The 576,716-nt window shown below is 42.0% G+C and overlaps 17 protein-coding genes and 6 long non-coding RNA genes across 36 annotated transcripts; 14 read left to right on the top strand and 9 right to left on the bottom strand.

The window, feature by feature from the left end:
* Positions 1–13,883: 13,883 nt before the first annotated feature.
* On the bottom strand, positions 13,884–18,732 carry LOC106674554 (uncharacterized). Of its 2 annotated transcripts, XR_013097153.1 has the most exons (4): positions 18,696–18,732; positions 17,426–17,581; positions 15,504–15,596; positions 13,884–15,206 (listed from the first exon to the last, which is right to left on the bottom strand). It is a non-coding gene; the product is annotated as an uncharacterized LOC106674554 (long non-coding RNA). The 2 variants fall into 2 exon arrangements; XR_003022677.2 differs by lacking the exon at positions 18,696–18,732 and having other exon boundaries at positions 17,426–17,649.
* A 7,345-nt stretch (positions 18,733–26,077) lies between these two features.
* On the top strand, positions 26,078–29,151 carry LOC112435128 (uncharacterized). Its single transcript, XR_003024439.2, has 4 exons — positions 26,078–26,480; positions 27,055–27,179; positions 27,660–27,769; positions 28,002–29,151. It is a non-coding gene; the product is annotated as an uncharacterized LOC112435128 (long non-coding RNA).
* A 748-nt stretch (positions 29,152–29,899) lies between these two features.
* LOC143414232 (butyrophilin subfamily 2 member A2-like) lies at positions 29,900–32,879 on the top strand. 2 transcript variants are annotated; one of them, XM_076878177.1, is made up of 3 exons: positions 29,900–30,005; positions 31,756–32,091; positions 32,330–32,879. In XM_076878177.1, the coding sequence occupies exons 1-3, from the start codon at positions 29,936–29,938 to the stop codon at positions 32,365–32,367; spliced, it is 444 nt and encodes a 147-aa protein (XP_076734292.1). In that variant the 5' UTR covers positions 29,900–29,935; the 3' UTR covers positions 32,368–32,879. The 2 variants fall into 2 exon arrangements, with proteins under 2 accessions (XP_076734292.1, XP_076734290.1); XM_076878175.1 differs by lacking the exon at positions 29,900–30,005 and adding an exon at positions 30,427–30,523.
* Positions 32,359–36,439, bottom strand: LOC143414235 (uncharacterized). Its single transcript, XR_013094731.1, has 3 exons — positions 36,358–36,439; positions 34,030–34,075; positions 32,359–32,416 (listed from the first exon to the last, which is right to left on the bottom strand). It is a non-coding gene; the product is annotated as an uncharacterized LOC143414235 (long non-coding RNA).
* On the top strand, positions 34,394–39,301 carry LOC101481270 (butyrophilin subfamily 1 member A1). The gene is made up of 3 exons (XM_076878172.1): positions 34,394–34,461; positions 37,013–37,351; positions 38,175–39,301. The coding sequence occupies exons 1-3, from the start codon at positions 34,407–34,409 to the stop codon at positions 38,270–38,272; spliced, it is 492 nt and encodes a 163-aa protein (XP_076734287.1). The 5' UTR covers positions 34,394–34,406; the 3' UTR covers positions 38,273–39,301.
* Positions 39,302–43,193: 3,892 nt separating this feature from the next.
* Positions 43,194–51,110, top strand: LOC143416906 (low affinity immunoglobulin gamma Fc region receptor III-like). 2 transcript variants are annotated; one of them, XM_076882578.1, is made up of 7 exons: positions 43,194–43,350; positions 44,326–44,361; positions 44,555–44,827; positions 44,907–45,152; positions 45,239–45,424; positions 46,906–47,007; positions 50,131–51,110. In XM_076882578.1, the coding sequence occupies exons 1-7, from the start codon at positions 43,320–43,322 to the stop codon at positions 50,172–50,174; spliced, it is 918 nt and encodes a 305-aa protein (XP_076738693.1). In that variant the 5' UTR covers positions 43,194–43,319; the 3' UTR covers positions 50,175–51,110. The 2 variants fall into 2 exon arrangements, with proteins under 2 accessions (XP_076738693.1, XP_076738694.1); XM_076882579.1 differs by having other exon boundaries at positions 44,580–44,827.
* Positions 51,111–51,397: 287 nt separating this feature from the next.
* Positions 51,398–54,368, top strand: LOC143416907 (Fc receptor-like protein 4). The gene is made up of 6 exons (XM_076882580.1): positions 51,398–51,507; positions 52,800–52,835; positions 52,959–53,216; positions 53,296–53,541; positions 53,626–53,814; positions 53,963–54,368. The coding sequence occupies exons 1-6, from the start codon at positions 51,477–51,479 to the stop codon at positions 54,064–54,066; spliced, it is 864 nt and encodes a 287-aa protein (XP_076738695.1). The 5' UTR covers positions 51,398–51,476; the 3' UTR covers positions 54,067–54,368.
* A 6,209-nt stretch (positions 54,369–60,577) lies between these two features.
* On the top strand, positions 60,578–420,408 carry LOC101479240 (matrix remodeling-associated protein 8). 6 transcript variants are annotated; one of them, XM_076878201.1, is made up of 4 exons: positions 60,578–60,812; positions 94,950–95,285; positions 101,904–102,242; positions 103,459–103,885. In XM_076878201.1, the coding sequence occupies exons 2-4, from the start codon at positions 95,147–95,149 to the stop codon at positions 103,629–103,631; spliced, it is 651 nt and encodes a 216-aa protein (XP_076734316.1). In that variant the 5' UTR covers positions 60,578–60,812; positions 94,950–95,146; the 3' UTR covers positions 103,632–103,885. The 6 variants fall into 6 exon arrangements, 3 of the variants coding, with proteins under 3 accessions (XP_076734316.1, XP_076734322.1, XP_076734319.1); XR_013094741.1 differs by lacking the exons at positions 101,904–102,242; positions 103,459–103,885 and adding an exon at positions 418,594–420,408; XR_013094738.1 differs by lacking the exons at positions 60,578–60,812; positions 94,950–95,285; positions 101,904–102,242; positions 103,459–103,885 and adding exons at positions 285,088–285,323; positions 297,848–298,186; positions 418,594–420,408.
* LOC143416908 (uncharacterized) lies at positions 123,361–277,509 on the top strand. The gene is made up of 4 exons (XM_076882581.1): positions 123,361–123,424; positions 123,504–123,749; positions 123,836–124,006; positions 277,100–277,509. Exons 1-4 carry the CDS (start codon positions 123,403–123,405, stop codon positions 277,201–277,203), a joined length of 543 nt encoding a protein of 180 aa, XP_076738696.1. The 5' UTR covers positions 123,361–123,402; the 3' UTR covers positions 277,204–277,509.
* Positions 306,704–310,022, bottom strand: LOC143414236 (uncharacterized). The gene is made up of 3 exons (XR_013094733.1): positions 309,925–310,022; positions 307,344–307,682; positions 306,704–307,105 (listed from the first exon to the last, which is right to left on the bottom strand). It is a non-coding gene; the product is annotated as an uncharacterized LOC143414236 (long non-coding RNA).
* Positions 323,084–330,552, bottom strand: LOC143414239 (Fc receptor-like protein 4). Of its 2 annotated transcripts, none has more exons than XM_076878194.1 (6): positions 330,463–330,552; positions 324,671–324,706; positions 324,284–324,544; positions 323,959–324,204; positions 323,686–323,874; positions 323,084–323,534 (listed from the first exon to the last, which is right to left on the bottom strand). In XM_076878194.1, exons 1-6 carry the CDS (start codon positions 330,491–330,493, stop codon positions 323,434–323,436), a joined length of 864 nt encoding a protein of 287 aa, XP_076734309.1. In that variant the 5' UTR covers positions 330,494–330,552; the 3' UTR covers positions 323,084–323,433. The 2 variants fall into 2 exon arrangements, with proteins under 2 accessions (XP_076734309.1, XP_076734306.1); XM_076878191.1 differs by having other exon boundaries at positions 323,084–323,537.
* On the top strand, positions 373,877–387,746 carry LOC112430871 (uncharacterized). Its single transcript, XM_076878184.1, has 9 exons — positions 373,877–373,991; positions 375,231–375,266; positions 375,391–375,651; positions 375,731–375,976; positions 376,063–376,251; positions 376,423–376,509; positions 380,421–380,519; positions 387,016–387,102; positions 387,237–387,746. Exons 1-9 carry the CDS (start codon positions 373,961–373,963, stop codon positions 387,266–387,268), a joined length of 1,068 nt encoding a protein of 355 aa, XP_076734299.1. The 5' UTR covers positions 373,877–373,960; the 3' UTR covers positions 387,269–387,746.
* Positions 391,863–395,898, top strand: LOC112430872 (uncharacterized). Its single transcript, XM_024799376.2, has 3 exons — positions 391,863–391,945; positions 395,295–395,633; positions 395,725–395,898. The coding sequence occupies exons 1-3, from the start codon at positions 391,873–391,875 to the stop codon at positions 395,883–395,885; spliced, it is 573 nt and encodes a 190-aa protein (XP_024655144.2). The 5' UTR covers positions 391,863–391,872; the 3' UTR covers positions 395,886–395,898.
* LOC106676430 (uncharacterized) lies at positions 409,310–414,563 on the top strand. The gene is made up of 3 exons (XM_014413050.3): positions 409,310–409,677; positions 412,462–412,800; positions 412,918–414,563. The coding sequence occupies exons 1-3, from the start codon at positions 409,605–409,607 to the stop codon at positions 413,085–413,087; spliced, it is 582 nt and encodes a 193-aa protein (XP_014268536.2). The 5' UTR covers positions 409,310–409,604; the 3' UTR covers positions 413,088–414,563.
* Positions 420,409–429,214: 8,806 nt separating the features above from the next.
* Positions 429,215–432,889, top strand: LOC105940521 (high affinity immunoglobulin epsilon receptor subunit alpha-like). Its single transcript, XM_076878196.1, has 6 exons — positions 429,215–429,330; positions 430,859–430,894; positions 431,825–432,088; positions 432,168–432,413; positions 432,498–432,650; positions 432,821–432,889. The coding sequence occupies exons 1-5, from the start codon at positions 429,300–429,302 to the stop codon at positions 432,647–432,649; spliced, it is 729 nt and encodes a 242-aa protein (XP_076734311.1). The 5' UTR covers positions 429,215–429,299; the 3' UTR covers position 432,650; positions 432,821–432,889.
* Positions 432,890–442,979: 10,090 nt separating this feature from the next.
* LOC106676431 (sialoadhesin-like) lies at positions 442,980–476,067 on the top strand. Its single transcript, XM_076878182.1, has 14 exons — positions 442,980–443,009; positions 443,609–443,644; positions 443,771–444,034; positions 444,114–444,359; positions 444,438–444,629; positions 444,778–444,864; positions 453,546–453,641; positions 469,534–469,569; positions 469,891–469,959; positions 470,039–470,284; positions 470,371–470,523; positions 472,681–472,792; positions 474,305–475,139; positions 475,943–476,067. Exons 3-13 carry the CDS (start codon positions 443,944–443,946, stop codon positions 474,309–474,311), a joined length of 1,335 nt encoding a protein of 444 aa, XP_076734297.1. The 5' UTR covers positions 442,980–443,009; positions 443,609–443,644; positions 443,771–443,943; the 3' UTR covers positions 474,312–475,139; positions 475,943–476,067.
* Positions 476,068–479,986: 3,919 nt separating this feature from the next.
* On the top strand, positions 479,987–488,090 carry LOC101479537 (sodium channel regulatory subunit beta-4). The gene is made up of 3 exons (XM_076878211.1): positions 479,987–480,191; positions 485,565–485,894; positions 486,126–488,090. Exons 1-3 carry the CDS (start codon positions 480,122–480,124, stop codon positions 486,248–486,250), a joined length of 525 nt encoding a protein of 174 aa, XP_076734326.1. The 5' UTR covers positions 479,987–480,121; the 3' UTR covers positions 486,251–488,090.
* Positions 488,091–495,831: 7,741 nt separating this feature from the next.
* On the top strand, positions 495,832–506,024 carry LOC112430876 (sialoadhesin). Of its 3 annotated transcripts, none has more exons than XM_024799379.2 (9): positions 495,832–495,931; positions 496,470–496,505; positions 496,632–496,892; positions 496,972–497,217; positions 497,296–497,478; positions 497,631–497,720; positions 499,105–499,203; positions 504,425–504,511; positions 505,746–506,024. In XM_024799379.2, the coding sequence occupies exons 1-9, from the start codon at positions 495,901–495,903 to the stop codon at positions 505,787–505,789; spliced, it is 1,077 nt and encodes a 358-aa protein (XP_024655147.2). In that variant the 5' UTR covers positions 495,832–495,900; the 3' UTR covers positions 505,790–506,024. The 3 variants fall into 3 exon arrangements, with proteins under 3 accessions (XP_024655147.2, XP_076734334.1, XP_024655148.2); XM_076878219.1 differs by having other exon boundaries at positions 497,634–497,720; XM_024799380.2 differs by having other exon boundaries at positions 497,365–497,478.
* Positions 506,025–527,260: 21,236 nt separating this feature from the next.
* Positions 527,261–533,707, bottom strand: LOC143414185 (Fc receptor-like protein 4). The gene is made up of 6 exons (XM_076877993.1): positions 533,677–533,707; positions 529,849–529,884; positions 529,408–529,668; positions 529,083–529,328; positions 528,826–528,996; positions 527,261–527,334 (listed from the first exon to the last, which is right to left on the bottom strand). Exons 1-6 carry the CDS (start codon positions 533,705–533,707, stop codon positions 527,261–527,263), a joined length of 819 nt encoding a protein of 272 aa, XP_076734108.1.
* A 3,109-nt stretch (positions 533,708–536,816) lies between these two features.
* Positions 536,817–556,111, bottom strand: LOC105940520 (low affinity immunoglobulin gamma Fc region receptor III-like). Its single transcript, XM_076878226.1, has 7 exons — positions 555,993–556,111; positions 555,580–555,615; positions 544,187–544,447; positions 543,862–544,107; positions 543,554–543,775; positions 543,198–543,299; positions 536,817–537,147 (listed from the first exon to the last, which is right to left on the bottom strand). The coding sequence occupies exons 1-7, from the start codon at positions 556,021–556,023 to the stop codon at positions 537,104–537,106; spliced, it is 942 nt and encodes a 313-aa protein (XP_076734341.1). The 5' UTR covers positions 556,024–556,111; the 3' UTR covers positions 536,817–537,103.
* Positions 556,112–558,128: 2,017 nt separating this feature from the next.
* LOC105940519 (programmed cell death 1 ligand 1) lies at positions 558,129–565,022 on the bottom strand. Of its 3 annotated transcripts, none has more exons than XR_001342289.3 (4): positions 564,920–565,022; positions 564,509–564,568; positions 562,786–563,124; positions 558,129–561,071 (listed from the first exon to the last, which is right to left on the bottom strand). XR_001342289.3 is itself a non-coding variant. In XM_014413049.4 (3 exons), the coding sequence occupies exons 1-3, from the start codon at positions 563,829–563,831 to the stop codon at positions 560,941–560,943; spliced, it is 525 nt and encodes a 174-aa protein (XP_014268535.3). In that variant the 5' UTR covers positions 563,832–564,202; the 3' UTR covers positions 558,129–560,940. The 3 variants fall into 3 exon arrangements, 1 of the variants encoding a protein (XP_014268535.3); XR_001342288.3 differs by having other exon boundaries at positions 564,699–565,001; XM_014413049.4 differs by lacking the exons at positions 564,509–564,568; positions 564,920–565,022 and adding an exon at positions 563,777–564,202.
* Positions 565,023–567,937: 2,915 nt separating this feature from the next.
* On the bottom strand, positions 567,938–568,542 carry LOC143416909 (uncharacterized). Its single transcript, XR_013097154.1, has 3 exons — positions 568,444–568,542; positions 568,159–568,229; positions 567,938–568,045 (listed from the first exon to the last, which is right to left on the bottom strand). It is a non-coding gene; the product is annotated as an uncharacterized LOC143416909 (long non-coding RNA).
* Positions 568,543–568,813: 271 nt separating this feature from the next.
* On the bottom strand, positions 568,814–571,991 carry LOC143416910 (uncharacterized). Its single transcript, XR_013097155.1, has 8 exons — positions 571,762–571,991; positions 571,529–571,635; positions 571,282–571,450; positions 569,782–569,897; positions 569,403–569,444; positions 569,244–569,315; positions 569,024–569,089; positions 568,814–568,901 (listed from the first exon to the last, which is right to left on the bottom strand). It is a non-coding gene; the product is annotated as an uncharacterized LOC143416910 (long non-coding RNA).
* Positions 571,992–576,716: the final 4,725 nt, after the last annotated feature.

Here is a 576,716-nt window from a genome sequence, read left to right on the forward strand (position 1 = left end):
AAGGGGTCTGAGCTGATGTTCAAACAATATTCAAAAACAGTTTGTCTTCAAACTGCAGAGTAACAGAACAAGTGCTGAGTGGGTTTGCTTAGCTTTGTCTCACGTTGAGGCAGCACACTGTCCTCAATTTAACAGCAGGAAATAAAAGAGATGAGCTCTGCAAACACATGAGAAGAAGACCTAAACTAAACTTGTCACCACAGATGTTTAGTATGACAGGCCACTAAAAAAGCCATCTAAGCCTTTAAGATGGGGCTCCTGTCACATCAGTTCACTGCTGGTAACATTAAACTGGGGCCTCTGGAAACACTTACCTTCACAAACTGCCGCCACCACACAACTCAGGACTCGAATGTGAGGCTGAAACAGACGTGGGTCATCCCCAAAAACAATTAACAATCACATTTTATATGATCTATAAAGCTGCTGCTGTTTTCTTCCTGTTGAAAACGAGTTCTTTCTTCCCACGGGCACTAACTGCTGCTCACAGGGATTGCCTAATGGTTGTGGTTTTCCTTTGGCTTATCTACTATATACAGATGCCTAGAATTGGCTGCTGTTGTTAATTAGTGATATAAAAATAAGACAGAATTAACATGAATACCTAGATTTGCATTCAGTTATTTTCTATGAAGCTGTAGGCACTGGGGGACACATTTAGTGGGGGGTTTGAAAGCATCTTGAGTATCAGACGCTCAGTTTTTCACATTCTGATGAACTCGTTGTAGGTTGAGCTAATAAGTTATAACAACTAAACATGGAAGTGATGAGTGAGCAGCTCCCTTGCTTGAATTGGAAGTTTGAATTGGTTATAGATCTCCTGGCTGAGGATGTGACCCATGCACCAAGAGCCAGAGTCCCTGCTGCAGCAGCCTGGGTTTAAATTGTGGCTGGGGTGTTTCCTGCAGATTGTTTCCTCTACTTTACTGTCCGAGCCAATAAAGATAAAAACAAAAACTTGGATGCCACAGACAAACTGCTCACCCATCAAATCTTTATTTATCTGGCCTTGCTCTCTGTAGAGTCTTTGGCAGCATTGCTCAGATCCAAAGTGAACACCCCTTTTTTCCTTTAGCTCACTAAACATTTAAAATGTTGCTGCCACGATTACTTGATAATAAACTGTCTGAAAAACAAACTGTTGTAAAGTTAATGTCGACAGGTTCCCATACATTTTGCACAAATGACAGGGAGCAAGGTCAGGAAGTACAAGTGATTTTTTAATAAGCCCTTTATAATCAGCAGCAATAATTTACTCTAGAGAAAATATTTGCAGCTTTAATTTAACTTATGAGCAAAATGTACGGTGCATAACTAAATGTAGACTTTTGGTTTACAAGTTAAACTCATGACGGAGCTCTTATAAGCCACAGAGCTTTAAAGCCAGGTTGCTTCTAACTTCTCCTTTCTGCACGGCCGCAGCTTCCTCATAGAAGTTCTGCTTTCGGCTATGATATTTCATAATCGAGTAAATCTTTAGTAGTATTGTGCAATGCTAGAAAACTTGAAACTACCCGATACCAAGTAAATACAGGACAAGTATGACCAATAAAAGTGCAGATACTGATATGTTTATTTTATGAAGGCAGATTATGTCAGTGAGAGTGTGTCATGGTCCTGGGTCGTTGGGCTTATAAAGTGATTTATATTTCCTGTTTTATTGTGACAGTCTTGTGCACTTTGCGTTCCTCGATCTTGTTGTTTCTTGATTTGTTCCACCCGTGTTTCCAAACTGAGTATTTATTATTTAGACTATTTACACCTGACTTTCAGTATTTTTGTGGATTAAAGCAATAAAGTTTACGTTTGTTTAAGTTAACTTCTTTTCGCTGCAGTGCTGAGTTTAGGTTCATCTTTTGCCCAACACGCAATAAATCCTGACACTGTTTGAATTCTTGACTGTCTGCTCTCCTGATAACTGATGATGGAGGAGAAAACATGAAAACATGAAAAACAAATCAGGCTGAATTCAAGTTTGGTGGATCTTTATATTGTGAACCTTTATGAACACATTTTTCTCACCTTTTCCTTTTGTAATGTCTCAAACTGAGATTGATATGGAAGTAGAATCATATTTAGCTTCATGAAGATTGTTGCTGACTTCAGTAAAATGGATTATGAGGACATTACGGAGCATGTGGGGGATGATCAGCAATGTATAAATGTGGATTGTTGCAACAGTAAAACATTACAGTTTGATTATCACAGTCACGTGTGTTTACCATCAACATGTGTGTTTAACTCTGTGCTTACTGAGTGTTGTTCCCTGTGAGCTGGACTGTGTGTTTGTGGTCTGTGGTTAACTGAAGCTAACAGCTCTGCAGTCGTCCAGCATCCTGTTTCTGATAGAAAGAAACACTTCAGCTGCAGCTGTTTCAACACAGAGCTGCTCATTTTAAACACAGGAAGGAACGTGGAGACATCATCTGGAAACTCTGCACACAAACTATCAGTTCATTCAAAGTTAATGATGAATTACAACAAGAACTTATTCAAATATTTTTCACCATTTTATTTTATTTTATAAATACACCCTTTAGACTCAGACGCATATTCACTTCGCACCAACATTTACATTATTTCCTCAAACCATTTTCTGAATCTGCTGGAAGGTGGTTTGTCTAATAATAGTGTTCATGCTGTGAGAACATGGTTGACTTCTGGTCTGTGGTGAAGTGTCGAACAGATGATGGCAACTTTGTGGTCGTCCACGTTGTTTTTCACAGAAACACTCACAAGTTCTTTGTGGTCTCAGATGTGAAGGTAAGAAAACTGTGAGAATCTGTTTTGGTTTATTAAAAATAATCTCTTCATGAAGCTGCATTAAAAATACAGCTGAAGACGTCAGTTATGAGCAAACAAGGAGGCCCAGGTACAGCTGCTGAAGATATGTTTATGGAGTTTTTCTTTTCACTGAAATAGACTCAAACTCAAGAATCACACGGGTCCTTGAGGCCATGCAAAGTAAAAAACATTAAAATGTATGATTTTTTTTCTAATAATATAAAGATGATTACCCATAAAGGAAATGAAGGTATTGTTAGTGTAATCTAAAATTGTTGCTTGTCTACTCCATGGCTACTCCATCCAGGTGGTGCACTTATCTTGGCCTAATCAGAATACTGCTGCCACCAGTTTCAGTCAAACAAGATACTTTTGTCATATTTTTAATTAGTTTATAGAAGACATATTTACATGCGTATATAATGTAAATTTGTTCATCTTAGTAATATAACATATAAGTTATGGCACTGCCAATATGCAGTGTATATAATATCCTCCACTGGGTCCAAGAAAAAAATATGGAGCTTACCCAAAGTAGGGTTTGATAAATGTGTCTTGTCCCCTGAACGCTCACTGTGGTCGCTGTCCATGGTTCTGATCTCCAACTACCTCACTGAACGACCACACTACGTCAGGCTGAAGGACATCACGTCTGACACCGTGGTCAGCAGCACCACAGGGAACTGTGTTGTCCCCTCTCCTCTTCACCCTGCACACCTCTAACATCTGCTGTAACTCTGAATCATGTCATATTCAGAAGTTTGCGGATGACACGGCCATCATGGGGTGTATCTGGGATGATCAGGAAGAGGAGTACAGAAGTCTGGTGAGGAACTTTGTCACATGGAGTCACACAAACCACCTGCAACTCAACACCTCAAAGACCAAGAAACTGGTTATGGACTTCAGGAGGTCCAGAGAAGGTCCACTGCCAATTCAAATAGAGGGAGCGGAGGTGGCGGTTGTCAACAAGTACCTCAGGCTGTGGGTGACAACAAACTGGAGTGGTCATACAACATGTAGCACCTGAATAAAAAGGCCAAAGCAGACTGTATTTCCTCAGGAGACTGAAGTCTATGCTATATGTATGCTTATATTCATATTGTATTGATTTGTATTCTTACTTCTTTACTATGCAAATGTCTGTCTGTGTTTTGCTACTGGAAACTGAATTTCACAGAGTCTAAACTGTAGTGACATAAAACTACTGTAACAAACGGTGCTGAAGAGAATAAAGAATGAATGGAGATGAAGCTTGACATGTAAATAGTTTGTGTTTTTGTCCTGAAACACTGTTGGCAGTGATGTGGTGTGCCTGTGTTATGTGATCATACAAACCTGCATAGTCCCGACCTTGCTCTCTGTTATTTGTGCAAAATGCTTAAGAACCTGTTGACATCAGTTGTGCAACCATCTGTTCTTCAGCAAGAGCCTTAAAGAGGAGTTAGCCAGGATTTGAGCAGTGTTTTCAAGGACTTAGCTGATGGGTGAGCAGGTTGTGCTTTTGTTTTGAAAAATTAAAATGTACATCCTGCTGCACTGGAAGAGATTTCAGAATGAGGATTTCTACAAATGCTTCAACTTATCACAGAATTGAAAAATGTTGTTTTAGAGAAACGTTTTGTTGTGCTCAATGTGCAGTTGCAGTCTGACAAATGCAAAAATTAGCCTGGAACATATGAGGGGAAGTTCACAGACTTCATGACAAGTGACAAAACGAAACGGAAACTATACGAAAAAAAAAGAGCTAATAGGGGGAAATGCAGGTTGCTAGGTGGAATTAATTTAGGCTAAAAATGAAAGAAAGTAAAAATAAATACAAGACACGAGGGACAAAAGAATACCAAAATAAAACAGGAAGTGATATGAGAAACAAATTAATTATTATAGCATCTACCTTACAATATAAAATGCCTTGAGGCAAGTCTTGTTGTGATTTTGTGTCATATAAATAAAACTGAATTGTATCAATGGTCAATGGTCAATGGTAACTTTATTGTCCCTGACGGGAAATTGATTCGCAGTATGTCAAAACAAACAACAAACATACAACCAACACATCACGTACACTCATTAAAAAAAATACTATAATATAATATAAGCCTGATAAAACAACCTAGATTTTCCATTGAAAAAAGTGCAATGTGCAATGGCAACAACACTTACAATTTAGTGTTGTTAATTAAGATAGTAGCACTAGGTACAAACGACAATTTGTGTCTCTTTATCTTCACTGCAGTCATTTTATAACGACGACCTGATGGAAGCAGTTGAAAATCGTTAAAGAGAGGATGATCTGAGCACAACAGGACAGAAGTCGCCTTCCTCAGCACCTGCCTGTTATAAAAGTCCACAAGCTGGACCTGAGACCTCCCTGAAATCTTGCCCGCCACTTTAACCAGATTGTTAAGTCTGGTCTTATTATCCATGGACATACTACCGTACCAAGCAATGATACAGAAAGTTAAAACAGATTCAATAAAACTTTTATAAAAGAGAGTCATCATTTCAGATGAAACATTAAAACCTCTCAACCTCCTTAAAAAGTACAGTCTTTGTTGGGCCTTTTTCACTGTAGCAGCAAGATGTGACTCAAAGGACAGGGTCTTATCAAGAACAACCCCCAAGTACTTGTAACTATCCACCATTTCAATGGCTGCACCATTTACCACTGTAAGCGCAGGATGAGGGGATGACTTCCTGAAATCTATAACCATGTCCTTGGTTTTCAAGGTGTTAATCATCAAGAAGGACTGATCACACCATGAAACAAACTCCTCCACAACAGGCCCATGGGAATCCTCTTCACCATGAAGGAGGCTTACAATGACTGTGTCATCTGCGTATTTGATGAAATGCCTATTGGCCTGTGTGCTGCGACAGTCATTAGTGTACAAAATATACAAAAGAGGAGAGAGACAACAACCTTGTGGTGAGCCAGTGGAAGAGTTCAGCTGTTTGGAAAAACAGCCGTTTACTCTCACACACTGTGATCTATCAGTTAAGAAGTCTAAGAGCCAACCAACGAGATTAAAATTAAGTTTAAATTGGTTAAGAAGCTTGTCCACTAAAAGATGTGGCTGGATAGTATTAAAAGCAGAAGAAAAATCGATAAATAAAAGCCGAGCATGAGCTTTGGCGCCATCAAGATGGCGATAAAGGAAGTTCAACAGAGTGACCACTGCATCATCAACACCTCTACAAGGCCTGTATGCAAATTGTAGTGGATCTATCAGCTTCTCTACTTGCTGCTGGATCTCCTTCCTGACAAGTTTTTCGAAGGACTTCATCACTAAAGATGTAAGAGCAACAGGCCTAAAATCATTTAATGATGTAGGTTTTGTGGTCTTAGCAACTGGAGAAATAATTGATTTTTTCCATACCTCTGGAACCTTCTGTTGCTGAAGAGATAAAAGAAAGATGTGATAAAAAATACCACATAATTGCTCAGCGCATGTTCTAAGCACCTGGCCACATATATTATCAGGACCTGGACTTTTATTAGTCTTACTCATTTTAAAAAGATTTCCCACCCTTCTTTCATCAAAGAACAAAACTGGGGGGGCTCTGGTGCTCTCTATTAAGGAATCAAGTGTATTCCTTGGAATATAGTTATCATTAAATCTCGAATAAAATCTGTTCAGCTCATTGGCTAACTGAAAATCTGAACTAAAACCAGGGAGACTTATCTTATTACAGTCACTGAGACAGTGACCAGTCATGTGTTTCATGCCAGCCCAAACCACCCTTAAGTTATTGCTACCCATCTCCGCCTCTACCTTATCCTTGTATTTTATTTTAGCTTTTTTAATTTCTGATCTAATCTCCTTCCTAATTTCTCTGACTTTCAAGGTATTCCCTTCAGTAAAAGCTTTATTCCTTTCGTGAATCAGCCTCGTAAGAACTTTAGAGGACCATGGTTTGTTATTAGGGAAAGAATTCACAACCTTTGAGGGAATAATCATGTCTCTACAAAAGGATATATATCCGCAGACAACGTCAGTGAGTTCATTAATGTCTCTACATGATTCGGTAAACACCGACCAGTCTGTACAGTCAAAGCAGCCCTGCAGGGCTAAAGAGGCATCATCACTCCAAACCTTTATGCGGTGTTTCCTCACTTTCTCTCTTCTCAATACAGTCTTATAGACTGGCAGAAGATGCACCGTGTTGTGATCCGAGGATCCGAGGGCGGGGCCAGCCACAGATGTATACGCACCTTTTATGGAGCCATAACATAAATCCAGAGTCTTATTGAAGCGAGTGGGACAGTGCACATACTGATAAAAACTGCTCAGTGTTTTCTTCAAGTCGCAGCGATTAAAGTCCCCAAGAACAATATTAGGGGCTTCAGGAGAGAGAGATTGTAGAGAGTGGATGGCATTGGAGATGGTGTCAGTCGCATTCTTAGGATTCGCTTTAGGGTGGATGTAAACGACGGTGACGTTGATCTGTGGGAATTCCCTCGGCAGATAAAACGGCCTCAAAGACACAGAGAGGAGCTCAATGTCAGGCAGACAGTTAGGTGTTAGGTGTTCAGTATATGAACACCTAACACAAAAATGAACTTTTGGCCGACCAACCCATAGAAAAAGACGAAGAAGAAGAGGAGGCGGAGGAGGAGGGCTCAGTAAGAATTTTCAGTTAGATCGCTTCCTCATGTAGGATGGTCGGGGCAGCCTCACGAACAAAGATTGAAAAATCCGAGATAGAGGCATTCATTAAGCTAAATCTTTTAATCTGTATTCCCACTGTGGTGTATTTAGGACTTGCTAAATAATCCGTGGACACAGCAGTGACCAAGCTCTATTAATGAAGAGCCTGCAGAGGTGTTTTTACCCACAACAAAGGTAGCATTGCACCGCTCTGCTACTGATCAGTGAATGGCTTTAGCTTGTAAAGAAGTAAAATAAAACTTCTTGACACAGCTGTCGGATGGCGAGAGTACGCCCCCGTGTGCGGCAGCCTGTTACAGCAGCTCTGCTCATTCTGAGTTTCTTTCTTTCTTATCTTTTTTCTCGTAATTTTTTTTATAACTAACGTATTAGTAATTAGACTCTGCAACCATGTTCTACCGTTTTGTGCTAGTCCTGGTCGTTTTTCTCAGTTTATTTCTACTTTTTTCACGCGTGTCTGGGGACCCAGAGCAGGAATCCTTTGTTTACAGTAAGGATCAGCTGTTAGCGCTGCGTCCCGCAGCGGTACTGCCGGCGGACAGACCCGACATTCCCAGCGAGCTGAGGAGGAAAAGACGGGGGTGTGGTGCTGGGAAGGAGCGCCGTCGCCCGAGAAGGAGACGTTATCGACCATCTCTTCCTTCTGTAATTATTGGAAACGTAAGATCTTTGCCCAATAAGATGGATGAGCTCACGTCGCTAACCTGGTCACAGAGGGAGTACCGGCAATGTAGCATCATGATGCTAACGGAGTCGTGGCTAACATCGCTAACTCCGGACACAAGCGTGACACTACCGGGATTCCAGCTGCTGCGAGCGGACAGGACCAGAGACAGCGGTAAGAGGAAAGGAGGGGGACTGGCAGTTTTTGTGAACGACAGATGGTGTAACCCTGGGCACATCACTGTGAAAGAACAACTCTGTAGCAGAGACATTGAGCTGTTAGCCGTTAGCATGCGTCCGTACTACCTGCCCCGGGAGTTCTCGCATGTTATCGCGATAACAGCGTATGTCCCCCCCTCGGCCAACGCGGATGCAGCCAGTGACACTCTCCACTCAGTGGTCAGCAGACTGCAAACACAATCACCGAGAGCCCTTCTCATAATATCAGGGGACTTCAATCATGCCTCACTGGACTCCACACTGCCCACCTTCACCCAGTATGTGACCTGCTCAACCAGAGACAATAAAACACTGGACTTACTGTATGCCAATGCTGAAGAGGCATACAGTTCATCACCTCTCCCTCCCCTGGGCAGATCTGATCACAACCTGGTGCACCTTGTCCCTGTGTATGAGTCCTTAGTGCGCAGGGTGCCACCAGCCACCCGCACAGTACAGAGATGGTCGGAGGAGAGCGAGGAGGCTCTTAAGGACTGTTTTGAGTCGACTGTGTGGGAGGTGATCTGTGACGACCACGGAGAGGACATCGACGGCCTTACTACATGCATTACGGACTATATTAATTTCTGTGTGGATAACACTGTACCTACCAGGACTGTACGGTGTTTCTCCAACAACAAACCTTGGATTACCCCAGAAATTAAAGCTGTCCTCAAGCAGAAGAGGAGGGCCTTCAAATCCAAAGACAAAGAGGAGTTGAAAAGGGTGCAGAGAGAGTTGAGGGGACTGATAAGGAATGGGAAGGACAGCTACAGGCGAAAGATGGAGAACCAGCTTCAGCAAAACAACGTTGGTGAAGTCTGGAGAGGCCTCAGAACCATCTCGGGCCACAAACAGCAGAACTCTCTGCCTGGGAGGGATGTGAGGTGGGCAAATGAACTGAATCATTTCTTCAACAGATTTGATTCAGCCATGAGGCAGTCTACAACATCGGCTGCAGACTCACCCACCCCCACTGCTGCTGTTCCACCTCTGACACCTCAGACACTTCACACCTCCTCTATTCACCCTGCTCACTCCTCCCCACCCCCAACAACAGCATCCAATACACACTCAACACAAGGCTCCAGCCTGTCTCTCTCAACCACCCAGGTTAGGAGGGAACTGAGGAGGATTAATGGCAAGAAGGCAGCGGGTCCAGATGGCATCAGCTCGAGGGTCGTCAGGTCCTGCGCGGACCAACTGTGTGGGGTGATGGAGCACCTCTTCAACCTGAACCTGAGGCTGGGAAGAGTCCCACAGCTCTGGAAAACCTCCTGTGTTGTACCAGTGCCAAAGACTTCACGCCCCAAGGACCTCAACAGCTACAGGCCGGTGGCTCTGACATCCCACCTGATGAAGACCCTGGAGCGGTTGGTCCTGGCTCAGCTTCGGCGCCTAATAAGCTCATCACTGGACCCACTTCAGTTTGCCTACCAGCCTGGCATTGGAGCGGATGATGCCGTCATTCACCTCCTACATCATTCCCTCGCTCACCTGGAGACCGCTGGAAGCACTGTGAGAATCATGTTCTTTGATTTCTCCAGTGCCTTCAACACTATTCTTCCCTCGGTTCTAAAGGACAAGCTGGTGAACTCTGGAGTGGACCATCACCTCACTACCTGGATCCTGGACTACCTCACCGACCGACCACAGTATGTGAGGACTCAGGGCTGTGTGTCGGACAGGGTCGTCTGCAGTACGGGGGCCCCACAGGGAACGGTTCTGGCTCCGTTCCTCTTCACCATCTACACTGCAGACTTCTCCCACAATTCCACCCAGTGCTTCCTGCAGAAGTTCTCTGATGACTCTGCAATAGTCGGCCTCATCACTGATGGGGACGACAAGGAGTACAGAGGTCTGACCCAAGACTTTGTGGACTGGTGCCAGCTGAACTACCTCCAGATCAACGCCAGTAAAACCAAGGAGCTGGTGGTAGACTTCCGCAGGCACAAGCATTCTCCACTGCAACCACTGAACATCCAAGGTATGGACATTGAGGCTGTGGACAGCTACAGGTACCTTGGTGTTCATCTGAACAATAGACTGGACTGGACTCATAACTCAGACGCCCTCTACAGGAAAGGGCAGAGCAGGCTGTACCTGCTGCGGAGACTCAGGTCGTTTGGAGTGGAGGGCCCACTCCTGAAGAAATTCTATGACTCTGTTGTGGCTTCTGCCATCTTCTATGGTGTGGTCTGCTGGGGCGGCAGCATCTCTGCTGGGGACGGCAGCATCTCTGCTGGGGACAGGAAGAGACTGAACAGGGTGATCCGAAGGGCCAGCTCTGTTCTAGGATGCCCTCTGGACCCAGTGGAGGTGGTGAGTGACAGGAGAACGGCGGCTAAGCTGTCATCCCTGTTGGACAACATCTCCCACCCCATGCAGCAGACTGTGACAGCACTGAGCAGCTCCTTCAGTGGGAGACTGCGGCACCCACGGTGTGGGACGGAGAGATTTCGCAGGTCTTTCCTCCCCACTGCTGTCAGACTCCACAACAAAGACTTTAACTGATCAAGCACACACATCCATACATATGCAATAATACTAAGTGCAATAATCCTTTCTGTCATCGTTGTATTTTTACTCAGTTGTATATAGTATTTGTATTTGTATTCTATTTTTATCTTATTGTATATTTATTTTATTTTATTCTACTGTGTATATAGTATTTTATTTTATTCTATTCTGTACAGTTGTGTACTGTATTTATTCTTATTGTATTCTAATTTTTGCCTCATAACTTTTGCACTGTCCACTTCCTGCTGTGACAAAACAAATTTCCCACGTGTGGGACTAATAAAGGTTATCTTATCTTATCTTATCTTATCTTATCTTACAGTCAAACCTCCGAAGCATAAACGCGTCACACCACGAATGTGGAAGTGTTTGTCAAAGCTGATTTCCTGTTACGACTGCGATGGCTTTACCGTTTTACTCGACTTTTCTGTTTGCTGTCGTGTGTGCAGGTTACATTTAGTTGTTATAAGGTCAAACATGTTTTAAACCTGCTGTTTTTTTAAATCCTGTTTGTAACAAAGGAAAGTAGCGTTTGGTTTAAGAGTGACTCGGTTACTGGCATTTCTGGCGGCACCTACAGATGCCACAACTTACAGCAGTTTTGTCAGTAATGCGTTAAAGAGTGATGTTGAATTGAACTCCAGAGTAGGGCCGCAACGGTTCAACGAGTATTTCAAAAAATTCAACTATATTAAAATTATCCACACATAACTGTTAACTTTTAAATTATAAAGCAGGCGGACTGCAGCCGTCCTATTTTACAGGGCATGAGGTGTAGATCAGATTAATTTCAAAGCTTTTGTAACATTTTTCAGATTTGAAAGTGAAACAATATAAAATATCGTCTCAATTAAATTGTGTTAGTATTTAAAAACATAAAATAAAAGCTTTTTTCACAAGTAAATAAATATGGGATAGCTCAGTAGGTAGATTAGTGGCCCCATGATCGAAAGGTCAGGGGTTGGATTCCCCTGAACAGCCTGACCCTGAGTAAATTACCATCCCTACACACTGCTCTGCCCAGTGGCTGCCCACTGCTTCACTGAGTGACTGGGTCAAATTTTCCCACGGGGATCAATGAAGTATACATTATGTACGTGGGCCAGTAAAGCTCTGAGCTGCTGATTTTAGGTTAGACCGTAATAATAATTAATGTCTACTTCATGATTGTGTCTTATTTTTAGCAGGACAAAAACTTTGCATCAAAGCACAGGGCAAACTTCAGGATGCTGACATGCTTGTTTCTCTTGACTACAGCCACCACACTCTCCTTTAGGTGTCCAGAAAATGTTTTATTTAAAAACTACAATTTAATATTGCAGATAAATACATGCCGGGGGGGGGTGAACAATCGGACTGATGAAACAAAGAACATTGCAATTTCTAGAATGAAAAGAAATGAGCAGTTCACTTTTAAATGACCTGTATTTATTTTTTCTTTCTGGGTAGAGCTTGCCTGGTTCTTTGTGTTCTTGGTGCTGAGGATCTGTGTCTGGAGACGGGTCAGTAAACTGAGCCATGAACATCCTGGTGTATGTCCCAGGTTGGTTGAGGTGATGCAGGATGAAGTGCAGTCCCATACTGATGCATCCTCAGCTGACTGGTTTGCTCAGTAGTGAACCTGCAGGATGTCCAGCACCGGCTCTGATGTCCTTCAGGTGTCTCAACATGAGTCTCTCAAAGGACTTCATGACCACAGACGTCAGGGAGACAGACCTGTAGTCATTTAATCCTGTGATAGTGGATTTCTTTGAGACTAGCAGATTACAAGTATTACATTTTTACTATTGTTGTCATTCGCTGCCACCATCTCAGAGCTCTTTATATTTTCTGTGGGTGGTTCATGGTTATTGCTAATTAGTGGCTCTGTTGGTAGAGAGGCTCATTTACCAACTGGAAAGTCAGGTGATCGATCACTGGCTCCTGTAGTCTGCGTGCCAAAGTATCCTTGGACAAGTATTTTCTTCTTAGGATAGTGAACCCTGAGTTGTTCCTGATCAGAGTGTGAGAGTGCAAATCGTAGAAAACGCTTAGCCGTAGAAAAAAGTTATGACTGTGTGTGTGTGAATGATCAGCTGAGGAGAAGGTTGTTATTTGAGTAACAGTCATGTAGAAAGAAATATACTGTGTATGTATCAGATACACATCTGGATATCTGATAAAGAATAACTATACAGTTTTGGTTAGTCTGAAGTTTGCTGACTGGTAATTATGTGGTGATGCAGCTCATGCCATGTAATAGAGTAACACAGAAGTAATGTAACTAGTAATAATGACCCCAATACTTGTGTGATGGCAGCATGGGCCTGGGAGGGCTCTAATGAACTATTTGACAAAGAAGTGTAATGTGTGTGTCAGTGTGATGTGTTGTAGTTTCAGGAGTCAGTATGCAGCTACAAACCTTTTTGGCTACGTTCACACTGCAGGCAAAAGCGCATCAAATCCGACTTTTTTGACCCTATGCGACCCATATCCGATCATGGTGTGACAGTGTGAACGGCACAAATCCGTTATTTTCAAATACTCTGGTTCAAATGATCTGGGTCACTTTCGTATGTGGTACTGACTCCGATACGTATCTGATGTTTTAGAAAGCGACTGCTGTTTGAACGGTCATGTCGCTGACACAAAACATGCGCCAATTACACTCAAAAAAATGAAACGTTGACTTTAATTAAAATTATTTTGTCAACAGGTTCCACGAAATTGAATGTTAGTTAAAAGCAAAAATCTTTAGTTCATCTAATTTAAAAAAACTACTTAAGATTAACAAGACATATTTAAGACTAACTAAATCAAGTTATGTTGTATGAACATAGATGATATATTTTCAGGTTAGATAGCTTAGATTAGTTACTTCAACACATTTCTTATTTTTGGCAGTAAAATGTTAAATTTAAGTTAGATTAATTCAAATATTATATTTTCAGCCACCTTGTGCTTTATTAATTAGTTTTACATAAATCTATTTTGTCAACAGGTTCCACACAAATGAATTAAGTACATCCAACTTGTTTTTTAAAATTTATTTTATTGCCAACACATTCAGTGAGCATTTGTGTAAACCCAGTCCAAAATAAAACACAACAGCTCATTAGGGTTAGTAATTAACAGTATGTAGACAGATGCAACATCAAGACTTTAAATTAAATGTCTGTATCTGCCAGAAATAGAAGAAAAAAAAACATTGAAGATCACATAACACATTGATAAGATGACACTTGAGTTATGCACATGTGATGCTAGTAAGGTCTGTGGAGTGTTTTTTCTTTTAGTGTCTAAAATGGATAGCAAAGTTGCTATTTGCAATGATTGCTTAGGGTCAGTCCAGTAACACAATGCCAATGAAGTGCTTGCCTTTAACAATGCAAAGTGAAGTGTCCACCTCAACAGCCACAATTAAAAAAATTAATTAATGTAATAATAATGATAATAATAATAATAATAATAATAATAATAATAATAATAATAAATAGTCCACTGATATTAGCAATCAAAGAAAATTACATCACCATCCCAAATAAAACTTTAATAAAACATGCCAACATTATGGTCTAACAATAAAACAGCTTGTCAGCGTTCAGTTTTTTTGCAACAGCACAGCAGTAACCATTTAACACTTGCCACTGTCAACATTTATTTTACCAGTGTTTGGGCAAAAAACTTCAGATGTAAACATTTTAACATGGAAACAATTGTTCGTCTTTAAAAGTCCACAAAATATACATTCATCCTGCATTCCTAACTTACTCTTATTCTTAGTATGTATTGCAATTACCTTTACAATGCACACAATGTAACACAAACTGAATATGCCTTGAACGCTAATATACACACCACCCTTCAACATTTCTGGTGCAGTATCATCTCTCAATTAAATCCTTTAAATCTAAATACTTTTGATGGTCTCTTACTAGCCCCCCCACAAGAGTAAAATCTCTCAAATTGTAGTAGTTTACAAACTTTTCAAAATGTTCTAAATTTCTCTTAAATGTAATTTTCCCTTTATCTGTCATTTACAAATTACCATTTTATTCCCATTCAGCCTCCGAAAAACTTCTGTCCATCTGACAGAACATTCATCATCCAAATTAAGGGTTGGCTTATTCATTCAGTGTATTCTTGAGCAACTGTACCTTGGTCAAGAGTCTGCTGACAGTGGGGGAACTTGCACAATCGGTGGCTGACTAAATACTTTTTTGCCCCACTGTATATCCCACCCATTAAGAGTGCACATGCAGAGGCCAGGTCTTCCAGGTCATGCAGAACACCCGAGATGGTTATACCCACATCGGCTGGAGGAGTGCTGGGTAATTTGTTCCAGCTCCCTCTGAACAGCTGTAGCTTAGACACAAAAACATAGAAAAATGGCATCCAGGTTTAAAAAAAGAAAGAAAAAGGGCCAAAGCTACCCTTTAATGACGTAAACACAATATTAGGAACATGCACCCCAGTGCGCCACTATTTTAGACTACAGATTCAACAATAAATATAAATAGTTTGGGTATACAAGAAGATTTCCCAAAACATTTAAACAGATTCCATGCAAATTACAACAACAACAACATTACAACATGCAACAACATTAGGTATTCAAAATTTGGTTTAATACAGATAAAAAACTAAACTAAAATTACCAACCAATTATTCTTTGAAGAGGATGCTTGGGTCTTCATTCAGGTAAAAAGGTAGTGCCCTGAGGACACACTCCCTCCCCTTTTCAATAGTTTCCTTCTGTAGAGAGTGGCAGAGATACAGGAAGAGAAAACAGATATACTTTAGGATGACACAAACTCACATTATACGCAAAATGAATGACATAGCCACTGCACAGATAGACATGTACACAAGACCAACTAATCATCACATGGACATGAATAGTTAACCTGTTGGGCAGGGTTTCCACCACATTATATATGTCCATAATGGAGGTATAGACTAGAGATGGCACGATACCACTTTTTTATGTCCGATACCGATATCATAAATTTGGATATCTGCCGATACCGATATGAATCCGATATAGTGTTTTTTAATCAACAAAACTGTTTTTTAAACATCTTGCTGCATTTTGTATAAGTTCATACTCAAGTTTAAAACAACAACTACACTAAAGCTATTCTGTTATACCTGTATGCAAAAAAAAAATATTTCATAGTTCAGCAATACTGATCAATCTAATAAACTTAAACCTACACCATCCTCCCTATTCTGGTATTTTAAAGAGTACTTAGCATAAATATTAAGCAACCTAACTAATAGGGTTCCAACTCCCAGCAACAACAAAAATAAATAAATAAAAAATAGGGAACCACCCCTCATGCTCCACCTCATGATGCTTAATCGACGTAATCAACCTTAATTTGATGCAGTGTGAAAAAAATGCACAGAAATCAATTATTTTTCAAGAAATATTAAATAGATTCAACATCTTTCTTCAACAAAATTGCAGACTGCACAGATGGTACCTTCCCAAAGGAAAAAGTACTATAGCTTACTAGGGTATATATATTAGACTTAATAGTCACTATATACAGTAATTGACTTCTATTCATTTTACATCAAATTAAAACTTTGGGTGTCAGATAATTATTTATTAAAAGCTCGACATTTTAAATGAGAGTAAGAAAGAAAAGTATGTCTTTGTGCCCCCTTTTCCCTGTTAATGCCCTATCGGCCCCCCTGGCTAAACTTTGCTAGATCCGCCCCTGCACAGTTACCAGCGTCAGCTACGTAGAAAAAGATCCTGGAGTAGAAAGTAATATTAAATAAATTCTAACAACAGCTGATCAAGCTTAAACGTGCTGCTGTTGTTCAGCCGCTGGTTTCCTCTTTCTGGTGCAAAGTGGGCCAAAAACAAACTAGAGACACGGACTCGCGACAGAAAAGCCGATCAGCTGATCGTTAAGCAGTTTCATGATTGAAGTAGCAGCAAGAAGAGGCAGTCGCTCGTTAAGCTTAACGCAGGAATGCTTTACAAACATTCAGAGATGGACTTACACACTTGCTTTACTTCTCTCGGGGATAACTTTGTCAGAGATGAAATGCCGGGTTGCTAGCGAAGCTCCAAATGCTATCCAGACCACCGACAGGTCCCGCATGCCACAGCCGCTCTATCACGTGATGCATACTGCTCTGACGTGCTAACGTTCTGAGGTGAGTTACGGCGTGTTGCAAGTTTTGTGAGGTGCTTTCGTGATATTTAATGGATCGGATTACATTTTTTATTTTTCTCCGATATCCGATCCAGTAATTTGGGTCAGTATCGGACCGATACCGATACGTAATATCGGCTCGGTCCATCTCTAGTATAGACAAACTAATACATCATCTTCTTTGCATTCAAAACATAACATAAAAACATTCACTTCTGGTTTAACCTAAATCGAGGGATCAGATTTTACATATGTTTAGGTAATTTAAGTTTTCCAACGTTTTGAGTACCAAACTTTGTCTTGCTTAATATAAATGTAAGTGCACTGTGCAGCTACCATACACTAGCTGTTTAAGTTTGAAAATGATCTTATTAGCCATAATATTTTGCTACCAACAGAATAACGCACCTGTGTGGCTGGGGCCAAAGTTTGTCTAATTTTCTTCCCTGCAACGCCTCCTTTTTTCTTGAAGACTTTTATGAGCTGGTCAGTGTATTGGTCAAGTTGTGCAAAAAGCCTTGGAACATGTGCAGCAGTAGTAATCCTCACATATTCTGCTTCCACCTGAAAATATGTCAACAAACACAACATACTGTACTGTAAATATACATACTATATGTACACATATACAAACTAAAACGAATGTAGTAAGACCTCATTAAAGCTATAATTTTAACACAAACATTTACACAAAATGCTAATGGAGCCATTACAGCTTTTATTATATTTATATTATATTTATTTATAAGTTTCAAAAAATACTGATCACAGCTGATCTGAAAAGAATTTCATGCCTCAGGCCCTTGAACTGCAACCTTTACCATGGTTCAGATGTGGAGGAGAAATAACAGGGGCATGGGATGGGTCACAAAAGAAAACTTAACTTATAAAACAGTTTTGTTTTTTTAAAGTATAACAGTTCACATACAGGCTCAGCAATACCACATACACCACATCAGTATAGGAGGGAGCAGGTAAAGGCAGGATCTGAGATTTATAAAGAAAAAAAATAATTAATTCCTTAATTTCAAGAAGCAAATTATTGTTTGAATTACAACTAAATAAAATACTACTCAGAAGAAAAGCAAGAGATTGACACTGCCATGTGCTAACTTTCTATAGAAGCAATTATCACCAGGTCTGTCGTCCTCCATTGTCTGTCCACTCATGTCTTGAATAATTTTATTAAAAAAAATTAAGTGTGTACTTTCACAAACTGTAATTTATAACTACATTGATATGTATAACTCCGCTAGGAAACATGCTGTATTTACAGACCATTTTTACATAATACAGATTACTGATAGAGCAGAACAATGGTGTCACAGTGGCTTTCGCCCTTGACTTTTTGGATTTTAAATGTCACTTTATGCTATCCTTGCTATCCTATTCGATATTTCCGACTCTCGGATTACAGAGAAGGAATCCCAAGAAAGCAAATGGAAAAATAACCCCTTGAAAGAATAACCCCATGAACCCCTGTAGCTAATCCCTTAATAAAACAATAAAAATGTTTCTTACACAGTCCACAAAATAAGCATGTCCAGGACCCAGTAAAACTAATGTAAAACAAGCGCACGCAAACGATATAACATGTCTTGTAAGACAAACGCAAAATATAACCATGCTGGACATATAGATACTACACAACATAGTCAAAGAAAAAAAGTGGTCTTACCTCTCAAAGAAACAGCAGCTTGGCACCAAAACAGCCTTTTTCAGTTAAATTTGAAGTCTTGCGCATGAGCAGGCACAAGCCGTGAAACCTTCTTGTTCTGCGCGGTTTCATTACAACTGGTTTTGCATTACTGCCACCTTGTGGATATACAAGGTATATCGATCCTAATTGACTTAACTTAAATGTTACGCCATCAAGTAACACATTAGTATTATGTACGTTGAATAATAGACACAATTACGTAGACTTGATTAGAAAAACATATGTTAACTTAACAAAAACATATATTTTAAGTAAAATGAAAATAAATAATTAATATACACTGAACAATCCACCTCATTCATTTTTTTGAGTGTATCAGCGCCAGAGAAGACATAGTGAACGCTTCCTGGGCATCCAGTGTAGATGTCAGTGAAACTGTTGGGAAGACAACGTGAACATTTTATTTGTACTGTATAATCTGCAGATTCTGACAGAAATCTGCATCTCCCATTTCCTCGCACAGAGATGCAAAAATATGCGGCCTTTCAGAGGTCTTGTCTTGATGACGTTTACCATGCGCACAACATCATCCGACACAGGAGCTAGGTCTGCTGGTAAAGTCTTGGGAACGAACACCTTACGGTGCAGAAAACAATAACATCTGGGTGTATCGCTTTCTCGAGCTCACCATTTTTGCTTTCTTTTGACTACCGCTCATACTCGGCTCTCCTGGATTAGAATTTTTTCCAGGGCTCAGTTCTGAGTCCGCAGTTTTTCTTTTCAAATATTTATCCATCTTTGTTGTACGTCTTGCAGCTGCCACGTAGCGCGCACATCACGAACTTTGTCTTAACTCAACAAGGTGATATTGCGCTACCCACTGACATGAAAGACTCTACCAGTCACTGCATTGAAAGCACAGATGCCCAACTATGATTTTATTACTTGTAGTAATTATTAAATTGTGTTTTTTGGAGCAACTAACTAAAATTAAATAAATTCCCACGGCACACCTGACAATCTCTCTCTCTTTTTCTTAAAACACATATTAAAATCTAGTCCCTTTAACTTCCTAATAAAGCTGCTGTAATGAAGGTTCTGTAGAAATCAAGTTATAAATCTCCACTGGGACAATGGGCCAAGGTTTCAGATCATTCATACACACTGTACTGTTTATACACCCAGATAGATTTGACAGATTTGAGGACCCAAAATGCAGACAAGAAATACGGGCAGTAGTTTATAAATAGGTAATTTATTTGGCTGTGAAAAATGAGATGCAAACAAAGACTGCGCGAAAGGAGGGAATGTGAGACTAAACACAAACCAGATAAAATCAATGCAAAGGAGATAAGAAGACATCAAAATAAATATACAGAAAGTGAGAATAACTGAACGGGGAAACATAGAAACAGCAATGAACTTAAATATCAACAAATAACAAGAGAAACAAACACAGGGAACAACTAATGCAACCAGGAACTAACAACTGGAGGCTAAATACATTAAGACAGCCATTCATAAAATTAAGAGTGCTGTGGTCCACTTAAAAACCAGAAAATGACTTAATTCTTCACTTGATTTAAAAACAAAAGAAAGTGGCAACGATATTAAAACTGTATTTTATAAAAACATAAACAGCACAGGCTGCTGGCTCTAAATTGCTGCCCAGTCATATGCAAAGTGTTAATGTTGATGTGTGACCAACCTGCTGCTGGGACACAAATTTCAATACAAGGGCAGTAAATCTGGTCCAGGGTAATGAGTAATATTACACACCAACCACCTCCTATTACCAATTATATTATACTAAATCCATTTATACAGGTCAGTAATTTCAAACTGAATTTCTGTTACTACTGTGGCTGCAGTACCTTTGCAGTCCACAAGGGGTCGTTGGCCCACACTATGGGAATAACGCAGTAAGGAAATACATGGAGAAGCAAATATAAACACTAAGCAAATAAAGAATGGAAAAAAAAAGTTTAAATAAAGAAAACTTGATGATGATGGTGAGGGACATGATGGGCTGGCAGAGCAACAGTTTCCATTAAAGTCTCGAACAGAAAGCTGCAAAAGAGTTTTGAGCACACACTGAAGGTAAACAACATGCACTGACATATAATTCAAAATCATGTAATATGACTAATAAAAATCTAATAACGTGAAAAACTACACTGCGTTGGTGTATTTGTATAGTAGCTCTGAGAGGTCAAATGCACTGCAACTAAAGTAAACACTAGTAAATATAATAAATGCTGAAAAAAACACACAAAACACAAAATAAATACAAAGAACTAAACAAAAGAAAATGCAGCATCAATCAATTTTTAAATCATGGAACAACAGCAACAAATTCTAATGAGACAATACAGTAAAAGGCAATCATGTATGTACTGTTTATGAATATTTGTCTGGGATGAATCAGGAGCTACAGCCCAGTGAGGAAAACCAAACCACATACACCCACAGCTATGTCATGTTCAAAATTTGTAGATCTAAAATTTATCAATGTACTGTTATCAATTCAGAACAAATTTTAAATAAATATTTGTTATATGGCTCACTGTGTACAACGGGGAAAGGGTCGTCTCAGATAATGAGAAACACTCGTGGCCTCAGGTGTGTCCAAACCTTTGACTGGTGCAGTTATTCAGTCACAACTAAATACAACAGAAATACTGAATCTATTTTTCAGTGATAAGCCACACTCAGCCACGCTCCTTAACAACGTTTTGTTTGTTTTTCTCAAAAAACATTTTTTCCTATTCTTTTTTCTCTCTGAAAACTACCAAAGAGAACTCAGTTTGACACGTAACAGTCTTGCACCGACAAGCTGATTCACTTCACCAACAGTGGAAAACCTAGCATGGTGCGCAGTGTTATTAAAAAACACTGACGAAGCTGGACAGCAGCATTGTAAAAGATGTAGCAGACCTATAAATAAAATCTACAGCAGAAAGCTGTGAAGCAGAATAAAAATCTACCACTGATCCTGTCCCAGCTCTTTCATGGTACCGCCTGTGCTTTTGCTTTATGTGCTCACGGTGTTTGAGATTAAATCTGAATTTCCAAGTTCCCCGCTGGAATTTGAAACTGGAATGCCATCTCCTCAAATCAGATTTCCAAGTTAAAAAGCCACACCTTCCCCAACTTAACACTATACAATGGGGGCAATAAATGTGAACAACAGTAAAAGTGTAAAACCTTTAATCTACCCTGCCACTGGTGTGTTTTGTTACCCATAGAGAGTTTTATTACCTATACAGAGAGGAGCAGAAATCAGTATATATTGTGCTGGCAGACGCTCTAGACTCAAATACAGTTCAGGGTTACATCGATCAGTATTATGGGTATGTGCAAGTATATACGGATGCTTCAAAGAATCCAGCTAGTCAAGTGGGGATGGCAGTAGTAATTCCAGACTTCATGGTCGAAATTGGGAAGAGGATTAATGATGGATTGTCTGTGTTTACAGGAGAAATGATAGCAATTCTATTAGCGGTACAGTGGGTGGAAGATTTGAGGCCATTTAAAACAATTATTTGTTTAGATTCAAGTGCAGCCTTGGTTACTCTACAGAACGGTCATTCGAAATGTAGGTCAGATATTTTAATAGAGGTTCAGTAAGGAGAGCCACAAGAAGGAGTTGGCGAGAGGAGGTGGTGGTGTCAAGACTGAGATTTGGACATACAGTTTTGAACTCTACACTATTCTTGATAGGGAAACATAGGAAACATAGGGAAATGTGATTATTGTGGAGAGAAGGAAATTTTGGAGCATGTTATTGCAGTGTCAGAAGTATAAGGTAGAGAGGAGAAAATTGGTCCAAAATCTCAGTAATTAATATGAAATTGGATCTTGTTGCTGTTTCAGAAGGAGTCGGGGATAAATGTTATGAGGCTTTGTTTCAGTTTTTGAGAGAAGGAAGGTTGGAAGGATATGAAGGTTTTTTGTTTTGTTTTGTTTTTGAGCGTGATTCCTGTCCACACCAGTGGTGGCGGGGATGCACCATGCAGTTGTTTGCCAACCGCCAATAATACTTACAAGAACTACGGAAATGGCTGCTGATGTACTGATGGAAAGGATGGTGAATGAGAGATTGGTACAATTTTTAGTCAAGAAATATATTAGCATTCATAACCACTATCAGAGTGGTTTTCGTAGAGGAAGAGGGACGATGGATCCTGTCTTATGTTTGGAAGATGATATCATCTTCTTTGATGTAGAAAAGCATATGATATGCTTTGGAGAGACTAGGTCTACTGATTAAATTACATGAAGCAGGGGTAGGAAGAAGTATGTTTAATTGGGTATTGGACTTTTTATGTGACAGAACAATTCAAGTTAAAATAGGGTCGCGTGTCTGAGCCGTGTAAAACAGAAAATGGAACTCCTCAGGGAAGTGTAGTTAGCCCAACAGTTTGCTCACTTATGATCAATGATATTTTTAAAGATGTGTCTGATAGTTGTGGTAAATCACTTTTGGCTGACGATGGAGCGTTATGGGTGAGGGGGAAGAATGTTGACCATCTCGTCAAGAAACTTCCTGAGAGGATAGGTAAAGTAGAAAAGTGAATGAAGTAGAATGAAGAAGTAGAATGGGGTTTTAAATTTTCTGTTGAGAAAACTAAAGTAATGCTTTTCACAAATAAGAAAATAGGGGGGAATAAACTGTTATTCTTGTATGGGAAAGAGTTAGACAGGGTGGATTGTTTTGTTTTTGGGTGTGGTTTTTGACAAGAGATTAACTTGGAAAAATCACATAGAGCACGTTGTGGGGAAAGTAAAAAGGTTCTTAATGTGTTGAGGTGTTTAGCAGGACTGACATGGGGTGCTAATTTTGATGCACTTAAAAGTATTTATATCACGTTAATTTAGATTATGGGTGTGTGGTATATGGATCAGCGGCTAAGACTTCCTTAAAGAAGCTGGATGTAATCCAAGCTCGAGCACTGAGACTTTGCTTTAACACAACACCACTATGTGCTCTACAAGTGGAATCAGGAGAATTGCCACTGTATATTAGAAGGCAACAGCTGATGGTTAATTATTGGATAAATTTAAAAGGTCATGATGAAAACCATCCTGTTAAGAAAGTGTTAGGGAATTGTTGGGAAAGGGAAAAGGTTTTTAAAAATAGTTTTGGGTGAATTGGGGATGATAGAGCAAGAACTTTTAACATTTAAAGTGTATGACAAAGACTTCAGTCAGACAGTGTTGTGGCCTTTACGACCCATATGGAGATTGAAATACATTAAAGTAGACAGATTGTTAACAGATACTAAGAAGAGGAAATTGACCGCAGATATTTGTCAAAAATTTTCTAACAGATTGGTGAGCAAATACAGTAACTTTTTAAAAGGTGTATACAGATCAAACGATCCTAAGACTGAAGCAACTAGTGTAGCACACTGCAAAAAACGATTTTCAAGAAAGTAAAAAAACCTTGTTTATGGACATTTTTTCTTATTTTTTGCCTAAAAAGAAAATATATTCTTAACAAGCAAGTTTTGGACAAGAAAATAAAGCTTATTCTAGGAAAATATGTCTAACTTTTCCTTAAAAGGATATTTCAGCTCATCTTGAGCTTTATTTACCAGTTACAAGGCATGAAAATGGTTTGGTTGAATTTCCAGAATAAAAATAAGATTATTTTTCTCATTTCAAGAGTAAGGGCATTTAAACAGCTGCTCAGTTTAAGAAATGTATTTATTGACACTAAAGTTTAATATAATTGCTGTCAAGTTTGACACAATATGCAGTATATGAACAAAGGCAGGAACTAAAAGCACATGGTAAACATGAAATACAGGCCCATTTGAAAAACAGAAACAGCACAACTCATTCACTTTAGGCCATGTCAAACAGAATAATAGATCAGCATCAGTATATCTATACTATGGCAATGCTAAAATCGCATTCAACTGTCAGAATTGATAGGAAAACAACAACTTCATTTTAAAAATTGTCACAAAACTGTCCAAAACAATAACCTGAAAATACAGTTCATGCATGTAAAGCAGTGTACCTTTTATAAAACATATGTTGAGCTCACGTGTAGTCCAATTACATCACCCAGGTAATATTTCATGACCGCACATGTCATATCTTTGTGTGTGAAACTGTAATATGGAATGGAATCTCATATCATATCATTGTTGGCTGGCTTTCCACCACTGAATCAGTCCTGTATGCCCACATGTTACTCAGATTTCTGTTCACTGCTGATGAGGGTTCCCTCCTAGAACTGCAATTGAGATTGGTTGATTAATTGACTAGTTGCGGATAAGGAAATTAAATACAAGGTACACTGATAATTTCTAAAAAAATTTAATGTCAGAAATATACTGCATTTTATAATTTACTCTAAAATATGCATGTTTTCAAGCTGAGTTTAATAAATGGATATTCATTTAATGCTCATTGCTATTTGGCAGCTTAACTGTAGTTTAAAAGCCTTGAAAAATCCTCAAAAACCTAAAATGGGAAAGCTAAACTAAAGAACACAGGAAACATGGAAAATGTTGCAAAAACCTTACAACCTTGAACAAGGAACATAAGACATGAAAACATCAGGGAGGGAACACAGATGATAACACAGGAGAGAATACAGACGATCCGACAAAGAACACACTAAATATACACACACAAAAGGAAACGAGGAATTGGCAGACAGGCACGAAACACAGCTGACACTAATCAGATGAGAAGAGACCAGGAGGAAGCAAAACAGAATACACCGATGCAGGGCAGGGACTATCAAAGTAAAACAGGAATAAACACGAATATCGAACCAGGGACAATACACTGAAGACAAGGGAGGTACAGAGAACACCTAAACACTGGAAATAATTAACAAATAACTAGGAAACTAACTGACACAATGAATATTAATAAACACAAACAACCAAGGAGACTGCGGACCATGACAATCGGTTTATTTAAAACAAAAGTTTAAAAAAATACAAAATGTTGTTTTCTCTAGTAGAAGAAATTAAACACTATCAGAATATTCTTTATAAATAGATAGCATTGTTGTGGATTATAAGGAATAAGCATTAACATATCTACTGTTAAGCTGTAAAAACAAGTAGACATCTAACATGAATATTTTATATGATTATTTTCAAAGATATTAAAGTATATAGTCAGTCTCACCTTACAGATTTTTGTGTCCTAATCGATCCGCTGCATCGTCCATTGGCAAGGTGGTCGGAGTGTGTTCGAAGAATGTGATACCAAAATTAGCTGTAAACACGATATTCTTTGACACATCCATCTATGCCACAATCTTCACGGAAATCTGGACTATGGCTATGTGCAGAATTAATATGACTCAGTAGGGATTTGAGGGTCAGACCCACAAAAACGATGTAGATAACACAGCGCCAAATCATTTTGTTTTACTGGTCTGTGAACTACTTTTCCCATAAAGTCAAGATAACCAGGATTATTCCATTATGGGGTAGGAATGGCTATCCTAATTCAGTGCCTTATAACAGCTGTAGTAAGTAACAGCACCCACACGTCAGTATTTACAGAACATAATCTAACTAAATAGTCAAATATTTAAATATATATCATTTTATAGGTATAAAAGAGCGAACTAAACCATTTCCGTACACAACCCCATACTCCTGAGTTGGTACAGCCCACCTTCCCGCCTCTAGCTCCGTGCCTAAGCGGTTGGATTGCAGGATTTTGGGGTCTGGGTGTAGATGCGATACAGTTGGTACAGTGTGAAGAAATTAAGGCACGCTATGGAAAAACTGGACGAAATAACAATTGCCAACCTGAAAGGTATGTGACTGTTTTGTTTTTTCTATGTTTTGTGTTCTGGTATGTTGCATGTTAAGTTGCTAGCATGGCAGGCTATACCCGGTTGTTAGCTTAGCTTAGCTGTGCGGTTAGCTTAGTTGCATTAGCATTTTTAAATATGCTAGTGCAGAAAGTTATGAAAGAATTCATGTCCAGTTATTAGTTTCAGTGTCTGTGAATTTATTCAACAAGTGTGCAAAGTGCCATAAGTTAATGCCAGTTTTACAGAAATTGTGGGAGTTTCAAATTTCTATTAGTGAAGTTATTTCATTATATACTTTAGCCCAGGAAGCAAAAAAAAACAAAACATTTATATGTATACATGCATTTAATTGATGTATCACAAATATATTACTTTTACCAGTCAATAGGAGGAAGGTAATTTAGAACCTGTGGAGCAGTGAGGAGGGAGAATAATGGAATAGAGTCATGGTTTTAAATGGTAAATATTAAATTATGTTTCCTATGTATCCTGTCTGTTACCCAAGCAAAGCTGTCAGCTGGCTTGCACATGAGGATAATGCAATGTAGTGATAATTGGAAACTCCTATTGCAGAAGCAAATGTTGGAGAAGACCTGCTCTCATCACTTTCACGAGATGACATCAAAGATCTGTTTCCTGGTCCTGAACATTGCCTCAGGCGTCGGGCTCTATGGCTTGCAGTGCACAAATGTGAAGAAGTAAGTTCTGTCCTATCGCTGTGTGACAAAACTGAGAACACACCAGCTTGTTTTATGCAGTTTCAAATAATTCCACCAATACTCACTTAACAGATAGACAGTAGAATCTTCTTTAGTTTTGATTTAAATCAAGTGGCCTACACATTTATTAAATATACATATTTTTTATTGTTCAACACTTTACTGATATTTTGTTGTACTATCTTTCATATTTAGAGACCTAAAGTTCTTGTGCAATTTTATGTGAAATTAGCCCTATGTACACTGTATTTTAGAACAAGACTGCTGCTGAAAAAACGCTAACAACTACTGGAGATGGTGACTTCTTCAGAGAGGAACCCAGCACTTACCTCCATCCAAAAACTTTGGATGGAGGTAATGCTACAGTATCTTGATTTGTCTACATTTATGCTTTGCAGATTACATTATTTGCAATGTTTAATGGTGTTGCCCTGTCTTATTTTTCTTTTTTCAAACCAGTGGAACATGCAGCAGCTGTGTTCAGAGCCCTTCCCATGCTTTTCCCTTCCAGCACAGTACCACCTAAGAAGCTGGGCATCTGTAGTGAGGCTTTTTTCCATGTCCTAAAGGTAAGGCTGCAATATTCTATGTGTATATATTGTTGAATTTTGCAGTTACTCATGTTTTCATTTTATATATTTTACTGTGGAGTCAGTCAAATATTCTTAAAGTTCAGATCCCCATAACATGTTGATGTTAATAAAACCTACAAAAAAAGTTGATCTATTTTAAACTGTAATGCAACTCAAAAATTGTGTTTCTTACAGTCTTGTTCTAATACTCTTTTTTTCTGTCATGTAGACTTCAGAAGACCCTGAAGGCTACCTGCGTCAGCGACCCCTGGCTTGTCCAGTTCTGCTTGTCTCTGAAGGCAACTGCATGATAGCTGTTGGAACCACACCGGTGAGCACTTTTGACCGGAAGGATCTTAATGAGGGACTGCTCTATCTGATGGCATATTACTATGCCCTCCACCTCACATATCCATAGTGCATTTCCACGCTGCTGTCTGTCTTGCAAACTGAAATACTCAAAGACTCCATCCATGACCGAGATTCAACCCCCTCTTACAAGAAGGCGCTTGGTGAGTGGAAGTCATTCATTGAGTGAGTCTCCCAGATGACAGACTCCATCTGCCTTGTTTATCAGACTCAGTGTTAGTCAGTGAGGTTGTTTTTTTTTCTATAGAAAAGTTGTTCAAATGTAAAACACATGTTTGTTTGTGTGGTCGTTAAACTTGTTCTTCTAAAATGTTATGTAATATAGGATTTGAAATAGTGATTGTTTTAAGCTTCAGCAAAATTTATTTTTGATACCAGCCAAGAGTGTGTTATACTGTTATTATTCATTTTAAGAGTATCTGGAATATGCACTTCTTATATTGGCCATGTTACACAGTACCCTGCTGAAATGTATAATTTTAGGCATGATTCTCCTGGAACAGACCTCAGTGAGTTACTGACCCATTGCTGTGTCAATAAAAGCGCAAAATCTAAGAGTGCTTTTGCTGTCTTAATTTAAGATGAATTCCCTTATTTTTAGTAGCTTTTTGAAGAGATGGTGTCTTATTCTCAGGAATTTTTGCTGATTATTGTTCTCAGAGTCGAAACATAATTCTTATAGTTAGCTCAATCAAGAAAGAAACAATTCAGTTTTAAGAAAATTTGTCCTATAGTAAGGTGTTTTTTTTAATGTGAAAAATCTAAATTAAGGTGTAGAATCTTAAAGTAAGCAAATAATTCTTGAAAACAGCTTGTTCAAGAAAGCATAATACTCATTTTAGGTGCAGATTTTCTAAATATCAAAGTGTCTTTTACTTATAATAAGTCACATTTTCTTCAAATAAGCATACATTTTAGACAATTTTGTCTAGTTAAAAGGCATATGGCAGTTAGATTAATTTGCTAGTTTTAAGAATTCTAGTCAAGCAACTTTTGCTTACCCCATTGGCAGATTTTTTTGCTCAAAACAAGAAAAATTTGTCAGATTTAAGAATATTTGGCTTGTTTCAAGTATAGCTGTTTTTGCAGTGCAGTGGAAAAAGAACATCAAATTGTCTGGGTATATATGCAGTTGAGTTGTATGCCATACTTGACATACAATACCATTATTGAGTATTAAACAAGGAAACCCATCAGCAGATTTTGTATGACGTTCTTTTTGCTCATCATAGACTGTCTGATCAAAACAAAAGGACTCCGGCTCATTGTCAATATCTGAAGGGAAAAGTATAGTTTGGACAGAAAGTAAGAACTTCTGGCAAATGGCATGGGATAATGACACAAAAGGGAGACATTTATATAGGGTGCAAAACACAATAGAAGCTAAGAGGAGTAGTGTATTAAAGAGACAGGAGGAGGTTATTATCAGTCGAATACGAACAGGCCACTGCTTTTTAAATGGCACTCTTTTTAAGATAGGGAAACATCCGACTGGGTTGTGTGATGGATGTAATGCTATGGTTGAACATGTGCTTCTTAGTTGTAGGAAGTATGCAAGTCACAGGAGGGTGATGAGGGGTGAAATGAGTGGTGGAAGGGAACTTACGTTTGAACAAGTGGTTGATAAGTTAAGTCATGGTGAAGGGAAAGAGGTGGTTTTTCGTTTTTTGAGGAATGCTCATCAAGAGGATCTGAGGACTCAGGAGTGACGGAAGATTAAAAGCCAGGAGATGGCAGTAATGCAACAATTTTGGATGCAAGCTACCGTTAAACTTGAAAGAGGAAGAAGAAGAAATGGCTGCTGGAACAGCTGCGTCACTCTACTGTTTAATGTTTGTCGGTGTCTTCGCGTTTGTCTCTGCAGGTGAGATTTAACTTTTAGAAACTAGTGATGGGTAGATGAGGCCTCGTGAAGCGTTTCAGCACATTCCCCAAACTGTGTCGATACTGTGTCGACACAGTTTTGCTGTTTTGCTCCATACTGACACCTGCTGGACCTTAAATATCATTGCAGGCAACTTACTTGAGACTCACAACAGACACTGATTCAATGACCTAGTCATACTTATACACTGTAAGGTATTGTACTGTCCATGGAATCATTTTATATCTTTTATATTGCAAATATTGTAGACATCTTTAAAATATAGTGTGAAAGACATTAAGTGAAAATTAAAATGAAAGTATTGTGAATGTAATATAAATTTCTATTCAGAAAAATAAGTTTATCGAATGTTTTTGCATTCAGTCTATTGCGTTTTTTTTTTTTTTACACCATTTCTCCAGCTTTGGAAAACTCACAGGAACAGATGAAGCTGGGGTACACAAAAACTGTAAAGCCAGGTGGAAAAGGTTCTGATAAGAGGTCTTCCTATTCCCCCGGTACGTTAAAGGATCCTCTGATCGTGGAATGTTTCTCTCCACAATACTAAGGGGTTGGCAGTCCTTTATAATAAAATTCAGGACTGCCTGGTCCAGAGCAGTCTTCTTAGATGCTTGATTTCAAAATAATAAAACGCATATTAATAAAAGAAATGACGATAAAGCAGTTCAGTGTCAATATAGGCCAACCTGTGTTCATTCTCAGTGTGTTTGTCTCCTCATTTTCATATTTGGCTCTGTAATGCCTGAACACTGAGGAGGTGCTTTTGTTTGTGTAAGAAAGCTCCGCAGAACAGATGCAACATTTAACCTGCATCAAATGAAATAAATAATTTACACTTCAAGTCACATTGCTGTTTTCCTGTTCTGATAGATTACACTGAAACAAAGACAAACTATTATATTATATTATTTGCAGTTAAAAGATCAAAGTGATCCCACACAGCAGAAACATTTCTTTTTATTTCAGGGTCCATTTTGTTATAGAGAGATGTTTTTTGGGTTTTTTTTATCTTTGCGAGAGTAATTTTGTGGGGGTTTTTGGTGGCGACTCATTCCATTGTTAGATGCGGATGCGGTACCTTTTAAACACAGTTTGGTGCGTTGGCAATGAGCGAGACAGCAGCTGTATCGATCACGTGACTTTTTCTTAAAGCGACTTACGCACCGATACGGGCATCGCTGGGTGAGCTTGATACATGCGTCGGTGCGTCAGTGTTGCTGGACCCATCACTATTAGAAACCAAACTGTTATTTCCTCTGAGATGAAGAGGATTAAAAAGTATCGCCCTGTTTGTTTGTTTGGTTTACAGACGTAGTATAACCCCTATTTCTAATCGTGTAAAAACTGACACAGTCAACATCAAATTTACCAGAAATCTAGCTCAAACTTGAGAGGAAATTACATATGAAAAGAAATAATCTCCACATTATGTGGCACATTCAGTACAGTCCACTCAGCACATCTCGTATTTTTGTTTTTGCTTAACAGAAGCTTTCTGAAGCCAATCTTTTCTTCAACAGACCCTCATCATCAGCATGAGGAATATGTTTTTTTATATTATCCCGTAACTATTATGTGTCTATGTTGTCTAATGTTCTGTGATGAACACAAAAGCAGTGTTTTTGTGTGTATGTGTGTGTGTGGCTTCTCAATCTGATTGACTCCGGTAGAAGTGAACAGTTGTACTTTAACTTTTAACCTCTCTGCTCTGTGTTGTTTCCTCATTCAGACCAGAAAAACATCACAGCTGAGTCTGGACAGGACGTCACTCTGACATGTCGAGCTCCAAACAGCAAGATCGTAGCCATAGAGTGGAGCAAAGACCTTTGGAACCTCCTTTATTACCAAATTGGTCAGTTTGATCCAGACAACCAGAATCCAGCTTATAAGAACCGGGTGGATCTGAAAGACAGACAGATGAAGGATGGAGACGTGTCTTTGAATCTGAAGAATGTGACAATTAATGATACTGGAACATACAGATGTTATGTTGCATGGGGAGAATCAAACCAAGAGGCCTGGTTGAACCTCATCTGCACCATAAACCTCAGTGTTGTTCCTCCAGGTGAGTGAGTAGAGTTGAGTGTGTGTGTGATCAGAGGTGAAGCTGCTTCCTGGTTGTTGATGTTTGTTTCTAAAGATGTTGTTGATGAGACTTTGTAGAAAGCAGCTGGTCTGAGTGATGTGATCAGAGTGCAGTAGATAATGTCTGACAGCAGTTTGAAGAGGAAATGGATTCTGTTCTGTTCTTCACTCATCACCTACCTGACAGCTGACACCTCACACCTGTTTCTCACCTGCAGGTCAGCCAGGAGGACACACAGAGGATGGAGGGAATTAGAGGACATAATGGACTGTTTGCAAGTCTGTCTGTTTGTTGTTTTGGTGATCTGCAGGAAACATAAAGAACAATCAGATCAGAATTCAAACCAGCCTCTTGTGATTCATCTGTAAGTCAAGTACAAATAAGGCAGAGAGTAAGTCCTGAATAACAATAGTTACTACAGTGTTTTTATTACAGCAGCATCAGATGTTTTCTCTATGAAATGTTATGTAAGGTTTGTTGCTTTAACATTTATAAAGCTGCTCAGATACTGTTCATTTATTTTCTTTAGCTTTTCAATGAACTTCATTTTCTAACTGTTAATAAAGTTTTACTTGTATTAATATCTAATGTTTACTAATGTTTACTAATTCTGTCTTTTTTTTAATGTAATTTCTTTAATCTGATGTTTTCTGACATGTTGAACCAGTGACTGTGTTCAACACCACCCATTCGATATGTGAGCATTTTCAGGCTCATTTCCAGTGAGTTTAGGCTCAGGTGAAGAATAAAGATGCCTGACATGATGACCTCCGGCTCAGACCCTTATGTTGTGCTTGTGGCTTCATTAAGCGATGACCTCCAACACTCGATGATGTAGAAGTTTCTAGTTTGGCGTGACGCTCAGCACCTTTAAGTCCAGTATTCTTGACTCTGACAGAGTGACACCCACGCTTCACAAGACATTTCCACCACGTAGAGTTCAGCTGATCCAAGCTTAAATAGAATAGAATAATCCTTTAATTCTCCAACAAGGGGAAATTTGGTTGTAACAGCAGCCAGAAAGACACATATACTAGGCGTCACCGTCACTAACAGAATTAGTCATGTCATCATTCTTTCAGAAAGTAACTGAGCAGGGGCGGTTCTACAGGGGTGGTGTGTGCCACCCTAAAGTAATAGCTTGTCACCCTGTTTTGCATGTAACAGTGTTATTTATTAAAATAAGATAGCATTAATACTTTGAGCCTAGCTACAGTTAACATTGAATATAAATTATAATAATATAATTATCAAATACAAAACATGTCAAACATTTGTGCTGATTTTGTTTTAAAGATATTAATAAAAGTTTAAAGGTCAAAGGTCAACCATTAGTGTTAGTGATAACTGTTTTACATCAGTTTGTTTGACTGGGGGTGGGGGGGGAGTTTTACACCTGTGGTCCTCTGTCTTGTGGTGGAAAAACTGTTTTTTACACCGGCAAAAATAATTTGTGTGGCATCTTAGAAATAAATGATTCTTTTGGAACTTTTAGAACTCTTTTATTCTTAACAAATAATTCTAAAAGATTCTTCACACAAGAGAACGTCCTCATTTTTTGTAGTTTAGGGTTCAGTATTTATTTAGTTTTTTCTACTTTATTTGTTTATTGTAATGCAATCCTTAAACTACGAGAGTTGCAGACAGCGTTTGTGTTTTTGTAATTTTTTAATAAAGATTTTTTTTTTTTAAAGATACATAAGTCCACTCTAGAAACTGCAACCGCGCATCTCCGCGCATTACTGGGCAAGTCTACAAGGACATGGTCAAGATCATCCAACAAGAATTATCCTAACCTAACCTAATCTAATCCTGCTGGGAAAAAGAGAATTTGAGCTTTAGGTGGACAGTGGGACACAAAGTAGCTGAACTTAATCTGGACAAGATCAACATGAGTCAAACAGTAGGATTACCTACCTACATACCACCATGGATACTTCCTGATGCAGTCGTGGATTTCACACTATTGAACAAACAAAGAAGGATATGGGTTTTATCTCACATACACGTGCAGCAGAGGACAGGAAACAATAGAACATGTTTTATTGCATTGTCAACAATATGATGCTGAAAGAAGTCAGTTGATCAAAAAGCTTGGAAGTGAAAGTTATCAGGACATATTTTGGTTTTTAATGTGGACTCATTTGTTTGTGAGGAATTTTTATTTTTTTTGGCCATTTCGTTCCACACTCCACACCAGTGGGTGGCGGTAATGCTTTTATTTTAATTTTGCTGTTTGACAACCGCCAATAAGCGGGAGCTTATTGTCAGAGAGCGGGCATTTTGAATATGCTATGGCTCATGCTGCGGTTTACGTCTGCGTTTGTCTTCTGCTGTCTGCAGCTTCAGGTATCACAGAGTGTTTTCACACAAGCGGCGTTTACTGCGTTTAAATTGAACTTCGCTTCATTTACCTCCACGATTGGGTCGCTTGTGCAGATCGCACTCAGGTGCAGGTTTTAGCTGAATAACTTTCCGTGAATGAAGAATGAATGAAGGGTCCGAACACATGGACGCGATAAGCTTTTTCAATTAGTACCTACTCGGATCGACTAGTGTTTTCTTTGCTCCAACCACATACATCCTGATGTCTTCTGAAAACTGCAGTAGCATAGGCACACTTAAAATTTCTTAAGAAATGTTCACTGTCTAGTTTTCCTTTACAACCCAGTGTGCATGCTTGTCAACATTTAGCATAGACGGTGCGATCTTTGGCTCATTTTGAGCCGATTTTTCAGTCGTGCGACCGGTGATCGGCCCTAGTTTCGTGTCGTGCATCGTGTAGTGTACGTGGCGTAACGAGAAGCGATTAATACCTCACGACCAGCTCCCGATCAGTAATCGCTTGGTCATAAAAAAATCAAACCTGTTTGAAATCTTGTCTGCCGTGATGTCACCGCAGCGTCTCACACTGCGCACGCGCAAACCCAGTGAACAGACGGAGCAGCACGTGCAGTGCAGCGTGTGATCTGGACACAAGCGATGGAGGCACAACTTGTAGAACTTTGGAAAGCTCATCCGAGCCTTTTCGATGTGGCCTCACAAAATTATCACGACCACAGCAACCGTGAAAATAGTTGGATCTACATTGCTGCTCAATCACAGCTGCCTGGTCAATGTTTTTCATTAGCAATTTAGCAAAGTTGATGGTGGTGGTGTGTCTGTGTGAGTGAAAGACAGAGAGAGAAAGGGAGGGTTATAGTCTGTTCTAACTGATTTTATGGAGGCACAGTGTGAGCACTCAGGTCGCATCAGAGCATCGGGTCGTATAGTGTGAGACCTGCATCGTGACCTATGAACTTCTAACCCCTGCGATGCAATCGTACAGTTTGAGCAGGAGCTGAACTGAAAAAATCACACAGTGTCTGCCCAGCATAAGACACTAAATGTGGAGGCAGGAATAGACCTGCTGCTTGGTCTGTGGCCTTTCGTCAGACTCCGCTATCACAGTGTTGTTTTTTGTAGCCATTTACTCCTTGGCGGGTTCCAAATTTGCGGTTTCGATTTTCCTGTACGACACTCATCAAGTTCCTCTACTGACCAGCCAAACGCTGGCAGACGTCAGATTTTAAATTTGTCTTTAAACGTTAGCTTTGTCTCCCTTCCTGACATATTTAAGGTGGTATTAGCACAGTTACGACACTGTTACACGAGAACATTAACAGGTTTGAGGGGCTATTAAAACGCATAACCAGAGTAAATGAACTACAGGTGTGAACGCACCTGAAGAAGACAAGAATCGCAGCAATTTAGTAATATTATCCATATATTCATTTATTTATTATCCATATATTCATTTATTTATTATCCATATATTCATTTATTTATTATCCATATATTCATTTTCATTGATTTGGTATGAACACGTTCTGAGAATAAAGAGGAAAAAACAGTTGTATCGTTTGGAAAGTAAAGTAAACACATTTAATGCCGTGTAGCGCACAGTGTGGATGATTGTTCTTCTTTTAGTTTTTAATTAAATTAATAACCATAACCTACTGCTTCCATTTCTGAAGTTTAAGATTTTATTCAAATAAAAAAAAATCTTTAGAACATACAAATTTAATTCAATTCAATTTTATGTATATAGTGCAAAATCACAACAATAGTCAACTCAAATTGCTTTATATTGTAAGCTCAAGACCACACATTAATACAGCGAAACCTCAACAATTATATAACCCCCAATGAGCAAGCACTATGGCAACAGTAGGAAGCAAAAACTCCCTTTTAGTAGGAACTAACCTCCAGCTGAACCAGGGTCAGGGAGGTGGCCATCGTTCGTGACAGGTTGGGGCTGAGAAGAGGAAGATATAGGACCAAGGCACGCTGGAAGAGAGCCAGAGATTAATAATAACAAATAATTAAATGCAGAGAGGTCTATACTGAGTGAAGAGGAAGCACACTAAGATAGGAGTCGGTGTTACCTTACTATAACATTGTTAATAAAGGCTCATTGGGTTTTGAATTAAAGTTTAGCAAACAGTTATTTTACCGTTTTATAAATGATGAAATAATCATCTTTAATGAGGTTTTAAAGGTTGTATTAAACTTCATGTAAATTGTTATTTTATGAGTTAAACTACATTAGAAAATACAATGTATCACCTGATCAGAGCTGATAGTTATCTTCTGATAAGATCTGCACAGGTTTTCTGCTATTTGATCAAAGGTTTGTACATTAATATAAATGTGTGTTTGAATAAGATCTCATCAGTGAACATTTCACCACCTGCAGTGTTGCTGTTTACTACCTTCAAACTCAGCATTGTTTATGATCCAGTAAGAGTTATGTTTGTGATATAGACTGATGGTATAGACAGATTTACTGTGTGCTGTAGAGTTAAACAGTTACACTTTGACCTTTAACCTCTCTGCTCTGTGTTGTTTCCTCCTTCAGGGCAGAAAATCACAGCTGACTCAGGACAGGACGTCACTCTGACATGTCGAGTTCCAAACAACAACATCTTAACGGTAGAGTGGAGCAGAGCTGACCTGGAGCCAAAATATGTTTATGTGCACCGGGATGGGCGTTTTGATCCAGACAACCAGCATCCATCTTTTAAGAACCGGGTGGATCTGCAGGACAGACAGATGAAGGATGGAGACGTGTCTCTGATTCTGAAGGATGTGACGATTAATGACACTGGAACATACGAGTGTCGTGTCGTCCAGAAAGGGACAAGCAACAAGAACAGTGATCCTGTCTGCATTGTCACACTGAGTGTTGATCCTCCAGGTGAGTGAGTACAGTTCAATACCTGGCAGCCTGCATGGCTCTGCTCAGTTATACTAACTCACGTGACCACAGGACAGCTAAACACACCACGGGAGAGCAAAGTTCACATGACGTCTGAATTATGCTTTACCGTGAAATCTGTATTGTAACCTGGTATGCAACTCCCAAAAAGAAAAACAAAAGTCCCAGAATTCTGTTGTTTTCTTTTGCTTATGAAACATCAGGACACAGTAATGTGGTAATTAACACCTAATTAACAGGAGCAACGTCCTGAACTTAAGAGAGAAACAAGCTAAAGTATTGATCCAATCGATTCAATACCAATAACCAATGCTGTCTCAGCACAATCAACATTTAGATCAATCTGCCCACCACTGGTCAGGTTAATAATTTCTAGTGTGTGTAATGTATACAATGTAGAATAATAATACGTTTATTCATGTCCATTTATTTATTCAGTACCAAATATTCATGACCTGCTCCTACTTAAAGTTTGTGTCATCAAAGTACCCCTACCTGATTACTGTATGACAACCTTCTTAAATTTTAAAGAGTCATGTGATCCATAAAATGCCACGCCCCTTTTTTGTTTTAATGTGAGCATGCTCAGAGCCTGAAGCAGAAAGTCCTTCTTATCAGAGACATTTAACCGTCATCATCATACCTTTTTTTTCCAACTGGTGTCTGAAATGTATTTTTTATTCTAATTTAAAGAAAGCCTTTTTTTGTTTTTAAACTAATGCAGAGAAAGCCTGTCTTTGCAGAGCTTTGTTTTGTGCACCTACCTGACAGCTGACACCTCACACCTGTTTCTCACCTGCAGGTCAGCCAAGAGGACTTGGGAAAGATGGATGTGGTGGACTGGCAGCTGGTCTATCAGTTCCTGCTATGCTTCTTGTTGCTGCTGCAGTTGTTTTTTGATCCACAGAGAACATGAAGTGATCACAGCGTCAGGATTCAGCCTCTCAGTGAACTGCAGCATGTTTGAAATGTGAAAAGAAAACATAATCTGAGAATCGACAAATTAATAATCGCAAAAGTTGATTCTGTTCATCTGGACGTAGCGTTTTCAGTGGGAGAAACGTTTGGTCATCCAATCTTATAAACAGTACATTTGCATAATGACTGAAACCACCATGGTTTCAGTCATTATGGGGAAACCTGCAGTCAGCTGAGTGTGTTGACACTACTTCTGAAACAGTTTACATAATTTGTAGTTTTTTCTGCTCATTAAAGAATAAATATAGTCTTCATTTATAATAATAATGGATTGCATTCAAGGCCTCCATATCGCGCCATCGGCCCCTCTGGCCAACACCAGTAGGCGGTGTGTCTTGCCCAAGGACACAACGACCGAAAGTGCCCAAGCTAGGGCTTGAACCGGCAACCTTCCAATTACAAGACGAACTGCCAACTGTTGAGCCACGATCGCCCTGGTGACTGAATATACAGTGATGCTGAAAAGCTTCCTGCACCTGTGACCTTTAAGATGGAATGTTTAAGAGACATCATGAATTGATAAAGACACCTTAAAACTCAGTTGCTGCTCATTACCTTTCATGGTGTTCTGTTAATCTGCACTCTGTACTCTGAAAGAAATGATTTATTTTTGTACCAGAAATTAGATTTTTTCTTCATCCAGATGTTTGTTTGTTTTTTCAGTGGGAAGAATGTTTCATTACTCATCTAAGTGACTTGTTTATTCTCAGATCAGTCATTAAAATCTGCATGTTAATGATCATGAAGCGGACCTCCTGGCCAATTATTAGTCAGTGCCAGTTACAGTCATCATATAAATGTACAGCTTGTAAGGTTGTGGGGGTGTACTCTGGGGAGAGTAACTGAGTGTGAAAGGTTAGTGATGTGGTTCCAACTTTATTTTCCTGACTTTCAAGAGGAAACGACAGGCAGGTACAAATTGTGAGCTGTTTTGATTCGAAAGATTAGATTGCAGAGAGTTGTGCAAAGATTACCAGCGTCTGGGGAAATGAATTGCAGGTGAGCAAAGTGGTGGCTTGATGACAGAAACTATAGAGAAAATTATCATTGGTAAGTAGAAAGCATAAACATGAAGCAATGAGGCCTGGTTACCACCATGAGGTAGCTGACGAACTGGTCTTAAATACAGCCTTGCTGACTGTTGTTGATGGATATTAGGTTAGTAGGGCAAGGTGAGGAAGGAGGGTTCCGTCCAGAAGGCGGACAAAGTTGAACATAGAAAGCCTGTGGAGAAACACCAGACACTCACACAGATCCTTACAGTTTCATGGTCAACTCGAAAAACAGGACCTTATTCTCTGCCTTGGACCACATGACAATGTCTGGCTTGAGAGTAATTATCAAGACCTCTCTCTGGAAGGCCTGTTGTTTCCTGAGGTCTACCAACATCTGCCACTCTTTGAATGGTGTGAAAAGACTCATCCGTTTCAGAGGAGGTTGACTCGTGCTGCAAGGCTTCAAAAATCCTGCTTGCGTATGATTGGATGCTTCTGGCATGCAGTTTGGTATTACCTTACAGCTCTCCAGGATCTCAGTTAGATTTGTCAGCATTTGATCATGGCACCACCTGAAACAGGTCTGGAGTGTGGTGTCCTCCACATGTCTGCCTAGGTGATGTACCTTTTAACTCATTCACTGCCAGCCATTGGCAGTGAATGAGTTAAACCCATTGACTCATTCACTGCAATTGACGGCTATAGACGTCAATGGCAGTGAATGAGTTAATAGTAGAGATGGCACGATACCACTTTTTTATGTCCGATACCGATACCATAAATTTGGATATCTGCCAATACCGATATGAATCCGATATAGTGTTTTTTAATCAACAAAACTGTTTTTTAAATATCTTGCTGCATTTTGTATAAGTTCATACTCAAGTTTAAAACAACAACTACACTAAAGCTATTCTGTTATACCTGTATGCAAAAAAAATATTTCATAGTTCAGCAATACTGATCAATCTAATAAACTTAAACCTACACCATCCTCCCTATTCTGGTATTTTAAAGAGTACTTAGCGTAAATATTAAGCAACCTAACTAATAGGGTTCCAACTCCCAGCAACAACAAAAATAAATAAATAAAAAATAAGGAACCACCCCTCACGCGCCACCTCATGATGCTTAATCGCCGTAATCAACCTTAATTTGATGCAGTGTGAAAAATAATGAACAGAAATCAATTATGTTTCAAGAAATATTAAATAGATTCAACATCTTTCTTCAACAAAATTGCAGACTGCACAGATGGTACCTTTCCAAAGTAAAAAGTACTATAGCTTACTAGGGTATATATATTAGACTTAATAGTTACTATATACAGTAATTGACTTCTATTCATTTTACATCAAATTAAAACTTTGGGTGTCAGATAATTATTTATTAAAAGCTAGACATTTTAAATGAGAATAAGAAAGAAAAGTATGTCTTTGTGCCCCCTTTTCCCTGTTCATGCCCTATCGGCCCCCCTGGCTAAACTTTGCTAGATCCGCCCCTGCACAGTTACCAGCCGTCAGCTACGTAGAAAAAGATCCTGGTGTAGAAAGTAATATTAAATACATTCTAACAACAGCTTATCAAGCTTAAACGTGCTGCTGTTGTTTCTGGTTTCCTCTTTCTGGCGCAAAGTGGACCAAAAACAAACAAGAGAGACGGACTCGCGACAGAAAAGCCGATCAGCTGATCATTAAGCAGTTTCATGATTGAAGTAGCAGCAGGAGAGGCAGTCGCTCCATATATCGCTTGTTAAGCTTAACGCAGGAATGCTTTACAAACATTCAGAGATGGACTTACACACTTGCTTTACTTCTCTCGGGGATAACTTTGTCGGAGATGAAATGCGGGTTGCTAGCGAAGCTCCACATGCTATCCAGACCACCGACAGGTCCCGCATGCCACAGCCGCTCTATCACGTGATGCATACTGCTCCGACTGCTAACGTTCTGAGGCGAGTTACGGCGTGTTGCAAGTTTTGTGAGGTGCTTTCGTGATATTTAATGGATCGGATTACATTTTTTATTTTTCTCCGATATCCGATCCAGTAATTTAGGTCAGTATCGGACCGATACCGATACGTAATATCGGATCGGTCCATCTCTAGTTAATAGTATCATCCCATCTTGTCCAGGCTCCTGGGTTGCCCTGAGATATAACCTTTATCATGGAAGCAGTCCAGGTCCCGTCTGGTTATCCCATCCACCACCATAGCCTACTGCTTTCTCGTGGTGGTTTTAGACCAGAACGTTGGTCCTAAGCCCAGGGCAGTGGTTGTGACTGGTTTAAATGGCCCTAACAAGTCTTCATGCCGTAGATCGGAAATGGCATGACCTAACTCTTCCTGTGGCTTCCATTTATGACCTGTACAAATGGGAACTTTGGCACTCCCGATGAGCAGGTCTCCTGAATTCTTCAGTTCCAGCACCAGGTGGGCCTTTTCCTGCCTGTACCCTAAAGTGATGGATTTAAGAAGGAGCTGCAACAGCTTGGGGGCGATCGTGGCTCAAGAGTTGGGAGTTCGCCTTGTAATCAGAAGGTTGCCGGTTTGACCCCAGCTTGGACAGTCTCGGTCGTTGTGTCCTTGGGCAAGACACTTCTCCTACTGGTGGTGGTCAGAGGGTCCGGTGGCGCCAGTGTCCGGCAGCCTCGCCTCTGTCAGTGCGCCCCAGGGCAGCTGTGGCTACAATGTAGCTTGCCATCACAAGTGTGTGAAAAGGTGTGTGAATGGGTGGATGACTGGATATGTAAAGCTCTTTGGGCTAGCCCCCTGGCAAGTTGCTGTTTGGCTAGTCAGCCTGGGGAGACCAAAAGATACACAGCAACAGGAACATCAAAACAGCTAAGGGGACGATACACAGACATAACAAAAAATCATACAGATAGAACAGAATACGACACATAAACAAGGGAGCTTGGACGAAACTTTAAACAAAACCTAACTAAGACATACTAATAATACGCTTGAACTTAACATTACGAGGAATCAAAAAATACAAAATACACTCAAAATGCAGACCCAGCCCCCTGACATTCACAAAAACCCGAGGCGACTGTGAAATGCAGCAACAAACAAGAAACCTCGCCTACCACAGACCAAACTCCTTCACTTGAGCGAAATTATTGTTGCCACCTCATGCACCACCTCATGCACCACCTTATGCATGCACTTTCTTTTGAAGACAAGAGACCACTGAGCTGTCTAGTGGCACTGGTTTTAGAGATATGCATAATTCAATTCATTTTTATTTATATACACAATATATATATAGTGTGTTGTTAGTTGTCTCAAGTACAACAGTACAAAGAAAACAGAGACTATCCCAACAGCCTTATGACCCCTTATGAGCAAGCAGTTTGGTAACAGTGGAAAAGAAAAACTCCCTTTTGACAGGAAGAAACCTCCAGCAGAATCAGGTTCAGGGAGGGGCAGCCTGATTGGTTGGGGTGATGTGGGGAAGATTAAAAAAAACATGGTGTGGAAGAGAGTAAGAGATAAATAGTAAATGATGATTAAATAAAGAGGTGAATAAACATGAAAGAAGGAGAAAAACAGACTAAGTCTGTTACAGTAACTAGGGAAGAATTCAGAGTCACCTGAACCAACCCTAATCGTGGGTTTTATCAAAAGGGGAAGTTTTAAGCCTATTCCTAAAAGTAGGGTGTTTGTCTCCCAGATCTAAACTGGGAGCTGTGCATGAATGTACATGGATTTATGAATGAAGAAGTCTGAAAAAAATATACTGAATTATATTTTCTCTTAATTGATTCTTTACTTTCCACAAAGAAAAGAAGTCAGTCCCACACCAGTGCCCCACAAATAAACCAATAGAGGAAGGTCCACTACATGGAAAGGAAATACTTCTCACCTCTGTGTTTGAACCAATAGAAAGCTGGAGCTCAGAGGAAGAGGGCGGGCTTTACTTGGTGTCAGTGACAGAAATGAAAAAAAGCTCAAATGAGTGAGAAGGACGATGAAGGAAACATCTGTGCTGTGTCTGCTCTGTAAGTAGAATCTCTGTGTTTGTTTGAATTCTTGTACTTTGACTGTCTGCTCTCCTGATAACTGATGATGGAGGAGAAGACATGAAAAACAAATCAGGCTGAATTCAAGTTCAAACACCACGAGGACCAACTGCAGGTCTGAACTGACTCTTTATCTTTGCTCAGGAGTCGAGGAAACACAGCAGGCAGTGAAAAGATCAAATCATTCACTCATTATATCAACACAGCTGCACAGTGGACACATGACTTTGCTGGGTTATCTAAATGTAGTGGAGAGTTTGTATATAATCACACTGTAATTTTTGCTCATAATTATAATGATCACTTTAATAGCTGTTTTTTTATATAAAAAGCATGATGAGTTCAAACTATGGATACATTTATGTCACTAACAAATATAAAATAAAAGCTTGAATGCTATTAAATGATAATAAAAAGGAAAGGTTACTAAATCATATCTAACAGTACAGGTGTCACAGAGATGTAGTGGTTAGCATCCGTGGAGGTTTCCTCTCACAGTTCAAAGACATGTTTGGTTAACTGGTGATTGTAAACTGACTGTAGGTGTGAATGTTAGTCTTTTGTTGTCCAAACTTGTTGAAATAAGAAGAGAAAATGCTCTCAATTATGGAGACAGTCAAATGGTTCATTTATGTTTGATGTGTGCTTTACATTTGTGTGGCTGTTAATAAAGTTAGTGCGCTCTAGGGGGTTCATGCGTTCATCAAAAATGGCCGAAGGCTGATGTGTGTTTATTCCTCCCTAAATGTCGTTGGTGAAGTTTGCCATGCACGTCAGATTTTCCTGCGCATTTTCATACCTCTGCCAACAAAACTGTACTTAAAAGATGTTGCTGACATCTAATAGAAAATGAGCAGATATATCAGAGAGATGAGTTTGTGTGTTTGTCAGCTGTTTGTGTGCAGTTGTTCTTTATGTTCACCTCAAATCAACCTGAGTGTCATTTCTCTTTAGTTCTGATCTCACTGCTGAGCTGCACAACAAACCAAGGTCAGTAACCTTCTTCTGTCACAGTTTAAACCTGAGAAATGCTCACTGATATGACCTGATTGGGTTCATGTTTCACAATGGATCGCAGATATAGAAGTGGGAAATGAAAAATTAAGCAATGCACCATGTTAACAGCTATGTCAGATCTGACAAAAGTAAAGAGATCATCAGTTTTTCATTGTAACCCTCACAGCTCGTCTGACTGTGAGTCCCAGCAGCTCTCAGTTCTTTAAAGGAGACTTTGTGTCTCTGAGCTGTGAGGAGGACGACAGCTCTGCTGGATGGACTCTGAGGAGAAACACAAGCACACAACAGAGGACTCAGTGTGGAGTTGAGTGGGGAACAACAGTTGGTTCAGCGAATTGTTCTTGCAACATCACCAATACCTACAAATCAGACAGTGGAGTTTACTGGTGTGAGTCCAGAGAGGGTCCCATCAGTAACATGGTTAACCTGACAGTCACTGGTAAGCTGAGTGTGTGGAGTTAGTGTTGATGAAGCTGTGTGTAAATGGATGAAATGCTGTAGTTTGTCTCTGTGTTGAGATGGATCAGTGATCCTGCAGAGTCCTGTCCTCCCTGTGATGGAGGGAGATGACGTCACTCTGCTCTGTAAAACAAAGACCACTCCCTCCAACCTCCCAGCTGCTTTCTATAAAGATGGCTCCCTCATCAGGAAGCAGCCTACAGGTCACATGACCATCCAGCATGTTTCCAGGTCTGATGAAGGCCTCTACAAGTGTGACATCAGCGGTCATGGAGAGTCTCCATCCAGCTGGATCACTGTCACAGGTGACACACTCACCTGTCTGTGTTTCTGCAGCTTTCAACATTCACAATGTGACGACAACTTAATGACTGTGTTTGCTTTATTTTAGGGGAACACACCACCACACCTCCACCTACATCCACACCTCCTCTTGGTTCCACCTCCATCACTCTTCCTCCATCGCCTTCTCCTCCTGTTCTCTCTGTGTTGTCATCTGTTGGATCAGTGTGTGTTGTGGTTCTACTGGTATTACTGGTTTTGCTGGTGAGAAGATATGTTCACAGGAAACCTGAAGGTGAGACTCAGACCTGTCAGACTAATCTACACATTAATTATGATTTACATCATGTGTGTGTGTAATTGCAAGGAGATTTTCTGTGGGTGAATCACAGGTACCTGGTAACGTCCAAACAACATCGTAGAATTTCAGTCACCAAATCTAGAGCAGACTTCTTGGACAGTGTGATAGCACAATGAACTAAAGAGAAATCCAAAGTTATTGTGAGATAATAAAATTTAAATGCTTTAAAAATCTCCAGAGCACAGAGTCTGTCTAGCGGTCCAGTTCAGCTACAGCTGCCTGTGTCACCATCAGTGTTAATAGAATTTAAGATGGTGGAATATTTACTGTAGATCGAGTCATTCCTCTCTGTCCCATGGTTACGGTGTCTTTGTGTTCCTTTTTCATGTTTCTTAGGTAATAGTTTCTTATATAATAGTTCACCATGTTTGCATTGGCTAGTACACACGTACAGTAGTTAAGCTCTACTAAATATTGATGGAACAACTAAAAATGCACTCCTGAAGAGCTTTGGGGCCAGGGACCACTTCACAAGTCTACCACTAGAATGACCTGTAGTGCTGGTGCCCCTCTAAAAATGAGAGTCTCTAAGTGGCGTGGGAAAAAGTAGAAAACAATAAGCATGTAGACATCGAAATCAGGAATCTGTCTTTAAAGTTTAACTCTGTGCTTACTGAGTCTACACTATGCTTGAGTGTCTGTTTGTGGTCTGTGGTTAATTTTACAGCTCTGCAGTCGTATAGTTTCCTGTTTGTCTTTTTAAAAAGTCACCTGTAGGTGTTGCTCCACAGAGCTCTTAGTATTAAAACAATATAAGAGAAATTGTAATTACTAATAATTTTTCTAACTGAAATTTGGTCACTGAACTAAACTATTAAACTTTCTCTTTTAACTTTGCATTAAATGCATTATATGGCTTCTTTAGAAACGTTTATAATTACTTGTATTCCATTAGTCAGGGCGACCGTGGCTCAGGGGTTGGGAATCGCATCTGTAACCGGAAGGTCACCGGTTCGATCCCCGGGCTCTGTGTCCTGGTCGTTGTGTCCTTGGGCAAGACACTTTACCCTACCGCCTACTGGTGTTGGCCAGAGGGGCCGATGGCGCAATATGGCAGCCTTGCTTCTGTCAGTCTGCCCCAGGGCAGCTGTGGCTACAACTGTAGCTGCCTCCACCAGTGTGTGAATGAATAGTGACATTGTAAAGTGCTTTGGGTGCCTTGATTACTATTATTAGTCCCCTTCTGAATCTATATTTTATGTTTGTTATTTTCTAGTTTTGTGACTTTCTAAAATGTTGACTAAATGCAGTCCCCTGATGATAATCAATCATGTTTTCAGTGTAAACTTTATTCATCTAGACACTAAATGTAAATTAAAATCAATGATCCACATGCTTTTGGTTTGAAGAGTTCTACAGTAGCAGAAGTGTACGACCAGTTGCAATTACGACTTTTGTGTGTGCTTTGTGTACAGGGAGGGTTTCAATTGCAGTGGATTCAACGGTGAGAACAGAAGATGTCAGTTATGAAGAAATCATCATCGTCAAAGAAACTGAAAAAAAGTCAAAGATGAGAGGTACAGCTGCTCTTTCTCGCCATCACGGTTCTTCACAGCTTTAACACAGGGTTTAGTTCAGGCTACACGCTAACATTAGAATGCTAACACGCTGTGATAGGCTCAAAAATAATCTTTTAAAGAAAAACATGGCTGAGTGTTTGATCGTTTCTATCAGAGGCAGCGGAAGTGTATTACTTGAAATTAAAGGACACAGCGATATTGAGGAATCACATGTTTAGTGTGATTCATAACTTTGCAATTTAAAATCTCAAGTTATAATCTATCAGTTTGTCCACTTTAATAATGGAGGTCAAATATTTAAAACCTCAGTTAAAAACAATCCTGTTGAGTCAGGAAGTATGTAGATTTAAACACAATAAAACAGCCAATCAACATCCGGCAATTCTGTGTTAGCATACTCTCAGGTAAACTCTATAATTTAGCTAAGACCTCTCTCACAGCCTGAAACGTGAGGAATATTGATATATCCGTGACCTACAACGCACACTTCATTTGAATGGATACTTTTGATTTTCCATTGCCAGATGTCAGTGAGGAGTTTCTACTTGTAAACAGCTCATTTAGTAGTTGTGTCTATTTTGCCTTGTGCATACGTTTATCAGGCAATTCTTTATGTTTTTCTAACTCTGGTGAAAAAATTATAAAAATGTACTCAAAGGTAAAGAAGTGAATTAATACAATATAGGCCAAATGTATTGAAAGACCAAACCCATATCTGAGCAGTCGCTACAGTCTTACATGCCTCTCTGCAGCTTTCACGCCCATAGTGCACACCGAAACCCCACCTCCACAAACACTGTCCCACACCACCTGAAATTAAGGAATAAAAAAGAGACACAAAATATTTCTGTTTTGTTTGGCTCAAATATGACACATTAGCAGTCATCTTTAGGGCCACACATACACCTTAAATGGGTCAGCCCCCTGATGTGACGTTTGGCAGTGTAATAACTGAGCTACAAATCTAGAGGTAGCCCAGATAAGGCTCAGATGGGTGTTCTGTCTGGAGTTGATACACAAACAACTTTCAGGGTGAATAAATATGATATGTACAAAGAGACAGACTAAAGACACCAAGCAGCCTTTTACACAACGCATTAATCTGGCTTCAAGTTGTTCATGTAAAACCACAGCTGCTACTTCCCGTTCCTGTGTAGTTCTAGTCTGAAGCTGATGAAACCCTTCACCACAGAAAGTTCTGGTTTGGCCGTTGACAGTGTTCATGTTGTGAAAATGAGTTGTGCGCTTATGTGAGGTATGTTAGACGACACTGACAGAAACTGGCTGCTCTGTGGTCACTGCTTTCACACAGACGAGGTCTCTGTACTCACGTATTTTTCATCAGAGACTTTAAGAAGTGAAAATAGAAAACAGTGAGAACCTGCCGCTAATTATAAATGTTGTAACTTCCGTATTAACAAAACCCTCTGAAGAGCAAAGGCTATACTAACACTTTAATGTTTTCTGATTTTTTATAACAATATGCTGACATCAGCCTGTTTTTGTAACCACACATTGATTTTTGACCTTTGCATACTAGAGTTGTATAGTTTTTTTTCTTTACCCATATGATTGGAACAGAATTGGTTGAAACCTTTGGCTTCTATTATCTATAAAAACTAAAAGAACTTGCAGTTGTTGTATTTAAAGAATAAACAATGTGTTGTGCAGCTCTATTAAGGTCCTTTCATATGATTTATTATTTAATATTTTTTCTTGAAATGTATTTTCAAAGTCAAGACACTAATAATGAAGGTTAAGGTCAAATACTTAGCCAACTCACATCCTCATGTTCTCCAAGGCCTGGCATCGTTTTAAAGTTTGAAGAAATCTTCTCCTTTGTGTGAGAAAGAACAGGACGAGCACTGTCAGAACTACAAACGGACCTCCAGCAGGCAACTGGTTTGAATATCTCTGACCAAACAATCAGAAACAGACTTTATAAGGGTGAGCCTTGGGCCTGACCTCCTCCAGTTTAGCAATACTGGTTTGGAGGTGTGTCAGTGATGGTCTGGGAAGGCGTATCCATGGGAACACACAGATGTTTACAGGCTAGGCAACAGCACTCTGATTGCCATTATGTATTGGTATTTGGTTGCATTTGTGGGTTTTAGGCCATTGTTATTGTAAATCCTTTCAAGGTGACTCAGGTTGGATGGTGATTATCTGGGGAAAACCATATTTAAATTGTTCCAAGTCTAGGCTCTGGCTAGAATGCCCTATAACATAGAGTTGACCTTTAGCCACCACAGTGTTGTCTTTGCAGCGTGCTTAGGGTCATTCTCGTGTTGGAATATTTTCTCTTACTGCACTGTTAGCCAGCAACCAGTTTATCTCAGACTTTAACTAAAATTAATTTGAAACTAAATAAAAAGATAATAAAACCAACTACTAACTATCAATCCTCCTATCCTAGAGGCAGGGTACACCCTGGACAGGTCGCCAGTCTGTCTGATTTAGAGCTTTCAATTAACCTATCCCCAACAAGTGCATGTTTTTAAACTTCCACACAGGAAGACCACAGTCGGACGGTGGAATTGAACTTAGAATCTTCCTGCTGTGAGGTAACAGTGCTAAACATCCTGCCACCAACCCTCAAATGCAGTGTGTATTATGGCAATTTAACAAACATAACTTGTTTAAATAAATCTGCTCCTGTTGCTGCTTTATTGGGGCATGGGTGCTTTCTTTTACACAAAACTGTAGCGTTTCACGCAGCAGATCACAACATTTTTATTGATTATCTTAAAAATGGATGGGAAATGGAAAACACTGTGTATCCTTTGTATCATTTCATCAACTACAGCTTACAGTAACTGTGATGTAACAGTTTAACTTTAGGTTTTTGTGTTCATTTTGCAAGGTGTGAAATGTGGTTAAGAGTTGGGCATGCTCAAAGACTGCAGAGTTGGTTTCAAGTCTGAGACAAACATTTCTGTGTGTCATTCAGCCTTAACTTTACCTTAAAAAAGCTCCGTGATTTGCATCTCAGCTGGTTCCCAGTAAAGTCTGAACTGGGACTGTGTGTGATGCAGAGAGGTGGAGATTGGAGGTCTTGATTGAACTACAAAGCTTGTAATCATGTTTCCTGTTGTTTGAACTGTGTGTGTTTGTGTTCAGACTTTAAACCAGAGCCAGACGTTGTCTACTCTTCACTGAAGTAGTCCACCAGTCCAACCACTGACATCCAGCTGCTGGTCTCTAACTGGTCCCCCCAGCACCTCAGACCGGAGGACATCAACAGATATTTATATGTTTTATGTCTTTTGTCTCTATCTAAATATGTATTTTACAGTAAAATCAACAATAAGAAAATAAGTATGTTTATATATTTGCGGTCATCACCATTTCCACTTATATTTATTTTATCTTTTTTGTCTTTTTGTATAAACAAAGTTCTCGATTGTTTTCCTCGTGTGGTTCTGTGGGTTTCACCAAGGTGTCAGATGGAACATTTGAGTTGTTCCTGTCTGATTGTGGTTAACTGCTACACTCCTCTCTTCAGTGGGGAAAACAAACAGAAAACATTACACCACAACCGCAGACTTAAAGAAATAGGAACATCGTTCAGTGGTTTAAAACTGCAATGGGAATATCTGTATCTGTATCTGTGAGATGTAGATTCTTCTTTAACACTTTGTTTGCTGCTTAAAACACTGGAAAGTTTGGAGTCACTGTGTCTGACCTTGTTCTCAAAAAATTATTTAAGTGTTTTAGTACGGTTGAGTATTGGAACTCAATGATGCCTCTATGGAAACTAACTTTATGTATAGTGAATTAAAAAACAAAAACATCTGAATTTTTGTCACTCAGAAAAAACAAAACTGAAGAAATATCATTGCGAGGCATTTAAAGTCCAACATCTCCCTCTAGTGGCCACATATAAACCATGTGTGAGGATGGTGTTCATGTAAAATGTGAATCATAGTGTTCCAGTCAGTCATCAGTGTGTCTCTGCACAGCTGTAATTAAAATGTGTTCAGAGGGCCTCAGTGTCTGAATGGTTCCAGTTCAGCTCCATAACAGCAGCGTCCCTGGTTTGATTCCTGTGTTTCAGCTCATATCTGCCTCTCTCACTGAGGGGGACGTAACTACATGGACATGGATTTGTTCATCAACCAAACTACAGATCACTGAGAGCAGAGGACATTAGATGATTATATTTTATTATATCTTTTTTTCCCTTTGTGAACTGATAAATATCCAATTACACATATAAGGAAATCCAAATTAAAATACTTTATAACAGTGTGTACATTTATTAGTTTTGCCTTTTCATTTACATTCATGGTGGACGAGACAGGTTTTTTAAAAATTTTATATTTTAAAAATATACTTTTACACATGATAGGCTATTACCCACCACATTAAAAACCAATAGAAAGCTGGTGCTCAGAGGAAGAGGGCGGGCTTTACTTGGTGTCAGTGACAGAAATGAAAAAAAGCTCAAATGAGTGAGAAGGACGATGAAGGAAACATCTGTGCTGTGTCTGCTCTGTAAGTAGAATCTCTGTGTTTGTTTGAATTCTTGTACTTTGACTGTCTGCTCTCCTGATAACTGATGATGGAGGAGAAGACATGAAAAACAAATCAGGCTGAATTATTGTCTAAAGGCAAAGAAAGATGCCCAACGGATTTACTTTACCAAATGGACCATCCAAGCCTTGCCTTATTGGTCTATTTGATTCACCTTTGCTTTTATTTTATTTATTTTTTTATCTTCACTTGCTAAACACGGGACAGACTTGACTGGAGAAAATAACAGGAAGAAAGAAAGAGGGAAAGAAAAACAGCGGGGAAGAGGAACGGTGATAAAGGGCAAAAAAACAAAAACCTACAAAACAAACAGACAACAGGTTCCTTCATGTAATGATCTGCTAGAGGGTGTGGGGAGCCACAGCCCCGTAGAAGAAAAGTCTTCAGTTAAAGAGTTGATGTTGTGGCATTTTTGACATTAAGACATTTTTGTTGATTGATGAAGATTATTGATCATCATTAATGATGAAGATTTATTTTTCTTAAGTAGGCAGTGAACACAAGGAATGTTTTTTTCATTTAATTGATCAACTTAAATAGTTTGGGCTAGTATGAATGTCTATGGTGACGTGTTTATCAGCAGGAAACGTTGGAAAACATAAAATACAGTTCAAAGTCGAAAGATTTATGTCCTGCTTCACATTTTGCAAAGCTGTCAAGCAGGCCAGATTGGTCACAGTTTGAGGACCTGTGCCAGAAGCACCTGCTGACAGCTGGGATAAGCTCAAACTCTCTCTCTGCCTCAAGTCAGATAGAATGGATAAAGAGATCTTCAACCAAATATTTTTAAACTTGTTGCTGGCTTTACATTGAAAATGAGCAGATATTTCAGAGAAATGAGTTTGTGTGTTTGTTGCCTCCCTAAGATGATGACCAGAGGGGCAACTGGTTTCCTGTTCAACAACGTGTGGTGCTGTGATAAAGAATAGAAAAAGGGACACGCGTTGAGCTGATGTCAGCTTCACAACAGGAAGGTTTATTCTGCCTCTGTGCCCCAAAACGCTACTCGATACCACTGTGCGTAATGCGTAATGTAGGATACCACTTTAAATGACAGGTACAAAAATACAATCACAACAAAAACCAAAACCTTTGGGGGGGGGGGGGGGGGGGGGGGGTGTTTTCCCCAGTTTATTTCTGATACCAGATTTTACTAGAGAGCTATTTTCAACTCTCTACATGTTTGTCAGCTGTTTGTGTAGATTTGTTCTTTATGTTCACCTCAAATCAACCTGAGTGTCATTTCTCTTTAGTTCTGATCTCACTGCTGAGCTGCACAACAAACCAAGGTCAGTAACCTTCTTCTGTCACAGTTTAAACCTGAGAAATGCTCACTGATATGACCTGATTGGGTTCATGTTTCACAATGTAAAGTCTAACAGATCATCAGTTTTTCATTTTAACCCTCACAGCTCGTCTGACTGTGAGTCCCAGCAGCTCTCAGTTCTTTGAAGGAGACTTTATGTCTCTGAGCTGTGAGGAGGACGACAGCTCTGCTGGATGGACTCTGAGGAGAAACACAAGCACTGAAAACAGGACGAAGTGTGATCAGTGGGGAAAATCAGCTAATTCTTCATGTACCATCATTGTTTACCCGTCTGACAGTGGAGTTTACTGGTGTGAGTCCAGAGAGGGTCCCATCAGTAACATGGTTAACCTGACAGTCACTGGTAAGCTGAGTGTGTGGAGTTAGTGTTGATGAAGCTGTGTGTAAATGGATGAAATGCTGTAGTTTGTCTCTGTGTTGAGGTGGATCAGTGATCCTGCAGAGTCCTGTCCTCCCTGTGATGGAGGGAGATGACGTCACTCTGCTCTGTAAAACAAAGACCACTCCCTCCAACCTCCCAGCTGCTTTCTATAAAGATGGCTCCCTCATCAGGAAGCAGCCTACAGGTCACATGACCATCCAGCATGTTTCCAGGTCTGATGAAGGCCTCTACAAGTGTGACATCAGCGGTCATGGAGAGTCTCCATCCAGCTGGATCACTGTCACAGGTGACACACTCACCTGTCTGTGTTTCTGCAGCTTTCAACATTCACAATGTGACGACAACTTAATGACTGTTTGCTTTATTTTAGGGGAACACACCACCACACCTCCACCTACATCCACACCTCCACCTACATCCACACCTCCACCTTCATCCACCTCTCCTCCTGGTTCCTATCTTCTTCCTGCATTGTCATGTGTTGGATCAGTGTGTGTTGTGGTTCTACTAGTGTTACTGGTTCTGCTGGTGAGACGATTTGTTCACAGGAAACCTGAAGGTGAGACTCAGACTTCCTGATCTTTCATGTCTGAGTTTGTTTAGTAGAATAAAGTTCACATTCATGATGACCACAGTAACAACTTTGTTAAATGTAATCTCTGTTTAGATATTTAATTTATGTTATTCTTCATTTTGGAAAATTTCAGCAGATCAAGAAGAAGCTGGAAAAGATGACATCATCACTCATGTCGTGTACAATATTATCAAGCTATCACATCGTCCACAGCCAGTCAGACCAAGCAGATTCTGATACTCAACATGTCTGCTGAGTGGTTAGATTTGCTTTTCATTGAATTTTTGTGAATATTTATATTGTGGGAACTAGGAATGAAAATATTGTACAAACAAGAAACATGAAAATGTGCATCATCAGAATAATGATGAACACATTTTCTCTTCAAACATTTCAGACTGAGTTTAGTATGATCTTGATCTTCATGTAGATCGTTCTGTCTCTGATAAGATGGATTATCAGGACATTACAGAGTGAGGGATGGCATGAATGCTTGAGGCAACTGTTGGTGTGATTTGGCGCTGTGTAAATAAAATTGAATTGAATTGATCAGCAATGTATAAATGTGGATTGTAATAGTAAAACATTACATTTAAATAAGTGTGGTCACATGTGTATTTAACTCTGTACTTACTGAGTGTTGTTCACTGTGAGCTGGACTGTGTGTTTGTGGTCTGTGGTTGAAGCTAACAGCTCTGCAGTCGTCCAGCATCCTGTTTCTGATAGAAAGAAAACACTTCAGCTGCAGCTGTTTCAACACAGAGCTGCTCATTTAAACACAGAAAGGAACATGGAGATATCATCTGGAAAAGCATTTCAATAAACTCTAAAAACAGACCATCAGTTCATTCAAAGTGAATGTTAATTACATCAGGAACTTATCCCAATGTTGTTCACTGCTTTTATTTAAAAATTACCCTTTGGCTTTTCATTTTCATGTGACTCAAACATTTTTTTTTTCAGGCCTCATTCTAAATCTGAAATAATCTGTTATTTTCTGAGACTTGACATGTTGAAAAATTAGATTTTAGTTTAACTACAGTCTGAAGTCTGAAGTCTGATGAGACTGCAGGGTGTTCTGGTTTGTCTAATAATAGTGTTCATGCTGTGAGAACATGTTTGCTTCCTGCTCTGTGGTGAAGTGTGTCAGTCTGCATTAGAAGAAGATGCAGCTCTGTGGTCAGTCTGTGTTTCACAGCAGAGGTGTGAAAATGAGAAAACTGTAAAAAGCTGCTGTGGTTTATTAAAATAATCTCTTCATGAAGCTGCATAAAAAATCATCTGCAGTAATTTAAATGTTTTATTCTGCAGAGCGTGAACCAGCTGAAGACGTCAGTTATGGATAAACAAAGAGGCCCAGGTACAGCTGCTCTTTATCTTTGACTGTGGACAGAGACAAGCTAGCTGCTCACCCTGTTTACAGCCATCATGCTAAGCTAGGCTAACCAAACCACACCATGAATCAACTCACAACTCAGGCATATGAAGGATAAACCACTTCAAGCTGCACAGAGCTGAGCAGGACAGAAACAGACTTAAAACATTTGATGGAAATCTGTGTGACAAAGTGCTTAGGCATGAAGTCATTTACTTAACCATACTGATGATTTATTTTCTTGTTATTTTACAGTCACCCATAATGCTTTAATTTAGACATTGCTGGTGTAACTTTGCTTAACACACACTATCCCGGGTTTGTTTGTGGTAGCAGTAGTTACATCCATTACATCCATGTGTATGTTTTTTAAAGCAAACACTACTAATCATTTGAATTTTCTTCTGCTCACAGGCAAATGTCCGGTTAAATTATGTGTCTTTATTTTGTTTTGGTTATACTTACCATGTTTGTCCATGTTTTTCATTCAGGTCCTATATTTAAGACAGGTATATGGGAAGGGCCGCCCCAGTACTTCCTGTTTATGTAGGGTCATGAGGTCAATGATTGCATCACTGGGTTAGGGCAGGGGTCGGCAACCTGCGGCTCCGGAGCCTCATGCGGCTCTTTAGTCCTTATAGTGCGGCTCCGTGTGGTTTGGGAAAATAAATTAAAAGTATTTAGCTGAAGTGTATTTTATTGATGTTAGTTCTTTTTTAACTTGTAGTTATAAATTGGAAGATTATTGTGATATGGAAATATAAAAATAAAATTATATTCTATTATTTTTTCATCGCTCAAAATAAGCGTCACACTTGCGGAACCCGGTGTACCCGCCGAAACGCCGTGCATTTATCGAGACTTTCGACCCCAGGTAGGCCAATTATGGATCTTCGGATCCACATTATGTCAGCAGCTCCACCGTGAACTATGTTAAAAACAAACCCCGCTCACACCTCACAGACGACAGCTTACAGTCCTGCGTAAAGATGAAAGTGACTTCGTACAGCCTGCAAGTCGTAAATCGTACAGATTTGCAGACGCTGTGCGCAGAGGTTCAGGAGCAGAAATCCCATTGTAAACATGCCACGGCAGTAGTGATGGGATTTCCGGCTCTTTTTAGATCACCGGCTCTTTCGGTTCGGCTCACTAAAAAGAGCCGGCTCTTTCGGCTCCGAACCGGCTCTTCAGGTTGTTTTGTTGCTTTAATTTATTTATTATTAACAATAATATAAAATTATGCACAAAAGGAATTACTAATGTAAAAAAAGAAGTGGTTTTATTTATATATGTTTATATATAAATATATGCGGTGGCCCCTAGAGACAAAACACGTACAAACTCCAAAACTCATTTCTAGCATGAACTGAACTTCCAAAGCAGAGCTACTAGATCACTTAAATTACACAATTGAAAGCATGTGTGTATTGTTTGTGTATTTATACACAGGCACTCATATATATTCAAACAATTTAAAAACAAAGTTCATTTACCTGTTATTACCACACACCAAATCCGGTCGTTGGTACTTGCTGGCTTGTGTAGCCACTAGGTAACAAAAGCTCAACACTGCGCCCTAGCATCCTGGAGCACTTCTGTTGTGTTTTGTACGTGTTTTGAGTTTTTATGTGCTTCTGAGTTTTTACGTGTTTGTACGTGATTTGAAGTTTGTATGTGCTTTGTCTCTAGGGGCCACCGTAAATATACTTTTATTTATTCACTCCACATAAAATGTAATAAATAAATCATATAATACAAAAATCAACTATTCACATTTCAACTTTTAACTATTTAAATTTTCAGCTTTTTCCTTTTACAAATTTAAAGTAAAACAACACAAAACACTGCAAACCACAACACAATTAAATATAAATTAAAATATGAAAACTAAAAGAACATGCACATTCTCTGTCATATGGACCTGCATGAATAAACTTTCTGAATCCTTTATCATCTGCAACTGAAAATAGTTGTGGATGATTACTAGACCTTTCTAATGTGATGTTGTTGTCCCTGGCTCTCTTTCTCTCTCTATCTCTCTCCCGCTCTGTTCCTGTGCTGAGTGTAACTACCGCCCCTCCCCCCTCTGCCCAGCGTAAAGCACAAGGCTCGCCTGCGGAGTGAAGCGGAAAAAAAGTGCGAGAGAGAGGCTGAGAGAAAGAAAAAAAAACCCCACGTGACGGCTCGCGATAAGGCTCGCGTCGTTCACGTCAAAGAGGCGGATCTAAGAGCCATTTCGTTCGCGAACGACCCATCACTACACGGCAGACCTGACAATGTTTGCATGAACAGGCTTTTCAGCATCTCTTTATTGACCACTTTTCACACACGGTTGCTGTACGCATACAGCTGGTGTTAAAGCTCACAGCTCGACACACACTAACACAACAGCATAAATAGCACAGATGTTAAGGCGGCAAAGCATGATTACGGGTGCCGCTAAGGTGTGTCCGCCTCCCCTGCAGCCCCGTCACACACATTAACCAGGTAAAATACATATTTAGGCAGAATTTTGCAAATATCTATTTTTCATCTTTTAGCAGCATAGTGCTTTTTTCCAGTTATTTTTTAAAAGTCATTCAACTCTACACTGTAGCATCTGGACTCCCCAGGAACCTACGCCAGGATCCTGTTTGTGGACTTCAGCTCTGCCTTCAACACCATCCTTCCAGACCATCTCCGAGGCAAGCTTTCCCAGATGAATGTGCCTGATCCCATCTGCCGGTGGATCACTGACTTCCTGACGCACAGGAAGCAGCATGTGAGGCTGGGAAAGAATGTCTCGGACTCCCGGACCATCAGCACCGGCTCCCCTCAGGGCTGTGTTCTTTCCCCTCTGCTCTTCTCCCTGTACACCAACTGCTGCACCTCCACCCACCAGTCTGTCAAGCTAATCAAGTTTGCAGATGACACCACCGTTATTGGACTCATCTCGGACGGGGATGAGTCTGCCTACAGGATGGAGGTTGAACGTCTGATGTCCTGGTGCAGCCACAACAACCTGGTGCTGAATGTCCAGAAGACAGAGAGTACTGGATGTTTGCAAAGATGATGGTCTGGTTCGGAAAGCCAGAATACAACTAGGAAATAGAAAACTATCAAATGAGGGTGAAAGGCTCAATAAACCATCCACTCTTGAACGCCCTATACACAAATTAGTGGTCCTAATAGAAAGTAACTAGAATGTTCCAGTTGAGCTTCTGTAAATGTGTATGGGATGGTTAAAGTATTAGGATTGACTTGCAAGTTTGTCACAATGTTTGGTTCTGTAAATTCCTAGATTTATTCAAATTATTTACAGATTTCATAAATCATAGTTAAAATAGACAGTTAAAATAAAGTTGGTTATTTCATGTTTCTGTGATAGATTCATGCTTAATTTAGTTCATTTATTTATAAGATAAGATGATAAAAGTTTAACATTAATTAATTAAAAACATGTCTAAAATATGTGATTACAAAATATGGGTTTGTTAAATATGTAAAGTGCTGTAAAGTTTGTATGAGGTAAAGTTTGCAATTGTCACATGACCAGAGTTTGGTTGAGAGCACAACCATGGCATTGTGGAGCTAGCATGGATACATGGCTACAGATGCATCTACAGCCTCAACGTTAATGTTATTCTGCATGTGGTCCAAGAGGCGCACGCGGTATAGTTTCATGTATATTGTTTGTATAATGTTGCATACGGGTTCTACACTGGTAATGAGAGGACGTTTTTGTGATATCCATTATTGTGCATTTTTCTGTTCTGCTTGCACAAGACTGTTCATGGACACTGACATGAGAGACTGATAAGTTCAAAACATTCATGTTGTAAACTTTGTGTTTCTTCAGTTTTCACGGTGTCTGAGGACAATGGGAGGGAGAGCCTTCAGTTTTCAGGCCCCTCTTCTGTGGAACCAGCTTCCAGTTTGGATTCGGGAGACAGACACTATCTCTACTTTTAAGGTTAGGCTTAAAACTTTCCTTTTTGCTAAAGCATATGGTTAGGGCTGGATCAGGTGACCCTGAATCCTCCCTTTGTTATGCTGCAATAGACATAGGCTGCCGGGGGATTCCCATGATGCATTGAGTTTTTCCTTTCCAGTCACCTTTCTCACTCACTATGTATTAATAGACCTCTCTGCATTGAATCATATCTGTTATTAACCTCTGTCTCTCTTCCACAGCATGTCTTTATCCTGTCTTCCTTCTCTCACCCCAACCGGTCGCAGCAGATGGCCCCGCCCCTCCCTGAGCCTGGTTCTGCCGGAGGTTTCTTCCTGTTAAAAGGGAGTTTTTCCTTCCCACTGTCGCCAAAGTGCTTGCTCATAGGGGGTCATATGATTGTTGGGTTTTTCTCTGTATCTATGAAGCGCCTTGAGGCGACTTTTGTTGTGATTTGGCGCTATATAAATAAAATTGAATTGAATTGAAATACCATTGTGAGGCATTTAAAGTCCAACAGCTCCCTCTAGTGGCCATATATAAACATGTGTGAGGATGGTGTTAATGTAAAATATGTGACTGGGAGAAACAGTTTGCCAGCTCTAAACTCAAGTGGTATTCAGATGGCAGGGAGGATGCCAGACAGACCTTGTATTCCTAAACATATGGTGAGGGTGAGCTGAGAATACCTGGCAGAGGTCCTAGTCTGTGGGATTTTCAACTCCCAACTGCAGCAGAACTTCAGTAGCAATAGGCTTGGGGCATTGAGTCTGATCCATGATCTGGACCATGCTCTGCACCTTCATTACTGTGGCTGCAAAGTGGTTGGTGAGTGTTGTGGTGTTATCCCCTGAACCGGATTACGGACTCCTACAATGAAGAGAGCCATCGAGCTAAAGAAGGTTTTTGGGCCCTTATTATGCAGTTACATAAATTTCAGTGCACTATTACTCAACTGTAACCACTATTGCTACAATGATATTACATGAATACTAACTGGTTATTACAGTAATTGACTAGTAATAACCTATTATTAGCATCATTACGTTCTATTTCAACCTTGGTACTATTGCCACTTTATTACAGAGCTGTAATAGAAAGTGCTACTGTTTTTTATTTTTGTTGTTTGAGCTTTTGTTCATAACTGCTTTGATTCATGACATCTGTTTTTTTACTTCTTGAATGTAACATATATTTTAAATCTCTGCTCTCAGCATGTTGTATAGGAAGTAGAATTAAATTTTATTTTCAATCATAATACCAAGTTTATCTGGATCCATAGGCTGTTACTTTGTTACTTTGCCCCTGCAGGTGTGCATTAGTTCCATATATGGAACAAACAGCAACCACACCTTAGCAATGTGGTTGCTAAGGTGTTGCAATGGCACTGATGTCACACAGGTGCAGGGTGTGTTGTGTAAAACAGGCTGATACAGGTTAATACAGGTCTGTGGCTGCTTGGTACAGAGGTAGCTTTACCCACAGAGATTTAACTTTTTTATTTTATCTTTAGATTAATGAACAATTGACTTTTGTAAAACCTTTTGAGTGTAATTAAACAGCAGGTTTCTTTTTACCACTGAAAAAACAGACCTCACACCTTTTTTTTTAATCTTTCAATGGATAAACGTTCAATCCTGATGATCAGAGGACCCTTCAAGTGATCCCTGCAAAACAGTAAGTCTTAAAAACACTTTTGTTTCTAAGTAATCTTAGATCTGGGGCGATCGTGGCTCAAGAGTTGGGAGTTCGCCTTTAAATGGGAAAATTGCCGGTTCGAGCCCCGGCTCGGACAGTCTCGGTCGTTGTGTCCTTGGGCAAGACACTTGCTCCAACACAACTTAAAGACAATCAAAGGTGGACAAAGTTCTTCAGATCAGCTGTGGTTTTATGGAGGCTACAGCTAAATGCTGCCTCCTCCATGGTACAATATACATTTTTATACAGTGACGACATTTTGACCTTTGTGTTTTCACCTCTTTTCTCATGATGAACATGTTTCTGATAATCCTCCAGTGAGATTATGATTCTTGTTTTGTGTTTATGGTCTCTTTAAGAGTGAGTTTCTGTGTTTTAGTTTAGTTTATTAGAGTTGGTTCAGTTTTTGTCTTGTCGAGAATAACTTTACTGACTTGTGAATCATGATTCACAAGCCCAACTGACTCATTCACTGACTCACCCCTGTTACTGTTAGCAAACTAATTTCATTAGTAGAAATATATCTAGTTTATAATTAAAATTGTGAGAAAAAAACAACAGCCAGTTTATTAACTAAAACATTTCTACTCTGGACTGGAAGAAAAAACCCTGAGTAGAAAGCTCACATCAAGATATAAGACTTCATCGTCTTATAGTCTGACTGACGCAGTATAACATAATATAAAATATTAATCTAATAAACCTTGTTTATCACCTGATAATAAAAGCACACAGACTCAATAATGGTGAAATTGTTCGACTTATTTTAAGTTTCAGTAAAATTATTTGTTTCACACATTTCAGTGTCTGAATATATAATTTGTAATAAAGTGTATTATAAAGTAACAACTATCATCACTGATAACCAGTGTTGGGTAAGTTACTTTAAAATAGTAACTTAGTTACATTACTAGTTACTTCTCTCAAAAGTAACTCAGTTACTTCAAGTTACTCGTTACTTTCAAAGTAACTAGTTACTAGGGAAAGTAACTTTGGTTTTACTCAGAATTCTCTTGTTAATGTGTTGCTTCCATAACTTTGCCAGTCTTCTAGCTTGTTTACTTGCCACAAGTGCACTGTGCCACCCACCAATAGCTACCCACCACCCACCACTTGCTAATGTTACTGAATCTGTGGAAGCTCCGCGATAGCCACCACACGAAGTAACGAGTAACGACCCTATCTAAATCCCAGTAACGACTAACGCGTTCCTGATTTTGGCATAATAACTAGTTACCGTGCTCGTTACCACAATAATAACGTAGTTACTGTAACGCGTTACTTAATAATGCGTTAGTCCCAACACTGCTGATAACAAATGACTGAAACATTACATCTACCACTATATGAGCATCCTGGTTGTGCTGCATTCCCAAATACGTATACGTAAATATAAGTTCCCACTTTGAACTTAAAGGAAACACTCCCTCAACTTGGATTTTGGACTTGAATGTCAGAGCACCTGCAGCCAACCAGAGTTCACAGTCCAGGATAGGAGTGGTGACATAAACATCAGTAAAACTTGTGATCTCTACTGTGATGCTTGTGTATTTGTGACTCACTAAATGAGACAAACACAGAGCACTGACCAGGAGCAAATGTGTCACAGATCAAACAGAGCGAAGCATCTTACAGATCAGGAAAAAATATAAAATTAACACAAACACTTTAAAATTTCTTAAACTGCAAAGAGCTCGGTAATGAATGAGTGCCTGTTCTTCTTCAAGATGAGTGTGTAGATTATAAACTGTTGCATTTGCAGGAGTTACTGACAATAACCTTCAGTCAGTAATAAATTTCACTTTAATCAGTCCACAAACTAAAGTGATATTTGTTCCACCTTTGTTAGGCTGCAGGACAGAGTCAGACTTGTAGTGATGTGTCATGAGCAAAACCATCGTCTCTAAGAGCCGATGGTTTGTAGTGAATCAGAAGAGCCGACTCCCCACTTTTTCTTAACAAGGTTTGATGTTTAACTGTCGTCCCACATACACCACACACAGCATAATTTCTATGCTGAACGCAAATACAGTTATGATCTGTGAACAAAGTCAAGATTGTGTGTTTTGTGGTCTGATGTTTTGTGCTTCATTGGCTCACACTCTTGTGGAGCCGTAGCACGCACATGAAGGAGAGGCGGAAGGTGATTGTAGTTCCTGTTAACAGGGTATTACCGACTATCCCTCTAATTGCCGATCTTACTCAGAGTTTACCTAAATTAGATATTGATATTTTTTTATATGGGAACTGATACTGCAAACTTTGGTAATGGAAGTATTAATATTTCAGGATCACTGTGCACATCAATACCCCTCAGCCCGTGAGTGAGACGGCAAACAGCGGTGAGGAGAGTGCAAATGCGTCACAAAACACATAAATATGACTGATACCCATAAACGAAGCAGGAATTTGATTTTTCTGAGTGTCAATCTGCATTGAGGACATACTGTTTGGCTGCTGAGTTTGGTTCTGTTTCTGCTTTATTGATTTGTTTACAGTGTTTTGTTTTTGTGTTAAATTAAAAGTAAAAGTTTGATTAAAATAGTAAACTTAAGTAAGAATGCCTGCTTTTGTAACAAAACAAATTAGGCAATTATAAGGCTTCTCATAAAAAAAACTGAATGCAAAAGTGGTTATCAACTCGCAAAGCATTCATATTTGCCAAGTAAAGCTAAAATATGAGGCTACAGAAGATAATAAATTAAGAGCCATTTGGGAGCCAAAAGAACCAGCTCTCTGAAAAGAGCCGAACTTCCCATCACTACAGACTTGAACACACTGACTGAGTGGTATCTTAAGTGTTCTTAGAACTGCGCTCTTGTGGACAGAGATCTCCGATGTTGCTCCTGGGATCCTCTGGAATCACTCACTCTGCAGTATAGGAGTTACTCCTCTGAGCACACCGATCACCACTGGGACCTTCACCCTCCACATCTTATAAAGCTCTTCTCTGGGCCCGTGGTATGTCTCGAGCTTCTTGCGTTCCCTCTTCCTGATGTTGCCCTCACTCATATTAGCTACATCTACCACTACGACTGTCTTCCTCTGTTTGTCAACCACCACTATGTCCAGGTGGTTAGCTATCACCAGTTTGTCTGTCTTTATCTGGAAATTCCCCAGGATTCTCAACCACGGGGTATGTCCCAATTTGACCTCGGGATTTTCAGGCCATACTTAGGACAGATGTTTGTTTATGTGGGAGTTGTGCCAAGTTAAGTTTCCCCGACAGAATATGTTTCCCTTGTGTCGCAAGCACGCACTGGGCTTTCCAAATCACGGACAAAGTATCCCATATTCTTAATTATTAGTTTACAAATACTTCTTATAATGAATAACTACTCCTGAAATTTTGGAGATGTTAATTCTTTATACAGTAAAGTTACAGTGGGATACAAATAATATCAGACAAAATGTCCTTGGTTCATTAAAATAATCCCATCCAATAACACGTTAGAATAATAAATAAATCATTTGCTATTGTAACCCGTAAACTGAACGGTAATGGAACAATACTTTCACTAATGTGAAACATCACTACTTCCGTGTCTAGTTGTTGGAAAGGAGGTGGAGTCAACTGGGTCCGCTCTTATTGGCCAGATCCTGCTCCTGACTCAGGGGAAACAGATTCTGTCGGGGATGCTTACCTTGGCATGACACCGGCCACTTGGTTATGGTGTTCCACGTATGCCATCCTGCTAGCATCTTCAATTCAATTCAATTCAATTTTATTTATATAGCGCCAAATCACAACAAAAGTCGCCTCAAGGCGCTTCATAGATACAGAGAAAAACCCAACAATCATATGACCCCCTATGAGCAAGCACTTTGGCGACAGTGGGAAGGAAAAACTCCCTTTTAACAGGAAGAAACCTCCGGCAGAACCAGGCTCAGGGAGGGGCGGCCATCTGCTGCGACCGGTTGGGGTGAGAGAAGGAAGACAGGATAAAGACATGCTGTGGAAGAGAGACAGAGGTTAATAACAGATATGATTCAATGCAGAGAGGTCTATTAATACATAGTGAGTGAGAAAGGTGACTGGAAAGGAAAAACTCAATGCATCATGGGAATCCCCCGGCAGCCTACATCTATTGCAGCATAACAAAGGGAGGATTCAGGGTCACCTGGTCCAGCCCTAACTATATGCTTTAGAAAAAAGGAAAGTTTTAAGCCTAATCTTAAAAGTAGAGATAGTGTCTGTCTCCCGAATCCAAACTGGAAGCTGGTTCCACAGAAGAGGGGCCTGAAAACTGAAGGCTCTCCCTCCCATTCTACTTTTAAATACTCTAGGAACAACAAGTAGGCCTGCAGAGCGAGAGCGGAGCGCTCTAATAGGGTGATATGGTACTACAAGGTCATTAAGATAAGATGGGGCCTGATTATTTAAGACCTTGTATGTGAGGAGCAGGATTTTGAATTCAATTCTGGATTTAACAGGAAGCCAATGAAGGGAAGCCAAAACAGGAGAAATATGCTCTCTCTTTCTAGTCCCTGTCAGGACTCTTGCTGCAGCATTTTGGATTAGCTGAAGGCTTTTCAGTGAGTTTTTTGGACATCCTGATAATAATGAATTACAGTAGTCCAGCCTGGAAGTAATAAATGCATGAACTAGTTTTTCAGCGTCACTCTGAGACAGGATATTTCTAATTTTAGAGATGTTGCGCAAATGGAAGAAAGCAGTCTTACATATTTGTTTAATATGTGCGTTGAAGGACATGTCCTGGTCAAAAATGACTCCAAGGTTCCTCACCGCGTTACTGGAGGCCAAGGTAATGCCATCCAGAGTAAGAATCTGATTAGATACCATATTTCTAAGATTTTCAGGGCCGAGTACAATAACCTCAGTTTTATCTGAATTAAGAAGCAGAAAGTTAGCGGCCATCCAGGTCTTTATGTCTTTAAGACATTCCTGCAGTTTAACTAATTGGTGTGTGTTATCTGGCTTCATGGACAGATAGAGCTGGGTGTCATCTGCATAGCAGTGAAAATGTATGCTATGTCTTCTAATGATACTGCCTAAGGGAAGCATGTATAATGTAAACAGAATTGGTCCTAGCACTGAACCCTGTGGAACTCCATAATTAACCTCAGTGTGTGAAGAGGACTCTCCATTTACATGCACGAATTGGAGTCTATTAGATAGATATGATACAAACCACTGCAGCGCAGTACTTGTAATACCTACAGCATGTTCTAATCGCTCTAATAGGATATTATGATCAACAGTATCGAACGCTGCACTGAGGTCTAGCAGGACAAGCACAGAGATGAGTCCACTGTCAGAGGCCATAAGAAGATCATTTGTAACCTTCACTAAAGCTGTTTCTGTGCTGTGCTGAGCTCTGAAACCTGACTGAAACTCTTCAAATAAACCATTCCTCTGCAGATGATCTGTTAGCTGTTTGACAACTACTCTTTCAAGGATTTTTGATATGAAAGGAAGGTTGGAGATTGGCCTATAATTAGCTAAGACTGCTGGGTCTAGAGATGGCTTTTTGAGTAAAGGTTTAACTACAGCCAGCTTGAAGGCCTGTGGTACATAGCCGATTATTAGAGATAGGTTGATCATATTTAAGATCGAAGAATTAATTAATGGCAGGACTTCTTTGAGCAGTTTTGTAGGAATGGGGTCTAAAAGACACGTTGATGGTTTGGAGGAAGTAATTATTGAAGTTAACTCAGAAAGATCAATTGGAGAAAAAGAGTCTAACTTAATATCAATGGTACTAAGAGTAGCTGTAGATAATATTACATCTGTGGGATGATTATTGGTAATTTTTTCTCTAATGATAAAAATTTTATTTGTGAAGAAGTTCATGAAGTCATTACTAGTTAACGTTAAAGGGATGGTTGGCTCAAAAGAGCTCTGACTTTTTGTCAGCCTGGCTACAGTGCTGAAGAGAAACCTAGGGTTGTTCTTATTTTCTTCAATCAGTGATGAATAGTAAGATGTTCTGGCTTTGCGGAGGGCTTTCTTATAAAGCAGCAAACTATTTCTCCAGACTAAATGATGATCCTCTAAATTTGTAACACGCCATTTCCTCTCCAGATTACGAGTCATCTGCTTTAGGGTACGTGTTTCAGAATTATACCACGGAGTCAGGTACTTCTGATTTGAGGCCTTAGTTTTCACAGGAGCTACAGTATCCAGAGTCGTACGTAGTGAGGAGGTGAAATTATTAACAAGATAATCGACCTCTGTTGGGGTAGCGTTCAGATAGCTGCTTTGCTCTGTGTTGGTACAGGGCATTGGAGATGATAACAGTGGGTGGATTATATTCTTAAACTTAGTTACAGTGCTTTCAGAAAGACATCTACTTTGATAAAGTCTACTCTTCACCGCTGTGTAATCAATTATTGTAAAAGTAAATGTTATCAGGAAATGATCAGACAGGAGAGGGTTTTCAGGAAACACTGTTAAATGTTCAGGTTTGATGCCATATGTTAAAACAAGATCTAGAGTGTGATTAAAGTGGTGGGTGGGTTCTTTTACATTTTGAGAGAAACCAATTGAGTCTAATAACAGATTAAATGCCATGTTGAGGCTGTCATTTTTAGCATCTACATGGATGTTAAAATCACCCACAATAATTATTTTATCTGAGCTCAGAACTAAATTAGATATAAAGTCTGAGAAATCAGACAGAAACTCTGTGTAAGGCCCAGGTGGACGATAGATGATAACAAGTAAGACTGGTTTCTGAGTTTCACAGCTGGGGTGGACAATGTTAAGCATCAGGCTTTCAAATGAATTAAAAGTCTGTCTTGGTCTTTCATTAATTAATAGGCCGGTGTGAAAAATTGCTGCCACACCGCCCCCTCGGCCTGTGCTTCGAGGTTTCTGGTAGTTAGAATGGCTCGGGGGTGTTGATTCATTTAAACTAACATAATCATCCTGCTGCAACCAGGTTTCTGTAAGGCAGAGTAAATCAATTTGTTGATCAATTATTAAGTCATGTACTAACAGAGACTTGGAGGAGAGAGACCTAATATTTAATAATTTGCTAAATTAGGTAGTGAGTACACAGAAAGTGTGCTTCGGAGGAAGCACGTGAAGATTATACTATGAAAGAAGAATGTATTTAAAAGTTGTTAATTAAATCGCTAAGCAAATAAGCTACTCAGAAACACCACTGTGTTTGAGCAGGAACAGGAAGTGATACTCTACCACAGAGCGAGCGAACACCAAGTGACATCTTACACCCTGCTGTTTATGTTCTCCGATCACACTCCCGTCCAGTAGGCAGCAATGTACAAGACAAAGACAACGTAGATGACGAAGAAAAAAAGAAGGTCAATACGCATCACAACAGCTATTGCGGAAGTGTTTTTATCAAACTTGATTTCCTGTTACCTGTGATGGCTGCTGAAATATATCTACCATTTTACTGGACTTTGCTGGTTCTAATTGTGCAGGTTAGATTTAGTTGTTATAAAGTCAAACATGTTTTAAATGTGCTACTTTTCATCCTGTTTGTAACAGAGGAAAGTATCGGTTGGTTTAAGATTGACTCAGTTACTGGCATCCCCGGCAGCATCTTCAGATCCCACAACTTACAGCAGGTTTTTCAATAATGGGTTAAAGAGCGATGTTAAACGCAACTTGTAATAATAACCCCAAAACTTGTGTGATGACACCATGAGCCTGGGAGGGCTCTAATTAGGGCTGGGCATATCATACCATTCACGGTAATACCGGTATAAGGTTGGGCAACGATAAGAAAATAAAATATTGCGATAGAATATGGGTAAAATGCGCATGCGCAGTTGCCTTTGTTTTCATACACACATGGCGGAAAAAGCATGGCGGCAACAGAGAATGAGAAGGGCGAAAGCGAATGGTTGAATGAAACAGATGAACCAGAATTGGTTTGTAAAAATGCTACAACTTCAGTGATGTGGAACTAGTTTGGCTTTCGTCCTTCAGATACACACCAAAGCACTATTTTTGGTAGCGCATGCTAGCGGGCCGTTGTTATTACCGTATTTTTCAGAAAATACGGCACACTTAAAATCTTTTCTGAAAATCGACAGTGCCCCTTATAATCCCGTGTGCCTTATGTTTGAATTCTGGTTGTGTTTACTGACCTCGAAGCGATTTTGTGTGGTACACGGCGCTCAAAAATCTGTCAAAAATGTTTTAGTACGACTTTGCTAAGCTGCGAAGCCGCACCGCTTGATGGATTGTTAGAGCATTACGGCTATCGTAGGCGGAGCCTCGCGGAGTGATACGTACTGTGCTTCAACATAATGTTACCGTATTGTGTGTGTATAACCTCTTTTTAAGTTTTGTGGATATTATACATGGTTATGCTGAGGATATGTCGGTCAATTTCCACTGGAAATGGCTTTTGGTTAAACTGTCAGCGAGGAATTTGCATTTGCACTGTTAAATTTTTATATAACTTTAATGCAGATAAAAAAACAGCTGCTTGTTTAAGTGAAAATACATTGATGGGGGTTTATTTTGCACTAATACAATTGTGGAGTTGTAAAGTATTTTGTCTAGTGTCAATTATATCGTTATCGCAAATTTTCAAATGTAGATCGTGATAAATATTTTTGGTCATATCGCCCTGCTTTAGCTCTAATCAACTATTTGACAAAGATGTGTAATGTGTGTGTCAGTGTGTTGTGTTATAGTGTCAGGAGTCAGTATGCAGCTACAAAGCTTTTTGTTCACTGTATACAAACAGCTGTAGCTCCATAAAGGCAGCATGCAGAGACTCACAGTGTCTTATAATGAGAGGCTGCTTTCTCTCACACATTATGTTCACTTATTATCAGCACATGTTGTTGTTTGTGGAAGCTGCAGGAACTCAATTCATTTATGTGAACAAAACTTGAACGTCCTCATAAACACTGGATCACAGACCAAGAACCATGACAGTGGTATGGAACGTGATGGTCTGGCGCAGCACCACACTTCCTGTTTCCATAAAAATATCTGCAAAAACAAAAAGGAAGAGGTTTTCCAATCAGTATTAAGCAAAGTTTGAAGAAAAACTGTAAGATATAACAGAACATATAATTTGTAAATATGTAATGTAACTGACATATAAACTGTCAAAATCCAATAACTAGTGAAGACAGTATCAGTCAAAAGTTTGTGCACACAGAGTCATAGTAGAGTTATTTGTCCTTCATCATTTTCCACATATAATAATAACAACAGTAAACAATCACAGCAAGAAAACATCAGTGTTCTTCAGTGACTTGCAGAAAACTGAGCTTTCTTCTCCACACTGAACCAGTGCATGTGCATTTTGGTCAAAGCCAGAGGTGGCAAAAGTACATATACCTGTGTTTAAAAAAATCCAATAAAAGCTGAAGTACTGAAGCAACCTTTTTACTCAAGTAAAAGTGAAAAAGTACAGGCTCTGAAATGTACTCACAGTAAAAAGTATGTCCTTAAAGGCCAAATCTAACCATTTTTGTACAAAGGTAACTGAACCTTGTGTTACATTAATGTAATAATAAAACAACATTAGTACATGAGAATAAAATATTATTTATCAAACATTTCCCATGTGTGGGACTAATAAAGGTTTATCTTATCTTATTACATTTTGAATTCCAATTCTAAATAAAGTGAAAGGGGTGAAAGAGAATAAAATAATTATTTTCTGTTGCCTACACTGTAGAAGGTGACTTTGTCTCCACACCTAAACAGTAAAATGAGCACAATCAGGGGTTACACTGGGTTTCGGTCATGGGGAAACCTGAGATCTGTACAGTGGCTCAGCATGGGGGGAAAATACTCTCACTCACAATAATTTCTAATATGAGCTTCAGTAGATTTTCTTGGTGTACAGGCTGTGATCAGATGACCTGCTGTTCTCTGTGGATGTACACAACTGAATTCAACCAGATGTCAGCAGATGTTTCACAACCCACCCTGGCTGATTTCCATTTCCTACACTGACAGTACACTGTTTATGCTGTCTTTATTCTAGACTGTATACAGTATGTATGGAGGTGGAATTCAGTGAATGAATCTCAGCATCATTATCTTAGCTTTAAATTCATCTTGCTACATTTGATGTAACCTAACTGGCCATGAGCAGCAGAGTCACTGCGCCCCAGTCACACACAGCGCTTTACTTTAAATCCATCATATTTTTTTAATCTTGTACTAAGGTTGCATTGCTTTAATGTAACCTTTCAATAACACTGTCTACCTTTTGCATAGCATGTCATAATATGAAAAGAAACATAGCGTCACATGTGCAGAACCAATATCTGATTTAGAAACAGGACTGACATGTGAGCAGTCCTTACCTTTACATCTAATCTCTCTTCCACTCCTGCCCTGTCTTTTCTTTCAACCAACTTCATCACAGATGGAAAAATCTCACACTCTTTTCTCTCCCTGTGAAATACAGCAGCTGGACCTTTAGCTAGCAACACACTGGGATAGGCTTAAGCGGACCTGCAACCCTGAATTTGTTTTGGTAGAAGACAACAGATAGAGCAGTGGATGCTCTGACAGTTCAGGCTGCACTGAAGAGTAAAAACTAATCACACAAACTCAGTTTCCGCCTTATAAATGTCCATCCCAATTTCCCAGCAAAATATAATAGATGAGTGTTGATTCAAGATTCACTGCACAGCATTTCACTTTAAGAAAGACAAGTACAGCTGACTAGATGTATTGGGCGTACCTATAAAAGCTGACTTCCCTCATTTGTGCTAGTTCTACAATGAGGTAATGTCAGATATGATCTATTGTTTCAACAAATCATACACAAACAACTGCCATCTCAACATTCAGCTATCTATTTGTGCATTTCATCAGCTTACCGTTGTTAGTTTACATTTCATGATCATCAGTGTGAGAGACGAGGAGAACGTTAATTCCGGAAGTACGTAGAAGTTTAAAATGTTGCGAGCTACTCCTGATTGGTCAGATAAAAACGTCACTATCAGGGTCATAGCCGGGTTTTTGCTTATTGGCTGCAGAAAGTCAATGTGGTGACGTCACAGAGCGGCATGAAGTAGAACCATTTAGAACATCGACTGGTTACCGCCTTGATGCTGCGTTCCGGTTACCTTGGAAACTGTGGTAGTCAGGCAGTAAAAACAGTTTGTTTCTTTTTTGGTTCCCCAGCGAGGGAACAAAACAGAACCATCGCTAGCATCAGAGCGAGTGTTTTACTAGAGGATAAAAAGTAACTGAAGTGCATTTAAAGATCGAGGCTGGCTAATAATAGGAGTATGGGTTATTCATTGAGTAACAAGTGCGGAACAGTTGTAGTACATATGTTACAGTTTCCAGTATTATTACTGTTCATGTGCACTAAAGTTTGGCTTGGTATGGCTTCTCCAACTTTGCGAGAGTGAGATCTTGATGAAGCGGTCCAGCTGAACTCTGGGTTTCTTATTTCCCATTCGAGCAGAATGCAACATACCGTTAAACGGAAGTATCAAGCGATGCGGTAGTTGTCACAGTCGGAGACTTTCAGCTTTCTTAAAAATTAATTGTTAACTAATTACCTAACGTATTGAGACTTTAAACTCTGGTTCTGATATACACTGAAAGTACCGACATCCTCAGACATTTAGAACAAACTAACATCATTAGAACCTGAGAACACGGAAATGGCTGCTGGAACATCTGCGTCACTCTGCTGTTTGATCTTTGTCGGCATCTTCGTGTTTGTCTCTGCAGGTGAGGCTCAGCTGTTAGAAAACAGTGTTTTACTACAGGATAAAGACATTATCAACATTATCGGCCTGGTGTATATAAATTTCCCACTAAAATATTTTCTTTGTAATTCTGTATGTCCATCTCTGTGAAGGTGGCACGAGGCTGGGTGGAGTAGAATTCAGCTCTCATGAGTCTGAGATATGGTAGAAATGGTAGAGATCAGCTGTTAACCAAAGCCAGGTGGCAAAAGTACAGACATTCTGTACTTAACTTAAGTAGAAGTACAGATACTAGAGTTAAAAAATACTCCAGTAAAAGTTGATTCTACTTCTTTACTCAGGTAAAAGTGAAAAAGTACAGACTCTGAAATGTTCCTTAAACCAAGAAAGTGAAAACTAGCTCTTTGAAGGTTGTTTTTGCAGTGCAAAGCTAACTGATAATAAAATAATATTATTAAATGGGAATACAAAGATTTACTTTAAATTTTAATTCTGATAAATACAGTTGTATACGAGCAGAGAAAAAGAAGGGAAATAAAACAATTGGCTCTCTGTTGCCTACACTTTAGAGGGTGACTTTGCCTCTAAACAGGAAAATGAGTAGGGAAGAGGTTGAAGTGGGATTCAACAGGTAGGGGAACCCTAAAATTAGCGGTTGTGGTTCAGCCTAGGAAAAACAATCACAACAGGCTGTTATCAGATGCTCTGTGGTTTACTGCTCTTTGTGGATACACATAACTGAATTAAACTAGATGTAAGCAGATGTTTCATGAGTTGCCCATTCTCTAAACTGACAGTATACAATTTGTTAATACTAAACGATATAAAGAACTGAGTTAATGAATCTGAGCATAATCATGTTAACTTCAAATTAATCTCTGCTACACTTCTAAAAGTAGAATGGGAGGCAGAGCCTTCAGTTTTCAGGCCCCTCTTCTGTGGAACCAGCTTCCAGTTTGGATTCGGGAAACAGACACTATCTCTACTTTTAAGATTAGGCTTAAAACTTTATTTTTGGATAAAGCATATAGTTAGGGCTGGATCAGGTGACCCTGAATCCTCCCTTAGTTATCCTGCAATAGATGTAGGCTGCCGGGGATTCCCATGATGCACTGAGTATTTCTTCTTCATTCACCTTTCTCACTCACTATGTGTTAATAGACCTCTCTGCATTGAATCATATCTGTTATTAACCTCTGTCTCTCTTCCACAACATGTCTTTTATCCTGCTTTCCTTCTCTCACCTCCTACCGGTAACAGCAGATGGCCGCCCCTCTGTTAGCTCAGTTCAGCTGGAGGTTTCTTCCTGTTAAAAGGGATTTTTTTCCTTGCCACTGTCACCAGAGTGCTTGCTCATAGGAGGTCATGGGATTGTTGGAGTTTATTTATTTTTTCTTTGTATTATGGTAGGCTAGTCAGTAGATTGGCTAGTCAGGGAGATCTAGCTGGAAAGGATGTGCCTCAGGTTAGGGTGATAAAAGATGGAAATGTACTGAGTGAAGAAAGTGTGCAGATAGGGTGGAAGCGGTACTTTAAGAAGCTGATGATTGAGTGGGTGGGTATGCGTGATTCAGTGAATGGCCCGGGTGTGTAAGTGTGTCTGTGCACGTGTGAATGGCTGAACCTAAGTTTGAGCCTTTGGGACATAGTCATGAAGAGTAGGGTATTTCTGGGACAGTTGGGGCTCCGGGACCCTGTTCTAGGCTCATGCACACACAGACCCCAAATTGTTGATTTGTGTATCTGTACTCATTTATATTTTTCTCCTCTAGATGTTTTTTTTATTTGTTTTTTTTTCTTGTATGTTTTCCTTAAGTGCAGCAATTGGTGATACTTTGCACTTCCAACTTGTGCTCTGTTCTTTTATTATATTTCCCCCGCCTTTTTTTTTTTTATTTCTGTCTTATTTTTTGTTGTCATGTTACACATGCACTGTAATAAATGAATAATAATTATAGAAATTAGTAAATAAACAGACAAAAGAAGCACAAACAAGAGGAGCCTATAGAGAATTTATAGAGCTCATCTTGGAAAAGTAAAACATTGTTTTTGCAAATGCTGCCAGAAAGGTTTAAAGTTTGACCTGAACAACTGCTATGACACACCCATATCCCACAAGCCATGGTCTGCTGTCACTGATTGTCTGGCATGGGAGGATCATCAGTCTGTCTTCCACTCCACCTGTTTGTGACGTTTGTTTCTTTGCTAGCTTATGTTTAATAAATTGTTTTGTATTTAAATAAATTAAAATTATTTAAGTTTTTTTTTTTCACTTTTCATGAATGCTGTTTGCGTCTTGGTAAAAAACACACCCTTAACATCATTGAAATGAGAAATGCATCTTACTCAAATATCAAAGAAAATACATTTAAAAAGTGCCAATGTAATCCCTCCATGGATTTGTCCACTTTGTACAGACCATTTAGCACTGCTATAGAAGTGAACAGTTGTACTTTGACCTTTTACCTTTCTGCTCTGTCTTGTTTCCTCTTTCAGACCAGAAAACCATCACAGTTGAACTGGGAAAGAATGTCAATCTGACATGTCGAGCTCCAAACAAAAACATCAGGGTTGTCAAGTGGAGCAGAGCTGACCTTGGAGATAAAAATGTGCTTTTGTACCGGGATGGTCGCTTTGTTCCAAATGAACAGCATCCATCTTTTAAGAACCGGGTGGATCTACAGGACAAAGAGATGAAGGATGGAGACGTGTCTCTGATTCTGAATAATGTGATGATTAATGACACTGGAACATACGAGTGTCGAGTCTTCTTGGAAGAAAAGCGTTCATGGGAGCTCATCAGCATCATCTACCTGAGTGTTGATCCTCCAGGTGAGTGAGTAGAGTTCAGTGTGTGTGATCAGAGGTGAAGCTGCTTCCTGGTTGTTGTTTCATTTTTTCTAAGCATCTCACACCTGTTTCTCACTTCTAGAAAATAAAGGAGGACACACAGAGGATGGAGGGAAGCAAGATGGATCTGTTGGACTGATAGTTGGTCTGATAGTTTTTGTACTGATTCTTGTTGCTGCTGTTGTTGTTTTTCTGATCTACAGAAAACATAAAAAACAACAGAGTCGGGATTCGTTGCAGCCTCCTGTTGAACTGTAGCATGTTTGAAGTGTCTCAGAGTTTTTTTCCAGATGAACTCTGAGTCTCCTGCTGCTGTTCAGACTCTGTGTTGTCACTGAACATTCAGATACAGACAGATGATCTGATCATCCAGCAGACAGACATCAAACGTGTCCAGAGTTGGTTTGATTTTAAATGTCTCTGATTACACAGGTCTGCGAAAAAAGAAAAAAGAAAAAAAAGAAATTCCAGCTGGGATATTTTTGGTAAATGTTTTGCTCTTTAGGGTACTGAATCCAAAAATGATCTCCATTTCCCTTTACATTACAAAAGCACAACAATAATGAAAAAATCTATATTTTATTGCAATTAACTATTCATAATTGTTCTGAGATTCCTTACCTTTTGCTATGAACAAAATAAACCTGTTGGGACACGATCATCTGAGCTCCTCACACATCCACCCCAACCCCACTGACACCCCTCAATTCCTTGCATTTTCTACTTGTGTTTCTCTTGAGTCTCACATTAATTTAATATTTGTAAGACATAATTGTTGGACTAGATTTTTTGACTCAAGTGTAGGATACCAGATTTCAGTTTAAAAAAGGAAATTGTTTGCTTAATTAAACTAAAAGGTTTTGCAAGAAAACCTGATGAGGTGGAATTTTTAAGATATTTTTCCCAGTTTCAGTGAGTAAAAATGTATAAGACACAAAAAAAATATCCTATGTAGTTTTTTGGTTGCAGACCTGTGTTATCATCAAACCAATTCAGACTGCATTAGTGTGTCTCTTTGCTGTCTGTCAGAGACCCTATGATCTACAGTGTTTGTTCATCTTCATTTTTTTTTTTTTTTTGGGGGGGGGGGGGGGGGGGATTTGTTTACAAGAAGGAAAAAAATGTTTTTTTCAAGTCACCGCTTCGGTGTCCTGTATGTTTCAGTATTGGAAATACTTCAGGTTCTGCTTATAAGATCAAACATGTTCTTTGAGGTTTGAATCACACAAACTGATCCTCATGTTCAACTGTTACAGTATAAATATTGATTGTTACTGACAGCACAAACAGTTTTTTGTGTATAACAGTCTGAGTCTAAATGAAGTTCTGTGGATTATAGACAATAATGTGTCTGGTGATGTTCAGGATCCACTAATCAGCTCTGACTGAAAAACATAAGACACGTTTTGCTAACAGCTATTACAGTGTTATGAAAGCAAAGAGATAAAATATTTTCAGTTACCTGCAGAGTCAGATGTTTCTTCTTCTGATCTGCTGTGAAGTTTTTGTTTTTTGGTTTGTTTTTATTTATCAATTTTTACATTTTGTTGGAAGTTTTCATCGTTCTAAATGAAATAAAAAAAAGAAAGTACATGAAGGAAACTCTTCAGTCTGTTATCATCTATCTGTTACTGCCGTTTAAACCTTTCAAGTGTGTTCGTCTTCGCCAGTGTGTTCGTTTATAAGACCCAGAAGCAGATGCAGGGGGTTGCAGGTGTTAACAAAAGGCTTGTGACCAATCACAAGCCTCAGTTTGGATGATGGTGATCATCAGAGAGTTGTGTGTAAGTGCTGGTGCGCAACAATGATATCTATTTGCCTCAATCTCTGTTCCCACTCTCTTCTTCTCTCATTTATTCTCTGCTGTACTGAAGTAACAAGATTTTGTTAACTAGCTGTTTGTCAGGGATCCTGGGTCGGAGTGACCCAGGATCCCTGAGCAGTTATGAATTATATTATTACTGTATGTATATTTGGTGTTGCTGTCCTTCTCCCTGTTTGCGCCTGTGTGTGTGTATATGTGTTTCTGCGGGCGCCTTCAGGCCTGGTGGGTGTGGCCCTGCTGGCGGACTGGCCACACCCGAAGCCACACAGCTGCTGATCAGGCCTCGTCGGGGGAGCTACTTAGGAGAGTCTTGGAGCTCCCACCGATGCGGGATCATTGCGTGAGTCTCCACGAGAGGTGTGGAGTGCCGGACAGCAGCCAGCACGGGGAGTGCTGAGACACGGGAGCGGAGAGCACAAAGACACAGACTCGTCAGGGAAGACATGACACGGGAGTCTGGGGAAAACACGGGGATTTATTGTTGTTTTGTACCATACACTGTAAATAAACGCACTGTTCGCACACAGAGCACCGCGCCTGGGTCCTCCTTCCCTACACCCCCACGGTCTGCCAGCCAGACCGTGACACTGTTAGGAGATAACAGACGGCAAAATAAAGTGTTTAAATCAGTTTCAGTTTTTTTTTCTTAACTGCAAACATTTCACAATAAAAGCCCTGCTAAGAAATGAAGGTTTTCTATCCAGTGAAATGTTAGATGGCTTTTAATTGTAAATCAGTAAAAAATTTTTGTACATGGTGCTCAGTATCATATACAGCAATTCATATGTCATTTGACACTATTATGACTATCCAGAGTAACAAGTTGCATTTTCTCTGTTACATTTACTTGAGTAAGTTTTGGAAAAAAAATGTACTTTTAAAGTAACTTTTTTGCACGATACTTTTTACTTTTACTTGAGTACATTTATGAAGAAGAAACAGTACTTTGACTCCACTACATTTGGCAATATTCAACTCGTTACTTTAAAAAAAAATTAATTTCACACACTGGATAATACTACTAATAATGGATCATGCAGACGTAGCCATGAGGTCACATGACTAGATATAAAAAGACTTACAGAAGAAACACATCAGAAAATGGCAGAAGCAACCATCTCTGCTAAAACTAAAGAGGGTAAACACCCTTGGCTACATATGCAAAGCATGTTTCACTTTAAAGGAGTACAAAAGGACAGCTATATAATACAATGTCTTCTGTGTCAGCCAAAGCAAACCGACGTTTCAGTGTACAAAAACTCAACCTCTAACCTGAGGAAACATGTCAACAATACAAAACCTAACAGTAAGTTTGCTCTAAATTTCTTTTTTAGCTGTGGTTAAGTGGATGTCAGTTTTAGAGCCGCTGTGTCGAGCTTGATTCCTTGATAGTCGGTGTGCTGCAACTTTTTGATGTGTCCATAGTCCAACACACATGAATTAAATGGCTGAATTGACACCTCAGCATGCAGTCAAGTACTATAGAGTCTTGCTAATGACCTAATAATTTTATTCGGTGTGTTGCGGTGAGTACATGTTTAATAGTTTCAGGACACTGGCTCTCGAAAACTGGAGCTTGACACCCATGGGTTATAGAATCACAGTCTAAGGCCTTGCCCATATTAAAAATGAGATGAATAAAAAAAAAAATGCGCCCATCCAGAATCACTCCCTTTCTCCTCGAAATTACATTAAACTAAACAAACTACATTACTAATTAACCCTCTGGGTTTCAAAATCACTACCCTTTCAGCTTGTTCGTGGCCAAAAGTGGCCACCAACAGATTAGGTTTGTAATTTTTATTATTTTTATGTTTTTTGCCATTTTTTCTGCATAAAGCTTTTAAGTAACTTCAGTTTTTTTCATAAATATAAAATAATTATTACTTTTTAAATTTTTAACCCTTTAAACACCGGTTTGTTTGTCCACTGCACTAGCTGGAAGACAACCTCAAATCTCGCAATTTTATATAATTGCAATGCTTCTGAAATTTCTTGTATTATTAATAGTAGAGTCTGGGGCATGTAATTGATTCACATCAACATTGATTATAATGCAATGTTATTTTTGTGCAAAGAGAGCAAAAACATAAAAACTCCTTCTCAGCTTGTTCGTGGCCAAAATTGGCCACCCCTTGTTTACCTTTACAAAATGCTAAAAAGCACCAGTGCTGTTCATGAAAATCAAAATTTCATTCAAATTCTGACTGCAGACTGGATACATCTCAGAAGGGCTAGCCCGGAATAACATCTCTGGGCGTTCTCAGCATCGGCTCCTTGAGCACAAGAAATGACAACATCACAGAACGCAAGTATGGCGAAGCTCGCGGCTCTCCAACGGGAGATTGAGGGACCAGTGCTGGACTGTAGAACTGCTTTGAAATTCATATGAGCTGTTTGCACTAAAGTAAAAACCACCATCACTTATGCAGATACCCCTTTGGCGCCAGCTGCGGTCTCAAGGCTGGAGCCGAACACAAACACCTTGATAACGACTGTGTTTAGACTGTTCCTTCCCATTCCATGCAAGGCCATGCACACCACCCTCCTCACAGCGTCCTCTGAGCACAGCCCCCACACATTTAGCCTCCAACAACATCAGGTCCGCAATGTGTTCAGAGCAGTAAATCAGAGGAAAGCTGCTGGCCCCGATGGAATACCTGGTAGAGTGCTCAAAGCCTGTGCTGACCAGCTGGCTCCTGTGCTCACCAGACTATTCAACCTCTCCCTGACACATGCCTCTGTCCCTCACTGCCTGAAATCGTCAACAATAGTCCCCAAGTCCACCACCATCAGTAGCCTCAGTGACTACAGACCCATCGCACTGACTCCAGTGGTTGCAAAGTGCTTTGAGAAGCTGGTCCTAAAACACATAAAGGACTGCCTCCCACCCAGCTTCGACCCCCACCAGTTTGCCTACAAGGCAAATAGGTCCACAGAGGATGCCATTTCCACTGCTCTCCACTCCGCTCTGCATCACCTGGAGAATCCTGGGACATCAGTAAGGATGCTCTTCGTTGATTTCAGCTCAGCCTTCAATACTATCATCCCAGACATTCTTATAGACAAGCTGGTAAACTTGGACTTCCCCCCCCTCCACATGTGCATGGATCAAAAACTTCCTCACAGACCGTTCACAATCAGTCAAGGTTGGCAACCAGTGATCATCCACCCTGTCACTCACCACTGGCTCACCACAGGGATGTGTGCTGAGTCCACTATTATACACCATCTACACCAGTGACTGCACCCCTACGCACCCCTGCAACATCATCATCAAATTTGCAGACGACACCACTCTGAAAGTAAAGAAAGCCCAGCAGCGCCTCCATTTCTTGAGGGTTCTGAGATGGAACAGGCTGCAGACTGAACTCCTAGTGTCCTTCTACCGTGCCACTATCGAGAGTGTGCTGGTGCATGCTATCCCTGTGTGGTACGCTGGTTGCACAGCAGCTGACAAGAAGAGACTACAGAGGGTCATCAGAACTGCAGAACTCCCCTCCCTGGACTTAATTGCCAGCTCAAGATGTCTCTCCAGAGCCAGGGTAATTATAAAGGACCACCTCCATCCTAACCACCACCTCTTCAGCATCCTGCCTTCTGGAAAAAGGCTCAGATCCATCAGGGGCAAACCCAACAGACTAAAGAACAGCTTCTCCCCGTGGGCTGTCAGAACTCTTAATGCAAACTAAGAGTGTGTAAAGACTTCCCCAACACATTCAATTCAATTCAATTTTATTTATATAGCGCCAAATCACAACAAAAGTCGCCTCAAGGCGCTTCATAGATACAGAGAAAAACCCAACAATCATATGACCCCCTATGAGCAGCACTTTGGCGACAGTGGGAAGGAAAAACTCCCTTTTAACAGGAAGAAACCTCCGGCAGAACCAGGCTCAGGGAGGGGCGGCCATCTGCTGCGACCGGTTGGGATGAGAGAAGGAAGACAGGATAAAAGACATGCTGTGGAAGAGAGACAGAGGTTAATAACAGATATGAGTCAATGCAGAGAGGTCTATTAGAACATAGTGAGTGAGAAAGGTGACTGGAAAGGAAAAACTCAATGCATCATGGGAATCCCCCGGCAGACTACATCTATTGCAGCATAACTAAGGGAGGATCCTGTCAAGGCTCGGCTGTGTGGCAGGCAGGAGGAGGACCCAAAATGCAAAACTCACACACACGGGGATGAACTCAAAAGGCAGCTTTATTGCTGACAAAAGATAATAGGAGATACAAAACTAAACTGGGAAAAACTAACAAAAAGCTCACCAGGAAACACGGGGGAATCACACACAGCATGAGGGACGACGTCACGCTGAACAGAGGGAGACGCAGACAGAAATACACAGAGGGTTAACGAGGAAAGTGGGAACACACGGGGAACACAGGTGACACTGATAATCATAACGAGACAGGGCGGGGTGAACTGAACATGACATGTACGGGCGTGAGAGTCACAAAGTAAACAGGAAGTGCACAGAGGTTCAGACAGGAGGAGAGAGAGAGCACGGGGAAAACACAGACATAACGGGCTGGGAAAACATGAAACAACCACAAAGGGGGACGAGGGCTCATAAATACATAGAGGGCACACAGGGGGAAGAGAGAGCACGGAGAGAACTTAGACATAATGGGCAGGGGAAACATGGAATAAAACATAAGGAGAGACGAGGGCTCACAGATACACAGAGGGGCACACAGGGGGTAAAAGCCATGAAGGGAAAACACTTAGGGAACAACACAACAGGGCAACTCAGAAAACATGGCCTAAGCAAGGAACAAAATACAAACATACAAGAAAACTAAGAACACTGGGCCAACATGGCCCAGGACCATGATAGATCCAGGGTCACCTGGTCCAGCCCTAACTATATGCTTTAGCAAAAAGGAAAGTTTTAAGCCTAATCTCAAAAGTAGAGATAGTGTCTGTCTCCCGAATCCAAACTGGAAGCTGGTTCCACAGAAGAGGGGCCTGAAAACTGAAGGCTCTCCCTCCCATTCTACTTTTAAATACTCTAGGAACAACAAGTAGGCCTGCAGAGCAAGAGCGGAGCGCTCTAATAGGGTGATATGGTACTACAAGGTCATTAAGATAAGATGGGGCCTGATTATTTAAGACCTTGTATGTGAGGAGCAGGATTTTGAATTCAATTCTGGATTTAACAGGAAGCCAATGAAGGGAAGCCAAAACAGGAGAAATATGCTCTCTCTTTCTAGTCCCTGTCAGGACTCTTGCTGCAGCATTTTGGATTAGCTGAAGGCTTTTCAGGGAGTTTTTTGGACATCCTGATAATAATGAATTACAGTAGTCCAGCCTGGAAGTAATAAATGCATGAACTAGTTTTTCAGCGTCACTCTGAGACAGGATATTTCTAATTTTAGAGATGTTGCGCAAATGGAAGAAAGCAGTCTTACATATTTGTTTAATATGTGCGTTGAAGGACATGTCCTGGTCAAAAATGACTCCAAGGTTCCTCACCGCGTTACTGGAGGCCAAGGTAATGCCATCCAGAGTAAGAATCTGGTTAGATACCATATTTCTAAGATTTTCAGGGCCGAGTACAATAACCTCAGTTTGATCTGAATTAAGAAGCAGAAAGTTAGCGGCCATCCAGGTCTTTATGTCTTTAAGACATTCCTGCAGTTTAACTAATTGGTGTGTGTTATCTGGCTTCATGGACAGATAGAGCTGGGTGTCATCTGCATAGCAGTGAAAATGTATGCTATGTCTTCTAATGATGCTGCCTAAGGGAAGCATGTATAATGTAAACAGAATTGGTCCTAGCACTGAACCCTGTGGAACTCCATAATTAACCTCAGTGTGTGAAGAGGACTCTCCATTTACATGCACAAACTGGAGTCTATTAGATAGATATGATACAAACCACTGCACCGCAGTACCTGTAATACCTACAGCATGTTCTAATCGCTCTAATAGGATATTATGGTCAACAGTATCGAACGCTGCACTGAGGTCTAGCAGGACAAGCACAGAGATGAGTCCACTGTCAGAGGCCATAAGAAGATCATTTGTAACCTTCACTAAAGCTGTTTCTGTGCTGTGCTGAGCTCTGAAACCTGACTGAAACTCTTCAAATAAACCATTCCTCTGCAGATGATCTGTTAGCTGTTTGACAACTACTCTTTCAAGGATTTTTGATATGAAAGGAAGGTTGGAGATTGGCCTATAATTAGCTAAGACTGCTGGGTCTAGAGATGCTTTTTGAGTAAAGGTTTAACTACAGCCAGCTTGAAGGCCTGTGGTACATAGCCGATTATTAGAGATAGGTTGATCATATTTAAGATCGAAGAATTAATTAATGGCAGGACTTCTTTGAGCAGTTTTGTAGGAATGGGGTCTAAAAGACATGTTGATGGTTTGGAGGAAGTAATTATTGAAGTTAACTCAGAAAGATCAATTGGAGAAAAAGAGTCTAACTTAACATCAATGGTACTAAGAGTAACTGTAGATAATATTACATCTGTGGGATGATTATTGGTAATTTTTTCTCTAATGATAAAAATTTTATTTGTGAAGAAGTTCATGAAGTCATTATTAGTTAACGTTAAAGGGATGGTTGGCTCAAAAGAGCTCTGACTTTTTGTCAGCCTGGCTACAGTGCTGAAGAGAAACCTGGGGTTGTTCTTATTTACTTCAATCAGTGATGAATAGTAAGATGTTCTGGCTTTGCGGAGGGCTTTCTTATAAAGCAGCAAACTATTTCTCCAGGCTAAATGATGATCCTCTAGATTTGTGACACGCCATTTCCTCTCCAGATTACGAGTCATCTGCTTTAGGGTACGTGTTTGAGAATTATACCACGGAGTCAGGTACTTCTGATTTGAGAACTTAGTTTTCACTGGAGCTACAGTATCCAGAGTCGTACGTAGTGAGGAGGTGAAATTATTAACAAGAAAATCGACCTCTGTTGGGGTAGCGTTCAGATAGCTGCTCTGCTCTGTGTTGGTACAGGGCATTGGAGATGATAACACATCAACCCTGACACTGCTGTTGATCATCTATGTGCAATATGTGCAGTAAGGATGGGCGGACATGTCTCAGCCTCCACCACTCTCAGCACTGGAGCCCCCCAGGGGTGTGTTCTGAGCCCCCTGCTGTACTCTTTGTACACATATGACTGTGTGGCCACTACCAGCTCCACCACCATCATCAAGTTTGCTGACGACACCGTCGTGGTGGGCCTGATCTCTGATAACAACGAGACGGCCTACCTGAAGGAGATTAGGAATCTGGAGAACTGGTGCCAGAGGAACAACCTCCTTCTAAACGTCAGTAAGACAAAGGAGCTGATAGTGGACTTCAGCACTAAGCAGGAGAGGAACTACCAGACCCCCGTCATCAACGAGTGCCCAGTGGAGAGAGTGGACAGCTTCAAATACCTCGGAGTTCACATCACGCAGGACCTGTCATGGTCCTGTCACATCAACACCGTGGTGAAAAAGGCCCGACAGCGTCTCTACCACCTCAGACGCTTGAGAGACTTCCAACTGCCCTCCAAGGTGCTCAGGAACTTTTACTCGTGCACCATAGAGAGCATCCTGGCGGGAAACATCTTAACCTGGTTCGGGAACAGCACCATGCAGGACAGACGAGCTCTACAGAGGGTTGTGCGGTCAGCTGAGCGCACCATCCGCTCCAAGCTCCCTGACCTGCACTCAATCTACAGCAGGCGGTGCTGGACCAAGGCCAGGAAGATCGTGAAGGACCTCAGCCATCCCAACAACAGACTGTTCTCTCTGTTGAGGTCAGGAAAGCGATTCCGCTCCCTGAAGACCAACACAGAGAGACTGAGGAGGAGCTTCTTCCCGCAGGCGATACGGTCTCTCAACCACACCACCACACAGTACTGACCCACACATATGGTTCTTACACACACACTGGACTTTCTGGACTTTGGTTTTGCACAACACTGGTCACTATATTCTTCATTTCCGGTTAATACTTGTACAGCTGCTGTTATTGTGTATATATTTATTTATATTTAGATTTCTTCATACATTCTTATATAGTTCTATATTGTGTATTGTGTATTTTGTTGTACAGTTATTTTATTTTCAACTTTAATTTATATATTTATCTTTATCTTATTCTTCCCAGTTAAATTTACCCTTCATTCTAATTTGTGTTGTACAGTTATTTCATTTTTAACCTTAATTTATATTTTATTCCTTCCTAGTTAAATTTACCCTTTTTAATTTTTCATATTTATTTCCTATCTTATTCATAGCCTTTTCCTTTTTTGTTCTCTTTAGGTCACGAGCAGTTGTCCAAGCATTTCACTACATATCGTACTGTGTATGACTGTGTACGTGACAAATAAAATTTGAATTTGAATTTATCTCAGTCTTTCCATGTTCTGTGCAATATTTTTGGCTCATGTGCAATTATTTTGGTCCCAGTGTTTCAATGTTTCCTACACATACACCATGTATATAGTTCCACTCACATATGTATACATATACACTGCTTTTTATTTTATTCTATTTATTTAATTATTTATTTTTTTATTTATTTTCCACCTTCGTTCTATATTGGTTTCTCTTCTTCTTACTTTAGCACCTTTGTGGTCCAGCTACCCAATTTCGCTCGGCAAAAAACTGTACAATGGTAAATGGCCTGTATTTATATAGCGCTTTACTAGTCCCTAAGGACCCCAAAGTGCTTTACATATCCAGTCATCCACCCATTCACACACACATTCACACACTGGTGATGGCAAGCTACATTGTAGCCACAGCCACCCTGGGGCGCACTGACAAAGGCGATGACAATAAAAAGCTCTAAGTCTAAGTCTAAGTTTCACTCATAATATCAAGTTTATCTGGATCCATAGGCTGTTACTTTGTTACTTTGCCCCTGCAGGTGTGCATTAGTTCCATATATGGAACAAACAGTGGAGATAGGAATGTGGTTGCTAAGGTGATGGCACTGATGTCACACAGGTGCAGGGTGTGTTGTGTAAAACAGGCTGATACACGGTAATACAGGTCTGTGGCTGCTTGGTACAGAGGTCGCTTTACCCACAGAGATTTAACTTTTATACTTAATCTTCTGATTTCTGAACAACTTACTTTTGTAAAACTTTACGTGCAATTAAACTGCTGGGGGGGGGGGGGGGGGGGGGGGGGGGGTTTACCACTGAAAAAAAAACCCAGACCTTACACATTTTTTTTTTATTTTTCATTGGATAATTTTTCAACCCCGATGATCAGAGGAGTCTTTAAGTGATCCCTTCAAAACAGTAAGTCTTAAATAAACTTTTTTAAAAAAGTAATCTGAGCTGTGACTTACAACAAGTCTGCAGCAGACAGACGAGCTCCCTGCAGATTATTTGCTGCTGCCTGTCTCTACATGTTTTCTCTGTGTGTGTTTCTGCTGCTTCTTTGTCCCTCACTGTAAACAGATGTACTGAGAGACTCCTGCACTGATGTTTTATAGGAAAGTCCAAACAGCCTCACTGGTTCTCCATAAAGAACAAAGATTTGCTCTCTGTGGCTCCAACACGACTTAAAGACAATCAAAGGTGGACAAAGTTCTCCAGAACAGCTGTGGGTTTATGGAGGCTACAGCTAAATGCTGACTCCTCTATAGTACAATATATTCTTGTAATTCTTAATTTTATTTATATATTTATTGCATTTTTTTTTCTTTTTATTAGTTTTCTTAATAATATCAAACATACATAAAACATTTTCTGTGATATAAACAATCACAGAAAAAAAAACAATACACATGCACAGCTCAATATATATACAAACTTAGAGCAGACATGGGAGATATGGGAGGAGGCCATATCTTTCAGTTTACCTATTAAGGTAATCTATAAAGGGTTGCCAAATTAGGTAAAACCGTTCTACATTGTCCCTCAATGAAACGTAATCTTCTCCAACTGTAAATGATACATTGTGTCTCTTAACAAAGCAGAGTGAGTTGGGGAGGTTTTATTTTTCCAGTTTAGAAGTATAAGGTGTCTTGCAAACGATGTTATAAAACTCAAAACATTAATTCGTTTGTTATTTAAGTCTTTAACTGTAGCTACACCAAAAAGTGCGATTACTGGGTCCGGGGAAAAAATATCAGACAATGTTTCAAATATTTTGGACCAGTAGGTGGCGATGTTGGGGCATGTCCAAAACATATGTGACAATGACACAGCTTGAGTCCGCCCCTGGAAACATCCTTGAGACCTTCAGTTTGGACAAATGGAGCCTATACAGGACCTTAAATTGTAGTAGTACATGTCTGCAGCAGACCGAAGTGGAGTGAACCAGCTCTTGTGCTTTAGTCCATTGATCTTCAGTGGCATCAATACCAAGTTCCTCACTCCAAGCGTTCCTTAAATATTCCAAAGTAGTTGTACTGTCTATTTGCGAAAGCTGATTGTAGATCCTGGAAATATGGTATATACATTGGCAAACCAGACATCTGCAGATTACAACGATTCAGAGAATAAACATAGTAAATAGTTACATCCACCTACAACCACAATGCTTGACAGTAAGTCGTATATGGAATGAAATATGGGCTGAACACAAGGCTGCCTGTAGTAGGCCAAAAACACGCATCTTAGCGATAGCAACGGGACTAGCCTCTTACGTAGCAAATTACACAGATAAAGTCAAACAAGCATCACTCTCTTCTTACAATACTCACATGGTAAGCACGCACACAGTAGTGATGTTCGATTCGTGACCGAATCGTTCAATACTCGAGAATCACTTTACTGACTCGTGAATCATGATTCACAAGTCCAACTGACTCACTGACTCATCCCTGTTGCAGTTAGCAAACTAATTCCATTAGTAGAAATATATCTAGCTTATAAATAAATTGTGGGGGGAAAAACAACAGCCAGTTTCGTAACAAAAGCATTTCTGCTCTGAACTGGAAGAAAAACTCCTGAGTAGAAGCTCACATCAAGAAAATAGCTCCTTGGTTCACAGTAGCATCGCGCTGCTAACATGCTAACAGCACATTTGAGCTACTCACCCCCTCCCTTCCTGTGCTGAATCGTAAGCATAAGCGAATCACTCAGGACTCGCTCACCCCCTCCCTCCTGTGCTGAATCAAAGAGCGAGCGTACGAGTCACTCAGGACTCACTAACCCCCTCCCTCCTGTGCTGAATCAAAGAGCGAACGAATCACTCACTCACCCCCTCCCTCCTGGCTCACAGCTTCTTCTTCTTCTTGGTTGGCAACCAATGTTAAGGCGCATTACCGCCCCCTGGCTCACAGCGCAGTGGACATTTAGATGAGAAAATATATATTTAACACATTTAAGGAAAATACTAATAAAATACAAATAAACAAAATAAATGTTTATTAAGCAATTTTGATAAGAAATTGCTTAATTTTAGAAATGTTTTTGCTCTTTGTTCTCTATAAAATAGTTGGGTTTTTTGGGTTTTTTTTTTAATCATTCATCTTAGCAGTGGGATTTACATGAAAAGGGAAACAAATTAAGTTTGAGTGAAAATGTAAAATTTTTGCACTCTCTGGTCAACTGACTCAGTGAATCAAATGACTCAAAACACCCGATTCACTTTGGTGAGTGACTCATTAACACTCGATTCAGTAAAAAGAATCAAATTTACCATCACTAGCACACAGTATTAACTCACACAGGAATGCAAGTAAATACGTTACTTCTCCGACACACCTCTCATCTGTGCAGAACTGCGCTGAACTGCGCTGAACACGTTCCCAACCGGAAGTACAGATACCGAGGTGCATCATGGGTAACGTAGTATAAAACAGCTACAGGGAACAAGTGGACTTTTAACACAGATCCTTAATTGTGTGTATTCCTTTGGAAGTCCATAGCTGGAATCTGGATCTTGTGAACAATGTGTGTGCTTGAGTATGAATTAATGGTGTAATTCATGACGCAAATGAAAATGCCTTCTTATCTGAGACCAAATTTTTAATGAGTTGGACACTACCGGATTTTTACATTTATGCTTACCCGGATCTGAATTTGAATAAACCAAAGATTTAAGAGTATTAGGGGAAAAAGTCATACTTTCCATCCTTTCCCAATCAGGTCTGTGTTTCCCGCCCCAGAATGACATACAGCGTATTGCAGACACAGTGATGGAGCTAAAAGCAAGGCAACTCCCCTGCAATCTTGGGTCTTTGGAGGAATGTCTTTTTTATTCTGGGCATCTTCCTGTTCCAGATAAACTGAGAAATTAACTGGTCTAATATCTTAAAAAAAATGTTTTAGTGATCAATATTGAGATATATTGAAACAGAAATTAAAAATTGGGTAAAGTGTCCATCCTAATGACATTTATTTGGCCAGCAAGCGAGACGGGTAAAATGGTTTTTGTTAGGTTGATTTTGTATCCAGAGATTCTCCCAAATTCAGTTAAAACTGTCATAATCTTTGGCAATGATTTATTAGGGTCTGTGATATATAGCAACAAATCGTCTGCATAGAGAGACACCTTATGTTCTACACCAAATCTCCTTATCCCTTTATGATCCTTTGCAGAGCGTAACTGAATGGCGAGAGGTTCTTTAACAAGTGCAAATAGCAATGGGAACAGAGGGCACCCTTGTCTTGTAGAGCGTTGGAGGGAGAAAGGACTAGAAGTTATATTATTTGTGTTAACCGAGGCCTGGGGCTTTGTATAAAGCAGCTTAACAAGGGAATTATAATTAGGGCCTATGCCAAACATTGACAGGGTCGAGGAGAGGAAATCCCACTTGACCCTGTCAAAGGTCTTCTCCGCATCTAGTGACAGTAGCATTTCAGATTGATCATAAGTATTAGGTGTATATATAACATTAAAAAGCCTTCTAATATTAAAAAAAATATTTAAAAAAATAGTCTATTTTTTACAAATCCTATTTGGTCCTGCGTGTCAACAGTTGTGTCAACTGTTGGAAGAAGTGCATTTCCAAAATGTTTGCCAATATGTTGTTATCTACATTCAATAGACTTATTGGTCTATACGACCCAGGCTCCAAAGGATCCTTACCAGGCTTGTGTATTAAAGAGATAGTGGCATCATACATGGTGGAAAGTAAGTATCCTTTAAGTTTCGGTATATACCTCCAAAAGCAGGGGTGAAATCTTGTAAAATTGGGCACTATACCCGTCCGGGCCGGGATTTTTGGAACACTGCATACTTTGAATAGCCTAATTTATCTCACCGAAAGTTATTGGTTTTTCTAGCAGTACTTTATGTTCTATATTGATAGATGGAACTTGAATACAATCGAAAAAACATTTTCAAACTCAATTATGTCTGGATCTTTTTGTGAGTCTGAGGAGTAAAGTGCTGCGTAATATTCTCTGAATACATCATTAATTCCCTTTGGATCTGTTGATATTTGCCCTACACTTATTTCTGTAATCAATCTGGATACTGCAACTTCTTTAATTTGCCTTGCTAGTAAACTACCTGTGTTTTGACAACTCAGTGAGATGATTTGGCCTCTCAAGTAGGCTTTTAATGTGTCCGATAATGTGGATCTCGTAATTTCAGGTATATGATTTATTGAAATAAACAGTTTGATTTGATCCTTTATTTCATTTACCAAAATATTATCTGACAGCAAACATTATTAAATCGTCATTTTGGTATAGTAGGTCTTATACCAATAGTATCTCTTACTGCTAATTATAGCAATACTGGACTACGGTCAGATAAAACTATTGCCTTATAGTCACAACTTTGGGTCTGTGCAAGAAATCTATTATCTATTAAGAAAAAGTCTATTCTAGAATAAGTATGATGAGCAGAGGAGAAGTATGAATATGCTGTCCTCGCCCTGAGTCTCTTGGTTTCACCAGCTAGACACGAGATAACGATGCTCCAATAACCAGACTTATTTTCCTTTTTGCGCTGATTTATTGAAGAATGGCCTCTGACCATTGCCTTCTCTTTGACCATCGTAAAACTGAAAGTACAAAATACTGTATTAGCTAACTAACATTGTAAACTAGCTTGTTACACTCTTACTGCAAGCTAACAAGATAAAACTTTCAAATGTACAAATTATCGTACCATTTTTACACAAAACAAAATATAATAATTATTTTATCGACACTCATACTTACAGACATATCTTGTCCAAGGCAACAACATTTTAAGGTCCGTATCAGCTTAGAACAATAACATTACGGTATCACTTTCCGCCATCTTTTATTTCTTCTTCACGTTCTCATTTTTTCCTTTCCCAAAGTAACCGAACCCATATTACAAAGCAGCCACTAGAGGGAGCTCTAGGGCAGCTTACAACTATAATATCCGATTTAAGTTATAAAAGGCAGAACAATGAAAATTGATTAAAGTTGGCGGAAATGGCTCTAAAGGGATCTATCAGTTTATATTCAATTCAATTTTATTTATAAAGCGCCAAAAGCAGTCGCCTCAAGGTGCTTTATATTGTACAGCAGATCGTACAATGATAGATACAGAGAAGAACCCAACAATCATATGACCCCCTATAAGCAAGCACTTTGGTGACAGTGGGAAGGAAAAACTCCCTTTTAACAGGAAGAAACCTCCGGCAGAACATAATATTCCAGAAACATGCTTTGCCGATCCGATCAGCTGTCCATGACACATCCTACGTTGGAATAGACGTCAGCGTGAACTATTGCATGTCCGCCATTACCTGCTCGAAACCGGGAAATGTTTTTTTTTAATTTTATTTTATTTTACCTTCGAAACTTTATAAGTCTGCACTGGTGTTTTTAAAACTCATGTTTGATTTTATGCTTTTCTGAGTCGTTTCTGGGATGCTTAGAACTCAAATTGCACTGCTGGAAATAGTTTATTTTGATGCACATGTTGTTGTTTTTTTGCAAATGTGCATTTTAATATTTATTTTCGTTTTTCCTGCAATATATATAAAATTGGTGTATTTCAAAAATAAAACTATGACGACACTCAGAATAAATGTGAGCCAACTATTCCAGAAACAGAAGCTCAGGAAAGCCCCCGGACCAGACGGCGTCTCACCCTCCTGCCTCAAAACCTGTGCTGAACGGCTGGCTCCCATCTTTACTCGCATCTTCAACAGATCCCTGGAGCTCTGTGAAGTTCCCTTGTCATGGACTGGCTGTGTGGAGGCAGAAGAGGACCCAAACGCAAAAACTCACGGAGACTGGAACTAAACTCAAAAATGCTGCTTTATTGCAGAAGTGCAAAGTAACAGAACAAAACCCGGGAATATAACCTGAAGACCGAGGGAGCGGAAAGCCACACAGGTTCGGGGAAGAGACCTTGACGACGCGACACTGACCTGATGGAGACATGCACATAAATACACAGAGGGTTAACGAGGGAAGTGGGAGCACACGGGGAACACAGCTGACACAGATAATCATAACGAGACAGGGCAGGAGTGAACACAACACTGACGGGAGACGGGCAAAGTAAAAATGGAAGTACACAGAGGTTCAGACAGGAGGAGAGAGAGCACGGGGAGAACACAGACATAACAGGCTGGGGAAAACATGGAATAAAACACAAGGAGAGACGAGGGCTCACAGATACACAGGGGTACACAGGAGGTAACCAAATAAGGAACATCTTAACTAAATAACCTAGGAACCAAGGCATAAATAGGGAACAAAATACAAAAACTAAGAATACTGGGGCAACATGGCCCAGGACCATGACATCCCTCCTGCTTCAAACACTCCACCATCATCCCTGTTCCCAAGAAACCCACCATCACAGGACTGAATGACTAAAGACCCGTACATTACTGGCCACCAGCTGGACCCTCTGCAGTTTGCCTACCAGGCAAACAGGTCGGTGGATGATGCAGTGAACATGGGGCTGCATTAGATCCTGCAACACCTCGACCGCCTGGGAACTTATGCCAGGGTCCTGTTTGTGGACTTTAGTTCGGCTTTTAACACCATTGTGCCTGAACTTCTTTCCTCCAAACTCTCCCAGCTCAGCGTGTCACCAGCTACCTGTCAGTGGATTACTAGCTTCCTGACAGATAGAAAGCAACAAGTGAGGCTGGGGGAGATCACCTCTGAAACCTGGTCCCTCAGTATTGGTGCCCCCCAAGGATGTGTCCTCTCACCACTACTGTTCTCCCTCTACACTAACGACTGCACCTCCAAGAACTCGGCTGTGAAACTCCTAAAGTTTGCAGATGACACCACTGTCATTGGCCCCATTCAGGATGGTGATGAGTCTGCATACCAGCAGGAAGTTGAGCAGCTGGTACTCTGGTGCAGTCAGCACAATCTGGAGCTGAACACGCTTAAGACTGTAGAGATGACAGTGGACTTCAGGAGACATCCCTCAACTCTGCTCCCCCTCATCATATCAGACAGCCCTGCGTCGACTGTGAAACTCTCCAAGTTCCTGGGTACAACCATCTCCCAGGACCTGAAGTGGGAGACCAACATCAACTCCATCCTCAAAAAGACCCAGCAGAGGATGTACTTCCTGAGACAACTGGGGAAGTACAGTCTTCCACAGGAGCTGCTGATCCAGTTCTACACTGCGGTCATTGAGTCTGTCCTGTGCTCCTCCATCACAGTCTGGTATGGAGCAGCCACTAAACAGGACAGGAGCAGACTGCAGCGGACTGTACGGGCAGCAGAAAGGATCATCGGCACCCCCCTGCCCTCCATCCAGGACCTGCACCTCTCAAGAACCAGGAAACGGGCAGGGAAAATCATCACAGACCCCTCACACCCTGGACACAGACTTTTTGATCTGCTGCCCTCTGGCAGACGGTACAGAAGCCTGCAGACCAGGACCACCCGACACAGGAACAGTTTCTTTCCCCTCGCCATCTCCCTTCTTAACAGTTGACCTGTCACACTGCTCCCACTGCCAGACTGCAGCTGCACCTTATGTACATTTTGTAGTATTCATTCCACCTCATTCATTTCTGTATTTTATGTATATAAGTTTAGATTCGTTATTTATAGTTGTTTTACACAGCTTTGTGTATGTATGTGTAATGTGTACATATAGACACGTGTGTGTGTGTGTGTGTGTGTGTGTGTGTGTGTGTGTGTGTGTGTGTGTGTGTGTGTGTGTGTGTGTGTGTGTGTGTGTGATTTACATTGCTGTGCTTGAGAGCCACCATCTACCGGAACCAAATTCCCTGTATGTGTCTGCACATATACTTGGCCAATAAACACGATTCTGATTCTGATTCTCAAATGGCACTACAACATGTAGAAATATAAAGATGAGCTCTGGCGGAGTTGGTTCTATGGTAGGTCTTAAAGGGTTAAAGATGAAAGAATTTGGACAGTTTTTCAACTCTCAGTGATGCTGCAGTTGTAGTTTGACTCTGGCACCTGCAGCAGACACGACTAATGACATTAGACTTAAAGACCGGATAGGGTAACAGAAGTAATGTAACTAGTAATAATGACTCCAATAATTGTGTGATGGCAGCATGGGCCTGGGAGGGTTTAAATGAACTGCAGCACTGAGAAAAAGAAGTGTAATGTGTGTGTCAGTGTGATGTGTTGTAGTGTCAGGAGTCAGTATGCAGCTACAAAGCTTTGTGTTCAGTGTATACAAACAGCTGTAGCTCCATAAAGGCAGCATGCAGAGACTCACAGTGTCTTATAATGAGAGGCTGCTTTCTCTCACACATTATGTTCACTTATTATCAGCGTGTGTGTGTGTGTGTGTGTGTGTGTGTGCATGCCTCCCCCCCACCCCACCCCCCTCACCCCCCCTCACTCTGATTGGCTGATGTTGAAGTGAACAGTTGTACTTTGACTTTTAACCTTTCTGCTCTCTGTTGTTTCCTCTTTCAGACCAGAAAATCATCACAGCTGAGTCTGGACAGGACGTCATTCTGACATGCCGAGCTCCAAATTAAAACCCCATCAGTGTTGTAAAATGGAGCAGAGCTGACCTTGGAGATGAAAATGCGCTTTTGTACAGAGACCAACAGTTTGCAGACAACCAGCATCCATCTTTTCAGAACCGGGTGGATCTGCAGGACAGACAGATGAAGGATGGAGACGTGTCTTTGATTCTGAACAATGTGACGATTAATGATACTGGAACATACGAGTGTCGACTCATCCAGACAGGAACAAGTGGTCAGACGATCATCAGCATCATCCACCTTCATGTTGATCCTCCAGGTGAGTGAGTAGAGTTGAGTGTGTGTGTAATCAGAGGTGAAGCTGCTTCCTGGTTGTTGATGTTTGTTTCTAAAGATGTTGTTGACGAGACTTTGTAGAAATCAGCTGGTATGAGTGATTTGCAGGAATTATGTTTAAGGAAATAATAAAATAACAGCGATGTCAGTAATATTCAGTCAGGCATGTCTTCATCAGGTTTGTACATGTGGTCTGAGCCAGTTTAAACTTGTTTGTATAGCATGAGCAAATTTGAGATCAAGTGTGTCAAATACTCCTGACAACCAAGAGAAAAAATTTTTTCCATTGAACTTTTTTTGACTTCATGCCTCAATTGAATGCCCACGTTGGCCCTTGTTTAGTACATCAGGACTTAGTACGGTAGCTCAAATAAGCCAAAAGATATAGACCAAAAACAAATGTCCATAATAGGGGATGATAGGTTTGTAGCATAAACCTATTCGCTGGAACGTTGAAGACAATATAATTACACCGCAAAGCAAGACACAAATAGGCAAGCTTCATGTTACTCGTGCACGGGAGAGAACCGGACAAACGCCGTTCCTTCGCTTGGCCCCAGTTGCTCTCGTCCGTTCTCCCTTACCACTGTTCTTTTATTGAGGTTACATGAATATGCATAGGTTCATTAACATATGACGTCTACATACACACAAAGAGTGCCTTGCCTGTGTGTGTGTGTGTGTGTGTGTGTGTGTGTGTGTGTGTGTGTGTGTGTGTGTGTTACTGCTGATCAAAGGGTCATAAAAGCACACAAGCAAACATCCTTGGTCAGGAAGAGGGTAGACCCCCCCTCATCCTAGATAACACAGTAAGGAAGTCCAGCAGTTCATTTATACACAAAAAGCACTTAGACTAAAACAGACGTAGCTACGTTAATCCTACCATAACACAATAAGACAAGATGCAAACTTTTCCCATGCCCCCAAGATGCAGGGGTGCATTCCAGTGTGGAATACACACCAAGCCTCTGTAGCCTGTTAAAGATCACACAACTTATCACTACACAATTGATTATACACCTCTAAGCATATATGGTTAAATGTTTCTAAGCATAAATGACAATCAACAATACAAACTCTAACATTCCCCCGTTTTTGACCTTTATGCTAGAAAGTTCCCAGGTATGAATACCTCATGTCTGACAGTTTCAATGCAAACATTTTTATACTCAGCATATGTCAAATCACCCTAAATTACTAAAAAAGTACACAGTTTAACAAATGTATTAGTGGTTATCCCATTCATTGAGCTCATCTCATGGCAAACTGCATCTTACGAGCAACCAAAGAAATTGTTGATTTAATAGTGAAACTAAGAAAGTAACATTTTCAAACACATCTCAGCTTGGTGATGCTTCCTCCAGGTGTGCACATCACATGTCTCTGCAGAGTGGTTTGAGTTCTGCAGGGCGTCATGAATGTCTCTTCCAGTTGTTTCATTGTCCATAGGACCAGAGTCCAAATGTATGTAGAATAAACATTCAAACATACCAGTTAGTGTTGTTGTTTGTCAACATGGGTCTCAGCTATTTCCAAAGCCGCAGACCTCTCAGCACTCTAGTTTTATGGCCTCCCATTACCTTACTTCAGGCCTTCGTCCTGCGAGGGGGATATTTATGACTCCTTCATTGTCCACGCTCTGCAGAGAAACACCTCTGTGAAAACGGTGCAGGGTTCAGTTGTCTTACTGCTGTTATGATCCCAGCAGTCTTCGGGGTATCATCGTATTCACAGTACAGTGGTACAGCATTAGGTGATGTTCATAGGAAACTGCTGTCATCACCACCATAGCTTCTGGTTCCTGTGCTTTCACAGAATCATGATGTCATCCTCGAACTCCTTCTGCGCTGTCGATGGAGCTTGGCACGCTCCCCTCATTCCTCGAGTTTTCATGTCCCCACGCTGCTGAAGATTTAAGGCAGAGCACGTCGTACACCTTAGTTGTCTTCCTCAGCGTCAATATTGAATCTTTTATTTTATTTAAAATCTCCTGGAAGCTCAGTAGCACAGCTCTCTGTGTCATGTCTGCTGTGCTGAAGATGATCTCTGATCCTCCTGAAGCCTCTCTCCTGGCCTCAGCTCCCATCTTGTGGACGATCCTCTCAGGCACTCCTTCTCGTCATGCATAGTCCTGATTTTGGGCCTGCTGGATCTGTCTCAAAACACTCAGCTTCTCTACCTTCCTCCTAGGTCAGCTGATTTCATGATGGGCCCCAAGATGCAGGGGTGCATTCCAGTGTGGAATACACACCAAGCCTCTGTAGCCTATTAAAGATCACACAACTTATCACTACACAATTGATTATACACCTCTAAGCATATATGGTTAAATGTTTCTAAGCATAAATGACAATCAACAATACAAACTCTAACAGGGGACATAAATGAATAGGGTTGTTATCAGGAGGATATTTTACACGTGCTTATTTTAATGGAGTTTGGCCACAAACAGGATTCTGGCAGGCACATGCAGGCAACCACGAGCGCTATATGAGCAAATTGTAGTTATTTGTTATATGTGTTTATTTTTGTAATTTTTTTGTGATCCATTTATTTCCTCTCAATATTTTTATGGGGGCAGTGATATTGCACCCTCCAATGACGAGCATGCTGAGAGATGCTTAGTACTTCTTGGCCCTTTTGCCTTCACTCTGGAGTCCATCTCATCCCAAACCATCTTGATTGGAAATCAGACCCAAGTACAGATTTTCACTGGTCTAACGTCCATTCCTTGAGTTTCTTGGCCCAAACAAATCTCTTCTGCTTGTTGCTTTTCGTTAGTCGTAGTTTCTTAGCAGCTATTTGAACATAAAGGCCTGATTCAACAGTCTTCTCTGAAGAGGTGCTGTAGAGATGTGTCTGCTACTGGAGCTCTATGTGACATTTATCTGGGCTCTGATCTGAGGCGCTGTTAACTTGTGATTTTTGAGGCTGGTGGCTCAGATGAATTTATCCTCAGCGGCAGAGGTGACTCTTGGTCTTCCTTTCCTGGTGCCGTCCTCATGTGAGCCAGTTTCATCGTAGCACTTGATGTTTTTTGTAACTGCACTTGGGGAAACATTCAAACTTTTAGCAATTTTCCAGACTGACTGACCTTCAGTTCTTAAAGTAATGATGGAGGTGACTACAGGTGACTACATCATGAAGCTCGCTGACTGAGAGAAGACCAATGGTTTATGGTACTTAGTGTGATACAAAATATAAAACATATTTAGAGTTCTTATTCTCTCTTATTCTTTGCCACATAATTCCATATCTCTTGCTCCATATATTTGATGTCTGTTTGTATCTACAATGCAGAAAGTAGTAAAGATAAAGAAAATATATTAAATGAAAAGGTGTGTCAAACCTCTTGGTAGGACTGGTAGTTTTATATTTCAGTTGTTTTTATATAATTCTGTTTCGTTTTGGTTTTTTTACCGTACAAATTTTCCTCCTGCTATTCTCCAGTCACTCCAGTAGGTAACGCTAAAGTACCATTGGTACTGTAAGCTGATTGGCCAACAACCATTACGAACTAGATGAAGAAGAAATGGAGTAGCTGGAGTAGCAGATCTCAGTCGGAATTTTCAGTTTGATCACGTCCTCAGTCTGTATTTCAAACGGGGAAAGTCAGAGCAGCTTCATGAAGCTCAAGTTAACAATCCAAGATGGAGGCGGGGAATGTACCTGTAATAAAACTAAATCTTTTGAATCTGTTCCCCACTGTGGTGTATTTTAGACTTGCTAAATAATCCGTGCACAGAGCACTGACCAAACTCTAATATGAACAACCTGCAGTCATGATTTTACCTGTTGTTGCAGGTAAAATCATGACTGCAGGTTGCTAGCATTGCACCGCTCTGCTACTCATCAATGAATGGCTCTAGCTTGCAAAGTAGTAAAACCTTCACAGTGCGAGCGAGTGGCAAGGGTCTTACTCAGCCTTCCGAGTGCAATGAAACGCATCACAACACATAATGCGGAAGAGTTTGATCAAACCTTGTTTCCCGTTACCCCAACTGTGATGGCTGCCAAAATATATATTGCGTTTTGGACTTGTCTGGTTGCCTTCGTCTGTGCAGGTTAAATTTAGTTATTATAAAGTCAAACATGCTGTAAAGCTGCTGTTTAAACTGGCCGGTACTTTATTCTGAGATAAATATGATGAAAGACTGACTCGGTTACTGGCATCCCCGGTGGCATCTGAAGTTGTGGCATCTGAAGGTGCCTTCAGATGCCACAACTTAGAGCATCTTTTTCAATAATGGCTTAACGAGTTATGTTGAATTTAACTCCAGTGTTTTCATGAAGGTGTCTGTCTCTAGATCAGCTCATTAACAGATGGTGGACACATTTCCTGGTTCAGAGTTTCGGTTTAAAAACAGCAGGAAGCGCCAGTGTTCACTGATTCTTTTACACGCAGCACATTAAAGTGAAATATAAACTATCTGCTGGGAGAAACCATCTTATATGTGCAGCGTGTTAAGTTGTAGCCACTAAAATTGCTCTATGACGCATTCTGACGGGAATGTCCGTGAACTAATTTAGCAATACAGGAAGTGTACGAATGATTTGCTGCCGCATTAATCTCTTCTTTTTGAAACGCTTTTGCATTTTACTGTGAGACGCTGCAATTCCTGAGTTACCACAGGAAAAACAACCTCTGCTTGGCTTTCTCTTTAATAGCCTATTAGCCTTTTTTTCCATTTCTACCTACCGTAGTCGGCTCAGCGTGGTTTTTAGTTTTCCATTGGGTGGTAGTACCTGATAACGGGCACTTTTTAGTACCTGGTTAATGACTTTTACCATGAATTAATGTTTCAATCTTAAACACGATCAACCTGTCTGTAATAATCAGCTACGTGCCACAGGCCTTCAAACTGGTAGTTGGTAAACTTTTACTTCAAAAACGCAACTTCCTGACTCAGCTGTCTTGGCTCATTATAGGCCAATTGCCAACCGTCCATATATCTCAATTATTCCTGTCTTCCAGCCCTTGGTCACAGCACATGCGTTCCCCTCCCTGAGCTTGGTTCTGCTGGATGTTTCTTCGTGTTAAAATGGAGTTTTTCCTTCCCACTGTCACTACAGTGCTTGCTCATAGGATCATATGATTGGTTATTAAGCTGTTCTCAATTGTAATGGAAAAAGAGTCGAGCTGAGTCATACAGTGTTGAGCTGATCCAACTAGGTACTAATGAAAAATGGTTTATATGTGTAAGGACTAGTTCCTCTAAGAGGTGGATCCTAATAATCTGAAGTGATTCACAGTTGTTGAAAGGCTGGAAGGTGGAGTGTTGACAGTCTTTGACTGGAAGCAACTGGTCCACCTACTGTCTTTAGGAGAACTTGATTGTTCCCAGTCAGACCAGTGACGGTGGTGTCATCTGCAAACTTCAGGAGTTTCACAGATGCTTCTCCTGAGGTGCAGTCATTAGTGTAGAGAGAGAAGACCAGTGGCAAGAGAACACACCTCTGGTGCAACCCACTGTTGATGGTCTGTGTGCCTGATGTGAATCTTGAATCTTGAATCTTGAAGAAGCTGGTAGTCCTCTGACAGGTGGTGGTGGGCACAGTAAGTTGGGTGAACTTCTGCTGCAGGATGTCTGGGATGACTTTGTTGGGTATAGGATACTGGCGCATGTCCCAGGTTGGTCGAGGTGATGCAGGATTTACTGCAGTCCCATACTGATGCATCCTACGTTCTATCAGAGGCTTTGATGTCCTTCAGGTGGCTCAACACGAGTCTCTCAAAGGACTTGATGACCACAGATGTCAGGCAGACATGCCATGTAATAGAGTAACAGAGAAGTAATGTAACTAGTAATAATGACTCCAATACTTGTGTGATGGCAGCATGGGCCTGGGAGGGCCTGAACTGTCTGGCAAAGAAGTGTAATGTGTGTGTCAGTGTGATGTGTTGTAGTGTCAGGAGTCAGTATGCAGCTACAAAGCTTTGTGTTCAGTGTATACAAACAGCTGTAGCTCCATAAAGGCAGCATGCAGAGACTCACAGTGTCTTATAATGAGAGGCTGCTTTCTCTCACACATTATGGTCACAGCTCAAAACACATCTGTTTAAACTGGCTTATTCGCTTTAATGCTGATTTTATTTGTTGTCACGCTCTGTTTTGTAATTTTAACTTATCTTATGTATTGTATGACTGTTGTTCTTTTATTAATTGTGTTTTTTTGTAAGGTGTCCTTGGGTTTCTGAAAGGCGCCCTCAAATAAAATGTATTATTATTAATAATAATAATAATAATAATAATAATAATAATAATAATAATAATGGATACTTTATTGATCCCCATGGGGAAATTACTTGTTTTTCTCTGCATTTGACCCATTCACTCAGTGAAGCAGTGGGCAGCCCACTAAGCAGGCGCCCGGGGAGCAGTGTGTAGGGACGGTACCTTGCTCAGGGGTACCTCAGGGTAGCCGTTAAGTGGATTCGAACCGCTGACCTTCCGATCATGGGGCGACCACTTTACTATTATTATTACTTATTATCAGCGTGTGTGTGCATGCGCCCCCCTCACTGGGATTGGCTGTTGTAGAAGTTAAAAGTTATACTTTGACCTTTAACCTCTCTGCTCTGTGTTGTTTCCTCTTTCAGACCACAAAAACATCACAGCTGAGGTTGGACAGGACGTCACCCTGCCATGTCGAGCTCCAAACAACAAAACCATCAGAGCCGTAAAATGGAGCAGAGCTGACCTGGGAGATGAATATGTCCTTTTGTACCGGAATAAGGATTTTGTTCCAGATGACCAGCATCTATCTTTTAAGAACCGGGTGGATCTGCAGGACAGACGGATGAAGGATGGAGACGTGTCTTTGATTCTGAAGAATGTGACGATTAATGACACTGGAACATATGAGTGTGTTGTCATTCCCGGAGGTGGAGGCTTTTCAAAGTCCATCAGCATCATCCACCTTCATGTCGTTCCTCCAGGTGAGTGAGTAGAGTTGGTCAAGTTACTTGAAAAAAGTAATCAGTAACTAATTACTGATTACTTCCCCCAAAAAGTAATCCCGTTACTTTACTGATTACTTATTTTCAAAAGTAATTAATTACTTAGTTACTTAGTTACTTTTTAAAAACACGATTTAAAACCTGAATAGGTGATAAAGTGATAGATCTTTCAGCCCAATTCTACTTTTTCTACATAATCAATCATACAAAATGTAATCAAATGGAAAAGTCTCTTTTTAAAACTTGTTTTATTAGTTTTAATCTTTTAACTTTATGCATCAAGCAAAAATGTAATTATATGCAACATCCTCTGACTGGAAGAAATTTGTTTAATATTTAAACCTATTTTCTGCACATTCCAGCACATAAATTTATTCATTTTTTTTGTGTTTACACTCACTCTTTCAAATAGATGCAAGTAAAACACAGCAGAAAATAAATAAAGTCAAAGACTAGCGGTCCTTTTGCTCTATTTTCACCTGTAAAGTAGGAGCAGGGTAGGCGGAGGTTTACCCTGGTGCAGGTGTGCCGCAGCGGTCAGTGGAAGGATATGGCAGCTCTGTGAGTTTCCCATTACGTCGTAGCGCACTCGGTGCTTGCTTGGAAGTTTAGGGGGTTTTTTTCACTGTAAAAAGAAGTTTTCTTCCCACGCACAACGGACGCTAATGTTTTTGTCACTTTTTATGGAATCAAACTCAAAGTAATGTCAGTGCTTCCACGCTTTAAACGCTGCACGCTCATACTCTCTCCAGTACTCGATATATGATCCACTGTTGATCTGCACACAGCTGTTGTCACAAACGTCGCCCTTGCTTACGTCACTGTCGTGAGACATTCTCGCAAAAAAAAATCACGGTTTTAGTAACGCAGTAACGCAGCGTTTCTACGGGAAAGTAACGGTAATCTAATTATCGTTTTTGCAATAGTAACCCCCTACTTTACTCGTTACTCGAAAAAAGTAATCGGGTAACGCGTTACTGCCCATCTCTGATCAGAGGTGAAGCTGCTTCCTGGTTGTTGATGTTTCTAAAGATGTTGTTGATGAGACTTTGTAGAAAGCAGCTGGTCTGAGTGATGTTATCAGAGTGCAGTAGATAATGTCTGACAGCAGTTTGAAGAGGAAATGGATTCTGTTCTGTTCTTCACTCATCACCTACCTGACAGCTGACACCTCACACCTGTTTCTCACCTGCAGGTCACACAGGAGGAGACACAGAGGATGGATATGTTGGACTGAAAGTTGGTCTGCCAGTTTCTGCTGTTCTTCTGCTTGTTGCTGCTGTTGGTGGATTTTTGATCTACAGAAAACATGAAAAAACAAAGAGTCAGGATCCGCACCATCAACCTGCTGAATTGCAGTCTGTTTGAAATGTGAGTTTTTTACAGCTGAACTCCTGGAGTCTGAGTCTCCTGCTGAGCCAGACTTCATTTAGTGTTATTAAACATTCAGAGGACATCAGCTCTCAGAGATTTGAAGTTCCTGTTTTTGTTTGCTTGCGTGCATCAGTATTAGTTATTAGTTTGTTTTAGCTTCCAGGTTAGTCGCTCATCTCAGTGGAAAAGTTTATGTTCTTAAACAGTTTTATTTACACTTTTGCCTTATTTATATGTGGAACATTCAAGACTTCCAGGACTTCATCATTCAAACAAAGAAAAGTTACAAATCTGAGAATAAGATCAGTGATATTCAACAACAAAAACCATTTTATGTGACAAACATCTTCTTTGTCTCTGATCTCAACAGAAATAAGTTTGTTCACAGTGATGAATTCAGCGTCGTCTCTGTCACAATATCAGAATCAGTGAGTTTGTTTCATCTTCAGGTTCAGCTGTTTGTGAGGTCAGACTCAGACTGATCCTCGTGTTTAGATGTTACACAATAATTCCAGACACTGACTGACAACACAAACACAACACAAAGTGCTCAGGGTCCATTTATCAGCTAGAACTGAGTGACTGAATAATCTGATATTATTATGAAACCAAAGAGAAATGTGTTACATGGAGCTGCAGAGTCACATGTTTCCTCTGATCTATGAAGCCTTAACTTGTTCTTCCATGAAGGAGACTCTTCAGTTTAAACATGTCAAGATTATTTATTATTTTATCTTTATACCAGTTTGTTTACTGATAAAGTTTTACACGTGTTACTCTTCAATGTTTGTCTTTGTTTCCTGTGGCTGTAAAAGTTTCCTGACCTGCTGTTTGAATGTGTGCAGATTTGATCTCACCTTGAATGTAACAGTGTGAACATTTATACATTTAACCTGATATTATTACAACCTGTGATCTGTGTTAGCTCAGTAGCCCCTCTCAGAGGTAGAAGATAAATAACAGAGCTGAATATCTGGCAGTTCATGGGATATCAGTATGATGTGGGTTATTGAGCACAACACACAGTTTTGTGTATTAACATCTTTGTGCCTGCTACATGAAACAAGCATGTTAAATTACTGCCTATTTAATGAGAAGAGCTACAAGTTGATTTGTTCTTTTGAATTTTGAAATGACATTCATATAGCTTCTGTGCTACTAAAACCTACTGTTCTTGTATAATGTGTCTGCCAGACCAGAACATTCTGTTCATATCCACATAATAAACATAATCTCTAAAATATAAATAATTCGTTGTCTATGATTGTCTGCACACCACAGAGTTGAGGCATTAACCAAACATAGTTACAACATCACCACTAAACTGAGGCTACTTCCACTGTGTGAAACAGATGGAAACAGGCATGAACGTAGACTCAAAATGAACAGACAGTTTTGTAAAGAACTCATGAATACTGTTCAGATGAAATCATTTGAAGTGTCTCAATGTTGTGCTTTATATGAACTAAAATGCCATATAACCATACAGTGTAGTATTAAGTGGACACGGCCCTGAAAGTAAAGGGATTAGACGTGGGGGTAGAAAGCTGTAGACTCTCGCTCACACTTACCTGAGAAAAAGTAGATGAAGTCAAGCTTATTGGATTTACAGGACTAGAACATGTAATTTGAACAAAATAAATGTTTGTCTCTAAGGTGAATGTAATAAAATCATATAAGATCTACATGCAATTTACCAACTTAACACCTCTTAAATGTATTCTTGTTGATATGACATGATAAAATCTAATAAGAGTGGTTAGCTGCCTTAAAGACTCGCGATATCACAAGTTCACACGTGATTTGAAACCACAGGAGGCAGGAAAGCTCATGATTTTCTTCACGTTCATCTTGGAAAAGTAAGAGTCAATCTGTGTTCATCCATCTTGATGAAAATACTTTTTGCGCAAAGGTATCATCAGTTTGTCGATTCTTTTCAGTTCTATTTATTCACATTTATGTTTAGTTTTTTAAATCTGGCTGTTTATACCACTCTAGCTAACACATTAGTGTAACAATATAGCAGAATTTCATGCTAGCACAAGCATGATATCCTAATATGAAAGACTTACCTATTTAAAATGTAGATACTGTTTATAACTCAAACTCTGCACACAAGCTAGTTTGGCTTTACTACAGAAACTATTGTGTTGTGTGTGGATTGTTGAAATTTGTAAGTTTGTAAGTTGCAACTGTTGCATAGTATTTTATTTAACAATTGATGTGTTCTTAGTACAATGAGGAGGGAATACAAAACATGAACAGATAATTTTTCCTGTTTCTTAATTATTTTTTTTTAAATTAAATATTTTTCTGCTTGATAAACTTGGAGACTTGCGGTCCCCTCCTGTAACGATAACAAATGTTTAATTGTCAAATGGTATTTTAGGTAAGGTGGTCATTTTTAATTCATATCATTTGGGTCATCTAGTATTAAAAACATTCCTTTACAGGTCATAAATGTCTCAACAGTTCCCGTTGATGTTTTGAAAGACGAAATGGCTCAGACTATTGCAAAGACATTTCTTGGTACATCTGAAGTACAAAGTGTGTGTCAAGCAAAGGTGTAACTTTTAGAAATGGGATGATAGTTGCTCATGGGTCTACAAGTGGACTGCCTAATTTGGGAGAAGTTTTTCAGATTTGTATTGTTCAGGAGAGTTTGTGTTTCATAGTGAAAAGGCTTACAGGGAACATTTCAGAGCCTTTGAGCTGACTGCATGTCCAAGCAGAGAGACTGTGTTGACTGAACTTGGTGAACTTGCCGATGAATACTCTTTGGCAGACTACTTTGTTGGGCCTCTAAGACTAATGACATTAAAAACACACATAGATGTAATATAAGGTTACATCAGAGGTTAAAAAAAGAAAACAATGACCACAGGGTGGCTGCAATGATGGAGAAGACCTTTGCTCTCAGGCAAGAGGTACGTGAAGCACCGATGATCACAACAGGTCACTCGCAAAATCATCGGTTTTTGACACATTTGGCATCACAAGGAACACATTTCCATATAAATTGAGAACCTGTGCTGGATTGGAGGAAGTGACAGAGAGGAGAGCTTTTAACTTCATTGTGGAATCGGCAGATTGCACGTCACGTCTTGAGCTCCAGACACTTATCGAGTGTGATATGCTACCCGACAATTGCAGTGAGATTCCCACAGCTGAAGCTGCTCGAAACCACACCCACCTTCAGAAAATCGCAACCGAAATCCCGGCCCTCGACCAGAGCACTCAGATCCTGCTGCTCATTGCAAGGGACGTTATTCAAGCACACAAAGTTCTCGACCAGCGCAATGGACCTCCAAACGCGCCATTTGCACAGAAGCTAGCTCTTGGATGGGTGATCATTGGCAACGTTTGCCTGGGTGGAGCTCACAAACCCGTGCGTGCTAACATTTTCAAAACGAACATCTTAGACAATGGTCGTCCAAGTCACTTCCTTCCATGCAAAAATGCCATTCAGGTAAAGGAAAGTTTCAACTCGCAAGGCTACAACAAGGTCAACACCCCAATGCGAAGAAAGCACTCTTCGATTGGGGAAACAGTTTTCAAACAAACAAGTTTGGACGAGAGCCTCGGCTACTCACAGGAGGAAAGGGCCTTTTTACAGATAATGGATAAGGAAGTCTACCAGGACAGTGCTAACAGTTGGGTCGCTCCACTACCTTTTCGTTCACCCAGGCCACGGCTGCCGAACAATAAGCGGCAGGCTATGCAACGCCTTACATCGGTATGCCACATGCTGAACAAACGCCCTCAGGTAAAAGGTCAGTTTACAGACTTTATGCAAACTTTGTTTGACAATGGCCACGCTGAGATAGCGCCACCACTCACTAAAGAAGAAGAGTGCTGGTACCTCCCCTTCTTCGGAGTGTACCACCCGTGCAAACCGGAACAAATACGCATTGTCTTCGACTCAAGTGCACAACACAATGGAGTATCCCTCAACGACGTTCTTCTTACTGGGCCCAACCTCAACAATAGCTTGTTGGGTGATTTGATGCGACTCCGTGAAGAAAAGGTGGTAGTCACAGCCGATATCAAACAAATGTTCCATTGCTTCGTGGTAAGGGAGGACCACCGGAACCTTTTGAGATTCCTCTGGCACCAAAACAATGACATGGATCAACCGATCGTGGAATACAGAATGACTGTTCATGTCTTTGGCAACAGCCCGTCGCCCGCGGTTGCAACTTATGGACTCAGAAGGGCATCAGAGGACCGAGACAAGCAAGACATCACCACACAACATCTGGTGGAACGACATTTTTACGTAGATGATTGTCTTGCCTCCTTCCAATCAAGTACTGATGCCATTGCTGTTATGCAAAACGCTCAAGACACTATGGCTTCATCTAATCTGAGGCTACACAAGATTGCATCCAATGACGTGGACGTAATGAAGGCATTCCACAAAAACGATCTAGCCAAAGGTCTAAAAGACCTCGACCTAGGAGCTGATATTCCACCTATGCAAAGAAGCCTCGGAATAAGCTGGGACATCACAACAGACACATTCACGTTTCAAGTGTCCACTGCTGAGAAGCCCTATACCCGCAGAGGGGTACTTTCAGTTGTCAAGTCTGTTTGACCCTCTCGGGTTTGCAGCTCCGGTCAGCATCAAAGTCAGAGCTCTCCTTAGAGAACTTTCCACAGACATATGTCAATGGGATGATCCACTCCCAGAAAAGTTGCTCCAAGAGTGGAGTGCATGGAAAGAGTCCCTGAAACTTCTCAAAGAAGTCAGAATACCGAGAATGTACACTTCTATATCCTTCAGTGGTGCAGAAAAAAGGGAGCTCTGTATATTCTGTGACGCGTCTACAAAAGCTATCGCTGCAGTAGCCTATGTCAAGCTAACAGACTCAGAAGGCAACAATGAACTGGGATTCCTGTTTGGCAAAGCAAAACTCGCACCGCAGCAAGAAATAATAATCCCCAGGCTTGAGCTATGTGCAGCTGTTCTTGCTGTTGAGGTGGCTGACATTATCACAGAGGAAATAGATGTTCCTTTCCATTCTACAAGATTTTTCACAGACAGCAGAGTGGTACTTGGATACATACAGAATGAATCCAGATGATTCTACGTCTATGTATGCAATCGCGTACAGAGGATTCAAAAATCGTCCAACCCAGAGCAGTGGAACTACGTTCCAATAGAGCTTAACCCGGCCGACATAGCTTCAAGATCAATCCCAGCTAGTGCACTCTCATCAAGTACATGGCTCAAAGGACCAGATTACCTACTGAGATCAACCCCTGAAGTAACTAAACACCCCTTTGAACTAGTCAATCCTGAATCAGATCCTGAGATCCGTCCAACAGTGACATCACTTTCAACCAATGTCGCGGCTTCTTTCCTCGAAACGAGACGATTTGCGTCTTTCTCTACTTGGGGGTCACTGTTGAGAGCAATAGCAAGGCTCATTCATATTGCAAGGTGTTACAGGAACAGCATTCCCCAAAAAAGTGTCATGGCTGGCATATCTGCAAAAGTCTTAGTCCAGAAGATTACAGTAAGGCAAAGAGTGTTGTTCTGAGTGGTCTTCAACACGAGGTTTACCCACACATCTTCACATGTATTCAAGCCCAAAAAGACATTCTAAAACAGAGCCTTCTCAGAAAACTCTCTCCTTTCAAAGACAATGCAGACTGTCTAAGGGTTGGTGTTCGCCTTTCACAAGCCAGCATGGAAAGCGACGAAGCACACCCCATTATCATCCCAGGCAACCACCATTTAACTACTTTACTAATCCGACACTACCACCAACAGGTGCAGCACCAGGGGCGCCATTTCACAGAGGGAGCCATGAGATCCGCTGGCTTCTGGATTGTTGGTGGGAAACGGAGCATCAGTTCAGTCATCCACCACTGTGTAATTTGCCGCAAGCTCAGGTGGAACACAGAAACGCAAAAAATGTCAGACTTACCCATCGATCGTGTGACAGTCTGCCCCCCGTTCACTTACGTCGGAGTTGACGTCTTTGGACCATGGACAATAAGCTCTCGGAGAACAAGAGGAGGCCTTGCTAGCAGCAAACGCTGGGCTGTCATCTTCACCTGCCTGGGCATCAGGGCCATTCATGTTGAGGTCATCGAGACGATGGAGTCGTCTAGTTTTATCAATGCTCTGAGACGATTCATCTCTAGCCGAGGACCAGTAAAGCAGCTGAGGTCCGACTGTGGGACCAACTTTCTGGGAGCGTGCAAGGAGCTCGGAATAACTTCAAAACACTGCGACAACCAGGAAATTCAAGTCTTTTTATCCAAGAATGAATGCACATGGATCTTCAACCCTCCTCATAGTTCTCATATGGGAGGAAGTTGGGAGCGCATGATCGGCATTGTGAAGCGCATATTGGACTCTATGCTAACTGTCAACTCAGTTCGCCTGTTGACCCATGAGGTTCTCGTTACCCTTCTAGCAGAGGTAACCGCTATTGTCAACTCTCGACCGCTACTACCAGTCTCGTCAGATCCAGATTGCCCCTTTCTTTTTTTTTTTTTTTTTCTTTTTTTTTTGGCCTGTCCCGTTTGGCTCTTTTGCCATCAGAATTGTTGTCTAAAGGCAAAGAAAGATGCCCAACAGATTTACTTTACCAAACTGACCATCCCAGCCTTGCCGTAATGGTCCATTTGATTCACCTTTTATTGTTTATTTTATTTTCACTTACTGAATACGGGAAAGACTTGACTGGGGGAAAGAAGGGGAGAAAGAAAGAGGGAAAGAGAAACAGCTGAGAAGAGGGACGGGGGAGAAGGGCAAAAGACAAAAACCAACAGAACGGGCAGAGAAAAAAAAATGCATATATCAATCACCTGGATCACCTGCTGAGAAAGAAAAAAGAAAGCAAGCAGAAGAGAACAAGAGTAATAGAATAAACAACATCACAATGATATATGGGAATATGACAGTAAATACTAAATGTTAAACATTATTGTGCAGCACATAAGATCAACAGAACACAGTGTGCTTTGAGGTAGGAGCCAAAAAGGGTGTAGTTTGTGGGTGTGATCACCCGTGTGTACACCTGTGAGCATGGACGTGCTTGTTTTTTGTTTTTTTAAAAGGTTCCTTCATGTAATAATCTGCTAGAGGGTGTGGGGGGGCCACAGCCCCGTCCTCCAGGGCGTGAAGCAGGTGTGGAGGAGATCAAAACTCCAGACATCCAGAGGCCCCCAGAACACAAGAGACCAAGGAAGACCAACAGAGGGGCAGCTGCGCCACTGTCCCGGAAAGAGCTGAGGAGAGTCCCAGATGAGGGCTCACTCAGCAGCCGCGGAGCAGAAGCCAGGGGGAGTTGCAGTGACGCGCCCGTGAGCTCCGCCGGCAGCCAGCTGCGCCTGAGTGACCGAGCCCCAGGCCGAGAGGCCGGGGGCACCCCACCTCCGAAGTGGCCCGAGCGAGCCCCAGGCTCCAGGCCCCGATAAGCGGCCGCCAAGGAGTAAGCCGGTGTGTACCTGGACGCCCATCCCCGGACACAAAGAACCACCAACGCACTGATGTCTGAGGGGGTCCGCCACTGGCAGGGGAAGTGGTGGTAGGGGGAGATAGGCCTCCAAACCTTGGAGGGCCTGAGATGTCCCCAGAGAGGTGGCGCCTGACACCCAACCTGACATATAGACACAGACATACAGGCACACACAGATACAAACATCCATTCCCACCCTCATGCTCTCATATGCACTTACTCCACACTCAACCAACGTGGAGACATACATAAAGAGACGTTGTACACACGATCACACTCCCCAAGCGTACTCTACAAACCGGGTCTAGGTGCCCCCGCCCCTGGAGGGGGGAACTGCACCCAGACCCAGGTGGTGTTTCCCTTTTCCCTGCGGTGGGGGGAGGCAGACCGCCCCGACTCCGCAGCAGCAGGAAGGCTCCACACTCCAGACCGCAGTCGGACGGCCAACTCCTCCTCCTAGTCCTAGCCCCCCTGCTCCAGCAGGTCGCAGAGAACGGGGGTGAGAGAAGACTCCAAACCTCCCTCCACCCGCTCATTGTAATGTTGATGCATGTGTGTTCTAAGGTGCATTTAAAACCCAGGAGGGCTTGGAGCTACCTGCCAGAGAGCAGCAGGTAAGCGCATGGTCCCTCCTGCTAGCCCTCAATGTCTACGTGTATTTAAAATTGAGAGGTGGGCAACGATGCCAGGGGTGGGGTGTACACCCTGATGGTACTTTGGACTCCGTGTATCGTGCCCACCCCCAAGATCCTATATGTATGTGTAATGAGAGTGTGAGTAATGTGAATGTCTAAGTTGTGGGATAAAATTGAGGCAGAGGCAGCCAGAAGGGGACAGAGGGGGGGGTAGCCTCCTCTGCACCCTGGTGACATACCCCTACTCCAAGGCCCTGCATGTGTGGGTGGTTGTGGTGGAGCGGGAAGAGGGAGGCAGCTGGAGATGGGGAGGGAAGGAAGGGAGGGGCAAGTGACCCCTCCCTGGGGCCAGCTCCCCCGCTGACCCCAGTAGGCACCCCCATACTCCGCGACCCGCTAGGGAAAGGGGGCCCAGGCCCATCCAGACCGGGCCCAGTGCAGCAGCGCCGCCCGGCCCCACAGAGCCCGGGACAGTCCACCCAACCCCACCACAGAGAAAACTGCACCCACCCCACCATCCACTCATCTTCCAGACTACATAAGACAATAAACACCCAGGCTGAGATCTTCCTCCACCTCTCCTGTATCTCCCCCTCCTGCAGAGGGAGCTCCTGAGGAGAGGAAAGCTCCTGCAAGATGTGACAATCTCCCCCACCAGTTGAAGAGCCCCCCAGGTGGCTCGACGCACCGGCGGCACCCTGCTCCAGGGCTGGGCCCCCATGCACCCACCAGCCCACAACCCCGGCAACACACCAACCAGGACCCAAGCCCCCGAGGCCCGGTCCGGGTCCCAGCCCAGAGACGGAGCGCCCCCAGAACCTCACGCCCATCCCGGACCCACCCAGGGGCAGCCAGGCTACCAGGTCAGTAACCCACGTCCGTCAGCACAGACCCTCCCCTAGCCCCGCTGCACGCAGCCGCGAGGAAACAGTCACCGGAGAGCCAACAGAGCCCCTAACCGGACATGACCGCTACCCCGGGTTGAGCCCCCCAAGGAAGATGCCTCCGGGGAACCCCCCGACGCCCTAAGCCTGTCCCTACCCCCACACCAATCACAACAGTGAAGGCGCAGATTGCCCCTTTCTTCTTACGCCTGCTACCCTCCTTACACAGAAAACTGGATTACCACCAACACCTCCCGGACACTTTGACAATAAAGATTTGTTTGGACACCAATGGAAACAAGTGCAACATCTTTCAAATGTCTTCTGGCACCGTTGGAAAACACAGTACCTGCCGACACTCCAAGAGCGAAGAAAATGGCAATCTGTGAGTCAAAATCTTCAAAAGGGAGATCTAGTTCTTCTAAAGGACAGTCGAGCGAAAAGAAACCACTGGCCCATGGGGGTGGTTGTTGAGACCTTTCCTAGCCAAGACGGACATGTCAGAAAGATTGAGGTAAAGGTCACTTCTGGAGGAATATCTAAAACCTTCTTAAGACCAGTGACAGAGACTGTACTCCTGCTGCGAAATACTAATAGAGACATTGATCCTTAAAGATAGTGATGACATCCAATAGATATCAGACGGGGAGTGTGCTGGTGTAGTTCTCCTTCCCACCAGCAAGAGTCGCTACAGTTCTTTCATGCCAAGATTTGTTTGTTATTAGCTGTAGAGTTAGTAATGCAGCACACTTTGAGAAAAGACTGACTCAGCATGTTGTTCAGATAAACATCTGCATCCATCCTCTTCGTTGTTTTACAGAAAGCATCGCTTGTGAGTATTTAAGTTGAACAAGAGTTAATGCAACTATATTTGCTATTATTTATGCATTTTTATGGTTAAAGGTGTACTGTATTCAGGTTTACTTTCTTTCCAATGTTAGCTAGTTTAGTCAACTGATTTGCATTATCGTGTGAATATATAGACTGAATATTGCTTATTTCTTCTGTTTGTAGTTTCACTCTGTTGATAATTGAAGGCAGCGTCAATAAAAGGGACGATACAACTGTCAGTTGTCGAGGAGTTTATCTATCTGCATAACTGTATCCAGTGTAGCAGTGAGGGCAGAATACAGAGCAATACGTTAAAAGAATAAAAGGACACTGAGCGTCAGGCTCGCTACAGATGATAAAAAACTAAAACCAACTTTAATAACTTTAATAAAAAAAAATCACGCGCGCGCACACACACACACACACACACACACACACACAACACTGAAGGCTTACGCCCCACGAGTCAACTAAAACTCGTGCTGGTAATCACGTTCACTTTTTGGCACCTGGAGCTAAGGGGGCAAAACAATCGCACGAGTGCTGCTGTTTGACTAAGGAAGAATAAAGTAGTCGTAGTAAGCCAATCACATGACCACTTAAAGACAAAGCAACAAGGTGATTTATAGCCTACCAGTTTAAATTGCGTTGATACTGTAGGCCACGTAAAACCAGAGTCAAGATAAACAATATATACACGGCGTTTTTTTCCTGAATAGTTTCGTCATGTTTAACATCTAAGGACTGCGCTAGCAAGACCTCTCTGCAAAAAAATAAAAAAACAAAAAACAGCCCTTTCATGTTGGTGGAAAAACGCACCACGTGGACCAAACAAAAAATTATATGGCAACTTGACATTTGGTTGTTTAGGAAGAGTGACGCCGAGAGAGAGACAGACAGACAGCAGAAAAGAGAGAGAGAGAGCGAGTTTTGAGATGTGAGAGATTTGTGACATTTAGCGTGTTTGGAGTGTGTAGTTAATGTGTTGTCTTGTGTAGTTAGTGTTGTGGATAGTTTTGTGTTGTGTGTCAGAACAATGAGGCGACTGCTGTTTCCTGGTAGAAACAGGAGTGATACACCTGCTGATGTCAGACGTGCAGGTATCAGGCTGTGATGTTCTCCTTTATAGAGGACAGAAATTATATTTTGGAGTGGCACAAATAATTTGTGGCATCTTATTGAATGCAAAACAGCTGATTGTTCTGTAAATACTTTGAAATGGTTATTTAAAAAATCAAGGTAAAAGGTAAATGGATGCAAATAACTTTGTTGTTTGTAAAACTTGTACATATGATTTTAAAAGTGACAATTTATATTTGCATTTAAAGTTATGAAATCTGATTCATTAAACATGTTTGTGGTTGTTACAGTAAATAATGTAACTTTTTCTACTCTGATTTTATTTTTTGTCTGATTTTAGATCAATTGTGTTAATACAGTATGTCAAAATGAATATCTTATTCAGATATTTATTAGTAATTGACATATATATATATATATATATATATATATATATATATATATATATATATATTAGGGGTGCAACGATACACAAAATTCACGGTTCGGTTCGGTTCGATACTTTGGTGTCACGGTTCGATATTTTTTCGATACAAAAAAATGTTCATGCCTTTTTAATTAGTCATTTATTAAAATTATAAATATATATTTTAACTCAAAAGTACAGTTTTTAAATTTAACCCTAACCCTTGTGCGTGTTTTTTATTTTGACAGCGAATGCGCACCTGCGGACCACTTATGTGCAGCCCTGGTTATTTAGCTCGTCATATTGCAGCCACAGAAATTATTTTGTCCATGAAACCATAAAGCTGCACTTTCTTTTTGCCTTATAGTCTGATTTGTCATAACTTTTCCGTTTTGTGGTAAGCTTTTCTTTGGCTGTCACTTCTTCACCCTGACCTGTCTTATTTGGCTCAGCAGAACTAAAATATATATCCTGCTGCTTTTACACACTCACTCACATAAGCTCAGCGATTCTCTGCGCGATCAGCCTCTCACATGTTTAAGCTTGCTGCGGGAGATTTCACTTGTCATGTTTGCATAGTAAGCTAACGATTAATAAGACGATGTCAGAGGAATTGGTGCGCAAATTATCATCACTCACAGATCAGTGCTGTCGCTCTCTATACACAGTTCGCACGATTGCAAAGTGAAAGCAAAAAAACAAGCGCAAATTCAAACGCGACTTCAATATGTCACATATTGACAGTGGCTCACCGATGCCAATGACATAATTACCCAGCTACATTTCTGAAAGAATGCAAAAGCATTGACATATATTTTTCCTTCCTACAATAGCCCGACGGGCAGGGCAGAGATAGATTTTGGTAGCCCGACTGAAAAAATCGCTAGCCCCAGGACGTCAGGCTAGCGATATTGCGAGCCCTGTATCTGATTGAGGAATCATGCATCTTTGGAAAAGAGAGTTTATTACAGAGAAATGGCTCTTTCCAAAATAAAAGCTATACTATCCGCTTCTTCTGGGCTATATTCTCAGCAGCATAAGGAGAATCATGTGCTAACAGCTGTCTAAATGACTCGGCTAAAGTTAGTAGCATGCTTGTTGTTTTTGTCTTTGCACTAGGATGATGTCGGCGTAAATGTGCAGTCATATTCGTTGTGTTCCCACTAGTGCTTTCAGGTTAATCTCGTTGAAATGACCTTAACACCACAACACGGCAAATCTCCGTTAACGAGCTACCGCCGATCGCCCCGTGCATGGGGCTAGACGGCCAACACGTTAACGAGCTAACTGCGCTAACACACTAGTTCACACCCATGTAATTGAGCATTGCATGGCACATCCAACATACTGTTTTACTTTAGTCCATGACTCGCTTACCTTCAGGGTCATACGTCACATGAAAACCAAAATAATTCCAAACGCCAGATCTGAATGAGGGTGGGGGAGGTGCCCTGCGCTCTTCCTTCTGACGATGCTGTCTGTGTTGAGCGCTCAGTGGATCTGCGCTCGACAGTGCAGCCTAGGCGGAGTAGTCGAACGCAGATTCACTGAGCGCTCAACACAGACAGCATCGTCAGAAGGAAAGTTGATAAAATAAATTACAAATGTTGTATTGTTCGATACATATGCGTACCGAACCGAAAGCACTGTATCGAACGGTTCAATATCGATACGAATATCGTTGCACCCCTAATATATATGTATATGTATATATATATATGTATATGTATATGTATATATATATATGTGTATATGTATATACACTCAACAAAAATATAAACGCAACACCTTTGTTACTGCTCCCATTCCCCATGGGATGGACGTAGAGACCTAAAATTCATTCCAGATACACAATATAACCATCCCTCCCAAACAGTGGTCACAAATCAGTCCAAATGTGTGGTAGTGGGCACATCTGCCATATTGAGATAATCCATCCCACCTCACAGGTGTGCCACATCAGGATGCTGATCTGACATCATGAGTAGTGCACAGGTGTACCTCAGACTGCCCACAACAAAAGGCCACCCTGGAATGTGCAGTTTTTTGCGCTATTGGGGGTCTGGGGACCCAGAACCGGTCAGTATCTGGTGTGACCACCATTTGCCTCATGCAGTGCAACACATCGTCGCATGGAGTCTATCAGATTGTCAATTGTGGCCTGTGGAATGTTGATCCACTCCACTTCAATGGCTGTGCGAGGTTGTTGGATATTCGTGGGAACTGGTACACGCTGTCGTATACGCCGGTCAAGCACATCCCGAACATGCTCAATGGGTGACATGTCCGGTGAGTATGCTGGCCATGCAAGAACTGGGACATTCTCAGCTGCCATCTGCCCTGAACAATGTGAACCATGATTCATCCGTGAAGCGCACACCTCTCCAACGTGCCAGATGCCATCGAATGTGAGCATTTGCCCACACAAGTCTGTTACGGCGACGAGCTGGAGTCAAGACCCCGATGAGGACGACGGGCATGCAGTTGAGCGTCCCTGAGACGGTTTCTGACAGTTTGTGCAGAAATTGTTTGGTTGTGCAAACCAATTGTTCCAGCAGCTGTCTGGGTGGCTGGTCTCAGACGATCTTGGAGGTGAACCTGCTGGATGTGGAGGTCCTGGGCTGGTGTGGTTACACGAGGTCTGCGGTTGTGAGGCCGGTTGGATGTGCTGCCATATTCTCTGAAACGCCTGTGGAGACGGCTTATGGTTGAGAAATGAACATTCAATGCACGGGCGACAGATCTGGTTGACATTCCTGCTGTCAGCATGCCAATTGCACGCTCCCTCATTGCTTGTGGCATCTGTGGCATTTTGCTGTGAGACAAAACTGCACATTCCAGGGTGGCCTTTTGTTGTGGGCAGTCTGAGGTACACCTGTGCACTACTCATGATGTCAGATCAGCATCCTGATGTGGCACACCTGTGAGGTGGGATGGATTGTCTCAATATAGCAGATGTGCCCACTACCACACATTTGGACTGATTTGTGACCACTGTTTGGGAGGGATGGTTATATTGTGTATTTAGAATGAATTTTAGGTCTCTACGTCCATCCCATGGGGAATGGGAGCAGTAACAAAGGTGTTGCGTTTATATTTTTGTTGAGTGTATATATATATATATATATATATATATATATATATATATATATAGTGATATTTCTTACTTCGGTGCAGAGTTGCATCAGACATGGACAGTTAAGGTGTGTTTTCCGAACACTTCAACAATTTCTAGCAATTTCTACTAGGGTAAAGATTTTGGAAGCAAAGACAGTTCTGACAAAATCTGGTTCAGATTTGCTGTACGGGAGTAGCTGGTATCTAATTTATTGATAACAAACTGTGGAAACATCATTGTACTGTATCCATGTTAGTATTTAAAGTCCAACATCTCCCTCTAGTGGCCACATATAAACCATGTGTGAGGATGGTGTTCATGTAAAATGTGAATCATAGTGTTCCAGTCAGTCATCAGTGTGTCTCTGCACAGCTGTAATTAAAATGTGTTCAGAGGGCCTCAGTGTCTGAATGGTTCCAGTTCAGCTCCATAACAGCAGCGTCCCTGGTTTGATTCCTGTGTTTCAGCTCATATCTGCCTCTCTCACTGAGGGGGACGTCCACTACATGGACATGGATTTGTTCATCAACCAAACGAGAGATCACTGGCACCAGACTGAAGACTTGACAAATGAAAAACAAGATACTGCAGAGTATTTTTTTTCTTTATACTAAGTAAAACGTTAGGTCCCCACCACTCTGAACCAATAGAAAAGCTGGTGCTCAGAGGAAGAGGGCGGGCTTTACTTGATGTCAGTGAGAGAAATGAAAAAAAGCTCAAATGAGTGAGAAGGACGATGAAGGAAACATCTGTGCTGTGTCTGCTCTGTAAGTAGAATCTCTGTGTTTGTTTGAATTCTTGTACTTTGACTGTCTGCTCTCCTGATAACTGATGATGGAGGAGAAGACATGAAAAACAAATCAGGCTGAATTCAAGTTCAAACACCACGAGGACCAACTGCAGGTCTGAACTGACTCTTTATCTTTGCTCAGGAGTCGAGGAAACACAGCAGGCAGTGAAAGATCAAATCATTCACTCATTATATCAACACAGCTGCACAGTGGACACATGACTTTACTGTGTTATTTAAATGCAGCTGATATTTTATATATACTCAGAGTCTGCGCTAGTCTGTGCTCATGATCACTGTGATCACAAACCTGGAGAACCCAAGAACCATTGTCTTCTTTGGAAAATTATGAACTACGCATTAAATGACTTGTATAAGTTCACTGAACACCAAAATATCCACTTTTTCAACATTAACCCTTTATTCCCTGATTTAGGATTTGGGTCAGATTTGACCCATTGGTCTTTAGGCATATCATTTTAAAAAATCACAATAACAAACACTGTCAATGTAAACTATTTTAAAGTTAGGGAAATAAATCAACCTCACAGCTACATTTAACAAGTTTTTTTTTTCTTTATTTGTTCTATGTCAGAACTGGATTCAGTTTGAAACAAAAGAACACGAGGCACAGTTTTCACAGTCACTGCATATCAGTTTTGAGGTCCTTGCACACAGTTCACTGATGGCAATGTTCCTTCTTGACCGGCCAATGGGTGATTTGGTTGAAACAAACATCTGCACTCTTGTAAACTCAAACTAATTTTGGTGGTGAAAAAAACCCCCCAAACCACGGGCATTTTCTTATCCATGAATTCACACTAGACATTGTAGTAGTCTTTGAAGCAATTTCTTTTTTTGTTGATGCAGAGTGGAACAGCATATTTTTCAAAGTGCATTTCAGTTTTGAGGTCCTTGCACACAGCACATCGACGGTGATTTTCCTCCTTGACAGGCCAAGGGGCGATTTGGTCGAAACAAACATCTGCACTCTTGTAAACTCAAACTAATTTTTGTGGTGGCGGGGAGGAGAGGCCAGAAGTTGTTGGCCTACCCCGACTTCTTGCTGTTCCAACTTGAAACAAGCCTTCAGCAACCAAACCCTGAAATTTGCGAAGTTTGAGTACTTTCGATGTTGGGATTCCCTGGGCCTCACAGTCACGCTGGTAAAGAAGCCATGCGTTGATCACTGCAACAGACACATGCCAGAAAAAGTATCATATACCAGCGACGGGTCCTGATGGGAAACTTACAGCATGCAAGATGTGCATCCAGCATGTCAACTCCTCCCATGGAAGCATTGTACTCCTTGATGATGTTTGGCTGATCAATGTTGATGTACTCTTTTTTGGACTTGTCCCAGCGGCAGGCTTTTCCCAAAGGCTCTGGTCCAGCATATGTTGACATCAAAGTGACTGCTTTTGTGTCTTGCCATTTCAAACACACAGTATTGGTGTTGGACTCGATTCGATGATCATATGATCCACGGCCTTTCTTGGACAGGTCTGTCATCAGGGTGCACTTTGACATGCGGTTTTTTCGAACAGTTCCTGTGTAGCAGATTCCCTTTGCCAATAATTTCTCAATGAGGGGCATTGAAGTGAAGAAATTGTCAGCAAAAATCAGGAAACTTACTTTCTCTGCGAGTCGCATAGCTTCACCACAATGTCTCCACCAACTCCCAACTGACTCTTCCCTTTTTGCTCATTGGCACCTCCTTTTCCTTGATATATATCAAAATCATGCAGGAAGCCAGTGACACAGCAGCGCCCCCACAATCCCCACGGATGTGGCTTCCCTTTGATGTACTGCCTTATGCTACCAAATTTCCTTTGTACGGCACCATCATCTCATCGATGGACTGTTTTTGGCGAGGCGCAATAGTCAAACATTGTCTCCGAAAAGAATCCAAAAACGGTCTTAGTTTCCACAGTGGATCCTTTTTAATTCTTCACTGCCCATTTCATTGTCTACAAAGTGAATGACAGAGAGTAGCTGGCTGAATCGGTTGTGACTCATTATGTCTGCCACAGGCCCATAACGAACTTCGTTTTCCCAGTACTGACGTACTCCAGACATTTGAACTAATCCTGAGATCCTGAGATACAGTCCGAGAACTTGTTCTATCTCTTTTACTGAAGTGTCAACACATTTCCCATGCTTTTGAATACTGTATTGATTGGTGTGCTCAACAATATTTTCCAACATATCAAGGGAAACAAAGCAGCAAAAGTAAACCAGTGGCGTGTCTGTTGTGGCATCCTGGTATGACTCAACTTGTTCACCAAGAAAGTTCACATCAGGCAACTCAAAGCCTTTCTTTCGCCATTTATACGTTTTTGCGGCACAATTTGGCTCCATCTGTACGCTAGCAGTCTCAGCAAATGGCACATCTTCATCACTGGACGAGTGATTGGATGAGTCACTGTCTTCGGCAGAGAATTCACCACCATCACTTTCATGCGGTTGATACAATTCATCAGAATCGCCGTCGCTGTCCAGCTCAGGGCCAAAGTCACTATCATCAGCTTCGAGTTGATCCAATACTTGTTGCGCAGTGAACTTTCTCTGGTGCTTTCCCTGCCCTGAAAAGGGAGTAGCCATACTCCCTGAAAAGATATATTTACTTTATTAGTCTCTGACCCTGTACTACTTAGGTAACTTAGTAAAATGTATTATACAAATTAATTTATTTCGAGGCTTTTGTCAAATACAGGACTGTAAACATTCTCCATCTACAATGTCACTCAAAGAACCAAAGGGTCATTTTTGACCCGACAATTTTTAACCCGTACACCCGGAGGGTCATTTTTGACCCATCGTTTTTTTAACTAGCTCGGGGTGGCTAATTTTTACAAAAAGAACACAAAACATTTTTCTAGGCATTCTGCAACTTATTACAAAGTAGATTAACAAATAAAACACAATTTTACCAACATTTTATTTGCTAGGAAGACAATTTTTGGGGGGAAAGTTTCCAGCTCAACAAAACAGCATGTGGTCAGCAATCTTCTAACTACCACTCTGGCTAATGTCAGTTCAGTATGCATCCACTAGATGTCTCTATGCAGGGGTTAGAAGTGGCACTTTGGGATTTAGAAGATAAATTTGACCTTTTTTTTTCTTTGTACATTTTGAGCGGCAGCAATTAGCAGTGGCCAAATTTGACCCCATGGGTTCTCTAGGGTTAAATGCTGCTTCTTAGATAAAAATTATGATGAGTTCAAACTGGCTGGATACATTTACATCTGTAACAAACATAGAAGAAAAGTCTGCTAGACATCTCCAAATCATAATAAAAAAAGCAAAGATTTATTTATCATATCTAACCGTACAGGTGTTACAGAGGTGCAGTGTTAGTGTCTGTGTAAGTTTCCTCCACAGTACAAGGACTTAGCTGGTAATTCTAAACTGGCTGTAGGTGTGACTGTTATGGATTGATGGCCTGTAGTTACGTGTGCCAAACTGATTTTACATCGAAAGTCTCATCACAAGTTATGAGTGTAACTGAACACTGTCAGTGTGAAGACTTTTAAATGTAATTACTGAGATATCTTACTATAAGATCTTTAGTGCAGCTTCAACAGCAAATCTCAGTTTTTCTACCTGACAAATGTGTGAAAATATAGAAGAAATGCAGGTAACTCAGTGCCCAGACTGTTCTGTATTGATATTACAAGACATTTTTGTTGATTGATGAAGATGTTTTATTTTTCTTGAGTAGGCAGTGAACACCAGGAAAAAAAATGTATTTAATTGATTATCTGTTAATTAAATACTTTGGAGTAGTATGAATGTCTTTGGTGACGTGTTTATCAGCAGGAAAAGTTGGAAAACAGTTCAATGTCGAAAGATTTATGTCCTGCTTCACATTTTTCAAAGCTGTCAAGCAGGCCAGATTGGTCACAGTTTGAGGACCTGTGCCAGAAGCTCCTGCTGACAGCTGGGATAAGCTCCCACTCTCTCTCTGCCTCAAGTCGGATAGAATGGATAAAGAGATCTTCAACCAAATATTTTTAAACTTGTTGCTGGCTTTAAATTGAAAATGAGCAGATATTTCAGAGAAATGAGTTTGTGTGTTTGTGTGGAGTTGTTCTTTATGTTCACCTCAAATCAACCTGAGTGTCATTTCTCTTTAGTTCTGATCTCACTGCTGAGCTGCACAACAAACCAAGGTCAGTAACCTTCTTCTGTCACAGTTTAAACCTGATAAACTCTGACAGGTTTTACACATTTGGATTAAAGCTTTCAGGGAAGATCTCCAAGACGTGATCATCAGTTTTTCATTTTAACCCTCACAGCTCGTCTGATTGTGAGTCCCAGCAGCTCTCAGTTCTTTGAAGGAGCCTTTGTGTCTCTGAGCTGTGAGGAGGACGACAGCTCTGCTGGATGGACTCTGAGGAGAAACACAAGCAAACGACAGAGGACTCAGTGTGGAAGAGATGGGTGGGGAGAAGGTGCTGGTTCTTCCTGTAACATCACTATGGTGTCTTATGACAGTGGAGTTTACTGGTGTGAGTCCAGAGAGGGTCCCATCAGTAACATGGTTAACCTGACAGTCACTGGTAAGCTGAGTGTGTGGAGTTAGTGTTGATGAAGCTGTGTGTAAATGGATGAAATGCTGTAGTTTGTCTCTGTGTTGAGGTGGATCAGTGATCCTGCAGAGTCCTGTCCTCCCTGTGATGGAGGGAGATGACGTCACTCTGCTCTGTAAAACAAAGACCACTCCCTCCAACCTCCCAGCTGCTTTCTATAAAGATGGCTCCCTCATCAGGAAGCAGCCTACAGGTCACATGACCATCCAGCATGTTTCCAGGTCTGATGAAGGCCTCTACAAGTGTGACATCAGCGGTCATGGAGAGTCTCCATCCAGCTGGATCACTGTCACAGGTGACACACTCACCTGTCTGTGTTTCTGCAGCTTTCAACATTCACAATGTGACGACAACTTAATGACTGTGTTTGCTTTATTTTAGACAAACACACCACCACACCTCCACCTACATCCACACCTCCACCTACATCCACCTCTACCCTTGGCTCCTCTCTCCTTCCCTTTTTGTCATGTGTTGGATCAGTGTGTGTTGTGGTTCTACTGGTGTTACTGGTTCTGCTGGTGAGACGATGTGTTCACAGGAAACCTGAAGGTGAGACTCAGACTTCCTGATCTTTCATGTCTGAGTTTGTTTAGTAGAATAAAGAATAAAGTTCACATCACAGTAACAACTTTGTTAAATGTAATCTCTGTTTAGATATTTAATTAGGGCCCGAGCACTGAGAGTGCGAAGGCCCTATTGTATCTGCTCCGTTTCTTATTATTATTAGGGCCCGAGCACCGAGAGTGCGAAGGCCCTATTGTATCTGCTCCGTTTCTTATTATTATTATTAGGGCCCGAGCACTGACAGTGCGAAGGCCCTATTGTAATTGCTCTGTTTATTATTATTATTATTATTATTATTATTAGGGCCCGAGCACTGACAGTGCGAAGGCCCTATTGTAATTGCTCTGTTTATTAGGGCCCGAGCACTGACAGTGCGAAGGCCCTATTGTAATTGCTCCGTTTATTATTATTAGGGCCCGAGCACTGAGAGTGCGAAGGCCCTATTGTATCTGCTCCGTTTCTTATTATTAGGGCCCGAGCACTGAGAGTGCGAAGGCCCTATTGTAATTGCTCTGTTTCTTATTATTATTATTATTATTTCGGCAAATGAATCGGCCTTTTGAGGACCTAAACATGCTCTAAAACTCATGAAATTTTGCACACGCGTCAGGTCTGGTGAAAATTTACGTATTTTAATGTTCTCAGACATGACCAGGGAAAATTAGCTCAGTAGCGCCACCTAGAAAAATGAAAAACGCGAGCCCCCGGTATGAGTATGACCTACATGTATGAAATTTGGCACACATATGTATCATGCCAAGACGAACAAAAAAGTCTGTGGGCCCATTGACGCAAACCCAACAGGAAGTCCGCCATTTGGAAGAGAAGGTGACATTTTGGCTCTAATTTTGCCATTTCCATGCCTCGAACTTTTGCGAACTCCTCCTTGGGGTTTGATTTCATAACCTTCATATTTGGTCAGTGTCAACTACACCCTTGTGCCATGTTAAATTGCGGAGCTTTTGAGTTTTCACAATACTATGAGGCCGTGGCGCCATGGCGAATTTCGATGACTCGCCATGAAAATCTTATTGCCTCTCATTTTGTCATAGATTTTCTGACCTTGACCAAAGTGAACACATATGATAAGGCTCCACCCCTGAACATATTTCAACTGCCATATTTGACACCAGGGACAGCGCCACCTAGTGGGAACAGGAAATGTCATGTTTTACACTTTGCGGTACAGTATAGTGATGGGTGACATCTGCAGCCTCAAATTTCTCCAGGAAAGCCTTAAGGAGTTGGTCTTGGGTTACAGTGAAAACTGTGACTTTTCGCCAAAGGGTGTGACCTCAGCGGCATGGCGAACTTTGATGTCACGCCATGAAGAAACAAATTAGTATAACTCAATGAAATCCAGTCTGATCAGTACCAGACTTTACAGTCATGATGTCAGACCCGCCCTGAACAGATTGATGTGCCCATTGTCGGAAATACGTACAGCGCCACCTAGTGGCAACAGGAAATGTCATGGCTTTAACTTTGTTGTACTGATTTTCACAGGTTGATCGTGGCCACCTCAAAAGCGGTGAATATCACCATCAGTCCCTCGTGATGCTTCAGTGCAAAAATTGTGACTTTAAACTGAACGGCGCACCCTGGTGGCAACGCGGTTCATCATGAAAGATGAAGTGGCTTTTGAGGGGCTTGGAAAGTTTATAGAGGCTTGAAATTTGGCACACACCTCCAAATGGATGAAGGCATTGTTGTTATGTAACCATTTTCCTTGAATAGCGCAAAATGGCTCCACAGCGCCCCCTACAATATTTCAAAACATCAGCCCCTGCTCTGTGTTTCATCTATGAGTCTGAAACTTAGTAAGCTTGTGTAAGATATCAAGATGTACAAAAAAGTCTCTTGGAGCAATATCCCAAATCCAACAGGAAGTCAGCCATTTTAAAATTAATGTGTAATTTTGATGACATTTTCCCCCCTTTTCAGGCCTCATACTTTGACGAACTCCTCCAAGGGATTTCATCATATTGAAGCATTCTTCAGTGTGTAGAATCTAAAGACCTTTGTGATGTTAAATTGCGAAGCTTTTTCCGTTCAGGGAAACGGGGTGGTCATGGCGGCACGTAGAGTTTCAATCACTCGCAAAAAGCAGTAATCTGCTGTCACTAAAAAACACAATGTCCAATCTCTCCCAAAGGTCGCAGGTGTGATGAGACTCGAGCTTGGAAATGTTTGTTATGCTATTTGTCAATAATGGTTAGAGCGCCACCTAGTGGCATGACTATAATCCTGGTTGAATAAGATGAAATGTTAGCTGGTGATTAAAAGCATGAAATCCATCAATGTGACATCACATCGGACGTGCCGGTTTGAGGTGTTGGCAGTGGCTCGACGTGCCGGGGGTGCGAGGGCCCTCATAACGCTGCTTGCAGCTTTAATTATTTAGGGCCCGAGCACTGACAGTGCGAAGGCCCTATTGTAATTGCTCTGTTTATTATTATTATTAGGGCCCGAGCACTGACAGTGCGAAGGCCCTATTGTAATTGCTCTGTTTATTATTATTATTATTATTATTATTATTATTATTATTAGGGCCCGAGCACCGAGAGTGCGAAGGCCCTATTGTATCTGCTCCGTTTCTTATTATTATTATTATTATTATTATTATTAGGGCCCGAGCACTGACAGTGCGAAGGCCCTATTGTAATTGCTCTGTTTATTATTATTATTATTATTATTATTATTATTATTATTATTATTATTATTATTATTATTATTATTATTCCGGCAAATGAATTGGCCGTTTGAGGGCCTAAACATGCTCGAAAACTCATGAAATTTTGCACACGCGTCAGGTCTGGTGAAAATTTACGTATTTTAATGTTCTCAGACATGGCCAGGGAAAATTAGCTCAGTAGCGCCATCTAGAAAAATGAAAAACGCGAGCCCCCGATATGGGTATGACCTACATGTTTGAAAGTCGGTACACCTATATAACGTTCAGAGTCGAACAAAAAAGTCTATTATGGCAATGTCCTAAACCCAACAGGAAGTCCGCCATTTTGGATTGAAGGTGACATTTTGGGTCTGATTTTACCTTTTCCATGCCTCGAACTTTAACGAACTCTTCCTTGGGGTTTGATTTCATAACCTTCATATTTGGTCAGTGCCAACTACACCCTTGTGCCATGTTAAATTGCGGAGCTTTTGAGTTTTCACAATACTATGAGGCCGTGGCGCCATGGCGAATTTCGATGACTCGCCATGAAAATCTTATTGCCTCTCATTTTGTCATACATTTTCTGACCTTGACCAAAGAGCACACATATGATAAGGCTCCACCCCTGAACATATTTCAACTGCCATATGTGACATAAGGGACAGCGCCACCTAGTGGGAACAGGAAATGTCATGTTTTACACTTTGGGGTACAGTATTGTTATGGGTGACATCTGCAGCCTCATATTTCTCCAGGAAAGCCTTAAGGAGTTGGTCTTGGGTTACAGTGAAAACTGTGAGTTTTCGCAAAAGGGTGTGACCCCAGCAGCATGGCGAACTTTGATGTCACGCCATGAAGAAACAAATTAGTATAACTCAATGAAATCCAGTCTGATCAGTACCAGACTTTACAGGCATGATGTCAGACCCGCCCTGAACAGATTGATGTGCCCATTGTCGGGAATACGGACAGCGCCACCTAGTGGCAACAGGAAATTTCATGGCTTTAATTTTGTTGTACTGATTTTCACAGGTTCATCGTGGCCACCTCAAAAGCGGTGAATATCACCATCAGTCCCTCGTGATGCTTCAGTGCAAAAATTGTGACTTTAAACTGAACGGCGCACCCTGGTGGCAACGCTGTTCACCATGAAAGATGAAGTGGCTTTTGAGGGTCTTGGCAAGTTTATAGAGGCTTGAAATTTGGCACACACCTCCAAATGGATGAAGGCTTTGTTGGCATGTGATCATTTTCATTGAATAGTGCGAAATTGCTCCACAGCGCCCCCTACAAAATTTCAAAATCACAGCCCCTGCTCTGTGTTCTATGTATGATTCTGAAACCTGGTAAGCTTATAGGAGATATCAAGATGTACAAAAAAGTCTCTTGGTGCAATATCCCAAATCCAACAGGAAGTCAGCCATTTTAAAATGAATGTGCAATTTTGGCAACATTTTGCCCTCTTTCCAGGCACCGTTCTTTGACGAACTCCTCCAAGGGATTTCATTATATTGAACCAATCTCCAGTGTGTGGAATCTAAAGACCTTTGTGATGTTAAATTGCGAACGTTTTTACGTTCAGGGAAACGGGTGGTCATGGCGGCACGTGGAGTTTCAGTCACTCGCCAAAAAGCAGTAATCTGCTGTCACTCAAAATCAAAATGTCCAATATGTCCCAAAGGTCGCAGGCGTGATGAGACTCGAGCTGGGAAATGTTTGTTATGCCATTTGTCAGTAATGGTTAGAGCGCCACCTAGTGGGACGACTATAATCATGATTGAATGAGATGAAATGTTAGCTGGTGGTTGAATGCATGAATTTCATCAATGTGACATCAGATCGGACGTGCTGGTTGTAGGTGTTGGGCGTAGCTCGACGCGATGGGGTGCGAGGGCCCTCATAACGCTGCTTGCAGCTTTAATTATTATTATTATTATTATTCAGGCGAAACAAGGGCCTTTTTGAGGGCCTAAACATGCTCAAAAACTCATGAAATTTTGCACACATGCCAGGTCTGGTGAAAAATTTTGTATTTTAATGGTTTTACATATGAGCACTGGGAAATGGCTCTAGAGCGCCACCTATGCCTTGTTAAATGCAGCCCTACGACCACATCGTTTGATCTACATGTATGAAATTTGGCACACATGTGTATCATGCCAAGACGAACAAAAAAGTCAGTGGGCCCATTGACGCAAACCCAACAGGAAGTCCGCCATTTGGAAGAGAAGGTGACATTTTGGCTCTGATTTTGCCATTTCCATGCCTCGAACTTTTGCGAACTCCTCCTTGGGGTTTGATTTCATAACCTTCATATTTGGTCAGTGTCAACTACACCCTTGTGCCATGTTAAATTGCGGAGCTTTTGAGTTTTCACAATACTATGAGGCCGTGGCGCCATGGCGAATTTCGATGACTCGCCATGAAAATCTTATTGCCTCTCATTTTGTCATACATTTTCTGACCTTGACCAAAGTGAACACATATGATAAGGCTCCACCCATGAACATATTTCAACTGCCATATTTGACATCAAGGACAGCGCCACCTAGTGGGAACAGGAAATGTCATGTTTTACACTTTGGGGTACAGTATAGTGATGGGTGACATCTGCAGCCTCAAATTTCTCCAGAAAAGCCTTAAGGAGTTGGTCTTGGATTACAGTGAAAACTGTGACTTTTCGCAAAAGGGTGTGACCCCAGCAGCATGGCGAACTTTGATGTCACGCCATGAAGAAACAAATTAGTATAACTCAATGAAATCCAGTCTGATCAGTACCAGACTTTACAGGCATGATGACAGATCCGCCCTGAACAGATTGATGTGCCCATTGTCGGGAATACGGACAGCGCCACCTAGTGGCAACAGGAAATGTCATGGCTTTAATTTTGTTGTACTGATTTTCACAGGTTCATCGTGGCCACCTCAAAAGCGGTGAATATCACCATCAGTCCCTTGTCATGCTTCAGTGCAAAAATTGTGACTTTAAACTGAACGCCGCACCCTGGTGGCAACGCGGTTCAACATGAAAGATGAAGTGGCTTTTGAGGGGCTTGGAAAGTTTAAAAAGTCTTGAAATTTGGCGCACACCTCCAATGTGGTTAAGGCTTTGTTGTTATGTGATCATTTTCCTTGAATATCCCAAAATGGCTCCACAGCGCCCCCTACAAAATTTCAAAATCACAGCCCCTGCTCTGTGTTTTATGTATGAGTCTGAAACCTGGTAAGCTTATAGGAGATATCAAGATGTACAAAAAAGTCTCTTGGAGCAATATCCCAAATCCAACAGGAAGTCAGCCATTTTAAAATTAATGTGCAATTTTGGCAACATTTTCCCCTCTTTTCAGGCATCGTTCTTTGACGAACTCCTCCAAGGGATTTCATCAGATTGGACCGATCTGCAGTTTGTGGAATCTAAAGACCTTTGTGATGTTAAATTGCGAAGCTTTTTACGTCCAGGGAAACGGGGTGGTTATGGCGGCACGTGGAGTTTCAATCACTCGCCAAAAAGCAGTAATCTGCTGTCACTCAAAAACACAATGTCCAATCTCTCCCAAAGGTCTCAGGTGTGATGAGACTCGAGCTTGGAAGTCTTTGTTATGCCATTTGTACATAATGGTTAGAGCGCCACCTAGTGGAACGACTAACTAATCATGAATGAATGAGTTGAAATGTTAGCTGGTGGTTAAATGCATGAATTCCATCAATGTGACATCAGATCGGACGTGCTGGTTTTAGGTGTTGGGCGTGGCTCGACGCGCCGGGGGTGCGAGGGCCCTCATAACGCTGCTTGCAGCTTTAATTATTATTATTATTATTATTTCGGCAAATGAATTGGCCGTTTGAGGGCCTAAACATGCTCGAAAACTCATGAAATTTTGCACACGCGTCAGGTCTGGTGAAAATTTACGTATTTTAATGTTCTCAGACATGGCCAGGGAAAATTAGCTCAGTAGCGCCACCTAGAAAAATGAAAAACGCGAGCCCCCGGTATGGGTATGACCTACATGTTTGAAAGTCGGTACACCTATATAACGTTCAGAGTCGAACAAAAAAGTCTATTATGGCAATGTCCTAAACCCAACAGGAAGTCCGCCATTTTGGATTGAAGGTGACATTTTGGCTCTGATTTTACCGTTTCCATGCCTCGCACTTTAACGAACTCCTCCTTGGGATTTGGTCCTATAAGCTTCAAATTTGGACAGTGTCAACTACACCCTTGTGCCATGTTAAATTGCGGAGCTTTTGAGTTTTCACAATACTATGAGGCCGTGGCGCCATGGCGAATTTCGATGACTCGCCATCAAAATCTTATTGCCTCTCATTTTGTCATACATTTTCTGACCTTGACCAAAGTGAACACATATGATAAGGCTCCACCCCTGAACATATTTCAACTGCCATATTTGACATCAAGGACAGCGCCACCTAGTGGGAACAGGAAATGTCATGTTTTACACTTTGGGGTACAGTATTGTGATGGGTGACATCTGCAGCCTCATATTTCTCCAGGAAATCCTTAAGGAGTTGGTCTTGGGTTACAGTGAAAACTGTGACTTTTCGCAAAAGGGTGTGACCCCAGCGGCGTGGCGAACTTTGATGTCACGCCATGAAGAAACAAATTAGTATAACTCAATGAAATCCAGTCTGATCAGTACCAGACTTTACAGGCATGATGTCAGACCCGCCCTGAACAGATTGATGTGCCCATTGTCGGAAATACGGACAGCGCCACCTAGTGGCAACAGGAAATGTCATGGCTTTAATTTTGTTGTACTGATTTTCACAGGTTCATCTTGGCCACCTCAAAAGCGGTGAATATCACCATCAGTCCCTCGTGATGCTTCAGTGCAAAAATTGTGACTTTAAACTGAACGGCGCACCCTGGTGGCAACGCGGTCCACCATGAAAGATGAAGTGGCTTTTGAGGGGCTTGGAAAGTCTATAGAGGCTTGAAATTTGGCACACACCTCCAATGTGATGAAGGCTTTGTTGTCATGTAATCATTTTCATTGAATAGCGCGAAATGGCTCCACAGCGCCCCCTACAATATTTCAAAACATCAGCCCCAGCTCTGTGTTTTATGTATGAGTCTGAAACCTGGTAAGCTTATAGGAGATAATAAGATGTACAAAAAAGTCTCTTGGAGCAATATCCCAAATCCAACAGGAAGTCAGCCATTTTAAAATTAATGTGTAATTTTGGCGACATTTTCCCCTCTTTTCAGGCTTCATACTTTGACGAACTCCTCCAAGGGATTTCATCACATTGATGCGATCTCCTGTGTGTGGAATCTAAAGACCTTTGTGATGTTAAATTGCGAAGCTTTTTACATTCAGGGAAACGGGGTTGTCATGGCGGCACGTGGAGTTTCAATCACTCGCCAAAAAGCAGTAATCTGCTGTCACTCAAAAACACAATATCCAATCTCTCCCAAAGGTCGCAGGTGTGATGAGACTCGAGCTCGGAAATGTTTGTTATGCCATTTGTCAGTAATAGTTAGAGCGCCACCTAGTGGGACGACTATAATCATGGTTCAATGAGATGAAATGTTAGCTGGTGGTTAAATGCATGAATCCATCAATGTGACATCACATCGGACGTGCTGGATTTAGGTGTTGGGCATGGCTCGACACGCCAGGGTGCGAGGGCCCTCATAACGCTGCTTGCAGCTTTAATTAGGGCCCGAGCACTGAGAGTGCGAAGGCCCTATTGTATCTGCTCCGTTTCTTATTATTATTATTATTATTATTATTATTATTCACCCCAAACAAGGGCCTTTTTGAGGGCCTAAACATGCTCAAAAACTCATGAAATTTTGCACACATGCCAGGTCTGGTGAAAAATTTTGTATTTTAATGGTTTTACATATGAGCACTGGGAAATGGCTCTAGAGCGCCACCTATGCCTTGTTAAATGCAGCCCTACGACCACATGGTTTGAGCTACATGTATGAAATTTGGCACACATGTGTTTCATGCCAAGACGAACAAAAAAGTCTGTGGGCCCATTGACGCAAACCCAACAGGAAGTCTGCCATTTGGAAGAGAAGGTGACATTTTGGCTCTAATTTTGCCATTTCCATGCCTCGAACTTTTGCGAACTCCTCCTTGGGGTTTCATTTCATAACCTTCAAATTTGGACAGTGTCAACTACACCCTTGTGCCATGTTAAATTGCGGAGCTTTTGAGTTTTCACAATACTATGAGGCCGTGGCGCCATGGCGAATTTCGATGACTCGCCATGAAAATCTTATTGCCTCTCATTTTGTCATACATTTTCTGACCTTGACCAAAGTGAACACATATGATAAGGCTCCACCCCTAAACATATTTCAACTGCCATATTTGACATCAAGGACAGCGCCACCTAGTGGGAACAGGAAATGTCATGTTTTACACTTTGGGGTACAGTATAGTGATGGGTGACATCTGCAGCCTCAAATTTCTCCAGAAAAGCCTTAAGGAGTTGGTCTTGGGTTACAGTGAAAACTGTGACTTTTCGCAAAAGGGTGTGACCCCAGCAGCATGGCGAACTTTGATGTCACGCCATGAAGAAACAAATTAGTATAACTCCATGAAATCCAGTCTGATCAGTACCAGACTTTACAGGCATGAAGTCAGACCCGCCCTGAACAGATTGATGTGCCCATTGTCGGGAATACGGACAGCGCCACCTAGTGGGAACAGGAAATGTCATGGCTTTAATTTTGTTGTACTGATTTTCACAGGTTCATCGTGGCCACCTCAAAAGCGGTGAATATCACCATCAGTCCCTTGTGATGCTTCAGTGCAAAAATTGTGACTTTAAACTGAACGCCGCACCCTGGTGGCAACGCAGTTCACCATGAAAGATGAAGTGGCTTTTGAGGGGCTTGGAAAGTTTAAAAAGTCTTGAAATTTGGCGCACACCTCCAATGTGGTTAAGGCTTTGTTGTTATGTGATCATTTTCATTGAATATCCCAAAATGGCTCCACAGCGCCCCCTACAAAATTTCAAAATCACAGCCCCTGCTCTGTGTTTTATGTATGAGTCTGAAACCTGGTAAGCTTATAGGAGATATCAAGATGTACAAAAAAGTCTCTTGGAGCAATATCCCAAATCCAACAGGAAGTCAGCCATTTTAAAATTAATGTGCAATTTTGGCAACATTTTCCCCTCTTTTCAGGCATCGTTCTTTGACGAACTCCTCCAAGGGATTTCATCATATTGCACTATTCTTCAGTGTGTGGAATCCAAAGACCTTTGTGTTGTTAAATTGCGAAGCTTTTTACGTTCAGGGAAACGGGGTGGTTATGGCGGCACGTAGACTCTCAATCACTCGCCAAAACGCAGTAATCTGCTGTTACTCAAAAACACAATGTCCAATCTCACCCAAAGGTCGCAGGCATAATGAGACTCGAGTTCGGAAATGTTTGTTATGCCATTTGTACATAATGGTTAGAGTGCCACCTAGTGGAACGACTAGCTAATCATGAATGAATGAGTTGAAATGTTAGCTGGTGGTTAAATGCATGAATTCCATCAATGTGACATCGATCGGACATGCTGGTTTTAGGTGTTGGGCGTGGCTCGACGCGCCGGGGGTGCGAGGGCCCTCATAACGCTGCTTGCAGCTTTAATATTATTATTATTATTATTCCGGCAAATGAATTGGCCGTTTGAGGGCCTAAACATGCTCGAAAACTCATGAAATTTTGCACACGCGTCAGGTCTGGTGAAAATTTACGTATTCTAATGTTCTCAGACATGGCCAGGGAAAATTAGCTCAGTAGCGCCACCTAGAAAAATGAAAAACGCGAGCCCCCGGTATGGGTATGACCTACATGTTTGAAAGTCGGTACACCTATATAACGTTCAGAGTCGAACAAAAAAGTCTATTATGGCAATGTCCTAAACCCAACAGGAAGTCCGCCATTTTGGATTGAAGGTGACATTTTGGGTCTGATTTTGCCATTTCCATGCCTCGAACTTTTTCGAACTCCTACTTGGGATTTGGTCGTATAAGCTTCAAATTTGGACAGTGTCAACTACACCCTTGTGCCATGTTAAATTGCGGAGCTTTTGAGTTTTCACAATACTATGAGGCCGTGGCGCCATGGCGAATTTCGATGACTCGCCATGAAAATCTTATTGCCTCTCATTCTGTCATACATGTTCCGATCTGGACCAAAGAGCACACATATGATAAGGCTCCACCCCTGAACATATTTCAACTGCCATATTTGACATCAAGGACAGCGCCACCTAGTGGGAACAGGAAATGTCATGTTTTACACTTTGGGGTACAGTATAGTGATGGGTGACATCTGCAGCCTCAAATTTCTCCAGGAAAGCCTTAAGGAGTTGGTCTTGGGTTACAGTGAAAACTGTGACTTTTCGCAAAAGGGTGTGACCCCAGCGGCATGGCGAACTTTGATGTCACGCCATGAAGAAACAAATTAGTCTAACTCAATGAAATCCAGTCTGATCAGTACCAGACTTTACAGGCATGATGTCAGACCCGCCCTGAACAGATTGATGTGCCCATTGTCGGAAATACGGACAGCGCCACCTAGTGACAACAGGAAATGTCATGGCTTTAATTTTGTTGTACTGATTTTCACAGGTTCATCGTGGCCAAACTCAAAAGCGGTGAATATCAACATCAGTCCCTCGTGATGCTTCAGTGCAAAAATTGTGACTTTAAACTGAATGGCGCACCCTGGTGGCAACGCGGTTCACCATGAAAGATGAAGTGGCTTTTGAGGGGCTTGGAAAGTTTATAGAGGCTTGAAATTTGGCACACACCTCCAAATGGATGTAGGCTTTGTTGTCATGTGATCATTTTCATTGAATATCCCAAAATGGCTCCACAGCGCCCCCTTCAAAATTTCAAAACATCAGCCCCTGCTCTGTGTTTTATGTATGAGTCTGACACTTGGTAAGCTTGTGTAAGATATCAAGATGTACAAAAAAGTCTCTTGGAGCAATATCCCAAATCCAACAGGAAGTCAGCCATTTTAAAATTAATGTGTAATTTTGATGACATTTTCCCCCCTTTTCAGGCCTCATACTTTGACGAACTCCTCCAAGGGATTTCATCATATTGAACCATTCTTCAGTGTGTAGAATCTAAAGACCTTTGTGATGTTAAATTGCGAAGCTTTTTCCGTTCAGGGAAACGGGGTGGTCATGGCGGCACGTAGAGTTTCAATCACTCGCAAAAAGCAGTAATCTGCTGTCACTAAAAAACACAATGTCCAATCTCTCCCAAAGGTCGCAGGTGTGATGAGACTCGAGCTTGGAAATGTTTGTTATGCTATTTGTCATTAATGGTTAGAGCGCCACCTAGTGGCATGACTATAATCCTGGTTGAATAAGATGAAATGTTAGCTGGTGATTAAAAGCATGAAATCCATCAATGTGACATCACATCGGACGTGCCGGTTTGAGGTGTTGGCAGTGGCTCGACGTGCCGGGGGTGCGAGGGCCCTCATAACGCTGCTTGCAGCTTTAATTAGGGCCCGAGCACCGAGAGTGCGAAGGCCCTATTGTATCTGCTCCGTTTCTTATTATTATTATTAGGGCCCGAGCACTGACAGTGCGAAGGCCCTATTGTAATTGCTCTGTTTATTATTATTATTATTATTATTATTATTATTATTATTATTATTATTATTATTATTTCGGCAAATGAATTGGCCGTTTGAGGGCCTAAACATGCTCGAAAACTCATGAAATTTTGCACACGCGTCAGGTCTGGTGAAAATTTACGTATTTTAATGTTCTCAGACATGGCCAGGGAAAATTAGCTCAGTAGCGCCACCTAGAAAAATGAAAAACGCGAGCCCCCGGTATGGGTATGACCTACATGTTTGAAAGTCGGTACACCTATATAACGTTCAGAGTCGAACAAAAAAGTCTATTATGGCAATGTCCTAAACCCAACAGGAAGTCCGCCATTTTGGATTGAAGGTGACATTTTGGCTCTGATTTTACCGTTTCCATGCCTCGCACTTTAACGAACTCCTCCTTGGGATTTGGTCCTATAAGCTTCAAATTTGGACAGTGTCAACTACACCCTTGTGCCATGTTAAATTGCGGAGCTTTTGAGTTTTCACAATACTATGAGGCCGTGGCGCCATGGCGAATTTCGATGACTCGCCATCAAAATCTTATTGCCTCTCATTTTGTCATACATTTTCTGACCTTGACCAAAGTGAACACATATGATAAGGCTCCACCCCTGAACATATTTCAACTGCCATATTTGACATCAAGGACAGCGCCACCTAGTGGGAACAGGAAATGTCATGTTTTACACTTTGGGGTACAGTATTGTGATGGGTGACATCTGCAGCCTCATATTTCTCCAGGAAATCCTTAAGGAGTTGGTCTTGGGTTACAGTGAAAACTGTGACTTTTCGCAAAAGGGTGTGACCCCAGCGGCGTGGCGAACTTTGATGTCACGCCATGAAGAAACAAATTAGTATAACTCAATGAAATCCAGTCTGATCAGTACCAGACTTTACAGGCATGATGTCAGACCCGCCCTGAACAGATTGATGTGCCCATTGTCGGAAATACGGACAGCGCCACCTAGTGGCAACAGGAAATGTCATGGCTTTAATTTTGTTGTACTGATTTTCACAGGTTCATCTTGGCCACCTCAAAAGCGGTGAATATCACCATCAGTCCCTCGTGATGCTTCAGTGCAAAAATTGTGACTTTAAACTGAACGGCGCACCCTGGTGGCAACGCGGTCCACCATGAAAGATGAAGTGGCTTTTGAGGGGCTTGGAAAGTCTATAGAGGCTTGAAATTTGGCACACACCTCCAATGTGATGAAGGCTTTGTTGTCATGTAATCATTTTCATTGAATAGCGCGAAATGGCTCCACAGCGCCCCCTACAATATTTCAAAACATCAGCCCCAGCTCTGTGTTTTATGTATGAGTCTGAAACCTGGTAAGCTTATAGGAGATAATAAGATGTACAAAAAAGTCTCTTGGAGCAATATCCCAAATCCAACAGGAAGTCAGCCATTTTAAAATTAATGTGTAATTTTGGCGACATTTTCCCCTCTTTTCAGGCTTCATACTTTGACGAACTCCTCCAAGGGATTTCATCACATTGATGCGATCTCCTGTGTGTGGAATCTAAAGACCTTTGTGATGTTAAATTGCGAAGCTTTTTACATTCAGGGAAACGGGGTTGTCATGGCGGCACGTGGAGTTTCAATCACTCGCCAAAAAGCAGTAATCTGCTGTCACTCAAAAACACAATATCCAATCTCTCCCAAAGGTCGCAGGTGTGATGAGACTCGAGCTCGGAAATGTTTGTTATGCCATTTGTCAGTAATAGTTAGAGCGCCACCTAGTGGGACGACTATAATCATGGTTCAATGAGATGAAATGTTAGCTGGTGGTTAAATGCATGAATCCATCAATGTGACATCACATCGGACGTGCTGGATTTAGGTGTTGGGCATGGCTCGACACGCCAGGGTGCGAGGGCCCTCATAACGCTGCTTGCAGCTTTAATTATTATTATTATTATTATTCAGGCGAAACAAGGGCCTTTTTGAGGGCCTAAACATGCTCAAAAACTCATGAAATTTTGCACACATGCCAGGTCTGGTGAAAAATTTTGTATTTTAATGGTTTTACATATGAGCACTGGGAAATGGCTCTACAGCGCCACCTATGCCTTGTTAAATGCAGCCCTACGACCACATCGTTTGAGCTACATGTATGAAATTTGGCACACATGTGTATCATGCCAAGACGAACAAAAAAGTCTGTGGGCCCATTGAGGCAAACCCAACAGGAAGTCCGCCATTTGGACGAGAAGGTGACATTTTGGCTCTAATTTTGCCATTTCCATGCCTCGAACTTTTGCGAACTCCTCCTTGGGGTTTCATTTCATAACCTTCAAATTTGGACAGTGTCAACTACACCCTTGTGCCATGTTAAATTGCGGAGCTTTTGAGTTTTCACAATACTATGAGGCCGTGGCGCCATGGCGAATTTCGATGACTCGCCATCAAAATCTTATTGCCTCTCATTTTGTCATACATTTTCTGACCTTGACCAAAGTGAACACATATGATAAGGCTCCACCCCTGAACATATTTCAACTGCCATATTTGACACCAGGGACAGCGCCACCTAGTGGGAACAGGAAATGTCATGTTTTACACTTTGGGGTACAGTATAGTGATGGGTGACATCTGCAGCCTCAAATTTCTCCAGGAAAGCCTTAAGGAGTTGGTCTTGGGTTACAGTGAAAACTGTGAGTTTTCGCGAAAGGGTGTGACCCCAGCAGCATGGCGAACTTTGATGTCACGCCATGAAGAAACAAATTAGTATAACTCAATGAAATCCAGTCTGATCAGTACCAGACTTTACAGGCATGATGTCAGACCCGCCCTGAACAGATTGATGTGCCCATTGTCGGAAATACGGACAGCGCCACCTAGTGGCAACAGGAAATGTCATGGCTTTAATTTTGTTGTACTGATTTTCACAGGTTCATCGTGGCCACCTCAAAAGCGGTGAATATCACCATCAGTCCCTCGTGATGCTTCAGTGCAAAAATTGTGACTTTAAACTGAACGCCGCACCCTGGTGGCAACGCGGTTCACCATGAAAGATGAAGTGGCTTTTGAGGGGCTTGGAAAGTTTAAAAAGTCTTGAAATTTGGCGCACACCTCCAATGTGGATAAGGCTTTGTTGTTATGTGATCATTTTCATTGAATATCCCAAAATGGCTCCACAGCGCCCCCTACAAAATTTCAAAATCACAGCCCCTGCTCTGTGTTTTATGTATGAGTCTGAAACCTGGTAAGCTTATAGGAGATATCAAGATGTACAAAAAAGTCTCTTGGAGCAATATCCCAAATCCAACAGGAAGTCAGCCATTTTAAAATTAATGTGCAATTTTGGCAACATTTTCCCCTCTTTTCAGGCATCTTTCTTTGACGAACTCCTCCAAGGGATTTCATCATATTGCACTATTCTTCAGTGTGTGGAATCCAAAGACCTTTGTGTTGTTAAATTGCGAAGCTTTTTCCGTTCAGGGAAACTGGGTGGTTATGGCGGCACGTAGACTCTCAATCACTCGCCAAAACGCAGTAATCTGCTGTTACTCAAAAACACAATGTCCAATCTCACCCAAAGGTCGCAGGCATAATGAGACTCGAGTTCGGAAATGTTTGTTATGCCATTTGTACACAATGGTTAGAGTGCCACCTAGTGGAACGACTAGCTAATCATGAATGAATGAGTTGAAATGTTAGCTGGTGGTTAAATGCATGAATTCCATCAATGTGACATCGATCGGACGTGCTGGTTTTAGGTGTTGGGCGTGGCTCGAAGCGCCGGGGGTGCGAGGGCCCTCATAACGCTGCTTGCAGCTTTAATTAGGGCCCGAGCACCGAGAGTGCGAAGGCCCTATTGTATCTGCTCCGTTTCTTATTATTATTATTATTATTATTATTATTATTATTATTATTCAGGCGAAACAAGGGCCTTTTTGAGGGCCTAAACATGCTCAAAAACTCATGAAATTTTGCACACATGCCAGGTCTGGTGAAAAATTTTGTATTTTAATGGTTTTACATATGAGAACTGGGAAATGGCTCTAGAGCGCCACCTATGCCTTGTTAAATGCAGCCCTACGACCACATCGTTTGAGCTACATGTATGAAATTTGGCACACATGTGTATCATGCCAAGACAAACAAAAAAGTCAGTGGGCCCATTGACGCAAACCCAACAGGAAGTCCGCCATTTGGAAGAGAAGGTGACATTTTGGCTCTAATTTTGCCATTTCCATGCCTCGAACTTTTGCGAACTCCTCCTTGGGGTTTGATTTCATAACCTTCATATTTGGTCAGTGTCAACTACACCCTTGTGCAATGCTAAATTGCGGAGCTTTTGAGTTTTCACAATACTATGAGGCCGTGGCGCCACGGCGAATTTCGATGACTCGCCATGAAAATCTTATTGCCTCTCATTTTGTCATACATTTTCTGACCTTGACCAAAGTGAACACATATGATAAGGCTCCACCCCTGAACATATTTCAACTGCCATATTTGACATCAAGGACAGCGCCACCTAGTGGGAACAGGAAATGTCATGTTTTACACTTTGGGGTACAGTATAGTGATGGGTGACATCTGCAGCCTCAAATTTCTCCAGGAAAGCCTTAAGGAGTTGGTCTTGGGTTACAGTGAAAACTGTGAGTTTTCGCGAAAGGGTGTGACCCCAGCAGCATGGCGAACTTTGATGTCACGCCATGAAGAAACAAATTAGTATAACTCAATGAAATCCAGTCTGATCAGTACCAGACTTTACAGGCATGATGTCACACCCGCCCTGAACAGATTGATGTGCCCATTGTCGGAAATACGGACAGCGCCACCTAGTGGCAACAGGAAATGTCATGGCTTTAATTTTGTTGTACTGATTTTCACAGGTTCATCGTGGCCACCTCAAAAGCGGTGAATATCACCATCAGTCCCTCGTGATGCTTCAGTGCAAAAATTGTGACTTTAAACTGAACGGCGCACCCTGGTGGCAACGCTGTTCAACATGAAAGATGAAGTGGCTTTTGAGGGTCTTGGCAAGTTTATAGAGGCTTGAAATTTGGCACACATCTCCAAATGGATGAAGGCTTTGTTGTTATGTGATCATTTTCATTGAATAGCGCGAAATGGCTCCACAGCGCCCCCTACGAAATTTCAAAACCACAGCCCCAGCTCTGTGTTTTATGTATGAGTCTGAAACCTGGTAAGCTTATAGGAGATATCAAGATGTACAAAAAAGTCTCTTGGAGCAATATCCCAAATCCAACAGGAAGTCAGCCATTTTAAAATTAATGTGTAATTTTGGCGACATTTTCCCCTCTTTTCAGGCTTCATACTTTGACGAACTCCTCCAAGGGATTTCATCATATTGTACCATTCTCCAGTGTGTGGAATCTAAAGACCTTTGTGATGTTAAATTGCGAATCTTTTTACGTCCAGGGAAACGGGGTGGTTATGGCGGCACTTAGAGTTTGAATCACTCGCCAAAAAGCAGTAATCTGCTGTCACTCAAAAACACAATATCCAATCTCTCCCAAAGGCCGCAGGCGTGATGAGACTCGAGCTAGGAAGTGTTTGTTATGCCATTTGTCAGTAATGGTTATAGCGCCACCTAGTGGGACAACTATAATCATGATTGAATCAGATGAATTGTTAGCTGGTGGTTAAATGCATGAATTCCATCAATGTGACATCAGATCGGAGGTGCTGGTTTTAGGTGTTGGGCGTGGTTCGACGCGCCGGGGGTGCGAGGGCCCTCATAACGCTGCTTGCAGCTTTAATTATTATTATTATTATTATTATTATTCACCCCAAACAAGGGCCTTTTTGAGGGCCTAAACATGCTCAAAAACTCATGAAATTTTGCACACATGCCAGGTCTGGTGAAAAATTTTGTATTTTAATGGTTTTACATATGAGCACTGGGAAATGGCTCTACAGCGCCACCTATGCCTTGTAAAATGCAGCCCTACGACCACATCGTTTGGGCTACATGTATGAAATTTGGCACACATGTGTATCATGCCAAGACGAACAAAAAAGTCAGTGGGCCCATTGACGCAAACCCAACAGGAAGTCTGCCATTTGGACGTGAAGGTGACATTTTGGCTCTAATTTTGCCGTTTCCATGCCTCGAACTTTAACGAACTCCTCCTTGGGATTTGGTCGTATAAGCTTCATCTTTGGTCAGTTTCAACTACACCCTTGTGCCATGTTAAATTGCGGAGCTTTTGAGTTTTCACAATACCATGAGGCCGTGGCGCCACGGCGAATTTCGATGACTCGCCATGAAAATCTTATTGCCTCTCATTTTGTCATACATTTTCTGACCTTGACCAAAGTGAACACATATGATAAGGCTCCACCCCTGAACATATTTCAACTGCCATATTTGACACCAGGGACAGCGCCACCTAGTGGGAACAGGAAATGTCATGTTTTACACTTTGGGGTACAGTATAGTGATGGGTGACATCTGCAGCCTCAAATTTCTCCAGGAAAGCCTTAAGGAGTTGGTCTTGGGTTACAGTGAAAACTGTGACTTTTCGCAAAAGGGTGTGACCCCAGCGGCATGGCGAACTTTGATGTCACGCCATGAAGAAACAAATTAGTATAACTCAATGAAATCCAGCCTGATCAGTACCAGACTTTACAGGCATGATGTCAGACCCGCCCTGAACAGATTGATGTGCCCATTGTCGGGAATACGGACAGCGCCACCTAGTGGCAACAGGAAATGTCATGGCTTTAATTTTGTTGTACTGATTTTCACAGGTTCATCGTGGCCACCTCAAAAGCGGTGAATATCACCATCAGTCCCTTGTGATGCTTCAGTGCAAAAATTGTGACTTTAAACTGAACGCCGCACCCTGGTGGCAACGCGGTTCACCATGAAAGATGAAGTGGCTTTTGAGGGGCTTGGAAAGTTTAAAAAGTCTTGAAATTTGGCGCACACCTCCAATGTGACGAAGGCTTTGTTGTCATGTGATCATTTTCATTGAATATCCCAAAATGGCTCCACAGCGCCCCCTACAAAATTTCAAAACCACAGCCCCAGCTCTGTGTTTTATGTATGAATCTGAAACCTGGTAGGCTTATAGGAGATATCAAGATGTACAAAAAAGTCTCTTGGAGCAATATCCCAAATCCAACAGGAAGTCAGCCATTTTAAAATTAATGTGTAATTTTGGCGACATTTTCCCCTCTTTTCAGGCTTCATACTTTGACGAACTCCTCCAAGGGATTTCATCATATTGAAGCATTCTTCAGTGTGTAGAATCTAAAGACCTTTGTGATGTTAAATTGCGAAGCTTTTTCCGTTCAGGGAAACGGGGTGGTCATGGCGGCACGTAGAGTTTCAATCACTCGCAAAAAGCAGTAATCTGCTGTCACTAAAAACACAATGTCCAATCTCTCCCAAAGGTCGCAGGTGTGATGAGACTCGAGCTTGGAAATGTTTGTTATGCTATTTGTCAATAATGGTTAGAGCGCCACCTAGTGGCATGACTATAATCCTGGTTGAATAAGATGAAATGTTAGCTGGTGATTAAAAGCATGAAATCCATCAATGTGACATCACATCGGATGTGCCGGTTTGAGGTGTTGGCAGTGGCTCGACGTGCCGGGGGTGCGAGGGCCCTCATAACGCTGCTTGCAGCTTTAATTATTATTATTATTATTCAGGCGAAACAAGGGCCTTTTTGAGGGCCTAAACATGCTCAAAAACTCATGAAATTTTGCACACATGCCAGGTCTGGTGAAAAATTTTGTATTTTAATGGTTTTACATATGAGCACTGGGAAATGGCTCTAGAGCGCCACCTATGCCTTGTTAAATGCAGCCCTACGACCACATCGTTTGAGCTACATGTATGAAATTTGGCACACATATGTATCATGCCAAGACGAACAAAAAAGTCTGTGGGCCCATAGACGCAAACCCAACAGGAAGTCCGCCATTTGGAAGAGAAGGTGACATTTTGGCTCTAATTTTGCCATTTCCATGCCTCGAACTTTTGCGAACTCCTCCTTGGGGTTTGATTTCATAACCTTCATATTTGGTCAGTGTCAACTACACCCTTGTGCCATGTTAAATTGCGGAGCTTTTGAGTTTTCACAATACTATGAGGCCGTGGCGCCATGGCGAATTTCGATGACTCGCCATGAAAATCTTATTGCCTCTCATTTTGTCATACATTTTCTGACCTTGACCAAAGTGAACACATATGATAAGGCTCCACCCCTGAACATATTTCAACTGCCATATTTGACATGAAGGACAGCGCCACCTAGTGGGAACAGGAAATGTCATGTTTTAGACTTTGGGGTACAGTATAGTGATGGGTGACATCTGCAGCCTCAAATTTCTCCAGGAAAGCCTTAAGGAGTTGGTCTTGGGTTACAGTGAAAGCTGTGACTTTTTGCAAAAGGGTGTGACCCCAGCAGCATGGCGAACTTTGATGTCACGCCATGAAGAAACAAATTAGTATAACTCAATGAAATCCAGTCTGATCAGTACCAGACTTTACAGGCATGATGTCAGACCCGCCCTGAACAGATTGATGTGCCCATTGTCGGAAATACGGACAGCGCCACCTAGTGGCAACAGGAAATGTCATGGCTTTAACTTTGTTGTACTGATTTTCACAGGTTCATCGTGGCCACCTCAAAAGCGGTGAATATCACCATCAGTCCCTCGTGATGCTTCAGTGCAAAAATTGTGACTTTAAACTGAACGGCGCACCCTGGTGGCAACGCGGTTCATCATGAAAGATAAAGTGGCTTTTGAGGGGCTTGGAAAGTTTATAGAGGCTTGAAATTTGGCACACACCTCCAAATGGATGAAGGCATTGTTGTTCTGTAACCATTTTCCTTGAATAGCGCAAAATGGCTCCACAGCGCCCCCTACAATATTTCAAAACATCAGCCCCTGCTCTGTGTTTCATCTATGAGTCTGACACTTGGTAAGCTTGTGTAAGATATCAAGATGTACAAAAAAGTCTCTTGGAGCAATATCCCAAATCCAACAGGAAGTCAGCCATTTTAAAATTAATGTGTAATTTTGATGACATTTTCCCCCCTTTTCAGGCCTCATACTTTGACGAACTCCTCCAAGGGATTTCATCATATTGAAGCATTCTTCAGTGTGTAGAATCTAAAGACCTTTGTGATGTTAAATTGCGAAGCTTTTTCCGTTCAGGGAAACGGGGTGGTCATGGCGGCACGTAGAGTTTCAATCACTCGCAAAAAGCAGTAATCTGCTGTCACTAAAAAACACAATGTCCAATCTCTCCCAAAGGTCGCAGGTGTGATGAGACTCGAGCTTGGAAATGTTTGTTATGCTATTTGTCAATAATGGTTAGAGCGCCACCTAGTGGCATGACTATAATCCTGGTTGAATAAGATGAAATGTTAGCTGGTGATTAAAAGCATGAAATCCATCAATGTGACATCACATCGGACGTGCCGGTTTGAGGTGTTGGCAGTGGCTCGACGTGCCGGGGGTGCGAGGGCCCTCATAACGCTGCTTGCAGCTTTAATTAGGGCCCGAGCACCGAGAGTGCGAAGGCCCTATTGTATCTGCTCCGTTTCTTATTATTATTATTATTATTATTATTATTATTATTATTCACCCCAAACAAGGGCCTTTTTGAGGGCCTAAACATGCTCAAAAACTCATGAAATTTTGCACACATGCCAGGTCTGGTGAAAAATTTTGTATTTTAATGGTTTTACATATGAGCACTGGGAAATGGCTCTAGAGCGCCACCTATGCCTTGTTAAATGCAGCCCTACGACCACATCGTTTGAGCTACATGTATGAAATTTGGCACACATGTGTATCATGCCAAGACGAACAAAAAAGTCTGGGGGCCCATTGACGCAAACCCAACAGGAAGTCCGCCATTTGGAAGAGAAGGTGACATTTTGGCTCTAATTTTGCCATTTCCATGCCTCGAACTTTTGCGAACTCCTCCTTGGGGTTTCATTTCATAACCTTCAAATTTGGACAGTGTCAACTACACCCTTGTGCCATGTTAAATTGCGGAGCTTTTGAGTTTTCACAATACTATGAGGCCGTGGCGCCATGGCGAATTTCGATGACTCGCCATGAAAATCTTATTGCCTCTCATTCTGTCATACATGTTCCGATCTGGACCAAAGAGCAGACATATGATAAGGCTCCACCCCTGAACATATTTCAACTGCCATATTTGACATCAAGGACAGCGCCACCTAGTGGGAACAGGAAATGTCATGTTTTACACTTTGGGGTACAGTATAGTGAAGGGTGACATCTGCAGCCTCAAATTTCTCCAGGAAAGCCTTAAGGAGTTGGTCTTGGGTTACAGTGAAAACTGTGAGTTTTCGCGAAAGGGTGTGACCCCAGCAGCATGGCGAACTTTGATGTCACGCCATGAAGAAACAAATTAGTATAACTCAATGAAATCCAGTCTGATCAGTACCAGACTTTACAGGCATGATGTCAGACCCGCCCTGAACAGATTGATATGCCCATTGTCGGAAATACGGACAGCGCCACCTAGTGGCAACAGGAAATGTCATGGCTTTAACTTTGTTGTACTGATTTTCACAGGTTGATCGTGGCCACCTCAAAAGCGGTGAATATCAACATCAGTCCCTCGTGATGCTTCAGTGCAAAAATTGTGACTTTAAACTGAACGGCGCACCCTGGTGGCAACGCGGTTCATCATGAAAGATGAAGTGGCTTTTGAGGGGCTTGGAAAGTTTATAGAGGCTTGAAATTTGGCACACACCTCCAAATTGATGAAGGCATTGTTGTTATGTAACCATTTTCCTTGAATATCCCAAAATGGCTCCACAGCGCCCCCTACAATATTTCAAAACATCAGCCCCTGCTCTGTGTTTCATCTATGAGTCTGACACTTGGTAAGCTTGTGTAAGATATCAAGATGTACAAAAAAGTCTCTTGGAGCAATATCCCAAATCCAACAGGAAGTCAGCCATTTTAAAATTAATGTGTAATTTTGATGACATTTTCCCCCCTTTTCAGGCCTCATACTTTGACGAACTCCTCCAAGGGATTTCATCATATTGAAGCATTCTTCAGTGTGTAGAATCTAAAGACCTTTGTGATGTTAAATTGCGAAGCTTTTTCCGTTCAGGGAAACGGGGTGGTCATGGCGGCACGTAGAGTTTCAATCACTCGCAAAAAGCAGTAATCTGCTGTCACTAAAAAACACAATGTCCAATCTCTCCCAAAGGTCGCAGGTGTGATGAGACTCGAGCTTGGAAATGTTTGTTATGCTATTTGTCAATAATGGTTAGAGCGCCACCTAGTGGCACGACTATAATCCTGGTTGAATAAGATGAAATGTTAGCTGGTGATTAAAAGCATGAAATCCATCAATGTGACATCACATCGGACGTGCCGGTTTGAGGTGTTGGCAGTGGCTCGACGTGCCGGGGGTGCGAGGGCCCTCATAACGCTGCTTGCAGCTTTAATTATTATTATTATTATTATTCACCCCAAACAAGGGCCTTTTTGAGGGCCTAAACATGCTCAAAAACTCATGAAATTTTGCACACATGCCAGGTCTGGTGAAAAATTTTGTATTTTAATGGTTTTACATATGAGCACTGGGAAATGGCTCTACAGCGCCACCTATGCCTTGTTAAATGCAGCCCTACGACCACATCGTTTGAGCTACATGTATGAAATTTGGCACACATGTGTATCATGCCGAGTCGAACAAAAAAGTCTGTGGGCCCATTGATGCAAACCCAACAGGAAGTCCGCCATTTGGAAGAGAAGGTGACATTTTGGCTCTAATTTTGCCATTTCCATGCCTCGAACTTTTGCGAACTCCTCCTTGGGATTTGGTTGTATAAGCTTCATCTTTGGTCAGTGTCAACTATACACCTGGGCCATGTTAAATTGCGGAGCTTTTGAGTTTTCACAATACTATGAGGCCGTGGCGCCATGGCGAATTTCGATGACTCGCCATGAAAATCTTATTGCCTCTCATTTTGTCATACATTTTCTGACCTTGACCAAAGTGAACACATATGATAAGGCTCCAGCCCTGAACATATTTCAACTGCCATATTTGACATCAAGGACAGCGCCACCTAGTGGGAACAGGAAATGTCATGTTTTACACTTTGGGGTACAGTATAGTGATGGGTGACATCTGCAGCCTCAAATTTCTCCAGAAAAGCCTTAAGGAGTTGGTCTTGGGTTACAGTGAAAACTGTGACTTTTCGCAAAAGGGTGTGACCCCAGCAGCATGGCGAACTTTGATGTCACGCCATGAAGAAAGAAATTAGTATAACTCAATGAAATCCAGTCTGATCAGTACCAGACTTTACAGGCATGATGTCAGACCCACCCTGAAAAGCTTGACGTGCCCATTGTTGGAAATACGGACAGCGCCACCTAGTGGGAAAAGGAAATGTCATGGCTTTCATTTTGTTGTACTGATTTTCACAGGTTCATCGTGGCCACCTCAAAAGTGGTGAATATCACCATCAGTCCCTCGTGATGCTTCAGTGCAAAAATTGTGACTTTAAACTGAACGGCGCACCCTGGTGGCAACGCGGTTCACCATGAAAGATGAAGTGGCTTTTGAGGGGCTTGGAAAGTTTATAGAGGCTTGAAATTTGGCACACACCTCCAAATGGATGTAGGCTTTGTTGTCATGTGATCATTTTCATTGAATAGCGCGAAATTGCTCCACAGCGCCCCCTACAAAATTTCAAAACCACAGCCCCTGCTCTGTGTTCTATGTATGATTCTGAAACCTGGTAAGCTTATAGGAGATATCAAGATGTACAAAAAAGTCTCTTGGTGCAATATCCCAAATCCAACAGGAAGTCAGCCATTTTAATATTAATGTGCAATTTTGGCAACATTTTCCCCTCTTTCCAGGCACCGTTCTTTGACGAACTCCTCCAAGGGATTTCATCATATTGAACCAATCTCCAGTTTGTGGAATCTAAAGACCTTTGTGATGTTAAATTGCGAAGCTTTTTACGTTCAGTGAAACGGGGTGGTTATGGTGGCACTTAGAGTTTGAATCACTCGCCAAAAAGCAGTAATCTGCTGTCATTCAAAAACACAATGTCCAATCTCTCCCAAACGTCTCAGGTGTGATGAGACTCGAGCTAGGAAATGTTTGTTATGCCATTTGTCAGTAATGGTTAGAGCTCCACCTAGTGGGACAACTATAATCATGATTGAATGAGATGAATTGTTAGCTGGTGGTTAAATGCATGAATTCCATCAATGTGACATCAGATCGGAGGTGCTGGTTTTAGGTGTTGGGCGTGGCTCGACGCGCCGGTGGTGCGAGGGCCCTCATAACGCTGCTTGCAGCTTTAATTAGGGCCCGAGCACTGACAGTGCGAAGGCCCTATTGTAATTGCTCTGTTTATTATTATTATTATTATTATTATTAGGGCCCGAGCACTGACAGTGCGAAGGCCCTATTGTAATTGCTCTGTTTATTATTATTATTATTATTATTATTATTATTAGGGCCCGAGCACTGACAGTGCGAAGGCCCTATTGTAATTGCTCTGTTTATTATTATTATTATTAGGGCCCGAGCACTGAGAGTGCGAAGGCCCTATTGTATCTGCTCCGTTTCTTATTATTATTATTATTATTATTATTATTATTATTCACCCCAAACAAGGGCCTTTTTGAGGGCCTAAACATGCTCAAAAACTCATGAAATTTTGCACACATGCCAGGTCTGGTGAAAAATTTTGTATTTTAATGGTTTTACATATGAGCACTGGGAAATGGCTCTACAGCGCCACCTATGCCTTGTAAAATGCAGCCCTACGACCACATCGTTTGGGCTACATGTATGAAATTTGGCACACATGTGTATCATGCCAAGACGAACAAAAAAGTCAGTGGATCCATTGACGCAAACCCAACAGGAAGTCCGCCATTTGGACGTGAAGGTGACATTTTGGCTCTAATTTTGCCGTTTCCATGCCTCGAACTTTTTCGAACTCCTCCTTGGGATTTGATTTCATAACCTTCATATTTGGTCAGTGTCAACTACACCCTTGTGCCATGTTAAATTGCGGAGCTTTTGAGTTTTCACAATACTATGAGGCCGTGGCGCCATGGCGAATTTCGATGACTCGCCATGAAAATCTTATTGCCTCTCATTTTGTCATACATTTTCTGACCTTGACCAAAGTGAACACATATGATAAGGCTCCACCCCTGAACATATTTCAACTGCCATATTTGACACCAGGTACAGCGCCACCTAGTGGGAACAGGAAATGTCATGTTTTACACTTTGGGGTACAGTATTGTGATGGGTGACATCTGCAGCCTCAAATTTCTCCAGGAAAGCCTTAAGGAGTTGGTCTTGGGTTACAGTGAAAACTGTGACTTTTCACGAAAGGGTGTGACCCCAGCAGCATGGCGAACTTTGATGTCACGCCATGAAGAAACAAATTAGTATAACTCAATGAAATCCAGTCTGATCAGTACCAGACTTTACAGGCATGATGTCAGACCCGCCCTGAACAGATTGATGTGCCCATTGTCGGAAATACGGACAGCGCCACCTAGTGGCAACAGGAAATGTCATGGCTTTAATTTTGTTGTACTGATTTTCACAGGTTCATCGTGGCCACCTCAAAAGCGGTGAATATCAACATCAGTCCCTCGTGATGCTTCAGTGCAAAAATTGTGACTTTAAACTGAACGGCGCACCCTGGTGGTAACGCGGTTCACCATGAAAGATGAAGTGGCTTTTGAGGGGCTTGGAAAGTTTATAGAGGCTTGAAATTTGGCACACACCTCCAAATGGATGAACGCTTTGTTGGCATGTGATCATTTTCATTGAATAGCGCGAAATGGCTCCACAGCGCCCCCTACAAAATTTCAAAACCACAGCCCCTGCTCTGTGTTCTATGTATGATTCTGAAACCTGGTAAGCTTATAGGAGATATCAAGATGTACAAAAAAGTCTCTTGGAGCAATATCCCAAATCCAACAGGAAGTCAGCCATTTTAAAATTAATGTGTAATTTTGGCGACATTTTCCCCTCTTTTCAGGCTTCATACTTTGACGAACTCCTCCAAGGGATTTCATCATATTGAACCATTCTCCAGTGTGTGGAATCTAAAGACCTTTGTGATGTTAAATTGCGAAGCTTTTTACGTTCAGGGAAACGGGGTGGTCATGGCGGCACTTAGAGTTTCAATCACTCGCCAAAAAGCAGTAATCTGCTGTCACTCAAAAAGACAATGTCCAATCTCTCCCAAAGCTCATAGGCGGGATGAGACTCGAGCTCGGAAATGTTTGTTATGCCATTTGTACATAATGGTTAGAGCCCCACCTAGTGGAACGACTAACTAATCATGAATGAATGAGTTGAAATGTTAGCTGGTGGTTAAATGCATGAATTCCATCAATGTGACATCAGATCGGACGTGCTGGTTTTAGGTGTTGGGCGTGGCTCGACGCGCCGGGGGTGCGAGGGCCCTCATAACGCTGCTTGCAGCTTTAATTAGGGCCCGAGCACCGAGAGTGCGAAGGCCCTATTGTATCTGCTCCGTTTCTTATTATTATTATTATTAGGGCCCGAGCACCGAGAGTGCGAAGGCCCTATTGTATCTGCTCCGTTTCTTATTATTATTATTATTATTATTATTATTATTATTATTATTATTATTATTATTCACCCCAAACAAGGGCCTTTTTGAGGGCCTAAACATGCTCAAAAACTCATGAAATTTTACACACATGCCAGGTCTGGTGAAAAATTTTGTATTTTAATGGTTTTACATATGAGCACTGGGAAATGGCTCTACAGCGCCACCTATGCCTTGTTAAATGCAGCCCTACGACCACATCGTTTCAGCTACATGTATGAAATTTGGCACACATGTGTATCATGCCAAGACGAACAAAAAAGTCTGTGGGCCCATTGACGCAAACCCAACAGGAAGTCCGCCATTTGGAAGAGAAGGTGACATTTTGGCTCTAATTTTGCAATTTCCATGCCTCGAACTTTTGCGAACTCCTCCTTGGGGTTTCATTTCATAACCTTCAAATTTGGACAGTGTCAACTACACCCTTCTGCCATGTTAAATTGCGGAGCTTTTGAGTTTTCACAATACTATGAGGCCGTGGCGCCATGGCGAATTTCGATGACTCGCCATGAAAATCTTATTGCCTCTCATTCTGTCATACATGTTCCGATCTGGACCAAAGAGCACACATATGATAAGGCTCCAGCCCTGAACATATTTCAACTGCCATATTTGACATCAAGGACAGCGCCACCTAGTGGGAACAGGAAATGTCATGTTTTACACTTTGGGGTACAGTATAGTGATGGGTGACATCTGCAGCCTCAAATTTCTCCAGGAAAGCCTTAAGGAGTTGGTCTTGGGTTACAGTGAAAACTGTGACTTTTCGCAAAAGGGTGTGACCCCAGCAGCATGGCGAACTTTGATGTCACGCCATGAAGAAAGAAATTAGTATAACTCAATGAAATCCAGTCTGATCAGTACCAGACTTTACAGGCATGATGTCAGACCCGCCCTGAACAGATTGATGTGCCCATTGTCGGAAATACGGACAGCGCCACCTAGTGGCCACAGGAAATGTCATGGCTTTAATTTTGTTGTACTGATTTTCACAGGTTCATCGTGGCCACCTCAAAAGCGGTGAATATCAAAATCAGTCCCTCGTGATGCTTCAGTGCAAAAATTGTGACTTTAAACTGAACGGCGCACCCTGGTGGCAACGCTGTTCACCATGAAAGATGAAGTGGCTTTTGAGGGGCTTGGAAAGTTTATAGAGTCTTGAAATTTGGCACACACCTCCAAATGGATGAAGGCTTTGTTGTCATGTGATCATTTTCATTGAATAGCGCGAAATTGCTCCACAGCGCCCCCTACAAAATTTCAAAACATCAGCCCCAGCTCTGTGTTTTATGTATGAATCTGAAACCTGGTAAGCTTATAGGAGATATCAAGATGTACAAAAAAGTCTCTTGGAGCAATATCCCAAATCCAACAGGAAGTCAGCCATTTTAAAATTAATGTGTAATTTTGGCGACATTTTCCCCTCTTTTCAGGCTTCATACTTTGACGAACTCCTCCAAGGGATTTCATCATATTGAACCATTCTCCAGTGTGTGGAATCTAAAGACCTTTGTGATGTTAAATTGCGAAGCTTTTTACGTTCAAGGAAACGGGGTGGTCATGGCGGCACGTGGAGTTTCAATCACTCGCCAAAAAGCAGTAATCTGCTGTCACTCAAAGACACAAAGTCCAATCTCTCCCAAAGGTCGCAGGCGTGATGAGACTCGAGCTCGGAAATGTTTGTTATGCCCTTTGTCTATAATGGTTAGAGCGCCTCCTAGTGGGACGACTATACTCATGGTTGAACCAAATGAAATGTTAACTGGTGGTTAAATGCATGAATTCCATCAATGTGACATCAGATCGGACGTGCTGGTTTCAGGTGTTGGGCATGGCTCGACACGCCGGGGGTGCGAGGGCCCTCATAACGCTGCTTGCAGCTTTAATTAGGGCCCGAGCACCGAGAGTGCGAAGGCCCTATTGTATCTGCTCCGTTTCTTATTATTATTATTATTATTATTATTATTATTATTATTATTATTCAGGCGAAACAAGGGTCTTTTTGAGGGCCTAAACATGCTCAAAAACTCATGAAATTTTGCACACATGCCAGGTCTGGTGAAAAATTTTGTATTTTAATGGTTTTACATATGAGCACTGGGAAATGGCTCTAGAGCGCCACCTATGCCTTGTTAAATGCAGCCCTACGACCACATCGTTTGAGCTACATGTATGAAATTTGGCACACATATGTATCATGCCAAGACGAACAAAAAAGTCTGTGGGCCCATTGACGCAAACCCAACAGGAAGTCCGCCATTTGGAAGAGAAGGTGACATTTTGGCTCAAATTTTGCCATTTCCATGCCTCGAACTTTTGCGAACTCCTCCTTGGGGTTTGATTTCATAACCTTCATATTTGGTCAGTGTCAACTACACCCTTGTGCCATGTTAAATTGCGGAGCTTTTGAGTTTTCACAATACTATGAGGCCGTGGCGCCATGGCGAATTTCGATGACTCGCCATGAAAATCTTATTGCCTCTCATTTTGTCATACATTTTCTGACCTTGACCAAAGTGAACACATATGATAAGGCTCCACCCCTGAACATATTTCAACTGCCATATTTGACACCAGGTACAGCGCCACCTAGTGGGAACAGGAAATGTCATGTTTTACACTTTGGGGTACAGTATTGTGATGGGTGACATCTGCAGCCTCAAATTTCTCCAGGAAAGCCTTAAGGAGTTGGTCTTGGGTTACAGTGAAAACTGTGACTTTTCACGAAAGGGTGTGACCCCAGCAGCATGGCGAACTTTGATGTCACGCCATGAAGAAACAAATTAGTATAACTCAATGAAATCCAGTCTGATCAGTACCAGACTTTACAGGCATGATGTCAGACCCGCCCTGAACAGATTGATGTGCCCATTGTCGGAAATACGGACAGCGCCACCTAGTGGCAACAGGAAATGTCATGGCTTTAATTTTGTTGTACTGATTTTCACAGGTTCATCGTGGCCACCTCAAAAGCGGTGAATATCAACATCAGTCCCTCGTGATGCTTCAGTGCAAAAATTGTGACTTTAAACTGAACGGCGCACCCTGGTGGTAACGCGGTTCACCATGAAAGATGAAGTGGCTTTTGAGGGGCTTGGAAAGTTTATAGAGGCTTGAAATTTGGCACACACCTCCAAATGGATGAAGGCTTTGTTGTCATGTGATCATTTTCATTGAATAGCGCGAAATGGCTCCACAGCGCCCCCTACAATATTTCAAAACATCAGCCCCTGCTCTGTGTTTCATCTATGAGTCTGACACTTGGTAAGCTTGTGTAAGATATCAAGATGTACAAAAAAGTCTCTTGGAGCAATATCCCAAATCCAACAGGAAGTCAGCCATTTTAAAATTAATGTGTAATTTTGATGACATTTTCCCCCCTTTTCAGGCCTCATACTTTGACGAACTCCTCCAAGGGATTTCATCATATTGAAGCATTCTTCAGGGTGTAGAATCTAAAGACCTTTGTGATGTTAAATTGCGAAGCTTTTTCCGTTCAGGGAAACGGGGTGGTCATGGCGGCACGTAGAGTTTCAATCACTCGCAAAAAGCAGTAATCTGCTGTCACTAAAAAACACAATGTCCAATCTCTCCCAAAGGTCGCAGGTGTGATGAGACTCGAGCTTGGAAATGTTTGTTATGCTATTTGTCAATAATGGTTAGAGCGCCACCTAGTGGCATGACTATAATCCTGGTTGAATAAGATGAAATGTTAGCTGGTGATTAAAAGCATGAAATCCATCAATGTGACATCACATCGGACGTGCCGGTTTGAGGTGTTGGCAGTGGCTCGACGTGCCGGGGGTGCGAGGGCCCTCATAACGCTGCTTGCAGCTTTAATTATTATTATTATTATTATTATTATTATTATTCAGGCAAAACAAGGGCCTTTTTGAGGGCCTAAACATGCTCAAAAACTCATGAAATTTTGCACACATGCCAGGTCTGGTGAAAAATTTTGTATTTTAATGGTTTTACATATGAGCACTGGGAAATGGCTCTACAGCGCCACCTATGCCTTGTTAAATGCAGCCCTACGACCACATCGTTTGAGCTACATGTATGAAATTTGGCACACATGTGTATCATGCCAAGACGAACAAAAAAGTCTGTGGGCCCATTGACGCAAACCCAACAGGAAGTCCGCCATTTGGAAGAGAAGGTGACATTTTGGCTCTAATTTTGCCATTTCCATGCCTCGAACTTTTGCGAACTCCTCCTTGGGGTTTCATTTCATAACCTTCAAATTTGGACAGTGTCAACTACACCCTTGTGCCATGTTAAATTGCGGAGCTTTTGAGTTTTCACAATACTATGAGGCCGTGGCGCCATGGCGAATTTCGATGACTCGCCATGAAAATCTTATTGCCTCTCATTTTGTCATACATTTTCTGACCTTGACCAAAGTGAACACATATGATAAGGCTCCACCCCTGAACATATTTCAACTGCCATATTTGACACCAGGGACAGCGCCACCTAGTGGGAACAGGAAATGTCATGTTTTACACTTTGGGGTACAGTATTGTGATGGGTGACATCTGCAGCCTCAAATTTCTCCAGGAAAGCCTTAAGGAGTTGGTCTTGGGTTACAGTGAAAACTGTGACTTTTCACGAAAGGGTGTGACCCCAGCAGCATGGCGAACTTTGATGTCACGCCATGAAGAAACAAATTAGTATAACTCAATGAAATCCAGTCTGATCAGTACCAGACTTTACAGGCATGATGTCAGACCCGCCCTGAACAGATTGATGTGCCCATTGTCGGAAATACGGACAGCGCCACCTAGTGGCAACAGGAAATGTCATGGCTTTAACTTTGTTGTACTGATTTTCACAGGTTGATCGTGGCCACCTCAAAAGCGGTGAATATCACCATCAGTCCCTCGTGATGCTTCAGTGCAAAAATTGTGACTTTAAACTGAACGGCGCACCCTGGTGGCAACGCGGTTCATCATGAAAGATGAAGTGGCTTTTGAGGGGCTTGGAAAGTTTATAGAGGCTTGAAATTTGGCACACACCTCCAAATGGATGAAGGCATTGTTGTTATGTAACCATTTTCCTTGAATAGCGCAAAATGGCTCCACAGCGCCCCCTACAATATTTCAAAACATCAGCCCCTGCTCTGTGTTTCATCTATGAGTCTGACACTTGGTAAGCTTGTGTAAGATATCAAGATGTACAAAAAAGTCTCTTGGAGCAATATCCCAAATCCAACAGGAAGTCAGCCATTTTAAAATTAATGTGTAATTTTGATGACATTTTCCCCCCTTTTCAGGCCTCATACTTTGACGAACTCCTCCAAGGGATTTCATCATATTGAAGCATTCTTCAGTGTGTAGAATCTAAAGACCTTTGTGATGTTAAATTGCGAAGCTTTTTCCGTTCAGGGAAACGGGGTGGTCATGGCGGCACGTAGAGTTTCAATCACTCGCAAAAAGCAGTAATCTGCTGTCACTAAAAAACACAATGTCCAATCTCTCCCAAAGGTCGCAGGTGTGATGAGACTCGAGCTTGGAAATGTTTGTTATGCTATTTGTCAATAATGGTTAGAGCGCCACCTAGTGGCATGACTATAATCCTGGTTGAATAAGATGAAATGTTAGCTGGTGATTAAAAGCATGAAATCCATCAATGTGACATCACATCGGACGTGCCGGTTTGAGGTGTTGGCAGTGGCTCGACGTGCCGGGGGTGCGAGGGCCCTCATAACGCTGCTTGCAGCTTTAATTATTATTAGGGCCCGAGCACCGAGAGTGCGAAGGCCCTATTGTATCTGCTCCGTTTCTTATTATTATTATTATTAGGGCCCGAGCACCGAGAGTGCGAAGGCCCTATTGTATCTGCTCCGTTTCTTATTATTATTATTATTATTATTATTATTATTATTATTATTATTCAGGCGAAACAAGGGCCTTTTTGAGGGCCTAAACATGCTCAAAAACTCATGAAATTTTGCACACATGCCAGGTCTGGTGAAAAATTTTGTATTTTAATGGTTTTACATATGAGCACTGGGAAATGGCTCTAGAGCGCCACCTATGCCTTGTTAAATGCAGCCCTACGACCACATCGTTTGAGCTACATGTATGAAATTTGGCACACATATGTATCATGCCAAGACGAACAAAAAAGTCTGTGGGCCCATTGACGCAAACCCAACAGGAAGTCCGCCATTTGGAAGAGAAGGTGACATTTTGGCTCAAATTTTGCCATTTCCATGCCTCGAACTTTTGCGAACTCCTCCTTGGGGTTTGATTTCATAACCTTCATATTTGGTCAGTGTCAACTACACCCTTGTGCCATGTTAAATTGCGGAGCTTTTGAGTTTTCACAATACTATGAGGCCGTGGCGCCATGGCGAATTTCGATGACTCGCCATGAAAATCTTATTGCCTCTCATTTTGTCATACATTTTCTGACCTTGACCAAAGTGAACACATATGATAAGGCTCCACCCCTGAACATATTTCAACTGCCATATTTGACACCAGGTACAGCGCCACCTAGTGGGAACAGGAAATGTCATGTTTTACACTTTGGGGTACAGTATTGTGATGGGTGACATCTGCAGCCTCAAATTTCTCCAGGAAAGCCTTAAGGAGTTGGTCTTGGGTTACAGTGAAAACTGTGACTTTTCACGAAAGGGTGTGACCCCAGCAGCATGGCGAACTTTGATGTCACGCCATGAAGAAACAAATTAGTATAACTCAATGAAATCCAGTCTGATCAGTACCAGACTTTACAGGCATGATGTCAGACCCGCCCTGAACAGATTGATGTGCCCATTGTCGGAAATACGGACAGCGCCACCTAGTGGCAACAGGAAATGTCATGGCTTTAATTTTGTTGTACTGATTTTCACAGGTTCATCGTGGCCACCTCAAAAGCGGTGAATATCAACATCAGTCCCTCGTGATGCTTCAGTGCAAAAATTGTGACTTTAAACTGAACGGCGCACCCTGGTGGCAACGCGGTTCACCATGAAAGATGAAGTGGCTTTTGAGGGGCTTGGAAAGTTTATAGAGGCTTGAAATTTGGCACACACCTCCAAATGGATGAAGGCTTTGTTGTCATGTGATCATTTTCATTGAATAGCGCGAAATGGCTCCACAGCGCCCCCTACAATATTTCAAAACATCAGCCCCTGCTCTGTGTTTCATCTATGAGTCTGACACTTGGTAAGCTTGTGTAAGATATCAAGATGTACAAAAAACTCTCCTGGAGCAATATCCCAAATCCAACAGGAAGTCAGCCATTTTAAAATTAATGTGTAATTTTGATGACATTTTCCCCCCTTTTCAGGCCTCATACTTTGACGAACTCCTCCAAGGGATTTCATCATATTGAAGCATTCTTCAGGGTGTAGAATCTAAAGACCTTTGTGATGTTAAATTGCGAAGCTTTTTCCGTTCAGGGAAACGGGGTGGTCATGGCGGCACGTAGAGTTTCAATCACTCGCAAAAAGCAGTAATCTGCTGTCACTAAAAAACACAATGTCCAATCTCTCCCAAAGGTCGCAGGTGTGATGAGACTCGAGCTTGGAAATGTTTGTTATGCTATTTGTCAATAATGGTTAGAGCGCCACCTAGTGGCATGACTATAATCCTGGTTGAATAAGATGAAATGTTAGCTGGTGATTAAAAGCATGAAATCCATCAATGTGACATCACATCGGACGTGCCGGTTTGAGGTGTTGGCAGTGGCTCGACGTGCCGGGGGTGCGAGGGCCCTCATAACGCTGCTTGCAGCTTTAATTATTATTATTATTATTATTATTATTATTCAGGCGAAACAAGGGCCTTTTTGAGGGCCTAAACATGCTCAAAAACTCATGAAATTTTGCACACATGCCAGGTCTGGTGAAAAATTTTGTATTTTAATGGTTTTACATATGAGCACTGGGAAATGGCTCTAGAGCGCCACCTATGCCTTGTTAAATGCAGCCCTACGACCACATCGTTTGAGCTACGTGTATGAAATTTGGCACACATATGTATCATGCCAAGACGAACAAAAAAGTCTGTGGGCCCATTGACGCAAACCCAACAGGAAGTCCGCCATTTGGAAGAGAAGGTGACATTTTGGCTCAAATTTTGCCATTTCCATGCCTCGAACTTTTGCGAACTCCTCCTTGGGGTTTGATTTCATAACCTTCATATTTGGTCAGTGTCAACTACACCCTTGTGCCATGTTAAATTGCGGAGCTTTTGAGTTTTCACAATACTATGAGGCCGTGGCGCCATGGCGAATTTCGATGACTCGCCATGAAAATCTTATTGCCTCTCATTTTGTCATACATTTTCTGACCTTGACCAAAGTGAACACATATGATAAGGCTCCACCCCTGAACATATTTCAACTGCCATATTTGACACCAGGTACAGCGCCACCTAGTGGGAACAGGAAATGTCATGTTTTACACTTTGGGGTACAGTATTGTGATGGGTGACATCTGCAGCCTCAAATTTCTCCAGGAAAGCCTTAAGGAGTTGGTCTTGGGTTACAGTGAAAACTGTGACTTTTCACGAAAGGGTGTGACCCCAGCAGCATGGCGAACTTTGATGTCACGCCATGAAGAAACAAATTAGTATAACTCAATGAAATCCAGTCTGATCAGTACCAGACTTTACAGGCATGATGTCAGACCCGCCCTGAACAGATTGATGTGCCCATTGTCGGAAATACGGACAGCGCCACCTAGTGGCAACAGGAAATGTCATGGCTTTAATTTTGTTGTACTGATTTTCACAGGTTCATCGTGGCCACCTCAAAAGCGGTGAATATCAACATCAGTCCCTCGTGATGCTTCAGTGCAAAAATTGTGACTTTAAACTGAACGGCGCACCCTGGTGGTAACGCGGTTCACCATGAAAGATGAAGTGGCTTTTGAGGGGCTTGGAAAGTTTATAGAGGCTTGAAATTTGGCACACACCTCCAAATGGATGAAGGCTTTGTTGTCATGTGATCATTTTCATTGAATAGCGCGAAATGGCTCCACAGCGCCCCCTACAATATTTCAAAACATCAGCCCCTGCTCTGTGTTTCATCTATGAGTCTGACACTTGGTAAGCTTGTGTAAGATATCAAGATGTACAAAAAAGTCTCTTGGAGCAATATCCCAAATCCAACAGGAAGTCAGCCATTTTAAAATTAATGTGTAATTTTGATGACATTTTCCCCCCTTTTCAGGCCTCATACTTTGACGAACTCCTCCAAGGGATTTCATCATATTGAAGCATTCTTCAGGGTGTAGAATCTAAAGACCTTTGTGATGTTAAATTGCGAAGCTTTTTCCGTTCAGGGAAACGGGGTGGTCATGGCGGCACGTAGAGTTTCAATCACTCGCAAAAAGCAGTAATCTGCTGTCACTAAAAAACACAATGTCCAATCTCTCCCAAAGGTCGCAGGTGTGATGAGACTCGAGCTTGGAAATGTTTGTTATGCTATTTGTCAATAATGGTTAGAGCGCCACCTAGTGGCATGACTATAATCCTGGTTGAATAAGATGAAATGTTAGCTGGTGATTAAAAGCATGAAATCCATCAATGTGACATCACATCGGACGTGCCGGTTTGAGGTGTTGGCAGTGGCTCGACGTGCCGGGGGTGCGAGGGCCCTCATAACGCTGCTTGCAGCTTTAATTATTATTATTATTATTATTCCGGCAAATGAATTGGCCGTTTGAGGGCCTAAACATGCTCGAAAACTCATGAAATTTTGCACACGCGTCAGGTCTGGTGAAAATTTACGTATTTTAATGTTCTCAGACATGGCCAGGGAAAATTAGCTCAGTAGCGCCACCTAGAAAAATGAAAAACGCGAGCCCCCGGTATGGGTATGACCTACATGTTTGAAAGTCGGTACACCTATATAACGTTCAGAGTCGAACAAAAAAGTCTATTATGGCAATGTCCTAAACCCAACAGGAAGTCCGCCATTTTGGATTGAAGGTGACATTTTGGGTCTGATTTTACCGTTTCCATGCCTCGCACTTTAACGAACTCCTCCTTGGGATTTGGTCCTATAAGCTTCAAATTTGGACAGTGTCAACTACACCCTTGTGCCATGTTAAATTGCGGAGCTTTTGAGTTTTCACAATAGTATGAGGCCGTGGCGCCATGGCGAATTTTGATGACTCGCCATGAAAATCTTATTGCCTCTCATTCTGTCATACATGTTCCGATCTGGACCAAAGAGCACACATATGATAAGGCTCCACCCCTGAACATATTTCAACTGCCATATTTGACATCAAGGACAGCGCCACCTAGTGGGAACAGGAAATGTCATGTTTTACACTTTGGGGTACAGTATAGTGATGGGTGACATCTGCAGCCTCAAATTTCTCCAGGAAAGCCTTAAGGAGTTGGTCTTGGGTTACAGTGAAAACTGTGACTTTTCGCAAAAGGGTGTGACCCCAGCGGCGTGGCGAACTTTGATGTCACGCCATGAAGAAACAAATTAGTATAACTCAATGAAATCCAGTCTGACCAGTACCAGACTTTACAGGCATGATGTCAGACCCGCCCTGAACAGATTGATGTGCCCATTGTCGGGAATACGGACAGCGCCACCTAGTGGGAACAGGAAATGTCATGGCTTTAATTTTGTTGTACTGATTTTCACAGGTTCATCGTGGCCACCTCAAAAGCGGTGAATATCACCATCAGTCCCTTGTGATGCTTCAGTGCAAAAATTGTGAGTTTAAACTGAACGGCGCACCCTGGTGGCAACGCTGTTCAACATGAAAGATGAAGTGGCTTTTGAGGGTCTTGGCAAGTTTATAGAGGCTTGAAATTTGGCACACACCTCCAAATGGATGAAGGCTTTGTTGGCATGTGATCATTTTCATTGAATAGCGCGAAATTGCTCCACAGCGCCCCCTACAAAATTTCAAAACCACAGCCCCTGCTCTGTGTTCTATGTATGATTCTGAAACCTGGTAAGCTTAGAGGAGATATCAAGATGTACAAAAAAGTCTCTTGGTGCAATATCCCAAATCCAACAGGAAGTCAGCCATTTTAAAATTAATATGTAATTTTGGCAACATTTTCCCCTCTTTCCAGGCACCGTTCTTTGACGAACTCCTCCAAGGGATTTCATCATATTGAACCAATCTCCAGTGTGTGGAATCTAAAGACCTTTGTGATGTTAAATTGCGAAGCTTTTTACGTTCAGTGAAACGGGGTGGTTATGGTGGCACCTAGAGTTTGAATCACTCGCCAAAAAGCAGTAATCTGCTGTCACTCAAAAACACAATGTCCAATCTCTCCCAAACGTCAGATCGGAGGTGCTGGTTTTAGGTGTTGGGCTTGGCTCGACACGCCGGGGGTGCGAGGGCCCTCGTAACGCTGCTTGCAGCTTTAATTAGGGCCCGAGCACTGACTGTGCGAAGGCCCTATTGTATCTGCTCTGTTTCTTATTATTATTATTATTCAGGCAAAACAAGGGCCTTTTTGAGGGCCTAAACATGCTCAAAAACTCATGAAATTTTGCACACATGCCAGGTCTGGTGAAAAATTTTGTATTTTAATGGTTTTACATATGAGCACTGGGAAATGGCTCTACAGCGCCACCTATGCCTTGTAAAATGCAGCCCTACGACCACATCGTTTGGGCTACATGTATGAAATTTGGCACACATGTGTATCATGCCAAGACGAACAAAAAAGTCAGTGGGCCCATTGACGCAAACCCAACAGGAAGTCCGCCATTTGGACGTGAAGGTGACATTTTGGCTCTAATTTTGCCGTTTCCATGCCTCGAACTTTTTCGAACTCCTCCTTGGGATTTGGTCGTATAAGCTTCATCTTTGGTCAGTTTCAACTACACACCTGGGCCATGTTAAATTGCGGAGCTTTTGAGTTTTCACAATACCATGAGGCCGTGGCGCCACGGCGAATTTCGATGACTCGCCATGAAAATCTTATTGCCTCTCATTTTGTCATACATTTTCTGACCTTGACCAAAGTGAACACATATGATAAGGCTCCACCCCTGAACATATTTCAACTGCCATATTTGACACCAGGGACAGCGCCACCTAGTGGGAACAGGAAATGTCATGTTTTACACTTTGGGGTACAGTATTGTGATGGGTGACATCTGCAGCCTCAAATTTCTCCAGGAAAGCCTTAAGGAGTTGGTCTTGGGTTACAGTGAAAACTGTGACTTTTCGCAAAAGGGTGTGACCCCAGCGGCATGGCGAACTTTGATGTCACGCCATGAAGAAACAAATTAGTATAACTCAATGAAATCCAGTCTGATCAGTACCAGACTTTACAGGCATGATGTCAGACCCGCCCTGAACAGATTGATGTGCCCATTGTCGGGAATACGGACAGCGCCACCTAGTGGGAACAGGAAATGTCATGGCTTTAATTTTGTTGTACTGATTTTCACAGGTTCATCGTGGCCACCTCAAAAGCGGTGAATATCACCATCAGTCCCTTGTGATGCTTCAGTGCAAAAATTGTGACTTTAAACTGAACGCCGCACCCTGGTGGCAACGCGGTTCACCATGAAAGATGAAGTGGCTTTTGAGGGGCTTGGAAAGTTTAAAAAGTCTTGAAATTTGGCGCACACCTCCAATGTGGTTAAGGCTTTGTTGTTATGTGATCATTTTCATTGAATATCCCAAAATGGCTCCACAGCGCCCCCTACAAAATTTCAAAATCACAGCCCCTGCTCTGTGTTTTATGTATGAGTCTGAAACCTGGTAAGCTTATAGGAGATATCAAGATGTACAAAAAAGTCTCTTGGAGCAATATCCCAAATCCAACAGGAAGTCAGCCATTTTAAAATTAATGTGCAATTTTGGCAACATTTTCCCCTCTTTTCAGGCATCGTTCTTTGACGAACTCCTCCAAGGGATTTCATCATATTGCACTATTCTTCAGTGTGTGGAATCCAAAGACCTTTGTGTTGTTAAATTGCAAAGCTTTTTACGTTCAGGGAAACGGGGTGGTTATGGCGGCACGTAGACTCTCAATCACTCGCCAAAACGCAGTAATCTGCTGTTACTCAAAAACACAATGTCCAATCTCACCCAAAGGTCGCAGGCATAATGAGACTCGAGTTCGGAAATGTTTGTTATGCCATTTGTACATAATGGTTAGAGTGCCACCTAGTGGAACGACTAGCTAATCATGAATGAATGAGTTGAAATGTTAGCTGGTGGTTAAATGCATGAATTCCATCAATGTGACATCGATCGGACGTGCTGGTTTTAGGTGTTGGGCGTGGCTCGACGCGCCGGGGGTGCGAGGGCCCTCATAACGCTGCTTGCAGCTTTAATTAGGGCCCGAGCACCGAGAGTGCGAAGGCCCTATTGTATCTGCTCCGTTTCTTATTATTATTATTATTATTATTATTATTCAGGCGAAACAAGGGCCTTTTTGAGGGCCTAAACATGCTCAAAAACTCATGAAATTTTGCACACATGCCAGGTCTGGTGAAAAATTTTGTATTTTAATGGTTTTACATATGAGCACTGGGAAATGGCTCTAGAGCGCCACCTATGCCTTGTTAAATGCAGCCCTACGACCACATCGTTTGAGCTACATGTATGAAATTTGGCACACATGTGTATCATGCCAAGACGAACAAAAAAGTCAGTGGGCCCATTGACGCAAACCCAACAGGAAGTCCGCCATTTGGAAGAGAAGGTGACATTTTGGCTCTAATTTTGCCATTTCCATGCCTCGAACTTTTGCGAACTCCTCCTTGGGGTTTCATTTCATAAGCTTCAAATTTGGACAGTGTCAACTACACCCTTGTGCCATGTTAAATTGCGGAGCTTTTGAGTTTTCACAATACTATGAGGCCGTGGCGCCATGGCGAATTTCGATGACTCGCCATGAAAATCTTATTGCCTCTCATTTTGTCATACATTTTCTGACCTTGACCAAAGTGAACACATATGATAAGGCTCCACCCCTGAACATATTTCAACTGCCATATTTGACACCAGGGACAGCGCCACCTAGTGGGAACAGGAAATGTCATGTTTTACACTTTGGGGTACAGTATAGTGATGGGTGACACCTGCAGCCTCAAATTTCTCCAGGGAAGCCTTAAGGAGTTGGTCTTGGGTTACAGTGAAAACTGTGACTTTTCGCAAAAGGGTGTGACCCCCAGCAGCATGGCGAACTTTGATGTCACGCCATGAAGAAACAAATTAGTATAACTCCATGAAATCCAGTCTGATCAGTACCAGACTTTACAGGCATGAAGTCAGACCCGCCCTGAACAGATTGATGTGCCCATTGTCGGGAATACGGACAGCGCCACCTAGTGGGAACAGGAAATGTCATGGCTTTAATTTTGTTGTACTGATTTTCACAGGTTCATCGTGGCCACCTCAAAAGCGGTGAATATCACCATCAGTCCCTTGTGATGCTTCAGTGCAAAAATTGTGACTTTAAACTGAACGCCGCACCCTGGTGGCAACGCAGTTCACCATGAAAGATGAAGTGGCTTTTGAGGGGCTTGGAAAGTTTAAAAAGTCTTGAAATTTGGCGCACACCTCCAATGTGGTTAAGGCTTTGTTGTTATGTGATCATTTTCATTGAATATCCCAAAATGGCTCCACAGCGCCCCCTACAAAATTTCAAAATCACAGCCCCTGCTCTGTGTTTTATGTATGAGTCTGAAACCTGGTAAGCTTATAGGAGATATCAAGATGTACAAAAAAGTCTCTTGGAGCAATATCCCAAATCCAACAGGAAGTCAGCCATTTTAAAATTAATGTGCAATTTTGATGACATTTTCCCCTCTTTTCAGGCCTCATACTTTGACGAACTCCTCCAAGGGATTTCATCATATTGCACTATTCTTCAGTGTGTGGAATCCAAAGACCTTTGTGTTGTTAAATTGCGAAGCTTTTTACGTTCAGGGAAACGGGGTGGTTATGGCGGCACGTAGACTCTCAATCACTCGCCAAAACGCAGTAATCTGCTGTTACTCAAAAACACAATGTCCAATCTCACCCAAAGGTCGCAGGCATAATGAGACTCGAGTTCGGAAATGTTTGTTATGCCATTTGTACATAATGGTTAGAGTGCCACCTAGTGGAACGACTAGCTAATCATGAATGAATGAGTTGAAATGTTAGCTGGTGGTTAAATGCATGAATTCCATCAATGTGACATCGATCGGACATGCTGGTTTTAGGTGTTGGGCGTGGCTCGACGCGCCGGGGGTGCGAGGGCCCTCATAACGCTGCTTGCAGCTTTAATTATTAGGGCCCGAGCACCGAGAGTGCGAAGGCCCTATTGTATCTGCTCCGTTTCTTATTATTATTATTATTATTATTATTCAGGCGAAACAAGGGCCTTTTTGAGGGCCTAAACATGCTCAAAAACTCATGAAATTTTGCACACATGCCAGGTCTGGTGAAAAATTTTGTATTTTAATGGTTTTACATATGAGCACAGGGAAATGGCTCTAGAGCGCCACCTATGCCTTGTTAAATGCAGCCCTACGACCACATCGTTTGAGCTACATGTATGAAATTTGGCACACATGTGTATCATGCCAAGACGAACAAAAAAGTCTGTGGGCCCATTGACGCAAACCCAACAGGAAGTCCGCCATTTGGAAGAGAAGGTGACATTTTGGCTCTAATTTTGCCATTTCCATGCCTCGAACTTTTGCGAACTCCTCCTTGGGGTTTCATTTCATAACCTTCAAATTTGGACAGTGTCAACTACACCCTTGTGCCATGTTAAATTGCGGAGCTTTTGAGTTTTCACAATACTATGAGGCCGTGGTGCCATGGCGAATTTCGATGACTCGCCATGAAAATCTTATTGCCTCTCATTTTGTCATAGATATTCTGACCTTGACCAAAGTGAACACATATGATAAGGCTCCACCCCTGAACATATTTCAACTGCCATATTTGACATCAAGGACAGCGCCACCTAGTGGGAACAGGAAATGTCATGTTTTACACTTTGGGGTACAGTATAGTGATGGGTGACATCTGCAGCCTCAAATTTCTCCAGGAAAGCCTTAAGGAGTTGGTCTTGGGTTACAGTGAAAACTATGAGTTTTCACAAAAGGGTGTGACCCCAGCAGCATGGCGAACTTTGATGTCACGCCATGAAGAAACAAATTAGTATAACTCAATGAAATCCAGTCTGATCAGTACCAGACTTTACAGGCATGATGTCAGACCCGCCCTGAACAGATTGATGTGCCCATTGTCGGAAATACGGACAGCGCCACCTAGTGGCAACAGGAAATGTCATGGCTTTAACTTTGTTGTACTGATTTTCACAGGTTCATCGTGGCCACCTCAAAAGCGGTGAATATCACCATCAGTCCCTCGTGATGCTTCAGTGCAAAAATTGTGACTTTAAACTGAACGGCGCACCCTGGTGGCAACGCGGTTCATCATGAAAGATGAAGTGGCTTTTGAGGGGCTTGGAAAGTTTATAGAGGCTTGAAATTTGGCACACACCTCCAAATGGATGAAGGCATTGTTGTTATGTAACCATTTTCATTGAATAGCGCGAAATGGCTCCACAGCGCCCCCTACAATATTTCAAAACATCAGCCCCTGCTCTGTGTTTCATCTATGAGTCTGACACTTGGTAAGCTTGTGTAAGATATCAAGATGTACAAAAAAGTCTCTTGGAGCAATATCCCAAATCCAACAGGAAGTCAGCCATTTTAAAATTAATGTGTAATTTTGATGACATTTTCCCCCCTTTTCAGGCTTCATACTTTGACGAACTCCTCCAAGGGATTTCATCATATTGAAGCATTCTTCAGTGTGTAGAATCTAAAGACCTTTGTGATGTTAAATTGCGAAGCTTTTTCCGTTCAGGGAAACGGGGTGGTCATGGCGGCACGTAGAGTTTCAATCACTCGCAAAAAGCAGTAATCTGCTGTCACTAAAAAACACAATGTCCAATCTCTCCCAAAGGTCGCAGGTGTGATGAGACTCGAGCTTGGAAATGTTTGTTATGCTATTTGTCAATAATGGTTAGAGCGCCACCTAGTGGCATGACTATAATCCTGGTTGAATAAGATGAAATGTTAGCTGGTGATTAAAAGCATGAAATCCATCAATGTGACATCACATCGGACGTGCCGGTTTGAGGTGTTGGCAGTGGCTCGACGTGCCGGGGGTGCGAGGGCCCTCATAACGCTGCTTGCAGCTTTAATTAGGGCCCGAGCACTGACAGTGCGAAGGCCCTATTGTAATTGCTCTGTTTATTATTATTATTATTATTATTATTATTATTCCGGCAAATGAATCGGCCTTTTGAGGGCCTAAACATGCTCAAAAACTCATGAAATTTTGCGCACGCGTCAGGTCTGGTGAAAATTTACGTATTTTAATGTTCTCAGACATGGCCAGGGAAAATTAGCTCAGTAGCGCCACCTAGAAAAATGAAAAACGCGAGCCCCCGGTATGGGTATGGCCTACAAGTTTGAAAGTCGGTACACCTATATAACGTTCAGAGTCGAACAAAAAAGTCTATTATGGTAATGTTCTAAACCCAACAGGAAGTCCGCCATTTTGGATTGAAGGTGACATTTTGGGTCTGATTTTACCGTTTCCATGCCTTGTACTTTAACGAACTCCTCCTTGGGATTTGGTCCTATAAACTTCAAATTTGGACAGTGTCAACTACACCCTTGTGCCATGTTAAATTGCGGAGCTTTTGAGTTTTCACAATACTATGAGGCCGTGGTGCCATGGCGAATTTCGATGACTCGCCATGAAAGTCTTATTGCCTCTCATTCTGTCATACATGTTCCGATCTGGACCAAAGAGCACACATATGATAAGGCTCCACCCCTGAACATATTTTAAGTGCCATATTTGACATCAAGGACAGCGCCACCTAGTGGGAACAGGAAATGTCATGTTTTACACTTTGGGGTACAGTATTGTGATGGGTGACATCTGCAGCCTCAAATTTCTCCAGGAAAGCCTTAAGGAGTTGGTCTTGGGTTACAGTGAAAACTGTGACTTTTCGCCAAAGGGTGTGACCCCAGCAGCATGGCGAACTTTGATGTCACGCCATGAAGAAACAAATTAGTATAACTCAATGAAATCCAGTCTGATCAGTACCAGACTTTACAGGCATGATGACAGACCCGCCCTGAACAGATTGATGTGCCCATTGTCGGGAATACGGACAGCGCCACCTAGTGGGAACAGGAAATGTCATGGCTTTAATTTTGTTGTACTGATTTTCACAGGTTCATCGTGGCCACCTCAAAAGCGGTGAATATCACCATCAGTCCCTCGTGATGCTTCAGTGCAAAAATTGTGACTTTAAACTGAACGGCGCACCCTGGTGGTAACGCGGTTCACCATGAAAGATGAAGTGGCTTTTGAGGGGCTTGGAAAGTTTATAGAGGCTTGAAATTTGGCACACACCTCCAAATGGATGAACGCTTTGTTGGCATGTGATCATTTTCATTGAATAGCGCGAAATGGCTCCACAGCGCCCCCTACAAAATTTCAAAACATCAGCCCCTGCTCTGTGTTTCATCTATGAGTCTGACACTTGGTAAGCTTGTGTAAGATATCAAGATGTACAAAAAAGTCTCTTGGAGCAATATCCCAAATTCAACAGGAAGTCAGCCATTTTAAAATTAATGTGTAATTTTGATGACATTTTCCCCCCTTTTCAGGCCTCATACTTTGACGAACTCCTCCAAGGGATTTCATCATATTGAAGCATTCTTCAGTGTGTAGAATCTAAAGACCTTTGTGATGTTAAATTGCGAAGCTTTTTCCGTTCAGGGAAACGGGGTGGTCATGGCGGCACGTAGAGTTTCAATCACTCGCAAAAAGCAGTAATCTGCTGTCACTAAAAAACACAATGTCCAATCTCTCCCAAAGGTCGCAGGTGTGATGAGACTCGAGCTTGGAAATGTTTGTTATGCTATTTGTCAATAATGGTTAGAGCGCCACCTAGTGGCATGACTATGATCCTGGTTGAATAAGATGAAATGTTAGCTGGTGATTAAAAGCATGAAATCCATCAATGTGACATCACATCGGACGTGCCGGTTTGAGGTGTTGGCAGTGGCTCGACGTGCCGGGGGTGCGAGGGCCCTCATAACGCTGCTTGCAGCTTTAATTAGGGCCCGAGCACCGAGAGTGCGAAGGCCCTATTGTATCTGCTCCGTTTCTTATTATTATTATTATTATTATTATTATTATTATTATTATTCAGGCGAAACAAGGGCCTTTTTGAGGGCCTAAACATGCTCAAAAACTCATGAAATTTTGCACACATGCCAGGTCTGGTGAAAAATTTTGTATTTTAATGGTTTTACATATGAGCACTGGGAAATGGCTCTAGAGCGCCACCTATGCCTTGTTAAATGCAGCCCTACGACCACATCGTTTGAGCTACATGTATGAAATTTGGCACACATGTGTATCATGCCAAGATGAACAAAAAAGTCAGTGGGCCCATTGACGCAAACCCAACAGGAAGTCCGCCATTTGGAAGAGAAGGTGACATTTTGGCTCTAATTTTGCCATTTCCATGCCTCGAACTTTTGCGAACTCCTCCTTGGGGTTTGATTTCATAACCTTCATATTTGGTCAGTGTCAACTACACCCTTGTGCCATGTTAAATTGCGGAGCTTTTGAGTTTTCACAATACTATGAGGCCGTGGCGCCATGGCGAATTTCGATGACTCGCCATGAAAATCTTATTGCCTCTCATTTTGTCATACATTTTCTGACCTTGACCAAAGTGAACACATATGATAAGGCTCCACCCCTGAACATATTTCAACTGCCATATTTGACATTAGCGACAGCGCCACCTAGTGGGAACAGGAAATGTCATGTTTTACACTTTGGGGTACAGTATAGTGATGGGTGACATCTGCAGCCTCAAATTTCTCCAGAAAAGCCTTAAGGAGTTGGTCTTGGGTTACAGTGAAAACTGTGACTTTTCGCAAAAGGGTGTGACCCCAGCAGCATGGCGAACTTTGATGTCACGCCATGAAGAAACAAATTAGTATAACTCAATGAAATCCAGTCTGATCAGTACCAGACTTTACAGGCATGATGACAGACCCGCCCTGAACAGATTGATGTGCCCATTGTCGGGAATACGGACAGCGCCACCTAGTGGGAACAGGAAATGTCATGGCTTTAATTTTGTTGTACTGATTTTCACAGGTTCATCGTGGCCACCTCAAAAGCGGTGAATATCACCATCAGTCCCTTGTGATGCTTCAGTGCAAAAATTGTGACTTTAAACTGAACGCCGCACCCTGGTGGCAACGCTGTTCACCATGAAAGATGAAGTGGCTTTTGAGGGGCTTGGAAAGTTTAAAAAGTCTTGAAATTTGGCGCACACCTCCAATGTGGTTAAGGCTTTGTTGTTATGTGATCATTTTCATTGAATATCCCAAAATGGCTCCACAGCGCCCCCTACAAAATTTCAAAATCACAGCCCCTGCTCTGTGTTTTATGTATGAGTCTGAAACCTGGTAAGCTTATAGGAGATATCAAGATGTACAAAAAAGTCTCTTGGAGCAATATCCCAAATCCAACAGGAAGTCAGCCATTTTAAAATTAATGTGCGATTTTGGCAACATTTTCCCCTCTTTTCAGGCATCGTTCTTTGACGAACTCCTCCAAGGGATTTCATCAGATTGGACCGATCTGCAGTTTGTGGAATCTAAAGACCTTTGTGATGTTAAATTGCGAAGCTTTTTACGTCCAGGGAAACGGGGTGGTTATGGCGGCACGTGGAGTTTCAATCACTCGCCAAAAAGCAGTAATCTGCTGTCACTCAAAAACACAATGTCCAATCTCTCCCAAACGTCTCAGGTGTGATGAGACTCGAGCTTGGAAGTGTTTGTTATGCCATTTGTACATAATGGTTAGAGCGCCACCTAGTGGAACGACTAACTAATCATGAATGAATGAGTTGAAATGTTAGCTGGTGGTTAAATGCATGAATTCCATCAATGTGACATCAGATCGGACGTGCTGGTTTTAGGTGTTGGGCGTGGCTCGACGCGCCGGGGGTGCGAGGGCCCTCATAACGCTGCTTGCAGCTTTAATTATTATTATTATTATTATTATTCAGGCGAAACAAGGGCCTTTTTGAGGGCCTAAACATGCTCAAAAACTCATGAAATTTTGCACACATGCCAGGTCTGGTGAAAAATTTTGTATTTTAATGGTTTTACATATGAGCACTGGGAAATGGCTCTAGAGCGCCACCTATGCCTTGTTAAATGCAGCCCTACGACCACATCGTTTGAGCTACATGTATGAAATTTGGCACACATGTGTATCATGCCAAGACGAACAAAAAAGTCTGTGGGCCCATTGACGCAAACCCAACAGGAAGTCCGCCATTTGGAAGAGAAGGTGACATTTTGGCTCTAATTTTGCCATTTCCATGCCTCGAACTTTTGCGAACTCCTCCTTGGGATTTGGTCGTATAAGCTTCATCTTTGGTCAGTTTCAACTACACACCTGGGCCATGTTAAATTGCGGAGCTTTTGAGTTTTCACAATACCATGAGGCCGTGGCGCCATGGCGAATTTCGATGACTCGCCATGAAAATCTTATTGCCTCTCATTTTGTCATACATTTTCTGACCTTGACCAAAGTGAACACATATGATAAGGCTCCACCCCTGAACATATTTCAACTGCCATATTTGACACCAGGGACAGCGCCACCTAGTGGGAACAGGAAATGTCATGTTTTACACTTTGGGGTACAGTATTGTGATGGGTGACATCTGCAGCCTCAAATTTCTCCAGGAAAGCCTTAAGGAGTTGGTCTTGGGTTACAGTGAAAACTGTGACTTTTCGCAAAAGGGTGTGACCCCAGTGGCATGGCGAACTTTGATGTCACGCCATGAAGAAACAAATTAGTATAACTCAATGAAATCCAGTCTGATCAGTACCAGACTTTACAGGCATGATGTCAGACCCGCCCTGAACAGATTGATGTGCCCATTGTCGGGAATACGGACAGCGCCACCTAGTGGGAACAGGAAATGTCATGGCTTTAATTTTGTTGTACTGATTTTCACAGGTTCATCGTGGCCACCTCAAAAGCGGTGAATATCACCATCAGTCCCTTGTGATGCTTCAGTGCAAAAATTGTGACTTTAAACTGAACGGCGCACCCTGGTGGCAACGCGGTTCACCATGAAAGATGAAGTGGCTTTTGAGGGGCTTGGAAAGTTTAAAAAGTCTTGAAATTTGGCGCACACCTCCAATGTGGTTAAGGCTTTGTTGTTATGTGATCATTTTCATTGAATATCCCAAAATGGCTCCACAGCGCCCCCTACAAAATTTCAAAATCACAGCCCCTGCTCTGTGTTTTATGTATGAGTCTGAAACCTGGTAAGCTTATAGGAGATATCAAGATGTACAAAAAAGTCTTTTGGAGCAATATCCCAAATCCAACAGGAAGTCAGCCATTTTAAAATTAATGTGCAATTTTGGCAACATTTTCCCCTCTTTCCAGGCATCGTTCTTTGCCGAACTCCTCCAAGGGATTTCATCATATTGCACTATTCTTCAGTGTGTGGAATCCAAAGACCTTTGTGTTGTTAAATTGCGAAGCTTTTTACGTTCAGGGAAACGGGGTGGTTATGGCGGCACGTAGACTCTCAATCACTCGCCAAAACGCAGTAATATGCTGTCACTCAAAAACACAATGTCCAATCTCACCCAAAGGTCGCAGGCATAATGAGACTCGAGTTCGGAAATGTTTGTTATGCCATTTGTACATAATGGTTAGAGTGCCACCTAGTGGAACGACTAGCTAATCATGAATGAATGAGTTGAAATTTTAGCTGGTGGTTAAATGCATGAATTCCATCAATGTGACATCGATCGGACGTGCTGGTTTTAGGTGTTGGGCGTGGCTCGACGTGCCGGGGGTGCGAGGGCCCTCATAACGCTGCTTGCAGCTTTAATTATTATTATTATTATTATTTCGGCAAATGAATTGGCCGTTTGAGGGCCTAAACATGCTCGAAAACTCATGAAATTTTGCACACGCGTCAGGTCTGGTGAAAATTTACGTATTTTAATGTTCTCAGACATGGCCAGGGAAAATTAGCTCAGTAGCGCCACCTAGAAAAATGAAAAACGCGAGCCCCCGGTATGGGTATGACCTACATGTTTGAAAGTCGGTACACCTATATAATGTTCAGAGTCGAACAAAAAAGTCTATTATGGCAATGTCCTAAACCCAACAGGAAGTCCGCCATTTTGGATTGAAGGTGACATTTTGGCTCTGATTTTACCATTTCCATGCCTCGAACTTTGACGAACTCCTCCTTGGGGTTTGATTTCATAACCTTCATATTTGGTCATTGCCAACTACACCCTTATGCCATGTTAAATTGCGGAGCTTTTGAGTTTTCACAATACCATGAGGCCGTGGCGCCATGGCGAATTTCGATGACTCGCCATGAAAATCTTATTGCTCCACCCCTGAACATATTTCAACTGCCATATTTGACACCAGGGACAGCGCCACCTAGTGGGAACAGGAAATGTCATGTTTTACACTTTGCGGTACAGTATAGTGATGGGTGACATCTGCAGCCTCAAATTTCTCCAGGAAAGCCTTAAGGAGTTGGTCTTGGGTTACAGTGAAAACTGTGACTTTTCGCCAAAGGGTGTGACCTCAGCGGCATGGCGAACTTTGATGTCACGCCATGAAGAAACAAATTAGTATAACTCAATGAAATCCAGTCTGATCAGTACCAGACTTTACAGTCATGATGTCAGACCCGCCCTGAACAGATTGATGTGCCCATTGTCGGAAATACGTACAGCGCCACCTAGTGGCAACAGGAAATGTCATGGCTTTAACTTTGTTGTACTGATTTTCACAGGTTGATCGTGGCCACCTCAAAAGCGGTGAATATCACCATCAGTCCCTCGTGATGCTTCAGTGCAAAAATTGTGACTTTAAACTGAACGGCGCACCCTGGTGGCAACGCGGTTCATCATGAAAGATGAAGTGGCTTTTGAGGGGCTTGGAAAGTTTATAGAGGCTTGAAATTTGGCACACACCTCCAAATGGATGAAGGCATTGTTGTTATGTAACCATTTTCCTTGAATAGCGCAAAATGGCTCCACAGCGCCCCCTACAATATTTCAAAACATCAGCCCCTGCTCTGTGTTTCATCTATGAGTCTGAAACTTAGTAAGCTTGTGTAAGATATCAAGATGTACAAAAAAGTCTCTTGGAGCAATATCCCAAATCCAACAGGAAGTCAGCCATTTTAAAATTAATGTGTAATTTTGATGACATTTTCCCCCCTTTTCAGGCCTCATACTTTGACGAACTCCTCCAAGGGATTTCATCATATTGAAGCATTCTTCAGTGTGTAGAATCTAAAGACCTTTGTGATGTTAAATTGCGAAGCTTTTTCCGTTCAGGGAAACGGGGTGGTCATGGCGGCACGTAGAGTTTCAATCACTCGCAAAAAGCAGTAATCTGCTGTCACTAAAAAACACAATGTCCAATCTCTCCCAAAGGTCGCAGGTGTGATGAGACTCGAGCTTGGAAATGTTTGTTATGCTATTTGTCAATAATGGTTAGAGCGCCACCTAGTGGCATGACTATAATCCTGGTTGAATAAGATGAAATGTTAGCTGGTGATTAAAAGCATGAAATCCATCAATGTGACATCACATCGGACGTGCCGGTTTGAGGTGTTGGCAGTGGCTCGACGTGCCGGGGGTGCGAGGGCCCTCATAACGCTGCTTGCAGCTTTAATTAGGGCCCGAGCACTGACAGTGCGAAGGCCCTATTGTAATTGCTCTGTTTATTATTATTATTATTATTATTATTATTATTCCGGCAAATGAATCGGCCTTTTGAGGGCCTAAACATGCTCGAAAACTCATGAAATTTTGCACACGCGTCAGGTCTGGTGAAAATTTACGTATTTTAATGTTCTCAGACATGGCCAGGGAAAATTAGCTCAGTAGCGCCACCTAGAAAAATGAAAAACGCGAGCCCCCGGTATGGGTATTGCCTACAAGTTTGAAATTCGGTACACCTATATAACGTTCAGAGTCGAACAAAAAAGTCTATTATGGCAATGTCCTAAACCCAACAGGAAGTCCGCCATTTTGGATTGAAGGTGACATTTTGGCTCTGATTTTACCGTTTCCATGCCTCGAACTTTAACGAACTCCTCCTTGGGGTTTGATTTCATAACCTTCATATTTGGTCAGTGCCAACTACACCCTTGTGCCATGTTAAATTGCGGAGCTTTTGAGTTTTCACAATACTATGAGGCCGTGGCGCCATGGCGAATTTCGATGACTCGCCATGAAAATCTTATTGCCTCTCATTTTGTCATACATTTTCTGACCTTGACCAAAGTGAACACATATGATAAGGCTCCACCCCTGAACATATTTCAACTGCCATATTTGACACCAGGGACAGCGCCACCTAGTGGGAACAGGAAATGTCATGTTTTACACTTTGGGGTACAGTATAGTGATGGGTGACATCTGCAGCCTCAAATTTCTCCAGGAAAGCCTTAAGGAGTTGGTCTTGGGTTACAGTGAAAACTGTGACTTTTCGCAAAAGGGTGTGACCCCAGCAGCATGGCGAACTTTGATGTCACGCCATGAAGAAACAAATTAGTATAACTCAATGAAATCCAGTCTGTTCAGTACCAGACTTTACAGGCATGATGTCAGACCCGCCCTGAACAGATTGATGTGCCCATTGTCGGGAATACGTACAGCGCCACCTAGTGGCAACAGGAAATGTCATGGCTTTAATTTTGTTGTACTGATTTTCACAGGTTCATCGTGGCCACCTCAAAAGCGGTGAATATCAACATCAGTCCCTCGTGATGCTTCAGTGCAAAAATTGTGACTTTAAACTGAACGGCGCACCCTGGTGGCAACGCGGTCCACCATGAAAGATGAAGTGGCTTTTGAGGGTCTTGGCAAGTATATAGAGGCTTTAAATTTAGCACACCCCTCCAAATGGATGAAGGCTTTGTTGTCATGTGATCATTTTTATTGAATAGCGCGAAATGGCTCCACAGCGCCCCCTACAAAATTTCAAAACCACAGCCCCAGCTCTGTGTTTTATGTATGAGTCTGAAACCTGGTAAGCTTATAGGAGATATCAAGATGTACAAAAAAGTCTCTTGGAGCAATATCCAAAATCCAACAGGAAGTCAGCCATTTTAAAATTAATGTGTAATTTTGGCAACATTTTCCCCTCTTTCCAGGCACCGTTCTTTGACGAACTCCTCCAAGGGATTTCATCATATTGAACCAATCTCCAGTGTGTGGAATCTAAAGACCTTTGTGATGTTAAATTGCAAAGCTTTTTACGTTCAGTGAAACGGGGTGGTTATGGCGGCACTTAGAGTTTGAATCACTCGCCAAAAAGCAGTAATCTGCTGTCACTCAAAAACACAATGTCCAATCTCTCCCAAAGCTCATAGGCGTGATGAGACTCGAGCTCGGAAATGTTTGTTATGCCATTTGTACATAATGGTTAGAGCGCCACCTAGTGGAACGACTAACTAATCATGAATGAATGAGTTGAAATGTTAGCTGGTGGTTAAATGCATGAATTCCATCAATGTGACATCAGATCGGACGTGCTGGTTTCAGGTGTTGGGCATGGCTCGACACGCCGGGGGTGCGAGGGCCCTCATAACGCTGCTTGCAGCTTTAATTAGGGCCCGAGCACCGAGAGTGCGAAGGCCCTATTGTATCTGCTCCGTTTCTTATTATTATTATTATTATTATTATTATTATTATTATTATTATTATTATTATTATTATTATTATTATTCACCCCAAACAAGGGCCTTTTTGAGGGCCTAAACATGCTCAAAAACTCATGAAATTTTGCACACATGCCAGGTCTGGTGAAAAATTTTGTATTTTAATGGTTTTACATATGAGCACTGGGAAATGGCTCTACAGCGCCACCTATGCCTTGTTAAATGCAGCCCTACGACCACATGGTTTGAGCTACATGTATGAAATTTGGCACACATGTGTATCATGCCAAGACGAACAAAAAAGTCTGTGGGCCCATTGGCGCAAACCCAACAGGAAGTCCGCCATTTGGAAGAGAAGGTGACATTTTGGCTCTAATTTTGCCATTTCCATGCCTCGAACTTTTGCGAACTCCTCCTTGGGGTTTCATTTCATAACCTTCAAATTTGGACAGTGTCAACTACACCCTTGTGCCATGTTAAATTGCGGAGCTTTTGAGTTTTCACAATACTATGAGGCCGTGGCGCCATGGCGAATTTCGATGACTCGCCATGAAAATCTTATTGCCTCTCATTTTGTCATACATTTTCTGACCTTGACCAAAGTGAACACATATGATAAGGCTCCACCCCTGAACATATTTCAACTGCCATATTTGACACCAGGGACAGCGCCACCTAGTGGGAACAGGAAATGTCATGTTTTACACTTTGGGGTACAGTATTGTGATGGGTGACATCTGCAGCCTCAAATTTCTCCAGGAAAGCCTTAAGGAGTTGGTCTTGGGTTACAGTGAAAACTGTGACTTTTCACGAAAGGGTGTGACCCCAGCAGCATGGCGAACTTTGATGTCACGCCATGAAGAAACAAATTAGTATAACTCAATGAAATCCAGTCTGATCAGTACCAGACTTTACAGGCATGATGTCAGACCCGCCCTGAACAGATTGATATGCCCATTGTCGGAAATACGGACAGCGCCACCTAGTGGCAACAGGAAATGTCATGGCTTTAACTTTGTTGTACTGATTTTCACAGGTTGATCGTGGCCACCTCAAAAGCGGTGAATATCACCATCAGTCCCTCGTGATGCTTCAGTGCAAAAATTGTGACTTTAAACTGAACGGCGCACCCTGGTGGCAACGCGGTTCATCATGAAAGATGAAGTGGCTTTTGAGGGGCTTGGAAAGTTTATAGAGGCTTGAAATTTGGCACACACCTCCAAATGGATGAAGGCATTGTTGTTATGTAACCATTTTCCTTGAATAGCGCAAAATGGCTCCACAGCGCCTCCTACAATATTTCAAAACATCAGCCCCTGCTCTGTGTTTCATCTATGAGTCTGACACTTGGTAAGCTTGTGTAAGATATCAAGATGTACAAAAAAGTCTCTTGGAGCAATATCCCAAATCCAACAGGAAGTCAGCCATTTTAAAATTAATGTGTAATTTTGATGACATTTTCCCCCCTTTTCAGGCCTCATACTTTGACGAACTCCTCCAAGGGATTTCATCATATTGAAGCATTCTTCAGTGTGTAGAATCTAAAGACCTTTGTGATGTTAAATTGCGAAGCTTTTTCCGTTCAGGGAAACGGGGTGGTCATGGCGGCACGTAGAGTTTCAATCACTCGCAAAAAGCAGTAATCTGCTGTCACTAAAAAACACAATGTCCAATCTCTCCCAAAGGTCGCAGGTGTGATGAGACTCGAGCTTGGAAATGTTTGTTATGCTATTTGTCAATAATGGTTAGAGCGCCACCTAGTGGCATGACTATAATCCTGGTTGAATAAGATGAAATGTTAGCTGGTGATTAAAAGCATGAAATCCATCAATGTGACATCACATCGGACGTGCCGGTTTGAGGTGTTGGCAGTGGCTCGACGTGCCGGGGGTGCGAGGGCCCTCATAACGCTGCTTGCAGCTTTAATTATTATTATTATTATTATTATTCCGGCAAATGAATTGGCCGTTTGAGGGCCTAAACATGCTCGAAAACTCATGAAATTTTGCACACGCGTCAGGTCTGGTGAAAATTTACGTATTCTAATGTTCTCAGACATGGCCAGGGAAAATTAGCTCAGTAGCGCCACCTAGAAAAATGAAAAACGCGAGCCCCCGGTATGGGTATGACCTACATGTTTGAAAGTCGGTACACCTATATAACGTTCAGAGTCGAACAAAAAAGTCTATTATGGCAATGTCCTAAACCCAACAGGAAGTCCGCCATTTTGGATTGAAGGTGACATTTTGGGTCTGATTTTGCCATTTCCATGCCTCGAACTTTTTCGAACTCCTACTTGGGATTTGGTCGTATAAGCTTCAAATTTGGACAGTGTCAACTACACCCTTGTGCCATGTTAAATTGCGGAGCTTTTGAGTTTTCACAATACTATGAGGCCGTGGCGCCATGGCGAATTTCGATGACTCGCCATGAAAATCTTATTGCCTCTCATTCTGTCATACATGTTCCGATCTGGACCAAAGAGCACACATATGATAAGGCTCCACCCCTGAACATATTTCAACTGCCATATTTGACATCAAGGACAGCGCCACCTAGTGGGAACAGGAAATGTCATGTTTTACACTTTGGGGTACAGTATAGTGATGGGTGACATCTGCAGCCTCAAATTTCTCCAGGAAAGCCTTAAGGAGTTGGTCTTGGGTTACAGTGAAAACTGTGACTTTTCGCAAAAGGGTGTGACCCCAGCGGCATGGCGAACTTTGATGTCACGCCATGAAGAAACAAATTAGTCTAACTCAATGAAATCCAGTCTGATCAGTACCAGACTTTACAGGCATGATGTCAGACCCGCCCTGAACAGATTGATGTGCCCATTGTCGGAAATACGGACAGCGCCACCTAGTGACAACAGGAAATGTCATGGCTTTAATTTTGTTGTACTGATTTTCACAGGTTCATCGTGGCCAAACTCAAAAGCGGTGAATATCAACATCAGTCCCTCGTGATGCTTCAGTGCAAAAATTGTGACTTTAAACTGAATGGCGCACCCTGGTGGCAACGCGGTTCACCATGAAAGATGAAGTGGCTTTTGAGGGGCTTGGAAAGTTTATAGAGGCTTGAAATTTGGCACACACCTCCAAATGGATGTAGGCTTTGTTGTCATGTGATCATTTTCATTGAATATCCCAAAATGGCTCCACAGCGCCCCCTTCAAAATTTCAAAACATCAGCCCCTGCTCTGTGTTTTATGTATGAGTCTGACACTTGGTAAGCTTGTGTAAGATATCAAGATGTACAAAAAAGTCTCTTGGAGCAATATCCCAAATCCAACAGGAAGTCAGCCATTTTAAAATTAATGTGTAATTTTGATGACATTTTCCCCCCTTTTCAGGCCTCATACTTTGACGAACTCCTCCAAGGGATTTCATCATATTGAACCATTCTTCAGTGTGTAGAATCTAAAGACCTTTGTGATGTTAAATTGCGAAGCTTTTTCCGTTCAGGGAAACGGGGTGGTCATGGCGGCACGTAGAGTTTCAATCACTCGCAAAAAGCAGTAATCTGCTGTCACTAAAAAACACAATGTCCAATCTCTCCCAAAGGTCGCAGGTGTGATGAGACTCGAGCTTGGAAATGTTTGTTATGCTATTTGTCATTAATGGTTAGAGCGCCACCTAGTGGCATGACTATAATCCTGGTTGAATAAGATGAAATGTTAGCTGGTGATTAAAAGCATGAAATCCATCAATGTGACATCACATCGGACGTGCCGGTTTGAGGTGTTGGCAGTGGCTCGACGTGCCGGGGGTGCGAGGGCCCTCATAACGCTGCTTGCAGCTTTAATTAGGGCCCGAGCACTGACAGTGCGAAGGCCCTATTGTAATTGCTCTGTTTATTATTATTATTATTATTATTATTATTATTATTATTATTATTCCGGCAAATGAATTGGCCGTTTGAGGGCCTAAACATGCTCGAAAACTCATGAAATTTTGCACACGCGTCAGGTCTGGTGAAAATTTACGTATTTTAATGTTCCCAGACATGGCCAGGGAAAATTAGCTCAGTAGCGCCACCTAGAAAAATGAAAAACGCGAGCCCCCGATATGGGTATGACCTATAAGTTTGAAAGTCGGTACACCTATATAACGTTCAGATTCGAACAAAAAAGTCTATTATGGCAATGTCCTAAACCCAACAGGAAGTCCGCCATTTTGGATTGAAGGTGACATTTTGGCTCTGATTTTACCGTTTCCATGCCTCGAACTTTAACGAACTCCTCCTTGGGGTTTGATTTCATAACCTTCATATTTGGTCAGTGTCAACTACACCCTTGTGCCATGTTAAATTGCGGAGCTTTTGAGTTTTCACAATACTATGAGGCCGTGGTGCCATGGCGAATTTCGATGACTCGCCATGAAAATCTTATTGCCTCTCATTCTGTCATACATGTTCCGATCTGGACCAAAGAGCACACATATGATAAGGCTCCACCCCTGAACATATTTCAACTGCCATATTTGACATCAAGGACAGCGCCACCTAGTGGGAACAGGAAATGTCATGTTTTACACTTTGGGGTACAGTATAGTGATGGGTGACATCTGCAGCCTCAAATTTCTCCAGGAAAGCCTTAAGGAGTTGGTCTTGGGTTACAGTGAAAACTGTGACTTTTCGCAAAAGGGTGTGACCCCAGCAGCATGGCGAACTTTGATGTCACGCCATGAAGAAACAAATTAGTATAACTCAATGAAATCCAGTCTGATCAGTACCAGACTTTACAGGCATGATGTCAGACCCGCCCTGAACAGATTGATGTGCCCATTGTCGGAAATACGGACAGCGCCACCTAGTGGCAACAGGAAATGTCATGGCTTTAACTTTGTTGTACTGATTTTCACAGGTTGATCGTGGCCACCTCAAAAGCGGTGAATATCACCATCAGTCCCTCGTGATGCTTCAGTGCAAAAATTGTGACTTTAAACTGAACGGCGCACCCTGGTGGCAACGCGGTTCATCATGAAAGATGAAGTGGCTTTTGAGGGGCTTGGAAAGTATATAGAGGCTTTAAATTTAGCACACCCCTCCAAATGGATGAAGGCTTTGTTGTCATGTGATCATTTTCATTGAATAGCGCAAAATGGCTCCACAGCGCCCCCTACGAAATTTCAAAACCACAGCCCCAGCTCTGTGTTTCATCTATGAGTCTGAAACCTGGTAAGCTTATAGGAGATATCAAGATGTACAAAAAAGTCTCTTGGAGCAATATCCCAAATCCAACAGGAAGTCAGCCATTTTAAAATTAATGTGCAATTTTGGCAACATTTTCCCCTCTTTTCAGGCATCGTTCTTTGACGAACTCCTCCAAGGGATTTCATCAGATTGCACTATTCTTCAGTGTGTGGAATCCAAAGACCTTTGTGTTGTTAAATTGCGAAGCTTTTTACGTTCAGGGAAACGGGGTGGTTATGGCGGCACGTAGACTCTCAATCACTCGCCAAAACGCAGTAATCTGCTGTTACTCAAAAACACAATGTCCAATCTTACCCAAAGGTCGCAGGCATAATGAGACTCGAGTTCGGAAATGTTTGTTATGCCATTTGTACATAATGGTTAGAGTGCCACCTAGTGGGACGACTAGCTAATCATGAATGAATGAGTTGAAATGTTAGCTGGTGGTTAAATGCATGAATTCCATCAATGTGACATCAGATTGGACGTGCTGGTTTTAGGTGTTGGCAGTGGCTCGACGTGCCGGGGGTGCGAGGGCCCTCATAACGCTGCTTGCAGCTTTAATTAGGGCCCGAGCACTGATAGTGCGAAGGCCCTATTGTAATTGCTCTGTTTATTATTATTATTATTATTATTATTATTATTATTATTATTATTTCGGCAAATGAATTGGCCGTTTGAGGGCCTAAACATGCTCGAAAACTCATGAAATTTTGCACACGCGTCAGGTCTGGTGAAAATTTACGTATTTTAATGTTTTCAGACATGGCCAGGGAAAATTAGCTCAGTAGCGCCACCTAGAAAATTGAAAAACGCGAGCCCCCGGTATGGGTATGGCCTACAAGTTTGAAAGTCGGTACACCGTTATAACGTTCAGAGTCGAACAAAAAAGTCTATTATGGCGATGTCCTAAACCCAACAGGAAGTCCGCCATTTTGGATTGAAGGTGACATTTTGGCTCTGATTTTACCGTTTCCATGCCTTGTACTTTAACGAACTCCTCCTTGGGATTTGGTCCTATATACTTCAAATTTGGACAGTGTCAACTACACCCTTGTGCCATGTTAAATTGCGGAGCTTTTGAGTTTTCACAATACTATGAGGCCGTGGCGCCATGGCGAATTTCGATGACTCGCCATGAAAATCTTATTGCCTCTCATTTTGTCATACATTTTCTGACCTTGACCAAAGTGAACACATATGATAAGGCTCCACCCCTGAACATATTTCAACTGCCATATTTTACACCAGGGACAGCGCCACCTAGTGGGAACAGGAAATGTCATGTTTTACACTTTGGGGTACAGTATAGTGATGGGTGACATCTGCAGCCTCAAATTTCTCCAGGAAAGCCTTAAGGAGTTGGTCTTGGGTTACAGTGAAAGCTGTGACTTTTCGCCAAAGCGTGTGACCCCAGCAGCATGGCGAACTTTGATGTCACGCCATGAAGAAACAAATTAGTATAACTCAATGAAATCCAGTCTGATCAGTACCAGACTTTACAGTCATGATGTCAGACCCGCCCTGAACAGATTGATGTGCCCATTGTCGGAAATACGGACAGCGCCACCTAGTGGCAACAGGAAATGTCATGGCTTTAATTTTGTTGTACTGATTTTCACAGGTTCATCGTGGCCACCTCAAAAGCGGTGAATATCAACATCAGTCCCTCGTGATGCTTCAGTGCAAAAATTGTGACTTTAAACTGAACGGCGCACCCTGGTGGCAACGCGGTTCATCATGAAAGATGAAGTGGCTTTTGAGGGGCTTGGAAAGTTTATAGAGGCTTGAAATTTGGCACACACCTCCAAATGGATGTAGGCTTTGTTGTCATGTGATCATTTTCATTGAATAGCGCGAAAGTGCTCCACAGCGCCCCCTACAAAATTTCAAAACATCAGCCCCAGCTCTGTGTTTGATCTATGAGTCTGAAACCTGGTAAGCTTATGGAAAATATCAAGATGTACAAAAAAGTCTCTTGGAGCAATATCCCAAATCCAACAGGAAGTCAGCCATTTTAAAATTAATGTGTAATTTTGGCGGCATTTTCCCCTCTTTTCAGGCTTCATACTTTGACGAACTCCTCCAAGGGATTTCATCATATTGAACCATTCTCCAGTGTGTGGAATCTAAAGACCTTTGTGATGTTAAATTGCGAAGCTTTTTACGTTCAAGGAAACGGGGTGGTCATGGCGGCACGTGGAGTTTCAATCACTCGCCAAAAAGCAGTAATATGCTGTCACTCAAAGACACAAAGTCCAATCTCTCCCAAAGGTCGCAGGCGTGATGAGACTCGAGCTCGGAAATGTTTGTTATGCCCTTTGTCTATAATGGTTAGAGCGCCACCTAGTGGGACGACTATACTCATGGTTGAACCAAATGAAATGTTAACTGGTGGTTAAATGCATGAATTCCATCAATGTGACATCAGATCGGACGTGCTGGTTTCAGGTGTTGGGCATGGCTCGACACGCCGGGGGTGCGAGGGCCCTCATAATGCTGCTTGCAGCTTTAATTATTATTAGGGCCCGAGCACCGAGAGTGCGAAGGCCCTATTGTATCTGCTCCGTTTCTTATTATTATTATTATTATTATTATTATTATTATTATTCACCCCAAACAAGGGCCTTTTTGAGGGCCTAAACATGCTCAAAAACTCATGAAATTTTGCACACATGCCAGGTTTGGTGAAAAATTTTGTATTTTAATGGTTTTACATATGAGCACTGGGAAATGGCTCTACAGCGCCACCTATGCCTTGTTAAATGCAGCCCTACGACCACATCGTTTCAGCTACATGTATGAAATTTGGCACACATGTGTATCATGCCAAGACGAACAAAAAAGTCAGTGGGCCCATTGACGCAAACCCAACAGGAAGTCCGCCATTTGGAAGTGAAGGTGACATTTTGGCTCTAATTTTGCCATTTCCATGCCTCGAACTTTAACGAACTCCTCCTTGGGATTTGGTCGTATAAGCTTCATATTTGGTCAGTGTCAACTACACCCTTGTGCCATGTTAAATTGCGGAGCTTTTGAGTTTTCACAATACTATGAGGCCGTGGCGCCATGGCGAATTTCGATGACTCGCCATGAAAATCTTATTGCCTCTCATTTTGTCATACATTTTCTGACCTTGACCAAAGTGAACACATATGATAAGGCTCCACCCCTGAACATATTTCAACTGCCATATTTGACATAAGGGCCAGCGCCACCTAGTGGGAACAGGAAATGTCATGTTTTACACTTTGGGGTACAGTATAGTGATGGGTGACATCTGCAGCCTCAAATTTCTCCAGGAAAGCCTTAAGGAGTTGGTCTTGGGTTACAGTGAAAATTGTGACTTTTCGCGAAAGGGTGTGACCCCAGCAGCATGGCGAACTTTGATGTCACGCCATGAAGAAACAAATTAGTATAACTCAATGAAATCCAGTCTGATCAGTACCAGACTTTACAGGCATGATGTCAGACCCGCCCTGAACAGATTGATGTGCCCATTGTCGGAAATACGGACAGCGCCACCTAGTGGCAACAGGAAATGTCATGGCTTTAATTTTGTTGTACTGATTTTCACAGGTTCATCGTGGCCACCTCAAAAGCGGTGAATATCACCATCAGTCCTTCGTGATGGTTCAGTGCGAAAATTGTGACTTTAAACTGAATGGCGCACCCTGGTGGCAGCGCAGTTCACCATGAAAGATGAAGTGGCTTTTGAGGGTCTTGGCAAGTGTATAGAGGCTTGAAATTTGGCACACACCTCCAATGTGACGAAGGCTTTGTTGTCATGTGATAATTTTCATTGAATATCCCAAAATGGCTCCACAGCGCCCCCTACAAAATTTCAAAACCACAGCCCCAGCTCTGTGTTTTATGTATGAATCTGAAACCTGGTAGGCTTATAGGAGATATCAAGATGTACAAAAAAGTCTCTTGGAGCAATATCCCAAATCCAACAGGAAGTCAGCCATTTTAAAATTAATGTGTAATTTTGGCGACATTTTCCCCTCTTTTCAGGCTTCATACTTTGACGAACTCCTCCAAGGGATTTCATCAGATTGGACCGATCTGAAGTTTGTGGAATCTAAAGACCTTTGTGATGTTAAATTGCGAAGCTTTTTCCGTTCAGGGAAACGGGGTGGTCATGGCGGCACTTAGAGTTTCAATCACTCACCAAAAAGCAGTAATCTGCTGTCACTCAAAAACACAATATCCAATCTCTCCCAAACGTCGCAGGTGTGATGAGACTCGAGCTCGGAAATGTTTGTTATGCCATTTGTCGGTAATAGTTTGAGCGCCACCTAGTGGGACGACTATAATCATGGTTCAATGAGATGAAATGTTAGCTGGTGGTTAAATGCATGAATTCCATCAATGTGACATCACATCGGACGTGCTGGTTTTAGGTGTTGGGCGTGGCTCGACACGCCAGGGTGCGAGGGCCCTCATAACGCTGCTTGCAGCTTTAATTATTATTATTATTCCGGCAAATGAATTGGCCGTTTGAGGGCCTAAACATGCTCGAAAACTCATGAAATTTTGCACACGCGTCAGGTCTGGTGAAAATTTACGTATTTTAATGTTCTCAGACATGGCCAGGGAAAATTAGCTCAGTAGCGCCACCTAGAAAAATGAAAAACGCGAGCCCCCGGTATGGGTATGACCTACACGTTTGAAAGTCGGTACACCTATATAACGTTCAGAGTCGAACAAAAAAGTCTATTATGGCAATGTCCTAAACCCAACAGGAAGTCCGCCATTTTGGATTGAAGGTGACATTTTGGGTCTGATTTTACCGTTTCCATGCCTTGTACTTTAACGAACTCCTCCTTGGGATTTGGTCGTATAAGCTTCAAATTTGGACAGTGTCAACTACACCCTTGTGCCATGTTAAATTGCGGAGCTTTTGAGTTTTCACAATACTATGAGGCCGTGGCGCCATGGCGAATTTCGATGACTCGCCATGAAAATCTTATTGCCTCTCATTCTGTCATACATGTTCCGATCTGGACCAAAGAGCACACATATGATAAGGCTCCACCCCTGAACATATTTCAACTGCCATATTTGACATCAAGGACAGCGCCACCTAGTGGGAACAGGAAATGTCATGTTTTACACTTTGGGGTACAGTATAGTGAAGGGTGACATCTGCAGCCTCAAATTTCTCCAGGAAAGGCGTAAGGAGTTGGTCTTGGGTTACAGTGAAAACTGTGAGTTTTCGCGAAAGGGTGTGACCCCAGCAGCATGGCAAACTTTGATGTCACGCCATGAAGAAACAAATTAGTATAACTCAATGAAATCCAGTCTGATCAGTACCAGACTTTACAGGCATGATGTCAGACCCGCCCTGAACAGATTGATGTGCCCATTGTCGGAAATACGGACAGCGCCACCTAGTGGCAACAGGAAATGTCATGGCTTTAATTTTGTTGTACTGATTTTCACAGGTTCATCGTGGCCACCTCAAAAGCGGTGAATATCACCATCAGTCCCTCGTGATGCTTCAGTGCAGAAATTGTGAGTTTAAACTGAACGGCGCACCCTGGTGGCAACGCGGTCCACCATGAAAGATGAAGTGGCTTTTGAGGGGCTTGGAAAGTTTATAGAGGCTTGAAATTTGGCACACACCTCCAATGTGATGAAGACTTTGTTGTCATGTCATCATTTTCCTTGAATAGCGCAAAATGGCTCCACAGCGCCCCCTACAATATTTCAAAATATCAGCCCCTGCTCTGTGGTTTATGTATGAATCTGAAACCTGGTAGGCTTATAGGAGATATCAAGATGTACAAAAAAGTCTCTTGGAGCAATATCCCAAATCCAACAGGAAGTCAGCCATTTTAAAATTAATGTGCAATTTTGGCGACATTTTCCCCTCTTTTCAGGCTTCATACTTTGACGAACTCCTCCAAGGGATTTCATCATATTGAACCATTCTCCAGTGTGTGGAATCTAAAGACCTTTGTGATGTTAAATTGCGAAGCTTTTTACGTCCAGGGAAACGGGGTGGTTATGGCGGCACTTAGAGTTTGAATCACTCGCCAAAAAGCAGTAATCTGCTGTCACTCAAAAACACAATGTCCAATCTCTCCCAAACGTCTCAGGTGTGATTAGACTCGAGCTCGGAAGTGTTTGTTATGCCATTTGTACATAATGGTTAGAGCGCCACCTAGTGGAACGACTAACTAATCATGAATGAATGAGTTGAAATGTTAGCTGGTGGTTAAATGCATGAATTCCATCAATGTGACATCAGATCGGACGTGCTGGTTTTAGGTGTTGGGCGTGGCTCGACGCGCCGGGGGTGCGAGGGCCCTCATAACGCTGCTTGCAGCTTTAATTATTATTAGGGCCCGAGCACTGACAGTGCGAAGGCCCTATTGTAATTGCTCTGTTTATTATTATTATTATTATTTCGGCAAATGAATTGGCCTTTTGAGGGCCTAAACATGCTCGAAAACTCATGAAATTTTGCACACGCGTCAGGTCTGGTGAAAATTTACGTATTTTAATGTTCTCAGACATGGCCAGGGAAAATTAGCTCAGTAGCGCCACCTAGAAAAATGAAAAACGCGAGCCCCCGGTATGGGTATGATCTACATGTTTGAAAGTCGGTACACCTATATAACTTTCAGAGTCGAACAAAAAAGTCTATTATGGCAATGTCCTAAACCCAACAGGAAGTCCGCCATTTTGGATTGAAGGTGACATTTTGGCTCTAATTTTGCCATTTCCATGCCTCGAACTTTTTCGAACTCCTCCTTGGGATTTGGTTGTATAAGCTTCATCTTTGGACAGTGTCAACTACACACCTGGGCCATGTTAAATTGCGGAGCTTTTGAGTTTTCACAATACTATGAGGCCGTGGCGCCATGGCGAATTTCGATGACTCGCCATGAAAATCTTATTGCCTCTCATTTTGTCATACATTTTCTGACCTTGACCAAAGTGAACACATATGATAAGGCTCTACCCCTGAACATATTTCAACTGCCATATTTGACATAAGGGCCAGCGCCACCTAGTGGGAACAGGAAATGTCATGTTTTACACTTTGGGGTACAGTATAGTGATGGGTGACATCTGCAGCCTCAAATTTCTCCAGGAAAGCCTTAAGGAGTTGGTCTTGGGTTACAGTGAAAACTGTGAGTTTTCGTGAAAGGGTGTGACCCCAGCAGCATGGCGAACTTTGATGTCACGCCATGAAGAAACAAATTAGTATAACTCAATGAAATCCAGCCTGATCAGTACCAGACTTTACAGGCATGATGTCAGACTCGCCCTGAACAGATTGATGTGCCCATTGTCAGAAATACGGACAGCGCCACCTAGTGGCAACAGGAAATGTCATGGCTTTAATTTTGTTGTACTGATTTTCACAGGTTCATCGTGGCCACCTCAAAAGCGGTGAATATCACCATCAGTCCCTCGTGATGCTTCAGTGCAAAAATTGTGACTTTAAACTGAACGGCGCACCCTGGTGGCAACGCTGTTCACCATGAAAGATGAAGTTACTTTTGAGGGTCTTGGCAAGTTTATAGAGGCTTGAAATTTGGCACACACCTCCAATGTGACGAAGGCTTTGTTGTCATGTGATCATTTTCATTGAATATCCCAAAGTGGCTCCACAGCGCCCCCTACAAAATTTCAAAACCACAGCCCCAGCTCTGTGTTTTATGTATGAATCTGAAACCTGGTAGGTTTATAGGAGATATCAAGATGTACAAAAAAGTCTCTTGGAGCAATATCCCAAATCCAACAGGAAGTCAGCCATTTTAAAATTAATGTGTAATTTTGATGACATTTTCCCCTCTTTTCAGGCCTCATACTTTGACGAACTCCTCCAAGGGATTTCATCATATTGAAGCATTCTTCAGTGTGTAGAATCTAAAGACCTTTGTGATGTTAAATTGCGAAGCTTTTTCCGTTCAGGGAAACGGGGTGGTCATGGCGGCACGTAGAGTTTCAATCACTCGCAAAAAGCAGTAATCTGCTGTCACTAAAAAACACAATGTCCAATCTCTCCCAAAGGTCGCAGGTGTGATGAGACTCGAGCTTGGAAATGTTTGTTATGCTATTTGTAAATAATGGTTAGAGCGCCACCTAGTGGCATGACTATAATCCTGGTTGAATAAGATGAAATGTTAGCTGGTGATTAAAAGCATGAAATCCATCAATGTGACATCACATCGGACGTGCCGGTTTGAGGTGTTGGCAGTGGCTCGACGTGCCGGGGGTGCGAGGGCCCTCATAACGCTGCTTGCAGCTTTAATTAGGGCCCGAGCACCGAGAGTGCGAAGGCCCTATTGTATCTGCTCCGTTTCTTATTATTATTATTATTATTATTATTATTATTATTATTCAGGCGAAACAAGGGCCTTTTTGAGGGCCTAAACATGCTCAAAAACTCATGAAATTTTGCACACATGCCAGGTCTGGTGAAAAATTTTGTATTTTAATGGTTTTACATATGAGCACTGGGAAATGGCTCTAGAGCGCCACCTATGCCTTGTTAAATGCAGCCCTACGACCACATCGTTTGAGCTACATGTATGAAATTTGGCACACATGTGTATCATGCCAAGACGAACAAAAAAGTCAGTGGGCCCATTGACGCAAACCCAACAGGAAGTCCGCCATTTGGAAGAGAAGGTGACATTTTGGCTCTAATTTTGCCATTTCCATGCCTCGAACTTTTGCGAACTCCTCCTTGGGGTTTGATTTCATAACCTTCATATTTGGTCAGTGTCAACTACACCCTTGTGCCATGTTAAATTGCGGAGCTTTTGAGTTTTCACAATACTATGAGGCCGTGGCGCCATGGCGAATTTCGATGACTCGCCATGAAAATCTTATTGCCTCTCATTTTGTCATACATTTTCTGACCTTGACCAAAGTGAACACATATGATAAGGCTCCACCCCTGAACATATTTCAACTGCCATATTTGACACCAGGGACAGCGCCACCTAGTGGGAACAGGAAATGTCATGTTTTACACTTTGGGGTACAGTATTGTGATGGGTGACATCTGCAGCCTCAAATTTCTCCAGGAAAGCCTTAAGGAGTTGGTCTTGGGTTACAGTGAAAACTGTGACTTTTCACGAAAGGGTGTGACCCCAGCAGCATGGCGAACTTTGATGTCACGCCATGAAGAAACAAATTAGTATAACTCAATGAAATCCAGTCTGATCAGTACCAGACTTTACAGGCATGATGTCAGACCCGCCCTGAACAGATTGATATGCCCATTGTCGGAAATATGGACAGCGCCACCTAGTGGCAACAGGAAATGTCATGGCTTTAACTTTGTTGTACTCATTTTCACAGGTTCATCGTGGCCACCTCAAAAGCGGTGAATATCACCATCAGTCCCTCGTGATGCTTCAGTGCAAAAATTGTGACTTTAAACTGAACGGCGCACCCTGGTGGCAACGCGGTTCATCATGAAAGATGAAGTGGCTTTTGAGGGGCTTGGAAAGTTTATAGAGGCTTGAAATTTGGCACACACCTCCAAATGGATGAAGGCATTGTTGTTATGTAACCATTTTCCTTGAATAGCGCAAAATGGCTCCACAGCGCCCCCTACAATATTTCAAAACATCAGCCCCTGCTCTGTGTTTCATCTATGAGTCTGACACTTGGTAAGCTTGTGTAAGATATCAAGATGTACAAAAAAGTCTCTTGGAGCAATATCCCAAATCCAACAGGAAGTCAGCCATTTTAAAATTAATGTGTAATTTTGATAACATTTTCCCCCCTTTTCAGGCCTCATACTTTGACGAACTCCTCCAAGGGATTTCATCATATTGAAGCATTCTTCAGTGTGTAGAATCTAAAGACCTTTGTGATGTTAAATTGCGAAGCTTTTTCCGTTCAGGGAAACGGGGTGGTCATGGCGGCACGTAGAGTTTCAATCACTCGCAAAAAGCAGTAATCTGTTGTCACTAAAAAACACAATGTCCAATCTCTCCCAAAGGTCGCAGGTGTGATGAGACTCGAGCTTGGAAATGTTTGTTATGCTATTTGTCAATAATGGTTAGAGCGCCACCTAGTGGCATGACTATAATCCTGGTTGAATAAGATGAAATGTTAGCTGGTGATTAAAAGCATGAAATCCATCAATGTGACATCACATCGGACGTGCCGGTTTGAGGTGTTGGCAGTGGCTCGACGTGCCGGGGGTGCGAGGGCCCTCATAACGCTGCTTGCAGCTTTAATTAGGGCCCGAGCACTGATAGTGCGAAGGCCCTATTGTAATTGCTCTGTTTATTATTATTATTATTATTATTATTAGGGCCCGAGCACTGAGAGTGCGAAGGCCCTATTGTATCTGCTCCGTTTCTTATTATTATTATTATTATTATTATTATTATTATTATTATTATTATTATTATTATTATTATTATTATTCACCCCAAACAAGGGCCTTTTTGAGGGCCTAAACATGCTCAAAAACTCATGAAATTTTGCACACATGCCAGGTCTGGTGAAAAATTTTGTATTTTAATGGTTTTACATATGAGCACTGGGAAATGGCTCTACAGCGCCACCTATGCCTTGTTAAATGCAGCCCTACGACCACATGGTTTCAGCTACATGTATGAAATTTGGCACACATGTGTATCATGCCAAGACGAACAAAAAAGTCTGTGGGCCCATTGACGCAAACCCAACAGGAAGTCCGCCATTTGGAAGAGAAGGTGACATTTTGGCTCTAATTTTGCCATTTCCATGCCTCGAACTTTTGCGAACTCCTCCTTGGGGTTTCATTTCTTAACCTTCAAATTTGGACAGTGTCAACTACACCCTTGTGCCATGTTAAATTGCGGAGCTTTTGAGTTTTCACAATACTATGAGGCCGTGGCGCCATGGCGAATTTCGATGACTCGCCATGAAAATCTTATTGCCTCTCATTTTGTCATACATTTTCTGACCTTGACCAAAGTGAACACATATGATAAGGCTCCACCCCTGAACATATTTCAACTGCCATATTTGACCTCAAGGACAGCGCCACCTAGTGGGAACAGGAAATGTCATGTTTTACACTTTGGGGTACAGTATAGTAATGGGTGACATCTGCAGCCTCAAATTTCTCCAGGAAAGCCTTAAGGAGTTGGTCTTGGGTTACAGTGAAAACTGTGAGTTTTCGCGAAAGGGTGTGACCCCAGCAGCATGGCGAACTTTGATGTCACGCCATGAAGAAACAAATTAGTATAACTCAATGAAATCCAGTCTGATCAGTACCGGACTTTACAGGCATGATGTCAGACGCGCCCTGAACAGATTGATGTGCCCATTGTCGGAAATACGGACAGCGCCACCTAGTGGCAACAGGAAATGTCATGGCTTTAATTTTGTTGTACTGATTTTCACAGGTTCATCGTGGCCACCTCAAAAGCGGTGAATATCACCATCAGTCCCTCGTGATGCTTCAGTGCAAAAATTGTGACTTTAAACTGAACGGCGCACCCTGGTGGCAACGCTGTTCACGATGAAAGATGAAGTGGCTTTTGAGGGTCTTGGCAAGTTTATAGAGGCTTGAAATTTGGCACACACCTCCAATGTGACGAAGGCTTTGTTGTTATGTGATCATTTTCATTGAATATCCCAAAATGGCTCCACAGCGCCCCCTACAAAATTTCAAAACCACAGCCCCAGCTCTGTGTTTTATGTATGAATCTGAAACCTGGTAGGCTTATAGGAGATATCAAGATGTACAAAAAAGTCTCTTGGAGCAATATCCCAAATGCAACAGGAAGTCAGGCATTTTAAAATTAATGTGCAATTTTGGCGACATTTTCTCCTCTTTTCAGGCTTCATACTTTGACGAACTCCTCCAAGGGATTTCATCATATTGAACCATTCTCCAGTGTATGGAATCTAAAGACCTTTGTGATGTTAAATTGCGAAGCTTTTTACGTCCAGGGAAACGGGGTGGTTATGGCGGCACTTAGAGTTTGAATCACTCGCCAAAAAGCAGTAATCTGCTGTCACTCAAAAACACAATGTCCAATCTCTCCCAAACGTCTCAGGTGTGATGAGACTCGAGCTTGGAAGTGTTTGTTATGCCATTTGTCAGTAATGGTTAGAGCGCCACCTAGTGGGACGACTATAATGATGATTGAATGAGATGAAATGTTAGCTGGTGGTTAAATGCATGAATTCCATCAATGTGACATCAGATCGGAGGTGCTGGTTGTAGGTGTTGGGCATGGCTCGACGCGATGGGGTGCGAGGGCCCTCATAACGCTGCTTGCAGCTTTAATTATTATTATTATTATTCACCCCAAACAAGGGCCTTTTTGAGGGCCTAAACATGCTCAAAAACTCATGAAATTTTGCACACATGCCAGGTCTGGTGAAAAATTTTGTATTTTAATGGTTTTACATATGAGCACTGGGAAATGGCTCTAGAGCGCCACCTATGCCTTGTTAAATGCAGCCCTACGACCACATCGTTTGAGCTACATGTATGAAATTTGGCACACATGTGTATCATGCCAAGACGAACAAAAAAGTCAGTGGGCCCATTGACGCAAACCCAACAGGAAGTCCGCCATTTGGAAGAGAAGGTGACATTTTGGCTCTAATTTTGCCATTTCCATGCCTCGAACTTTTGCGAACTCCTCCTTGGGGTTTGATTTCATAACCTTCATATTTGGTCAGTGTCAACTACACCCTTGTGCCATGTTAAATTGCGGAGCTTTTGAGTTTTCACAATACGGTGAGGCCGTGGCGCCATGGCGAATTTCGATGACTCGCCATGAAAATCTTATTGCCTCTCATTTTGTCATACATTTTCTGACCTTGACCAAAGTGAACACATATGATAAGGCTCCACCCCTGAACATATTTCAACTGCCATATTTGACACCAGGGACAGCGCCACCTAGTGGGAACAGGAAATGTCATGTTTCACACTTTGGGGTACAGTATTGTGATGGGTGACATCTGCAGCCTCAAATTTCTCCAGGAAAGCCTTAAGGAGTTGGTCTTGGGTTACAGTGAAAACTGTGACTTTTCACGAAAGGGTGTGACCCCAGCAGCATGGCGAACTTTGATGTCACGCCATGAAGAAACAAATTAGTATAACTCAATGAAATCCAGTCTGATCAGTACCAGACTTTACAGGCATGATGTCAGACCCGCCCTGAACAAATTGATATGCCCATTGTCGGAAATACGGACAGCGCCACCTAGTGGCAACAGGAAATGTCATGGCTTTAACTTTGTTGTACTGATTTTCACAGGTTGATCGTGGCCACCTCAAAAGCGGTGAATATCACCATCAGTCCCTCGTGATGCTTCAGTGCAAAAATTGTGACTTTAAACTGAACGGCGCACCCTGGTGGCAACGCAGTTCATCATGAAAGATGAAGTGGCTTTTGAGGGGCTTGGAAAGTTTATAGAGGCTTGAAATTTGGCACACACCTCCAAATGGATGAAAGCATTGTTGTTATGTAACCATTTTCCTTGAATAGCGCAAAATGGCTCCACAGCGCCCCCTACAATATTTCAAAACATCAGCCCCTGCTCTGTGTTTCATCTATGAGTCTGACACTTGGTAAGCTTGTGTAAGATATCAAGATGTACAAAAAAGTCTCTTGGAGCAATATCCCAAATCCAACAGGAAGTCAGCCATTTTAAAATTAATGTGTAATTTTGATGACATTTTCCCCTCTTTTCAGGCTTCATACTTTGACGAACTCCTCCAAGGGATTTCATCATATTGAAGCATTCTTCAGTGTGTAGAATCTAAAGACCTTTGTGATGTTAAATTGCGAAGCTTTTTCCGTTCAGGGAAACGGGGTGGTCATGGCGGCACGTAGAGTTTCAATCACTCGCAAAAAGCAGTAATCTGCTGTCACTAAAAAACACAATGTCCAATCTCTCCCAAAGGTCGCAGGTGTGATGAGACTCGAGCTTGGAAATGTTTGTTATGCTATTTGTCAATAATGGTTAGAGCGCCACCTAGTGGCATGACTATAATCCTGGTTGAATAAGATGAAATGTTAGCTGGTGATTAAAAGCATGAAATCCATCAATGTGACATCACATCGGACGTGCCGGTTTGAGGTGTTGGCAGTGGCTCGACGTGCCGGGGGTGCGAGGGCCCTCATAACGCTGCTTGCAGCTTTAATTATTATTATTATTATTATTTCGGCAAATGAATTGGCCGTTTGAGGGCCTAAACATGCTCGAAAACTCATGAAATTTTGCACACGCGTCAGGTCTGGTGAAAATTTACGTATTTTAATGTTCTCAGACATGGCCAGGGAAAATTAGCTCAGTAGCGCCACCTAGAAAAATGAAAAACGCGAGCCCCCGATATGGGTATGACCAACATGTTTGAAAGTCGGTACACCTATATAACGTTCAGAGTCGAACAAAAAAGTCTATTATGGCAATGTCCTAAACCCAACAGGAAGTCCGCCATTTTGGATTGAAGGTGACATTTTGGGTCTGATTTTACCGTTTCCATGCCTCGAACTTTTGCGAACTCCTCCTTGGGGTTTCATTTCATAACCTTCAAATTTGGACAGTGTCAACTACACCCTTGTGCCATGTTAAATTGCGGAGCTTTTGAGTTTTCACAATACTATGAGGCCGTGGCGCCATGGCGAATTTCGATGACTCGCCATGAAAATCTTATTGCCTCTCATTCTGTCATACATGTTCCGATCTGGACCAAAGAGCACACATATGATAAGGCTCCACCCCTGAACCTATTTCAACTGCCATATTTGACATCAAGGACAGCGCCACCTAGTGGGAACAGGAAATGTCATGTTTTACACTTTGGGGTACAGTATAGTGATGGGTGACATCTGCAGCCTCAAATTTCTCCAGGAAAGCCTTAAGGAGTTGGTCTTGGGTTACAGTGAAAACTGTGAGTTTTCGCGAAAGGGTGTGACCCCAGCAGCATGGCGAACTTTGATGTCACGCCATGAAGAAACAAATTAGTATAACTCAATGAAATCCAGTCTGATCAGTACCAGACTTTACAGGCATGATGTCAGACCCGCCCTGAACAGATTGATGTGCCCATTGTCGGAAATACGGACAGCGCCACCTAGTGGCAACAGGAAATGTCATGGCTTTAATTTTGTTGTACTGATTTTCACAGGTTCATCGTGGCCACCTGAAAAGCGGTGAATATCACCATCAGTCCCTCGTGATGCTTCAGTGCAAACATTGTGACTTTAAACTGAACGGCGCACCCTGGTGGCAACGCTGTTCACCATGAAAGATGAAGTGGCTTTTGAGGGTCTTGACAAGTGTATAGAGGCTTGAAATTTGGCACACACCTCCAATGTGACGAAGGCTTTGTTGTCATGTCATAATTTTCATTGAATATCCCAAAATGGCTCCACAGCGCCCCCTACAAAATTTCAAAACCACAGCCCCAGCTCTGTGTTTTATGTATGAATCTGAAACCTGGTAGGCTTATAGGAGATATCAAGATGTACAAAAAAGTCTCTTGGAGCAATATCCCAAATCCAACAGGAAGTCAGCCATTTTAAAATTAATGTGTAATTTTGGCGACATTTTCCCCTCTTTTCAGGCTTCATACTTTGACGAACTCCTCCAAGGGATTTCATCAGATTGGACCGATCTGAAGTTTGTGGAATCTAAAGACCTTTGTGATGTTAAATTGCGAAGCTTTTTACGTCCAGGGAAACGGGGTGGTTATGGCGGCACTTAGAGTTTGAATCACTCGCCAAAAAGCAGTAATCTGCTGTCACTCAAAAACACAATGTCCAATCTCTCCCAAACGTCTCAGGTGTGATTAGACTCGAGCTCGGAAGTGTTTGTTATGCCATTTGTACATAATGGTTAGAGCGCCACCTAGTGGAACGACTAACTAATCATGAATGAATGAGTTGAAATGTTAGCTGGTGGTTAAATGCATGAATTCCATCAATGTGACATCAGATCGGACGTGCTGGTTGTAGGTGTTGGGCGTGGCTCGACGCGCCGGGGGTGCGAGGGCCCTCATAACGCTGCTTGCAGCTTTAATTAGGGCCCGAGCACCGAGAGTGCGAAGGCCCTATTGTATCTGCTCCGTTTCTTATTATTATTATTATTATTATTCAGGCGAAACAAGGGCCTTTTTGAGGGCCTAAACATGCTCAAAAACTCATGAAATTTTGCACACATGCCAGGTCTGGTGAAAAATTTTGTATTTTAATGGTTTTACATATGAGCACTGGGAAATGGCTCTAGAGCGCCACCTATGCCTTGTTAAATGCAGCCCTACGACCACATCGTTTGAGCTACATGTATGAAATTTGGCACACATGTGTATCATGCCAAGACGAACAAAAAAGTCTGTGGGCCCATTGACGCAAACCCAACAGGAAGTCCGCCATTTGGAAGAGAAGGTGACATTTTGGCTCTAATTTTGCCATTTCCATGCCTCGAACTTTTGCGAACTCCTCCTTGGGATTTGGTCGTATAAGCTTCATCTTTGGTCAGTTTCAACTACACACCTGGGCCATGTTAAATTGCGGAGCTTTTGAGTTTTCACAATACCATGAGGCCGTGGCGCCATGGCGAATTTCGATGACTCGCCATGAAAATCTTATTGCCTCTCATTTTGTCATACATTTTCTGACCTTGACCAAAGTGAACACATATGATAAGGCTCCACCCCTGAACATATTTCAACTGCCATATTTGACACCAGGGACAGCGCCACCTAGTGGGAACAGGAAATGTCATGTTTTACACTTTGGGGTACAGTATTGTGATGGGTGACATCTGCAGCCTCAAATTTCTCCAGGAAAGCCTTAAGGAGTTGGTCTTGGGTTACAGTGAAAACTGTGAGTTTTCGCAAAAGGGTGTGACCCCAGTGGCATGGCGAACTTTGATGTCACGCCATGAAGAAACAAATTAGTATAACTCAATGAAATCCAGTCTGATCAGTACCAGACTTTACAGGCATGATGTCAGACCCGCCCTGAACAGATTGATGTGCCCATTGTCGGGAATACGGACAGCGCCACCTAGTGGGAACAGGAAATGTCATGGCTTTAATTTTGTTGTACTGATTTTCACAGGTTCATCGTGGCCACCTCAAAAGCGGTGAATATCACCATCAGTCCCTTGTGATGCTTCAGTGCAAAAATTGTGACTTTAAACTGAACGGCGCACCCTGGTGGCAACGCGGTTCACCATGAAAGATGAAGTGGCTTTTGAGGGGCTTGGAAAGTTTAAAAAGTCTTGAAATTTGGCGCACACCTCCAATGTGGTTAAGGCTTTGTTGTTATGTGATCATTTTCATTGAATATCCCAAAATGGCTCCACAGCGCCCCCTACAAAATTTCAAAATCACAGCCCCTGCTCTGTGTTTTATGTATGAGTCTGAAACCTGGTAAGCTTATAGGAGATATCAAGATGTACAAAAAAGTCTCTTGGTGCAATATCCCAAATCCAACAGGAAGTCAGCCATTTTAAAATTAATGTGCAATTTTGGCAACATTTTCCCCTCTTTCCAGGCATCGTTCTTTGACGAACTCCTCCAAGGGATTTCATCATATTGCACTATTCTTCAGTGTGTGGAATCCAAAGACCTTTGTGTTGTTAAATTGCGAAGCTTTTTACGTCCAGGGAAACGGGGTGGTTATGGCGGCACTTAGAGTTTGAATCACTCGCCAAAAAGCACTAATCTGCTGTCACTCAAAAACACAATGTCCAATCTCTCCCAAACGTCTCAGGTGTGATGAGACTCGAGCTTGGAAGTGTTTGTTATGCCATTTGTACATAATGGTTAGAGCGCCACCTAGTGGAACGACTAACTAATCATGAATGAATGAGTTGAAATGTTAGCTGGTGGTTAAATGCATGAATTCCATCAATGTGACATCAGATCGGACGTGCTGGTTTTAGGTGTTGGGCGTGGCTCGACGCGCCGGGGGTGCGAGGGCCCTCATAACGCTGCTTGCAGCTTTAATTATTATTATTATTATTATTCAGGCGAAACAAGGGCCTTTTTGAGGGCCTAAACATGCTCAAAAACTCATGAAATTTTGCACACATGCCAGGTCTGGTGAAAAATTTTGTATTTTAATGGTTTTACATATGAGCACTGGGAAATGGCTCTACAGCGCCACCTATGCCTTGTTAAATGCATCCCTACGACCACATCGTTTGAGCTATATGTATGAAATTTGGCACACATGTGTATCATGCCAAGACGAACAAAAAAGTCTGTGGGCCCATTGACGCAAACCCAACAGGAAGTCCGCCATTTGGAAGAGAAGGTGACATTTTGGCTGTAATTTTGCCATTTCCATGCCTCGAACTTTTGCGAACTCCTCCTTGGGGTTTGATTTCATAACCTTCATATTTGGTCAGTGTCAACTACACCCTTGTGCCATGTTAAATTGCGGAGCTTTTGAGTTTTCACAATACTATGAGGCCGTGGCGCCATGGCGAATTTCGATGACTCGCCATGAAAATCTTATTGCCTCTCATTTTGTCATACATTTTCTGACCTTGACCAAAGTGAACACATATGATAAGACTCCAACCCTGAACATATTTCAACTGCCATATTTGACACCAGGGACAGCGCCACCTAGTGGGAACAGGAAATGTCATGTTTTACACTTTGGGGTACAGTATAGTGATGGGTGAGACCTGCAGCCTCATATTTCTCCAGGAAAGCCTTAAGGAGTTGGTCTTGGGTTACAGTGAAAACTGTGACTTTTCGCAAAAGGGTGTGACCCCAGCAGCATGGCGAACTTTGATGTCACGCCATGAAGAAAGAAATTAGTATAACTCAATGAAATCCAGTCTGATCAGTACCAGACTTTACAGGCATGATGTCAGACCCGCCCTGAACAGATTGATGTGCCCATTGTCGGGAATACGGACAGCGCCACCTAGTGGCAACAGGAAATGTCATGGCTTTAATTTTGTTGTACTGATTTTCACAGGTTCATCGTGGCCACCTCAAAAGCGGTGAATATCACCACCAGTCCCTCGTGATGCTTCAGTGCAAAAATTGTGACTTTAAACTGAACAGCGCACCCTGGTGGCAACGCGGTTCACCATGAAAGATGAAGTGGCTTTTGAGGGGCTTGGAAAGTTTATAGAGGCTTGAAATTTGGCACACACCTCCAAATGGATGTAGGCTTTGTTGTCATGTGATCATTTTCATTGAATAGCGCGAAATTGCTCCACAGCGCCCCCTACAAAATTTCAAAACAACAGCCCCTGCTCTGTGTTTCATCTATGAGTCTGAAACCTGGTAAGCTTATGGAAAATATCAAGATGTACAAAAAAGTCTCTTGGAGCAATATCCCAAATCCAACAGGAAGTCAGCCATTTTAAAATTAATGTGTAATTTTGGCGACATTTTCCCCTCTTTTCAGGCTTCATACTTTGACGAACTCCTCCAAGGGATTTCATCATATTGAACCATTCTCCAGTGTGTGGAATCTAAAGACCTTTGTGATGTTAAATTGCGAAGCTTTTTACGTTCAAGGAAACAGGGTGGTCATGGCGGCACGTGGAGTTTCAATCACTGGCCAAAAAGCAGTAATATGCTGTCACTCAAAGACACAAAGTCCAATCTCTCCCAAAGGTCGCAGGTGTGATGAGACTCGAGCTCGGAAATGTTTGTTTTGTTATGCCCTTTGTCTATAATGGTTAGAGCGCCACCTAGTGGGACGACTATACTCATGGTTGAACCAAATGAAATGTTAACTGGTGGTTAAATGCATGAATTCCATCAATGTGACATCAGATCGGACGTGCTGGTTTCAGGTGTTGGGCGTGGCTCGACACGCCGGGGGTGCGAGGGCCCTCATAACGCTGCTTGCAGCTTTAATTATTATTATTATTATTATTATTATTATTATTAGGGCCCGAGCACTGACAGTGCGAAGGCCCTATTGTATCTGCTCCGTTTCTTATTATTATTAGGGCCCGAGCACCGAGAGTGCGAAGGCCCTATTGTATCTGCTCCGTTTCTTATTATTATTATTATTATTAGGGCCCGAGCACCGAGAGTGCGAAGGCCCTATTGTATCTGCTCTGTTTCTTATTATTATTATTAGGGCCCGAGCACTGACAGTGCGAAGGCCCTATTGTAATTGCTCTGTTTATTATTATTATTATTATTATTATTATTATTATTATTATTATTATTATTATTATTATTCCGGCAAATGAATTGGCCGTTTGAGGGCCTAAACATGCTCGAAAACTCATGAAATTTTGCACACGCGTCAGGTCTGGTGAAAATTTACGTATTTTAATGTTCTCAGACATGGCCAGGGAAAATTAGCTCAGTAGCGCCACCTAGAAAAATGAAAAACGCGAGCCCCCGGTATGGGTATGACCTATAAGTTTGAAAGTCGGTACACCTATATAACGTTCATAGTCGAACAAAAAAGTCTATTATGGCAATGTCCTAAACCCAACAGGAAGTCCGCCATTTTGGAGTGAAGGTGACATTTTGGCTCTGATTTTACCGTTTCCATGCCTTGTACTTTAACGAACTCCTCCTTGGGATTTGGTCCTATAAACTTCAAATTTGGACAGTGTCAACTACACCCTTGTGCCATGTTAAATTGCGGAGCTTTTGAGTTTTCACAATACTATGAGGCCGTGGCGCCATGGCGAATTTCGATGACTCGCCATCAAAATCTTATTGCCTCTCATTTTGTCATACATGTTCCGATCTGGACCAAAGAGCACACATATGATAAGGCTCCACCCCTGAACATATTTCAACTGCCATATTTGACATCAAGGACAGCGCCACCTAGTGGGAACAGGAAATGTCATGTTTTACACTTTGGGGTACAGTATAGTTATGGGTGACATCTGCAGCCTCAAATTTCTCCAGAAAACCCTTAAGGAGTTGGTCTTGGGTTACAGTGAAAACTGTGACTTTTCGCAAAAGGGTGTGACCCCAGCAGCATGGCGAACTTTGATGTCACGCCATGAAGAAAGAAATTAGTATAACTCAATGAAATCCAGTCTGATCAGTACCAGACTTTACAGGCATGATGTCAGACCCGCCCTGAACAGATTGATGTGCCCATTGTCGGAAATACGGACAGCGCCACCTAGTGGCAACAGGAAATGTCATGGCTTTAATTTTGTTGTACTGATTTTCACAGGTTCATCTTTGCCACCTCAAAAGCGGTGAATATCAACATCAGTCCCTCGTGATGCTTCAGTGCAAAAATTGTGACTTTAAACTGAACGGCGCACCCTGGTGGCAACGCGGTTCACCATGAAAGATGAAGTGGCTTTTGAGGGACTTGGAAAGTTTATAGAGGCTTGAAATTTGGCACACACCTCCAAATGGATGTAGGCTTTGTTGTCATGTGATCATTTTCATTGAATAGTTCGAAATTGCTCCACAGCGCCCCCTACAAAATTTCAAAACAACAGCCCCTGCTCTGTGTTTCATCTATGAGTCTGAAACCTGGTAAGCTTATGGAAAATATCAAGATGTACAAAAAAGTCTCTTGGAGCAATATCCCAAATCCAACAGGAAGTCAGCCATTTTAAAATTAATGTGCAATTTTGGCGACATTTTCCCCTCTTTTCAGGCTTCATACTTTGACGAACTCCTCCAAGGGATTTCATCATATTGAACCATTCTCCAGTGTGTGGAATCTAAAGACCTTTGTGATGTTAAATTGCGAAGCTTTTTACGTCCAGGGAAACGGGGTGGTTATGGCGGCACTTAGAGTTTGAATCACTCGCCAAAAAGCAGTAATCTGCTGTCACTCAAAAACACAATGTCCAATCTCTCCCAAACGTCTCAGGTGTGATGAGACTCGAGCTTGGAAGTGTTTGTTATGCCATTTGTCAGTAATGGTTAGAGCGCCACCTAGTGGGACGACTATAATGATGATTGAATGAGATGAAATGTTAGCTGGTGGTTAAATGCATGAATTCCATCAATGTGACATCAGATCGGAGGTGCTGGTTGTAGGTGTTGGGCGTGGCTCGACGCGATGGGGTGCGAGGGCCCTCATAACGCTGCTTGCAGCTTTAATTATTATTATTATTATTAGGGCCCGAGCACTGAGAGTGCGAAGGCCCTATTGTATCTGCTCCGTTTCTTATTATTATTATTATTATTATTATTATTATTCACCCCAAACAAGGGCCTTTTTGAGGGCCTAAACATGCTCAAAAACTCATGAAATTTTGCACACATGCCAGGTCTGGTGAAAAATTTTGTATTTTAATGGTTTTACATATGAGCACTGGGAAATGGCTCTACAGCGCCACCTATGCCTTGTTAAATGCAGCCCTACGACCACATCGTTTGAGCTACATGTATGAAATTTGGCACACATGTGTATCATGCCAAGACGAACAAAAAAGTCAGTGGGCCCATTGACCTAAACCCAACAGGAAGTCCGCCATTTGGAAGAGAAGGTGACATTTTGGCTCTAATTTTGCCATTTCCATGCCTCGAACTTTTGCGAACTCCTCCTTGGGGTTTCATTTCTTAACCTTCAAATTTGGACAGTGTCAACTACACCCTTGTGCCATGTTAAATTGCGGAGCTTTTGAGTTTTCACAATACTATGAGGCCGTGGCGCCATGGCGAATTTCGATGACTCGCCATGAAAATCTTATTGCCTCTCATTTTGTCATAGATTTTCTGACCTTGACCAAAGTGAACACATATGATAAGGCTCCACCCCTGAACATATTTCAACTGCCATATTTGACATCAAGGACAGCGCCACCTAGTGGGAACAGGAAATGTCATGTTTTACACTTTGGGGTACAGTATAGTGATGGGTGACATCTGCAGCCTCAAATTTCTCCAGGAAAGCCTTAAGGAGTTGGTCTTGGGTTACAGTGAAAACTGTGAGTTTTCGCGAAAGGGTGTGACCCCAGCAGCATGGCGAACTTTGATGTCACGCCATGAAGAAACAAATTAGTATAACTCAATGAAATCCAGTCTGATCAGTACCAGACTTTACAGGCATGATGTCAGACGCGCCCTGAACAGATTGATGTGCCCATTGTCGGAAATACGGACAGCGCCACCTAGTGGCAACAGGAAATGTCATGGCTTTAATTTTGTTGTACTGATTTTCACAGGTTCATCGTGGCCACCTCAAAAGCGGTGAATATCACCATCAGTCCCTCGTGATGCTTCAGTGCAAAAATTGTGACTTTAAACTGAACGGCGCACCCTGGTGGCAACGCTGTTCACGATGAAAGATGAAGTGGCTTTTGAGGGTCTTGGCAAGTTTATAGAGGCTTGAAATTTGGCACACACCTCCAATGTGACGAAGGCTTTGTTGTTATGTGATCATTTTCATTGAATATCCCAAAATGGCTCCACAGCGCCCCCTACAAAATTTCAAAACCACAGCCCCAGCTCTGTGTTTTATGTATGAATCTGAAACCTGGTAGGCTTATAGGAGATATCAAGATGTACAAAAAAGTCTCTTGGAGCAATATCCCAAATCCAACAGGAAGTTAGCCATTTTAAGATTAATGTGCAATTTTGGCGACATTTTCTCCTCTTTTCAGGCTTCATACTTTGACGAACTCCTCCAAGGGATTTCATCATATTGAAGCATTCTTCAGTGTGTGGAATCTAAAGACCTTTGTGATTTTAAATTGCGAAGCTTTTTACGTCCAGGGAAACGGGGTGGTTATGGCGGCACTTAGAGTTTGAATCACTCGCCAAAAAGCAGTAATCTGCTGTCACTCAAAAACACAATATCCAATCTCTCCCAAAGGTCGCAGGCGTGATGAGACTCGAGCTCGGAAATGTTTGTTATGCCATTTGTACATAATGGTTAGAGCGCCACCTAGTGGAACGACTAACTAATCATGAATGAATGAGTTGAAATGTTAGCTGGTGGTTAAATGCATGAATTCCATCAATGTGACATCAGATCGGAGGTGCTGGTTTTAGGTGTTGGGCGTGGCTCGACGTGCCGGGGGTGCGAGGGCCCTCATAACGCTGCTTGCAGCTTTAATTATTATTATTATTATTCAGGCGAAACAAGGGCCTTTTTGAGGGCCTAAACATGCTCAAAAACTCATGAAATTTTGCACACATGCCAGGTCTGGTGAAAAATTTTGTATTTTAATGGTTTTACATATGAGCACTGGGAAATGGCTCTACAGCGCCACCTATGCCTTGTTAAATGCAGCCCTACGACCACATCGTTTGAGCTACATGTATGAAATTTGGCACACATGTGTATCATGCCAAGACGAACAAAAAAGTCTGTGGGCCCATTGACGCAAACCCAACAGGAAGTCCGCCATTTGGAAGAGAAGGTGACATTTTGGCTCTAATTTTGCCATTTCCATGCCTCGAACTTTTGCGAACTCCTCCTTGGGGTTTCATTTCATAACCTTCAAATTTGGACAGTGTCAACTACACCCTTGTGCCATGTTAAATTGCGGAGCTTTTGAGTTTTCACAATACTATGAGGCCGTGGCGCCATGGCGAATTTCGATGACTCGCCATGAAAATCTTATTGCCTCTCATTTTGTCATACATTTTCTGACCTTGACCAAAGTGAACACATATGATAAGGCTCCACCCCTGAACATATTTCAACTGCCATATTTGACATGAAGGACAGCGCCACCTAGTGGGAACAGGAAATGTCATGTTTTACACTTTGGGGTACAGTATAGTGATGGGTGACATCTGCAGCCTCAAATTTCTCCAGAAAACCCTTAAGGAGTTGGTCTTGGGTTACAGTGAAAACTGTGACTTTTCGCAAAAGGGTGTGACCCCAGCAGCATGGCGAACTTTGATGTCACGCCATGAAGAAACAAATTAGTATAACTCCATGAAATCCAGTCTGATCAGTACCAGACTTTACAGGCATGAAGTCAGACTCGCCCTGAACAGATTGATGTGCCCATTGTCGGGAATACGGACAGCGCCACCTAGTGGGAACAGGAAATGTCATGGCTTTAATTTTGTTGTACTGATTTTCACAGGTTCATCGTGGCCACCTCAAAAGCGGTGAATATCACCATCAGTCCCTTGTGATGCTTCAGTGCAAAAATTGTGACTTTAAACTGAACTGCGCACCCTGGTGGCAACGCAGTTCACCATGAAAGATGAAGTGGCTTTTGAGGGGCTTGGAAAGTTTAAAAAGTCTTGAAATTTGGCGCACACCTCCAATGTGGTTAAGGCTTTGTTGTTATGTGATCATTTTCATTGAATATCCCAAAATGGCTCCTCAGCGCCCCCTACAAAATTTCAAAATCACAGCCCCTGCTCTGTGTTTTATGTATGATTCTGAAACCTGGTAAGCTTATAGGAGATATCAAGATGTACAAAAAAGTCTCTTGGAGCAATATCCCAAATCCAACAGGAAGTCAGCCATTTTAAAATTAATGTGCAATTTTGGCAACATTTTCCCCTCTTTTCAGGCATCGTTCTTTGACGAACTCCTCCAAGGGATTTCATCAGATTGCACTATTCTTCAGTGTGTGGAATCCAAAGACCTTTGTGTTGTTAAATTGCGAAGCTTTTTACGTTCAGGGAAACGGGGTGGTTATGGCGGCACGTAGACTCTCAATCACTCGCCAAAACGCAGTAATCTGCTGTTACTCAAAAACACAATGTCCAATCTCACCCAAAGGTCGCAGGCATAATGAGACTCGAGTTCGGAAATGTTTGTTATGCCATTTGTACATAATGGTTAGAGTGCCACCTAGTGGAACGACTAGCTAATCATGAATGAATGAGTTGAAATGTTAGCTGGTGGTTAAATGCATGAATTCCATCAATGTGACATCGATCGGACGTGCTGGTTTTAGGTGTTGGGCGTGGCTCGACGCGCCGGGGGTGCGAGGGCCCTCATAACGCTGCTTGCAGCTTTAATTATTATTATTATTATTATTATTCAGGCGAAACAAGGGCCTTTTTGAGGGCCTAAACATGCTCAAAAACTCATGAAATTTTGCACACATGCCAGGTCTGGTGAAAAATTTTGTATTTTAATGGTTTTACATATGAGCACTGGGAAATGGCTCTAGAGCGCCACCTATGCCTTGTTAAATGCAGCCCTACGACCACATCGTTTGAGCTACATGTATGAAATTTGGCACACATATGTATCATGCCAAGACGAACAAAAAAGTCTGTGGGCCCATTGACGCAAACCCAACAGGAAGTCCGCCATTTGGAAGAGAAGGTGACATTTTGGCTCAAATTTTGCCATTTCCATGCCTCGAACTTTTGCGAACTCCTCCTTGGGGTTTGATTTCATAACCTTCATATTTGGTCAGTGTCAACTACACCCTTGTGCCATGTTAAATTGCGGAGCTTTTGAGTTTTCACAATACTATGAGGCCGTGGCGCCATGGCGAATTTCGATGACTCGCCATCAAAATCTTATTGCCTCTCATTTTGTCATACATTTTCTGACCTTGACCAAAGTGAACACATATGATAAGGCTCCACCCCTGAACATATTTCAACTGCCATATTTGACACCAGGTACAGCGCCACCTAGTGGGAACAGGAAATGTCATGTTTTACACTTTGGGGTACAGTATTGTGATGGGTGACATCTGCAGCCTCAAATTTCTCCAGGAAAGCCTTAAGGAGTTGGTCTTGGGTTACAGTGAAAACTGTGACTTTTCACGAAAGGGTGTGACCCCAGCAGCATGGCGAACTTTGATGTCACGCCATGAAGAAACAAATTAGTATAACTCAATGAAATCCAGTCTGATCAGTACCAGACTTTACAGGCATGATGTCAGACCCGCCCTGAACAGATTGATGTGCCCATTGTCGGAAATACGGACAGCGCCACCTAGTGGCAACAGGAAATGTCATGGCTTTAATTTTGTTGTACTGATTTTCACAGGTTCATCGTGGCCACCTCAAAAGCGGTGAATATCAACATCAGTCCCTCGTGATGCTTCAGTGCAAAAATTGTGACTTTAAACTGAACGGCGCACCCTGGTGGTAACGCGGTTCACCATGAAAGATGAAGTGGCTTTTGAGGGGCTTGGAAAGTTTATAGAGGCTTGAAATTTGGCACACACCTCCAAATGGATGAACGCTTTGTTGGCATGTGATCATTTTCATTGAATAGCGCGAAATGGCTCCACAGCGCCCCCTACAATATTTCAAAACATCAGCCCCTGCTCTGTGTTTCATCTATGAGTCTGACACTTGGTAAGCTTGTGTAAGATATCAAGATGTACAAAAAAGTCTCTTGGAGCAATATCCCAAATCCAACAGGAAGTCAGCCATTTTAAAATTAATGTGTAATTTTGATGACATTTTCCCCCCTTTTCAGGCCTCATACTTTGACGAACTCCTCCAAGGGATTTCATCATATTGAAGCATTCTTCAGGGTGTAGAATCTAAAGACCTTTGTGATGTTAAATTGCGAAGCTTTTTCCGTTCAGGGAAACGGGGTGGTCATGGCGGCACGTAGAGTTTCAATCACTCGCAAAAAGCAGTAATCTGCTGTCACTAAAAAACACAATGTCCAATCTCTCCCAAAGGTCGCAGGTGTGATGAGACTCGAGCTTGGAAATGTTTGTTATGCTATTTGTCAATAATGGTTAGAGCGCCACCTAGTGGCATGACTATAATCCTGGTTGAATAAGATGAAATGTTAGCTGGTGATTAAAAGCATGAAATCCATCAATGTGACATCACATTGGACGTGCCGGTTTGAGGTGTTGGCAGTGGCTCGACGTGCCGGGGGTGCGAGGGCCCTCATAACGCTGCTTGCAGCTTTAATTAGGGCCCGAGCACCGAGAGTGCGAAGGCCCTATTGTATCTGCTCCGTTTCTTATTATTATTATTATTAGGGCCCGAGCACTGACAGTGCGAAGGCCCTATTGTAATTGCTCTGTTTATTATTATTAGGGCCCGAGCACTGACAGTGCGAAGGCCCTATTGTAATTGCTCTGTTTATTATTATTATTATTATTATTATTATTATTATTATTCTGGCAAATGAATTGGCCGTTTGAGGGCCTAAACATGCTCGAAAACTCATGAAATTTTGCACACGCGTCAGGTCTGGTGAAAATTTACGTATTTTAATGTTCTCAGACATGGCCAGGGAAAATTAGCTCAGTAGCGCCACCTAGAAAAATGAAAAACGCGAGCCCCCGGTATGGGTATGACCTACATGTTTGAAAGTCGGTACACCTATATAACGTTCAGAGTCGAACAAAAAAGTCTATTATGGCAATGTCCTAAACCCAACAGGAAGTCCGCCATTTTGGATTGAAGGTGACATTTTGGCTCTGATTTTACCATTTCCATGCCTCGAACTTTGACGAACTCCTCCTTGGGGTTTGATTTCATAACCTTCATATTTGGTCAGTGCCAACTACACCCTTATGCCATGTTAAATTGCGGAGCTTTTGAGTTTTCACAATACCATGAGGCCGTGGCGCCACGGCGAATTTCGATGACTCGCCATGAAAATCTTATTGCCTCTCATTCTGTCATACATGTTCCGATCTGGACCAAAGAGCACACATATGATAAGGCTCCACCCATGAACATATTTCAACTGCCATATTTTACATCAGGGACAGCGCCACCTAGTGGGAACAGGAAATGTCATGTTTTACACTTTGGGGTACAGTATAGTGATGGGTGACATCTGCAGCCTCAAATTTCTCCAGGAAAGCCTTAAGGAGTTGGTCTTGGGTTACAGTGAAAACTGTGACTTTTCACGAAAGGGTGTGACCCCAGCAGCATGGCGAACTTTGATGTCACGCCATGAAGAAACAAATTAGTATAACTCAATGAAATCCAGTCTGATCAGTACCAGACTTTACAGGCATGATGTCAGACCCGCCCTGAACAGATTGATGTGCCCATTGTCGGAAATACGGACAGCGCCACCTAGTGGCCACAGGAAATGTCATGGCTTTAATTTTGTTGTACTGATTTTCACAGGTTCATCGTGGCCACCTCAAAAGCGGTGAATATCAACATCAGTCCCTCGTGATGCTTCAGTGCAAAAATTGTGACTTTAAACTGAACGGCGCACCCTGGTGGTAACGCGGTTCACCATGAAAGATGAAGTGGCTTTTGAGGGGCTTGGAAAGTTTATAGAGGCTTGAAATTTGGCACACACCTCCAAATGGATGAAGGCTTTGTTGTCATGTGATCATTTTCATTGAATAGCGCGAAATGGCTCCACAGCGCCCCCTACAATATTTCAAAACATCAGCCCCTGCTCTGTGTTTCATCTATGAGTCTGACACTTGGTAAGCTTGTGTAAGATATCAAGATGTACAAAAAAGTCTCTTGGAGCAATATCCCAAATCCAACAGGAAGTCAGCCATTTTAAAATTAATGTGTAATTTTGATGACATTTTCCCCCCTTTTCAGGCCTCATACTTTGACGAACTCCTCCAAGGGATTTCATCATATTGAAGCATTCTTCAGGGTGTAGAATCTAAAGACCTTTGTGATGTTAAATTGCGAAGCTTTTTCCGTTCAGGAAAACGGGGTGGTCATGGCGGCACGTAGAGTTTCAATCACTCGCAAAAAGCAGTAATCTGCTGTCACTAAAAAACACAATGTCCAATCTCTCCCAAAGGTCGCAGGTGTGATGAGACTCGAGCTTGGAAATGTTTGTTATGCTATTTGTCAATAATGGTTAGAGCGCCACCTAGTGGCATGACTATAATCCTGGTTGAATAAGATGAAATGTTAGCTGGTGATTAAAAGCATGAAATCCATCAATGTGACATCACATCGGACGTGCCGGTTTGAGGTGTTGGCAGTGGCTCGACGTGCCGGGGGTGCGAGGGCCCTCATAACGCTGCTTGCAGCTTTAATTATTATTATTATTATTATTATTCACCCCAAACAAGGGCCTTTTTGAGGGCCTAAACATGCTCAAAAACTCATGAAATTTTGCACACATGCCAGGTCTGGTGAAAAATTTTGTATTTTAATGGTTTTACATATGAGCACTGGGAAATGGCTCTACAGCGCCACCTATGCCTTGTTAAATGCAGCCCTACGACCACATCGTTTGAGCTACATGTATGAAATTTGGCACACATGTGTATCATGCCAAGACGAACAAAAAAGTCTGTGGGCCCATTGACGCAAACCCAACAGGAAGTCCGCCATTTGGAAGAGAAGGTGACATTTTGGCTCTAATTTTGCCATTTCCATGCCTCGAACTTTTGCGAACTCCTCCTTGGGGTTTCATTTCATAACCTTCAAATTTGGACAGTGTCAACTACACCCTTGTGCCATGTTAAATTGCGGAGCTTTTGAGTTTTCACAATACTATGAGGCCGTGGCGCCATGGCGAATTTCGATGACTCGCCATGAAAATCTTATTGCCTCTCATTTTGTCATAGAAGTTCTGACCTTGACCAAAGTGAACACATATGATAATGCTCCACCCCTGAACATATTTCAACTGCCATATTTGACACCAGGGACAGCGCCACCTAGTGGGAACAGGAAATGTCATGTTTTACACTTTGGGGTACAGTATAGTGATGGGTGACATCTGCAGCCTCAAATTTATCCAGGAAATCCTTAAGGAGTTGGTCTTGGGTTACAGTGAAAACTGTGAGTTTTCGCGAAAGGGTGTGACCCCAGCAGCATGGCGAACTTTGATGTCACGCCATGAAGAAACAAATTAGTATAACTCAATGAAATCCAGTCTGATCAGTACCAGACTTTACAGGCATGATGTCAGACCCGCCCTGAACAGATTGATGTGCCCATTGTCGGAAATACGGACAGCGCCACCTAGTGGCAACAGGAAATGTCATGGCTTTAACTTTGTTGTACTGATTTTCACAGGTTGATCGTGGCCACCTCAAAAGCGGTGAATATCACCATCAGTCCCTCGTGATGCTTCAGTGCAAAAATTGTGACTTTAAACTGAACGGCGCACCCTGGTGGCAACGCGGTTCATCATGAAAGATGAAGTGGCTTTTGAGGGGCTTGGAAAGTTTATAGAGGCTTGAAATTTGGCACACACCTCTAAATGGATGAAGGCATTGTTGTTATGTAACCATTTTCCTTGAATAGCGCAAAATGGCTCCACAGCGCCCCCTACAATATTTCAAAACATCAGCCCCTGCTCTGTGTTTCATCTATGAGTCTGACACTTGGTAAGCTTGTGTAAGATATCAAGATGTACAAAAAAGTCTCTTGGAGCAATATCCCAAATCCAACAGGAAGTCAGCCATTTTAAAATTAATGTGCAATTTTGATGACATTTTCCCCTCTTTTCAGGCCTTATACTTTGACGAACTCCTCCAAGGGATTTCATCATATTGAAGCATTCTTCAGTGTGTGGAATCCAAAGACCTTTGTGTTGTTAAATTGCGAAGCTTTTTACGTCCAGGGAAACGGGGTGGTTATGGCGGCACTTAGAGTTTGAATCACTCGCCAAAAAGCAGTAATCTGCTGTCACTCAAAAACACAATGTCCAATCTCTCCCAAACGTCTCAGGTGTGATGAGACTCGAGCTTGGAAGTGTTTGTTATGCCATTTCTACATAATGGTTAGAGCGCCACCTAGTGGAACGACTAACTAATCATGAATGAATGAGTTGAAATGTTAGCTGGTGGTTAAATGCATGAATTCCATCAATGTGACATCAGATCGGACGTGCTGGTTTTAGGTGTTGGGCGTGGCTCGACGTGCCGGGGGTGCGAGGGCCCTCATAACGCTGCTTGCAGCTTTAATTATTATTATTATTATTCACCCCAAACAAGGGCCTTTTTGAGGGCCTAAACATGCTCAAAAACTCATGAAATTTTGCACACATGCCAGGTCTGGTGAAAAATTTTGTATTTTAATGGTTTTACATATGAGCACTGGGAAATGGCTCTACAGCGCCACCTATGCCTTGTTAAATGCAGCCCTACGACCACATCGTTTGAGCTACATGTATGAAATTTGGCACACATGTGTATCATGCCAAGACGAACAAAAAAGTCAGTGGGCCCATTGACGCAAACCCAACAGGAAGTCCGCCATTTGGAAGAGAAGGTGAAATTTTGGCTCTAATTTTGCCATTTCCATGCCTCGAACTTTTGCGAACTCCTCCTTGGGGTTTCATTTCATAACCTTCAAATTTGGACAGTGTCAACTACACCCTTGTGCCATGTTAAATTGCGGAGCTTTTGAGTTTTCACAATACTATGAGGCCGTGGCGCCATGGCGAATTTCGATGACTCGCCATGAAAATCTTATTGCCTCTCATTTTGTCATACATTTTCTGACCTTGACCAAAGTGAACACATATGATAAGGCTCCACCCCTGAACATATTTCAACTGCCATATTTGACATCAAGGACAGCGCCACCTAGTGGGAACAGGAAATGTCATGTTTTACACTTTGGGGTACAGTATAGTGATGGGTGACATCTGCAGCCTCAAATTTCTCCAGGAAAGCCTTAAGGAGTTGGTCTTGGGTTACAGTGAAAACTGTGAGTTTTCGCGAAAGGGTGTGACCCCAGCAGCATGGCGAACTTTGATGTCACGCCATGAAGAAACAAATTAGTATAACTCAATGAAATCCAGTCTGATCAGTACCAGACTTTACAGGCATGATGTCAGACCCGCCCTGAACAGATTGATGTGCCCATTGTCGGAAATACGGACAGCGCCACCTAGTGGGAACAGGAAATGTCATGGCTTTCATTTTGTTGTACTGATTTTCACAGGTTCATCGTGGCCACCTGAAAAGCGGTGAATATCACCATCAGTCCCTCGTGATGCTTCAGTGCAAAAATTGTGACTTTAAACTGAACGGCGCACCCTGGTGGCAACGCTGTTCACCATGAAAGATGAAGTGGCTTTTGAGGGTCTTGGCAAGTGTATAGAGGCTTGAAATTTGGCACACACCTCCAATGTGACGAAGGCTTTGTTGTCATGTGATAATTTTCATTGAATATCCCAAAATGGCTCCACAGCGCCCCCTACAAAATTTCAAAACCACAGCCCCAGCTCTGTGTTTTATGTATGAATCTGAAACCTGGTAAGCTTATAGGAGATATCAAGATGTACAAAAAAGTCTCTTGGAGCAATATCCCAAATCCAACAGGAAGTCAGCCATTTTAAAATTCATGTGTAATTTTGGCGACATTTTCCCCTCTTTTCAGGCTTCATACTTTGACGAACTCCTCCAAGGGATTTCATCAGATTGGACCGATCTGAAGTTTGTGGAATCTAAAGACCTTTGTGATGTTAAATTGCGAAGCTTTTTACATTCAGGGAAACGGGGTGGTCATGGCGGCACTTAGAGTTTCAATCACTCACCAAAAAGCAGTAATCTGCTGTCACTCAAAAACACAATATCCAATCTCTCCCAAACGTCGCAGGTGTGATGAGACTCGAGTTCGGAAATGTTTGTTATGCCATTTGTCGGTAATAGTTAGAGCGCCACCTAGTGGGACGACTATAATCATGGTTCAATGAGATGAAATGTTAGCTGGTGGTTAAATGCATGAATTCCATCAATGTGACATCACATCGGACGTGCTGGTTTTAGGTGTTGGGCGTGGCTCGACACGCCAGGGTGCGAGGGCCCTCATAACGCTGCTTGCAGCTTTAATTAGGGCCCGAGCACTGACAGTGCGAAGGCCCTATTGTAATTGCTCTGTTTATTATTATTATTATTATTATTATTATTATTATTATTAGGGCCCGAGCACTGACAGTGCGAAGGCCCTATTGTAATTGCTCTGTTTATTAGGGCCCGAGCACTGACAGTGCGAAGGCCCTATTGTAATTGCTCTGTTTATTATTATTATTAGGGCCCGAGCACTGACAGTGCGAAGGCCCTATTGTAATTGCTCTGTTTATTATTATTATTATTATTATTATTATTATTATTATTTCGGCAAATGAATTGGCCGTTTGAGGGCCTAAACATGCTCGAAAACTCATGAAATTTTGCACACGCGTCAGGTCTGGTGAAAATTTACGTATTTTAATGTTGTCAGACATGGCCAGGGAAAATTAGCTCAGTAGCGCCACCTAGAAAATTGAAAAACGCGAGCCCCCGGTATGGGTATGGCCTACAAGTTTGAAAGTCGGTACACCGTTATAACGTTCAGAGTCGAACAAAAAAGTCTATTATGGCAATGTCCTAAACCCAACAGGAAGTCCGCCATTTTGGATTGAAGGTGACATTTTGGCTCTAATTTTGCCATTTCCATGCCTCGAACTTTTGCGAACTCCTCCTTGGGATTTGGTTGTATAAGCTTCATCTTTGGTCAGTGTCAACTACACACCTGGGCCATGTTAAATTGCGGAGCTTTTGAGTTTTCACAATACTATGAGGCCGTGGCGCCATGGCGAATTTCGATGACTCGCCATGAAAATCTTATTGCCTCTCATTCTGTCATACATGTTCCGATCTGGACCAAAGAGCACACATATGATAAGGCTCCACCCCTGAACATATTTCAACTGCCATATTTGACATCAAGGACAGCGCCACCTAGTGGGAACAGGAAATGTCATGTTTTACACTTTGGGGTACAGTATTGTGATGGGTGACATCTGCAGCCTCAAATTTCTCCAGGAAAGCCTTAAGGAGTTGGTCTTGGGTTACAGTGAAAACTGTGACTTTTCACGAAAGGGTGTGACCCCAGCAGCATGGCGAACTTTGATGTCACGCCATGAAGAAACAAATTAGTATAACTCAATGAAATCCAGTCTGATCAGTACCAGACTTTACAGGCATGATGTCAGACCCGCCCTGAACAGATTGATATGCCCATTGTCGGAAATACGGACAGCGCCACCTAGTGGCAACAGGAAATGTCATGGCTTTAACTTTGTTGTACTGATTTTCACAGGTTGATCGTGGCCACCTCAAAAGCGGTGAATATCACCATCCGTCCCTCGTGATGCTTCAGTGCAAAAATTGTGACTTTAAACTGAACGGCGCACCCTGGTGGCAACGCGGTTCATCATGAAAGATGAAGTGGCTTTTGAGGGGCTTGGAAAGTTTATAGAGGCTTGAAATTTGGCACACACCTCCAAATCGATGAAGGCATTGTTGTTATGTAACCATTTTCCTTGAATAGCGCAAAATGGCTCCACAGCGCCCCCTACAATATTTCAAAACATCAGCCCCTGCTCTGTGTTTCATCTATGAGTCTGACACTTGGTAAGCTTGTGTAAGATATCAAGATGTACAAAAAAGTCTCTTGGAGCAATATCCCAAATCCAACAGGAAGTCAGCCATTTTAAAATTAATGTGTAATTTTGATGACATTTTCCCCCCTTTTCAGGCCTCATACTTTGACGAACTCCTCCAAGGGATTTCATCATATTGAAGCATTCTTCAGTGTGTAGAATCTAAAGACCTTTGTGATGTTAAATTGCGAAGCTTTTTACGTTCAGGGAAACGGGGTGGTCATGGCGGCACGTAGAGTTTCAATCACTCGCAAAAAGCAGTAATCTGCTGTCACTAAAAAACACAATGTCCAATCTCTCCCAAAGGTCGCAGGTGTGATGAGACTCGAGCTTGGAAATGTTTGTTATGCTATTTGTCAATAATGGTTAGAGCGCCACCTAGTGGCATGACTATAATCCTGGTTGAATAAGATGAAATGTTAGCTGGTGATTAAAAGCATGAAATCCATCAATGTGACATCACATCGGACGTGCCGGTTTGAGGTGTTGGCAGTGGCTCGACGTGCCGGGGGTGCGAGGGCCCTCATAACGCTGCTTGCAGCTTTAATTATTATTATTATTATTATTATTATTATTATTATTCCGGCAAATGAATTGGCCGTTTGAGGGCCTAAACATGCTCGAAAACTCATGAAATTTTGCACACGCGTCAGGTCTGGTGAAAATTTACGTATTTTAATGTTCCCAGACATGGCCAGGGAAAATTAGCTCAGTAGCGCCACCTAGAAAAATGAAAAACGCGAGCCCCCGGTATGGGTATGACCTACACGTTTGAAAGTCGGTACACCTATATAACGTTCAGAGTCGAACAAAAAAGTCTATTATGGCAATGTCCTAAACCCAACAGGAAGTCCGCCATTTTGGATTGAAGGTGACATTTTGGGTCTGATTTTACCATTTCCATGCCTTGTACTTTAACGAACTCCTCCTTGGGATTTGGTCCTATAAACTTCAAATTTGGACAGTGTCAACTACACCCTTGTGCCATGTTAAATTGCGGAGCTTTTGAGTTTTCACAATACTATGAGGCCGTGGCGCCATGGCGAATTTCGATGACTCGCCATGAAAATCTTATTGCCTCTCATTCTGTCATACATGTTCCGATCTGGACCAAAGAGCACACATATGATAAGGCTCCACCCCTGAACATATTTCAACTGCCATATTTTACATCAAGGACAGCGCCACCTAGTGGGAACAGGAAATGTCATGTTTTACACTTTGGGGTACAGTATAGTGATGGGTGACATCTGCAGCCTCAAATTTCTCCAGGAAAGCCTTAAGGAGTTGGTCTTGGGTTACAGTGAAAACTGTGACTTTTCGTGAAAGGGTGTGACCCCAGCAGCATGGTGAACTTTGATGTCACGCCATGAAGAAACAAATTAGTATAACTCAATGAAATCCAGTCTGATCAGTACCAGACTTTACAGGCATGATGTCAGACCCGCCCTGAACAGATTGATGTGCCCATTGTCGGAAATACGGACAGCGCCACCTAGTGGCAACAGGAAATGTCATGGCTTTAATTTTGTTGTACTGATTTTCACAGGTTCATCGTGGCCACCTCAAAAGCGGTGAATATCACCATCAGTCCCTCGTGATGCTTCAGTGCAAAAATTGTGAGTTTAAACTGAACGGCGCACCCTGGTGGCAACGCTGTTCAACATGAAAGATGAAGTGGCTTTTGAGGGTCTTGGCAAGTTTATAGAGGCTTGAAATTTGGCACACACCTCCAAATGGATGAACGCTTTGTTGGCATGTGATCATTTTCATTGAATAGCGCGAAGTGGCTCCACAGCGCCCCCTACAAAATTTCAAAACCACAGCCCCTGCTCTGTGTTCTATGTATGATTCTGAAACCTGGTAAGCTTATAGGAGATATCAAGATGTACAAAAAAGTCTCTTGGTGCAATATCCCAAATCCAACAGGAAGTCAGCCATTTTAAAATTAATGTGCAATTTTGGCAACATTTTCCCCTCTTTCCAAGCACCGTTCTTTGACGAACTCCTCCAAGGGATTTCATCATATTGAACCAATCTCCAGTGTGTGGAATCTAAAGACCTTTGTGATGTTAAATTGCGAAGCTTTTTACGTTCAGTGAAACGGGGTTGTTATGGTGGCACTTAGAGTTTGAATCACTCGCCAAAAAGCAGTAATCTGCTGTCACTCAAAAACACAATGTCCAATCTCTCCCAAACGTCTCAGGTGTGATGAGACTCGAGCTCGGAAGTGATTGTTATGCCATTTGTACATAATGGTTAGAGCGCCACCTAATGGAACGACTAACTAATCATGAATGAATGACTTGAAATGTTAGCTGGTGGTTAAATGCATGAATTCCATCAATGTGACATCAGATCGGAGGTGCTGGTTTTAGGTGTTGGGCTTGGCTCGACGCGCTTGGGGTGCGAGGGCCCTCGTAACGCTGCTTGCAGCTTTAATTATTATTATTATTATTATTATTATTATTATTATTTCGGCAAATGAATTGGCCTTTTGAGGGCCTAAACATGCTCGAAAACTCATGAAATTTTGCACATGCGTCAGGTCTGGTGAAAATTTACGTATTTTAATGTTCTCAGACATGGCCAGGGAAAATTAGCTCAGTAGCGCCACCTAGAAAAATGAAAAATGCGAGCCCCCGGTATGGGTATGACCTACATATTTGAAAGTCGGTACACCTATATAACGTTGAGAGTCGAACAAAAAAGTCTATTATGGCAATGTCCTAAACCCAACAGGAAGTCCGCCATTTTGGATTGAAGGTGACATTTTGGGTCTGATTTTACCGTTTCCATGCCTTGTACTTTAACGAACTCCTCCTTGGGATTTGGTCCTATAAGCTTCAAATTTGGACAGTGTCAACTACACCCTTGTGCCATGTTAAATTGCGGAGCTTTTGAGTTTTCACAATAGTATGAGGCCGTGGCGCCATGGCGAATTTTGATGACTCGCCATGAAAATCTTATTGCCTCTCATTCTGTCATACATGTTCCGATCTGGACCAAAGAGCACACATATGATAAGGCTCCACCCCTGAACATATTTCAACTGCCATATTTGACATCAAGGACAGCGCCACCTAGTGGGAACAGGAAATGTCATGTTTTACACTTTGGGGTACAGTATAGTGATGGGTGACATCTGCAGCCTCAAATTTCTCCAGAAAAGCCTTAAGGAGTTGGTCTTGGGTTACAGTGAAAACTGTGACTTTTCGCAAAAGGCTGTGACCCCAGCGGCATGGCGAACTTTGATGTCACGCCATGAAGAAACAAATTAGTATAACTCAATGAAATCCAGTCTGATTAGTACCAGACTTTACAGGCATGATGTCAGACCCGCCCTGAACAGATTGATGTGCCCATTGTCGGGAATACGCACAGCGCCACCTAGTGGCAACAGGACATGTCATGTCTTACACTTTGTTGTACTGATTTTCACAGGTTCATCATGGCCACCTCAAAAGCGGTGAATATCACCATCAGTCCTTCGTGATGGTTCAGTGCGAAAATTGTGACTTTAAACTGAATGGCGCACCCTGGTGGCAGCGCAGTTCACCATGAAAGATGAAGTTGCTTTTGAGGGGCTTGGAAAGTTTATAGAGGCTTTAAATTTGGCACACACCTCCAATGTGACGAAGGCTTTGTTGTTATGTGACCATTTTCCTTGAATAGCGCAAAATGGCTTCATGGCGCCCCCTACAATATTCCAAAATATCAGCCCCTGCTCTGTGTTTTATCTATGAGTCTGAAACTTGGTAAGCTCATGGAAGATATTAAGATGTACAAAAAAGCCTCTTGGAGCAATATCCCAAATCCAACAGGAAGTCAGCCATTTTAAAATGAATGTGCAATTTTGGCGACATTTTCCCATCTTTTCAGGCACCGTACTTTGACGAACTCCTCCAAGGGATTTCATCAGATTGGACCGATCTGCACCTTGTGGAATCTAAAGACCTTTGTGATGTTAAATTGCGAAGCTTTTTACGTTCAGGGAAACGGGGTGGTTATGGCGGCACTTAGAGTTTGAATCACTCGCCAAAAAGCAGTAATCTGCTGTCACTCAAAAACACAATGTCCAATCTCTCCCAAACGTCTCAGGTGTGATTAGACTCGAGCTCGGAAATGTTTGTTATGCCATTTGTACATAATGGTTAGAGCGCCACCTAGTGGAATGACTAACTAATCATGAATGAATGAGTTGAAATGTTAGCTGGTGGTTAAATGCATGAATTCCATCAATGTGACATCAGATCGGACGTGCTGGTTTTAGATGTTGGGTGTGGCTCGACGCGCCGGGGGTGCGAGGGCCCTCATAACGCTGCTTGCAGCTTTAATTAGGGCCCGAGCACTGACAGTGCGAAGGCCCTATTGTAATTGCTCTGTTTATTATTATTATTATTATTATTATTATTATTATTATTATTATTATTATTATTATTATTATTATTATTCCGGCAAATGAATTGGCCGTTTGAGGGCCTAAACATGCTCGAAAACTCATGAAATTTTGCACACGCGTCAGGTCTGGTGAAAATTTACGTATTTTAATGTTCTCAGACATGGCCAGGGAAAATTAGCTCAGTAGCGCCACCTAGAAAAATGAAAAACGCGAGCCCCCGGTATGGGTATGACCTACATGTTTGAAAGTCGGTACACCTATATAACGTTCAGAGTCGAACAAAAAAGTCTATTATGGCAATGTCCTAAACCCAACAGGAAGTCCGCCATTTTGGATTGAAGGTGACATTTTGGGTCTGATTTTACCGTTTCCATGCCTTGTACTTTAACGAACTCCTCCTTGGGATTTGGTCCTATAAACTTCAAATTTGGACAGTGTCAACTACACCCTTGTGCCATGTTAAATTGCGGAGCTTTTGAGTTTTCACAATAGTATGAGGCCGTGGCGCCATGGCGAATTTCGATGACTCGCCATGAAAATCTTATTGCCTCTCATTCTGTCATACATGTTCCGATCTGGACCAAAGAGCACACATATGATAAGGCTCCACCCCTGAACATATTTCAACTGCCATATTTGACATCAAGGACAGCGCCACCTAGTGGGAACAGGAAATGTCATGTTTTACACTTTGGGGTACAGTATAGTGATGGGTGACATCTGCAGCCTCAAATTTCTCCAGGAAAGCCTTAAGGAGTTGGTCTTGGGGTACAGTGAAAACTGTGACTTTTCGCAAAATGGTGTGACCCCAGCGGCGTGGCGAACTTTGATGTCACGCCATGAAGAAACAAATTAGTATAACTCAATGAAATCCAGTCTGATCAGTACCAGACTTTACAGGCATGATGTCAGACCCGCCCTGAACAGATTGATGTGCCCATTGTCGGAAATACGGACAGCGCCACCTAGTGGCAACAGGAAATGTCATGGCTTTAATTTTGTTGTACTGATTTTCACAGGTTCATCTTGGCCACCTCAAAAGCGGTGAATATCACCATCAGTCCCTCGTGATGCTTCAGTGCAAAAATTGTGAGTTTAAACTGAACGGCGCACCCTGGTGGCAACGCTGTTCAACATGAAAGATGAAGTGGCTTTTGAGGGGCTTGGCAAGTTTATAGAGGCTTGAAATTTGGCACACACCTCCAAATGGATGAAGGCTTTGTTGGCATGTGATCATTTTCATTGAATAGCGCGAAATTGCTCCACAGCGCCCCCTACAACATTTCAAAACCACAGCCCCTGCTCTGTGTTCTATGTATGATTCTGAAACCTGGTAAGCTTATAGGAGATATCAAGATGTACAAAAAAGTCTCTTGGTGCAATATCCCAAATCCAACAGGAAGTCAGCCATTTTAAAATTAATGTGTAATTTTGGCAACATTTTCCCCTCTTTCCAGGCACCGTTCTTTGACGAACTCCTCCAAGGGATTTCATCATATTGAACCAATCTCCAGTGTGTGGAATCGAAAGACCTTTGTGATGTTAAATTGCGAAGCTTTTTACGTTCAGTGAAACGGGGTGGTTATGGTGGTACTTAGAGTTTGAATCACTCGCCAAAAAGCAGTAATCTGCTGTCACTCAAAAACACAATGTCCAATCTCTCCCAAACGTCAGATCGGAGGTGCTGGTTTTAGGTGTTGGGCTTGGCTCGACGCGCCGGGGGTGCGAGGGCCCTCGTAACGCTGCTTGCAGCTTTAATTATTATTATTATTATTATTCCGGCAAATGAATCGGCCTTTTGAGGGCCTAAACATGCTCGAAAACTCATGAAATTTTGCACACGCGTCAGGTCTGGTGAAAATTTACGTATTTTAATGTTCTCAGACATGGCCAGGGAAAATTAGCTCAGTAGCGCCACCTAGAAAAATGAAAAACGCGAGCCCCCGGTATGGGTATGACCTACATGTTTGAAAGTCGGTACACCTATATAACGTTCAGAGTCGAACAAAAAAGTCTATTATGGCAATGTCCTAAACCCAACAGGAAGTCCGCGATTTTGGATTGAAGGTGACATTTTGGGTCTGATTTTACCGTTTCCATGCCTTGTACTTTAACGAACTCCTCCTTGGGATTTGGTCGTATAAGCTTCAAATTTGGACAGTGTCAACTACCCCCTTGTGCCATGTTAAATTGCGGAGCTTTTGAGTTTTCACAATACTATGAGGCCGTGGCGCCATGGCGAATTTCGATGACTCGCCATGAAAATCTTATTGCCTCTCATTCTGTCATACATGTTCCGATCTGGACCAAAGAGCACACATATGATAAGGCTCCACCCCTGAACATATTTCAACTGCCATATTTGACATCAAGGACAGCGCCACCTAGTGGGAACAGGAAATGTCATGTTTTACACTTTGGGGTACAGTATAGTGAAGGGTGACATCTGCAGCCTCAAATTTCTCCAGGAAAGCCTTAAGGAGTTGGTCTTGGGTTACAGTGAAAACTGTGACTTTTCGCCAAAGGGTGTGACCCCAGTGGCGTGGCGAACTTTGATGTCACGCCATGAAGAAAGAAATTAGTATAACTCAATGAAATCCAGTCTGATCAGTACCAGACTTTACAGGCATGATGTCAGACCCGCCCTGAACAGATTGATGTGCCCATTGTCGGAAATACGGACAGCGCCACCTAGTGGCAACAGGAAATGTCATGGCTTTAATTTTGTTGTACTGATTTTCACAGGTTCATCGTGGCCACCTCAAAATCGGTGAATATCACCATCAGTCCCTCATGATGCTTCAGTGCAGAAATTGTGAGTTTAAACTGAACGGCGCACCCTGGTGGCAATGCGGTCCACCATGAAAGATGAAGTGGCTTTTGAGGGGCTTGGAAAGTTTATAGAGGCTTGAAATTTGGCGCACACCTCCAATGTGGTTAAGGCTTTTTTGTTATGTGATCATTTTCATTGAATATCCCAAAATGGCTCCACAGCGCCCCCTACAAAATTTCAAAATCACAGCCCCTGCTCTGTGTTTTATGTATGAGTCTGAAACCTGGTAAGCTTATAGGAGATATCAAGATGTACAAAAAAGTCTCTTGGAGCAATATCCAAAATCCAACAGAAAGTCAGCCATTTTAAAATTAATGTGCAATTTTGGCAACATTTTCCCCTCTTTTCAGGCATCGTTCTTTGACGAACTCCTCCAAGGGATTTCATCAGATTGCACTATTCTTCAGTGTGTGGAATCCAAAGACCTTTATGTTGTTAAATTGCGAAGCTTTTTACGTTCAGGGAAACGAGGTGGTTATGGCGGCACGTAGACTCTCAATCACTCACCAAAACGCAGTAATCTGCTGTTACTCAAAAACACAATGTCCAATCTCACCCAAAGGTCGCAGGCATAATGAGACTCGAGTTTGGAAATGTTTGTTATGCCATTTGTACATAATGGTTAGAGTGCCACCTAGTGGAACGACTAGCTAATCATGAATGAATGAGTTGAAATGTTAGCTGGTGGTTAAATGCATGAATTCCATCAATGTGACATCACATCGGACGTGCTGGTTTTAGGTGTTGGGCGTGGCTCGACACGCCGGGGTGCGAGGGCCCTCATAACGCTGCTTGCAGCTTTAATTAGGGCCCGAGCACTGACAGTGCGAAGGCCCTATTGTAATTGCTCTGTTTATTATTATTATTATTATTATTATTAGGGCCCGAGCACTGACAGTGCGAAGGCCCTATTGTAATTGCTCTGTTTATTAGGGCCCGAGCACTGAGAGTGCGAAGGCCCTATTGTATCTGCTCCGTTTCTTATTATTATTATTATTATTATTATTATTATTATTATTATTATTATTATTATTATTATTATTATTATTATTATTATTCACCCCAAACAAGGGCCTTTTTGAGGGCCTAAACATGCTCAAAAACTCATGAAATTTTGCACACATGCCAGGTCTGGTGAAAAATTTTGTATTTTAATGGTTTTACTTATGAGCACTGGGAAATGGCTCTACAGCGCCACCTATGCCTTGTTAAATGCAGCCCTACGACCACATCGTTTGAGCTACACGTATGAAATTTGGCACACATGTGTATCATGCCAAGACGAACAAAAAAGTCTGTGGGCCCATTGACGCAAACCCAACAGGAAGTCCGCCATTTGGAAGAGAAGGTGACATTTTGGCTCTAATTTTGCCATTTCCATGCCTCGAACTTTAACGAACTCCTCCTTGGGATTTGGTCCTATAAGCTTCAAATTTGGACAGTGTCAACTACACCCTTGTGCCATGTTAAATTGCGGAGCTTTTGAGTTTTCACAATACTATGAGGCCGTGGTGCCATGGCGAATTTCGATGACTCGCCATGAAAATCTTATTGCCTCTCATTCTGTCATACATGTTCCGATCTGGACCAAAGAGCACACATATGATAAGGCTCCACCCCTGAACATATTTCAACTGCCATATTTGACATCAAGGACAGCGCCACCTAGTGGGAACAGGAAATGTCATGTTTTACACTTTGGGGTACAGTATAGTGATGGGTGACATCTGCAGCCTCAAATTTCTCCAGGAAAGCCTTAAGGAGTTGGTCTTGGGTTACAGTGAAAACTGTGAGTTTTCGCGAAAGGGTGTGACCCCAGCAGCATGGCGAACTTTGATGTCACGCCATGAAGAAACAAATTAGTATAACTCAATGAAATCCAGTCTGATCAGTACCAGACTTTACAGGCATGATGTCAGACCCGCCCTGAACAGATTGATGTGCCCATTGTCGGAAATACGGACAGCGCCACCTAGTGGCAACAGGAAATGTCATGGCTTTAATTTTGTTGTACTGATTTTCACAGGTTCATCTTGGCCACCTCAAAAGCGGTGAATATCACCATCAGTCCCTCGTGATGCTTCAGTGCAAAAATTGTGACTTTAAACTGAACGGCGCACCCTGGTGGCAACGCTGTTCAACATGAAAGATGAAGTGGCTTTTGAGGGTCTTGGCAAGTTTATAGAGGCTTGAAATTTGGCACACACCTCCAAATGGATGAAGGCTTTGTTGGCAGGTGATCATTTTCATTGAATAGCGCGAAATTGCTCCACAGCGCCCCCTACAAAATTTCAAAACCACAGCCCCTGCTCTGTGTTCTATGTATGATTCTGAAACCTGGTAAGCTTATAGGAGATATCAAGATGTACAAAAAAGTCTCTTGGTGCAATATCCCAAATCCAACAGGAAGTCAGCCATTTTAAAATTAATGTGTAATTTTGATGACATTTTCCCCCCTTTTCAGGCCTCATACTTTGACGAACTCCTCCAAGGGATTTCATCATATTGAAGCATTCTTCAGTGTGTAGAATCTAAAGACCTTTGTGATGTTAAATTGCGAAGCTTTTTCCGTTCAGGGAAACGGGGTGGTCATGGCGGCACGTAGAGTTTCAATCACTCGCAAAAAGCAGTAATCTGTTGTCACTAAAAAACACAATGTCCAATCTCTCCCAAAGGTCGCAGGTGTGATGAGACTCGAGCTTGGAAATGTTTGTTATGCTATTTGTCAATAATGGTTAGAGCGCCACCTAGTGGCATGACTATAATCCTGGTTGAATAAGATGAAATGTTAGCTGGTGATTAAAAGCATGAAATCCATCAATGTGACATCACATCGGACGTGCCGGTTTGAGGTGTTGGCAGTGGCTCGACGTGCCGGGGGTGCGAGGGCCCTCATAACGCTGCTTGCAGCTTTAATTATTATTATTATTATTTCGGCAAATGAATTGGCCTTTTGAGGGCCTAAACATGCTCGAAAACTCATGAAATTTTGCACACGCGTCAGGTCTGGTGAAAATTTACGTATTTTAATGTTCTCAGACATGGCCAGGGAAAATTAGCTCAGTAGCGCCACCTAGAAAAATGAAAAACGCGAGCCCCCGGTATGGGTATGATCTACATGTTTGAAAGTCGGTACACCTATATAACTTTCAGAGTCGAACAAAAAAGTCTATTATGGCAATGTCCTAAACCCAACAGGAAGTCCGCCATTTTGGATTGAAGGTGACATTTTGGCTCTAATTTTGCCATTTCCATGCCTCGAACTTTTTCGAACTCCTCCTTGGGATTTGGTTGTATAAGCTTCATCTTTGGACAGTGTCAACTACACACCTGGGCCATGTTAAATTGCGGAGCTTTTGAGTTTTCACAATACTATGAGGCCGTGGCGCCATGGCGAATTTCGATGACTCGCCATGAAAATCTTATTGCCTCTCATTTTGTCATACATTTTCTGACCTTGACCAAAGTGAACACATATGATAAGGCTCTACCCCTGAACATATTTCAACTGCCATATTTGACATAAGGGCCAGCGCCACCTAGTGGGAACAGGAAATGTCATGTTTTACACTTTGGGGTACAGTATAGTGATGGGTGACATCTGCAGCCTCAAATTTCTCCAGGAAAGCCTTAAGGAGTTGGTCTTGGGTTACAGTGAAAACTGTGAGTTTTCGTGAAAGGGTGTGACCCCAGCAGCATGGCGAACTTTGATGTCACGCCATGAAGAAACAAATTAGTATAACTCAATGAAATCCAGCCTGATCAGTACCAGACTTTACAGGCATGATGTCAGACTCGCCCTGAACAGATTGATGTGCCCATTGTCAGAAATACGGACAGCGCCACCTAGTGGCAACAGGAAATGTCATGGCTTTAATTTTGTTGTACTGATTTTCACAGGTTCATCGTGGCCACCTCAAAAGCGGTGAATATCACCATCAGTCCCTCGTGATGCTTCAGTGCAAAAATTGTGACTTTAAACTGAACGGCGCACCCTGGTGGCAACGCTGTTCACCATGAAAGATGAAGTTACTTTTGAGGGTCTTGGCAAGTTTATAGAGGCTTGAAATTTGGCACACACCTCCAATGTGACGAAGGCTTTGTTGTCATGTGATCATTTTCATTGAATATCCCAAAGTGGCTCCACAGCGCCCCCTACAAAATTTCAAAACCACAGCCCCAGCTCTGTGTTTTATGTATGAATCTGAAACCTGGTAGGCTTATAGGAGATATCAAGATGTACAAAAAAGTCTCTTGGAGCAATATCCCAAATCCAACAGGAAGTCAGCCATTTTAAAATTAATGTGTAATTTTGATGACATTTTCCCCTCTTTTCAGGCCTCATACTTTGACGAACTCCTCCAAGGGATTTCATCATATTGAAGCATTCTTCAGTGTGTAGAATCTAAAGACCTTTGTGATGTTAAATTGCGAAGCTTTTTCCGTTCAGGGAAACGGGGTGGTCATGGCGGCACGTAGAGTTTCAATCACTCGCAAAAAGCAGTAATCTGCTGTCACTAAAAAACACAATGTCCAATCTCTCCCAAAGGTCGCAGGTGTGATGAGACTCGAGCTTGGAAATGTTTGTTATGCTATTTGTAAATAATGGTTAGAGCGCCACCTAGTGGCATGACTATAATCCTGGTTGAATAAGATGAAATGTTAGCTGGTGATTAAAAGCATGAAATCCATCAATGTGACATCACATCGGACGTGCCGGTTTGAGGTGTTGGCAGTGGCTCGACGTGCCGGGGGTGCGAGGGCCCTCATAACGCTGCTTGCAGCTTTAATTATTAGGGCCCGAGCACTGACAGTGCGAAGGCCCTATTGTAATTGCTCTGTTTATTAGGGCCCGAGCACCGAGAGTGCGAAGGCCCTATTGTATCTGCTCCGTTTCTTATTATTATTATTATTATTATTATTATTATTATTATTATTATTATTATTATTATTATTTCGGCAAATGAATTGGCCGTTTGAGGGCCTAAACATGCTCGAAAACTCATGAAATTTTGCACACGCGTCAGGTCTGGTGAAAATTTACGTATTTTAATGTTGTCAGACATGGCCAGGGAAAATTAGCTCAGTAGCGCCACCTAGAAAATTGAAAAACGCGAGCCCCCGGTATGGGTATGGCCTACAAGTTTGAAAGTCGGTACACCGTTATAACGTTCAGAGTCGAACAAAAAAGTCTATTATGGCAATGTCCTAAACCCAACAGGAAGTCCGCCATTTTGGATTGAAGGTGACATTTTGGCTCTAATTTTGCCATTTCCATGCCTCGAACTTTTGCGAACTCCTCCTTGGGATTTGGTTGTATAAGCTTCATCTTTGGTCAGTGTCAACTACACACCTGGGCCATGTTAAATTGCGGAGCTTTTGAGTTTTCACAATACTATGAGGCCGTGGCGCCATGGCGAATTTCGATGACTCGCCATGAAAATCTTATTGCCTCTCATTCTGTCATACATGTTCCGATCTGGACCAAAGAGCACACATATGATAAGGCTCCACCCCTGAACATATTTCAACTGCCATATTTGACATCAAGGACAGCGCCACCTAGTGGGAACAGGAAATGTCATGTTTTACACTTTGGGGTACAGTATTGTGATGGGTGACATCTGCAGCCTCAAATTTCTCCAGGAAAGCCTTAAGGAGTTGGTCTTGGGTTACAGTGAAAACTGTGACTTTTCACGAAAGGGTGTGACCCCAGCAGCATGGCGAACTTTGATGTCACGCCATGAAGAAACAAATTAGTATAACTCAATGAAATCCAGTCTGATCAGTACCAGACTTTACAGGCATGATGTCAGACCCGCCCTGAACAGATTGATATGCCCATTGTCGGAAATACGGACAGCGCCACCTAGTGGCAACAGGAAATGTCATGGCTTTAACTTTGTTGTACTGATTTTCACAGGTTGATCGTGGCCACCTCAAAAGCGGTGAATATCACCATCCGTCCCTCGTGATGCTTCAGTGCAAAAATTGTGACTTTAAACTGAACGGCGCACCCTGGTGGCAACGCGGTTCATCATGAAAGATGAAGTGGCTTTTGAGGGGCTTGGAAAGTTTATAGAGGCTTGAAATTTGGCACACACCTCCAAATCGATGAAGGCATTGTTGTTATGTAACCATTTTCCTTGAATAGCGCAAAATGGCTCCACAGCGCCCCCTACAATATTTCAAAACATCAGCCCCTGCTCTGTGTTTCATCTATGAGTCTGACACTTGGTAAGCTTGTGTAAGATATCAAGATGTACAAAAAAGTCTCTTGGAGCAATATCCCAAATCCAACAGGAAGTCAGCCATTTTAAAATTAATGTGTAATTTTGATGACATTTTCCCCCCTTTTCAGGCCTCATACTTTGACGAACTCCTCCAAGGGATTTCATCATATTGAAGCATTCTTCAGTGTGTAGAATCTAAAGACCTTTGTGATGTTAAATTGCGAAGCTTTTTACGTTCAGGGAAACGGGGTGGTCATGGCGGCACGTAGAGTTTCAATCACTCGCAAAAAGCAGTAATCTGCTGTCACTAAAAAACACAATGTCCAATCTCTCCCAAAGGTCGCAGGTGTGATGAGACTCGAGCTTGGAAATGTTTGTTATGCTATTTGTCAATAATGGTTAGAGCGCCACCTAGTGGCATGACTATAATCCTGGTTGAATAAGATGAAATGTTAGCTGGTGATTAAAAGCATGAAATCCATCAATGTGACATCACATCGGACGTGCCGGTTTGAGGTGTTGGCAGTGGCTCGACGTGCCGGGGGTGCGAGGGCCCTCATAACGCTGCTTGCAGCTTTAATTATTATTATTATTATTATTATTATTATTATTATTCCGGCAAATGAATTGGCCGTTTGAGGGCCTAAACATGCTCGAAAACTCATGAAATTTTGCACACGCGTCAGGTCTGGTGAAAATTTACGTATTTTAATGTTCCCAGACATGGCCAGGGAAAATTAGCTCAGTAGCGCCACCTAGAAAAATGAAAAACGCGAGCCCCCGGTATGGGTATGACCTACACGTTTGAAAGTCGGTACACCTATATAACGTTCAGAGTCGAACAAAAAAGTCTATTATGGCAATGTCCTAAACCCAACAGGAAGTCCGCCATTTTGGATTGAAGGTGACATTTTGGGTCTGATTTTACCATTTCCATGCCTTGTACTTTAACGAACTCCTCCTTGGGATTTGGTCCTATAAACTTCAAATTTGGACAGTGTCAACTACACCCTTGTGCCATGTTAAATTGCGGAGCTTTTGAGTTTTCACAATACTATGAGGCCGTGGCGCCATGGCGAATTTCGATGACTCGCCATGAAAATCTTATTGCCTCTCATTCTGTCATACATGTTCCGATCTGGACCAAAGAGCACACATATGATAAGGCTCCACCCCTGAACATATTTCAACTGCCATATTTTACATCAAGGACAGCGCCACCTAGTGGGAACAGGAAATGTCATGTTTTACACTTTGGGGTACAGTATAGTGATGGGTGACATCTGCAGCCTCAAATTTCTCCAGGAAAGCCTTAAGGAGTTGGTCTTGGGTTACAGTGAAAACTGTGACTTTTCGTGAAAGGGTGTGACCCCAGCAGCATGGTGAACTTTGATGTCACGCCATGAAGAAACAAATTAGTATAACTCAATGAAATCCAGTCTGATCAGTACCAGACTTTACAGGCATGATGTCAGACCCGCCCTGAACAGATTGATGTGCCCATTGTCGGAAATACGGACAGCGCCACCTAGTGGCAACAGGAAATGTCATGGCTTTAATTTTGTTGTACTGATTTTCACAGGTTCATCGTGGCCACCTCAAAAGCGGTGAATATCACCATCAGTCCCTCGTGATGCTTCAGTGCAAAAATTGTGAGTTTAAACTGAACGGCGCACCCTGGTGGCAACGCTGTTCAACATGAAAGATGAAGTGGCTTTTGAGGGTCTTGGCAAGTTTATAGAGGCTTGAAATTTGGCACACACCTCCAAATGGATGAACGCTTTGTTGGCATGTGATCATTTTCATTGAATAGCGCGAAGTGGCTCCACAGCGCCCCCTACAAAATTTCAAAACCACAGCCCCTGCTCTGTGTTCTATGTATGATTCTGAAACCTGGTAAGCTTATAGGAGATATCAAGATGTACAAAAAAGTCTCTTGGTGCAATATCCCAAATCCAACAGGAAGTCAGCCATTTTAAAATTAATGTGCAATTTTGGCAACATTTTCCCCTCTTTCCAAGCACCGTTCTTTGACGAACTCCTCCAAGGGATTTCATCATATTGAACCAATCTCCAGTGTGTGGAATCTAAAGACCTTTGTGATGTTAAATTGCGAAGCTTTTTACGTTCAGTGAAACGGGGTTGTTATGGTGGCACTTAGAGTTTGAATCACTCGCCAAAAAGCAGTAATCTGCTGTCACTCAAAAACACAATGTCCAATCTCTCCCAAACGTCTCAGGTGTGATGAGACTCGAGCTCGGAAGTGATTGTTATGCCATTTGTACATAATGGTTAGAGCGCCACCTAATGGAACGACTAACTAATCATGAATGAATGACTTGAAATGTTAGCTGGTGGTTAAATGCATGAATTCCATCAATGTGACATCAGATCGGAGGTGCTGGTTTTAGGTGTTGGGCTTGGCTCGACGCGCTTGGGGTGCGAGGGCCCTCGTAACGCTGCTTGCAGCTTTAATTATTATTATTATTATTATTATTATTATTATTTCGGCAAATGAATTGGCCTTTTGAGGGCCTAAACATGCTCGAAAACTCATGAAATTTTGCACATGCGTCAGGTCTGGTGAAAATTTACGTATTTTAATGTTCTCAGACATGGCCAGGGAAAATTAGCTCAGTAGCGCCACCTAGAAAAATGAAAAATGCGAGCCCCCGGTATGGGTATGACCTACATATTTGAAAGTCGGTACACCTATATAACGTTGAGAGTCGAACAAAAAAGTCTATTATGGCAATGTCCTAAACCCAACAGGAAGTCCGCCATTTTGGATTGAAGGTGACATTTTGGGTCTGATTTTACCGTTTCCATGCCTTGTACTTTAACGAACTCCTCCTTGGGATTTGGTCCTATAAGCTTCAAATTTGGACAGTGTCAACTACACCCTTGTGCCATGTTAAATTGCGGAGCTTTTGAGTTTTCACAATAGTATGAGGCCGTGGCGCCATGGCGAATTTTGATGACTCGCCATGAAAATCTTATTGCCTCTCATTCTGTCATACATGTTCCGATCTGGACCAAAGAGCACACATATGATAAGGCTCCACCCCTGAACATATTTCAACTGCCATATTTGACATCAAGGACAGCGCCACCTAGTGGGAACAGGAAATGTCATGTTTTACACTTTGGGGTACAGTATAGTGATGGGTGACATCTGCAGCCTCAAATTTCTCCAGAAAAGCCTTAAGGAGTTGGTCTTGGGTTACAGTGAAAACTGTGACTTTTCGCAAAAGGCTGTGACCCCAGCGGCATGGCGAACTTTGATGTCACGCCATGAAGAAACAAATTAGTATAACTCAATGAAATCCAGTCTGATTAGTACCAGACTTTACAGGCATGATGTCAGACCCGCCCTGAACAGATTGATGTGCCCATTGTCGGGAATACGCACAGCGCCACCTAGTGGCAACAGGACATGTCATGTCTTACACTTTGTTGTACTGATTTTCACAGGTTCATCATGGCCACCTCAAAAGCGGTGAATATCACCATCAGTCCTTCGTGATGGTTCAGTGCGAAAATTGTGACTTTAAACTGAATGGCGCACCCTGGTGGCAGCGCAGTTCACCATGAAAGATGAAGTTGCTTTTGAGGGGCTTGGAAAGTTTATAGAGGCTTTAAATTTGGCACACACCTCCAATGTGACGAAGGCTTTGTTGTTATGTGACCATTTTCCTTGAATAGCGCAAAATGGCTTCATGGCGCCCCCTACAATATTCCAAAATATCAGCCCCTGCTCTGTGTTTTATCTATGAGTCTGAAACTTGGTAAGCTCATGGAAGATATTAAGATGTACAAAAAAGCCTCTTGGAGCAATATCCCAAATCCAACAGGAAGTCAGCCATTTTAAAATGAATGTGCAATTTTGGCGACATTTTCCCATCTTTTCAGGCACCGTACTTTGACGAACTCCTCCAAGGGATTTCATCAGATTGGACCGATCTGCACCTTGTGGAATCTAAAGACCTTTGTGATGTTAAATTGCGAAGCTTTTTACGTTCAGGGAAACGGGGTGGTTATGGCGGCACTTAGAGTTTGAATCACTCGCCAAAAAGCAGTAATCTGCTGTCACTCAAAAACACAATGTCCAATCTCTCCCAAACGTCTCAGGTGTGATTAGACTCGAGCTCGGAAATGTTTGTTATGCCATTTGTACATAATGGTTAGAGCGCCACCTAGTGGAATGACTAACTAATCATGAATGAATGAGTTGAAATGTTAGCTGGTGGTTAAATGCATGAATTCCATCAATGTGACATCAGATCGGACGTGCTGGTTTTAGATGTTGGGTGTGGCTCGACGCGCCGGGGGTGCGAGGGCCCTCATAACGCTGCTTGCAGCTTTAATTATTATTATTATTATTATTCCGGCAAATGAATCGGCCTTTTGAGGGCCTAAACATGCTCGAAAACTCATGAAATTTTGCACACGCGTCAGGTCTGGTGAAAATTTACGTATTTTAATGTTCTCAGACATGGCCAGGGAAAATTAGCTCAGTAGCGCCACCTAGAAAAATGAAAAACGCGAGCCCCCGGTATGGGTATGACCTACATGTTTGAAAGTCGGTACACCTATATAACGTTCAGAGTCGAACAAAAAAGTCTATTATGGCAATGTCCTAAACCCAACAGGAAGTCCGCGATTTTGGATTGAAGGTGACATTTTGGGTCTGATTTTACCGTTTCCATGCCTTGTACTTTAACGAACTCCTCCTTGGGATTTGGTCGTATAAGCTTCAAATTTGGACAGTGTCAACTACCCCCTTGTGCCATGTTAAATTGCGGAGCTTTTGAGTTTTCACAATACTATGAGGCCGTGGCGCCATGGCGAATTTCGATGACTCGCCATGAAAATCTTATTGCCTCTCATTCTGTCATACATGTTCCGATCTGGACCAAAGAGCACACATATGATAAGGCTCCACCCCTGAACATATTTCAACTGCCATATTTGACATCAAGGACAGCGCCACCTAGTGGGAACAGGAAATGTCATGTTTTACACTTTGGGGTACAGTATAGTGAAGGGTGACATCTGCAGCCTCAAATTTCTCCAGGAAAGCCTTAAGGAGTTGGTCTTGGGTTACAGTGAAAACTGTGACTTTTCGCCAAAGGGTGTGACCCCAGTGGCGTGGCGAACTTTGATGTCACGCCATGAAGAAAGAAATTAGTATAACTCAATGAAATCCAGTCTGATCAGTACCAGACTTTACAGGCATGATGTCAGACCCGCCCTGAACAGATTGATGTGCCCATTGTCGGAAATACGGACAGCGCCACCTAGTGGCAACAGGAAATGTCATGGCTTTAATTTTGTTGTACTGATTTTCACAGGTTCATCGTGGCCACCTCAAAATCGGTGAATATCACCATCAGTCCCTCATGATGCTTCAGTGCAGAAATTGTGAGTTTAAACTGAACGGCGCACCCTGGTGGCAATGCGGTCCACCATGAAAGATGAAGTGGCTTTTGAGGGGCTTGGAAAGTTTATAGAGGCTTGAAATTTGGCGCACACCTCCAATGTGGTTAAGGCTTTTTTGTTATGTGATCATTTTCATTGAATATCCCAAAATGGCTCCACAGCGCCCCCTACAAAATTTCAAAATCACAGCCCCTGCTCTGTGTTTTATGTATGAGTCTGAAACCTGGTAAGCTTATAGGAGATATCAAGATGTACAAAAAAGTCTCTTGGAGCAATATCCAAAATCCAACAGAAAGTCAGCCATTTTAAAATTAATGTGCAATTTTGGCAACATTTTCCCCTCTTTTCAGGCATCGTTCTTTGACGAACTCCTCCAAGGGATTTCATCAGATTGCACTATTCTTCAGTGTGTGGAATCCAAAGACCTTTATGTTGTTAAATTGCGAAGCTTTTTACGTTCAGGGAAACGAGGTGGTTATGGCGGCACGTAGACTCTCAATCACTCACCAAAACGCAGTAATCTGCTGTTACTCAAAAACACAATGTCCAATCTCACCCAAAGGTCGCAGGCATAATGAGACTCGAGTTTGGAAATGTTTGTTATGCCATTTGTACATAATGGTTAGAGTGCCACCTAGTGGAACGACTAGCTAATCATGAATGAATGAGTTGAAATGTTAGCTGGTGGTTAAATGCATGAATTCCATCAATGTGACATCACATCGGACGTGCTGGTTTTAGGTGTTGGGCGTGGCTCGACACGCCGGGGTGCGAGGGCCCTCATAACGCTGCTTGCAGCTTTAATTAGGGCCCGAGCACTGACAGTGCGAAGGCCCTATTGTAATTGCTCTGTTTATTATTATTATTATTATTATTATTAGGGCCCGAGCACTGACAGTGCGAAGGCCCTATTGTAATTGCTCTGTTTATTAGGGCCCGAGCACTGAGAGTGCGAAGGCCCTATTGTATCTGCTCCGTTTCTTATTATTATTATTATTATTATTATTATTATTAGGGCCCGAGCACTGAGAGTGCGAAGGCCCTATTGTATCTGCTCCGTTTCTTATTATTATTAGGGCCCGAGCACCGAGAGTGCGAAGGCCCTATTGTATCTGCTCCGTTTCTTATTATTATTATTATTATTATTATTATTATTATTATTATTCAGGCGAAACAAGGGCCTTTTTGAGGGCCTAAACATGCTCAAAAACTCATGAAATTTTGCACACATGCCAGGTCTGGTGAAAAATTTTGTATTTTAATGGTTTTACATATGAGCACTGGGAAATGGCTCTAGAGCGCCACCTATGCCTTGTTAAATGCAGCCCTACGACCACATCGTTTGATCTACATGTATGAAATTTGGCACACATGTGTATCATGCCAAGACGAACAAAAAAGTCAGTGGGCCCATTGACGCAAACCCAACAGGAAGTCCGCCATTTGGAAGAGAAGGTGACATTTTGGCTCTGATTTTGCCATTTCCATGCCTCGAACTTTTGCGAACTCCTCCTTGGGGTTTGATTTCATAACCTTCATATTTGGTCAGTGTCAACTACACCCTTGTGCCATGTTAAATTGCGGAGCTTTTGAGTTTTCACAATACTATGAGGCCGTGGCGCCATGGCGAATTTCGATGACTCGCCATGAAAATCTTATTGCCTCTCATTTTGTCATACATTTTCTGACCTTGACCAAAGTGAACACATATGATAAGGCTCCACCCATGAACATATTTCAACTGCCATATTTGACATCAAGGACAGCGCCACCTAGTGGGAACAGGAAATGTCATGTTTTACACTTTGGGGTACAGTATAGTGATGGGTGACATCTGCAGCCTCAAATTTCTCCAGAAAAGCCTTAAGGAGTTGGTCTTGGATTACAGTGAAAACTGTGACTTTTCGCAAAAGGGTGTGACCCCAGCAGCATGGCGAACTTTGATGTCACGCCATGAAGAAACAAATTAGTATAACTCAATGAAATCCAGTCTGATCAGTACCAGACTTTACAGGCATGATGACAGATCCGCCCTGAACAGATTGATGTGCCCATTGTCGGGAATACGGACAGCGCCACCTAGTGGCAACAGGAAATGTCATGGCTTTAATTTTGTTGTACTGATTTTCACAGGTTCATCGTGGCCACCTCAAAAGCGGTGAATATCACCATCAGTCCCTTGTCATGCTTCAGTGCAAAAATTGTGACTTTAAACTGAACGCCGCACCCTGGTGGCAACGCGGTTCAACATGAAAGATGAAGTGGCTTTTGAGGGGCTTGGAAAGTTTAAAAAGTCTTGAAATTTGGCGCACACCTCCAATGTGGTTAAGGCTTTGTTGTTATGTGATCATTTTCCTTGAATATCCCAAAATGGCTCCACAGCGCCCCCTACAAAATTTCAAAATCACAGCCCCTGCTCTGTGTTTTATGTATGAGTCTGAAACCTGGTAAGCTTATAGGAGATATCAAGATGTACAAAAAAGTCTCTTGGAGCAATATCCCAAATCCAACAGGAAGTCAGCCATTTTAAAATTAATGTGCAATTTTGGCAACATTTTCCCCTCTTTTCAGGCATCGTTCTTTGACGAACTCCTCCAAGGGATTTCATCAGATTGGACCGATCTGCAGTTTGTGGAATCTAAAGACCTTTGTGATGTTAAATTGCGAAGCTTTTTACGTCCAGGGAAACGGGGTGGTTATGGCGGCACGTGGAGTTTCAATCACTCGCCAAAAAGCAGTAATCTGCTGTCACTCAAAAACACAATGTCCAATCTCTCCCAAAGGTCTCAGGTGTGATGAGACTCGAGCTTGGAAGTCTTTGTTATGCCATTTGTACATAATGGTTAGAGCGCCACCTAGTGGAACGACTAACTAATCATGAATGAATGAGTTGAAATGTTAGCTGGTGGTTAAATGCATGAATTCCATCAATGTGACATCAGATCGGACGTGCTGGTTTTAGGTGTTGGGCGTGGCTCGACGCGCCGGGGGTGCGAGGGCCCTCATAACGCTGCTTGCAGCTTTAATTATTATTATTATTATTATTATTATTATTCACCCCAAACAAGGACCTTTTTGAGGGCCTAAACATGCTCAAAAACTCATGAAATTTTGCACACATGCCAGGTCTGGTGAAAAATTTTGTATTTTAATGGTTTTACATATGAGCACTGGGAAATGGCTCTACAGCGCCACCTATGCCTTGTTAAATGCAGCCCTACGACCACATCCTTTGGGCTACATGTATGAAATTTGGCACACATGTGTATCATGCCAAGACGAACAAAAAAGTCAGTGGGCCCATTGACGCAAACCCAACAGGAAGTCCGCCATTTGGAAGAGAAGGTGACATTTTGGCTCTAATTTTGCCATTTCCATGCCTCGAACTTTTGCGAACTCCTCCTTGGGATTTGGGCGTATAAGCTTCAAATTTGGACAGTGTCAACTACACCCTTGTGCCATGTTAAATTGCGGAGCTTTTGAGTTTTCACAATACTATGAGGCCGTGGCGCCATGGCGAATTTTGATGACTCGCCATGAAAATCTTATTGCCTCTCATTTTGTCATACATTTTCTGACCTTGACCAAAGTGAACACATATGATAAGGCTCCACCCCTGAACATATTTCAACTGCCATATTTGACACCAGGGACAGCGCCACCTAGTGGGAACAGGAAATGTCATGTTTTACACTTTGGGGTACAGTATTGTGATGGGTGACATCTGCAGCCTCAAATTTCTCCAGGAAAGCCTTAAGGAGTTGGTCTTGGGTTACAGTGAAAACTGTGACTTTTCACGAAAGGGTGTGACCCCAGCAGCATGGCGAACTTTGATGTCACGCCATGAAGAAACAAATTAGTATAACTCAATGAAATCCAGTCTGATCAGTACCAGACTTTACAGGCATGATGTCAGACCCGCCCTGAACAGATTGATGTGCCCATTGTCGGAAATACGGACAGCGCCACCTAGTGGCAACAGGAAATGTCATGGCTTTAACTTTGTTGTACTGATTTTCACAGGTTCATCGTGGCCACCTCAAAAGCGGTGAATATCACCATCAGTCCCTCGTGATGCTTCAGTGCAAAAATTGTGACTTTAAACTGAACGGCGCACCCTGGTGGCAATGCGGTTCATCATGAAAGATGAAGTGGCTTTTGAGGGGCTTGGAAAGTTTATAGAGGCTTGAAATTTGGCGCACACCTCCAAATGGATGAAGGCATTGTTGTTATGTAACCATTTTCCTTGAATAGGGCAAAATGGCTCCACAGCGCCCCCTACAATATTTCAAAACATCAGCCCCTGCTCTGTGTTTCATCTATGAGTCTGACACTTGGTAAGCTTGTGTAAGATATCAAGATGTACAAAAAAGTCTCTTGGAGCAATATCCCAAATCCAACAGGAAGTCAGCCATTTTAAAATTAATGTGTAATTTTGATGACATTTTCCCCCCTTTTCAGGCCTCATACTTTGACGAACTCCTCCAAGGGATTTCATCATATTGAAGCATTCTTCAGTGTGTAGAATCTAAAGACCTTTGTGATGTTAAATTGCGAAGCTTTTTCCGTTCAGGGAAACGGGGTGGTCATGGCGGCACGTAGAGTTTCATTCACTCGCAAAAAGCAGTAATCTGCTGTCACTAAAAAACACAATGTCCAATCTCTCCCAAAGGTCGCAGGTGTGATGAGACTCGAGCTTGGAAATGTTTGTTATGCTATTTGTCAATAATGGTTAGAGCGCCACCTAGTGGCATGACTATAATCCTGGTTGAATAAGATGAAATGTTAGCTGGTGATTAAAAGCATGAAATCCATCAATGTGACATCACATCGGACGTGCCGGTTTGAGGTGTTGGCAGTGGCTCGACGTGCCGGGGGTGCGAGGGCCCTCATAACGCTGCTTGCAGCTTTAATTATTATTATTATTATTATTATTATTATTATTATTATTATTATTATTCACCCCAAACAAGGGCCTTTTTGAGGGCCTAAACATGCTCAAAAACTCATGAAATTTTGCACACATGCCAGGTCTGGTGAAAAATTTTGTATTTTAATGGTTTTACTTATGAGCACTGGGAAATGGCTCTACAGCGCCACCTATGCCTTGTTAAATGCAGCCCTACGACCACATCGTTTGAGCTACACGTATGAAATTTGGCACACATGTGTATCATGCCAAGACGAACAAAAAAGTCTGTGGGCCCATTGACGCAAACCCAACAGGAAGTCCGCCATTTGGAAGAGAAGGTGACATTTTGGCTCTAATTTTGCCATTTCCATGCCTCGAACTTTAACGAACTCCTCCTTGGGATTTGGTCCTATAAGCTTCAAATTTGGACAGTGTCAACTACACCCTTGTGCCATGTTAAATTGCGGAGCTTTTGAGTTTTCACAATACTATGAGGCCGTGGTGCCATGGCGAATTTTGATGACTCGCCATGAAAATCTTATTGCCTCTCATTCTGTCATACATGTTCCGATCTGGACCAAAGAGCACACATATGATAAGGCTCCACCCCTGAACATATTTCAACTGCCATATTTGACATCAAGGACAGCGCCACCTAGTGGGAACAGGAAATGTCATGTTTTACACTTTGGGGTACAGTATAGTGATGGGTGACATCTGCAGCCTCAAATTTCTCCAGGAAAGCCTTAAGGAGTTGGTCTTGGGTTACAGTGAAAACTGTGAGTTTTCGCGAAAGGGTGTGACCCCAGCAGCATGGCGAACTTTGATGTCACGCCATGAAGAAACAAATTAGTATAACTCAATGAAATCCAGTCTGATCAGTACCAGACTTTACAGGCATGATGTCAGACCCGCCCTGAACAGATTGATGTGCCCATTGTCGGAAATACGGACAGCGCCACCTAGTGGCAACAGGAAATGTCATGGCTTTAATTTTGTTGTACTGATTTTCACAGGTTCATCTTGGCCACCTCAAAAGCGGTGAATATCACCATCAGTCCCTCGTGATGCTTCAGTGCAAAAATTGTGACTTTAAACTGAACGGCGCACCCTGGTGGCAACGCTGTTCAACATGAAAGATGAAGTGGCTTTTGAGGGTCTTGGCAAGTTTATAGAGGCTTGAAATTTGGCACACACCTCCAAATGGATGAAGGCTTTGTTGGCAGGTGATCATTTTCATTGAATAGCGCGAAATTGCTCCACAGCGCCCCCTACAAAATTTCAAAACCACAGCCCCTGCTCTGTGTTCTATGTATGATTCTGAAACCTGGTAAGCTTATAGGAGATATCAAGATGTACAAAAAAGTCTCTTGGTGCAATATCCCAAATCCAACAGGAAGTCAGCCATTTTAAAATTAATGTGTAATTTTGATGACATTTTCCCCCCTTTTCAGGCCTCATACTTTGACGAACTCCTCCAAGGGATTTCATCATATTGAAGCATTCTTCAGTGTGTAGAATCTAAAGACCTTTGTGATGTTAAATTGCGAAGCTTTTTCCGTTCAGGGAAACGGGGTGGTCATGGCGGCACGTAGAGTTTCAATCACTCGCAAAAAGCAGTAATCTGTTGTCACTAAAAAACACAATGTCCAATCTCTCCCAAAGGTCGCAGGTGTGATGAGACTCGAGCTTGGAAATGTTTGTTATGCTATTTGTCAATAATGGTTAGAGCGCCACCTAGTGGCATGACTATAATCCTGGTTGAATAAGATGAAATGTTAGCTGGTGATTAAAAGCATGAAATCCATCAATGTGACATCACATCGGACGTGCCGGTTTGAGGTGTTGGCAGTGGCTCGACGTGCCGGGGGTGCGAGGGCCCTCATAACGCTGCTTGCAGCTTTAATTATTATTATTATTATTTCGGCAAATGAATTGGCCTTTTGAGGGCCTAAACATGCTCGAAAACTCATGAAATTTTGCACACGCGTCAGGTCTGGTGAAAATTTACGTATTTTAATGTTCTCAGACATGGCCAGGGAAAATTAGCTCAGTAGCGCCACCTAGAAAAATGAAAAACGCGAGCCCCCGGTATGGGTATGACCTACATGTTTGAAAGTCGGTACACCTATATAACGTTCAGAGTCGAACAAAAAAGTCTATTATGGCAATGTCCTAAACCCAACAGGAAGTCCGCGATTTTGGATTGAAGGTGACATTTTGGGTCTGATTTTACCGTTTCCATGCCTTGTACTTTAACGAACTCCTCCTTGGGATTTGGTCGTATAAGCTTCAAATTTGGACAGTGTCAACTACCCCCTTGTGCCATGTTAAATTGCGGAGCTTTTGAGTTTTCACAATACTATGAGGCCGTGGCGCCATGGCGAATTTCGATGACTCGCCATGAAAATCTTATTGCCTCTCATTCTGTCATACATGTTCCGATCTGGACCAAAGAGCACACATATGATAAGGCTCCACCCCTGAACATATTTCAACTGCCATATTTGACATCAAGGACAGCGCCACCTAGTGGGAACAGGAAATGTCATGTTTTACACTTTGGGGTACAGTATAGTGAAGGGTGACATCTGCAGCCTCAAATTTCTCCAGGAAAGCCTTAAGGAGTTGGTCTTGGGTTACAGTGAAAACTGTGACTTTTCGCCAAAGGGTGTGACCCCAGTGGCGTGGCGAACTTTGATGTCACGCCATGAAGAAAGAAATTAGTATAACTCAATGAAATCCAGTCTGATCAGTACCAGACTTTACAGGCATGATGTCAGACCCGCCCTGAACAGATTGATGTGCCCATTGTCGGAAATACGGACAGCGCCACCTAGTGGCAACAGGAAATGTCATGGCTTTAATTTTGTTGTACTGATTTTCACAGGTTCATCGTGGCCACCTCAAAATCGGTGAATATCACCATCAGTCCCTCATGATGCTTCAGTGCAGAAATTGTGAGTTTAAACTGAACGGCGCACCCTGGTGGCAATGCGGTCCACCATGAAAGATGAAGTGGCTTTTGAGGGGCTTGGAAAGTTTATAGAGGCTTGAAATTTGGCGCACACCTCCAATGTGGTTAAGGCTTTTTTGTTATGTGATCATTTTCATTGAATATCCCAAAATGGCTCCACAGCGCCCCCTACAAAATTTCAAAATCACAGCCCCTGCTCTGTGTTTTATGTATGAGTCTGAAACCTGGTAAGCTTATAGGAGATATCAAGATGTACAAAAAAGTCTCTTGGAGCAATATCCAAAATCCAACAGAAAGTCAGCCATTTTAAAATTAATGTGCAATTTTGGCAACATTTTCCCCTCTTTTCAGGCATCGTTCTTTGACGAACTCCTCCAAGGGATTTCATCAGATTGCACTATTCTTCAGTGTGTGGAATCCAAAGACCTTTATGTTGTTAAATTGCGAAGCTTTTTACGTTCAGGGAAACGAGGTGGTTATGGCGGCACGTAGACTCTCAATCACTCACCAAAACGCAGTAATCTGCTGTTACTCAAAAACACAATGTCCAATCTCACCCAAAGGTCGCAGGCATAATGAGACTCGAGTTTGGAAATGTTTGTTATGCCATTTGTACATAATGGTTAGAGTGCCACCTAGTGGAACGACTAGCTAATCATGAATGAATGAGTTGAAATGTTAGCTGGTGGTTAAATGCATGAATTCCATCAATGTGACATCACATCGGACGTGCTGGTTTTAGGTGTTGGGCGTGGCTCGACACGCCGGGGTGCGAGGGCCCTCATAACGCTGCTTGCAGCTTTAATTAGGGCCCGAGCACTGACAGTGCGAAGGCCCTATTGTAATTGCTCTGTTTATTATTATTATTATTATTATTATTAGGGCCCGAGCACTGACAGTGCGAAGGCCCTATTGTAATTGCTCTGTTTATTAGGGCCCGAGCACTGAGAGTGCGAAGGCCCTATTGTATCTGCTCCGTTTCTTATTATTATTATTATTATTATTATTATTATTATTATTATTATTATTATTATTATTATTATTATTATTATTCACCCCAAACAAGGGCCTTTTTGAGGGCCTAAACATGCTCAAAAACTCATGAAATTTTGCACACATGCCAGGTCTGGTGAAAAATTTTGTATTTTAATGGTTTTACTTATGAGCACTGGGAAATGGCTCTACAGCGCCACCTATGCCTTGTTAAATGCAGCCCTACGACCACATCGTTTGAGCTACACGTATGAAATTTGGCACACATGTGTATCATGCCAAGACGAACAAAAAAGTCTGTGGGCCCATTGACGCAAACCCAACAGGAAGTCCGCCATTTGGAAGAGAAGGTGACATTTTGGCTCTAATTTTGCCATTTCCATGCCTCGAACTTTAACGAACTCCTCCTTGGGATTTGGTCCTATAAGCTTCAAATTTGGACAGTGTCAACTACACCCTTGTGCCATGTTAAATTGCGGAGCTTTTGAGTTTTCACAATACTATGAGGCCGTGGTGCCATGGCGAATTTCGATGACTCGCCATGAAAATCTTATTGCCTCTCATTCTGTCATACATGTTCCGATCTGGACCAAAGAGCACACATATGATAAGGCTCCACCCCTGAACATATTTCAACTGCCATATTTGACATCAAGGACAGCGCCACCTAGTGGGAACAGGAAATGTCATGTTTTACACTTTGGGGTACAGTATAGTGATGGGTGACATCTGCAGCCTCAAATTTCTCCAGGAAAGCCTTAAGGAGTTGGTCTTGGGTTACAGTGAAAACTGTGAGTTTTCGCGAAAGGGTGTGACCCCAGCAGCATGGCGAACTTTGATGTCACGCCATGAAGAAACAAATTAGTATAACTCAATGAAATCCAGTCTGATCAGTACCAGACTTTACAGGCATGATGTCAGACCCGCCCTGAACAGATTGATGTGCCCATTGTCGGAAATACGGACAGCGCCACCTAGTGGCAACAGGAAATGTCATGGCTTTAATTTTGTTGTACTGATTTTCACAGGTTCATCTTGGCCACCTCAAAAGCGGTGAATATCACCATCAGTCCCTCGTGATGCTTCAGTGCAAAAATTGTGACTTTAAACTGAACGGCGCACCCTGGTGGCAACGCTGTTCAACATGAAAGATGAAGTGGCTTTTGAGGGTCTTGGCAAGTTTATAGAGGCTTGAAATTTGGCACACACCTCCAAATGGATGAAGGCTTTGTTGGCAGGTGATCATTTTCATTGAATAGCGCGAAATTGCTCCACAGCGCCCCCTACAAAATTTCAAAACCACAGCCCCTGCTCTGTGTTCTATGTATGATTCTGAAACCTGGTAAGCTTATAGGAGATATCAAGATGTACAAAAAAGTCTCTTGGTGCAATATCCCAAATCCAACAGGAAGTCAGCCATTTTAAAATTAATGTGTAATTTTGATGACATTTTCCCCCCTTTTCAGGCCTCATACTTTGACGAACTCCTCCAAGGGATTTCATCATATTGAAGCATTCTTCAGTGTGTAGAATCTAAAGACCTTTGTGATGTTAAATTGCGAAGCTTTTTCCGTTCAGGGAAACGGGGTGGTCATGGCGGCACGTAGAGTTTCAATCACTCGCAAAAAGCAGTAATCTGTTGTCACTAAAAAACACAATGTCCAATCTCTCCCAAAGGTCGCAGGTGTGATGAGACTCGAGCTTGGAAATGTTTGTTATGCTATTTGTCAATAATGGTTAGAGCGCCACCTAGTGGCATGACTATAATCCTGGTTGAATAAGATGAAATGTTAGCTGGTGATTAAAAGCATGAAATCCATCAATGTGACATCACATCGGACGTGCCGGTTTGAGGTGTTGGCAGTGGCTCGACGTGCCGGGGGTGCGAGGGCCCTCATAACGCTGCTTGCAGCTTTAATTATTATTATTATTATTTCGGCAAATGAATTGGCCTTTTGAGGGCCTAAACATGCTCGAAAACTCATGAAATTTTGCACACGCGTCAGGTCTGGTGAAAATTTACGTATTTTAATGTTCTCAGACATGGCCAGGGAAAATTAGCTCAGTAGCGCCACCTAGAAAAATGAAAAACGCGAGCCCCCGGTATGGGTATGATCTACATGTTTGAAAGTCGGTACACCTATATAACTTTCAGAGTCGAACAAAAAAGTCTATTATGGCAATGTCCTAAACCCAACAGGAAGTCCGCCATTTTGGATTGAAGGTGACATTTTGGCTCTAATTTTGCCATTTCCATGCCTCGAACTTTTTCGAACTCCTCCTTGGGATTTGGTTGTATAAGCTTCATCTTTGGACAGTGTCAACTACACACCTGGGCCATGTTAAATTGCGGAGCTTTTGAGTTTTCACAATACTATGAGGCCGTGGCGCCATGGCGAATTTCGATGACTCGCCATGAAAATCTTATTGCCTCTCATTTTGTCATACATTTTCTGACCTTGACCAAAGTGAACACATATGATAAGGCTCTACCCCTGAACATATTTCAACTGCCATATTTGACATAAGGGCCAGCGCCACCTAGTGGGAACAGGAAATGTCATGTTTTACACTTTGGGGTACAGTATAGTGATGGGTGACATCTGCAGCCTCAAATTTCTCCAGGAAAGCCTTAAGGAGTTGGTCTTGGGTTACAGTGAAAACTGTGAGTTTTCGTGAAAGGGTGTGACCCCAGCAGCATGGCGAACTTTGATGTCACGCCATGAAGAAACAAATTAGTATAACTCAATGAAATCCAGCCTGATCAGTACCAGACTTTACAGGCATGATGTCAGACTCGCCCTGAACAGATTGATGTGCCCATTGTCAGAAATACGGACAGCGCCACCTAGTGGCAACAGGAAATGTCATGGCTTTAATTTTGTTGTACTGATTTTCACAGGTTCATCGTGGCCACCTCAAAAGCGGTGAATATCACCATCAGTCCCTCGTGATGCTTCAGTGCAAAAATTGTGACTTTAAACTGAACGGCGCACCCTGGTGGCAACGCTGTTCACCATGAAAGATGAAGTTACTTTTGAGGGTCTTGGCAAGTTTATAGAGGCTTGAAATTTGGCACACACCTCCAATGTGACGAAGGCTTTGTTGTCATGTGATCATTTTCATTGAATATCCCAAAGTGGCTCCACAGCGCCCCCTACAAAATTTCAAAACCACAGCCCCAGCTCTGTGTTTTATGTATGAATCTGAAACCTGGTAGGCTTATAGGAGATATCAAGATGTACAAAAAAGTCTCTTGGAGCAATATCCCAAATCCAACAGGAAGTCAGCCATTTTAAAATTAATGTGTAATTTTGATGACATTTTCCCCTCTTTTCAGGCCTCATACTTTGACGAACTCCTCCAAGGGATTTCATCATATTGAAGCATTCTTCAGTGTGTAGAATCTAAAGACCTTTGTGATGTTAAATTGCGAAGCTTTTTCCGTTCAGGGAAACGGGGTGGTCATGGCGGCACGTAGAGTTTCAATCACTCGCAAAAAGCAGTAATCTGCTGTCACTAAAAAACACAATGTCCAATCTCTCCCAAAGGTCGCAGGTGTGATGAGACTCGAGCTTGGAAATGTTTGTTATGCTATTTGTAAATAATGGTTAGAGCGCCACCTAGTGGCATGACTATAATCCTGGTTGAATAAGATGAAATGTTAGCTGGTGATTAAAAGCATGAAATCCATCAATGTGACATCACATCGGACGTGCCGGTTTGAGGTGTTGGCAGTGGCTCGACGTGCCGGGGGTGCGAGGGCCCTCATAACGCTGCTTGCAGCTTTAATTATTAGGGCCCGAGCACTGACAGTGCGAAGGCCCTATTGTAATTGCTCTGTTTATTAGGGCCCGAGCACCGAGAGTGCGAAGGCCCTATTGTATCTGCTCCGTTTCTTATTATTATTATTATTATTATTATTATTATTATTATTATTATTATTATTCAGGCGAAACAAGGGCCTTTTTGAGGGCCTAAACATGCTCAAAAACTCATGAAATTTTGCACACATGCCAGGTCTGGTGAAAAATTTTGTATTTTAATGGTTTTACATATGAGCACTGGGAAATGGCTCTACAGCGCCACCTATGCCTTGTTAAATGCAGCCCTACGACCACATCGTTTGAGCTACATGTATGAAATTTGGCACACATATGTATCATGCCAAGACGAACAAAAAAGTCTGTGGGCCCATTGACGCAAACCCAACAGGAAGTCCGCCATTTGGAAGAGAAGGTGACATTTTGGCTCAAATTTTGCCATTTCCATGCCTCGAACTTTTGCGAACTCCTCCTTGGGGTTTGATTTCATAACCTTCATATTTGGTCAGTGTCAACTACACCCTTGTGCCATGTTAAATTGCGGAGCTTTTGAGTTTTCACAATACTATGAGGCCGTGGCGCCATGGCGAATTTCGATGACTCGCCATGAAAATCTTATTGCCTCTCATTTTGTCATACATTTTCTGACCTTGACCAAAGTGAACACATATGATAAGGCTCCACCCCTGAACATATTTCAACTGCCATATTTGACACCAGGTACAGCGCCACCTAGTGGGAACAGGAAATGTCATGTTTTACACTTTGGGGTACAGTATTGTGATGGGTGACATCTGCAGCCTCAAATTTCTCCAGGAAAGCCTTAAGGAGTTGGTCTTGGGTTACAGTGAAAACTGTGACTTTTCACGAAAGGGTGTGACCCCAGCAGCATGGCGAACTTTGATGTCACGCCATGAAGAAACAAATTAGTATAACTCAATGAAATCCAGTCTGATCAGTACCAGACTTTACAGGCATGATGTCAGACCCGCCCTGAACAGATTGATGTGCCCATTGTCGGAAATACGGACAGCGCCACCTAGTGGCAACAGGAAATGTCATGGCTTTAATTTTGTTGTACTGATTTTCACAGGTTCATCGTGGCCACCTCAAAAGCGGTGAATATCAACATCAGTCCCTCGTGATGCTTCAGTGCAAAAATTGTGACTTTAAACTGAACGGCGCACCCTGGTGGTAACGCGGTTCACCATGAAAGATGAAGTGGCTTTTGAGGGGCTTGGAAAGTTTATAGAGGCTTGAAATTTGGCACACACCTCCAAATGGATGAAGGCTTTGTTGTTATGTGATCATTTTCATTGAATAGCGCGAAATGGCTCCACAGCGCCCCCTACAATATTTCAAAACATCAGCCCCTGCTCTGTGTTTCATCTATGAGTCTGACACTTGGTAAGCTTGTGTAAGATATCAAGATGTACAAAAAAGTCTCTTGGAGCAATATCCCAAATCCAACAGGAAGTCAGCCATTTTAAAATTAATGTGTAATTTTGATGACATTTTCCCCCCTTTTCAGGCCTCATACTTTGACGAACTCCTCCAAGGGATTTCATCATATTGAAGCATTCTTCAGGGTGTAGAATCTAAAGACCTTTGTGATGTTAAATTGCGAAGCTTTTTCCGTTCAGGGAAACGGGGTGGTCATGGCGGCACGTAGAGTTTCAATCACTCGCAAAAAGCAGTAATCTGCTGTCACTAAAAAACACAGTGTCCAATCTCTCCCAAAGGTCGCAGGTGTGATGAGACTCGAGCTTGGAAATGTTTGTTATGCTATTTGTCAATAATGGTTAGAGCGCCACCTAGTGGCATGACTATAATCCTGGTTGAATAAGATGAAATGTTAGCTGGTGATTAAAAGCATGAAATCCATCAATGTGACATCACATCGGACGTGCCGGTTTGAGGTGTTGGCAGTGGCTCGACGTGCCGGGGGTGCGAGGGCCCTCATAACGCTGCTTGCAGCTTTAATTATTATTATTATTATTATTATTATTATTATTATTTCGGCAAATGAATCGGCCTTTTGAGGACCTAAACATGCTCGAAAACTCATGAAATTTTGCACACGCGTCAGGTCTGGTGAAAATTTACGTATTTTAATGTTGCACACATGCCAGGGAAAATTAGCTCAGTAGCGCCACCTAGAAAAATGAAAAACGCGAGCCCCCGGTATGGGTATCACCTACATGTTTGAAAGTCGGTACACCTATATAACGTTCAGAGTCGAACAAAAAAGTCTATTATGGCAATGTCCTAAACCCAACAGGAAGTCCGCCATTTTGGATTGAATGTGACATTTTGGCTCTGATTTTACCGTTTCCATGCCTCGAACTTTAACGAACTCCTCCTTGGGGTTTGATTTCATAACCTTCATATTTGGTCAGTGCCAACTACACCCTTATGCCATGTTAAATTGCGGAGCTTTTGAGTTTTCACAATACTATGAGGCCGTGGCGCCACGGCGAATTTCGATGACTCGCCATGAAAATCTTATTGCCTCTCATTCTGTCATACATTTTCTGACCTTGACCAAAGTGAACACATATGATAAGGCTCCACCCCTGAACATATTTCAACTGCCATATTTTACATCAGGGACAGCGCCACCTAGTGGGAACAGGAAATGTCATGTTTTACACTTTGGGGTACAGTATTGTGATGGGTGACATCTGCAGCCTCAAATTTCTCCAGGAAAGCCTTAAGGAGTTGGTCTTGGGTTACAGTGAAAACTGTGACTTTTCGCAAAAGGGTGTGACCCCAGTGGCATGGCGAACTTTGATGTCACGCCATGAAGAAACAAATTAGTATAACTCAATGAAATCCAGTCTGATCAGTACCAGACTTTACAGGCATGATGTCAGACCCGCCCTGAACAGATTGATGTGCCCATTGTCGGGAATACGGACAGCGCCACCTAGTGGGAACAGGAAATGTCACGTCTTACACTTTGTTGTACTGATTTTCACAGGTTCATAGTGGCCACCTCAAAAGCGGTGAATATCACCATCAGTCCCTCGTGATGCTTCAGTGCAAAAATTGTGACTTTAAACTGAACGGCGCACCCTGGTGGCAACGCCGTCCACCATGAAAGATGAAGTGGCTTTTGAGGGGCTTGGAAAGTTTATAGAGGCTTGAAATTTGGCACACACCTCCAAATGGATCAAGGCTTTGTTGTCATGTGACCATTTTCCTTGAATAGCGCAAAATGGCTCCACGGCGCCCCCTACAATATTCCAAAATATCAGCCCCTGCTCTGTGTTTTATCTATGAGTCTGAAACTTGGTAGGCTTATAGGAGATATCAAGATCTACAAAAAAGTCTCTTGGAGCAATATCCCAAATCCAACAGGAAGTCAGTCGTTTTAAAATTAATGTGTAATTTTGGCGACATTTTCTCCTCTTTTCAGGCCTCATACTTTCACGAACTCCTCCAAGGGATTTCATCAGATTGAACTATTCTTCAGTGTGTCGAATCCAAAGACCTTTGTGTTGTTAAATTGCGAAGCTTTTTACGTCCAGGGAAACGGGGTGGTTATGGCGGCACGTGGAGTCTCAATCACTCGCCAAAACGCAGTAATCTGCTGTCACTCAAAAAAAACAATGTCCAATCTCTCCCAAAGGTCGCAGGCGTGATGAGACTCGAGCTCGGAAATGTTTGTTATGCCATTTGTACATAATGGTTTGAGCGCCACCTAGTGGAACGACTAACTAATCATGAATGAATGAGTTGAAATGTTAGCTGGTGGTTAAATGCATGAATTCCATCAATGTGACATCAGATCAGAGGTGCTGGTTTTAGGTGTCGGGCGTAGCTCGACGCGATGGGGTGCGAGGGCCCTCAAAACGCTGCTTGCAGCTTTAATTATTATTATTATTATTTCGGCAAATGAATTGGCCGTTTGAGGGCCTAAACATGCTCGAAAACTCATGAAATTTTGCACACGCGTCAGGTCTGGTGAAAATTTACGTATTTTAATGTTCTCAGACATGGCCAGGGAAAATTAGCTCAGTAGCGCCACCTAGAAAAATGAAAAACGCGAGCCCCCGGTATGGGTATGACCTACATGTTTGAAAGTCGGTACACCTATAAAATGTTCAGAGTCGAACAAAAAAGTCTATTATGGCAATGTCCTAAACCCAACAGGAAGTCCGCCATTTTGGATTGAAGGTGACATTTTGGCTCTGATTTTACCATTTCCATGCCTCGAACTTTAACGAACTCCTCCTTGGGATTTGGTCCTATAAACTTCAAATTTGGACAGTGTCAACTACACCCTTGTGCCATGTTAAATTGCGGAGCTTTTGAGTTTTCACAATACTATGAGGCCGTGGCGCCATGGCGAATTTCGATGACTCGCCATGAAAATCTTATTCCCTCTCATTTTGTCATACATTTTCTGACCTTGACCAAAGTGAACACATATGATAAGGCTCCACCCCTGAACATATTTCAACTGCCATATTTAAAATCAAGGACAGCGCCACCTAGTGGGAACAGGAAATGTCATGTTTTACACTTTGGGATACAGTATTGTGATGGGTAACATCTGCAGCCTCAAATTTCTCCAGGAAAGCCTTAAGGAGTTGGTCTTGGGTTACAGTGAAAACTGTGACTTTTCGCAAAAGGGTGTGACCCCAGCGGCATGGCGAACTTTGATATCTCGCCATGAAGAAACAAATTAGTATAACTCAATGAAATCCAGTCTGATCAGTACCAGACTTTACAGGCATGATGTCAGACCTGCCCTGAACAGATTGATGTGCCCATTGTCGGTAATACGGACAGCGCCACCTAGTGGCAACAGGAAATGTCATGGCTTTAATTTTGTTGTACTGATTTTCACAGGTTCATCGTGGCCACCTCAAAAGCGGTGAATATCACCATCAGTCCCTCGTGATGCTTCAGTGCAAAAATTGTGACTTTAAACTGAACGGCGCACCCTGGTGGCAACGCGGTTCACCATGAAAGATGAAGTGGCTTTTGAGGGGCTTGGAAAGTCTATAGAGGCTTGAAATTTGGCACACACCTCCAATGTGACGAAGGCTTTGATGTCATGTGATCATTTTCATTGAATAGCGAGAAATGGCTCCACAGCGCCCCCTACAAACTTTCAAAGTATCAGCCCCAGCTCTGTGTTTTATGTATGAGTCTGAAAGCTGGTAAGCTTATAGGAGATATCAAGATGTACAAAAAAGTCTCTTGGAGCAATATCCCAAATCACACAGGAAGTCAGCCATTTTAAAATTAATGTGTAATTTTGGCGACATTTTCCCCTCTTTTCAGGCTTCATACTTTGACGAACTCCTCCAAGGGATTTCATCATATTGAACCATTCTCCAGTGTGTGGAATCTAAAGACCTTTGTGATGTTAAATTGCGAAGCTTTTTACGTTCAAGGAAACGGGGTGGTCATGGCGGCACGTGGAGTTTCAATCACTGGCCAAAAAGCAGTAATCTGCTGTCACTCAAAATCAAAATATTCAATCTCTCCCAAAGGTCGCAGGCGTGATGAGACTCCAGCTCGGAAATATTTGTTATGCCATTTGTACATAATGGTTAGAGCGCCACCTAGTGGAATGACTAACTAATCATGAATGAATGAGTTGAAATGTTAGCTGGTGGTTAAATGCATGAATTCCATCAATGTGACATCACATCGGACGTGCTGGTTTTAGGTGTTGGGCGTGGCTCGACGTGCCGGGGGTGCGAGGGCCCTCATAACGCTGCTTGCAGCTTTAATTAGGGCCCGAGCACTGACAGTGCGAAGGCCCTATTGTAATTGCTCTGTTTCTTATTATTATTATTATTATTTCGGCAAATGAATTGGCTTTTTGAGGGCCTAAACATGCTCAAAAACTCATGAAATTTTGCACACATGCCAGGTCTGGTGAAAAATTTTGTATTTTAATGGTTTTACTCATGAGCACTGGGAAATGGCTCTACAGCGCCACCTATGCCTTGTTAAATGCAGCCCTACGACCACATCGTTTCAGCTACATGTATGAAATTCGGCACACATGTGTATCATGCCACGACAAACAAAAAAGTCTGTGGGCCCATTGACGCAAACCCAACAGGAAGTCCGCCATTTGGAAGAGAAGGTGACATTTTGGCTCTAATTTTACCGTTTCCATGCCTTGTACTTTAACGAACTCCTCCTTGGGATTTGGTCCTATAAACTTCAAATTTGGACAGTGTCAACTACACCCTTGTGCCATGTTAAATTGCGGAGCTTTTGAGTTTTCACAATACTATGAGGCCGTGGCGCCATGGCGAATTTCGATGACTCGCCATCAAAATCTTATTGCCTCTCATTCTGTCATACATGTTCCGATCTGGACCAAAGAGCACACATATGATAAGGCTCCACCCCTGAACATATTTCAACTGCCATATTTGACATCAAGGACAGCGCCACCTAGTGGGAACAGGAAATGTCATGTTTTACACTTTGGGGTACAGTATAGTGATGGGTGACATCTGCAGCCTCAAATTTCTCCAGGAAAGCCTTAAGGAGTTGGTCTTGGGTTACAGTGAAAACTGTGACTTTTCGTGAAAGGGTGTGACCCCAGCAGCATGGCGAACTTTGATGTCACGCCATGAAGAAACAAATTAGTATAACTCAATGAAATCCAGTCTGATCAGTACCAGACTTTACAGGCATGATGTCAGACCCGCCCTGAACAGATTGATGTGCCCATTGTCGGAAATACGGACAGCGCCACCTAGTGGCAACAGGAAATGTCATGGCTTTAATTTTGTTGTACTGATTTTCACAGGTTCATCTTGGCCACCTCAAAAGCGGTGAATATCACCATCAGTCCCTCGTGATGCTTCAGTGCAAAAATTGTGACTTTAAACTGAACGGCGCACCCTGGTGGCAACGCGGTTCAACATGAAAGATGAAGTGGCTTTTGAGGGGCTTGGAAAGTTTATAGAGGCTTGAAATTTGGCACACACCCCCAAATGGATGAAGGCTTTGTTGTCATGTGATCATTTTCATTGAATAGCGCGAAATTGCTCCACAGCGCCCCCTACAAAGTTTCAAAATATCAGCCCCTGCTCTGTGTTTTATCTATGAGTCTGAAACTTGGTAAGCTCATGGAAGATATTAAGATGTACAAAAAAGTCTCTTGGAGCAATATCCCAAATCCAACAGGAAGTCAGCCATTTTAAAATTCATGTGTAATTTTGGCGACATTTTCCCCTCTTTTCAGGCTTCATACTTTGACGAACTCCTCCAAGGGATTTCATCAGATTGGACCGATCTGAAGTTTGTGGAATCTAAAGACCTTTGTGATGTTAAATTGCGAAGCTTTTTACGTTCAGGGAAACGGGGTGGTCATGGCGGCACTTAGAGTTTCAATCACTCGCCAAAAAACAGTAATCTGCTGTCACTCAAAAACACAATATCCAATCTCTCCCAAACGTCGCAGGTGTGATGAGACTCGAGCTCGGAAATGTTTGTTATGCCATTTGTCAGTAATAGTTAGAGCGCCACCTAGTGGGACGACTATAATCATGGTTCAATGAGATGAAATGTTAGCTGGTGGTTAAATGCATGAATTCCATCAATGTGACATCACATTGGACGTGCTGGTTTTAGGTGTTGGGCGTGGCTCGACACGCCAGGGTGCGAGGGCCCTCATAACGCTGCTTGCAGCTTTAATTAGGGCCCGAGCACCGAGAGTGCGAAGGCCCTATTGTATCTGCTCCGTTTCTTATTATTATTATTATTATTATTATTATTATTATTATTATTATTATTATTCAGGCGAAACAAGGGCCTTTTTGAGGGCCTAAACATGCTCAAAAACTCATGAAATTTTGCACACATGCCAGGTCTGGTGAAAAATTTTGTATTTTAATGGTTTTACATATGAGCACTGGGAAATGGCTCTAGAGCGCCACCTATGCCTTGTTAAATGCAGCCCTACGACCACATCGTTTGAGCTACATGTATGAAATTTGGCACACATATGTATCATGCCAAGACGAACAAAAAAGTCAGTGGGCCCATTGACACAAACCCAACAGGAAGTCCGCCATTTGGAAGAGAAGGTGACATTTTGGCTCTGATTTTGCCATTTCCATGCCTCGAACTTTTGCGAACTCCTCCTTGGGGTTTGATTTCATAACCTTCATATTTGGTCAGTGTCAACTACACCCTTGTGCCATGTTAAATTGCGGAGCTTTTGAGTTTTCACAATACTATGAGGCCGTGGCGCCATGGCGAATTTCGATGACTCGCCATGAAAATCTTATTGCCTCTCATTCTGTCATAGATTTTCTGACCTTGACCAAAGTGAACACATATGATAAGGCTCCACCCCTGAACATATTTCAACTGCCATATTTTACATCAGGGACAGCGCCACCTAGTGGGAACAGGAAATGTCATGTTTTACACTTTGGGGTACAGTATAGTGAAGGGTGACATCTGCAGCCTCAAATTTCTCCAGGAAAGCCTTAAGGAGTTGGTCTTGGGTTACAGTGAAAACTGTGAGTTTTCGCAAAAGGGTGTGACACCAGCGGCATGGCGAACTTTGATGTCACGCCATGAAGAAACAAATTAGTATAACTCAATGAAATCCAGTCTGATCAGTACCAGACTTTACAGGCATGATGTCAGACCCGCCCTGAACAGATTGATGTGCCCATTGTCGGAAATACGGACAGCGCCACCTAGTGGCAACAGGAAATGTCATGGCTTTAATTTTGTTGTACTGATTTTCACAGGTTCATCTTGGCCACCTCAAAAGCGGTGAATATCACCATCAGTCCCTCGTGATGCTTCAGTGCAAAAATTGTGACTTTAAACTGAACGGCGCACCCTGGTGGCAACGCTGTTCAACATGAAAGATGAAGTGGCTTTTGAGGGTCTTGGCAAGTTTATAGAGGCTTGAAATTTGGCACACACCTCCAAATGGATGAAGGCTTTGTTGGCATGTGATCATTTTCATTGAATATCCCAAAATGGCTCCACAGCGCCCCCTACAAAATTTCAAAACCACAGCCCCAGCTCTGTGTTTTATGTATGAATCTGAAACCTGGTAGGCTTATAGGAGATATCAAGATGTACAAAAAAGTCTCTTGGAGCAATATCCCAAATGCAACAGGAAGTCAGGCATTTTAAAATTAATGTGCAATTTTGGCGACATTTTCTCCTCTTTTCAGGCTTCATACTTTGACGAACTCCTCCAAGGGATTTCATCATATTGAACCATTCTCCAGTGTATGGAATCTAAAGACCTTTGTGATGTTAAATTGCGAAGCTTTTTACGTCCAGGGAAACGGGGTGGTTATGGCGGCACTTAGAGTTTGAATCACTCGCCAAAAAGCAGTAATCTGCTGTCACTCAAAAACACAATGTCCAATCTCTCCCAAACGTCTCAGGTGTGATGAGACTCGAGCTTGGAAGTGTTTGTTATGCCATTTGTCAGTAATGGTTAGAGCGCCACCTAGTGGGACGACTATAATGATGATTGAATGAGATGAAATGTTAGCTGGTGGTTAAATGCATGAATTCCATCAATGTGACATCAGATCGGAGGTGCTGGTTGTAGGTGTTGGGCATGGCTCGACGCGATGGGGTGCGAGGGCCCTCATAACGCTGCTTGCAGCTTTAATTAGGGCCCGAGCACCGAGAGTGCGAAGGCCCTATTGTATCTGCTCCGTTTCTTATTAGGGCCCGAGCACCGAGAGTGCGAAGGCCCTATTGTATCTGCTCCGTTTCTTATTATTATTATTATTATTAGGGCCCGAGCACTGACAGTGCGAAGGCCCTATTGTAATTGCTCTGTTTATTATTATTATTATTATTATTATTCCGGCAAATGAATTGGCCGTTTGAGGGCCTAAACATGCTCGAAAACTCATGAAATTTTGCACACGCGTCAGGTCTGGTGAAAATTTACGTATTTTAATGTTCTCAGACATGGCCAGGGAAAATTAGCTCAGTAGCGCCACCTAGAAAAATGAAAAACGCGAGCCCCCGGTATGGGTATGACCTACATGTTTGAAAGTTGGTACACCTATATAACGTTCAGAGTCGAACAAAAAAGTCTATTATGGCAATGTCCTAAACCCAACAGGAAGTCAGCCATTTTGGATTGAAGGTGACATTTTGGGTCTGATTTTACCGTTTCCATGCCTTGTACTTTAACGAACTCCTCCTTGGGATTTGGTCCTATAAACTTCAAATTTGGACAGTGTCAACTACACCCTTGTGCCATGTTAAATTGCGGAGCTTTTGAGTTTTCACAATACTATGAGGCCGTGGCGCCATGGCGAATTTTGATGACTCGCCATGAAAATCTTATTGCCTCTCATTCTGTCATACATGTTCCGATCTGGACCAAAGAGCACACATATGATAAGGCTCCAACCCTGAACATATTTCAACTGCCATATTTGACATCAAGGACAGCGCCACCTAGTGGGAACAGGAAATGTCATGTTTTACACTTTGGGGTACAGTATAGTGATGGGTGACATCTGCAGCCTCAAATTTCTCCAGGAAAGCCTTAAGGAGTTGGTCTTGGGTTACAGTGAAAACTGTGACTTTTCGCAAAAGGGTGTGACCCCAGCGGCATGGCGAACTTTGATGTCACGCCATGAAGAAACAAATTAGTATAACTCAATGAAATCCAGTCTGATCAGTACCAGACTTTACAGGCATGATGTCAGACCCGCCCTGAACAGATTGATGTGCCCATTGTCGGGAATACGGACAGCGCCACCTAGTGGCAACAGGAAATGTCATGGCTTTAATTTTGTTGTACTGATTTTCACAGGTTCATCGTGGCCACCTCAAAAGCGGTGAATATCACCATCAGTCCCTCGTGATGCTTCAGTGCAAAAATTGTGACTTTAAACTGAACGGCGCACCCTGGTGGCAACACTGTTCACCATGAAAGATGAAGTGGCTTTTGAGGGTCTTGGCAAGTTTATAGAGGCTTGAAATTTGGCACACACCTCCAAATGGATGAAGGCTTTGTTGGCATGTGATCATTTTCATTGAATAGTGCGAAATTGCTCCACAGCGCCCCCTACAAAATTTCAAAACCACAGCCCCTGCTCTGTGTTCTATGTATGATTCTGAAACCTGGTAAGCTTATAGGAGATATCAAGATGTACAAAAAAGTCTCTTGGTGCAATATCCCAAATCCAACAGGAAGTCAGCCATTTTAAAATGAATGTGCAATTTTGGCAACATTTTCCCCTCTTTCCAGGCACCGTTCTTTGACGAACTCCTCCAAGGGATTTCATTATATTGAACCAATCTCCAGTGTGTGGAATCTAAAGACCTTTGTGATGTTAAATTGCGAACGTTTTTACGTTCAGGGAAACGGGTGGTCATGGCGGCACGTGGAGTTTCAGTCACTCGCCAAAAAGCAGTAATCTGCTGTCACTCAAAATCAAAATGTCCAATATGTCCCAAAGGTCGCAGGCGTGATGAGACTCGAGCTGGGAAATGTTTGTTATGCCATTTGTCAGTAATGGTTAGAGCGCCACCTAGTGGGACGACTATAATCATGATTGAATGAGATGAAATGTTAGCTGGTGGTTGAATGCATGAATTTCATCAATGTGACATCAGATCGGACGTGCTGGTTGTAGGTGTTGGGCGTAGCTCGACGCGATGGGGTGCGAGGGCCCTCATAACGCTGCTTGCAGCTTTAATTATTATTATTATTATTATTCAGGCGAAACAAGGGCCTTTTTGAGGGCCTAAACATGCTCAAAAACTCATGAAATTTTGCACACATGCCAGGTCTGGTGAAAAATTTTGTATTTTAATGGTTTTACATATGAGCACTGGGAAATGGCTCTAGAGCGCCACCTATGCCTTGTTAAATGCAGCCCTACGACCACATGGTTTGAGCTACATGTATGAAATTTGGCACACATATGTATCATGCCAAGACGAACAAAAAAGTCTGTGGGCCCATTGACGCAAACCCAACAGGAAGTCCGCCATTTGGAAGAGAAGGTGACATTTTGGCTCAAATTTTGCCATTTCCATGCCTCGAACTTTTGCGAACTCCTCCTTGGGGTTTCATTTCATAACCTTCAAATTTGGACAGTGTCAACTACACCCTTGTGCCATGTTAAATTGCGGAGCTTTTGAGTTTTCACAATACGGTGACGCCGTGGCGCCATGGCGAATTTCGATGACTCGCCATGAAAATCTTATTGCCTCTCATTTTGTCATACATTTTCTGACCTTGACCAAAGTGAACACATATGATAAGGCTCCACCCCTGAACATATTTCAACTGCCATATTTGACACCAGGTACAGCGCCACCTAGTGGGAACAGGAAATGTCATGTTTTACACTTTGGGGTACAGTATTGTGATGGGTGACATCTGCAGCCTCAAATTTCTCCAGGAAAGCCTTAAGGAGTTGGTCTTGGGTTACAGTGAAGACTGTGACTTTTCACGAAAGGGTGTGACCCCAGCAGCATGGCGAACTTTGATGTCACGCCATGAAGAAACAAATTAGTATAACTCAATGAAATCCAGTCTGATCAGTACCAGACTTTACAGGCATGATGTCAGACCCGCCCTGAACAGATTGATGTGCCCATTGTCGGAAATATGGACAGCGCCACCTAGTGGCAACAGGAAATGTCATGGCTTTAACTTTGTTGTACTGATTTTCACAGGTTGATCGTGGCCACCTCAAAAGCGGTGAATATCACCATCAGTCCCTCGTGATGGTTCAGTGCAAAAATTGTGACTTTAAAATGAACGGCGCACCCTGGTGGCAACGCGGTTCATCATGAAAGATGAAGTGGCTTTTGAGGGGCTTGGAAAGTTTATAGAGGCTTGAAATTTGGCACACACCTCCAAATGGATGAAGGCATTGTTGTTATGTGATCATTTTCATTGAATAGCGCAAAATGGCTCCACAGCGCCCCCTACAATATTTCAAAACATCAGCCCCTGCTCTGTGTTTCATCTATGAGTCTGACACTTGGTAAGCTTGTGTAAGATATCAAGATGTACAAAAAAGTCTCTTGGAGCAATATCCCAAATCCAACAGGAAGTCAGCCATTTTAAAATTAATGTGCAATTTTGGCAACATTTTCCCCTCTTTTCAGGCCTCATACTTTGACGAACTCCTCCAAGGGATTTCATCATATTGAAGCATTCTTCAGTGTGTGGAATCCAAAGACCTTTGTGTTGTTAAATTGCGAAGCTTTTTACGTCCAGGGAAACGGGGTGGTTATGGCGGCACTTAGAGTTTGAATCACTCGCCAAAAAGCAGTAATCTGCTGTCACTCAAAAACACAATGTCCAATCTCTCCCAAACGTCTCAGGTGTGATGAGACTCGAGCTTGGAAGTGTTTGTTATGCCATTTGTACATAATGGTTAGAGCGCCACCTAGTGGAACGACTAACTAATCATGAATGAATGAGTTGAAATGTTAGCTGGTGGTTAAATGCATGAATTCCATCAATGTGACATCAGATCGGAGGTGCTGGTTTTAGGTGTTGGGCGTAGCTCGACGCGCCGGGGGTGCGAGGGCCCTCATAACGCTGCTTGCAGCTTTAATTATTATTATTATTATTATTCACCCCAAACAAGGGCCTTTTTGAGGGCCTAAACATGCTCAAAAACTCATGAAATTTTGCACACATGCCAGGTCTGGTGAAAAATTTTGTATTTTAATGGTTTTACATATGAGCACTGGGAAATGGCTCTACAGCGCCACCTATGCCTTGTTAAATGCAGCCCTACGACCACATCGTTTGAGCTACATGTATGAAATTTGGCACACATGTGTATCATGCCAAGACGAACAAAAAAGTCTGTGGGCCCATTGACGCAAACCCAACAGGAAGTCCGCCATTTGGAAGAGAAGGTGACATTTTGGCTCTAATTTTGCCATTTCCATGCCTCGAACTTTAACGAACTCCTCCTTGGGGTTTGATTTCATAACCTTCATATTTGGTCAGTGTCAACTACACCCTTGTGCCATGTTAAATTGCGGAGCTTTTGAGTTTTCACAATACTATGAGGCCGTGGCGCCATGGCGAATTTCGATGACTCGCCATGAAAATCTTATTGCCTCTCATTTTGTCATACATTTTCTGACCTTGACCAAAGTGAACACATATGATAAGGCTCCACCCCTGAACATATTTCAACTGCCATATTTGACCTCAAGGACAGCACCACCTAGTGGGAACAGGAAATGTCATGTTTTACACTTTGGGGTACAGTATAGTGATGGGTGACATCTGCAGCCTCAAATTTCTCCAGGAAAGCCTTAAGGAGTTGGTCTTGGGTTACAGTGAAAACTGTGAGTTTTCGCGAAAGGGTGTGACCCCAGCAGCATGGCGAACTTTGATGTCACGCCATGAAGAAACAAATTAGTATAACTCAATGAAATCCAGTCTGAGCAGTACCAGACTTTACAGGCGTGATGTCAGACCCGCCCTGAACAGATTGATGTGCCCATTGTCAGGAATATGAAGAGCGCCACCTAGTGGGAACAGGAAATGTCATGTCTTACACTTTGTTGTACTGATTTTCACAGGTTCATCGTGGCCACCTCAAAAGCGGTGAATATCAACATCAGTCCCTCGTGATGTTTCAGTGCAAAAATTGTGACTTTAAACTGAACGGCGCACTCTGGTGGCAACGCTGTTCACCATGAAAGATGAAGTGGCTTTTGAGGGTCTTGGCAAGTTTATAGAGGCTTGAAATTTGGCACACACCTCCAATGTGATGAAGGCTTTGTTGTCATGTGATCATTTTCATTGAATATCCCAAAATGGCTCCACAGCGCCCCCTACAAAATTTCAAAACCACAGCCCCAGCTCTGTGTTTTATGTATGAATCTGAAACCTGGTAGGCTTATAGGAGATATCAAGATGTACAAAAAAGTCTCTTGGAGCAATATCCCAAATCCAACAGGAAGTCAGCCATTTTAAAATTAATGTGCAATTTTGGCAACATTTTCCCCTCTTTTCAGGCACCGTTCTTTGACGTACTCCTCCAAGGGATTTCATCATATTGAACAAATCTCCAGTGTGTGGAATCTAAAGACCTTTGTCATGTTAAATTGCGAAGCTTTTTACGTTCAGGGAAACGGGGTTGTCATGGTGGCACGTGGAGTTTCAATCACTCGCCAAAAAGCAGTAATCTGCTGTCACTCAAAATCTAAATGTGCAAATTCTCCCAAAGGTCGCAGGCGTGATGAGACTCGAGCTTGGAAATGTTTGTTATGCCATTTGTCAGTAATGGTTAGAGCGCCACCTAGTGGGACGACTATAATGATGATTGAATGAGATGAAATGTTAGCTGGTGGTTAAATGCATGAATTCCATCAATGTGACATCAGATCGGAGGTGCTGGTTGTAGGTGTTGGGCGTGGCTCGACGCGATGGGGTGCGAGGGCCCTCATAACGCTGCTTGCAGCTTTAATTATTATTATTATTATTATTCAGGCGAAACAAGGGCCTTTTTGAGGGCCTAAACATGCTCAAAAACTCATGAAATTTTGCACACATGCCAGGTCTGGTGAAAAATTTTGTATTTTAATGGTTTTACATATGAGCACTGGGAAATGGCTCTACAGCGCCACCTATGCCTTGTTAAATGCAGCCCTACGACCACATCGTTTGAGCTACATGTATGAAATTTGGCACACATGTGTATCATGCCAAGACGAACAAAAAAGTCTGTGGGCCCATTGAGGCAAACCCAACAGGAAGTCCGCCATTTGGACGAGAAGGTGACATTTTGGCTCTAATTTTGCCATTTCCATGCCTCGAACTTTTGCGAACTCCTCCTTGGGGTTTCATTTCATAACCTTCAAATTTGGACAGTGTCAACTACACCCTTGTGCCATGTTAAATTGCGGAGCTTTTGAGTTTTCACAATACTATGAGGCCGTGGCGCCATGGCGAATTTCGATGACTCGCCATCAAAATCTTATTGCCTCTCATTTTGTCATACATTTTCTGACCTTGACCAAAGTGAACACATATGATAAGGCTCCACCCCTGAACATATTTCAACTGCCATATTTGACACCAGGGACAGCGCCACCTAGTGGGAACAGGAAATGTCATGTTTTACACTTTGGGGTACAGTATAGTGATGGGTGACATCTGCAGCCTCAAATTTCTCCAGGAAAGCCTTAAGGAGTTGGTCTTGGGTTACAGTGAAAACTGTGAGTTTTCGCGAAAGGGTGTGACCCCAGCAGCATGGCGAACTTTGATGTCACGCCATGAAGAAACAAATTAGTATAACTCAATGAAATCCAGTCTGATCAGTACCAGACTTTACAGGCATGATGTCAGACCCGCCCTGAACAGATTGATGTGCCCATTGTCGGAAATACGGACAGCGCCACCTAGTGGCAACAGGAAATGTCATGGCTTTAATTTTGTTGTACTGATTTTCACAGGTTCATCGTGGCCACCTCAAAAGCGGTGAATATCACCATCAGTCCCTCGTGATGCTTCAGTGCAAAAATTGTGACTTTAAACTGAACGCCGCACCCTGGTGGCAACGCGGTTCACCATGAAAGATGAAGTGGCTTTTGAGGGGCTTGGAAAGTTTAAAAAGTCTTGAAATTTGGCGCACACCTCCAATGTGGATAAGGCTTTGTTGTTATGTGATCATTTTCATTGAATATCCCAAAATGGCTCCACAGCGCCCCCTACAAAATTTCAAAATCACAGCCCCTGCTCTGTGTTTTATGTATGAGTCTGAAACCTGGTAAGCTTATAGGAGATATCAAGATGTACAAAAAAGTCTCTTGGAGCAATATCCCAAATCCAACAGGAAGTCAGCCATTTTAAAATTAATGTGCAATTTTGGCAACATTTTCCCCTCTTTTCAGGCATCTTTCTTTGACGAACTCCTCCAAGGGATTTCATCATATTGCACTATTCTTCAGTGTGTGGAATCCAAAGACCTTTGTGTTGTTAAATTGCGAAGCTTTTTCCGTTCAGGGAAACTGGGTGGTTATGGCGGCACGTAGACTCTCAATCACTCGCCAAAACGCAGTAATCTGCTGTTACTCAAAAACACAATGTCCAATCTCACCCAAAGGTCGCAGGCATAATGAGACTCGAGTTCGGAAATGTTTGTTATGCCATTTGTACACAATGGTTAGAGTGCCACCTAGTGGAACGACTAGCTAATCATGAATGAATGAGTTGAAATGTTAGCTGGTGGTTAAATGCATGAATTCCATCAATGTGACATCGATCGGACGTGCTGGTTTTAGGTGTTGGGCGTGGCTCGAAGCGCCGGGGGTGCGAGGGCCCTCATAACGCTGCTTGCAGCTTTAATTAGGGCCCGAGCACCGAGAGTGCGAAGGCCCTATTGTATCTGCTCCGTTTCTTATTATTATTATTATTATTATTCAGGCGAAACAAGGGCCTTTTTGAGGGCCTAAACATGCTCAAAAACTCATGAAATTTTGCACACATGCCAGGTCTGGTGAAAAATTTTGTATTTTAATGGTTTTACATATGAGCACTGGGAAATGGCTCTACAGCGCCACCTATGCCTTGTTAAATGCAGCCCTACGACCACATCGTTTGAGCTACATGTATGAAATTTGGCACACATGTGTATCATGCCAAGACGAACAAAAAAGTCTGTGGGCCCATTGACGCAAACCCAACAGGAAGTCCGCCATTTGGAAGAGAAGGTGACATTTTGGCTCTAATTTTGCCATTTCCATGCCTCGAACTTTTGCGAACTCCTCCTTGGGATTTGGTCGTATAAGCTTCATCTTTGGTCAGTTTCAACTACACACCTGGGCCATGTTAAATTGCGGAGCTTTTGAGTTTTCACAATACCATGAGGCCGTGGCGCCATGGCGAATTTCGATGACTCGCCATGAAAATCTTATTGCCTCTCATTTTGTCATACATTTTCTGACCTTGACCAAAGTGAACACATATGATAAGGCTCCACCCCTGAACATATTTCAACTGCCATATTTGACACCAGGGACAGCGCCACCTAGTGGGAACAGGAAATGTCATGTTTTACACTTTGGGGTACAGTATTGTGATGGGTGACATCTGCAGCCTCAAATTTCTCCAGGAAAGCCTTAAGGAGTTGGTCTTGGGTTACAGTGAAAACTGTGACTTTTCGCAAAAGGGTGTGACCCCAGTGGCATGGCGAACTTTGATGTCACGCCATGAAGAAACAAATTAGTATAACTCAATGAAATCCAGTCTGATCAGTACCAGACTTTACAGGCATGATGTCAGACCCGCCCTGAACAGATTGATGTGCCCATTGTCGGGAATACGGACAGCGCCACCTAGTGGGAACAGGAAATGTCATGGCTTTAATTTTGTTGTACTGATTTTCACAGGTTCATCGTGGCCACCTCAAAAGCGGTGAATATCACCATCAGTCCCTTGTGATGCTTCAGTGCAAAAATTGTGACTTTAAACTGAACGGCGCACCCTGGTGGCAACGCGGTTCACCATGAAAGATGAAGTGGCTTTTGAGGGGCTTGGAAAGTTTAAAAAGTCTTGAAATTTGGCGCACACCTCCAATGTGGTTAAGGCTTTGTTGTTATGTGATCATTTTCATTGAATATCCCAAAATGGCTCCACAGCGCCCCCTACAAAATTTCAAAATCACAGCCCCTGCTCTGTGTTTTATGTATGAGTCTGAAACCTGGTAAGCTTATAGGAGATATCAAGATGTACAAAAAAGTCTTTTGGAGCAATATCCCAAATCCAACAGGAAGTCAGCCATTTTAAAATTAATGTGCAATTTTGGCAACATTTTCCCGTCTTTCCAGGCATCGTTCTTTGCCGAACTCCTCCAAGGGATTTCATCATATTGCACTATTCTTCAGTGTGTGGAATCCAAAGACCTTTGAGCTACATGTATGAAATTTGGCACACATGTGTATCATGCCAAGACGAACAAAAAAGTCTGTGGGCCCATTGACGCAAACCCAACAGGAAGTCCGCCATTTGGAAGAGAAGGTGACATTTTGGCTCTAATTTTGCCATTTCCATGCCTCGAACTTTTGCGAACTCCTCCTTGGGATTTGGTCGTATAAGCTTCATCTTTGGTCAGTTTCAACTACACACCTGGGCCATGTTAAATTGCGGAGCTTTTGAGTTTTCACAATACCATGAGGCCGTGGCGCCATGGCGAATTTCGATGACTCGCCATGAAAATCTTATTGCCTCTCATTTTGTCATACATTTTCTGACCTTGACCAAAGTGAACACATATGATAAGGCTCCACCCCTGAACATATTTCAACTGCCATATTTGACACCAGGGACAGCGCCACCTAGTGGGAACAGGAAATGTCATGTTTTACACTTTGGGGTACAGTATTGTGATGGGTGACATCTGCAGCCTCAAATTTCTCCAGGAAAGCCTTAAGGAGTTGGTCTTGGGTTACAGTGAAAACTGTGACTTTTCGCAAAAGGGTGTGACCCCAGTGGCATGGCGAACTTTGATGTCACGCCATGAAGAAACAAATTAGTATAACTCAATGAAATCCAGTCTGATCAGTACCAGACTTTACAGGCATGATGTCAGACCCGCCCTGAACAGATTGATGTGCCCATTGTCGGGAATACGGACAGCGCCACCTAGTGGGAACAGGAAATGTCATGGCTTTAATTTTGTTGTACTGATTTTCACAGGTTCATCGTGGCCACCTCAAAAGCGGTGAATATCACCATCAGTCCCTTGTGATGCTTCAGTGCAAAAATTGTGACTTTAAACTGAACGGCGCACCCTGGTGGCAACGCGGTTCACCATGAAAGATGAAGTGGCTTTTGAGGGGCTTGGAAAGTTTAAAAAGTCTTGAAATTTGGCGCACACCTCCAATGTGGTTAAGGCTTTGTTGTTATGTGATCATTTTCATTGAATATCCCAAAATGGCTCCACAGCGCCCCCTACAAAATTTCAAAATCACAGCCCCTGCTCTGTGTTTTATGTATGAGTCTGAAACCTGGTAAGCTTATAGGAGATATCAAGATGTACAAAAAAGTCTTTTGGAGCAATATCCCAAATCCAACAGGAAGTCAGCCATTTTAAAATTAATGTGCAATTTTGGCAACATTTTCCCGTCTTTCCAGGCATCGTTCTTTGCCGAACTCCTCCAAGGGATTTCATCATATTGCACTATTCTTCAGTGTGTGGAATCCAAAGACCTTTGTGTTGTTAAATTGCGAAGCTTTTTACGTTCAGGGAAACGGGGTGGTTATGGCGGCACGTAGACTCTCAATCACTCGCCAAAACGCAGTAATATGCTGTCACTCAAAAACACAATGTCCAATCTCACCCAAAGGTCGCAGGCATAATGAGACTCGAGTTCGGAAATGTTTGTTATGCCATTTGTACATAATGGTTAGAGTGCCACCTAGTGGAACGACTAGCTAATCATGAATGAATGAGTTGAAATGTTAGCTGGTGGTTAAATGCATGAATTCCATCAATGTGACATCGATCGGACGTGCTGGTTTTAGGTGTTGGGCGTGGCTCGACGTGCCGGGGGTGCGAGGGCCCTCATAACGCTGCTTGCAGCTTTAATTAGGGCCCGAGCACCGAGAGTGCGAAGGCCCTATTGTATCTGCTCCGTTTCTTATTATTATTATTATTATTATTATTATTATTAGGGCCCGAGCACTGAGAGTGCGAAGGCCCTATTGTATCTGCTCCGTTTCTTATTATTATTATTATTATTATTATTATTATTCACCCCAAACAAGGGCCTTTTTGAGGGCCTAAACATGCTCAAAAACTCATGAAATTTTGCACACATGCCAGGTCTGGTGAAAAATTTTGTATTTTAATGGTTTTACATATGAGCACTGGGAAATGGCTCTACAGCGCCACCTATGCCTTGTTAAATGCAGCCCTACGACCACATCGTTTCAGCTACATGTATGAAATTTGGCACACATGTGTATCATGCCAAGACGAACAAAAAAGTCTGGGGGCCCATTGACGCAAACCCAACAGGAAGTCCGCCATTTGGAAGAGAAGGTGACATTTTGGCTCTAATTTTGCCATTTCCATGCCTCGAACTTTTGCGAACTCCTCCTTGGGATTTGGTTGTATAAGCTTCATCTTTGGTCAGTGTCAACTACACACCTGGGCCATGTTAAATTGCGGAGCTTTTGAGTTTTCACAATACTATGAGGCCGTGGCGCCATGGCGAATTTCGATGACTCGCCATGAAAATCTTATTGCCTCTCATTTTGTCATACATTTTCTGACCTTGACCAAAGTGAACACATGTGATGAGGCTCCACCCCTGAACATATTTCAACTGCCATATTTGACACCAGGGACAGCGCCACCTAGTGGGAACAGGAAATGTCATGTTTTACACTTTGGGGTACAGTATAGTGATGGGTGACACCTGCAGCCTCAAATTTCTCCAGGAAAGCCTTAAGGAGTTGGTCTTGGGTTACAGTGAAAACTGTGACTTTTCGCAAAAGGGTGTGACCCCAGCAGCATGGCGAACTTTGATATCACGCCATGAAGAAACAAATTAGTATAACTCAATGAAATCCAGTCTGTTCAGTACCAGACTTTACAGGCATGATGTCAGACCCGCCCTGAACAGATTGATGTGCCCATTGTCGGGAATACGTACAGCGCCACCTAGTGGCAACAGGAAATGTCATGGCTTTAATTTTGTTGTACTGATTTTCACAGGTTCATCGTGGCCACCTCAAAAGCGGTGAATATCAACATCAGTCCCTCGTGATGCTTCAGTGCAAAAATTGTGACTTTAAACTGAACGGCGCACCCTGGTGGCAACGCTGTTCAACATGAAAGATGAAGTGGCTTTTGAGGGGCTTGCAAGTTTATAGAGGCTTGAAATTTGGCCCACACCTCCAAATGGATGAAGGCTTTGTTGTCATGTGATCATTTTCATTGAATAGCGTGAAATTGCTCCACAGCGCCCCCTACAAAATTTCAAAACAACAGCCCCTGCTCTGTGTTTCATCTATGAGTCTGAAACCTGGTAAGCTTATGGAAAATATCAAGATGTACAAAAAAGTCTCTTGGAGCAATATCCCAAATCCAACAGGAAGTCAGCCATTTTAAAATTAATGTGCAATTTTGGCGACATTTTCCCCTCTTTTCAGGCTTCATACTTTGACGAACTCCTCCAAGGGATTTCATCATATTGAACCATTCTCCAGTGTGTGGAATCTAAAGACCTTTGTGATGTTAAATTGCGAAGCTTTTTACGTTCAAGGAAATGGGGTGGTCATGGCGGCACGTGGAGTTTCAATCACTCGCCAAAAAGCAGTAATCTGCTGTCACTCAAAATCAAAATGTTCAATCTCTCCCAAAGGTCACAGGCGTGATGAGACTCGAGCTAGGAAATGTTTGTTATGCCATTTGTCGGTAATAGTTAGAGCGCCACCTAGTGGGACAACTATAATCATGATTGAATGAGATGAATTGTTAGCTGGTGGTTAAATGCATGAATTCCATCAATGTGACATCAGATCGGAGGTGCTGGTTTTAGGTGTTGGGCGTGGCTCGACGTGCTGGGGGTGCGAGGGCCCTCATAACGCTGCTTGCAGCTTTAATTATTATTATTATTATTATTCAGGCGAAACAAGGGCCTTTTTGAGGGCCTAAACATGCTCAAAAACTCATGAAATTTTGCACACATGCCAGGTCTGGTGAAAAATTTTGTATTTTAATGGTTTTACATATGAGCACTGGGAAATGGCTCTACAGCGCCACCTATGCCTTGTTAAATGCAGCCCTACGACCACATGGTTTGAGCTACATGTATGAAATTTGGCACACATGTGTATCATGCCAAGACGAACAAAAAAGTCTGTGGGCCCATTGACGCAAACCCAACAGGAAGTCCGCCATTTGGAAGAGAAGGTGACATTTTGGCTCTAATTTTGCCATTTCCATGCCTCGGACTTTTGCGAACTCCTCCTTGGGGTTTGATTTCATAACCTTCAAATTTGGACAGTGTCAACTACACCCTTGTGCCATGTTAAATTGCGGAGCTTTTGAGTTTTCACAATACTATGAGGCCGTGGCGCCATGGCGAATTTCGATGACTCGCCATGAAAATCTTATTGCCTCTCATTTTGTCATACATTTTCTGACCTTGACCAAAGTGAACACATATGATAAGGCTCCACCCCTGAACATATTTCAACTGCCATATTTGACACCAGGGACAGCGCCACCTAGTGGGAACAGGAAATGTCATGTTTTACACTTTGGGGTACAGTATAGTGATGGGTGACATCTGCAGCCTCAAATTTCTCCAGGAAAGCCTTAAGGAGTTGGTCTTGGGTTACAGTGAAAACTGTGAGTTTTCGCAAAAGGGTGTGACCCCAGCAGCATGGCGAACTTTGATGTCACGCCATGAAGAAACAAATTAGTATAACTCAATGAAATCCAGTCTGATCAGTACCAGACTTTACAGGCATGATGTCAGACCCGCCCTGAACAGATTGATGTGCCCATTGTCGGAAATACGGACAGCGCCACCTAGTGGGAACAGGAAATGTCATGGCTTTCATTTTGTTGTACTGATTTTCACAGGTTCATCGTGGCCACCTGAAAAGCGGTGAATATCACCATCAGTCCCTCGTGATGCTTCAGTGCAAAAATTGTGACTTTAAACTGAACGGCGCACCCTGGTGGCAACGCTGTTCACCATGAAAGATGAAGTGGCTTTTGAGGGTCTTGGCAAGTGTATAGAGGCTTGAAATTTGGCACACACCTCCAATGTGACGAAGGTTTTGTTGTCATGTGATAATTTTCATTGAATATCCCAAAATGGCTCCACAGCGCCCCCTACAAAATTTCAAAACCACAGCCCCAGCTCTGTGTTTTATGTATGAATCTGAAACCTGGTAGGCTTATAGGAGATATCAAGATGTACAAAAAAGTCTCTTGGAGCAATATCCCAAATCCAACAGAAAGTCAGCCATTTTAAAATTAATGTGTAATTTTGGCGACATTTTCCCCTCTTTTCAGGCTTCATACTTTGACGAACTCCTCCAAGGGATTTCATCAGATTGGACCGATCTGAAGTTTGTGGAATCTAAAGACCTTTGTGTTGTTAAATTGCGAAGCTTTTTACGTTCAGGGAAACGGGGTGGTTATGGCGGCACGTAGACTCTCAATCACTCGCCAAAACGCAGTAATCTGCTGTTACTCAAAAACACAATGTCCAATCTCACCCAAAGGTCGCAGGCATAATGAGACTCGAGTTCGGAAATGTTTGTTATGCCATTTGTACATAATGGTTAGTGCCACCTAGTGGAACGACTAGCTAATCATGAATGAATGAGTTGAAATGTTAGCTGGTGGTTAAATGCATGAATTCCATCAATGTGACATCGATCGGACGTGCTGGTTTTAGGTGTTGGGCGTGGCTCGACGCGCCGGGGGTGCGAGGGCCCTCATAACGCTGCTTGCAGCTTTAATTATTATTATTATTATTATTCACCCCAAACAAGGGCCTTTTTGAGGGCCTAAACATGCTCAAAAACTCATGAAATTTTGCACACATGCCAGGTCTGGTGAAAAATTTTGTATTTTAATGGTTTTACATATGAGCACTGGGAAATGGCTCTACAGCGCCACCTATGCCTTGTTAAATGCAGCCCCACCCCCACATCGTTTGAGCTACATGTATGAAATTTGGCACACATGTGTATCATGCCAAGACGAACAAAAAAGTCTGTGGGCCCATTGATGCAAACCCAACAGGAAGTCCGCCATTTGGAAGAGAAGGTGACATTTTGGCTCTAATTTTGCCATTTCCATGCCTCGAACTTTTGCGAACTCCTCCTTGGGGTTTCATTTCTTAACCTTCAAATTTGGACAGTGTCAACTACACCCTTGTGCCATGTTAAATTGCGGAGCTTTTGAGTTTTCACAATACTATGAGGCCGTGGCGCCATGGCGAATTTCGATGACTCGCCATGAAAATCTTATTGCCTCTCATTTTGTCATACATTTTCTGACCTTGACCAAAGTGAACACATATGATAAGGCTCCACCCCTGAACATATTTCAACTGCCATATTTGACCTCAAGGACAGCGCCACCTAGTGGGAACAGGAAATGTCATGTTTTACACTTTGGGGTACAGTATAGTAATGGGTGACATCTGCAGCCTCAAATTTCTCCAGGAAAGCCTTAAGGAGTTGGTCTTGGGTTACAGTGAAAACTGTGACTTTTCGCGAAAGGGTGTGACCCCAGCAGCATGGCGAACTTTGATGTCACGCCATGAAGAAACAAATTAGTATAACTCAATGAAATCCAGTCTGATCAGTACCAGACTTTACAGGCATGATGTCAGACGCGCCCTGAACAGATTGATGTGCCCATTGTCGGAAATACGGACAGCGCCACCTAGTGGCAACAGGAAATGTCATGGCTTTAATTTTGTTGTACTGATTTTCACAGGTTCATCGTGGCCACCTCAAAAGCGGTGAATATCACCATCAGTCCCTCGTGATGCTTCAGTGCAAAAATTGTGACTTTAAACTGAACGCCGCACCCTGGTGGCAACGCTGTTCACGATGAAAGATGAAGTGGCTTTTGAGGGTCTTGGCAAGTTTATAGAGGCTTGAAATTTGGCACACACCTCCAATGTGACGAAGGCTTTGTTGTTATGTGATCATTTTCATTGAATATCCCAAAATGGCTCCACAGCGCCCCCTACAAAATTTCAAAACCACAGCCCCAGCTCTGTGTTTTATGTATGAATCTGAAACCTGGTAGGCTTATAGGAGATATCAAGATGTACAAAAAAGTCTCTTGGAGCAATATCCCAAATGCAACAGGAAGTCAGGCATTTTAAAATTAATGTGCAATTTTGGCGACATTTTCTCCTCTTTTCAGGCTTCATACTTTGACGAACTCCTCCAAGGGATTTCATCATATTGAACCATTCTCCAGTGTGTGGAATCTAAAGACCTTTGTGATGTTAAATTGCGAAGCTTTTTACGTCCAGGGAAACGGGGTGGTTATGGCGGCACTTAGAGTTTGAATCACTCGCCAAAAAGCAGTAATCTGCTGTCACTCAAAAACACAATGTCCAATCTCTCCCAAACGTCTCAGGTGTGATGAGACTCGAGCTTGGAAGTGTTTGTTATGCCATTTGTCAGTAATGGTTAGAGCGCCACCTAGTGGAACGACTATAATGATGATTGAATGAGATGAAATGTTAGCTGGTGGTTAAATGCATGAATTCCATCAATGTGACATCAGATCGGAGGTGCTGGTTGTAGGTGTTGGGCATGGCTCGACGCGATGGGGTGCGAGGGCCCTCATAACGCTGCTTGCAGCTTTAATTTATATTATTCTTCATTTTGGAAAATTTCAGCAGATCAAGAAGAAGCTGGAAAAGATGACATCATCACTCATGTCGTGTACAATATTATCAAGCTATCACATCGTCCACAGCCAGTCAGACCAAGCAGATTCTGATACTCAACATGTCTGCTGAGTGGTTAGATTTGCTTTTCATTGAATTTTTGTGAATCTTTATATTGTGGGAACTAGGAATGAAAATATTGTTCAAACAAGAAACATGAAAATGTGCATCATCAGAATAATGATGAACACATTTTCTCTTCAAACATTTCAGACTGAGTTTAGTATGATCTTGAGCTTCATGAAGATCGTTCTGTCTCTGATAAGATGGATTATCAGGACATTACAGAGCATGTGAGGGATGGCATGAGTGCTTGAGGCAACTGTTGGTGTGATTTGGCGCTGTGTAAATAAAATTGAATTGAATTGATCAGCAATGTATAAATGTGGATTGTAATAGTAAAACATTACATTTAAATAAGTGTGGTCACATGTGTGTTTAATTCTGTACTTACTGAGTGTTGTTCACTGTGAGCTGGACTGTGTGTTTGTGGTCTGTGGTTGAAGCTAACAGCTCTGCAGTCGTCCAGCATCCTGTTTCTGATAGAAAGAAAACACTTCAGCTGCAGCTGTTTCAACACAGAGCTGCTCATTTAAACACAGAAAGGAACATGGAGATATCATCTGGAAAAGCATTTCAATAAACTCTAAAAACAGACCATCAGTTCATTCAAAGTGAATGTTAATTACATGAAGAACTTGTTCACTGCTTTTTTTTAAAAAAAAATTACTTGGCTTTTCATTTTCATGTGACTCCAACATTTAATATTTTTTTCAGGCCTCATTCTAAATCTGAAATAATCTATTATTTTCTGAGACTTGACATGTTGAAAAATTAGATTTTAGTTTAACTACAGTCTGAAGTCTGAAGTCTGATGAGACTGCAGGGTGTTCTGGTTTGTCTAATAATAGTGTTCATGCTGTGAGAACATGTTTGCTTTCTGCTCTGTGGTGAAGTGTGTCAGTCTGCATTAGAAGAAGCTGCAGCTCTGTGGTCAGTCTGTGTTTCACAGCAGAGGTGTGAAAATGAGAAAACTAAAAAGCTGCTGTGGTTTATTAAAATAATCTCTTCATGAAGCTGCATAAAAAATCATCTGCAGTAATTTAAATGTTTTATTCTGCAGAGCGTGAACCAGCTGAAGACGTCAGTTATGGATAAACAAAGAGGCCCAGGTACAGCTGCTCTTTATCTTCTACTGTGGACAGAGACAAGCTAGCTGCTCACCCTGTTTACAGCCATCATGCTAAGCTAGGCTAACCAAACCACACCATGAATCAACTCACAACTCAGGCATATGAAGGATAAACCACTTCAAGCTGCACAGAGCTGAGCAGGACAAAAACAGACTTAAAACATTTGATGGAAAACTGTGTGACAAAGTGGTTACCATGAAGTCCTTTACTTAACCATACTGATGATTTATTTTCTTGTTATTTTACAGTCACCCATAATGCTTTAATTTAGACATTGCTGGTGTAACTTTGCTTAACACACACTATCCCGGGTTTGTTTGTGGTAGCAGTAGTTACATCCATTACATCCATGTGTATGTTTTTTAAAGCAAACACTACTAATCATTTGAATTTTCTTCTGTTTCCAGGCAAATGTCCGGTTAAATTATGTGTCTTTATTTTGTTTTGGTTATACTTACCATGTTTGTCCATGTTTTTCATTCAGGTCCTATATTTAAGACAGGTATATGGGAAGGGCCGCCCCAGTACTTCCTGTTTATGTAGGGTCATGAGGTCAATGATTGCATCATTGGGTTAGGGCAGGGGTCGGCAACCTGCGGCTCCGGAGCCTCATGCGGCTCTTTAGTCCTTATAGTGGCTCCGTGTGGTTTGAGAAAATAAATTAAAAGTATTTAGCTGAAGTGTATTTTATTGATGTTAGTTCTTTTTTAACTTGTAGTTCTAAATTGGAAGATTATTGTGATATGGAAATATAAAAATAAAATTATATTCTATTATTTTTTCATCGCTCAAAATAAGCGTCACACTCGCAGAAGCCGGTGTACCCGCCGAAACGCCGTGCATTTATCGAGACTTTCGACCCCAGGTAGGCCAATTATGGATCTTCGGATCCACATTATGTCAGCAGCTGTTCTCCACCGTGAACTATGTTAAAAACAAACCCTGCTCACACCTCACAGACGACAGCTTACAGTCCTGCGTAAAGATGAAAGTGACTTCGTACAGCCTGCAAGTCGTAAATCGTACAGATCTGCAGACGCTGAGGTCTGAGGTTCAGGAGCAGAATTCCCATTGTAAACATGCCACGGCAGACCCGACAATGTTTGCATGAACAGGCTTTTCAGCATCTCTTTATTGACCACTTTTCACACACGGTTGCTGTACGCATACAGCTGGTGTTGAAGCTCACAGCTCGACACACACCAACACAACAGCATAAATAGCACAGATGTTAAGGCGGCAAAGCATGATTACGGGTGCCGCTAAGGTGTGTCCGCCTCCCCTGCAGCCCCGCCACACACATTAACCAGGTAAAATACATTGTTGGGTCTGTGTTTCCACAAACCCCGCAAATTCTAGAGACTTATTCATCATGAAGAAAACAAGACAGTCGATCGATCCATTACTTGCGCAAGGGAGGCCTCTCATCTGTGTCCAGCACGTCGAAATGACCACCAATGCCTCTCACTGCCTTTTATTGACAATCTTCAAACAATAGTTTACAAAGCACCTCCCCTTGCAACCCCCCTTTGGTTACGTAGACAAGGCACTGTATGTAAGTGTGTGTGTGTGTGTGTGTGTGTGTGTGTGTGTGTGTGTGTGTGTGAGAGAGACCTCCTGCTGACCAAAGGGTCATAAACCCAGGATGTCACGGACCCAGCTCTGGGGACTCGGTGTCCGTGGGCAGTGGGGACTGTGACTATTATTGTTGTTGTTGTTGTTATCATTATTATTATTATTATTATTTGGTGTGTTGTCTGCACTGCCCCTATGCACATCTGTATGTAGGCAGGTATGTGTGTGTGTGTGTGTGTGTTTTGCCTTTCTGCTGTGGCCAAATTACAGGCACCTTCAGCCCTGGGGGCGTGGTCTAACTTGAGGGCTGGCCACACCCGAAGTCCTGGCCGCACACCTGCTCCTCATCTGGGCTCGTCGGGGGAGCTATTTAGATGAGCGATGGAGCTTCCACCGACGCTGGATTATTGCGTTTGACTACACGTCAGTCTTCAAACAAGTCAAGTGTGAGTGTATGCCTGCTGGGATAAGTGTTAACGGCTGCCTCTATTGTTTTCCCCTCAGGAGGAGTGTGGGACGAGAAGGAGCAGTAAGCACGGGGAGTGCAGGGACACTGGGGCAGAGAGCACTACACGGGGACTTTTGGGAAGAAGACACTCCACGGGAGTCTGGGAAACTGGGGATTTATTGTTGTTTACTTCACCACCTTGTAAATAAACACTGTTGCACTGAAGAGTCCGGCGTTTGGGTCCTATTTCCCCATCTCCCCACGGTCTGCCAGCCAGACCGCGACACAGGAAGCTTACATCAAAAGAAAAAGATGTTTCAGATAGGATGTATCTACAATAAACCCCCCCCCCCCCCCCCCCCCCCCCCCCAGCACAGAGTGGCTGGAGAGGTGGTCAGGATCAAAGGGATGGCTTTGATCCTACTGCTTAAACTAAGACTGTACAAATTTAAGAAACACAATGGCAATATTCAACAATTAGACTTAACATACATATTTAGGCAGAATTTTGCAAATATCTATTTTTCATCTTTTAGCAGCATAGTGCTTTTTTCCAGTTATTTTTTAAAAGTCAGGTCAACTCTACACTTCATCCTGCAGCATCTGGACTCCCCAGGAACCTACGCCAGGATCCTGTTTGTGGACTTCAGCTCTGCCTTCAACACCATCCTTCCAGACCATCTCCGAGGCAAGCTTTCCCAGATGAATGTGCCTGATCCCACCTGCCGGTGGATCACTGACTTCCTGACGCACAGGAAGCAGCATGTGAGGCTGGGAAAGAATGTCTCGGACTCCCGGACCATCAGCACCGGCTCCCCTCAGGGCTGTGTTCTTTCTCCTCTGCTCTTCTCCCTGTACACCAACTGCTGCACCTCCACCCACCAGTCTGTCAAGCTAATCAAGTTTGCAGATGACACCACCGTTATTGGACTCATCTCGGATGGGGAGGAGTCTGCCTACAGGATGGAGGTTGAACGTCTGGTGTCCTGGTGCAGCCACAACAACCTGGTGCTGAATGTCCAGAAGACAGAGAGTACTGGATGTTTGCAAAGATGATTGAAGGAAATTGCCGTCCCGGGTTTCCTCCGTGGCGTGAGCGATAAGCAGAGTTCTGTCCTTTCCTTCTAAGATTCCTAATTATTTAAAGTAACACTCAGGTATGCCATTCAGCTGGGTTAGTTACGACGTCGGGAGCAGCTTGGGAGAACAAGGAAACACAGACTGCTTCAGGTTGTCTTCCCAAATCGACTCAAAGGTTTATTTGATACACAGCAGTTTATATAGAGGAAAAAAGGTTCGTGTGTCAGCTTTCCCAGTTCAAACCGGTACAGACTAAATAAGGAAACGTCTTCCTGCCTTCTGAGCAAAGTATCCCTTGTGTAGTTTATCAGTTCAGCTATAATTTATGATCATCCCAGCAAAATACACTCCTAGACATAAAATACAGAGTTCTTTCATTAGTGAATTCTGAAACGAACCACCTGGCCTTTAACGAGCCTTTTCCAGGAGATAAAGAAAAAGGGAGGATGGGAGTAAGGAAGTGGTCTCATCTCTGTGGTGTTTTCGACCTTCTGGTACCAGCTTGTGAGTCTTACACATTAATTCTTGGGTCACATAGAAAGAGAAAAACAACTATTAAATGGGCCTTATTGAGTAACTCTTTTCTGTATAATATCACAATAAAACAATATCCTGTAAATGCTACTATGGTATCAAAATATCACAACAATGATGGTCTGGTTCGGAAAGCCAGAATACAACTAGGAAATAGAAAACTATCCAAAGAGGGTGAAAGGCTCAATAAACCATCCACTCTTGAACGCCCTATACATAAATTAGTGGTCCTAATAGAAAGTAACTAGAATGTTCCAGTGGAACTTCTGTAAATGTGTATGGGATGGTTAAAGTATTAGGATTGTGTCATGGTCCGCGGCCCGGCGTCCGGGGTGCTGTTGGGATGCCCACGCCCACGGGCGTGGCTGCTAACCCCACACCTGCATCCCATCCCAGGCGATCACCAGGTGGACTATTTAATCCTGCCCTACCTGCTGCTCCACGCCAGTCCGTAGTTGCCTCTCAGCGGTAACGTACACCTGCGGGAAAAAACCCCTTATGACAAATTGTCCATTGGAACTGACTCTGTTTTACCCTGTGTACTCAGATCACAACTCGGCGTTTTTGCGAGCCACCTGCCTGTCCACCTGTCCGCCTGAGATTCGGAAGCACTATCAGCCTCGCCGTCTCGACCCTTTTGGAGCCCTCCCCCCTCTGGTTCACTCAGCCCGGCTACCTCCGTAAGACGTATACTCCACCTTCCCTCGTATGCTGCCTTTTTTCCGCACCCCAGTAACCTGTTTCTCTTTTTTTGTTTTGCAGCTTCTCACAGCCCCGCTCTCGGCGTTCCCTGCGCAGTTCACCTCCCCAGTCCCTCGGTTTCTTCTGGTTCCATACGTTGTTTTTTCGGCTACCCTCATGGGACACCTTTAGTTATAATAAATTTGCTTTCTTTATTACCTCCTACCCTGGTGTGTGTGTGTTCTGCTTCTGGGTCCAGCTTGCGCACGGAACTTCGGTTCATGACAGATTGACTTGCAAGTTTGTCACAATTAAGTACTGTTTGGTTCTGTAAATTCCTAGATTTATTCAAATTATTTACAGATTTCATAAATCATAGTTAAAATAGACAGTTAAAATAAAGTTGGTTATTTCATGTTTCTGTGATAGATTCATGCTCAGTTTAGTTCTTTTATTTACAAGATAAGATGATAAAAGTGTAACATTAATTAAAAAACATGTCTAAAATATGTGATTACAAAATATGGGTTTGTTAAATATGTAAAGTGCTGTAAAGTTTGTATGAGGTAAAGTTTGTAATTGTCACATGACCAGAGTTTGGTTGAGAGCACAACCATGGCATTGTGGAGCTAGCATGGATACATGGCTACAGATGCATCTACAGCCTCAACGTTAATGTTATTCTGCATGTGGTCCAAGAGGCGCACACGGTATGGTTTCATGTATATTGTTTGTATATTGTTGCATACGTGTTCTACACTGGTAATGAGAGGACGTTTTTGTGATATCCATTATTGTGCATTTTTCTTTTCTGCTTGCACAAGACTGTTCATGGACACTGACATGAGAGACTGATAAGTTCAAAACATTCATGTTGTAAACTTTGTGTTTCTTCAGTTTTCACGGTGTCTGAGGACAATGGGAGGCAGAGCCTTCAGTTTTCAGGCCCTCTTCTGTGGAACCAGCTTCCAGTTTGGATTCAGGAGACAGACACTATCTCTACTTTTAAGATTAAGCTTAAAACTTTCCTTTTTGATAAAGCATATGGTTAGGGCTGGACCAGGTGACCCTGAATCCTCCCTTAGTTATGCTGCAATAGACGTAGGCTGCCGGGGATTCCCATGATGCATTGAGTTTTTCCTTTCAAGTCACCTTTCTCACTCACTATGTATTAATAGACCTCTCTGCATTGAATCATATCTGTTATTAACCTCTGTCTCTCTTCCACAGCATGTCTTTATCCTGTCTTCCTTCTCTCACCCCAACCGGTCGCAGCAGATGGCCGCCCCTCCCTGAGCCTGGTTCTGCCGGAGGTTTCTTCCTGTTAAAAGGGAGTTTTTCCTTCCCACTGTCGCCAAATTGCTGCTCATAGGGGGTCATATGATTGTTGGGTTTTTCTCTGTATCTATGAAGCACCTTGAGGCGACTTTTGTTGTGATTTGGCGCTATATAAATAAAATTGAATTGAATTGAAATACCATTGTGAGGCATTTAAAGTCCAACAGCTCCCTCTAGTGGCCATATATAAACATGTCTGAGGATGGTGTTAATGTAAAATGTGTGACTGGGAGAAACAGTTTGCCAGCTCTAAACTCAAGTGGTATTCAGATGGCAGGGAGGATGCCAGACAGACCTTGTATTCCTAAACATATGGTGAGGGTGAGCTGAGAATACCTGGCAGAGGTCCTAGTCTGTGGGATTTTCAACTCCCAACTGCAGCAGAACTTCAGTAGCAATAGGCTTGGGGCATTGAGTCTGATCCATGATCTGGACCATGCTCTGCACCTTCATTGCTGTGGCTGCAAAGTGGTTGGTGAGTGTTGTGGTGTTATCCCCTGAACCGGATGACGGACTCCTACAATGAAGAGAGCCATCGAGCTAAAGAAGGTTTTTGGGCCCTTATTATGCAGTTACATAAATTTCAGTGCACTATTACTCAACTGTAACCACTATTGCTACAATGATATTACATGAATACTAACTGGTTATTGCAGTAATTGACTAGTAATAACCTATTATTAGCATCATTACGTTCTATTTCAACCTTGGTACTATTGCCACTTTATTACAGAGCTGTAATAGAAAGTGCTACTGTTTTTTATTTTTGTTGTTTGAGTTTTTGTTCATAACTGCTTTGATTCATGACATCTGTTTTTTTACTTCTTGAATGTAACATATATTTTAAATCTCTGCTCTCAGCATGTTGTATAGGAAGTAGAATTAAATTGTAGTTTCACTCTTAAGACCAAGTTTATCTGGATTCGTAGGCTGTTACTTTGTTACTTTGCCCCTGCAGGTGTGCATTAGTTCCATATATGGAACAAACAGCAACCACACCTTAGCAATGTGGTTGCTAAGGTGTTGCAATGGCACTGATGTCACACAGGTGCAGGGTATGTTGTGTAAAACAGGCTGATACAGGTTAATACAGGTCTGTGGCTGCTTGGTACAGAGGTAGCTTTACCCACAGAGATTTAACTTTTTTATTTTATCTTTAGATTAATGAACAATTGACTTTTGTAAAACCTTTTGAGTGTAATTAAACAGCAGGTTTCTTTTTACCACTGAAAAAACAGACCTCACACCTTTTTTTAAAATCTTTTAATGGATAAACGTTCAATCCTGATGATCAGAGGACTCTTCAAGTGATCCCTGCAAAACAGTAAGTCTTAAAAACACTTTTGTTTCTAAGTAATCTTAGATCTGGGGTGATCGTGGCTCAAGAGTTGGGAGTTTGCCTTGTAATCGGAAGGTTTCCGGTTCGAGCCCCGGCTCGGACAGTCTCGGTCGTTGTGTCCTTGGGCAAGACACTTCACCCGTTGCCTACTGGTGGTGGTCAGAGGGCCCGGTGGCGCCAGTGTTTGGCAGCCTCGCCTCTGTCAGTGCGCCCCAGGGTGGCTGTGGCTACAATGTAGCTGCCATCACCAGTGTGTGAATGGGTGGATGACTGGATATGTAAAGCGCTTTGGGGTCCTTAGGGACTAGTAAAGCGCTATATAAATACAGGCCATTTACCATTTAATCTGATCTGTGACTTACAACAAGTCTGCAGCAGACAGACGAGTTCTCTGCAGATTATTTTCTGCTGCCTGTCTCTACATGTTTTCTCTGTGTGTGTTTCTGCTGCTTCTTTGTCCTCACTGTAAACAGATGTACTGAGAGACTCCTGCACTGATGTTTCATAGGAAAGTCCAAACAGCCTCACTGGTTCTCCATAAAGAACAAAGATTTGCTCTCTGTGGCTACAACACAACTTAAAGACAATCAAAGGTGGACAAAGTTCTTCAGAACAGCTGTGGTTTTATGGAGGCTACAGCTAAATGCTGCCTCCTCCATGGTACAATATACATTTTTATACAGTGACGACATTTTGACCTTTGTGTTTTCACCTCTTTTCTCATGATGAACATGTTTCTGATAATCCTCCAGTGAGATTATGATTCTTGTTTTGTGTTTATGGTCTCTTTAAGAGTGAGTTTCTGTGTTTTAGTTTAGTTTATTAGAGTTGGTTCAGTTTTTGTCTTGTCAAGAATCACTTTACTGACTTGTGAATCATGATTCACAAGCCCAACTGACTCATTCACTGACTCACCCCTGTTACTGTTAGCAAACTAATTTCATTAGTAGAAATATATCAAGTTTATAATTAAAATTGTGAGAAAAAAAAACAACAGCCAGTTTATTAACTAAAACATTTCTACTCTGGACTGGAAGAAAAAACCCTGAGTAGAAAGCTCACATCAAGCGTGTTACCGTGGAAGAGACGCTTCTTCATCTGAGATGAAGTCTTATAGTCTGACTGACGCAGTATAACATTCAGACTACACTTTTTTTGTTTTGCAAAGATAATAAGCAGACTAAAGAAAACAAAAAAAATTAACTCAGTTCCACCACTATTAAAAAAATACAGGGTCTGACTCGCATTTCTCGCATGAGAAAATATATATTTGACACATTTGTGGAAAATACTAATACAATAAAATAAATGTTCCCTTTAGAAATCTTGATTTTCTTGCTCTTTCTTGGTCTATAAAATAGTTATTTTTCTTTTTCAATCACTCATCTTAGCAGTAGGATTTACAGGTGCTAAATGTGGCAGAATAAGTCGTGATAACACTGGAAAAAAGAAAAAAAAAGGTGATGTCATGTGGGGAATTGCACCTCCCGAAATATTAATCTAATAAACCTTGTTTATCACCTGATAATAAAAGCACACAGACTCAATAATGGTGAAATTGTTCGACTTATTTTAAGTTTCAGTAAAATTATTTGTTTCACACATTTCAGTGTCTTAATATATAATTTGTAATAAAGTGTATTATAAAGTAACAACTATCATCACTGATAACAAATGACTGAAACATTACATCTGCCACTATATGAGCATCCTGGTTGTGCTGCATTCCCAAATACGTATACGTAAATATAAGTTCCCACTTTGAACTTAAATGAAACACTCCCTCAACTTGGATTTTGGACTTGAATGTCAGAGCACCTGCAGCCAACCAGAGTTCACAGTCCAGGATAGGAGTGGTGACATAAACATCAGTAAAACTTGTGATCTCTACTGTGATGCTTGTGTATTTGTGACTCACTAAATGAGACAAACACAGAGCACTGACCAGGAGCAAATGTGTCACAGATCAAACAGAGCGAAGCATCTTACAGATCAGGAAAAAATGTAAAATCAACACAAACACTTTAAAATTTCTTAAACTGCAAAGAGCTCGGTAATGAATGAGTGCCTGTTCTTCTTCAAGATGAGTGTGTAGATTATAAACTGTTGCATTTGCAGGAGTTACTGACAATAACCTTCAGTCAGTAATAAATTTCACTTTAATCAGTCCACAAACTAAAGTGATATTTGTTCCACCTTTGTTAGGCTGCAGGACAGAGTCAGACTTGTAGTGATGTGTCATGAGCAAAATCATCGTCTCTAAGAGCCGATGGTTTGTAGTGAATCAGAAGAGCCGACTCCCCACTTTTTTTTTAACAAGGTTTGATGTTTAACTGTCGTCCCACATACATCACACACAGCATAATTTCTATGCTGAACGCAAATACAGTTATGATCTGTGAACAAAGTCAAGATTGTGTGTTTCGTGGTCTGATGTTTTGTGCTTCATTGGCTCACACTCTTGTGGAGCCGTAGCACGCACATGAAGGAGAGGCGGAAGGTGATTGTAGTTCCTGTTAACAGGGTATTACCGACTATCCCTCTAATTGCCGATCTTACTCAGAGTTTACCTAAATTAGATATTGATATTTTCATATGGGAACTAATACTGCAAACTTTGGTAATGGAAGTACCGTATTTCCCGGACTACAAAGCGCACCTGAATATTAGCCGCACAAGCTAAAATCAGGGGAAAATCCTGTTTTGTACATACATTAGCCGCACCTGACTAAAAGCCGCAGGTGTTTCAATGTTGACTTATCATATGTAAGAGAATATGCACAAAGCGAATTGTCAGGAAAGAGATGGCTGTTTGGAGACATCACTTTTATTAATATTTTGAAAAACAAGTTATGGGTACATATTTGCACAACTTTTTAGGTATATGTAAAAGTAGCGGTAATTACAAGTACGAAACATGTGCTGTGCTTCATAAACGAGTAACAAATGTAGTACATAACAATAACCTACAGCACACCAGAAAAATAGAATCAGACTACCTTTTCGGCTCAGGTGGATGGATGGATGTTTTCACACTTTTCCACGCTGTCAGATTCCACCGGTGGAGTTGAGCATAACTTGCTTTTCACAAGTTTATTGCCGCACACCATCCACGCCTCCCGCTGAACGCGTAGCGCTACTTTGAAGTTTGTTTTTCGCGCTACTTGTACGGCACTATGTTGCCTGGCGGATGGACATGTGACCAATATACCACTCTTGAACCCCGATACTGTGTGTCTGATCACATGCCCTTCCGCCAGGCAACGTAGTGCCGTACAACAGTGGAACAAACAAAACAAATAGTCTTACGATATGACAAAAATCAGGGACAATCCATAGAAAAGCCGCACCTGACTAAAGGCCGCAGGGTTCAAAGCTTGTGGAAAAAGTAGCGGCTTATAGCCCGACAATTACGGTATTAATATTTCAGGATCACTGTGCACATCACTACCCCTCAGCCCGTGAGTGAGACGGCAAACAGCGGTGAGGAGAGTGCAAATGCGTCACAAAAACACATAAATATGACTGATACCCATAAACGAAGCAGGAATTTGATTTTTCTGAGTGTCAATCTGCATTGAGGACATACTGTTTGGCTGCTGAGTTTGGTTCTGTTTCTGCTTTATTGATTTGTTTACAGTGTTTTGTTTTTGTGTTGAATTAAAAGTAAAATGATTAAAATAGTAAACTTAAGTAAGAATGCCTGCTTTTGTAACAGAACAAATTAGGCAATTATAAGGCTTCTCATAAAAAAAACTGAATGCAAAAGTGGTTATCAACTCGCAAAGCATTCATATTTGCCAAGTAAAGCTAAAATATGAGGCTACAGAAGATAATAAATTAAGAGCCATTTGGGAGCCAAAAGAACCAGCTCTCTGAAAAGAGCCGAACTTCCCATCACTACAGACTTGAACACACTGACTAAACCTCAGTGTTTAAATGTTTCTACGGTGAAGATTCAGAGCTCAAATGTGCAGCTGCCACAAAAATAAAGTGCAGAAAATATATATATGTGACCTGTAGGCGGCACTATTTAAATAGGTCATAAGCCTTAGACATGCAGTCAGTTCACCAGCTTTAATGCTAATACAAAACAATATTACACACACACACACACACACACACACACACACACACACACACACACACACACACACACACACACACACACACACACACACATCAGCATAAGGTGGAAGAAACCAATAGAAGTTTCCCCACAGGCATGTAACAGTGTTTTCCCAAAAAGGCTAAAAATAACTTTAAACATCTCTCGACTGAAATTCAATCTGAACATTTTTGGTGACCTTCCTCTCCAACACAAGGCTATGCAACCCACATCAAGCGGGCAGTATTTCTCTTTAAGGCCGGGTCCTCCACCACAGGCCTGGGAGCTTGAGCGTCCTGAGTAGTATCTCAAGTGTTCTTAGAACTGCGCTCTCGTGGACAGAGATCTCCGATGTTGCTCCTGGAATCCTCTGGAATCACTCACTCAGCAGTAGAGCTGGGCGATATGAGATTTTTTCATATCACGATATGTTTTTTTCATTTCAGGCGATAACGATATCTATCACGATATAAGCCAAATAACTATATTTGTAAGATTTAAATGTGCCGTTGCTCACAAGTAAAATGTGAAATAATCAGCAGCTTGTTTTTATTTAAATATTTATTTCCCATAATAAATTCAACAGGGTAGATGTACTTAAGGAACATGAGACTTTTTCAGATAAATAAAGGCAAATATTGCAAACTACACAAAAGGCAGCCGCTAAAGCGTTTAAGTTTCAAAATAGAACAAACAAAACAGACTAAACTGTCAATTCCATTTAGAAACAAAATATGAATTCTAAAAATAAATCTTAGTTTGTTTTACAGAAGAACAGACAAAACTGACTAACTTTTGTCAATATCAAATAAACTGAGAACTAAAAGGAAATTCTCAATCTCTCCTTGTTGTATAGCTGAGCTTTTCAAACAGTTTTAACAGTTACTTTAGTCTGACAAAAGCCGAATGACGAATTAGCGCTTCCAGTCAGAGACTGAGGCTACGTCCACACGTACACGGGTATTTTTGAAAACGGAGATTTTCCGTTTTCGTTTTAAAAAATAATCCCGTCCACACATAAAGGCAGAAATGAAGGAAAACGCTGCTATGAACATGCCAAAGCAGCAGGTGGCGCTAGATTCCTAACCGTGCAGAAATGTTGGCCAATCAGAAGTCTAGAAGCCTCGGTGGGAAAAAGTAAACAAAGCTGCGGCATAGAAGTAGAACAGAGTCGTAAGTGTGGACGGACAGTAACTGTGTGTATATGTAAGCATTTAAACACTGCAGAGAGTAGAATTAACAGTATTGTAGAAATTCATTTCACCGAAACAATAACGTGGCGCACAGTGTGACGCATGCACCAGTTTATTGTATTTCCAGACTTGCTTTCGGCACAATTTACAGTGCACGCTACTCTGTTTTTTGTCAGACTTGAAATAGCCGAAATACCTTCACACTACGGAACTTCTATGGCTCTTCCGTTCGACAATCTCTCCGGCATTGGAACCATCATCTGTTTTCTCTTCGGTCACGCTCGGTTGATTTTTCTAGTCGGCACACTCATTTCCTCCATTACGCGCTGGCTCCATTACCCGCTGGCTGCTTCCCAAACAAACACACGTGCGGCTTGGCACTTGTGCTGTACGTAACAAGTCACGCGACGTGACGCTGCGGCTGTGATTGGTTCGGCTCTGCGCTACTTAATTTGGATTGGCTGACCTTTTTTTTTTTTTTTTTTTTAAGAGGACAAGAGCGGCAAAGTCTATCGCGATAGTTTAATTTCTCTATCGAGTAAAAGTTATATCGCGATACATATCGTTATCGTTCTATCGCCCAGCTCTACTCTGCAGTATAGGAGTTACTCCTCTGAGCACACCGATCACCACTGGGACCTTCACCCTCCACATCTTATAAAGCTCTTCTCTGGGCCCGTGGTATGTCTCGAGCTTCTTGCGTTCCCTCTTCCTGATGTTGCCCTCACTCATATTAGCTACATCTACCACTACGACTGTCTTCCTCTGTTTGTCAACCACCACTATGTCCAGGTGGTTAGCCATCACCAGTTTGTCTGTCTTTATCTGGAAATTCCCCAGGATTCTCAACCACGGGGTATGTCCCAATTTGACCTCGGGATTTTCAGGCCATACTTAGGACAGATGTTTGTTTATGTGGGAGTTGTGCCAAGTTAAGTTTCCCCGACAGAATCCCCGACAAGCACGCACTGGGCTTTCCAAATCACGGACAAAGTATCCCATATTCTTAATTATTAGTTTACAAATACTTCTTATAATGATTAACTACTCCTGAAATTTTGGAGATGTTAATTCTTTATACAGTAAAGTTACAGTGGGATACAAATAATATCAGACAAAATGTCCTTGGTTCATTAAAATAATCCCATCCAATAACACATTAGAATAATAAATAAATCATTTGCTATTGTAACCCGTAAACTGAACGGTAATGGAACAATACTTTCACTAATGTGAAACATCACTACTTCTGTGTCTAGTTGTTGGAAAGGAGGTGGAGTCAACTGGGTCCGCTCTTATTGGCCAGATCCTGCTCCTGACTCAGGGGAAACAGATTCTGTCGGGGATGCTTACCTTGGCATGACACCGGCCACTTGGTTATGGTGTTCCACGTATGCCATGCCTGCTAGCATCTTACACCCTGCTGTTTATGTCCTCCGATCACACTCCCGTCCAGTAGGCAGTGTTCTGAAGGCAGGACTGTGATGCAGTTTTCTGCCTCGCCACTGGAGGGCGCGGCCGTTTTGTGAGTAATGTTTTGACTGGGATGGAAAATGGTGTTCATGAAGGCAGTGTGAATCACAAGTTATGCTCGGGAGCAGTTTATGTGGGTTCAATGAGAGTGTGCGTCCATAAGACTGAACCACACACATACCCACACCCACGCTAAATCTGCCATTATAGAGCTGAACGATCATCCCCTGACCTCATTATTTTCTGGAGGGTCATAGTGGCACTTGACCTGTAGAACTGAACCTCATATCAGAAATCATCATAACAGGCAGCAATGTACAAGACAAAGACAACGTAGATGACGAAGAAAAAAAGAAGGTCAATATGCATCACAACAGCTATTGTGGAAGTGTTTTTATCAAACTTGATTTCCCGTTACCTGTGATGGCTGCTGAAATATATCTACCATTTTACTGGACTTTGCTGGTTCTAATTGTGCAGGTTAGATTTAGTTGTTATAAAGTCAAACATGTTTTAAATGTGCTACTTTTCATCCTGTTTGTAACAGAGGAAAGTATCGGTTGGTTTAAGACTGACTCAGTTACTGGCATCCCCGGCGGCATCTTCAGATCCCACAACTTACAGCAGGTTTTTCAATAATGGGTTAAAGAGCGATGTTAAACGTAACTTGTAATAATAACCCCAAAACTTGTGTGATGACAGCATGAGCCTTGAGATTCCTTGAGTTTCTTGGCCCAAACAAATCTCTTTTCCTTGTTGCTTTTCCTTAGTCGTAGTTTCTTAGCAGCTGTTTAAACATAAAGGCCTTATTCACCAGTCTTCTCTGAAGAAGTGACGTAGAGATGTGTCTGCTACTGGAGCTCTATGTGACATTTATCTGGGCTCTGATCTGAGGTGCTGTTAACTTGTGATTTTTGAGGCTGGTGACTCAGATGAATTTATCCTCAGCAGCAGAGGTGACTCTTGGTCTTCTTTCCTGGTGTCGTCCTCATGTGAGCCAGTTTCATCGTAGCACTTGATGTTTTTTGTAACTGCACTTGGGGAAACATTCAAACTTTTAGCAATTTTCCAGACTGACTGACCTTCAGTTCTTAAAGTAATGATGGACATGACTACAGGTGACTACATCATTAAGCTCGCTGACTGAGAGAAGGCCAATGGTTTATGGTACTGTCAGTAAAGCAAAATAATAATAATAATAATAATAATAATAAACTTTATTTATAAAGCACACTAAAAAACCAAGGGTATACCAAGGTGCTTGACAAAAATAAAATAGGAAAAGGGAGATGGGAAGGAAAAGAGAAAGGACCTGGCACGTATCAATTGTAAAAACCTTGGCAATCATAAGATATAAAAGCATAAAAGCATAAAAAAAGTTCACAAGCATAAAAAATGTACCAGCGCACACCAAGTGTTAACTGGGTGGAAAGGCAAGATTAAACAAATAAGTCTTAAGCCGTGATTGAAACAGTGGCATAGAGTCAGACACCCGGATAGCGACAGGAAGGTTCCATAAGACCGGGGCAGCTACAGCAAACGCGCGGTCACCGCGAGACTTCAGCCGAGAACGAGGTTGCTCCAGAAGAATTTGGGTAGCACATCTAAGTGCTCTGACAGGAGTGTGTAACCTGAGAAGCTCATTGAGGTAGCTCGGCGCCAAGTTATTAATGGTTTTGTAGGTGAAAAGTAATATTTTAAATTGAATACGGTATTTAATTGGAAGCCAGTGCAAGCCAGCAAGAACAGGAGTGATGGAAGAAAACTTCCTGCTTCCTGTCAAAAGGTGTGCCGCCGCATTCTGGACAGTCTGAAATCTAACGGGAAGGGTGGAGGAAAGGCCAATGTAAAGAGAGTTGCAGTAGTCCAACCTGGAAGTCACGAATGCGTGAATGAGTTTTTCCAGATCAATGTGCAGAATATAGCGCTTAGCCTTAGAAACGAGGCGCAGCTGATTAAAACTAGACCTCGCAACAGCAGACACTTGCTTGTCAAATTTAAGCGAGCTATCCAGTAGTATGCCCAAATTACTGGCATAGTCAGAGGGAGAGCTAGCAAAAGGCATCAGAGCAGCACACAGTTGGTCGCGGGGGATTTTACTATCAAACACCACGATCTCCGTTTTCTTTTTGTTCAGGACAAGAGAATTACTCTTGAACCAACCTTTAACCTCACGCATGCATTCAAGAAAATAGTGAAAAGACATAGCAAGATTGTCGGTAATCTCAAAATAAATCTGTATATCATCAGCATAGCAATGAAAGGCAATATTATACTTCTCAAAAATTGCTCCAAGAGGGAGCAGATATAGTGAAAAGAGAATAGGGCCTAATACAGATCCTTGAGGCACACCACAGCGTACAGGTACCGAGGAAGATGAGAAGTTGCCCAAATTAACCGAAAAAGACCTGTCAGCAAGATAAGATTTAAACCAGTTGAGGGCAGTGCCTCTTATACCCACAGTATGCTCAAGTCTTAGTAGAAGAATGTTATGATCAACCATATCAAAAGCAGAGGAAAGGTCCAATAAAACCAAGACCACAGAGCGTCCAGAGTCAGTGCTTACAAATAGGTCATTGAGAACTCTAAGCAAGGCCGTTTCAGTGCTGTGCCGTGGCTTAAAGGCAGACTGAAATTTCTCTGCAAAGCAAAAGGTGGCTACTTAGTGTAATCTAAAATATAAAACATATTTAGAGTTCTTATTCTCTCTTATTCTTTGCCACGTAATTCCATATCTCTTGCTTCATATATTTGATGTCTGTTTGTATTAGGTAAGTAGTAAAGATAAAGAAAATATAATAAATGAAAAGGTGTGTCAAACCTCTTGGTAGGACTGGCAGTTTTGTTTTTCAGTTGTTTTTATATAATTTTGTTTCGTTTTGGGTTTTTTACCGTACAAATTTTCCTCCTGCTATTCTCCAGTCACTCCAGTAGGTAACGCTAAAGTACCATTGGTACTGTAAGCTGATTGGCCAACAACCATTCACATCACAAAGAAGAAGACAAATTAGACGAAGAAGAAATGGAGTAGCTGGAGGAGCAGATCTCAGTCGGAATTTTCAGTTTGATCACGTCCTCAGTCTGTATTTCAAACTGGGAAAGTCAGAGCAGCTTCATGAAGCTCAAGTTAACAATCCAAGATGGAGGCGGGGAATGTACCAGTAATAAAACTAAATCTTTTGAATCTGTTCCCCACTGTGGTGTATTTTAGACTTGCTAAATAATCCGTGCACAGAGCACTGACCAAGCTCTAATATGAACAACCTGCAGTCATGGTTTTACCTGCAACAAGGCTAGCATTGCACCGCTCTGCTACTCATCAATGAATGGCTCTAGCTTGCAAAGTAGTAAATGAAAACCTTCACAGTGTGAGCGAGTAGCAAGGGTCTTACTCAGCCTTCCGAGTGCAACGAAACGCATCACAACACATAATGCGGAAGCGTTTGATCAAACCTTGTTTCCCGTTACCCCAACTGTGATGGCTGCCAAAATATATATTGCGTTTTGGTGGACTTGTCTGGTTGCCTTCGTCTGTGCAGGTTAAATTTAGTTATTATAAAGTCAAACATGTTGTAAAGCTGCTGTTATTTAAACTGGCCGGTACTTTATTCTGAGATAAATATGATGAAAGACTGACTCGGTTACTGGCATCCCCGGTGGCACCTTCAGATGCCACAACTTAGAGCATCTTTTTCAATAATGGCTTAACGAGTTATGTTGAATTTAACTCCAGTGTTTTCATGAAGGTGTCTGTCTCTAGATCAGCTCGTTAACAGATGCTGGACACATTTCCTGGTTCAGAGTTTCGGTTTAAAAACAGCAGGAAGCGCCAGTGTTTACTGATTCTTTTACACGCAGCACATTAAAGTGAAATATAAACTATCTGCTGGGAGAAACCATCTTATATGTGCAGCGTGTTAAGTTGTAGCCACTAAAATTGCTCTATGACGCATTCTGACGGGAAAGTCCGTGAACTAATTTAGCGATACAGGAAGTGTACGAATGATTTGCTGCCGCATTAATCTCTTCTTTTTGAAACGCTTTTGCATTTTACTGTGAGACGCTGCAATTCCTGAGTTACCACAGGAAAACAACCTCTGCTGGGCCTTCTCTTTAATAGCCTATTAGCCTTTTTTTCCATTTCTACCTACCGTAGTCGGCTCAGCGTGGTTTTTAGTTTTCCATCGTGTGGTAGTACCTGATAACGGGCACTTTTTAGTACCTGGTTAATGACTTTTACCATGAATTAATGTTTCAATCTTAAACACGATCAACCTGTCTGTAATAATCAGCTACGTGCCACATTTACTTCAAAAACGCAACTTCCTGACCCAGCTGTCTTGGCTCATTGTAGGCCAATTGCCAACCGTCCATATATCTCAATTATTCCTGTCTTCCACCCCTTGGTCAGCACATGCGTTCCCCTCCCTGAGCTTGGTTCTGCTGGATGTTTCTTCGTGTTAAAATGGAGTTTTTCCTTCCCACTGTCACTACAGTGCTTGCTCATAGGATCATATGATTGTTTATTAAGCTGTTCTCAATTGTAATGGAAAAAGAGTCGAGCTGAGTCATACAGTGTTGAGCTGATCCAACTAGGTACTAATGAAAAATGGTTTATATGTGTAAGGACTAGTTCCTCTGAAAAGGTGGATCCTAATAATCTGAAGTGATTCACAGTTGTTGAAAGGCTGGAAGGTGGAGTGTTGACAGTCTTTGACTGGAAGCAACTGGTCCACCTACTGTTTTTAGGATAACTCGATTGTTCCCAGTCAGACCAGTGACAGTGGTGTCATCTGCAAACTTCAGGAGTTTCACAGATGCTTCTCCTGAGGTGCAGTCATTAGTGTAGAGAGAGAAGACCAGTGGCAAGAGAACACACCTCTGGTGCAGCCCACTGTTGATGGTCTGTGTGCCTGATGTGAATCTTGAATCTTGAGGAAGCTGGTAGTCCTCTGACAGGTGGAGGTGGGCACAGTAAGTTGGGTGAGCTTCTGCTGCAGGATGTCTGGGATGACTTTGTTGGATACAGGATACTGGCGCATGTCCCAGGTTGGTTGAGGTGATGCAGGATTTACTGCAATCCCATACTGATGCATCATCAGCTGACCTGTTTGCCCAGTAGGGAAACTACAGGGTGTCCAGCAGAGGCTTTGATGTCCTTCAGGTGTCTCAACACGAGTCTCTCAAAGGACTTCATGACCACAGATGTCAGGGAGACAGGCCTGTAGTCATTTAATCCTGTAATGGATGACTTCTTTGAGACTAATAGATTACATTTTATTACATTTTTACTACTGCTGACATTCACTGCAACCATCTCAGAGCTCTTTCTCTTTTCTGTGGGTGGTGCATGGCCATTCCTAATTCGTAGCTCACGAGATAGAGGATCATTTATCCGTTTGAAGGTCAGTGGATCGATCACTGGCTCCTGTAGCCTGCATGCTAAAGTCTCCTTGGACAAGAACAGAACTTTCTCCTCAGGATACTGAACCCTGAGTTGTTGCTGGTCAGAGTGCAAATCTGAGAAAGCACTGAGGCAGAGATAACAGTGGTGTGTGTGTGTGTGTGTGTGGGTGTGTGTGTGTGTGTGAATGATCAGCTGAGGAGAAGGTTGTTATATGAGTAACAGTCCCTTTGCTGTATGAAGCTGAGAGTGGGAGGGCTTCTTTCAAATCTGACCTGCAGTCAGTTCCAGCGTCTCACTTCAATCTGCTCTGTGTTGTTTCCTCTTTCAGACCAGAAAAACATCACAGCTGAGTCTGGACAGGACGTCACTCTGACATGTCGAGCTCCAAATAATAACACCATCATTGTTTTAAAGTGGAGCAGAGCTGACCTGGGAGATGAATATGTGCTTTTGTACAAGAATAAGCGAATTGAACCAGATGGTCAGCATCCATCTTTTGAGAAACGGGTGCATCTGCTGGACAGACAGATGAAGGATGGAGACGTGTCTTTGATTCTGAACAATGTGACGATTAATGACACTGGAACATACGAGTGTCGTGTCATCCTGGGAGTCAGACAACCGTTGAAGTTCATCAGCATCATCCACCTTCATGTTGTTCCTCCAGGTGAGTAGAGTTGAGTGTGTGTGTGATCAGAGGTGAAGCTGCTTCCTGGTTGTTGATGTTTGTTTCTAAAGATGTTGTTGATGAGACTTTGTAGAAAGCAGCTGGTCTGAGTGATGTGATCAGAGTGCAGTAGATAATGTCTGACAGCAGTTTGAAGAGGAAATGGATTCTGTTCTGTTCTTCACTCATCACCTACCTGACAGCTGACACCTCACACCTGTTTCTCACCTGCAGGTCAGACACACACAGAGGATGGATCTGTTGGACTGATCGTTGGTCTGAGTGTTTCTGCTGTTCTTCTTGTTGCTGCTGTTGTTGCATTTTTGATCTACAGAAAACATGAAAAAGCAAAGAGTCAGGATCCGTACCATCAACCTGCTGAACTGTAGTCTGTTTGAAATGTGAGTTTTTACAGCTGAACTCCTGGAGTCTGAGTCTCCTGCTGAGCCAGACTTCATTTAGTGTTATTAAACATTCAGGGGACATCAGTCAGCTCTCAGAGATTTGAAGTTCCTGTTTTTGTTTGTTTGCGTGCATCAGTATTAGTTATTAGTTTGTTTTAGCTTCCAGGTTAGTCGCTCATCTCAGTGGAAAAGTTTATGTTCTTAAACAGTGTTATTTACACTTTTGCCTTATTTATATGTGGAACATTCAAGACTTCCAGGACTTCATCATTCAAACAAAGAAAAGTTACAAATCTGAGAATAAGATCAGTGATATTCAACAACAAAAACCATTTTATGTGACAAACATCTTCTTTGTCTCTGATGTCAACAGAAATAAGTTTGTTCACAGTGATGAATTCAGCGTCGTCTCTGTCACAATATCAGAATCAGTGAGTTTGTTTCATCTTCAGGTTCAGCTGTTTGTGAGGTCAGACTCAGACTGATCCTCGTGTTTAGATGTTACACAATAATTCCAGACACTGACTGACAACACAAACACAACACAAAGTGCTCAGGGTCCATTTATCAGCTAGAACTGAGTGACTGAATAATCTGATATTATTATGAAACCAAAGAGAAATGTGTTACATGGAGCTGCAGAGTCACATGTTTCCTCTGATCTATGAAGCCTTAACTTGTTCCTCCATGAAGGAGACTCTTCAGTTTAAACATGTCAAGATTATTTATTATTTTATCTTTATACCAGTTTGTTTACTGATAAAGTTTTACACGTGTTACTCTTCAATGTTTGTCTTTGCTTCCTGTGGCTGTAAAAGTTTCCTGACCTGCTGTTTGATTGTGTGCAGATTTGATCTCACCTTGAATGTAACGGTGTGAACATTTATACATTTAACCTGATATTATTACAACCTGTGATCTGTGTTAGCTCAGTAGCCCCTCTCAGAGATAGGAGATAAATAACAGAGCTGAATATCTGGCAGTTCATGGGATATGAGGTGTGTTATTGAGCACAACACACAGTTTTGTGTATTAACATCTTTGTGCCTGCTACATGAAACAAGCATGTTAAATTACTGCCTATTTAATGAGAAGAGCTACAAGTTGATTTGTTCTTTTGAATTTCGAAATGACATTCAGCTTCTGTGCTACTAAAACCTACTGTTCTTGTATAATGTGTTTGCCAGACCAGAACATTCTGTTCATATCCACATAATAAACATAATCTCTAAAAGATAAATAATTCGTTGTCTATGATTGTCTGCACACCACAGAGTTGAGGCATTAACCAAACATAGTTACAACATCACCACTAAACTGAGTGTCATGGTCCGGGTGAGCACGGGGTTTTTCCACTCCGCTGGTTCTACCTGATTAGTTGAGTTCTAAGTTACAGAATATTAGTTACAGAATATTATATACAGTGGGGCAAAAAAGTATTTAGTCAGCCACCGATTGTGCAAGTTCCCCCACCTAAAATGATGACAGAGGTCAGTAATTTGCACCAGAGGTACACTTCAACTGTGAGAGACAGAATGTGAAAAAAAAATCCATGAATCCACACGGTAAGATTTGTAAAGAATTTATTCGTAAATCAGGGTGGAAAATAAGTATTTGGTCAATAACAAAAATACAACTCAATACTTTGTAACATAACCTTTGTTGGCAATAACAGAGGTCAAACGTTTACTATAGGTCTTTACTAGAGATGGACCGATCCGATATTACGTATCGGTATCGGTCCGATACTGACCTAAATTACTGGATCGGATATCGGAGAAAAATAAAAAATGTAATCCGATCCATTAAATATCACGAAAGCACCTCACAAAACTTGCAACACGCCGTAACTCACCTCAGAACGTATGCATCACGTGATAGAGCAGCTGTGGCATGCAGGACCTGTCGTGGTCTGGATAGCATGTGGAGCTTCGCTAGCAACCTGGCATTTCATCTCCGACAAAGTTATCCCCGAGAGAAGTAAAGCAAGTGTGTAAGTCCATCTCTGAATGTTTGTAAAGCATTCCCACGTTAAGCTTAACAAGCGACTGCCTCTCGCTCTCCGGCTGCTACTTCAATCGTGAAACTGCTTAAATCAGCTGATCGGCTTTTCTGTCACGAGTCTGTCTCTCGTTTGTTTTTGGTCCACTTTGCGCCAGAAAGAGCAAACCAGCGGCTGAACAACAGCAGCACGTTTAAGCTTGATAAGCTGTTGTTAGAATTTATTTAATATTAATTTCTACACCAGGATCTTTTTCTACATAGCTGACGGCTGGTAACTGTGCAGGGGCGGATCTAGCAAAGTTTAGCCAGGGGGGCCGATAGGGCATTAACTGGGAAAAGGGGGCACAAAGACATACTTTTCTTTCTTATTCTCATTTAAAATGTCTAGCTTTTAATAAATAATTATCTGACACCCAAAGTTTTAATTTGATGTAAAATGAATAGAAGTCAATTACTGTATATAGTGACTATTAAGTCTAATATATATACCCTAGTAAGCTATAGTACTTTTTACTTTGGGAAGGTACCATCTGTGCAGTCTGCAATTTTGTTGAAGAAAGATGTTGAATCTATTTAATATTTCTTGAAAAATAATTGATTTCTGTGCATTTTTTTTCACACTGCATCAAATTAAGGTTGATTACGTCGATTAAGCATCATGAGGTGGCGCGTGAGGGGTGGTTCCCTATTTTTTATTTATTTATTTTTGTTGTTGCTGGGAGTTGGAACCCTATTAGTTAGGTTGCTTAATATTTACGCTAAGTACTCTTTAAAATACCAGAATAGGGAGGATGGTGTAGGTCTAAGTTTATTAGATTGATCAGTATTGCTGAACTATGAAATATTTTTTTTGTATACAGGTATAACAGAATAGCTTTAGTGTAGTTGTTGTTTTAAACTTGAGTATGAACTTGCAGACTTGCAAAATGCAGCAAGATATTTTAAAAAACAGTTTTGTTGATTAAAAAACACTATATCGGATTCATATCGGTATCGGCAGATATCCAAATTTATGATATCGGTATCGGTATCGGACATAAAAAAGTGGTATCGTGCCATCTCTAGTCTTTACCAGGTTTGCACACACAGTAGCTGGTATTTTGGCCCAGTCCTCCATGCAGATCTTCTCGAGAGCAGTGATGTTTTGGGGCTGTCGCCGAGCAACACGGACTTTCAACTCCCGCCACAGATTTTCTATGGGGTTGAGGTCTGGAGACTGGCTAGGCCACTCCAGGACTTTCAAATGCTTCTTACGGAGCCACTCCTTTGTTGCCCGGGCGGTGTGTTTTGGATCATTGTCATGTTGGAAGACCCAGCCTTGTTTCATCTTCAAAGTTCTCACTGATGGAAGGAGGTTTTGGCTCAAAATCTCACGATACATGGCCCCATTCACTCTGTCCTTAACACGGATCAGTCGTCCTGTCCCCTTGGCAGAAAAACAGCCCCATAGCATGATGTTTCCACCCCCATGCTTCACAGTAGGTATGGTGTTCTTGGGATGCAACTCAGTATTCTTCTTCCTCCAAACACGACGAGTTGAGTTTATACCAAAAAGTTCTACTTTGGTTTCATCTGACCACATGACATTCTCCCAATCCTCTGCTGTATCATCCATGTGCTCTCTGGCAAACTTCAGACGGGCCTGGACATGCACTGGCTTCAGCAGCAGAACACGTCTGGCACTGCGGGATTTGATTCCCTGCCGTTGTAGTGTGTTACTGATGGTGACCTTTGTTACTTTGGTCCCAGCTCTCTGCAGGTCATTCACCAGGTCCCCCCGTGTGGTTCTGGGATCTTTGCTCACCGTTCTCATGATCATTTTGACCCCACGGGATGAGATCTTGCGTGGAGCCCCAGATCGAGGGAGATTATCAGTGGTCTTGTGTGTCTTCCATTTTCTGATGATTGCTCCCACAGTTGATTTTTTCACACCAAGCTGCTTGCCTATTGTAGATTCAGTCTTCCCAGTCTGGTGCAGGTCTACAATACTTTTCCTGGTGTCCTTCGAAAGCTCTTTGGTCTTGGCCATGGCGGAGTTTGGAGTCTGACTGTTTGAGGCTGTGGACAGGTGTCTTTTATACAGATGATGAGTTCAAACAGGTGCCATTCATACAGGTAACGAGTGGGGGACAGAAAAGCTTCTTACAGAAGACGTTACAGGTCTGTGAGAGCCAGAGATTTTCCATGTTTGAGGTGACCAAATACTTATTTTCCACCCTGATTTACGAATAAATTCTTTACAAATCCTACCATGTGAATTCATGGATTTTTTTTTCACATTCTGTCTCTCACAGTTGAAGTGTACCTCTGGTGCAAATTACTGACCTCTGTCATCATTTTAAGTGGGGGAACTTGCACAATCGGTGGCTGACTAAATACTTTTTTGCCCCACTGTATATACACACACACACACACACACACACACACACACACACACACACACACACACACACACATATATAAATACAGAGACAAATATAAATAAAAAATATGAAGGGGATAAATAGAATAAATAGGAATAAAAATAAAAATACAAGTGAATTGCACATTTCAAGTATTGAGGTCTATTGCACCGTTGACTATTAACAAAAGTTTTGCACAAAAGGTATTGCACAGTGAGGTGAAGAGGCACTACAGCTTAGTTGTTCCCCCCTCCTTTGTCCTCCTGTCTCCCCTCCCTCTCCCCTCCAGAGAGGAGTTAAACAGTCTGATGGCGTGTGGGACAAAGGAGTTTTTAAGTCTGTTAGTTCTTGTCTTGGGGAGAAGCAACCTGTCACTGAACAGACTCTTCTGATTGTTTATGGCCGTGTGCAGAGGATGCCCAGCATTGTTCATAATGTCCAGCAGTTTTTTTAGTGTCCTTTTCTCTGCCACTGACACCAGAGTGTCCAGCTTCATGCCGACCACAGAGCTAGCCTTCCTGATCAGTTTCTCCAGCCTGGATGAGTCCTTCTTTGCTGTGCTGCTCCCCCAGCACACCACAGCATAGAAAAGTACTCCAGCAACCACTGACTGGTAAAACATCCTCAGGAGCTTCCTACAGATGTTAAAAGACCTCAGCCTCCTGAGGAAGTACAGTCGGCTTTGGGCTTTTTTATACAGGTGCTCTGTGTTGCATGACCAGTCCAGTTTATTGTCCACCCACAGACCGAGGTACTTGTACTTGTTGATATGTGTATATATATGTATATATATATGTGTATATATATATATGTGTGTGTGTATATATATATATGTGTGTATACATATATGTGTGTATATATACATATACACACACACACACACACACACACACACACACACACACATATATCTCATAATAATCTGACAATACTATAATATTGGCCATATTATATTTACATTACCACAGTGAGATGACTTTAGTCTCATGAACAACATTAACTAATTGTTATTTACTAACTAATCTTAAATGACTGTTCAGCACAGAAATGAAGCCCAACAATCATGTTTTACAGTCCCGTGGTCTCAGTCTCAGATACTCAACTAATCAAAGTGATGTCATGACAAAAATGAATGACTAACAAAACGTTTTTTCCACTCAACATTAACTTCTTTGTCTTACTTTCGCAGTTCAAAGTGGGGAGGGCCTCCTAGAAATCTACTCCTAAATTCATGACAAAAATGTGAATAAATAGTACTGAAAAGAATCGACAAACTGATGATACCTTTGCTCAAAAAGTATTTTCTTCAAGATGGATGAAGATAGAACGACTCTTACTTTTCCAAGATGACCATGAAGCAGATCATGAGCTTTCCTGCCTCCTGTGGTTTAAAATCACGTGTGAACTTGTGATATCGCGAGTCTTTAAGGCAGCTAACCACTCTTATTAGATTTTATCATGTCATATCAACAAGAATAAATTCAAGAGGTATTAAGTTGGTAAATTTTATGTAGATCTTATATGATTTTATTACATTCACCTTAGAGACATACATTTATTTTGTTTGAATTACATGTTTGAGTCCTGTAAATGCGATAACTACCCAATTTCACTTTTTTTTGAGTTTATCTACTTTTTCTCATGCAAGCGTGAGTCTACAGCTTTCTTGGGCAAACGTGGCCCTTTCTTGGGAGGTCATCTTGTAATCGGAAGGTTGCCGGTTTGAGCCCCGGCTCAACAGTCTCCTTGGGTCGTTGTGCCTACTGGTGCTGGTCAGAAGGCCCGGTGGCACCAGTGTCCGGCCTCGCCTCTGTCAGTGTGCCAGGGTGGCTGAGGTTGCAATGTAGCTGCCATCACCAGTGTGTGAATGGGTGGATGACTGAATGTGTAAAGCGCTTTGGGGTCCTTAGGGACTAATTAAAGCGCTATACAAATACAGGCCATTTACCATTTCTACCCCCAAGGACACGTAGTCTAATCCCTTTACTTTCAGGGCCGTGTCCACTTAATACTACACTGTATGGTTATATGGCATTTTGGTTCATATAAAGCATAACATTGAGACACTTCAAATAATTTCATCTGAACAGTATTCATGAGTTCTTTATGAAACTGTCTGTTCATTTTGAGTCTACGTTCATGCCTGTTTCCATCTGTTTCACACAGTTTAGTGGTGATGTTGTAACTATGTTTGGTTAATGCCTCAACTCTGTGGTGTGCAGACAATCATAGACAACCAATTATTTATCTTTTAGAGATTATGTTTATTATGTGGATATGAACAGAATGTTCTGGTCTGGCAGACACATTATACAAGAACAGTAGGTTTTAGTAGCACAGAAGCTATATGAATGTCACTTCAAAATTCAAAAGAACAAATCAACTTTTGCTCTTCTCATTAAATAGGCAGTAATTTAACATGCTTGTTTCATATAGCAGGCACAAAGATGTTAATACACAAAACTGTGTGTTGTGCTCAATAACCCACATCATACTGATATCCCATGAACTGCCAGATATTCAGCTCTGTTATTTATCTCCTATCTCTGAGAGGGGCTACTGAGCTAACACAGATCACAGGTTGTAATAATATCAGGTTAAATGTATAAATGTTCACACTGTTACATTCAAGGTGAGATCAAATCTGCACACATTCAAACAGCAGGTCAGGAAACTTTTACAGCGACAGGAAACAAAGACAAACATTGAAGAGTAACACTTTAAAACTTTATCAGTAAACAAACTGGTATAAAGATAAAATAATAAATAATCTTGACGTGTTTAAACTGAAGAGTCTCCTTCATGGAGGAACAAGTTAAGGCTTCATAGATCAGAGGAAACATGTGACTCTGCAGCTCCATGTAACACATTTCTCTTTGGTTTCATAATAATATCAGATTATTCAGTCACTCAGTTCTAGCTGATAAATGGACCCTGAGCACTTTGTGTTGTGTTTGTGTTGTCAGTCAGTGTCTGGAATTATTGTGTAACATCTAAACACGAGGATCAGTCTGAGTCTGACCTCACAAACAGCTGAACCTGAAGATGAAACAAACTTATTTCTGTTGACATCAGAGACAAAGAAGATGTTTGTCACATAAAATGGTTTTTGTTGTTGAATATCACTGATCTTATTCTCAGATATGTAACTTTTCTTTGTTTGAATGATGAAGTCCTGGAAGTCTTGAATGTTCCACATATAAATAAGGCAAAAGTGTAAATAACACTGTGTTAAGAGAATTTTTATTTTAGTTAAATCATTAAAGTATAATCAAGTAGAAACAAGTATGCCTTATAATCAAGTGTTTATATATTTTCACACGGTAAAGCTTACTGTTGAAAAGAACACAATGTATTCCTTGCTTAAGTGTGTGGGATGTTTGACAAAGACAGGATATATACATGCATTCTTTACTTCAGTGTCTGCGATGTCAGATAAGCATGAATACTGCTGTGTCGTTGTTTTTCAGTTTGTGTGCAGAAGTTAGATAGCTAAGACAATGCCTGAGCTCTCCCCTCTTCAGTTGAAAGAGGAAGTACTATGTAACCCATTTTGCCTTATAAATAAAGCGAGTAAACGGTGCTCGGTGTGTTAGTCTGCTCAGAGACTCTCACCCGTGCGCACGTCTTTGAAACTCTGAGTCGGTCTGCCAGTGTCTCATTTCTCTCTTACTGTGCTTTTACAAATGTCAACCCCTGACACACTGTTTAAGAACATAAACTCTTCCACTGAGATGAGCGACTAACCTGGAAGCTAAAACAAACTAATAACTAATACTGATGCACACAAAGCAAACAAACAAAAACAGGAAGTTCAAATCTCTGAGAGCTGACTGATGTCTGTCCTCATATCATCTTCTGAATGTTTAATAACACTAAATGAAGTCTGGCTCAGCAGGAGACTCAGACTCCAGGAGTTCAGCTGTAAAAACTCACATTTCAAACAGACTGCAATTCAGCAGGTTGATGGTGCGGATCCTGACTCTTTGTTTTTTCATGTTTTCTGTAGATCAAAAATCCACCAACAGCAGCAACAAGAAGAACAGCAGAAACTGACAGACCAACTTTCAGTCCAACAGATCCATCCTCTGTGTCTCCTCCTGTGTGACCTGCAGGTGAGAAACAGGTGTGAGGTGTCAGCTGTCAGGTAGGTGATGAGTGAAGAACAGAACAGAATCCATTTCCTCTTCAAACTGCTGTCAGACATTATCTACTGCACTCTGATCACATCACTCAGACCAGCTGCTTTCTACAAAGTCTCATCAACAACATCTTTAGAAACAAACATCAACAACCAGGAAGCAGCTTCACCTCTGATCACACACACACTCAACTCTACTCACTCACCTGGAGGAACAACATGAAGGTGGATGATGCTGATGGGCTTTGAACTGCCTCCACCTCTGGGAATGACAACACACTCATATGTTCCAGTGTCATTAATCGTCACATTGTTCAGAATCAGAGACACGTCTCCATCCTTCATCTGTCTGTCCTTCAGATCCACCCGGTTCTTAAAAGATGGATGCTGGTTGGCTGGAACAAACTGATCATCCTTGTACAAAAGCACATATTCATCTCTCAGGTCAGCTCTGCTCCACTTTAAAACAATGATGGTGTTATTATTTAGAGCTCGACATGTCAGAGTGACGTCCTGTCCAGACTCAGCTGTGATGTTTTTCTGGTCTGAAAGAGGAAACGACACAGAGCAGATTGAAGTGAGACGCTGGAACTGACTGCAGGTCAGATTTGAAAGAAGCCCTCCCACTCTCAGCTTCATACAGCAAAGGGACTGTTACTCATATAACAACCTTCTCCTCAGCTGATCATTCACACACACACACCCACACCCACACACACACACACACACACACACACACACACACACACACACACACACACACACACACACACACACACACACACACCACTGTTATCTCTGCCTCAGTGCTTTCTCAGATTTGCACTCTGACCAGCAACAACTCAGGGTTCAGTATCCTGAGGAGAAAGTTCTGTTCTTGTCCAAGGAGACTTTAGCATGCAGGCTACAGGAGCCAGTGATCGATCCACTGACCTTCAAACGGATAAATGATCCTCTGTCTCGTGAATTAGGAATGGCCATGCACCACCCACAGAAAAGAGAAAGAGCTCTGAGATGGTTGCAGTGAATTTCAACAGTAGTAAAAATGTAATAAAATGTAATCTATTAGTCTCAAAGAAGTCATCCATTACAGGATTAAATGACTACAGGCCTGTCTCCCTGACATCTGTGGTCATGAAGTCCTTTGAGACTCGTGTTGAGACACCTGAAGGGCATCAAAGCCTCTGCTGGACACCCTGTAGTTTCCCTACTGGGCAAACAGGTCAGCTGAGGATGCATCAGTATGGGACTGCAGTAAATCCTGCATCACCTCAACCAACCTGGGACATGCGCCAGTATCCTGTATCCAACAAAGTCATCCCAGACATCCTGCAGCAGAAGCTCACCCAACTTACTGTGCCCACCTCCACCTGTCAGAGGACTACCAGCTTCCTCAAGATTCAAGATTCACATCAGGCACACAGACCATCAACAGTGGGCTGCACCAGAGGTGTGTTCTCTTGCCACTGGTCTTCTCTCTCTACACTAATGACTGCACCTCAGGAGAAGCATCTGTGAAACTCCTGAAGTTTGCAGATGACACCACTGTCACTGGTCTGACTGGGAACAATCGAGTTATCCTAAAAACAGTAGGTGGACCAGTTGCTTCCAGTCAAAGACTGTCAACACTCCACCTTCCAGCCTTTCAACAACTGTGAATCACTTCAGATTATTAGGATCCACCTTTTCAGAGGAACTAGTCCTTACACATATAAACCATTTTTCATTAGTACCCAGTTGGATCAGCTCAACACTGTATGACTCAGCGCGACTCTTTTTCCATTACAATTGAGAACAGCTTAATAAACAATCATATGATCCTATGAGCAAGCACTGTAGTGACAGTGGGAAGGAAAAACTCCATTTTAACACGAAGAAACATCCAGCAGAACCAAGCTCAGGGAGGGGAACGCATGTGCTGACCAAGGGGTGGAAGACAGGAATAATTGAGATATATGGACGGTTGGCACTTGGCCTATAATGAGCCAAGACAGCTGGGTCAGGAAGTTGCGTTTTTGAAGTAAATGTGGCACGTAGCTGATTATTACAGACAGGTTGATCGTGTTTAAGATTGAAACATTAATTCATGGTAAAAGTCATTAACCAGGTACTAAAAAGTGCCCGTTATCAGGTACTACCACACGATGGAAAACTAAAAACCACGCTGAGCCGACTACGGTAGGTAGAAATGGAAAAAAAGGCTAATAGGCTATTAAAGAGAAGGCCCAGCAGAGGTTGTTTTCCTGTGGTAACTCAGGAATTGCAGCGTCTCACAGTAAAATGCAAAAGCGTTTCAAAAAGAAGAGATTAATGCGGCAGCAAATCATTCGTACACTTCCTGTATCGCTAAATTAGTTCACGGACTTTCCCGTCAGAATGCGTCATAGAGCAATTTTAGTGGCTACAACTTAACACGCTGCACATATAAGATGGTTTCTCCCAGCAGATAGTTTATATTTCACTTTAATGTGCTGCGTGTAAAAGAATCAGTAAACACTGGTGCTTCCTGCTGTTTTTAAACCGAAACTCTGAACCAGGAAATGTGTCCAGCATCTGTTAACGAGCTGATCTAGAGACAGACACCTTCATGAAAACACTGGAGTTAAATTCAACATAACTCGTTAAGCCATTATTGAAAAAGATGCTCTAAGTTGTGGCATCTGAAGGTGCCACCGGGGATGCCAGTAACCGAGTCAGTCTTTCATCATATTTATCTCAGAATAAAGTACCGGCCAGTTTAAATAACAGCTTTACAACATGTTTGACTTTATAATAACTAAATTTAACCTGCACAGACGAAGGCAACCAGACAAGTCCACCAAAACGCAATATATATTTTGGCAGCCATCACAGTTGGGGTAACGGGAAACAAGGTTTGATCAAACGCTTCCGCATTATGTGTTGTGATGCGTTTCGTTGCACTCGGAAGGCTGAGTAAGACCCTTGCTACTCGCTCACACTGTGAAGGTTTTCATTTACTACTTTGCAAGCTAGAGCCATTCATTGATGAGTAGCAGAGCGGTGCAATGCTAGCCTTGTTGCAGGTAAAACCATGACTGCAGGTTGTTCATATTAGAGCTTGGTCAGTGCTCTGTGCACGGATTATTTAGCAAGTCTAAAATACACCACAGTGGGGAACAGATTCAAAAGATTTAGTTTTATTACAGGTACATTTCCCGCCTCCATGTCGGATTGTTAACTTGAGCTTCATGAAGCTGCTCTGACTTTCCCCGTTTGAAATACAGACTGAGGACGTGATCAAACTGAAAATTCCGACTGAGATCTGCTCCTCCAGCTACTCCATTTCTTCTTCGTCTAATTTGTCTTCTTCTTTGTGATGTGAATGGTTGTTGGCCAATCAGCTTACAGTACCAATGGTACTTTAGCGTTACCTACTGGAGTGACTGGAGAATAGCAGGAGGAAAATTTGTACGGTAAAAAACCCCAAAACGAAACAAAATTATATAAAAACAACTGAAAAACAAAACTGCCAGTCCTACCAAGAGGTTTGACACACCTTTTCATTTATTATATTTTCTTTATCTTTACTACTTACCTAATACAAACAGACATCAAATATATGAAGCAAGAGATATGGAATTACGTGGCAAAGAATAAGAGAGAATAAGAACTCTAAATATGTTTTATATTTTAGATTACACTAAGTAGCCACCTTTTGCTTTGCAGAGAAATTTCAGTCTGCCTTTAAGCCACGGCACAGCACTGAAACGGCCTTGCTTAGAGTTCTCAATGACCTATTTGTAAGCACTGACTCTGGACGCTCTGTGGTCCTGGTTTTATTGGACCTTTCCTCTGCTTTTGATATGGTTGATCATAACATTCTTCTACTAAGACTTGAGCATACTGTGGGTATAAGAGGCACTGCCCTCAACTGGTTTAAATCTTATCTTGCTGACAGGTCTTTTTCGGTTAATTTGGGCAACTTCTCATCTTCCTCGGTAGCTGTACGCTGTGGTGTGCCTCAAGGATCTGTATTAGGCCCTATTCTCTTTTCACTATATCTGCTCCCTCTTGGAGCAATTTTTGAGAAGTATAATATTGCCTTTCATTGCTATGCTGATGATATACAGATTTATTTTGAGATTACCGACAATCTTGCTATGTCTTTTCACTATTTTCGCGAATGCATGCGTGAGGTTAAAGGTTGGTTCAAGAGTAATTCTCTTGTCCTGAACGAAAAGAAAACGGAGATCGTGGTGTTTGATAGTAAAATCCCCCGCGACCAACTGTGTGCTGCTCTGATGCCTTTTGCTAGCTCTCCCTCTGACTATGCCAGTAATTTGGGCATACTACTGGATAGCTCGCTTAAATTTGACAAGCAAGTGTCTGCTGTTGCGAGGTCTAGTTTTAATCAGCTGCGCCTCGTTTCTAAGGCTAAGCGCTATATTCTGCACATTGATCTGGAAAAACTCATTCATGCATTCGTGACTTCCAGGTTGGACTACTGCAACTCTCTTTACATTGGCCTTTCCTCCACCCTTCCCGTTAGATTTCAGACTGTCCAGAATGCGGCGGCACACCTTTTGACAGGAAGCAGGAAGTTTTCTTCCATCACTCCTGTTCTTGCTGGCTTGCACTGGCTTCCAATTAAATACCGTATTCAATTTAAAATATTACTTTTCACCTACAAAACCATTAATAACTTGGCGCCGAGCTACCTCAATGAGCTTCTCAGGTTACACACTCCTGTCAGAGCACTTAGATGTGCTACCCAAATTCTTCTGGAGCAACCTCGTTCTCGGCTGAAGTCTCGCGGTGACCGCGCGTTTGCTGTAGCTGCCCCGGTCTTATGGAACCTTCCTGTCGCTATCCGGGTGTCTGACTCTATGCCACTGTTTCAATCACGGCTTAAGACTTATTTGTTTAATCTTGCCTTTCCACCTAGTTAACACTTGGTGTGCGCTGGTACATTTTTTATGCTTGTGAACTACTTTTATATCTTATGATTGTCAAGGTTTTTATAATTGATACGTGCCAGGTCCTTTCTCTTTTCCTTCCCATCTCCCTTTTCCTATTTTATTTTTGTCAAGCACCTTGGTATACCCTTGGTTTTTTAGTGTGCTTTATAAATAAAGTTTATTATTATTATTATTATTATTATTTTGCTTTACTGACAGCACCATAAACCATTGGCCTTCTCTCAGTCAGCGAGCTTAATGATGTAGTCACCTGTAGTCACCTCCATCATTACTTTAAGAACTGAAGGTCAGTCAGTCTGGAAAATTGCTAAAAGTTTGAATGTTTCCCCAAGTGCAGTTGGAAAAAACATCAAGTGCTACGATGAAACTGGCTCACATGAGGACGACACCAGGAAAGGAAGACCAAGAGTCACCTTTGCTGCTCAGGATAAATTCATCTGAGCCACCAGCCTCAAAAATCACAAGTTAACAGCACCTCAGATCAGAGCCCAGATAAATGTCACATAGAGCTCCAGTAGCAGACACATCTCTACGTCACTTCTTCAGAGAAGACTGGTGAATAAGGCCTTCATGTTCAAATAGCTGCTAAGAAACTACGACTAAGGAAAAGCAACAAGCAGAAAAGAGATTTGTTTGGGCCAAGAAACTCAAGGAATCTCAAGGCTCATGCTGTCATCACACAAGTTTTGGGGTTATTATTACAAGTTACGTTTAACATCGCTCTTTAACCCATTATTGAAAAACCTGCTGTAAGTTGTGGGATCTGAAGATGCCGCCGGGGATGCCAGTAACTGAGTCAGTCTTAAACCAACCGATACTTTCCTCTGTTACAAACAGGATGAAAAGTAGCACATTTAAAACATGTTTGACTTTATAACAACTAAATCTAACCTGCACAATTAGAACCAGCAAAGTCCAGTAAAATGGTAGATATATTTCAGCAGCCATCACAGGTAACGGGAAATCAAGTTTGATAAAAACACTTCCGCAATAGCTGTTGTGATGCATATTGACCTTCTTTTTTTCTTCGTCATCTACGTTGTCTTTGTCTTGTACATTGCTGCCTGTTATGATGATTTCTGATATGAGGTTCAGTTCTACAGGTCAAGTGCCACTATGACCCTCCAGAAAATAATGAGGTCAGGGGATGATCGTTCAGCTCTATAATGGCAGATTTAGCGTGGGTGTGGGTATGTGTGTGGTTCAGTCTTATGGACGCACACTCTCATTGAACCCACATAAACTGCTCCCGAGCATAACTTGTGATTCACACTGCCTTCATGAACACCATTTTCCATCCCAGTCAAAACATTACTCACAAAACTCAGAAAACTGCATCACAGTCCTGCCTTCAGAACACTGCCTACTGGACGGGAGTGTGATCGGAGAACATAAACAGCAGGGTGTAAGATGCTAGCAGGCATGGCATACGTGGAACACCATAACCAAGTGGCCGGTGTCATGCCAAGGTAAGCATCCCCGACAGAATCTGTTTCCCCTGAGTCAGGAGCAGGATCTGGCCAATAAGAGCGGACCCAGTTGACTCCACCTCCTTTCCAACAACTAGACACAGAAGTAGTGATGTTTCACATTAGTGAAAGTATTGTTCCATTACCGTTCAGTTTACGGGTTACAATAGCAAATGATTTATTTATTATTCTAACGTGTTATTGGATGGGATTATTTTAATGAACCAAGGACATTTTGTCTGATATTATTTGTATCCCACTGTAACTTTACTGTATAAAGAATTAACATCTCCAAAATTTCAGGAGTAGTTATTCATTATAAGAAGTATTTGTAAACTAATAATTAAGAATATGGGATACTTTGTCCGTGATTTGGAAAGCCCAGTGCGTGCTTGCGACACAAGGGAAACATATTCTGTCGGGGAAACTTAACTTGGCACAACTCCCACATAAACAAACATCTGTCCTAAGTATGGCCTGAAAATCCCGAGGTCAAATTGGGACATACCCCGTGGTTGAGAATCCTGGGGGATTTCCAGATAAAGACAGACAAACTGGTGATGGCTAACCACCTGGACATAGTGGTGGTTGACAAACAGAGGAAGACAGTCGTAGTGGTAGATATATGAGTGAGGGCAACATCAGGAAGAGGGAACGCAAGAAGCTCGGGACATACCACGGGCCCAGAGAAGAGCTTTATAAGATGTGGAGGGTGAAGGTCCCAGTGGTGATCGGTGTGCTCAGAGGAGTAACTCCTATACTGCAGAGTGAGTGATTCCAGAGGATCCCAGGAGCAACATCGGAGATCTCTGTCCACGAGAGCGCAGTTCTAAGAACACTTAAGATAAGATAGCATTAAAGCTGGTGAACTGACTGCATGTCTAAGGCTTATGACCTATTTAAATAGTGCTGCCTACAGGTCACATATATATATTTTCTGCACTTTATTTTTGTGGCAGCTGCACATTTGAGCTCTGAATCTTCACCGTAGAAACATTTAAACACTGAGGTTTAGTCAGTGTGTTCAAGTCTGTAGTGATGGGAAGTTCGGCTCTTTTCAGAGAGCTGGTTCTTTTGGCTCCCAAATGGCTCTTAATTTATTATCTTCTGTAGCCTCATATTTTAGCTTTACTTGGCAAATATGAATGCTTTGCGAGTTGATAACCACTTTTGCATTCAGTTTTTTTTTATGAGAAGCCTTATAATTGCCTAATTTGTTCTGTTACAAAAGCAGGCATTCTTACTTAAGTTTACTATTTTAATCATTTTACTTTTAATTTAACACAAAAACAAAACACTGTAAACAAATCAATAAAGCAGAAACAGAACCAAACTCAGCAGCCAAACAGTATGTCCTCAATGCAGATTGACACTCAGAAAAATCAAATTCCTGCTTCGTTTATGGGTATCAGTCATATTTATGTGTTTTTGTGACGCATTTGCACTCTCCTCACCGCTGTTTGCCGTCTCACTCACGGGCTGAGGGGTAGTGATTTTCACAGTGATCCTGAAATATTAATACTTCCATCACCAAAGTTTGCAGTATCAGTTCCCATATGAAAATATCAATATCTAATTTAGGTAAACTCTGAGTAAGATCGGCAATTAGAGGGATAGTCGGTAATACCCTGTTAACAGGAACTACAATCACCTTCCGCCTCTCCTTCATGTGCGTGCTACGGCTCCACAAGAGTGTGAGCCAATGAAGCACAAAACATCAGACCACGAAACACACAATCTTGACTTTGTTCACAGATCATAACTATATTTGCGTTCAGCATAGAAATTATGCTGTGTGTGATGCATGTGGGACGACAGTTAAACATCAAACCTTGTTAAGAAAAAGTGGGGAGTCGGCTCTTCTGATTCACTACAAACCATCGGCTCTTAGAGACGATGATTTTGCTCATGACACATCACTACAAGTCTGACTCTGTCCTGCAGCCTAACAAAGGTAGAACAAATATCACTTTAGTTTGTGGACTGATTAAAGTGAAATTTATTACTGACTGAAGGTTATTGTCAGTAACTCCTGCAAATGCAACAGTTTATAATCTACACACTCATCTTGAAGTAGAACAGGTACTCATTCATTACCGAGCTCTTTGCAGTTTAAGAAATTTTAAAGTGTTTGTGTTAATTTTATATTTTTTCCTGATCTGTAAGATGCTTCACTCTGTATGATCTGTGACACATTTGCTCCTGGTCAGTGCTCTGTGTTTGTCTCATTTAGTGAGTCACAAATACACAAGCATCACAGTAGAGATCACAAGTTTTACTGATGTTTATGTCACCACTCCTATCCTGGACTGTGAACTCTGGTTGGCTGCAGGTGCTCTGACATTCAAGTCCAAAATCAAGTTGAGGGAGTGTTTCATTTAAGTTCAAAGTGGGAACTTATATTTACGTATACGTATTTGGGAATGCAGCACAACCAGGATGCTCATATAGTGGCAGATGTAATGTTTCAGTCATTTGTTATCAGTGATGATAGTTGTTACTTTATAATACACTTTATTACAAATTATATATTCAGACACTGAAATGTGTGAAACAAATAATTTTACTGAAACTTAAAACAAGTCAAACAATTTCACCATTATTGAGTCTGTGTGCTTTTATTATCAGGTGATAAACAAGGTTTATTAGATTAATATTTCGGGAGGTGCAATTCCCCACATGACATCATCTTTTTTTTTTCTTTTTTCCAGTATTATCACGACTTATTCTGCCACATTTAGCACCTGTAAATCCTACTGCTAAGATGAGTGAATGAAAAAGAAAAATAACTATTTTATAGAGCAAGAAAGAGCAAGAAAATCAAGATTTCTAAAGGGAACATTTATTTTATTGTATTAGTATTTTCCACAAATGTGTCAAATATATATTTTCTCATGCGAGAAATGCGAGTCAGACCCTGTATTTTTTTTTAATAGTGGTGGAACTGAGTTATTTTTTTTTGTTTTCTTTAGTCTGCTTATTATCTTTGCAAAACAAACAAAGTGTAGCCTGAATGTTATACTGCGTCAGTCAGACTATAAGACTTCATCTCAGATGAAGAAGCGTCTCTTCCACGGTAACACGCTTGATGTGAGCTTTCTACTCAGGGTTTTTTCTTCCAGTCCAGAGCAGAAATGTTTTAGTTAATAAACTGGCTGTTGTTTTTTTTTCTCACAATTTTAATTATAAACTTGATATATTTCTTCTAATGAAATTAGTTTGCTAACAGTAACAGGGGTGAGTCAGTGAATGAGTCAGTTGGGCTTGTGAATCATGATTCACAAGTCAGTAAAGTGATTCTTGACAAGACAAAAACTGAACCAACTCTAATAAACTAAACTAAAACACAGAAACTCACTCTTAAAGAGACCATAAACACAAAACAAGAATCATAATCTCACTGGAGGATTATCAGAAACATGTTCATCATGAGAAAAGAGGTGAAAACACAAAGGTCAAAATGGCGTCACTGTATAAAAATGTATATTGTACCATGGAGGAGGCAGCATTTAGCTGTAGCCTCCATAAAACCACAGCTGTTCTGAAGAACTTTGTCCACCTTTGATTGTCTTTAAGTTGTGTTGGAGCCACAGAGAGCAAATCTTTGTTCTTCATGGAGAACCAGTGAGGCTGTTTGGACTGTCCTATGAAACATCAGTGCAGGAGTCTCTCAGTACATCTGTTTACAGTGAGGACAAAGAAGCAGCAGAAACACACACAGAGAAAACATGTAGAGACAGGCAGCAGAAAATAATCTGCAGAGAACTCGTCTGTCTGCTGCAGACTTGTTGTAAGTCACAGATCAGATTAAATGGTAAATGGCCTGTATTTATATAGCGCTTTACTAGTCCCTAAGGACCCCAAAGCGCTTTACATATCCAGTCATCCACCCATTCACACACTGGTGATGGCAGCTACATTGTAGCCACAGCCACCCTGGGGCGCACTGACAGAGGCGAGGCTGCCAAACACTGGCGCCACCGGGCCCTCTGACCACCACCAGTAGGCAACGGGTGAAGTGTCTTGCCCAAGGACACAACGACCGAGACTGTCCGAGCCGGGGCTCGAACCGGAAACCTTCCGATTACAAGGCAAACTCCCAACTCTTGAGCCACGATCACCCCAGATCTAAGATTACTTAGAAACAAAAGTGTTTTTAAGACTTACTGTTTTGCAGGGATCACTTGAAGAGTCCTCTGATCATCAGGATTGAACGTTTATCCATTAAAAGATTTTAAAAAAAGGTGTGAGGTCTGTTTTTTCAGTGGTAAAAAGAAACCTGCTGTTTAATTACACTCAAAAGGTTTTACAAAAGTCAATTGTTCATTAATCTAAAGATAAAATAAAAAAGTTAAATCTCTGTGGGTAATGCTACCTCTGTACCAAGCAGCCACAGACCTGTATTAACCTGTATCAGCCTGTTTTACACAACATACCCTGCACCTGTGTGACATCAGTGCCATTGCAACACCTTAGCAACCACATTGCTAAGGTGTGGTTGCTGTTTGTTCCATATATGGAACTAATGCACACCTGCAGGGGCAAAGTAACAAAGTAACAGCCTATGGATCCAGATAAACTTGGTATTATGATTGAAAATAAAATTTAATTCTACTTCCTATACAACATGCTGAGAGCAGAGATTTAAAATATATGTTACATTCAAGAAGTAAAAAAACAGATGTCATGAATCAAAGCAGTTATGAACAAAAACTCAAACAACAAAAATAAAAAACAGTAGCACTTTCTATTACAGCTCTGTAATAAAGTGGCAATAGTACCAAGGTTGAAATAGAACGTAATGATGCTAATAATAGGTTATTACTAGTCAATTACTGCAATAACCAGTTAGTATTCATGTAATATCATTGTAGCAATAGTGGTTACAGTTGAGTAATAGTGCACTGAAATTTATGTAACTGCATAATAAGGGCCCAAAAACCTTCTTTAGCTCGATGGCTCTCTTCATTGTAGGAGTCCGTCATCCGGTTCAGGGGATAACACCACAAGACTCACCAACCACTTTGCAGCCACAGTAATGAAGGTGCAGAGCATGGTCCAGATCATGGATCAGACTCAATGCCCCAAGCCTATTGCTATTGAAGTTCTGCTGCAGTTGGGAGTTGAAAATCCCACAGACTAGGACCTCTGCCAGGTATTCTCAGCTCACCCTCACCATATGTTTAGGAATACAAGGTCTGTCTGGCATCCTCCCTGCCATCTGAATACCACTTGAGTTTAGAGCTGGCAAACTGTTTCTCCCAGTCACATATTTTACATTAACACCATCCTCACACATGTTTATATATGGCCACTAGAGGGAGCTGTTGGACTTTAAATGCCTCACAATGGTATTTCAATTCAATTCAATTTTATTTATATAGCGCCAAATCCCAACAAAAGTCGCCTCAAGGCGCTTCATAGATACAGAGAAAAACCCAACAATCATATGACCCCCTATGAGCAAGCACTTTGGCGACAGTGGGAAGGAAAAACTCCCTTTTAACAGGAAGAAACCTCCGGCAGAACCAGGCTCAGGGAGGGGCGGGGCCATCTGCTGTGATCGGTTGGGGTGAGAGAAGAAAGACAGGATAAAGACATGCTGTGGAAGAGAGACAGAGGTTAATAACAGATATGATTCAATGCAGAGAGGTCTGTTAATACATAGTGAGTGAGAAAGGTGACTGGAAAGGAAAAACTCAATGCATCATGGGAATCCCCGGCAGCCTATGTCTATTGCAGCATAACTAAGGGAGGATTCAGGGTCACCTGATCCAGCCCTAACTATATGCTTTAGCAAAAATGAAAGTTTTAAGCCTAATCTTGAAAGTAGAGATAGTGTCTGTCTCCTGAATCCAAACTGGAAGCTGGTTCCACAGAAGAGGGGCCTGAAAACTGAAGGCTCTGCCTCCCATTGTCCTCAGACACCGTGAAAACTGAAGAAACACAAAGTTTACAACATGAATGTTTTGAGCTTATCAGTCTCTCATATCAGTGTCCATAAACAGTCTTGTGCAAGCAGAAAAGAAAAATGCACAATAATGGATATCACAAAAACGTCCTCTCATTACCAGTGTAGAACACGTATGCAACAATATACAAACAATATACATGAAACTATACCGCGTGCGCCTCTTGAACCACATGCAGAATAACATTGTTAAACTTTTATCATCTTATCTTATAAATAAATGAAGTAAATTAAGCATGAATCTATCACAGAAACATGAAATAACCAACTTTATTTTAACTGTCTCAGGGACAGTTACACTCCCACCAAATTACTATGATTTATGAAATCTGTAAATAATTTGAATAAATCTAGGAATTTACAGAACCAAACATTGTGACAAACTTGCAAGTCAATCCTAATACTTTAACCATCCCATACACATTTACAGAAGTTCCACTGGAACATTCTAGTTACTTTCTATTAGGACCACTAATTTATGTATAGGGCGTTCAAGAGTGGATGGTTTATTGAGCCTTTCACCCTCTTCTGATAGTTTTCTATTTCCTAGTTGTATTCTGGCTTTCCGAACCAGACCATCATCTTTGCAAACATCCAGTACTCTCTGTCTTCTGGACATTCAGCACCAGGTTGTTGTGGCTGCACCAGGACACCAGACGTTCAACCTCCCTCCTGTAGGCAGACTCATCCCCGTCCGAGATGAGTCCAATAACGGTGGTGTCATCTGCAAACTTGATTAGCTTGACAGACTGGTGGGTGGAGGTGCAGCAGTTGGTGTACAGGGAGAAGAGCAGAGGAGAAAGAACACAGCCCTGAGGGGAGCCGGTGCTGATGGTCCGGGAGTCCGAGACATTCTTTCCCAGCCTCACATGCTGCTTCCTGTCCGTCAGGAAGTCAGTGATCCACCGGCAGATGGGATCAGGCACATTCATCTGGGAAAGCTTGCCTAGTGAGATGGTCTGGAAGGATGGTGTTGAAGGCAGAGCTGAAGTCCACAAACAGGATCCTGGCGTAGGTTCCTGGGGAGTCCAGATGCTGCAGTGTAGAGTTGACCTGACTTTTAAAAAATAACTGGAAAAAAGCACTATGCTGCTAAAAGATGAAAAATAGATATTTGCAAAATTCTGCCTAAATATGTATTTTACCTGGTTAATGTGTGTGGCGGGGCTGCAGGGGAGGCGGACACACCTTAGCGGCACCCGTAATCATGCTTTGCCGCCTTAACATCTGTGCTATTTATGCTGTTGTGTTGGTGTGTGTCGAGCTGTGAGCTTTAACACCAGCTATATGCGTACAGCAACCGTGTGTGAAAAGTGGTCAATAAAGAGATGCTGAAAAGCCTGTTCATGCAAACATTGTCAGGTCTGCCGTGTAGTGATGGGTCGTTCGCGAACGAAATGGCTCTTAGATCCGCCTCTTTGACGTGAACGACGCGAGCCTTATCGCGAGCCGTCACGTGGGTTTTTTCTTTCTCTCACCCTCTCTCTCGCACTTTTTTTCCGCTTCACTCCGCAGGCGAGCCTTGTGCTTTACGCTGGGCAGAGGGGCGGTAGTTACACTCAGCACAGGAACAGAGCGGGAGAGAGAGAGAGAGAGAAAGAGAGCCAGGGACAACAACGTCACATTAGAAAGGTATAGCAATCATCCACAACTATTTTCAGTTGCAGATGATAAAGGATTCAGAAAGTTTATTCATGCAGGTCCATATGACAGAGAATATGTATGTTCTTTTTGTTTTCATATTATAATTTATATTTAATTGTGTTGTGGTTTGCAGTGTTTTGTGTTGTTTCACTTTAAATTTGTAAGCTGTCGTCTGTGAGGCGTGAGCAGGGTTTGTTTTTAACATAGTTCACGGTGGAGAACAGCTGCTGACATAATGTGGATCCAAAGATCCATAATTGGCCTACCTGGGGTCGAAAGTCTCGATAAATGCACGGCGTTTCGGCGGGTACACCGGGTTCCGCAAGTGTGACGCTTATTTTGAGCGATGAAAAAATAATAGAATATAATTTTATTTTTATATTTCCATATCACAATAATCTTCCAATTTAGAACTACAAGTTAAAAAAGAACCAACATAAATAAAATACACTCCAGCTAAATAGTTTTAATTTATTTTCTCAAACCACACGGAGGACTATAAGGACTAAAGAGCCGCATGAGGCTCCGGAGCCGCAGGTTGCCGACCCCTGCCCTAACCCAATGATGCAATCATTGACCTCATGACCCTACATAAACAGGAAGTACTTTCGGCCCTTCCCATATACCTGTCTTAAATATAGGACCTGAATAAAAAACATGGACAAACATGGTAAGTATAACCAAAACAAAATAAAGACACATAATTTAACCGGACATTTGCCTGGAAACAGAAGAAAATTCAAATGATTAGTAGTGTTTGCTTTAAAAAACATACACATGGATGTAATGGATGTAACTACTGCTACCACAAACAAACCCGGGATAGTGTGTGTTAAGCAAAGTTACACCAGCAATGTCTAAATTAAAGCATTATGGGTGACTGTAAAATAACAAGAAAATAAATCATCAGTATGGTTAAGTAAAGGACTTCATGGTAACCACTTTGTCACACAGATTTCCATCAAATGTTTTAAGTCTGTTTCTGTCCTGCTCAGCTCTGTGCAGCTTGAAGTGGTTTATCCTTCATATGCCTGAGTTGTGAGTTGATTCATGGTGTGGTTTGGTTAGCCTAGCTTAGCATGATGGCTGTAAACAGGGTGAGCAGCTAGCTTGTCTCTGTCCACAGTCAAAGATAAAGAGCAGCTGTACCTGGGCCTCTTTGTTTATCCATAACTGACGTCTTCAGCTGGTTCACGCTCTGCAGAATAAAACATTTAAATTACTGCAGATGATTTTTTATGCAGCTTCATGAAGAGATTATTTTAATAAACCACAGCAGCTTTTTACAGTTTTCTCATTTTCACACCTCTGCTGTGAAACACAGACTGACCACAGAGCTGCATCTTCTTCTAATGCAGACTGACACACTTCACCACAGAGCAGGAAGCAAACATGTTCTCACAGCATGAACACTATTATTAGACAAACCAGAACACCCTGCAGTCTCATCAGACTTCAGACTTCAGACTGTAGTTAAACTAAAATCTAATTTTTCAACATGTCAAGTCTCAGAAAATAACAGATTATTTCAGATTTAGAATGAGGCCTGAAAAAAAAAATGTTTGAGTCACATGAAAATGAAAAGCCAAAGGGTAATTTTTAAATAAAAGCAGTGAACAACATTGGGATAAGTTCCTGATGTAATTAACATTCACTTTGAATGAACTGATGGTCTGTTTTTAGAGTTTATTGAAATGCTTTTCCAGATGATATCTCCATGTTCCTTTCTGTGTTTAAATGAGCAGCTCTGTGTTGAAACAGCTGCAGCTGAAGTGTTTTCTTTCTATCAGAAACAGGATGCTGGACGACTGCAGAGCTGTTAGCTTCAACCACAGACCACAAACACACAGTCCAGCTCACAGTGAACAACACTCAGTAAGTACAGAATTAAACACACATGTGACCACACTTATTTAAATGTAATGTTTTACTATTACAGTCCACATTTATACATTGCTGATCAATTCAATTCAATTTTATTTACACAGCGCCAAATCACACCAACAGTTGCCTCAAGCACTCATGCCATCCCTCACTCTGTAATGTCCTGATAATCCATCTTATCAGAGACAGAACGATCTACATGAAGATCAAGATCATACTAAACTCAGTCTGAAATGTTTGAAGAGAAAATGTGTTCATCATTATTCTGATGATGCACATTTTCATGTTTTTTGTTTGAACAATATTTTCATTCCTAGTTCCCACAATATAAATATTCACAAAAATTCAATGAAAAGCAAATCTAACCACTCAGCAGACATGTTGAGTATCAGAATCTGCTTGGTCTGACTGGCTGTGGACGATGTGATAGCTTGATAATATTGTACACGACATGAGTGATGATGTCATCTTTTCCAGCTTCTTCTTGATCTGCTGAAATTTTCCAAAATGAAGAATAACATAAATTAAATATCTAAACAGAGATTACATTTAACAAAGTTGTTACTGTGATCATAATGAATGTGAACTTTATTCTACTAAACAAACTCAGACATGAAAGATCAGGAAGTCTGAGTCTCACCTTCAGGTTTCCTGTGAACACATCGTCTCACCAGCAGAACCAGTAACACCAGTAGAACCACAACACAGACTGATCCAACACATGACAATGCAGGAAGAAGATAGGAACCAGGAGGAGAGGTGGATGAAGGTGGAGGTGTGGATGTAGGTGGAGGTGTGGATGTAGGTGGAGGTGTGGTGGTGTGTTCCCCTAAAATAAAGCAAACAGTCATTAAGTTGTCGTCACATTGTGAATGTTGAAAGCTGCAGAAACACAGACAGGTGAGTGTGTCACCTGTGACAGTGATCCAGCTGGATGGAGACTCTCCATGACCGCTGATGTCACACTTGTAGAGGCCTTCATCAGACCTGGAAACATGCTGGATGGTCATGTGACCTGTAGGCTGCTTCCTGATGAGGGAGCCATCTTTATAGAAAGCAGCTGGGAGGTTGGAGGGAGTGGTCTTTGTTTTACAGAGCAGAGTGACGTCATCTCCCTCCATCACAGGGAGGACAGGACTCTGCAGGATCACTGATCCACCTCAACACAGAGACAAACTACAGCATTTCATCCATTTACACACAGCTTCATCAACACTAACTCCACACACTCAGCTTACCAGTGACTGTCAGGTTAACCATGTTACTGATGGGACCCTCTCTGGACTCACACCAGTAAACTCCACTTTCATGAGGGAAAACAGTGATGTCACAGGAAGAACCAGCTGGTTTCCCCCACCCATCTCCACACTGAGTCCTCTGTTGTTTGCTTGTGTTTCTCCTCAGAGTCCATCCAGCAGAGCTGTCGTCCTCCTCACAGCTCAGAGACACAAAGTCATATTCAAAGAACTGAGAGCTGCTGGGACTCACAGTCAGACGAGCTGTGAGGGTTAAATTTAAAAACTGATGATCACGTCTTGGAGATCTTCCCTGAAAGCTTTAATCCAAATGTGTAAAACCTGTCAGAGTTTATCAGGTTTAAACTGTGACAGAAGAAGGTTACTGACCTTGGTTTGTTGTGCAGCTCAGCAGTGAGATCAGAACTAAAGAGAAATGACACTCAGGTTGATTTGAGGTGAACATAAAGAACAACTCTCTGAAATATCTGCTCATTTTCAATTTAAAGCCAGCAAAATGTTTAAAAATATTTGGTTGAAGATCTCTTTATCCATTCTATCTGACTTGAGGCAGAGAGAGAGTTTGAGCTTATCCCAGCTGTCAGCAGGAGCTTCTGGCACAGGTCCTCAAACTGTGACCAATCTGGCCTGCTTGACAGCTTTGAAAAATGTGAAGCAGGACATAAATCTTTCGACTTTGAACTGTATTTTATGTTTTCCAACTTTTCCTGCTGATATCACCATAGACATTCATACTTGTTATGACATGCATAGGTTCTTTCTCTTCAGCACCCTCTGCTGGTCATAGCGGGAATACTGACAAGCTTATATTTTGGTGGGGTTTTTCTGTGTTCCTGTGGGTAGAGGAAACAGGAAGCTGGTCGCTTGTTAGCCTGCAGAATATGCTGTTTGTTGCCTTAGATGCTCTTTAATACATTTCTGCCTTGGAGAGTTATTGCTTGTGAGTATTAATGTGCAACATGTTTACAAGTTTATTTGGTGCATTTCTATTACAGAGATTTGTTTAGAAACCAGTTATTTCGTCTGTTATGTTTATCTTTGAGGAAGCTAAACTCACTAAGTTGTATTGTGATCAATACTGAGTTGCTGTTGCTGTTATATATATATATATATATATATATATATATATAACCACTACGCAGCTGGATAGCGTAGTGGTTAGACTACACGCCTTTGGAACAGAGAATCGCAAGTTCGATTCCTGCCTGGGGCGTCTGTATCCAGTAAGGGTCCTAAGGCTAGACCCCCTATGCTAAGAAAGCCTACCGCAGACATGAGCGAGACAGATAAATATGAAGGCATGCCGGCTCGGACGTCGCCCGGATCAACAAGGTCCGCGTCAGGTGTTGAGGAACCAGGGCACCCTGACGAAAAGTGGGCTACTGGAACAAGAAGGCATCGGTGGGCAAGGGACGAAAACAGGGCGTTGTTGGAATGCTACTACGCAAGTAACCCCGGCGGAAGGGGCTACATGAATAGGATGAGGGACCTATGGATTCTTCGATACCCAACATCCACAATGACGGCGAAACAACTAGTAGCTCAGTGTTCCAACATTCGAAAGAAGGGACTGCTCTCACAGCTAGAGATTGACGAGGTACAACACAAATGCTACGGCAAGGAGGAGTCAGGACGCCAGGTCAGGGGGGAGATATCATCACCCCAACCCGAGATTGGGTACATAGCCCCAAGTGTGATAGGAGAAGGATCGTTGAGTGCGAGAGGAACTGACCTGAAAAATAGGATCATGGCCAAGCTTGAAACCTGGATCCCCCGTAGCCGGTTACCAAGATTACGTGAAGTACCCTCAGAAGGTCTGCTAGATGATGTTAATGCAGCACTACGGGCAATACCTACAACCACGATTACCGACACTAACAAGCTGATCTACAATACGGCAGCAGTGATCAGTAAGATGCTTGGCTACAAGTTGAACAGCCACAAGGGGCAGTACCCTCCATGGAGAAGGAGGCTAGAGGGCAAGATCAAAGTAGCACGGAGAGAGGTTAGCCAACTAACGGAGTTGCAGAAAGGTGCGACGAATAAGGTGCCTAAGAAATACAGCAAGCTGTCCATACCTGAGGCCTTGGAAACTGCCAAGCAAAGACTCACAGCCTTGGCCAGCCGCTTGAGGAGGTACACCAGAGAGATAGAAGGCAGGAGAATAAACCAGCTGTTCTCCACAGAACCAGCAAAGGTGTACTGAGAGTACACCTTTGCTGGCCGGCATAGTGGCAAGGGAACAATAAGAGAACAGCACCACCAAGGCTGGAGACGGAGCAATACTGGAAGAGCATATGGGAGAAGGATGCAACCCATAACGGCAATGCTCAGTGGCTAGAGGATCTGAGGGCAGACCACAGCGACCTCCCTGAACAGGGTCCAGTAACCATCACAGTGGTAGATATCCAAGAAAGGGTCTCCAGTATGAAGAGTTGGACAGCACCAGGGCCCGACATGGTTCACGCCTACTGGCTGAAGAAGCTGACTGCACTCCACGAGCGTCTGTCTGGCAGCACAAATGAACCAGCTGCTAGTTAACGAGAGACACCCGGAATGGCTAACTGAAGGCCGGACGGTCCTGATCCCCAAGGACCCCAAGAAGGGACCGGTCCCCTCCAACTACCGACCAATAACCTGCCTCAGTACTACATGGAAGCTCCTGTCAGGCATCATATCGGCTAAGATGAACAGGCACATGGGTCAATACATGAGCGGGACACAGAAAGGAATTGGCAAGAATACCAGAGGCGCAAAACACCAGCTACTGGTAGACAGAACAATCAGCCGAGACTGCAAGACCAGACTGACCAACCTGTGCACTGCCTGGATTGATTACAAGAAGGCCTATGACTCAATGCCCCACAGCTGGATACTGGAATGCCTAGAATTGTACAAGATCAATGGGACCCTAAGAGCCTTCATCAGGAACTCAATGGGGATGTGGCGTACAACACTAGAGGCCCATAGCACAAGTCACCATCAAGTGCGGGATCTACCAAGGAGATGCTCTGTCCCCACTGCTGTTCTGCATAGGCCTGAACCCCCTCAGTGAGATCATTAACAAGACTGGCTACGGATACCGACTACGGAACAGAGCAGTTGTCAGCCACCTCCTGTACATGGATGACATCAAGCTGTATGCCAAGAGTGAACGAGACATCGATTCACTGATCCACACTACCAGGCTATACAGCAATGACATTGGAATGTCGTTCGGACTGGAGAAGTGTAGTCGGATGGTAACAAAGAGAGGGAAGGTAGTCAGAACTGAGGGGATTGAACTACCAGAAGGCAACATTGCAGACATAGAGGACAGTTACAAGTACTTGGGGATCCCGCAGGCGAATGGGAACCATGAAGAGGCCGCTAGAAAAGCTGCAACCACCAAGTACCTGCAGAGGGTCAGGCAAGTCCTGAGGAGTCAGCTGAATGGTAAGAACAAGATCCGGGCCATCAACACGTACGCCCTGCCCGTGATCAGGTACCCTGCTGGGGTAATAGGCTGGCCAAAGGAGGAGATAGAAGCCACTGACATAAAGACAAGAAAGCTCCTTACCATGCATGGAGGGTTTCACCCCAAGTCCAGCACCCTGAGGCTGTACGCTAAGCGGAAGGAAGGGGGCCGGGGACTGGTGAGTGTCAGCACCACAGTCCAGGATGAGACAACGAACATCCAAGAATACATTGGGAAGATGGCCCCAACTGACCGAGTGCTCAGTGAATACCTCAGGCAGCAGAAACCCAAGAAAGAGGAGGGAGACGAGGAACCATCATGGAAGGACAGAGCCCTGCACGGTATGTACCACCGGCAGATAGAGGAGGTGGCTGATATCCAGAAATCCTACCAGTGGCTGGACAAAGCTGGACTGAAAGACAGCACAGAGGCACTAATCATGGCAGCACAAGAACAAGCTCTGAGCACAAGATCCATAGAGGCTGGGGTCTATCACACCAGGCAAGACCCCAGGTGCAGGCTGTGTAAAGATGCCCCAGAGACAATCCAGCACATAACAGCAGGGTGCAAGATGCTAGCAGGCAAGGCATACATGGAACGCCATAACCAAGTGGCCGGCATAGTGTACAGGAACATCTGTGCCGAGTATAACCTGGAAGTCCCGAGGTCAAAATGGGAGATGCCCCCAAGGGTGGTGGAGAATGACCGAGCTAAGATCCTGTGGGACTTCCAGATACAGACGGACAAAATGGTGGTGGCTAACCAACCGGACATAGTGGTGGTAGACAAACAGAAGAAGACGGCCGTAGTGATCGATGTAGCGGTTCCGAATGACAGCAATATCAGGAAGAAGGAACACGAGAAGCTGGAGAAATACCAAGGGCTCAGAGAAGAGCTCGAGAGGATGTGGAGGGTGAAGGTAACGGTGGTCCCCGTGGTAATCGGAGCACTAGGTGCGGTGACTCCCAAGATAGGCGAGTGGCTCCAGCAGATCCCGGGAACAACATCGGAGATCTCTGTCCAGAAGAGCGCAGTCCTGGGAACAGCTAAGATACTGCGCAGGACCCTCAAGCTCCCAGGCCTCTGGTAGAGGACCCGAGCTTGAAGGATAAACCGCCCGCAGGGGCGTGCTGGGTGTTTTTTTTTCATATACTATATAACAGTATAGTTCATATCCTAGAAGTGTGAGTTAAAGGAAAAAACATCTTGTAACATTTAGAAAAGGATGTCAATCATTGAACTACTGACGAAGTAAAAAGCCTTAAACTTACTTCCACCTCCAATGTTCATTGAAACCGCTAGCTGTCTGTCAAGTTGGGCAAAGGGACGCACAATAAGGACAGAACAATACTACTCCAAAGTATTTAATTAACAGATAATAAATTAAAGGAAAAAAACATTCCTGGTGTTCACTGCCTACTCAAGAAAAATAAAACATTTTCATCAATCAACAAAAATAATATAATATCAATATCTAATATCAATACAGAACAGTCTGGGCAGTGAATCACCTGCATTTCTTCTATATTTTCTCACATTTGTCAGGTAGAAAAACCGAGATTTGCTGTTGAAGCTGCACTAAAGATCTTATAGATATCTCAGTCACTCGTAACTTGTGATGTGACTCTTCATGTAAAATGAGTTTGGCATCCCTGTCACACAGTAACTACGGGCCATCAGTCCATCACAAACTAACAGTCACACCTACGGCCAGTTTAGAATCACCAGTTAACAACACGTCCTTGTACTGTGGAGGAAACTTACATACACTAACACAGCACCTCTGTAACACCTGCACTGTTACATATGATAAATAAATCTTGTCGTTTTCTTTGTATTATGATTTTACACAACATCAACTCTTTTCCAGAAGACTTTTCTTCTACAGGGCTGTGGCCCCCCCACACCCTCTAGCAGATCATTACATGAAGGAACCTTTTAAAAACAAGCGCGTCCATGCTCACAGGTGTACACACGGGTACTCACACACACAAACTACACCCTTTTTGGCTCCTACCTCAAAGCACACTGTGTTCTGTTGATCTTACGTGCTTATTTAGTATTTACTGTTATATTCACATAGATCATCACGATGATGTTGTTTATTATGTTGCTCTCTTTTTTTTGTTTTTGAATAAAATTAAAATTAAAATAAACAATAAAAGCAAAGGTGAATCAAATAGACCAATACAGCAAGGCTGGGATGGTCAATTTGGTAAAGTAAATCCGTTGGGCATCTTTCTTTGCCTTTAGACAATAATTTTGATGGCAAAAGAGCCAAACGGGACAGGCGGGAAAAAAACAGACGTTTCTTCTATGTTTGTTACTGATGTATCAGACAGTTTGAACTCTTTTACTTTTTATCTAAGAAGCAGCTTTTAATGTGATCACAGTGATCATGAGCACAGACTCTGAGTATATATAAAATATCCACTGCATTTAAATAACACAATAAAGTCATGTGTCCACTGTGCAGCTGTGTTGATATAATGAGTGAATGATTTGATCTTTTCACTGCCTGCTGTGTTTCCTCGACTCCTGAGCAAAGATAAAGAGTCAGTTCAGACCTGCAGTTGGTCCTCGTGGTGTTTTGAACTTGAATTCAGCCTGATTTGTTTTTCATGTCTTCTCCTCCATCATCAGTTATCAGGAGAGCAGACAGTCAAAGTACAAGAATTCAAACAAACACAGAGATTCCACTTACAGAGCAGACACAGCACAGATGTTTCCTTCATCGTCCTTCTCACTCATTTGAGCTTTTTTTCATTTCTGTCACTGACACCAAGTAAAGCCCGCCCTCCTCCTCTGAGCACCAGCTTTCTATTGGTTCAAGCACAGAGGTGGTCAGTGTGTGTGTGTGTGTGTGTGTTTGGAGACGTCCCCCTCAGTGAGAGAGGCAGATATGAGCTGAAACACAGGAATCAAACCAGGGACGCTGCTGTTATGGAGCTGAACTGGAACCATTCAGACACTGAGGCCCTCTGAACACATTTTAATTACAGCTGTGCAGAGACACACTGATGACTGACTGGAACACTATGATTCACATTTTACATTCACACCATCCTCACACATGGTTTATATGTGGCCACTAGAGGGAGATGTTGGACTTCAAATACTAACATGGATACAAGCAGATCATCAGTGATCCTTTCAGAGTTTCTTTTGGCATGCTGAGCATGAAAATAAAAACTGGTATGGTTTTTTTCTCATAAGCAGAGAGTGCTTGCTGCGCTGTCCTTAGTCCTTAGTCAGTAAACATGGCGAAACTATTGAGGAAAAAACACAGCGTATTGTTTATCATGGCTCTGGTTTTACGTGGCCTATCAACACAATTTATAAACTGATATATATCACCTTGTTGCTTTGTCTTTAAGTGGTCACGTGATTGGCTTACCACGACTACTTTATTCTTCCTCATACAAACAGCAGCACTCATGCGATTGTTTTACTCCCCTGAGCTACAGGTGCCAAAAAGTGATCGTGATTGCCGTCTGCGGGAGCGCGCGCAGCAGCTTAAAGCTGTAGCTCCCAGGTTACTTACAGCTACTTCCGTGCAGCTGATATAAGATGCGGTAAGCTGTTGAAATCTCCCAATTCTTTGAATCTTTGGGCTGAAGGAGGGACAATACTCGGTGTATCAATGCTCAATCAACAATCATTTATTTCCATACAATTCAACAATAAGAGCATTACAACGTCCGGACGGGAGAGATGCTACCAGAGGGTCAGGCACATGTCTCAAAATGGTGACGGGTTGCTCAGCTTTTTATAGTCTCTAGTGGCCCCCAGCTAGTCGTAAAAGCCAAAACATCACATTTTTTCTCTGTTACAGCGCCTAAGTTATGACCTCGGCAGTTGTTTCTCTGCTTTCTGTAAGGTGGGGGTGTGGAATGTGGTCTATCTATCTCCCCTGTCTTAGACACAGAGTCTCCTGCTTACAACCTTCTCTTCATGATTCAACAATTAAGCATGTCAAGAAAACAGTGTCACACATTCCCAGCAGATCAAGGATACAGAGTGATGCACATTTATCTAATGAACTAATATGTGAATATGTTCTGTTAACTCAAAAGTATAATGAGAACTACACTACATACAGCTCACACACTCTATATTAAAGGGTATAATGTGATCTACAGCAGTATTCTAATTCAACTACTTTGATTACATATATAAGGTAACATATAATAACAGAATAATCTAATAATTCCCCCTTTTGATCTCTGAAAGAGATCACTTACAACATGCACTCCAGGGTCGCAAGGTCCAGGTTTTCTTGATCATGAGGCCCTCTGTCCCCCTTTAACGGGTGGACCATATGTGGGATGACCTCTGTGTTCACGCAGTTCAGATGCGAGAAAAGTTAGATTTACAACCATAACAGCAGTTACAGATGACTCTCCCATCACTCCCCAATTCTCCCACAGCTTTATTTTGGTGCTCCAGTTTTCCACTCCCATTTTAATGCCCCCTTATACCTTTCAAATGTACTTAGACTAGAAACTCTGTCTAAGGAGCTTTTAACCTTTATTTTTATTGCTGCAGCTACCAGTGTCTTCCAGTTGGGTGATTCTCAGCTTCTTTCTTCGACCTCCGGGGTTAGACCACCCTTTAGTCATTGCACAGTTCTGGGGATTATTCTGCCCCGATTTCAAACAAGGATCTGTGTGTTTTGGGTTCACCGGCGTGTCCCCCTTTTTGCCAAGAGCCTCTCGAACCTCGTTGGTCTGGTGTTCCTGGTTCTCGCCAACCCCTTCATGGTTATTGCTGTGTTTGTGGGCTCCATCTTCTCCAGGAGCCCAAACGTCATGACACTTGACCCCAGTTGCTGTCTCGGCAGTCCCTACATCTGTCCCTGCTGTGAAGGGTCCTCACATCTCCGTGTCCCCGTCTGGTGTCTGTTCCTTTCTCTGCAAGAGACAGAAAACCAAAACACCTCTCTCCCTAGCCTTGATAATCTAATATTGTTATCCATTGTTCTTCTAATGATTCAAATTTGGTTTAAAATATTATGTTCAGGACCTATTCTAATCATAATCTATGTGTGTGTAAAAGAAATCAAAAATTAGTGAACCCTTTCTAAGTCTAACACATTATAAGCTTAAGTTTTACCATAGCTAAATTATTAAACACAAAAATAAAGTCATAAAATGTTCATAACACCATTGTTTGATGTTCGGACTCAACTTCCCCCTTTTTGACACACTCCCATGTGTCAATTCATTGGAGCTAGACAATTAAAAGAGAAGGTTGGTGACATCATATCTCAGAAAGTATCAGAAATTCTCTCGAGTACCGTTGCTCCAGCCTTGTCATCCCTGAGGATCTTCGATCCCGAAAATGTCCCTTCTCCATATGTAATAAAGTCTGTCATCCTTCCATGCCCTGGTAACTGGTCCATCCAGAGCTGTAACATTTTGAAATGTACATACAACAAGCCAAACCACACCTTGGTCACACCAACCCTTTTCTGCCCCGAAGATGTCCAACACCATCTTAGTCTGGACCAGGGTTGTAATAGTTTTGCAATTTTCATCAGTTTTAATCAGTTTTTACCAATTCTTTGCTAGTTTAGTCTAGTTTTTATTTTCTGAAAATCCTTAGTTTCAATTTAGTTTTATTTGTGTTTTGCAAAAATTAAGTGTAACAAAATCCCAGTTCCATCATATCAATCATGCTCTTCTGGTTATCCTTGGGTGTTGAGACTAATAACTATTAACTCTTGCCGCACCGAGTGGTCCTAATTTTGGTTCAAGTGAATTGATAACCTTTTGAAGGCGATTGTTTCACACCTTTATTTAGATGTCCCAGTCCTGTTGTCTCGGGATCCATCACGCTGCCTTATCTGGGGTTAGCTGTTTTCTGGGGATGCGGGTTGAGTGGGTGAGCTCTTCAAGGAGGGGGAGTGTGCTCCCCCTGATGAGGTCTTCTAGGTAAGCTAGGTTAACCTTCTTGTGTGGGCTTTTCAAGTGCACTTTAAGGTTAGTGGGACTTTTAGTTTTATAAATGTCCCTCATGACCCCCTGATGACCCAGTATTTCATTTTTGCACACTGTAGTACACATTTTAGTTTTTGCTTGTAGCTCGCATACTCTACTTGCCACTCCTCTAATTCCTGATGTTTCTTAGAGAGGGCAACAGTACCTTTAAAAGTATATCACATGTGTGGGGGTGTGGCCTTGCCAATTGCTTTGCCCACCTTTTCAAAATGGCTGGCGTGCCCACAAGCACATTTCATGGAAAAAGAAAGGTAATCTTGATATTTACATTTAAAATGTTTTGTTAAACTCAGATTTTTATTTTATTCTTTTTGCAAGTACCCCTCCTCGGTGGCGAGAAACTGTTGGTGTGGTCAAGTGGGTGCTCTAGAAACAAACGCTCAGGACAGAACAGTTATCAGTCATGTACTTCCTACAAATTTTGCATATGTTTTATTTCATATTGATCCTCTGAGTGTAATGGTACATTTTAATTTGAATTTATCCAAACTAAACACAATATTTTCTTTATTTACTTTGCTCTTGTTCTTTTTCAGTACCACATCCTATCAAATGTCCCTGTCGATTATATTCTACATTTAATAACTTACTATTTCAAGTGAGAACCTAAATCACGTGGACCAATGTTTATTATTGCATATCTCTATTCTGAATGTGGCCAGTCATTCATAGGTATTGTTCCATTTTGGCGATTTTCCTCTATAAAATTTAATTGACTTTTTACAGTGGCCTGCTATGGTTAATAGTAACATATTCCAGTCATGAGTGGTATCAAAAGTTTTCTCCACTGTAGCATTTGGCATTCCCAATAATATAACATGATACCTTACTCAAAACACAGCTAATATAGCACAGTCTTCTTAATGCAAACATCGGTAACTCAAAATCAGCAACCACAGTGTTAAGTCTGCAGTTCATACTTATGTGAAGCTAGAGTCTCCTCCTCCAGTCTCTCTTATCCTCCTGCTCCTGAAAAAACAAAACAAAACAAAGCGAAGCATCCACCCTTCTCTTGTCGGCTGGGTGAATTGTTTATGAATTGTTTATTGGCATTTACTAATCCTAAAGTTGGTGCAGTCATTGTCTCAGTATCAAGTCAGTCAAAACTTTTAGTCGTCAGTCCATCACAGTCCATTCACATGCATACCTCCATACACATTCATACCAGATGTTGCTGATAATGGAGTCTCACGCGCAACCTATTCGAGCGTCCATCACCAGCAAGATGACGTCATCATTTTAAAGGAAAACAATTCCTTGTTGTTTTTTGGGCCGGATTGACTCGGTGCAATCCTTTTAGATCAGTGTTCCCTATAAGTGAATTTCTCCCAAGCCAATTACAATCATGGAGAAGCACACTTTGCAACTGTTTACAGTAATAATATTTTATAGCGCTTTAAATTTCAATCTTTCAGGCCTGGTTTAAAGAGCTGATTGTTAAATCATGAACTCACAAAATATCAACATATCACCACCGGTGGATCACACCTCTCAGATATTTTTTCTCCAGTGCACTGTAACAAAAACGAAAACAGACATAACCAACAAAATACTACTAAAATAACACAAACTAGGGCCCGTTGCAGACATGTCCAAGCATAGGAGCACGTTCAGAGAGAGACTGAGATGATAAATGATAAACCTTTTTTATTGGAAGTTAATTTAAGAGAGTTTAAGTAATATTCAATTTCAATCAAAAACAAATTAAATGATGGGGTTGAGTTTTGAAATTTACATTTATCTATATGGCATTTCCCTAATAAGATGGAGCGGCTGAAGAGTGAACTGTCGAAAGTACTGAATATGACGTCACTTATTTATGTGCGAATGTTTAATAATTAAAGTCAGTCATATATCCACAAACACAACAAGCTGAAAGTCTGAGATATATGTATATGTGTGTATATATATATATATATATATATATATATATATATATATATATATATATATATATATATATATATATATATATATATATATATATATGTAAGATAAGATAAAACTTAATTAATCCCTCGGGTGGGTTCCTCTGGGAAATTCGGTTTCCAAAAGCACAGCACCGACAGAAGTTACAGAGTTACAGAATATTTTTTATATTTATATATATATATATATATATATATATATATATATATATATATATATATATACATACATACACACACACACACACACACACACAAATATAAATAAAATATACGAAGGGGATAAATAGAATAAATAGGAATAAAAATAAAAATACAAGTGAATTGCACATTTCAAGTATTGAGGTCTATTGCACCGTTGACTATTAACAAAAGTATTGCACAAAAGGTATTGCACAGTGAGGTGCAGAGGCACTACAGCTTAGTTGTTGCCCCCTCCTTTGTCCTCCTGTCTCCCCTCCCTCTCCCCTCCAGAGAGGAGTTAAACAGTCTGATGGCGTGTGGGACAAAGGAGTTTTTAAGTCTGTTAGTTCTTGTCTTGGGGAGAAGCAACCTGTCACTGAACAGACTCTTCTGATTGTTTATGGCCGTGTGCAGAGGATGCCCAGCATTGTTCATAATGTCCAGCAGTTTTTTTTAGTGTCCTTTTCTCTGCCACTGTCACCAGAGTGTCCAGCTTCATGCCGACCACAGAGCCAGCATTCCTGATCAGTTTCTCCAGCCTGGATGAGTCCTTCTTTGCTGTGCTGCTCCCCCAGCACACCACAGCATAGAAAAGTACTCCAGCAACCACTGACTGGTAAAACATCCTCAGGAGCTTCCTGCAGATGTTAAAAGACCTCAGCCTCCTGAGGAAGTACAGTCGGCTTTGGGCTTTTTTATACAGGTGCTCTGTGTTGCATGACCAGTCCAGTTTATTGTCCACCCACAGACCGAGGTACTTGTTGAGAGAGATATATATATATATATATATATATATATATATATATATATATACACACACACATATATATATACACACACACATATCTCATAATAATCTGACAATACTATAATATTGGCCATATTATATTTACATTACCACAGTGAGATGACTTTAGTCTCATGAACAACATTAACTAATTGTTATTTACTAACTAATCTTAAATGACTGTTCAGCACAGAAATGAAGCCCAACAATCATGTTTTACAGTCCCGTGGTCTCAGCCTCAGATACTCAACTAATCAGATCTACCTTCAGGCAGAGACTCCAATCACTGAGGCCACTTCCACTGTGTGAAACAGATGGAAACAGGCATGAACGTAGACTCAAAATGAACAGACAGTTTCATAACGAACTCATGAATACTGTTGAGATGAAATTATTTGAAGTGTCTCAATGTTATGCTTTATATGAACTAAAATGCCATATAACCATACAATGTAGTATTAAGTGGACACGGCCCTGAAAGTAAAGGGATTAGACGTGGGGGTAGAAAGCTGTAGACTCTCGCTCACACCTGCCTGAGAAAAAGTAGATGAAGTCAAGCTTATTGGATTTACAGGACTCGAACATGTAATTTGAACAAAATAAATGTTTGTCTCTAAGGTGAATGTAATAAAATCATATAAGATCTACATGCAATTTACCAACTTTACACCTCATAACTTAAAACCTCACCGTAAAACAGCCACCATACAACAACAAAACAACAAAAGAAAAACCCAGTCCAAAAGGCAAACCCCCGGTCCAGTGGCAGCAAACACAGTTCCGGCGGCCGACCCGCATCCCGCAGCGGAGCAAAAAAGAAAAAACACCACAAAAGAGTCTTAGGCGGCCCATCAACACAACAAAAGAGTTCAGGGGGCCTACCTCGAGCCCAACGGCGGCGACGTAGCAGCTCCGGCGGACGGCCACGGGACCGGCAGCAGCAGCAAAACAGTTCTGGGGGCCTGCCACGGCTCCAGTGGCGGCGGCACTGCTGCTCCGGCTGCCTGCCACGGGTCCGGTGGCGGCGGCGCTCCTCCTCCGGCGGCCTGCCCCGGGTCCGGTGGCGGCGGCGCTCCTCCTCCGGCGGCCTGCCCCGGGTCCGGTGGCGGCGGCGCTCCTCCTCCGGCGGCCTGCCCCGGGTCCGGTGGCAACGTCGCTGCTCCGGTGAGCAACAGCGAGGCGCGGCACATGGTCCATGACGCGCCGATCGCTGACGTGGACGCACTGGACGTGGATGGCGTGGAGGCCGCGCTAGACGTGGATGGCGTGGAGGCCGCGCTAGACGTGGAGGTCCCTCCGGTTCGCTGACCTCCGGCTCCGGCTGAGCGGGTCCCTCCTCGGCTGGCAGCGCCGGTTGTTCCTTCCGCTCGCCGAGCTCCTCTGCTGGCGGCTGGCAGCGCCTGTTGTTCCTTCCGCTCGCCGAGCTCCTCTGCCGGCTCGCTGAGCCGCTCCGGCTCGCAGGGCTCCTCCTCCGGCTCGCTGAGCCGCTCCGGCTCGCAGGGCTCCTCCTCCGGCTCGCCTAGCTCCTCAGCTGGCGGTGCGGGTTCCTCCGGCTCGCCGGCTGGCAGTGAAAAAGATGTCGGAATGGTGGCTGCAGGCAGATGAGACGATGGCGGTGTTACAGCTGCAGATGGTGAAGCAGCGAGTGGTGTGGGGACCTCTGACCGAGGTGATGTTACCTGCGCCGTCAGCTCGTCCACTGCAGACACAAACACGGTGAGGGGAATGGAAAATTGTCCGTACTACTCACCACAGCCGGCTCTTGAGATGTCTGTGGATTTGAGGAACGCCGGCGGCGTCTCAGGCTGTGAATCCACCAGCTGTCCGGGCCGGTGAGCAGCCTGAGGAGGAGAGTGGAGGTGGAGGGTGGAAATCAGGAAGTCCAGGACTACTGAATTAAGGGAGTCCACCAGCCAGGGGAATTTAAACAGCGTCTCCTGCAGCCGCCTCTCCACGGCGCGACGCAAACCTTCCGCGGGCTTCTCCCACCATAACTCACAGAGTCTGTAAACCCTGTCCATAACCTCCCTCCCGAGCCTCTCCTCAGAGACCGCTGGGTCCATGCGTGGCGGGATCATTCTGTCACAGTATGGCATGGCACACCGTGGAAGGAGTGGGGAAGGAGGACCCAGGCGCGGTGCTCTATGTATAAACAGTGTGTTTATTTACAGAGTGGAAAAAAACAACAATAAATCCCAGTGTTTTCCCAGACTCCCGTGTCGTGTCTCTGCGTGAATAGTTCGTGTCTCTGTGCTCTCCGCTCCCGTGTCAGCACCCCCCGGTGCTCGCTGCTCTTCGTGCCTTCCACGCTCCTCCTGCGGGAAACAATAGACGCAGCCGTCAGGACACAAATAACCACTTACACACACTAACTCAATTCAACGGGACGACTAACGTGGAGTCTCAAGGAAATGATCCCGCGTCGGTGGGAGCTCCAAGACTCTCCTAAGTAGCTCCCCCGACGAGCCCTGATCAGCGGCAGGTGTGTGGCTTCGGGTGTGGCCAGTCCTTCCGCAGGGCCACACCCCTCAGGTCTGCAGGTGGCTGAGCTCCATCCTCCAAGCATACCCGCAGACATAAACACACACACTCACATCTACAAGCATGGAGAAGAGCAGCAGCAACACCAAAATATAATAATATAATACATAACTGCTCAGGGATACTGGGTTGCTCAGACCCAGGACCCTGGGTGGTGGGTGGGTCTCATTAGCAACAGGGATGAGACCGACTACAGAAGTGAGGTGAGACGCCTGGCCACGTGGTGTGCTGACAACAATCTCTCTCTGAATGTGGAGAAGACGAAGGAGATTGTTGTGGACTTCAGGAGAATGCACACCCAACATGCTCCTCTGACCATTGACGGAGCGTCTGTGGAGAGAGTGAGCAGCACCAAGTTCTTGGGTGTGCACATCACAGAGGATCTCTCCTGGACGTACAACACCACAGCACTGGCCAAGAAATCACAGCAGCGTCTCTTCTTTCTCCGCAAACTAAGAAGAGCAGGAGCACCAGCCCCCATCATGTACACTTTCTACAGAGGCACCATCGAGAGCATCCTGTCGAGCTGCATCACTGTGTGGTTTGGAGCCTGCAATGCGTCCTGTCATAGAACCCTCCAACGCATAGTGAGAGCTGCAGAGAGGATCATTGGTGTCTCTCTCCCCTCCCTCCAGGACATTTACAGCACCCGTCTTACTAAAAAAGCCCTTTGCATAGCGGCTGATCCCACGCACCCAATGCAAAGCTTCTTCAAGCTGCTGCCGTCAGGGAGGAGACTGCGGAGTCTCCAGGCCAGGACCAGCAGACTGAAGGACAGCTTCATCCATCAGGCTGTCAGGAAGCTAAACTCCCTCCCGATTCTGCCCCCCTCTCCCCTCTTCTCCACCACGGTCTCACTGAACTCTGTCACACACACACACACACTCACTCTCTGACGCACTCACTGGCCTGCTCCAGTCACTTTGTGGAGCATTGGACTGCTTAAGCATTGGACCTCATAAGCCTTTGCTGTTACACTATCTCTTACCGTACACTACTAAATCCCCATTTGCACTATTTGCCTATTTTGCACCACTATGCCTTCTTACTTGAATATTGTATATTGTATATTGCATAGCTTTTTTTGTTATACGTAAAATTGTATTGTATTTATTTAAATTTATTTAAATTTTTACTTTTTAATTATTTTATTTGCATTTTTCTAATCACTAGGGTTTGAGAGTAACGCAATTTCTATTCTGTGTATGTCCTGTACATGTGGCAGAATTGACAAATAAAGTTGACTTGACTTGACTTGACTTGATGTTATGCTTTATATGAACAAAAATGCCATATAACTACTAGAGATGGACCGATCCAATATTACATATCAGTATCGGTCTGATACTGACCTAAATTACTGGATCGGATATCGGGCAAAGTTTAGCCAGGGGGGCCGATATGGCATTGACAGAGAAAAGGGGGCACAAAGACATACTTTTCTTTCTTATTCTCATTTAAAATGTTTAGCTTTTATTAAATAATTATCTGAATCTTACACCCAAAGTTTTAATCTGATGTAAAATATTAATTAATAATAATAATAATGGATTGGATTTATATAGCGCTTTTCAAGGCACCCAAAGCGCTTTACAATGCCATTATTCATTCACTCTCACATTCACACACTGGTGGAGGCAAGCTACGGTTGTAGCCACAGCCACAGTTTTTTCCCACACTGCATCAAATTAAAGTTGATTACGTCGATTAAGCATCATGAGGTGGTGGGTGGGGGGTGGTTAACTATTTTTTTTTTTTTTGCTATTAGTTAGGTTGCTAAATATTTCTGCTAAGTACTCTTTAATATACCAGAATAGGGTATAGGTTTAAGTTTATTAGATTGATCAGTATTGCTGAACTATGAATTATGTTGGGTGCAGTGTATTTTTTTTACATACAGGTATAACAGAATAGCTTTAGTGTTGTACATTGTTGTTTATTTAAACTTGAGTATGAACTTATACAAAATGCAGCAATATATTTAAAAAACTGTTTTATTGATTAAAAAACACACTATATCGCACAGGTGTCGAACTCCAGGCCTCGAGGGCCAGTGTTCTGCAGGTTTTAGATGTGTCCTTGATCCAACACAGCTGATTCAAATGGCTAAATGACCTCCTCAACATGTCTTGAAGTTCTCCAGAAGCATGGTAAGGAGCTAATCATTTGATTCAGGTGTGTTGACCCAGGGTGAGATCTAAACCATGCAGGTCACCGGCCCTCAAGGCCTGGAGTGCGACACCCCTGCTATATCGGATTCATATCGGTATCGGCAGATATCCAAATTTATGATATCGGTATCGGTATCGGATATAAAAAAGTGGTATCGTGCCATCTCTAATAACTACACAGTGTAGTATTAAGTGGACGCTGTTACGGATTCAAATATTGGGGATGGAGACAAGAGGAAAAACCACAATAACAACACTGGTCCGGCCGGGTTGAGTCAAATGATGATTTTAATGATCACACGCGTGGGAGATGGACACCGTACGCAGACAGCATCAGATCTCAAAATGGTGGAGCATTGATCAAACTCTTATAGCCTCTAGTGGCTCCCGCCTAATCATAAAAGCCTAAACATTCACATGCTTTCTCTCACACAGCGCCTAAGCTACAACCTTGGCTCCCTGTTTATCTGTTCCTGCTGAGATGGGGCAGAAAACTCCAGCATGACAGACTGATCAGACAAATAAGGCGATGACTTTCTGCAAACAGTATTTTCTTATAACTCAGCAGTTTAATGCATCATAAAACAATATCATTCCTTCACAATAAATCAGCATTCTAATGTAATGCAAATCAGTTTAACAAATGCAATAGTTGTCAGCTTCTTCTAATTCAGGAGAATAATGCAAACTAAAACTACATAATAATTCACAATCTTTAATTAGGGGTATAACATGGCATAAAATAATATTATAATCCCACAACACGGCCCTGAAAGTAAAGGGATTAGACTACGTGTCCTTGCGGGTAGAAATGGTAAATGGCCTGTATTTGTATAGTGCTCTACTAGTCTACTACTAGTCTCTACTCTACTTTACTAGTCCCTAAGGACCCCAAAGTGCTTTACACATTCAGTCATCTACACATTGGTGATGGCAGCTACATTGTAGCCACAGTTTTCTTGGGGCACACAAAAAGAGGCGAGGCTGTCGGACACTGGCGCCACCGGGCCCTCTGACCACCACCAGTAGGCAACGGGTGAAGTGTCTTGCCCAAGGACACAACGACCGAGACTGTCCGAGCCAGGGCTCGAACCGGCAACCTTCCGATTACAAGACAAACTCCCAACTCTTGAGCCACAATCGCCCAAGAAAGCTGTAGACTCTTGCTCACTCTTGCCTGAGAAAAAGTAGATACACTCAAAAAAGTGAAATCGGGTGGTTATTGCATTTACAGGAATCAAACATGTAATTCAAACAAAATAAATGAGTGTTTCTAAGGTGAACGTAATATGATCATATATGATCTACATAAAATTTACCAACTTAACACCTCTTAAATGTATTCTTGTTGATATGACATGATGTTACAGGAAAAATGATTCTATGTTTCTTTACCTTCTTTTAAATGTACAAAGATGCCTTTTGTCTGCCCTCTGCCTATGGTTAGATTAGTTTAGAATTATCTTTTTAGACTTTCCCAGCAAACACATCTTGTTTCTGGGACATATTGTTTTAGATTGTTTTATCTCTCACAGCTTTCTCCCAGCTCTCTGCTGACGAGACTAGCGCCACATATGGAGTTGTTTATTTTATCTGTTTTGTATTTTCTTATCCTGTTCTCACTGTCTTTCCTATAAAAAGTGCCCAGCCTCTGTACACGGTGTGAGTTGTTCTGAACAGCTTACCCGTGTGCACGTTAAAGCATAAAAAGTGATCTTGTCTCATTGTGTCTTTATTTCTCCTGGGTCTTTTACAGAGTTTTCCCCCAACATTTCTTGGTCCTTCGGAGCCGGAGCGCCTCCATCGTGTCCCATCTCCGTGACCAGTCCACGTTGCTCGTCTGTCGACAGCCCACACACTAGGTTTGTGGTCAAAGACCAAGGGCGTTAAATTCGAGTCTTGGCCAACGTTCTTAGAAAGCGACCCACGGTGGTGGGGCCCGATCGAGGTGGACCAGACCCGGCGACACTGACCAGGTAGATACAGACACACTGACACAATCTTGCGTAAAATCGTATTTTAAATTCAGGGAATTTAAAATAGCGAAAGTAGCTCGTCGCGACTGGAAGCTCCCCACTTCTGTGGGTTTAAAGTAGCTCGTCGGCTGGTAGCTTGGAGCTCGTCGACTGGAAGCTCCCCACTCTTGTGGGTTAGGTTTGGAGCTCTGGGTAGCTCCCCCAGCTGGGTCAAGGGAATAAGTAGCTCGTCTACAGAAAGACTGGCAGCTCCCCTTATTATAAGGGTTCCGATCGCGCGAATAAGTGTGAATGTGAATGTATGTGTGTATTGTTTTAATTAACGGAGCAAGCTGAATTTTCACGGTCCAATAAGAGACTGAGCTGCTCCTACTGTGTTTTTCTTTTACTGCTATTCACTGACGTGCTGGTGAGTTGAGAGAACGGTCGAGTTCCGTCTCGTAAAGTTCACACCGCTTTTGGACCGCGGTAAAGTGAGCCGTCATTTGTGAGCCGCGGTCAAGCCAGCCGCCTCCTATCCACCGCATAAATTTCCTTGCGCTTTTACACCAGTCTTTACGGTAGTGCCTTTTCGCTTTATGTGCCGATTGAAAGCCTATACCCGCGCACACGTGCACGCGCGCGCACAAATTACAATGTAACGGCCCGATACAGTCAATACAATTATGGAAATGTCAGAAATTCATTAAAAATCATCCTGAGTAGTTGATGTACAACTTTCAACACATCCCCCCTCTGGGACACCTACTGTACCTGTGTGCCAGGTTTCAGCCAGATTTACTGTAGAATTCCTCAGAAATTAAAGGGTACTTGTATCCAATGCAGTCGGCCAATACAGTAGAATTATGTCAATTTTCAAAAATTCATTAAAAATCATCCTGGGTAGTTGATGTACAACTTTCAACACATCCCTCCTCTAGGACACCTACTGTACCTGTGTGCCACGTTTCATCCAAATTTACTGTAGAATTCCTCAGAAATTAAAGGAAACTTATATTCAATTCAATACAGTCAATACAATAGAATTATGTCAATTTTCCAAAATTCATTAAAAATCATCCTGAGTAGTTGATGTCCAACTTTCAACACATCCCCCCTCTGGGACACCTACTGTACCTGTGTGCCAAGTTTCATCCAAATTTACTGTAGAATTCCTCAGAAATTAAAGGGTACTTGTATCCAATGCAGTCAGCCAATACAATTTAATTATGTCAATTTTCAAAAATTCATTAAAAATCATCCTGAGTAGTTGATGTCCAACTTTCAACACATCCCCCCTCTGGGACACCTACTGTACCTGTGTGCCAGGTTTCAGCCAGATTTACTGTAGAATTCCTCAGAAATTAAAGGGTACTTGTATCCAATGCAGTCGGCCAATAAACTACAATTATGTCAATTTTCCAAAATTCATTAAAAATCATCCTGAGTAGTTGATGTACAACTTTCAACACATCCCCCCTCTGGGACACCTACTGTACCTGTGTGCCAGGTTTCAGCCAGATTTACTGTAGAATTCCTCAGAAATTAAAGGGTACTTGTATCCAATGCAGTCAGCCAATACAATTTAATTATGTCAATTTTCAAAAATTCATTAAAAATCATCCTGAGTAGTTGATGTACAACTTTCAACACATCCCCCCTCTGGGACACCTACTGTACCTGTGTGCCAAGTTTCATCCAGATTTACTGTAGAATTCCTCAGAAATTAAAGGGTACTTTATTCAATTCAATACAGTCAATACAATAGAATTATGTCAATTTTCAAAAATTCATTAAAAATCATCCTGAGTAGTTGATGTACAACTTTCAACACATCCCCCCTCTGGGACACCTACTGTACCTGTGTGCCAGGTTTCAGCCCGATTTACTGTAGAATTCCTCAGAAATTAAAGGGAACTTATGTTCAGTGCAAGAAAGGCTGAAAGACGACCACCACTGAACAAGACACACAAGCTGAAACGTCAAGACTGGGCCAAGAAATATCTCAAGACTGATTTTTCTAAGGTTTTATGGACTGATGAAATGAGAGTGAGTCTTGATGGGCCAGATGGATGGGCCCGTGGCTGGATTGGTAAAGGGCAGATAGCTCCAGTCTGACTCAGACGCCAGCAAGGTGGAGGTGGAGTACTGGTTTGGGCTGGTATCATTAAAGATGAGCTTGTGGGGCCTTTTCGGGTTGAGGATGGAGTCAAGCTCAACTCCCAGTCCTACTGCCAGTTTCTGGAAGACACCTTCTTCAAGCAGTGGTACAGGAAGAAGTCTGCATCCTTCAAGAAAAACATGATTTTCATGCAGGACAATGCTCCATCACACGCGTCCAAGTACTCCACAGCGTGGCTGGCAAGAAAGGGTATAAAAGAAGAAAAACTAATGACATGGCCTCCTTGTTCACCTGATCTGAACCCCATTGAGAACCTGTGGTCCATCATCAAATGTGAGATTTACAAGGAGGGAAAACAGTACACCTCTCTAAACAGTGTCTGGGAGGCTGTGGTTGCTGCTGCACGCAATGTTGATGGTGAACAGATCAAAACACTGACAGAATCCATGGATGGCAGGCTTTTGAGTGTCCTTGCAAAGAAAGGTGGCTATATTGGTCGCTGATTTGTTGTTGTTTTGTTTTTGAATGTCGGCGAGGATTCCGCACGGCACTCCCCTCCATTCACCTCGCGAATCTCCGCTCTCTTCCAAACAAAGTCGACGAATTACTGCTCTTAAACCGGACTAACAAGGACTTTGCACGCTCTGCTGCCCTCTGCTTCACTGAAACCTGGCTCAGTGAGCGAGTCCCAGACGCTGTCTTAAATCTGCCGGGCTTCCAACTTCACCGGGCGGACCGCGAAACAGAGCTCTCAGGGAAAACAAAGGGTGGTGGAGTCTGCTTCTACATTAATGAAGGTTGGTGTACTGATGTCACAGTGTTACAGAAACACTGCAGCCCACACTTGGAAAGTTTTCTCATCAACTGTAAACCTTTTTATTCACCGCGGGAGTTTTCTTCCTTCATGCTGGTCGGAGTTTACATCCCTCCACAGGCCAACGCGAACAACGCACTGTGCGAGCTGGCTGACCAGATTACTACCCTGGAGAGGAAATTCCCGGATTCCTTTACAATTATTCTTGGGGATTTTAACAGAGCAAACCTAAACTACGAACTCCCTAAATACAGACAGCATATAGACTGCCCCACCAGGGACAACATCATACTGGATCACTGCTACACCACTCTAAAAGATGCCTATCGCTCTGTGCCCCGGGCAGCTTTGGGACATTCTGATCACTGCATGGTCCATTTTATTCCAGTTTATAGGCAAAAACTCAAACGTGCCAAGCCTGTAGTCAAAACTGTGAAGAAGTGGACTAACGCAGCAAAGCAGGAACTGCAGGACTGTTTTGACTCCACTGATTGGACTGTTTTTGAAGCTGCATCTGAGAACCTAGATGAGCTCACGGACACTGTGACATCATACATCAGTTTCTGTGAAGACGTGTGTGTGCCAACAAAGACCTTTTGCACATACAACAACAATAAACCATGGTTCACTCCTAAACTCCAACATCTTCGCAAGGCCAAGGAGGACGCCTACAGAAGTGGTGACAGGGTCCTGTACAAGCAAGCCAGGAACACACTGACCAAGGAGATCAAAGCAGCTAAAAGGATCTACTCCCAGAAGCTGGAAGAACGGCTCTCAGCCAACGACCCTGCGTCAGTGTGGAGGGGCCTGCAGGAAATCACCAGCTACAGACGCCCCCCACCCACTATTGAAGCAAACAAAGACCTGGCCAACGAGTTAAACACTTTCTATTGCAGGTTTGAGACGGACAGACTCCCACGCCCCACCCTCCCCTCCCCAGGGACATTGCTTCAGACATTGACCCCCAACACACCTTCCACCTCTCCCCCCTTCACCCTGCCCCTCCCCAATCAAGACTCAACGACCACCCCCACCCTCCCCAATCCAGACTCAACGACCACCACCACCCTCTCCAACCCAGACTCAACGACCTCCACCACACCTCTCACCCCCCTTTCCTCCTCCCTGAAACTAAGAATACACACTCAGGATGTGAGCCGACTATTCCAGAAACAGAAGCCCAGGAAAGCCCCCGGACCAGATGGCGTCTCACCCTCCTGCCTCAAAACCTGTGCTGAACAGCTGGCTCCCATCTTTACTCGCATCTTCAACAGATCCCTGGAGCTGTGTGAAGTTCCCTCCTGCTTCAAACGCTCCACCATCATCTCTGTTCCCAAGAAACCCACCATCACAGGACTGGATGACTACAGACCTGTCGCCTTGACGTCTGTGGTCATGAAATCCTTCGAACGACTGGTGTTAGCCCATCTGAAAGACATTACAGGCCACCAGCTGGACCCTCTGCAGTTTGCCTACCGGGCAAACAGGTCAGTGGATGATGCAGTGAACACGGGGCTGCATTACATCCTGCAACACCTTGACTGCCCGGGAACTTATGCCAGGGTCCTGTTTGTGGACTTTAGTTTGGCTTTTAACACCATTGTGCCTGAACTTCTTTCCTCCAAACTCTCCCAGCTCAGCGTGTCACCAGCTACCTGTCAGTGGATCACCAGCTTCCTGACAGACAGAAAGCAACAAGTGAGGCTGGGGGAGATCACCTCTGAAACCCGGTCCCTCAGTATTGGTGCCCTCAAGGATGTGTCCTCTCACCACTACTGTTCTCCCTCTACACTAACGACTGCACCTCCAATAACTCTGCTGTCAAACTCCTAAAGTTTGCAGATGACACCACTGTCATTGGCCTCATTCAAGATGGTGATGAGTCTGCATACCGGCAGGAAGTTGAGCGGCTGGTACTCTGGTGCAGTCAGCACAATCTGGAGCTGAACACTCTTAAGACTGTAGAGATGACAGTGGACTTCAGGAGACATCCCTCAACTCTGCTCCCCCTCACCATATCAGACAGCCCTGTGTCGACTGTGAAGATCTTCAAGTTCCTGGGTACAACCATCTCCCAGGACCTGAAGTGGGAGACCAACATCAACTCCATCCTCAAAAAGACCCAGCAGAGGATGTACTTCCTGAGACAACTGGGGAAGTACAGTCTTCCACAGGAGCTGCTGATCCAGTTCTACACTGCGGTCATTGAGTCTGTCCTGTGCTCCTCCATCACAGTCTGGTATGGAGCAGCCACTAAACAGGACAGGAGCAGACTGCAGCGGACTGTACGGGCAGCAGAAAGGATCATCAGCGCCCCCCTGCCCTCCATCCAGGATCTGTACCTCTCAAGAACCAGGAAACGGGCAGGGAAAATCATCGCAGACCCCTCACACCCTGCACACAGACTTTTTGATCTGCTGCCCTCTGGCAGACGGTACAGAAGCCTGCAGACCAGGACCACCCGACACAGGAACAGTTTCTTTCCCCTCGCCATCTCCCTTCTTAACAGTTGACCTGTCACACTGCTCCCACTGCCAGACTGCAACTGCACCTTATGTACATTTTGTAGTATTCATTCCACCTCATTCATTTCTGTATTTTATGTATATAAGGTTAGATTCGTTATTTATAGTTGGTTTACACAGCTTTGTGTATGTATGTGTAATGTGTATATATAGACACTTGTGTGTGTGTGTGTGTGTGTGTGTGTGTGTGTGTGTGTGTGTGTGTGTGTGTGTGTGTGTGTGTGTGTGTGTGTGTGTGTGAGAGATTTACATTGCTGTGCTTGAGAGCCACCATCTACCGGAACCAAATTCCCTGTATGTGTCTGCACATATACAGTGGGGCAAAAAAGTATTTAGTCAGCCACCGATTGTGCAAGTTCCCCCACTTAAAATGATGACAGAGGTCAGTAATTTGCACCAGAGGTACACTTCAACTGCGAGAGACAGAATGTGAAAAAAAAATCCATGAATTCACATGGTAGGATTTGTAAAGAATTTATTCGTAAATCAGGGTGGAAAATAAGTATTTGGTCACCTCAAACAAGGAAAATCTCTGACTCTCACAGACCTGTAACGTCTTCTGTAAGAAGCTTTTCTGTCCCCCACTCGTTACCTGTATGAATGGCACCTGTTTGAACTCATCATCTGTATAAAAGACACCTGTCCACAGCCTCAAACAGTCAGACTCCAAACTCCGCCATGGCCAAGACCAAAGAGCTTTCGAAGGACACCAGGAAAAGTATTGTAGACCTGCACCAGACTGGGAAGAGTGAATCTACAATAGGCAAGCAGCTTGGTGTGAAAAAATCAACTGTGGGAGCGATCATCAGAAAATGGAAGACATACAAGACCACTGATAATCTCCCTCGATCTGGGGCTCCACGCAAGATCTCATCCCGTGGGGTCAAAATGATCATGAGAACGGTGAGCAAAGATCCCAGAACCACACGGGGGGACCTGGTGAATGACCTGCAGAGAGCTGGGACCAAAGTAACAGAGGTCACCATCAGTAACACACTACAACGGCAGGGAATCAAATCCCGCAGTGCCAGACGTGTTCCGCTGCTGAAGCCAGTGCAGGTCCAGGCCCGTCTGAAGTTTGCCAGAGAGCACATGGATGATACAGCAGAGGATTGGGAGAATGTCATGTGGTCAGATGAAACCAAAGTAGAACTTTTTGGTATAAACTCAACTCGTCGTGTTTGGAGGAAGAAGAATACTGAGTTGCATCCCAAGAACACCATACCTACTGTGAAGCATGGGGGTGGAAACATCATGCTATGGGGCTGTTTTTCTGCCAAGGGGACAGGACGACTGATCCGTGTTAAGGACAGAATGAATGGGGCCATGTATCGTGAGATTTTGAGCCAAAACCTCCTTCCATCAGTGAGAACTTTGAAGATGAAACGAGGCTGGGTCTTCCAACATGACAATGATCCAAAACACACCGCCCGGGCAACAAAGGAGTGGCTCCGTAAGAAGCATTTGAAAGTCCTGGAGTGGCCTAGCCAGTCTCCAGACCTCAACCCCATAGAAAATCTGTGGCGGGAGTTGAAAGTCCGTGTTGCTCGGCGACAGCCCCAAAACATCACTGCTCTCGAGAAGATCTGCATGGAGGAATGGGCCAAAATACCAGCTACTGTGTGTGCAAACCTGGTAAAGACCTATAGTAAACGTTTGACCTCTGTTAACAGGTCACATTTAACTACTGATTTTATCTACTGTTCTGATTTTATCTGTTTTGATTTTATATACTGTTGTTTGTTTGTTTGTTAATTAGTTAGTTAGTTTATTTGCTTGTTTTAATCAATTTTAAATCATGCTTTTTATTTGTTCTTGTTTCTAATGTCTCTGTAAAGCACTTTGAATCACCTTGTTGTTGAATTGTGCTATACAAATAAACTTGCCTTGCCTTGCCTTGCCTTGTTATTGCCAACAAAGGTTATGTTACAAAGTATTGAGTTGTATTTTTGTTATTGACCAAATACTTATTTTCCACCCTGATTTACGAATAAATTCTTTACAAATCCTACCATGTGGATTCATGGATTTTTTTTTTCACATTCTGTCTCTCACAGTTGAAGTGTACCTCTGGTGCAAATTACTGACCTCTGTCATCATTTTAAGTGGGGGAACTTGCACAATCGGTGGCTGACTAAATACTTTTTTGCCCCACTGTACTTGGCCAATAAACACGATTCTGATTCTGATTCTGAGATGTATATTTGTGAATGTGGAGATGTAATGTTGGTTTCACTGGTAAAAATAAATAATTGAAATGGGTATATATTTGTTTTTTGTGAAGTTGCCTAATAATTATGCACAGTAATAGTCACCTGCACACACAGATATCCCCCTAAAATAACTAAAATAAATAAATAAAAAAAAACTACTTCCAAAAACATTCAGCTTTGATATTAATGAGTCTTTTGGGTTCATTGAGAACATGGTTGTTGTTCAATAATAAAATTATTCCTCAAAAATACAACTTGCCTAATAATTCTGCACTCCCTGTAGGTCTGTTGACAGAGCTCTGTACAGGTCTGCTCGAGCTGACCTGAAAAGGGGTCCCACCTGTCCAGCAACAACACATGGCATGGAATAATAGACATCATAAACCACAGAGGCAGAACTGTGAAAACAGAAAACCTGAGTGTGCAGCTAGCAGAGGACATAAACAGCTTCTTTGCCCGCTTTGAAACACCACAACAGCAGCATTCATCTGCCTCAGCCCTGCTCCCATCCTCATCCTCACCTGGTTCCTGCACCGCTCCATTCACTGTAACGGAGCACGATGTCAGATGAGTGTTCCTAGCAGTGAACCCCAGGAAGGCGTCCAGACGGAATACGTGGTAAAGTGCTAAGACCATGTGCCCACCAGCTCACCCTCATCTCCACCAGAATCTTCAACCTCTCACTGGATGAAGCAGCCATCCCATCCTGTCTAAAATCAGCCACAATCATCCCAGTACCAAAGAAGTCTCCCATCACCAGCCTGAACTATTATTGCCCTGTGGCCCTCACACCGGTAATCATGAAACTAGTCCTTCAGCACACCAAGGATTACCTCCCCCCAGAATTCGACCCCCACCAGTTTGCATACCGTGCAAACAGATTCACAGAAGATGCCATCACCCTCCACTCGGTGCTGAGTCACCTAGAACAGCGGCAGAGCTACACCAGAATGCTCTTTGTGGACTACAGCTCACCCTTCCACCACTCGCCCATTGAGAGCCTACTAACTTACTGCATCATAGTATGGTACAGCAGCTGCACTAAGGCGGATAGAGCCACCCTCCCAGCATGTTTGCAATGAGTAGGAGATGCTCTGTATCTCACTGTACAACTGTATAGTGACAAAGGTATTGGGTTCTTTTCTAAAAATTGCTATAAACAGAGGAACCCAAACTGATGAAAAGTGGCGAATATTTTTTTTCAAATGACTATTTTTAGTGGATTTTTGATATAGAAGCAGAATGACAGAATGTTAAAAGAAGTTACTTTTAGTCACTCTAAGCTGGGCATTGCGTTCTCTGGCTGTTCAAAGCCATGGAACTTTAGACTTTCCAAGCAAATAATGATGGCCATACTGATGTTCTTTTCAGTACATTTTACTTTATGTTCATTTTCATTTTTATGATGTTTCTATTTTTACATAATTCCTCCCACATAGCAAAATTGGTATGGCCTGGATCTGTCCCACACAATGTGCTTACACATGGCCTGCGTACCGCAAAGAATGACGGCCCTATGGTGGCCCAGATCTGGTTTACCAGAGGTGGCCCACACATGAGCCAGCACAAGGCCAGTTGCAGACACACTGCTGGCCCTGTGCTGGCCCAGAACAGTTTCAGCTCTGGCCCCAGATGTCAGCCTAATGTGTACCTTAGCCATGTAAGCCATGTAATAACAACATGTGCTGGAACATAATAGTGCAAAAGTAACATGACGAAACTCTGTTCAGACAGTGAATGGACTGATTCTTATACAGCACTTTTTTACTCACCCATATTACTCAAAGTGCTCTATACAACATGTCACATTCACCCAATCAGGCCAAATGTGGCATGCCATCATATAAACAGTGCCATCTTACCATGCCAGAAGTCAGCCAGCAGTGCCGGCTTGACACCAGATCCAGGCAAGACCCGTCTGCTATGTGGGATGACTTGTTCTTTTGGCATTTTAGTTGTGGATTGTGTTTGGACTGTGTCTCTTGCCCTTTCAGTATTGTTTCCTTGTGCTTCTAAGTGTCCCTTTGTTTCTTTTTAGGATATGTAGTATGGGTTAGAGATATTTTGTATGTTGTTTTTGTTTAATAAATCCGCCTTTTGGATTATTCCCTGATGTACCTGAGTTCTGTTATTTAGTGTCACTTTGAAAGGACACACAGCCAGCATTTACATAGAATTGTTCTTTCAATTTTTGATAAAGATTACAGTGAATTGAGATGTAACTTGGCCCAGAGGTACGGTAGGACGCCCAGAGTAAGAAAGTGTTGAAAGTTGGACCTCAACTATTATGGATGATTTTTAATGAATTTTTGAAATTTCCATAATTGTAGTGTATTGACTGTATTGAATTGAATAAATGTTTCCATTAATTTCTGAGGAGTTCTACAGTAAATCTGGATGAAACTTGGCACACAGGTACAGTAGGTGTCCCAGAGGAGGGATGTGTTGAAAGTTGTACATCAACTACTCAGGATGATTTTTAATGAATTTCTGAAAATTGACATAATTCTACTGTATTGGCCGACTGCATTGGATACAAGTACCCTTTAATTTCTGAGGAATTCTACAGTAAATCTGGCTGAAACTTGGCACACAGGTACAGTAGGTGTCCCAGAGGGGGGATGTGTTGAAAGTTGTACATCAACTACTCAGGATGATTTTTAATGAATTTCTGAAAATTGACATAATTGTAGTTTATTGGCCGACTGCATTGGATACAAGTACCCTTTAATTTCTGAGGAATTCTACAGTAAATCTGGCTGAAACCTGGCACACAGGTACAGTAGGTGTCCCAGAGGGGGGATGTGTTGAAAGTTGTACATCAACTACTCAGGATGATTTTTAATGAATTTCTGAAAATTGACATAATTGTAGTTTATTGGCCGACTGCATTGGATACAAGTACCCTTTAATTTCTGAGGAATTCTACAGTAAATCTGGCTGAAACCTGGCACACAGGTACAGTAGGTGTCCCAGAGGGGGGATGTGTTGAAAGTTGTACATCAACTACTCAGGATGATTTTTAATGAATTTTTGAAAATTGACATAATTCTACTGTATTGGCCGACTGCATTGGATACAAGTACCCATTAATTTCTGAGGAATTCTACAGTAAATCTGGATGAAAATTGGCACACAGGTACAGTAGGTGTCCCAGAGGAGGGATGTGTTGAAAGTTGTACATCAACTACTCAGGATGATTTTTAATGAATTTTTGAAAATTGACACAATTGTAGTGCATTGGCTGTATTAGATTGAATAAATGTTTCCATTAATTTCTGAGGAATTCTACAGTAAATCTGGATGAAACTTGGCACACAGGTACAGTAGGTGTCCCAGAGGGGGGATGTGTTGAAAGTTGTACATCAACTACTCAGGATGATTTTTAATGAATTTTTGAAAATTGACATAATTCTACTGTATTGGCCGACTGCATTGGATACAAGTACCCATTAATTTCTGAGGAATTCTACAGTAAATCTGGATGAAAATTGGCACACAGGTACAGTAGGTGTCCCAGAGGAGGGATGTGTTGAAAGTTGTACATCAACTACTCAGGATGATTTTTAATGAATTTTTGAAAATTGACACAATTGTAGTGCATTGGCTGCATTAGATTGAATAAATGTTTCCATTAATTTCTGAGGAATTCTACAGTAAATCTGGATGAAACTTGGCACACAGGTACAGTAGGTGTCCCAGAGGGGGGATGTGTTGAAAGTTGGACATCAACTACTCAGGATGATTTTTAATGAATTTTGGAAAATTGACATAATTGTAGTTTATTGGCCGACTGCATTGGATACAAGTACCCTTTAATTTCTGAGGAATTCTACAGTAAATCTGGATGAAACTTGGCACACAGGTACAGTAGGTGTCCCAGAGGGGGGATGTGTTGAAAGTTGGACATCAACTACTCAGGATGATTTTTAATGAATTTTTGAAAATTGACATAATTCTACTGTATTGGCCGACTGCATTGGATACAAGTACCCTTTAATTTCTGAGGAATTCTACAGTAAATCTGGATGAAACTTGGCACACAGGTACAGTAGGTGTCCCAGAGGAGGGATGTGTTGAAAGTTGTACATCAACTACTCAGGATGATTTTTAATGAATTTCTGAAAATTGACATAATTCTATTGTATTGACTGTATTGCATTGAATACAAGTACCCTTTAATTTCTGAGGAATTCTACAGTAAATCTGGATGAAAATTGGCACACAGGTACAGTAGGTGTCCCAGAGGGGGGATGTGTTGAAAGTTGGACCTCAACTATTCAGGATGACTTTTAATGAATTTTTGAAATAAATATAATTGTAGTGCATTGACTGTATTGCACTGAATATGAGTTTACTGTGATTTCTGAGTAATATTACAGTAAATCTGGGTAAAAACTGGCCCAGAGGTAAAGTAGGTGTCCGAGAAGAGGATTGTGTTGAAAGCTTGGCATCAACTTTTAAGAATGATTTTTAATGAATTTTTGAATATGCAACCAGACTGTCACGATGGCTGTATTGGGCTTTTCCATTGTAATTTGTGTGCGCGCGTGCGTGTGACTGTTCACGCGCGTGCATGTGTGCGCGAGTCTAGGCTTTCAATCAGGATATAAAGCGAAAAGGCGCTACCGTAAAGACTGGTGTAAAAGCGCAAGGAAATTTATGCGGCGGATAGGAGGCGGCTGGCTTGACCGCGGCTCACAAATGACGGCTCACTTTACCGCAGTGCTTTACCGAATAGTCCGAAAGTAGAAGGGCGTGTGAGCAACCACTCTCGTCTCTAATACCAGCGAAGGTGATAGCAGCTGTATTGTGTATATATTACTTAAACAAAAATAAGTAAATACATAAATAAGATGGGTAATCAAGCAAGTGAAATTAAAACTCACTCCTGCTGACGAGCAGTGGTGAGAAAAGAAAAGTCCAGACGCCGGACAAAAACAGTGTCTGTAAACTGAGAGATTTAAGAAAACAAAATATAAACAGTCAGAAGAACAGAACTCAACTGCCAGTTTAGTAAAACCAGAAGACGAGACACTGTGCAGTTCCCACAATCCTTTTAGTAAACCATCACTCACTCCTGCAGCCGCATCTGCAGCAACACCCATATCAGGAAGAACATAATAATCCCTTATTAAGTGAAAACTAGAGATCACAGTAGTTTTGTAGTAGTTTAAAAGGGTTGAAAACAGACCCCACTGAGTAGATATAAATATAAAAAGTACGAAATAAAGATAAACAAAGGGAAAGTTACAGTAGAAATTATCTTTAGAGTATTTGAAATTAATAATAGCAAGGATAACAACCTGTAAAGTGATATTAACAATGAAACACAGTTGGCATGATGACCATGCCCAGCATGTATAAAATGAATATAAAGCAAATAATTCACACAAAAATATTTTAATAAAATAAATAAGGTATATTAAGGCTGTGTCATTGTTCAGCCAAGGACAGTGTGTGAAAAGGTAACTGTCTCCACCCTGGGAAAAGGATGATTCTGCAGGTCATCTGAAGCCCTTGATGGATACAAAATAAAATATAAATAATATATTATAATAGAACTGCCTGGTCCGCCATGCAACAGAGAGAACAAATGTGACCGCAGATTGGATGAATTCTAAATTATCTGTTTGCTGAATAAGATGATCCTAACTAACAAATTGGCTCAGTAGTAGTATAGTGGTACACACTGATAAAATATTATAATATGCTATTGCTGTCATATAAGACAAAGAGGATAATATTAACAATGACATAATATTAATATGAAGAGGCACCTTAATCGGTTATGATGTGAGGTGGATAACTGTTAAGCAGTAGTCTGCATCAAGCTTAAGGTTTGCTGAAACTCAGTGTAATGACATGTGAGATGAAGACAATACAGAGAATAACTACACTAATGAAGTGCATAGAGGCACTTGACCAGCTTGAAACCTATCATCCTAGAATGACACATTGCTGAGATACAGAGCACACCTATAATAACAACCAATAAGCAAAACCCTGTAGACAACAGCTACAACTACAGGATTGAGAAGCTGAATTAAATATGTAGACACTGCTAAGCTGATGAGCATGTTACACATTTTCTTTTCTTTTTATTTATTTGTTTCTTTTAGAGCAGAAGCTGCTGTAACACACCCAAAGAAAGACTCTAGGTCTGACCAACCGTTTCAGTCATGGGCAAAAAGATGTCAGTCAATAAAATTCTAAAAGATAATTTATTGACAAAAAATATATCAAGAGATAAAAGATAAAACAGTCCAGTGTCCCACTTAAGAATTGTATAAAAACGCACAGTCCCAAGGCCAGAGCCAGCTATGCCACACGGCCAAGTTGCACCCCACATGTTGCCTTTAACAGGGTTAGAAGTTGTCCTTGGAGACCCACCACCCTGCAAGCATATAGTCAGTGGTCACTCAAGCCTCTGGAACTCTGCTGCCTTTAGGCTGTGGCATATAATAGGCCCTGGCCTGCACAGAGAGACAAAACAACACAGCAGTGTTTGTAGTGTGGGCTATATGTAGACCAGTGTATCAGTGCAATCAAGTACACCTGCCTCTAATTAGTCCAACCCCATTCCAGCCATTGGCTCACCAAAAATGTGACAACCACAAAACCACTCCCAACCCAGTGGAACTTCACACAATAATATGGAGCTGAATTAACACAGGCACATTAGTCTACCATGTTACAAGCTGCATGCTATTAAAAGCCAACATATGCAGACTTCTGCCTTGTTCGGGTGGCAGCATTTTTCTTTTTTCTTTTGTGTCCTGACACGTTTTATGTTTTTTGTTTTTGTTTGATTATTTTGTTGGTTTTGGAAACGATTTTAAACGAACTTGTGACAATACTTGAGAATCACAGTGACACATAGTGATTAGGCATATGATTGAAAAATGCCTAGGTTTAGAGCTGTGAGCTATGAGCTGTGAGCAATGCAAAGTTAAATATATATATATTTGTATAAATGGGAAACAACCGTAACTTGAAAGTTTGAAATGTGTGAGATCCATGAATTGTTTGAAAAACTAGAAATTATTCAAAACTGCCTCAAGTGAAAATGTAGTGTTGCATCTATTCTCCCAAACCAAGACAAACAAAAAAGAAGAAGCATTCTGTAACTTCAAAATAAGGCTGACTGTTGACAATAGACTAAAACACTAATCCGCAGGTGGCTATCAGGAACAGAGAGGAGAGCAAAGTCACAAACACTAAGGCTGCAGACAGCCACGCAGAAACAGCAGATAACATAGAGACAACGCCTGCTAGTACCGTGGAGAGGACGGTCACTTCCCACGAGATTGTAGGAGTAGAGGACAAATTAGTTGTAAAGTCAGCTTCAGGCCACACAACTGTACAACAATTAACTGCTCTTTTAGAACTAGTACACACAGCAAGTGGCCGCAGGTGCTTTATTAAATGCATATATGACCCGTCGTGTCCAGTAAATTTGCTAGGTAGAGACGCTCTGACAAAACTTAAGATAGCAGTCATGCCATTCTTTTCTGGTATTACACCTGAGTGCCAGAAACCGACCGAGTATCACAACATTCTGAGATTTAAACAAACTCCAGGCCCAGATCCACCTTATGATCAGCAAGTGTGGAAGCTAGGAGAACAGCATTTGACCTTACAGCACAGGCCGAAATTGTGTAGGTTACGCAGTAACCACAGATAGTAAAATAATAGAAGCAAAACCACTTTCTTCTTCATGTCCTGCACAGAGCGCTGAGCTGATAGCTGTGATACGTGAAAGTGAAATACACAAAGACAAACTAATAAATATACATACAGACAGCCAGTATGTTTTCTCTGCTGTACATCATTTTGCAAAAAATTTGGCATAACAGAGGAATGATTACACCAACTGGCAAACCAGCATGCCAACCTCTTACAACGCCTACTGACACTTTCATTACTACAGGCAACAATTTTGCTGACAGAGCAGCAAAATAGGCGGCACAAAAGACAAACATCACATTGATGGCAGTAAACACACATCAGATTCCACTGGATGTGTTGAAAAATGAACAAAAGCAGCAAGCACAGCAGAGCAGGCAAAATGGCTAAAACACGGTGCAGTTCTGACAAACGACTTAATGATGTGTTATGGCAAGCCAGTGTTGCCAAATTTCCTCCACAAAATGGCGGCATTAGTGACTCATGGCTGTACGCATTTGTCAACGGGGGGACTGACCAGTATTGTCAACTCTCATTTCTACACTGTAAATTTTGAAACCTCAGCAAAACAATTTGTCAGAACGTGCATGACGTGTCAAAAATATAATGCTCAGGGAAACCTGAGACCACACAATCCATATGGACTTTATTGAGCTAAATGAATGCCAAGGGTAAAAATACACCCTAGTGGTTATAGATGTATTCTCAAAGTGGCCAGAAATCTACCCAGTGAAAAAGGCAGATACAATTTCAGTAGCAAAATGTATGTCTAAGTTGTAGGAAAATAAAGAGATGATTGTAAATGACGAAGAATGTAATGATGTCTATCAAGTGTCTTGCAGATCACAGCCCGGTGACTGGGTTCTGATCAAAGTGCTCCAAAGGAAAAACTGGAGCTTGCAAAATAGCGGAACGACCATCTTGCATCCATCAGAGCCAGTAAGTGAAGCCATCTAAACACAGCTGACGGCAGGCTTGCCCACTTGTTGTGATCTCGCCCGGTGGAGGGGTCAGCTTTCCTGGCCGGGGGGTCTACTCGCGACAGGAGGGTGTGTCCCGTCGTCATGAGGTGGTGGCTCTTAACAACTGCAGCGGCCCTGACCATGGCCGGGCTCCTCATCTTTGCTTCCGTGAGGGACAACAAGTCACGCTATATGAAGAAAAGGCAGACACTGTATGACAAAGGAAAGTACACAAAGTTTCCCCATGGCTATGCCACTAATTTCTGGTGGCAGTTTATGAACACTACAGCTTACTTGAATAATAAAACTGACTGCTATGCAAATACATATACACTTTCTGCCCACCGAGGAACGAGAGGAAGTGTATGGACTGTTCACTCAACGAAACCTGTGCCAGTAACGCGACACTGATGAGCCTCAACTGTCGCTCCAACTACAGCTACCGGATGATACTACAAACAAAGACTCATTACCAGACAGGATGTGCACGGACGGCACCAAGCAGTAAAGGAACCAGAGTTTCGCATCTGAGGAGGAGTGAAATTCTTCCAGAGCTTGATCCCCGGCATTGGAGTTGCCGAGGTGCGGGATCACGTGGAAATCAACCGATATGCTCTGCTACGACACATCAACTTAACTAAGGCCCTGGGAACGGCCTTAGCAGGAGAACAGAAGGCCATCAGAACGATGGTGTTGAAGAACACACTGACACTAGACCTGCTAACAGCATCACAAGGAGGAGTTTGCAAGCTGATCGGGGAAACATGTTGCACTTTTATCCCTGATGGATACGAAACTGGAGGAGACATTTATGAAACTTTGCAGAATTTGACCGCTCTGCAAAAATATGTCACTGACCACACACCTGGAGCAGCTACAGCACAAGGCTGGCTTGACTGGCTGTTCAGCGGTTCATGGCTGGCTGCTGTAGCAAAGCCATTTTTCCTTCTAGGTCTCATCATGATAGCACTGCTCATATTAGTGTTGTGTGTGTTGCCATGCCTAAGAGTAATGATTTCAAAGATGATAACAACTACAATGACTGCTTATGTTGCCGTGCCTCAAGAAGAACAACATCCCGTTGCAATTCTGTTAGAGGAGAACTTGTAATAACTGCTAATGAATGACGTGGTGATTAAAAATGACTTCTGCCTTTTTCAAGTGATCACGCACTGATTAAAACATTAGTAGGTTATGCAGGTTTTCATCCTTTTATTTTTTGAAGTTTTCAGTTTTAAACGTAAAGTTTTTCATTTTAAATATGAAGTTGTCATCATTTTACATATAAAGTTTTCAATTTAAGGTTTGCATCATTTTAAATATAAGGTTTTCATCCTTGTATTTTTTGAAGTTTTCATTTTACATATTAGGTTTTCATCATTTTTAAATACAAAGTTTTCATTTTAGTTTTTATCCTTTATTTTTTGTAGTTTTAGTTTTATTATTTTTTCTTGTTTATTCCACTTGTTATTTCATTTACTATGATTTTCATTTACTATGTTTTTCTTTTTATTATTTTATTTTGTTTTATTCTTTAAACCAAATTGATTTCCATTTCTGCTATGCTGACATTTTGAAAATTAAAAAAATTGCTTAAGATACTTAATAAATAACCTTCACAGACAATTGTTGTTGTTAGATTTGTATTGTTGATTGTCATTTATGCTTAGAAATATTTACTTATATATGCTTAGAGTTTTGTAATTAGTTGTAGATTGGTAGAGGTTTTGATCCTTGATAGTCTGCAAACTTTGTGTGTATTAGACAGCACTTTGGGAGCATGAGAGGTCATACCATGTCTTATTGTTTTATGGTAGGATTAACGTAGTTGCGTCTGTTCTAGTCTAAGTGCTCTTTGTTTAGATGAACTGCAGGACTTCCTCACCGTGTTATCTAGGATGAACCATCTAGGGTGAGGGGGAGGCTACCCTCTTCCTGACCAAGGATGTTTGACCCTTTGATCAGCAACACACACACACACACACACAGGCAAGGTACTCTGTTTGTATGTAGACGTCGTATGTTAATGAACCTATGCATATTCATGTAACCTCAATAAAAGGATAGTGTATGGGAGGACGGACGAGAGCTACTGGGGTCAAGCGAAGGAACGGCGCTCTGTCTGGTTCTCTCCCGTGCACGAGTAACATGAAGAACTTTGCCTATTTGTGTCTTGCTTAGCAGTGTAATTATATTGTCTTCAACGTTCCAGCGGATGGGTTCAAGCTACAAACCTAACATTAATTGGTCCTTCGATGCCGGATCCCTGGGATCGCATTCACCGAGGGGGGGGAGGCACGCTGAAAGACTGACGTCAGCCAGGAAGTTCCTGTGGATTCGCTGTCTGTCTTTCTCCTCGATGAATGGCGATCGGCGGGATTCAGGCTGATATTACACGCTAAGCAACGCCAAGTAAGTTTAAAGAGGCGGACTCTATAACCGTGTCGTTGTGCAGTCTCCGCCATTTTGTGAGGCGTTGAGAAGTTCGCTGCTTTGTGGAGCGATAACTGGGTTAGTGTCCCGAAAAAGAAGTTTTGGTTAAATCGCCCAAGGGTCCCAAGCGTCCGGTGAGTGTCCGGTTTTGAAATCGCCCTGGGTGTGTGTCCCGAGCGTCCCTTCATTGGGTTTTGTCGCGCGAGTGGGTGAGCGTCCCACAACTGGGTTAGGGTCCCGAGCGGTCCGGTGTGAGTCCGGAGTAGGCCTATTTTGTGTTGTTGTCATTGTTGTCGTCATCGTCGTTTTTGTTGTTGTTGTGTGTGAGTGTGTGCGGAGCAGAACATGTGGTCTGTGACACCGACTGTTGTTGTTATCATGGGTTTCTAAGCAACCAAGAGTGAGTCGGAGGGAGACAGACGTTTGTGCTGGACTTTGCTCCTGGCAGCACAAAGTATTTATGTAAAAAAGAGAGAGAGCGATGGCTCCACAGCTGCGCGGGTTCACGCGAGCGCGGTCACGCGGGTTTCGCGCGGACCTGAGCCGTGCGGTTAATCGCAGGCTTAAAAATGGAAGAGATTAAAATGTTAGAAGTTTTCAGAAAACACACCAGCCTTGAAGAGCGTGTGGAGAAGGCCAGCCCACATCAGCAGCTATGCTCTGGTGGGTGGCTGTCCCCCCACCCCTTGCTGACACAAAACGTTAACTCTTCAGCCTGTGTGCCAGACCATAGACGTAATTGAGGTGGATAGTTGTTAAAAGTCATCTACATTACGCTTGTGGTTGCTTAAATTCAGTACGATGACATGTGAGGTGAAGTGATATAGATAAATATTTAAACTAATGAAGTGCATAGAGGCACTTGACCTGTGTGAAAGACTGTCGTCTTATTATGAGCCATTGTTGAGATATAGAGCACATCTGTGAAAACAACTAATATGCTCAACCCTGTATGAAACATCTAAAAGTACATGATGGAGAAGCTGAGTTGAATATGAAAGTGTAAGACTTTGCCGCTGTGGGCAGAGCAACTACTGTGTGATGTTGCGTTGCAGTTTGTTTGTTTTTTTCTTCTGAGCTGATGAGCAGGCTACACATTATCAGATCGAGAGCTGTCTGAGAACTACTCTAAGAGAGGGAAACAGCGCTATGATAACTGTGATAACTGGAGTGTGCAGCGTTTCCATGAGCAGTTTTCCTGCATCTTGACTTGTGTGTAGAGTGTTCATAACATCAGCATCATGTTTTTGATTATTTGTTTGTTGGATTAAAAATAATTAAATAAACTGGTGATCATGCTTATGGATCACCATGGCACATATCATCAGTCATGTGATTTATTTATGCAGATGAAAAAGTGAGTGTGAATGTGTCTGACATCACAGTGTTTTTGTGCACTGTGCAAGAGTAATTGCCTTTGATTGTGAGTGAGAGCGGTGATTCTGCAGGTCACCAGCTATTGTAACGAAAAAAAAAAGAAAAAAAAGAGTGAAAAAGAAAAATCATAGGAAAAAGGTTTTGTGTTGATCAGCCAAAAACAACTACAATTTCATTTTCTGCTTTTAAGAAAAGACTGTTCACAAAAACACAGAGAGAGAGAGAGATGTGTGTTGATTAAGCAGTGATGATAATAATGAAATGTCTTAGTTTGTCACTTTCAGGTGAAAAGCAGACCTGAATCAATTTTCCACATGCAGCAGTCGGAAGAAAGTTATAGTTTAACATCATTGGAAACATGCAGGCCAAGTTTCTGGCTGACTTATTTACAGCGCCATGTGTCTCTCAACCTCACAAGCAAGCAAGCTCTCACCCCTCCCTGAAGACAAGGAATGCAGCTCCAAAGCAATAACATGATAAAGAGACAGCAGCAAGTCCTGAGCAAAGAGTCCCAGCAAAGCAGCAGCAATGTGGACAAACAGTATCAGAGAAGAAGAGCAAACCCATCATCCTGACTGATCGGATGGATGGCACTGTGTTTACAACAGGCTGTGACTTCACTGTGCATGTGAAGAAAACGTTTGAGGAGAACTGAACAGTTGGAGTTTGACATTTGCCACCTGTGGAGTAAAATGGCAAGAAGAGACAGTGGAACACAGGACAAAGCTGAAGGAGAACTGCCGGCTGTTTGGACTGTTGAAGTGGGAGAGGACAAAAGAGTGAGAGGACAACAGAGTGAGAAGACTAGGTGAGAACACAGAGGAATGCTGTTATTTAATGTGGGAAATCAAAATTTGGGTTAGCAAACCTGGGGAAAAGAAAACTGACTGCTTAAGTTGGAAAATTGAGACGGAGTCTGAAACATTGCGAAAATAGAAACATATACAAAATCACACACACACAAGCAGAACATGCATTAACCCTACTAACAATTCCAAACACAAAATGACTCATGAAGACTCATAGCACATTAGTTAAGAAATGATTAAATAATAGTAGAGAAGTGTGTAGGAAAGGCAGCTTTAAGAACATGCTCTGCTGGAGATGCAGCTCCACAGACATGCATTAGACCTGCCTAATAACACAAACCCATGCAATGAAAATTAGCTTGTTATCTTTCATCAGTGTTACAATAGTGTCAATTTAGCAGACACTTGTTATCAAATGCTGAATTTATCCTAAAGAAAAAAAATTGACTCTCCAAGTTGCAGGACAACAATTTAACTTTTGTGGGAAAAAAAAAAAAATCCTGGTTTGATAAATCAGTGATCAGACAATAAATTTAGTGTTAAAATGGTAAATTGGGAGAAGCTTCCTGCTTGATTGAGGCAGCATAAGTAATTTACTGTATGAGGGAAATTGTCTTTTGTGATACTATTTTGAACATGCTTTTCTGTCGTCCTGTCAACTTAGTGGGTTAATAGCTGATATGCAAATTAGTTGATCGTTCTTAGATTAATGACAGGTGATTGAATTCTAGCACGAGTGAATGAGATGTGTTGGAGTTGTTGTGTGTTGAGTGGAGACTCTAAAACACTGAGTTTCCTGCTTTGATGTGCGAGTGAATCCTGTATTTAGATACACAACTCTGAATACGTCAGAACAGACTGTTTTGTGAAGTGCATGACAGCATGTCACATGTTTTATGATGAAGGGAAAAGGAAAATTGAATAAAATAGATCTGTGGCCTAAATGAGTGAAGAGCACAGACCTGGTAATTAAACTCATAGCTAATAAGACATTAGGATTATGTTGTGTGTTGTGCAGCTGATGATTGATTTGGAGTGAATCTAGCTGATGATTTTTCTTTTGTTGTGAAGTCGAGCCTGCCGATTAGTATGATGGTATGATAAACCATGCTAATGGTATGATTTACCTGAGATGAGGAGTTTGTGTCATGACTTAACAAGGCCTTTTTATTTTGATACTTTCACAGTGCACTGAAAGTTTTGTTTGATAATCTCTGTTCTTTAAGCAGATCTGCACGTCGGGAATTAAAAGCGCTACACGTCGTTGAGAAAATTGTGCCAAGTGAGTTCTCCACATTTAAATGGACTCTGGAGAAAGCCACTTATTTGGGACAATTATTAAATGACAGTCCCAGTCCAAAAGGATTCAGCGATGTAATCCAAACTAAAGTTCTTCTTTTTCTTTTTGAAATGACGTCATTTTGCTGAGAGTGGAAACTAAATGCGAACATTTTGGGGTTAATGTTAATTCTTGGGTAAGGGGGTGTTACGGCTGTGACCGTAATTGTGTGTGGATTTGAGTGTCTAGGTGCTCCTCCGGGATTGACGATTTGGCGTTGGTAATGTGTTGTTTTTGCGTGACTGTTATGTGTTTCCTACTTTACTTTGAAAGTCTGTGTCATCTTAGTGTGTTCAGTTTACATTTTCCCTGTCGCGTCAGTTCTGATTTGCCCCAGCTGTGTTTCCCTCCTGTTGTCCATTCCCTGATTGTTCCCTCCATGTATTTAAGCCCTGTGTGTCAGTTGTCATGGTCGCGATCTTTTTTCCCCCCCGTTGTAAATAGTTTGGCGCCTTGCGTTGTAAATAAATATCATTTTGCTTTAAAGAAAATAGTGGTCGTTTTGGGATGATTTTTGTGGAAACCCGTATTAGTTTTTTCTCGTGTGTTTTTTTTACCTTATTTTTATTTTCCTTATTTTTATTTTCCTTATCTTTGTTTTTCTACGTTGCACCCCGGTTGCCTAGGCCGGGGTGTAACAAGGTTCCACTATCAGCAAAGAAAGAAAGAATGAATGCATGAATGAGTGAGTGAAAGGAAAACAAAACTGACTGACTGGTAAAAGCTGACAAGACTTTACTGATGTAACACGACTGTGTGAAGTTGACCCCCGCCTGGCAGGGGTGCAGATGAGTCTGTGTGTGCTTCCCTTTACAGAAGCAGGAAGATGACAGCAACACTCGGGGTTGCGTGATGATTTAACATTTTAAATGCCATTTTCTGTGTCTGTGAATTTACTATGTGTGTGTCATTCACTAGCTTGTGTGCTCACAGAGATAACTGTGACAAAGTATGCATACGCCTGCGCAAGCGCTAACATTTGCATTTTCGTTTTTACAGCATTACGGTTCTTCATGTGTTTGATCATGTGATTTATAGGAATACTGGCTAATGTTTCTCTACTACAAGATTTCTGGGTTTATGTGTGACGAAAACTGTAGTTACAGGCTATATGTTGATGGAGAAATTAATATAGTTTGAGACATACTGTGATGAGACCAGTGTTACTGTTTCCACAGCGAGTGTTAACTTTATGGTGTTTTATGGCACCTCTAGAATCCGTTGACCTGTGTCTGACCTCCGTCTGACCACAGTCAATGTGTATTGCTAATGTTTGTTTCTTTGAGAATGCTGTAGTAGATTCAGCTGAAGCGGACAAGTGACATGGGTAAAACAAATAAGAGATTACGGTATTTATGGAATAGTTTATTATGGGCTCATTTGCTGGCCACTTTTGAACCCATAATAATAATATATGAGTGGAGTGACTTTGCTTAAGAGAAGTCACTGATTACATTAATGTTAACAGAGTACATGGGATAATCCATGTCTGAGGTGAATTAGGATAATAGTTGTAGTTACTGATTTGAGAAAACCTGCACATGACACTTGTCTTGCTGATGTTGAATGCTTATTACTCTTATGATACAATTGTTTACAGGTATGAAGTTTGATTTCACTTCCAGATTTTGCTTTCCAGGCCGTGATGGTGTGTATGCAGGCTCCTGGGAGAGCCAGGTGTTAAGCAAACTTAATATGCAACACACGCTAACATCTTTTATTGCAGGGTTACGGAGCTACTCCAGAGGAGATGCCCTGATGTTGCCTGGGACATGATCTAGCTAATCTTTTTCTTTAAGACAGGGATCCAGGTTTGGTGAGTTGACGCATGGGAATGTCCATGCGTCAAGAGGTGGAGTGCAAGGATTAACATTAAACAATGTTTACTATTATTGTTGCAGTGATTTGTGTGATTAGCCGTTTTATTTACAAATATTAAACCTATGCAAGTGGTGCATCCATGTTCAGATGAGGCTTTGATGGCCTATAAGTGAAGTTCACTGAACTAAAGAATGTGGTTTGATGATTGTTGACATGCTCTCCAAATAGAAGTTTTTCTTCTTAGCAAGGAAATACAGGTGCAGCAGTAATCTCCTGAGAAATCTTCAGAGGCCCAGTGAGAAGCGCATAGCTGACAGGACCAGGCAGTGGTTGAGGTCAAAGATCAAGCTGATTGGGGCCCATCATGAAATCAGACCTTGGAGCCACAGCAAGGACCATGAAACTGCCTGCAAAATAGAGGAGAGGATCGTCCACAAGATGGGAGAGAGGCTTCAGGAGGATCAGAGATCATCTTCAGCACAGCAGACATCACACAGAGAGCTGTGCTACTAAGCTTCCAGGAAATCAAGAGGAGACTTCCCACAGCAAGATTTTAAATAAAATGAAAGATTCAATATTGACGCTGAGGAAGACAACTAAGGTGTACGACGTGCTCTGCCTTAAACCTTCAGCAGCGTTGGAACATGAAAACTCGTGGGATGAGGGGAGCGTGCCAAGCTCCATCGACAGCGTAGAAGGAGTTCGAGGATGACATCATGATTCTGTGAAAGCACAGGAACCAGAAGCTATGGTGGTGATGACAGCAGTTTCCTATGAACATCACCTAATGCTGTGCCACTATACTGTGCATACGATGACACTCTGAAGGCTGCTGGGATCATAACAGCAGTAAGACAACTGAACCCTGCACCCTTTCCACAGAGGTGTTTCTCTGCAGAGCGTGGACAATGAAGGAGTCATAAATATCCCCCTCGCAGGATGAAGGCCTGAAGTGAGGTGATGGGAGGCCATAAAACTAGAGTGCTGAGAGGTCTGCAGCTTTGGAAATAGCTGAGAACCATGTTGACAAACAACAAAACCAACTGGTATGTTTGAATGTTTATTCTACATACATTTGGACTCTGGTCCTATGGACAACGATGGAAACAACTGGAAGAGACATTCATGACGCCCTGCAGAACTCAAACCACTCTGCAGAGAGACATGTGATGTGCACACCTGGAGGAAGCATCACCAAGCTGAGATGTTTTTGAAAATGTTACTTTTTTATTTTTCACTATTAAATTAACAATTTCTTTGTTTGCTCGTAAGATGCAGTTTGCCATGAGATGAGCTCAATGAATGGGATAACTGCTAATACATTTGTTGAACTGTGTACCTTTTCAGTAATTTAGGGTGATTTGACATATGCTGAGTATAAAAAGGTTTGCATTGAAACTGTCAGACATGAGGTATTCATACCTGGGAACTTTTCAAGCATAAAGGTCAAAAAGGGGGGAAATGTTAGATTTGTATTGTTGATTGTCATTTATGCTTAGAAATATTTACTTATATATGCTTAGAGTTTTGTAATTAGTTGTAGATTGGTAGAGGTTTTGATCCTTGATAGTCTGCAAACTTTGTGTGTATTAGACAGCACTTTGGGAGCATGAGAGGTCATACCATGTCTTATTGTTTTATGGTAGGATTAACGTAGTTGCGTCTGTTCTAGTCTAAGTGCTCTTTGTTTAGATGAACTGCAGGACTTCCTCACCGTGTTATCTAGGATGAACCATCTAGGGTGAGGGGGAGGCTACCCTCTTCCTGACCAAGGATGTTTGACCCTTTGATCAGCAACACACACACACACACACACAGGCAAGGTACTCTGTTTGTATGTAGACGTCGTATGTTAATGAACCTATGCATATTCATGTAACCTCAATAAAAGGATAGTGTATGGGAGGACGGACGAGAGCTACTGGGGTCAAGCGAAGGAACGGCGCTCTGTCTGGTTCTCTCCCGTGCACGAGTAACATGAAGAACTTTGCCTATTTGTGTCTTGCTTAGCAGTGTAATTATATTGTCTTCAACGTTCCAGCGGATGGGTTCAAGCTACAAACCTAACAGTTGTATACATTTAAAATAAGTTAAAACAGGAGGGAATGTTACAGGAAAAATGATTCTATGTTTCTTTACCTTCTTTTAAATGTACAAAGATGCCTTTTGTCTGCCCTCTGCCTATGGTTAGATTAGTTTAGAATTATCTTTTTAGACTTCCCCAGCAAACACATCTTGTTTCTGGGACATATTGTTTTAGATTGTTTTATCTCTCACAGCTTTCTCCCAGCTCTCTGCTGACGAGACTAGCGCCACATATGGAGTTGTTTATTTTATCTGTTTTGTATTTTCTTATCCTGTTCTCACTGTCTTTCCTATAAAAAGTGCCCAGCCTCTGTACACGGTGTGAGTTGTTCTGAACAGCTTACCCGTGTGCACGTTAAAGCATAAAAAGTGATCTTGTCTCATTGTGTCTTTATTTCTCCTGGGTCTTTTACAGAGTTTTCCCCCAACACATGATAAAATCTAATAAGAGTGGTTAGCTGCCTTAAAGACTCGCGATATCACAAGTTCACACAAGTGATTTTTAACCACAGGACACAGGAAAGCACATGATCTGCTTCATGGTCATCTTGGAAAACTAAGAGTCAATCTGTATTCATCCATCTTGAAGAAAATACTTTTTGAGCAAAGGTATCAACAGTTTGTCGATTCTTTTCAGTACTGGATCACTGGAGTTTAGTGTGATGTAGAATTATTGTAGAGACACTGACACTGCCCTGGATGCAGTAAAGGCCTGAGTGTGTCATGAATTTAGGAGTAGATTTCTAGGAGACCCTCCCCCACTTTGAACTGTGAAAGTAAGACAAAGAGAAGTTAATGTTGAGTGGAAATTCCCCAGGGGATACCTGGGTGAGGGTTTCAATGTTTGTAACTGGATAACTTTGGTCTGAAAGGGAGGTGGACTTTTATGACCGGCAGGAAGTCACGTACTCAGAGACGCACACATCTTCAGAAGTTTTCTGATGACTCTGCGGTGGTTGGATGCATCAGCAGGGATGATGAGACAGAGTACCGGGCTGTAGTCGACTCCTTTGTCACGTGGTGTGAGTAGAATCATCTGCAGCTCAACGTGGCAAAGACCAAGGAACTGATCGTGGACTTCAGGAAGACCAGGAAACACTTGACTCCTGTTTGAATCCAGGGGGTAAATCTTGAGATAGTGGAGGACTATGGTCGTGTCCAAATTCATGGGCTGCATCCTCCTGAGGCCGCATTTGTAGACCGATTACGTCACAGCGACGCGCCGAAGGCTGTCCAAATTCGTAGACTCCTCCGAATGCAGCCGACAAATGCGTCCTCCTTTTCCCCGAATTTGAAGGATGGGTCGGGTGTGTCCTTCGTGGCCTACCATATCCCAGAATTCATAGCGTGGCCCAGCCAAACTCCAGTTTCCAACACTGGCGGTCGCTACTAAGTTTTAAAATTACTCATACTAATATTTCTGTGTCACAAAATAAACTTTTAACATATTTTCAGGCGAGAAAGTAGCTGTGTAAACATCAAATATCTGATCGGTTTATCAAGGTATCGCATATTTGCAAAAGTGCTTCGACGTTTTCGGAGACGTCTGCTACCCACTAGCTCGATAGCTAGCCGGGAGCTCGAGGGTTACTGATGCGGCCGAGAACGGCAAAACTCCCGGCACATCATTTTCAGATCACCGCGGACTATCGCTGCTCGGTTTAAACGTAATATATAAGTCACTTAGACAACCTAAAAATGTTATTGTTGGGCTTTTTTTCCAGTGTTTTGTTTGTTCGTGAGTAAATCGGTTTGGCTGAGATTAAAGTTATTAGATTAGATTAGATAAAATAAAACTTTATTAATCCCCCGGGTGGGTTCCTCCTTGGTTTTTACACAGCTGACTAAACGTCAAACAGAAAACTGATTAAACAGAAGTATGAGACAGTCGAGAATTTGTCCTGTTATACTTTAGATAGCAAGGATCAGACGGCTGAGTTTATTAAACTCCACCGAGACAGCGGTGACGCTAATCAGAAGGCTAGACCGTCCAATTTCACGGCCGTTTACTTCCGGCCTACCCGACCTTCTGAGGACCCGGCCCACGTAGACCGCGAAGGCCGGGTCCTCAGGAGGATGCAGCCCATGAATTTGGACACGACCTATAAATACCTTGGAGTACACATTGACAATAAACTGGACTGGGCTAAAAACACCACAGCACTTTACAGGAAGGGTCAGGGTTGTCTCTATTTTCTGAGGAGACTGAGGTCCTTCAACATCTGTTGGACAATGCTCAGGATTTTCTATGACTCTGTTGTGGCCAGTGCGATCCTCTATGCTGTTGCATGTTGGGGGAGCAGATTGAGGGTTGCTGATACTAATAGACTCAATAAAGTGATCCGCAAGGCCAGTAATCTTCTGGGGATGGAGCTGGACTCCCGGTCCTGTTGGAGGGGCAGATGTTGTCCAAAATAAAGACAATGTTGGATAATTCCTCCCACCCACTCCATGACATGCCGGCTAGTCACAGGAGCACGTTCAGCGAGAGACTGAGATTACCGAAAAGCACCACTGAACGACACAGGAAATCATTCTCATCATCAACTCATCCAACTAACACACTGAATACCAGTGATGGAAATAACTGCAGGAATAACTTTTTTCAGTGTTGAGTAATCTAATTACTATTTCTATCGTTACAACTCTGTTACCGTTACTAACAAGAAAATGCGGTCGCGTTACTATTTTTCAACAAACAGACGGTTGAAGCTATGTTCAGCTTATCGCATCTTATATCAGTTGTACGGAAGGAGCTGTAAGTAACCTGGGCGCTACAGCTTTAAGCTGCTGCGTGCGCTCCCGCGGATAGTAATCACGATCACTTTTTGGCACCTGTAGCTCAGGGGGGCAAAACAATTGCATGAGTGCTGCTGTTTGACTGAGGAAGAATAAAGCATTAGCGGTAAGCCAATCACATGACCACTTAAAGACATAGCAACAAGGTGATATATACCAGTTATAGCAGTGTTTAAATTGTGTTGATAGGCCACGTAAAACCAGAGTCATGATAAACAATATTTACATGGCGTTTTTTCCTCAATAGTTTCGTCATGTTTAACGTCTAAGGACAGCGCTAGCAAGAACTCTCTGCTTATGAGCAAAAAATAAAAATAAAATAAAAAAAACAAAACAAAAAACAGCCCTTTCATGTCGACCGATCAAAAAATTATATGGTAACATGACATTTGGTTGTTTAGGAAGAGTGACGGCGAGAGAGAGAGAGAGAGAGAGTTTTGAGATGAGAGAGATTTGTGACGTTTAGCGTGTTTGGAGTGTGTAGTTAATGTGTTGTCTTGTGTAGTTAGTGTGTAGTGTTGTGGATAGTTTTGAGTTGTGTGTCAGAACAATGAGGCGACTGCCGTCTCCAGGTAGAAACAGGAGTGATACACCTGCTGCTGTCAGACCTGCAGGTATCAGGCTGTGATGTTTCCTTTACAGACAGAAATTATTTTTATGTAGTGGCACAAATAATTTGTGTGGCATCTTATTGAATGCAGAACAGCTGATTGTTCTGTAAATAGTTTGAAATGGTTATTTAAAAATTGAAGGTAAAAGGTAAATGGATGCAAATAACTTTGTTGTTTTCAAAACTTGTGCTTTTAAAATTGGCAATTTATATTTACATTTAAAGTTATGAAATATGATTCAATAAACATGTTTGTGGTTGTTACAGTAAAAAATATGCTGATTTTATGTTTTGTTGTCTGATTTTAGATCAGTTGTGTTAATATGTCAAATGAAAACATAACTGTAAATTCAATTACTAGAGTAAAAAGTTTAGAAGCAAAGACTGTGACAGTTTTGACAAAAATCTGGTTCAGATTTGCTGTACAGGAGTAGCTGGTGTCTTATTTATTGATAACAAAATGTGGAAACATCATTGTACTGTATCCATGTTAGTGTTTAAAGTGCAACATCTCCCTCTAGTGGTCAAATATAAACCATGTGTGAGGATGGTGTTAATGTAAAATGTGAATCATAGTGTTCCAGTCAGTCATCAGTGTGTCTCTGCACAGCTGTAATTAAAATGTGTTCAGAGGGCCTCAGTGTCTGAATGGTTCCAGTTCAGCTCCATAACAGCAGCGTCCCTGGTTTGATTCCTGTGTTTCAGCTCATATCTGCCTCTCTCACTGAGGGGGACGTCCACTACATGGACATGGATTTGTTCATCAACCAAACTACAGATCACTGAGAGCAGAGGAGATTAGATTTCATTATTTCTCTTTTCATCGGTGTGAACCAATAAATTTCTGAGGCAGGTCACTGTGTTAAGAATTATATGTTTAAATAGTTTTTTTAATTACTTGTATCTTCTTTTCTATAATTTAGTCCACACCTCACTGTGTTTGAACCAATAGAAAGCTGGTGCTCAGAGGAAGAGGGCGGGCTTTACTTGGTGTCAGTGACAGAAATGAAAAAAAGCTCAAATGAGTGAGAAGGACGATGAAGGAAACATCTGTGCTGTGTCTGCTCTGTAAGTAGAATCTCTGTGTTTGTTTGAATTCTTGTACTTTGACTGTCTGCTCTCCTGATAACTGATGATGGAGGAGAAGACATGAAAAACAAATCAGGCTGAATTCAAGTTCAAAACACCACGAGGACCAACTGCAGGTCTGAACTGACTCTTTATCTTTGCTCAGGAGTCGAGGAAACACAGCAGGCAGTGAAAAGATCAAATCATTCACTCATTATATCAACACAGCTTGAAAGTCAACACAAGACTTTACTGTGTTATTTAAATGCAGTGGATATTTTATATATACTCAGAGTCTGTGCTCATGATCACTGTGATCACATTAAAAGCTGCTTCTTAGATAAAAAGTAAAAGAGTTCAAACTGTCTGATACATTTACATCAGTAACAAAAATAGAAGTCTTTTTTTTTGCCTGTCCCGTTTGGCTCTTTTACCATCAGAATTATTGTCTAAAGGCAAAGAAAGATGCCCAACGGATTTACTTTACCAAAATGGACCACCCTTGCCTTGCCACATTGGTCTATTTGATTCCCCTTTTATTGTTTATTTTATTGTTTATTTTATTGTTTATTTTATTGTTTATTTTATTCCAAGAACAGAAAGCAATATAATAAACAACATCATCATGATGATCTATGGGAATATAACAGTAAATACTAAGTATTGAACACTATTGTGCAGCACGTAAGACAGCGCACAGTGTGCTTTGAGGTAGGAGCCAAAAAGGGTGTAGTTTGTGGGTGTGATCACCCGTGTGTACACCTGTGAGCATGGACGCACTTGTTTTTAAAAGGTTCCTCCATGTAATGATCTGCTAGAGGGTGTGGGGGGGCCACAGCCCCATAGAAGAAAAGTCTTCTGGAAAAGAGTTGATGTTGTGTAAAATAATAATAAAAAGAAAACGGCAAGATTTATTTATCATATGTAACAGTACAGGTGTCACAGAGGTGCAGTGTTAGTGTATGTAAGTTTCCTCCACATTACAAGGACTTAGCTGGTGATTCTAAACTGGCCAGATGGTCACAATTTTAGGACCTGTGCCAGAAGCAGCTTCTGACAGCTAGGGTAAGCTCCCACTCTCTCTCTGCCTCAAATCAGGTAGAATGGATAAAGAGATCTTCAACCAAATATTTTTAAACATGTTGCTGGCTTTAAATTGAAAATGAGCAGATATTTCAGAGTGTGTGGAGTTGTTCTTTATGTTCACCTCAAATCAACCTGAGTGTCATTTCTCTTTAGTTCTGATCTCACTGCTGAGCTGCACAACAAACCAAGGTCAGTAACCTTCTTCTGTCACAGTTTAAACCTGATAAACTCTGACAGGTTTTAAACTTTTGATTTAACGTTTTCAGTAAAGATCAAAGACGTGATCATCAGTTTTTCATTGTAACCCTCACAGCTCGTCTGACTGTGAGTCCCAGCAGCTCTCAGTTCTTTGAATATGACTTTGTGTCTCTGAGCTGTGAGGAGGACGACAGCTCTGCTGGATGGACTCTGAGGAGAAACACAAGCAAACAACAGAGGACTCAGTGTGGAGATGTGTGGGGAGAAGGAGCTGGTTCTTCCTGTAACATCACTGTTTTCCCATTGGACAGTGGAGTTTACTGGTGTGAGTCCAGAGAGGGTCCCATCAGTAACATGGTTAACCTGACAGTCACTGGTAAGCTGAGTGTGTGGAGTTAGTGTTGATGAAGCTGTGTGTAAATGGATGAAATGCTGTAGTTTGTCTCTGTGTTGAGGTGGATCAGTGATCCTGCAGAGTCCTGTCCTCCCTGTGATGGAGGGAGATGACGTCACTCTGCTCTGTAAAACAAAGACCACTCCCTCCAACCTCCCAGCTGCTTTCTATAAAGATGGCTCCCTCATCAGGAAGCAGCCTACAGGTCACATGACCATCCAGCATGTTTCCAGGTCTGATGAAGGCCTCTACAAGTGTGACATCAGCGGTCATGGAGAGTCTCCATCCAGCTGGATCACTGTCACAGGTGACACACTCACCTGTCTGTGTTTCTGCAGCTTTCAACATTCACAATGTGACGACAACTTAATGACTGTGTTTGCTTTATTTTAGGGGAACACACCACCACACCTCCACCTACATCCACACCTCCACCTACATCCACCTCTCCTCCTGCCTCCATCACTAGCCCTGGTTCCCCTCTCATACCTGTGTTGTCATCTGTTGGATCAGTCTGTTTTCTGATCCTACTGGTGTTACTGGTTTTGTTGATTAGACAACATGTTCACAGGAAACCTAAAGGTGAGAGTCAGATTTAATGAGTTTGAGTTGTTCAATAATCTAGTTATCTATTGTGATTACTCCTTGTTGTTACACATTATAAAACTAAAATACCCTTTTTTCAGTGCTTTTAATGAAAGATTATTTTATATTGTTTTTCTCTCTTATCTGACTTTTTATTTATTTAAACAGATCAAGCTGTGAAAGAAGAGATCACATACAGTGACATTAGAATAAAACATCATCAACAACAACAACAACCAATAAAACAAAACAAAGGTAATACTGAGTGCTTTGATCAGTGCTGGCGGTTGGGTAGTTGCAAGATTGTGTTTTGCAAGACAACTTTGTTTTTCTGAAATTTGAATACTGTGGAATACGGGTTGAATACAGGAACAGTGACATTTTCATATTGTATTTGTAAATATATAAGGACATCATGGGCGACCGTGGCTCAGGGGGTTGGGAAGCGTAAATGTGTAACCGGAAGGTCGCCGGTTCGATTACCCGGGCTCTCTGTCCTGGTCGTTGTGTCCTTGGGCAAGACACTTCACCTCCCGCCTACTGGTGTTGGTTAGCCTACAATTGGGTTGCGTGGCTCAAGAGCTGGCAGTTCGTCTTGTAATTGGAAGGTTGCTGGTTCCCTGGCTCCGACATCCTCAGCTGTTTTGGCAATACACTTCACCTACCACCTACTGGTGTTGGTCAGAGGGGCCGATGGCGTGATATGGCAGCCTGGCTTCTGTCAGTCTGCCCCAGGGCAGCTGTGGCAACAACCGTAGCTTGCCTCCACCAGTGTGTGAATGAATAGTGGTATTGTAAAGCGCTTTGGGTGCCTTGAAAAGCGCTATATAAATCCACTCCATTATTATTGTTATCATAAGAAAGAAAGAATTAAAAAACCTCAAAACCTAAGCATATTAGCCAATTATGTTGTTGTTGCATTGATCCATGGTGACACCTTTCAGACTATCACTGTAAACATGTTTGTCATCTTATTTATTAAACTGGGATTTCGGGTATTCATAACTAGCATGGTGTTTATTTAATCACAGATAGAAAGATGCTTTGTGATGTCCATAGTAGAAAAGTGTAGAAAAATTAGATGAGAGGATGGGGTGCTATGTTATCAACTAATACTGCCTGTCTTTGGTTAACAAACTACATCCACAGACACAAATTGTAGATTGTGCAAAGTAATGTAATATAGTAAAAGTTTGAAATGTGACTCTATGCATACAGTTTGTCGAGTTAGAAATAACGTCACACTTCTCTCCTCATCTCTTTAGACAGAAGCTTGATCAACTGATGTATGTAACTGAATGGTCAGATTTGCTTCTAGGTGGATTTTGATGAAACTTTACAGGGCAGATCATTTTTGATAATATAATAATATTTCAGTTTTTGGAAGGAGATATTAATTTTATCCCATTAGCCACACAAATTTTTTCATTATTTCAAACTTATTTACTTTAGAATTTAAACCAATGGAAGGTTTTAATCTTGATTTGTGTTTTTCACTCTGATTAACTAAATCTATAACTTAAAGAGAGGGACTTTATTTCAAACAGTCACACAGCGGTGTGCAGGTTGACAGATGACCTTTTTACCCCTGTAATGGCGCTGTGACACATTCAGCTACGTTTCACCATGTAGGGGAGACCGGGGATAGTTGTAACATTTTTGACATTTCTGTCTGTAAATTGAAGCTCTTTTAAGGTAGTGGATTCAAAATGTAATGCAAAGTATTTACATGTCTCTGCTATTAAATAGTGCAGCTATTTTCTCTGCAGCACAATTACCCATTGCATGGTATGGTCTCAAACACAAAGAGTGAAATGTTACAATTAACCCCATAGTCTGGGTTAGTTGTAACATATCCCGGGGTGAAATGTAACACAATGAAATAAGGGTACTAACAAAACATTAACGTGTAATCTTTGTTTATTCAACACATGAATGCACTTACATCAATTTATGTAGCTGTGTGTGTGTGTGTGTGTGTGTGTGTGTGTGTGTGTGTGTGTGTGTGTGTGTGTGGGTGTGTGTGTGTGTGTGTGTGTGTGTGTGTGTGTGTGTGTGTGTGTGTGTGACAGAATGCAGAAATCTAGCTTTTGAACATATTCCAACCCCCCAAAAAAGACAAATTATGGAATTTTCTGCAACTGAATATTTCATTAATTTTGGTTGGTCTTCCTTGAGTTTGGCCTCATTGGCTCAGTGGGCATTATAACCTACAACTCTTGCACCAACTTTGAACATAACAATGAAGCTGAAAAAATGTAGTTGTTCACCAGCATCGCAATTCCATTACTTTTTATCCTGGCTTACCTTGGTGTGGTTTGCAAAGTGCTTCAGAAAGATGAGGAAATCTGTTTCTTGCACCCATCCTGATTTATTTCCACTACCAGTACTTCCTACTGGTCCATCTCTGACACAGTGGTCTGCATAATGTATGTGTGGGAACACAAACAGTGGAGGAATTGTGTTGCCAATGGCATTAACCACATATACAAAAGCGACCAGTGAACCTCTCTCTGCTGATGTCGTTGCCCCAACTTGTTTAATATAAGTTAAAGTAATAGTGTGGTAAGTTGTAACATCTGCATTATTGTTACAACTAACCCAGACTGTTGCTGTTACAACTGACCCAGACTCCTATAGCCATGAACTAGCTAACATTACAGCCAACGGCTAAAACACTAGCACTAAAGACCTACACAGAATATATCCCCATAGACATACAAATAACATAATTTAAGTTTGATGAGTTTAACTGCAAATCAGATAATGCTATTAGAAATTGAAATAAAGTAGAAAAACTTACTTTTTGGCATACAAATTACTTTTTTTCATGTTAAATTGTCTGTGTTTGACAAAATGTGCTGATTTTTCACATGTGATAGCAGAACTGAGTTGGGCATGCACAGGATGAGTCACATCATTTGAAACTTAGCCCTGATTGGAGAAATTGGAAGTGTTACAACTGACCCACGTTACAACTATCCCCGGTCTCCCCTACGTTAATTAACTACGTTAATTAAGCTCATCTTTGGACAGTTTCAAACTTCTCTGTTGTATTGTGACAAATATGTAACTTCGCTAAATACATTATCAAGTTTATGAGAATAGTTTGTGTGCTTCTCTCATAGTTTAGTCTAAGGTAACTGGACAGCAATCTTTATGTTGCTTTGTAACTTTACCTAACAGTCGAAGCATCTTTTTCAAAGCAGGCTGCAGTCATACACACATTTCAACACTCAGACACACATTTCCTAAAAGGAAAACAAACCATCAACTCTCTGAATAATAGACACCCCACTCTAAATCCTAAGCCAGTAAATCAACAGTACTTTGGGATCCAAGGTGAGAGCTGGATAAATGCTGCGATGCATCAGGGATCCTTGCAGGAGAAAACAAGAAACAAGAACTATTAGTTGTACCAGTAAACCCTTTAACACCCTTCTTACAGGGTGTTAAAAAAACTGTGGGTTTTTTTCTTCTTGAGTAATTTCAGACTTCTAAATTTAACATAGAAGAACCAACACGTGTCATTCTGTTGAATTCAACTGAGAATCTAAAGCGTCTCATTAGCACACAGAAGGGTAGCTTTCTTTTACCAGGCATGATTTGACACTAAGCTTATCAGAAAGGCAAGAGCAGTTTCAACTTATCTGTTGACATTACTCAACATCCTGAAATATTGATTGTGCTTTGTTGAAAAACTAAGAGATAATAAAGAGATTATCTACAAAGTCTACAAAGTATGATACTTCTATCCACCTGTGAAAAATGTAAAGCATTTAAGACTTTACATTTAAGTTTGTATGTTAAAGTTTTTGCAATTGATGCTTTTTTATTTATTTTCTTTATCCAAAATCTAATAACTTGATTGTCTTTATCAAATGTGAGTCTTAGTCTTTAAAGTTTGCAGTTTTGTGTTGTTCTTCGCGTGCTGGACTGTGCGTTTGTGGTAGGTGGTTAACAGACACTAACAGTGCTGCAGTCGTCCAACATCCTGTTTCTCATCATCAAGAAAAAGTTTTAACACAGGCGTGAAGACAAAGAAGAAAGAACTAAACTAACTTCAGTGTTTGCTTGCATTTTAACTGACTTCACATTTATGTGACATCAATATTTGAAATTACATTTACTTTGGATTTGTGCTTTATGTATGTGTGACTGTGCAGAAGGTGATCCAGCTGTAATCTACTCAGGAGTGAGAAATGACGACATCAATTATGAACAAATCGTCATCACAGACAAGAAAGAAAAATCAAAGGCGAGAGGTACAGCAGCTCTTCTTTTTTTGTTTTTTCGCCTGTCCCATTTGGTTCTTTAGCCGTCAGAATTGTTGTCTCTCAGACCAACAAGGATACCCAATGGATTTATTTTGCCAAATGAATCATCGTGGCATTGCCGTATTGGTCCATTTGATCGACTTTTGTTTTTATTATTTATTATATTTTATTTTCAGATGTTACAGACGAGACAGACATGAGTGAGGGATAGGAAAGGGAGAGAGAAAGAGGAAGGAAAAGAAAAACAGAAGGGGAGAGGGACAGTGTTGAGAGAAGAAGAACAGAAAACAAGCAAAAAAAAACAAAAAAACAAAGCAACATACTAAACACAACACCATCGCATTAATCTAGCTAAGTGTAAACAGCAGTAAATACTAAAAATTCAATGTCGTTGTGCAGCACGCAGGACAGACAGCGCACAATGTGCTTTGAAGTAGCAGCCAAGAAAGGTGTAATTTAAGTCTACGAGCAGTGAACACGCGTGTGCACACCTGTGTGGATCAGCACGCTTGTATTCAAATGGTTTCCACATGTAATGGTCTGCAAGAGGATGTAGCGAGCCATAGCCCCGTCCCCCAGGGCATGAAGCAGGCATGGAGGAGATCCAGGCCCCAGACATCCAGAGGCCTCAGAGTGCGAGAGCCCAAGGAGGACCACCGGAGGAGGGCATCCGTGCTACCCTCATGGGAAGGGCTGAGGATCCCCAGACGAGGCGTCACCCAGTAGCCACCGAGCAGAAGCTAGAGGGGGCTGCACCGGCGTGCCCGCCGGCTCTGCCGGCAACAAGCTGTGCCAGAGTGAACCGAGCTGCAGGCCCAGGGGCCGGAGGCCCGAGGGCCCCCCGCACCCCGGAGGAGGCCTGACCGAGCAACAGGCGCCAGGCCCCGCCAGGTAGACACCGGGAGTGAGCCGGTACATACCTGAGTGCCCAGCCCCAGACACCAAGAACCACCAATGCACCGACCCCTGAGGGCATCAGTCACCGGCAGGGAGTGTGGTGAGGGGAGATAGGCCTTGGAGGGCCTGGGAGTTCCCAGAGAGGTGGAGTCTAAGACCCGACCTGACATATAGACACAGACAAACATGCATTCCCACCCTCGTGCACACATACACAAACACTCAGCACTCACCCAACGTAAGGACTGACATAAATGGACATGTAAACACAATCACACTCCCCAAACATACTCTATCCCCCGGGTCCAGGTACCCTCGCCCCCAGAAGGGGAAACAGAACCCAGACCCAAGAGATGTTACCCTTCCCCCCGGGGTGGAGGCAAGCAGACCGTCCCAGCTCCACAGCAGCAGGGAGGCCAATCGGACAGCCAACATCTCCTCTAACAACATCCTCAGCCAACAACAGCTCTTCTTTGTCTCCATCCTTCACTTCTACAGCCAGACTGAGGCTGTGGTTTAGCAGGGTTAGGCTTCACCATGTTAGTCATGCTAGCATCTTCTAATTAGCATAAGGCTGATGAAAATACAATGGATGGGTGGTTAACGTTTATTACAGTTTATCGGCTGCACACACAAAATCACACAACACACAAAATCACACACATGACAGGTCACCCACATTCTGTAAAATACAATCAATAGGATAACTGCATTATGCACAAAATTATAATTAATTCAAACAAGATCATATTTTCATGCAAAATGATTTGTTCTCATAAGATCATCCATCCATCATTTCTTACTACTTATGTAGGTGCAGATCACAGAGGGAACAGCTTAAACAGAGAAGCTCATAGCTCTGCTCTGAAGCTCTTCTGGGGAAACGTCACTGTGTTCCCAATCAGCTGAAAGACATTTTCTGTCTGAGAGACTGTAAAACCAGCATTTAATGGTACAGTCCCTCAGCAATGGAGGTTGAGAAAATGGTCCAGTCAAACTCATGGGTGGCTGTACTTGGACTCAAAATGTACAACCCAGGAAATTCTGTTTAACAAGTTTATTTACAAAACTTAAACAACAACCTCCTGAGACTGGGACCAAACAGGTTGGTGAGACTGATTCAGAGCATAGTGTGAATAATGCAGTTGTGCTCAGTGTTTACTTGGTATTTCTCCACAGAGTGGTGGAGGGTGGTGCGTTAAGCAGGTGAATCTCAGTCCTCTTTCCAATCTAAATTCCAAGGTGAATCACGCAGAAGGTGATAATTTTATTTTTTTAAATCAGACACTAGTACAATGAAAAAAATAAAAAACAAACAAACAAACAAAGGACCTACTCCCAGAAGTTGTCTAGTAGCGTTTTGTGGGAGAAACGTTTCGTCACTCATCCAAGTGACTTCTTCAGTCTCAGCTAGACTTGTAGTAAAGACCCCCTAATCCGAGACCAAGACAAGACCAAGACCAAGTTGAGACGAGACCAAGACCAAGATATATATATCTATCTACTTAGCACTTTTAATTCTTATTCTTATTTTTATTTTCATGTCTATTTAAGCATAATTTATAACAGTATGTTTGCACTGAAGCACCGCAGCAATTTCCTAATGTTGTAAACCTGCTCAACATTTGGCAATAAAACCCTTTCTGATTCTGGAGGGTTTTCTCCAAGCATGACATCCCGGTGCATTTCAGACCCAGCAACACACTCAGACAAAAACTGGTTCACCCGAAAGACAAAACGCCAAAACACAGCCTTAACAATGTGGTGTATGCTGTACAGTGCAGCGAGGAATGCTCAGACCTCTACATTGGAGAGACCAAACAGCCACTTCACAAGCGCATGGCACAACACAGAAGAGCCACCTCCACAGGACAAGACTCAGCAGTCCATCTGCATCTTAAGGATAAAGGACACTCTTTCGAGGATGCCAATGTTCACATTTTGGACAGAGAGGACAGATGGTTTGAAAGAGGAGTGAAAGAAGCCATCTATGTCCACTGTGAGCGACCATCTTTGAACAGAGGCGGGGTTTACGACACCAACTCTCTGCCATCTATAATCCAGTTTTGAGATCCCTTCCCAGACGCCTTAACGCCCACTCACATCCTGGGCCATCTGACCTCAGGAATTCGCATGATAAGGTGGGGCCAGGTTTCACAATGAACTCACCCGAAACTCTGGCTGATTGGGACCCACACCCAGTTTCACACCTTGGCTCAGGTGATTAGAGGATCATCAGGGGGTCCTTTTGTCCCTCTGTGGGGGGTCACTCCCACTAGGGTTATATCTGGGACTCTCCACCATTTAACCTTAGAACTGAAGAAGCTTCTCGGATGAGAGGTGAAACGTCTTCAAGTAACTTAAAGAAGTCCAGACGCTTTTCTTTGCAAGATCCTTTGACAAGTTTTGGTAAACAACCATTTGACTAACGTGTGTCTCACCTGCTCTTGTTCCATCTCTGTTCTGTCCTCATTCTCTCTCTCCCTCTTTGTGCTGACAATCAAGCCAAACACCAACATCATCAAATATACAGTTGAAACCAGATATTTACAAAATCTTCAGATAAAAACACAAACGCTTTTTAATTGTAACATCAAATCAGACTAAATGTTTATTTTTTTAGATTGATAAATATAAAAACATATTTGTTAACTTTAAGAGTAAAGAGAGAAACTATCTGTATTTCTTAATTGCAAATGGCACCAAATTGTAATCAACATTCAGCCACACTTATGGAGCTCCACAATTCTCTTCCTGGCGTTTTGGTTGACATCTCTTGATGTTCCCATGTCAAAGAAACAGGCTCTGTGTTTTGTCTTATATGCATCCACAGCTGTGCCACCAATTTACTCACATGGACTCTACTAACCTATCAGAAGCTTCTTCAGCTCAGAATGGAATCGTCTGGAGGTTTCTTATTAATTAACAATAAACTTAGTGTACATGTACTCCTAAATATTATTCTGACATTTAACTAATTCAAAAGATATTTCAACATTTATTTATCTAAAATAAAACAAGTTTACTCTAAATTGATGTTTAACAGTAAAAAAAGTTTTTATGTTTTCTCCATAAAGTGTATGTAAATATCTGGTTTCAACTGTGAGTATACTGCTGTGTATTGAAATTCCTCTTGTTTTGCATAGATATACTGAACATTCAAAGCATAATATATAAAATAACATCTACCTGAGTTTTTTCTTTGAAAGAAGCTCCTTATGTCCATTGTTGTGTTCATCAGTACACAATTGAAACCGATTTAGAGAGTTTGTTTAGCCGTGGAGGGAAACAACTGAAAATATGAAATGTAAGCTAAGACTCTCTAAAACATCAGCATTGCTGTTCGGCTTTTTATTTATCCATTTGTTGATTCACTCGAAGAGCAAGAAACGCAACCAAGTGATCAGTTTGATATCAATCTTTTGTGATACACCGTCATATTTACATTATTAGTTCAGTACGAATGATTTGCTTTGGTACCTGCTCAAACTTAAGCTCTCCTCTGTCTGCAGCAAACTCGCAGGCAGCAACTTTTCCCCCCTCGCTCACATGGGTGCTGTGCTCAGTCGCCTAGTGCCTGAGCTCGGATCATACCAAAATTAGGGGGAATTTACGACGGTGCGCTCTGTGCTTCGTGAGTTGTTTTTGTTTTATACAGTTTTCAGTCAGGCATCTAACTAAAAAATTACACTCCAAAAGACCCCATGCTTCTGAAAAAATGACCCGGGCTTAAGCCCAGTAAACCACCCCTCCGCTCCGCTGATGGTTGACTCCAAATCTCCCGAACACTATGTCGATTTGAGAACGCAAGACCGAAACAGCGATACCGAGACCAAGACAAAAGTCCGTCGAGACCAAGACCACGTAAAAGTGGTCTTGAGACCAAGACCGGTCTCGATACATCCAACTCTAGTCTCAGCTGACTGTAGGTTTCCCCAAACTTATAAACAGTACATTTGCATAATGACTGAAACCAGCCCACTGAAGGAACAATGGGCTGGGAGGTCAGTTCCTTAATCTTAATTAATCAATTAACCACTGATCAATGGTCATGAGTCCCATTCACAGAGAGTTGAGGAATGGCTGCAATCACAGCATTGTAAGATGGTGACAGATGTACCCTTAGGCCTCTTCCTCCATTCAGAGATGGTCTTTCCCTTTTCACGTAAATGGCCTCCTTGACTCCAAAAACCAGCATTCCTCCCTGTTCAGGATGTGTACATCCTCATCACTGAAAGAGTGTCCACTGGCCTGTAGCTGTAAATAGACTGCAGAGTCCTGGCCTGACGAGGTTGCTCTTCTGTGTTGTGCCATTCACTTCGCCAGAGGTTGTTTGGTTTCCCCGATGTATAAATCCTGGCAATCCTCCTGCACTTAACAGCGTACACTATGTTACTCTGTTTGTGTCGGGGGACCAATTTTTGGCGCAGCGTGTTTTGGGGTTTAAAACCCACAGAGATGCGGTGTTTAGAAAAAATGTGTCTCAGCTCATCCACTCCTGACACATACGGGATCACTAAGGATTCAACTGACAACTGCTACTTAGGCAAGGCAAGTTTATTTGTATAGCACAATTCAACAACAAGGTGATTCAAAGTGCTTTACTTAAGGGACCAGTTGTCTTTGCAGCCCGATTCAGAGAGGGAGTGGTAGGAGTGTTGCATTGAATGTCTACACTAATTTCTGTTGGAATTAATAAAGGCTTGCAAAAAGTGTTTTTCTCTGTTTCTGGCAGGACCGTGGGTAGGTTCACTTGCTACTAGGCTGCTTGTGGCCTGTTGGCTGCTGTAGATATTGTGGTGCTGTCTTGATTGACACACCTCTGCAACATAGCCCAGAGGTCTGGATTGTGCCTCTGGATTGCCAGCCTAGAGTGGTGGTTCCCCTTTTTAAGAGAGGAGTCCATAGGGTAGGCTCCAATCACACATTCCTCAGCCTATCTTGGAAGGTCTACACCTGAGTACTGAAGAGGAGTCTTTTAGTTAAAACTTGTATTGGATTGGACTGGACCAGCTCTCTGTCCCCTTGAGAATATCCCAGGGAGCTTCTGTTTAGAGTTTTGTCCCAGTGAGCAACACTTAATAAATGGCAGACTTGTGCTTGTGTTTCAGGAGGACATCTAAAAAGACACTGACTGAACAGACCAATCAGTCAGTTCCCAATTTCTATTTTTATTTTAAATTCTGTGTGGAAACCACAGAAGTTACTTCCTCTTGCTGATTCCAGATAATGGTAGCCTGATTCTGATGACTCTAACCACTTGTCTTCTGCTTTGGGCAGTAACAGTGTTCATGTTGTGAGAACGAGTTTGCATGTTGCTCTGTGGTAAAATGTATCAGGCTGTCTGATAGAAGACAGCACCTTTGTGGTCGTCTGTCTTCCTTTTTCACAAACATCCCCCCAAAGTTCTTTGTGGTTACTGTGTTTCACAGCAGAGCTGCTAAGAAGCTGTTAGAAAAAAACACAGTGAGAATCTGCTGCTCTTTATAAAATCGATCACTTAATCTCTTCATAATCAAAATAAAAACTGTTTGCCATAGAAAAAATGACACAGCTGTAGTTTTAACTTCAGTGTTTTACTCTGCAGAGTGCAATCCAGCTACAATCTACTCAGAATTGAGAGCAGGCGACGTCTGCCATGGACCGAAAACCACCAGATCAAAGAGGCCCAAAGGTACAGCTGCTCTTTAACTTTGTACAGAGCCGAGCAAACCACGTGTTCACTGAAGCTCAGTAAGTCTAATCTCTGTCAGAAAGGAAACTGTAACTTTGTTTGAACTGTTTGTTTGTGTTCACACTTTAAACCAGAGCCAGACACCATCTACTCTTTACTGAAGTAGTCCACCAGTCCAACCACTGACGTCCAGCTGCTGGTCTCTAACTGGTCCTCCCAGCACCTCAGACCAGAGGACATCTATAAATTTTCACTGAGATAATTCAAAAATAACTTCCTATTTTAACTTGCTTTAAATGTTTTTTATGGCAAATGAGAATATAAATATGTTAATATGATTCATAACTCTATTATTAATAGCTTTATTCATGTTTGTTGGTTCCTGCAGTGGGAAATTATTTTCAGCATTAATAAACTTCTCTTCTAGTGTGTTTTCAGTGTTTTTCTCACGTGGTCGTGGGCTTCAAAAATATGTGAAATGGAAAATGTGACTTGTTTGGTTGTGGCTAATCGATGCACACCTCCTTACATGCAGAGAAGCTGAACAACCACACGCTAAAAACTGCACAGTGGCTGAAAACTGCACAGAAACACTTCACCACGTGTTTTGCACGTTTGAGGCTGAAGAATTAATTTAATTTATTTTTTTTATTTCACTGAGAACCAAGCTTTTTACATGGCAAGTATTCATGTTTAATTATGTTTGAAAATTTACTAAAAAATATGCTAAAATTTTCTGGTAGCAGCTTCTCAGCAGAGAGACGTTTTTATATCTGATAAAGTAACTCAGACTAACTTCCTGAACCAGCACAGGGCCCTTCCTGTTTAACCTCTCACAGAAGCTTAAGATGACCACAAGTCACAATCAAAATCTTTTTCCATCTACTGGTTGATCTGCTTCATTAATGACATCAGTTTAAAGCCACGAGCGAGACAGGGCTACTGCTTTAACTGTTTTCAAAGCAGAAGATAAGACAAAAAGTTTGTGTTCAAACTGCAGAACAAAGCAAAGACTGAGCAGGTTTGGTTTGTTTAAGGCGGCTAACAGTGAGAGGCCTGCAATAACAACAGGAAATGAAAGAGACGAGCACTACAAACACCTGAATAAGAAGACCGACTTTTAGCCAGTGACTGAGAGTTACAGTCGTTAAGATGCGAGCTGTTTGTTACAGGAGACATTTCTCCTCACAAACAGCAGCAGCAAAAAAAAAAGTAAAATTGAAAGGTTTAAAAGTAGAAATAAAGGATGTCAATATTTAAATTTTTAACAGGGATGTTGATGAGTGAATGAATTTAAATTAGAAAAAAAGAAGAAATTTCACATTTTCTAAATTTAATTATTGCTAATCATGAAGTCTGGTTCTGCTGCTTCCTGTTAAAAGCTAGTTCTTCTTTCCCACAGTCACAAACTGATGCTCACAAAGCATTTCATGATTGGTGAGCTTTTCCCTTAATGTTTATGGACTTTAAAATTTAAGGCACCTGGAGTGTGAACTTGTGTAGAGAAAAAAATAATACAGTTGCATCATCATTAATTCTTCTTTTGGTAAAAACTGGAAAACACAGGATAATATTTCACAGATGATTTCTCAATAGTCACAGATGGTGTTAGCGCACAGCTCACTTCCTCTTTGTCAGGTCCCTCACTGTGGGCTCACTTTTCAGACTAAATAATAAAGGCTTCAATGATGGGGCTGTATGTAGAACATGTAGTGCATAACTACAAGAATTACAAGAAGAGCAAAACAACACAATTTATTTTAACTCATATATGACAGGAGTTGGAACAAGACATGAACGACATTTTAGACATTTGCTCAACATCTGTTTTATATTTTAAATATTTTGAAACCACTTAGTCACAGCTGCATTCATTGAAATGTGATTTAAACAAAATATATGTTTTAATATTTTGTGAGTGCATTCGTTTCAGTGTTACGGATAGAAAATGTGCTGCAGTTGTGGAGTTGAACAGTTCTTTACAACATTCTTGTGTTTAACAGATTTCAGGCTCGGTCCACTAAAACAACACAGCAGTAAACTTGGATCCTTACAGGTTTTTCTGTTTGTGGAGGTTTGGATGCACACTTGCTCACCACCTGTCTTCTCTCTTTGTCACGGTCGCTGACCAGTGTTTTTGGTTTTTGCACTTTTACTTTTGATTTTATTATGAATTATGACGGTTTGTGTTTTGGTTTCTCTGTGTTTATTCTGTGGTCCCTCTGTTCTGTGTCGTCCCTGCCTGTGTATCCCTTCTAGTGTAGTCAGCTCTCTGTGTAAAGCCGCATCTCTGAGTCTGTCTTCTGTGTTTTGAGCTTCCTGTTTTGTTGTGATGTCCCGTCGTGTCTGGTTACTCCCAGCTGTGCTCTCCCTCTGTGTATTTAAGCCTTGTGTCTGCCTTTGTTGCTGGTTTGTCTGCATTATTGCCCTCCGTCATCCTGTGTGGTTGCTCTGCATCTGGTTTCAGGTTAGCTTTATTCTTAGTTTTCCCAATTTAGGTTTTGTCAGTCTCGCACCCTCGCCTTTTGTTGTATGTCATCCTCCTCAATAAAGCTCACTCTCATCAGAAGCCGTGCTTGCATTTTGGGTCCTTAAATAACTTACACCATGCTGGCTGTGACACTCTTATTCACTCTTACAGACTGACTGCAGCATTATTTACTTACAAAACTTATTCTCCGAGCAATAAACTCCTGGAAAGCTTGTGTTGTGAAATCAGTGGATGATTGAGCATGCATCAAGACAAGACGCAGTAAAAAATGAAAAAACAGAACTCATGAAGTTAAAATGGGTGGCAAGAAACAGTAACTTTCCTGTCACTGTCTAACCTCAGAAAGATTATCACCAGCGAAGCTCCAGCACAGTGTCACTGCATCGATTACACACTAACTTTACACTTAACTCTTTAACGCCTGAACCATGAAATACTTGCCAAAAAGTCTAATCCCTCCCTCCTCAAAAGAAATGAAACTTCAGACAAATTGAAATAAACAAATAAATTAATAAATATGAATTTAAAAACGAGCTTTAATTTGTATCATATTTTGTAACATCCGGCTTTATTATTTTATTTTGTTATTTCAGAGGCAGAAAATCGCATTGACGATGTAGAAGTGTCAAAAAGTCATGAATCAGATGCGACTCTTTGCTCTCTGTTCATAACTCACCAACACTTGAACTACTTTCTGAACCAGCGAGCGACATGACCAGTGACGTCACTAACCCTTAAATCGAGCTTCTCTACAGCCTTCCTGGACACGCGCTCGGCGGAGTACGCCCCGCCCCCTCGGGTGGTTAATGTTGTAGAAACGTCACATTATCATTAACGTATTATTAAGCACGCGATCCAAACGCGAGTGATTTCTGCGAATGAGTCCACTTCCTGTGGTGTGAAACTCTGCTTTCATACTAGAATGAACAGCCTCGCCTCTGTCAGCGCGCCCAGCGTGGCTGTGGCTACAATGTAGCTGCCATCACCAGTGTGTGAATGTGTGGATGACTGGATGTGTAAAGCGCTATACAAATACAGGCCATTTACCATTTAGAAGACGCTAGCATGTATGCTAAAAACAACCATCCTTTTTCAGATCATGATGACGTATTTGTTCTGGCGTGGAAGGGATTTGTAGTTTTTAAACGGTTCCACCAACTAAAGGAATGGAGTGAAACAGAGACTGTGATCGTGAACTCTGTGTTTTAAAGGAGCAGCTCGGCCGTGGCTGTGGATGCAGCAGGAAAATTAACAGCCTTTACAAGCCAGAGCCCACAGACGGGAAACAAAGAGACACAGACTCATACTTTCAAATGAAGACAGTCATTTCTCTAAATGAAGATTTTGGGCTGTTTTAGAACAATCAAAGTAGTTTTAATGTTCACCGTGTTTCGGCCTGCATTCGTTTTATTTCAGACTTCAGGATGATCATGAGTGGATTTTACTTCAGTCACAGAGTCTGAATAAATGAGCAGATATCCTGGATCATCTCTGCAGCAGGAACAGGAAGCAGGAGACATGATTTAATTTCTGTGTGTAGCTCATTTATTTAAATCTGCAGCCTTCTGTTGTTCATTATGTTCATCCATTAGTAAATAAAACGGCATTTCTAAAATAAAATGTTTTAAAACTGTTTTATTATTTTGTCTGGTCTTTTTGTTCAGCAGCATTCATGTTTTAGCACAAATACTGTAAAATGGCAGAAATGCTGTATTAAGCACGAATCATATAAAAAGCACAAATACTATATTCGGTAGAAATATGTTTTAGCAAAAGTATGTGGTGTCAGCAGGTTGAGCAGGTCTTCTTTGTGTGTTCTGTGTATCGAGCAGAGCAGAATGAAGGATGATGGCATTGTATTCATTTTCTACATCACCGAATAAACAAACAAACATTTCTGTTACAAAGAGTTTGTGTTTCATTATGTGTTTTTTAAAGTTCGGCTCAGAGAATCGAAACGACACTGAAAACATGCTGTGAATAAAATAGTCAATGAAAACGCTTAAAGACCATTTTAAACCGGATCACTGAACAGAAGCTGCTCCTGATAGTTTTAGTTTTCATTTCTAAGATGTCTCTAAGAATCGATTCATTACTGATGCTCAGCAGAGAAACACAAAGTTAAGCAGCTCGGCAGTGACATCACTGGAATGTGGCGTTAAACACCTCGAAACAATAAGTTGGCGTGACTCCATCAGTTTTCCTCTGTTTATACCTGCACCATAAAGGATCCACATGTTACTTCCTGGTATATTTTGGACGTACCGAGTTTAACTAGAATGACTCTGTTAACATCAGCTGGTCTCTGCTTAACTCTGCTGTTTGTCTGTGTGGTGGATTTGGCCTCTTCAGGTGAGCTCTCCTTCAGGTACTACTTTCTGTTTGAACTTCATGAACGTTGCTCTCGTTTACTGTAAAACTGTCAAATGCCTTCAAGTCAGTCTATCATTATGTCCTTGAAGTGAACAAAAAGGGTTAAACTGAAAGATACTGTTTTATTCTCAGAAGGATAGATTTAAAAAATACATCAGCTTTTCTGCAGGTCATGTAAGAGTCTCAGGACTCTTGTGCTACGAGGCAGGGGTGCAGTCTGGTAAACAAAAAGCTCTTCTCCCCTCTTTTTACCCGGACCGCCATGAGTAATGTCATTAATAATGGTGTTTACTCCGCTTAAATGAAACTCTTGTTCTCCTGTTTGTTTGGTTGGTTTGTGCAGGTGTGAACACAGTATTCACACTCAGGTGTGACCACGACAACCGATGTGTGAAAAAACAAAACAAATCAGTTTACAACCTCTAACCAGCTGACTTGCTGACTGCAGGTGTGAAAACGCCATTAGACTCCACCCACCATGTCCCACCTTATCCTGATGAAGCTTCAGAGAACCTGGGACCTGAGGTTTGTTCATGCAGCTCAGATAGAGCAGCAGAAACAGTATAAAGGTCGTGATTTTAAAGAGAAAGAAACATACAGCTAGGAAATGACATCATCTTAGAAACTGCAGCACAGCAACAAACAGGAGAACCATGATGTTCAGTCACCTTCATATATTCTGATCTTCATTCAGAGAGAATCTGTGTGCAGAAACAACCATGACAGCAGCAGCAAGTCAACTTTATTTATGAAGGACGTTAAGCTCTGAACATATAAATACGTAGTCAGGCTCTCAGACTGAGTGAGTGCATCTCACTATTTTTAAGTTTTTGAAAACAACAGTGCAGCAAAAAGAAACAGACAAACAAACAAAAACAGAGAGAAAAAAACACACACATGGGAAGAGTTACAAAAAGGAAGGAGAAAGGAATAAAATACATATGACATATGAGTATATCAGGGCTCCAAAAAGGACCCTAAATGTACCCCAGATTTAGACAATTGCACTATACAGTTTTCGGCAACGCTGGGATGTCCGACTCCTCCAAAGATCCCCGTTTTCCACTTTGCTGATCATTCATTGCTGATTATTTATTATTCTAATAATTTTTATTATTATTCTTATCAGAAACACAAAGACCTTAGATCCAACTGAAAACCTTTAGATCCTCCTGTTCTCTGTTCACACTGATCTCACCTGGCAAAACTATTTTCTGGTGATTTGATTGTAAGTGGGAAGTACCTGCGCAGCATAGGTTACCATGGTAATGTACACAGGTAAGAAGTAAACCACCTTCATAGTAAATAAAGTTCAGAGTTACGCTGCAAGTTATCTGACTAAGTCAAAATGCTGCCTCACAGCACAGACCTGTGACAAGAACTAGAACAAATCCAATTTTTCTCCTTTTCTCTGAAATGTGCCAACTTGGCAGTGACGTCACTGAAAGTAGATCGATGAATGAGCATCAATGTGCTTTTTATTTTGACTTCACGAACAAGCACCTGAAACTCTGCTCTCGTTTACTGGAAAACTGTGAAATCCCCCCGAGACTCAGTCTGTGCATGATGTCCTTGTAGGGAACAAAAACGGTTAACATACAAAATAAATGAATAAAAATACGCAGCTCGTGTACGCGGTTTGTGGCGCATTGCAGGTCCTGGAAGGGAGGTCTTTTTTTCGAGGTGAGACAGGAGCTGGGTGTTGTGCCAAAAATGGATCTATAATCTATCCGTGTGTTTTTTTATGTGTAATATCTTTACATATGTTTACAGACTTCAGTGAACAGCGTTTGCAGGGTTATATATAAATTAAAATAAAAAACTTTTATCTTTATAGCTCTGTCTTCTTGTACTTCCATTATAACCAATCCGGTCGTTTTGTCCACTTACAGAACTTGTTATATTTGTTGCACATCCTCGAGGTCAGATTACTCTTGAAAAGACATTTTTAATGTCAATTAGATTTTTTTTAACTGGATAAAGAAAGGATATGTGAAAGTCACTGCCAAAAACTGTGTAACAGGAATGTTGTTTTTGGCTCAAGTTGACTTGATGTCATTCAGGAGGGAAATATTTGATCTGTTTCACATATTCGAAACCAACAAGGCATTTATAGCAGTTTGAATATAAGTAATCAGCTTTTGGCACAACACCTGTTCATAGTGGGAGAGGGCCGAGGAGAGGGAGAAGAGGAAGAGAGGAGGGATGTATGGTAGGAACTCAGCATGGCCCGATGGTTTTGTTTGTCGAGAGACATGAAAAGAAGTTTGGAGGTGTAACATTAGTATTTAGAGATGGACGTTTGTATATAGCTGTTAAGACAGAAGAGCAGGAAAATAAAGTGTTAAATACTGACAGAAGACTGTGAGAGAGAAAAATATTGGGGGAGTTTAAAGTAATGTGGGATGTAATCACAGTAGAGGAAGATTTAGAAAAAAAATTAGCCAAAGTAGGGCTCAGCAAGATTAAGAGACTGAGAACAGCCAATGAGGAAAGAGTTGACAGAGTGTCTGTAATGCTATATATTGCAATAACCAGTTCTTCCAGGCAGAGTTAGGGTGCCTGAGTTTTCTTGGCGTTCACTTGGATTTTTCTCTCTATGCAAACAAAACAAACCGTGGGGTGAGGGAGGGGACAAGGATACAAACTCATCAGTTCAGTTACTGACTGTAGACTCCGCCCCACCACTTTTATATGCTTTATTTTATGTGACGTTCAACAGTGAACTTTAAATTTTCTTTCTCATCCCCCTCCTCTCTGCTCCTCGTCTCTCTGTGTGTCTGACCACTGCTCTCACTGTCTTTGGAATATCTGCAGGAGATTCAGCTCCCACATACCAACAGGACATCAATAATTAATAAATGCTGTCTTAGTCTTGCTCTGTAGTTCTTCCCTATCCACACTCTACAGTATCTGTATGGCTGCTGTAAACCAGAGATCCATAACTCTAATTTCAAAGGACACAAGGACATAAAACCTCTTAGATGAGTCAAACCTGATAAACTGCTTCAGAGTTTTGGTGACTATAACAGATGCACGATGGAGCGACCACATAGCTCACTTACAACACTTTTATTTTCGGTTCTCGGAACAACAACCACCTCAGGACCCACTTCACTCTGCTTTTAAGTCGCTGAGGCGTGATGAGCTGATGCCGCTCAGGTGTGCCGGCCTCCCTCGCGCCACAGTGACTTTGTCCCAAAATAAAGTCCAAGAAGTGTCAGCAGAGCTCACTGGTCTCATATCCTCTCTCTGATTGGCTGCTGTAGAAGTGAACAATTGCACTTTGACTTTTAACCTCTCTGCTCTGTGTGGTTTCCTCTATCAGAGCAGACAACCATCACAGCTGAGTCTGGACAGAACGTCACTCTGACATGTGGAGCTCCATCAGACAAAACCATCAGAGCTGTGAAGTGGAGCAGAGCTGACCTGGGAGATGAATATGTGCTTTTGTACCGAGATGAGCTGTTTGATCCAGACAACCAGCATCCATCTTTTAAGAACCGGGTGGATCTGCAGGACAGACAGATGAAGGATGGGGACGCGTCTTTGATTCTGAAGAATGTGACGACTGCTGATGGTGGATCATACAAGTGTGGTGTCCTTGTGGGAGAATCAGCATCATGGGAGATCGTGGGAACCGTCAACATGAGTGTCGCTCCTCCAGGTGAGCAGAGTTCAGTGTGATCAGAGGTGAAGCTGCTTCCTGGTTGTTAGACTCTACCTGATTGCTGACACGTCTCCTTTTTCTCCTGCAGGTCACACAAAGGATGGATCTAAAGGACAGATGAATCATCTATCAGGTTCTGGTGTGTTTCTTCTTCTTTTCCTTTTTCTTGTTGTCACTGCTGCTCCTGTTTGTCGTTGGATTTTCATCTCCAGAAAATTAAAAAAGAAAATATTTCAGGGGTCATACTAGTCTCCTGATGGTTTAAAAACACTATTTAAAAATGATGTTGGTTCAAAAAGATGAAGAAAGAGATTAGGTGGTCTAATTCATGATGGTTACTATGTAACATTGTGATGATGGAACAACCAGAAGGAAGGTCAGCATAAAAAACAGGAATGTTTCAAAAGCAATGAAGGTTTAAACGACTCTTAGGACCTCTAACCCTCGAAATATGAAAGCAGAAATATGAAAGGATTTATTAAATATATTGAAGGTATTAATAAAACCATGACCTCATGCTTATGAGTAAACTTTAACCAAACTCCGTTTCATTTTCACCTGTGCTTTAAATTTATATAAAACCAACGATGTGGTTTTTGGGAGGTGGTGCAGCAGTGATGTTGTGTTGCTGCTGCTGGAGTTTGTCTCTTTAAGTCAAAAACAGACACCAGAGGAACACATTCAGATCTGCACAGGAGGACATACTGGTACCTAACGGACCAATCACTGTCATCGTGGTCGACACAACATGCAGCTACATTTTTATGTTTGTATGTGACAGCGTTACAGAATCCCTCTGAATGTGGAGCTGACATGGATAAAATGGTGACAAATAAATTTTAAATAGGAATTTTTTTTATTTTTAATCTAACTTTTGTATTTTTTTTTATCATTGAAACAAAGTATAAAGCTTCTTCTTGTGTTTATTTGTTTATTTTATTTGACAATGCTAAGATCAATATAACAGATGTGCTGCATACAGTAGGTGATTTGTAGCTTTGGGCACTTCTTAAGCTTTTTATCTTAAAATGTCAGACTGTAACTTCACTGCTGAGCCTCGAGTTAAACTGTCTGTGGAGGAAACTTCACACTGAGCTGAGGAACAAACAAACTCTTCATCATCCTCAGCAAACAGCAGAGTCTCATCCAGTGATGAAAACAGACACCAGAATTCCTCACAATGTCCCAACACAAGCACCGAGATGTTTTTTGCTCTTTTATCATCATCATCATCATCATCATCATCATCATCATCATCATTATTATTATTATTATTATTGTACTTGTTTCTTTTATTATGTTTCCCGCAGTCATGTGCATCTTGTGCCAGATTGTTGTGCACCAACATGCTGAATAGAAATCACTTTTTTTGCAGTTCTTCATAAATCTGAATTTAAAAAAAGAGTTTTTTCATCCTGACATCTATCAGCTTCATGTCTATGTTCACTGTTGCCATCCAATCAAGGCAAAATGCCAAAGAAGTAATGTTCAAAAATAATGTTTGATGCTGATACCTCTTCATGCCACTTTATATGAAACAGCTCATCTCATAAATCAACCAGCAGAGGGCGACGGGGAGCCCGTCCATCCGATGCTTTCCCTTCTCTTCAAATAGAAAATAAATAACTTCTCACTACTGTGTAACATCTGTCCGTGACTGATAGTTGACTGTGTGCTGTTCGCTTTCACAGCACTAACAGTGTGTTTACAGGAGGTACTGCATGGTGGATCAATCTGATGCTATTTTTCTGTGTTCATGACTCCATCAGTTTTAACAAGATCACCAACAGCACCGGCTGAAATGAAGCTCCAACCCACAACAGAGCCTCCGCCCTGTTTTACAGCAGTAGAAGCTCACTGTTGTAACCTCTTCCTCCAAACATACTGATGATGATTTAAACCAAAACTGTAAAATTTGGATTCGTCACATTATAAGACCTGTTCCAATTTTCAGTGCAGTTCTTGTGTAATTTGAAATGCTGCCTTTTCATGCATAGTTTTTCTTTAGACCTGATACTTCTTCTCTCCTCGACTTCTCCTGTTTCCACTTTAACCCAAGTTTTGAGCTTTTAAGAATCATATTGTTGGTGCAATAACATTATACCATAAAATTTATTTATGAAGCACTTTAACATAAAACCAGAGTTGACAAAGAGCTCTATATATGCAAATAGCCTAAGCAAAGTAAAAATAAAATAAAAGTAAGATAAAATAAAATAAAACATGTTAAAAACAAATTGAGTCAGTCCCCTTAAACAGTGCCAAAGGCAAATAAATATGCTTTAAACTAAAAAAATAAAATAAAAGAGGCCTTCCTAACGTGCAGATTCCACAACATTGGAGCAGCTACTGCAAAAGCACAATCACCATTAAGAGATTTAAAAACAAATAAGAGAATTTTAAAACACTCCTAAAATGTTCAGGTAGCCAGTGGAGTTAAATTAAAATGGGGATAATGGGCTCAGAGTTTTTTGTTCCAGTTTAAAGACGCGCTGCAGCATTTTGCACAACCTGCAGGCGCCTAATGGACGCATCACTAACCCCACAGTAAAGTACGTGACAATAATCCAGCCTAGATGTAACAAAGGATTACTGTCTCAAAAAGCTGTTTTGATAAGATGGGCTTTATTTTGGCTGATTGCCTCAAATGAAAAAAACTAGATGTTGCAACAGCTCTGACCTGGCTTTCAAGTTGAAGATCTGCCGGCATTTAAACTCCCAGATTAGTGATGACTGGTTTAACAAACTGTGCCAGCAAACCAAGATTTATAGTAGTGGCCTCAGAAGTGCCACCAAAAACCATCACTTTTCTTTTCTGCTCATTAAAATGTAAAACGTTCAAAGTCATCCAGGCACTTATTTCATCTGAGCAGAGGAAGATCTGAGAAGCCATTTATCTTTTTAAGTGGGAAATAAATCTGGGAGTTTGTGTCTGTCAAACTGTGAAATCTTTGGCAGGTTTCCTAAATTTAACTAAAGAAATGTGAACAAATGTGTGGTTGTGACAGACTTCAGGTAACAAAGTCTCTAAAGTTACAGTTGAACATTGGTTCTCTGCTTAATTGAAAAATGTGTATAAACAAACTGGTTGATCCCTTGAGTTCCTTTTAATGCCTGAATGATTCAGGCTCAGCTAATAGGACTGTGTTAAAAATGAGTGTAAAAGTAGCCAATGTCCAAAGACAAACCTTCATCCTGGAGAACTGTTGCTCACGATCGCGTTTAAAAAATGACAACAATGTGTCACCGACTGGAGGCAAAATAGGGAGAAATTTATGTTCATAGTTATATATTAGAATAAAATGTATCACATGAATCTTAATGAAGTTAGCGATCCACTGTTTGTACGAATGGAGGAAGAAAGCGTGCTCAGAGGAAGAGGGCGGGCTTTACCTGGTGTCAGTGACAGAAATGAAAAAAAGCTCAAATCATCCACTCGTCATATCAACACAGCTGAGAAGCTGAAACATGAAATTTAACATGTTCATCATTTCAGTCACCTGTAACTGTCTTTACAGTTTTGTGCTGCACATGGTGACCGTTACTCTCTGAGCTGTTTGTGGTTTAAACAGAAACTAAAGAAGCTAAATTTTCTGTTTTGGGAGGAAAAGGAAAGAAAAGAGTTCCAGTTTCATCAGAGGGCTGCTGATGTTAAAAAGAGGAAGTGAAATGTCTGAATCCTCCATAAACAGGCCGTGAATCTAAAGCTGTTTAATGAAATACGATCTGTTTTAAATACATTCAGTGAACTCACTCCAGTGTTTCTTTTACTTCTTAATCACATTTATGTGGCACCAACATTTCCATCTGTCAGATTGTAACTGACTACTTTTACTCTGCTTTTGTAGTATTTCTACTCACTGACACCTTAATGTTACGTTCAGCTGAGCTTGAACCTGAACATCTGACTAATCAGTGGTCTGTGGAGCCACGAGCCTCGGACCATCATCATCAACAGGTTTGTAGTTTTGAGTTACATGAGCGCAGTGATGACGGCGATTAAAATATTAAATAATATTAAATTATTTTATTTAATTAAAATAAAATACTAATAATAATTTGTAGAATTTGTACATTTTTACTAAAGTATTGCATTAAGTTTTTAAGCTCATGTGATTAAAAATAGTCCAGCTGCAAACATCTGCTCCTTCATTCTTCCTCTTTTCTCGATGGACATGTTGTCAGACTCCTACGTGTCCTCATAGTTATCTTTAACCATTTTTTAAAAAGTAAGGAGCTCATCAAATGTATCTTTAACCATTTTTAAAAAGTAAGGAGCTTATAATGCTACCTTGAAAAGTTCATCTTCACCTACAAAACAGCTGGAATCCCCATTTATCAGGACCCATCACAGATTCAGCTCCTCTGTGCTAAATAGTCCATCTTTGTAGAACAGGAGTGTTAAACGAGGCCAAAACACAAAATATGTTTTTAGTTGCACCCAAACAGGAAAACAGACCGAAACAGAAACAGCCAGACTACTGTCACTGTTCTCAACAATATATATTAACTTTTAAATATTTTCATTTTCCATCAAAATCTCTTTAGGATAAATTTCAAATATTAAAATACTGATGAAAGCTTTAAAATAAATGTTGTTTCTGATCTCATGAAAACAACAACTTTAAGCTCACATTCAGACCTTTGGGACTCAGTCAAGCTCTCAGACACTGAGCCATGACTCTGTGGTGCATCTCATCCAAATACACGTTTTATATCGTTTATTTCATGAATTATTCAACACTGAACTGTAAATTCAATCTGTAGATGGATCCCAGCCTGTCTTTGTATGTCGAATGTGTTCAGCTCACTTCTGGTTCCCTCTCTATGACCCCTCGCCACTACATGCTGTTCGTTCTTGTTTTCCTGTCCCTCCCTCTTTCATTCACTTTTCATTGATACATGAGGCTCTGCCGGGACTAGTAGCAGCCACCTGTCATCGCTGAGGCCTTCCCCAAACTGCAGCCTCAATTCATCTACTTGAAATGCTGTCGAACCTAAAATGATGATGTGGTCTCAGCAGGTTGAGCAGGTTTTTGTTTGCATGTTTCCATCTGATTCAAAAACTCTTCAGAGTAAAATGAAGGACGGTGATTTTCTACATATTTTAAATCAGCAAATGAACACATGAACATTGCTGTTATAAAGCGACTCAGCTTTTGCTTAATTCAAGTGAGTGCATGTCTACTGATCTCTAATCACAGCATAGGTTACCATGGCAATGTACAGGTAAGAAGTGAAGCACATTTATAGTACATTACAACCCAAGGTTTACCCTGAAGTTATCTCAATAAGCCAAAATCCTGCCTCACAGCACAGACCTGTGACTAAACCAGAACAAATCTAATTTTTCTAATTTTCTCTGGAATGTGCCAACTCAGCAGTGACATGACTGGAATGTGGACTTAAAAAGACAGAAACTACATCGATGAGTGGGCGTGCCTCCATCGGTTTTCCTCTGTTTACACCTGCACCATAAAGGATCCACAGGTCCTGTTTTTTCCTGGTATATTTTGGACGTACTGAATTAACCTACGATGACTCCATTAACATCATTATGTGTGGCTCTGCTGTTTGCTGATTTGGCGTCTTCAGGTGAGTTCTTTACTTTCTGTTTCCAAAAAAGTTGATTCTGTTCATCTGGACGGAGTATTTTCAGTTTCTGCACTTTGTCTTTAGACTTCATGAACAAGGCCCTGAAACATTGCTCTCCTGTAAAACTGCTGAATTTCCTTGAGACCAGCCTGTGCATCCTGTCCTTCTACTGGATAATGATGGTATAACTGATAGTGTTGTTTCTCATAAGGATAGATTAAGAGGAATCCTGAGCTACGAGGCAGGGGTGCAGTCGTAAACCAAAAACCCCTCTTCACCCTTTTTACCCTGGCCGCAATGGAGGTTACACGAGGTGAAGGAACTGTTTGCAGGAGACTTTGGCTACGTCCACACTAGCCCGGATAGATTTGGAGACGGTGTTTTCGTCTGAAACCACTCCGCGTCCACACTAGCGCTTTCAGTCGTTTTCACAGAGTTGCGTGTCCACATTTAAATGGACAAAAACGCTTACGTTCCAGTTCTGCACATGTGTGAAACGCAAGACGTTTCGACCTGCCTCGTTTTTGTCCGCCCTTTATTTACTTTTATTTACTTTACACCTATCAATGAGGTGGAGTTGCAAAAGCGAGTGAGAATGAAAGAATTTGAAGAAAAGCTATCTGGAGCATGTACAGACTGATATTAATCTTTTTTTAGGGCTGTCACAAAGCAAACAAAACAATGCTGTATAATGCCCTCAGCTCTCTTTTTTTTAACTGGTCACATGACTGCATCACATGACTAAAATGCGTCATCGTTTTCGAAAGTCTCCGTTTTCACTTCGACTTAAACGCATCGTCTTCAAATGTATGCGTTTTCAAAATGCTGCGTTTTCCATCAGCTAAAACGGCGTCTCAGTGTGGACGGGAGGTTAAAAGGGAGAGAAAACGATTCGTTTTCAAACGAAAACGCATTAGTGTGGACGTAGCCTTTATGAGGAGTAGATCAGAGAATCTGATGGATTAATAATTATGTGGGTGTGCCTTCGGTTGTTTACTCCGCTGAAATCAAACTCAAGTTTTCTTCCCCAACATTTGATTCTGTTCATCTGGACATTTTCAGTGGGAGAAACATTGGACTCATGGACTGATTCTTATATAGCGCTTTTCTCCCAGAGTACTCAAAGCGCTCTGTACAACATCCCACATTCACCCAATCACACCCACATTCCCACAAGCCCTGTCTCTATACTTGGTGCTTTCTAACGATTTCACACACATTCAGCCACCCCTCATCCAAGTGACTTCTTCAGTCTCAGCTCACTGCAGGTTTCCCCAAACTTATAAACAGTACATTTGCATAATGACTGAAACCAGCCCACTGAAGGAGCAATGGGCTGGGGGGTCAGTTCCTTGATTATTAATATGCAAATTCTCATGACGCTGGCTGAGGTGGTAGAGCAGGTCAGAAATTAACTGGAAGGTTAGTGGTTCGATCCCAGCCTCCTCCACTCTGCATGCCAAATATCCTTGGGCAAGATCCAAACTCCATGTTGCTCTCCTATACATCACGGGAGTATGAATGTTATGATGATTGAGCATGAAACTCTTGGTTGGTTTGTGCAGGTGTGAACACAGTAATCACACTCAGGTGTGGGCCACAACAACCAGTCTCACTGCAGTTTGTTTATGGTGTGAACGTGATCCAAACTCGCTGCCAGGGGCTCGTTACAAGTTCGGGCTAAAAACGTCCCATAGCCACGTGTGCTTTATAGGCAAGATATCATCTGAATTTCTGGAGTGGGACCACTCCTCCTTCATGCCCTTCTGACCTCAGACTATAAATCCCCCCTTCTCCAATACCTGCTGTTCTCATTTCCATGCCCCCCTTTCCCCCTCTATTCTCCTCCTCCCTTCCTTCATTCACTTCTCGTTAGTAAATGGGAATCTGCCCAGCCCGGGAGCCGTTGCCAGTCCCCTTCAAGGCCTTCCCCAAACTGCAGCACCAGTTCATACTTCCTCATCCCTCTTCGCTCATCGTTTCTGAGGATGTGGTCCCAGCTAGTGAATTCTCAATACAGGAAGGAAGTACAAGTGTGCAAAGGTCTGAGTGGTTCAGCAACATGCCCCTGCTGACTGTAGACTCCGCCCACCATGTCCCATCTGATCCTGATGGAGCAGAAACAGTGAAAGTTTCAGTTCATTATCAGGTTGTGATTTTAACGAGGAAGAAACATACAGTAATCAAATGACATCATCTTAGAAACTGCAGCACAGCAACAAACAGGAGCACTGTGAGGTGAAACATGATGTTCAACTTAATATAATCTGATCGGAATTTAGAGAGATTCTGTGAGAAGGAACGATCATGATAGCAGCAGCAAGCCAGCTTTATTTATGAAGGTCTTTAACCTCTGACAGAAGTGCTGAATATAAAAATACTCAGTGTTTTGAGCCATGTGCAGCTTGCTATTCAACAAGGGCGTAGATTTGGCATGGACGGAAGGGACATGTCCACACCAATAATTTGATTTCTTCGAGCATAGCTGGACTGGCCGCTGGCGATTTTTTGTTTTTATGGGCCGATGGATTTATTTATTTTTTTTAGGAAGGGTATATATAATAAAAGGTGTTGGATTGGCCAATTGGTCATGATCGACTCTAGGCTGGACCAATTACAGCCGAGGAGGTCAAACTTTAAAGTTAAGGTGAAAAGGAACGCGATTTGTCCCGTACTACTTCAGCTAGAAAGTTGCTAATTCAATCATGAAACTGATCAATGATCAGCTGATCGGCTTTTCTCTCTGTGCCAGAAAGAGGAAACCAGCGGATGTCGCGCTAAACAACAGCAGCACGTTTAAGCTTGATCAGCTGTTGTTAGAATTTATTTAATACTAATTTCTAGTATCAGCTGATGTTTGCTGGAGCCACAGCTGTAAAGCTGCTGGTCATGATGTCGGTTTGTATATGTGGTGAGAGGGAAACATGAAGATGAAACCAGGAGATGTCCTTACTGAATCATCAGAGCTGTGATGGAGAAACAGGTTTACCTTTTAGGTGACATGAATGAGTTGAAGGGAAGTTATGAACTGTTTCTGAGAGACAAATAACCCCAGGATCCTTTTTTAGGTAGCTGACAGCTGGTAACTGTGCAGGGGCGGATCTAGCAAAGTGTTGCCAGGGGGGCAGGTAGGGCATTAACAGGGAGAGGTGGCACAAAGAAATACTTTCTTATTCTCATTTAAAATATCTCGCTTTTAAAAAATAATTATCTGAATCTTTCAACCAACGTTTTCATCTGATGTAAAATGTATAGAAATCCATTATTGTATTCAGTAAATATTAAGTCTCGTTAGTATAAACCCTAGTAAGTTATAGTATTCTTTACTTTGGGAAGGAACCATCTGTGCAGTCTGCAATTCTGTTGAAGAAAGATGTTGAATCTATTTAATTACTGGAGAAAAATAATAGATTTATGTGCATTTGTTTTATATGTGCATTAAATTTAAATCGATTTTGTTAGTTAAGCATCTTGAGGCAGAGGGTGGGGGAGTGGTTCCCTACTTTTTTCTTTTCTTTTTTTGCTGGGAGTTGGCAACCCTTTTAGTTAAAGGTATATGTAATTATAAATGAGGTGTTACTGTTTAGAATACCAGAATAGGGAAGGTGCTGTAGGTTTAAGCTTATTATAAAGGCTTTAAAGGATTTATGACTTTTCCTATAATACCATGGTGGGCCGGTCACTAGTCAAAATGCCGATACTTTGTCCCAGTCCAGCCCTGCTGAATTTGAACTTATTTTTATTTTTGTATGATACCTGATTTATATTGAATATGGCTGAAGGAAACTAAAGTCTAAAATACTCATTTGTTTAATTGTAATTTAGCATTATATAACTCACACATAAAACTATCAATTGTAATTTTAAATGGTTTAAAAGCAGGTGGAGTAGCATATGTAGGCAAGTATATTTCTCCTTTTGTTGTGAAGAAAAGACAAAAAGGGGAAAAAAACTGAATCATTCGTCCCCACCAATGCCAAAACAAAATCTACGCCCTTGCTATTCAAATACACTTTTATATACTTTATTTTATGTGACGTTCAACAGTGAACTTTAAATTTTCTTTCTCATCCCCCTCCTCTCTGCTCCTCGTCTCTCTGTGTGTCTGACCTGAACCACTGCTCTCACTGTCTTTGGAATATCTGCAGGAGATTCAGCTCCCACATACCAACAGGACATCAATAATTAATAAATGCTATCTCATCTTAGTCTTGCTCAGTTTTTTTTCCGTTCTCTGCGCTCTACAGTGTTTATATGGCTGCTGTCTAAATCACAGATCCATAACTCTAATTTCAAAGGACATAAACCCTGATTACATACAAACAGGAGTCAAACATGATAAACTGCATCAGAGGTTTGGTGACTTTGTCCCAAAATAAAGTCCAAGAAGGTTTTTCTTTCTGTCCTCTGTGTCAGCAGAGCTCACTGGTCTCTGATCCTCTCTCTGATTGGCTGCTGTAGAAGTGAACAATTGCACTTTGACCTTTAACCTCTCTGCTCTGTGTTGTTTCACTCTCAGAACAGAAAACCGTCACAGCTAAGTCTGGACAGAAGAAGGTCACTCTGACATGTGGAGCTCTAAACAAAAACATCATAGTTGTAGAGTGGAGCAGAGCTGACCTGGGAGATAAATATGTGCTTGTTTACCGGGACGGGCACTTTCTTCCAGACGACCAGCATCCATCTTTTAAGAACCGGGTGGATCTGCAGGACAGACAGATGAAGGATGGAGACGTGTCTTTGATTCTGAAGGATGTGACGATTAATGATGCTGGAACATACGAGTGTCGTGTTCAGAGAGATGGAGAGGACATGAAGCTTGTCAGCATCATCTATCTGAGAGTTGATCCTCCAGGTGAGCAGCGTTCAGTGTGTGTGATCAGAGGTGAAGCTGCTCCCTGTCGTTGGATTCTGTGCTGTTCTTCACTCACTACCTACATGAATGCTGACATCGCTCCTGTTTCCCTCCTGCAGTTCAGCCAGAACACACAAAGGATGAAGGGAAGGAGGATATCGCTGGTCGACTTAAAATCAGTCTGTCATTTATTGGTGGGATTGTTTCAGATTTTATTTTATATTCAGTGAAGGTGAAGCTGCTTCCTGGTTGTTAGACTTTACCTGATTGCTGACACATCTCCTGTTTCTCCTGCAGGTAACACAAAGGATGGATCTAAAGGACTGATGAATTATGTGTATGGTTGTGGTGTGTTTCTTCTTCTTCTTCTTTTTCTTGTTGTCACTGCTGCTCCTGTTTGTCGTTGGATTTTCATCTTCAGAAAATTGAGTCGGGGTCTCCAGATAAAACTCACCAAATAAAAATCCAATAATCAGGATCAAATAATAATCCTAAACTAGAGCTCAGGAGGTTAAACTGAGTCAGACCAACTGTGTTGATGAAGAGATGAACTTTAATCCTGCAGAACTTCAGTCACAACGCAGGTTTTCAACAGGATGAAACCAAAAAGTTTTGTGTGAGTTTTATAAATGTGGGATGTTAAATGATACAAAATATGTTTAAATACTGAATAAACTCAAATAAAAGATTTTGACAGATGTATATAAACTTGGTTAAAATGATTTTATATAAAGTTGGACTGTAGGAGAGAAGCTGCTGCTGTCTGAGCCATAATCTGACTGTTTTATTTTAAACAAAGACGTGATTTGTAATAAAGAGATCTGTTATTCAGGGGTTCACTTTCTGTGTGGTCTACAGTGCTGTGAAACAGCACGTGTCTCCTAAACTGAATAACTGGTTGTGCGAGTGTGTTGGCAGCAACAGCAACAATCAGTCTTTTTGATAACCTGCACTGATCAATGCTGATCTTCGGAGGCCTGTTTCACTACACTTTCCTGACCATGAACACCATGAAGACCACTGTGCCACGTGTTCTCCATGTGTGGATAACGACTCTCATCATACTTCACTGGAGTCCCAGAGCCTCCGAAATGAATCTGTGACCTTCCCAGTCTGATAGATGTCAGTGACTTTGTTTCTCAGCTCTTCTGTAGATCGTGGCTTGTCGGACACGTTCTACTTCAGTGACTCTTGATTCAGCAAGTCTGTCAGCTTCATGTCTATTTTAACTGTTAAAGACAAAATGCCAAAATATAATATCCAAAATTAATGTTTGATGTTATGAGAAAATAAAGTGTGACAAATATGGAAGTAAGAAATCAGTGGGGAGGCTGATACTTAATATGAAACAGCTCATCTCATAAAGTCACCAGCAGAGGGCGATGAGGAGCTGACCTCCTGGTTAAAAGGTCAAGCTGATGCAAGCTCATCCATGCAATGCTTTCCCATCTCTTCAAATACAAAGTAACTTCTCACTAATGTGTAACAACTGTCCATGACTGATAGTCAAATAAGTGTTTTCCTGTCAAAATATGCTTTTACAGCATTGACAGTGTGTTTACACGAGGTTCCTATGAGTAAATTCCTTTTTATGCCTTAATAATTCATGGGTCGGGTACTAGGAATGTGTTAAAAATAGGTTTAAGAGATAAAAAATTTAATCTGGAGAAATATTGTTCAGTTTAAAATGAAAAGTTTGAGTGCTTGGAGGCAACAAAGATAGAAAATAAGGCTGGCTCAAGACTTAAATCAGAGTTCAGTGTTATTATTGATGTATTTTAGAATGGCTTTATCACATGAATCTTCATGAATTCAGTGATCCAACAGTGTTTGCACAAAAAGTGGAAAGACCTCATCAGGGGAAGAGGGCGGGCTTCACTTGGTGTCAGTGACAGAAATTAAACTCATTATATTGACACAGCTGAGAGTCTGAAACATGAAATTTTAACATGTTCGTCATTTCAGTCATGTGTAGCTGTCTTTAAAGTTTTGTGCTGCACATAGTGACCGTTACTGTCTGAGCTGTTTGTGGTATAAACAGAAACTCAAGAAGCTTTTTTTCTTTTTCTTGGGGAAAAGGAAAAAAAGTTGCTTGTCTTAAAAAGAGGAAGTTAAACGTCCGAGTCGTCCATAAACAGGCCATGAATCTAAAGCTGTCTAATTAAATGTGTTCTGTTTTAAAATACGATTAATAAATATATTGAGTGAACTCACTCCAGTGTTTTCTCTTTAATTTACTTTAATCATATTTATGTGACACCAACTATTTAAATTCTATCTGTCTGATTGTAACTGAACCTGAACGTCTGACCAATCTGTGACCTGTGGAGACACGGGCCTCGAACCGTTCATAAGTGTTTGGAAAATCATAGTTTTGTAATTTTTGTAGGGCTTTAATAAAAGTCTTGCATTATATTATTAAGATCATGTGATTTAAAATAGTCCAGCTGCTCACATCTGCTCCTTTATTCTTCTTTTCACGATGGCCGCGTCATCAGACTCTTACACGTCCTCGTAATGATCTTTAACCGTCATTAAAAAGAGTAAGGAGCTCATTACAGTACCTTGAGAAGTTCGTTTTCACCTACATACCAGCTGGATTAACCCTTTATTTTTAAACATAAAAATGCTGATGAAGCCTTTAAAATAAATGTTTATGATCTGATGAAAACATCAACTTTATAACAACAGTAATGGCTTCAAGTCCCACAGGCACATTCATACCTGTGGGCCTCAGTCTGACTCTGACACCGAGCTATGATTCTTTGGTGCATTCAGATACATTTTTATATAATTTATGTTTTATTCAACGCTGAGCTGTTACTTTGGGTTTTTTGTAAAAGAAACAAACTAAATGGTATAGATGCTCGTCTGCCTCTGTATCTGCCTGCTTGCATGGCGTACCCATTATTCGGCTCACTTCTGGTTCCCTCTCTATATACGGCCCCCGCCACTACACGCTGTTCTTCTTGTCTTCGTGTCCCTCCCTTAATTCATTCACTTCTCATATGTACACGAGGATCTGCCCGGCCGGGAGCACCCACTCTCTGAGGCCTTCCCCACACTGCAGCCTCAGTTCACGCTGAAGTCATCATCGAGTAGAAATGCTGTCAAACCTAAAACGAGGGCGTGGTCTCAGCAGGCTGAGCAGGTTTTCTTTGTGTTGTGTTTCCAGCAGATTTAAAGACTCAGAGTTGAATGTAGGACGACGATATTTTATATTTTTTCTAAATTATCGAATGAACACATGAACACTCCTGTTGTAAAGACACTCAGTTTGTGCTTCATTCAGTGGGTTTCTAAGCTGCCGTTTTAAAAGTACTGCTCAAGAATCTAATTCACACTGAAAACAGTGTCTCGCGCCTCGGCAGTGACGTCACTGTGATGCGGCGTAAACGCCTCAAAAGCACACTGATTAGTGGGTGCATGTTAATTAGTTCTGTTTATACCTGCACCATAAAGGATCCACGGGTCGTGTTTTTCCGGTATATTTTAGACGTATACCGAGTTAAACTAGAATGACTCTGTTAACATCAGCGTGTCTCTGCGTGGCTCTGCTGTTCGTCTGTGTCGTGGATTTGGCTTCCTCAGGTGAGCGCTCCTTCAGGTACTGCTTCCTTTTTCTTCATGAACACCGCTCTCCTTTACTGTCAAACTGTCAAATCCCCCCGAGACCCCGCCTGTGCATTATGTCCTGGTAGTGGACAAAAACGGTTAGACCGAAATATACTGTTTTGTTTTTAGAAGGATATATTCTTTTAAAAAGAGTGTACGCAGCTTGTGTAAGCTGCTTCGGGACACCTGAGCTACGAGGCAGGGGTTCGGTCTGGTAAACAAGAAGCCCCTCTGCCCTCCTTTCCTGTCACTTTATCCAGACCACCATAAATGACGTCACAAGCTAAAGGAAAGGTGTGCAGGAGAACTTGCACAGTAATGATTAAGGAACTGACCTCACAGCCATTGTGCCAGTCATTGTTCCTTCACTGGGCTGGTTTCAGTCATTAGCAGATGTACTGTTTATAAGATTGGAAACCTGCAGTGAGCTGAGACTGAAGGAGTCACCTGGATGAGTGACCAAACGTTTCTCCCACTGAAAACACTACATCCACGTGAACCGAATCAACTTTTGGGATGTGCAGGAGACTTTATGAGGAGATGGTAAATGGCCTGTATTTGTATAGCGCTTTTCTAGTCCCTAAGGACCCCAAAGCGCTTTACACATTCAGTCATCCACCCATTCACACACTGATGGCAGCTACATTGTAGCCACAGCCACCCTGGGGCACACTGACAGAGGCGAGGCTGCCGGACACTGGCGCCACCGGTAGGCAACGGGTGAAGTGTCTTGCCCAAGGACACAACGACCGAGACTGTCTAAGCCGGGGCTCGAACCGGCAACCTTCCGATTACAAGGCAAACTCCCAACTCTTGAGCCACGATCGCACGATCAGAGAAACTGACAGATTTGTAAATCATGTGGGTGTGGCTTGGGGTGTTCAGTCTTGTTTTCCTGTTTGCTTCGGTTGGTTTGTGCAGGTGTGAACACAGTAATCACACTCATGTGTGGACAACCCCACCGAGACCGACTCCTTCAGAGGGTCTCGTTATGGTGTGAACGTGATCCCAACCAGCTGCCAGCGGCGCGTTACAGGTTTGGGTTAAAAACGTCCCGTGGCCACGTGTGCTTTATATTCCCAATACAGGGAGGAAGTACAGATGTGCAAAGGTCTGTGTGGGTCAGCAACCAGCCCTGAAACCACTCTGTTTCCTCACACAGCATAGTGTGCTCACCGTCTGTGAGTCTGACCAATGAGCGGGCTGAGCGTTCCCACGTGGTTTGTAGCGACGCCTTTTCTCTGTATGTAAACGAATCAAACCAGTTTACAAACTCAACAGCTGACATGCTGACTGTAGACTCCGCCCACCGTGTCCCACCTGATCCCGCTGGAGCAGAAACCGTGAAAGTTTCATTATAAGGTTGCGATTTTAAGGAGCAGGCTGAAAATTCAGCTCCCACACACTGACGGGACATTAAAGTAAAGGTCGTGATTTTACAGCTATGAAATGACACCATCGTAAAAACTGCAGCACAGCAACAAACAGGAGGAATGTGATGTTCAATCATCATGAACTTTATTTATGAGGGACTTTAACCTCTGAGAGAAGTGCTGAACACAGGATCAAATACGTTAGAATAAAATATAAATAAATAAAAGAAACACTTCAATTAAAATAATAACACACAATTAAAACTTTGTCTTCTCTGCTAAAGGACATAATAAACCTCGAAGCTCCTTTTTTACTATTTAGAGAATTCAGACAGTTCTGATCATGGCTGGAGAGACTTAAAGGTCACCTCACTCAGGTAGACAAACTCACCAAGTACAGATGCTTGTGTCCAAACAGGATCAACAAATTGAAAGTAAAATAAACTTTTGGATATTTTTGGCTTCCTTTTTTTTGGGACAAATGATAAAATTTCAAATATAAAAATCCTGCTGAAGTAAATATTGTTTGTGATCTGATGGAAACATCCACATTACAACAACAATGATGGCTTCAAGCTCACATTCAGGCCTGTGAGACACAGTTAGACTGTCAGACACTGAGCCGTGACTCTGTGGTGCATCTCACCATTCAAATACACTTTTATATACTATATTTTATTTAATATTCAACACTGAACTATAGATTTTATTTTTAGTTAAACGTTTTATTCAGTATTTTCATAAAAGTGTTTTTTTTTTTTTAAACATTTAGTGTAACCTGTGAGAACACAGGCCTGTGTGTTTGTCCTCCACAGTGGGAAAAAAGGCTGAAAATAATCATTTTAGCAGAACCTCATTTTATAAATTCTGCACTCAGCTTTCTAATGTCTTTGAAATTCAGCACAGCTTGTTTTTCCAGTTTTTCCTTGTTTCTTCTTTCCCGACACGCTCACTTTTAAATCCGTCTCCTCGTTGCTCTCTGTGTGTCTGACCTGAACCACTGCTCTCGCTGTCTTTGGAGTATCTGCAGGATATATAATATATAATATCTGACCTTAGTCTTGCTCTGTATTTCTCCCTTCTCCACACCGTCACTATCTATATGCTTGCTGTGTTATTCAGCAGGGAGATCCACAACTCGCTCAGTGCTTTCATAAGATACAAGGACATAAACACTGATTACATACAAACAGGAGTCAAACCTGATAAACTGCATCAGAGGTTTGGTGACTTTGTCCCAAAATAAAGTCCAAGAAGGTTTTTTTTTCTGTCCTCTGTGACAGCAGAGCTCACTGGTCTCTGATCCTCACTCTGATTGGCTCCTGTAGAAGTGAACAGTTGTACTTTGACCTTTAACCTCTCTGCTCTGTGTTGTTTCCTCTTTCAGAGCAGAAAATCATCACAGCTCAGTCTGGACAGAACGTCACTCTGACATGTCGAGCTCCACAAGGCAAACCCATCAGAGCTGTGAAGTGGAGCAGAGCTGACCTGGGAGATAAATATGTGCTTTTGTACCGAGATGAGCTGTTTGATCAAACAAGCCAGCATCCATCTTTTAAGAACCGGGTGGATCTGCAGGACAGACAGATGAAGGATGGAGACGTGTCTTTGATTCTGAAGGATGTGACGATTAATGATGCTGGAACATACGAGTGTCGTGTCATTGTGGGAGAATCAGCATCATTGGAGATCATGGGAACCGTCAACATGAGTGTTCTTCCTCCAGGTGAGCAGAGTTCACTATGTGTGATCAGAGGTGAAGCTGCTTGCTGACGTTGGATTAGATTCTCTTCTGTTCTTCACTCATCATGAATGCTGACACCCTCCTGTTTCTCTCCTGCAGGTCACCAGGGAGACACGGAGGATGGAGGGATAAAGGATATCCCTGTTGGACTTAAAATCGGTCTGTCATTTATTGGTGGGATTGTTTCAGGTTTTCTTTTGTGTTGTTTTGGGATCTTTCTTTGCATTTACTGCAATAATGATGCTGAGATTCGGAGTCAGGAGCTATAAGTCTCCTGACAACCATCACAAGGTTTAAAAAACCCTAAAATGAAAACACAGTTTAAAAACTGATGTTTGTTGAAAACGCCTACAGAAACACATTAAACACATTAAATATTTTTCAATAACAACGATGGTTTAAAAACCCTTAAAAATATTCATATTAAGAAGGTAAAAAAAATCAATGGATTTATTAAACATATTAAAGCCAGTAGACAAAAATTCTGAGGAGGAGAGCTGAGAGGCACTGCCTTATTAAAAAAAAGACCTCATACTTACTATGTCATTTGATCGAGATTTAACCTACTAGTTAAGCTACTGCTTAATTTATACGTCTGCTGTAAACTTGTATATAGAACCTACGACGTGGCCACTCGAAGTGTTGGGAGGTGTTATTAATGCCTGTGATACTGAAAGTTCACAGTTGCTGTCTGAGTTTATCTCTTTATATTGATCAAATTGTGTTTAAGTCAAAAACTGTCACCAGAAGAACACATAGCCACATATGCATAGGAGGAAAAAGGGCAATTCCTCATGTCTCAGAACAAGCACCGACATGTTTTTGTTCTTTTATTATTATTGTACTTGTTTCTTTTCTAATGTTTATTGTATATAAATGTAGTGCTGGGAAACAGTGAACACCTCCTGAACTGAGTAACTGGTTGTGCCAGTTAGTTGGCAGCTGTCACGCTGATCTTTGAAGAACCGAGTTCAGTCACTCAAGCATCGACGGCTTATTTCACTACACTTTCCTAACCACGAAGCTTCACCACTGTTCCACGTTTTCTCCATGTGTGGATAACGACTCTCATCGTGCTTCACTGGAGAGTCACACTTCTTTACATCACGTTACATGAAACAGCTCAACTCATAAAGTAACCAGCAGGGGGCGATGAGGAGCTGATCCAATGCTTTCCCATCTCTTTAAATACAAAGTAGCTTCTTACTCATGTGTAACAGCTGTTCATGGCTGATCGTCAACTGTGTGCTGCTCCATCCAAATATGCTTCAACAGTGTGTTTACAGGAGGTACTGCATGGGGGACTCATCAGTTTTAACTAGATCATCAACAGCGACTGAAATGAAGCTCCACAACATGAAACTGTTCACTGATGAGACTTCAGTGAACAGTAGATGAATCAACTGAAGGCTCAGATGCATCTCTCAGGTCCTGTTTCTTCAGGACATGACTTTCACAGACTGTTCATCTGCTGCAGATAGTTGTTTTTGTAGGCCTGAAACTTCTTCGTTTCTCTTTCACTTGTCCAGTTTAATCAGATTTTTAAGGACCCACTGCACACTGTACTGAGATACTCCAAGTTTTAAGATATCCGTTAAAGAATCAGATTGTCGGTGCAATTCTATTATTCTGTCTGTCAAACTGTCTTATCTTTGGCAGGTTCCCTAAATCTAACTAAAGAAATGGAAGCAAATGTGTTGTTGGGACAGGTTGCTTGTAATAAAGTCTCTGAAGTTACAGTTTAATGTTGGTTCTTTGCTTATTTGAAAAATTGTTTAGAAACAAAACAGGTTCATCAATTTGAATTTTTATACCTGAATGATTCATGGATCAGGTGCAAGGACTGTTAAAAATGTGCGGGAAGGAGCCAAAGTCCAGAGACAAACCTTCATCCTGGAGAACTGTTGCTCAAGATCACTTTTTAAAGAATGTGCAACTGATTGGAGGCAAAATAGGGAGAAAATAGTGTCGGTGTGCTCATAGGTATATATTAGAATAGCTTCATCACATGAATGTTAATGAAGTTAGTGATCGGCCACTGTTTGTATGAATGGAGGAAGAATACGTGCTCAGAGGAAGAGGGCGGGCTTTACTTGGTGTCAGTGAGAGAAATGAAAAAAAGCTCAAATGAGTGAGAAGGACGATGAAGGAAACATCTGTGCTGTGTCTGCTCTGTAAGTAGAATCTCTGTGTTTGTTTGAATTCTTGTACTTTGACTGTCTGCTCTCCTGATAACTGATGATGGAGGAGAAGACATGAAAAACAAATCAGGCTGAATTCAAGTACAAGAACAGTAAAACCAATAGAAAAAAAACTATAAAATAGATTCAGATAAACAGAATAACATACTATGCAAAATAGAAAGAATACTAGACGATAGAATAAGTACTATACAAATACTTTGTTACATTGGGAAAATTGCACTTGGTGTCATACATATGTGTGAGTTTGAAACATGAAATGTGTAGCTGTCTTTAAAGCTTTGTGCTGCACATAGTGACCGTTACTCTCTGAGCTGTTTGTGGTTTAAACAGAAACTACAGGAACTTCATTTTTCTGTGTCTGGGGGAAGAAAGTTGCAGCTGTTTCATCAGAAAGCTGCTAAAAAAAAGAGGAAGTAAAATGTCTAAAACCTCCATAAACAGGCCATGAATCTAAAGCTGTTTACCGCTTTAAAGCCGGTCGGCGCGCGCGCTCCGTTCTGCATAACTATTTTTAAATGGTCGGTCTTAAAGGGTTAATTAAATATGATTAATAAATACATACAGTGAACTCACTCCAGTGTTTTGTTTTGTTTTGACTTTTTTATCATATTTATGCAGCACCAACATTTCCATCTGTCAGATTGTGAACGTTTACTCTGCTTTTGTAGCATTTCTACTCACTGACACCTTAATGTTACATTCAGCTGAGCTTGAACTGACTAATCGGTGGCCTGTGGAGCCACGAGCCTCGGACCATCATCAGCAGCAGGTTTGTAGTTTTCAGTTACATGAGCGCAGTGATGGCGGCCATGTTTGAGGAATAACTTCTTCTGAGTTTATGTAACCAGACACAGGTTCATACACATGATTCAGCTTTAAACGACTAAAACTAATTTTGTTGTTTTTGTAGCTTTTTAACAAAAGTATTTGATTACGTTTTTAAGCCCATGTGATTAAAAATAGTTCAGCTGCTGTTTGTTTGAATCTGGAATAACAATTAACTTTTCTTTCAGACATTTCCAAATGTCAGGCCTTGCAGCGCAGTTTGAAATGTGAAAATCTTTCATTCTGTGTATTTGCTGCACCCACTTGAATCAAAGAGCAACCCCACTCATTCGGCTCACTTGTGGTTCCCTGTCTCTATATATGAACACCTCACCCTGAAGTTATGTGAATAAATCAAAATGCTGCCTCACAGCACAGACCTGTGACAAGAACCAGAACATTTTTCTCCGAAACGCGCCAACGAGTGACGCGCAGTGACGTCATGGATTGCGGCGTTAAACAGAAAGTAGATTGATGAGTGCCAGTTTTTCGCCGTTTGTAGCTACTTGCGCTGCAGAGGATCAAACAGGTCGTGTTTCCCCGGTATGTTTTGGAGGTACCGAATAAAACTACGATGACTCCGTTAACATCAGCCTGTCTCTGCTTAACTCTGCTGTTTGTCTGTGTCGTGGATTTGGCCTCTTCAGGTGAGCTCTCCTTCAGGTACTACTTTGTTTCAACTTCACGAACAAGGCTCTGAAACATTACGCTGCCTCTTAATGTAAAAGTGTTGAATCTCCCCTAGACTGTGCCTTATGTCCATGTAGTGACCGAAAAATGCTTGTTAATTATCAGAAGGATGGATTAAATCTAATAAATTTTAAAAAAAAAAAAGTATACGCAGGTTGTGTAAGCTTTCTCAGGACACCTGATTTACGGGGTGCGGTCAGGTAAACGAAAAGCCCCTGTCCCCTCCGTTCCCAATAACTTTACCCTGACTGCTAACGGCACTAAGGCAAGGTGTGTTTTTACTCTTTACTGAAATCAAAGTCTTCTTTTCCTGTTTGGTTCGGTTGGTTCGTGCAGGTGTGAACACAGTAATCACACTCAGGTGCAGCAACAACCCCACCGAGACCCTCAGGAGGAGGAGGTCTCAGTGCGGTTCGTTTATGGTGTGAACGTGATCCCAAACACGGGCGCGTTACAGGTTTGAGTTAAAAACGTCCCGTTGCTATGTGTGCTTTATATTCTCAATACAAGGAGGAAGTACAGATATGCAAAGGTTACGTGAGGGTCAGCAACCAGCCCTGAAACGACTCTGTTTTCACTCACAGCACACTCACCTTCTGTGACATCTGACCAATGAGCGGTCTCAGCGTTCTCACGTGGTTTGTAGTGACGTATTTTCTCTGTGCGAAAACAAATCAAACCAGTTTACAAACTCAACAGTTGACCTGCTGACTGTAGACTCCGCCCACCGTGTCCCACCTGATCCCGATGGAGCAGAAACGGTAAAAGTTTCCCTTAAAGAGGAAGAAATGTACAGCTCTGAAATGACATCATCATAAGAACTGCAGCACAGCAACAAACAGGAGCAATGTGAGGTGAAATATGATGTTCAGTCATCTTCATATATTCTGATCTTCATTCAGAGGGATTCTGTGTGCAGAATCAATCATGTCAGAGATCTTTAACCTCTGATAGAAGTGCTGAGCATCCAAATAAAACATAAATAAATAAATAAATAAAACAAATTTAATAAAAAATAATAACACAAAATAACCACCTCCACAGGAGGAACTTCTCTGCCCCACAGCAGACACTCAGTCTTCAGCTCCCAGCCTGTCAAACTAGGCTGACTAAGAGTCGGCTCTCACATGTGTTTGCTGCTCTATTTGAGTGAGATTTGATCTTATTGAGATGTATAGGGAAATTAAAATGGGTATAATTTTAGCCAGGTTCTTATTTGATAAATTATCAATCAATCAATCAATCCTTTATTTATATAGCACATTTAAAGACCAAAGTGCTTCTCAATAGTAAAATTATTCACTCAGCTTTGCAGAGGTTTGGTGACTTTGTCCCAAAATAAAGTCCAAGAAGGTTTTTTTTTTTCTGTCTTCTGTGTCAGCAGAGCTCTCTGGTCTTTGATCCTCTCTCTGATTGGCTGCTGTAGAAGTCAAGAGTTGTACTTTGACCTTTAACCTCTCTGCTCTGTTTTGTTTCCTCTTTCAGACCAGAAAAACATCACAGCTGAGTCGGGACAGGATGTAGTTCTACCATGTCGAGTACCATCAAACAAAACCATCAGAGCTGTGAAGTGGAGCAGAGCGGACCTGGCGAAGGAATATGTGCTTTTGTACCGGGATGATCAGCTGGATCAAGACAACCAGCATCCATCTTTTAAGAACCGGGTGGATCTGCAAGACAGACAGATGAAGGATGGAAACATGTCTTTGATTCTGAAGAATGTGACGATTGATGATGGTGGATCATACAATTGTAATATCTTCAACGGAGAGACAAGGTCATGGGAGAGCATCAACACTGTCAGCCTGACTGTTTCAGGTGAGTGAGTAGAGCTGAGTGTGTGTGTGATCAGAGGTGAAGCTGCTTCCTGGTTGTTGATGTTTGTTTCTAAAGATGTTGTTGATGAGACTTTGTAGAAAGCAGCTGGTCTGAGTGATGTGATCAGAGTGCAGTAGATAATGTCTGACAGCAGTTTGAAGAGGAAATGGATTCTGTTCTGTTCTTCACTCATCACCTACCTGACAGCTGACACCTCACACCTGTTTCTCACCTGCAGGTCAGACAGGAGGAGACAAACAGGATGGACCTGTTGGACTGATAGTTGGTCTGTCAGTTTCTGCTGTTCTTCTTGTTGCTGCTGTTGTTGGATTTTTGATCTACAGAAAACATAAACAACAACAGAGTCAGGATTCACACCAGCCTCCTGTTGAATTTCAGCCTGTTTGAAACATCTCAGAGTTTGTTTTTATACAGCTGAACTCCTGCTGATCCAGACTCTCAGTACTGTTATTGTTACATGTGGAACATTCAAGACTTCATCATTCAAACAAAGAAAAGTTACATATCTGAGAATAAGATCAGTGATATTCAACAACAAAAACCATTTTATGTGACAAACATCTTCTTTGTCTCTGATGTCGACAGAAATAAGTTTGTTCACAGTGATGAATTCAGCGTCGTCTCTGTCACAATATCAGAATCAGTGAGTTTGTCTCATCTTCAGGTTCAGCTGTTTGTGAGGTCAGACTCACAGACTGATCCTCGTGTTTAGATGTTACACAATAATTCCAGACACTGACTGACAACACAAACACAACACAAAGTGCTCAGGGTCCATTTATCAGCTAGGACTGAGTGACTGAATAATCTGATATTATTATGAAACCAAAGAGAAATGTGTTACATGGAGCTGCAGAGTCACATGTTTCCTCTGATCTATGAAGCCTTAACTTGTTCCTCCATGAAGGAGACTCTTCAGTTTAAACACGTCAAGATTATTTATTATTGATTTTTATATGAGCTTGTTTATCGATAAAGTTTTACACGTGTTGCTCTTGAATGTTTGTCTTTGCTTCCTGTGGCTGTAAATGTCTTTCTGACCTGCTGTTTGAGTGTGAGCAGATTTGATCTCACCTTGAGTGTAACAATGTGAATATTTATACATTTAACCTGATGTTATTACATCCTGTGATCTGTGGAAGCTCAGTACCGCCTCTCAGAGGTAGGAGATAAATAACAGAGCTGAAACCCTGGCAGTTCATGGGATATCAGTATAAGGCATGTTACAGACTGCATATAGTTTTGTGTATTAACTTCTTTGTGCCTACCATGTGAAACAAGCATGTTAAATGACTTGACTTGACTTCCGGCGCCCCCCGTGTGCGGCAGCCTGTTACAGCAGCTCTGCTCATTCTGAGTTTCTTTCTTTCTTATCTTTTCTTCTCGTAATTTTTTATAACTAACGTATCAGTAATTAGACTCTGCAACCATGTTCTACCGTTTTGTGCTAGTTCTTGTGGTGTATTCATAATTGTCTCTGGTACATTTGTTGTATGGGCAGTATGTGTTCACTGTTTGATTGTGTAATTACATGTTACGCACTGGCAATGCATGCCGGTAGATGGTAATACAGGAAGTAAAAGAGATGGTCTTACCGCACACAGTGGTCCCGCGTACTTATTCAGATTCAGAGTAAGAATCACACATGGTGTCAGAAGTGCTGTGTGACTTGTAAGACTCCATACATCTGCCGAGTGTGAGGAGAAGGGGAAGGTGGAAACAAAATGCCGAATGACGACGTAGACGATCGTCCGAGGGCAGGAGTTAGCACCGCGGCTAGCACTCCCAGCGCTACGTTTAGCATCCAACCACCGGAGCCCTTTGATTTTTCCAAACCACACGAATGGACAAGATGGGTCCGTCGCTTCGAGAGATTCCGTCAGGCAAGTAATCTGTCTGCGAGCTCGGAGGAAAATCAAGTGAACACTCTCATATATTGTATGGGAGACGAAGCGGATGACGTCCTGAGAGGACTAAAGTTAAGTGATGTAGACCAACGGGACTATGCTAAAGTGAGAGATAGCTTCCACAACTTTTTCATTGTGAGGAAAAATGTTGTTTATGAGCGCGCACGTTTTAATATGCGCAAACAAGAGCCGAATGAGACTGTTGATGCATTCGTGACTGCCTTGCATGCATTAGCAGAGCACTGTAACTACGGACCGCTCCACGATGAGCTGATAAGAGACAGAATAGTAGTGGGCTTGGTCGACACGAGGCTGTCTGAGCGCATGCAGATGGAAAAAGACTTGGACTTGGATAAAGCTATAAATATGGCCAGGCAGTCAGAAGAAATCAAAAAGCAACAGTCAGCTTTGAGAAGTGAAACAAATGTAATGCATGTAAATGCGAAAACAGTTGACAGAGTGATACAAAAGCACGACAAAACAAAGTTCAACATGTTCAAAAATAAAACTGTCAAAACACAACAGCAATATAGCAAGAGACAAAGTAACAAATGCTACAAGTGCGGAGGCTCTCCACATCCGAAACCTGAGTGCCCAGCAAATGATGCAAAATGTCATTTATGTGGAAAAAAAGGTCACTACCAGCGAGTCTGCAGACAAAGCAAGACAGTGCAAAGTATTGAGGAGGAAGAGGAGCAAGGTTTCTTCCTAGGCTCAGTTTCCAGTGACGGCCAGGCGTGGACAGCCAACATACAAGTGAAAGATGCAAAAATCACTTTCAAACTGGATACTGGAGCAGATGTGACTGTAATAGCTGACTCGGACTTATCAAAGATTTTTGCTAACGAACACAGACCAGTTCTCCAGCAGCCAGAAAAACCTTTGTTAGGCCCTGGAAAAACACCACTGGACGTTGCAGGTTTTACAAAGCTACAGCTCAACTACGGAGCGAAACAGACAACAGAGAAGGTCTATGTTGTAAGAAACCTGAGCACTCCACTGCTAGGCCTGCCCGCCATTACAGCTCTTGGCCTGCTGGTGCGAGTTGACGCGGTTTCAATGGACACTCTGAAGACTACTTACCCTAAACTTTGCAATGGTCTAGGGAAAGTGCAGCGGGCCTATCACATTAAACTCAAACCGAATGCTGTGCCGTACTCACTCAAAACTCCGCGAAGGCTTCCTCTGCCTCTGATGGGAAGGGTAAAAGAGGAACTCCAACGAATGGAAGAGCTTGGTGTCATTACCCGAGTTGAGGAACCAACGGATTGGTGTGCCGGCATGGTTGTTGTTCCAAAGAAAAACAGCCCTAGGCTAAGACTTTGCGTAGACTTTACCGGACTAAATGAGTATGTGTGCAGGGAAAAATATGTGCTGCCATCGGTTGAACAAAGTCTCGGAATGCTCGCAGGAGCCAAAGTGTTTAGCAAACTGGATGCCAACATGGGCTTCTGGCAGATTCCCCTGTCCGATGAGTCTGCCAAACTCACCACCTTCATCACACCCTTTGGGCGGTTCCACTTTAACCGCCTACCGTTTGGGATCAACTCAGCGCCCGAACACTTTCAGCGCATGATGGCGGAGGTCATCGAGGGTCTTGAAGGAGTGGTGTGTCACATTGACGATGTGTTGGTGTGGGGACGTAACCATCAGGAGCACGATTCCCGTCTCCATGCTACACTGCAAAGACTGGAAAAAGCAGGCATAACGCTGAATGTTGAAAAATGCGAGCTCTCCCAGAGCAAGGTTGCTTTCTTGGGTCACATCATAGCGGATACAGGAATCAGTCCTGACCCGAAGAAAACGGAGGCAATTACAGAAATGACAGAGCCAACTAATGTGTCAGAGTTGCGCAGTTTTCTGGGCATGGTGAATCAAGTGGGCAAGTTCATCCCCCATTTAGCTGAAAAAGACAAAGCCCTGCGAGATCTTCTTTCCAAAAAGAACGCATGGTATTGGGGAACTGACCAAGTGAGAGCTTTCAAAACATTACGAGATGCCCTGACCTCACCCCCAGTGCTCGCAATGTATGACCCCAACAGAGACATTAAAGTATCAGCAGATGCTTCATCCTATGGTCTCGGAGGTGTTCTTTTGCAGCTGTGGGAAGAAGGATGGCGACCAGTGGCGTATGCATCGAGGTCCCTTTCGCCTACAGAACAACGATACGCACAAGTGGAAAAAGAGGCACTGGCATCTACATGGGCGTGTGAGCGTTTTCGTGATTTCCTGATTGGTAAACATTTTTGTCTTGAAACGGACCACAAACCTCTCGTTTCCTTACTGGGAGGACAAGCTCTGGATCTCTTGCCACCCAGGATCCAGCGATTCAGAATGAGACTCATGCGTTACTCGTACACTGTGCAGTACGCCCCAGGGAAATCGCTCTGGACAGCAGATACTTTGTCCCGCTCACCTCTGAAAAAACCAATGAACCTGTCAGACAAAGAGCTAATGGAAAGCACAGACATATATGTCGACAGTATTGTAGCAAACATGCCTGTCAGTTCATCATATATGCAAACACTGAAGGAACAACTGAAAAGCGACAGTGTGTGTGCTCGCGTCATGGACATGTGCACCGAAGGCTGGCCAGAACATGCAAAACAAGAGCCTTTACTGCGAAATTACTGGCCTGACCGAGCCACGCTCACTGTTGAAGACAGCCTTTTGTTAAAAGACACACGGCTTATCATTCCTTCAGCAATGAGAAACGAGGTGCTGGAAAAACTACACGAAGGACATCAAGGTGTTGTAAAATGTAAAGCTCGTGCACGCCAAACAGTGTGGTGGCCCGGGCTGAGTCAACAAATCTCTGAGATGGTGCTCAAGTGCAAAACGTGTATTCAAGAAAGACACAATAACAGTGAGCCACTCATGCCAACAGAATACCCTGCCCGCCCATGGCAGAGAGTGGGCACAGATCTTTTCGAGCTGGGAGGGAAAACTTACCTTCTCGCTGTTGACTATCACTCTAGATTTGTTGAGATTGCTTTGTTAAACAGGACAAAATCAAACGATGTCATTACTCACCTGAAATCTTTCTTTGCCCGTCACGGCATCCCAGAGGTCCTCATGTCTGATAATGGGCCACAGTATTCAGGTCAAATCTTTACAGACTTTGCAGCAGCATACGGCTTCAAACACATCACAAGCAGTCCCAAGTTTCCGCAAAGTAATGGAGAAGCAGAACGTGCTGTGCAGACTGTAAAAAATCTTCTGAAAAAAGCAGCTGATCCTTATCTAGCTCTTCTTGCCTATAGAGCTACACCACTGCAGTCCGGATACAGCCCTGCAGAGCTTTTAATGGGCAGACGTCTGCGAACCACACTGCCGATGCTTCCATCGCAGCTGGAGCCCACACTGCCGGACAACGCATTGCTCGCTCGAAAGGAAAGGGAGAAGAGGATGATGGACATGGCAAACTTCAACAGGTGCCACCGCGCAAAACCTTTATGCAGCCTGTCCCCAGGAGAGCAAGTTTGGGTGACTGATGTCAAAACTACAGGCACTGTTATCCAAAATCACTCTACACCCCGATCATACACAGTGGAGTTACCACAAGGGACTGTGAGGCGTAATCGTGTGCATTTGATTCCTTTAAGTTCACCTGTGCATGAACCTGCTAATGTGCCTGTGTTGCAGAAGCCTCAAACACCCAGTGTGATCCCTGCTACACCTGTTAACACTGATGTGGTCAGAACCAAGTCAGGGAGGCCAATAGTTAAACCTAAAAAGTTAGATCTGTAAGAAAAAAAAAAAAGGTTGTTGTTATGTAACTGTGTTATAAGGGTTTTGTAGAGCACAGTAAAATAAAGCTAAAAAGAGTTGTTAAGAAAAGAAAAGAACAAGAAAACAAAAACAAAAGGTTAAAAATGTAATGCAGATTGTTTGCCAGATGTTCTTGTATGGCTTTGAAAAAGAGAAGTTCTGTCCTGAGAAAAGGAATATTCTGTTTTTGTTTAAAAGGGGAGATGTGGTGTATTCATAATTGTCTCTGGTACATTTGTTGTATGGGCAGTATGTGTTCACTGTTTGATTGTGTAATTACGTGTTACGCACTGGCAATGCATGCCAGTAGATGGTAATACAGGAAGTAAAAGAAATGGTCTTACCGCACACAGTGGTCCCGCGTACTTATTCAGATTCAGAGTAAGAATCACACAGTTCTGGTCGTTTTTCTTAGTTTATTTCTACTTTTTTCACGCGTGTCTGGGGACCCAGAGCAGGGATCCTTTGTTTACAGTAAGGATCAGCTGTTAGCGCTGCGTCCCGCAGCGGTACTGCCGGCGGACAGACCCGACATTCCCAGCGAGCTGAGGAGGAAAAGACGGGGGTGTCGTGCTGGGAAGGAGCGCCGTCGCCCGAGAAGGAGACGTTATCGACCATCTCTTCCTTCTGTAATCATTGGAAACGTAAGATCTTTGCCCAATAAGATGGATGAGCTCACGTCGCTAACCTGGTCACAGAGGGAGTACCGGTGTTGTGCCAAAAAGTGATTGTCTGCCGTCGTGGCTAACACCGCTAACTCCGGACACAAGCGTGACACTACCGGGATTTCAGATGCTGCGAGCGGACAGGACGAGAGAGAGCGGTAAGAGGAAAGGAGGGGGACTGGCAGTTTTTGTGAATGACAGATGGTGTAACCCTGGGCACATCACTGTGAAAGAACAACTCTGCAGCAGAGACATTGAGCTGTTAGCCGTTAGCATGCGTCCGTACTACCTGCCCCGGGAGTTCTCGCATGTTATCGCGATAACAGCGTATGTCCCCCCCTCGGCCAACGCGGATGCAGCCTGTGACACTCTCCACTCAGTGGTCAGCAGACTGCAAACACAATCACCGAGAGCCCTTCTCATAATATCAGGGGACTTCAATCATGCCTCTTTGGACTCCACACTGCCCACCTTCACCCAGTATGTGACCTGCTCAACCAGAGACAATAAAACACTGGACTTACTGTATGCCAATGCTGAAGAGGCATACAGTTCATCACCTCTCCCTCCACTGGGCAAATCTGACCACAACCTGGTGCACCTTGTCCCTGTGTATGAGCCCTTAGTGCGCAGGGAGCCACCAGCCACCCGCACAGTGCAGAGATGGTCAGAGGAGAGCGAGGAGGCTCTTAAGGACTGTTTTGAGTCGACTGTGTGGGAGGTGATCTGTGACGACCATGGAGAGGACATCGACAGCCTTACTACATGCATTACTGACTATATTAATTTCTGTGTGGATAACACTGTACCTACCTGGACTGTACGGTGTTTCTCCAACAACAAACCTTGGATTACCCCAGAAATTAAAGCTGTCCTCAAGCAGAAGAGGAGGGCCTTCAAATCCAAAGACAAAGAGGAGTTGAAAAGGGTGCAGAGAGAGTTGAGGGGACTGATAAGGAATGGGAAGGAAAGCTACAGGCAGAAGATGGAGAACCAGCTTCAGCAAAACAACGTTGGTGAAGTCTGGAGAGGCCTCAGAACCATCTCAGGCCACAAACAGCAGAACTCTCTGCCTGGGAGGGATGTGAGGTGGGCAAATGAACTGAATCATTTCTTCAACAGATTTGATTCAACCATGAGACAGTCTGCAACATCGGCTGCAGACTCACCCACCCCCACTGCTGCTGTTCCACCTCTGACACCTCAGACACTTCACACCTCCTCTATTCACCCTGCTCACTCCTCCCCACCCCCAACAACAGCATCCAATACACACTCAACACAAGGCTCCAGCCTGTCTCTCTCAACCACCCAGGTTAGGAGGGAACTGAGGAGGATTAATGGCAAGAAGGCAGCGGGCCCAGATGGCATCAGCTCGAGGGTCGTCAGGTCCTGCGCGGACCAACTGTGTGGGGTGATGGAGCACCTCTTCAACCTGAGCCTGAGGTTGGGAAGAGTCCCACAGCTCTGGAAAACCTCCTGTGTTGTACCAGTGCCAAAGACTTCACGCCCCAAGGACCTCAACAGCTACAGGCCGGTGGCTCTGACATCCCACCTGATGAAGACCCTGGAGCGGTTGGTCCTGGCTCAGCTTCGGCGCCTAACAAGCTCATCACTGGACCCACTTCAGTTTGCCTACCAGCCTGGCATTGGAGCGGATGATGCCGTCATTCACCTCCTACATCGTTCCCTCGCTCACCTGGAGACCGCTGGAAGCACTGTGAGAATCATGTTCTTTGATTTCTCCAGTGCCTTCAACACCATTCTTCCCTCGGTTCTGAAGGACAAGCTGGAGAACTCTGGAGTGGACCATCACCTCACTACCTGGATTTTGGACTACCTCACCGACCGACCACAGTATGTGAGGACTCAGGGCTGTGTGTCGGACAGGGTCGTCTGCAGTACGGGGGCCCCACAGGGAACGGTTCTGGCTCCGTTCCTCTTCACCATCTACACTGCAGACTTCTCCCACAATTCCACCCAGTGCTTCCTGCAGAAGTTCTCTGATGACTCTGCAATAGTCGGCCTCATCACTGATGGGGACGACAAGGAGTACAGAGGACTGACTCAAGACTTTGTGGACTGGTGCCAGCTGAACTACCTCCAGATCAACGCCAGTAAAACCAAGGAGCTGGTGGTAGACTTCCGCAGGCACAAACATCCTCCACTGCAACCACTGAACATCCAGGGTATGGACATTGAGGCTGTGGACAGCTACAGGTACCTTGGTGTTCATCTGAACAATAGACTGGACTGGACTCATAACTGAGACGCCCTCTACAGGAAAGGGCAGAGCAGGCTGTACCTGCAGCTCAGGTCGTTTGGAGTGGAGGGCCCACTGCTGAAGACCTTCTATGACTCTGTTGTGGCTTCTGCTATCTTTTATGGTGTGGTCTGCTGGGGCGGCAGCATCTCTGCTGGGGACAGGAAGAGACTGAACAGGGTGATCCGAAGGGCCAGCTCTGTTCTAGGATGCCCTCTGGACCCAGTGGAGGTGGTGAGTGACAGGAGAATGGCGGCTAAGCTGTCATCCCTGTTGGACAACATCTCCCACCCCATGCAGCAGACTGTGACAGCACTGAGCAGCTCCTTCAGTGGGAGACTGCGGCACCCACGGTGTGGGACGGAGAGATTTCGCAGCTCTTTCCTCCCCACTGCTGTCAGACTCCACAACAAAGACTTTAACTGAACAAACACACACATCCACACATGTGCAATAACACTAAGTGCAATAATCCTTTCTGGCATCGTTGTATTTTTACTCAGTTGTATATAGCATTCGTATTCTATTTTTATCTTATTGTATATTTTTATTCTATTTTATTCTACTGTATATAGTATATTATTTTATTCTATTCTGTACAGCTGTGTACTGTATTTATTCTTATTGTATTCTAATTTTTGCGTCATAACTTTTGCACTGTCCACTTCCTGCTGTGACAAAACAAATTTCCCACGTGTGGGACTAATAAAGGTTATCTTATCTTATCTTATCTTATCTTATCTTATCTTAAATAAGAATATTGTTAAATTATTGGAATGTTGAAGAGTTACAAGCTGAAGCTGTTCTTTTGTACTGTGAAGTGATAAACCATATGTATTTCATGACAGACTTTCTAGGCTTTAGTGCTACTAAAACATGCTGTTCTCCTGTAAAGTGCAAGAACAGATTCTGTTCATATCCACAGCATAAACATAATCTCTGAAAGGTTGGTGGGTCTGTCAGTCAGTCACAGATGGACAGTTTGATCATTTTAAACACACTCAAATAACATATTTGTGAAAAAATAGCTTTTTAAAGAGTCCTCCTCCTTCTGTATATTTCAGTGTTGGCTTATTTTGCATGCTGAAGGTTGTTAATTCGTTTGCAGCTTCCAATTGTAATCCAACCCGTGGATTCAGTATAGTGTGTGTTACATTATTAGGATCAATGATTTTGTTTTAGCTGCCAAGTTCACGTTCATGTCAGTGTCGAAATTTATTTTCTTTGCATTTGTTGTACTTCTGGAACATCCAGGTTTTTGTCGTTTCAAACAAAGAAAAGTTAGCAAATCTTGACATTAAAAAAATTGTACAATTTTCTAAATATTTTGTTATGGCCGATCTGTATTTTTGTATGATCGGGTAAATGCTTTACCAGAAAGGGCAGTATAGGCACACAGGTGTAGGCAAGAGCCTGTTATTATAATTTACCAAGTACTCAAATCATTTGAGGAGAGCTGCCATTAACAGATGTGGCTGTGACTTTCCTTAACTGCGGGGCCAACTTACTGAGGACATCATCTGATGTGCAGAGTTAGCATTGGATATAAAACTACGTGTGTTTGCCCACCTCTGGCTTAAACAAGTCTCTAGTCGCTATTTCTGCTGGGTTAATAATTATTAGGAGCAGAGTCTCTGACCTAGAAGGCACTGGTTCAGATTCAAACAAACTGCGGAAGTATCACTGTTGAGCTGCTTGTGTCCATGTCCAACATCTCCCTCTAGTGGCCACATATAAACCATGTGTGAGGATGGTGTTCATGTAAAATGTGAATCATAGTGTTCCAGTCAGTCATCAGTGTGTCTCTGCACAGCTGTAATTAAAATGTGTTCAGAGGGCCTCAGTGTCTGAATGGTTCCAGTTCAGCTCCATAACAGCAGCGTCCCTGGTTTGATTCCTGTGTTTCAGCTCATATCTGCCTCTCTCACTGAGGGGGACGTCCACTACATGGACATGGATTTGTTCTTCAACCAAACTACAGATCACTGAGAGCAGAGGACATTAGATGATTATATTTTATTATATCTTTTTTCCCTTTGTGAACTGATAAATATCCAATTACACATATAAGGAGATCCAAATTAAAATACTTTATAACAGTGTGTACATTTATTAGTTTTGCCTTTTCATTTACATTCATGGTGGACGAGACAGGTTTTTTAAAAATTTTATATTTTAAAAATATACTTTTACACATGATAGGCTATTACCCACCACATTAAAAACCAATAGAAAGCTGGTGCTCAGAGGAAGAGGGCGGGCTTTACTTGGTGTCAGTGACAGAAATGAAAAAAAGCTCAAATGAGTGAGAAGGACGATGAAGGAAACATCTGTGCTGTGTCTGCTCTGTAAGTAGAATCTCTGTGTTTGTTTGAATTCTTGTACTTTGACTGTCTGCTCTCCTGATAACTCACCGGTTCCCAAACTCTTTTTGCTGGGCCCCCCTTTGTTTTACGCGAAAAATGTTCGACCACCCCCCTCCCGCGCGTGTGCGCGCGCACGCACAAACACCCTCCAACCACACAGCCATATTTTGCTCCATTGCGGTTTATTTCACACCTCAAACATTTAGCCAACAATTAAGCAAATACAAGTAATCTGCAATAAATTACAGGTAGTAATAAAATAAAATACTAACTACTAACACGTTTTCATTTTTGAAAACGCAGCTGTGTCGTCCACACGTAAACGACGTTTCGAATCACCGAAAACGGAGATTTTTTTAAAACTCCTTTTTTGCGTTTACGTGTGGACGAGGAATACAGAGTTCCTCAGGCAACGTCAAAGGTATGTGCCTTTTTTCACGTCAGCTGTGCGCCACATTATTGTTTACATGAGATGAATTTGCAGATAGAGACAAAATACTGTTAATCTGACTATCTGCAGGTTTCACACGCCTTCATCCACGCCTGGTCCAGCCTCTATGTCTTCATCCACGCCTGGTCCTGGTTCATGTCGGTGTGGCAACCGCAGGACCAGACGAAGGCGGAGCTGGACAAGACGAAGGCGGCGTCACGGAGGCTGGACCAGGCGTGGATGAAGACACGGAGGCTGGACCAGGCGTGGATGAAGGCACGGAGGCTGGACCAGGCGGCAGCGGGACGGCTGCGGAACCAGTGTAACAAACCTTTTGGGTTATAGCACCACTAGGGGGGGTTGCCCAACTATTGTAGTAGCTATGGGGGTCTCCTAGTGGGTGTGTGAGTTGTTAGCGGCAGCCATTCCATGCTGCTCATGTTCCATGCTCCAAGAAAACACCTTACTTACTGTTGTGACAAGCTGGCGCTGGCGGTACAAATCCCCGCGCATGTAGGCTCGGACGAGTACAGCCGAGGAGACCTGGCTTATAAAGTGTAATGTTGCTGACGGCGAATAAAGGTCTGTTATTGGATTTAACCGACTGGCTCCGTATTATCCGGCTAACCTCCACACCACATGCCCGCTGGACCGGCTAGCCGCTCCTTCCTCGCCAGACTGCTGTTACACCAGACAATGGTGATGCTGCAGGAGGCCGCGATGCCAGCGGCAGCGACGAACCCTTTCCGGAGGCCGTCCCCGAAGGCCATGATGCCAACTTAGAGGCCCGGAAAACGGCCGGCAGAGGCATGAATTTTATATAAGCAAGAGTGAACACCTCGTTACTGTCTGTGTGCGTTTCTTCCACAGTCTAAAGTCTAAAAGTTTCGCTAAGCTGTGATTCTAAACTTGCTGCACGTGTAACTTTGAGAGTGGATAACATTCTTCAACAAGCTATATTTATGATTACACACTGAGCAGATACATCAGAAAGAGACGAGTTTGTGTGTTTGTCAGCTGTTTGTGTGCAGTTGTTCTTTATGTTCAGCTCAAATCAACGTGAGTGTCATTTCTCTTTAGTTCTGATCTCACTGCTGAGCTGCACAACAAACCAAGGTCAGTAACCTTCTTCTGTCACAGTTTAAACCTGAGAAATGCTCACTGATATGACCTGAATGGGTTCATGTTTCACAATGGATCTATTAGTATAACATACAGTAGATTAGGGCTGCACGATTTTGCATAAAATGAGAATCACGATTTTTTTGGCTTAGAATTGAGATCACAATTCTCTCACGATTTTATTTTCCAGTATAAATATTTATTGCACTTATTAACTGCACATCAACTTCGTAACAGTTGAGACTGAACATAAAAACAATAAATAAACATAAAAACAACAAATGTCTCACGTTTTGTTGTTGCTGCAAAATGTTGTACTGCTTGAAATTCCGTCTCCACCGTTGCTCGACACTGCGTGTACAGGGAGTGGGTAGTGCAACAATACAAAAATAGTTACAAAAGTAGCGTTTGTTTAGGGTGTTGATCATTTTCCTAAATCCCTCGTTTTGCACAGTGTTGATGGGAGCCATATCTTTGGTAAGTAATAGCCTCCGTGATTTCTTTGTGCCTGCGGGAGTTCGACGGGTATAGGGAAGCGCTGTATAAGGTTCCCGTTATTGATGTTTGGGTGGTTGACCGGGACGGATTTTCTCCTGTCACTTTCTCGTCTTCCCTGACGTGCTCTCCGATGTTTTTTCACTACTAATTTTAGCATCACACGGCACAGCTTCTGTATCACGTGGTATAAGGCTCCGCCCTTGTCATTTGTTGAGCAGGAAGAGTGAGCGCTTGTTTTCATGCAGATTACATCCTGGATCAAAATGCGGTACAGTCGTCGTCTTTGTTTTTCTTTTTTTTAAATCGTCATTTGGAAATGAGATCGCACATAAGTATGAATTGAGATCGCGATTTTCTAACGATTAATCGTGCAGCCCTACAGTAGATCTATTATATTACATGTATTTCTCATTTTAACCCTCACAGCTCGTCTGACTGTGAGTCCCAGCAGCTCTCAGATCTTTAAAGGAGACTTTGTGTCTCTGAGCTGTGAGGAGGACGACAGCTCTGCTGGATGGACTCTGAGGAGAAACACAAGCAAAGGAAACACCACTCAGTGTGGAGATGGGTGGGGAAAACCAGCAGGTTCTTCCTGTAACATCATTAAAGCAGCATCTCACGACAGTGGAGTTTACTGGTGTGAGTCCAGAGAGGGTCCCATCAGTAACATGGTTAACCTGACAGTCACTGGTAAGCTGAGTGTGTGGAGTTAGTGTTGATGAAGCTGTGTGTAAATGGATGAAATGCTGTAGTTTGTCTCTGTGTTGAGGTGGATCAGTGATCCTGCAGAGTCCTGTCCTCCCTGTGATGGAGGGAGATGACGTCACTCTGCTCTGTGAAACAAAGACCACTCCCTCCAACCTCCCAGCTGCTTTCTATAAAGATGGCTCCCTCATCAGGAAGCAGCCTACAGGTCACATGACCATCCAGCATGTTTCCAGGTCTGATGAAGGCCTCTACAAGTGTGACATCAGCGGTCATGGAGAGTCTCCATCCAGCTGGATCACTGTCACAGGTGACACACTCACCTGTCTGTGTTTCTGCAGCTTTCAACATTCACAATGTGACGACAACTTAATGACTGTTTGTTTTATTTTAGGGGAACACACCACCACACCTCCACCTACATCCACACCTCCACCTGGTTCTTACCTTTTTCCTGCATTGTCATGTGTTGGATCAGACTGTGCTATGGTTTTACTGGTGTTACTGGTTGTGCTGGTGAGACAATGTGTTCACAGGAAACCTTAAGGTGAGACTCAGACTTCCTGATCTTTCATGTTTTAATTTTATTGTTGTGGATTTGAATAATCTACACATTTATCATGATTTAATGTTTCAGTGTTTACATTTTGTGTCCATTCAAATAACATTTCCGTTTGTCTTATAAATATTTTCACTGTAAATTTTTATTGGATCCAGATAAAGCTGCAGGAGATGATGTCACATACATTCAAGTATCACATCGCTGGCTGTGAGACAAAGCAGAAGGACCTTTGGTGGGTGATTTGGTTTTTCCAGTGTGGAGAAAATAGGATGTTTATAAAATTGTATCACTTGAAACTTGGATATTTTCTAAGAGTTCAGAGAAATGCTTAGTGGAAAATGATTACACAGTGCTCTAAGAGCAATATTGATGCTGTTTGAGTGAAAGTTTCTGTAACGTGTGGTCGTAGTAAAGATGTTGGTCAGTGAACATACAAGACTGTATATCAAAGATGAAAAACACCAGAATTACTTCATCAACTGGTTTCAGAAACTAAAAGTTAACATTTTTTAACAGCATCATGTTAGCTTTTATAGCCAGGAGAGACTCTATTTATCAGCTATCAGCTAATGTTAGCTAGCTTGGTTATCAAGCTTCTCCATAGACTGTATGAGACAAACAGAAAGGCACTGCTAATTAGAGCTCAGTAACATAATTTCTTCAGCAGAGGTCCAGTTCAGGGACTCCAATTAACTAAAGTGAAGCCCAACTGACAGCTGGCAGATATAAATAGGCCACGCCCCTAATTATGCAAACTTTAAGCCTCAATAACATTTAAACAGGTCAGTTATAACAACAATCACCTCATGTACAGCAAATGAATATCAGTCTGTCTGTAGATTTTCACACCATGTTAAGTTCTGTGTTTGCTGAACGGTGTGTTTGTCGTCTGTGGTTAACACTAACGAGTCTGCGACTGTTTCTGAGGAAGGAACAATAAGAGCTTCATCTGCAGGTGTTTCAACACAGAGGTGTGAATGTTAAGTAGAGGAAGAAACGTGTGAGTTATTTGTAAGAATATTTCTGTAAACTCACACAGGTCAGAGACTGTTATCATATTTACTAAATATGAAATATACTTATTGTATTGTAAATTTCCAATTACTATAAACTAATTTCCTGCAATATTGTTCACGGTTTTCCTTTTAAGATTTACTCTTTCATATTTATGACACCAGCATCTTAAATTTGTTCTGCCTCTCTATCTAAATTCTTAATTTATCTTTTATAAAGTCAATAATTTAACAGTTTGTCTATCTGTGATTTTGATCAGCTAACATGTTACTCATTAGGTTACTGCTTTGTTAGGTCCCTTTATCTCACATTCGACTTCATGTTGAAATATTTTAAACTTTTAAAATAATCCTAACAGTTTTCATATAAAGATTTGTGAGTGGCAGCAGTTTCATGTCTGTTATCAGCTGTTCTGTCTGCAGTGACGTCCTCTGTGTGTGTTTTACTGTGCAGACACTGATCCAGCTGCAGTTTACTCAGCAGTGAGAACTGAAGACATCACTTACGGAAAAATCATCACAGACAAGAACAAACGATCACAGATAAGAGGTAAAGCTGCTCTTCATCACTTCTACAGTCAGGTTTCTCTCAAATCTAAACATTAGAGTGCTGATGTTTCCCCTGCAGCCTCCCTGGACACGTCTATGCCAGGGTGCTGGACAGGGGATAAAACCTTGGGTTCAGGAGGAGCAAAGAGGCTTTTCTTGTGGTCTTGTAACACTGGACCAGGTCTTTATTCTTCTGTATTCAAGTGTGCTTCAGAGGTTTCCAAACTTCAGCTGCATCTCTTTGGGTGATTTGCCAGTGTGCTTCAGGAATATTGAGTATCTAGCCTGCTGCTCTTTGGTCTGTCTCCACCTGGAGGTGACATCACGACCTGGTGGAGCTTTTACTTCTGTGTTTATAGGGACTTAGTAGTTCAACAGTGGAGCTCCCTGTTGTGTTTTAGGAAGAAATTTGCCCAACTGTGGCACATCTGCACTTTTGTTTGGTTAATCTGATGGTAAATTCAGGGAAAGTCTGCTGCAACTCAGCCACAGGTCCACCTTTCATAGATCAGCTGTCCTGTTTGGTGCAACAGAACACAGGTAGTGATGTAACTCAGCCATGTGTACCAAAACTGCCAAAATGAGGCCCAGATGGGTCTGCTGTCTGTTTCTGATACATGAATTTATTGCTAACATGAGTCGTATAAAGAAGAAGGCTGAACAGACCAAAGAGTGTTTTCAGCCTCTCAAACTGTCCTTTAATGAAATGAATCCTTTAAAAACTTTGTAATTATTTAATTTCTAAAAACTGAGTTCAGTAAAACGATAAAACTTCCTGTTGCTGGCTGCAGTCAGACTGAATCTGAGGACACTGATGAGAACATGTCGGCTTTCGTCCTTGTACATATTGTATCTGCAAAGAAAGAAGATGGTGGCTTTGCTTTCAGCACAGGCGACTTACAGATCTGTCCATTCAGACATTGGTTCACAGCAAAGGTGCTGAGAAGAGAAAGAAACTGAAACCCACTGCAGTCTTTAAAATACCCCCCCACTCTGTACAGGTTCTCAGTCATCCAGGTCATCATAGTCTAAGGAGCTTGGAAAGAAAAGCGTCTGGACTAAGTTGCTTGAGGTGAAACGTCTTCAAGCAATTTAAAGAAGTCCAGACACTCTTTCCAAGCACTTTAGACCACTGCTCGATATTAATTAAGTGCAATCTCAACAGTCATGAAAACTACTATGTATAGACCCTATAGACCTAGTAATACAAATACAGAAAAGAACCCAACAATCATATGACCCCCTATGAGCAAGCACTTTGGCGACAGTGGGAAGGAAAAACTCCCTTTTAACAGGAAGAAACCTCCGGCAGAACCAGGCTCAGGGAGGGGCGGGGCCATCTGCTGCGACCGGTTGGGGTGAGAGAAGGAAGACAGGATAAAAGACATGCTGTGGAAGAGAGACAGAGGTTAATAACAGATATGATTCAATGCAGAGAGGTCTGTTAACACATAGTGAGTGAGAAAGGTGACTGGAAAGGAAAAACTCAATGCATCATGGGAATCCCCGGCAGCCTACGTCTATTGCAGCATAACTAAGGGAGGATTCAGGGTCACCTGGTCCAGCCCTAACTATAAGATAAGATATAACTTTATTAATCCCTCGGGTGGGTTCCTCTGGGAAATTCGGTTTCCAAAAGCACAGCACCGACAGAAGTTACAGAGTTACAGAATATTATATATATATACACACACACACACACACACACACACACACACACACACACACACACACATATATATATAAACACCCAGCACGCCCCTGCGGGCGGTTTATCCTTCAAGCTCGGGTCCTCTACCAGAGGCCTGGGAGCTTGAGGGTCCTGCGCAGTATCTTAGCTGTTCCCAGGACTGCGCTCTTCTGGACAGAGATCTCCGATGTTATTCCCGGGATCTGCTGGAGCCACTCGCCTAGCTTGGGAGTCACCGCACCTAGTGCTCCGATTACCACGGGGACCACCGTTACCTTCACCCTCCACATCCTCTCGAGCTCTTCTCTGAGCCCTTGGTATTTCTCCAGCTTCTCGTGTTCCTTCTTCCTGATATTGCTGTCATTGGGAACCGCTACATCGATCACTACGGCCGTCTTCTTCTGTTTGTCTACCACCACTATGTCCGGTTGGTTAGCCACCACCATTTTGTCCGTCTGTATCTGGAAGTCCCACAGGATCTTAGCTCGGTCATTCTCCACCACCCTTGGGGGCATCTCCCATTTTGACCTCGGGACTTCCAGGTTATACTCGGCACAGATGTTCCTGTACACTATGCCGGCCACTTGGTTATGGCGTTCCATGTATGCCTTGCCTGCTAGCATCTTGCACCCTGCTGTTATGTGCTGGATTGTCTCTGGGGCATCTTTACACAGCCTGCACCTGGGGTCTTGCCTGGTGTGATAGACCCCAGCCTCTATGGATCTTGTACTCAGAGCTTGTTCTTGTGCTGCCATGATTAGTGCCTCTGTGCTGTCTTTCAGTCCAGCTTTGTCCAGCCACTGGTAGGATTTCTGGATATCAGCCACCTCCTCTATCTGCCGGTGGTACATACCGTGCAGGGGCCTGTCCTTCCATGATGGTTCCTCGTCTCCCTCCTCTTTCTTGGGTTTCTGCTGCCTGAGGTATTCACTGAGCACTCGGTCAGTTGGGGCCATCCGGACAGCCGGTGTCACAATGAGATGGGAGCACGCTATCAGTGTTATTCATGATCAGCTCCGTGTTGATGAGTTTGTAGTTTATCAGACACTAAAAAGAAATGATCTCTCTTTTTATCCTAAATTATTGAATCAGCATAAAAGTGACTGATTGTAAAACACTGAAAAGACAACTTGCAGAATCAGGTTTATTCTCCTCTGTGCATGTTTAGTTATGAAGCACAATATGTAGGCTATGATTAAAAATCCACATTTTGAGTTGTTAAAAAGCTAATTTTCAAATTTAAGGAGATTTTATTTAAAAAAAATCAGTATATGCTTACAAAGCACAAATTAAACACTTCTGTTGTTTGAGCACAGAGAAATAAAAACTGCTGCGTCAAACACACCCATCGTGAAACAAAGCTTTTCTGCAGCCACTGAATGATGCTTCCGCTATATTCAGTGTGCAGGAGGTGGGAGGGAGGTGTGTGTCAGTTAGCCACAATCAAACTAGTCAAATTTTCCATCTGACAGTTTTTAGAAACCCACAGAACCACACGAAGAAAACCAGTGAAACCAGATCACTGACATGGAAACAAGAGGCAACAACCATGAATAAAACTACAACAATTACAACCAGTTAGCGAGGGCAGAGAACATATTAACATAGTGCTGATTTTGCATATGTCTGTGAAGAGACCAAGGAGTGAGTGTTTCTGAAAGCAAGGTGTGGAATTTCCTGCATTGTCTTTCTTTTCCTTTAGAGTGTTGGGCCCACTGAGCCTTGTCCACAAACTTGTAAACCTCTTCTAAGATCGGAGAGGGTAGAAGGGTTTCCAGTTCCTGCAGAGTCTGGCTAATCTTGCTCTGAAGGGAATCTATAGTGAAATGGACCCGTCTTATCCTCTCACTTAGAAGCTGATTTTGTGCTCTCCGTAGAGTCAAATCTGCTCTGTATCCCCTGACAGTGGATCCAAGGCGCAAACTCTTAGGAACAACTCTGCTTTGTATGCATCTTAGGTTGAAACAAAGATGGTTCCTATAATCCGCTAGTTTCCTTGATTCCTTTTCATACTCCTGCACCAGAGTGTTCCTCCCAAAATGAACGGCAATATGTCTGCATATGGGTCATTTGAGTCTAGAAAGAAAGAAAAAATACACAAAATATATAAAAATCTTCAAATCTTTAAACACGTGGATGTCCTTTGGTCTGAGGTGCTGGGGGGACCAGTTAGAGACCAGCAGCTGGGTGTCAGTGGTTGGACTGGTGGACTACTTCAGTGAAGAGTAGACGACGTCTGGCTCTGGTTTGAAGTCTGAACACAAACGCACACAGTTCAAACAATTTGATTTAAGATTGTGCTTTACAACTTCTGTCACCGCTGTGCAGGACATCTTTTTTCTCTCTGGTTAAACCTAACATGGTACAACACAAACTGTATCTGTACAACTGAAGAAGATCTACTCTTCTCATCTCCAGCTTCTAATTGCATGCAGCATGCAGATGGAAAGTAAAGTATCATGCCTCTGTGCTGGGTCAAGCCACAGGACTTCACCCACAACACATGTTATGGTCTCCCTTGCAGTGTAACGAGCCCGAGCAAGATTCCAGTCCTATCTAACCACATGCTCCATTCATTGCTTGAAGTAGATTTTCCTTTGTGTAAGGTTTCAGTCGTATACTTTACATCTCCATGCTGAGAAAAACTCCTCGATAGGGTTCAAAAAGGGAGAGGATGATGGAAGAAACACATTGATAAAATGCTGCTCATTGTGAAACCAATACATAATATTTTCCCGCTATCTCACAGTGTTTTGTATTTATTTCTGTAGTGTGTAATCGTTGCTAAGATGTGTTTGCAAACTGGCTGGCTTGGTGTGGTTTTTGACAGTAGCGCTTGATTTTGAGAAACGTTCAAATAGTTTGGGGTCAAATGATTGGCTTTACAAGACAAGTTGAAGGTTATGTGGGTGTAGCTTGAATTTTAAAGTTTGTGTTTAGTGCTTTGAGACAAAGAGAAGAGATTTTAGGAAATGTGTTTTAGCAATTCAGAAAAACTGTAATATAGAATCAGAATCAGAAGATTCTGATTCTGATTCTATATTATACAGTATATAGAATATATATTAGCGTCTTGTCTCAAAGTGTTGTGTAACACCTCTTATGACAGTTTTTTCTGATTGTCTAAACCAGTGGTTCCCAAAGTTTTTTTTTTTTTTTTTTTTTTTTGCTAGGCCCCCCTTTGTTTTACAAGAAAAATGTTTGCGCCCCCCCCCCCCCCCCCCCCCCCCTTCTCGCACGCACACGTCCTCCAACCACACACACATATTTTGCTCCATTGCGGTTTCTTTCACACCTCAAACATTTAGTCAACAATTTAGCAAATACAAGTAATCTGCAATAAATTACAGGTAGTAGTAAAATAAACTACTAACTCTTTTACGCTGCGTCCGCACCTGCACAGGTATTTTTGAAATAGCAGCTGTTTCGTCCACATGTAAACGGCGTTTCAAATCACCGAAAACGGAGATTTGTTTTTTTCCTGTGTAATAATATTCAACATTGCTATCAATACATTTTTCAAAAAATGCCTCTCTGTGCAAAATGGGTTTAAAAATATAAACAACTGTGGGATCCTGTTTGTCTGTGATTTAAACAGCCCAGCGCTGCTCCCGACGAAGGGAAAACCAATCCTGCAGGGAGACCTACCTCGGCACTTGTGCAGGTGAAACCAAAGGAAAGATTTGCTTCACCATATTTTCTAGTCTTTGGCTTAGAATGAAGTTGGTTTGGAAACATATTCGATGCTTCATCTCCTGCTTTGTGTTTCTGTGGGCGCCCGTGCTAGCAGTGTCCAACCCTAACTGTGATTCGTATAGCACAATTTCTAAAACTATTAATACTTATAGCAGAACCACTCACTGAGTTTGCCAAACTAAAAGCACAAACACTGCTTTGCACTCAGTTTGCCATTTTGTAACACACACTTTGCAAATCCGCCTAAGCACTAAAAATAAGCTTCAGGTAAGCCGTCCATGTGGAGTACAATGGAGGGAGCAGGAAGAGTGAGAAGAGTGAGAATTGGAGGAGGCCGAGGAAGAGGACGTGGAGGTGAAGAAGTAGGATGAAGAGGACGACAAGGACAAGGAGGTGAAGTTAGAGGGAGAGGACAAGGAGGAGCAAGATGAATTTACAGAATTGCTAGACGTCTAGCAATTTACAGAATTGCTAGACGAGCAGATGCTGGGGCAGAGGAAGATGTTCACTGCAGACCAAGTAACCCATATAGTCAATATGGTGATTGCAAATAATTCCATAAGGCTACGCAAATTTCAGCAGACCATAATTGAGGATGACACCACCTTTCAAAACATACAAAATGTGAGCATTTCTGTATTAGGTCGTGTTCTTGCTCGCAACAGAATCCGAATGAAACAAATCTACAGAGCACCTTTGGAAAGAAACAGTGAACGTGTAAAACAGCTGCGATATGACTATGTGCAGGTAAGCTATAGTATAGTATATATGATACTATAGTATCATTGGTACTGAATCAGGAAGTGCACACTGCAGTGCTGTGCATGTGCCTGCTGTGCTGAATTTGTTTTGTTTTGTCTAGAGAGTGATGGAGCTAGAGGCAGATGGGTCATGAGCATTTTTTAGTGGATGAGGCTGGTTTTCACCTCACTAAGACAAGAAGACGTGGCAGGAACATTATTGGACACCGTGTCATAATCAGTGTCCCAGGACAACGTGGTGGTAACAGAACTATGTGTGCAGCTGTAAGTCAAAATGTGTTTGTTGGGTTTATCGAGGCACAAACCCCGCTGGAACACAAGCCCAAACTGCACGACAAAACAAAACAAGACAGAGCGCTTTGTCTTTGTGGCTCGCGAGGGAAGTCAGCCCAGGCCTTCACCTGTCCTTAGTCAACTTCGACTGATTTCTTCGCTACAGCCCTTTTTATTGTCAGCAAGCAATCATTCATGAATATGCAATTACAAATCCATGTGACATTCTTGAGCAGGCACATCTGAACAACATCAGTGTCTGTATTCTGTGTGTGTGTGTTTCCAGCTATACCATACATAGACATATGACCTTTCAATGAACTTAAACTGTACTGTGTATGAGGTATGCAGAAAAGCAGAAGTAAGTGTCTCGCTAAATGATAAGAACAGGAGCTTGCAATAGATCATCTCTCAAACGAACACTTAAAGGTGTGAAGTCATGCACTTTCAGGAAGAGCAAAGTCTAGTTCCTAAAGCTATAATGGAAATTATAACGTCAAGGCTGCTTCCTCTCATCTCATGGTACACAAGTGCACACAGACTTTTAACAGACCTAACAAGGATATGATTTTTATCAGCATACAAATGATTATATGTTTCAAAGCACAAATGACAATATAAAAACTATCATTTTCAACAGTGTTGTTCACCATAATGCAACCCTGGGCCCATATAACACTGCACGCATCATTACATTCCTGGACACCTTACATGACATGCTCACTACTGTTCAGAGACCAGAGCAGACCAGATACGTCATCATATGGGACAATGTTAGTTTCCATAGGGCTGCTTTGGTCCGCAACTGGTTTACAGATCACCCACCCCTCACTGTACTCAACCTCCACCCATACTCTCCATTCTTGAATCCAATTGAAGAGTTCTTCTCTGCCTGGCGCTGGAAGGTCTATGACCATCATCCCCATCAACGCAAAGCCCTTTTACAGGCAGTGGAAGAGGCATGTGGGGATATTGACCAGGCATCATGTCAGGCCTGGATACGCCATTCCAGAAGATATTTTTGCCTTGGACTAGAGGACATTGCATGTGATGTATGCAAAATTTTGTGGCCGGACGCAGAGAGACGACGCGATGTAGAATGATTTCTTTTTTTCCTCAGTGAAATTACTATTTTGTTTTAACTTGGAAATAAACACTTGTGTTTGTTTTGATGTGTGTGAATAAACACCAGCACTTGAAGTTTGGATCCCTCTATGTTTACGGACCTACGACAAAAGTATGACCTCAAACTGACATGGCCTACCTTGTGCACAGAGAAAGCAAAAGCCAGATGTGGTTTTTATTCATACCATCAGTGTGTAGTTGGTGCTTCGTGTGCTTATTAATGTGATAGCTTGTATTAACTGTTTGATACAAAAATACCATTTTTACAAAGGTTTGGAGAGTTAAGCAGGTTTATTAGCTTTTACAAGAAAACCACAATGTTTTGCTGATTTGGTGAAGAGTTTTCTTATTTGTGTGTAGAGTTTTGCAAAAATAGCCAATAGTTTAAAAAAATGTGCTCAAGCCATCAGAAAAACTGTATTAAATAATAGTCCCTGTCAGTTCTCTGAGAGAGACTAGAATTGAATCCAGAATTGAATTCAAAATCCTGCTCCTCATATACAAGGTCTTAAATAATCAGGCCCCATCTTATCTCAATGACCTTGTAGTACCATATCACCCTATTAGAGCACTTCGCTCTCGCTCTGCAGGCCTACTTGTTGTTCCTAGAGTATTTAAAAGTAGAATGGGAGGCAGAGCCTTCAGTTTTCAGGCGTTCTGTGGAACCAGCTTCCAGTTTGGATTCAGGAGACAGACACTATCTCTACTTTTAAGATTAGGCTTAAAACTTTCCTTTTTGCTAAAGCATATAGTTAGGGCTGGACCAGGTGACCCTGAATCCTCCCTTAGTTATGCTGCAATAGATGTAGGCTGGTGGGGGATTCCCATGATGCATTGAGTTTTTCCTTTCCAGGCACTAAGTGTTTATAAACCTTAAACCACATTTTAATTATTCATTATTATTAATCTAAGTTCCTGATCAAATGCGATTGTCCACTTGTTGGGTTTTTTCTGTATTATCTGCGTTTGTGACTGTTGTTGGGATTTGACCCTAGATAAATAAAACTGAATTGAATCAGTAAATGTTGGATTAAATATTGTAACTGGTTGTAGTCTTTTAAAATAGCTTTAATGCATGAATCTCAAAGACACACGCTCTGTGAACGTTGTGTTTGTACAAATATAGAAAGACTCAGAGGAAGAGGGCGGGCTTTGCTTGGTGTCAGTGACAGAAATGAAAAAAAGCTCAAATGAGTGAGAAGGACGATGAAGGAAACATCTGTGCTGTGTCTGCTCTGTAAGTAGAATCTCTGTGTTTGTTTGAATTCTTGTACTTTGACTGTCTGCTCTCCTGATAACTGATGATGGAGGAGAAGACATGAAAAACAAATCAGGCTGAATTCAAGTTCAAACACCACGAGGACCAACTGCAGGTCTGAAGTTTCACAGAGTTACTGATGAATTTATGAGTGAAAAGCTGAAATAAAATGTTGGTGTTTGTATGAACAGAGCAGAGGACAGACCTTAGTTCAGTACTAGTTGTTTGTATGTATTCAGTGTAACTATAATGTAACTTGAAGTACTTCCTTGTTCTACAGTAACTCCAGAAGCAGCTCATGAAGCATGAAATGATGTGATCAGTTTTATTTAATAATTCTGATCATCGAGAAGTTGAAAAGTGAAATCCTGGAGTCTCTGGTTTAGTACGAGCAGCTTTTTGCTGACCTGGTTTAGATCCACGTTTCCTCTGACAGGAAGATCAAACTGGGCTGTAGGCGACACAACATGGAGAGTTTGTTTCTGTCTTAGAGGGAAACATCAAATAATACAAAGTTGTTCTGAGTGATCACCTTTGTGTGTTTATGTCAAATCAACCTGAGTGTCATTTCTCTTTAGTTCTGATCTCACTGCTGAGCTGCACAACAAACCAAGGTCAGTAACCTTCTTCTGTCACAGTTTAAACCTGATAAACTCTGACAGGTTTTACACATTTGGATTAAAACTTTCAGTAAAGATCTCAAAGACGTGATCATCAGTTTTTCATTTTAACCCTCACAGCTCGTCTGACTCTGAGTCCCAGCAGCTCTCAGTTCTTTGAAGGAGACTCTGTGACTCTGAGCTGTGAGGAGGACGACAGCTCTGCTGGATGGACTCTGAGGAGAAACACAAGCAAACGACAGAGAACTCAGTGTGGAGATGGGTGGGGAGAACCAGCTGGTTCTTCCTGTAACATGACTATGATGGTGCCTCATGACAGTGGAGTTTACTGGTGTGAGTCCAGAGAGGGTCCCATCAGTAACATGGTTAACCTGACAGTCACTGGTAAGCTGAGTGTGTGGAGTTAGTGTTGATGAAGCTGTGTGTAAATGGATGAAATGCTGTAGTTTGTCTCTGTGTTGAGGTGGATCAGTGATCCTGCAGAGTCCTGTCCTCCCTGTGATGGAGGGAGATGACGTCACTCTGCTCTGTAAAACAAAGACCACTCCCTCCAACCTCCCAGCTGCTTTCTATAAAGATGGCTCCCTCATCAGGAAGCAGCCTACAGGTCACATGACCATCCAGCATGTTTCCAGGTCTGATGAAGGCCTCTACAAGTGTGACATCAGCGGTCATGGAGAGTCTCCATCCAGCTGGATCACTGTCACAGGTGACACACTCACCTGTCTGTGTTTCTGCAGCTTTCAACATTCACAATAAACTAATGATTATTGTTTGTCTATTTCAGGGAAACCTACAACCACATCTCCATCTACTCCCACACCTGTATCTACATCCACCTCTATCCCTACATCAGCTACTCGCCCTGGTTCTTCTGTTCTTCTTCATGTGTTAATCTCTGTTGGATCAGTGTGCGTTTTGGTGCTACTGGTGTTACTGGTTCTACTGGTGAGACAATGTAATCACAGAAAACCTGAAGGTGAGACTTTCTGATCTTTCATGCAAGGAATTTGATTTGTTGAATAATCTAAACATTTATTACGATTACGTGTTAGTGTTTATATTGTGTTTCTGTGCAAGTAACTTTTAGTTTTTCATACAATGGTATTACTGTTAAATTTCAGCAGATCAAGGCAAAGCTGCACGAGATGATGTCACATACAGTGATGTCAAAATATCACATCGCAGACAGCAGCCTGTGAAACACAGCAGAGGTAATAACGTTTGGTGGGTGATGTGGTTTTCCAGTGTGGAGAAAACTGTGTTTATAAAACGGTATCACTTGAAATTTTGATATTTTGGAAGAGTTCAGAGAAATGCTGAGTGGAAAACTACAACACTAAGAACCAATATTGATGCTGTTTGAGTGACAGTTTCTGTAACATGTAATTGTAGTAAACATGTTGGTCAGTGAACTTACAAGACTGTATATCAAAGATGGAAAAGAGCACCATGACTTCATATACTGGTTTCAGAAACTAAAAGTTAACATTTTTAACAGCATCATGTTAGCTTTTATAGCCAGGAGAGACTCTATTTATCAGCTATCAGCTAATGTTAGCTAGCTTGGTTATCAAGCTTCTCCATAGACTGTATGAGACAAACAGAAAGGGACTGATAGCTGCTAATTAGAGCTCAGTAACATCAAAATAAGATCCTAGAATTCCACTCAGCAGAGGTGCAGTTCAGGGACTCCAACAGACAAATAGGCCACACCAAGGGCTTGGATTTGGCATGGATGGTAATTTGATCTCTTCAAGTAAAGAAAAACAAAACCCATAGAAAGAAAAAAAAAACGATCTGTCAATGTCTCATTCACCCAGCGGTGCAGAAAGAGTTAAATTACGTTCTCTACTGGAGTACTACATCATGTGACAAATATGGCCAATGTGATTGGCTGTGCCTCTCAGGGAGCTCTGTTTAGTTTTAGCAGCGACAAACCTGCACTGAGAAGACCTGCAAGGAGGAGAGGAGGATGGCAGCAAAAAGGAAGAACCTGGATATAAGAAAGTATTTTTCAAAGAAGATAAGATAAGATAAGATAAGATGACCTTTATTAGTCCCACAGGTGGGAAATTTGTTTTGTTACAGCAAAAGTGCAAAGTTATGTAGCAGAAATTAGAAAACACTGGAATGCAATAAAATAAAATAAAATACTATATACAATAGAATAAAATAGAAATACTATATACAACTGAGTAAGAAAATACAAAAGTACAACTTTGTCAGAAGAAGAATTGTACAAGAATTGCACATATAGCAGTCTTATTGCACATGTGAGGGTTTGATCAGCTGCAAAAGTCTTTGTTGTGGAGTCTGACAGCAGTGGGGAGGAAAGAGCTGCGAAATCTCTCCGTCCCACACCGTGGGTGCCGCAGTCTCCCACTGAAGGAGCTGCTCAGTGCTGTCACAGTCTGCTGCATGGGGTGGGAGATGTTGTCCATCAGGGATGACAGCTTAGCCGCCATTCTCCGGTCACTCACCACCTCCACTGGGTCCAGAGGGCATCCTAGGACAGAGCTGGCCATTCGGATCAGCCTGTTCAGTCTCTTCCTGTCCCCGGCAGAGATGCTGCCGCCCCAGCAGACCACGCCATAAAAGATAGCAGAAGCCACCACAGAGTCATAGAAGGTCTTCAGGAGTGGGCCCTCCACTCCAAACGACCTGAGCTGCAGGTACAGCCTGCTCTGCCCTTTCCTGTAGAGGGCGTCTGAGTTATGAGTCCAGTCCAGTTTGTTGTTCAGATGAACACCAAGGTACCTGTAGCTGTCCACAGCCTCAATGTCCATACCTTGGATGTTCAGTGGTTGCAGTGGAGAATGCTTGTGCCTGTGGAAGTCTACCACCAGCTCCTTGGTTTTGTTGGCGTTGATCTGGAGGTAGTTCAGCTGGCACCAGTCCACAAAGTCCTGAGTCAGTCCTCTGTACTTCTTGTCGTCCCCATCAGTGATGAGGCCAACTATTGCAGAGTCATCAGAGAACTTCTGCAGGAAGCACTGGGTGGAATTGTGGGAGAAGTCTGCAGTGTAGATGGTGAAGAGGAACGGAGCCAGAACCGTTCCCTGTGGGGCCCCCGTACTGCAGACGACCCTGTCCGACACACAGCCCTGAGTCCTCACATACTGTGGTCGGTCGGTGAGGTAGTCCAGGATCCAGGTAGTGAGGTGATGGTCCACTCCAGAGTTCACCAGCTTGTCCTTCAGAACCGAGGGAAGAATAGTGTTGAAGGCACTGGAGAAATCAAAGAACATGATTCTCACAGTGCTTCCAGTGGTCTCCAGGTTTGCGAGGGAATGATGTAGGAGGTGAATGACGGCATCATCCGCTCCAATGCCAGGCTGGTAGGCAAACTGAAGTGGGTCCAGTGATGAGCTTGTTAGGCGCCGAAGCTGAGCCAGGACCAACCGCTCCAGGGTCTTCATCAGGTGGGATGTCAGAGCCACCGACCTGTAGCTGTTGAGGTCCTTGGGGCGTGAAGTCTTTGGCACTGGTACAACACAGGAGGTTTTCCAGAGCTGTGGGACTCTTCCCAACCTCAGGCTCAGGTTGAAGAGGTGCTCCATCACCCCACACAGTTGGTCCGCGCAGGACCTGACGACCCTCGAGCTGATGCCATCTGGGCCCGCTGCCTTCTTGGCTTTAATCCCCCTCAGTTCCCTCCTAACCTGGGTGGTTGAGAGAGACAGGCTGGAGCCTTGTGTTGAGTGTGTATTGGATGCTGTTGTTGGGGGTGGGGAGGAGTGAGCAGGGTGAATAGAGGAGGTGTGAAGTGTCTGAGGTGTCAGAGGTGGAACAGCAGCAGTGGGGATGGGTGAGTCTGCAGCCGATGTTGCAGACTGCCTCATGGCTGAATCAAATCTGTTGAAGAAATGATTCAGTTCATTTGCCCACCTCAGATCCCTCCCAGGCAGAGAGTTCTGATGTTTGTGGCCTGAGATGGTTCTGAGGCCTCTCCAGACTTCAGAAACTATGGCTGTAATGTGACAAAATGTGGAAAAGTTCAAGGGGGCCGAATACTTTTGCAAACCACTGTAGTTTACAGAGGCTGTTAAAATTATATGTTGGTGACACAATAATTTCACCCCAATGGTACTGACATATTCATAGGGTTAATTTTTGAGACAAAATATCATGAGGTAGTCATGAGTAACGTCATTTTTGCGGAAAATGTACTTTTTACTTGTAGGCCTTAAAAGCCTACACTGGTGTTTTTATAAGTCATGTTTGACTTTCTGAATAGTTTCTGGGATGCTTAGAACTCAAATTGCACTGCTGGAAATATTTTATTTTGATGAACCTGCTGCTTTCTTTGCAAATTTGCATCATAAGATTGTTTTTCGTTTTTCCTGCAGTATATAAAAATTGGTGTATCTCAAAAATAAAACTATGAAGACACTCAAAATAAATTTCCTGTTGTTGTAAACTATGTTTTGCAACTTTTTTGTATTTAAAGTTTTGAGGGATAAACCTCTTAACCCTGGAGAAACCATGGGGTCAAATTTGACCCCATGGTTTCTCCAGGGTTAAATTTCTCCAAGTAGAAATATATGTTAAAAAAAACCTAAGCTTTCAGACTTAACTAAACTAAACCACATCCCACTTCTAAAGAAAGTAGAAGGCGATCTGACTAGATGGAAATCTTTACCCATATCACTCATGGGAAGGGTCGCCACTATAAAAATGATGATCTTGCCAAAAATAAATTACTTATTTTTGATGATCCCTAACAAACCATCACAAGATTGGTTCAGATCTCTGGATTCATATATTTCCAAATTCCTTTGGAAAGATAAACCCCCGCGTATTAGCTTAAAAACGCTACAAAGAACCAAGGATAGAGGAGGATTAGATCTGCCTAATTTTCACCAATACTTCTTAGCCAACAGGCTTCAGTTCATCTCAGAATGGTTAAAACATACCTTCTTAGTTGAGCCCTGGCTAGATGTTGAACAGGCACTATGCAAGGATCTAGAGATTTCAGACCTACCATTTATTAGCTCAAACATCAAAAGACATGAATGCTTTAAAAGTATCAACATCAGCTTTTCTCTAACAGCATGGTGGGAGTTTCTAAAAATAACGGAGTCTTCATTAATCCCATGCAAACGTACACCTATCTGGAATAACCCTGACATATTACAAAACAATAATATGATTAATTTCCCAGAATGGAGTTGTAAAGGAATTAAATACTTAGAACATATATTAGAGGGAACAGAATTTATTCCATTTGACAGACTAGTTGAACAATATGGGATCAACAAGACAAGGTTTTTAGAATATCAACAAATTAAATCCATAGTAAAAAAGAAATTTAACCTCAGTCAAGTTGAATTACAAACACCACTAAGTGCGGCACATTTTCTTACTCTTAAATCCCCCAAATTATTATCTAAAATATACAGAACACTTTCTAAATTAGATGAATCAATATCCCTTCCTACTGCAAAGTGGGAAGCAGATTTATCAGTCAACCTAGACCAAAACTTCTGGTCTCAGATTTGCTTAAAAACTTTTAAATTAATTAAAAATCCCAGTCTGCAATTAATACAATACAAAATACTTCATAGAGTGCACTATACAGGTCATCGGATGTTCAAGATGGGCTTTACATCTTCCAACAACTGCTCACACTGTCAAGGCAATACACCAGACAATTACATCCACGCTCTTTGGTTCTGTCCACCAGTGCAAAAGTTTTGGCGCGAGATATGTGAAGACTTATCAAAATGTCTGAAATGTAACATTCCAACCTCCCCCTTAGTGTGTTTGTTGGGCAGCTTAGATAATGTCACTTCAGAAAAGAATATAGCCCATATGATCTTCACTGCCCTATGCATAGCCAAGAAAACAGTCCTCATGAACTGGAAAAATAAAAATAATCTTAATTCTAACCAATATAGAAATTATCTATTAGATTACATTAGTCTTGACACAGCCTCTGCCACCACATTAGATCAATTGCTCTGGGCCCCTTTTATCAGCTCCATCACCTAGTGGGGGTGGGGGGTCATAGTTTGGTCCCGCCTTCACTGTTGTGATTGGTGAGGGGGTAGGGACAGGCTTAGGGCGTCGGGGGGTTCCCCGGAGGCATCTTCCTTGGGGGGCTCAACCCGGGGTAGCGGTCACGTCCGGTTGAGGGCTCTGTTGGCTCTCAGGTGACTGTTTCCTCGCGGCTGCGTGCAGCGGGGCTAGGGGAGGGTCTGCGCTGACGGACGCGGGTTACTGACCTGGCAACCTGGCTGCCCCTGGGTGGGTCCGGGATGGGCGTGAGGTTCTGGGGGCGCTCCGTCTCTGGGCTGGGGCCCGGGCCGGGCCTCGGGGGCTCGGGTCCTGGTTGGTGTGTTGCCGGGGTTGTGGGCGGGTGGGTGCATGGGGGCCCGGCCCTGGAGCAGGGTGCCGCCGGTGCATCGAGCCGCCTGGGGGGCTCTTCAACTGGTGGGGGGGATGGTCACACCTTGCAGGAGCTTTCTTCTCTCAGGAACTCTCTGCAGGAGGGGGAGATACAGGAGAGGTGGAGGAAGATCTCAGCCTGGGCGTTTACCGTCTTATGTAGTCTGGAAGATGTGTGGTTGGTGGGGTGGGTGCAGTTTTCTCTGTGGTGGGGTTGGGTGGACTGTCCAGGGCTCTGTGGAGCCGGGGGGCGCTACTGCACTGGGCCCCGGTCTGATGGGCCTGGGCCCCCCTTCCCTGGCGGGTCGCGGAGGGTGGGAGTGCCTACTGGGGTCAGCGGGGGAGCTGGCCCCAGGGAGGGGTTACCTGCCCCTCCCTTCCTTCCCTCCCCATCTCCAGCTGCCTCCCTCTTCCCGCTCCTCCACAACCACCCACACATGCAGGGCCTTGGAGTGGGGGTATGTCACCAGGGTGCAGAGGAGGCTACCCCCCCCCCCCCCCCCCCCCCCCCCCCCCGTCCCCTTCTGGCTGCCTCTGCCTCAATTTTATCCCACAACTTAGACATTCACATTATTCACACTCTCATTACACATACATATAGGATCTTGGGGGTGGGCACAATCACGGAGTCCAAATCACCATCAGGGTGTATACCTCACCCCTGACGTCGTTGCCCACCTCTCAATTTTAAATACACTTAGTCATTGAGGGTTAGCAGGAGGGACTATGCGCTTACCTGCTGCTCCTTGGCAGGTAGCTCCATGCCCTCCTGGGTTTTAATTGCACCTTAGAACACATATGCATCAACACTACAATGAGCGGGTGGAGGGAGGTTTGGAGTCTTCTCCCACCCCCATTCTCTGCGGCCTGCTGGAGCGGGAGGGCTAGTAGGAGGAGTTGGCCGTCCAACTGCGGTCTGGGGTGTGGGGCCTCCCTGCTGCTGCGGAGTCGGGGTGGTCTGCCTCTCCCCACCGCAGGGAAAAGGGTAACACCACCTGGGTCTGGGTGCAATTCCCCCCTCCAGGGGCAAGGGTACCTAGACCCGGTTTGTAGAGTACGCTTGGGGAGTGTGATTGTGCGTACAGCGTCTCTTTATGTCTGTCTCCACGTTGGTTGAGTGTGGAGTGAGTGCATATGAGAGCATGAGGGTGGGAATGGATGTTTGTGTCTGTGTGTGCCTGTATGTCTGTGTCTATATGTCAGGTTGGGTATCAGACGCCACCTCTCTGGGGACACCTCAGGCCCTCCAAGGTTTGGAGGCCTATCTCCACCCACCACCACTTCCCCTGCCGGTGGCGGACTCCCTCAGGTGTCGGTGTGTTGGTGGTTCTTTGTGTCTGGGGGTGGGCGTCCGGGTACACACCGGCTCACTCCTTGGCGGCCGCTTGTCGGGGCCTGGGGCCTGGGGCTCGCTCGGGCCCCTTTGGAGGTGGGGTGCCCCCGGCCTCTCGGCCTAGGGCTCGGTCACTCAGGCGCAGCTGGGGGCCGGCGGAGCTCACGGGCGCGTCACTGCAACTCCCCCTGACTTCTGCTCCGCGGCTGCTGGGCGAGCCCTCATCTGGGACTCTCCTCAGCTCTTACTGGGACAGTGGCGCGGCTGCCCCTCTGTTGGTCTTCCATGGTCTCTTGTGTTCTGGGGGCCTCTGGATGTCTGGAGTTTTGATCTCCTCCATACCCGCTTCACACCCTGGAGGACGGGGCTGTGGCCCCCCCACACTCCCTAGCAGATCATTACATGGAGAAACCTTTGGAATGCAAGCATGCTGATCCACACAGGTATGCACACATGGGTATTCACAGACGCGGACTAAAGCTTTCTTGGCTGCTGCCTCAAAGCACACTGTGCGCTGTCTATCTTGCGTGCTGCACAATATCGTTTATTACTTAGTAAATACTGATATCTATGACTAGCTAGTTTATTGTGATGGTGCTTTGTTTTCTCTATTATTATGTTGCTCTTTGTTGTTTGCTGTCTCCTCTGTTTGTTTTTGTTTGTTTGTTTGTTTGTTTTTTTTCTCCATACAGGTGACCCAGGAGTTTTTTTTTTTTTTTTTTTTTTGTCTCTCTTCCCCCCCCTTCTCACCGTCTCTTCTCCCCTTTGGTTTTCTTTCTTTCTCTCCCCCTCTCTCTCTCATTCATTCCCCCTGTCCTATTTATTAAAAAAAAAAAAAAAATGACAAAGGATGAACTGAAGCTCTGCCATCACGTAATGTCGCATACTGCTGTTTCTGATGTCATTTAAAAAAAAAAAAAAAAAAAAAAAAAACCAAAAATGATTTTCAATTTCTTTGTAGTTTATTGCACTTTTTTGCAATTTATGTCGTTACTATGGACTTAATGCAGACATATTATTAAAATTTGGGCTATAACGGTTGTATTGATGTATAGCAACTTGAAATGCTCCCAAAAATGGCACTGCAGCATGTAAAAATATAAAGATGAGCTCTGGCGGCCTTGGTTCTATGGTAGGTGTACCTGATCTATATGTTATATGGCTGAAGTAAACTAAAGCCTAAAATACTTAGTCATGTGTTTAATAGTATTTTAACATTATATAATTCACATATAAAATTGTAATTTTAAATGGTTTAAAAGCAGGTAGAATAGCATATGTAGGCAAGTATATTTACTTCTCTTTTTTTTTATCAAGAAGCAAAGACAAAAGGGGGGAAAAAAGAAACAGGGAAGGTTTCATTGGTTGAATCATCCATCCTCACCAATGCCAAAACCAAATCTACACCCTTGGGCCACGCCCCTAATTATGCAAACTTTAAGCCTCAATAACATTTAAACAGGTCAGTTATAACAACAATCACCTCATTTACAGCAAATGAATATCAGTCTGTCTGTAGATTTTCGCACCATGTTAAGTTCTGTGTTTGCTGAACGGTGTGTTTGTCGTCTGTGGTTAACACTAACGAGTCTGCCACTGTTTCTGAGAAAGAAACGATAAGAGCTTCATCTGCAGGTGTTTCAACACAGAGGTGTGAATGTTAAATAGAGGAAGAAACACGTGAGTTATTTGTAAGAGTATTTCTGTAAACTCACACAGGTCAGACACTGTTATCATATTCACAAAATATGAAAGACTTAATTATTATTGTAAATTTTCTATTATTGTAAACTAATTTCCTGCAGTATTGTTCACAGTTTTCCTTTTAAGATTTACTCTTTCATATTTATGACACCAGCATAAGAAATTCCTTCTGGCTCACTATCTAAATTCTGAATTTATCTTTTATAAAGTCAATAATTTAACAGTTTGTCTGACGTCCTGTTATTCTGATCAGCTGACATGTCTGGCATTCAGTTCGTCCTTTATCAGGTCTCTTTACCTCACATTTTAATTCATGTTGAACTATTTTAAACTTTTAAAATAACCTGAGCAGTAACTGAAAACACTCTGAGTGTTTCATATAAAGATTTGTGAGTGGCAGCAGTTTCGTGTCTGTTCTCAGCTGTTCTGTCTGCAGTGACGTCCTCTGTGTGTTTTACTGTGCAGACACTGATCCAGCTGCAGTTTACTCAGCAGTGAGAACTGAAGACATCACTTATGGAAAAATCATCACAGACAAGAACAAACGATCACAGACGAGAGGTAAAGCTGCTCTTCTTCACTTCTGCATAAAAACGTCCCGATGATGTTCACGTGGTTTTTATCCTTCTGTGTTTGAGTGTGTTTCAGAGGTCGCACAACTTCAGCTGCAGCTCACACACAGGTTGTTAAAAGGATGACTTAGTTGTCAACATGAGTCCTATAAATAAGGCCAAACAGACCAAAGAGTGTTTTCAGCCACACTGTCCTTTAATTCAATTTTACAACATTGTATTTTAGTTTTTGCAAACCACAACAGAATCTTCCTGTTGTTGGCTGCTCTCAGTCTGAAACTGCAGCCATGTTTATCTGCCTGCTCGTTTGGAGCCACCTATAAGCAGCTCTTGAAGTTGACAAAAACTAAGCATAGATTTAGAGGAGACTGTGTGACTGTAGCTGCGCCAGAGTTGTGCAATGATCTGCCCTTCCACGTTAGGCCTCGTCTCTTTCTGAGTTTAAAACTTTCACACTTTTTTAAGAGGTTGACTGTAATTTTTTTCTAATTCTCTATTTTAAACCTGAATGACTTCATTTTCTGTTCATGCTTTTTGTATATGAACAGCACTGTGTGAACCCTGGTTTATTTTAAAGGTGTTATGGTACGAGTCTGACAACACTGATGAGAACATGTCGGCTTTCGTGCTTGTGTTTAGTGTGTCAGTCTGCACTGAGAGAAGATGGCGGCTTTGCTTTTAACACAGACACCTCACAAATCTATCCTTTCACTGATTGGCTCACAGCAAAGGTGCTGAGAGGAGAAACTGTGACGAGCAGTTTATAAAAAATCCCCACTTACTGTGTGTGCGATGCTTCATTACAAATACTGTTTGCACACAGTAAGCGCTGCAGTGATTAAACATCTTCTTCTTTGTCTGAACACAAAATATTTAATGATGAGAAGTTTCCACATTACTAAAGCTGCTTCTTTCACACGAGGATGGACTCTTGCTGCACCAAGGCCCAATGTTGGATTGAAGGATTCTGAACTGTGAATTATTCCCAATCAGATTTTCTGTGGAACATGAAGCTCAACTTAAGTTTCCCACACTGAAAGTTGGAGCACCAACTTCCCCTGAGTTAGTAATCCAAGATGGCAGCACTGAATGTAAACAGCAGTAAAAGTGTAAACTTTAAATCTGTCCTGTCACTGCTGTGTGTTTGTGACTCGCTAAATAATCCAAACACAGAGCAGTGACCAGGCTCTATTCATTTAAGTGTTTTATGAGGACAAATAAGTCAGTATTGTGCTGTTTGCTACTGATACCTGAACGGCTCTAAGAACCAAAATAACTCCTTTATTTTTGTCTCTTTTGGCTGTGAAGTGTCTGGAGCCCAGCATTAGTCTGATACCAGCTGCAGCACAAACTGCTTCAGTTAATAAAAGTGCAAGAAGGTGTTTGTGGTTCACAGCAGAGGTGCAGAGAGGAGAAAAAAACAGTGAAACCCCAAATACTCCCCCACCCGCCTCGCACACAAGTGCAGCCTCAGCATCATGGAAACTATTTAAAAACTGTAAACTATTATATTGGATAAAGACTAATGAACAAAGACTAAAGCAACCTTTCTACGTTCTCCCAAACTGCACAGCTCCTTAGTGCACAGAGCTCATTCATGTCAGCACTGACTGGTGACACAGCTCTGCAATAAAAACTGTTTTCCAGTCTGTTTGTCCTTGTTTTAATCGTTCGGTTCTGTCTGTCTGATGGTAACAGTTCAAACATGAGCACAGTCCAAAGAAGCCATGATGATGATATTAGCCTTTTTGAGGCAGCAGGAACTATGTAGGTCCTCCAGAGTTGGGAGAAGCCATCCAGTAACCCTGTGGAGCTCCTTTTTCTGTGCAACAGCAAAACCACACACAAGCAATACACTAACATGTGGAGCCATGGTATGGGGATCTTCCTGAGGACCCTCAGGAAAGTCTCTGCTGTGATGTCTTTACCCAATCCGTGTTTAGACCCTGGGTCATTTCTGCCTGAAGTAAACTTGCAGAAACAGGAAGTCCTGACCCTCTCCTCGTGGTCAGTCGGTGATCAGGTCGTTTGTCCTGGACACTGTGGTGTCATCAGGGTTCACCAGATTATAGAGCAGGGGCTCAGCACACAGCTCTGTGAGGATCCAGTGTTGAGCTGCAGGGCTGTGTCGGCCCACTCTGACCCACTGTGGGTGTTGACAGCAAGTTATTGATCCAAAGATACCAGGTGTGTGGCAGTCACAGAAACACACACAGTGTGTGTCTGACTATTATCTGTAACATGTTTTGTCATAGCTGTAATGTGTCAGCTGTTCTGTCTGCAGTGACAGTGTGACTGTGTGTGTTTTACTGTGCAGAGACAGATGCAGCTGCAGGGAGAACTGAAGACGTCACTTATGGAAAAATCATCAAAGAGAAGAAAAAGCGATCAGACACGAGAGGTAAAGCTGCTCTTCTTCACTTCTGCAGTCAGGTATTTTTTAGAGCTAAACATTAGAGTGCTAATGTTCCCCTGGAGCTGTCCTGGACACGTCAGGGGATAAAACCTTGGGATCAGGAGGAAGATGACTCCATGTGATCTCATGACCTGGTGGAGCTCCTACCTCCGTGTTCATAGTAACTGAGCTCTGAAAACAATGTTTGGAGATAAACTCTAATAAGAAGTTTGTGCGTAACTAAAGCTGCTTCTTTCACAGTGAGGATGAACTGAGGTGCTGCACCAAGGCAGATTAAAATATTGTAAACTGTGTCCAAAGCTGCACAGACAGGTTTCAGAGTCTGCTGGTGGTTCCTGTTTTTTAAGTAAATGGCCTGTATTTGTATAACGCTTTACACATCCAGTCATCCACCCATTCACACACTGGTGATGGCAGCTACATTGTAGCCACAGCTGCCCTGGGGCGCACTGACAGAGGCGAGGCTGCCAGAGACTGGCCTCTGACCACCACCAGTAGGCAACGGGTGAAGTGTCTTGCCCAAGGACACAACGACCGAGACTGTCCAAGCTGGGGCTCGAACCAGCAACCTTCTGATTACAAGACAAACTCCCAACTCTTGAGCCACGAAGTCTCACAGCTCAGCCTGTTGAGGTGGAGAGAAGAGAGACTTAAGCTGATGAGCTCTGTGGGTTAAAGGTTTGAGTTTTGTTTATTTCATCGATGTCTCACAGCTAAACTTTGTGGAGCGTGGAAGTGCTGTAACTTGTTGCTGAGATGGTTTCCAGTAAAGTCTGACTTACGTGTTTTCAGCTTGTCAAACAATCTCTGCGGTAAAGTCTTGAGCAAAGTTTGCAGCTCGGTTGATGGCACCTTTGTTTTTCTCAGAAACACTTCATAGTTCTATCCGATCAGTCATTGGTTGACAGCACAGGTGTTAAGAGGAGAAAAAAAACTGTGAAACCCCCATCAGTCATTAAAGTACTCCACCACTCAACTGTGCAATGATCCATCACAACAGTCATGACAACTACTGAAGAAGTTTACAAAGAAAAACACCTATAAACTCACAAGTTATCCAAATTGCACAGCCCCATGAAGCACATGTAATGTCCACATGCCTAGCACGGGAATAAAAAGGGTAGAAGGACACCAAGAGCCTTTATACACTTGGACCTACTCAGGTCACCTCGACTTGGGGTTTTCATTTGGTGGAAGTCCCTGGTACTGTTTATTATTATTATTATTATTATTATCATTCTGTTTTTAGCACCTGCTAGAACCAGAGTTCTAAGCAATCTGAAAAGAAAGAACAAAAGAAAAAATAAACAGTCTCAGGGGATAATATTCTTCATGAGGACCCTGCAGAAGTTAAATCTCTGCTTTGCCTTCTTAACCACACGTTCAGGCTCTTGTTGTTGTAAAATCCCAGAAACTGGACGTCTGTGACCTTTTCCACACAGTTCCTGCTGATAATTACGTGCTTAATCACAGTGAAGTCCATGGTCCTGTCTCGTGTCCTGGACATTTTGGGGACCAAGTAGTTGTCTTTAAACCACTGAGACAGTCGCTGGGTAGACTCATTGTCCCCAGAAATGACACCGACCACCGTGAGTCAACTGCAAATCTGATGAATGTGTTGCTGGGATGGGAAGAAAGTATGGAGCAGGGTGCTCAGCACAGCTGTAGAGGTCTGAGGTCATACTCTCACCCTCTTTGTGCATCCTGATGGGAAGCCGTCGATACAAAGTCATAATATGTGGCGTCATTTTCACAAAAAAATAAAATTCTCCAATAATAAGACGGAAACTTTGCTTAAATATGAGAACGAAGCTGGAAGCAGCAAATCATTCATCTTTTAAAATGTGACTTAATGCACTTGCTTAACAAATTGTTGCAGCTCTGTGGGCTCCAGGCTCAGTTCTGTGAATCAAACAGGCACCTAAAGTGTGATTTGTATCTGAACTGGTTCCCAGTAAAGTCTGAACTGGGACTGTGTGTGATGCAGAGAGGTGGAGAATGGAGGTCTTGACTGAACTACAAAGCTTGTAATCATGTTTCCTGTTGTTTGAACTGTGTGTGTTTGTGTTCAGACTTTAAACCAGAGCCAGACGTCGTCTACTGTTCACTGAAGTAGTCCACCAGTCCAACCACTGACGTCCAGCTGCTGGTTTCTAACTGGTCCCCCCAGCACCTCAGACCAGAGGACATCCACATGTTAGAGATTTTTACATGTTTCACTTTCATTTCTCTGTTAATTCGACTCATACTTCCTTAGTCTACGAGAAACAAACCATAAAGCAGCTGACATGAAAAAAACAAACAAACAACAGATTTAAAAGTTGTCAGTTTCTGGTAGCAGCTGAAATGTTTTCATGAGTAGAAACTAATTTTTTCTCCTTTTTGTATTTGTTTGTTCAAAACAAAAACAGCAAAAAAGCCTAATTAAAATGTTACAATTACCAGTAAAAGAGTTGAAAACCCGGCTTCTGTCACCACGTGGTCGCCACTGAAAAGGTTGTTTTTTTTTTTTTTTTTTAATTCATTCCTCCTCCTGGAGGAGAAGCTCAGTATAAATCTGCTGCCATCTACTGGCTACACTGAGTGTTACAGCAGAGCGGCTGCTTTATAAATGAAAAAAGGACAAGAAGTCAGCGTTACTCTGCCATCCAGAGGAAATATCTGGCTGTGCATCATGTTTCTGAGATTTTTACAGTAGCCTCAGTTTTCTGTGAATTCCTTTTCTTTTGGATGTTCCCTTTACTGGTCTCCATAGTGACTCGTCAGCCTCCATCCCAGCATCCTCCTCCTCCTTCTAACCAACCCTCTGTTGTATTTCTATTCTCCTCCTGCCTGCAGCTCCATCTTCATGGAACGCCAGGACTGCCATAATGAATTAATTAAATACACCATTAAATAATTACTTAAATGTGGCAATAATTAATTAAAATCAGAAATAATTAATTACATAAATATTTACGACACATGTAATTAATTAATTATTGCCACATTTAATTAATTATTTAATGGTGTATTTAATTAATTCATTATGGCAGTCCTGGCGTTCCATACATCTTCACCACCCTTTGCCCAGTATATCCACTCTCCCTCCTCTGCACACGTCCAAACCATCATAACCTTTTTACGTCTTTAAGATGTGGCTGTAGTTTAGCTAACTTGATGTTTTTCTGTTAGTATGTTGACACAGGTGGACAGTTCCAACCTGCACTGAACTCTGTGTTATAATTGTGATGGTTTTATAATTTCATTTTCTTAAATTTCACACATGGCATCACATCTGAGTAGTGTTTACCTGCCTCGTCCATCTTTGTCACAGCTGCAAAATGAAATAGATAAACACCATGGAGCATGATGCAGGGGCTTTATTTAAGAGGTCAGTACAGGTGTCAAAGCAGGTTATTTATTCAAAACTAAAATTTGTTTTCAATCCCACTGTTGTGTAGTTTTCTCTCAGTGAGAAAACTACAGAATACAATGATATGCAAGGCTCTTAAATTTTACTTACAGTAGAACATAGAAAATATCAAATTATTAATCTGAGATTTTTGTTCTGTTTCAAAAAAAATATGAACTTATTTTGAATTGATGGCAGCAACACGTCTAAATCTCTGGATCCGACATGCAGGCAGGAAGTAGTCTGAACAGGGCAAGCAGCATAATTAGTAAATAAACATACTTTTTGAGGGCCCACGTGGACCTAAAATGTGGACACTGACTGTAAGGATGTTTCTGACTATGTGCCTGAGACCAATTCGGAGCTGCCTTGTTTTGCTTTATTAATTTATAGTTCTGTTCTACTTTGTAATTCGTGTTCTCTTTATTAGTAAACCACACTGACACAGCACTTGACTCTCTGTAATTCTTACCTGGATGATAACTGGAACCTGTAAAACTTTATAAGAAGAGGTGGTCGTCGAGTTAGTGGCACACTTTTTACTGTGGAAACAAAGGCAAACAAGAAAGGATGAAGAAATAAAAGATAATAAACACTAAATCTGAACTCGTTATGTGCTGCGAGGGTCTCTGAAAACACTGAATATAAAAAGTTAAAAATATAAATATTAACCTGCAGCTACGGTGGCCCTGAGAGGCCAAATGGACTGCAATGGACTGTTTTCTTAAGTTGCAGGTTTTTTCCCCGTTCAATGCCTACAGTCTACAGCTAATTTCAAACAACTGCTGTGATATTATTGGCTTAAAAAACAAGGTCGACCTTCTGGGTTTTTTTCTTTTTAAAAAACAAGTTCATATTTGACTTAAATTCACTTTGCAAACATTTCATTTCTCTTTCACGATGTTTATTCCTTCTTATTTAAACTTCCAGCCTTTTGTGTGACCTGTGAAACCTCAGTTCACACAATCACCAACAGGGGGCAACGATGAGCTGACCTCATGGGCCAAAAGGTCACATTGATTATGAAATCGCTCCAATGCGACACTTTTCCATCTGTTCAGATCCAAAATAACTTCTCACTGTTGTGTAATGATTCTTCATCCCCAGCAGACGAGAGAAATGCTGTAACAAGAAGGTTTTACCGTCTGTGTCAGTTTCACTTCCTCCTTCCTGTGACGGTGTGAGGCCTGCATCAGCACCACACTGCAGCGGCAATGATTGATAACACAAACACTCAGACAAACATCCTCAGCAGCCTGATAACACAGTGTGAAACTACCCACAACTGTGAAACAATCAGTTTGTCTTCATTGTTTCATAAAACCACAGAAAGATTATGAAACAACCTCCGTCTGAGGAGTGACACACCGAGACATGAAACACACCGAGACCCGAAACATCAGAGCTGTGAAATGTAGAGAAAGGGAATTCCCGACATACACTGAAGGGGTTAAATCTGTAGATGGTGCAGGAGGAGAAGCTGGAGATGACTGATATGCAGTGATGGGAATAACGGCGTTACTTTTTTCAGTAACTAGTAATCTAACTAATTACTATTCCTATCGTTACAACGCAGTTACAGTCAGTGGCGTGTCTAGAAAATTTTTGTTGGGGGGGCCAGGTAGGGGCACAGATTTGGAGAAGGGTGGCAGATAATGTTTAAAAAAAAATTCTACCAACCCTTAACCATAATTCAATAATCCTATAAACCTAATTACCAAATGCACTTTTAACTCTTATTAGAATGAGATTTTAACCACTACGGTGCAAAGTTTTTAGATACTGCGTTGATAAAGTACAAGAGATGCAATCAGTGCTTTGTCAGTGTTTACTCAGCAGTCAAGGACAGCAATATTTGCATAGTATTTTTACTGACATATAGTGCACATATGTTTTGGGCAAAAACATTTTTGAATATTAAAATACGAACATTTGTAACAAACAATTGACAAATTAGCCAGTTCCAATGTAAAACTTTATCTGCCTGTTAAAAAAAAAGAAGATAATCTTCTCACAAACTGGTGTTTGATTTTGAAACAGGAAAAAAGTGGGGAAACAACTGAAAAGACTAACATTTGAATAAAACCTGAAAGCAAGTAAATACTTTCTATGCTGCCTTATGGTAAACTTTGGTAATATTGATAAAGAACAACACTGGCTGATGATAAAATACAGTCAGCTGGCATGGTGACACTGCCAGTATTAACCTGCAGGGCTGGACTGGGACAAAAAAATTGGGCATTTTCACTACAGACCGACCCACCAGGTATTAAAGCCATAAAGACTTTGACTGAAAACAAACGCTGTTGTGACAGTGATGTACAGTCTTGTTGGTATATGTATGATTTCTATACATTTTACGTCAGATAAAAACTTTGGTTGTAAGATTCAGATAATTATTTAATAAAAGCTAGATATTTTAAATGAGAATAAGAAAGAAAAGTATTTCTTTGTGCCCCCCTTTCCCTGTTAATGCCCTACCTGGCCCCCTGGCAAAACTTTCCTAGACCCGCCCCTGCACAGTTACCAGCTGTCAGCTACATAAAAAAGGATCCTGGTGTTATTTGTCTCTCAGAAACAGTTGATAACTTCAACTCATTCATGTCACCTAAAAGGTAAACCTGTTTCTCCATCACCTGCTCAGCTCTGATGATTCAGTAAGGACATCTCCTGGTTTCATCTTCATGTTTCCCTCTCACCACATATCCAAACTGACATCATGACCAGCAGCTTTACAGCTGTGGCTCCAGCAAACATCAGCTGATACTAGAAATTAATATTAAATACATTCTAACAACAGCTGATCAAGCTTAAACGTGCTGCTGTTGTTTAGCGCAACATCTGCTGGTTTCCTCTTTCTGGCGCAAAGTGAGCGATAAATAAATGAGAGAGAAAAGCCGATCAGCTGATCATTGATCAGTTTAATGATTGAAGTAGCAACAGGAGAGGGAGGGGAGAGAATGAGAGGAGAAGAAGCAGCTGTGCAGCATAAAGACAGAATAACTCCAGCTTTGTGTCTTTTTTTCATTTTAGCTGAAGTTCGGGACAAACTGCGTCTCTTCTCAGCTCAATACGAAACGCGTAATATTTTCTCTGAATGAGGGACCATTCCATTTTTTTTAAGGAGCCCTTGGCAACTCTACTAACTAACCTTATGAATACAATAAAGTTCACTATCAGTAACATCATAGCACCCACACAGCTGTATAAAAACTCCAAGCTGGCTAGAACGCAGTACGAGTTATTGCAACTGACAGTAAAAAGTCAGCACAATGAAAATAAACTCCACCTAAACTTGGTTTATATCTGACCCAGATAGACTGCAGGTCATAACTTCTTACCTGAAGTTCAGTTCACCTGACACTCGGACTGGCGGCTGCCTCGGGTCTCTGCTCCTGCCTCCCCTTCCCTCATCCACCTGCTGGCCTCTGTGGAAGCCCCGCCATAGCCACCACCAAACAACGGAGTTATTTCTACACATCGACCTGCATCTGGCCAATCCACCACCTCTCATTGTTCATGCCATTAAAAATAAATAAATAAATAAGTCACTGGGGATATGCCCGGTATGCCCGATGGCCAGTCCAGCTATGTTAACCTGCAACCAAATCTGCAGCTCCATACAGCAATGTTACGACTTAGATTACATCTTATAACTCATAACTCTTATGTTAGCTGCCCTCAGTAGCATACTGTCTGAAATATTCGACGGCTGCAATAATTCTTTAAGTGTTATTTTTTCCTTGGTATTCTAATTTCACCGAAGTTTACTAAACTCAACAAACTTAATATTACTTACCAGGACATTTATTCTGTCCTCATTTTCTTTCACCGAAAAATTGTTTCCTGCAGTGCCATCTTTTGCGCTTGGCTCTCCTACCTTTGCTAACATGATGCACATAGTGCAGAAGCCGATGCTGCATTCACCTACACTCGGATATCTGAGCTTCACCGTGAAAACATAATCGGACATTTGATATTTGATTGAAGTTTATTGTTTTGCCTTTGGGGTGGCACCTGGGGTGGCCAGTCTGGTTGGGGGGGGTGGCCTGTGCCCCCCCAGGCCACCCCGCTGGACACGCCATTGGTTACAGTTACTAACAAGAAAATGTGGTCCGTTACTATTTTTCAACAAACAGACGGTTGAAGCTGTGTTCAGCTTACCGCATCATCACGATCACTGTCTAGCACATGATCAACGGTTAATTACGGTACTGGCCGGAGTACCGGGAGCAGTTTGGAAGAACAAAAAGACGCGGAGACTGTTCTAAATTGTCATCCCAAACTAACTCAAAGTTTATTCTTTTGTGCAGCAGTTTTTATAGGCAGAAGGGTTCGTGTGTCAACAAGTTTCAAGTTACAACCATATAAGGAAGTTCCCCCTAGCTCTGAAAGGGGCCTTCTATAATCTCAACATACCTTTGACAGGTCCGTTAAACACTAGACAGTTAGAATCCTTTAGTGATATAAGTTTGCACATGGTAGAATACTGCATGTAGTTATTTGCATTAGGAAATGTTTAACCATATATACCTAGAGGCACACAATCAATTGTGTGTGATCTTTAGCAGGCTGCAAGCTTGGTGTGCACTCCAGGAATGCACCCCCACGTCCTGTGAGCATGAGAGCTTGCACCTTGTCCCATTGTTCCACGGCAGGATCAACGCAGAAATGCCTTCTTTACATATAGATCAACTGTTGGATTTTCCAGACCAGCAGGCCAAGGAAAGTCGCCCATGGGGTCACAGCAAGAGGAGATGAGGTTCAAACAAAGGGCATTGCAGAAACAGGGTCCTTTGTATAATATCATCAAAAACAATACTCAGCAAATGCTACCATGGTATCAAAATATCACAACAGTTACAGTTACTAACAAGAAAATGTGGCCCGTTACTATTTTTCAACAAACAGACGGTTGAAGCTGTGTTCAGCTTACCGCATCAGTTGCAGGCAAGTACAGTGGGGCAAAAAAGTATTTAGTCAGCCACCGATTGTGCAAGTTCCCCCACTTAAAATGATGACAGAGGTCAGTAATTTGCACCAGAGGTACACTTCAACTGTGAGAGACAGAATGTGAAAAAAAAATCCATGAATCCACATGGTAGGATTTGTAAAGAATTTATTCGTAAATTAGGGTGGAAAATAAGTATTTGGTCACCTCAAACAAGGAAAATCTCTGGCTCTCACAGACCTGTAACGTCTTCTGTAAGAAGCTTTTCTGTCCCCCACTCGTTACCTGTATGAATGGCACCTGTTTGAACTCATCATCTGTATAAAAGACACCTGTCCACAGCCTCAAACAGTCAGACTCCAAACTCCGCCATGGCCAAGACCAAAGAGCTTTCGAAGGACACCAGGAAAAGCATTGTAGACCTGCACCAGACTGGGAAGAGTGAATCTACAATAGGCAAGCAGCTTGGTGTGAAAAAATCAACTGTGGGAGCAATCATCAGAAAATGGAAGACATACAAGACCACTGATAATCTCCCTCGATCTGGGGCTCCACACAAGATCTCATCCCGTGGGGTCAAAATGATCATGAGAACGGTGAGCAAAGATCCCAGAACCACACGGGGGGACCTGGTGAATGACCTGCAGAGAGCTGGGACCAAAGTAACAAAGGTCACCATCAGTAACACACTACAACGGCAGGGAATCAAATCCCGCAGTGCCAGACGTGTTCCGCTGCTGAAGCCAGTGCATGTTCAGGCCCGTCTGAAGTTTGCCAGAGAGCACATGGATGATACAGCAGAGGATTGGGAGAATGTCATGTGGTCAGATGAAACCAAAGTAGAACTTTTTGGTATAAACTCAACTCGTCGTGTTTGGAGGAAGAAGAATACTGAGTTGCATCCCAAGAACACCATACCTACTGTGAAGCATGGGGGTGGAAACATCATGCTATGGGGCTGTTTTTCTGCCAAGGGGACAGGACGACTGATCCGTGTTAAGGACAGAATGAATGGGGCCATGTATCGTGAGATTTTGAGCCAAAACCTCCTTCCATCAGTGAGAACTTTGAAGATGAAACAAGGCTGGGTCTTCCAACATGACAATGATCCAAAACACATCGCCCGGGCAACAAAGGAGTGGCTCCGTAAGAAGCATTTGAAAGTCCTGGAGTGGCCTAGCCAGTCTCCAGACCTCAACCCCATAGAAAATCTGTGGCGGGAGTTGAAAGTCCGTGTTGCTCGGCGACAGCCCCAAAACATCACTGCTCTCGAGAAGATCTGCATGGAGGAATGGGCCAAAATACCAGCTACTGTGTGTGCAAACCTGGTAAAGACCTATAGTAAACGTTTGACCTCTGTTATTGCCAACAAAGGTTATGTTACAAAGTATTGAGTTGTATTTTTGTTATTGACCAAATACTTATTTTCCACCCTGATTTACGAATAAATTCTTTACAAATCCTACCATGTGAATTCATGGATTTTTTTTTCACATTCTGTCTCTCACAGTTGAAGTGTACCTCTGGTGCAAATTACTGACCTCTGTCATCATTTTAGGTGGGGGAACTTGCACAATCGGTGGCTGACTAAATACTTTTTTGCCCCACTGTAGCTGTAAGTAATCTGGGCGCTACAGCTTTAAGCAGCTGCGAGCTCCCACGGACGGTAATCACGATCACTGTCTAGCACTAGCATCTAACACCTGGAGCTCAGGGGGGCAAAACAATCGCGTGAGCGCTGCTGTTTGACTGAGGAAGAATAAAGTAGTCGTGGTAAGTCAATCACATGACCACTTAAAGACAAAGCAACAAGGTGATAGATACCAGTTTGTAAACTGTGTTGATAGGCCACGTAAAACCAGAGCCATGATAAACAATACGCTGCGTTTTTTCCTCAATAGTTTCGTCACGTTTACTGTCGGCAACCTGCGGCTCTTTAGTCCTTATAGTACAGAACCTGCGGCTCTGCGTGGTTTGGGAAAATAAATTAGAAGTATTTAGCTGAAGTGTAATTTATTTATGTTAGTTCTTTTTTTAACTTGTAGTTCTAAATTGGAAGATTATTGTGATATTGAAATAGAAAAATAAAATTATATTTTATTTTTCTATTATTTTTTTCATCGCTCAAAATAAGCGTCACACTTGCGGAAGCCAATTATGGATCTTCGGATCCACATTATGTCAGCAGCTGTTCTCCACCGTGAACTATGTTAAAAACAAACACCGCTCACATCTCACAGCTTACAGTTCTGCGTGAAGATGAAAGTGACTTCGTACAGCCCCGATTTGCAGACGCTGTGCGCAGAGGTTCAGGAGCAGAAGTCTTATTGTAAACGGCAGACCCGACGATGTTTACATGAACTCGCTTTTCAGCATCTCTTTATTGACCACTTTTCACACACGGTTGCTGTACGCATACAGCCGGCTGTAGCTTTTCAGCTCACAGCCCGACACACACCAACACAACAGCAGAGAGAGCACAGACGTTAAGGCGGCGAGGCATGATTGCTGGTGCCGCTCTGGTGCGTCCGCCTCACCTACAGTGGCGCTGCAGACTGCGCTCCGCCAGACACACTAAACCCTGGTAAAATATATATTTAAAAATTCTATTATGAATAATAATATATTATTATTATTATCTATTATATATAATAATATATTATTCATCTTTTAGCAGCATAGTGTTTTTGTTCCAATTATTTTTTAAAAGTCAGGTCAAGGCTCCAACAGCCCAAAGGCGATATAAGGGTGGTGGCTCACAACAGTTTTGTTTGCTGGATCATTTTAGTTCAGCATCTTTCCTTTTGTTATATCTCTTTAAGAGTTCAAAATGTGTTAATTACATAAATAAAATGTAATTTTCTCTGTAGCACTTCATGGATTTCAAAAGCAGCACACCTTAGTTGTTCACACAAAGCATAAAAAGTAAAAAACAATATATAATAATAATAATAATAATAATAATAATAATAATAATAATGGATACTTTATTATCCATATTTATATACAGTGTTATCTTCATTTTAGATGTCACAAATATTTGCGGCTCCCAGTGTTTTCTTTTGCGTGGAAACCGGGTCCAAATGGCTCTTTGGGTGTTAAAGGTTGCAGACTAGCAAGCATTCTCTGCTTATGAGCAAAACAAAAAACAAAAACAGGGGAAGTTTTAGGAGTGAGGGCGAGAGAGAGAGAGTTTAGAGATGTGAGAGATTTGTGATGTTTAGCATGTTTTGAGTGTGTAGTTAATGTGTAGTGTGTGGATAGTTTTGTGTTGTGTGTCAGAACAATGAGGCGACTGCTGTCTCCAGGTAGAAACAGCAGTGATACACCTGCTGCTGTCAGACCTGCAGGTATCAGGCTGTGATGTTCTCCTTTATAGTGGACAGAAATTATGTTTTTGGAGTGGCACAAATAATTTGTGGCATCTTATTGAAGAACAGCTGATTGTTCTGTAAATAGTTTGAAATGGTTATTTAAAAAAGGGTAAAAGGTAAATTTATGCAAATAACTTTGTTTGCAAAACTTGTGCATAGGATTTTAAAATTGACAATTTATATTTGCATTTAAAGTTATGAAAGATCATCATTAAACATATTTGTGGTTGTTACAGTAAAAAATATCACTTTTTCTACTCTGATTTTATGTTTTTTGTCTGATTTTAGATCAATTGTGTTAATACAGTATATCAACATGAAAACATAACTGTAGATTCAGACACGTGAGGTTGTGCTGAAAAGAATGATACCAAACAAGGCAAAGTAAAGAGTTTTTAGGGGTAAAATATAGAGGGAGAATCAAAAGTAGTTAAAAATGGGCAATTATACCCTGGACCCCAGAGGCTTAAACGTTTTTTTTTTTTTAAAGTAACGCAATAGTTACTTTTCAAGTAATTAATTACTTTTAGAATTTGTAACTCAGTTATTAACTCAGTTACTTTTTTGAAGAAGTAACTAGTAACTATAATTAATTACTTTTTCAAAGTAACTTGCCCAACACTGCTGATATGTAGCCGACACAGCGATGAAACAGACCTCCTGTGATACTGTGGAGAAAGACTACGAGTAGCAGCTGTGAGCAGCGTCACCTGCAGGTAGATGAGCTGATCTCAGTGCTGACACGTGTTGACACATGCTAGTGTTTCTAAGACAAATGACTTTAGTCGTAAACACAAGAGACAGACAGGGGGCGTAACTGATGCCTGACCAGCTTCAAACTTTGTCCACCAACAGGATGGTGTTGGAGGATGGAGGATTCTGTTAATTATATCCCAGCTACAATTATCACAGAGACAAGCAACTTAATATAAAATGTTTTGCAATAACAAGTTTATATTCTGAAATAGATGTATCACATGAATGAATCATTAAGAGGTTAGGAATCAACCAATAACTCTGTACAAATAGAGGAAGAAACAGACTCAGAGGAAGAGGGCGGGCTTTACTTGGTGTCAGTGACAGAAATGAAAAAAAGCTCAAATGAGTGAGAAGGACGATGAAGGAAACATCTGTGCTGTGTCTGCTCTGTAAGTAGAATCTCTGTGTTTGTTTGAATTCTTGTACTTTGACTGTCTGCTCTCCTGATAACTGATGATGGAGGAGAAGACATGAAAAACAAATCAGGCTGAATTCAAGTTCAAACACCACGAGGACCAACTGCAGGTCTGAAGTTTCACAGAGTTACTGATGAATTTATGAGTGAAAAGCTGAAATAAAATGTTGGTGTTTGTGTGAACAGAGCAGAGGACAGACCTTAGTTCAGTACTAGTTGTTTGTATGTATTCAGTGTAACTATAATGTAACTTGAAGGACTTCCTTGTTCTACAGTAACTCCAGAAGCAGCTCATGAAGCATGAAATGATGTGATCAGTTTTATTTAATAATTCTGATCATCGAGAAGTAGAAATTGAAATCCTGGAGTCTCTGGTTTAGTACGAGCAGCTTTTTGCTGACCTGGTTTAGATCCACGTTTCCTCTGACAGGAAGATCAAACTGGGCTGTAGGCGACACAACATGAAGAGTTTGTTTCTGTCTTAGAGGGAAACATCAAATAATACAAAGTTGTTCTGAGTGATCACCTTTGTGTGTTTATGTCAAATCAACCTGAGTGTCATTTCTCTTTAGTTCTGATCTCACTGCTGAGCTGCACAACAAACCAAGGTCAGTAACCTTCTTCTGTCACAGTTTAAACCTGATAAACTCTGACAGGTTTTACACATTTGGATTAAAACTTTCAGTAAAGATCTCAAAGACGTGATCATGAGTTTTTCATTTTAACCCTCACAGCTCGTCTGACTGTGAGTCCCAGCAGCTCTCAGTTCTTTGAATATGACTTTGTGTCTCTGAGCTGTGAGGAGGACGACAGCTCTGCTGGATGGACTCTGAGGAGAAACACAAGCAAACGACAGAGGACTCAGTGTGGAAGCACATGGGGAAAACCAGCTGGTTCTTCCTGTAACATCACTTTGATGATACCTCAAGACAGTGGAGTTTACTGGTGTGAGTCCAGAGAGGGTCCCATCAGTAACATGGTTAACCTGACAGTCCCTGGTAAGCTGAGTGTGTGGAGTTAGTGTTGATGAAGCTGTGTGTAAATGGATGAAATGCTGTAGTTTGTCTCTGTGTTGAGGTGGATCAGTGATCCTGCAGAGTCCTGTCCTCCCTGTGATGGAGGGAGATGACGTCACTCTGCTCTGTAAAACAAAGACCACTCCCTCCAACCTCCCAGCTGCTTTCTATAAAGATGGCTCCCTCATCAGGAAGCAGCCTACAGGTCACATGACCATCCAGCATGTTTCCAGGTCTGATGAAGGCCTCTACAAGTGTGACATCAGCGGTCATGGAGAGTCTCCATCCAGCTGGATCACTGTCACAGGTGACACACTCACCTGTCTGTGTTTCTGCAGCTTTCAACATTCACAATGTGACGACAACTTAATGACTGTGTTTGCTTTATTTTAGGGGAACACACCACCACACCTCCACCTTCACTCTCTCCTCCATCACTCTTTCCTCCTGTTTTCTCTGTATTGTCTGTTGGATCAGTCTTTCTTGTGGTTCTACTGGTGTTACTGGTTCTGCTGGTGAGACAAGATGTTGAGAGGAAAGTTGAAGGTGAGACTCAGACTTTTGTAAATTTACATTTTACGCACACTTCAATGTCTCCAAATGTAGACGTTTTCTTAGATTAAAGGACCATTTAGATGATTTTACAGTAAAATATTTTTGCTATTAAATTTGAAAATGTCAGCAGATGAAGGTAAAGCTGCAGAGCATCAGTCGTGCCAGTAAAACAAAGCAGAGGTGATATTTATGGATTTTACAGATTTGAGAAGCATTCTTTTTATACTCTTTGGGAAGTAAGAACATTTAATAATTTAACATTGAGCACATTTGTAAATACATTCTGACATCTGTGTTGCACTGTGGTGCAGTAGATGGGTTTGATTCCAGCAGCTGACTGCTTCTGTCTGTGTGGAGTTTCTTAGTGTGTTCTCCCTGTGACTGAGTGGGTTCTCTCCGGGTACTCCAGCTTCTCCCACAGTCCAGGAAAAGTTTTTGTGTGTTAGAAGACAACTGACACGTGTGTGAGTCAGCGTTCACTGTTCTGTGTCAGCTAGTTCAACAGTGCAGCTCACTGATGTGTTGTAGCATGAATAAAATATCTCAGTTGTTTGATTCAAATGAGACTTGTCTACATTTTCTTAGAACCACGTGTGGTTGCGAACAATGATGTAGGTCCACCGCTTATGAACCAGTCTGGATGTGTTCAGATTGTTTCCTATAGGAAACAATCTGAACACATCCAGCATCACAGATGCTAACAGAGTATACTCTGTTAGCATCTGTGATGCTGGATGGCTAATTGTCATACAGGTTTTAAATTATTAACCTTTAATATCATGATTTTTGGGCCACATCTGGATCACAGAGTATTTGGCAGTGCAGTAGCGGCACATATGAGGCCCAGATGTGGTTCACAAACAAGTGGTTGAGATGAGACACATAAAGAGGCCAAAGATCATCAAATGTGTGTTTTCAGCCTCTCAAATGGTTCTTTAGTTAAAGCTTCATTTCTAAAGCTCTGCATGTAAAACACAGAAGCAACATCCTGCTGACAACCGCAGTTAGTCTGAACCTGGTGAGAATTCTCACTGCACCGGGTTTTTCGAGCTTGTGGTGAGGCTTCTCAGGCTGCACTGAAAGAAGCTTCGTGGACGCCACCTTCCTGTTCACACAAACTCATGGCCGTTCTGTCGGTCATTCATTGGTTCACAGCAGAGGTGCTGAGAGAAGAAAAAAGGTGTGAATGGCTTCTGCATTTTTTAAATTCAACACTCACTCTCTGCAAGATGCAGTTTTAAAAACTGTGTTTTGACACAGCTGTGCTGCAGTAATTAAAATGTTTAATTCTTCAGAGAGTGATGCAGTTCATACCAGTTATGAACAAACAGCGTTCAGATCGAACAGACCGAGATGTGCAGTTGCTCTTCTCATTTAACTTTTAAAAGTCTTTAATTCTCCTTGCAGTCACTGAGTGACATCATGACTCAGGTTCAAGCTTAGATCAGACCTGTGGATGATATTAAACTGAGATATAAATAAAAGCCAGCCTGTCCTTTAAAGAGATATGAGCAGCACAGTCACGTATAGATTTGCTCTAATGAGGAAGCAGCTAAACAACTTCCTTTCTGTCTTTAAATGTTCCTCTCACACACAAGACTAAGCAGCCTTTCAGCTGTAGATAAAGATGAACCATTTTGAACAGTGAATAATACAAAGCAGCTCTGGTAGAGCTCATGTAAGATCTATCTATCTATCTATCTATCTATCTATCTATCTATCTATCTATCTATCTATCTATCTATCTATCTATCTATCTATCTATCTATCTATCTATCTATGTATATGTATATCTATCTATCTATCTATATATGTATATGTATATCTATCTATCTATCTATCTATCTATCTATCTATCTATCTATCTATCTATCTATCTATCTACTTCTCTTGCAAGTGTCTGTTTATCCAGGCTAGGGGCCAGTATTATGAAGACTGGGGCCAGTGGGATTATGTTAAATGTCTGTTATACTGACTACTGCAGTTTCTCAACATTCAGAGATGCATTCAGAAAGCAGTCCTACATATTTGTTTAATATGTGCATTGAAGGACGGCTTTATGTCTTTAAGACATTCCTGCAGTTTAACTAATTGGTGTGTGTTATCTGGCTACATGGACAGATAAAGCAACTCTGTTTCATTTTGCAGAGACTGATACAGCTGTGGTCTACTCAGCAGTAAGAGCTGAAGACATCAGGAATGGACAAACAACCATCAGAACAAGGCCATCCAGGTCTTGCTGCCTTTTAACAGAAACAAGGTGGCTGTCACTCTGTTTCCAGCAATCATGCTAAGCTAAGCTAATATAACCAAATTAAACTAGATCATCTAGAATACGCTCTCATTAGCATAGCGTTGCACCAGGGCAACAGAAAGTTTCTTTAAGCCTCTTATCCAGTACATGTGAACTTAAATGATGCCAACCAACCTGAGTGTTTGGAAAAGTTCAATAACATGTAGGAAGCTTGGTCCTTTAAGGGTGAAGCCTGATGGGAAATGTATTGGGGGTGTGTGTAGCGGGAGTGCCTGTGGGTGTGTGTGTGTTTCAACATCCTCGTGATGTTGAAACAGCTTTCTACGCCAGAGACGTGTGGATGAGCAAATGTTGCCAATTAGGGGCAAGAGCAAATTCAAGCAGTACCTGCCCAGTAAATCTGGAAAACAGGGTTTCGGAATATTGCTGGATTATTTCAGTTCAGTTCAATTTTATTTACACAGTGTCAAAACACAGCAATTCACACAGTTGTGAAATTTACATTGGGTTGCTGTGCAACCAAGCTTGGGCCAAGTGGAAATGTGGTCCTAAACTTGGAATTACACAAAGTCCAAATCCAAATCCAAAAAAGAAAGCAAGAAGAGAGAATGAAACAGTAGTGGGGTATATGTAAAGAGAAGTGGAAGAAGCAGAGACCCAGAGTTCTCATTCAAAATCAGATTGAGACATTATAATATAATATATCACTCTGGCCAACAACATATTCACCAACCCCATCACCCAGCTGGTCCTGAAGATGGCCGTCCCTCCCTGAGTCCGGTTCTGCTGGAGCTTTCTTCCTGTGAAAAGGGAGTTTTCCCTTCCTACTGCAGCCAAGTGCTTGCTTATAGGGAGTCATCTAATTGTCAGGGTTTTCTCTACATTGTTGAATGGTCATTACATTACAATATATACCACCTTGAGGCAATTGTTCTTGTGATTTGGGGCAATGCAAATAAAAGTGAAGTGAATCAAACAGGGCATGGTGCAGGGTTCCTGAGTGGACATCTGTTTTACAGCACAGAGGAACTTTTTGGGAAAGTTTCACACAGAATAAAAACAATGTCTCAAACCATGAGAATCAGTATGACATGATACTGTACTATTCAGACCTGAGTCTGTATCATGTTATATAAGTAAACGCGTTTTAAGTGTTTTTTTATGTTTTTATTCCTTAACCACAGTTGTGTAATGATGTGTGAGTTATAATTTCTCTGTTATTTCTTTAGGGGATTTCTGAAATATAACATTTTTCTTTTGGCAATATAATTACCCAAAATTAGTGAGATGTTGAATAATTTTCAGCATGTACCGTCAAAATGTGTGCAGTAGAGGGTTTAAATGAAAAATATGAAGCAGGAAATGAGAAGAGTGAATCTACTTCAGATGTAAAGATTCAGTTTCTGTTATATCATGTTAGATTTAAACAGAGAGGGAAAAAAGTGGAGACAGAGCTTGTGAACGTCGTGAAGCACAATCGTGAATCAGATTGTTTGAACTGTGTGTGTTTGTGTTCAGACTTTAAACCAGAGCCAGACGTCGTCTACTCTTCACTGAAGTAGTCCACCAGTCCAACCACTGACGTCCAGCTGCTGGTTTCTAACTGGTCCCCCCAGCACCTCAGACCACAGGACATGTTTGAAGATTTCTTTATATATTTCATATTTTTTATGTTGTTTTTTTCACTTTCTAGACCAAAATGACTCAAATGCAAAATTTTGTTATGTTACTATGTCCCATGTCCTCGGTAACTGGTTGGAATTGTTGTAGTTCATTCATGATTGTTGGCTCTTGTTTCCCGTCAGTGATCTGTTTTCACTGGTTTTCTTCATGTGCTTCTGTGGGTTTCAAAAAACTGTCACATGGAAAATCTGACTAGTGTGATTGTTGCTAACACACACACAGCTTTAATGCAGAAAGCAAAGAATAAACGTTAAACTACAACCACAGACTGAACACAGCAGAAGCATCATTCAGTGGCCGCAGAAAACCTTCATGATGTTTGTGTTTGATGCTGCAGAGTTTTTATTTCAGGTTCAGGTCTGTTCATGTGTCTCTGCACAGCTGTAATTAAAATGTGTTCAGAGGGCCTCAGTGTCTGAATGGTTCCAGTTCAGCTCCATAACAGCAGCGTCCCTGGTTTGATTCCTGTGTTTCAGCTCATATCTGCCTCTCTCACTGAGGGACACACACACACACACACACACACTGACACCTCACTGTCCTTGAACCAATAGAAAGCTGGTGCTCAGAGGAAGAGGGCGGGCTTTACTTGGTGTCAGTGACAGAAATGAAAAAAAGCTCAAATGAGTGAGAAGGACGATGAAGGAAACATCTGTGCTGTGTCTGCTCTGTAAGTAGAATCTCTGTGTTTGTTTGAATTCTTGTACTTTGACTGTCTGCTCTCCTGATAACTGATGATGGAGGAGAAGACATGAAAAACAAATCAGGCTGAATTCAAGTTCAAACACCACGAGGACCAACTGCAGGTCTGAACTGACTCTTTATCTTTGCTCAGGAGTCGAGGAAACACAGCAGGCAGTGAAAAGCTCAAATCATTCACTCATTATATCAACACAGCTGAGAGTCTGAAATACGACATTTAACATTTTCATCCATTTAGTCAACTATATACTATAACTGCCTTTAAAGTTTTTGTGCTGCACAAAGTGACCGTTACTGTTTGTGGTTGAGCCGTTTGTGGTTTAAACAGAAACTAAAGGAGCTCAATTTTTCTTTTTCTGGGGACAGAAAAAAGAAGCTGCAGGTGTTTCCTCACAGGGTTGCCAATCTTATAAGGGGAAGTAACATGTCTGTGACCACAGGCCATGACTCTAAAGCAGTTTGGTTAAAAACTATCTTTTAGTTAATTTAGACCAGTGATCACTTCTTTTGACGGACTTCACTCATTTCTATGAATGGATTTGACTTCAGTGACACCGGATCAAAAACAGGAAAATGAAAAATCAGAAACTGTCTAAACATTTAATTTCTGTTTACAGATTGTTTATTCCTCTTTGACTAAAACTCCAACCTTCATAATGAAATCACATTTTCTCTTTTATTTTATAAAGAGAAAAATATTTCATTTTTCTTAAATGTAATTTTGTAATTTTACTCAGTTACTGTAACTGAGTACTTTTACTCTTTTTCTAGTCTATTCACTGACATCTTAATCCTGGGTTCTCCTGAGCTTGAACCTGAACGTCAGACCAACCATCGACTGCAGGAGACATGAGCCTCAGACCATCTCACCATCACTATCTTCATCATCATCATCATCATCAGGTGTGTCATTTTTAGTTACAGGAGCGCAGCGACGACGGCCATGTTTGAGCTGTAACTCTTTTCTGAGTTTATGTAACCAGACACTTGTTCACATACACGAGTCAGCTATAACTAAATAATATTGATAAAATAAGTTGCAGTTGTTGTAGTTTTGCCTCTGCTCACCACCAAAGTAAGATTTCAGTCAAACAATCAAAGTGTAAGTGAAGTGCAGGCATTTTATAAAGTTTGACTGTAATTTTAAATGTAAGGCCCTCAGAGACGTCATCAGAAAAACAAAACAGTTTTAATGAAACTGCTGCCAGTCAGTCGTTCAGTTGCTTCATCCCCCCTGAGAACAGAGACCTGTATCAAAGCTGAAAGTCTGACCTGCATCACAGTGTTGCTGTATTAAAATCCACTGTGGTGCTGTACAGAGACATTTTACAAAAACATATGGACCTAATTGCATTTTCATGTCTTCATATCAGGAACAGTTAACTGAAGACCATTTTTAAAATTAAATAAATATCACAAAGGTCCTGGGTTTGAGTCCTCCATCTGGTCAGGGCCTGTGTGGGTTCCTCCCACAGCCTGAATCACTAAGTGTGAACGGTAGCCCGTCTCTTTGCCCTGTGACTCGCTGGGTACCTCGTCTCTCGCCCGATGGCAGTGCCCCTGAATTAGGATCCCCAGCATGTTATTTGTTTATTTTAATTGAAAATGTGAATTATAGTGTTCTCTCAGTCATCAGAACCAAACAGAAGGATTTCATTTTTCAGAGTCATAAAATACTTATGATAAATTCAGCCTATGAAAACGTATCTTTTCCTATAAACATGTCCTCTGGGATCAAACTGTCATTAGAAGCAAGAATTCAGTCATATGTATATATTATTAATGCTGTTAGTCTTACTATTATTGTCCCTCTCTGTAGCCCACCTTTCAGACAATCGCTGGCATGAGAATCACGGATTGTCCTCAGCTACTTTGTCATGTCTCTGTCTACGTCGTGCCTGATTAGACTTCGCATTCGTAAGAGACAGTCCTCAGGTACACCACGATTCCGAAGAAATCTCAGAAGTGGGCTATCAGTGTTTGTGTCCATGTTGAAAGCAGGGCATTCAAAGTTAAGTGCCAGTTCTGAAGAGCGTGAGCTCTCCACAACTACCATGGATTTGGGTTTCCGAATGCAACACGTTTTACGTTCTTACAATAAAATTTTTTATTGTAATGGTATTTTTTTTACGTTTGCACAATATATGATCACGTTCGTACAATATGATATTTATATTGTACGAACATGATAATTATGTATATTGTAATAACGTGATATTATGTTGTTCAAACGTGAAAAGTATATTGTACAGACAGGAAAAGTATCTTGTTAGAACAATAAACTTTTCACGTTATAACGTGATATACTTGTATTTTTCCTTTGCCTGGGTGGCAGCTCATACGCTTCCGTACCCTTAACAGATACTCTGACTCATAACTATCGTAAAACGCTACGACCGGAAGTAGAAACCTTTCGCGCATGCGGGGTACCGATCGGGTTTCCGGTGTTGTGCCAAAGTAGTTACCCCCGTCAAAAATTGTTTCCCCATTCACGGGAGCGCGCAAAGTAGGAGGAGCCACTTGCCCAGCTCCGTTCTGTACGCTACTTGTCACTGATCTGCAGTCGACACGATAAAGAGTAAAAGCTGGAAAACTCGATGAATTTAATATTAGTTTCGTGACATTGTAATGTGCCGTGTGGAAGACAGTTTACCTTATACTGTACACTGAAATAACCTGCTGGGAATACTTTGTCTAGAAAAAGACTTTGATACTATAATACTGTAAAACCAGATGCGATCATGGAAACACGTTCCTCTCCAGTGACAGTGACACTGACTCTCTTTAGCTACTTGCATGCCATATGTCTTTGAGGATGATGTAGTAAGATGACTTAAAATGATATTAAAGTGTTTTAGGATGATAGTTTAGGGGATATTTGGTGTTTTAAAATAGGCAGTTTATATGTTTCAACTATTTGTGGATTGGCTACAGAGAAGGACTTAAGTGGGTCAGACTAGTCAAGCTCCTCTTTTTGTCAGTGTAAAGATGTTTTAACTAATCCCTGATATATTTTAGTGTAAGAAAACAGAGCAGTTTCTTTTTTTTTGTCCCGTTTGGCTCTTTTGCCATCAGAATTATTGTCTAAAGGCGAAGAAAGATGCCCAATGGATTTACTTTACCAAATTGACCATCCCAGCCTTGCCATAATGGTCTATTTGATTCACCTTTGCTTTTATTGTTTATTTTATTCTATTTTATTTTCACTTGCTACACACGGGACAGACATGACTGGGGGAAAGAAAGAGAGGTAGGGAAAGAAAAACAGCGAGGAAGAGGAACGGTGATAAAGGACAAAAACAAAAACAAACAGACAAAAAATCCATATATCGATCACCTGGATCACCTGTCGAGCAAGAAATAAGAGAAACCAAGCAAAAAAAAAGCAACATAATAAACAACATCACAATGATATATGGGAATATAACAGTAAATACTAAATATTAAACATTATTGTGCAGCACGTAAGATCGACAGCGCACAGTGTGCTTTGAGGTAGGAGCCAAAAAGGGTGTAGTTTGTGGGTGTGAGCACCTGTGTGTACACCTGTGAGCATGGACGCGCTTGTTTTTAAAAGGTTCCTTCATGCAATAATCTGCTAGAGGGTGTGGGGGGGCCACAGCCCCGTCCTCCAGGGCATGAAGCAGGTGTGGAGGAGATCCAAACTCCAGACATCCAGAGGCCCCCAGAACACAAGAGACCAAGGAAGACCAACAGAGGGGCAGCCGCGCCACTGTCCCAGAAAGAGCTGAGGGGAGCCCCAGATGAGGGGTCATTCAGCAGCGGAGCAGAAGCCAGGGGGGGTTGCAGTGACGTGCCCGTGAGCTCCGCCGGCAGCCAGCTGTGCCAGAGTCACAAAGCTATACTCTAAGCCCCGGGTCTAGGTACCCTTGCCCCTGGAGGGGGAAACTGCACCCAGACCCAGGTAGTGTTACCCTTTTCTCTGGGGTGGAGAGAAGCAGACCGCCCCGACTCGGCAGCAGCAGGGAGGCCCCACACTCCAGACCCCAGTCGGATGGCCAACTCCTCCTCCCAGCCCCCCCGCCCCAACAGGCAACAGAGAACGGGGGTGTGTGAAGACTCCAAACCTCCCTCCTCCCGCTCGTATGTAGTGTTGATGCATGTGTATTCTAAGGTGCATTTAAAACCCAGGAGGGCATGGAGCTACCTGCCAGAGAGCAGCAGGTAAGCACATAGCCCCTCCTGATAGCCCTCAGTGTCTATATGCACTTAAAATTGAGAGGTGGGCAACGACGCCAGGGGTGAGACCAGAAGTTTTGGTCTAAGTTAACCAGACAGAGAGCAATTTGAACAATACCTCTTAATTTTTTACTACATGATAAAGAAATTCTGTTGTGGTAAATGAAAGAAATGTGTCAGCATGATTTAAATTGTAAGAAATAAATGTTTAAAATTAAGGAAGAAGAGAAAGTTTCTGTCAACTCACAGAAGATATCCTGTTGGGTTTTTGTTTTACTGTGAAAAACAAAAAATAAAAATTCCACGACACATTCTCTAGAACAGGAATCGTGGTGGAGCCTGTCAAAATAAAAGCCCCCGCACTGCTTCGTTTTGTGTTCCAGGGGAAATTTAAAGGCGTGGCATAAAATGATGATAACACGAAGCACTCAGCCCAGGCACGTGAACGCATGCGCATATGGATGCGCACTCACTGATCCACCGTATATGACATTACCGATTATTTTACATATAAATCCTTTATAAATATACATTTCGACTGCAGAATATTTACATTTATAAACATTTTTAGAGATACAAAAAAAAAACCCCAAAAAAAAAAACACGCACTCAGGAACACCGGAAATACACGTATTTCCGTAACAACAGCATCGCTCAGTGGTCGCGTCTACGGGTTCCCTCCATTGTTAAAGTGGAATTATTGAATCCATAGAGTGTGTTGGTGTTTGGGATGTACCGGGATAAACGGGAATGGCTTCACTAACACTCCCGTCTCTCTGCTGGGCTCTGCTGTTCCTCTTCGTCGTGGTTTTCGCTGAAGGTGAGCTCTCCTCCAGCTTCCACTTTCTCTTCGGTTACACCACAACGGCAGTACGCGAACATTCCTGTTGTTTACTGTAAACAACTGTCACGTATTTAAAAATAAAATAAAATAGAAACATACAAGCTGCCTCAGGACACAGCGAAGCCTCTGAGGCCCGAGTTTCGTTCACATAAAGGACACAAACAAACAGAAAGCCTCCTGTCATAATCCCTTCACCCTGCCCGCCATGACAGACGTCACGACGCGAAGGACGGAAGTGCAGGAGACTTGATAAGGAGTAGCTCAGCGAATCAGACTGATTAATAATTTTAATATAGAAGTGGATGAAACTACAAAACCCGAAAATGCACTTTGATCTGGTGGTTTGTTTTTCAGGAATCATGCGGCTGCATTTTCCTGTCTTTTCATTTCATTAAGGATGCTCCCAGTTTCTCCTCTGCTAAAGGAGACAATGAAGGAAGCATTATTCGCGAGCTCAGCAGAGTCAGGTGGTGTAGCTGGCAGGTAGACTGTTGTGCACCGAGGTCCAGTCCCAGTTACCAGGTAAAATATCCTCTGTGGAAACCCAGCAAACATTTAAAAAAAATCTCAGATGTTAAGTCTTTAGTGTGATTTGGCGCATCTCAAATAAATGAATGAATAATCCAACAAGCAGCTATATTAATACTGAAACAAACAAGAAAAGAAGGTAAAAATATTCCCTCCAAACAAAACGTATAAATTCTAAAAAGGCAAATCAGTCTGTGCATGAACACATTGCTCCGCCCATCAAAAAGTCACCTATCCGGTCGTTAAGTCTGACGTCACTAGCCGTGTCTGGGCCTAAACTCCGCTGCAGGTCCATATATCAAACGATCAGTAAACTTTAGTTTAAACTAATTAAACTTTCATTTAACGGAGTTAGAAGTTAGCAGGGAGTTAGCTCGCTAGCTTCTATCTAAATACAATATAGCATGTCCTGACTGCGGGGTTTTGGAAACAAATTAAAACGTACAGCTCTGTTATCACTTCCAGCATAAATGAAGACAGAAAACTAAACAGCAGTGACGTTTGTAGGGTTACTGAAGTTTGGCTAGCTGGTGTATAATGATGTGCTACGTGACCGCTAGCGACACAGCTATGTTAGCATAATATAAACAAGCTAACTTTTTTTCCACTCGATAAAAGTGGAACAAATGTAATCACATGGCAGGATGCTGTAAAAGGACCAAACTTCAGCCAGGAGAACAACTGAGATAATCCATCCACAATACGAGGTTAGTCATTCATATACTGCTGCATGGGCTGGGCTGTAGTTACATCCTAAGGTTTTAAAAACTGAGCTTAAATAAATGATTAGCGGTAATAAAAGCCTATGGAGGTCAACAGTGATCACTGACTGTTTTAGGAGCTTTTTGAGATTAAATAGAAGAAAATACAAAACATTGAACATGTCTGTTCAGCCTCCTGCCCTCTGGAAAGAGATACAGAAGTCTCCGCTCCCGCACTACCAGGCTCACCAACAGCTTCATCCACCAGGCTGTGAGACTGCTGAACTCTCTTCCCTCCCGGCTCCCAGCCAGCAGAATCACCAGATTGGCAGAAGTATAGGAAGACAGTTTGGACGTGTTTGCATACATAAGATTTTCTGGAGGAGGACAGACATTTGTTTAGAACTCTTATAGATGTCGAAGAAGCTCCTTTAAGCAATTACTTTGGTGTTCCTCCACCTCCAAACAAATGTCAGGAGTCCGAACCACAAAAGAAGCACGTATTCTCGGAAAAGTGGTTGCAGGAGGTGAGCTGGCTTGAAACAAATGATGAACGCACAGAGATGTGGTGCAGAATGTGCCGTGAAAATCCCACTCTAGCGGACAAAAACACTGCTTTTTATATGGACGCAAACGCGCGTTGCAACTTCTTATCTGCTGCGCGTCTTTTATTTTGACAGCGATGCGCACATGCGGACCACTTATGTGCACCCGTGTAAATAACATAATGTTCTGCCGGGTGTGTTGTTGGTTTTCTCTCGATTTCTGAGTCGACAAGCGCCTTTGTTACTGGGACCAGTCATTTTAAGAAAGGCCCCATTAGAACCCATGAGAAATGCAAGAAATGCATTATTGCTCAGTCTGCAATATCTTTCCCAGAACAAACACCAATTGCAAATAACATACTAAAAATAAACCTGAAAAATCTGTTTATAACAGCGTACTATGTTGCAAAGAGTGAACTACCACTGGCAAAATTTAGCAGTCTTTGCAAACTTCAAAAAGCAAATGGCCTCGATCTTGGTTCCACTTGCCTCTTACCGGTGACTTCAGTGGAAATTTCAAATTCAGGATCTGACACAGACTGATTCATGTCCTACACAGTTCTTACAAGTTCATAGAAATTTCTGTTCAATTAGAACCAAGTATTTGAGTTGATGATTGTAATTTTTATACAATGTTGTAATTTGTTTTTCAACAATTTTTTGATTAATGTTTTGTTTCCTTTACAATATTAAACATTAAAGTATAATATTATAACGGAAACAAAACATCAATCAAAAAATTGCTCTCTTTTTTATTCGGGCTACTTAAATTTATTTTGGGCTACCAAAAACTGAAGAGTCCCTGCCCGAAGGGCTACCAGGGATTTTGAAATTTCGCGAGCCCTGTTAAAGAATGGAGAACACAAACTTTGTCCAAAAACCTCTCGTGTTCAGCTGTTTTTTTGTAAAAAGATAACAATGTTAGCCTTTTCTGCAGCTATGGGGCATATATGGTATCACTCTTGGCTGGAAGCAGTGCTTAAACAATGGAAAAAACACAAACTTTGTCCAAAAACCTCTCATGTTTAACTGTTTTCCACTTTTTCTTTGGTCATTTTGGCCAGGGTGAAGGGAGTATCTGTCATCAAACAAGAATACAGCTGCATGTAACTACGACGGTGTTTGCTAGTTCACCTTACATGCATTAATAACGTGGTTAGCCTACTCAACGTAAATTACACACGAACAACATTAAGCTACTCACGCAGAGAAGAACAGCTGCTGCTGCATCATCATCCGTCATCATTTCTGCTACACTGGCAGGGCTAGGGGCCAGGACTCTCCTCTTCGGGTTTTTGGGGGATGTTGCTAACTCCGGGTCCGATAACAGGCACCTCACCCGCAGTAGATGCGCTCGGTGTGAGGTAGGGCTGAACGATTATGGAAAATAATCTAATTGCGATTTTTTGCCCCAATATTGCGATTGCGATGCGATATGCGATTATTTTTTAAGGTCTTTGTCTTCTGTATTATTAAACAAAGACAAGCAATACATCATATAGTATGGCCAATACTATATTACATTAATTTTAAACTGTTCTTTCCTGGAAGACAGACCTCTGTTATGATGACATGAGGTGATGCATGAATTGATGACTGACATTTTTATTTAACTTCTTCAATCACAACAGTATATTTGAACATACACAATAGTTTATTTTTAGCTTACAAACATCTGAGCATAAAGTGCTGACAAGGAACCCTGGTGTAAACATTAAAATGAAAGTCAGTACAATGTGCAGATTGCAGAAATATACATAAAAAAAATCAGTGGCTTTACCACACTCAGTTTTTCGACATCTGTGAACTACTAGACAGTCATTCAATTAAAAAATAATATTAAATAAATAAAACTAATAAATAAAAAATACACACATCTTACTGATCTCTGCAGTCAGTAACATTACACATAAAGTGCAAACATAATAGCAATTGTATAAACACACACACAAACACGCCTTTAAAATTTAAAGGCGTGAAATTGGACGGTCTAGCCTTCTGAATCAGAAGGCTAGTTCTGATTAGCGTCACCGCTGTCTCGGTGGAGTTTAATAAACTCGGCCGTCTGCTTCTTGCTATCTAAAATATAACCAGACACTGGTGTAAATTCTCGACTGTCTCATACTTCTGTTTAATAAGTTTTCTGTTTGACGTTTAGTCAGCTGTGTGAAAACCAAGGAGGAACCCACCCGGGGGATTAATAAAGTTTTATTTTATCTAATCTAATAACTTTAATCTCAGCCTTATTTTGTGACCCAGAAAGATTAGTATGAGTAATTTTAAAACTTAGTAGCGGCTGCCATTGCTGGAAACTGGAGTTTGGCTGGGCCGCGCTATGAATTCTGGGATATGGTAGTAATTTGGACAGCCTTCGGCGTGTCGCTGTGACGTAATCGGTCTACAAATGCGGCCTCAGGAGGATGCAGCCCATGAATTTGGACATGTCCAGAGTATAATCGCAGCCTTTGCGGTTAGAAAATTGCACTTGATCATGTCGCGATATTATCGCAAATGCGATATATCGTTCAGCCCTAGTGTGAGGTCTCGCAGCAAGCTATGAAATACGGTGCATTTCTCGGCTTTTAACAAAATGCTATACCAGGTGTTTCATCAGATTCGAGGAGTTGCCTTCTTTGCACAGTACCAGCTTAAAGCACTTGTTGCAGGCTGCTGAGTTTGCATCTTTTGCTGTGAAGTACAGCCAGACTTTGACCGCTTTGCTTTGGGCATTTTTAATCTGTAGCTCTGCTCTAAAAGAACATACGTAAAAGAGCCTACGTACCTGGGCCCGCCTACTACGCTCGCAAAGGTAAAATGATTGGCTAGAATCCAAAGTGTATGACATCTCAGGGAAAAAAAAATCACTGAAATAAAGCACCGAAATGTGCGCTGCTTTTCGGTCTGGTTACTACGGTTTATGTCAGAACAGGTGCCATAATGACACCGGATACCGGTACCCATCCCTAATTGTCATTTATTGGATTGACGAATGTCGGTTGGAAAAATTTCACTTAGTGCCCAACTGTAAGGTCAAGTGTCTTCTGTTCTACTTCCACCTCCACAGCAGCCACAGGTGATCAATACCCACTCCTTTCTGTTTTTCCCCATACACACAAATAAATCAGGTCCATCCTCTGTGCTTTCTAGTGAGCGTTACCGCAGTGATCTTCTTCACTGAGAACTGAAACTTCGCCCAGCTGCCCACATCTACTTATTTCTTCCTGTTTCCCAAAGAGCCAGATCATCAGATTCTCAAGTGTCTTAAAAAATGTCTTTAATATCTATCATTTAATACTTATTATGCAACTAACTGCATGTCTCTGGACTGTGGGAGGAAGCCAGACTACCAAGAGAAAACTGAAAACTGCTTGTATATAACAGGAGTCTGATCTGACTCACAGCTTCAAAGGTTTGGCGACTTTCTTCTAAAATAAAGTGCAAGAATTTTTGGGGGTTGTTTTTCCTCTTATCTGTTTCAGCGGAGTTCACTGGTCTCTCTCTGATTAGCTGATGTAGAAGTGAACAGTTGTACTTTGACCTTTAACCTCTCTGCTCTGTGTTGTTTCCTGTTTCAGCCCAGAACACCATCACAGCTGAGCCTGGACAGGATGTAGTTCTACCATGTCGAATTCCGACAGGCAAAATCATCCAAGGTATGAAGTGGAACAGAGCTGACCTGGATGAATATGTGCTTTTTTTCCGGGATGAGCGGCTGGATCCAGATGGCCAACATCTGTCTTTTAAGAACCGGGTGGATCTGCAGGACAGGAAGATGAAGGATGGAAACGTGTCTCTGGTTCTGAAGAATGTGACGACTGCTGATGGTGGATCATACAGTTGTAATATTTTCAACAAAGAGACAAAATCATGGGAGACCATCAACACAGTCAGCCTGACTGTTTCAGGTGAGTGAGTAGAGTTGAGTGTGTGTGTGATCAGAGGTGAAGCTGCTTCCTGGTTGTTGATGTTTGTTTCTAAAGATGTTGTTGATGAGACTTTGTAGAAAGCAGCTGGTCTGAGTGATGTGATCAGAGTGCAGTAGATAATGTCTGACAGCAGTTTGAAGAGCAAATGGATTCTGTTCTGTTCTTCACTCATCACCTACCTGACAGCTGACACCTGTTTCTCACCTGCAGGTCAGACAGGAGGATCTGTTGGACTGATCATCGGTCTGAGTGTTTCTGCTGGGGTTTTTGTTGCTGCTGTTGTTGGTTTTTTGATCTACAGGAAACATGAACGAAAGGAGCGGGGTGTTAACTAGCATCCTGATGAACAGCAGGTTTCAAATGTCTCTACAGTTTAGTACGTGTAAACTAACAAAACACTAAACTTACAAAACAACACTGGTTTAAAAACTAAATGTTTAATTTATTCCTGGGTCACACTACATGACATCACTACAGAGTGCAGACAAATGATTTACCCGAATCGCTATAATTGAGAGAAATCCGGGAAAAAAATATTAGGACATAATAAGTGACAAGTTTCACCTGCTCTATTTGTACTTCAAAGGCCTCTAACACCTGAAATCTTTTATTGTATGAAGGTAAAATATTGTGTAGCTTCAATGTTCATCATCTATCCAGATCTATCACAATGACATGGAACCGCCCACCGTATTATAAAGCCTTTCCATTTAATGTATTTAAAAGGTGGAGGTGTTGCTCTTCCATCACTGTCACTGGCAGGTCTGAATGAATACTGACCTTAAAGGTGAAGGTGAACCCTGTTTGAATGACAGCATGTTGTTTACCAGTTCATTGATATTAGTGAATGACTCTGGGTCAGAGATGTCAAACTGCTTTTACATCGTGGGCCACATTAAACTCTTTCTGTCCATGTAAAGTAGTTTAAGTGCACATTCAGTCTGACATATCTCTGTGTAGGAAGGAGAAGTGCAACTTTACCAGCACCTCTGAGCTTTCTCTAATGCATTTCTGTACCAGATGGTGAAAAAAACTGGAACTTTCTGGAACTTATCAGCCTGTTTATTGTTTATTTACTTTGGTGTCGTATGAATCACCTTTGATGAGGTCGTCAGCTGTAAAGGAATATGTTTTTTCCCCAATAGCAGCTTATTTTATTATTTATTCATTACCATAGAAAATGATAGCAGGTTATGATATGGATGAGTTACTCAGAGAATTGAATTTGTAATCTCTGACCTTTGTGAAGCTTTTCAGCTTAAAATGTCAGAACGACCAGACACAAACCCACGGCGTACAGGAAACTTTACTACACTACATAAGGAGCAGAAGACGCTAAAATACTAAATAAAAACTAAAACATTTTCATGCTATAACATAAAAACTGACCTCGCGCATGTCAGCTGATCCTTTTGTCATTTTTAGTTTGTCATAGAGACAAAAAGTGACGGCATTTAGAGCAGAACATCCTAAGAGGAAGTTCGACTCTGTGGTTTTACAGTTACGCTGTGTGCAACTGTGAATAGTTCAAAGCAAAGGAGGAGTGATGTCAGTGTAGCTTAGAAAACAGTCGACAGCCAGGATCACAAACACTACACAGTTTCTGATTCTTTTCCTGTAAGTAACTCGTTAATGTAACTCTTCTTTCTAGATAACAATTTGATGTCAAACGTGACTCGTGTGTGCAAAGTAAAGGCTTTACTATTTTCTATCCATCCGTCCGTCTAGTGGCTCTAAGCACTCGCTGCAGTTGTTCGTAACTTCATCAGTGATGATGGTGAAACGACAGGGAGCCAACAAATGACATAAAATGTGACTAAATAAAGGGACCAGTGAGGAAGCGTCAGTACAACAAAAAGATGCAGAAAACAAAACGATGGAGTACAAAAAAAAACAAGGTTAAAAGGAAAACACAGCAAGTCTGGTACTGATGTATTTTGTTCTTTGGGGTCAGGAAATGACACTAAACATATTTACTTTGCACACAGGAACATGTGAGATATGGAAAATGTTCAAAACAAAGTTTTGACTCGTATTTGTTGATTGATTTATGACCAGCTGCTGCAGCTTGGAGCATTAATGTGATTCTTTGTTTATTTTCACTTGAATGTTCACTTGTTAATGCTTGTTTGCAACGTTCTGCACTACAGGAATAAAAGTAAAGTTTAAAAATCATCACTTACTTGCTTTGTTTCTCTTCCTGTGGCGTTTGTGTCTCATGAGCACAGAGTTTCTTTGTTAGCAGGATTCATGCCGGCTTTCTTCTCTGTAGAATAGACATTTCAAACAAAACTTCTTCGACTTCCAAGCTGCTCAGAAAAATAAAGAGTGTGCAGCTCCACACTGGGAGCATGGTTCATTACCTAGTAAGGCTATTTTCTGAACATTTGATTGGTCAGTGGGAGGTGATTGCAAACCTGCGCATCATAAGTTACCATGGTAATGTACCCAGGTAAGGAGTGAACCCCAAAGTTGACCCTGAAGTTATCCGAATAAGCCAAAATCCTGCCTCACAGCACAGACCTGTGACAAGAACGTTGTTTTTTTTCTTATTCTGTCGGCAGTGATGTCATTGGAAGGCGGCGTTAAACTAATCGAAAGTACGCTGATGAGTCAGCGTGTGTCCGTTAGTTTTTCTCCGTTTATACCTGCACCATAATGTCTCTGCTTAACTCTGCTGTTTGTCTGTGTCGTGGATTTGGCCTCTTCAGGTGAGCTCTGTCCTATTATTTCAACTCAGTAATCAGAAAGCTTCGCTTACCTTCTTTTCTAATAAGGTTACCCTGACCGCTGTGGAACAAATTTGGGCTCAAATCGCCCCATAATATACTTTATATTCTCAATTCAGGAAGGAAGTACAGATGTGATGTCTGTGTGGATCAGCAGCCTTTACCTGTATTTACTTCTGTGACATCTGAGTGGACTAAGCCATCTCGCGTGGTTTGTAGTGACGCATGTCATGTTCTGCCATGTCCCACTTGTTCCTGATGAAGTTTGTTTCCCAGGATGATTCATCAGGAGCTCAGCTCAGGTAAAGCAAATAGGACATAATCGTAAAAACTGCAGTGAATTCTGATGTTCACTTCAATCATCTTCATCTAATCTTAATTTAGAGAGATTCTGTGTGCAGCAACAATCATAACAGCAGCAAACAGCTGTATTTATCAAGGACTTTAACCTCTGACAGAAGTTCTGAACATAGAAATCCATCAGAGGAAAATTTATATTACAAATTAATAAAATTACAACACTAAATAAAAGCATCAGCATCACCAGATCAAATTAAACACGGGTTTAAAAAAAAGGAATAAGTAAATAAACAAAACAAACATCTCAAACTGTCTCGGATGCCAAGCAGAAGAGGTCAGTCTTAATGACAAAGTGAAAAAGGTCTGTAGCGTGAAACAGTTTGGGAGCCGCTACAGCAAAAGCCCCGTCCTCTCTGACCCTCTGCTGTGTACCAATGCTACATTTTATTTATACATAACTCTTAAAAAGGGTTTACTGAGTGGTTTGACAGGCTAAAGCTGAAGATTTACACAGAGAACCGAACATTAAAATCACAACAACAGCAAAAAAGAATATACAAGAAAACACCTGAAAGTAAAACATGTCAGATGTAACCTCATCAAATGAAAACAATCCATTAGAAATTAGTTTTAAAGCTGATTTAAAGGAGGCCACTGACTCTGAGCCTGATCTGCTCAGGCGGGTTCCTTTATTAATCCCCGAGGAAATTATGTGGTCACAGTTGCTCCAAGACTATAATATATTGTATTATTTAATTTATCTTTGTTAATTTCTCTTCTTACTAAGTTATTAATATAACAAATTTGTGTCTAATTATAAATATACACGCAAATATGTAGAAATGAAAAACTCTCTAAAACCCACAAGTTGAGAGAAAGGTATTAAAAATGAACTAACATACAATAATAATAAAAATGTCCTTTGTTTGTTTTCCATGAAAACGTCTTTAAGACAAATTAACAGTTGGTTTGAATAATAATGGCTTGCATGCCCTGGGACAGACTGACAGAGGCGAGGCTGCCATATCGCACCATCGGCCCCTCTGGCCATCACCAGTAGGTGAAGAGTCTCGACCACGGACACAATACCGAGAGTGTCCGAGGTGCAGAGGCCTCTTTCTGTTCAGGAATGTTGTGAATACTTTGAGATTCATATGAATTGCAATTCCTACCTCTACGTTTATTTTTTAAAATATATAATTAGCACAGCGTGGCCGTGCAATGTTTTTATGTGGTTTTTTTTTAGTTTTTATTCCTATTAATTATATTTTCACTTGTTACCTCTGAATTATTGAATCAGACCTACATGACATTTTCAGCACAATTATAATTCAAATACTCCTTTAATTATTGATTATTCTCATTAATTTTCGATCATTTTATATATTTTTCCATAGTTTTACATTTGGATTTAACAGATGATTCTCTCACATAACAGACAAATATTCGTGAAATTATGATACATTTCTGGACGTATTTTTACATCTAAATATGCATATGTACAAAAATATATATTTAAAAAACAAGTAAATTGTGTTTTACTATATTTACAGTGATGTTATGTTATTTTACCTTTGACATGTAAAATCACAGTCTACTTATGTAAATTTCATGATATTCTAGAAAGACAGAACAAAACTGAAATATACAGTAAGATACTTTGACATCACTATTTTTTGGAGCAGTGTAACTGAAAACACTCTGTTTTCATATAAAGATTTGTGAGTGGCAGCAGTTTCATGTCTGTTATCAGCTGTTCTGTCTGCAGTGACGTCCTCTGTGTGTTTTACTGTGCAGACACTGATCCAGCTGCAGTTTACTCAGCAGTGAGTAAACACAGCAGGAACTATGTAGGTCCTCCAGAGTTGGGAGAAGCCATCCTTTTTCTGTGCAAGAGCAAAACCACACACAGAAGCAATACACTAACGTGTGGAGCCATGGTATGGGGATCTTCCTGAGGACCCTCAGGAAAGTCTCTGCTGTGTCATCTTAACCAGCTCTGTGGTGTTTAGACCCTGGGTCATTTCTGCCTGAGGTAAACTTGCAGAAACAGGAAGTCCTGACCCTCTCTTTATGGTTCCAGCTGTCTGTTACTTTTCTTCTTGAAGTCAGTCATCAGGTCGTTTGTCCTGGACACTGTGGTGTCATCAGGGTTCATCAGATTATAGAGCAGGGGCTCAGCACACAGCTCTGTGGGGATCCAGTGTTGAGGCTGAGAGCTGCAGAGCTGTGTCAGCCCACTCCAGCGTGGGGACTAAGTAACGCGTTACAGTAACTACGTTATTATTGTGGTAACGAGCACGGTAACTAGTTATTATGACAAAATCAGGAACACGTTACTCGTTACTGGGATTTAGATAGGCTCGTTATTCGTTACTTCGTGTGGTGGCTATCGCGGAGCTTCCACAGATTCAGTAACATTAGCAAGTGGTGGAGGCCAGCAGGTGGATGATGGAAAGGGGACGCAGAAGGAAAAGAGACCCGAGGCGGCCGCCGGTCCAAGTGTGAACTGAACTTCAGGTAAGAAGTTATGACCTGCAGTCTCTCTGGGTCAGATATAAACCAAGACGTCATCTATTCTTCACTGAAGTAGTCCACCAGTCCAACCACTGACGTCCAGCTGCTGGTCTCTAACTGGTCCTCCCAGCACCTCAGACCAGAGGACATCCACATGTTACAGAGATTTTTACATGTTTCACTTTCATTTCTTTCTCAATTCGACTCAAACAAGTCAAACAATGTATTCTATAGTTTACTTATATTTTTAAAGTGCGCTTTACTGAAAAACCATCACTGTGTGTTTGATGCTGAAGAGTTTTACTTCCTTACTCAACAATAAATATACCAGGAAGCAGCTGACATTGGAAAAACAAACAAACAACAGATTTAAAAGTTGTCAGTTTCTGGTAGCAGCTTAAATGTTTTAATGAGTAAAAACTAGTTTTTCTCCTTTTTGTATTTGTTTGTTCAAAACAAAAACAGCAAAAAAAAAAAAAGCCTAATTAAAATGTTACAATTACCAGTAAAAGAGGAGAAAACCCGGCTTCTGTCACAACGTGGTCGTCACTGAAAAGGTTTTTGTTTTTTTTAATTCATTCCTCCTCCTGGAGGAGAAGCTCAGTATAAATCTGCTGCCATCTACTGGCTACACTTAGTGTTACAGCAGAGCAGCTGCTTTATAAATGAAAAACAGAACAAGAAGTCAGCGTTACTCTGCCATCCAGAGGAAATATCTGGCTGTGCATCATGTTTCTGAGATTTTTACAGTAGCCTCAGTTTTCTTTGAATTCCATCCTTTTCTTTTGGATGTTCCCTTTACTGGTCTCCATAGTGACTCGTCAGCCTCCATCCCAGCATCCTCCTCCTTCTAACCAACCCTCTGTTGTATTTCTCTTTTCCTCCTGCCTGCAGCTCCATCTTCACCATCCTTTGTCCAGGATATCCACTCTCCCTCCTCTGCACACGTCCAAACCATCATAACCTTTTTACGTCTTTAAGATGTGGCTGTAGTTTAGCTAACTTGATGTTTTTCTATTAGTATGTTGACGCGGGTGGACAGTTCCAACCTGCACTGAACTCTGTTATAATTGTGATGGTTTTATAATTTAATTTTCTTAAATTTCACACATGGCATCACATCTGAGTAGTGTTTACCTGCCTCGTCCATCTTTGTCACAGCTGCAAAATTAAATTACCATGACAACATCTCAGTACAGCCAGATAAACACCTGATACAGGGGCTTCATCTAAGAGGTAACAAAGTACAGGTTAGGTTTCAAAGTTTACTCATTAAAAGCTAAAATGTGTTTTCGACCCGACTGTTGTGCAGTTTTCTCTCAGTGGGAAAAGTAAAGAATGCAATGATCTGCACATCTCATAAATTTACTTACAGTTAAACATGTAAAACATATCAAATCGTTAAACTGAGATTCCTTTTGTGTTTCATAAAAATAATTCAGCTTATTTTGAGTTGATGGTACCAACATGTCGAGAGCTCTGGTTCCAACATGCAGGCTGGAAGTGGTCTAAAAAGGGCAAGCAGCATAATAAGTAAATAAACAGGCCTTTTGTGAACCACTAAAACATGTATGAAGGGCCATGTGGGCGTATGTGCTGCCCTCTAGCTGCCGAGACTAATTCAGAGCCGCCACCTTTGGCATTATTAATTTGCAGTTCTTTTCTACTTTGTAATTCGTGTTCTCTTTATCAGTAAACCGCACTGACACAGCACTTGACTCTCTGTAATTCTTACCTGGATGATAACTGGAACCTGTACGACTTAATAAGAAGAGGTGGACGTCCACTTAGTGTGACACTTTTTACTGTGGAAACAAAAACAAACAAGCAAAGAATAAAGAAATAAAAGATAATAAACACTAAATCTGAACTCTTTATGTGCTGTCTCTGAAAACACTGAACATAAAATGTTAAAAATATAAAGATGTTTATTCCTTATTTAAACTTCCAGCCTTTTGTGTGACCTGCATGAAACAGTTCACACAATCACCAACAGGGGGCGATGATGACCTCATGGGCCAAAAGGTCACAATGATTATGAAATCGCTCCAATGCGACACTTCTCCATCTGTTCAGATCCAAAATAACTTCTCACTGTTGTGTAATGTTTCTTCATCCCCAGCAGACGAGAGAAATGCTGTAACAAGAAGGTTTTACCGTCTGTGTCAGTTTCACTTCCTCCTTCCTGTGACGGTGTGAGGCCTGCATCAGCACCACACTGCAGCAGCAATGATTGATAACACAAACACTCAGACAAACATCCTCAGCAGCCTGATAACGCAGTGTGAAACTACCCACAACTGTGAAACAATCAGTTTGTCTTCCTTTTTGTTTCATAAAACCACAGAAAGATTATGAAACAACCTCCGACACACCGAGACCCGAAACATCAGAGCTGTGAAATGTAGAAAAAGGGAATTCCCGACATACACTGAAGGGGTTAAATCTGTAGATGGTGCAGGAGGAGGAGAAGCTGCAGATGACTGATATGAAGCCGACACAGACAGACCTCCTGTGATACTGTGGAGAAAGACTACGAGCAGCAGCTGTGAGGAGCGTCACCTGCAGGTAGATGAGCTGATCTCAGTGCTGACACATGTATGTTGCTGTGTGGGAACGAGTGTAGTCAGTTCTCTGTGTGTGCTGACCTCTTCATGGTCTGACAGAGGCCAGGGTACATAACTGGCTCTTGACCAGCTTCAGCCTGTGTCCACCTGTGTTGGTACAATATTTGAGCGTTGATGGCCCAGTGCTCCTCTGCAGACTCAGACACACATTTTCTACACTTATAAAACATTTGAAACAGAAAGAATAAAAAGCAAACAGCACTCAAAAGTCAAATATATTTAAACCAAGAGTTTAATACAAAAAATCTGATGACCGTGACAACAAAATATGAAAGATTTTGTTGTCATTGTACCAATGGAAATATTTTGGGGTCATTCTAGACCCAACATTTCCTTCAAGAGTCACATAAATAAAGTGTCCCAGGTACTTAAATTTAATAATCGACATTTTAATCATATACGTAATAATTTAAATATGAATGTTGCAAAAACATATTTTTACTCAATGATCATCTCCCATATGGACTATTGTTTGACGTCCTGGTCACTTGCTTGTCCAACAACACTTAAAACTATTGAAAACATTTATAAAAGAAGTTTAAAACTACTTGGCAAAAAACCGACTTCTCACCACCACTGTCATGTGTTAAAAATCATAAATTACTGAACTTCAATAACCTAGTGAAACTTAAAAGAATGTGTTTAATATATAAAGTCTTACACTCCCTTGCTCTGCCACCACTAAAGCAATTTGTTTAAGGCACAGGTTAAAAACTGGTTATGGACAAATCAAGTGTGTGATCATGTATAAGTTGTATAGTTTAAATGTTTTATTTGGGAATAGAAAAGTGTGTACGTGTGAGTTTGGTGATGGAGTTTTTATTATGAATGAATTATGAATTATCATGTCTATTTTTTTATGTTTTACGGACAAAAGATGGAAATTCGCCCTTGGCTATAATCTGGTATTTTTTATATTAATGGAATTTTTTTTTACATTTGTGTTCATTAACATGCACTGGCCTAAATAAATTAAAATAAAATAACAATGTTAGTATTTAAAGTCCAACATCTCCCTCTAGTGGTCATATATAAACCATGTGGGAGGATGGTGTTCATTATATTCCAGCTACCACAGCTTAACAGGCTGGATAAACTCTGCATGTCTCCTGTCAGTCTTGTGTCTAACACAGACACACAAACATTCACATCTACGACCAATTTAGACTCACAGGTTAATCTAACTGCCTGACTGTGGACTGTGGGAGAAGCAGAGTGCCCAGAAACAGCCATGCAGACCCCACACAGAAAGATGGAGGCTGGATTCAAACCCAGCACCTTCTTCCAGTCAGACAACAGCATCACCATGCTGCCTCAGGGGGACGTCCACTAAATGGTTATAATGGTTGTAGTTTGTTTCATTGACTAAGCTACAACACTGACAGCAGACTGAAGTAGAGTCGACGTTTTAAATGATATTTTTAATTGATTTCTTGTGAATGAAGTCATAAATGTCATTTATTGATTATCACAGAGAAACTCAAATATCATGTAATCATCTCAGTTAACCTGAAATTATGTCAAAACAACGTTGCTGGTTTCTTAACTTTTGAAAGCACAAAAGGTTTTATGTGTTTCTGTGTGTTACACTTAAAAAAAACAACTTAATTTTAAAGGTTTTGCAACAAAAGAGGAACTGCAGAGTGTCTAAGTTCATATTCTGGAATAAATTTATCACATGAATCATTAAGAAGTTAGAAATCCACCAATAACTCTCAAATAGAGGAAGAATACGTGCTCAGAGGAAGAGGGCGGGCTTTACTTGGTGTCAGTGACAGAAATGAAAAAAAGCTCAAATGAGTGAGAAGGACGATGAAGGAAACATCTGTGCTGTGTCTGCTCTGTAAGTAGAATCTCTGTGTTTGTTTGAATTCTTGTACTTTGACTGTCTGCTCTCCTGATAACTGATGATGGAGGAGAAGACATGAAAAACAAATCAGGCTGAATTCAAGTTCAAAACACCACGAGGACCAACTGCAGGTCTGAAGTTTCACAGAGTTACTGATGAATTACTGACTGTGAAGCACTATGGTCAACACTGTTGTTTTAATATGTGCTATATAAATAAATTTTGATTTGATTAGATTTTGAATTTATAAGTGAAAAGCTGAAATAAAATGTTGGTGTTTGTGTGAACAGAGCAGAGTGGTGCACTCTTACGTGGACCTCAGTTTAGTGCTAGTCTTTTGTATTTACTAATACATACAGTTACATATTATTATAACATAACTGTATGTGATTCCTTGTGTAACAGTAACTACATTAGAGCATGAAATATGAAATGATGTGATCAGTTTTATTTTAGAATTCATTATTATCAAATATTACGAAGTTGTTCTTTACATTCACCTCAAATCAACCTGAGTGTCATTTCTCTTTAGTTCTGATCTCACTGCTGAGCTGCACAACAAACCAAGGTCAGTAACCTTCTTCTGTCACAGTTTAAACCTGATAAACTCTGACAGGTTTTACACATTTGGATTAAAACCTTCAGTAAAGATCTCAAAGACGTGATCATCAGTTCTTCATTTTAACCCTCACAGCTCGTCTGACTCTGAGTCCCAGCAGCTCTCAGTTCTTTGAAGGAGACTCTGTGACTCTGAGCTGTGAGGAGGACGACAGCTCTGCTGGATGGACTCTGAGGAGAAACGCAAGCAATGGACAGAGGACTCAGTGTGGAGATGGGTGGGGAAAAGCAGCTGGTTCTTCCTGTAACATCGATGTTTTCACCCATTACAGTGGAGTTTACTGGTGTGAGTCCAGAGAGGGTCCCATCAGTAACATGGTTAACCTGACAGTCACTGGTAAGCTGAGTGTGTGGAGTTAGTGTTGATGAAGCTGTGTGTAAATGGATGAAATGCTGTAGTTTGTCTCTGTGTTGAGGTGGATCAGTGATCCTGCAGAGTCCTGTCCTCCCTGTGATGGAGGGAGATGACGTCACTCTGCTCTGTAAAAACAAGACTGGTCCCTCCAACCTCCCAGCTGCTTTCTATAAAGATGGCATCTTCATTGGGAATGAGTCAACAGGTCACATGACCATCCAGCATGTTTCCAGGTCTGATGAAGGCCTCTACAAGTGTGACATCAGCGGTCATGGAGAGTCTCCATCCAGCTGGATCACTGTCACAGGTGACACACTCACCTGTCTGTGTTTCTGCAGCTTTCAACATTCACAATAAACTAATGATTGTATGTTGTATGTTTAAGGGAAATCTACAAACACATCTCCATCTACTCCCACACCTGTATCTACATCCACTTCTATCCCTACATCAGCATCACCGCATCTTGTTCTTCCTGTGTTAATCTCTGTTGGGTCAGTCTGTGTTGTGGTTCTACTGGTGTTACTGGTTCTGCTGGTGAGAAAACATAATCACAGAAAACCTGAAGGTGAGTCTCAGACTTCCTGATCTTTCATGTGTGGACTTTGATTTGTTGAACAATTTAAACATTATTATGATTAGATTTCAGTGTTTATTTTATCTGTCTGTGATAATAACATTTGCATTCATATGATAAATTATATTACTGTTACATTTCAGCAGATCAAGACAAAGCTGCAGGAGAAGATGTCACATACAGTGACGTCAAGATATCACATGGTCGACAGCAGCCTGTGAAACACAGCAGAGGTAATGTTTGGGGAAATTTTGGCGGGAGATGGTGTCAGAAAGCTGTATGTTTACGATAAGGGAGATGTGCCAGTTTTATACCACTACAGGATTTTCAAATATATAAAGCAAATCTTTGAAAAGCATGTAGAGTTCACTTCATGTGACAGGAACAGTCGCCTCAGATAAAGACCTTCAGTAACAGATGATCCTCTACAGGAGAATCTATGACACAGTTCAGTAACATGGAGATTGTTTGAGAAACAAGCATCAGCTGAAATAGGAAACAAATGACTTGTTACTTTTGTAAAGATTTACGTGAGTGCACTTATCATTTTCTTGGCATCCTGTGTCCATGTAGCTTATTCGATAGACTGTATACCAAAGATGGACAAGGCTCTATGACATCATCCAGCAGTTTCTGAAAGTCTGCAGCATTTTCAAGCCTTAAAGTAAATGTTTCTGAGACGTTAGTTTTATTTAGACTAATGTGACTCTGTTTTTATGAGAAGGAGAAGTGCGAAGTTATCAATGCCAATGCTAGCTAGCTTATATATCTACATCCACAGACAGCATGGGGCAGATAACTGGGCACATGTTTAGTAGAAGTTGGAGGGAAAGGGGTCTAAGCAGCTTTGATCAGATTTGATTGGCTCCAGAGTGGTTAGATTTGGGCTAACGTTTCAGGAACGTAAAATCGAGGGCACATAAGAAACTGGAAGCATGTGACAGTGTGTGTTTTGAGCCCTGGATCATGAGGAGCTTCATCTTTTCAAGAGGTTAAGACTGTGCGTTAGTCTAACGTTGTGCGTTTATGATAGATCGCGAGAATATTATGAAGCATGTTAGGCATATAGCTCACCTTCATATTTTACACATTTAATGATAAAGATTATTCAGTTAGTTAAATGGCTTTTTCATAGGTAGTTAATTCATAGGTAGTATGCAACACCATCTTAGTTAAATATATCTGTATGTAAAGTTTCACACCATACTAAGTGAGAATTGTTCTTTGCATGCTGGACGGTCTGTTGTCTGCGGTTAGCTGAAGCTAACAGCTCCGCAGTTGTTCAGCATCCTGTTTGTGACATAAAGAAAACACTTCAGCTGCAGGTGTTTCAACACAGGGCTGTTAGTTTAAACATCTTTAAACACGAAAAACACTTATGTGATAACATTTTAAATTCCATTAATCTCAGTATCTTTGTTTAGGCTCTGAATCTACCTTTTATGAACGTAATCATTTGTTAGTTGTGTGATATCGTGGCACATTTACCTGATTTGTGGTCACTCAGTTACATTTTATTTGTCACAGAAGCTTTTCACCTTTTCAGTGATTCTATCTTCTGCTTAAACTATTTTAAACATCCTAAATCATCTAAATAGTTTGTGTTTTATTGTGCAGAGAGTGATTCTGCTACAGTCTACTCAGAAACGAGAATTGAAGACGTCAGTTATGGAGAAATCGTCATCAAAGACAAGAAGAAAAAGTCAAAGACAAAAGGTAGAGCTGCTCCTCTTTTTCTCCATCTGGGTTCGTTTCTACATCCAATCACTGAGCTAAATGCTAACATATGAATGCTAACACTTTAATAGCTCATAACATTTGAACTTCACATGTTCACCATCTTAGCAGCATGCTAATATTTAGTAATTACCAAGCATCGTGAACACAAGAAACAAACAACATACTGCTGCATTTAAACAGTGAGCTAAATTGGATCTTTGAGGTTTTAAGCAACAAACGGTTCTTTTTACGTACATGTGCCAGTTTCCTGATTGGCTTCCTACGGTCATGTGATGATGAACATTTTCTCAGAATCCTCAGCTGTTTCGTGAAAAACTAAGTATACCTCATTGATTTATCTTCTTTTCTTCATCTTCTTCTTATCTATATGACTTTCACAGTCTTGTCATTGTGAAGGAATTTTGGCCCACTTTTCTTTGCATCATTGAATCAGGTCTTTGAGGTTTGTGGGCATTTGCGATGCACAGCTCTCTTAATAAGATCACTAACGGTCTCCTAAGCGTTCCAATCAGACTGAGGTCTGGGCTCTAACTGGAGTGTCACAGCTTTGTTTTTTGGGTTCACATTAAACTCTAGAACACTTTGGAAGTTACTGGTTGGTTCATTTACTGCAAGGTGCTCAGGTCCTGTGCTTCAGAACAGGCCCAAATCCTCACACCTCCACCACCATGCTGACAGTCGGTATGTGGCGTCAGTGTTGATGTGCAGTGTTTGGTTTTCCCTCAAATGTTGTCTTGTGCATTATGGACAAACATTTACACTTTGGTCTCATCTGTGTACAAAGTTCCAGAAGTCTTGATTTTTGATTTCTTGGTTTGTTCAGATGCGAAAAATCCCAAAACAAAACATAAAGAGAGAAGACGTTTTCCCCTGGGAAGTCTTTTTTTATTTGAATTGTTTTCATTTTACCATAATGAACTTTAACATTTAGCATGTAAAACCTGTAGAGTCTGAGGTGTAGCTGTTGGATGTTTTGCAGTTTGGGGTCAATTTGCTGGGATGTTGACTGCTGAGGAAACTGCAGTAAACACTTGCTGATGATCAGTTAATTAAGTGCATTTGATTAGTGTTTGGCTGCTTACCTTAGAAATTCCTGTGGACACAATGAGGTTGTACTTAAACTTGTTATGTGACTGAAAATCCAAACAGTGGCTCGATTATTTACAGGAGCTTTATGAGGGAGGAATAAATCAGCAGCAGTTATATCCTGCAGTTCACATACGTTAAGGTCTGTCACTGTAAGACTAAATGAGGATTTTGTGTGAAGAAAGAATAAAAAATAAACATGTAACTTTTATTACCCTGGAAAATCTTGTCTGTTAATATTATCTGACATAACCAGACAACAGACTCACCTTCATGACACTAAAACAAATCTGGCATTAAGCTCAGCTCACTGTGGCAGTCTCTCTTCACAACAACCGCTTTAACTTGTGGCGTCAGCCCCAAACAGTCGCTGTAAGTTGTAATTTTGCTGTCAAACAATCCTAAACAGCTGCCGCTAGCGATGTCATTACCCCAAAAAAGGCACATCAGATTGGGCAGGTAGTAACATCTGAGGATGTCAGCAGTGTTGATGCTACGATTTGAGCTGAGCTGCCCGTGCTCGCTCTTAGACAAAGAGTTTTTTTATTAATGTTTTTTATTCATTCCTGTTAACAATAACCTTAGAGAAAGGCCACAGATAACAATGTATTATTGGTTCTTTCAACACTTCCTGACAGCATGACTGTCTGTGGTGGCTCATTGGTTCCAACCGAATACATAAAATGTTAAAACACTAAAAATCTAACGTTCAAACTTCCTCTGTGTTGCTTCACTCAAAGAAACAGGAAATGCTGCACTTGTTGTCGATTTTCTTTAGCAGCAGATTAATCCACACTTGTTGCTGCAGGATGGTGTGTGTAAGCATGTTGTCATGATGATGAACAGACAGGTCATCCAGCTCAATAGTTCTGCTTTCTGATGTGATTTTAGCACAAATATGGCACATCTGCCATTTTCTTTGAGCGACATGTGGCTCTCAGCGTCTGCCTCAGCTTAGCCACAAGTGCCCTGTGAATTGACCTGATGCCATGTGTGCAGTAACATTTGGGCCACTTCTCTACCACAGAACATCCATCATACTGTAATAGAGCGATACATGCCAAAAGCAGCCCACATTAGGCCCAGATGTGCCTTGGTACATACACAAGATAGAGAAGCGACGTCCTGTGGTTGAAACCAGTTAGTCTGAAGCAGGTGAGATTTCAATCTGCTATGTGCTCTGGCTTGGATAGTAATAGTGTTCATGTTGTGAGACTGTAGCTTGTGGTGAAGTGTGTCATTTAGCATTGTAGAAGCAGCAGCTTGGTGGATGTCACCTTTCTTTTTCACACAAAACATCTCACAGGTTTATCCAGTCATTCATTGGCTCAGAGCAGAGAGGTGTTAAGAGGTGTGAGGTGCTGCTGCAGTGTATGAAGTACATGTACTTTCTACATGATGCAACATTGCAAATACAATTTTGACATATTTTCCGTGACCTAACAGTTATTCCCAGTAATCATATCAAAAGCAGTTCTGGAATCAGTTTTGGAAAAAACTAAGCAGGTCGGATCAACGAGGCCCAGAGATAAAGCTCCTGGTTATGTTTAACCTTGAACAGAGTAGATTTACGTCCTCTTGCAGTCACTATTATGAGCGACATTATGACTCACTTTCGGGCTTTGGTCAGAATTGTAACTGAAATCAAACTTCTCATCTTTCTCTGAAAGCAACCTTTTAATAAAGACATGTGAGCAGCATATGAGGTTAGTTATAGATGACCAACACCAAACTGGACCATCTCTACCCCCAACTGTCACTCAGCAACAGATCCCCACAGCTCTGCCTTCTCAGCCCCCTACTCTACACCCTGTACGACTATGACTGTACACCAACTCACCCAACCAACATCACTGTCAACTATGATGAAGATAAAACCGCACACAGGAGGTAGTGAACATCTCCTGGTGGTGCTCATAAATGAACCTCAAGCTGAATTCCCTTAAACACCCTGGTAAAGAAGGCCCAGCACTTCCTCCGTGTCCTGACGAAGAATAACCAGAAGCTGCTGCTGGCCTTCTACGCTCCTCAGTGGAGAGCCCGAGAGAACATGTTTGCTGGGGTGTTGTTTGAACACAGGTAGCTGTGCACTTACTGGACACTCAACTGTAGCTCTCATGCTGACACAGTGAACATTACCATTCAACAAGCATTAGACGACAGCTGTGCTTCATTTAGCTACATTAAAGCTCTACACAGTACAGAAACTTGCCCACTCAAGCTGACAAATAATGTTCATTTAAAAGCTGAAATGGGAGAAAAAGCAACTGTAATTCTTCAAGTGCATCAATCAATCAAAGTAAAACATGGACTGGCATCAGTGAGTTTTGGGGGTATTTTTTTTTCTTTCCTTTTAGGAAGAAACTTTTTGGTCACCATGGATTACTTCTCTTTATCTACAGCTCACACTGTCTGTGGTGCACCACAAGGTTCAACCTTAGGTCCTATTTTTCTTTCTATTTAAGTTCTTCCATTTAAAAAAAACCCCCCACAACATCTCCTTTATTGTTACACCAGAGCCACACAGATATCACTTCCCAAAAGACCCAGCAGCTGTTTTAAATGATCTCAGTCACGTGACTGTAAATGTTGTCATAAAGCTGGCATCAGCTTAATACTACAGAGATGAGGTCGACTGAATCAGCTAAAAAACACATTTATATAAAACTCATTTTGTGTGATTCCATTACTTAATCTGTATCAGTAGGATCGGACGTCTGTGGCTGTGGTAGAGTTGGGTCATACCAGTCAGAAGGTCAGCAGATCAACCCATGACTTCTCCCTGAAACATCGATCGGAGTGTGACTGAATGTGTGAATCCCAGAATGCTTAGGCATAGATAAAAGTACTGTATGTGCTTGTGACTGGGTAAATTAGAGTTGGACAAAGAAGTCAAACTAACAACTGAACATCTGCCTAAAGAACAAATATCTGAACATACCTGTAGAGTCCTAGTTATAATTAGACCATTCAGGCCTGTGGCACAGCAAAAGTTTTCAGTGTTGACACAATTGTACAATTGTAACCATGCTCTCTGGTCTTTCTGGGCTATGGGTGTGTGGTGGGCTTTCTCTTAAAATTATATTTTATTTAAAACAAACAAACAAACAAAAACACCAACAGGGCAGGACGGTGTGCACTCAACCTTTTACTCTATCGTCTCCTCGACACACATGGCACACAGGATACGTTACTCTCCATAAAACAGTCCCTTTGTAACCACTAGGTAGGAACAAAAATTACCTCCTACAAGATGCCTTGTATGAAGTAGTTAAATATGTAAAACAAATATGTAAGCCGGCTCGTTTTCTGTCTGAGACACGAGTTATTCCCATCATAAAAACAGAAGACAGATGAAGTTAAAAAAAAGAAACAAAAAAATGGTCTCGGGATGGTTTCTTGTGAGGAAGGACGTAGTGTCTTTAGAAAATCTTGCTGACTCTTGCGATGCAGACAGGCAGCAGACTTTAGAGGTGGTTCCTGTTTTTACGTCTCACACCTCCGCCCATCTGTCAGGGTGGAAAAAAAGAGAGAAGTTGGAATCAACAAGTGTTTGACGTTTTAATGTGGCTTTTTGTTAATTTCATGGATGATTCAAGTAACAGTTAAAGTGTGGGCAGCATGGAAACTGTGATTTGTATCTGAAGTAGTTCCTAGGAGCTTCTCAAGCAGTCCTTTAATACGATTCATTAACTTATCTTTTTTTAAATTTGCATGTCAAACCACAGCAGAAACTTCCTCGTGTAGCCTGAGGCCAGCTGCAGTGCAGTCTGCTTTGGGTTGGCTAACAGCGGAGTGTTGCAATAAGATGTTTGCTTCATGCGCTGTGGGGAAAGTGTGGCAGTTTGCAGTAAAAGAGCACGGCGGTTTTGTGGATGTCACCTTTGTTTTTCTCATAAACACCTCACGCTTCTATCCAGTCACTCATTGGCTTACAGCAGAGGTGTGAAGGGGAGAAGAGATGTGAAAACCCCTTTGGAGTTTAAAAAATACTCATCACTTGTATCACTTGTATTCTTCATGATGCAACATAACAAATAAAGTGTTTTGTAGTAGCTGTGGTGTTGCAGTTGTTGTACCTGCAGTAATTTAAATGTGTTTTATTTTACAGAGAGCGACAGCATGGCGGTCTACTCCTCAGTGAAAACTAAAGACCTCAGTTATGAACAAGTAGCCATCAGCCCAAAGAGAACCAGAGGTACAGCTGCTCTTTATCTCTCACTTTAAACAGAGCAAAGCTAGCAGTGTCATGCTAAGCTAAGCTAACCATGTTCTCACTCAAGCTCAGGATATCAACCTTCGCATCTTGAAAGGCGCAGGAACCAAACAACTTCCTCCTCGTCTTAGTGTGATGCATAAGCATACTACACTGATAAGAAGTTTTCAAATGACTAAACCAGGGTGTTTTTAGACAGAAGACGAACCAATCAGCTCAAGGCCCAACGTAAGATAAAGAAGCATTTTTCTTTTTTGAGAACGAGTTTCAATTTCAAGTGCTGCACCAATTTGAGACAAATTTAAGAAAACTAACAAAATAAACAGCCAAAATCAACCCACACAAGAAGGAAATATCTCAGTGGTCACATTTTAGTGAAGGGCAGGGGTTAATGTGTGATTTGGCAGGTGGGGAAACCTTAAGATTGGCTGTAGTGGTGCAGCACATAGTAATGTATCATGTGGTAGACTTTACTGTGGGTACAGGCTGTGACTGATATTCACTGATCGTTGTGAACTGAGCCAGCTGATTTAATCACGTAAAAGCAGATGTTTCATGAGCTGTCATAAATTTTAAACCCCTGATAATAGACAGCTAATTTCAAAGGTAGAATTTACTGAGTGAACATCATCACCTTGAATTTAGATCGATGCCTACTGCCTTTGCTGCAACCTACATGAAAACCACAGCCTGCTGTGTACAGTGCAGCATAGAGTATATATGGATACTTAAGTCTGTTTGCAGGATATTTCATGAAAAACAAATCAACAACACACCTAGTTACCAGTGGACCATCCTGGTACATTGTAGACAACATGTAGCCTCAGCTTTTAGTGTCAAACTGCTAATTTTGTCACCACAGACCTACAGACTAAATAGGGACGTTGATCATTTGACGCTTAAAGTTTGTTTCAGTCGGTACAAAAGTTAAAGCAGGGTAAAACAGTAAAAAAAAAAAAAAAACCCAGCGATGCCTCAGATGATGGTGTGGAAACTATTTCTGTGTTTCATGTGAGGATTACACTGTTTCCTCTGAAAATCTTGCTGAGTTGCAAACAGGCGGCAGACTCTGGAGCTGGTTCCTGTTTTTAAGCGTCGCTGCTCGTCCTGTCTGATAAAATCTGTCAGTTTAAATTTAAATGTCATTCAGTGACGCTGATGAGCTCATTACTGATCATTAATCGTGTTTCCTGTTGTTTCAACTGTTTGTGTTCAGACTTTAAACCAGAGTCAGAGGTCGTCTACTCTTCACTGAAGTAGTCCACCAGTCCAACCACAGATGTCCAGCTGCTGGTCTCTAACTGGTTCCCCCAGCACCTCAGACCAGAGGACATCCACATGTTACAGATTTTATTAAATATATTTTGTCTTAATCTCCTGTTGTTGGACCCGTGATTCATAATTTGCATTTTGATGCAAAATCAGCAATGTGAAATATTTATATAAATAATGTAAAATAGGGATATTTGTATGTAACATTAAAAAGTTCCAGATGTTTTGTGGTATTTATTTACATTTGTCTTGCTCCTGTTCCCACGCAGCATGGGGTCGGGGGTATCTCTGTGGCATTGATTAAATTTTGCTCTCTCATGCTCCTCGTGTGGTTCTGTGGGTTTCAAACATGGGGGGAGATGGAAAACTTGATTTGCTCCACTTTTGTTGTGGCTTACCAATACAAGCCTGGCTTCAGTGCAGAAAACAAAACAAAAAGATGTATATTAAACCACAGCCACAGACTCAAAGCAGCAGGCACTGCAAACTGCACAGAGCAGCGTCAGCATGCTTGATGGAGGAAGAGGTTTACTGCTGTAGGCATCCAGAAACCACCTGCACAGCAGCTGGCATGGAAACACTTTTACATTTAAATCAATATGGTTTCTGGCAGCAGTTTCTCTCAGTTTTCTCTCAAACATGAACATGTTGTGGGGTCAACAATATAACAAACCTGAATAGTTAGTTTTCATCATAGTTGCCATTTTACAGTTATGTAGAGAATGAAAGAAGAACCCCCTGTGCTGTCAGTATGTGAACCATGTTTGATGGTTAATTATTTATTATTATTGTCACACTCAGTATTTTAGGATAAAACATGAAACTGAAACATTTTGGTGTCTAATAAAATGCACACTTATGACCACGTGACTCTGACTGGCTCCTGATCCAGCACAGAGCTCAAACAGTTACCTCTCAGTAAAGCTGAAAAGCAAAGGCAGATTTAAAGTCTGCTGCCCTCTACTGGTTAAACCTGGTGTTACAACAGACTGCTTTAAAAAACTGCTTTAAACTGCTTTAAAAATGACAGCACTTGAACCTCTACTAGAAGATGTCACATTTTAAATCAGTTATCTTATACTTTCAAATTAGGTACAACACATAGATAGAAAAAAATCAATGACGGTAAAAGGATCACCAGTGTGTGGATAGCAAATTTCCCACGTGTGGGACTAGTAAAGGTTTATCTAATCTAATCAGGAGGTTAGAGTCACTAACATGTGAGATTTTACTGTTTATCTCACCTGGTCTTAGAATAACTGGGAGTTGCTGGAATAAAGCCCGTCTGTCCCTGATCAGCCTGCTGCACATCATTCTTTTGAGTTTTCTTTAATAATACAGTAGAATCTGCACATTTTTTCTCCATCTGACTGTACAATGTAAATAGATCTAAATCTAAAGATATGAAAAGGATCACAGATATGTACTCATCCAGGTCTTTAAGACATCCTTGTAACTAACTGATTAGCATCGTCTGGCTTCATCGATAAAGATGGCTGGGTATCTCCATTGCAATGAAAATAGGTTTTCAATGCCTAAAGCAGGGGTGTCAAACTCAAATACACAGTGGGCCAAAATTCAAAACTGGAACAAAGTCACGGGCTAATGTTAATATTTATTGAAATATATTTATTCCTCCAGATATAAGAATGAATCTTTTCTTATGGACTCAAACACGTTTTGCTGAAAAACTGAATATGGAACAAGCAAAGCTTAATACTAAACAATATATATATTAGCTGTATAATACCAGTAGGCCAGCTCTAATAGTAATTTGGTATGGCTTCGCGGGCCAAATGTAATTAGGCTGCGGGCCAAATTTGGCCCGCGGGCCAGAGTTTGACACCTAGGTGGCTGTGGCTGGGTGGCTGTGGCTCAGGTGGTAGAGCAGGTCATCTCCTGATCGTAAGGTTGGTGGTTCGATTCCCGGCTTCCCCTAGTCTGCATGCCAAATATCCTTGGGCAAGATACTAACCTGAAATTGCTCTCCGATGCATTCATTGGAGTATGAATGTGTGTGAATGTCAGTTGTGCTTGTGTGAATGGGTGAATGCACAAGTTGTGTAAAGCGCTTTGAGTGCTCAGAAGAGTGGAAAAGCGCTATATAAGAACCAGTCCATTTACCATTTACCTATGGCCTAAAGGAAAGTGTGTATAACATAAAGCATATTACTGGAGCAAAAAACCCTGTAATTAATTAGTTACTAGTTACTTCTTCAAAAAAGTAACTAACTGAGTTAGTCATTGGGTTAAAATATTCTTAAAGGAACTAGTTACTAAGAAAAGTAGCTATTGTGTTTGTTTTTTACTCTTATTTTTCCAATTTGACATACTGTATTAAAGTAAAACTGCATTGCTTGCGTGCTGGTTTGGCCTATCGACACAATTTAAAACTTGGTGTGTAGTTTGAAGTCAACACTTTTAACACAAAATTGGAGACTCAGGGTTGACTTGGGTTGATGTAGCATCTTGTTGCTATGTCATCTTAAATTGGTCATGTGATTGGTTTACCATGGCTACTATGTTCCTCAGCCAATCAGCAGCACTCATGTGCACTCGCGTTACTTTTAACGCTGTTATTCCCATCACCCTCTGACTACAGAGGGTAACAGTGAGCAGTGGTGCACAGGAGCAATTAGAACATAGGTGTCAAACTCTGGCCCGCGGGCCAAATTTGGCCTAATTACATTTGGCCCGCGAAGCCATACAAAATTACTGACTACGATGACCTGGATGACTGAGAACCTTCACAGACATACAAAAAAAAGAAATACAAAATTACCATTAGAGCTGGCCTGCCAGTATTATACAGTGCATGTACTGCTAATACTACAATTCCCAGAATGCTCTGTTGGTGTTTTGGCATGTCAACTGCCAAGTGGGCTCATTTTGACCCCATCTTCCAACGATAACAGCAATCCAAAGAAGTATTTTCTTCTAGAAGTAAAGTAAAGTAAATAAAGTTCTTATTATTAAAGTTGTCATTGTAATTTTGAGCAAAAACCCTCTAGGCCAGGGGTGGGCAATCTCAGTCAACGAGGGCCGGTGTCCCTGCAGGTTTTAGATCTCACCTTGGGTCAACACACCTGAATCACATGATTAGTTTGTTACCAGGCCTCTGGAGAACTGCAGGACATGTTGAGGAGCTAATTTAGCCATTTCACTCAGCTGTGTTGGTTCGAGGACACATCTAAAACCTGCAGGGACTCTGGCACTCGTGAAATGAGACTGCCCACCCCTGCTCTAGGCTCTATGCTGGCCATTTGGGCACCCCTGTTGCTCTGCACAGCCAGCAACCTGCCTGGTTCTCCACATTACGGTGGCCCCTAGAGACAAAGCACGTACAAACTCCAAAACACTTGCAAACTCCAAAACACATGCAAATTCCAAAACACATGCAAACTCCAAAACACTTGCAAACTAAAAAACACATGCAAACTCCAAAACACGTACAAACTCCAAAACACTTGCAAAATCCAAAACACTTGCAAACTAAAAAACACATGCAAACTCCAAAACACATACAAACTCCAAAACACATGCAAACTCCAAAACACGTACAAACTCCAAAACACATGCAAACTCCAAAACACGTACAAACTCCAAAACACTTGCAAAATCCAAAACACTTGCAAACTAAAAAACACATGCAAACTCCAAAACACGTACAAACTCCAAAACACTTGCAAAATCCAAAACACTTGCAAACTAAAAAACACATGCAAATTCCAAAACACGTACAAATTCCAAAACACTTGCAAAATCTAAAACACGTACAAATTCCAAAACACGTACAAATTCCAAAACACGTACAAATTCCAAAACACTTGCAAACTCAAAAACACATGCAAATTCCAAAACACAACGGAAGTGCTCCAGGACGCTAGGGGCAGTGTTGAGCTTTTGTTACCTAGTAACTACACAAGCCAGGAAGTACCAATGACCGGATTTGGGGTTTGCAGCCTTAAAGGCCGCATTTTAAGGCCGATTACGTCACAGCGACAAGAGAAGGCTTTCCCAATTCAAAGGCTGCTCGAAATGCGGCCCTCAAATGCGTCCATAATTTCCCTGAATTTTAAGGATGGGTCGGTGTAGCCTTCATGGCCCAACATATCCCAGACTTCATAGTGCGGTGGTGGTGTGGATAATTTTGCCGAAAAAAAACGGTGGAAGTGGAGCGGAGGAAGAGTAAACTTTCAGAAGTAAGTACTGAATATTATGTCACTTATTTATGCGCAAATATTTTTTTAATGAAGAACATTAAACCATTATTGTTGGCCACATGTCGGGAAAGTTATGTGACATTAGTCATGTCTGTACTTTCAGAATTAACTTGGTTTTAAAGCCTTTACTTTAAAATATATATATATAGTCAACCTTAATCTTACAGAGAATGTGATGATTCTGTGGATAATTAAAGTCAGTCATATATCCACAAACACAACAAGCTGAAAGTCAGTGATGCTGCTCGGTTTGCAGTCCTGAATATCACAGCACAAGGAAGATTCACTGCACTGTTAATGTTAGCTATGTTATATTGCTGCCTCTGTTCGGTGGTGTCGAGCCAAACGGACTTTAACGTGTGTTTGAACGAGCTGACGGTTCACTCGTTAAGCTGAAAGAAAGATGCTTTAATCACAGGAGTCACACATGTGTCCACTGTACCAGCTGGGAACTCTTCTTGTTTAGCACTGTAATAACACAAACACTAAATCCTCCTTCTCTTGTGCTGTTGTGTAGCAGTGTATACAGCTGAGACTGTCACCTGTCTGTCTGTCCTGCACTCTCTCTCTGTTTCTTTTTCTCTGATTGTGTAATAAAAGTATGAACATGTGTTTATAAGTCACACTTGTGTTTGAATCCTGCAGCTTATCACACATTTGATTTCCATGTGTGACAACTGCAAGTGTCCAGAGTGAGGACAGACTGAGGGACACACTGCTGCACATCATCTGTGAGGCTTTGCACCCCTGATGATCCACCAGGACAAACTCAACAGTGTGTGAGGAAGAGGAGGAGGAAGAGCCAGCAGCAGCTGACAGATGGAGAGAATAGACAGACTGTTCCCTGTTTGTGAAGGACTGCTAGAAAAGTTAAAAATAACTAATTGTCTGTCCTGAATCAGTCTTATTAGGTAATATTCAAATAATTTTATCATTCCAGTGTTTTCAGTGTGGGAGAAAGTACTCAGGGCCTTCAAGTTACACACTATGAAAGGCAGCAACAAGTTTAATGTTCAGAAACCTAAAGTATGTATCAGCAGCAGAATGGAGCTAAAAATAAATGTTTGTTTCAGTTCTATGAAGCTTTGAGTATTTTGGATCAGTAGCACTGCTGTGTTTGTTTGTCATGTTTTACTGTCCTGTGGTCTCAGCCTCAGATACTTATCAAATCACACAAAGCTCTTGTAGAAACAAACAAACAAATGAACAAAATATGTTCTCCCTCATTTCTGTCAAACCAAGTTGTATGACACGTTTCCAGCGGTTAGTATCACGGTTGCTAGGCAACCTGGGAAGCGCGATGGAGACTAGACCGTCCCACACAGACAAACTTGCCGTTTATTTTGCAAATCGAGCTCAACACTGCCCCTAGCGTCCTGGAGCACTTCCGTTGTGTTTTGGAGTTTGCATGTGTTTTTTAGTTTGCAAGTGTTTTGGGTTTTGCAAGTGTTTTGGAGTTTGTACGTGTTTTGGGTTTTGCAAGTGTTTTGGATTTTGCAAGTGTTTTGGAGTTTGTACGTGTTTTGGAGTTTGCATGTGTTCTTTAGTTTGCAAGTGTTTTGGAGTTTGCATGTGTTTTGGAATTTGTACGTGCTTTGTCTCTAGGGGCCACCGTATGTAGCAGCTGGAAGAAACTGTGCTTCAGAAAAGAAGCTGTGCTGTGATGGTTTGGTGTGCTTGTGTAACCAGGTCATGGTATAATTATGTACATGTACATGGATGAAGGTCCTCTTCATTATTTAGCCTCATAAACATACTTGACTGATGTTAACATTAATGTTTAAAAAAAAGGCCTTCTGCCTTGGAAAAGACATTTCAATTAGTATGGAAATTTTGGTTAAACTGGTGAAAATATTGCTTTCATACTTTATTCACGTGTAACCTAATAAAAAGGGCCAGTTAGCTGCAGTCTATGCAGCCAGTTATTTTCATTTTACATACAGTGAAATTGTAAATTGAGCCCCTTGTTTTCAAGCCTTCCATTTTGGTCATTAACTGAGCAATTAATCTCACTGTAAGAAATATAAAGAGAAAAACTTACCAAACATTATTTTAATACAGTGAGTATTTTTGACTTCTTTAAATTTCTTAAGCTAAAACCACAGTGCTTTTGCTGATTCTAGTTAACTAACCCCTGAAACTGGTGAGACCTGTCACCATTTTTTCTGGTTTGGCTAAGTCTTCTTGTTGTGAGAACATGTTTGCTTTGTGCTTTGTGGTAAAATCTGCCAGCATACACTGAAAGAAGATGGTAGCTTTGTAGCTTTGGGTGTTTCCTTTTCACACACATGGATATTAATTCTAAACTGGCAGCCTTCTTCTTCAGAGGTGTTAAGAAGAAGAAGAAGAAGAAATGTGAGACCCTACTGCTTTAAAATAAAGTTATCACTTAGTCTCTTATTTCACCATTGCTGTAGTATAATATTGCAGTTGTTTTAAAATGTAAGATACACAAGAGGGATCCAGGCACAATCTACCTAACAGAGAGAACTGTAGATGTCAGTTGTGGACAAATTGTCGTCAGACCACATACCACTTTCCAGTATCATGAATGGTCATGATTTTGGGAATATTCCACCTTGTAGTGCAGTTTGCACAAATTGTTTTAAAAATGCACTCACAAACATTACTGATGAGTCAAAATCTGCACAAATTGACAGAAACACTGAAGCAGCTCCACATTTTATTCTTATTGTCATCTATGTCCTATTTGTCAGATGACAGAAGAACCAACACAGAGCTCAGAGAGTAATGGTGACACAAGATCACAGGTGAAACTGGATGAAGACTTGTTGGTTCATGACTGTATTTGAAGCACATGTGTGACTGCATGTATGTGGAATGTCTCACTGTTATTCATCAGGTGACAGAGGCAGCTCTGCCATGTTGTAGCTCGGACAGAGGTGAAGAGGCGAGGTCACAGGTGACTGACTGATGATTTGGTGCTATAGATTAACTAGTATTTATTATCATGACAGTTGTCAGGCTGCTGATGTAAATTGTTTCATTAGTGTATATTTGACAACGAATCTGAATTGACATGGGGGGCGATTGTGGCTCAAGAGTTGGGAGTTCGCCTTGTAATCGGAAGGTTGCCGGTTCGAGCCCCGGCTTGGACAGCCTTGGTCGTTGTGTCCTTGGGCAAGACACTTCACCCGTTGCCTACTGGTGGTGGTCAGAGGGCCCGGTGGCGCCAGTGTCCGGCAGCCTCGCCTCTGTCAGTGCGCCCCAGGGTGGCTGTGGCTACAATGTAGCTTGCCATCACATGTGTGTGTGAATGGGTGGATGACTGGATATGTAAAGCGCTTTGGGGTCCTTAGGGACTAGTAAAGCGCTATATAAATACAGGCCATTTTTACCATGTCTCACTTTTATATGGCACGAATCAATGTGTTATTTTATCAGGTGGCAATATGTCCTAGTGCAGTCAGAGGGGAGGAGCCAGGGCCAAAGGTGAGGCACATCAAGCACAGAATAATAATTTTAATCTGAGGATAAAACACATGTACAGTGGCTATAAAAAAAAGCTACAAACCCATGTTCAAATGCCAGGTTTTTGTCATGTAAAAAAAATTACAGCAAGTCAAATAGTTCCAAAACTTCTTCCACCTTTATGTGACCTCTAATGTACAATGCACCTGAAAAACATGCAGAAACCTTTAAAAAGGGGGAAAATAAAATAAAAAACTTAAAATAACCTGGTTGCACAAATATGCACACCCTTATCAAACTAATACTTTGTAGCAGCACCTTTGCCTTTTATTTAATTCACATATAAAACTATGAATTGTAATTTTAAATGTAATATTTAAAGCATGTAGAATAGCATATGGCATATAGCAAGTATATGTCTCCTTTTTTTATCAAGAAGCAAAGACAAAAATAATTTAAAAAAAAAAGGAAACAGGACAGGGTTCGGTGGTTGAATCATCCGTCCCCACCAATGCCAAAACCAAATCTACACCCTGCTCTGGATGGACAAGAGATTGTTTTATGTGTCGGTTTGTGCAACAACAACTGTAAAACCAGCTCCGCTATTTGCTTGTTTATTTTTTTATTTTTTTACAAAACTTTTCACAATAAAAGCAACATATCCTTTTGAATCTTTTCAAAAACAAAAGAACATGAAAACATGAAATAACTATAAATGGTGCTAACATTCCAGCCCCTAATTGTTACTGATGAGGCATGACAATTACACATTAACACAATAAAGTGTGATTTAATATCAACAATCAGAATTTAACTGGCTTCACCAAACACTATATGAAACGCAAATAATATGTCTTGAACATAAATCTGTTACACATGAGGCTAAGATTCAAACTGTTGCCTCCATTTCAAGCAATAAACATAACTTGTCGATAGGCCCCTCCAAAATGCTAGTTTTGGTTTTGACAAACACACGTCTGAAAGGTCAATATGAATCAGCAACTGTTCTCTTCTTGGAACTTCTTGGAGCACTGTCGTCAACTAAGATTTTTCTTAGTCACTAACAATTTCTGTCTTTCTTGTAGAAGTGGCAATACTCTTTAGTCAAACGCTTCCTTTTTTTTTTTTTTTTTTTTAAATGACATCAGAAACAGCAGTATGCGACATTACGTGATGGCAGAGCTTCAGTTCATCCTTTGTCATTTTTTTTTTTTTTTTTATAAATAGGACAGGGGGAATGAATGAGAGAAAGAGGGGGAGAGGAAGAAAGAAAACCAAAGGGGAGAAGAGACGGTGAGGGGGGGGGGGGGGGGGGGGGGGGGGGGGGGGGGGAAGAGAGAGAGAAAAAAAAAAAAAAAAAAAAAAAGAACTCCTGGGTCACCTGTATGGAGAAAAAAAAAACAAAACAAAAAAAACAAACAGAGGAGACAGCAAACAACAAAGAGCAACATAATAATAGAGAAAACAAAGCACCATCACAATAAACTAGCTAGTCATAGATATCAATATTTACTAAATAATAAACGATATTGTGCAGCACGCAAGATAGACAGCGCACAGTGTGCTTTGAGGCAGCAGCCAAGAAAGCTTTAGTCCGCGTCTGTGAATACCCATGTGTGCATACCTGTGTGGATCAGCATGCTTGCATTCCAAAGGTTTCTCCATGTAATGATCTGCTAGGGAGTGTGGGGGGGCCACAGCCCCGTCCTCCAGGGTGTGAAGATCAAAACTCCAGACATCCAGAGGCCCCCAGAACACAAGAGACCATGGAAGACCAACAGGGGGGCAGCCGCGCCACTGTTCCAGTAAGAGCTGAGGAGAGTCCCAGATGAGGGCTCGCCCAGCAGCCGCGGAGCAGAAGTCAGGGGGAGTTGCAGTGACGCGCCCGTGAGCTCCGCCGGCCCCCAGCTGTGCCTGAGTGACCGAGCCCCAGGCCGAGAGGCCGGGGGCACCCCACCTCCAAAGGGGCCCGAGCGAGCCCCAGGCCCCAGGCCCCGACAAGCGGCCGCCAAGGAGTGAGCCGGTGTGTACCCGGACGCCCACCCCCAGACACAAAGAACCACCAACACACCGACACCTGAGGGAGTCCGCCACCGGCAGGGGAAGTGGTGGTGGGGGGAGATAGGCCTCCAAACCTTGGAGGGCCTGAGGTGTCCCCAGAGAGGTGGCGTCTGATACCCAACCTGACATATAGACACAGACATACAGGCACCCACAGACACAAACATCCATTCCCACCCTCATGTTCTCATATGCACTCACTCCACACTCAACCAACGTGGAGACAGACATAAAGAGACGCTGTACACACAATCACACTCCCCAAGCGTACTCTACAAACCGGGTCTAGGTACCCTTGCCCCTGGAGCGGGGAATTGCACCCAGACCCAGGTGGTGTTACCCTTTTCCCTGCGGTGGGGAGAGGCAGACCACCCCGACTCCGCAGCAGCAGGGAGGCCCCACACCCCAGACCGCAGTCAGACGGCCAACTCCTCCTACTAGCCCTCCCACTCCAGCAGGCCGCAGAGAATGGGAGTGGGAGAAGACTCCAAACCTCCCTCCACCCGCTCATTGTAGTGTTGATGCATGTGTGTTCTAAGGTGTGATTAAAACCCAGGAGGGCATGGAGCTACCTGCCAAGGAGCAGCAGGTAAGCGCATAGTCCCTCCTGCTAGCCCTCAATGACTAAGTGTATTTAAAATTGAGAGGTGGGCAACGACGTCAGGGGTGAGGTATACACCCTGATGGTAATTTGGACTCCGTGATTGTGCCCACCCCCAAGATCCTATATGTATGTGTAATGAGAGTGTGAATAATGTGAATGTCTAAGTTGTGGGATAAAATTGAGGCAGAGGCAGCCAGAAGGGGACGGGGGGGGGGGGGGGGGGGTAGCCTCCTCTGCACCCTGGTGACATACCCCCACTCCAAGGCCCTGCATGTGTGGGTGGTTGTGGAGGAGCGGGAAGAGGGAGGCAGCTGGAGATGGGGAGGGAAGGAAGGGAGGGGCAGGTAACCCCTCCCTGGGGCCAGCTCCCCCGCTGACCCCAGTAGGCACTCCCACCCTCCGCGACCCGCCAGGGAAGGGGGGCCCAGGCCCATCAGACCGGGGCCCAGTGCAGCAGCGCCCTCCGGCTCCACAGAGCCCTGGACAGTCCACCCAACCCCACCACAGAGAAAACTGCACCCACCCCACCATCCACACATCTTCCAGACTACATAAGACGGTAAACGCCCAGGCTGAGATCTTCCTCCACCTCTCCTGTATCTCCCCCTCCTGCAGAGAGTTCCTGAAGAGAAGAAAGCTCCTGCAAGATGTGACCATCCCCCCCACCAGTTGAAGAGCCCCCCAGGCGGCTCGACGCACCGGCGGCACCCTGCTCCAGGACCGGGCCCCCATGCACCCACCCGCCCACAACCCCGGCAGCACACCAACCAGGACCCAAGCCCCCGAGGCCCGGCCCGGGCCCCAGCCCAGAGACGGAGCGCCCCCAGAACCTCACGCCCATCCCGGACCCACCCAGGGGCAGCCAGGTTGCCAGGTCAGTAATCCACGTCCGTCAGCACAACTGTAAAACCAGCTCCGCTATTTGCTTGTTTATTTTTTTATTTTTTTACAAAACTTTTCACAATAAAAGCAACATATCCTTTTGAATCTTTTCAAAAACAAAAGAACATGAAAACATGAAATAACTATAAATGGTGCTAACATTCCAGCCCCTAATTGTTACTGATGAGGCATGACAATTACACATTAACACAATAAAGTGTGATTTAATATCAACAATCAGAATTTAACTGGCTTCACCAAACACTATATGAAACGCAAATAATATGTCTTGAACATAAATCTGTTACACATGAGGCTAAGATTCAAACTGTTGCCTCCATTTCAAGCAATAAACATAACTTGTCGATAGGCCCCTCCAAAATGCTAGTTTTGGTTTTGACAAACACACGTCTGAAAGGTCAATATGAATCAGCAACTGTTCTCTTCTTGGAACTTCTTGGAGCACTGTCGTCAACTAAGATTTTTCTTAGTCACTAACCATTTCTGTCTTTCTTGTAGAAGTGGCAATACTCTTTAGTCAAACGCTTCCAAAAAATGCCTGAGGACCCACCTGTCCTCTCTTTGGAATAATCCAGGTGGCAGTACTGGCTTCTCTTTAAGAAGAAGTAGATGATTGGATGTAAGTGCGTCTAAATCGTTGGAGTCATTAGAAGTTCTGGTAATTGGCCTGCTGTTGACAATTGCCTCAATGAGTTAGCAACATCCCCCAAGAACCCGAAGAGTACAGTCCTGGCCCCTAGCCCTGCCAGTGTAGCAGAAATGATGAGGATGATGATGCAGCAGCAGCCGTTCTTCTCTGGGCGAATAGCTTAATGTTGTTCATGTGTAATTTCCGTTGAGTAGGCTAACCACATTGTTAACTTAATGTGTGTAAGGTGAACTAGCAAACATCATCATAGCTACATGCAGCTGTCTTCTTGTTTGATGGCAGATACTCCCTTCACCCTGGCCAAAAAGGCTAAAATGACCAAAGAAAAAGTGGAAAACAGCTAAACACGAGAGGTTTTTGGACAAAGTTTGTGTTTTTTCCATTGTTTAACCCTTTAAAGCCGGTCGGAGCGGGCACGCTCCGTTTTGCCTAACTTTTTTAAAATCCTGGTAGCACTGCAACCACGTAAGCTAGCGGAATAAATTTTTTTGCATATGAAACCGGAGGAGTTGTACTTACATCTTATGCCATCAGCTTGTCCTCGGTCACAGTTTCCTTCCACATGTAGCTTTGCAAAAACTGCATAAAAAGCACTTGCAGCAACAAAAACATAATATTCCAGAAACACGCTTTACCGATCCATCAACTGTTTGTAAAACTTCCTACGTCCATCAGCGTGAACTATTGCATGTCCGCCATGACCTGCCCGAAACCGGAAGTGACATCATTTTGCGGAAATGTAGTCTTTTACCATCAGGGCCTTATGAGCCTATACTTGTGTTTTTAAAAGTTATGTTTGACTTTATGACTTTCTGTGTCGTTTCTGGGATGCTTAGGACTCATATTGCACTGCTGGAAATAGTTTATTTTGATGCAAATGCTGTTTTTTTTTTGCAAATTTGCATTATAATATTGTTTTTCGTTTTTCCTACAGTAAATAAAAATTGGTGTATTTCAAAAATAAAACTATGAAGACACAATTATTTATTATTTATATAAATGATATTTGTAAGGCATCTGATATATTAAAATTAATATGATTTGCAGATGACACAAATATTTTTTGTTCTGGGGGAATCTAAAGGAGCTGCTGGATACAATTACTTCAGAAATGTGCAAAATTAAAAAATGGTTTAACAGGAACAAACTATCGCTAAATCTAAGTAAAACTAAAATTATCTTATTTGGGAATTCCCTTAGAAATGCACAAGTGCAGATTCATGTAGATGGTGTGGAAATTGAAAGAGTACTTGAACATAAGTTTCTTGGTGTGATTATAGATGATAAATTAAACTGGAAGTCTCATATAAATCATATACATAACAAAATTTCAAGAAGTGTCTCAATCTTGAGTAAAGTAAAACACATTCTGGACCACAAATCACTCCACATTCTCTATTGTTCCCTGATTACACCGTATTTGAATTACTGTGCAGAGGTTTGGGGCAATACTTACAAATGTTCGCTATCATCAATCTTTATATTACAAAAAAGGGCCATAAGGATAATCCATAAAACTGGTTACAGAGATCATACAAATCCACTATTCTTAAAATCAAAAATTCTAAAATTCACAGATCTGGTTCATTTTCTCACAGCACAAATTATATATAAAGCAATAAATAACCTGCTTCCTGACAAAAATGTTTTCTAAAAGGGAACGGGGATACAATTTGAGGGGGGAATTAAATTTAAAACATCCTCGTATCCGTACAACATTAAAAAGTTTTTGCATCTCTGTGTGTGGAGTGGGCAGCACGGTGGCACGGTGGTTAGCACTGTTGCCGCACAGCAAGAAGGTCCTGAGTTCAATTCCACCATCAGGCCGGGGTCTTTCTGTGTGGAGTTTGCATGTTCTCCCCGTGTTTGCGTGGGTTCTCTCCGGGTACTCCGGCTTCCTCCCACCGTCCAAAGACATGCAGCTTGTGGAGATAGGTTAATTGGATAATCCAAATTGCCACTAGGTGTGAATGTGCGAGTGAATGTGAGAATGAATGGTTGTCTGTCCCTATGTGTTAGCCCTGCGACAGACTGGCGACCTGTCCAGGGTGTACCCCGCCTTTCGCCCTATGACAGCTGGGATAGGCTCCAGCGCCCCCCGCGACCCTGAAAAGGATAAGCGGAAGCGAATGGATGGATGGATGTGTGTGGAGTGAAGCTGTGGAACAGACTAAGTAAAGATATGAAGCAATGTCCAAGCATGGCGCAGTTTAAAAAGCGGTTTAAGGATACGGTTTTTACAGGGTACAGGGAAAAGGTAGAGATTTGATAGGGTGTTCTTGTCTAATATTTTCATGTGTGTGCGCATGCACGGGTTTGTTGGTATGGGTATATATATATATATATATATATATATATATATATATATAGATATATATAATTGTAGGCTGTGTATCCTTGAGGTGTTAATGGGGTTATTGAAAATGTGTATATGTGCGTATGTGTGTATATACGTCTGTATGGATAGATAGAAACATATATGTGTATATATTTAAAAAAAAAAAAAAAAAAAAAAAATTACACATAACATATAATGTAATTGCAAGGAGGTATTTCTGTAGTCTATTGATACTAGATAGTGGAAAAGGGGTGGGATTAAATAAGCTTATGCTTCTTCCTGCTCCTTTTTGAACATGGACGTTATTTGGAGTTGTGGTTGCTCGTTTTCCTTTTGTTTGCTTTGTTCATTTGTCTCTTTTAATTCTATTTTTTTTATACTTTTTCAACATGTTCAAAATAAAGATTCAATCAATCAATCAATCAAAATTTCCTGTGGTGGGAAAGTATTTTGTGCAACTTTTTTGTATTTACAGTTTTGAGGGATAAGCCTCTTAAATTTCTCTAACTAGAAATATATGTTAAAAAAACAAAAATGATTTTCAAATTTTTTGTAGTTTATTACACTTTTTTGCAATTTATGTAGTTACTATGCACTTAATGCATACGTATTATTAAAATATGGGCTATAATGGTTGTATTGATGTATATCAACTTGAAATGCTCCCAGAAATGGCACTACAGCATGTAAAAATATAATATAAGCACCGGCACTGTTTCAAAAGTACCGGTTTGGCATCGATATCGGATAAAACTTAAAGGATACCCATCCCTAGTCAGGATGCTCTCGAAAGATCACTGGTAGAAGTTCACGAGGATGTCTGAGGACAGGTGGTTCTTTCTCAGAGTCCTCAGAAAAGAAGAGGCGCTGGTGGACCTTTTTGTCCAGCTTGGAGCAGTTGGTCATCCAGGTGAGATTCTTGGAGATGTGGACACCCAGGAACTTGAAGCTGCTCACACGATCCACAGCTGTACCTTTGATATAGATGGGTGGATGTGGGTAAGCATTCCTCCTGTCACTCCTTGATCTTCTCTGTGTTGAGATGCAGGTTGTTGGTGTCCCACCAGTCAGCCAGATGATTCACCTCATCCCTGTCGGCGGTGGGAGTGGAAATGTGTGTAAGTGGAACAATAAAAAGCAACAAAAGAAAGAGGAATCTTCACATCTTCATAAACCACAAAAGCTCATTTGGATCTGGAAGTAGGCAGGTTATGGAAATGACAACAATTCTACACAGCAAATCCAGCATGTCCTAATTAACACTGTCAGATTTGATTTCAACACCATTAAAGTGTCTATATGGGTCCACACCAGAGAGTGTTAATTTAACTCTTTTTGGAGAGTTGGTACATTAACTCTGATTTAGTGTTAAACACCAAATCTGTCTGGAGTTGATAATTTAACACTTGGTGTTAAGAGATTAACTCTCAAAGAGTATTTTAGTTTAACTACGTAAGAGTTATCTTCTAATTCATTCTAAATTTTACTGTTCTGAACTTCTAGAAATTTCTTTTGGAAATAAACATTTACTAAAAAGATGCAATGGTTTTTGAAAAACATTTATTCTGAACTGTGCACCACAATTTCAAAACATTTTCTGGAAGATGTAACATTATACATGTTCTCACTTTCATTAGAATTTTGTTTATCAAAAGGTCTGACATGGTAAATGCAAATAACAGCATTTTCATCACTTATTTCTTCAATACAATATGCTTGTCCTTCATTCATCACTTTGTGGAACTGCAACGCACTTCTGCTCTCCCCCATATTCCATCTTTACAGGCATATCCTATGTGGAGATTGAATAAAAATTAGTTGACACTAATTAATGGCACAAATAATCCAGTAATCAATTGCAGCACAGTAAAAAAAAGGAATCCTCTTTGAGCCATTTTAGTTTGTTTTAGCTGAAAGTGCATTCAAAAATTATACTGGGGAAAAACACATTTGCTTTCTTTATGTGTAGTTTTGGAGTTCCAGAGGGTTCTGTAGTGGGACCGATGGAATTCATCTTGTTCTTTTCCCTCGCAACTATTTCATGCTTACTTGGACGGTTCTGAGATCAGATGAAATACAAAATATTTTTGTCTATTTAACATAAAAAATGATTTGAATTGGGACATTTAGCATGTCGAGAAAATCCCGCCTTCACTGTTGTGATTGGTGTGGGGGTAGGGACAGGCTTAGGGCGTCGGGGGGTTCCCCGGAGGCATCTTCCTTGGGGGGGCTCAACCCGGGGTAGCGGTCATGTCCGGTTAGGGGCTCTGTTGGCTCTCCGGTGACTGTTTCCTCGCGGCTGCGTGCAGCGGGGCTAGGGGAGGGTCTGTGCTGACAGACGTGGGTTACTGACCTGGTAGCCTGGCTGCCCCTGGGTGGGTCCGGGATGGGCGTGAGGTTCTGGGGGCGCTCCGTCTCTGGGCTGGGACCCGGACCGGGCCTCGGGGGCTTGGGTCCTGGTTGGTGTGTTGCCGGGGTTGTGGGCGGGTGGGTGGATGGGGGCCCAGCCCTGGAGCATGGTGCCGCCGGTGCGTCGAGCCACCTGGGGGGCTCTTCAACTGGTGGGGGAGATTGTCACATCTTGCAGGAGCTTTCCTCTCCTCAGGAGCTGCCTCTGCAGGAGGGGGAGATACAGGAGAGGTGGAGGAAGATCTCAGCCTGGGTGTTTATTGTCTTATGTAGTCTGGAAGATGAGTGGATGGTGGGGTGGGTGCAGTTTTCTCTGTGGTGGGGTTGGGTGGACTGTCCCGGGCTCTGTGGGGCCGGGCGGCGCTGCTGCACTGGGCCCGGTCTGGATGGGCCTGGGCCCCCTTTCCCTGGCGGGTCGCGGAGTATGGGGGTGCCTACTGGGGTCAGCGGGGGAGCTGGCCCCAGGGAGGGGTCACCTGCCCCTCCCTTCCTTCCCTCCCCATCTCCAGCTGCCTCCCTCTTCCCGCTCCACCACAACCACCCACACATGCAGGGCCTTGGAGTAGGGGTATGTCACCAGGGTGCAGAGGAGGCTACCCCCCCCCCCCCCCCCCCCCCCCTCTGTCCCCTTCTGGCTGCCTCTGCCTCAATTTTATCTCACAACTTAGACATTCACATTACTCACACTCTCATTACACATACATATAGGATCTTGGGGGTGGGCATGCTACACGGAGTCCAAAGTACCATCAGGGTGTACACCCCACCCCTGGCATCGTTGCCCACCTCTCAATTTTAAATACACGTAGACATTGAGGGCTAGCAGGAGGGACCATGCGCTTACCTGCTGCTCTCTGGCAGGTAGCTCCATGCCCTCCTGGGTTTTAAATGCACCTTAGAACACACATGCATCAACATTACAATGAGCGGGTGGAGGGAGGTTCGGAGTCTTCTCTCACCCCCGTTCTCTGCGACCTGCTGGAGCAGGGGGGCTAGGACTAGGAGGAGGAGTTGGCCGTCCGACTGCGGTCTGGAGTGTGGAGCCTTCCTGCTGCTGCGGAGTCGGGGCGGTCTGCCTCCCCCCACCGCAGGGAAAAGGGAAACACCACCTGGGTCTGGGTGCAGTTCCCCCCTCCAGGGGCGGGGGCACCTAGACCCGGTTTGTAGAGTACGCTTGGGGAGTGTGATCGTGTGTACAACGTCTCTTTATGTCTGTCTCCACGTTGGTTGAGTGTGGAGTAAGTGCATATGAGAGCATGAGGGTGGGAATGGATGTTTGTATCTGTGTGTGCCTGTATGTCTGTGTCTATATGTCAGGTTGGGTGTCAGGCACCACCTCTCTGGGGACATCTCAGGCCCTCCAAGGTTTGGAGGCCTATCTCCCCCCACCACCACTTCCCCTACCAGTGGCGGACCCCCTCAGACATTGGTGCGTTGGTGGTTCTTTATGTCCGGGGATGGGCGTCCAGGTACACACCGGCTCACTCCTTGGCGGCCGTTTATCGGGGCCTGGAGCCTGGGGCTCGCTCGGGCCACTTCGGAGGTGGGGTGCCCCCGGCCTCTCGGCCTGGGGCTCGGTCACTCAGGCGCAGCTGGCTGCCGGCGGAGCTCACGGGCGCGTCACTGCAACTCCCCCTGGCTTCTGCTCCGCGGCTGCTGAGTGAGCCCTCATCTGGGACTCTCCTCAGCTCTTTCCGGGACAGTGGCGCGGCTGCCCCTCTGTTGGTCTTCCTTGGTCTCTTGTGTTCTGGGGGCCTCTGGATGTCTGGAGTTTTGATCTCCTCCACACCTGCTTCACTCCCTGGAGGACGGGGCTGTGGCCCCCCCACACCCTCTAGCAGATTATTACATGAAGGAACCTTTTAAAAAAACAAAAAACAAGCGCGTCCATGCTCACAGGTGTACACACGGGTGATCACACCCACAAACTACACCCTTTTTGGCTCCTACCTCAAAGCACACTGTGTTCTGTTGATCTTATGTGCTGCACAATAATGTTTAACATTTAGTATTTACTGTCATATTCCCATATATCATTGTGATGTTGTTTATTCTATTACTCTTGTTCTCTTCTGCTTGCTTTCTTTTTTCTTTCTCAGCAGGTGATCCAGGTGATTGATATATGCATTTTTTTTCTCTGCCCGTTCTGTTGGTTTTTGTCTTTTGCCCTTCTCCCCCGTCCCTCTTCTCAGCTGTTTCTCTTTCCCTCTTTCTTTCTCCCCTTCTTTCCCCCAGTCAAGTCTGTCCCGTATTCAGTAAGTGAAAATAAAATAAACAATAAAAGGTGAATCAAATGGACCATTACGGCAAGGCTGGGATGGTCAGTTTGGTAAAGTAAATCCGTTGGGCATCTTTCTTTGCCTTTAGACAACAATTCTGATGGCAAAAGAGCCAAACGGGACAGGCCAAAAAAAAAAAAAAAAAAAGCATGTCGAGAAAATGAACTAAGCCCTAACCCTGCCTGTAAGTGATGACCTAGTCGACATTAAGAGGTTAAATTGTTGCCGTTATTAAAGCTGCTCTGCTGTAACACCAGGTTATACCAGTAGATGGGAGCAGTTTCTAGTGTTACTGGGAGGTTTAACAGGAGGAACTCTGTGCTGGTTTAGGTGATGTGTTCCTGAAAGATTTCTGAGATAAGTCACATGTTCATTTATAGTTCATCAAACAATAAAATAAAGGCCTAGCTTACAAGGAAATATATCACTTGTACTTCCTACTTTTGCCTATGTCATTTGTGGCACATTGCAAACATGTAAAGACAATTTGTTAGTAGCAGCAGCATTTTAAGTTATGTTTAGCGTGCAATGTAAAGAAATGATGCTGCTGATCAAAAGCTGGAATGATGGCATTGATATTATTGATCGGTTTCTGAGGGACTAATAAAAAGAAATAAAATCTCTTCAGTCTCAAACACAAATAAATTATGCACTGCAGCTTTTCTTTGTAGTTTGCCCCCACTGAATGATGTCCCTGCTGATTTTAGTCTGTGGTTGCGGAGCAGAGGTGTGTATCGGTTAGCCAGTCAAATTCAAACAAATCATCTTTTCCATCAGACACTAGGTGAAACCCACAACCACATGACAAAAACAACTAAAAAAAGAAAAGACTTTTAAGTGAATACCATGTACGCCCATGACATCACCTCATTGCTACCAACTTAATGACTTTGTCATTTAAAAAAAAAAAGCCTGACAAAACATTTCTGCGCAGCCGTACTGATCAGTAGTGAGTCTGCAGACACAGAAACTGTGCTCTGGCTTCAGTGAGCAGTGGTGCACAGGAGCCATTAGAAGACGGGTCCACTCTGGTCATAAAGGGATGGGCTTGGTCAACAACAATAGTCAGGTAGGCTGTTGGGCCTACGAGGTGGAAAGTAAATAAGCTAATCAAATGAGTGATTTGGTCATTTGATATCTGTGTTAATGAGCAGTTGAATCAGTGTACCTATGATAGGTGAGCGTGTAACCAACCTTACATTCTCCTGTCCATCTCTCTTTTAAAGAAACCGGTCAACTTTCGATGAAACCTTTTTTTCTGACAGAGAGATGAAAAGTCTGATATTATTCTGTCACGGGTAAATACATGATATCATTTCATTCATTTCAAAGGTTTATTTGCATGACGCACAAACAGACACAATTGAAAGGTACAAATGTGCATGACACGAATTCAAACGTGTTGCAGATGTGTGTCACCAGTTGATCTGGCTGTAGGCTGTGGCACTTGGCCAGAGGTGGCGCTGGTTGACTCGACTCCATGTTGGTGCACAGAGCAAACTGCTCGCTTTAGTTGTGAAGCAAAAACGCTGAATTCGGAGAAATAAACCGTGCGAGTGGAACGATAACGACGACAAGAGTCTCCCGATCGTTTACTCTTGCTGTCCTGTGAACAACAACGGCGTGGTGTTACTTGTTTGCTGTTTTCGCGATCGCGTCGCGCATGAGGATATCACCAGGTAAACTCGCCACATTTTAAACATTTTGTTGTTCAACAGCATCAAGACTGACGGAGTGTGTTTGAGACAACCTCACAAGTGTCACAGGTGACACATTTGGCGTTTTTTTGCTGGTTTGTCGGTAGGAGCTCCTGAAACGCAAGACTGCCACACATCTGTTCGACCAACGCCAGTTGATCTAAACGCCAGTTGATCTGGAACACCGGCTGTGGTGAGTGGAAGAGACGTTCCGTCTGTTTCACCAGTTCATATGACTGTTTATACCGGGGCTGTGTTTGTTGAGTCAGCTGCTCAGCCGGTAGCTCGGTTAGCTGCCCAGCAGTCGCTAACTCAGTCAGCCGCTCAATCATCACCTCCATTACAGTCACAGTCAGACCCAGTAGACACCATGTTACAGTCCATAGCCCAGTCAATAGCTCAGTTGGCAAGAGATTCATCAGCCTTATTATCAGTTCAGCCAGCCACTCCACCACCTGTTACTACTTTGCTACCTGTAGCTCAGTTGCCACCAGTTCAGCAGCCTGTCCACTCATTTACCCAGCCTTTATCCTCACAGCCTCATTACAAGCAGGGAACACACTCCACACAAACTTTTGCTGGTTCATTTAAGCTGGCCATCTCAGAGACAGTTGCTCCCTCTAGGGCCTCCCCAGAGGCTGGGTGTCAGTCACCAGCCAACTCTGGACCCCTAGAGGTCAAGATGCCAGCACCAGCAGCCTCACCGGAGAACTCACCAGAACAGTCTCGGCTCTCAGCACCCCCTGAGAGTTCAAGTGAGTTCACCCGTCCGCCTCAGTCCTCTGCTGAGTGTATTGGGGAACACTTTCAGCCCTCTGAGGACTGTATCCCACTGTTGCTGCCTGAGTCTAGCCACTGTGCTGCTCAGTCCCAGCCAGTGTCCACACTGGCAGAGGTCTCCGTACCTGCTGCTTCAGAGACTGGTTCCACTGGAGGGCCTGAGGAGCCTGTCCAGTCTCACGTCATGTTAGCTGGGGGTTCAGGTGAACCCAGCCAGCGTCCTGCCTCGTCGGCTGGAGGGCCTGAGGAGCCCGGCCAGCCTCAAGTGTCGTCTGCTGGGGGTTTAGGAGAACCCAGCCAGCCTCATGTTTCGTCTGCTGGCGGTTCTGGAGTACATGCTGGAGCCAGCATGTACTGTACATGTACTGTACAGCATGTACTGTACATGTTTGGTTGTAAGATTGTAACCCCTTTGTAGTGGAGACCTGTGTTTGGACATTGAGAAGAGGTAATTTCTACATCTCTTAGTACTGTTTTGCCTGCGTTCTGCCTCTCTCTGTATGACCCACACACAGAGGGATTCAGTAGCTCTGAACATGCTAATAAGCAAGACGTCTGGGCAAAACTGCTTTCCGCTGATTCTCTGCAGCTTTATTTCTCTCTGTGCAACATTTCCTGGCATTTGGAGGTTGTCTGTTAAGTCTGCCTCTTTACTCGGAATCAATGAGATGTCACGGAGGTTGACACGCAACATGGCGCCTGTGTTCGGCTTGGCCGCTGTTGCTGCTCTGTGTGTTTGTCGACTGCTTCAGTCGACACCCAAGTCCTTAGAAGCAAATTTAACCATTTAGCAGCCAAACTGGTAAAACTTGTCCACATATGGGTGAGGTTCTGTGCTATAAAGTTTAATCAAACTATCAAACAAACTTCCAGAGATGGAAAAAACTGACAAAAAATGCAATTACTCTAATGTCCACATGAGGCTCCAAAGGTGAATCAGTCACCACAGACAACTATATTGTCCAACCCAGTAATCCAACAAAACAACAAGTAAAATGATCCCCATCTTTACTACGATAACATGGAGCTAAAACTGTCTGAACCTCACCATGAAGAAAACACAAAATTACCTCTGCTTCGTCTGATTGGTTGTTGTTGATGACTGGATGTCTTCGGTTTCTTCTTGATCTGATGAAATCATTCAACATAAACAAAATGTTCAATTAAATATCTAAACAGAGATTACATTTAAGAAATTTGTTACTGCACAAACAGAAAACTCCATGGCTGCAATGTCACATTTTCAGAGAGGTAAGTAATTGATAAACTGAGCTCCATGCAGCACAGTGCAGAGACATATTGCTCACATACCCTATATCCACTGTTTAGGTGGTGGTAACCCCTTTGTAGTGGAGACACGTGTTTGCTCATAAGTAAGAGAACATTTATACATTCCTTAACTCTGCTTTTCCTGAGTTCTCTCTGTATGACCCACACAGAGACATCCTCTGATGCTTTTTATCTCTTTGTATGACCCCAATGGGATTGGGTAGCTTGGAGATCATTTGGAATGCTAAATAGTAAAGTGGCAACACTACCGTGTTTGGAAAGACTAGATTGGGCTTAGTTCTAAAAATGAGTCAAGTAACATGCAAGCATGCATCAAGTAACGACCGCACACATAAAAGTGCAGGAAGTTTGATTCTCACCTTCAGGTTTTCTGTGAACACATTGTTTCACCAGCAGAACCAGTAACACCAGTAGAACCACAGCACAGACTGATCCAACACATGACAACACAGGTATGAGAGGGGAACCAGGGCTAGCAATGGAGGCAGGAGGAGAAGTGGATGTAGGTGGAGGTGTGGTGGTGTGTTCCCCTAAAATAAAGCAAACACAGTCATTAAGTTGTCGTCACATTGTGAATGTTGAAAGCTGCAGAAACACAGACAGGTGAGTGTGTCACCTGTGACAGTGATCCAGCTGGATGGAGACTCTCCATGACCGCTGATGTCACACTTGTAGAGGCCTTCATCAGACCTGGAAACATGCTGGATGGTCATGTGACCTGTAGGCTGCTTCCTGATGAGGGAGCCATCTTTATAGAAAGCAGCTGGGAGGTTGGAGGGAGTGGTCTTTGTTTTACAGAGCAGAGTGACGTCATCTCCCTCCATCACAGGGAGGACAGGACTCTGCAGGATCACTGATCCACCTCAACACAGAGACAAACTACAGCATTTCATCCATTTACACACAGCTTCATCAACACTAACTCCACACACTCAGCTTACCAGTGACTGTCAGGTTAACCATGTTACTGATGGGACCCTCTCTGGACTCACACCAGTAAACTCCACTGTATGATTGGTAAACCGTGATGTTACATGAAGAACCAGCTGGTTCTCCCCACCCATCTCCACACTGAGTCCTCTGTCGTTTGCTTGTGTTTCTCCTCAGAGTCCATCCAGCAGAGCTGTCGTCCTCCTCACAGCTCAGAGACACAAAGTCTCTTTTAAAGAACTGAGAGCTGCTGGGACTCACAGTCAGACGAGCTGTGAGGGTTAAAATGAAAAACTTATAATTTTATATGTGATAAAATGGTAAAATCAATGTTTTGCAGAATCCTCATTTCATCACTTTATATGTGCGCTACATTGTGAAACATGAACCCAATCAGGTCATATCAGTGAGCATTTATCAGGTTTAAACGGTGACAGAAGAAGGTTACTGACCTCGGTTTGTTGTGCAGCTCAGCAGTGAGATCAGAACTAAAGAGAAATGACACTCAGGTTGATTCGAGGTGAACATAAAGAACAACTCCACACAAACAGCTGACAAACACACAAACAGCTGTGTTCATATATCGAGTGAATGATTTGATCTTTTCACTGCCTGCTGTGTTTCCTCGACTCCTGAGCAAAGATAAAGAGTCAGTTCAGACCTGCAGTTGGTCCTCGTGGTGTTTTTAACGCTGATAGAGCCTCTCAGTCTCGCTATTGTTCTCTGAAATCTAAAGAAGAACTATGGATTTGATCAACTGGTCCCTTCATGCAATTGACACTCTATTGACAAGAAGCCTAGGTGCAGGAGCACCTGAGTATCCTGGAGGGATGTTCCCTGCTGGATACATGATGAACAGGTGTCAGAAGTGACGTGTTGTGTTCCTGGCGGGACTGTCTATCAAGGATACTGAAGACATCTACCTATTCGGCACCATGATAACGGGGTTCTTCCTGTTTGGAGCTGGCTTGGCTTATCAGAAATTGAAGAAAGCTGTAACTACTGTTGAAAACCCACCTGGCTTGCAACTATGATCGAAAGTGTGGGAAGAGTGGTGAGAGCTCAGACTGTTCTTACTGAACGAAAATATGGGAAAGATCTTGGAAGAGCTCACAGCTCTTAATTCACTAGCTGGGCCAACATCCTCATTTCTGTTTGACAGCGTTTTAGTAGGAAAAAGTGATGCTTTGACATGAAATGAGCTGTGGTTTGGGGAAGGGCTCAAAAGGGGACTGGCGATGGCTCCCGGGCCTGGCAGATCCACATTTACTAAATAGAAGTGAAGCAGTTGAAGAATGGAGACGAAAGGAGGGAGGGTGGGGCACGTAAACGAGAACGATCAGCTTGCAGAACTAGGGGAGCCTATAGAGATGACAGCCGGAAGGAGCGTGTTTGGAAGCGTGGTCCTGCTCCTGAAATTCTGATACATGCTCTCCAAAAGACAGATACACCTGAAGACCAGTGATGGACATTAAAACGACTGAAGAATTAATGCAGTTTGTTCACCCTATTTCACATAACCAACATCTCTCATGCGGATACACCTCCACCCCAGGCGGCACCAGCTGCTTAAAGGTTGACAACAACATTCTTCCAAAAGATAGGATAACGAGACTGAACTGACTCTCTGCCCTATTCCTCAAGGCCGCCTGCGTAGGCCGTGGACTTTTGGTCTTTGAGTAATAGGCGAAAGGACACTTTCTCAAGCTGAACTCAGGAAACAAACGCACAGTAATACTGATACGCCCTCACCATTGCCCTCCCTTCTACGGATCCAATGCCTCCTCCCACGCTTACCTCCCACCTGATAGGGACAGCTGCTCAGCCGGAGGCGCGATGAGGTAGCAGCGTCCATGATATCTGTGCTCATTGGCAGATGCTGCTTGTCTGTGTTTCATGGTGTTATAGCGTGCTTCTTTGTGTGCTATGGAGTGGGGTTTTTTTGTTTTCTGCCAATAGGGGAGTCATTATGAGCAGAAATCCTTATTTTTTCTCCTGAATTGCCCCTATGTGTTACATATTTCATTGTCTATCCTTTTTTGCTACTTAGCCAGGCCTGTCTCCCCACCATAGCTGGACTGGCCATCGGGCATACCGGGCATTTGCCCGGTGGGCCGCTGGCGATTTTTTGTTTTTATGGGCCGATGGATTATTATTATTATTTTTTTTTTTTAGGAAGGGTATATATAATGAAAGGTGTTGGATTGGCCAATTGGTCATGATCGACTCTGGGCTGGACCAATTACAGCCGAGGAGGCTGGATGCACCCTCCCCCTTGTTTAACAATCACGTGATTTTCGCGCATTGCATGCCGGGAACTCGTGGCAAAACAATCCAAGTACTACATCAAATGCAAACATTTGCAGCACCGCAAAACGTTCATTCTCCGGTTCCAATACCTTCTTGTTTTTTCTTTGCCGCACAAAAAAGGAATGTACAAAACAAAAGGAGAACAATGCCGGTCCGTACAAAGACAGACTCGACGAAAAGACAAAGAAAAGATACGAGGAAAAAATCAAAGGAGTGAAAGAGTGGACAAAAGACATCAGCGTGCTGCCCAACTTTCACCACGCTCAGATTTATAATTATACGCTTCTTGGAGTGAGTGCATACACTCATGAAGTTTAGTAACTTCAGGTCACTGCAACAAGCCCAGGTACAGTTTACCGACGGATGGGTGCAGGACCTTGAAATGCACCATGTAGAACGAAAGACTATTGTACATATCATAAGTTTACCAGTCTCACAAATCGTCTTCATAAATACACATTCATTAACAGTTTATTAATAGGACCTTTGAGCTCAACGGTAATTAATTAGTAGTGGAAATAATTTCTGGTAGTGTAACAGTGTTTATCTGGTATTATTCCACTTGCCACAAATATCAGTGTAATGGGGAAACAGCGCCCCCCCCCCCCTCGGTGTGGCTGGCTGCAGTAATCGCTGCCAGTCTGCCGTAGCCATACGAGAGGTGAGTTGTATTGTTCCGCACACAATATAGCTAAGTAGTACAGACACATAAAACATGTTTGATTAGCTGACGAGCACCGAGTGTAATAAGTGCTTAGTGGACACATGTCCAACACCAGTTTTATGTACTTTTCATTTGTTTATTAATGTGTGAAACTGTACGCTAAAGCGGAATGCTAATGAGATGTTCTGCCGTAGTGTGCTGTGCGGAGTGGTGTGTGGCGAGCCTGTGCACTGATAATACACCGTTGTTTCCATTCAGGAAATAAAGTGGCAACGATCGATCAGAGACTCCTTGTCTTTTTAAAAACACTACACAACGCAGAGTCGAGGAGTCTGTTTGGGCCGAACTGTTGCAGCGGGATGAAGCAGAAACCGGTTACAGTAGCATTACAGAAATGTAGCAGTGACAATAATATTGTATGTTGTAATCGCAATGGACAATTAGTGATACAAAACAACTGTTTTATCCTGTGAATAAAAGTATATGGTTTTGTCAGTGTACCATGGTAATAACAGAAGCGAAACGCAATATTGTGTCAGGACAATTCACTATTTATGCACAATAAATAAAGGAGCATAGCGCGACAATTTCTGTTCAGCGCCAGACTTGCTTGTAACCTATATCACCAATTATGTTAAGAAAAATGACGTATTAACTACTAAAAAACTCTGACCTTTGTGGGAATGCTTGGAGCAGACTAACATGTGAGCTGGAGAGTTCTGGGACGTTATATTTGGTATATCCAGACCATCCGTCGGCTCTTACTTCGGAAACATGGCTTAAAAAATTTCACTTCAACGACGTAATCCGATAAAAAAAAAAAAACGATCTCTTTACCCGTCGGCTTCCCGTGGCTGTCATGCGACCAGCTATTGCAGTTAATAATACAACAGCTTCTTGGCATTTTTTGGGTTTCTTTTTATCGCTGTGTAACTGAGTTCAATTGAAAGCCTGCGTGCGCTAGTACCTCTTGCCACAAGTTCCCAGAATCCTTTGCGGTTTTATCCCTGAATGACGTCACATTTTCAATCTTTATCCTGGTGGGCCGGTCTCTAGTCAAAATGCCCGGGCCGATTTTTTGTCCCAGTCCAGCCTTGCTCCCCACTGTTTGTATATTGTATGTATGGTTGACTAGGTCTGTCATCTCAGCTGCAGGCAGCTGCAACCGACAAATGCAGCTTATCCTTATTTCCTTAACTTGAATTCAGCCTGATTTGTTTTTCATGTCTTCTCCTCCATCATCAGTTATCAGGAGAGCAGACAGTCAAAGTACAAGAATTCAAACAAACACAGAGATTCTACTTACAGAGCAGACACAGCACAGATGTTTCCTTCATCGTCCTTCTCACTCATTTGAGCTTCTTTTCATTTCTGTCACTGTCACCAAGTAAAGCCCGCCCTCTTCCTCTGAGCACCAGCCTTCTATTGGTTCAAACACTGAAGTACAACACAAACATTTTCCTTTGTGTAAAAAACCCTGAAATCAAAAGATAGTGGCTTAAAGCTTCTATGCAAACAAAGACCAGGAAAACATAAGTGTATACAGAAAATCCACTGTTGTCTATAAAGCAAAACATATATACATAAGAAATGTTTTCACACAGTCTGATTATATTTAATATCAGTGATGCTCTCTATCATTCATTATTTCACATAAATGAAAATGAAGAATTTCAAAAAGGAAAGAGAATGAAGTCCTTTCTGCTCTCAGTGATCTGTAGTTTGGTTGATGAACAAATCCATGTCCATGTAGTTACGTCCCCCTCAGTGAGAGAGGCAGATGTGAGCTGAAACACAGGAATCAAACCAGGGACGCTGCTGTTATGGAGCTGAACTGGAACCATTCAGACACTGAGGCCCTCTGAACACATTTTAATTACAGCTGTGCAGAGACACATGAACAGACCTGAACTGCAGACTACAGATAGTGACACGGTATGCTGGTCGAGTATGACTGAGCTATGACTGTTTTGGATTTCCAGATCAGGTTGTAATAACTTTAATAAACTAAAGAAGAGCTGATCAATTTTCCAACACAGTGTTGACTTCAGTTTGATTGAACCAAAGGTTAATTCATCTAAACATTACAAAAACAGACAAAAACATTCATTTTCCTTTATGGGTGATTATAAATTAATGAATAATGAACGAATAAGCCTTTATTTGTCACATGAGAACAGTTTGAGAACAGAGAAAAACAAAACACCTCAGCACAGAGAGCACGTGACTCTTCACACCTTACAACATATAAAGGATGTGCATTGGAGGTGTTTTGAGAGGGGTAGGAGGGTGTGTGTGTGTGTGTGTGTGTGTGTGTGTGTGTGTGTGTGTATCCTGTGTCAACTGAAGAGAGTGTCATTTCACCCACTTTTAAGAAAAAGTCAACAGGCCTCCATGTTGCGTTCTGTAGCAGTCTGAGTACTCACAGCCCGTCCACAGCAACACTAGATGGAACAGGATGATAGAATCACAAGATGCAATGGATATGTGCAAAATGCTGAGTATTGTGCAAAAGTAACTTAGTCTCTCTCTCTCCCTGTGTGTGTGTGTATGAGAGTGAGAGACTGCAGTTAAGTGCTTGGTAGTCATGAGTATGGAGGTGTGCGAGTGTGTGTGTCATTCCAGTCACTGAGTGTTCAGGAATCTGACGGCTTGGGGGAAGAAACTGTGTGTGGGGTCCTCCACAATGCTGGTGGCTTTGCCGATGAAACAGGTGCTATAAGTATCCGTGATGGAGGGAAGAGGAGCTCCAATGATCTTCTCAGCTGCTCTCACGATCTGTTTGAAGTATCTTGTCTTCAGTGTCTCCATCGAGAGTGCCGCCAGGCACACGCCACTCCCCCATCCAGCCAGCCAAACAACCTGCATAACAGACTATATCAGCTTCTGTGTGGATAACACTGTATTGACCAGGAAAGTAGACCAAATTAAAACAGTTTAACAGGTTTGATTCAGAAGCCCTTCCCTCCCCATCCACCAGAGCTCTTCACACCTCTCTGCAACCCCCAACTGACTATATTCCTGAGGCTCATAGCTGGACTGGGCATCGGGCATACCGGGCATTTGCCCGGTGGGCCGCTGGCGATTTTTTGTTTCTACGGGCCGATCGATTTTTTTTTTTGGAAGGGTATAAATAATGAAAGGTGTTGGATTGGCCAATTGGTCATGATCGACTCTGGGCTGGACCAATTACAGCCTAGGAGGTCGGATGCACCCTCCCCCTTGTTTAGCAATCTTATAGATGAACTAAAGAAAATGGAGAACAAAAAAAGGAAAGGAGGTGCAGAAAAGATTAGGGCCAAAAAGAAACAAGCCCTTCAGGCAGACGCTGCCAAATGTGTAAAAATAAGTGAATTGTTTGGCGGTAGCTATGGCATAGCTTCCACAGATTTAGCAACATCAGCAAGTGGTGGAGGCCAGCAGGTGGATAAGGGAAAGGGGAGGCAAGAGGAGGAGAGACCCGAGGCGGCCGGTCATAGTGGCAGAGGAACTGAACTTCAGGTAAGAAGTTATGACCTGCTGCCTATCTGTGTCAGATATAAACCAAGTTTAGTTGTAGTTTGTTTTCGTTGTGCTGACTTTTTACAGGCGCTTAGAATAACTGGTACTAGCTAGCATGACGGAGTTTATATACTGCTGGGCGGGTGCTATGAAGTTACTGATAGTAAATTTTATTTTATGCTTAAGGTTAGTTTCTCAAACTCCTCAAAATCTTAACAAATTGTGCCAATCCTTACATGTTGCACCAGGCTGATTTATCATCAAAAGTGGAGAAGTCTGTGACAGAGGAGACAGAAGAGCTGCAGAGAGAGATGGAGAGATGACTTTATGTCATCCATGAGGGATGCATTTGACATGTGTTTCACATATTATAGCCCAACAAGTTACTTATAGCAATTTAAATACGAGCAATCACTTTTTGGCAGACAATCACTTTTTGGCACAACACCGGCTATTGCAGTTAATAATACAACAGCTTCTTGCCATTTTTTGTGTTTCTTTTTATCGCTGTGTAACTGAGTTCAATTGAAAGCCTGCATGCGCTAGTACCTCTTGCCACAAGTTCCCAGAATCCTTTGCGGTCTTACCCCTGAATGACGTCACATTTTTGGTGGGCCGGTCTCTAGTCAAAATGCCCGGGCCGATTTTTTGTCCCAGTCCAGCCCTGCTGAGGCTCATTTACTAATTAAGTAGTACTTCCCACGGGTCACATCTATACCAACATATTTTCAAAGTACAGCTGCAAAATGTCAGATATCAGTATCAAACACACTGAAGCTTTTCAGTGTCATTTGAAACTACCGAGTGACACTTCTGCTGTCTTTAGTCTCACACTTTTCTGCACTGAATAGAGGTGTGTCAGTTAGCCAAAGCAAACTCAAGTCAGATTTTCCATCTGATACCTCAGCAAAACCCACAGAAACACACATGGAAAACAAGTGAGAACAAACATTTATTAATCTTGTAGAGGAACTAAATTGCTACTTCAGCAACAAGATCAAGATGTAACAAACATGAATAAAATATAAATAACAGTGATCTTACTGAGGACTTAAAAACATTTGTAACCATACTGTTGATTTTGCAGCAAAATACACTTTAAAAACGCAGATAAAAGATAAGACATTACGCAAAATACACACAAATCTGCATACAAATCTATTTAGCATGTACATATCCTGTGTCTGTGGTGCTTGGGGGACCAGTTAGACACCAGCGGTTGGACCCGTGGACTACTTCATTGAAGAGTAGACAACGTTGGGCTCTCGGTTAAAGTCTGAGTACAAAGACACACACACACACACACAGTTTAAACAACAGGGAGCCTAAGGAAAGCAACAGAAAATACTGAGAGAAATAATAAACTAATATGATCAATAACTAAAACTAAGGACTAAAGACTCAAAATACTAAGGAAATGCATGAAGATATAAATGTAAATCATAAACAAACATTTAAATACTGACTCAATAATAATCAAAAATTCACAAGTTCAACTCAGAACCATGGCTACAAAACCAGGACCATGCCAATCCCAAATTATTTATTTCCACTTACACCTGCCGTTTTGAGTGTACAAGTGCATTCACACTTAAACGTACGGCTACTTGTGATGCACGAAATATCTTCATTGTTTGCTAATAACTGTTTTTTTTTTATGTGTGTGTGTGTTGGAGTACGCTGAAATGTTGCTGAACTAATCAAGTTAATGTCTGAAAAGACAATTGCTATAAACTGTGGCAACATAAAAATAAAACACATGAACTCTGACTTTGTGTCTGGAATTCACGCTAGCAACATAGTACTACAGTGGTGCCCAACTTCACCCAACACACAGAACTAGGTTGGACTGAGGCTGTTCAGCCAGTGCAAGCCCTGGCCGAAATCACGGCAGAGCATCAAGAGTAGGCAGTAGCACATTGTATCCCTGCAGATTACCTACAGTGATTTCTAGGCTTGTTTGAGGCCATGCAAGTGGCATGTAAATGTCTGGAAGCACAATGGGCGGTGTGGTTACTTCCTCTGCTGTCTCGGGAGGCCCAGATACCAGTGCTCAGCCTACTGTCAGTATCTTTTGGAAGTCCATAATGCTGTGCTGGATCACTTTAGCTATTCTCAAGAACTACTGTCACCACCTTTGCAGCTCTTGTCTGAAAGTGGGGAAGTGACCCTTCTCCTACAAACAAAAGATGAAGAATGTAGCAATCAGGGAGCTGCAAACGGGAATGGCTGAGGAAGGAACGGACATGCTACAGTTAGATCCTGGAGCAGGTGGTACTGTGGCTTCTAATTAGAAAGGTGGAGTCGATAGACTGCCACTGGCCAGTGAGTGTGAAGACAGCCAAGACCTTCGTAAAAGGGTGGATATGTTGGGACATCCAAAGGGATTGTGGGCATTCTCACAGGAGGAGGCAAGCCAGTGCTGGCCCCAAGAAAAAAGCCTTTTGGCCCTTCATAGACACATCCATTGAGGTTAAATGCAAAATGTAATTCAAAATCCTGCTCCTCACAGTCAAGGTCTAGAATGATCTGGTCCCGTCTTATCTTAATAACCTTATAGTACCACATAACCCAGTTAGAGCACTTTGCTCTCGCTCTGCAGGCCTACTTGTTGTTCCTAGAGTATTTAAAAGTAGACTGGGAGGGAGAGCCTTCAGTTTTCAGGCCCCTCTTCAGTGGAACCAGCTTCCAGTTTGGATTCAAGACACAGATAGCATCTCTATTTTTAAGGTTAGGCTTAAAACTTTCCTTTTTGCTAAAGCATATAGTTAGGGCTGGACCAGGTGACCTTGAATTCCCCCGTAGTTATGCTGCAATAGATGTAGGCTGCTGGGAGATTCATATGATGCATCAAGTTTTTCCTTTCCAGTCACCTTTCTCACTCACTATATATTAACAGACCTCTCTGCATTGAATCATATCTGTTATTAACCTCTGTCTCTCTTCCACAGCATGTCCTTTATCCTGTCTTCCTTCTCTCACCCCAAACGGTGGCAGCAGATGGCCCCGCCCCTCCCTGAGCCTGGTTCTGCCGGAGGTTTCTTCCTGTTAAAAGGGAGTTTTTCCTTCCCACTGCTTGCTTTTCTATTTTTCTCTGTATGTATAATTGTAGGGTCTACCTTACAATATAAAGCGCCTTGAGGCGACTGTTGTTGTGATTTGGTGCTATATAGATAAGAACCTGTGTGCAGATAAAGATAGTGTTGGGAAGGTTTCTTTCTGAGATTAGAAGTTTAATATCCTGAGCTTGAGTCAGGCTGGCTTAGCTACCAACTAACATTCAGCACTGTTCAAAGTTAAAGAGCAGCCGTACTTCTGGGCCTCTTTGATCTGATGTGTGTTTGTCCATAAGTGGCGCCTTCCTAGTTACTGCAGATACAATAGTAGTAGTAATGGAATAGTATTAAATAGTTGCTATAGCAAAATGTTATTTATACTTGTTTATGAAGAAAATAAGTCCCAACCTTTACAAACATCAGAAGCTTTTCACAGTTTTTCTCAACTTCTTAACACCTCTGCAGAGAAACGCTAACAGATGACAACGATCTGCGTGATGTTTGTGTGAAAACTGAAGGTGAGCAACCACAAAGCTGCCATTTTCTCTCAGTGCAAAGTGACACATTTCACCACAGAGCACAAAGCAAACGTATTCTAACAACAAGCTGAGTATTCTTCATCAAACTAAAGAAGGCTTCCTATAGATAATTGGAATCATTAAAGCGTGGACTGTCATGCAGAAGTTTAAAGTGAAAATGATGAAACCAAATAAGCTGTTATTTTTGGGGGGAGGGGTGTCATTCATTTTGGCATTTAAGATATACGATCACTAGTCACAAGTCAAGGTAGTGCTGATTACACCACTCTTTTGGAACATTGTAGATTTATTATTATAGCAGTTGTCTATGTGACGAGAGAACATGTAATGATCTGACATATCTGTCATAAAGTATGAAGTGGAATGAATAACGACGGCTCATTCAGCAACAACAAGCTGCATCTCCTACGGACACATGTATAGTTGTCCATGGATGCTTCCTGTTACCTGTAACAGTGACACATTCAAATAACGTTATTTAGAATAAATAAAAACTTTTGTCCAACCACATACTAGTAAGCTGCACAAAAGTGGCTGGTGAATGTAAACTGGAACTCCTTACATGTCAGGCCATGTGTCATGGGCTGTATCCCAATTCAGGGTCTGCAGCCTTAAAGTACGCATTTCAAGGCCGATTACGTCACAGCGGCGCGCCGAAGGCTGTCCCAATTCAAAGGCTGCTCGAAATGCGGCCCTGAAATGCGTCTTTCATTTCCCTGAATTTTAAGGCTGTGGCAGTGTAGACTTCGTGGCCCAACATATCCCAGAATGCATAGTGCGGCGGTGGGTGTGGATGATTTTGCCGGAAAAAAAAACGGTGGATGAGGGGCGCCCGAAGAGTAAACTTTAAGTAAGTACTGAATATTATGTCACTTATTCATGTGCAAATATTTAATAACGAAGAACATTAAAACATTACTGTTGGCCACATGTCGGCAAAGTTATGTGACATTAGTGACGTTTGTACTAACTTGGTTTTAAAGCCTTTACTTTAAAATATACGCCGTTCAATCGCTGAGCTTAATCCTGCAGAGAATGATCAAAGCTCATGTAGCAACAAAGAAAGAAATGAACAAAAGATTTTCTCCTTCATTTCTGTCAAACAAAGCTGTATGACACGTTTCCAGCTGTTAGTATCATGGTTGCTAGGCAACCTGGGCAGCGCAACGGAGGCTAGACCGTCCCATTACACAAGCCTCGCACTTCCGGCCTTAGCGATCCTCAAGTACGCGGCCCTTGAGGATCGTTGGGGCTACGTACTTTAAGGCTGCAGACCCTGAATTGGGATACAGCCATGGTCTCCATGCCTGCCCGGCCGGCCCCACAAGGCTATTGGCTCTCTCTCTCTCTCTCTCTCTCTCTCTCTCTCTCTCTCTCTCTCCCTCCCTCTCTGCCTGGGCGGAGCTCACTGTGGGCTCCCGCCCTTGGCCCACACACCTGACAACAATCAGCTGTCATCACCTGGAGCACTATTTGAGGCTGGAACACAGATCTTCTTTCTAGTACCTGAACTATATATTTTCCACAGGTTTTTTTTTCACTCTTCCTCTTAAAGCTGTTTTATTGTGTTTGAGCTTATTGATCATCCACCTCAACAGCGTCCCTTTTAACTGGGTTTCCTAACTTTGTGACTTGTATTATTAAAATGGGTGAAGTGATTCTAATTGGAGGTTTTAATTTGTACACTGATGAATCCCATGAGCTGCCCAACCACGGACCTTCTTAATATCATCATATTTAAGCAACATGTTTCCAGTGGGTAAACACTGGCCCTTGAGGTAACTTATTATTACTTAGTTATTCCAGTTAAATAAATTGATCTGTCCTCCTTTTAGAGAAATCAAACCTAGATGTTTCTGTTCAAAGAAGCTGGGGACACCAAGTTTGACTGGACCATGTTCTGTATCTTCATTGCTAAGTTGGCTGTTCCCTTGGAGGCTTTGAGACCTTGGAATAAACTCAAAACATGGTGGAGAGATAATTTCTCTGTGAGAGATTTTGTCTTTCTGTTGGCTTGGCTTGGAATTCCTTTACAAGAGTTAAAGGAGGTGGCTCCAGAGAGAGAGGTCTTGTTATCTTTGCAGTCTGGACCAAGAGAAGCAGGAGAAAATGGATGTATGCCAATAAATGGTGCATGTACGAATTCTCTTGTGGACACACAATTATAATTGTTTGCGACTTTGTTCCGAAACAAGGTTTAAAAACAAGTTTAATCGTTCAGTTATGTCACATTCTGTTGCATTTCCAAATGCAATGACAATAAAGGCTTTGAACTTGTGGTATCGCATCAAGAAATTAGTTGGTTATATAAATATATGAGTATGCATAATAGTTATTATTCATAGATACCTACATCCTAAGTTCCTGTTATTCATCTGAAAGAAGCAGAATGAGAATGAGTGTGTCGTTACAATGGTAATGCCAGGAGAGGCAGTATTGGTTCTGTGTTACATTAATGTTGTAAGGAAGTGGAAGAAGAGTGTGTCCTGTAGGAGGCAGTAGAAAATGGATACTGATGTTCTGTACATGCGCTGAAAAGAAGGTTCAGTAAACCATTTGCAACGATACTCCATTGTAAGTCTCAGTTATTTCATTTTTAATTTTTGAAGATGCAACAGAACTGAATTGAATAAATGTCAAATGTTCACAAATGTTAAATGTTCACTTGAGGCTCCAAATGTGATGTTAAAATGTGTAGGCTTACTTCTACTTATGAAATGGTTTTCTACTGTTCTAGAGTAGAAAAGTAGCAGTGCTGCAACTGTTGCAGGATGGAGTCAAAATGATCTCCCTTTGGTGGTTGTCGTGTTGTAGTGTGTGGACTACCTCCTGAGTCACCCAGATAAGGAAATCCCAGAAAGATTTCAAGGTTTGCCTGCTATAATCCAAATCAAATCAAATCACTTTTATTGTCACATCACATGTGCAGGTACATTGGTACAGCACATTTGAGTGAGATTCTTGTGTGCGAGCTTCACAAGCAACAGAGTTGTAATTACATTAAGGCTTAACGTTTGCATTATTAGGGGCGTGGCCTTTTGACTGGCAGGGAAAGCTGCCTGTAGCTGCTAGCTGTCTGTTAGCCTTCACCTCAGCTCATTATCCCAAAATTGGATCCCTGAGACTGTGGCTGTGCTGTTGGAGGTTTTGGGGGCATTTTAATGTAAGTCTGTACAGTAATATGGCTGTTTTGGGGTAAATTGTACAAGAACACTGAGCTCCAGTATTGGTGAGTTAGCATCTAGGATGTTTGTGTCTCTGTGATGCTCCCATACAGTTCACGGAAGCGGATTTAAAACCAAGCTAGCTAACATTAGCTGATAACTTTACAAAAAGCTGAAATGGTCATAATGTTGCTCATTTGTTTCCAAAAATAACTGTTGATTGAGAACTATTTAAAAACATTATTTAGATTTGTTTCATAGTAATAGCTTTCTCAAAATGTCTTTCTTTCCTTAGTGGAGTGGTTAACACAGTGTCTGGGTAAGTGGAAGACAATTGGATTGATTGGGAAATGGTATTCCCTATAACACTTTGAAAACAGGTGGAGGTACCCACTTGTGACAAAGAAATGGCAAAAATAGTTTCTTTATTCATTATCTCATGTCTTCACAGTCTCCTGAAATTACGGAATATTTCAATTTGTATATACTTCAAAAACCAAAGTAATCTTGTCCCCACCCCGGAAGCTACTACAAAAACAAACAAAAAGAAGACGAGACCAATATTACCTCTGCTTTGTCTGATTGGCTGCTGCGGACAGTGTGATGTTTTGATCTCACTGTATATGATGTCATCAATGACTTCATTTTCTAAAGTGTTTTCTTGTCCTTCTGAAATTATTTTTAAAAAAAGAACAATTTACTGTATTTAATGTACTGTACAGAATTTAATTGTTAAAAATGTAAGGAAATTATTTAGAAAAATCATTTCTACATTTTACAATGTCCAGAAATAATGACTGTGTAGATTATTCAGCAAAAGAAAACCATGGATGTAAGATCAGGAAGTACCTACAGTACATTGCTGTGCTGTCTCTGTGTAATCATAATGAATGTGAACTTTATTCTATTAGTCTGAGACTCACCTGCAGGTTTACTGTGAACACATCGTCTTACCAGCAGAACCAGTAACACCAGTAGAACCGCAACACAGGCTGATCCAACAGATGACAACACAGAGAAAACAGCAGGAGAGAGTGATGGAGGACGAGTGATGGAGGTGGAACCAAGAGGAGGTGTGGATGTAGGAGGAGGTGTGGATGTAGGTGGAGGTGTGGATGTAGGTGGAGGTGTGGTGGTGTGTTCCCCTAAAATAAAGCAAACACAGTCATTAAGTTGTCGTCACATTGTGAATGTTGAAAGCTGCAGAAACACAGACAGGTGAGTGTGTCACCTGTGACAGTGATCCAGCTGGATGGAGACTCTCCATGACCGCTGATGTCACACTTGTAGAGGCCTTCATCAGACCTGGAAACATGCTGGATGGTCATGTGACCTGTAGGCTGCTTCCTGATGAGGGAGCCATCTTTATAGAAAGCAGCTGGGAGGTTGGAGGGAGTGGTCTTTGTTTTACAGAGCAGAGTGACGTCATCTCCCTCCATCACAGGGAGGACAGGACTCTGCAGGATCACTGATCCACCTCAACACAGAGACAAACTACAGCATTTCATCCATTTACACACAGCTTCATCAACACTAACTCCACACACTCAGCTTACCAGTGACTGTCAGGTTAACCATGTTACTGATGGGACCCTCTCTGGACTCACACCAGTAAACTCCACTGTATGATTGGTAAACCGTGATGTTACATGAAGAACCAGCTGGTTCTCCCCACCCATCTCCACACTGAGTCCTCTGTCGTGTGCTTGTGTTTCTCCTCAGAGTCCATTCAGCAGAGCTGTCGTCCTCCTCACAGCTCAGAGACACAAAGTCTCTTTTAAAGAACTGAGAGCTGCTGGGACTCACAGTCAGACGAGCTGTGAGGGTTAAAATGAAAGTTGTATGATCTGTTATGTTTGTCTTATGATGAAACAACAGTGAAAATAATGTTGCATTAAAATTAGTTTGTATTTAGTTATTTACTAAAAGTAAACAACTAAATACTTGAGACATGAGAACAATTACATAATGTGTATGTGTGTGTGTATTTGAGGTTTTGGGGTGAATTATCAGTCCTGATAAAAATTTTGCCTGACACCAAGGTGTAAGGTGGTGACATGGCTCACTGGCCAAAGTGCTCATGGCTAGACAGAGTCTACCATCATAACAATGTTACCGAGTTGCAGTGTCCTTCTGCCCTGAATCATCATACACCTACGATTTCCACTATGTTTCCTCAGAGGCCCACTGGGCTTGTTATAGGATCTCTGTTGCCCAATATTCAGTAGAGGGGAGAAAGTAAGTGCTGCAAAACTTTGGCTTGGCATGGATTTCTGATTCTTTGGAGCCACTCTTAATCATGCAGTTAGATATGAGGCATCTACTTGTCTCGCATTGGTCTTCTCTACACATAAAAGCAACTGAGCTGATATAGCAGTCAGGGAGGGATATCTGCTTTAGGTGTTCTAACTGCCTTCAAGTCCACATCTGCAGCTCTGCTTCTGACAGCACTGGACAATCCCACGTTCTGGGTCTCCTCCACATGTCTTCCACTGAGATCTTGGCCTCAGGGATAAAGGGAAGGATGAAGCCCAGAGATGTGAAAGACCTGTATAGATATTATTTAGTGCATGTAGGTACAAGGGGATCATGTGGGCAGTATTTGTATCCAAAAGTGTCTGAGTGGCAGAGTCCATCCACTGAATCCAACACTTTGCTTTGGGCCTTGCTATTGGTGATACCAAATGGAAGAACCTCCAACTCATAGATGCAGGTAGAGGCAGATCTGTTTGCCTTTATTTATGAAAATAAAATATTCCCAGAAGGATAATAGCACTCCAGGATGCACTATCAGAAGAAGGCAGTGATGCTTAGGGCCAGTTTATCCTGGGAAACCTTGGGTTATCCCATCCCTGTGAATTTTACTTTAACATGCACTGACCTAAGACCCTGTTAAAGACTAACGGGGTCTTAGGTCGGTGATGATGTTATTTTGTTCCTGTCGAATCCTGAGCGATCTGTTCCTGTACTTTTAGACCTGGTGAGGTCATTTGGGGAAATCTCAGGTTATACAATTAACTGGCAGAAGAGTGAATTTGGGACTTTAACTGCAAACCTAGATGTTGACTTTTTGAAAACTTTAACTTTTAAAATTATAGACAGTGTGAAATACCTGGGTGTTATTATGCTTCTAATTAGTTATTAGTTCCTTGGTGGGACGCATCAATGCAATTAAAATGGTTTCTCTCCCTAAATCTTTTTGAATAAACAGTTTTTCAAATTGATCATCTCAGTGGTATTATCATTTGTCTGGGGCTTGAAAACTTATAGAATATCAAAAGCTCATCTATGTAAGTCTAAAGATGAGGGTGGATTTGGTCTGCCACATTTTCAGTTTTGTTATTTTTGTTATTTTTTTTATATTTTTATTTTATATTTATTATTATTTTATTATTGGGTTGCAAATTTGCACTGCTCTTGCTCTTGATGAAGGCGGTCGCACTTTTCTCTGGAACATTCTCTCACAGTCTGTTCTCTAAAACCTAAAAGAGGAATTGTGGATTTGATCAACTGGTCCCTAAATGCAATTGACACCCCTTTCTCAACGAGAAGTTTGGGCTTGGGTGAGCCTGAGTGCTGAAGATATCTACCTATTCGGAACCATGATTGCTGATCGGAGCTGGCTTGGACCTGACTTATCGAAGAATTAAGAAAGTGGAACCGGCTGTTCAAACCCCCACAAGGCTGCCCGCTGGGATTAAAACGATGGGAAGAGGCGTGAGTTTCTCAAATGGGCTCATTGGGTGCAGCACGGATAAGATCTTGGAGAGGCTACGGCTGCTTTGAATATTCAGAATAAGATCGCTGACTGCAGACTGGATACATCTCAGAAGGGCTAGCCCGGAATAACATCTCTGGGCGCAAATTGGATGACATCTCGGGGAGGCACACTGCCGTGAGTTCTCAGAAATCGGCTCCTTGAGCACAAGAAATGACAACATCACAGAACGCAAGTATGGCGAAGCTCGCGGCTCTCCAACGGGAGATTGAGAGACCAGTGTTGGACTGTAGAACTGCTTTGAAATTCATATGAGCTGTTCACACTAAAGTAAAAAATACCATCACTTATGCAGATACCCCCTTTGGCGCCAGCTGCAAGGCTGGAGCTGAACAACAACACCCTGATAACGACTGTGTTTAGTCTGTTCCTTCCCATTCCATGCAAGGCCACCTGGGTTGGCTGGAAGACTGTTTACTTAGCCTGGCAGGGTGAAGGACACTTTCTCAGCTGAACTATGGACACGCACATACATACACTGATATGCACACACTCATCCCCCCTCCCTTTCCAAACGCCTTCGATGCTTATTCCCTTCTGATGCTGCACCCTTTACCCATCCCTGTTGCTTGTCATGTGTTTCTTTGGTGTATTAAGAGTTTTTTCATGTGCAGAGGTGTTTTTTTCTGTTCTCAAACTGATCTCCCTGTTGGAGCTCAGTCTGGGGGGAGTTATTTTTTCTCCTTATCTTTCCTCATGTGGTGCATTTTCCATTGTGATACCTCTCTGACCTCTCTTCCCCATGTGATGTTTGTGTAATGTATGTATGGTCAGAGGGTAAGATGGCGCCACCATTGCGTGCAATAGGTCGGCAGCCTTATGAAATTTCCCCTTGTGGGACTAATAAAGGTATATCAAATCAAATGCCAAAACGTTTGCTTATTGGCAGGAATGGTACAAAAAGGTCAAGTCTGCTAATACCCTCCCTTGGGTGGTCATAGAGAGTGGTGGGGTTGATAATAGTTCCATTCCAGCTCTTCTCTTTTTATCTTCAAATACACGAACCAAGGTCAATAATTTTATAGCTTCGAACTTCGCTAAAATCTTTAGTCAGATCAAAAAAAAAGGCTGCGCTCTACCAGAAACTTGATCCATACTCCAATATATTGTAATAATGCATTTCCACCCTCATGTTTAGATCAGATAAAGAGAGATATTAACAGGAAATTTGTGTCATTTCCCCAGTTGCAGAACAAGCTCTCTCCCTGCGTCACATTTTTTCTTCATTATTTACAGATGAGAAACTATGTTCAACATCCGTAAATTCAAAGTTTTATTTGTCACGTACACAGTCATACACAGTACGATATGCAGTGAAATGCTTAGACAACTGCTCGTGACCTAAAGAAAAAAAAAAGGAAAGGGCTATGAATAAGATAGGAAATAAATATGAAAAATTAAAGTGTAAATTTAACTAGGAAGGAATAAAATATAAAAAATTAAGGTTAAAAATGAAATAACTGTACAACACAAAATTAAATTATCTTTTCAGGAAGAGGGACCAATTTTTTCATTTCTTTGGTTTCCCGGGTTCTAGAAAGTTGGTTTCTGGCTTTGTGAACGCTTTTTCAGGATATTTGAATTTTAAATCTGACTGTTTGAAGACGGCATCGGAGGAAGAGTTGGGTTTGCAAATTGGAGATGAGGTGTGAGAGAGGAATCTGTGTAGGATCCACTCTTGCTCTATAAACACCAGTAATTTCAATTCAAAGTGCTTCACAGTCTTCAATATCCAAAAACTAAATTGCAGAGTGTCTGTGAAGGTTCTCAGTCATCCAGGTCATAAATTGCAGAGGATTTTTCCTTCTATTGGTCCGATACGTGATCGTTGTAAACTTGAAGAAGGCTGTCTTATGCATCAATTTTGGACATGCCCCAAATTGTATAATTACTGGCTGGATATCTTTAAATTGTTCTCTGATATGTACAACTGCACATCAGAGCCGGACCCAGTAACTGTGTTGTTTGGCTCTTCCTCTTCTCTTCTATAGCTCTGCTGCACAAACTACAGTTTTGTTCAGAATGGTAATTGCTACGAAACACATATAATAATTCTCTGGAAGTCTGTGTTAGATTTGTGTTCTCATGAGTAAATATATTAATTTATTTTATGTTGTGAAAGACGTTTTCTGATTGTCATTTTATTTTGAAAATAATTTTATTGTGGTGATTATAGATTACTTCACTTCCTGTTCCTGTTGTTCCGAAGCGCGAACTGCTGAAGTAATGTATGGTTTTCCCTCCTGTGTTGTTAACAATTAAAGAAACGGGAAAAGTAATCAACCACCAAGTGTGTGCATTATTAAGAGAACATGACCGAAGAAGAAGAAAACTCTTCGAGCTCAACAGGTTATGGGCCCAGGCGTGACACAACAGGAGGAAGATGGCAGAGGTTAGTTTTCAACGGAGACGAAAACAGTTACGAACTTTGGGAGACAAAGTTTCTCGGCCACATGCGGATCATTGGCCTAAAGGACACTATATTATCAGTCTGTCTGTGAAGGTTCTCAGTCATCCAGGTCATCGTAGTCAAAGGAGCTTGCAAAGAAAAGCGTCTGGACTTCTTTAAGTGGCTTGAAGACGTTTCACCTCTCATCCGAGAAGCTTCTTCAGTTCTAAGGTCTAATGGTGGAGAGTCCCAGATATAAACCTAGTGGGAGTATCCCCCCACAGAGGGACAAAAGGACCCCCTGATGATCCTCTAATCGCCTGAGCCAAGGTGGGAAACTGGGCGTGGGTCCCAATCAGCCAGAGTTTCGGGTGTGTTCATTGTGAAACCTGGCCCCACCTTATCATGCGAATTCCTGAGGTCAGATGGCCCAGGATGTGAGTGGGCGTTAAGGCGTCTGGGAAGGGATCTCAAAACTGGATTATAGATGGCAGAGAGTTGGTGTCGTAAACCCCCGCCTCTGTTCAAAGATGGTCGCTCACAGTGGACATAGATGGCTTCTTTCACTCCTCTTTCAAACCATCTGTCCTCTCTGTCCAAAATGTGAACATTGGCATCCTCGAAAGAGTGTCCTTTATCCTTAAGATGCAGATGGACTGCTGAGTCTTATCCTGTGGAGGTGGCTCTTCTGTGTTGTGCCATGCGCTTGTGACGTGGCTGTTTGGTCTCTCCAATGTAGAGGTCTGAGCATTCCTCGCTGCACTGTACAGCATACACCACATTGTTAAGTCCATCTGCATCTAAAGGTCAAAGGTCACTCTTTCGAGGATGCCAATGTTCACATTTTGGACAGAGAGGACAGATGGTTTGAAAGAGGAGTGAAAGAAGCCATCTACGTCCACTGTGAGCGACCATCTTTGAACAGAGGCGGGGGTTTACGACACCAACTCTCTGCCATCTATAATCCAGTTTTGAGATCCCTTCCCAGACGCCTTAACGCCCACTCACATCCTGGGCCATCTGACCTCAGGAATTCGCATGATAAGGTGGGGCCAGGTTTCACAATGAACTCACCCGAAACTCTGGCTGATTGGGACCCACGCCCAGTTTCCCACCTTGGCTCAGGCGATTAGAGGATCATCAGGGGGTCCTTTTGTCCCTCTGTGGGGGGATACTCCCACTAGGTTTATATCTGGGACTCTCCACCATTTGACCTTAGAACTGAAGAAGCTTCTCGGATGAGAGGTGAAACGTCTTCAAGCAACTTAAAGAAGTCCAGACGCTTTTCTTTGCAAGCTCCTTTGACTATATTATCAGTCACTAACCCAGATGCAGAGAAGAATGCTGAATGCTACGCTGAACTGATACAGTTTCTCGATGATAAAAGTCTGTCACTGGTAATGAGAGATGCGACTGACGACGGAAGAAAAGCTTTAAAAATACTACGTGACCACTACGATAGTAAAGGCAAGCCCAGAATCATCGCACTGTACACAGAGCTGACGTCTTTACAGAAGAAACCAGATGAGACAGTGACAGATTATATTATCCGAGCTGAAAAAGCAGTGACCTCCCTAAGAAATGCAAAAGAAGTCATCAGTAATGGACTTATTATCGCTATGATTCTAAAGGGGCTTCCTGAAACTTACAAGCCATTTGCTATCCACACAACTCAAAGCAGTGAAGATTTAACATTCACACAGTTCAAAAGCAACCTACGAAGTTATGAGGAAACCGAGAAATTCGACAACAAAGTAAAAGCAGATAATGTGATGAAGGTTGATTTAACATCAATCACCTGCCATGGATGCGGAAACCGAGGACATTTTGTAAAAGATTGTCGCCAAAAGGGAACACCTAAGTGGTGTAGCTACCATAGAAGCTCGACACACAGTGATGAGACATGTAGAAGAAAAACCAAGTACAGAGATGATGCGAAACTAACTGTAGTAAAACAAGAGGACAAGAAAGAAGAGCAGACTTTTGTATTTAAAGTTAGTCAAAGACTTCTGCCTACTGACATAATAAGAGAAGGACTAATGGTGGACTGTGGTGCTACTTCACACATCATTACGGAGAAGAACAAGTTCATAAAGTTTGATGAGACTTTTGATCCTGAGAAACCCTACATGGGGAGACGCCAACGTTTCTCTACGGGACATACAAGGACACTGTACCACCATCACACTGAGAGATGCTCTGTTCATCCCATCCTACCCTCAGAGCATATTTTCAGTGAAGGCAGCTACAAACTATGGAGCACAGGTGATCTTCAAGAAGGGACAGAATGAACTGGTGAACAAAGATGGGACAGTCTTCTCCATTGAAAAATACAACAGACTCTACTATTTGAAAACGGTAAACAATGAAACATCATACAATGACATGATGTCCTGTGACACTGTTAATCTGGCTTGTGATGTGAAAACATGGCACGAAATTTTAGGACATTGTAATGTTAGTGATGTGTTAAAGCTACCCGATGTTGTAGATGGCATGAAAATCACAGGCAGTGGCATGTTAGATTGTAATGTGTGCACAGAAGGGAAATTCACTAACAACAGAAACAGACAAAGCGACCCAAAAGCGAGTGAGCCATTACAGTTGGTGCACACTGATCTAGCTGGCCCCATTGAACCAAGTGGCCAAAGTGGTCATAAATACGCTATATTATTTACAGATGATTTTTCAGGGGCAGTGTCAGTTTACTTTCTAAAACAGAAAAGTGACACCACAGAGGCCACAGCAAAGTTTCTAGCTGACTGTGCACCATACGGCAGTGTTAAGTGCATTAGATCGGACAATGGCACCGAGTTCACAAGCAGTTCCTTCCAGTCTCTTTTACGGAAAAAGGGCATAAAGCATGAGACATCTGCACCATATTCTCCCCATCAGAATGGCACAGCTGAGAGGCAATGGAGAACTCTCTTTGAAATGGGGAGGTGCCTTTTACTAGAAAAAGAGCTGCCAAAAGAATTATGGCCTTACGCCATTCAAAATGCAGCACACACCCGCAACAGATGCTACAGTAACAGGACTAAAAGTACACCATATCAGATGTTAACAGGGAAAAGACCAGATCTCTCAAAACTGTGGATATTTGGGTCAGACTGTTATGCATACACACATAACCACAAGAAACTTGATCCCAGATGTGAAAAAGGAATATTTGTGGGTTATAGTAAAAATAGCCCAGCATACCTGGTTTATAACCCTCACACAGGAAAAGTGTCAAAACACAGACTCGTGAGATTTATCAAGAAGAACACTGTTGAACAACAAACACAGACTGATGAATATAACACAGAAATTCAGACTTATGAACATGTAGTGCCTTTAAAAGAAAGTACAGAACAACAAAATGAAAATGCAGCAGAGAACAGACCTCCTAGAGAAGAGGAAACCAGCACAAATGAACCAAACCCTGACATAGAAAGACATGAGGGTGATGAGCAAAACCAAACTGAGCGCTATCCTAACAGAGAAAGGAAACCTCCTAAATATTTAGAGGATTACACATCTAACTGCAAAGATTTAGCAAATGTAACCTCTGTAAGTGTTGATTATTGTTACAGAGCAACCTGTGGAATCCCCCAAACCTATAAAGAGGCGCTGATGTCACCAGAGGCACCAAGGTGGAAACAGGCAATGACAGAAGAAATCAACTCTCTGAAAGAGAATGACACATTCGAACTGACTACTTTACCTACTGGTAGAAATACCATTGGAGGAAAATGGGTCTACGCCCTCAAAGAAAATGAACAAGGACAAATATTCAAAGCCAGGTTTGTAGCAAAAGGTTACAACCAGACACAAGGAATAGATTACCAAGAGACATTTGCACCAACAGCAAACATGACATCTGTGCGAACCCTAATGCAAATAGCAGTCCAGAATGATCTTATTATCCACCAAATGGATGTTAAAACTGCATATTTGCATGCTCCCATTGAGGAAGAAATATACATGGAACAACCAGAAGGTTTTGAGCAAACAGAGTCAGGAGAAAACTTGGTGTACAAATTAAAGAAATCCCTTTACGGGTTAAAACAATCAGGTAGAAACTGGTACAAACTCTTGAATGACTACCTTGAACAAAATGACTTTGAAAGAAACCTTTCTGATCACTGTGTATACAGAAAGAACATTGGACATGAAACTCTACTGGTTATCATCTGGGTAGATGACTTGATCATTGCAGCTAGCAATACTAACTTGTTAAATACATTCAAAGAAACAATGAGGTCAAAGTTTAACATGAAAGACCTGGGGAAAATATCCAGTTTTCTTGGGATACAGTTTATACAAAAAGAGAGTGAAATCAGGATGAATCAGAAGAGGTACATTCAAAGAATGTTGGAACGCTTTGGGATGTCTGAATGCAAACCCAGATCCACACCGTGTGAACTAAAAATGGACACCACTACATGTGGAGGAAATGATGCAAATGAGACTGTTAACTCAAGAGAGTACAGAGAAATAGTGGGCAGTTTGATATATGCCATGACGTGTACGAGACCAGATATAAGCTGGGTTGTTAGCAGACTATCTCAAACACTAGCTCAACCCACGAGAGAGGACTTAGTAACGGCAAAACAAGTCCTCAGATACCTAAAAGGCACAAACGACTTCGAACTGATCTTTAAGAAAAGCAGTGAGGATCTAGATCTAATTGCTTACAGTGACTCTGACTGGGCATCCTCTGTAAAAGACAGACGCAGTACAACAGGCTACTGTTTTGCACTTACTAAAGAGGGACCAGTAATATCTTGGAAAACAAAGAAACAGCCTACAGTGGCACTCTCAACATGTGAAGCTGAATACATTGGTCTTGCAACCACTACTCAGGAAAGCATGTACTTAACCCAACTGTTAAACGGCATGGACAGAAAAAGGTACACATGTACTAAACTGTTTGGGGACAACCAAGGGGCCATTGCATTGAGTAAAAACCCAGTGAACAGACAGAGGTCAAAGCATATTGATGTGAAATATCACTTCATTCGTGAAGCGGTAAATGAAAGGAAAATCTGCATTGAACACTGTCCATCAGAAGAAATGGCTGCAGACATACTAACAAAACCAGTTACAAGAGTGAGACTCAGAAAGTTTCAAAAATGGTTCTTTGGAAATGCATGAGATGCTATGGGCTAGCAGCATGAGAACAAGGGGGGGGGGTGTTAGATTTGTGTTCTCATGAGTAAATATATTAATTTATTTTATGTTGTGAAAGACGTTTTCTGATTGTCATTTTATTTTGAAAATGATTTTATTGTGGTGATTATAGATTACTTCACTTCCTGTTCCTGTTGTTCCGAAGCGCAGACTGCTGAAGTAATGTATGGTTTTCCCTCCTGTGTTGCTAACAATTAAAGAAACGGGGAAAGTAATCAACCACCAAGTGTGTGCATTATTAAGAGAACATGACCGAAGAAGAAGAAAACTCTTCGAGCTCAACAGTCTGACATTGTACCTCAATTAAAATGTGGCTAAGAGAACTGACTGCTCTGCTGCACATGGAGAGGATCAGCTATATATTAGAGCAGGTGTCAAACTCCAGGCCTCGAGGGCCGGTGTCCTGCAGGTTTTAAATGTGTCCTTGATCCAACACAGCTGATTCAAATGGCTAAACGACCTCCTCAACATCTCTTGAAGTTCTCCAGAGGCCTGGTAATGAACTAATCATTTGATTCAGGTGTGTTGACCCAGTGTGAGATCTAAAACCTGCAGGACACCAGCCCTCGAGGCCTTGAGTTCAACACCCCTGTATTAGAGGATAAACTTAATAAGATCTTTGATGTGTGGCAAACTTTTTTAGATAAAACACATTTATTTTTGATTGATTGTAAACAACTTGAATAACTTAGTCCACCACCTAAGCGTTGTATTTCTGTTTATTACCAGTGTTGAAGACTAACAGGGTTTAAATATCTGAGACTCTTCACCTGCTGGTTTTTATAACTTAAGAAGCCTCTTGGATGAGAGGTAAAATGTCTTCATCTAAGTCCAGTCACCTTCTTTCCTAGCTCAGGAAAGCTGGAGCAGACCTATATATTCCTGGTCTCACTTGGAGCTTGATGCTGCCATGTCACTTTGTAATAACAACTCAAGCGGACTCCGGCAGGACCGCAGTGGATTTACGCTGGAGCCATAAAGCGTCGGGGTGATGAGACGCAGATATTTAAATTTAATTTGGACAACAAGCTGTTGAGAGAACAGGTCTTCATGTTATGCGTGCCGAATACTGGATTACAGTCAGTGCCAGCAGCTGCTTTGGAGTACTCCGGTGTGGCTACTAGAGCTCGCTCAGGTCTCTTGCTGATACTCTCTATGTAATCAGAGAGCTCATCATGTTATTCATCTCTTTTTCAGCCTCACTAAATGGTGTACTGATGGATTGCCACCATTATGATAAAGTAAAGGGAGACTAGCACCCGCTGATGTCCTTAATAAAACAGACTGGGATAGCACTGGGGGTGAGGTCAAGTGCTGTATGATGCCATTTCTAGTGACCTTTCTTGACCTGCTTAATCACATTCAAATTCTCCAGTGACTGAAAAAAGTCATTCCGACTTCAGTCGGCGGCTCTGTTCTCTCAGCCACAGGATGCCCATGTCAGCAACATTACCACACTCACACCCTGTTTGGCTGAATGAGTTGTGCCATTAGGCATGCATGCACCAAGAGCATGACCCAGTGACAGCAAAGGGGATAGTGATGTGCACAATTTTGGTCTGCAATGTCAGTGCTTCATAAAAGGTTGTTTCATTTTTTTTACTGACCTTGGTTTGTTGTGCAGCTCAGCAGTGAGATCAGAACTAAAGAGAAATGACACTCAGGTTGATTTGAGCTGAACATAAAGAACAACTCCACACAAACTGCAAAAAACCTCTATGTGTGCTCTATTAAACATATCTGCTAATGCTTTGCATTCTGTGTTTTTTAACATTTCTTAACACATATAAGTTGTTTTTTTCACCACTAACTTGATATTAATGACGCTGCTAAGTTACAGTGTTTCCTCGACTCCTGAGCAAAGATAAAGAGTCAGTTCAGACCTGCAGTTGGTCCTCGTGGTGTTTTGAACTTGAATTCAGCCTGATTTGTTTTTCATGTCTTCTCCTCCATCATCAGTTATCAGGAGAGCAGACAGTCAAAGTACAAGAATTCAAACAAACACAGAGATTCTACTTACAGAGCAGACACAGCACAGATGTTTCCTTCATCGTCCTTCTCACTCATTTGAGCTTCTTTTCATTTCTGTCACTGACACCAAGTAAAGCCCGCCCTCTTCCTCTGAGCACCAGCTTTCTATTGGTTCAAACACAGAGGTGGGTAACTGACTTTTTTCCTTTTTTAACAATAGAAGTTATAAAATAATGTAAACATATATCTAAAGGTACACTGTAACACTTCAATTTTATTTCAGAAACAAAAAAGAATGAATCACAATTCTGTTCTTTTAAACTTATGTACAAAGACTTGGACATGTAAAAAAAGTTTAAGTTGTGCACTGTTGTGACATAATCTAAATTTGACCAGTGAGATTACAATTCATGTCTATGATGCCCAAAAGCATCATATTCAACTTCATTGAATAAATCAGATGTCCTCTGCTCTCTGTGATCTGTAGTTTGGTTGATGAACAAATCCATGTCCATGTGTGGACGTCCCCCTCAGTGAGAGAGGCAGATATGAGCTGAAACACAGGAATCAAACCAGGGACGCTGCTGTTATGGAGCTGAACTGGAACCATTCAGACACTGAGGCCCTCTGAACACATTTTAATTACAGCTGTGCAGAGACACACTGATGACTGACTGGAACACTATGATTCACATTTTACATTAACACCATCCTCACACATGGTTTATATTTGGCCACTAGAGGGAGATGTTGCACTTTGAATACCAACACAGATACAAGCAGATCACCAGTGATGCTTTCAGAGTTTCTTTTGGCATGCTGTGCATGTACTGTTCATAATAAAATGGTTGTTTACTTTATTTCAAATATAGTCAGAGTTACAATGAGATCTGGACTCTTTGACTGCAGAGTTCATTCTACTTTCTGATCAGGCTGTAATATTTCTACTATAAGCTGTTTATTCTAGAGACAATGAATATATTTCATAAACACAGTCAGCAGTAAAAGTACAGTTTGATTACAGTCTGTACTTTGCTGATCCACAGACCAGCCAAGTTTTAGGTTTCCAGAGTCTCTTACTCTTGCAAAAGCTGTCAACCCAGCAAATGTATTCATACAGAATTTTTTTTACATAGTTTAAGACATACAATACAGATCAAAGTGATGCTCATGAAATACAGCATGCATATATTTCCCATTTTTAGTCAGAAGGAGATTTTGGGAGATTTTGTGTAGTAAAAAAAAAAAGGTGCTGACATACAAACTGAGAAATGGAGGTTATCTGTCTTGTACAGAGTCTATGTACAGTCTGTGGGTGGAGGATGACACACAAAGATAATCACCATTAGCTGATAAGTTAGCACTCTCACACTAATTCTCATCCCACGGGGACAGTCTCAAAGTTATTTGAATGTTTTGTTACTTATCTTCCTGCCTGTCCATAAGTTGCTTTGGACTGATTCTACATCACATAGCATCAAGATCAGCTGGTTAAACAAAAACGTTTATAGCCACATTAATCAGCTGAATAATGATTAAAAACATTGAGTGCCAGTATATGCAAATCTTAAGTATTAGGTAATTGCATTCAAAGTATGCAACAACGACAAGGATAAACAAAAGAGGGGGGATTGAAGACTCAAATAAAGTTTCATTGATGCAAGAAAGGAAACGTCTGACTCTGCAGCTACATTTAACACATTTGTGTGTTTGGTTTTATGATACTGCACTCTAACACTCAGTGTTCATGATCCATTTGTCTGTTGTAACTCAATGAGTATCACATAGAGTACTGCTGAGCTATAATTCATAGTATTTTATACGTTCATCATCACATAAAGTGTTTCTGTTGTCAGTTGGCTCAGTATCTGTAATTATTCTGTAACAAACGCACTCACTGATTAGGATATCATGAATCAGTGAGAACACTGAACTTCATGAACAACAGTTTTGTTCTTCCTTTAAACTAATTTCATGAAAATCCTGCCGATGAACAGACACAGCAGCTCCCAGAGTGACACTAACACAGTCTGGACAGGTGTCATGATGATGCTACAGACAGCAAGCAGCCCACAGGCTCAAGAGCCAGTTCTGTGAAAGTATAATAAAATGGATAAACAGTGAGACCAAAGTTATTAAGGTACTGTTAGAAGAATTCTCTTATAAAGTGAGACACTCAGAGTAATGAGCTTCAACGCATTTATTTACTTGCAAGGAAGCAAAAGCATTCACAGTGAAAGACAGCTGAGTTTTATTTATGCGCTTCTTACAAAGTTATCCTGGGAACAGATGTGACACTCTCATAGAAAGCAGTTACACAGTGTCCACGAGTCTAACTGTGCTTTGGATGACAGATAGCACAGGGACCACAAGACCTGAGAGGAAGAGATTAGAGGGAAAGAGAGAGCGATGCATTCAGCTTGCTGTAAAGAGTGCTGCGTAGCTCTATTTTCAGAGTCTTGCATAACTGTAACACTTTTCTAGCACTTAGCAACTAATCCATTCACTCAATAATCGACAAATTCACAAGAAAAATCATATAAACCAAAACATTCCACAAACAAAAATGGAGTTTCATACATCATTCCTTCAAAAGCAAAACAGTGCAAATCATTTCAAATGTGTGGGCACATTTCAAAACAAATAAACAGCTTTGCTTGTTGTAACAAAAGGATCCTCATAACTCACGTACTTGATACTGTTTGGTTGAAACACCCTAAAACCTCAGGATACACTTTGACCCAGGTTAGCAGCATAACAGCAACTTTTATTAATGTGTGGATTAAGACATATTTTTAATGCTAAAGTATAATTATTGTTGTTATCCATGAAACTTCAAATTTACTGCTTTACAACAAAAGCAGAAATTTTAACAAAACTAAGTCACATTACTTTTTGGTTGATTAAGATGCTAAAACAGGAAACGTTTGTTTGTTTCCCTGACAACATTGGATGAAGATGTAGATGAACAAACACTGTAGTTCACATAGTCTGCAGGAGGTTGGATCAGACCTGCTCAGTGGTTTGTTTGCACTGATTCCAGGTCAGATCAGCTCTGCTTCACCTGTATGGGCTCAAATTGTGGTCATAAATATTTTGTACTTGTAAATCAGGCTTTGTATGTGTAAAAACAATTTGTGTGTGGACTTAGCCAAAAAATACGTGTGAAACTCTGCACTCAAGTTTCATGTAACAAGTATAAATTTTGACCCTGTTTTTCTTCCTTTCATCTGATTGGCCAATGTCAATCACAAATTTAACTATCCAATCAGAGAACAGATGGGTTTGGCTGTCGGAGGGGCGCTTTATGGAGCTTCAGGTCCTTGAAGGGTGATACAGTTTGAAGCTGGAGGATCTCTATATAAATATCTGATAGCAGTTAGGGCCCCTAACTTTCAGCAGCTGTTGAAAGGATAAAGTTGTGGTATATCAGTGGTTAGAAATACCATTATTACTTTAGGATTAGTTTAACACAAAGTCAGGGCTGACCCAGGACCATTGCTGTGAGTCACAGTGCGCAGCATAAAGGTCCTTTCACATCGGACGCAGGATGTGCTGCTAATGCTAACTGCTAACTAAAAGCCAAGGATCCAGAATTTGTTGCTGGCTGCTGGGCTCTGTGGGTGTTTTCAGCAGCTCTACCTGTACTAGATGCACCTGCTTCTTGTCTTTTCTATCTCTGACTTTATGTGAACTACAAGAGTTTGTTTTTTTTGCTGGTTCTTTAAATGTTCAATAAAAACATGTATGCTAATTCACAACGAAGAAAGCTTTGTAACCATCCCCAATAGTGAAGACTGTCATTTCCACAATACTGCCCCGCCCTGTTGAAAAGGCTGTGGAAGTCCCTGTATTAAGCATGTAAACCTGTGACACATAAATCACCAAACTTAGACACCACAGACTGTTTTCCTTCGTGGTGATGAAGGGAAACGCTGGGCTGGCATGTATAAGGGCATTTATTCCCTTCTAGGACCTGAAGCTCCATAAAGCACCCCTTCAATAGCCAAACCCACCTGTTCTTTGATTGGATAGTTAAATTTGTGATTGACATGACATTGGCCAATGAGATGAAAGGAAGAAAAACGGGGTCAATATTCGTATTTGTAACTTGAAACTTGAGTGCAGAGTTTCACACGTATTTTTTGACTAAATCCACACACAAATCTTTTTTACACACACACACACACACACACACACACACACACACACACACACACACACACACACACACACACACAAATTCTTTTTACACATACAAATCCTGATTTACAAGTACAAAATATTTATGACCACAATTTGAGCCCATACACCTGGTTCAACAAGTCAGAAAACTTCAAATGTAAATAAAGCTCCACAGACAGAAAACAAATGAATCAAGACTGAATTAAGAAAAACATTCAGTAATACTGTTTGTAAAACAATGAACAAACACATTTGCCACATAAGACAAATCACTTCACAGGCTGAAGTGATGTGTGAGCGGTGTTGTGAGAGAGAAATCTGCACCTCTAAGGTAAATAAACCAAAGTGTCTGAGGACAAGGAAAAAGCACAGCTTTCTGAAATGTTTGCGTGATGACTGATATCATTACTTCATCCTGTGAGACTCACTGTGGCTCAAAGTAAGAAGGAAACAGCTGGAGAACAAACTGAACCTGATGTGCAATCGACATGGCAAACAGACAAGATAAGATGTGTTTGAAATAAAATTTTATAAAAACTCTGAATCATTTCATTTAATATCTTATTGTTATGTACTGACTTTATCTCTGCCTTACAGTTTTTGAGTCTCTGTAGTTCACAGAGTGTCTGACAGACAGAGACACACTAACACAGTCTGAACAGCTTTGATGATAATCAGAGGGATTTAACATCAAACCAACTCTGGGCGTGTGTGATGTCTGTCTGCTGGATGATCAGATCCTCTGTCTGTACCTCAATGTTCACTGACAACACAGAGTCTGAACAGCAGCAGGAGAAAAACTCTGAGACATTTCAAACAGGCTGCAGTTCATCAGGACGCTGCCTCTGCTGTTGTTTATGTTTTCTGTAGATCAAAAATCCAACAACAGCAACAACAAGAAGCACAGCAGACACTGACACACCGACTTTCCATCCTGATTGACCTGCAGGTAAGAAACAGATGTTCAGAAAAAACAAGCATAAGAAACAAGCAGGAATAGAACAGAACAGAATAGCTCTTTTTAGTCGTTGAACACGTAAAACCAAATGTGCTGGAATAAAATATAAATAGCTGAGAGCAGGAATAAATAGCAAACAGGAGAAATATCTATAACAACAAGATAAAGGCACATATTAGAGAACAACATAGTTGCAGCAAAGTGCTTTAAAGTAGTGCAAAGAAAAGACTTTGTCCAAATAGAGTTCATGTGTGTTTGCCTGCGTGATGATGGAGGTACTCAGACCATGGCTCAGATCGGTGATACGGGTCTGCAAGAGTGGGATGTGGAGGGACAGTGTTGGTTAACAGTGCAAATGGCCGAGAGGAAGAAGCTGTTAGTGAGTCTGGAGGTTTGGGACTTGATAGACCTGAGGGGTCAACCAGAGGGCAGCGGGTCAAACAGGTGGTGGGCGGGGAACAAAGGGTCACCTGTGGTGGTCCTGGTCTTCCTAAGACAGGAGGATCTAGTGATGATCCCCAGGGGTTGCAGAGGGCAGACAATGACTTTTTGGGCAGTGGTAATTACCCTCAGTGCAGCCTTGTTCTCAGTTGTGGCCCTGTGTAGCAAACACCCAGGCAGCAGGAGAACACACTCTCCACTGAGGAGCAGCAGAAGGCCAGCAGCAGCTTCTGGTCCAGGTTATTCTTTCTCAGGACAAAGAGCAAGTGCAGTTGCTGCTGGGCCTTGGGAGTTGGTGTCCAGGTGAGATCAGTGGAGTTATGGGTGCCCAGAAACCTGAAGGTGGTGACAGATTCCAAGAATCCATCCATTTTCTTCCACTTATCCTGGGCTGGGGTGCGGGGGCAGCAGCTTAAGCAGAAAAGCCCCGACCCAGCCACCTTCTCCAGCCTTTCCAGAAGAGCACCAATGCATTCCCACGCCAGCTGATGGATATTATCTCGCCAGCGTGTCCTATTTCTACCCTGGGGCGTCCTCCCTGTGGGACATGCCCAGAACACCTCACCCAGGAGGCGCCCACAAGGCATCCTAGTCAGTTGCCTGAAACACCTCAGTAATAAGTAAATAAAAGTTTATTTGTATAGCACCTTTCAAGATAAAAATGACACAGGCTGAGGAGTGTGATCCCCTACAGATGGTCGGTCAGACTGACTGAGGATGCTTAGGAAGTCTGTGATCAAAGAGCAGGTGGCAGAGGGGATCTGAATCCTAACATAACTCTTCCTGATCTCCATTTGGCTCAGTGCTCTGTGAAAGGTGTTGATGCCGGCATCCTCCGTGGACCTACTTGCTCTGTAAGCAAACTAGTGGGACAAGATGGCAGTTCGTATGGTAGTATGCAGTGGCACAGAACTCCAGACTACTGCGCACCTTTTTTGTATATTTGATACCTTTTTCTTACATTTTCCTGCAACACACTGATCACTTTCAGTTGTTAGGAACTAATAGAAATTGCCCACCACCGGAACTTGGACTTTGGACGGACAGTATCCTACCCGAGATTGTAAAATCACCATGTGCTGTGTGGGTGAGTTTGGGAACAGACGGCACAGGGAGAGAAAATAAAAGCAGGATGCAGAGCTGGCTATCATATCTAGCTGCGATAACAACATAATCACTTCCAACTTATAATCAGTAAACAGCAACCAGGAAGCAGCTTCACCTCTGATCACACACACACTGAACTCTACTCACTCACCTGGAGGATCAGCATGCAGGTAGACACTGGTGATGAGACTTAAACTTTCTCTCTGTCTCTGAACACGACAGTCGTATGTTCCAGTGTCATTAATCATCACATCCTTCAGAATCAGAGACGCGTCTCCATCCTTCATCTGTCTGTCCTGCAGATCCACTCTGTTCTTAAAAGATGGATGCTGGTTTTCTAGATCGAACTGCCCATTCTGCTGCAAAAGGACATGTTGTGGCTCCAGGTCAGCTCGGCTCCACTCTACAACTATGATCTTGTTGATGCTGTTTGGAGCTCGACATGTCAGAGTCACGTCCTGTCCACACTCAGCTGTGATGGTTTTCTGGTCTGAAAGAGGAAACAACACAGGAGAAAGGTTAAAGGTCAAATTACAACGGTTCACTTCTACAGCAGCCAAACAAACAAAAACACACCAACACATCACTTTTAATTTAAACATTTGATGAGCTGGGACAACATCCTCATTTGGATTTGACAGTGGTGGATGGTTTCTCAGTTTAGGTCATGCTTCATAATAAGTGCCCAAATGCAGGACTTGTTTCTAGAAGGATGTTAGAGTCACCAGTTCAAGCAGATGATGTTCTTTAGGATTATTTGTCACTCCTGCTTATATGTTGTAGATTGTAGCTGCTTTAATCCACAAAGAGCAGAAAAGCATCAGAAGCAGCAGCCTGATCACAGCCTGAACACAAAGAAAACAAATCTACTGGAGCTCACAACACTGGTTATTATGGGACTCTTTTAGAGGACACTCTTTCCCCACACTGCACAGCTACACCTGAACTTCAGCTTCCTCCACCTAAAGCTCCAAATTTGACCCTTATTATTCATAACAGTATAACTGTGCATGACAGTAGCTGTGTTTTGTATAAACACTTATACAGTGAAGCGTGCTGATAATATGAATAGTATGAAAATTGCTCTCAGGGAAATATATTTAATACGCAGCTTCCTGTTTTATGGCAAAGTTAAATCTCACCTGCAGAGACGAACACGGCAAACATCAAAGTGAATGACGTAATTACAGCGGACATTTCCGGTGTTCTGACTCTTAGTTTGTTCTAAATGTCTCAGTCTGTCCTGGGATTAAAATTTAGGCTGAAAGAAAGCAATTGGATCAGGAACGTTTGTTTTAAGGAAGTTGTGACGTTGTGACGATTGGTACGCTGCACTGCGGGGTCGAGTAGAAACAAGCGCGTCACACCAGAAGAGGTGAAGTCGAAAGAAAGTTTTATTCTTTCTGTTCTTGAACCATCCTCGCAGGAAAAATCTGAACCTGCTTCATGTGTCAGTCGTCATGTATGAACCGTTTTTGTCTTTGAAGCAGAAGTTTTTGTCTCTGCACCGAGTTTGTTTCCCACAGCAAGTTTCGAGCTCACATCCTGCTGCACCTCTTCCTGCTGCGATTTAGGCTTCAGCTCCGAGCAGCTTATCAAACAACACCGCGACACAACTCTGACTAACCTGAGAACCAGCAGCAACTTGCACCAGTTTACAAAACCAGTAGCCTGTGGAAATCACCACTCCATCCAGTGCTGTCCGATTAAAGAACAAAGACTCATCAGTTTTAGAATTTGAGGTTTTCTGCTAAGTTTCCTCCTTTTCTATGGAGGTGAATTGTAAAGTGAAACCTTCAAACTGATTTTTTTTAGCTTTTCTTTTAGCTTAAAAGACTAAAAGTGAGTTTTAGAAAAAGAAAGAAAACACTTACTGTTGTTCTGAAGGACGTCTGGAACCCTCGAAGGCCTCTGTGGTCACCAGGGTGGAAAATCTGAAAGACAATAAAACACACATTAGATTTCTTTGTCTAATGTGTCAATATAAAAATAATTCTATGAGAATTATTATTAATAATTTAACCAGAGTGACACTCAGTTTGTTTTATAACAGTTAAATCTCACCCGCAGAGACAAACATGAAGCCTCATCGAACATCAGCAACGTGGAGCAGAGTGACGCAGTTACAGCAGACATTTCCGTGTCTCTGCTGCTGCTGATCTGACTCTTAGTTTGTCCTAAATGTCTGAGTCTGTCGGTATTTTCACCGAATAACTGAACCTGAGTTTAAATCTGACGACACAAGTTTAAATTTAAGGTTTAAAATAAAGCTGAAAGTCACTGACTGTTAGAACAGATCTGTCGTTCAGCCGCTCGGTCTAACTCCACACTTCAACGGTGTAACGTCTCGTACGGAAGTGACGTTGAAGTGACGTCGACCAATAAAATTATCGAGCAATGATTTCATGGTTCAGGATTTACAGGGTTAACGTCCGCTAGAAAGGAAATGACATTTTAAATGAAGTCTCACTCAGTTTTGAAACAGTTTTTCTGTTCAAACATTTTTGTGGGTGGATGTTAACCAAACTGTAACCATGACAACTGAAACTTTTTACCTAAAACACTGAAAATGATGTTAGAAAAAGACAGCAAACACTTACTGTTGTTCTCAGGAAATCTGTTAAACCCTCAAACACTCTTCTAATCATCAGGATGCAACAAAAATCCATATAAAGATAAAAAATGTGAGGTTGGTATAATCCATCTGCTTTCTCTGTAGGTCAAAAGGAACCTACTGAAGGCTTATTCAACACAAGCAATTAGAAAAGATAGTAAATTAAAATACTGCGTGGGTGAACTCGACTGTGTACAACCAGCTGAACTAACCTGTCGATCGTTTTGCTTTGACTTCCTGTTTTGCAGACATCTGCTTAGCAAAACCATTCAACCCACAGTCGACCACAATTGCAAAGTGACAGACGAATTAAAGTAAGAGGAAATGAACCTGTAGAGAAAACCTTTCACTCTGTCTGTCAGTTAATTGAAATAAACTTGTTCTAATGAATAAAGTCAAAGGTCATGACCTCCTGCACAGCTGTTCTGAAGAACTTTGTCCACCTTTGATTGTCTTTAAGTTGTGTTGGAGCCACAGAGAGCAGATCTTTGTTCTTCATGGAGAACCAGTGAGGCTGTTTGGACTTTCCTATGAAACATCAGTGCAGGAGTCTCTCAGTACATCTGTTTACAGTGAGGACAAAGAAGCAGCAGAAACACACACAGAGGAAACATGTAGAGACAGGCAGCAGCAAATAGTCCGCAGGGAGAGAGGGCATGCATCAGCTGCAGCACTTCCTGGAAATCACATGATTGTAATCACTAAACAGCTAAAAGAGGTCATTAACACTTAATGTTGTTCTGAAGGGTCTCTGAGACCCTCAAACACTCTTCTGATCATCAGGATGGAAAAACAGTTTTGGAAGTTTTATTCCACACAAAGAAAAGTTTTTTGAAAAATGAAAACAGTTCTTTAGAAAGCAACAAGTTCAAATCTGTGGGTAAACTGCACTGTGCCCCAAGTAAGCACAGACCAACTTCCTGTTATCTCCCTTTGATGTTATGTCTATACAGACACGTCTTATATCTGCAGTGCCCATCACATGTCTGAGTAAGAAATCTTGATGAATGTAGCCGACGTTGAAATATGTGTGTGGGTTGCCATGACAACAGCAGAAGAGCGTCTGAGATCGTTATAGTTTTTCTATTTGTTTTCTTTATTTGGTACTCATGTTTATGTGTTATATACTTGTGCACTTTGTGAAAAGAAGTAAGTGGCTGGGATGGATGTCATATTGATAGCATCTTAGCTGTTTCTAGTTTTCACGGTGCGCCGTGATTGTGAGAGGAATAAAAAGGAATTGTGGACGTGAAGCGTGGATTCTTTTGACCAGAGTAGATACACAAAGCAACAGGAAGTGAACTTGTTTCCATAAAACAGGTTGAACAGATGTGCAGAGACAACGCCCCACTCTGTTTGTGAATTTAGATCATCTTGGTCTGATTAATAAAAGGTCGTGACCTCCTGTACAAACACAAAACAGAAAAAAGGACAAGACTCTACAGGCCTCAGTGATCAGGGAAAATGTTGAAGTTCATGACACAATTAGAAAAAGACTGCAAGCTGCACTACATGAGAGAAATCTCCATTGGCAGGTAAGATAAAGAAACTATATATATATATAAAAACTATTTTACATCTTTATAGTGAAAAAAAGAATATAAACAATACTTGTGTGTGCACGAATATGTTAAGAAGTATATTTGATTGTTTGTTCTACTTTTTAAAATTTGTTTATACAGTAAAACTGTTAATTTTCATTTGTTGCCTCAAGGCCACACTGTGCAGTTAGCTTAATTTTTTTCAGGCGATATAATGCATTTGCATATGTGTGTAGAGATGTGTTTGTGTGCATTTATATGATCAAAGTCAATGTTTTTTACTTCACAATCTACCGGTTCCCACTGTTTCAATTCTTTGGAATTGTTTGCCTTTTTTGCAATCGATTCCCTTATCGACTCCAGTCGCCCCGAATGACGTCACCACGTTGCGGAGCGTCATTTACCTGGCAGGAAACTTGGCGCCTAAGCGGCTCAAAGGCTCAAAAGTTTGGTTATACTTTACGAGAACGGATCACAACAGGGCAACTTGCAATACTTGCAAAGTAGATATTTCATTTAAGGGAGGAAACACTACGAATATGCAAAAGCATTTGCTCACAAAACACGCGATAACCTTAAATGAATGTCGTGTTTTTAATTCCGCTCCGGCCTCGTGAATCTCAGCCCAGCAGCAGCGGTAACGTTTGCACGTCCTCTCCCGTTAATGCGGCAGGTAAATAATCAACTAACAGTGCATATTATAGTGTATATAACAGTGTATATTAAGCGTGATCTGCCTTATTACAAAACCTGCCATTACTGTGCATTTAGGTGACCATGATGAGAGAGACAGACAGAGTCTGGCTGGCTCAGATGCCGGTGTTCTGACAAAACCTTGTCAAAACATCCTACCGTAGCGTAAATTTATGGTCTTGTCTATCAATCCGTGCTACCTTATCAGAATTTGCTACCTTACGTAGTTAATGGCTCCGTCGTATAGGTAGGACGTTCAGATGGCCAAATCACACTTAAAAACTTTGAGTTATTTCGCTAGGACATTAAGAACATGCTTCCTGCTGGGATTTATTTAGGTAGCATGTTCAGATGGCCAAATCACACTATCAAAACATGCTTCCTGCACACAATCATCTAATGTTGACAAAGAATGCAAAGAGACATGGAGGGGGAAAGACAGCTCTTTTTATTAGAAGTTGTTATGTGTTTTCCTTACATTTTTTGCATTTATATTCTTGGTTGCTCTCTTTATATTTTGCACATGCAAAATGTGCCCATCTTTGGCAAGATTCACACTGCACCTGGAAAGGAAAAATAAATAGCTCATATTATGTTTGGTGAATACTATTAGTCAACATTTTAAACATGATTAACAAGTAATGATACTAAGACTTATGTGTTTCTTTTGTTTTACCATTTCAATCATGCTGCGGTCAGCGTCAGCATCTAACATGGAGCAAACAATGCAGTAATCCTCAGCGTTCCCTGAAACACATTCATGGTTAGGTTTTAATCAAACATTATTTATTGATTAATTAAAAAATAATAGTAAATTTGTTCCACAAATACTTCATGGCAAATTAGTCCCCTGAATTTTTTAAATTAGACTTAAAGAAGGGTCTTATCTGAAAGTGTTTGAAAAGCACTATTTAAATTGGAAGTACACACTCTAACGTGATAAGGACTTTACTGGACTTACCTCGATGTTCAAGTAGGGTGCAAGCTATCTGCATTCGCTCCAGCACAACTGCTTCTGTAGTGGTTAATACTTCACTGACCTCTCCAAAAGCAAGGTAGTGTTCTGCAAACTGAGATTTCTCATTATTATAATGTAAACTCCTAATTGTAGCTAACAATAAATGGAATCATTTGAATAAGGGTTACCTTTAACAGCAAAACTCTGCAACTGCTGGAATCCTTTTGCTTGTTGTGTTGCATAGTCTGTAACTGCCACTCCATGGTGTCTTCATGCCCTCTCATCCTCAGAAAATTCCTAGTTGAACAAAAATGTTTGTAATGAAACAAGAAATGTTTTATCTAAGAATAATACCTCAGTAATAATGCATACCTCCAGTTGCGCAGAATTTTCCTGTCATAAACACCTTCATTCCCCATGGGGTCTATGAGCAGTATTTTCTGTGCAGAAATGTTGACAATCTAAAGAAAAAGTTAATAAATTAAAAATTACTATAGTTTTTGCCACTGAAAACCTATTTAAGAATAACACTTTCAGCAAGAAACTGCTTCACAAAGAAATTAATAACTACATGAACACATACCACAAGAATCCAGTGCGTACCAAAGTTCACAGGGCACAACCACATGTCTTCAACTGGGAACTTCATCTGTGGGATTGGAAGTGCAGAGTAATTTCGATTTACTTAGGTACCATGCATCTCAGGGTGTTTTCAAATATAGTGTTGTTTAAAGGAACTGAACTCTGTCCTCAGAAATAGAAATGAGTCAACTTTTTGGACCACTTCTTAACTTTCAACTTACCTTGGTGAGGCATCTGAACTGCCCAGAAAACAATGAGCTTGCAACTACTGAACAGAGCAGGTGTGCAGCATTCTGTAGAAGTATACAAAAATGTTACAGAACAGTAAATACATTTTTTTGTATTTCAATATAAGTGGGCAAAGAACATTTCTTACTTACCTTTCGTCTCTCAATGACACGGTGCAGGTATGCATCAATGACCTGTTTTGAAAAGTCAGAGTTTATACACCAGCAGCAACAAGTTCTGAAGTAACTGCTTGAGTACACAAAAACTTGGAAAGGAATATAATTGCTGATAAAGGTTCTTTCTGCATATACTGGAACTGGGTATTATGATCTCACAGATGTCACAACATCTGTGTTGTGGTTGATAACATTTTTTCCTATTGAAGTGAATGGGTGAAACCTTATCAGAGTTTTGCAATACAAACCCCCCCACCTACCCGCACATTTTAAACTATTAATGGTGTCTGCACTGCAGATGCTTCAGAAGGAGCAGCACTTCAAAATCAGAATCAATAATGATAAGTTCTCTTACCTCATCAGAAAGCCACCGTGACCCCTGCAGTGTTCGTAAAGAGGAATCCAATAACTTGTATGGTCCAACAACTGACTCCAAGCGCCCAGTATCCTTTGCACGCCATAGCCTCTTTACTAAAAGAAAAATATGATAAGTTAGCTCAGGCATGCTTGAGATTTTTAGTGGAAAAGCTGGGTAAAGGCCAACGGGCCACAACAGGAAAAAAGTCAACACAATAAACATGCATTGTCACGCAGAGAAATAGGAAAGGTACAGCGGGTGGGCAAAAGAGAAAATTACTGACAGGCAGATCCATTTCCAGACTTCCACAAGCTCAGTGCACGTTGCATGTTTCTTTACATCCAATATAAGTTGAAGACTGCAAAATGCAAACAAAGTCATGCAATGATCAATCATGTTGCAACGCCAAACTGGCAACAAATGACCAACGGGCCAAAAAGAGTTGTTCACTATGCCACCTTCATTTTCTAAGCTTTGTGTCTGGGAGGGAAGTTCTTGTTCACGCGTTTCCGGTCCTGGAACAGAATTAAACTCCTTGCGGGAGCAACAACTTTTGTCAGCCGTTTTGGGTGCATAATGAATAATAGAGGGTCTGGTATCCTCTGGACTTTGCTGGTACTGAGGGTTAGCAGTAGGATGGCAGGGGGGCATCTTCAGGTCTGTGCTGCTGTTCACTGTCTGACTGACATTTACATGGTGGCTTCTTCTGTACGGCTTGATATGGTCAATGCTGTAGTGATTTTTTAAAGTTGCTCCTTCCGTGTTTTTTAATCTCACACATTTGCCAGCGATGTCTTGAATGGTGTAGGGTCCTGAAAAATCTGGATCAAACCTTCCTCCCTTCCTTCCACGTTTCCTCATGTTCAAGAGAAGAACTTCATCTCCAACGCTGTACACAAGGTTTCTGGACTTCTTCTGGACTCGTCTGGCATAGGCTTCCTTTTGTAAGTCTTGGGACTTTGCCATATTTTCCTCTACAGTTTTTTTAACTTGCTCTTGTGTGTCTCTTGTAGAAGATACAAAGTCACCGTAACTCGACTCCTCAGGGAGAATGATGGAGGACAGCTAAAATTTTCACATTTTAAATTACAATTAAAATCATAAAGACAAATAATGCATGTGACACATGAACTGAAAAATCTAACTATAATAACTCATGTTTAAAAGTAAATATACTATTATAAAGCTTTGAGCACAGAAAGCCACAAAGATAGACTCATATCATTTTTTGTATAGTCATTTTTACTCTTGATACACTTCCATAGGTGAACACATTATACTTAAAGGTCTCCTCAAGATTTATTACTTTACATAAAGATACAAATATAAAGAAGTAACTAGTCACTTTATCTTTTAAATGTATCTTGCATATAGAAGTTAAGCAGTGAAGATTAAAGCTGCAGCCAATATCAATATGTACAATTTCCAATTAAGATTACATTTAATTTATGCATTATCATAGTTGTTGCATAAATAGAATTCCTTAATAACACTTACTGGGACTTCAACAGGAACTTCAGAAGGATATGTAGCTTCTCTCCCATACATTAAACGGAATGGTGTGTATTTGGTTGTGGTGTGGACCTTGGACCTCAAAGAAAACAGTGTAGCATCCAGATACACATCCCAGTCATTCTGTTGACTGTTGACTAATTTTCTCAGGGCTCTACATGTGGACATAAAAAAACACAATAGTGACAGTGTCTTAAAAGCAAATGAAATGTTACATACAAATAAAACATACCTTTTTATGTTGTCATTTGTCTTTTCGTCTAGGCCATTTGTCTGAGGGTGATACGCTGCTGTGACACTTCTTTCTATTTTCATTAAGCTGCAAAGTCTTGAGTTGAGCTTCAAAGAAAAAAGAAAATTGTTTTTTAAAAACAATCACACAACACCTTTAGCCTGGCAGCTACTTGGCACACTGTGGCCAAGTATTTACCTAAAGAGGTATGGAAAAGTAAACTTAACACTTACCTCGTTAACAAATTCTCTTCCTTGGTCGGATAAAATTCGTTTTGGGCAGCCATGTCTATATATGAGTGAGCACAACTGATGAGCTACCTCAGCAGCACTTTTGCTTTTTAATGGAAAAGCCTCAACCCATTTTGAAAAATAGTCTGTTGCAGTCATAATGTACTGGAAGCCACTAGACGTTTTTGGAAGAGGTCCAGTTAGATCTATTCCGATTAGCTCCCAGACATGTGACACCTGTCAATGATAAAAGAATCACATTAATATGTAATGTACATTATAACATTACTATTTTCTACTAAAATGCTACTGATATTACTACACTGCAGTGGTTGCACAGCAGCCAATGGTTTTCCCATTTTTTGACACTGGTCACAAGCCAGGACCTTAAAACATATTGAACGATCTTTATATTACCCAACAATCGCAATTAATTAAACAACAAAATTGCAAATGTTCTATAAAAATACTCGATCAAGTGGCAAAACAGTGTTAATTACTGTACATCATCCTGAAATCTGGTACGTGTCTTCAGGATAACTATGCATTCTATTGGTGCACTATTAACATGCTATATATAAATAACAACTTTAAAAATACATACCCAATTCCCAATGTCAACCGACATGCCATACCAGTAAAATCTGGAACAAATTGCAGTTCGAGTCTTGAGTACACCAGTGTGTCCACCGATGGGACTTGAATGAAACTCTTGGAATAGTCCCATGGCTTCTTCTTTTGTTTTTATCACTCTCCTGTTTCCAAACGAGAGCACTCCGCCTATATTTAAAAAAAATGTAAATTAATTATAACATGTATTTAACCAATAATTACTTTTAGTTGTTTATTTACATTACAATACTGACCCTTCAGCCTGAATTTTGCGGCGTATATCCTAAGGGTTTGCCTCTGGGACTTATCGTATTCCGATGGGTAGGACCCAGCAGACCGAAACATGAGCAGTTCCTCGTATTTGTTCTCCATAACTAAGGAGAAAATCGGACAATTTCAACATGGCTTCGGAATCCATACAGTAAATAAAACGACTACACGACGTTTTCACGCAATTAACAAGTATGCGGTGCAGTAGTACTTTCTTCGACATAACAACGGAGCGTTTATTCAACATAACAATGGAGCGTGGTGTCCAGTAACTGCAGGAGGACTAAAATAAATTGAGAAGGTTTGCAGAAGTTGAAAAGCACAAAATAAACACTTGGAATATGACTTCGAGTGAGCAGCAAAACTTATAATACAAACCTTTTTTCGAAAGCAACGAGATCGGCACAAGATCGGGGTAGGATGAAATAATAGGCGTGTACTATTTACCCCGGAAACAAGGCCGTTTTGAATTGTGCGCATGCGCAGTAACAACAAGTAGGGCAGCTTGATGGGTAGGACGTTTTGTCAGAACACCGGCAGTTCTCGCTGCAGTCTATCGCTAGCGTCTCCTTTCAGGATAGACGAATGTCACCGAGCAGCACCCATCGAAGAGCTGTGGATCTCTTAAGATCTCACTGTTAGGTTTGTAAGGCCATGTTACTCCTAAATTTCTATCTTGTTCAAAGAGAAGATATAAAACAAAGTTCTAAGCTAATCGACTTTAGTGTTCTCCTTTTTTAAAAAGAATTGATAAGAGAATCGATGAAGAATCGAATCGTTAAACAGAATCGAAAATCGAATCGAATCGTGAAAATCTTATTAATGCCCATCCCTAGTTGTGGGGACACAAATCTGGTTACACAGTCACATTGTGAGGTCTAGCCTACTAAATCATTCAATGTTATTACAAGCTTTTTTTTTTGTAAAATAACAAAATATTAAAACAACTTAAATATTCTTTATAGTGCTGTTTTTCCTTTCTATAACATGTTAAACACAATATTGTGCTACACTCACTGGTGCAGAAAATGAGACTCACTGAGTCTTTTTTCCTGTGGATGGATAATCTCAGGGAAATCATATAAAATGTTGATCTGATCTGCATGCACCTCTAAATGCCGACAATGACTTCAGCTGAACTTTGCTAAGGAAGACAACAGAAGCAATCAGAGACAAAGAGTCTGCAGTCAGTGATGCTGTACACAGTTTATCTTTGAGTTACCATGGTAATTCAAAGATGAACACACCATTATTCCCAGTTCAGTTTCAATGTATTCTTTTTTTTTTTACTCGAGTGTTTTTTATGATGTTTTTACAAAATAAACGTCTGAAGAGCTAAATTATGATGATTGTTCCAAACTAAGAAAATGAAACGATGGACAGAAAATTCAGCAGCAGCTACTAAATTACCAAAGTGTTTCCAGCAGCCCTCCTGTGTGGCTGCAGTTACAGCCACACAGTGGTAAAATCAGGTTTTGTGTGCTTTATCCCTTTTTGTGTTTTTTTGGGCTGATCAGCCACTATTTAAGGTTCCCCTTTGTCTCTTAGTTAGGTCCGTTTGTTTGAGTTATCAGTATTGTTTGTTGTCAGCTTTGAGTAGAGTTCTGTTATTTTGACCTAGTGATGGCCAAATAAAGCTTCCTGAAGCACGAAGCTTGTGTTGAAAAAGGGATCATTACTAGAAGCTTTAAAACACAGCCCTCTCTGGTGACATCTGGTGGCCAAAAATATGAAGAGCAGCTTGAATCTACAACAAAAACACCAAAACAAAAACGAACTGCTTCACTATGACTCTTCAGAGTGGAGTTCTGTTTGATATTGGGCCACCATTGTGTTGCTTTGAACATGTATTTTTGGGGTGTGTGAAAAAGATTGTTGTTCATTTCTTTAATAAATAATTTTGATGAATAAACTTTCCTTGTTTAAACATTCACCATGGTGTGCTCTTTCTTAACTTCTTGATTTCGGTAAATACAATAATTGAAAAATACAGATAATAATGTACAACACATGGAGCATGCTTCTGCTCTGAGGTCCCGCCTCCAGGTATTTATGCAATTAATCACTGGACAGGTATGTTTATAAATAATGTATATTAGGCCAATTTTCTTATACAAATTTTTGACCTGGAGGTAGAATTGTTCCTGTTCCTTTTCCTGGAGTAGAATTGATTGTAAACTGTAAAGGGAAAAGGCTTCTGAACTTGCAAAGTAAAAACACGATGCATTTAAGGTAAGCCTGTTTCATTTCTTTTAAGAAGAGGATTTGTTTCACTGTGCGATGGCCGACTCTGTTTCTTTTCATGGAGATAATTTCTCCAGCTTTAAAGAAAATCCTCTCACACGGGACAGAAGAGGCTGGAGTGCACAGAAATGCAAGGTGGTAGAAGTGCAGTTATACAGTCGTTCTGGGTCCCACAGACTATCAGCTAACAAGAATAAACAAATTAAATTGCTGCACATTTTGTAGAATAACATTTTAAGATTATTTTAAAAATACACATGTTTTTATTATGTTATTGTTTTGTCAAGTGGAAGTGTTTCTAATGTGAAAAGTAGATTTTTAACATTTTAAGTTTTTCATGTTTTTAGATAAAATAAACACAAAACAAAAGTAAACAACAAGAACTGAACTGAAACACTGACCAACATCAACTCAAAATACTCCCACATGACAGAACCTCCTCTCTTCCTCGCTGGCTCCATATCTCTCAGTAGAATGATCAGTGGTTTGCTATCTCTCACCATCAAAACACTCCAGAAATCCCACAAATGGTTCACTTCCCTAAAAACCACTGAATCAGTTACGTTCTAAACGAAGCCTCAGAAGTCACTGGTCACGTGACTCTGGCCAAACAAATGCAATGTCTGTTCTCTACGCCATGTCAGATCATTATTGTAATGGAGGGAGGTGGGAATGGTAGAATTCGGCACCTCTGGCTCCAACTCACCTCTTTCCTTAAGCAGACTTTTTTTAATGTGTGCGAGACATGAATGATGGGCCCTGGTCAGTCAGTGTGTTTCAGGCTGACAACTTGGAAGATGACCTGAAACAGAGCCTGCACCAGACTCTTTGCTGAAATGGTGCATACGGGCACTGCTTCAAGATACGTGTGCATTCCAGTGAAACGGCCCGATGGGGTCCATCCCAACATGTTCAAACCTCCATTTTTTTGTAGGGGTGCAAAAGCGCTTTTAGAAAGACACTCCGGGCAGGACGCACGCCAACAGTGTGCATCCGCTCGATTGCCCGGTCAATAAATCAGGCCTTTACTCACTCCAGAGTTTTATTATATCCCGTATGCCTTTCCAAGGGGTTATCATGAGGAAAATCGTTGTCCGGCAGCTTTTAGGCACCAAGAATTGTGTGTGCTACTCTTCTGTGCACGTGTCACAACTCAGTTGATGAAGCCTATCTTTCATTAATACAAATTTGCATTTGCAGCACTATGGGATATTTATAAATGTCTCCCTGCACACATCTGACCTCCACCCACTCTGCCTCGAGAACTGCGCCCAGCCCAACCAGGTTTTTGTGGAGCAGAGTCCGCTTGCTGCCCAAATCCACCATGGCCTGGTGTATAATATGTCAGCAGGACAAATGTGAAGAAACACATCAGAAGGGAAGAGAGGTGGCTGTTAGAGGCTGTCCATGAACTCAAACCTGCACTTCCTCTGTCATCCACCAGTGGGATCTGCAGCTCCTCAGCAGCCATACTTCCTCTGACCTGGTGACCTTTCAGTGTAAAGATGGCTGCAGTGTGAACAAAGCAGCATGCAGGCCAGAAAGACTGAGGGCTGGTGGGATTTAAACAAATGAGGAACAGCTGGAGAAATTTAAGTGTCAGAATTTTGTATTTAGGAACTTGACAAACTCATTTAGATGAACGGATTATACAGAATCAGGACATTTCAGCAACTCTACATCTAATTTTACAGAACATGTTGATCTCAGTTAGTTTGAAGTGGAGACTTTTTCCATATAAACATTACACTGAGAGAAAAACACCTTTATTTTATTTTATGCATCATTGTGGACTTTGTTGTTTCTGCTTACAGGAACAGACTCAGATGTCA

The sequence above is a fragment of the Maylandia zebra genome, linkage group LG3 (assembly GCF_041146795.1).
Source record: "Maylandia zebra isolate NMK-2024a linkage group LG3, Mzebra_GT3a, whole genome shotgun sequence".
Lineage (NCBI taxonomy): Eukaryota > Metazoa > Chordata > Actinopteri > Cichliformes > Cichlidae > Maylandia > Maylandia zebra.

Bases quoted from the DNA above. Each gene is read 5' to 3' on its own strand.
- LOC143414232 (XM_076878175.1), top strand. From the start codon at position 30,451: ATGAAGCTGGGGTACACAAAAACTGTAAAGCCAGGTGGAAAAGGTTCT. The intron at 30,524-31,755 runs GTACGTTAAAGG...TTCCTCATTCAG, and splicing joins GAGGTCTTCCTATTCCCCCG to ACCAGAAAAACATCACAGCT. The intron at 32,092-32,329 runs GTGAGTGAGTAG...TCTCACCTGCAG, and splicing joins CCTCAGTGTTGTTCCTCCAG to GTCAGCCAGGAGGACACACA.
- LOC101481270 (XM_076878172.1), top strand. From the start codon at position 34,407: ATGGCTCATGCTGCGGTTTACGTCTGCGTTTGTCTTCTGCTGTCTGCA. The intron at 34,462-37,012 runs GTATCACAGAGT...TTCCTCCTTCAG, and splicing joins TCTGCTGTCTGCAGCTTCAG to GGCAGAAAATCACAGCTGAC. The intron at 37,352-38,174 runs GTGAGTGAGTAC...TCTCACCTGCAG, and splicing joins ACTGAGTGTTGATCCTCCAG to GTCAGCCAAGAGGACTTGGG.
- LOC143416906 (XM_076882578.1), top strand. From the start codon at position 43,320: ATGAAGGAAACATCTGTGCTGTGTCTGCTCT. The intron at 45,153-45,238 runs GTGACACACTCA...GCTTTATTTTAG, and splicing joins CAGCTGGATCACTGTCACAG to GGGAACACACCACCACACCT. The intron at 47,008-50,130 runs GTACAGCTGCTC...GTTTGTGTTCAG, and splicing joins AAAAAAGTCAAAGATGAGAG to ACTTTAAACCAGAGCCAGAC.
- LOC143416907 (XM_076882580.1), top strand. From the start codon at position 51,477: ATGAAGGAAACATCTGTGCTGTGTCTGCTCT. The intron at 51,508-52,799 runs GTAAGTAGAATC...ATTTCTCTTTAG, and splicing joins ATCTGTGCTGTGTCTGCTCT to TTCTGATCTCACTGCTGAGC. The intron at 53,217-53,295 runs GTAAGCTGAGTG...CTCTGTGTTGAG, and splicing joins GGTTAACCTGACAGTCACTG to GTGGATCAGTGATCCTGCAG.
- LOC101479240 (XM_076878201.1), top strand. From the start codon at position 95,147: ATGAAGGATGGAGACGTGTCTTTGATTCTGAACAATGTGACGATTAAT. The intron at 95,286-101,903 runs GTGAGTGAGTAG...TTCCTCTTTCAG, and splicing joins CCTTCATGTTGATCCTCCAG to ACCACAAAAACATCACAGCT. The intron at 102,243-103,458 runs GTGAGTGAGTAG...TCTCACCTGCAG, and splicing joins CCTTCATGTCGTTCCTCCAG to GTCACACAGGAGGAGACACA.
- LOC143416908 (XM_076882581.1), top strand. From the start codon at position 123,403: ATGGTTAACCTGACAGTCACTG. The intron at 123,425-123,503 runs GTAAGCTGAGTG...CTCTGTGTTGAG, and splicing joins GGTTAACCTGACAGTCACTG to GTGGATCAGTGATCCTGCAG. The intron at 123,750-123,835 runs GTGACACACTCA...GCTTTATTTTAG, and splicing joins CAGCTGGATCACTGTCACAG to ACAAACACACCACCACACCT.
- LOC143414239 (XM_076878191.1), bottom strand. From the start codon at position 330,493: ATGAAGGAAACATCTGTGCTGTGTCTGCTCT. The intron at 324,707-330,462 runs GTAAGTGGAATC...ATTTCTCTTTAG, and splicing joins ATCTGTGCTGTGTCTGCTCT to TTCTGATCTCACTGCTGAGC. The intron at 323,875-323,958 runs GTGACACACTCA...GCTTTATTTTAG, and splicing joins CAGCTGGATCACTGTCACAG to GGGAACACACCACCACACCT.
- LOC112430871 (XM_076878184.1), top strand. From the start codon at position 373,961: ATGAAGGAAACATCTGTGCTGTGTCTGCTCT. The intron at 376,252-376,422 runs GTGAGAGTCAGA...TTATTTAAACAG, and splicing joins TGTTCACAGGAAACCTAAAG to ATCAAGCTGTGAAAGAAGAG. The intron at 380,520-387,015 runs GTACAGCAGCTC...TTTACTCTGCAG, and splicing joins AGAAAAATCAAAGGCGAGAG to AGTGCAATCCAGCTACAATC.
- LOC112430872 (XM_024799376.2), top strand. From the start codon at position 391,873: ATGACTCTGTTAACATCAGCTGGTCTCTGCTTAACTCTGCTGTTTGTC. The intron at 391,946-395,294 runs GTGAGCTCTCCT...TTCCTCTATCAG, and splicing joins GGTGGATTTGGCCTCTTCAG to AGCAGACAACCATCACAGCT. The intron at 395,634-395,724 runs GTGAGCAGAGTT...TTTCTCCTGCAG, and splicing joins CATGAGTGTCGCTCCTCCAG to GTCACACAAAGGATGGATCT.
- LOC106676430 (XM_014413050.3), top strand. From the start codon at position 409,605: ATGACTCTGTTAACATCAGCGTGTCTCTGCGTGGCTCTGCTGTTCGTC. The intron at 409,678-412,461 runs GTGAGCGCTCCT...TTCCTCTTTCAG, and splicing joins CGTGGATTTGGCTTCCTCAG to AGCAGAAAATCATCACAGCT. The intron at 412,801-412,917 runs GTGAGCAGAGTT...TCTCTCCTGCAG, and splicing joins CATGAGTGTTCTTCCTCCAG to GTCACCAGGGAGACACGGAG.
- LOC105940521 (XM_076878196.1), top strand. From the start codon at position 429,300: ATGAAGGAAACATCTGTGCTGTGTCTGCTCT. The intron at 430,895-431,824 runs GTCAGTAACCTT...TAACCCTCACAG, and splicing joins GAGCTGCACAACAAACCAAG to CTCGTCTGACTGTGAGTCCC. The intron at 432,414-432,497 runs GTGACACACTCA...GTTTTATTTTAG, and splicing joins CAGCTGGATCACTGTCACAG to GGGAACACACCACCACACCT.
- LOC106676431 (XM_076878182.1), top strand. From the start codon at position 443,944: ATGACTATGATGGTGCCTCATGACAGTGGAGTTTACTGGTGTGAGTCC. The intron at 444,865-453,545 runs GTAATAACGTTT...TTTACTGTGCAG, and splicing joins GCCTGTGAAACACAGCAGAG to ACACTGATCCAGCTGCAGTT. The intron at 453,642-469,533 runs GTAAAGCTGCTC...ATTTCTCTTTAG, and splicing joins CAAACGATCACAGACGAGAG to TTCTGATCTCACTGCTGAGC.
- LOC101479537 (XM_076878211.1), top strand. From the start codon at position 480,122: ATGGCTTCACTAACACTCCCGTCTCTCTGCTGGGCTCTGCTGTTCCTC. The intron at 480,192-485,564 runs GTGAGCTCTCCT...TTCCTGTTTCAG, and splicing joins CGTCGTGGTTTTCGCTGAAG to CCCAGAACACCATCACAGCT. The intron at 485,895-486,125 runs GTGAGTGAGTAG...TCTCACCTGCAG, and splicing joins AGTCAGCCTGACTGTTTCAG to GTCAGACAGGAGGATCTGTT.
- LOC112430876 (XM_024799379.2), top strand. From the start codon at position 495,901: ATGAAGGAAACATCTGTGCTGTGTCTGCTCT. The intron at 497,218-497,295 runs GTGACACACTCA...TGTATGTTTAAG, and splicing joins CAGCTGGATCACTGTCACAG to GGAAATCTACAAACACATCT. The intron at 499,204-504,424 runs GTAGAGCTGCTC...TTTATTTTACAG, and splicing joins GAAAAAGTCAAAGACAAAAG to AGAGCGACAGCATGGCGGTC.
- LOC143414185 (XM_076877993.1), bottom strand. From the start codon at position 533,707: ATGAAGGAAACATCTGTGCTGTGTCTGCTCT. The intron at 529,885-533,676 runs GTAAGTAGAATC...ATTTCTCTTTAG, and splicing joins ATCTGTGCTGTGTCTGCTCT to TTCTGATCTCACTGCTGAGC. The intron at 527,335-528,825 runs GTGAGAATCAAA...CAGGCTCCTCAG, and splicing joins TGTTCACAGAAAACCTGAAG to GCCCTCCAGTGGAACCAGTC.
- LOC105940520 (XM_076878226.1), bottom strand. From the start codon at position 556,023: ATGAAGGAAACATCTGTGCTGTGTCTGCTCT. The intron at 544,448-555,579 runs GTCAGTAAAAAA...TAACCCTCACAG, and splicing joins GAGCTGCACAACAAACCAAG to CTCGTCTGACTGTGAGTCCC. The intron at 544,108-544,186 runs GTAAGCTGAGTG...CTCTGTGTTGAG, and splicing joins GGTTAACCTGACAGTCACTG to GTGGATCAGTGATCCTGCAG.
- LOC105940519 (XM_014413049.4), bottom strand. From the start codon at position 563,831: ATGTCCGCTGTAATTACGTCATTCACTTTGATGTTTGCCGTGTTCGTC. The intron at 563,125-563,776 runs GTGAGATTTAAC...TTCCTCTTTCAG, and splicing joins TGCCGTGTTCGTCTCTGCAG to ACCAGAAAACCATCACAGCT. The intron at 561,072-562,785 runs GTGAGTGAGTAG...TCTTACCTGCAG, and splicing joins CCTGCATGCTGATCCTCCAG to GTCAATCAGGATGGAAAGTC.